Source organism: Lathamus discolor, chromosome 10 (genome assembly GCF_037157495.1).
Source record: "Lathamus discolor isolate bLatDis1 chromosome 10, bLatDis1.hap1, whole genome shotgun sequence".
In the NCBI taxonomy this organism is placed as follows: Eukaryota; Metazoa; Chordata; class Aves; order Psittaciformes; family Psittacidae; genus Lathamus; species Lathamus discolor.
In genome coordinates, this window is record NC_088893.1 from 11,800,322 (window position 1) to 12,337,167 (window position 536,846).

At 53.6% G+C, this 536,846-nt stretch overlaps 47 protein-coding genes, 1 long non-coding RNA gene and 1 pseudogene across 118 annotated transcripts in view; 25 read left to right on the forward strand and 24 right to left on the reverse strand.

Annotated features, from left to right (window-relative positions):
• The first annotated feature begins 45,314 nt into the window (after positions 1-45,314).
• Positions 45,315-50,447, forward strand: LOC136019949 (uncharacterized). The gene is made up of 3 exons (XR_010615131.1): positions 45,315-45,374; positions 49,376-49,792; positions 50,268-50,447. It is a non-coding gene; the product is annotated as an uncharacterized LOC136019949 (long non-coding RNA).
• A 22,245-nt stretch (positions 50,448-72,692) lies between these two features.
• On the forward strand, positions 72,693-116,049 carry SFXN1 (sideroflexin 1). 6 transcript variants are annotated; one of them, XM_065690763.1, is made up of 13 exons: positions 92,138-92,217; positions 93,880-93,961; positions 94,317-94,390; positions 102,479-102,653; positions 103,294-103,464; positions 104,736-104,834; positions 105,901-105,976; positions 107,066-107,151; positions 108,176-108,303; positions 108,845-108,894; positions 113,784-113,833; positions 114,469-114,516; positions 115,927-116,049. In XM_065690763.1, exons 4-13 carry the CDS (start codon positions 102,490-102,492, stop codon positions 116,021-116,023), a joined length of 969 nt encoding a protein of 322 aa, XP_065546835.1. In that variant the 5' UTR covers positions 92,138-92,217; positions 93,880-93,961; positions 94,317-94,390; positions 102,479-102,489; the 3' UTR covers positions 116,024-116,049. The 6 variants fall into 6 exon arrangements, 5 of the variants coding, with proteins under 5 accessions (XP_065546837.1, XP_065546838.1, XP_065546833.1 ...); XM_065690761.1 differs by lacking the exon at positions 93,880-93,961 and having other exon boundaries at positions 92,134-92,217; XM_065690764.1 differs by lacking the exon at positions 94,317-94,390.
• On the reverse strand, positions 74,246-78,103 carry DRD1 (dopamine receptor D1). The gene has a single exon (XM_065690760.1). The coding sequence runs from the start codon at positions 77,415-77,417 to the stop codon at positions 76,062-76,064; it is 1,356 nt and encodes a 451-aa protein (XP_065546832.1). The 5' UTR covers positions 77,418-78,103; the 3' UTR covers positions 74,246-76,061.
• KIF20A (kinesin family member 20A) lies at positions 114,530-124,951 on the reverse strand. Of its 3 annotated transcripts, none has more exons than XM_065690757.1 (19): positions 124,874-124,951; positions 124,119-124,295; positions 123,565-123,654; positions 123,315-123,434; positions 122,725-122,863; positions 122,448-122,635; positions 122,216-122,360; positions 121,301-121,501; positions 120,957-121,068; positions 120,771-120,842; positions 120,061-120,204; positions 119,817-119,982; positions 119,402-119,566; positions 119,079-119,218; positions 118,880-118,982; positions 118,027-118,237; positions 117,591-117,682; positions 117,169-117,306; positions 114,530-116,645 (listed from the first exon to the last, which is right to left on the reverse strand). In XM_065690757.1, exons 2-19 carry the CDS (start codon positions 124,278-124,280, stop codon positions 116,373-116,375), a joined length of 2,661 nt encoding a protein of 886 aa, XP_065546829.1. In that variant the 5' UTR covers positions 124,281-124,295; positions 124,874-124,951; the 3' UTR covers positions 114,530-116,372. The 3 variants fall into 3 exon arrangements, with proteins under 3 accessions (XP_065546829.1, XP_065546830.1, XP_065546831.1); XM_065690758.1 differs by lacking the exon at positions 124,874-124,951 and adding an exon at positions 124,842-124,860; XM_065690759.1 differs by lacking the exon at positions 124,874-124,951 and adding an exon at positions 124,522-124,543.
• Positions 124,952-125,038: 87 nt separating this feature from the next.
• On the forward strand, positions 125,039-140,997 carry BRD8 (bromodomain containing 8). 3 transcript variants are annotated; one of them, XM_065690754.1, is made up of 22 exons: positions 125,039-125,093; positions 125,323-125,419; positions 126,305-126,374; positions 127,429-127,478; positions 128,537-128,659; positions 128,792-128,872; positions 129,335-129,399; positions 129,903-130,039; positions 130,468-130,683; positions 131,897-132,041; positions 133,223-133,432; positions 133,825-134,105; positions 134,609-135,064; positions 135,426-135,519; positions 135,728-135,774; positions 136,124-136,338; positions 136,616-136,708; positions 136,893-136,961; positions 137,665-137,842; positions 138,466-138,570; positions 139,408-139,452; positions 140,584-140,997. In XM_065690754.1, the coding sequence occupies exons 1-22, from the start codon at positions 125,075-125,077 to the stop codon at positions 140,641-140,643; spliced, it is 2,856 nt and encodes a 951-aa protein (XP_065546826.1). In that variant the 5' UTR covers positions 125,039-125,074; the 3' UTR covers positions 140,644-140,997. The 3 variants fall into 3 exon arrangements, with proteins under 3 accessions (XP_065546826.1, XP_065546827.1, XP_065546828.1); XM_065690755.1 differs by lacking the exon at positions 133,223-133,432; XM_065690756.1 differs by lacking the exon at positions 130,468-130,683.
• A 4,136-nt stretch (positions 140,998-145,133) lies between these two features.
• Positions 145,134-150,666, forward strand: LOC136020100 (bromodomain-containing protein 8-like). The gene is made up of 6 exons (XM_065690828.1): positions 145,134-145,496; positions 145,886-146,086; positions 147,251-147,396; positions 148,167-148,253; positions 149,211-149,279; positions 150,218-150,666. Exons 1-6 carry the CDS (start codon positions 145,134-145,136, stop codon positions 150,450-150,452), a joined length of 1,101 nt encoding a protein of 366 aa, XP_065546900.1. The 3' UTR covers positions 150,453-150,666.
• A 387-nt stretch (positions 150,667-151,053) lies between these two features.
• Positions 151,054-152,405, forward strand: NHP2 (NHP2 ribonucleoprotein). Its single transcript, XM_065690427.1, has 4 exons — positions 151,054-151,246; positions 151,327-151,396; positions 151,468-151,573; positions 152,153-152,405. The coding sequence occupies exons 1-4, from the start codon at positions 151,096-151,098 to the stop codon at positions 152,276-152,278; spliced, it is 453 nt and encodes a 150-aa protein (XP_065546499.1). The 5' UTR covers positions 151,054-151,095; the 3' UTR covers positions 152,279-152,405.
• Positions 152,406-152,796: 391 nt separating this feature from the next.
• N4BP3 (NEDD4 binding protein 3) lies at positions 152,797-157,791 on the reverse strand. 3 transcript variants are annotated; one of them, XM_065690744.1, is made up of 5 exons: positions 157,635-157,791; positions 155,627-156,070; positions 154,866-155,420; positions 154,402-154,659; positions 152,797-154,207 (listed from the first exon to the last, which is right to left on the reverse strand). In XM_065690744.1, the coding sequence occupies exons 2-5, from the start codon at positions 156,038-156,040 to the stop codon at positions 153,635-153,637; spliced, it is 1,800 nt and encodes a 599-aa protein (XP_065546816.1). In that variant the 5' UTR covers positions 156,041-156,070; positions 157,635-157,791; the 3' UTR covers positions 152,797-153,634. The 3 variants fall into 3 exon arrangements, with proteins under 3 accessions (XP_065546816.1, XP_065546819.1, XP_065546818.1); XM_065690747.1 differs by lacking the exon at positions 157,635-157,791 and adding an exon at positions 156,965-157,422; XM_065690746.1 differs by lacking the exon at positions 157,635-157,791 and adding an exon at positions 156,580-157,422.
• On the forward strand, positions 156,097-159,251 carry LOC136020102 (collagen alpha-1(I) chain-like). Its single transcript, XM_065690829.1, has 4 exons — positions 156,097-156,127; positions 156,175-157,199; positions 157,336-158,005; positions 159,172-159,251. The coding sequence occupies exons 1-4, from the start codon at positions 156,097-156,099 to the stop codon at positions 159,249-159,251; spliced, it is 1,806 nt and encodes a 601-aa protein (XP_065546901.1).
• Positions 159,252-162,264: 3,013 nt separating this feature from the next.
• On the reverse strand, positions 162,265-164,919 carry B4GALT7 (beta-1,4-galactosyltransferase 7). Its single transcript, XM_065690411.1, has 6 exons — positions 164,858-164,919; positions 164,421-164,744; positions 163,551-163,776; positions 163,182-163,265; positions 162,899-163,003; positions 162,265-162,714 (listed from the first exon to the last, which is right to left on the reverse strand). The coding sequence occupies exons 1-6, from the start codon at positions 164,902-164,904 to the stop codon at positions 162,559-162,561; spliced, it is 942 nt and encodes a 313-aa protein (XP_065546483.1). The 5' UTR covers positions 164,905-164,919; the 3' UTR covers positions 162,265-162,558.
• A 325-nt stretch (positions 164,920-165,244) lies between these two features.
• LMAN2 (lectin, mannose binding 2) lies at positions 165,245-168,851 on the reverse strand. Its single transcript, XM_065690768.1, has 8 exons — positions 168,681-168,851; positions 168,483-168,601; positions 168,252-168,369; positions 167,911-167,990; positions 166,645-166,806; positions 166,323-166,437; positions 165,886-166,005; positions 165,245-165,747 (listed from the first exon to the last, which is right to left on the reverse strand). Exons 1-8 carry the CDS (start codon positions 168,820-168,822, stop codon positions 165,587-165,589), a joined length of 1,017 nt encoding a protein of 338 aa, XP_065546840.1. The 5' UTR covers positions 168,823-168,851; the 3' UTR covers positions 165,245-165,586.
• Positions 168,852-170,088: 1,237 nt separating this feature from the next.
• LOC136019934 (ADP-ribosylation factor-like protein 3) lies at positions 170,089-172,049 on the reverse strand. Of its 2 annotated transcripts, none has more exons than XM_065690580.1 (6): positions 172,032-172,049; positions 171,533-171,676; positions 171,331-171,447; positions 171,172-171,222; positions 170,234-170,419; positions 170,089-170,136 (listed from the first exon to the last, which is right to left on the reverse strand). In XM_065690580.1, the coding sequence occupies exons 1-6, from the start codon at positions 172,047-172,049 to the stop codon at positions 170,089-170,091; spliced, it is 564 nt and encodes a 187-aa protein (XP_065546652.1). The 2 variants fall into 2 exon arrangements, with proteins under 2 accessions (XP_065546652.1, XP_065546651.1); XM_065690579.1 differs by having other exon boundaries at positions 171,533-171,703.
• A 2,137-nt stretch (positions 172,050-174,186) lies between these two features.
• On the forward strand, positions 174,187-182,198 carry RGS14 (regulator of G protein signaling 14). Its single transcript, XM_065690331.1, has 15 exons — positions 174,187-174,322; positions 175,685-175,706; positions 176,880-177,034; positions 177,141-177,233; positions 177,764-177,907; positions 178,058-178,207; positions 178,395-178,515; positions 178,604-178,728; positions 178,805-179,008; positions 179,095-179,171; positions 179,341-179,467; positions 179,773-179,854; positions 180,018-180,070; positions 180,286-180,400; positions 180,693-182,198. The coding sequence occupies exons 1-15, from the start codon at positions 174,278-174,280 to the stop codon at positions 180,911-180,913; spliced, it is 1,734 nt and encodes a 577-aa protein (XP_065546403.1). The 5' UTR covers positions 174,187-174,277; the 3' UTR covers positions 180,914-182,198.
• A 1,350-nt stretch (positions 182,199-183,548) lies between these two features.
• SLC34A1 (solute carrier family 34 member 1) lies at positions 183,549-187,719 on the forward strand. 3 transcript variants are annotated; one of them, XM_065690662.1, is made up of 14 exons: positions 183,549-183,608; positions 183,692-183,767; positions 183,982-184,098; positions 184,243-184,425; positions 184,662-184,790; positions 184,862-185,005; positions 185,115-185,226; positions 185,314-185,509; positions 185,687-185,782; positions 185,891-185,990; positions 186,229-186,396; positions 186,570-186,686; positions 186,848-186,972; positions 187,079-187,719. In XM_065690662.1, exons 1-14 carry the CDS (start codon positions 183,564-183,566, stop codon positions 187,631-187,633), a joined length of 2,163 nt encoding a protein of 720 aa, XP_065546734.1. In that variant the 5' UTR covers positions 183,549-183,563; the 3' UTR covers positions 187,634-187,719. The 3 variants fall into 3 exon arrangements, with proteins under 3 accessions (XP_065546734.1, XP_065546735.1, XP_065546736.1); XM_065690663.1 differs by having other exon boundaries at positions 183,695-183,767; XM_065690664.1 differs by lacking the exons at positions 183,549-183,608; positions 183,692-183,767 and having other exon boundaries at positions 184,009-184,098; positions 184,712-184,790.
• A 91-nt stretch (positions 187,720-187,810) lies between these two features.
• On the forward strand, positions 187,811-190,936 carry LOC136019982 (alpha-2C adrenergic receptor-like). 3 transcript variants are annotated; one of them, XM_065690666.1, is made up of 3 exons: positions 187,811-189,735; positions 189,867-190,051; positions 190,245-190,936. In XM_065690666.1, exon 1 carries the CDS (start codon positions 188,549-188,551, stop codon positions 189,629-189,631), a length of 1,083 nt encoding a protein of 360 aa, XP_065546738.1. In that variant the 5' UTR covers positions 187,811-188,548; the 3' UTR covers positions 189,632-189,735; positions 189,867-190,051; positions 190,245-190,936. The 3 variants fall into 3 exon arrangements, with proteins under 3 accessions (XP_065546738.1, XP_065546737.1, XP_065546739.1); XM_065690665.1 differs by having other exon boundaries at positions 189,867-190,936; XM_065690667.1 differs by lacking the exon at positions 189,867-190,051.
• Positions 190,937-193,304: 2,368 nt separating this feature from the next.
• GRK6 (G protein-coupled receptor kinase 6) lies at positions 193,305-208,646 on the forward strand. Of its 4 annotated transcripts, none has more exons than XM_065690984.1 (16): positions 193,305-193,442; positions 196,821-196,916; positions 199,291-199,403; positions 199,704-199,781; positions 200,029-200,129; positions 201,371-201,463; positions 201,782-201,845; positions 202,270-202,410; positions 203,068-203,258; positions 204,032-204,069; positions 204,205-204,294; positions 204,375-204,583; positions 204,856-204,993; positions 205,234-205,371; positions 205,511-205,645; positions 206,415-208,646. In XM_065690984.1, the coding sequence occupies exons 1-16, from the start codon at positions 193,391-193,393 to the stop codon at positions 206,418-206,420; spliced, it is 1,683 nt and encodes a 560-aa protein (XP_065547056.1). In that variant the 5' UTR covers positions 193,305-193,390; the 3' UTR covers positions 206,421-208,646. The 4 variants fall into 4 exon arrangements, with proteins under 4 accessions (XP_065547056.1, XP_065547055.1, XP_065547057.1 ...); XM_065690983.1 differs by having other exon boundaries at positions 207,158-208,646; XM_065690985.1 differs by having other exon boundaries at positions 202,270-202,399; positions 203,114-203,258; positions 207,158-208,646.
• A 1,299-nt stretch (positions 208,647-209,945) lies between these two features.
• Positions 209,946-214,789, forward strand: PRR7 (proline rich 7, synaptic). Of its 6 annotated transcripts, none has more exons than XM_065690992.1 (3): positions 211,474-211,561; positions 213,273-213,912; positions 214,039-214,765. In XM_065690992.1, the coding sequence occupies exons 2-3, from the start codon at positions 213,615-213,617 to the stop codon at positions 214,425-214,427; spliced, it is 687 nt and encodes a 228-aa protein (XP_065547064.1). In that variant the 5' UTR covers positions 211,474-211,561; positions 213,273-213,614; the 3' UTR covers positions 214,428-214,765. The 6 variants fall into 6 exon arrangements, with proteins under 6 accessions (XP_065547061.1, XP_065547059.1, XP_065547064.1 ...); XM_065690991.1 differs by having other exon boundaries at positions 214,012-214,763; XM_065690989.1 differs by lacking the exon at positions 211,474-211,561 and adding an exon at positions 209,946-210,229 and having other exon boundaries at positions 213,273-214,789.
• On the reverse strand, positions 214,772-225,647 carry DBN1 (drebrin 1). 3 transcript variants are annotated; one of them, XM_065690981.1, is made up of 16 exons: positions 225,449-225,647; positions 221,426-221,481; positions 221,218-221,330; positions 220,989-221,063; positions 220,745-220,891; positions 220,492-220,569; positions 220,246-220,397; positions 219,827-219,890; positions 219,643-219,702; positions 219,412-219,526; positions 219,355-219,357; positions 218,173-218,310; positions 217,239-217,370; positions 215,756-216,321; positions 215,575-215,677; positions 214,772-215,488 (listed from the first exon to the last, which is right to left on the reverse strand). In XM_065690981.1, exons 1-16 carry the CDS (start codon positions 225,532-225,534, stop codon positions 215,418-215,420), a joined length of 1,959 nt encoding a protein of 652 aa, XP_065547053.1. In that variant the 5' UTR covers positions 225,535-225,647; the 3' UTR covers positions 214,772-215,417. The 3 variants fall into 3 exon arrangements, with proteins under 3 accessions (XP_065547053.1, XP_065547051.1, XP_065547052.1); XM_065690979.1 differs by lacking the exons at positions 218,173-218,310; positions 219,355-219,357 and having other exon boundaries at positions 225,449-225,645; XM_065690980.1 differs by lacking the exons at positions 217,239-217,370; positions 218,173-218,310; positions 219,355-219,357 and having other exon boundaries at positions 225,449-225,646.
• Positions 225,648-228,268: 2,621 nt separating this feature from the next.
• Positions 228,269-244,189, reverse strand: PDLIM7 (PDZ and LIM domain 7). 11 transcript variants are annotated; one of them, XM_065690890.1, is made up of 21 exons: positions 244,010-244,189; positions 242,670-242,776; positions 239,158-239,309; positions 238,844-238,874; positions 237,991-238,163; positions 236,490-236,635; positions 236,105-236,141; positions 235,084-235,238; positions 234,709-234,745; positions 234,091-234,129; positions 233,815-233,969; positions 233,452-233,488; positions 232,777-232,818; positions 232,495-232,649; positions 232,107-232,143; positions 230,928-230,986; positions 230,557-230,791; positions 230,299-230,479; positions 230,002-230,122; positions 229,414-229,529; positions 228,269-229,157 (listed from the first exon to the last, which is right to left on the reverse strand). In XM_065690890.1, exons 2-21 carry the CDS (start codon positions 242,772-242,774, stop codon positions 229,071-229,073), a joined length of 2,100 nt encoding a protein of 699 aa, XP_065546962.1. In that variant the 5' UTR covers positions 242,775-242,776; positions 244,010-244,189; the 3' UTR covers positions 228,269-229,070. The 11 variants fall into 11 exon arrangements, with proteins under 11 accessions (XP_065546962.1, XP_065546963.1, XP_065546960.1 ...); XM_065690891.1 differs by lacking the exon at positions 244,010-244,189 and adding an exon at positions 243,099-243,798; XM_065690888.1 differs by lacking the exons at positions 237,991-238,163; positions 244,010-244,189 and adding an exon at positions 237,225-237,241 and having other exon boundaries at positions 242,670-243,092.
• Positions 244,190-244,275: 86 nt separating this feature from the next.
• Positions 244,276-247,393, reverse strand: DOK3 (docking protein 3). Its single transcript, XM_065690899.1, has 5 exons — positions 247,164-247,393; positions 245,620-245,913; positions 245,383-245,476; positions 245,125-245,297; positions 244,276-245,043 (listed from the first exon to the last, which is right to left on the reverse strand). The coding sequence occupies exons 1-5, from the start codon at positions 247,218-247,220 to the stop codon at positions 244,333-244,335; spliced, it is 1,329 nt and encodes a 442-aa protein (XP_065546971.1). The 5' UTR covers positions 247,221-247,393; the 3' UTR covers positions 244,276-244,332.
• Positions 247,394-247,481: 88 nt separating this feature from the next.
• Positions 247,482-253,574, reverse strand: DDX41 (DEAD-box helicase 41). Its single transcript, XM_065690898.1, has 17 exons — positions 253,502-253,574; positions 253,311-253,412; positions 253,057-253,216; positions 252,894-252,968; positions 252,521-252,581; positions 251,814-251,950; positions 251,189-251,261; positions 250,888-251,041; positions 250,638-250,774; positions 250,276-250,438; positions 250,044-250,175; positions 249,510-249,581; positions 249,142-249,238; positions 248,806-248,955; positions 248,617-248,688; positions 248,322-248,432; positions 247,482-248,114 (listed from the first exon to the last, which is right to left on the reverse strand). Exons 1-17 carry the CDS (start codon positions 253,520-253,522, stop codon positions 247,978-247,980), a joined length of 1,854 nt encoding a protein of 617 aa, XP_065546970.1. The 5' UTR covers positions 253,523-253,574; the 3' UTR covers positions 247,482-247,977.
• A 139-nt stretch (positions 253,575-253,713) lies between these two features.
• Positions 253,714-261,978, reverse strand: FAM193B (family with sequence similarity 193 member B). Its single transcript, XM_065690276.1, is given in 12 exon segments — positions 253,714-254,032; positions 254,125-254,200; positions 254,292-255,294; positions 255,802-256,038; positions 256,430-256,625; positions 257,598-258,012; positions 258,322-258,531; positions 258,707-258,929; positions 259,545-259,784; positions 261,655-261,870; positions 261,872-261,934; positions 261,937-261,978. Coding segments are annotated over 12 exon segments (3,018 nt in total). The 3' UTR covers positions 253,714-253,935.
• A 1,761-nt stretch (positions 261,979-263,739) lies between these two features.
• On the forward strand, positions 263,740-267,822 carry LOC136019751 (lateral signaling target protein 2 homolog). Of its 3 annotated transcripts, XM_065690277.1 has the most exons (14): positions 263,761-263,840; positions 264,226-264,307; positions 264,523-264,663; positions 264,739-264,876; positions 265,021-265,223; positions 265,306-265,395; positions 265,498-265,587; positions 265,713-265,814; positions 265,888-266,127; positions 266,241-266,356; positions 266,430-266,543; positions 266,704-266,802; positions 267,052-267,164; positions 267,245-267,822. In XM_065690277.1, the coding sequence occupies exons 2-14, from the start codon at positions 264,257-264,259 to the stop codon at positions 267,365-267,367; spliced, it is 1,620 nt and encodes a 539-aa protein (XP_065546349.1). In that variant the 5' UTR covers positions 263,761-263,840; positions 264,226-264,256; the 3' UTR covers positions 267,368-267,822. The 3 variants fall into 3 exon arrangements, with proteins under 3 accessions (XP_065546350.1, XP_065546351.1, XP_065546349.1); XM_065690278.1 differs by lacking the exon at positions 264,226-264,307 and having other exon boundaries at positions 263,740-263,840; positions 265,018-265,223; XM_065690279.1 differs by lacking the exons at positions 264,226-264,307; positions 264,523-264,663 and having other exon boundaries at positions 263,740-263,840; positions 265,018-265,223.
• A 206-nt stretch (positions 267,823-268,028) lies between these two features.
• On the forward strand, positions 268,029-269,823 carry MXD3 (MAX dimerization protein 3). Its single transcript, XM_065690287.1, has 5 exons — positions 268,029-268,432; positions 268,515-268,544; positions 268,646-268,760; positions 268,868-269,033; positions 269,108-269,823. The coding sequence occupies exons 1-5, from the start codon at positions 268,263-268,265 to the stop codon at positions 269,215-269,217; spliced, it is 591 nt and encodes a 196-aa protein (XP_065546359.1). The 5' UTR covers positions 268,029-268,262; the 3' UTR covers positions 269,218-269,823.
• PRELID1 (PRELI domain containing 1) lies at positions 269,773-271,714 on the reverse strand. Its single transcript, XM_065690286.1, has 5 exons — positions 271,521-271,714; positions 271,019-271,244; positions 270,830-270,943; positions 270,476-270,554; positions 269,773-270,050 (listed from the first exon to the last, which is right to left on the reverse strand). Exons 1-5 carry the CDS (start codon positions 271,610-271,612, stop codon positions 269,911-269,913), a joined length of 651 nt encoding a protein of 216 aa, XP_065546358.1. The 5' UTR covers positions 271,613-271,714; the 3' UTR covers positions 269,773-269,910.
• A 54-nt stretch (positions 271,715-271,768) lies between these two features.
• RAB24 (RAB24, member RAS oncogene family) lies at positions 271,769-274,147 on the forward strand. Of its 5 annotated transcripts, none has more exons than XM_065690285.1 (8): positions 271,769-271,967; positions 272,070-272,096; positions 272,245-272,323; positions 272,430-272,497; positions 272,583-272,682; positions 273,051-273,101; positions 273,187-273,249; positions 273,737-274,147. In XM_065690285.1, exons 1-8 carry the CDS (start codon positions 271,851-271,853, stop codon positions 273,799-273,801), a joined length of 570 nt encoding a protein of 189 aa, XP_065546357.1. In that variant the 5' UTR covers positions 271,769-271,850; the 3' UTR covers positions 273,802-274,147. The 5 variants fall into 5 exon arrangements, 4 of the variants coding, with proteins under 4 accessions (XP_065546357.1, XP_065546352.1, XP_065546353.1 ...); XM_065690282.1 differs by having other exon boundaries at positions 271,771-271,967; positions 272,070-272,138; XR_010615030.1 differs by having other exon boundaries at positions 271,769-272,138; positions 273,023-273,101; positions 273,737-273,763.
• A 78-nt stretch (positions 274,148-274,225) lies between these two features.
• On the reverse strand, positions 274,226-337,810 carry NSD1 (nuclear receptor binding SET domain protein 1). Of its 4 annotated transcripts, none has more exons than XM_065690275.1 (23): positions 337,717-337,810; positions 336,849-337,504; positions 320,229-320,364; positions 317,198-317,370; positions 313,507-315,448; positions 309,352-309,473; positions 308,913-309,204; positions 307,002-307,111; positions 305,842-305,911; positions 305,360-305,478; positions 300,576-300,719; positions 300,028-300,151; positions 299,268-299,468; positions 297,709-297,888; positions 297,223-297,379; positions 296,722-296,927; positions 296,076-296,188; positions 293,211-293,480; positions 291,764-291,880; positions 290,445-290,586; positions 289,889-289,995; positions 286,631-286,835; positions 274,226-282,781 (listed from the first exon to the last, which is right to left on the reverse strand). In XM_065690275.1, the coding sequence occupies exons 2-23, from the start codon at positions 337,482-337,484 to the stop codon at positions 280,455-280,457; spliced, it is 7,893 nt and encodes a 2,630-aa protein (XP_065546347.1). In that variant the 5' UTR covers positions 337,485-337,504; positions 337,717-337,810; the 3' UTR covers positions 274,226-280,454. The 4 variants fall into 4 exon arrangements, with proteins under 4 accessions (XP_065546347.1, XP_065546346.1, XP_065546344.1 ...); XM_065690274.1 differs by having other exon boundaries at positions 313,228-315,448; XM_065690272.1 differs by having other exon boundaries at positions 312,859-315,448.
• Positions 337,521-339,611, forward strand: LOC136020103 (basic proline-rich protein-like). The gene has a single exon (XM_065690830.1). The coding sequence runs from the start codon at positions 337,521-337,523 to the stop codon at positions 339,609-339,611; it is 2,091 nt and encodes a 696-aa protein (XP_065546902.1).
• A 5,831-nt stretch (positions 339,612-345,442) lies between these two features.
• Positions 345,443-366,872, reverse strand: FGFR4 (fibroblast growth factor receptor 4). 2 transcript variants are annotated; one of them, XM_065690853.1, is made up of 21 exons: positions 366,388-366,872; positions 366,182-366,285; positions 365,999-366,094; positions 364,719-364,869; positions 363,023-363,262; positions 350,148-350,417; positions 349,955-350,044; positions 349,651-349,817; positions 349,434-349,557; positions 348,966-349,156; positions 348,713-348,851; positions 348,435-348,628; positions 348,099-348,244; positions 347,752-347,873; positions 347,543-347,653; positions 347,230-347,420; positions 346,821-346,943; positions 346,672-346,742; positions 346,264-346,401; positions 346,089-346,194; positions 345,443-346,002 (listed from the first exon to the last, which is right to left on the reverse strand). In XM_065690853.1, exons 1-21 carry the CDS (start codon positions 366,854-366,856, stop codon positions 345,856-345,858), a joined length of 3,390 nt encoding a protein of 1,129 aa, XP_065546925.1. In that variant the 5' UTR covers positions 366,857-366,872; the 3' UTR covers positions 345,443-345,855. The 2 variants fall into 2 exon arrangements, with proteins under 2 accessions (XP_065546925.1, XP_065546924.1); XM_065690852.1 differs by lacking the exons at positions 363,023-363,262; positions 364,719-364,869; positions 365,999-366,094; positions 366,182-366,285; positions 366,388-366,872 and adding exons at positions 351,413-351,518; positions 351,847-352,031.
• On the forward strand, positions 366,591-405,273 carry UIMC1 (ubiquitin interaction motif containing 1). Of its 6 annotated transcripts, none has more exons than XM_065690848.1 (13): positions 366,595-367,043; positions 371,090-371,247; positions 378,325-378,412; positions 383,428-383,552; positions 383,856-384,992; positions 388,493-388,557; positions 391,084-391,160; positions 392,081-392,160; positions 395,423-395,591; positions 400,828-400,906; positions 402,456-402,576; positions 404,302-404,365; positions 404,818-405,273. In XM_065690848.1, exons 2-13 carry the CDS (start codon positions 371,098-371,100, stop codon positions 405,069-405,071), a joined length of 2,409 nt encoding a protein of 802 aa, XP_065546920.1. In that variant the 5' UTR covers positions 366,595-367,043; positions 371,090-371,097; the 3' UTR covers positions 405,072-405,273. The 6 variants fall into 6 exon arrangements, with proteins under 6 accessions (XP_065546921.1, XP_065546923.1, XP_065546922.1 ...); XM_065690847.1 differs by having other exon boundaries at positions 366,595-366,922; positions 378,322-378,412; XM_065690846.1 differs by having other exon boundaries at positions 366,596-367,043; positions 378,322-378,412.
• A 669-nt stretch (positions 405,274-405,942) lies between these two features.
• On the forward strand, positions 405,943-407,286 carry LOC136020104 (hexokinase-2-like). Its single transcript, XM_065690831.1, has 4 exons — positions 405,943-406,070; positions 406,470-406,521; positions 406,607-406,769; positions 407,083-407,286. Exons 1-4 carry the CDS (start codon positions 405,943-405,945, stop codon positions 407,235-407,237), a joined length of 498 nt encoding a protein of 165 aa, XP_065546903.1. The 3' UTR covers positions 407,238-407,286.
• A 74-nt stretch (positions 407,287-407,360) lies between these two features.
• LOC136020105 (hexokinase-2-like) lies at positions 407,361-408,772 on the forward strand. The gene is made up of 6 exons (XM_065690833.1): positions 407,361-407,492; positions 407,589-407,684; positions 407,769-407,865; positions 407,948-408,131; positions 408,302-408,457; positions 408,535-408,772. Exons 1-6 carry the CDS (start codon positions 407,361-407,363, stop codon positions 408,770-408,772), a joined length of 903 nt encoding a protein of 300 aa, XP_065546905.1.
• Positions 408,773-408,802: 30 nt separating this feature from the next.
• On the forward strand, positions 408,803-411,283 carry LOC136019708 (hexokinase-3-like). Of its 4 annotated transcripts, XM_065690181.1 has the most exons (9): positions 408,803-409,151; positions 409,228-409,367; positions 409,515-409,634; positions 409,722-409,817; positions 409,917-410,016; positions 410,150-410,333; positions 410,400-410,555; positions 410,732-410,965; positions 411,091-411,283. In XM_065690181.1, exons 1-9 carry the CDS (start codon positions 408,803-408,805, stop codon positions 411,224-411,226), a joined length of 1,515 nt encoding a protein of 504 aa, XP_065546253.1. In that variant the 3' UTR covers positions 411,227-411,283. The 4 variants fall into 4 exon arrangements, with proteins under 4 accessions (XP_065546253.1, XP_065546251.1, XP_065546250.1 ...); XM_065690179.1 differs by having other exon boundaries at positions 409,228-409,634; XM_065690178.1 differs by lacking the exon at positions 409,917-410,016 and having other exon boundaries at positions 409,228-409,634; positions 410,017-410,333.
• Positions 411,284-411,342: 59 nt separating this feature from the next.
• On the reverse strand, positions 411,343-423,768 carry UNC5A (unc-5 netrin receptor A). Of its 3 annotated transcripts, XM_065690176.1 has the most exons (16): positions 423,660-423,768; positions 415,686-415,907; positions 415,416-415,559; positions 415,235-415,338; positions 414,954-415,134; positions 414,672-414,839; positions 414,319-414,483; positions 414,046-414,234; positions 413,624-413,923; positions 413,448-413,535; positions 413,205-413,373; positions 412,883-413,116; positions 412,631-412,780; positions 412,388-412,552; positions 412,133-412,311; positions 411,343-411,922 (listed from the first exon to the last, which is right to left on the reverse strand). In XM_065690176.1, exons 1-16 carry the CDS (start codon positions 423,766-423,768, stop codon positions 411,757-411,759), a joined length of 2,733 nt encoding a protein of 910 aa, XP_065546248.1. In that variant the 3' UTR covers positions 411,343-411,756. The 3 variants fall into 3 exon arrangements, 2 of the variants coding, with proteins under 2 accessions (XP_065546248.1, XP_065546249.1); XM_065690177.1 differs by lacking the exons at positions 414,672-414,839; positions 423,660-423,768 and having other exon boundaries at positions 415,686-416,287; XR_010615015.1 differs by lacking the exons at positions 411,343-411,922; positions 423,660-423,768 and having other exon boundaries at positions 412,222-412,311; positions 413,453-413,535; positions 415,686-416,295.
• Positions 423,769-431,945: 8,177 nt separating this feature from the next.
• On the reverse strand, positions 431,946-433,428 carry EIF4E1B (eukaryotic translation initiation factor 4E family member 1B). The gene is made up of 7 exons (XM_065690423.1): positions 433,396-433,428; positions 433,175-433,263; positions 432,974-433,069; positions 432,773-432,836; positions 432,490-432,603; positions 432,240-432,379; positions 431,946-432,128 (listed from the first exon to the last, which is right to left on the reverse strand). The coding sequence occupies exons 1-7, from the start codon at positions 433,411-433,413 to the stop codon at positions 432,014-432,016; spliced, it is 636 nt and encodes a 211-aa protein (XP_065546495.1). The 5' UTR covers positions 433,414-433,428; the 3' UTR covers positions 431,946-432,013.
• A 957-nt stretch (positions 433,429-434,385) lies between these two features.
• SNCB (synuclein beta) lies at positions 434,386-438,177 on the forward strand. Its single transcript, XM_065690533.1, has 5 exons — positions 434,386-434,506; positions 435,915-435,953; positions 436,303-436,421; positions 437,139-437,228; positions 437,432-438,177. The coding sequence occupies exons 1-5, from the start codon at positions 434,386-434,388 to the stop codon at positions 437,462-437,464; spliced, it is 402 nt and encodes a 133-aa protein (XP_065546605.1). The 3' UTR covers positions 437,465-438,177.
• Positions 438,178-439,484: 1,307 nt separating this feature from the next.
• LOC136019809 (glutamate dehydrogenase 2, mitochondrial-like) lies at positions 439,485-447,037 on the reverse strand (annotated as a pseudogene).
• An 8,086-nt stretch (positions 447,038-455,123) lies between these two features.
• On the reverse strand, positions 455,124-464,863 carry CDHR2 (cadherin related family member 2). 2 transcript variants are annotated; one of them, XM_065690342.1, is made up of 32 exons: positions 464,816-464,863; positions 464,279-464,337; positions 463,789-463,854; positions 463,560-463,699; positions 463,259-463,312; positions 462,965-463,054; positions 462,342-462,431; positions 461,932-462,054; positions 461,713-461,856; positions 461,528-461,603; positions 461,219-461,325; positions 460,909-461,139; positions 460,676-460,831; positions 460,291-460,458; positions 460,032-460,093; positions 459,706-459,946; positions 459,374-459,610; positions 459,058-459,127; positions 458,359-458,970; positions 458,052-458,123; positions 457,727-457,776; positions 457,478-457,629; positions 457,179-457,281; positions 457,009-457,097; positions 456,759-456,833; positions 456,589-456,666; positions 456,443-456,503; positions 456,211-456,335; positions 455,939-456,052; positions 455,704-455,781; positions 455,538-455,598; positions 455,124-455,335 (listed from the first exon to the last, which is right to left on the reverse strand). In XM_065690342.1, the coding sequence occupies exons 2-32, from the start codon at positions 464,322-464,324 to the stop codon at positions 455,219-455,221; spliced, it is 3,888 nt and encodes a 1,295-aa protein (XP_065546414.1). In that variant the 5' UTR covers positions 464,325-464,337; positions 464,816-464,863; the 3' UTR covers positions 455,124-455,218. The 2 variants fall into 2 exon arrangements, with proteins under 2 accessions (XP_065546414.1, XP_065546413.1); XM_065690341.1 differs by having other exon boundaries at positions 455,124-455,338.
• On the reverse strand, positions 464,556-475,741 carry LOC136020108 (collagen alpha-1(I) chain-like). The gene is made up of 6 exons (XM_065690836.1): positions 475,195-475,741; positions 474,211-474,581; positions 467,261-467,409; positions 465,542-466,930; positions 465,329-465,473; positions 464,556-464,894 (listed from the first exon to the last, which is right to left on the reverse strand). The coding sequence occupies exons 1-6, from the start codon at positions 475,739-475,741 to the stop codon at positions 464,556-464,558; spliced, it is 2,940 nt and encodes a 979-aa protein (XP_065546908.1).
• Positions 466,132-482,326, forward strand: RNF44 (ring finger protein 44). 3 transcript variants are annotated; one of them, XM_065690362.1, is made up of 11 exons: positions 466,132-466,221; positions 477,625-477,805; positions 478,187-478,403; positions 478,882-479,049; positions 479,224-479,400; positions 479,600-479,761; positions 479,838-479,962; positions 480,109-480,196; positions 480,388-480,509; positions 480,624-480,723; positions 480,970-482,326. In XM_065690362.1, the coding sequence occupies exons 2-11, from the start codon at positions 477,699-477,701 to the stop codon at positions 481,030-481,032; spliced, it is 1,329 nt and encodes a 442-aa protein (XP_065546434.1). In that variant the 5' UTR covers positions 466,132-466,221; positions 477,625-477,698; the 3' UTR covers positions 481,033-482,326. The 3 variants fall into 3 exon arrangements, with proteins under 3 accessions (XP_065546434.1, XP_065546436.1, XP_065546435.1); XM_065690364.1 differs by lacking the exon at positions 466,132-466,221 and adding an exon at positions 470,176-471,496; XM_065690363.1 differs by lacking the exon at positions 466,132-466,221 and adding an exon at positions 474,935-475,030.
• A 2,887-nt stretch (positions 482,327-485,213) lies between these two features.
• On the reverse strand, positions 485,214-501,797 carry FAF2 (Fas associated factor family member 2). Its single transcript, XM_065690138.1, has 11 exons — positions 501,074-501,797; positions 493,628-493,696; positions 493,076-493,210; positions 492,308-492,384; positions 491,016-491,154; positions 489,625-489,710; positions 489,449-489,540; positions 487,861-488,038; positions 486,820-486,991; positions 486,465-486,608; positions 485,214-486,004 (listed from the first exon to the last, which is right to left on the reverse strand). The coding sequence occupies exons 1-11, from the start codon at positions 501,134-501,136 to the stop codon at positions 485,822-485,824; spliced, it is 1,338 nt and encodes a 445-aa protein (XP_065546210.1). The 5' UTR covers positions 501,137-501,797; the 3' UTR covers positions 485,214-485,821.
• Positions 501,798-501,849: 52 nt separating this feature from the next.
• CLTB (clathrin light chain B) lies at positions 501,850-508,266 on the forward strand. Of its 4 annotated transcripts, none has more exons than XM_065690141.1 (6): positions 501,854-502,154; positions 503,728-503,774; positions 504,873-504,990; positions 505,276-505,387; positions 505,785-505,838; positions 505,989-506,248. In XM_065690141.1, the coding sequence occupies exons 1-6, from the start codon at positions 501,971-501,973 to the stop codon at positions 506,143-506,145; spliced, it is 672 nt and encodes a 223-aa protein (XP_065546213.1). In that variant the 5' UTR covers positions 501,854-501,970; the 3' UTR covers positions 506,146-506,248. The 4 variants fall into 4 exon arrangements, with proteins under 4 accessions (XP_065546212.1, XP_065546213.1, XP_065546215.1 ...); XM_065690143.1 differs by lacking the exon at positions 505,989-506,248 and adding an exon at positions 506,327-508,266 and having other exon boundaries at positions 501,862-502,154; XM_065690140.1 differs by having other exon boundaries at positions 501,850-502,154; positions 505,785-506,256.
• Positions 508,267-509,676: 1,410 nt separating this feature from the next.
• Positions 509,677-510,372, reverse strand: HIGD2A (HIG1 hypoxia inducible domain family member 2A). Its single transcript, XM_065690749.1, has 2 exons — positions 510,194-510,372; positions 509,677-510,018 (listed from the first exon to the last, which is right to left on the reverse strand). Exons 1-2 carry the CDS (start codon positions 510,315-510,317, stop codon positions 509,852-509,854), a joined length of 291 nt encoding a protein of 96 aa, XP_065546821.1. The 5' UTR covers positions 510,318-510,372; the 3' UTR covers positions 509,677-509,851.
• A 100-nt stretch (positions 510,373-510,472) lies between these two features.
• Positions 510,473-513,090, forward strand: NOP16 (NOP16 nucleolar protein). Its single transcript, XM_065690748.1, has 5 exons — positions 510,473-510,635; positions 510,787-510,898; positions 511,569-511,638; positions 512,295-512,401; positions 512,659-513,090. Exons 1-5 carry the CDS (start codon positions 510,529-510,531, stop codon positions 512,800-512,802), a joined length of 540 nt encoding a protein of 179 aa, XP_065546820.1. The 5' UTR covers positions 510,473-510,528; the 3' UTR covers positions 512,803-513,090.
• Positions 513,091-513,350: 260 nt separating this feature from the next.
• ARL10 (ADP ribosylation factor like GTPase 10) lies at positions 513,351-517,170 on the reverse strand. 3 transcript variants are annotated; one of them, XM_065691022.1, is made up of 5 exons: positions 515,599-517,170; positions 514,899-515,061; positions 514,550-514,746; positions 514,000-514,137; positions 513,351-513,556 (listed from the first exon to the last, which is right to left on the reverse strand). In XM_065691022.1, exons 1-5 carry the CDS (start codon positions 515,767-515,769, stop codon positions 513,458-513,460), a joined length of 768 nt encoding a protein of 255 aa, XP_065547094.1. In that variant the 5' UTR covers positions 515,770-517,170; the 3' UTR covers positions 513,351-513,457. The 3 variants fall into 3 exon arrangements, with proteins under 3 accessions (XP_065547094.1, XP_065547093.1, XP_065547092.1); XM_065691021.1 differs by having other exon boundaries at positions 513,873-514,137; XM_065691020.1 differs by having other exon boundaries at positions 513,466-514,137.
• KIAA1191 (KIAA1191 ortholog) lies at positions 516,545-524,193 on the forward strand. 3 transcript variants are annotated; one of them, XM_065691016.1, is made up of 7 exons: positions 516,545-516,749; positions 516,827-517,017; positions 518,308-518,434; positions 519,979-520,103; positions 521,362-521,468; positions 521,768-521,904; positions 522,358-524,193. In XM_065691016.1, the coding sequence occupies exons 1-7, from the start codon at positions 516,722-516,724 to the stop codon at positions 522,564-522,566; spliced, it is 924 nt and encodes a 307-aa protein (XP_065547088.1). In that variant the 5' UTR covers positions 516,545-516,721; the 3' UTR covers positions 522,567-524,193. The 3 variants fall into 3 exon arrangements, with proteins under 3 accessions (XP_065547088.1, XP_065547091.1, XP_065547090.1); XM_065691019.1 differs by lacking the exons at positions 516,545-516,749; positions 516,827-517,017 and adding an exon at positions 517,029-517,177; XM_065691018.1 differs by lacking the exons at positions 516,545-516,749; positions 516,827-517,017 and adding an exon at positions 517,227-517,357.
• A 514-nt stretch (positions 524,194-524,707) lies between these two features.
• On the reverse strand, positions 524,708-530,716 carry SIMC1 (SUMO interacting motifs containing 1). 3 transcript variants are annotated; one of them, XM_065691013.1, is made up of 10 exons: positions 530,584-530,716; positions 529,274-530,014; positions 528,818-529,035; positions 528,164-528,290; positions 527,663-527,808; positions 527,058-527,234; positions 526,628-526,756; positions 525,546-525,702; positions 525,383-525,467; positions 524,708-525,171 (listed from the first exon to the last, which is right to left on the reverse strand). In XM_065691013.1, exons 1-10 carry the CDS (start codon positions 530,692-530,694, stop codon positions 524,951-524,953), a joined length of 2,112 nt encoding a protein of 703 aa, XP_065547085.1. In that variant the 5' UTR covers positions 530,695-530,716; the 3' UTR covers positions 524,708-524,950. The 3 variants fall into 3 exon arrangements, with proteins under 3 accessions (XP_065547085.1, XP_065547086.1, XP_065547084.1); XM_065691014.1 differs by having other exon boundaries at positions 528,221-528,290; positions 528,818-529,038; XM_065691012.1 differs by having other exon boundaries at positions 528,818-529,038.
• Positions 530,714-534,216, forward strand: THOC3 (THO complex subunit 3). Its single transcript, XM_065691015.1, has 6 exons — positions 530,714-530,991; positions 531,436-531,592; positions 532,241-532,445; positions 532,775-532,936; positions 533,033-533,133; positions 533,447-534,216. The coding sequence occupies exons 1-6, from the start codon at positions 530,809-530,811 to the stop codon at positions 533,608-533,610; spliced, it is 972 nt and encodes a 323-aa protein (XP_065547087.1). The 5' UTR covers positions 530,714-530,808; the 3' UTR covers positions 533,611-534,216.
• A 1,142-nt stretch (positions 534,217-535,358) lies between these two features.
• CPLX2 (complexin 2) overlaps positions 535,359-536,846 on the reverse strand; it is a 15,380-nt gene continuing 13,892 nt past the window's right edge. For all 3 annotated transcript variants that reach the window (XM_065690433.1, XM_065690431.1, XM_065690432.1), the window contains one exon: positions 535,359-536,823. In XM_065690433.1, coding sequence (XP_065546505.1) covers positions 536,626-536,823 — 198 coding nt within the window. In that variant the 3' untranslated portion in view covers positions 535,359-536,625. The remainder of the gene's footprint in view (positions 536,824-536,846) is intronic.

The window sequence follows — 536,846 nt, forward strand, 5'->3', positions numbered from 1 at the left end:
TTATGAAATTACCATAGCAACTTTCTTAGTACTATAGAGTCACCCTGGTGATTCTTAAATATACCTCTGTATAAGGAGAAATGCTTACCCTCACACCAGAAGGAAGACTGGTTTTGTGGTTAACATGTTCAATTATTGCTTTGGAGAGCAAGCTTTGATTCAACCACTGTGTGGGACTTTGGCTTAGAGATCAGTTTGTGCACTCTTTGAGGAACAATCAGAAGATGCAAATCTAACGAACTTTTAGCCTGCTGTGGTCAGGAAGAAGCTAGATAGCTTGATACTGTCTGATTATGGATTTCCTGTAGCAGGCTGTGGTGTAACACCCTCTAGGTTGAGTGGATTATTGGTTCAGGTGCTGTATCCAGAAACTGCCCTGTAATTCTGGGACAGATCAAGGATTATGCAATCCCTCTTTTTTTTCTGCCCTAGCAGCATGACCACTACTGTCATGGTTCACAGTTTAGACTTTAATGTCTCAAGCTGAGGATTGCACCAGCTTTGTGGGGAGCTCTAACTCCTATGGAAGTACTCCACTGTACAGCAATGGCTCTGGAGTGCGCACATTCTCAAAAGAAACAGGGTCATAAAACAGTGGGCTATTTTTTTTCTGAGAGATTAAGGGATTTATAAGTACAGATCACACCATTGTCTTCTTGAGATGATGCATATAAACTTCATCCTGCCATAATCTCTATTTCCCAAAGAGATGACCGAAAAGACTTGTTGTTACAGCCTTTCAACCTTCTTTCCCACTCCTTGACTACTTTTTGAAGAGCCTGATCCTGTCAGTCTGTACAAGATGTGTTCATTGCATTAGGCTGCGGGCCCCACCTTGTCCAGCTTCATGATCTTGGACCCCTTTAATAAGGGCTATATTTTTGCTACTCAGTTCTAGAGACATGCACAAGGGGAAATACATGTATTTAGCTCAAAATACACTTGTAAGTCAAAAACTGGGCATCAAGTGACTTTGCATACCTTGGGATTTATTATTCTCAAACAGATATTCTGATCAAATATGTTTAGCTTCCAAAGGCTCTGAGTTTAATTTTCCATGATGACCTTATTTCTGATATTTTAGTTTGATAGCTAATTAAAGACAGCAAGAGAATGTGTCATACTATTTTTTTTGGCTGCTGTTCAAATTCAAATTCAAATTCAGAACCTGCAAAATTCCATCTTCACTGATTTAATATTCGGCCAAACCTTGAATAATTATATTACCTGAAGGCTTCCACTTTGGTTCACAGCACTTATTTTAGACTCTCATTATATTTCTCTGCATCCAAACAAGAACCATATGTTTCATTAACAAGTGACTGTTCTTTCATCTTATCAGAAGAACTAGCACGAGAAGAGCAGATCTCCATGGGAGACAGACTAATATATCAGCTCCTTAACACTGCATCAGCTCTAGCTAATAAGATAACACCAAAAACCACCTTCCCAGGACTGCAGACATGTGAAGGCAAGGGCAAATCTGATTCCTAGTGAACATATGGGTCCTGCTCAAGTGTTGAATCTAGGCAACATGCTTAATTTTGCTCCCAGTTATCCATTTGTGAAACAGGGGCAACTCTCTTGCCTTTTCGCTGAATTGCCTGTTGCTGTACATTATGAGGGGTATAGCTGTCTTAACACTAATGCAGATAATACTTTGTTCGCTGGTGTTTTGGTCACATTCAGATTTACTGATGAGGTTACCCTGCTGCTCTGGCCAAAGCAGCAGCAGCTGGTATGACACACAGCTTTTCTCAGTTTTGCAAACCTCATTCCTTGCTTCCTCTAGTCAGGCCTGCATCCACTAATTCCAAGCACTATGTATAATGATATTATTCTCATTGTAAAGTAACTATTACCTGATAATCCTCATAAACTTGGCCAAACCCTTCTTGTAAAATGAACCCTTTCTTTCAAAATGAACCACTTCCAACTGACAAGTCAAATACTGGGTTTGATTGTGCAGGTTACCTTTGTTTTTCTTTCCCCCCTCTCCTCATGGAAATGTGTAACAAGTGGTTGATAAAGCACAGCTTTATTTGGGCTCACAAGCCTAAGTGTGTCTGTATTCCAGGGCTGTCCTATTCACAGCAGCAATGTGGTCCAAGAGGTGCCATGCAAAGGCAGACTTGCTACCCTGAACTTGCAGAGCTCAGTCCTAAAATAGACTTGTCTGCCTGGATCTGTCTGTGTGGTCACTGGCTGCACACTCCTCACTTGCGTAATCAGAGGATGCCTCTTGTCTATTGTCTAGTGTGTGGGTGTTGTGGTATATTCTTCTATATTCATTTTGGGTTTTTCATTTCAATCTTCTTCGATTACTCTCCCCTCAATCTTTCAGATGAAATAAGATGCTAACTAATGATGAGCTATCAGTGACAAATCACTGCCTTTTGTTTCTAACAGTGCCTTTGTTTGTTAGGTTCCCTTTCCAAAAGCAACTAAATGGAAAATAAAAATATATATTAAGCAATATAAAGCCTTTTTTTTTGGGGGGGGGGGGGAAGGGGTGCAGGGGGGAGAGTGGAGATTTTGAAAAGGAAATAATTTGTTGCTTGTAAAAGGAAACTTCATTCATGCAACTACATATCTACATTTCTCCCAGCCTGGCAAATTTCTGCCATCCTAAAAAGATCTGAAGCCTCCAGGAGCTCACCTTGAGTGCGTATGAACACTGTATTGTAAGGATGAGCTCCCTTGATCAAAGTAAAAGACTCAAATTAACAACAGTGCAAGCAGAGTGATACCTATATTGGAATGAAAAATTTACTGAAATTGTAACAAAAGCCCAAGTGTTACCACCAAAGACTGTTGAAATGAAGGCCATTATAATTTTCCTTTGATGGGCCCCTGAGGACATCTATTATCCATACCACTCTTTCTCATAGCTTTCTAAGAAATACAGCATGTGTCAGGATCAAAATAAGGCCCAGAACAAAAACTAATCCCCTAAATTAAGTGAAAAGCTAGAAGCTAGGGAGAAAAAAATCACTGCCATTAAAGTTTTATCAAGATGAACAAAATAAACCCTCAAGGTGCTACTTATAATGTTCAACCTGCTTCACTGTATTCTCCACCATTAATAAATACAGTAGCATTGTAATAATAAAATGGGAGTCCCAGATCAAGATCACTTTTTTCTTAGTTCTTAGAACAGTGCAATATTAAGCCTTCAGAGAAAATGATTTCTGAAAGAGAAACAGTTAATTAAAAACTTTAGGGATTGAAAGAGTAGGGGAAAATGTAAAAAGAAAGGAACAATAAACTGTGTGTCCGTATATATTGCTGGGAAATAAAATGCCACAGCTTTACAGTATTCTGGAGTGAGATTGCTGACAATTCATCTTTTGGCACCTAACCAATAGTCATGAACGATTGTCCAGTGACACCGGGCTTGCACCAAGGGGAGCAATTCTTGGCTCCTGGGTCAGCTAGTGTGGACCAGTGGGTCTTTTTGATGCTGCCCAGACTTGGCAGCCCTGGAGTAATGTGTCTGTAGTATCCACACTGCACATCACTGGGAGCACATTATGGCTCACCATCCATGTGTCCTTTGTGTCTCTCCATGACCACTACCATGACTTTGTCTGCAGCATCTATATGCTCTGCACAAGGCTGATTGTGTCTAATAGACTTTTTCCTGCATTGTTGGAGACCCATCACTCATCCCACCTTCCTCTCACATGTTCAGACCATACAAGCTGCCCCTGGTTGCATGCTCCCAGGGAGGGTTAACCTTTGGCTTTGATTTAGGAGAGGAGAGGAGGCATTTGTGAGTTCCACTAGGAATATGAAATGGTATTGATGTCTTAAAAACAGATCTGAGAAAATGAAAAGAGATTTATTCCTGTAGTAAGTGCATCATTTATGTGTTCTTTAAACCTAATGTATTGAAATTGAGACTACCCATCAAAGGCGGCTATTCAGTAAGATATTTAACAGTAAATATTCCCAAGAAAATGTTGCTTTGATTTCAGCTGGAAGTTTGCAAAATGAAGTATGCTCTTACCCGCAGAAAATCTGCAAGAAGAAAGTGGCCTACAGGAGGTGAAATATTCCTCTACGGACACTGGTAGAGTGATTGATGCTCTTCTTTTGTCACAGGAGGACGCAATCTATGAGAGCACTGCAGAATGAATTAAATTACTGTTTACCTATGGTAACAACACTTACTGTAGTACATATCCTAGTCAAAATTACTTAAACTTTGGCAAATACATGGAGAAACAGTATGCATGACTTCATTGTATAGCATCCAGAAGTGTCTAAGATAAGTGCACTGGTTTTGATACAGAGCAAGATAGGCTATTACGAGTATCGACATAGAAAAATAACCTTTTAAATCCTTTGGATCCCAAAGTACTTTATGTATTTTTACCTAGAGCAGAAATATATTGTGTCAATATCTCCTACAGATAATACTGATGAGTTAAACTTAATTTGCAAACATTGGGAAGAAACATCTCCACTGATGTGTTTATTTGCATATGAATTTTTAAATTGGTGTTAACAAGCAGAACAAGTCTCAGTGAGCAGCAAAAAAAACCTCATCAACTTCCCATAGCTCAACAGTTTGTATATTGACTGAGCAGTGTTATTCTTCATAGCAAATATCTCAAGAATGCACCATAAACTGAAATGTGTTTGCATAGGGTCAGAGTAGTTGCAGTTAACAAGCATATGTATTGGTTTGTCGTTATTTTTTGGTAAATTCACCCTAGGAGGAAAAAAGACCAAATTTATTAAAGAATTATTCCCTGCAAGAGTTTCAGCCAGATCTTAAACGATGTTCTGCACCAAAGTTATTTTTTGTGTGCTAAATTAGAGAGTTAATAAGATACTTTGAAATCTCTCATTCACCTCTTACTCACCTCTCCTGAGATGTGTATTGAATAACAATGGAATAAAACTCATTGTGCTTAGTACTTTTTTAGCCACTGACTTGAGCTTGCAAGATCTCTATAATAACAGCAGAAATATTCACAGCTGACTAACTGACAAGGGGCTATTTATGGATCAACCTCAGAAGATATTCATATTTTGGAAGTTCAGAAAGTAAAAGTTCCAAGCTTCCTTGCATGTCTCTGTCTTTGAGAGTCTCTAACAAAGAAGTAAACCCTGCATTTGCAAAATGTTCTTAATTTTCCCATTCCTACAACAGTCTTACTAAAGGAAGAGCTGGGGAAGTAAATGAAGCTTGCTTTATTAAGGGGCCTGCCAAACAAATCTCTGGGTGAGCTGTCTGGAGCTGCAGCTCCAGAGGGCTGGAGCTGCGCAGACATGTCCACAGATGCGGAAGAAAATAGATTAGGATACAGCTCTTCAGAAAGAGTATCATCACAGTATGTTTTCCATGTTATGGGAAAGCTTAAGACAAGCTATGTTCTTTGTGATTTGCACAGCCAGCGAGCCAGAGCAGTGATGTTTTGGCACCTTTTCAGTGTTCTTCTAAGAATAATAATTCAAATGAGCTGGTGCTGGTTGGTCCGGTCCCATGGAAGGTACTACTGGGTAAAGAAATGGCCTATTTTTCACGGTGCCCTGTGTCTCTGCTCCAGATGATGCCCCCAGTCAGCAGTGCTTGAGGAAACTTTGTTCTTCAGAAAAAAACTCACTCTGCTTTTTTCTTCTCAAAGTGCTGTAGCTGAACTGAATCCACAGCTTCTCTTCCTCTTTGCTGCTGCAAGGTGTGAGCAGCTGAAAACTGTATGCAGGTACTATATATAGAACAAGGCATCTTCCAAGGGACTGGCTGTCAAAGAGCTGCAAGCATCTGCCTCTTCCTTTCCTCTCTGTTTCTATCTATGTCTGTAGAAGGAAGAGGGCATCGGGCATGTTTACTGCTCCAGATTGCTCAGTGTGACGTAGCCTTTCCACATGAATGGTAACAACACATTTCTCAGATTACAAAAATTTTAAACTTCAAGCCCAGGGGATGTTCAGGATGGGGATAAGGTATCACTTGCACTGATGCAGCCCAGGCAATATAAAGCTATAGAGCTTCACAGCTTTCATTCTTCACAGCTTTCCTTCTATGTGATAACAACAAATGACTGAGCACCAATTAGAAACCCTGTTCTCAGCAGGAATGCATTCTCCTGCCATTACTGAGCTCTCTCTCTTGGCTGCAGAGAAGCATCATGCCATTGGGGGTAATACTGCAGGATAACCCCAGATGTAAATATAATGTAGCTTGTATTCCACTCCTTGAAATGTTACTGTTAAAGCACAGTTCTCTATAGAATTGTGTGAAACTACAGCACCGCTGTTAGTTCTTTGTTGAACCCCTTGCAAGGTAAATACTCTTACAGTTTTTTTCCTCTTATGTGTTCTGTGAGAGACAGTTTTTCTTTCCTTTTTGTTCCAACTATCATTCAGGCCCTCGGTGTTTGATGTTTGAACTCAGATGGGTTCAAAATGAGTAAATCATTTCCTTTCAAAGAATCTATTCAGGAGGTTATTTCAGTATTTTAGGTGCAATGTGAAATAACCACTGCAATCTTCCTGGGTTTCCTTTCCTTTGGATAGAACAGAACTCTTTGAGCTATGGAAGTCTAAGAAGCTATTTGACCTCTAAAGGGAATCTCTCCTCCAGTCGAGCTGGTTTGTTCCATGTATGAGTGTTTTTCTTTGAATTAAATGAGCTTTCTTGTTATTAAAGACACAAGTTTCATGGACAAATATGCTTTTTATCTTCCCTCCCTTTTAACATAATTTCTGCAAATCTACTTTTAAGATGCTGATTTCTACTGAAATGCAAGCTTACAGTAAAATCACATGAGAATAACAACTTTTTGAGGGATTTAAAATGTTCTTAGTAAAACGTATAAGAAAAAGTCTTTTGCCAGTTGTACTCTTCTGTATAATCAACATTTAAAACCATCCCTGACCACACTTGGCTAAACATCTTACCTGTCACTATTCTTGGATAGGGCTTGGCCTTTTTATTTCTTCACATTTCTATTAGAGACTGCTGCACTTTTCCAAGTCTGCAGTCTTTCATGAGAAGGCCGTAGGAAGCCTCTCAAAGAAATGGATCATTGGTCTTAACCCATAGCAAACATTCCTTTTGAGACCTCACCTGGAGTATTGTGTGCAGTTCTGGTGTCCTCAACATAAAAAGGACATGGAACTGCTGGAACAAGTCCAGAGGAGGGCCACAAGGATGATCAGGGACTGGAGCACCTCCCGTATGAAGACAGGCTGAGGAAGTTGGGGCTGTTCAGCCTGGAGAAGAGAAGGCTGCGTGGGGACCTCATAGCAGCCTTCCAGTATCTGAAGGGGGCCTATAGGGATGCTGGGGAGGGACTCTTCGTCAGGGACTGTAGTGACAGGACAAGGGGTAACGGGTTAAAACTTAAACAGGGGAAGTTTAAATTGGATATAAGGAGGAAATTCTTTCCTGTTATGGTGGTGAGGCACTGGAATCGGTTGCCCAGGGAGGTTGTGAGTGCTCCATCCCTGGCGGTGTTCAAGGCCAGGTTGGTTGAAGCCTTGTGTGGGATGGTTTAGTGTGAGGTGTCCCTGCCCATGGCAGGGGGGTTGGAACTAGATGATCTTGAGGTCCTTTCCAACCCTAACTATTCTATGATTCTATGATTCTATGATAAATTTACTCTATATTTTAGCCAGATAATTACTCAGCCCTGTCAGACCAATTTTCATCAGCCTTTCAGCCATTGATAACACTTTGCATTTTCAGTTTTGATACTCTTGACTCTTTGAATCCAAAACTTTCACTGGCTCAATTATAATTTTAGAAATATGAATTTCCAGGTCAAGGAACCAGACAGAAATCATTTCTGAAAAGACTCGGTTCTGTCACTCTTTTAATCCTGAGTTATGAGGTTTTGAAATCTTATAGAGCAAAAAAATTTGGAGAATAATTAGGTACTCAAGAACAGGGTAAAATATAGCCTTGGGAAACCACTGACAACTGCCATCAGTGATAGTGGAGTTCCTCCACCTTCTGTAAAAGCACTTGAAGGTAAGGATTATTCAGAGACCTCAGACATGGAGATTGTCTGAATTTCAGTGTAATTTAAAAATCTTACAACTCAGCAAATGTCCTTCATGCAGACAAATGAATGCCATAATCTATACTAATCCTACCTCTCTTCACCATCCTTTGACTTTTTCTTAAGATGTCTCCTGTCATCACATTCCCTCAGTATAACAGCTGATGGATGCATCTACATGATTTTAATAGGCTTTAAAAGAGAATGTGGCAAAAAATAATTTTTATTGTAACCTTAAAACTTCAGACATCATCCTAAGCATATACTTGAAAAAATAATTCTAATACTATTAATAATTATTCAACTATATTTTAGTCTATTATTCTAGACAACGAGTTCTTTCCATCTTTTCTCCTTTTCTACCCTCTCTTAGATTGTGCATCCAAAATTCTCAGGATGGTGTCATCTGGGTCTTTTTTGTTTATTTAATCTCTAGGGACAAGTTTTCTGGTATCACTTACTCAGAAGATGCTGAAAAGCCCAAGCATCAACAGCTCTGAAAATTTAAAAGACTTACTTTAACTTTACATAGCAGTGTTTAAGTTAACAAAAACATTGTCATTTTTCATTGCTGCCTTTAATACAACAATTTGCCTTTAACTTGTGCAGCCAAAGTGATGGAAGGCAAGAATATTGAAAAATGCAGTAAGAGAGTTTTCAGACTGTCTGCAGGTTCAGCTGAAGCTGAAGAATTTGGTTTCATACTTAATGACAGTAGGTGATCAGTTTGCAGTATAATGCCATCGACACACTTATCCGAGTTGGTTTTGTTAGCTTTTAACAAAATTATGATGAATATTTGAACACAGTCATTAATCTAACAACACTGACATGATTTGGGGTAAAGTTGTATTAAGAAATATTGTTTTCACAAGGTCTCAGATGCATGGAAAACAAAACTAGCTTTTGGACATGCCTCTCTTCAGCTTTAATTTTCAAGGTCCTGATGTCCTGAGGCTCTGCATGTGTTACAACACTAGCCTACAGCATCATAAACTAAAAATGTTCCAACCAGCTCCTTTACAAATTAAAAGAATGAAAGAAATACAAAATTACTATGACTCAGAATCCTTGCAGCTTCCTATTCAGAATCAGCTATACACACAAAAAAATGGCAAATGATCCTTTTGGATCATTTCCTGTCCATTTGAAGGGGTTACTCTGGAGTTTTCCAAAACAGTTTCATAAGCCAGTGAAGCTGAATATTCCAAGGTAAATCATGAAAAAATGCAAAATCAGGTTCCATTAAACCATAATTAATTTTTTTGTTGTTGTTAGTAGGGTTTTTCAATTTTTTAATCTCATCATAGGATGAAATCTACTCTTGTGAAATCTACTCTTGCAGGATTAAAATACCCTGGAATAATCTGTATATTTTGGTGAGTGCCAGATTACTCTTAGTACATTCGTGACCCGAGTAAAGTGTATTTATGGCCTATGTCGCTCATAAAAGGTTGAGAGGTGTTTTATTGCTATTTTGTGTTCTAAAGCTGCCTGTAGGCCTAGGCCTTCTAACAGTGTGGTGTTAGAGATACTTTGCAATCACTAGACTGCTTACAGCATGTTCATTGGTTGTAAACGCTGGCTGGGTCATTACTGGTTGGACTTTTTCATCTGATTGCTCACTATAAAAGTCCTGGTGATTCAGAGAGGTGTTACTTGGACTTTCATTAAATGGTTTCTGGGTAGTTTGGTATATATTATACTCCATAATATAGATATTTATATTAAAAAATATTTGGCAAAATTAACATGTATTTTTCCAGCTCTGTTCTGAAATACAATAACTGTGACAGCCTGCAGGCATCCTATTTGCTAGTGTTATTGCTATCATCATCATCACTTGGTGTTATTGTTTCATGGATTATCTTTTATCATATATTGCTGCTTTTAACATAGCTTACTTTCTGTGTAATGCTCAATATTCACACCACTAACAAGCGCAATTATGCATCCTAGCCCAAAGCCCCAGAAAATATTGAGATTAATTTAATAAAAAACATTAAAAACCATCCCCTTGTCCAATGTGAAAATGAGCAAAATATAAACCCGAAGGTGGAAAACAACAAAAAAATTAATTAAACTTTTACAAGACTTTGGAAGCCATTTTCAGCTCTTTCAAGTGGCTTTTAATAGTGAAGATGTCAGCTGCTGTTCCAACTAGAAGGTAATATTTGGGGGTTTTTTTGTTTGTTTTTTATGCATGTAAAGCAAGAACTGAAATTGTTACATCATGCAGCTATTTTCTTACAGTCTTTCAGACAGCTGAGCAAAACAGCTTCAAGTATATGTGTCTAATATAAACTGTGGCTCTCTAGCAGTCACTTCAGATTTTCTTTTCAAGACAAAGTAGCTGCAGCTACAAGTATGTTTAGCTAAAGGAGGCACAGAGGAGAGGCAAATTTCTGCTTAGAATAAGCAGAAATCTCATCAATCCTTGTAACAAAGAGGTTTTACCTGGTTCTTACAGTTAATGAATGTCTTCTGCTCTTTCTTGCTGTAGCTTCTCACATCCTCACCTCAGCCCTACATCCCAAAAATGCCACTGGTCTTTTCTCTTCCACAATCTAGCCCTGTCACAGTGCTTCTCATTCAACAGCAATTTTGAAGATCACAATATTATTCAGAAACCAAACAGGAAGAAAAAATACTCCAAGAGAAGGGGAACCCCATTTTTTTCCCCTTTTGTTGCTGAAATACATGAGAACTGGAATGTGTGTTTTATTCTGCTCCAGCACAAAAGCATCTTTGTCTCTGCTTCCCTGATACCGTTCTGTCACTCGGCAAAAACAATGCTGTAAATTACTCCGTGCTGATTTAATAAGGTGACCTGGCTTATAGCCCAACAAAGCAGATGGCATTATAGATTATAGACTAATGCCTTGAGGGAAGACCAATAAAGAAAGATCTTCAGAAAAGAACTCAAAAGAAGAAAAAAGGCTGCACTTCATGTCTGTAATTTCTTTCTTAGCTGGCAGGATTTGTAGAGTCATGACAGAAAACGATTACATGTCTCAAATAGCAAAATATTAAACACCCTTGTAAAATGCCTTGCACACCAGGAGAATTTCTTCCCCCAGGCATAAAGTCTGAAATCCCTGAGACGTTTTAGAGAGCAAGTGGTGTCCCCACGAAGGAACCAGCATTCTCACTATGAGGTGCTAGTCACAGAAGGACAGCAGAGGCACATTCCTGACCTCGCCATGGGAGACTGATCTAAGCTGCACAAGGAAAACCACCATGAGCATTTTACCTTGTAGAATCTTTGGATTTGTAGGTTCTTTCCCCATCTGCACCAGGACCAAGGTATTTCCACCATTTCATGTTTAGTTCTCTTGAGTTAGTAGACTGGAGTTATGACCATGTTGATATTGCAACTAACAACTCGTCTGCTACTCTCATGCACTCCTTCTTAATCTGATGGCAGTATTTACCTCTTGCACTAATATAAAGAGTCGGTACATGGATGAAGAGTGCCAGGTTGCTCACTGACACCACAAGAAAGTTGTATTTTACTATCATAACAAACAACAAGGGTCTGGAGAGTCTGTAGCTACACAAACTGGGTCAGCTTCGGTCCTACGTCTCATACAGAAATCAGGAAACACAAGCATTGAGCTGCTGTGACCTCTTAAGTGATTACAATCATAATCCATTGTGTACTTGTTTGTAACAGATCCATTTCTGTAAGCAGTTGAGTTTAATTGGGCCACAGCTGGTGTTGGCTAAGTATGTGGAAAGCAGGGGGGTGAGGGGAATGGGTTTATTGACTCAACAGCTCACTTTAAAGTGAGGTTTCACTGTCTGATGATATCTATCTGTCTTATTTCTCTTAGTTCATGAACATTTACATAGGGCTGCTGGCTTTCAGAACAGGAATTACAGTGTGAGACTCACCATATCCATCTTCCTGGCAGCCTGGGAAAAGTGACCTCTTCTCATTACATGGATTGGTGCTTCCAGATCAGCTCTGTGGCACTTTGGCACAGTCTTGCACAGAGCCCTCTCCAACTTTGAACCACAGGTTCAGCTGCCTACAGGTCCTTCCCTAGCAACTCACCCCCTTTCAGCCTGTGCCTGTGCAACTGGTTAAGAAACACAGACCACGTGTTTTTTGGTGGTGGCTGAAGAAGGGATGGCATGTCTAGATTTTGTGTTTAGCACCAACCATCCTCCTGTCTTCAGCATCTTCTGTCTCCGCATCTGGACAGGGAAGACTCCACACAACCACACAATGTCCTCTGCAACCTCCATCCATGATCTTGAAAGAAAATACAGAGGGAGACAGCTTGAAGTTTTAGTGTAGTTTACTCAAGGACTGCGGTAAACTGCTGATGACTTAAAATGTGTTCCAATCCTGGTTTTATTTCACGTTCCCTGCCTGATGCAGTTTGGTGTGGGACATTAACTGAAACTGTTGCAAAAGCAGTGCACCACAAAGAGATAAGTCAGGCTGCAAGTTTTCACTGTCTCTCTTCTTTTCCTTTTCCCCTTGTCATGTGATTATTTTCTCCAATCAACAGAAGCTAATCGTTATCCTTACCTCTTTCCTTCCCTACAGCTCATATACCTGTTGCTCTTCAGATTCATGACGGCAACCACTAATACGCAAGAGGACTTGAGGCGTGCACACAGTTGCACAGAAAACATCTACAAGGATGTGTTCCCTGCTCTCCGTCCATATCCTTTGGTAAGCAAATTCTCAGCTAAACTCAAAGAAATGATTCAGTACTGCAGCAAACAAGCTGCTATATATGAGTGCTGTCTCACAGGGTATGCATGAGGACACGAGGAGTGAAGAAAAATGGTACGTGAGAAAAAGTAAAAGCCAGCATGAAGTAGGGCCCCATCCCACAATACACTGTGATGATGAATTCCAGTCTTCATGATACCGCTCTGTGAGTCTGGTGTCATTTCATATCTGTGATATATTTTGGCTATGCTTAGCTTGCAGATCAATCAGTCTAAGCATCTTCCTCACTTTGCAGCATACTGAGCCTAGATTAGGACATACATATCATGGTGAGTATCTCAGTTACAGCTACTTATATGTCTCCCCTCTGCAGCAATGCACTTGGTGGTGATTCCTTGCGTTTTGTGGCTGATATTCTGACAAGGACTCTGCCGGTGGTAATTTCAGTAATTTTCTGTAGTGGCAAACCCTTTACCACGCTGATTTTTACCTGCAGAACTGGTGGGCAGTGTCTGCAGTGATGGTGGCAGTGAAAGTGGCATAGAGAAATGACCCTGCATTGAATGTCACCAAGACAAAGGTGTGGAAAATAACTGCCTGCTAAGGTAGGCAATTGCCACAGCTTTATCTGATGATTCATTTGTCAGATACTAAAAATTAATCTGCTGAGATGATAAAACCCCACAGCAAAGCTTTTACATTGGTGATTGCTCACTTACATAGTGCTTGCCATTAGGACTGCACAACCTTTGCTGTACCTCTTAACAGCAGCTTCTATCGTATCAGGTTAAAATCCAGATATTTCTTCTCACTCCCTAGTAAAGCTGCATGGTGAATATAAAACTGGCCAATGCACAATCACTCTGAAGGGCTTCTTCCCTTTCCTCTGCTCACAGCTCTCCCATGAGATTTCTGTGAAAATCTGACTAAATTAGATTAATTACTCTCCTGCAAAAGCATTCTGTTCAAAACTGCTAGTGAGTGATCCTCACCTCACTTCAGAGTGCCTTGTTCATCAAACCAAGGTAATGCTTCACTGAGTAGCTATAGACCCACTTCCCCACAGGAGTCAGCTCTGGAATCCCCACCAAACCTCCCAAGTGCCTATGAGCTAGAAAACATCTCTCATTAGCTGCATGTTGCAGGATCTTTGTCTTGTACCTTCTCCACAGCAGTGTGTCATCTCATAAATGAAAGGGTGCACAGAATCCCAGATCTGGCCTCATGAGATGAAGAGCAGCAGGACAATGTCTCACACCACGCCTGTGACCACACTGCTGTGCTCTTTTTCAAATGCAGTCATTTTAATCCTCTAATTTCTCTGACTTCTGCAGCTCAAAAGCACTTTAGGAAGAGTCCTGGAAATGGAAAGAGGAAAAAGCAAGGGCACCTGTAACAGTCTTTGTCTGGAGGATGTTTGTAAGGACCAAGACTGGTTCACGAAACCCAGCACTCTGTAAGTATCAGCAGCATGTGGGTATCTGATGCCTTTGTGTATCCTTCAAAATCTCAGATGACTCCTCTGTTGAGATACAAAATGTTAGCCATACATTTTCAAGATAGATAAGCTGGGTCACAAGGAGCTTGTCCATTCTTTAATGTCCTGATAGAGCAGCACAAGCAGGAAGAGCACTGGGAGACAAGGACTCCCCACATTCTATGCTGACCGCTTGCAGTTTGGGGCTGATGAACTTTGTGAAACATATATTGTCAAAGGGATAATCCACCTCAGGGTCATGTTAGGAACTATCTGAAGAGGCACACAGGCAGAAAGAGTGTCTGAGTCTGACCCAGGAGAGGCAGGGGAGCTGCTGGCCAAATCGAGGGCTCAAGTGAATCCCCAGATTCAGGGCAGCAAATTGGAGCTTGTCTTGGTGAAGACCCAGCCCAGAAATAAGCTGTGTGAGAGCTTCAGAATGAACTGTCATCATCTTGTTAGCTCTATTTTAAGTAAGAGAGCAAGGAAAATAATCTGAACTATTAATAGTTTCATCAAGCATCTCATGCAGCTACCATTTAAAATAAAAACTTTTTTTTTCCCAGTGAAAGTCTGTTGTAGTACTAAGATGCTGAGGAAAATGGAGACAATTTTGAATATACAACAGGTACAAATGCTCAGATTTCCAGCATTAGGAATGTCATTGCAAGCATTTCATCTGCTGTTAAGAATGTGTGATACATCACTGCATAAACACTGAGGAAATAAACAAGGGCTTATGTTGGGAGTAGTTAAATTATTAAAATATGGTAGTGCTATTATGCCACAAACAGCCATTGATGTGTCTAAAGGAGACATCTTACTGGCATCATCCGTGCTCAAGACATCTGAGATAAATCTTATTTGGAGCATGTCATGATCGCAGTGGTTTGTAATACAATATAGCTCTGTGTGTGTGTATTCTCATTTCCTTAAGTGTCACTGGTGTAATAAAGTTTATTTGTTAACATTTATGAATATTTATAAGCAAATTTTCAATGAATATTTCACAAAGGAAGAGTTGCTCATATTCTTATTAATTAAGAAAAGGAATGATGTTGCCTTCTGAATGTTTTTTGACATGCCAATACAGGGAAAGTCAATGCAGTAGGTTTAATTCTGCCTTTGCGTACAAAGCCAGTGGGTGGAAAAAGTGAGTCCCATTGGGCTAAACAATTACTTAAATGATGTCATATCACATCCAATACAAGTGAGTCAGATAATAGGCCAAACTCAGATCTCACTGAAGGCAGTGGGAGCAAGGAGAAAGTAGAGAGACTCATATTAGTATTGCATTCAGTGGGTGTAACTAGGGAGGTGCGAAAAGAGAATTGACTCCCACTGTGTCTTTCACCTTAATTTGTACCTTCCTGGTGCTTTCTTTTTATGTGCTTCAGGAGGTCACTTTGTTAAATATCTAAAAAAATCTTAGTTCTCCTGTAATTAAATTGCACGGTGGCTGCAGATGATGGCCTCTCTTCTACCAATGAAATTAATTTGTTTTTACAAAATTTAACGATTTTGCACGCCTTAAGAATGTACAAGAGATGAAAATGAATCTTGCTATTTTGAAGAAAATTCAAGCAATTATACTCAACATGAAATCAAAGCGTAGGAATTATGTTGTTTCTCATTTGGGTTTAGCTTAGGCCAGGTTCACCGTTCATCACACAGACTCACACTTGCAGCATGCAACGTGTTGGAGGGCACATCAGGCTAGGTGCTGGAGAAAAGTGGACCCTTTCTTCAGTGGCAGTGCTGGGTTTAGCCAGTTAAGCTTCATCAAGAAGCTCTCTGGGAAAATTATTTCCAATAACTCATGAATAATAGAAAAGGAAGCAGTAATAAGAGCTCTCTACTCCTCTTACTCTTTTCTTATAGATTTGAAAGTATAGTAAAAAAGTTTATTTCCAGTTTTTCTATAGCTTCAATGTATGCTGGAGTCCTCAGAGTCCTCTTGAATATTTTAGACAGTTCAATAACAATGGGTAACACACCATTTTAATTAAGCTTGATGTGCATTGACCTTGAAATTAGATCAGAATGTCTATTTACTGACAACGTTTCAGCTAAATTCAGCAATTGATTTTCACTAGTTAGACTGGAAATGCCAGTGAGCAACTCCATGTAATTTCAGTCGGTCACTGGAAATAGTGGGACCCCTCAGGGAGCAATAAATGCACTTACCTTAAGTGGGAAAAGATCTTTAAATATTTCTATTTAACTAGCACAGGGAGGGAGAGCTTCGGTATCTTGATGTTGCTCACAGAAAATGTCATTTAAAAAAATCTATTTTTAGTGCCTGGAATTTGGACACTGAAATAATTTCACTATTATTGAGTTTCTCGGTGGCACTGTGACACTCACAGAAGTCTTCAGTTAACTATTGGGAAAATTGAGGCACCAAATAATTGTGTAACTTGTCAAGTTCAAATGCAAAGGCTACCATTGTGAAATACTGAAGGGCTTCTAGGTTAGGGTAGGTAACACATCAGACCTCATATTTTATGACCAAATATTCCTCTCTGCCATTGTACATAGGTTAGGGCCACTGATATCTGCAAGACTCACCAATTTGAATCTTGGGTAAAAGAGATCATACTCAGCTTTAATCTCTCAGTTCTTTTACATAATACAGGGTATATTTCTGCACTCTGTTATCTCTGTCTTAGCTGGGATATTATAAAACACAGCAAATGCTATTTCCTTTTAACAGGTATCAGTTGTTCTGACTGAGTGATTTTATCTTACTCCTGGTATATATTGTGCTCCACTGTTTTCAGGAAGAACAGAAGGTAAAAAGCAAGGATTCTTCCTTATTTCAATCACATTTCAGAATAGAAATTCATAAAAACTTTACTTTTCTCCCAGTTAAGCTCTTCTTGCTGTAGTTGTTGCACTGTTGTCAGCGGAGCTGCTCTTCATACACAGCAGTCTGAGCAGCAAGGAGGCCAGTGTGTAAATAAAAAAGCTATTTATTCAGAATTTGCTCATGGAATCTTTCTCATATTCCCTTTCAGTATGCATCTAGGTCTTCATCTTTGTTGTAAGCATACCTCAGTAGCATTATATCTGTATGATATACATGTACGTGTTTCAGTTCAGGAAATGGAGGAATCTGGGGTTGCTATAAATCAGATGATAGAAAGTTAACGGGATCTCTATGGGACAAGATATTATATAGAGCATGACAAATTAGGACAGAGCTGCCCTGCTATCACATGACTACGTATGAAGGTTGAAATGTATTGTACAAAAAGCTGTGTTCACAACCAAACCTGGTTCTGATATTTGCAACAAATTGCTCTTGTGCTGTCAACTTCTTTTAAGAATTTCTTTTGTTTCTTTGTGCCGATTGTTCTTCTTTGTTGACAACACTTAAAGCCAATCCACAAGATGCTTAACTGGCTGCTCATCTCCCAAAAAGTGGTTTTGCCACACTGGGGGGTCGCATTTTTTAGTGGATCTGTATGACGAATACTACATCCACATATGAAGAAGACAGGGACTCCAAGTGAGTAAATGAGCCATCTCATGAGCCTAGAGAGTGTCTAGACAGAAGCAAGATTGTTCTTATCTCCCAATGGCTTTGCTCACTTTCTCCATAAAGTTTCCATTCCAGTTCAGAGTTTAAACTGCCAAATCTCTATAGTTTTTGAAGTACTGGTATAAGAATACGGCAAATTCTATGAAGAATGGGCAATGAGACAGATAATTGTGTTCTAGAGGAAAGAAATATTTTCATTAATAAAGACAAAGCTAAGCAATAAGTTTTATATAAAATAAAGCTCCCCTGAGAGGTTTTCTGAGCAAAATTTTAAGATTTGTTTCAAAGTGGCATTTTTTTCATTTAGAAAATTAGTTCCACTGTGGTCTTTTTCATGGCCTGCAGGGAAAATAGCTGCTTTACTGTGATTTCTCCCATGGACTGCAGAGAAATAGCTGCACCAATCCCAGAACACCCTGCCTCCCTCCTTGTCTGGCTTTGGTGTCTGCAGGGCTGTTTCTCCCAGTTTTTTCACCACTTCTCACTGTTCTGCAGCATTTTTCCTTTCTTAAATACGTTTCCACAGAGGTGCCTCCAGTTGGACCAGCTTTAGATGGTTGGCTTTTTCCCTGGGTCTTGCCCATTACACGTGCTCTTGATTCTCCAGCCCTAGAGTATCATATCTGTTATGTAGAGGCACGTCAGGAGGAAAGGGAAGATTCCTCCTCCTGCCCAGAGCAGACATGAGAACCAAGTCTCCTTAGTCGTGTGTTAGTTGAGTCTGTCAGCTAAGGTTTGGAAGCAAGCTTGCCTTCCCTTTGCCAAGTCTGAAGGCAGGGCTGTCACTCAGCGTGTGACAGCGCACACCACCACGCACCGATCTCTTGCTCATATTCCCAGGCACTGCACTGCTAGTGAAGCTCCTCTTGTAACGTGGCTACTTGCTTGAATTGTTCCTAAAGCTTTCCTTTCAGGAGAAGGGAAGGGAAGGGAAGGGAAGAGGGAGAGAAGAGAGGAGAGGAGAGGAGAGGAGAGGAGAGGAGAGGAGAGGAGAGGAGAGGAGAGGAGAGGAGAGGAGAGGAGAGGAGAGGAGAGGAGAGGAGAGGAGAGGAGAGGAGAGGAGAGGAGAGGAGAGGAGAGGAGAGGAGAGAAAGAAGAGAAGAGAAGAGAAGAGAAGAGAAGAGAAGAGAAGAGAAGAGAAGAGAAGAGAAGAGAAGAGAAGAGAAGAGAAGAGAAGAGAAGAGAAGAGAAGAGAAGAGAAAGAAAAAGAAAAAAAAAGAAAAGAAAAAAGAGAAAAGAGAAGAGAAGAGAAGAGAAAAGAAAAGAAAAGAAAAGAAAAGAAAAGAAAAGAAAAGAAAAGAAAAGAAAAGAAAAGAAAAGAAAAGAAAAGAAAAGAAAAGAAAAGAAAAGAAAAGAAAAGAAAAGAAAAGAAAAGAAAAAAGAAAAAAAGGAAAGGAGGAAGAGTTGTCCTTTGGGGATGATGTCCATGTTTCCTAAGGTCCTCAGCAGGTAGCCAAGCTTCATAGCAGCCTGTAGCTCCCTTACACAGCAGGGAGGAATGTCAGAGACATGTTGGAAAAGCAGAACTCACCTGCAGCCACTTGCTCCCTGACATAACTGCTGACCCTTTTTTATGGTAATAATGCTAAGGATCTAAATAAAGAAAACAAATTAATAGAGGGCTGAAACCTTATTAATTAGTGCATCCATTTATAGCTGCGAATCCTGCATTTTGCTATGTGGTTACTAACACATACTCAGCTCCATTACACCTATAAAGCTTTCCCTCTATGCATCTGTTCAGCATCTCAGTGAAAGATTCTAGCTTTGAGGATCATTGATAAATGCCAGCAATGAAGAAACAGGAAGAGAAGCTGTAAAACCAAGCCAGCAATGCCTTATAACCAAATACACTCCGATTTCATGAGATTTGAACCAGTTTTAATATTTCCCCTTGAAGAAGTGAATTTTCTTCCTTTACCTCCCCAACTCGTGTTTCCTGCAGCTGTATGTTTACAGTTGCTGAGACAGTGCTGCAGTTGTGTCAAAACCAGGACAATTGCATAATCTATCAAATTGAACGTAAACTATCTCTCAGTGACAGCTGCCCAGTAATAATAAGATTTCCCTCAGAAGCCAGAAGAATAATCCAACCCTTATTACCAACGGCAATAAGGAAAAGCGTGGCTCAGCTCTGCAAGTCTGGGTCACCAAATCAGGAGGAAAGATTTCAAGCATTTCCAAATAATAAAAATTCCCTGCTAATAAATGCAAGTGCAGAGACTGCACTCCTGGTGGTCCATTCACATTTTATCACTTTTAACTTTAACTCTCAATAGAGATTGACCTGTGTGAACTATGTTCGAAACTTTCTGAAGTGCAGTGGAAGACAGGAATCAGACTGAGAAACAATTATTCTTTCGAGAAGGACCCTCAGTGCACTTTACTGACTTTTAAGCACCACAACCTTATGACTTCCAGGATTGAACTTCCTCTGGCATGTATTTGTGTTAGAGTGACATATTTGAAAAGTAAGTCTATGTTAAAACTAGTGCTATCTCTGCGCACCTTAGTTTTAGGAAAATATGGAGTTATACAATCCCATAGATTTAATACAGAATATTGCCCTTATTTGAAAAACACTGGACACTTGGCTGCTTCCACTGCAGCTTCACCTACTCATTTGAAGGTAAGACTGGGGGTCACTGCTAGAGCTTTAATATTCCTTAGGAAATGGGTAGGTTATTTAACTGCTGCAAATACAGAGTTCTGGCACCTGGTTTCATAAATCTTGACCCAAATTCGCACATATAAGCAGTATTTGGCATACAGGCACACTCAGGTTTCAGTGGCTCAGCTAATCACTGCATGTGGGCTCAGTCACGGGAGTCATTTATGCGCAAGCTATTAACCCACAGCTACAGCAATCTGATCTAAGTTTATCCATCTTTTAATGCTGAACTAAGTCAAACTGCCTCCCATTCGCCACAGGCTCTGAGCATGCAGATAACTCTGGGGTCAGCAGGCAGCTGGTAATTCATTAGACAGCTCTACCCTGACCGGGTGTGCAAGCCTGTAGATGTCTTACTGTGTCTCCACTGCAGCTGTGGTGAGGAACACAGTTCACACCCTGGTATCCTGGAGTGGTTTCTCAGTGCAGACTGCTCTCGGTGCACTGATCCCCTTTGGCGGTGCAGGCAATTGCTCTCATGTTGAGGTGCGTTTGTGCGATGAAATCTGTAATTGTTAGAGACCACAAGCCTTTTTTTTTTTTTTTGCAGTATTTTAATCAAGACATTGGTGCTGAAATCAATTGTTTGAGGACTTTGTGTTGCTTTGTGTTCCCTTGCCACTGGCAAGGATGAAATTCCCTGCCTGACAACCACACACTTGCCCGCATCGCCCCCGTCCCTGCGATGGAGACTTGAGTCAGGAATGCTGAGCCCCCTGGGCAGTGCCTTTCCAAGTGAGCTCTGTCCTGAGTCCAGCACTGACCTCAAACTGTCCTCATAGTAACTCAGAGTTAAAGAGTGAGGCACCTTTTTTAGCACAGTAGCCATGACCAGGGTGTAAGAGTACTCAACATCAGCCATTCATATCAGGAAAAACTGTTCAGAGGAATACTGAGCATAGCCAGATGAAGCAGAAGGCTAGGGAAAAAACCCAATACCCAACAGTGGCAGAGGAAGGTGAAATGACGAGCCCAAGATCAAGCAGCAAATCAATAGCAGAGCTCAAAACAGAGCTCACATATCCTCTTAACTCACAGTACAAGTGCTCAGTCTCTTGATTTCCTCATGTACCTGTATTCATGAGACAGACTGTAATCTTTAGCAAAATAAGCATACAGGTAGTCAATTAAAAAGCGTCTGCTTTTCACCTTAGATTTCAGCAATTCTGTACTCTATCATCTTAATGTTCATGAGGTTTATTTAAAAGATTAAGTAAAGATTCTGCAGAAAAAGCACAATATTTGAACGAGATCAGAAGACGTTTTTAAGAGTGTCTGTTTCCTCAACTTTTCATCTGACCTTCAATGTTTCTTAAGATCTTTAGAAACACAGACTTCTTTTAATATGTCTGTATTAGAGCCAGAGAAGATGTTCCACATGCAGGTATTTAATAGCAGACTGCAGATAAACCTGCTCTCCAGACCTGCCTTGCTATTTACTAAAATGTCAGCTCAGTTATAATATCACTAAAAATTTGAAATTAAATGAGTACAACTGTATGATCACCCTCATTAGGAATGCTGTCTTCTGTGCTGTTACATGAAGACTACCAGTATTCAAAAAGAAACCTTTACCTAAAGCAGACCATTAAATTTCAAGGTATGAAGCTCTTAGTAGAGCTAAGAACACATACCTACATGCATTGCATGCACCAAGATGTGATGGTTTCTTGGAAGAATCTTGATTGGTCGATCAGCTTCCCTGAACACATTGCAGTTGGTACATCTCTGCAATCTTAGTTCAGCTCTTGTCAGATTTACAAACACTGGTCACTAATCTGTTTGAAGCCTCATTGCAGTATGGACTTCTGTGTTGTCCTTTATGCCAGACATGATCATGCCACCTCCTGCTTCCCCTCTGGGCTGTCATGAAAGCCCATCTCTCTCCTCTGTTTCTTTCATTGCAAAGTCTGGGGTTCTCCAGGGCTCTGACACCTCCAAGCTTCTCTGGGTGCACTTTGTTCTGCAGTGAAGAACAAATCAAAACATTTCTATCAGAAAGATGTACACTGGTCATCCCTCCAGTGCTTGTTTTGGGGCACTTAGGTATAGTGCCATGTGTGAATATTGGCATCGGTCTTTGCCAGTGGCATGTGCTGCCGTCCATTGGCATGTCTATTTGGCCAGACTCAGGCAGACCCAGCTCCTCCATGATCGTTTGTATTGGTCCAGGTTCAAATCATCTCTAGTGCTGCAGCTGTACACCACTACCGGGGAAGTTTTATCCCTAGACAGGCTGGCAGGGAGCGTGACATGCAGACACCTCAGCTTCCCAGGTCACCAGATTCCTAGTGCCTTCAAAAGCTTGATCCACTGCCACTAATTATTATAAGCTTTTTAGGCCTATCTAAGTCAGAATATATTTGCTTAATATATAATAACTGGGTTAATGAGTGTGTGTGACATTTCAACCAGAAGTCTTTTGCACCTAACAACTTGGAGCATGAATAAAAGACCGCAAGTCCCCCTGTACCTACCTGATAGGCTTGCTGTATGTTAAGGTCAACATTTCGGTTTGCAATCTCTTCTTTACCCTCAAAGCTTTTAGCACTAACACACTCTAGAAGAGTAATTCTGTTAAAATAGAGTTTGTCAGGATGGGTCTATTTTCAGTATTTTCATCGTGGCATTTATGTAATGCCAGTTTTAGTTAATTGAAATACCACAGATCCATGTTGCCCTACTGCAGAGCACCTGAGTGGTTAGCTGTTAGTGTCACAGTATATGCCATGATTGACTGGAGTGATCAGCCAGGGGAAAAAATACCCCAGAGCCTAATGCAAACAGGCTAAGTGCTTGTATTACTTGTAAGGAGTAAGGAATCACGTGCCACTGAGTCTGTAATCTCAGCACACAGAGGGGATGACACTTCCACCCCCATATCTGCAGTTTCTCACATCTGAAGAGCAGCTGTAGTTTTCTTGATTGAAATTGCAATGTTGTTATTTATATACTCACATGCACACAGAAATAAGCAACATCTTGTGAAATTAAGGTTTGTCACTGCTACTGGGATCATCTCCTGAGATGAATTTGCCTGTCCTCACTCTGCTGGGATCAGCTTTCCCACCCACCATGTTCTGGAGCTGCATTTCTCTTCCTCCCCCAACTCTTCAGCACAGTACATGCTCTCGCTTAGCATCTTCTCAGCATGCTTCTTCCCTAGAGCCTTCATGCGCTGTGAATAGCATACATCATTATTTTTATCCCCCTGTGCTTCTCCCTCAAGCTACTCGCTTGGTTTCTATGCAGCAGTAGGCCTGGGTTTAATACATATTTGTTTTGCATATCTTCTCTGGACCTGTTTTCACCAGCTTCCAATATGAGAATTAGCCTCATAGCCCACTGTATGCAGTCCCCAGAGCAAAGTTTAGCTGGCTTCATTGAAGCCCAGAAGATTGCCAATAGCACAGGCTCAGTGTGTGGTATAACAAACAGATGGTTCCTTTCCAGCCTGGAGTCAGAAGACATCATAAGGATGCATTACTCCTGTGACTGAAAACCTGCTGACTTCTCCATGGCAAAGGCTAGGAAGACCAACAAAAAGACTAGGAGGACCAACACTGCCCTTGCCCATTCTCACCTGTACAGACAAAGCAAGGCCTTTGCAGGGGGAGAGGATGGAGGACAGTAAGGAAAAGCAGGTGTTTTCCTAGGTTCACAGCACCCCTGCAAGTTTTTACATACTTTTATCTGTTTATTAACTGCAATCTGTGTGCAGTAAATTTTTGTCCTGTTTGCTCTGCTGCTGTGCAGTGTGATCTTGCCAGATCCAGTAAATAAATGTAGGTGTTTTGCTGCCTAAATCTTAGGCAGCCTATGGGTAATAGACACACAATGTCCGTACATATTGCATAGGGAATGTACGGTTCCAAAACAAGCCAGCATCAGCCTAGGGTTGCCAGCATGGAAATTTAGAGAACAGGGATTGATCTGAGATAACTTTCTTCCTTTCACAGAGCTGGCAGGGATGACTGAGTAAAATGTAGTTGCTGAAGGATGAGAAGGTGACAATAATCCTGCCTTACACAATACCCAGTGGCTAGAAGTATCACCAAAGGAGGGGTGTGATACACTCAGTCCTTACCCACGTTCCTCCTGCCTGCAGGATTAATACAGAATTTAGAACTTCAGTCAGGGAAGCACCCTGACCATGGGGCAGGGCACTGCTATTTCTACCTCACACAGGTAGAAACAAATTTTCCTCTTCCTCTGCTTGCTCTCACACCCATCCTGTCCAGAGTAACCAGAGCCTGGAAACCTGGGGCTGAATTCAATCCCTCTGGGTAAGGGGAGGGCTAACCCTGCATCATTCAGTAGTCTCAGAATGATCAAGTGCTATGGTTGTTCCAACCATATTTCAAAAGAAGCTGACAAGGCAGATGTTGAGCATCGCTGGGAAGCCCAGACCTCCTCCCTTTGGAGCCCAGGACAGAGAAATGCCCTGTTGCTCAATCTCAAGTGGAGATACGTACCAGCTACTCAGTCCTGTCAAGCCTGTGCCACTCTAGGGTGGTACACAGGAATGTTTATCAGCATCTAGGAAACTTTATGGTAACAAATAATCAAAATATGGCACCTACAATATTCTGTAGCCTCAGAGTAAGAATCAGCCAAGGTTTTGGTTGGTTAAGATTAATCTACTTCAAATGTCTCTGTCCTCTGCTTTTCTGTGCCATGTGTCTTGCCTGTCTAGATGGAAAGCATTATTCCTTACCCTGTGCTTGGCTAATGGCTAATGGCTTTCAAGTAAGGGGTCTGTTCCAGAAAGTCTGGAAAAAAAGACACTAGAAACATAGTTTCTGTCCCATCTTAAATTTGATCAATCAGCATCTATATATTTGAAAACTGAAAGCTATCAAGTCAACTTTTGCACCATTAGACACTCTCAAAACAAAGCAATGACTTTTTCAACAGAAAAGTGTTTTGGAGATGCCCACATTTTAGATGATTTCACTTGCCTTGGCCCAACGATAAGCTGGATGAAACTGGTGGAATTTTGGGGGGAAAAAAACTAACAAAAGAGCCTTGAAACATATTTCACACAGTTTCACATAGTGTATTAGCAATTTCTCACACAATGGAGAACTCATCAGGAACTTCATTTCACAAGTGGGAGACATAGCTCTCCATATTTAATTCTTTTCAGTTGAAACAGATCTGTTCAAACTAGGATTTCTTTCTATGTCACATGGAAATCTCCAGATCTGTAAATTACAAGCTCCCTGGGAGACAAAAAGTAATTTAGAACAAATGTATCCACAAGTAGGAAAGTCAGAATTGCTAAGGAATAATCTTGTTTTCCCTAATAGGCATACATTAGACCACAAAAGGGAGAGTTCAAAGAAATTGCATTCAATTGGGTCTTGCACTGAAATAACCCACTTTATCTTGAAGAAAGTGACCTGTTTACGGTTTGCACTTCATCTTCAATATTCCTCCCATGCTCAGCTGCATCTAATGAATGTGTCATTTGTTTGAACAGCACAGCACAGATTTTGTGCATAACTTCTTGACATACTGTCTGGGTAAAACAGGGCAAATCACCATCCGCATTTCATTCTTGCATGTTGCTCTTAAGAGAAAAGTAACATAAGGATGAAGGGAAAAGGCAAAAGCAGAGAACATGCAGAGATTAACACTAAGAACCAACAATTCATTTGAAAATAGAGAAGACTGTGAGTCCAAATGAAAATTAGTAGTGTGGAGAATTTCCGAGGCAAAACAATTTCTAGTTGAAATATGCACAAATGTAATCATCATTTATGAAAACTGGGCCACAGAACAGGACAGAGAATTGCATTTTCACAGTCCCCCTCCTACTGATTTATCAAATGTCTTTATTCTCAGCAGATTTCTAAGACCATCACTGTCTCTGTGTAATGGCTATGAGCTAACTGTCCAAAAATGAGCAGGACCAAATGCCTAGCAACAATTGTTGTGGAGGCTTCAGATGTTTAAATCGAAGTCCGGTCAAACCTCATTAAGACAAATCTTATCCCAAAAGAGTGAATTGAAATGAGCCAAGCTGCAGCGAGAAAAGCAATTTTCCAGCACTTGGAACTGTCTGATATTGCTTTTTATAGTTGCATTTGAAAAGGTTTTATTCTCAGTGATATTTTGTTTACTTCCCTTCTGCATAAATCACCCAGTCATTTTGTTGACTGTTTGGATGCATTTCTTCAGCAAGTTGTCAGACAAGTGTGGGTGCAAAATGATGGCCCAGGAGAGAGGCTATGCTCGGAAATGTCAAAGCCAGCCACACGAGGAGATGGGATTACTTGGCATTTCATTCACTGGAATTGCTATTCATGGAGAAATCCAAATCCCAAATGTTATTTAAGGGCCACTGGTAGTCCATCTTAAACAGCTGATTTTTTTCTTCTGTGATATATTTGTTATCACTATGGTGATTCCAATGATTTTTGTGACTCAGGTACCCAATTAGCTTAGGAACAGGCTGTGCTGTCTTTAAAGAAGGGTTCAAGTGCAGAAAAGATACTGTACAAAGCTGCAGTTTGGGAAGGAGGTAGGCAGCTCCCTTTCCACCTCCTTCTCTTACGCTCCATTTGGGGAAACAACATTTCACTGATACCTTCAATGACTGCCAACTCCTTTGTTTTACAGACTCTGTAGCGCCTAAAATGTGGGCAATGTGCTGCCTTAGCAGTGATGAAAACAACATGGGAACTAGAGTAAAAATTTCACTCTCTTCTCATTCTCACTCTTTTTTATACAGAGCCATATCATCTGCATTAGTTTCATGCAATCTTCAGTCAGAGTTTAGAACACAAGTGAGCAAAAGTGAATTTAAGTCACATTTATTCCTCCTTGATCCCAGCCTGGCTCTAGGCCAGTTCAATCATCTTCAAGTAGCTATTTTTAGGCTCTGCACCAGCTCACATCTTGAAGCAGTTGACATGATATGACAAACAGTTTTAAGATCTATCAATAGAAAGTTATGCATATTCTTTGCTAAGAGAGAGCATAAAAAGCCAATAGTCCAATAAAAGACTCTCAGAAAAGAATTTTCACAGTGTCACTAGAGGGATTTGTGATTGGGATCTGGTAAAATTATAAGGACTGATGATGGAATATGGGTTCTTCTACTCTGAACTGCTTGCTATGAACAAGCAAACTGTGACAGAATAGATGCATGTAGTTTGGCAGTAGATAATAGAAGATAATGTTAGTCTATTAATGAAAAAATAGACAAAAACACATGGAAGAATTTTTTAATGAACTGTCAATAAACTGTTCTTGATCACAAGGTGAGGGACAACCGCGGTTATCCAGCAGCCAGCAGGCATATTTGCAAATAGTTTTATCTTTATGCTTTGTTTTGCATCTCATCCCCACAGAAAATAATTAATTCAAGGTTGTTTTGGGAAAGTGAATAATATCAACATTCAGGTACTTTTTCTCTCTGTACTACAAAAAGGCATTATGAATATGAAGGAGCTGTGGAAGCACAGCTGGGGGGTCTCAAAATGCTGGTTTAAGTAGATGTTCACAAACATATAAGTTGAAGCTGTGTATAAACTCCCAGTCAGATCATTTCTGATGCCTCTCAAAACATAGACTGGGCTAAATACCACCTGCTGCCTTATGAGCTAAATAAAGGGATCTATTTTTGGCACTAAAAATCAACTTCCCAGTAACCAAGAATTCATTTGCGTTACAGAAAAAAGCAAGGTGGAAATTTGGTACAGATGCTTCATAGCACACATAGAGAGCTCACTGTACATTTCTAATCAGCATCTACTTTTCCCACCGAACTGAACATCTTCATTGCCTGCTGTCAATGCCAGGTACCTCCTTCCCAGCACATCACTATCTCATATTACATGCTGGTTTTAATTTACAACACTTGCAAAAGAGCTCTTCTGTCCGCCTTGGGGCAGCAGTGCTAATGTGTTAGGCTCTTATTAGAAAGTTGTCAGCTTGTCGCCGTCTCTGAACATGACAATTTATACAGTGTGTTTGCTGAGATGACCCCTTGCAGCTCTTGGAGAAGTCTTCCTCCAACTCCATAAAGCCTGTGTGTATGAGAGAGAATCAAGGGTTTGAGTAACCTAGTCAGGGTGTTAAATAATGCTTTTGGTTTAGGAAGGTGTTGAGATACTAACTTTAGGTGTATGCAGCCTTTCCTTAAGATTTCTGATACGTGTAAAAGTATGTGCAATGCTTACATCTGCTTAGGAACTGGAGCTGAAACATGCCTGACTGCTTTTCCAGAAGGTAGAGGGAGTCAGGTGTTTCTAGGACAGAATTTTGCCACTGGCTCCCTGCTGTGTTACAGCCAAGTTCATGGAATTCTGTGCATCAGGAGCCTCCTCCAAATGAGCCCTGCTTTCTGAGAGCTAGCAAATGCACCAAAATATGCAGATTCAGAAGACTTCACAACACCAAGTGGTGGGCATAAAAGTGGCAAATGGACTTCAAGGTAGATAAATTTTAGGTGACACATCTAGAAGAAAAGAATATGAACCATGCCTGCGTCAGACTGAACTCAGAACAGGCACTGACACCTATGGAAAGAGACCTTGGACTTGTCAGTGACAGTTCTCAGAAATCACCTGGACATTGTGCGGCGGAAGCCAAGACAATGTCATTTTGCAGCTATATAAAAGTTGATCATGCTCATGCCTTTTTCTTGCTGTTGGATGTCCCGTTCTCCACACCTCAAGAAAGAAGTAGTGAAGGCAGAGAAGAGATAAATAAGCAGTTAAAATGATGCAGAGGAAGAAACTGTTTTACAAGAGACTAAAAAAATATCTTCAGTATGGAGAGAAGGCGGCTGGGGCAGACAAAATTCATGAAGAGGATGAATAAAGTGAATACAGAGCTGCAGTACTAAATCAGAGTAATTACATAGCAAGGAACAACTGGAAATGGCTGCCGCAGGCACTGGTGGAGGCTAATAGCATTAGCAGGATGATAAAGGACTAAAACAAAATCCTGCACGGTGGAGGACTTGGTAGGACATGCCCTCTGACATCCTAAATACGGCAACTGGGAGTGCCAGAGGTACAGGGTGGATACACTGGAGGATGTCACCGTTTGTTTCTGCTCTTCCTAAATAGTAACTCCTGCTCTCCAGCAGACAGTGAGTACTGGGCTGTCTGTCCCATCCAGTAGTACATTCGCTACACTTTCTTACACTATTGCTCATACTTGGAAATGGGACATTCAGAACTATAGAGACTAAATAACTGGCTGCACGTTTTCAATTCTTCAGAGAAGTAATGGTACCAGAAGGGAACTGTTTTACTTAATGATTTGGTTATTCTTTGATCTCTCTTGTATATCTGGCCAGTATTGTGGCAGCTTTCAGTTCTATATTGCAGTTTCTATCGTATTCCTGATTGATTTATTCATCTTTGCCAGTACACAATGAATAGATTTGCAAAGCTGCTCATTTTTTCCAGTTTGTCAGGTGTCAGTCCAGCACTGTCTGATTCATAGCATAGTGCAGTCAAATGACATTAAAACCTAATTAATGCTGCTCAGCGGAGAAGCTGAAAATTTGGATTGTTGCTCTCAGCTTCTCTGTTCCAGCCTAGAAAGACAGTTAAGAGCAACACTTTGAAAAAGGCTTTGCTTTCAAACTGCTTGCTCTAATCTTTTCCAGTACGATTTTTTTGATGTTAATCTGAACCAAACATCACATTCTTTCCAGCAAAGTGGTGCTTCCAACTACACCTGGAGTCCCATGTCAGAATGCAAAGTCAGGGGCTATAAAGTGTTTTTAGGTAAGCAGCTGCCTTCTCATCACCTGTAAAACTGCAGCAGGAGACATTGCCTTCCATGGGGTGAAAAGCTGTTGATGAGGAGCTGCCAAATCACTGTTCCCACTGCATCTGAGGCCATGTGGGTGTTGGGGATGTGTCTGGCTGGTGAACCAGAGCCACATGTGTAGGGCCAGCCAGCTGATCTCCTGGCCACGTGGCCATCTGCTCTTAGCCCTCTGTGCACCCCTTTCAGGAGCTCAGCAGGACCCCTTTGGCACCATTTCAACCCAGAAGGAATAGTCCAGCTTTCCTGCAGAAAGACAGCGAGATGCAGGAATTGCTTTCTACCTTCAGAGCAGTGTGAGCAGGGAACCAAGCTGGTCAGAGCTTTGAGCTCCCAGCTTTCCCAGGGTTCAGAGCCTTACCACCAATTACCTGCCTGCTTTAAGTACTAGCTGATTGGGATATATTCTCATTTCAACTCTTCTTCTTACTAGTGCATGTATTCTCTGTAGTGGCTTACCTAGAAGCAGTGCAAACATTCAATCAGCAGGTTTCTAGGGCTATACATTAAAAACATGGGCAGCTATTTTGGTTGGCATGAATAAACAACAGCATTTTAGATCGCTTCCTGACATTAAGATTCATCAAAGCTTGAGTCAATAATCCCTTCCCCTAGCACTCTTATCCTGATTTTCAGAGTCCTTCTTCTCACAACAGAGTTATTCTCAGCCCATCGATGCTTCAGGGTGGCTTTTTCTAAGCAAGAAAAATGTGTGTGTTTTCCAGGGATTTGTGGAGATGTTAATGGATTTTCTAAACCGTTATCCCTCCAGGAGTGTGAATCTCACTTAATTTCTGTTTAGATTCCTCCAGCTGGATATTTACTACTGGTTATGACCTGTTATAATGGAGTTATATCCTTCAGCCCAGTAAATTCAGCTGCAGCAAAATTGCCTGAAGCGCAGCGTTTGCAGTTAAATTTTCTGGGATAAGAATGGACGAACCATTGGATTTTCTATACCAGAGGAGATAAGAGCCTGAAGCTCCCGAGGCTTCATGACTGAGAGCCCAGAGAGCGGGTGACAAGTGCTGTCAGCTCTACACGGTCACAGTTCTCTTTAAAAAAATGAAGGCAAGACCAAAGCCCCAGTACCCCCATCAGAAATACAGGTACTCATTATGCACACAGAATGCCAGTTCTCCTCTAACACAAAATCCAGTTTGAGAGCTTTCTCATAATCGCTCTAGCCATCCTTACCTACTTCTGATGGCCTATTGGCAGCAGAATGGTATGAAAGAGCTTTGATTTTTCTTTGTGGACTGTTGGAGTTTGATAGTTACTGAATTTGTGTTATAAGACACACTTGTCACACATCTGCCGCTGTATGGTCACAGGAACTGTTCAGCAACCCCTTCATATCTGTTGGCTTCCAGACAGCAGAGGTCTGTCACCTGAAAGAAAAAGGGTTCTAAAAATAAGTCCTCATTAGAGGTGAGGACAGTATGGACTCTGACACATGACCAAGCAGTTGCGGCTCCATCCATGCATGGTCTCAAATACTTTAGGGTATTTGAAGAGTAGCTGAAATGAATCATTATTATTTCTGCTTCTCACAGACTGCTGTCATGTTTGTTCCCATGACAAAAAGTTTTTAAAAATTGATGTGGCAGATGTAGCCTGTCTGAGATTTGATGGCTCTTGAACATAAATGTATTCACAAATCTACAGACAGGATTGCACTGAAGAGCTGCCTCAGAAAACTGTCCTCAGTCTGGATGTAATGAATTCACATCCAGTAATCCTGAGATTGTTATGAATTAATACTGTATAAATGATGCTCTTTCAAGATAAATCACAAGCCATCTGCCTGGCAAGGCAAACTAGAGGGCTGTGATGTGCAGATGAGTTCCTATCACACTTCAGAGAGGAACAGTCAGGCAACCAGTGGTAATTCAACAGCCTCCAAGCTTGGCACACATTACTGCCAGAGGCTGAGCTGACAGGTCTGCTACAAAGAGCCGCTGGCATGAGCTTTGCTTGACCCTAAGTTCAGTTGTAAATACCCATATAAGAAATAGTGTGGAAGATAACTTTGATACACAGAGATCTGGCTTTTAAGAATCCCATGTTCACCAGTCAAACCAAGCTTTCACTTTCTCCTCTTTGTCCATTCTTTGTTTCTGGCTCCATAAGATCCTTGTGAAGAAACTTGTCCAATGTCAAGCTGAAAAGTTCTTTCTAAGAAACACATTTTTCAACTCCATAATGCAGCTCCCCCTATTCACTGCACAAAGACTGCTGTCTGTCAGTTCAGTTCACTGGCAAAATACAGTGGAGTGTGTGGAGCTGTACAATGCAAGACCCCAAAATTGTCACCATTTGCAACAGCCCTTAAAAATATGACATTCAGATGAGTGCAAAATCTGGATAAACCCCATGATACAAAATAAACAGTAACTCAAAAAAACCTCACCCAAGTAAGTCCAGAAAGATGGAAATTGATTCTTACTATGGGCTTTATTACCAGGCTACATGCTGCTGTTCACAATTCACTCTGGAAAGACTGGAGTGAGCCGCAAGATAGTCAATGAAATATCCCATTCACCATATATGGTTTTTTATAATTCTATATTTCTATCATTTTTGTAATGTGCATCTGCACAGCAAGGCCCCTCTCTTTCCAGATGGCATCTTGCCTGCTTCACTCTGGCTTCCATCTGGAAGAATTACTTTGCATCTGTGTCTAAAACTACAGCCAGATCTGCTCTCACTATCAGATAGTTAACATGAAGCAGTGACATAGTTCATGCTCTCTTAGATGAGGATCACTGCTATGATCCCCAAGCTTTCAAAAAGATCAGCCTTCGAGCTAAAAGCTCTGCTACCTCCTTGTCTCAACAGAACTGTTTGGAGCAAACCACTGGCCTGGCTTTGCTGATACTGATGGACCAGAGCTAAGTGAAACCAATGCAAACAAAGTATTTTGATTGGATCTGTAACATTAAGGACTGGACTGCTGGGTTTTAATTCCAGACAGTGGAAGCTAAATCCTGACAGAGTTAGAGGGGAAGCAATGGAGAATATTGCAAAGTGCCTCTACACCAAAGGATTCTTCTCCCCCAGGCTTGAAAGGAGAAAGTTTAATCAAAACTAGTCACCTAGTCAGAGACAGACAATTCATCTGTCTCATGTTATCTTAGGATGGGATGAATCACACAGAATCACAGAATGCTTGGAGGTTGGAAGTTTGCACTGGAGATCATCTAGTCCACGATCTAGTCCTAGAATTACTGACAATCATGCTAAACTAGCTGTCAAGCCTGGCTAAGATCAAATTATATGAATCCCAGCACAAGATGGACCTTGATCACCTATCAAAGTAGGCTGAAGAAGTTAAAATCTGTTTTTCTACACCTTAGAACCCTTCTGTGACAGTGCAGGAGATGACAGATGTCATCAAGATTTGTTCACGCCAAGTATCCATTTTAGTTAAGTATTACAATAGTTTCAAATGCAGGCGTTCAACTAGCTGTCAATAAGTTATAGAAAAAACATCTTCCATGGGCCATATGAAAATGATTGCGCTAACCTTGTCCTTGGAATATCACAGGAAAAATTCCCTCTTTTCAGTCATTTGTAGCCATCTCCTTAAAGCTCCCCTCCCACTCTTCTGACATGGATGATGGCATTTCTAGAGGAAAGCTTCTTGCTGACATGTGTGGGCCTACTGTCTGCTAAACACACTGATTGTGCTCAGTGTAAGGATAAACTTTTACTAATTAAGGCTTACAAACAATCGGCCACAGATGGTATCAGTTTTAATGTCTCCTCGCATGAGTCTACATATGGCTGGGGGAACAGGAGCCAAACACCGCAGTAAACTTTCATTAACAATTATCCAGCACCTAAAGCAGGTCTTTTGAAAAGGTTGGGGTTTATTCTAAGACCCCATGAATTTAAAAGCATTCATCTCCTGTAACTTTTTTGGCATTTCCTTTCCTATGTGTTTATCACTTCTGAATACTCCCATAGCAAAACTTCTGCCTTAACACACAGGTTGGAAGTTAAATTTATCCAGGTTATATATCCAGGTTATATTCCACTTCGATTTTGACTTATTGTATGTATGGATAGCAGGTGACTCCCATTGATGTTCAGTTGTGAGCATGTGTTTATCTTCTTCTTATACTTTGAAAAGTCTCTCCGTGATCTTTATTTTTGCTGTCACAAATATAAAAATATTATTTAGTGTAGTCCTCAAGGCTTATCTCAGTGAGAGTTTCTACTGTTCACCTCCATCCTAGCATCTCCCCTTGCTAGTACATATAGCTTTGAGTTGACACACATGCATTATGTTAATAAGTGAAAGCAGTCTGGCAAGGACCGTAACCATGGCACGAAAAATAAATGGCACACTGTGCCCAGCAGAAGCATTTACTCTTTCTTCACAGCCTTTTCCCTGGGAGTAAAATGGGAGGGTCATACCTTCCACCGGCAGGAAACAGAGGTTCAAAATGCACTGTGGTTTTTAAGTGAACTAAGCTGTTCCTACTTCAGCATCCTTATTCCTCCCTGCAGCCCCAAATAACCACAGTGTGGGACCAAAAATGAGGTCACAAATAATAGCTTTAGCAAATGGAAACCTTCCAGGTCAGAAGTAACACTTTTTTTTCCTCTGGAGTGGACTATTATCACTGTCCTGCAGTCTCTGTTATTTGATAACATGCGAAGTATTTAACAATCAAAAGGCTGACAAACAAAATAGTGAAATGGATAAGAATGACAAAGTAAGGAATGTTCTCTGCCCTTTCCTCAAAGGTTTATCCCACTTAAATATGATGGCAGACATTTTTGCTTATGCATTCGATACATTTGCAACTGATAACATTCATATTAAGCTGAGCTTTTTCTATGTGGATATTGGTGTCACCAGCAGAACCTTTCCAACAGATTAACAGACATTATGCCTTTGCTTTCAATTTATTTGTGAAGCTATTTTTGGTATCAGCAACTTGCCTGATGACTCACTTTACTCTTTCTGCAAGTTATAAGTTGCATTTAGTAGTTAGAAAAAATGTTTGCATCGGATTAACCCTCAGGAACCAATAAATGAGAAACTGGGGACAAATTCCCCTAGGCTGCAAATGCAGATATGTAGCCAAAGCACTGGTTGTTTAAAAATTATCATGGCAGGAATCCCGTAAACTCACCTTAACAAAATCTGTAAAGGGGAATTACAAAATACACATCTGTCCACAGTCCCATGTTTATATCCGTCCACTCTTTTAACACAGCGATGTCTCAGTGATATCAGTGTACTGGATTCCTGCCTCTGGTAGATACAAAGCATGGAACTGAGATATAGATAGGCCTTATCTCCTCCAGGCAGCTGGAAAGGAATAAAATGGCTTTTTCAATTCTGTGCATGTCTGTGCAGAAAACAGCCGCATAGGAAATGACAGCATGATTGTATTATAATAGGACAAATTCAGGATTGACCAGCACTAAACAGGTGTCAACCTAAAAGTGCATCACAGTTGTCACAGCCTCCGAGCATTAATGCAAACTGAGCATTTGTTCTATTGCTGCAAGAATCTGGTCCACCAAAGCAAAGTTGTGAGCAAACTCTACCTAGTAAAACTGATGCTGTTACTCAGTGGCTGAGTTATCCACACTTCTGGGCAAGGATGCATTTATGAACACACCAAAATGACTCTGTCCCCACATTAGCACATGCCAAAATATCCTATGCTACAGCTCATAGAAGGAGATGTCTGCACTACTCTGCAGATGTTCTCCTCCACCACCCAATACCAGCACAGTGCCCAGAGCCTTACCCTAAATGCAGGGCAAAAGGCATGCCCCAAAACTAAGCACTGTGTTTTTTAGACAGCAACTTGGCAGCACACAGAAAAGCACAGTCATGTAGCTTTGTTTCCATAGTGCACAGCCACCTGCTTTAGCTCAGTGCCATGGCAGAGGTGCAGGACTTTACTCAAGCCCCTTGAGCAGTAAACGTGGTATGGAAATGCTTCCAAGAGTACCCCCTGGAGAAGAGAGGACCTAAAAGGTAGCTGTTGCTGTTGGCTGGGTGGTTTAAGGAGACCACTTAAAGACGTGTAGAAAAACATCCATAAGTGGTGAGGTTCATAAGGTCACTCCACTCAAACTCTTCTTTTCAATGATTCAAAGTCAAAGAAGACATGTGCCCCTTCAACTTCGGGGGATATCATATCATACCCTATGTTTTTTCTTTATCTGAAATGAATAAAATATAACATCTTTATTAATAACTGAGCAACTTCAGCTTGTCATCAAAACTTTTAGAGCATCAGTAATAGAGTAATAGAGGAGGCTGGTAATAAGCCAGCTCCACCCACTCCTAAATAATGGAGTAATGTTTTCAGTACAGTGTTTTAAAGATTAATTTGGCAACAGAGATCATTTCTCATCATGTGGTATGGTTAGGGTAGTGCAGCTTTCTATTTTCCTCTGCAGTTCCAGTCCTGAAGCCCAGTGGTAGGGAAGCTGCTGTATTAGCTATTCTAACCGTGCTGGGGAAATGGTTGTGACAGTGGTCACTGCGAGTAGTACAGTAATCAGATGTAACTGGACATGAAGGAACGCTTGAAGCGTGTCACAGCTTATTTTTAACTCACTACCCTGCCCTACTTACTCATTATTTTTGGTGCACTTTTAATTCCATGTGAATAAATGAACAAAACAAAGCATGAGGCACAGCATGTCCTTGAGTACAGTGCTGATCTTGAGACCAATAGGTTTAGCCTCTGCATAAGGGGATCCTCTACGCACATGGAAAGGGTGCTTCAAGAGCCCCCCAAGAAAAGTTGCCTCAGTCGATGGAGCCCATTCACTGAAGGGAAAAAATGGGTCTGGACACAAAGAACCCACTTAGTATTTTTGAAGGGATGTAAAGAAGCTGAAGAGTTCACAGGCAGTGATAAATGATGGGTCAGATTTCTGTTGATCCAGGAATCAGTACAATGATGGTTGTGTCAAACAACACAATCAACACAAGAATAGATCTGAGCCCCGAATGTCAGGGAAATAGATGTGTGGGAATAAGAAGTGATAGAACCAAGGGAATAACATGGATTACCTGAATAACAAGGGGAATTCTGTAATTGCTACCACCAAGCACAGTCTTCCTTAAGCAGAGATGACCAAAAGAACTATTCAAATTATGCCGATACCCAGATTACACTCCAGAAAGGAGTCTTCCAGTCTCAGTACGCTCCGCATCATAATGTTATTTGCCTAACGAGAGATTCCCTGCAGGCAGAATTTCCCATTGCTTTATCTCTTAGTGAAACACATGGATGTTTGCAAACAGATGCCCAGTTGTCCCTAGGCTCAAATCCTCACTGCAGTGAGGCTTGAGGGCAGCTATGCTCTTCCACTTCTGGACTAGAGTTTTTCCATCCACATTACAGCTTTTCTATTAGGATCAGATCTATATTACCTTGAAGCACTGCATGGCATTTGATGTGTCTAACCGGTGAGCTGGAGGAACCTTATGTTTCCATTACAGAGCCAAAACTTATGGAAGTTTATTACAATTTGATACCTAAAAGTGTATCAAATTGTAAATTAGACATGCTTTCATTTAACTTTACTAAAATTGCCTAGTCTTTCTTATACTGGATTGCTTTTTTCAACAGCAAATTGTCCACTATATAGTGTCATTCCATCACAGAGACTCCCCCAGACCCTGTGATGTGATGCATCCCTCACTAGTGAAATCCTATACAGGCTTGGTGGTTCCAAAATCACCAAATCCAAAACCATTAGTTTATAAACATGACTTTGCATTACCAGAGGGCAGAACTAGCATATATTTCCTAAACTATGTGTCTTCCTCCTCTTCCTTTTATTCATTGTATTTAATATATATATAAAAAATATTCTAAAAATATTTAAACATTTATTCAAAGAGAAACAGAGGGTAAAATTCCATTTGTCAAGTAAACAGTGATTGCGGAGGTAGTTTTAACAGCGAGAAGTCTGACCGTACATGTGCTTTTGAAACTGAGCTTTGGTCTGTTCCCACTTTGATTATTTAAGGCAGAGAAGCCTTCCTGGATGTTCCTTTACATGTTTTAAATTTTCATTGCACGAACTAAACTTACTGTGCTTTCACCAGTTCATTGATTTGTGCATATTCGTACGTATACTGATAAATGAATTGAGTTCGTTCAACCCATATATCTTCTTTGACCTCTCAGGTTTTAATTAAAGGATTTCCTTGCAGCCTGCATGTACACTGCAAATAAATGTTTTTATCCTTGAGTCTAGTGAGCCATTCCTTTCTCATTAAAATGGCAAAACTATTGGCTCAACCAGGCAGTGAACAAGTTTAGGGAACTGGAAAAGACTTACTATAAAGTAGCAAAGGCAGGCATATTAGCAGAACATCAAAGCTGCCCAGTCATTAAATAGCTGTTAGCAGCTCACAAGTGAAAGGTCCAAGAGGTCAGGAATGGTGCTACATGTCCCACAGTTTGGCCCTCTGACCCACTGAAATTCACACTGTCATTGGAAAAATAGCGATTAAACCTTTCCAATATTAGCTGAGCATAGAGAGGGTATGCACACATCCAGTGTGGGACTGTTCGACACCAGCCAGTGCTCAAGCTCCCCAGATCAACCAGGATGAATATGAGCACCACTTTTCCTTGCCAGGTCCCATGTGGTGACCCAGGCCCTCCACCATCAGGGTGCTGGGTGCTCCCTCTGAGCTATGCTAAGCCTGTAGTCCAGTTCAGAGTCATCTGGCAGCAAGGCAGAGATGTTTTCATCTCTGACATGGCTATGATATTGCTCTCAGTCTCAGCTGCTTTAGAGCTTAGTTTATAGTGGTATATGTTCTCTGTCACAGCAACATGAAGAAGAACAGAAATATATAGGATGAGGATTAATATCCCGAAATCCAGTAGGATGTCTCAGTGACAGCCCTGGTCAGGGAAGTTATCAATCACAGAAATTAACTGCTGCTCATCAGGCTGAGGTGACTAATTTACTTCATGTCATTACAACCACAAAAGGCCACCAAAGCTGTGAAGAAAGAAGAGCAAAAGGAAAGAAAACTATGACTGGCATGTTTTCAGCTTGAATGAGATACTTTAGTGCCCTCACATCTCCACATGATCAATGCACAGAACAATTCAAGGGCACAGTGTTATCACCTTTGGAAAGCCTTATGCTCCTCAGTATAAACTCAATATGAACTGCAATATTTATAGAAAAAGAATGACCCATAAGGCAGGTTACTGGTGCGTGAAAATTTGCGACCTAATGCAAGTCTGCTTCAAATTCAATATGGATGGAAATTGAGGGAGAGATTGACTTAAAGAAAAGGAAAAAAATAAATCCTGCTGCTTCCTAAATCCAAGCTTTTTAATGCATTCTACAACTACCCAAATTGAAAAGTTTGAAATTGAGCTGACTTTATAGAAGGTTTAGGAAAAAAAAAAAAAAGAAGAGCTAAAATGCTATTTTTCAAATGGAACAAATAATGTTTGAGTGAATTTCTCTTCTTTAGAAAATGTATCTTTTATATAAAAAATACTCTGTAAGTGAATATTAAACTTAGAAAGAAAGAAAAAATGAAAGGTGAAAATTATGACAAACCAAAAAAGTCAGATTATGAGCTCCTAGTATGGTTATCCAGATTATCCACATGGAAAGTCAAAATGTCTCATTTGATTCTCCCACTAATCATCCAGAAGGGAGAGATGTCCCCTGCGTTTAACCTAGTACACTGTAATCCGTTCCTTCCTAGATGTCTTAGTCCCGATTTATACCTCACTGCAACAAAGACAACACAGAAGATCTGCAGAGTAAAACAACCAAGATCAGGCCATTGTTAAAAATACTCCACTAACCTCAAGCCACTGAAGAAGCAGAAACCTTAAAATGAATTATCTTGGCCTCATAACTGCCATGTTTCGTTGAGGGTCTTGGTGAAGACACACATGAGAAGACAGACGGAGAAGCCACTAGCTGAGAAGACCATCAGTTCCACAGACGTTGTTTTAATCTTGTATTCAAACTCATTTGCTTCATTCACAGCCTCTGTCCAAGAAAAAGAAAATTCCAAGCTGCCCAACTTCTTTATTCCCACTGCTTTCAGGAATGTCAATACAATTATCACAGCATAGAAAGCCAGACCACCAGGATACAAATATTGCTGATAATGCCTCAAGTCCAAAATCCCTCCACGGCTAAACTCATTACAAGTCCTCCAAACCTGAAGTTTACCCAGTCACCTACAATAGCCATCAGCGCATTGAAGTATGCTAGCACCTACTGTTAGGCTTAAACCCAAATGTTTGCCTTGTGTCCTTGTTACCAACATTGCTTTTTCTCAGGCCCCATTCCCACAGTACTGACATCTAATGACTTCCTGCAAGGCTTTCAGAATATCAACATTTTGGACTGTTCTTTCTCCACATGAGCCCCAGCTCAACTAAGCACCTAAAATGGAAGAGGTGTCAGGATCTGAACACATTGTACTGTGAAATTCTTTCTCTTCTTCATCCAGCAAACCAGCTGAAGCTTGTTCAGCCCTTCTGGTTGTTACCTTTAAACCACAAAACAAATCATTTCTTTGTAGTGAGTCTATCACTGATTTGGAAATCTCCCACTAAAGCCATATGTCTGCTAAAAAATCAGTCCTAAATATTGTAAATTGATACAATCTCAAAATATCTGGGCACAACCACTTCTGGTGATTCTCTAAGTAACAATGAAGACATCTATACAACACGAAAATGATTCTACCTACTCTATTAAAACAACCCAGATTTCTGGGGACACTCAGCATGTGCAAACTCTGCAGCTGGTTGGAGATGATTTAAAACAGTTCTAATAAAAGTTGATTATAAAAGGCTGTTTTCATATAAATTCTCCAGTGGGAACATGTGCTTTCTAGGAAAAAGCCCATTTAATAAAAGCAGGAAAAAAAAAAAACCCAAAACTCAAGAAGTTTCTCAATTAGAGAAAGAAAAAGAATTGTGTTGAGCAACTCATAAATGTACACTTCTCAGTCATGAAAATCAGACATGTGCATGGTTTCTAGGAGGGGAGTGAGCTTTTCCTGAAGATCAGAAGTGCTGTATTCACAATTACTGATAAACTGACTGATTAATTAAATAGAGAGACATATTAATTCATCTAGTGCCTGTTCCAGTTCTCATTTAGAACTCCCATTAGTAACATTAATGTGAATTGCAATAGGTATCTCATCCATTTCAGTATTTCCACCTATTATGCTTTAGGGAGAGCTGATTGAATGCTGCAAAGAGAGTGAGTGCATCTTGGCAAATATTAATTTGCACTTTGAAATGAATTTACTGTGACTGTTCTAGTTTGCCAGCTGGAATACCCATCAGAACAGGGAATTTTAAGCAGAGATTGGACATCATTCAAGTAGGCAAAATTAAGATGGTATGATATTCCCCAGGAAAGCTTTTCTGAGTAATTATAAAACCATTCAACTAAGAAAAATATACTATATGACTATAATGTGCAATAAAATAAGTAGTATTTTGCCACCTGATATTATGCATCAGTTAAAGATTATAAACTACTTACAGTGTATCACAAAAATAAATGATATAAGCAAAGAGCAAAACCCCTCAGATCTGGGGTGATCTGTCAGTTTGCAGCCAGAAAAAGATAAAATTCACTGAAACACCTTTTCATTTCAAAACCTACTTAGATAACATGAAAACCCAGGAGGAGACCCCCACTATTCAGCCTGAGATAGAACACAAGCTGCACGTCAGCTGTCATGTTGGAGGAAGGTGGAGCAGTCTCTCCGAATCAGTGCACTGGCCTCAATTTCACACTGTAATAGCCCCAGAGCTGACTTATCACATGAAAATTCCCATATCCTCTCTCTGAACCCAGGATCACTGAAAAAAACAGGATTAGATTTCTAAGACGAAATTTCTTCTGTATTCCATGGTTGAAGAGCAGGAGGAAAAATTCCAAAATACGACAACATATCAGTTGACACCTGTCAACCGCAATATCCATGGGACTTTCCCTGTGACAAAGTAATTCATACCAAATGCCAGCCTGCCCACACTGTTTGCTTAGCTCCCTATTCCCTAGTTTATCCCATAATAAAACACAAGGGCTGGGCTGCTCCACCTCTTTGTTTCATTCTTCTGAGCACATGTAAATAATTTCACCTCCTCAGCATTATTAAACAATTGCATTGTATGAACCAGATCTTCAGTTGACTGGAGGCAACATTAATCCTATTTCAATATTTCTCTAAGCCAGGACCAAAAATTAAGTACGGTTAGGGGCACTGTATTCATAACTCATTTTCCCAGGGGATGTAAGCGAAGTGTGCATTTGTGCACAGCACATCCCTCACGATAAAAGCAAAATCTTTCAGAGATGATAAAAGGATGGATTTTCATCTCCATTTTTGGAAACCTGCAAAACAGCCTTCTGAGAGGGACCTCTACGTCTGGCAAGTTATTTGCTGCTCTGCCCGCAGGCGCACACAGTTCCACTGCCTGTCTCTGCCTTGTTCTCCAGTGCAATTAATTTTTTTTAACCAAAAATATGTGAATCAAGTACTAAACACTGCTGAGGTCACTTGCATCCCCTCTAAGTCATCCCTGCGGGAATAGCAGTTTTGCTGCAGTAATGCCACAGCTGGCAGCAATGGGGGGCAGACAGGGACAGGACTTCACAAGATCTGAACTGCTACACTGAAAAAAGGACATCAATCAATTTTAACCTTCATGTCATACAGTGCCCAGTTCCTGTTCTCTTAAAACACCGTGAAATAAACGTTTTAAACCAGTATTTCAGCAAATCTTCCAGCTCAGACCTCAGCTGGGTGGCATAACCCAGTGTGCTGGGGGCCAGGAGCAGTAATTAACTGATCAGTTGGCAAACACAGGGAAATGATAGAGCCGCCTGTTGCAAAGAAGACATTCACTCCGAAGACCAGAAAGCAAAAGTACTCAGAGAGCAAACAATGCTCAAATTATTGACATACGTATCATGTGCAAACCTTAAAAAAATGAGACTATAAAACTGAATTCATGTTATTTTAAGACTCAGAACACTGCACGTTTAAATGCAGCTAGAAAATCATTTAATATTTCTTTTAAAGTCTTCTATTTTTTGCTTCTCAAATTTTGGACACCTCCAGACTCAGGAGAGCAAAGATGGAATTTACATTAAAATTAAAAAGCATTTTACATGTTTGATCCATGTCACTTTTTAAAAGTTATTTTCACAAGGGTGGAGGATGTTAGACTGACAGCTCTGGAGACTGGCATCTCTATCTATAGACAAGGAGCAAGGAAAACAAGGGCAGGAGCAGGGCAGGCACCTGCCAAGATGCCCTCTCATTTCCTCCATGCACTGCCACCTCTTTGTCTTGCCCATAGTCCCTCAGGAGCAGCAGATGATAGCTCTCCTTCTCTCCCTGCAGAGATGCCCACAGAAGAAGTGGTGACCATTGCCAGCCACTGACCAAGCTGGGGCAGATGCCATCACCATGTGTGCTTGGGTGCTCACGGCACAAGGGTAATCAACCAATGTGCAGTCAACAATATGAAGAGACTGAGAAATGTAATAGAGAAGCTCAGGATTAATGATCAAGCAATTAGTGTGGGGCAGGAGTGGGATTTCAGCACAGGGCAACAAGCATGAACCAGAACGGCCTCCACAGACCAGTGATTTCATCTCTACAGCCACATTTTTGGGAAGAAAACTTTACATGCTTTCAAGACTGTGAACAGTTGATTCAATTGTGAGTTCTATTTGAATATCTTAACATCTCATTTTGGAGAGGCTCTTGCTTTATTTTTAAACTCTTTTTACATTTCAATAGCAGGCAATATCGTCTCAAATCAAGACAAGGTTGTCATTTTATTTACAAATTGAAGCAAGGTAAAGGCCTGGGGCAGTGGCTAACATGAATGTGTTAAAGAGCAGACAATGGTCATTAGATCAGAGATTATTCATGCAAAAGGGTCTTGAAAAGTGGTTAATGACAATGACAAAATAAATTCTGAAACTGGAAACTCTGCTCAAGATCTGGAGCCTCCTTTGGAAGGGTAGGACCTTGATTACAGGAATTTTTAACAAATGAGTTTGACTCAGTTTATAAGGAAATTGATTTAAAAGATTGAAAGATATAAAATAATAGAACTCCTAGAAGGACACAATGGGCTATGAACAAAATAGAATAGCTACAGGAGAACGCTGCTTGTTCAATCCAGTAATGCTACTTGGTTAATGAATAAAACCAAAAAATAGGTGATACAGTCCACCTAGGGTTTCCTTAAAGAAGGTCCACCAAAAAAACTATTAATAAAACAAAGTATAAAAACTATTAATAAAACAAAGTATCTCTAGATGCAAGTTGATAGTAATGCCATGGTTGAAAACTGTTGAAGAGCCCATTTCAGAAAACACTAAAGTGAAAAGAAGTTACTTCAGGAAACCTGGAATCAGACTTGAAGGAAGGCAGAAAACTGAGATCAGTAATTGGTATTTCCTGCATAGCTGTGATTTTAGCTGAAGCACCTCGAAAACCTGCAGGCTTAAGGTGGGAAAACAGAAGTGAACGGACATTGGTCTTTCAAAACTCCAAATATTGCTAGAGATCAGCCACAAAATCCTGAGAAATCCGTGCACCCCTCTACCCAAAGAGCAGGTCATACTCCCCCATGCTTCAATGGGCTCATCCTTTAGTCACAAGTGGGGTCACTGTGAGTGAGTACCTTTAAAAACACATTTTTCACAGTGCTCTATCCTGATCCAGCACGAGAGTGGGAAAGCTCTCATGTCTTCTTTGGGATTTGCTTTTGGCTGCTTTTAGAGCAACCTTTTTAAAAAGGAAAAAAAGACAAACTTTCTACCTGGAAACTTTTCCATTTGGCTGTTCCAGCAGTGCTTACACAAGGGTAGGAGGGGCAGAGGGAAGTGGAATGCACCCAAGAAGCCTGGTGGCAACCAGACCTCATGTTAAGATAGCGGGGGGGGCTCCTCCCCAGGCTTGCAGCACAGGTGCTGCATCAATACAAGCCTTGCTCCCTAGGCAGATGGCTTCCTAAGCAGACAGGATAAATTAAAGGTGATCTGTCAGACTGTGCTTGTTCTCCAAAGATTTGAAAGGAAGGCTTTTAAAGCTCTGCTGAAGGCAGCGGTGACTCTACCACTTGGTGAGTAAGAAGTGTAACGTTAGCATGAAAACCAAAGCCAAAGAGGGGAACAGGAAAGAGAAAGTGAATGAGTCAGAATAGCGATTGCGAGGGCGTATCAATATTTATAGCAAAAATCCCCAGGCTTCAGCTGACTCTTGTGGCACGAAATAGACTTCTTTTTTTTTCACACTAATCAGGAAATCTGTTTGACAACAATGAGGGCCTGTTGTTTCAAACCTTGTGCTCAGCAGAGCTGCACCAAGCTCTGAAGATTGTTTTCTTGTAACTCTATTATTATTATTATTGCCTGTATATTCCAAAACAGAAATGTTTGATAACAGCTTCCTTAAAGGCCAAATCATTTTGCTTTTCCAGCCTACAATGACTGTTTGTACTGGATTTTGCCTAATCTGTTTTCCTGCAATTAAGGCAAAAGAAGTCATGAAATCAGTCAGATTAATATGTAATTTGTTTTCAAGATCCCTATAGTTCTTTCAGTTTCATAATTGAAACAATCTGAGTTTGCTGAATGTGTTGCTAAGCAATTGAAGCCATCGGAGTTTGAATCTTGAATTATTATACTTTATTGTCAGAAAATACGATGCAAGTGAATGGCTCAAAATGTGAGCTGATATGTTCTAGTTCCACTCCCTAGGGCTTCTCCCAGTCAAATTTCACTATGATCCATGTGGCACAGGAGTAAACTCATCTTTAAAAGAGCCAGATTTTCTTCTTTACAAGCACTCTTTCAAAATAGCATTTGCCAAAGAGACTTTCGAGAGCATGGAAGCAACTTCAAATTATGAAACGTATAAATGTATCATTGAGCATGTTAAATGCTTATAACACGGCACTTAGCTTACGGGGAGGCATTTTAAAGAGTGGAGAAAACAGCACTTACTGGAAGAGACAGTTTATCACGTCCAACCATTATCTTGTCCCACAAATGAATGTCTCTTGGTTACAACAGCTAATGATATACTATGCTCTGGTTGTGTGTGGAGTTGAGCTTTGTTTCCTAAATACTTATAATTCGGTTTATTACCCACAGACATTTAATCACCCCTGGCTTAACTTTCAAAGCACATTATCATCACTCCTTCACTTAAACACTTGTTTCAGACCCGGTTTCCAACAGGAAATTGTCCTCAGGCGGTCTGATAAGTTTAGATAGCTGCTGATGGAAGCCAGTTTGGGAATTATTGATTGCTGATACTTTCATACTGTGGGTACTTTTATTTCAGGTTAGTAGGGATGTGTGATTCTGTGCTCTCTCTCTTGTGGTCTGAAGAGATTTATACCAATAAGAATGAGTATTATTGGAAAAAGCAAAGTAGCATTCACAGCACTCCATATCATGTTTCTGCTCTGATTTAGCTACTTTGTGACTTTTTAAATGTAGTTCTTGATTGTAAAAATACTTTTGGAAAATAAAATCAGAATGGATTTTGGCTTCCTTTTAATGCTTTTGATGATTTCAGATAGATATGTAATAACCTTTAATGTCATATATAAAAATACACAGCATGAGATGCACAGTTCTCGATTCTTGTGCAGTCTTGCAATGTTCTAGAATAGTGGAAGATACAGCTACAGTATAAGGTATAGAATATATCCTGGAGAAGATTCATAGGAACCTTGGGGTTTTCAAAATGGAATAAACCTATGTGTGCAGATACCACAGGACAGATGTAGGAAGCTTATGTTTGTACTTTTAAAGTGAAACCATCCTGGGAAAGACTGATAATTTTGCCTTGCATGAATTCATATATCCCAGGCTTTTGTAGCTATATCAGAGCAAAACAACATTAAAAACTGTCCCATTAATCAATTATGAATGTGTGGACTCTAATGGTAGTTCTTAAGGGCTTTTAACGAAGCAATCTGATGCAAATGAAACGTCTCTACTAGTTACTTTTTCCGTCTGTTCATCAACAGCTAGGGACATAGAACTCCTCTTCCTATAGAAATTTTGTCTTTTAGAGTTAGGACAAATATTGAAGTGATGTGACAGCCTTTTCTTCCTCCAAGGGCCCCAAACACCTTGGAATGGCAAAAGGTGAGATTAAACACAAGTTCAGTCTCTTGTCACCCATAGATCGAGGGAATTTATGATTAGAGCTGATGTGCAAAACATAAGGAATTGAGTAACTCACAGAATACCTTGTAAGCAAAAGCTGGAAGTCATGGACTGTTAAAGCAATTGGTATTTGAATACTGAACTATGGGAAGCTCTGGAGAATAAAACAAATACACAAAAGACAGCATCTTTTCAGCTGAGCTGTTTCTCTCCTATCCAAAGCTGCTTAAATCTGCATTCATGGCTAGAAGAGATAGGTTTCCTTCCAGCACATTACATATGAAGGCTAATAGAAACATCTTTAGGACATTTCAGGAAGCTATTCTTTCTCTTCCCTTATGAAAAGGCTTCTCTCTGGCTCCCTGACAGGTTTTAGCCCTTCCACCCTCAGATGCACAGTGGTATTTGCATGGAACTACATATGCTGCTGGCCATCCCTCCCCCTGTTCACAACCATTGCAGGGAGTGGGAAATGTACTCTGATACAGCTTGTGGGTATCAAAGCTGGCTCTGGTCCTTGTTGAACTGACCCAAAGTACGGTGAGAGTCACCCAAATGCACATACAATTAAGTATTTTTAAGGAAATTGCCTGTTCACTGTGAAACTAGTGGGCTGAATCCAGCTGATCAGATGGATCGATGGTAGCAATGCTGCCTGTCAGAATAACAAGGCACCTCTCTAATTACCAGTACTGCGTAGGTATAGGCTGCCTACCTACTCATTGCAATAACGTTTCTCAACAGGACCCTTGTTAAAAAAAAAATAATAATCAATTGAGGTTTTTCTGTGGAGGCTTTCTCATCCATTCCTATAATAATAGTGTACATAATACATGTGCTCTGTTGCTTCGTTTTCTTTCCTTTTACTTTTGATAAGGTAGATTTACTAAAATCTGAAATTTAAATATTTATACTGTAGGTTTTTTGATTAGCATATTTTGAAGCTAATCATAATAGGGCTTAGCTCACTTAGTAGATGTGTCAGTAAAAGGAATAATGAATTCAGTGACAGAGATGAGGAGAAAAGGATGAAAAAGAAATAAACTGAAATAGTGAGCAGGATAATGCCTGTTACATGGAGACAAAAAGGTACCTACAAAAAGATAAAAAGGAGGCTGGTCCTGCTCCCTTTCTAATTCAAGCAACAATTTTTTAGAGAAAGCACTTTTCGAATATTAAATATTTTCATGTAAAGATAAAAACTTCCACTAAATCAATTTTCAAAGCTTCCCTTCATTTTATCAGGACTCTTTGAATATATGGTACAAATTATGCAGACTCTTTGAATATATGGTATAAAGCTGATGACCAAAAGCATTTAAATCCTTGTTTGACAGTTTACAAATGGTCATAGTTGCTAGGATTTCAAATACCAGCCTTCTGCAAGTCCAAAATAGAAGATGAATAGAATTACTGTTATCATCTATACGTATATATTTTATATATATATATACGATCCTGATCTTTTGGAGGTCTTGTTTGTTTATTCATTGCAGCCACAAAGGTCAGAGGATTATTAGGAAGACAAACCTCACATATTCACATGACACAAAGTACTGAGCTTTGAAAGAGATGTCTGCCATCCCGCAATTTGTCACAAAATGATGAGAACAAGCAAAACAGAAGTCAGCTAAACAGTGGAGAGGGATTTATTTTGTCTCATGTTAGACGTCTATGACACGTAACATTTTGTCTCAGCTAGTCAGCCCAGACAGAGCATCTTCAGAGCACCATCTACCCAGTCTCCTGGGAGGTCGGTTTTCAGTGAGGGGACTGGTAATTGGTATTGCCTGTTGTTTGCCATCAGCCATTTCCTTGTTTGTTTTTTCCTAGCCTAGCCACACAGAGACAGTTCAAATGTTCAAATAATTGTGTTACACAGCAGCTGTGACCTAAGACCCTGTGATGTTGAATCAGTTCTGCTCTGCTTTTCCTGCAGTGCTGTGTGGCAGAAGTCTGGAGCATGCCTGTCCTCAGAAGAGACTGACCTTTTGGAGCACAGGGGTCCTCGTGTTGCACCTCTCAGCACTACAAACCCCTGCAAGCAGCGTTGCCTCAACCACAATTCCAGGGCAGCCATAGGTTCATAAGAACATCTTCACTTCAAAGCAGCAAATTGTACATTTGTGCACAAAACCAACTGAAAAAAAGATCTAAAATCATGTGGAGCTTTTGTGGTTTAGAAGAAGATAATATTCAGGAAAGTGCAGTAGGTGTTGTGGACCTTGGTTTTATTCTGCAAGTAGGGTAATGAAGTTGGACCTTGAGCTTGCTAGAGCACAGAGTAAAGTTTCAGACGTGTTCTGTGGCATGACAGGCATCCACACCAGTCTGCTTGGACTTCAGCCCACTGCAGGTACCAAGAAAAGGCAAAGCCATGAGGAATATAGTTCATATATCAACAGTTAACAAGAAAAGGTCGAGCTCTAGGACAGTATGCAAATGTTTCACTGCTGTAGAAGATCCTTGGCTTTCCACTTTGGCAGCATTTACTTGGCTTCTGTCAAGTAATTCTGGCACCTTTAGAGTTTGGTTTCTTAGTAAAGTATCTTTCTCATAAAAAATATTGAAGTAGGTTTTGCTTTTCCTCTCATTTTCCCTTGATTTATTCCTTCACTTATTTGCTGTCCAAATGAAGTTTGAAATTCTGCTAGCACAAATCCAAAGTCCTTTATGTTTCTTAGGTGGGGTTACAACCAAACTTGACTTGCAAAGGGTTTCCAAATTACCTCAAAATTTACCGATGTCCTTTAGAGGAACATATGGGAACTTGGAAGGTGAAACTAATGAACTAATGATTAATTGCCAAACCCATCTGTCCATCTTTTCAGGCACCTTCAGATGAAGACCATGTTTTACAAGGCTTGCCATTCAGCATTACAGGAAGTCAAAGAAAGAACCCAACATTGACATGAACTGAAACCATTCCAAGCATGAGAGGCAAATTCATTGACTTGGTTTGGTTAAGAAAGCTGGAAACAGAAATTTCAAAGCTGGGGGAAAAAAAGAAAAAAAAAGTGGTTCTGGCATTTTTTTTCTGTGAAAAATGTTGTGTTTAGATATTAACTTAAATATATTTTTAAAGGAAGTAATCATCCCTAAATGAAACAAATTCTTGAATGCATTGTTAAAGGGTCAAATGGGATGCAATTTTTCAATCCAAACCCAATTTTCCTGTTTTTTCTTCCACCCAAACCATATTTGTAATTAATGAATGAATTGAGCCAAGCTGAAATGCTGGCACAGTGACAAGCTCCATTCAGAAAGCCAGATAAATTTCTTTTGGTGAGTTCAGGTCAGGAGCAAACTGTAGGCCTGATCCTGACAATTTTTTGCCTATGCAAGAATAGAATTTTTGTTGGGGTGATATTGCAGTCCTTTCAGGCTGTGTGTTATCCCAAAATTGTTACAGCAGTGAGACCTGTGGTTGGCTTTCACCATATCCATTGCTTGCTATCACCCTTCTTGCAGAACTTGCTTTTTTGCCAGCTGGTTGGCCACATCATTCCCTCACGTATTTCACAAGCCAAGCAGCTTGGATCTGTGATGCACCCTGGACACACTGCAGCACCTCCGTGTTCCTTCTCAGTATTTCAGATGGGCTTCATGTCCATTGAGAAATCCTGGACAAACACAAAAATCCTTAAAGCCTTCACAAACAGAATCTGCAGGCAGAAACGGAGGCAGTGATGTCCTGCCGTGTTTCATGAAGCTCTTCAGTGCAAACAAAACCTACAGTTGATCTTCTCAATGAGGAGGAAATTAAATGATCCTGTATTTTTAAAAGGGACACAAATCACTAATTTCTAAACTCTTCTTTCTGTAACAATATTCAGAACATAGCTTGGATCTACTTAGGAGACCAAGGGAACGAGCTGATTACATTCCAATGAGCTTTAATGAAATTTGAGCACCTAATTCCCTGAGGCTTCTTTGACAACTCCATTCAAAGTCTTTTTAAAGCAGTTTCTGTAGTCTATACTTGATATCTTTCTTCTTAGCTTTTGTTGTGGTGGATGTTATAAATATTCAGTGATTTTTATGAGCCTCAGCAGACCAAAAATTATCTTCAAAGAACTGGCTTACATGTATTCGCATATTTAAAAAACCCTAAGAGTTACTTTAAAAGAAACGCTATCTGAAATTCTGCATGTCTATAGCTAGTGAAAAGAAACGTTTTACAGCAAATAGTACTTTCACTGAGGAACAAAGGAACAGAAGAAAGGATGAGGAGATTGCAGAAGTGATACATGTTCAAAGAAATCCTATTATGGAGCTCCTGAGAAATATTTGATTATCCCAACACAAAATGTCATTAAACTAAATTTGTTCAAGGATTGATTGTTCAAGATAATGAGAGAACTAAGACTCCACTGAGATAAATCAGAAGCAGGTTGTTCTCTGTCCTCTCTATTATATGTTGTCAATGAAGGGAAAGGTCAAACAGAACTGTTAAAATAACCCTAAAGTGCTGTGGTTTGTACTCACACCTCTTGAATTATCTGATGGGCATTTCAGTTAATGCATTTCTAGTCTGCTGAAGGCAGTAGAAACAAAAGCTCTTCCAAAAATGTCAGGTGTTAAATGGAACAATTCCAGGACAAAGTCAGAGGAGCAGGGAATTAGATCAAAGTATGGCTTTAGCTATAATCATAAAAAAAAATTAAAATTATAAGATTATCCTCTTTGTATCTTTGTGCAAGCTTATCAGAATTGTCGCTAAACAAAGCCTGAGTTATCCTGATGCACACTTTGCCCATCATCAGCAAATCCAACATGAAGGTCCAAACACAAAGACACTCCCCATTACAGGGTTACCAGCAGCAACAGCCTTTAGAAACCCTTCAAGCAGCAGCTTCAATATCTTTTGGTATCTTTTTTTAACCCTTCTTTATCTTGCAGGCTGCTTTGTGCAAAGATGAATATTTCTTCCCTGAATCCTAGCATATATATTTCCATCTAAAAGGTATAATTTCACTCTGGATTTTCAACCTATCATTGGGACGACTGTGGTGAAATATGTGCAAGAAGTAACCTCCAACACTATATGGTGTGTACATTTCAAATTTGAAACACAGGAGTTAATAGCTCTACTGCAAAGCTGCCAGGAGTCCTCAAAATCTTTAAGCTGAAAAATCACTTATTTAGCTCTGCCAGAGCTCAGCTAGATTCAGAAGGCACTGTGTGCAGCTCAATGGACTGTAGAAGGAAGAAGTCCAGTAGATGTTGAACTCTGTGTTAAGTCTATATAATAGCTATCGGTTTACTCAATTTTACCTTATGTTAGCCCAAAAGTGGAACGCACCTCTTCAGCAATACCCCCAGGGCAATCAATCACTGTGGGAGAAAACTGAAAACAATCTGGCCTCCCACAGTAGGTTCAAAGCCATAAGCACTGTTTATGGCACATGGTTTATGCATCTGTTATTCCACAGTGGGAAGTCATCCAACAGATGGTTTCATTTTCACTCACATTAGGTATATGAAGTTGTGATCTTGTTTGTAACAAGTTTGAGCTATATAAAAAAGTATATATATTTACGCCACCCAAATTTTCATTACAGGTTTGCTACTACTTTAATAAGATGTAAGGTTTCAAACGCACAAGGTCTCATGCTGGTAGGGACACAGAAGGATCCACCCTCCAAGCCAAGGTCAGGGCACTGCTGCTTCTCCAACTCCTTCTGCTTTAGCTCTGATGACAGTAAAATCAGAGTGGGATGCCCAGGGGTTTCCCTGGTCCAAAATTTCAAGTTTTTCCAGAACCTTACAATTTTCACAGCTCAGTTATTCACCAGGGTCAGCTAGAACACTTCAGAAGTATAGTGACTGGAAGTACCACCATTACCTCTACTACCTCTGAGTTTAAGTGGATAAAGTGTTCAGCATACCTTAATTGTGGGTACTTGTCTGAAAAATCTTTTCAAATCATTTGAAAACTGGGAAAGAAAAAGAAAAGGAAAAGAAAAGGAAATGAAAAAAGAAAAAGGAAAGGAAAGGGAAAAGAAAAGAGAAAACGAAAGAAAAGAAAGGAGAAGAAAAGGAAAGGAAAGGAAAGGAAAGGAAAGGAAAGGAAAGGAAAGGAAAGGAAAGGAAAGGAAAGGAAAGGAAAGGAAAGGAAAGGAAAGGAAAGGAAAGGAAAGGAAAGGAAAAGAAAGGAAAGGAAAGGAAAGGAAAGGAAAGGAAAGGAAAAGCTGAATTCTTAAGGTCACATTAACACTTTTTCATGTCATACTTGGTCATTTAACAGTGAAAAAAAAATTTGTGAGACCAATATTATAACTGAGAACTGCAAATAACTCTAACCATACCTGAAGCAAACTTCTTGGACAAAAAATGCTTGCAAAACACACTTTTCATATTTTCTTTTTATTTTTCCCTGGGAAAAGAAAAAATGGTTTTCATTCCAAATTGGAACAAAAACACACCACAAAATTTTAGCACTTCTTGGTTTCAAGACATTTCGAGTTTTAACCAGCCCTTCCTCCATGGCACAATTTGCTCTTGTTCCTTCTCTGTCCCTTTATTATTTGAGGTGTGTTCCACTGTTACCTGAGTCTTTCAGTTCTTAATTCTTCTTCAGTGAGAGATGTAAGTAGATTGACAGCAGAAAAGAATTGAGTGTGAGAATTTAAACAGGTGAATGAGCTTTGGGAATAATGTTCATGTTTTTTTCCCTGTTCCTATTGAGACAGAAGATCCTTGTTCTTAAAGATCACAGCACCACAGATGCAGCAAGGCAAGTTCTCACACGCCTCCTCAGCAACTGCACCTCCCTCTTTCTACTTAAGGGGTTAAATAACTCAGCCTCTATGACCTGCCCAGTGCGTCCCCTTCTCACTGGGTCTACCAGCTAGGTGAGTAACTGTTTAATGAGCTTCCTTCCATATCCAGATGTGATCACTGAGGACAGAAATGAAACCACTGATCACAGAATGGTTGCAGTTAGAGGGGACTACCAGAGGCCGACTGTTCTACTGAAATGGCCATTAATCAGTGGTTGAAAGAGAATAGGCGTTCAGACAACATCTACCTGGGTTTAATGTCAGTTTATGACTAAGGCAGTGGCTTAGTATTTGAAAACTACTAGCTAGGTGATGAGCAATGAAATGCACAAAGTTAAACAACTTTTACAAAACTTTAATTATAATCAATAATGAAAACTGAATATCCTTGGTATTTCTATAAGCCCCAAATTCCTTTGAAATTCTAGTCAAAATGCTTATTCACAATGACTGCTCTTTAGTGAATGCTTCATGAAATTATTCCCCACTGCCAGCAGCTTCCCACCTTCCAGAGTCCCTTTGTTCATGCAGCATGACACACAGAGAAGCTTCTGATCTGCTGCTCACTGATCAGGTGCTGCCTTGGGCCTTTCCATCACAGAATCATGGAATTATAGAATCATACAACAGTTTGGGATGGAAGGGTCCTTAAAGCTCATCTAGTTCCAACCTCCTGGCATGGGCAGGGACACCTTCTAGTAGAGGAGGTTGCTCAAAGCCCCATCCAGCCTAGTCTTGAAATCTTCAAAGCAGTGACAGAACCCCAAGCTATGCTGCACATGATCAGAAAGAAATTCTAATTCTGCTCCTAATGCAAAGAAAAAAAATAGGAAAAAAATTAAAATAAGTACCTGCTCTTGATTGTGAACATTAGCAGGCAAAGATTAGCACCTTTCCATTCTGTTTCTATAAAAGCTCTTATGCAGCTACCCAGTGCAGAAGGACTGGAAATGATCCCTGCCAAAGACCATGCAGTTTAGTGACAGTCTTGGCTGATGAGACACTTCAAGACCTGATCTAGTGCATTGGAGAAACATGTAAAAGGATGCAGAAGCAGCAGGTAGTTACCTAACACTATCAAGTCTCATGTTCGCTTCTTCCCAAAATAAAAAAATCCATATATAAATTCCAGGAAAAAGAGTTCTAACTGTGGTGAAACAATGTTATTTTCTGTTAACATTTTAAGCAAAAAAATGATTAGCACATAATAGACAAGATGACAGAGCTGAGCTGCAGCACAGATTCTGAATGCAGATGTTTCAGAAGTGAGTGTAAAAGAGGCTCAGAGTGGATTTGGGGAAACAAGTGAAACATTTCTGACAGTGATGGTGCCAGTGTTTTTCTTCCATTGTTTTCTCTCTTTCTTTTTTTTTTTTTTTCTGGTCATTAACAGCTTTCATGCAAGGCAAAAATCCTTTCCATTGCTGGAGGAAAAAGGCAGATAGGCAGCAGGGAGAAAACGTGGAAGATGAGAAGGCGGAGGCACATCTCACTAAAAGGGACCTTCTGAATCATTGAGCCCAGCTGCTTCTTCAGGCACAAGCATCTTGCAACTATTTCCACGACCTAATGGAGCTGCTGAGATGCACTCAGAGCCCTCATGTGTGCCCCTCCTACCCACGTGACACCTCAGGAGGGAATAAGTTGCCCCAGAGCCACAGCATCCCAGCAGTGAGACCTTGTCATTTCCTGCTGAAGTTCATCAGGACTTCCGTGTACCAGCTTCTTTCTGAGCTGCCCTTTTCAAATAAACTGCTTTCCCCACACCCTTTCTAGTGCTTTTATTCCCTAATGCTTTTGCAGACGCCTATTCCATCTCACCATCATGGTGGAGAAGTATACCTGGCTTTCAGCAGACTCATTCCTCTCCTGACCATCCCGGGGGACCTTCTCTGCATGCCCCCAGTTGGCCTCCCATCCCCTCACACCATGTCACCTGGCAGTCTTCACTGGGTAAATAATTTTCTCTTTTGAGCAAACTGTTCTGGTAAGCCCCCTGGTTTGTTTGGTTTGGGGTCTGGGTTGGTCTGGGGTTTTTTTTGCAACATTGCCTGAAATGTTCAGTTCTGCTGGAAGAACTGTTCGTGTTCGGTGATGTTTCCTGGGTTTTTTCCCTGAAAGGCTTTTCTCAATCTCACACTCTGCCCACAGGGAAGGAACGGAGATGACAAGCCGCAGAGAGGTTGAGGAGCTGGCAGCAGGAGAGGGGCAGGTGGAAGAAAGCTGCAGCAGGGTACAAGGGAGGAGGATGAGAGTCTGCCATCAGCCCCAGCAGACAGCCTGGCAGATGCCTGCCAGCCTTAGCAGGAGCACAAGCGTCCATGGAAATCATCTCTAAGCCCTCAGCTGGTGTGTCAAAGGAAAAGAAATAGAAGAAACATATTTTGGTTTCTTCAGAACAGACTCACTCAGGACTGGTGCAGAAGACAACAGCATTTCAATGAGTTTCCCATTAGAAGTTCTTTCTCCATCTCCAACCAAAACTCACTGCATCAGTGTCCTCTTTGCTTTCCTCAGTTTTCACAGCTTCCAATTCCTCATTTGCCCCTTATATTCTGATCTCGTATTAAAGCATCTTTCTTCTCTCTTGCCTGCTGGCAAAGCACAGGTTATTTTTATTTCTCCCAAAGGTGCAAAGCACAAAAAATCACAGTCCAAAGAGTCATTTCTCCTGCCTTATTAGCTTCTCTGACTACAGTTTAAGTAGTTCTAAGGTAACAGCCTCCAGACCCCACAGTCTGGCCGGTGCTGTTACTTGACTGTATCCTCCTGATTTATTGCTCACAGACACACTGTGAGCACCTTCTGCTACCTCAGGCAATGCTTCCATATCACTGACAGCACATTTCTGTGCTGCCGCATCACCCAGCCACGTAACACACTTTGGATGAGATAGGGACATCCAAGTGCTTTGAACAAGGTGCTAAATTTCCCAAAGCCCAGAAAATCGCATTTCCCCAGTTTTGTAGCTGCGTGGTCTCTCTGCATCTCTCTTTCCTTTCTCCTGCATGGAACCAGATTTTAAAGCCAGCGTTTCTGATTTGCATTTTTTTCTTGCCAAGAACATTGTCACCAAGACAAGGGCTGGAGGTTTCCTTCTTCCTGGCTATAAAATTACTAACATGTTCCAGGAGCAACATATTTCTAACCTGTGCTTTCCATAGGTTTCTGTAGCCGTCTCTTCCAGCCATACGTGCACTCAAGAGGAGCTCTGCACTTGGAAAACTACTTTTATTATTCCCCCTTCTTGCCACAACATTTGAAGACTTAGTGCATCGGGCTGCAGCCTGGGTGTGAATGGCAGAGTGAAGGAAGGGACAGAGCATCCTGCTTTGCAAGGGTCTGGCAAGCAGGACCAAGGGTGACAGCAAGGCAGCAGCCCCCAGCGAGTGATACAGTCCCCCAGTACTTGAGCAAGAGCTGACCATGTCCAGTGGCCACAGCCAGCATCAGCCACAGTCCAGAGCCCCAGGCAAGTGCATAGTGAGGGGGCAACTGCAAATCAAGCTGAAAGGTCAAGACACAGGTTTGTCCATAACATCCCAGCAGCACAGCTCAGGCAAGGAAGAGGATGCAGCCGGCATCCAGCAGGCACAGGATGTGTGGATGGGGACCCAGAGTGGGCTGCCCAGGGAACCAGAGCCTGTTGGCATCCTCATTAACCTGGCTGGAAGGGGCTGCAGAGCAGCATGGTGATTCCCCTGTCCTTCAACCCACAGCACCCTGACTGCACTCTCAAGCCTCACCACCAGCACTGGGCTCGCACCAGGGTGGCTCCCAGGAGCTGCCCTGCCCCAGCCCGCTGGTCCTTTTGCAGAAAAATACATTTCATTCTTGAAACATTTTTGGCTGCACTTTGCCTTAAGAATAAAATGTAAAAAAATCAGTCTGTCTTGCAATATTAATCTGACAGCAGCACTCCACACAGGGCAGCCTGGTTAATACAACCACTTTCAGCAATTACACTAACTTTCTCTAGAAGCCATGCCATAGCCATCGGTACAAGGTGAGATAAAGCAACATGAACAAGTTGGCTCCTTAATTCATGTGGGTCACATGGTGAGCAAGTTTCTGCAAAGAAATGGGTGCACTCAGTGTCTTTGCAAATCCACTTTCTGGGGAGCTGCAGGCAGTGAGCTTGAGATCCCCTCTGTCAGCTAATGTCAGGCAGGGGATGAAGAGCAAGGGAGTGCTGTCTACTGACAAGGACATTGTTAGCAGACTGTCTGTGACAGTGGTGTAAATCAGAGGTGAATCAACCTTACAGTATAAATTCATAGAATGACCAGGTATGGCGGGTTAATAACAGGAAGGTGGCAATTCACAAACCTCTGGGCAGTTCTGTGTAGCCAAAATGCCATGGGTGTGTGGACAAGTGCCCTGGACGAGTGCCGGGGGGATTAGGCACAACAAAGTCACTGATAATAATGGTAATCCCACAGCTCCGCCACAAGTGTGCTGTTTGAGAGCACATTTAAATGCCCATCAGACAGGAAATGGTCATGGGATGGTATCTTTCTACATGATGACTCCTCTCTCAGTGAGCTGTGATTTCGCTGTGAACTGCCCATTCCAACAAGTCTACTGACTTGAATTCATGCTTCCGTGTGCTGACTTACCTGGGAGATCTGTCTGAGAAATGACATCCTGAAAGACTTGATGGGAAGAGCTGGGGAACTGCAGGCAAAAGAGTATTGTGTCATTTTATTTAGTGGAAAAATAAAACATGCATCAAAGCAACTTCGTGGAAGTTGTTAGGTTGCAGCTTAGCTTTAATTTGTATGTGTAAGATCACAGGACTCATTTCTACACTGTCACTTCATCATTGCTATCACTGGCATCACTCATTATTGACAGCTTTGAATATTTGATTTACAACCTCACACATAACGTGCATGCCTACCAACAGGCTCCAATTTCTTTGTATCATCACAGCTTAAGCAAGATCCTGCTGGATCTGTCATGGATCCTGGACTGCTAAAGAAAATTCACGTAGTTGCAGTTTAAGGGTAAAATGTCTACCGGTAGCTCACTGCTTAAGTCAGTGGCAACCATGTACCTTATCTTAGTGGCAGGCTGTGTTTGGCTTCTTTGTATGAGCAAAGACCTGGCTCTCATTGCTTAGTAAGATCCAGCAATTAGTACAGAGGATTTCTCCCATTCTGATGAATTTCTGTATGGGCATTAACTGCCTTTTACCTCAAATTCTTCTTCAAAGGTAACAGATACAAGATATTGTTCCCTTCTTGCCCCAAGCTGGTTTGCACTGAGTGATGTTATGTTGTAAAAAGACTGTTATTTCAGCCCAGAAGGGACTGTGGGGAGCTGAGGGATGAAAGGATGAATTTTTAGACAGCTCCTTAGAAAACTGCACTGAAAAGGACAATAAAAAGATATGTTACAATGAAATTTGTCCTCAAGATGTTCTGAGAAAAAAAACATATTTTACATATACGGTTGTTCAGTTAAAGTGGACAAAAACACACTAGATAAATTCAGGAATCACTGCAAGCCTTGTTCTTTGAGTTCTCTTCAGCAAATACTTTAATCAGCACTGGAATATAACCAAAGAAGTGATGGGGATGCAGCTGGATGCTGTTCTGTGTCCTCATTGAACCAAGCAGTCAAACACACTGCTCCAGTCACTCTGTGGGTTTGCTAACATGATTAAAGCAAAGCCTGGGCATTAATTTAATGGAGGATAGGATGCCTCTGCATGAGAGAGGTCAGAGATGTGTGCACCCTGAGCAGAGCTGCCACAGAATACCCAGGGTTCATCAGGAGCTATTTAAGCCATGGAGAGGGAGCAATTTGGTGTGATATCTCCATCTGACAATGGGAATTTCCAGGGAAAATACCATGGCAAACTGCCCCGTTAGTACACTGAGCACAACAGCGGAGCTCCCTTGTGGTGAAGGAAAATACAGACCTTTTAAGTCCCCGTTGCAGAGAAAGGAGTGTGGGGTGAAGCTGTGTGCGTGCACAGAGGAGGAAGAGCAGCTGATGAAGAACTGAGCTTTGGGGATAGAAAAGCAAAGGTGATCTTTGGGAGCTCTGCAAACCCTCCTTCGTGTGGCTGATAAACTTTAATACATTTGGGCAACATAAGCAAAGCAGCTGAGCTGGGAAAATGCTGTTATTCAGGAAGGGCTTGAAAGAAAACAACAGCAACAGGCCTTCAGCCCACTTTTCTGTATTTGATGTATTAATAACCTAGATATTATCTAAAACTATAAAACCCACTTTAATCTTATGCTATTCTGAAACTGCAAAAAAAAAAAATCTTTCCTTTCAGTTTTGGATCTTTCCCTTTATTTATATATATATATATATTAAACTGATGGAGGTTTTACTTTTGCTTGATATAGCTTTCAATTTGCAGTCTGGGCAAATAACCACACTGACACATAAATAGGTTAGAAAATGTCATACGAAAAAATAGCCTGGCAAATATCACCTTCCAATTGAAAATCCCACAAAATCAGCCCACTCTTTGTTTTCAGGTACATTCCAAAATGCTCAGATTTCAGGTATTTCACATTTTGCTGCACACATTCCACATACTTTCCACAACATCCTTAAAAACAGTCCTGAGCCGTTTGAATAAATTAATGCTCTTTCTTCTTTCTATGAAAGAACTTCATTTTGTAAGACAAAAAGTTTTATAATTCCCTCTTCTATTTCAGGAGAATATTCGCGCTAAATAAGAATTCATGCACTTATAAGCAAATAATTTATCTTTACATTTTCTGTGGGAGGACAACTTCTTCATCCAGACTCAGAGCCTGGAATCTCATAAAAATTTCCAAAGAGGTAAGGGCAGCATTCATAGGAAATGATACTTTTTATGATTGTTTGCATGTATAAGAGGAAAAACATTAATTACTGAGACCATGCTTATCCCATCCACCTGTGTTTAAGGCATCCTTAATAGGGGGGACCTTGGCAGAAGGAAGGAAAAGAAGTGGAAGGAGGAGAAAATGCCTCAACTCCTATGGCACGAGTGGTTTGAGGATCAGAGCACAAGAGAGAGCATCTATCACTACCAGTAGCCTTGATTTGGGTGCCCCATCTGCCTGCCATCCCAGGCATCACCTCATTCAGAGCCATGTCTATCCAGTCCCAACTCATGAGTATAGCTTTGCCTGATGTCTTTTAATATTTGAAAAGATAGCATGAGTTCTGTAATGAGGCATCTTCTCTTTGAAGCACTTGGAATTCAGAGAGAAAAAAAAGAAAAGGAAATTTTTACTTTAAAAGGCCTTCGGAAGTTTAAAAAGGGGCAGAGCTTGAAGCATTGGCTTCACATTAACAAGTCTTCTCCGTGGTTCAGCATTAATATGGCTATGATTCTGCTTGGACCTAATGCTTCTGGAGAAGGGAAAGAGCAAGTTGCTGCCTTCAAAGGTGAGTCTGGACCTCCCCATGCTGTGGACTGGCAAGGGCTTCCTTGGACCACCAGCAATGAGCCCTGGGAGGAAACGGTTGACTGGGACAGAGGCTTTTGTTCCATTTGAAGTCCTTGCAGAGCTCTCTCCACCCAGCTTCATAGTATGGGAGGTCTAATACTGCCGGGGGAGAGGCACATTCCCTGCTGCACAGAGACTCACTGCAGCTGCTCCAGGATGCTGCTCCAAACATTCCCCCCATCATGTCACAGAGCAGCCAGTCCCACCTGCCAGAAGTGCAGGCTCGTGACTTAAACCTCCCCAGGTCCTGCAGCAAAGCAAGCGCAGGGGCACACCAAGCACCTCTCTGCTCTTGTGTGGGTCCACAACCTTTTGTCTGTAGACTCCTCTATTACAGTCTTTCCTAAACAATGTACATAATAGCTCCCGCACTTGAACCACCAATCCACCCCCAGCCTCCTTTGTGTAACACCAGGCAGGGTACGAGGTCCTGGATTGCCAAGCAGCTGCGCAGCGGTGGCACAGCTGGAGGTGCAGTGCCAGGGCCACGTGTTTCCATGCTCCTCACTGATCTACCCTGTAAATTTCCAATATCAAATCTGGAAGAGCCACAGTGTAAATCATCTCTAAAGTGAATGCCAAAAGATCTGGAACAAAGCAAGCATGGATCACGTAATAAGACAACATAAGAATGGTCTTTTTTTCATTTTCAGGATAGATTAAATGACACTGTAGTAAGGCCAGAGCTACAAGAATTACATCTCAATGAGGGTTTTGTCTCAACCCTTCTAATGAGAGCACAGTAAGGGCTGGAGCAGTTAGAGATCTGCCCCCACACACCTCTCTGTGGCTTCCATTGGCAAGCAGCCCTGGGCTGAGACCTCCCGGTGCTCCACACAGCCACCCAGCTCACACACTGGCTGCTCTTCTCCTGCTGCGCATTTTCCAGTTCGCCTCTGGAACGAGCATCCTCAAATGTCTGTTTGCCTGACTCATTCCTGCCTGGAGAGGATGACTGAAAGTCTGAGCTCACTTTCTACCTCTCGGGCCTGTGATCGAGTTCCTGTGACTCACACATTACAGTCTCGGTCTCCTTTGGGCTTGGGCCATTTTCTAATTTCTCTCCACGATACCATAAAGATACACTGCCTGTGACCCTTCTCCGAAAATTTAGTTGGGATTTTTTGTCTTAATCCACTTGTCTCGTCCTGCTGAATGCCTTCACTGTACGTTGTTACATCCTGCTTTTTAAGCACGTAGTCTGAGCCCCATCATATGTCTACATACATGAAAGGATACCTCTCATGTGTTATTCACCCTTTCCTTTCTTTTACTCTGCTTTCCAGGACAAAGTGGGCTTCACTGCAAACACCAAATTGTTCCAGAGACAAATTGATGCTTTTGTTGAGTATATTTTCCAGCAGACATCCTATTCAGCTTTTCAACCTCTTGGTCCTGTCTGAAAAACAGTCATCAATCAGACATACTCACCTCAATGGCTTCAGAAGAGAGTATCTTGGAAACAAATCGAGCCTATGGCCCCATCTGAGTAACTTGTCTCCTGGTAGTCTGTGTTAAATGCATCTCAGAACAGAGATCCTGGACTATCCTGTGCTGAAGTACTCCCTTCTGTGGTTATCTGAGCATTCAGCCAATGCCTTACTGAATCCCCAGGATGGATTACAGTATGCATGAAGGGCAGAGGCACGTTACAGAAAATAGGATGCTAAATTTGAAATTTGTTTTATCGCTTGTGCTCAACCACAAGCTGCTCACCTTTTTCTTTAAATGTTTACCATAGTCTGCATATGCTACAATAAGATTTATATTTCAAATATGAATACAGCCATTTCGTGAAGAAATAAACAAAAAACAAGCAATTTATTCCAATCGGAGAATTTGGTTTTCTTCATTTTTTTAAAGCCACTGAAGAGCTATTTATTGCTATCTGAATAATAGATAATAAAGGAAGGTGAAAGGTAATGCAAACCAAATTCAGAGGTGCACACAACATCCCGTTAGGCAAGTTTAGGGAACTTGGGCATGCAAAAGTAAAATCATTACCTTCTCCCTGAAAGCTAGTGCAGAGAGAGGTACTGCTCCTCACTGGAAGAAAGGTAGGGAACGTGGTCAGGCACTAAACAACTACTCATGCACCTTGCAGGATGAAACCCTGCCTGTGACATTCACTGTTCTCTTCCTGATGGTCTGATACTCCTCCTGAGCATCCCCTGGGCTGGGGTAGAAGCAGGAGAGTAGCAAAGCAGAAACAGAGCTGCAGCAGCTCCTGCACAGAAGTAGCAGAGCCAGTCTCTGAGGTCCAAGCTGGCACCTTCTCCTCATTCACACCCACATGCTGCAGCAATGCTGTTAAAAGGATAAAAGACAATAAACTCAGGTGATGGATAATACAATGTGGAAGAGAAGATAACACTGCCTGTGTGGGTGGCTGGGCAATGGAGCAAGCTCTCAGCAGATCTTCTCTTTTTTAGGAAAATAGGTGCAGAGTGATGAGAGATGTGTAGCAAGCTAATATTCATGGGCCTAAACAAAAAGGTTCAATTCTTCAATTTCTCAGTATTCACACCCCTATTTAAATATTGTTCATTCCAAAGGGTTTCAACATGAAGTGCTAGTTGGAAGAGCAGTGCTATTAAAGCTGATGGAGCTGTGACAGTTTATATGTGACTGTACAAAACACTGGTGAAAAATGGGCATGCAGCATGCCTTAATAAATTTTCCTTTTGGAACTATGATTTCAAGGGGGTACTTGCTTTTCATGTTCATTTCGTCCTTCACTGGAGCCTAACATTAAACTGAAATTATTTCCTCTCATTTAGAGAGCAATATATCTGAACACAGTAAAATGCACATCAGCTTTATTATTATCTAACAGAGAAAACAGTGGTTAACTGACAGCAGAATGAAGAGGGATAAAACAATGACATTATTAGTGTCTGCTTTACAGACAGGATGGTACTATGCAAGCATGAGTCCATTACAGGGGATTTCTCAGATGATAAGAAGGTTAAATGGCTGAATGACTTATCCAAAAGTGATTGCTTTTCTGATCCCAGGTTCCTCATGTTACAGAAACATTCTCTTATTACTTTCAAAATCACCCATGTGGCTTTTTGTAATTATGACTTGACTCTTCTATAAGGTACCACGCCAACCATCTGGAGCATCTCAGCCCTTCCCAAGGTATATAAAGCTCCATGCACCAACACAGGAAGGACAGCAAAGTGTAAACAGCCCCAAGGCTGTGCCCACTGGTGTAGAATCCAGGGAGAGGTCGCAGGTTTCGTACTTCATCCGTATCACCCAGAAGCAGGATCTTATATGTCTGTCGCTGCCTTGTCAGCTGCCCACAGGTCATGGTGGGACTTGGCTGTTCATCCCAATTGATAGAAAATGCTTTTCTTGATGAAGCATGAGGCCACCCATGAGTAAATTGAAGCACCCCATTGCTCCCTGCAGGAAATAACCAGGGCTCTGCTTGCTCTGGCTGATAGGGAGTATTCCTGGCTGTGCCGGCTTTAGCTGCGATAGAGTTAACTTTCTTCATAGTAGCTAGTGTGGGGCTATGGTTTGGATTTGAGCTGGAAACAGTGCTGGTAATTTAGGGATGTTTTAGCTACTGCTGAACAATGCTTGCACAGAGCCAAGGTCTTTTCAGTGAGGAGGTTGGGGGTGCACAAGGAATTGGGAGGGGATACAGCCAGGACAGCTGACCCAACTGACCCAAGGGATATACCACAGGACATCATGTTCAGCATACAGAGCTGGGGGAAAAGAAGGGGCAGATGTTTGAAGTGATGGCATTCGTCTTCCCAAGTCACCATTATCTGTGATGAAGCCCCGCTCTCCTTGAAATGGCTGAACACCTACCTACAGTGGGAACTGATACATGAATTCCTTGTTTTGCCTTGCTTGTGTATGTGGCTTTTGCTTTACCTCTTAAACTGCCCACAGTGTGGGTGGAGGTGAGCAAGTGGGCGGCTCACAGCAGGAAGAAATATGTAGGTGCTGAAAATTAGTGAGAGGGTGAGACCTGGAGGAATATAAAGGCTGATTTTCTCCTTTTCCTCCTTTTCCTTCTCTCCCTCTGAGACTTCATATTTTCCATGATCCTAGATGGTTTCTTTCTCTCTGTCCAAGTTTTCCGTGAGTTTTAGGGGAAACAAGCAAACCAGTACCAGCCATTAGTCCAGGCACATGATGGGTTGGTTGCTGTAGTTGTTAGTGGTGGGCCAGGAGAGCAGGCTTAGAGCCCAGCAGGAAGGGATGACTTTTGAGTGTCTGAAGAAGAAATCATGTGGTTGTCGAGCCATTACATGAGGTCTCCGTGTGACACGTGACAGTGGAGTAGATGTTCCAGTCTTTCTCTTCTTCTTCTAGAAAGCTTCAAACACTGAGGAAATTGGTCAGGAACAAAGTGAAGACATCAGTAAAATTAAATAAACCATTTTAGGAGCTGCAGACAAAAGCACTTTTGTCACAGAGGTGTCTGTTCCTTCTGACACACTCCAGAAAATGAAAAGTGCAGCTTGATCCATTTCTGGATTCTTTTAGACAAACTCATATCCTCAATTTAATCAATTTCTGTCCTTTTCCCTTGCTATCAGATCCATCATGGAAATGAATCGTGTAAAGGAACTCTGGGTTTGTCTTTCAGTTCTAGGAATAAAACTCTTCCTTTGATTCTGTGAGTATCCTGCAAGATGTCAAGCTCATTGCCTGCGCATGTCAGTAAAACCAAATTATGGAGCTGTATGTTTTTGCTGTCTCTCCATTTCTGTGAGCCAAGAATTGTAAGTGATTGTGCTTCTTTAGGCTCAGATAAATATCAGCAATTTAGTTCCTTTCATCAAGCTTGGGTTTGAGAAGTTGATGGGAACATTAGGAAAAAAGGGTCACTTCAGTGACACTTGTTTTCAGCCAGCTAAGAAAAAAAGTAATTATGATGCCTATAGGCATAAAAATTAATTTAAACAATTCTTCCCCTGCTCCACATTTCCTATAATACTTCCAAAAGGCCACATCCAATTGGAACACAGAGGTGGAATGCAGCTTGACAAGCATGCTTGGAATGCATGCTTGACATGGTTTAGTGTGAGGTGTCCCTGCCCATGGCAGGGGAACTGGAACTAGATGATCTTAAGGTCCTTTCCAACCAGAACTATTCTATGATTCTATGATTCTGTGATTCTGTGATTCAATGTTTCTCTGATTCTATTTCAGACCACTTCATACAGTCTTTATCATCAAAACTCTTGTTCAGAAAGACGAGTAACATACAGAAGAGATTATTTTTCTTTCTGACATCACAGATTATTTTAAATGCACAACATTTTGACATTTTGCAAGACAATGCAATCCTGCAAAGCTGCTGCAGGCAATTCCTGCTTCAAAGCAGGCATATGTGATGCCTGAAGCCAGACCACAGAAACCCTCCATGTGGTGGGTTGGGAACAAGTTGGATATGTTGCTAGTATGAAACAAAATAGGTGTGAATTCCAGCAATGCAGGCTGACAGCCTTGTGGGGAATGTTTCCTCACACGCTTTTTTCCCAGGGAAACCTTCTGGAGTTGGATTTGGTTATCATGGGTGGGAGCAGACACTCACCAGTGTCAGCCTTTGCTGCCAGCATGCGTTTTGCAGGATGTTATGAGTGGGACACTCCTCCTTTTCCTCAGATTCACCCAGGCCCTCATGAATCTTCCCCATCTTTTGCCTTAATGTGAATAGAAGCTCCAGCTGTTCATTTTCCTTTTTAGTTTTGTTTAAGTCCTCCCAGGCTGTGTCAGCTTTAACAGGGAAGACTTTTGCTGGTTTCATTTCCTGGATGGCAATGCTGGAATCACCCTGGGCACACAACTGCCAACTAAACACACACATGGAAGCAAGCGATTAGCACTATCTTCCCTTTCTGACATGCTGGCATATCCTCTTATTAACACCAAAAAATGGCAAATTAAACCTCTCCCTCTTTGTTGCTGTTTAATAATAAATCCTTCACATTGGAGGGAAAACCCCAGTTTCACAACCAACATAGTGGGGCTGGGAGTGGAGGGTTCTGGGTACCCAGCTCCCCTCACTGCTGTTCCACACTTACCTTTGGCTTTTCTGTACCATTAACTAAGAAATCCCTTCCCTAGCTGGACAGCCTTCTCTGGGCAGGAAAGCAGATGGAACTTTTTCACCCTTGTTCTTCCACCTTTTCTAGTAACAACTGAAAATTACCTAAAGTTCGTTAATCTATTCCTGCAACGGCGATGCTGCTGCAAGAACAGCTTTATTTATCTCTTGTGTTTAAACTGCAATGTCTCAGGTAGGTGCAGGCCTGCCTGGGAGCATCAAAATGTGTTTTTGAAGGCACAGGATGTACCCTGCTTCTCCTCTCACCTGTGGTACCACCATAGCCAAGGCAGGGAAAACCCTCCTCTGCCTCTGCAGACCGCAAAAGCTCAGTGGAGGTGAGCTCAGTTCCAGGTAGAACAAGCATACTTGGTGGGGATGCCTTCATCAGAGGAGCTTAACATGCTCCTGAACCCACACAAAATGAGGTGGTTCCAGGAACACTTAAATTGCTAAAGTTCAGGCATAATTTTCCCCGACGGAATAGCAAAATCCAACAGAAGGCACAGGCAGCTCTAGCCACCTGCAGAACTGTCTGCCCTTGCTCCAAAGAACAACAATCTTCAGCTTCTCCTTGCAACAGCCGTAAATTTTCTTGTGGGAAATACAACTTTCCTTTTCTCCTGTTCTTTTACGCTGCATTGACTTCACTGTTGTGACTGACACTCTGAAAGTTTGTAGATTTGCCTGAGGCTCACATCCAACACAGAAGAATCTCCATCCAAATGGCTGAGGCTCACCAAAGAGATAAGCAACTGAAAAAAAAGATCTTCTGAGAGAAACATCACAGGGCCTTAAGGTGGTCTGGAATTTCATCCGAATCGCGTTGTGATAATCAGCAGGGGAACCATGCACGCAGAACTTTGCGATCATATATGCCAGGATAAATTTAATGCAAATCCCAGGGAATAAATTACATTACTGTGGATTTATTCAGCTGTAATAGATCAACATTTGTCCCTGAGTGACTCCAGCATTTCTTCCCTGTGTGTGCAGTCTCTGCCCTGCTAATGCATCCCCACAGGAGGGAACGTGTCTTCTGCTAAGCAGGAAACAGGGGAAAGAACCAATTGCATTTTACTTGACAGGAGAATTTAAAATGTACAACTGCTCTAAGACAGGGCCTTCTGGCTCAAATGAATGCAGATATGTAACCATGCCCCCACATGGAAGACAGCGATAAATTGCGATTGTGAAGGTCTGAAACAGAAATTCCTCTCCCAAAACCACCTTTCACATCAATCCAGAAAGACACCAGATGCCCAGTTTCTCGTAAGCATGTCCCCTGCTCCCAGGCAGAGCAGGCATTGCCTGAGCTTGTTTCTAATCTTGTTCCAAATGACACGAATTGTCAAGTTAACCAGATGCACCCCACACAGATCCCACACAGCAGAGCTGCTCCCAACATTTACCATGAGACAGGAGCAAGGGAACAGGTCAGTGTGTTGCACTGCCACAATGGCACAGCCAGATCCAGCTCCCTCCTGCTGAACCTGGCTGAGGAGAACATCAGGCACAAAGAAGTGAACGCTTTATTGCTTGGACTGTACTTAACTTGTTGTTTTCCAGTAAACATCATAAAGTTATGTGACTATATTTCAGGTGACTCATTAATTCCTTGCAATGACTCGTCTTTCTAGGTGTTAACCAGGTAGCTTTGTTAATCAGCAAACCTCTGGGACAGGAAACCTTTCTCACCATGGTCACTTGATGAGAAACTGCAACCCAAAGTGAGAAGCAGCAGCCTGCTAGGACTTAAAATCAACACCAAGCTTTTGCTCTCCTTTCTCATGCAAGTACCCCAATATCTTTGATCTCAGCTCCCAGTTCACATGAAGAAAGCAAAGTGGAATGCTCCACATGCTTCCCAGTGACTCTGCATAAGAGTTGGCAACTGTCCATGACCCAGAAAGGTTTATTTTGTCAGGTAATCCAAGGCAAGAATTTCTCTCCCATCTAGAGCACAGGGGATATTCATTCAGGAAAAATAATCCTCAATCCTCTTCCACAATTATCTTTGCAATTATTATCTTTGCAATTATCATCTTCACAGGGATAACTGAAAGGAATCACAGATGTCTAAGAATCAAATATGTTCGTTTCTACCTCACAGTGGAAGGGAGGATGTTTAGCATTTGTGGGAAGTGGTTTTCAGTTCAGGTGTTTTCTGTTCTGCCCAGATGAGAAGTCAGATTCATGAATTCTGCACAAAACTTTACTGCAACCGGGGAGCAGTTTGGAGTATGACCAGGACAAAGTAATAAAAAATAGATGTTCGAAATGTTTATCAACTTTAGCTGAAGGTTGCTGCCCATTCCAAGGCACAGATTTCCCACCGTACTAAACACTAGTTTTGATAAGAAAATTGTTCTTGCTCCAGTTCTAGCCTCACAAGACAGAATTACTGCTTGGCAGCTGAGATCAAAGAAAGGCCAAAGCCTGGCCTGTTAAAAGTAATATTTTTCAGTTTTAATGAAAAAAAATTATTTATTGTATTTTTCTCCATCCTCCTTGGAAGCAAATGTTGTTTTACTGCAAAGCTCTGGCTGCAGTTATGCATCACATGGGAGCCGAATGGTAGAGAACAGCACTTATAGCATTAAAAATGCATTCTCTGTGTATCAAACCAAAAAAGCATGCCTCTTGGCAGCATTGGTGGCCTAATTTTGGCTGCAAAATTAATATAATCAGGGCTTCCACTGAAATTCTAGCAGCGGCTCCTGCTGTAGATCCTGAGCTGCAGACAGGGAGATAACATAGAGAAGCAATCCGGGCAGCCCCTGGGGAGCCAGGGCTGTGAGTGTCTCCTCCATCACCCATTCAGAAGGCACCGTGCTCAGGTTGCACTTGCTGAGAACACCAAGGGCTCCACATCCAGATGCAGTGAGTCTGTGGGATTGGATTAGTAACGCTTGCCTCTTGAAATCTCCATGTTTTAATAAAGCAAAACCACCCCAGCCAGACCCAGGCTGTCTCTGCTCAGCAAAGAAGTGCTTGCTTGCCCAGGAAGTCCCGTTAATGGCAGCAGCAGTGGTCACAGCAGTGATTTCCTGCCAGTGATGCCCCTTGAGCTCCTCTGATGGGAGGCACCATGGGACCACAGAGCAGTTGTTTTGGTAGCGCTCACACCAACAGTCATCACACGCTGACTGTGCAGGTGGAAATGTCTCCATCTACTCGAGATGGAACATTCTGGATTAGCTAACCCTGCCCCCAGAAACTGCTCACTGAGGGATTGTTACAGGTGATTCTCTGTTTTTTGGCAGGAGAGGCTGAACAAATGAAGCAGAGGCCATTTAGGATGCCAGCATGGGGCACAACATGATGGCTGTAATGAAGACAAATCAGGGAGCATTACAACGATGCTCCTGTAGCAAACCTAACAGCAGTGTCCCGCAAACCCACACACCCAGGGCTGTTGTGATAACAGGAGCGATAGGTCCTCCAAGACTGACAAAGGATAACGACATGAAAGCAGCCCTAAAACCTCCTTGTATATGTTCCTCCCATCTCAGCTTCCCACGAGACAGACGTGATAGACTGGAACCAGATGGAATTCAAGTATGAAACAGCATTACACCCTGCACTAGCAGTAATAAACGTTAACCATGCCCTCCCTGACACCCCAAGTAAAAGATAGCACATTCATCACAGGGTTCTGGCTTGAATAACAAACATAGAAATCATAACATTTAAGCATGTCTTAGTAGGTGAGTAGGATTGTACACCACAAGGCCCATTAATTTGTGTTTTTTTCTTGTACCACTTTTCCACACACTGTACACACAAACGACAACCCATGCTCAGGCTGTGCATCGTTGCAGACCGTAGCTCACATCTGCCTGAGACATAACTTCAAGACTGAGAAATTACTCCGCAGCATTAAATATCATTCTTTTATATTCCTTAATATGAAAATAAAATGGGCATTTTGATTAACTTAACTGTTGAAATAATTACAGTCTGTTTAGCACACTTGAGTTACGGGTACAACTGAACATCTATTTGCTGCTATCAAAGTAAGCAATGTTACAAGTTGATGCTGAATTTCCCAGTTCCGTCAGTTGAGTGAGGAGGGAGAAAAACCACAATACACTCAAAATAAGGCAGTCCTTCACAATAAATGAGACATGCAGCTCAAGGAAGGGAAATCCTCACTTCAGAGGCCAGAAACAGCTTCTCAGACAGGAAGGACCTCCTTCCCAACATTATCCTCCTCAGCTCAGTGTCTCCAGGCTTGTTCACAGCATTCCTGGAGCACCTGGGACACACATTAACAAGCAAGTAGGTGATTTATTAACTTCTTCCATCCAGAAACAGAAAAATACCTTTAATCATGAGGAAGCAATGCAGGAATAAAGGTTATATGGGTTGTTTGCAGGCACACTGGAAAGGCACACAGCAAGGCTTGCCCTGCAGTGGGAAATGCTGCTTGGAGGGGCAAGGTGGGAAGAAAAGTGCTTGACGCCCATGGGGTAGACAAGGAGGCCGTCCTAGTGGGAGCAGTGACATCCTGATGTCCGGGCACCTCTCTGCTTCTCAGTGGCTCTGGCTCTGCCCCTCCATGAATTGCAACACACGGCGAGAAACACGTTCCCTGGGAAGTGTTTCACTAGAGGGGCTGTTATCTCAAAGACATTGCAGCAAATGAACTTCTGCTGCTCTCCCCCTCTGGAAAAGCAGACAGGCTGCTGCTGCCTGCTAGCACAGAACAGTAAGCACTCCTCACAGGGTTACTACAGCCAAACCTCATCAGTTAACTCCCTGCTATCAGCTCTGCCAGAGCCTGGTGTGGGTCTGGCATGTCTCCAGCCCCTGAGGTGCACCCTGACATTTTTGTGACCAGTAGTTTCAGCAGAACACTGGGTTTGAGCAGCTGGAGAGCAGGAGCAGAACAGGTAATACAGCTTCCGAGTGATTAATTCAGCACGTAAATAGAGCAGCAGTTAGCAGGTACATGCTGCTGTCCCTTCTAGTCTGCCCCGACACTGGTCTCCAGGCTCTGCAACAGGTAAGAGAGGCATTTCTGGGTGCAAGCTGTGGGGAGGGGACTCTTGGCTGTGCGGGGGGTAGGATATTAATTTGGAGTTTTTCTCATTATTATTGGGTCAATAGAGCCACCAGGGTGACAGAACAGCTCTGGCAGCAGTGGGAGGAAAGGTAAAGAGGAGAGGTAGAGAAACCCATGTTGCGGAGGCTGGAAAATTAAAAGGTAAATGGGGTATGTCAGTAAATGAGGATCAAGGCAAATTTGTGGCATTCTGAAGTGTATGTAAGGGAACAGAGTCAGAAGCAAAAATTAGTTTAAATAGAATGAGAGATAAAGCAATAAAATCAACAATCAAAGTGTCTCCCCTGCCCTGCCTTTAGCAGGACACCTATCACACCAAAGGAAGTACCCAGCAGCAATAGCAGGGCCCCTCTGAGGCTCAGGTTCGTTTCAAGGAGGGAGGTCCTGGGATGGCTCCTAAGATGGTCACACTTAGAGAAACTGCTTGTTTCAGAATACACACCATCCCCGTATAAATGAGTACAAAACCAGCATCTTGCTTTACACGATCTCCTTAAATCATATTTTGTATTTTTCCTATTATATCATGCTGCTGGGAGGTTTGAGAATAAAAACTCTTGAAGGCATTATCTATTTGACTAAGCAGCCACAGAACTGCTTTGGCCTGTACTTTTTAAGAAGTAAAATAGTTCCTCAAAGGTATAAAAATAATATAATCAGGCATCAGCACCATGCAAGGAAATTTTACCCAAGGAGCTAAAAAAGCCTGGAGGCAGACACAACTCCCTGCCTGCCGCTGGACCTGCTGAATTCACTGGCCAAGGGAAGTTAGCACTGGCGGAGCAGAGCTGGGCATCACCACAGCTCATGTACCACCTCAGATCCCAGCTGCTGAATGGGTCACGCTGGAAATGCTTGGGGGGGGAAGTGACCACATTTGCTTCTTCATTTCAAAATGAATCTGCTGACAGAGACAAAAAAAGGAGAGGGCTGCCATGAAGAGAGGAATGCTGCTGTCCCTCAGCTGCACCCACTATCTCCTCACTTCTGAAATGATGCATTTTGTTCCAAAAACCAGACACCAGCAGTGGGAATGTATCAGGCTTTGAAAAGCACTGCACAGATTTGGGGGTGGGAGGGGAAGCAACAATAAAAACTTGTTATAAACCAAGGCAAAAACATCACTGAACTAAGAGTCGCCAGCAGGTCGAGCTTTAACTAGTTTTAACGAAGCACATTGAAGCAGTGGGGTTGTTTCCAAACTGTTTTCAAATCCTAGTTTAGAGCAAGGGCTCAGAGGTTTCACAGTAGAGAGGGCTTTCTCTTGTTTCTAATAAAAATTCCCGTCTGCCTCATGGGTGTGATCCCAAATAAGGGCAAACAGAAAAAGGGGAACCATCATTGCCTTTAACACGATCAATACAACTGCCAAAACCCAGCATGTATTTAATAAATGCAATGTAGAGAGGTTTATTTGACCTTCTGTTCACAAAATAATTTTATTATATGTATGAAAGCAGCATACAGGCAATAAAATTATGAAAACATTCACAATACATAAATACACAGACCTGATGCAGGATGTATATCGTTCATTAGACTTTATGGGGTTTTTTCCTCTCAGTTCTCTTTTCCTGACAACACTTTTTTTTATATATATATGTTATGAAAAAGTTGCTCCAAAGGGTATTTTCTCCCATTCAGAAAACAAATAGCTTTCTTTGAATGCTGCTGAATATTAATACCCAATGTTCCTGTTGCTAATGTTCACTGATTGCTTTTGGCATTGCAAAGGGAAAGCAGCAGGGAAGGACAACGGAAAAGTAGCAGGTTTTCTGAATTAAACATTGGCAACTTTTTTGGAGCTCACAGGATGTGTTTGAGGTGGGGGCTGCAGTTCCATCCGTATTTAGAAATGTCTTAATCCAAAATGGTAATGAGGCACTAATCCTTATTGAATGGACTATTGACATGGCAATTACTAAAATGTAATGTCCTCCTAGTATCCAAAGTAAAGCACTAGGTACCTCACTTTTTAATTCTGATACAGTAGCAGACAGACAGCATGATCCCGGTGGTACTGCAGAAATACAGATGATAATGAGGTTTGGGCATCTTTACTACCATTATAACCAATTGTGTTTGTTCAGAAAAGATATCCAAGACTTGAAATAAGAAAAGTCTGAGAAAGCTGTTTATCTTACATAAATACAAAACATTATATACTAAGAATTGTTATCTAAGAAGCTTTTCTTCTCAAATGGAATTCTTCTTAAGGTTGTAGTCATATTTAAGGTATTTACAGCTCCACAAACTCGACATTCTAGCAAAGTCTTTGTAACATGAAACTTTTGAAAAATAAATAGCAGCAATTTTTTTTTCTTTTTATTTCTGTAAGGGAAGAGAATTCACAACTCAGCCAACGCCGGTCCTATCTTTTGAAAGAAATCCCACTTAAAATTAAAAAGAAAAGCCCACAGGCAAATGAACTCAACACAGCATCAGTTTTGTTCATTCCTTCATTTCTCGGTGAGCTTCTTAACATTCCTTCATTAACCCTCATTGGCCCTCCAGACTACCAAAGCTTGTAATAAAGTGCTGACTGGTTGACTGGTCAAAATGCAGTTATGACACTCCAAAAATATCCCATTATTTAGACATTTTAAATAACATAAATAAAGTTAGATCTGTTGTAACATATGAAAAATATCAATTTAAAACAATAAATAAATAAAACCAGTATCAACATATGACCTCCCAAAGCTTTAAAAATAACCATTCTTGTTATAAGGCTCAATTATATTTTAGAAATAATTTTAAGAAGGCATCTACCTACTTTTACAATCCCTCAGTCTTTAATTATGACCTGTTCACACCCACTATCACAAGACACAGCAATCTTTTAACTTCTAGTAAACATTAATCTTTAAATACTTAACAGTTATCTTTTGCCTCATTTTAAGCTAAAATTGGTTTCTCTGTGTAGAGAAGAAGAAATATTTTCTCTGTCACTGCACTGTATCTAAATTTGTATATTTTCTTTAGTACAAACAGTACAATTATGTAATTTTTTTTACCAATTTTCAGTTATTTTTCCTGTTTGTTGTTTAAAACGTTAAATTTGCTTTGAATGACATGAAAATTAATTCTGGGCTTGGTGTAAATGTGTATTTCTCCCTAGAGCTTAGTTTCTTGCCAAAAAATCTTGGCTTTTGGGGGGGATTTTTTAAGATTATTACAATACACGCTATTGGGTCTTGCTGAGTAAAGCTTACTGTTCAGGTTTTATGCTGCCCATTTTGTGTAATGGGATTGATCTTTTCCAAAGAAACATCAGCTTCATAATCCAAGATACCCGACAGTGCTGGAGACATTTTCTCCAAGGTCTTAGATAGTTCACCCTCTTCTTCCTTTTTGAGAGGTTCTTCTTCCGGACAGATAATTGCATGTGGAATCAGATAAACTAGATTAGACTCTTTGGGGCTGGACCCTTTGGGCTCATGTTGGCTCGAAAAAACAACTGCTCCATTATTGTTAATACTAACAGTCTCTATAGCATTGCCGGACAGAGGGCAGAGCCTGTAGCATCCCAGCAGGGTCGAAAATGCCTTGCGGAAATCAGCATTGAAGGCATAAATGATAGGGTTGAGGGAAGAATTAGCCCATCCAAACCAAACAAAAACATCAAAAGTGGTGGAATTGATGCAGAAGGCTTCAGCTCCCTTGGATGGTTCGGTAGGCTCACAAAAGGGAATCATGCAGTTCAATACAAAAAATGGCAACCAGCAACACACAAACACCCCCATGATCACTGACAAAGTCTTTAAAACCTTTGTTTCCCTCTTGAAGGACATTTTGAAGTTGCTTTCTGGTTGATGGCAGTCCATACTGCTTCTGTTGCCACTCGTGGTATGGCAGTTCTTGGCATGCACTGCTGCTCTCTCCAAAGCTGAGATGCGTCGTATTTGCTTCTGAGCAATCCGGTATATCCTTGTGTAAGTTACTATCATGATGGCCACAGGTATATAGAAGCTAATTAGAGAAGAGGAGATGGCATACATCCTGTTTAGGCTAGAATCACAGTTGTCCATGCCTTCATCTTCTAAGCTGGAATTTAGGTCCAAAACACTTGTGGTTGTAGCCTTGTGCCAGTTCAGCTGCACAGGGATGAAGGAAATCAACACGGACAAAGTCCACGCCACGCTGATCAGGATGAAGGCTGCCTTGGGGGTCATTTTCCTCTCGTACCTAAATGGGCTGGAGATGGCCCAATATCTGTCCACACTAATGACGCAGAGATTTAAGATGGAGGCTGTTGAGCACATAATATCAAAGGCCACCCAGATGTTGCAAAATGAACCAAAAGGCCAGAAACCAGCAATCTCAGCCACAGCTTTCCAAGGCATGACCAAAACTGCCACTAAGAGATCTGACACGGCCAAGGAGATGACAAAGAAGTTGGTCACCTTGGACCTGAGGTGGCGAAACCTAATGACAGCTGCACACACCAGTGTGTTTCCCAGCAATGTGGAGAGGATCAGTAGCGAGAGGAAGCAGCCTGTGAGGATTCGAAAGGAAGAGTCCCTTTCCACCAGCAACCCTTCCCCGTCCATAGTGGTGTTGTTCCAAGTCATAGTTTCTCCTGAGTGAAAATTATACCATGATTTTCATGATGACATCAGCTCCTCTCCTTGCAGAGATCAGAGATATCAGACGTCCATTAAATTACTCATCAACAAACAGACCAAAGGTCCTTTTTGTGGTCCCTTCACCCTCAGATGGACTGCACTCACTTTGAGTCACCCTGAACAACACTGAAATTTCTGTGAGCAGGAGTTCAAAATGCACAAATACAGTCCACCCTACAGACAGATTTGTTTAAGCAATCCCTTCAGAAACACAGTGCACCACCCCAGCATGAAGCAGCCTACTTCAGACAGCTCACCTGCAAATGTTCTGCTGCTGTCCTCTGCAAATACACCCCACACACACAGAAGCAATCACTTTTCCACGCTTGCATATATTCCCACGAACATAGGCTATCGATCGAGTGTTTCCAGTGTCCACTGCACTAGCCCTTCATATTTACTGGAGCATATTATATGAGATGCTTTTTCTATATCTTCCTAAATGTCTCACTGATGAAACACTCCATCCTTCCTCCCAGTACACTCCTGTGACAAAATGCATCAGTTCACTGTTTCTGGGCAGCTCAGAAAGCAAATCTTCACTTTGTTTCAAACTGTTTTACACTTCCAAGGCAAAGAAAGTAAACATACAGGAGGTGTGTTTTAAAGGTTTTCAGTAAGCAGTAGCTCAGGTTATTTAGTTTTATTTAAATGAGAAATGCTGGCTCCTACCTTTCACCTCTGACTCTGTTTGTTCTGGGGTGCAGGGCTGTCTCTCCTCTTTTAGTTTTGGAATTGCATAGCAAATCTTATACACAAAACTAACACAGAAGCACTGCATTGCATCAGGTGCATGTGGGGGGTGAGGGGGTGGTGTCCCTGAAAGTGCAGATTGGCAGTGGAGAAGTAAAACCGGGAGCCAGCAGAGCTGGACCATGAGGAGTTAGTTTTCAGGACAGCAGCAGGTCTGTGCTGTTGGACCCTGCGTGACGGACCCCATCGGCGTGTGTCCAGTCACCTCCATCCCTCGGCCCCTGCCCATCACTCTGCAAACTCTGTTGTCCGGATCAGTCCTAGTCGCACTTTGTACATCCCGTCGAAGCGGCAAGTCGGGGAAAATCATTCCAGGCAAAAGGCACGGTATTCCCAACACTGGCCAGGGCCGAGTACCAGTTCTTTCCTCTGTCGTTCAGTGGAAGGAGAAACAAGAGCGAAAGGAGAAGCGGACTGAGCTCCCCTCTGCCACGGCGCGGGCTGCGGGCTCCTCTTCCAGCGGGAACAATTCGCTTTAACACTCCGGTGCCCGGTTATAGCTCTCCACAACTGTCCCGGAATAATCCCATCTCCTGCTCTGCGGGGCTGCGCTCCGGGAATCGGGTCCGGTTTTTACCATGCTTTTTCCGTCTCAGCAAGGCGCAGGCGGGGGCAGCTCCTCACGCTCTCCCGCAGCCCGCCCCGGGCCGCGCATCCCCGGTGCCGGGGGGGCCCGACGGCGAAGGCTTCCTCCTGCCCGGGGCAGGGCTCGGCAGCATCGCCCCTCCAGGAAAGGTCTATCCGCCCGGCGTGTCCTTCCTAAGGGATTAAGAAAGGGAAAGACAGACATGGAAGCGTGCAGCGGGCAAAAAGCAACGCCCCTTCACCTCCTCTAACATCTTCATTCGGGCACAGCTTCTTCTAGGCAGCCTCTCCCAGGTTTTCTGCCTTTCCGGTGAAAAACGTCCCTGCCGGCCAGGCAGCCGGGGCGAGAGCCGCAGCCGGGCTCCCGGCAAGGCTCTCCCGGAGTTTAAGGCAAACGGGATTACTTTTTCCCGTCCCAACGTCCGGGACTCCGCGGCGCTGCCGATGCCTGGGCGCTGCGAGCCTGATGAGCTCAGTCAGTTGATGCGGAAAGTAAGTACCGGCACCTAACTTCTGGCTGGGCGATGCTCAGGAGGCGGGACGCGGCTTCCCTGACACCCCGGGGAGCAGCGCTACCCCGGGGCACCCTCGGGAAGGAGGGGGGGTAGGGGGGTGGGGGGCTAGGACCCCTCCCGCAGCGGCAGGGAAGAGGCGGCGAGCGCGGCGGTACTCACGGGCGCGGCGGGGCGGGCAGGGCCGGGCTGGCGGCGGGATCCGAGGCTCCGCGCTGCTCCGCGCCGCCCCTCCACCGCCTTGGCGCAGCCCCGCACAGCCCCCGCGCCCCCGCCGCTCCCAGCGCAGCCGCGGCCACCGGGCTCCCTCTCCTGGGCGGCCGCGGCCCCGCGCCCCGCCGCGCCAACCGGCGGAGCAGCCCCAGAGCCGGGGTTGGTGACAGCGGCGAAGGGCATCGCTGTCCGGGCGTGCAGGCAGGGAAGGAACGGGGAAACAGTCACATGCGGCTGCCTGGCTTGTTCCAGATCGGGCGAGCGGACAGCGGCTACCCCCTGATGGCAACGCGGGGTTTGGGGCAGCTGGCTCTGTGTCTGCAGAGAAAACGGTTCAATAAACCGCCGTCCTTGCGCGCAAAAACCTGCCACGCTTGTTCCACCCGTGTTTTCTGCTTTGGAAAAAGCCTGCTGGCTCGGTATTAAGCGCCGAAACCAGAGAGGTTATCCTCAAATCCCTTCTCTCCCCAAAAGGGTTTTCTCTTTCTTACTTCAGCCACAACAGGCAAGGACAGGTGAACATGCCAATTTGTAAGTTGCTACACTTGCATTGGCATTTTGCTAAAAAAAAAGGGGGGGGGGGGGGAATGAAGATAAAAGACATCATAGGGAGGTTAAAAACCTCCTAGAAGAGCAACTGACCTGTCAAGATTAATTTCATGGTGTTTGGCATTACTGAAGTTGCTTTTGTGCCTTCTGTATTTTTTCATAGTACCACTTAAAGCAGACACAGCACTAAGCTAACCCTGACTAGCTAACACTTATTCTCCTTTCCCCCTCTCATTCTCTTTTTTCTTCTTTTTAACTGCTTCTCAGCAAGTTCTCATTCCCCCCTTCTTATCATCCTGTTCTTTAACCATCTTTGAACCCCAGACGAGGGGGAAAATAGACAAGGAAATGATTCCTGAACTGTTTTGTAATAGAGATACCTAATGAAACTCCCTGTGAGTTTTCTTTTTCTGTTTTCAAGATTTCTTTCTTTCTCTCTGTTCTCCTTCAAGCACAACGCAGGGGAGGTTTAGTGCGTGATACTTATTTTATGAAAATGTAGCATGCTCCTGGTTTTCGGTAAAAACCTGAGGCTGAGGGGAAAGACCAGGGTAAGAAGTCACTGAGCATATTTTATTTGTAACAACTTCCAGAGGCTCCCACAGCCATCCTGGATTATTCCAGGAGAAATCACAGCTCCAGAGTACACAAATGAAACAGCCTTTGAGGCATACTGGAGAGAAACACCAAGGTACACATTGCAGAGAAGAGAGCAGTCTGCTCTCAAGCTTATTGTCTCATCAAGCAAACTCTTCTTTTCAGCTCATTTTTGCTGAGGAGTAGCCTTTCGCGGGGAAGAGGCTGAATTCAGCATTGGAAGACCTTAATGCTGTTCATGTAAATGAGGGTTTAAAACTCTGATTTGAACCTGACATAAGAAAAAAGCCTTTTAGCCTCCTACTCACAGCAGCCTATGAGAGTCTCACGGTCCTTATCAGTTTGGCAATTCCAGCACCTGGTTCAGAAGTCAGCACCTCTGTCCTGTCTCATCTCTAAGTCTTCATGGCCTGCTCAGGGCTACCCATGAGGTCCAGCTCCACCAAGGCCATATGAGTGCAGCAAAGCCCCTCAAGAGATGCACAGGTTTCAGACAGCAGTGTTTCATGCAGGGCACCCCGCTGTGCTCATTTGCCACTTCAGCTCATTTGTACGCTTTTAAAACTTTCATGACTTAATAGTCATACCCAGGTGAGGAATAAAAGTGAAAGCCATTAAGCTGCTGTGATGATTTAGCTAAATTTAGTGGTGGGATGAGGCAGCCGATTGCCATGGCTCTGGGAGCCAGGTATACAAAGCACAGGGTGAATTTTCCTTTAGCTGCTCTCAGGCTAACCTGCTTCCAGGCAGCACAAGGGTCAGCTCCCGTCCAGGTTGGGACTTGCCTAAAACTGCCTGCAACAGGACAACGGTGCAGGTGTTTCTTGGAGATTCAGAAACATGAGCAGAGTTTGTTTAGTTCTCTCTGGGTACCCACATAAAACAGCTGCTTAACTTTATTTAATGCTTTTCAGTCATTACTGACTGATGCTGGAATCAAAGCAATGCCCAGAAAATGAAAGCTTTTGTGCCTTCATGCCCTGCAAGGCATCTGCTGCTCCCAGGAGACTCTGATTGGAAAAAGTCCTGTTTGGTCTCTGAAGATTTAAAAATATAAATACTCAGTAGCACCTTGATCCAAGTGATCCTCATCCAAACACTAATTAGCTACTGGAAGACAAAGTCAGAGTTGAACAAAGGCCAAATCTTGCATTCAGAGATAAACATGCATTAATCTACAAAACAGCACACATACTAGAGCTGGAGAAAGGCAGCTTAATTTACACAATAATATTATAGTATGTGGATACAAACTGTACTCACATCACTCTCAGGATGACTTTTTGAGGCTGCATGCATAGGATTTATTAAACATGAAATCAGCTGAGGCATGTTAGCAGAAATAATGTCTAAAAGAGCTGTCAGGTGTCTAAATAACTGGTTATAATAATAAGCCAAGATAACTTTAGCCTCAGTTTCACCCTCTCAGAATAATCAACGGTTCCTGGAAATGGAACAACAGCGATGAACTCTCTTAAAGATCAGTAAAGCACACTGGTTAAATTGATATTATCATGCTGGGCATTCCATAGGGAAAACCACAGCAGTGAGTACAAAAGCACAGATCAAAGAGTAGCAGCAGATAAAACTATTACTTTACTGCTAAAATAAAACCATCTCCAAGGATCTCAATCTCATTCTTGAATGATAAAGATATACCAGTGAGGAGAAAGGATCAGTGAGGTAAATGGTTTCTAGTCCCCAAATACTGACAGAAGGCATTCAATATATTCAAGTATTGAATGTGAGTGGGTTTTCTGACTGTACATTATGGGCAAGTCCATCCACAGCTGGACTTTACAGTCTGGGGAATTCAGTAGGGCTGATCTCAAAAAGCACATCAGCGCCCTTGTTAATGTCAACTTCTGAACTATTTCCAGTGGCAACCAGTGCACAAACCATCCCTGTATATCAGGTCACTGGTGAAGTGTGTGCAGAAGTCTGGACACTGACAGGGAAAAGGAAAAAGCCAAACCAGAAACACCATGTATGAAAGTCTGTAAACAACTCATTTGAGGCAGCGAGTTCAGGCAGAGGCAGAGCTGGACACAGAGAGTAATGAAAGTAGGATATAAATAGGAAGGATTTGTTGGGCAGTGCTACTGGTTCCCAGCTGATGCACTGGATGCTCATGAGGCACTGCTGCTCCTCCAGCATCCCCCCCCACCCCCACCCTGGTACATTGGTGCTTGACTATCCGAACACAGCCCCAGCCCCAGCCAGGAGAGCCAGTCTCCATCCCTGGGCTACAGTAGAAGCCTGCAGAAAGGATTTCTGCTCTGCAGGAGATCAGGCAGCACACCCTCAAAGCAGCCTCTTGTCTGCAGGGCTCTGCACATACAAGCTTTAGGAGTGGTGGAAACCCGTAACGTAGTTGTTCATAAAGGGAAAGGAGCAGTGTTCCGCTCCCATCCCCATTCCTGCTCAAAGCCCATTCATGCCCTGCACCCCTTTTCCTCCCTCATCTGTAATCCCTCTATACACTCGCAGTGCAAACCCAGAGCAAAACTGGTTGGTTTCAGCTGTAACCCCCCAGATTTTAAAACAAAATGGGCTATTTTTAGAGAGAAGTGGAAGACAAGACAGAAATACCCAACCTGTGGCTAGGGAGTCAAGCAGAAGCTGTCATCTGAACACACGTCTAATCCCCAGCATCCTGCCACGTAGGAGCCATGGGTAATTTGAGCTCGGTGTGATGCTGCCAGTAACTGTGTTTTTTAACAGACAGAGTTTATGCAGTGATTTTTTAATGGGGTTTTTCCAGTTCCACCCACTAACTCCCATAGGATCGGAGACAGAAAGGTTTTCCACAATGAACACTTGGAGTGACCCTTCCTCTCGCATCTCAAACTGCTCCATCAAGCCAAAGGACATTACTGGATCTTAAATAACCCTGGAAATCGCTCAAACAGGGAAACATAACATCTTCCCCCTCTCCCCCCCTTCTCTTTATGGGATTCCCATCTGCCACAGATATGGGGTAGAAGAGGGATTACTGCCCTGCCAACACTTCCTTCCAGAGTGGGTAGGGAGCCAAACTGCAGAGGATGATGAGAATAAATTATAGCTGAGAGGAGAGGAGTGCTCTAAGGAATGAAAAATGCTTACTGCGACTGCCTCATCCCTGCGGCATGGCAGAACAGTGCCAGAAGATCCACAGCAAACCAACAAGACCCCGCCTTTAAAACTTAATTTAAACCAACAAATACAAAATATCTAAAAATTCCCGATGATTTCACTGATAAATGTAGACATTCATTGCACTGTGGAATTCTATATACTAATCCATGTACATAAAAACCCTACACAGCTGATTGCTGAGGACCTACTACATGAAAGAGCAAATAAACTAGTAAATCAACACAAAACTAACACAGACTGGGCCACTGCCTCCCAATTTATGCTCTATTTCCATATGAACATAATTTTTTAATACTGCATATCTTGCATTATTTCTTTCACTCCACATTGGATGGACATTTTAGGCCCTCAGAAAAAATGAATATATGAATCAAAAGGAAAGTCACAGAAAAAATGACAGCACTTTGAATGTTAAAGACGGCTTTGACATATTAATTAGCATCTCAGAAATGAAATGAAGCCAGTGATACAGAATGATTCATTAGAACAAAATTAATCTGAGAAATCATTAATTCTGAGTGGATGGATAAAAAGATTACAAAGAGATATATCAGTACCAAAACTCTTCACAGATGAGTGCGACAGTGATTTCTAGCAACCATGGATGAGACTGCAGATAATACAGCTTTCTTAGCAGATGGCTTGGTAGGTGGCACTCTTCCCTCCTAAACTGTTATTACAGATTTATTCCTGAGCTGCGTGCCAGCATAAAATGGATCCTTCCCCATATTGCAGCCCAGCCCCTGGTTGATGGATGGAGAGCTTTTTATCTTCTACCAGCAGATTTTTGTGGTGTTCTGGGGCAGGATGTGTGATAATGAAGCTTGTGCTTGATACCTATAGGAGCCCATTTCCCCTAAAGGTTAGAGGAGCAAGTGAGTAGGAATTTGCACTACGGCTGGTTATTAAGTCCACATTACTGCACATCCAACATGGTCAGGCTCCAGAGCCCTTCCATCTGCAGGCTAAAAATCCTGGAATTAAAGATAATTAAACTAATACTTACCAAAAACATGGAAGCTGATACTGCACAGAGCACCACTTCTTGCTCGCAGTGAAGACCAACAGAAGCATTCTGCACCTGCTCCACAGGGAGCCACAGGAGCCAGCTGCTCTGCCACGGATGCTCAGCCAGGGCTCTCTGTAAGGGACACACGCACAGTGCCCACACAGGAATGCAGTGTGTCCCGCTATGGTAGACAGGGTCAACCACCAGTCCAGCAATGACCAGACCACTCCAAATGTCCCAGTTCTGGAGCTCTCCTGTCTCAGGCAGCATTTTCTCCTCTGCAGCTTCCCAGACATCCCTGCTGCTTTTGAGATGTTGCAGCTGCATCAACCAAGGTCTCATCTCCAGGTTCTGGGTTTAACTTGTTCTCCGAGGCAAGATGCTGGTTGTCAAAGTCCTTACCAAATCACACAGTCTGGGCTTGATGGCAGTCAGAAACGTTCCACAAAATTCAATAAAACACTAGAACAATATTCCAAACAAGAATCCACACTAAGGTCTAAACTTTAGGTTGCTTCACTTCTCCTGCCAGAACCTTCAATCAGACTTTTGAAAAACCCAGTGATCTGACTGAATTAATCCAGTCCATGATATGATCCCAAATACACTTTTACCTTCGCTCATCTATTTTCCTGTTCCAGCCTCTATGCCTGTTCCACCACATCAGACAGGACTGTTTCATCCCAGCAACATCGGCAATGTCTCCCTCTTTGCTGCCTGCCTCAATGCCCTTGGCTTCTCCCTGCCCTGTGTTGCAAAGAGTTGTTGCTCTGACAGTCTCTTACAGACAGTACTTTTCCAGGCCGGAAGCATTCCTCGAGTTTCATCATCCATTTCTCAAAATCTGTCTCAAGGTCAGAGGCTTTCCAAGTCAACAAGTGCCTCCTGCTCCCTCCTCACAAAGCTCATGTGCTCAGGGCTGGGCTTAAGTGTGAGTTGAGGCCCACCAACACAGGCATGCAGTGTCTCTTCCTCAGTCCATCAAACCAGTCCCTTCCACTTAGGAGCGGTTAAAATCAGGGATGTCTTGTTCAAGTTATGTTTCAGGAAAGGCTATGGGATCCAATCCTATCTACTTTCTGGTTTCCCTTTTTACCCTGTTCTTTACAGTGGCTGATTTTCTCCTGTGCTTTTCTTAGCACTACTTTCTACACACTTCCCCCAGGTCTTTTAGGTGCTACAGGATGTACAGCTGGAGCAGGATTTTTCCATTGCTTTCTTGCATTTTTCTACATCCAGTGATGACACAATTGGCAGCAGAGCACTGTAGCGTGGTGCATAAGGGGATTTCCCTGAGCTGGGGGAGGAGGTGAGTAGGTTGAGTAGGGACTGAGAGACAGACTACTGGAATTGCATCCTGCCTTCCCTGAGACAGCCCAACAGGCAACAGGACCCATGACACAGAGGATTCCCTAACCCCTCCACCTGAATGAACACAGTGATTTAAGTGATGGGGACAATGCTGACAAGTTCCTGCCTGGCACAGCTGTTGTGTCTCCTCCATGACCACCCCACCATCCCAGGTGCCCTTCCACAATAGGTATGAGGCTCTGCATGTGGAACAAAACAATAACAAGGACAATGGTTCATCCAGCTTGGAGATGTTACTGAGGTTAAGTCAGCCTACACCCTACAAAACTGTTTCCATAAAGAAAGACATGTCACTGACATAGGAGACTCCCTTCTGATGGGAACAGAGACCCAATATGCTCACCAGACTCACTTCTTAGGGGAGTCTTCTGCCTCCCTTAGGCTTGGGTTAAAGACATGAAGAGAAGGATTTCTACCCTGGTATAGCCCTCCAATTATTATCCATTATTGATCTCTCAATGAAGTTGTGAAAGAAGTCTGAGAGCAACCGAGAGACTTGTGATCGGTGGGAATGCCCCCACAAGCTTTCCAGGAATTTCCACCCAGCTTTTAGGAAATTGCATATTGCTTTCTGGGAAATTTTCCCATTGCTTTCTAAGCATTTCTTTCACCTTACTAGAAGTTTACCTTCGCTTTCTAGGAATAGCCAGCTGCTTTCAAGAAATCCCTAACGCTCTTTAGAAATTTCCTTGATGCTTTCTAGCAATTGTGTACTACTTAGAGGAATTCCTTTCTGCATTCCAGGGGCTCCCTTCTGCTCTTTAGAGATTTCCCACAGCTTTCTAGGGACTGTATATTTCTGTCTAGGATTCCTCCATTGCTTCATAGCAATTCCTCCTTATTTCATAAGGAATTCTTTCCAGCTTTCTAGGATTTTGCAGCCAACTTTCTTGGAATTCACATTTTGCTTTCGTGAAGTTCCTCACGCATGCAGATTTCTAGGAATTCAGTTCTGCTTTCTAAGAATATCCTGTAATTTTCTAGGAGTTCCCTGTAGCTTTCTTGGCATTTTGCATGGTTTTCTAGACATTTTCCATACCTTTCTAGGAATTTTCTGCTACTATGAATTTCTCCTTGCTCTCTAGGCATTTCTATCAGCTTTCCAGGTATATCTATCATGTTGTGGCACAGTGTTAAGTGTTGTTCCACACTGTATGTGCCATTGCATGCTATGTCATGTTGTGGCATGCTCTATGCTACACTGAGTTGCCCTGTGGTATCTTGTTTTGCCATATGTTGTGCTGTGATGTCTTGTTCTCATCTGTTTGCTCATGTTGCTCCATGCCTTCCCGTGTTGTTGTGGCATGCACCCGTATGTCACCCTCTGCCTCTACTGTCAGAGGTTATCAAGTGCCATCTTATGTTGCTGCAGGAATAAATATTTGAGAGTGAATGTTTTTTAATCGATCTTTTCAAAAGCCGCTGGAAAGATTCAGGAGGTGAAAGTATCAGAAGTCTGCAACATCTGGTCCCTAGAGGGTGATGAAAAAAATCTGTTAAGCCCGGTTGAAGCAGTTGTGAGATCCGGTGGCTGTTCCCTGTGCCAGGATGGTGCCACACCTCCTATTGCCCCCATACTACAACCATAGCTGCATATTGATGTCTCAGATCAGTTTGCCTCATCAAATGTCTTGTCGCTGACAGCAGTTAGCACAGATGCTTCAGGGCATGAACAATCCCACAAGAGACATTTATAAAATAGCCACATCATAGAGGCAATGGCTTCTTAATTCCCTTTAAAAGCAGGTTTATCCCTTTAAATGTAGCTTTATGTCCCTTCTAAATGCAGATTGTCTCTTCATGTTCATTCCCTTCCAGTCTTATCTGATATAACTATGTATCTAGATAAATAGGAAAATTGGATCTGCATTATTTTAGTTTGACACAGTATATATAGCATGAGTAACCTAAAATTAGGTTCAAATATTGCAGATGGAGTCAAAACCTTTAACAGATTTTGTAAGTAATCCTCTGTTAGCTTATATAAGGGTTTCATTACAATTTCTATTGCCAGAAAGTGTAGTGGTACTTGTCTGTTTGACCAAATTTCCCTAGATAATAGTTTATTCATTATCAGCTAAGACTGAGAAAACAGGGTGGTGGGTTTTGTAATACTGACACAGACTCTCAGAAATCCCTCGCTCATGTACAGAAACAGTCTTTGAACTTAATGGCACTCCCAAATGTACTGACATCCCTTCCAGTCTGGGGTTAGGATTTTCCTCATAAAATTAATTGTACAGTAAGTCAGTAGACCATAGGAAATGCTGTACATAAATGGTTCACCTTGTCCAATATTCTGCTCCTGATAGCAAAACCCAGCACAAAGCCTTCTCAAGCACCTCCCATCAAGTGTGAATGAATAGTTCCCAGAAACGTTGCTGGTTTCTTCTGGCAAACCCCTGATAACAGCCAGCCTGGTGCCAAAGCCAGTTCCTAACATCATCTTCCAGAGCCAGCAAATGAATACACCCCAGTTCCTTGCACTGCACCTTCAGGGCTGTCACCACACATTATTTCCCACCTGCTCTACAACTACTTTTATCATTGGACAGAAAAGCCTTGACATATCCCACGCTTGCCTTTGCTCTCCTTGACTGCAGCTTGTGATACAGGGTAGTGGAAAAACTGGTCCTGCAGTGCCACTTACTGGACTTTTATGTTAATAAAAGGAATGTGCAGCAGCTCTTTGCTTTTCTCAGTTGATTCCCAGTGCCAATTTGAAATGGTAAAAAACATAAAAAGCATTAATGTCCAATGTAAATATTATGAATACAGGAAGTTTTAAGAAAGCAAATACAGTAAAGCTCATTTCTTATATGAGGCAGTAATTGTAGAGGAACAGAAATCCCCCCTTTCTGGTCAGTGTAGGGAAGAATTTGCCTTGTAATAGCCTGAGAATTCTTCCAGCCGGGAACACACAGACAGTTAAATTCATCGTTCAACATATGCAAAGGACTGAATATACATCTGGAGTTTTGCAGGAGTCTTATTAATGTATTCCTCAGGAAAAAAGGCAACTGAAAAGAATGCTTCTATAGGAGCTGGGGTAGGGCTTACATCATTAATCCAGTCACAGCCTTTGCACACATGCTTCCTGTATTAGTATTTTTATATTACCATTAGTACTTGCACTGTAATTTGACCAGCAAGATACCACACTCTGCATGAACCTTAAGAAAACACACCCCTGAGCTTACAAATGGGGCCCTGACCAAGCTGCATGTAATTTCTTGCGTAAAACTATCTGTGTAAGAGTATCTGGGGAGACCAGGACTTACTGAAGCACAAATCTGCAGTATTCAGCTGTAGATCAATATGCTCAAAGCCACCTTCTGGGGTCTGTCCCTCCTGATCTTCCAAGGCAGAGAGCTGGCTGGAGACCACGGCAGCCCCTCCAGCTCATTCACCTGACCTTCCTGCTCATGGAGGGCACTGATGGAATCAGTAACCAGGTTTCATTTCAGAATGGAAGCAGGATTGGGCCAAAACATACACCTGGATCTGGGAGCTGGCACATCCTCTTGGATTCTGCACTTTTTAATACATCTAAAAACATCTTGGCATGAAAATTAGTGCAGAGAAACACACGTAGCCAGAGGTTAGATATTCTTTGCGATAACCCACATTCACCCAGTTGCTTCCAGATTTGTTGTCTGTGAGCAATTGTTGGTTGGCCAGAGCCATATCAAGACTTTTCAGTATTCATGGGAAAAAATCAGATTTGTTTCTCAGCGATGGGAGAAATGACTAGTCTAGTGAAAGAGAAGTTACGTAGCTGTTCAAAACCATCTGCACTGAGTACAGAGCAAGCTATTAACTCAAGGAACGAATGAGTATCTTTCCTTGTAGCTACACAGAGAAAGAATGTAGGTATTAATATATTTACATTAAAGACTCTGCAAGCAGAGTTTCTATTGTGGCGTGCAGAAAAGACCATGTGTGGTTTTAAAGCAGATTAACAAATTAGTCTCTTTGGCATACAAGAATTATTAGAGGCAGAAGACATCAGTCCTCAGAATGTGAACCATATACCACAGCACCAGTTGCACCCACTGACAAATAATTTATTTCCACGCACAACATCCAGCTGTCTCCATTCTCTGAATGTCTTTCACACTCAGCCATTGCAGTGTTTTTAGCAACAAGTGTTAGGGCTGGATACCATCAAAGATGTACCCAGTACTGGATCTGTGAGTAGTCACAGAGACTGGGATCTGCCTGATAAGATTAAAAAGAACTAAATAAACTAGCAGTAAAGAACATAAACTGTGAACAAATTTCGGTGCACAAGAGAAATGCAGTGCAAGGGTATTAGTGCCAGCTTTCACTCTTTCATGATGGAATCTCACCTGGTATATTTGCACCTGCAACTGTCACCTAGGTATCTTTAAGACCTAAGTTGTGGAGCCATGGGGGAATCAGATAGGTGGGCATCTGAGATTTGATGTGTCTGTGTCAGAATGAACGTTGAATCTTAATTTTTCACTGAAAATTATAAACTGAGTAGGGCAGCTAAAAGCTGACAACCAAACCCCAGTGTACACAGTTATATTTTTATGGAATAATAAAAAAAAAAAAACCCAACCAATTTTTCACAGAAGTTGAGTTTTAACAGCAAAGATTTCACCAGTGAGTGTATCTTCATGAACATTTAATACCTGGGGAAGAGTTCTTGATTTTTAATGTAAAATTCCCAGTTAACATCCTGCAACGAGCAGTATCAGGGAGGTCAGAGGTTGCCAGCCCCATATTCAAAGTGTCGAAGAACAGGATTCCTCTGCACGCTGCCACCCCTTCAGGGATGAGACCTGTGGATAGAACAGTGCTGTTACAAATGGAATTTTAACAGAAGACCTTAGAGGAGCTGGGCTGAATTATAGACGGTAGTTGCAGTCAGCCTTTGTCGGTATGTTATTCTGGTCCACAAAAGCGCTAAACTAGCACTGCTTGCAAGCTGCAATTGGGATGCAGTACAGCTGTATTTGAACACATTTCCCTCTATTCCTGAAAGACTCAGCATCAGTTACAGGATAAGACCAGCTCCTGTGTTGCTGATTTATAATGCTATCAGATTTAATGTGCTGATTCTTGGCATGTGTGTTAGGAATGTAATTAATGCCTATGTACACTGGGAAGCTGTGCTTGAGACAGAATAGAAACAGTGCAATTGAGTATCCCTACAGTTTTTATTAAATATCAAATGATTGCACATCACATCTCAAACGGAGAACCTATTGCATACCATGAAGATAAAATATGGATTGACTGTAATTCCTAAAAGGAAAGAAATGCCCTGAAATCCATTCTCAGCTTCCAACAAAATCAAAGACACGTGTTTATCTGACATTTTTAAGGCACTTTACACAAAGTCTGTATAAACCAGAAGGGATTTGACAGGAATGCGTTGCTTTATCTTTTTTTTTTTTTTTTTTTTATCTTTTTTTTTGGGGGGGGGGGGGGGGGAGGGAGTAGAACCTAAGGGGAAATTATTTTTCTCAAGGTTCCTTCACTGGTTTCCTACGAACATTTCCCCCCCCCCGGCTGTTTCCTGCAGTACGTATTAAAGCGGGAATGATGAGAAAGCTCTCCCTGCTGTCCAGCTGCCGTTCTCTGAACCTGCTCTCGCTGTTGCTCGCGGCCCACCTCTCTCTCCCCAGAATCACTTTCCTGTTACCACTCCCGGTAACGGCTCCGGCAGCTTTGCTGTCATAAACTATAACGGCAATTTCAGGCCCTGAGCTGCCTCCCCAGTGCCCAGGGTCGCCGCGGGCGTCTCCGGCAGTAGGTGGAGCGGCCGGAGGCAGCAGGAGGTGATCGGCGACCCCGGCCCGGCTGCATCGGCACCGCCGCTCCCCACTGACCGCCCGGCCGGGCCCTGCCCCGCCGGGGCGGAGCGGAGAGGAGCGGGGCGGCCCAACCACCTCCCTCGGCCTCTCGCCCGCGGTGCCGAGAAAGCCTCTTCCGGGCGGCGGGGCGAGGGGCAGCGCGGAGCCGGCAGCGTGTAGCGGTCGCGGTGAGTACGGGCACCGGGACCGGGCAGGGGCGTCCCCGCTGCTCGGGCTCCCCGAGGGGCTGGGCCGCGGGCCGGGAAGCGGGTGGAGGATCCAGCGCCGGTGCCACCCCCAGTGCCACCCCGGTGCCCTCGGCAGGGGCCCAGCCCCGCACGTCACCCCGGTGCTTTCCCGCAGGCCCAGCCCCGTGTTCCCCGGTCCCTTCTTAGTGCCCGGCTCCGTGTGTCTCCCCATCCCCTCAGTGGGAGCAGAGCGGGTGTCCCAAAGGGTCCCCTCTCTGCCTCCACATTTAGCAGCTTCCCGCTTCCAAAACCTCTCCCGGCCACGAGTGTCCCCTGAGCACGGGCCGTGTGCCGCAGGGTGCTGTGTGGCACCGGCACACATCCCTTGCCTGCAGGAAGCAAACCTCCCTTGCTGGAGGATCGTCCTTTGCAGGGGAGGAACGGCTGCTAATTTGGAGGTCAGACACCTGATAGCCAAAGGCAGGGATTTGAATGAGAAGTTTTTATTTATTGAGTTATAAATAATTAATTGTAATTATAATGGATATCGGGAGAACAGGGGGAGGGGGCAAAGACTGGCTTTGTACCCATGTGCAGTTAAAAAATCACCTGCATGGTTCCTATCAGAGAAATCTACATGAAACTGAAAAGCTGCAGAAGAGGCCATGAGCGTGCCTGAGCAGAGCCAGACAATCCTACTCCAGTTTGCCAGGGGGTATTCAAAAATTAAGGAGCAGAGGCAGGCTTGCAGCAGTCAGGACTGAAATAAAACAAGAGCTTGCACTGACCCATTGTAGCAAAGAAGCTTTATTTCTCATAACGAAGAGGTGAAGCAAACAGGTGACGCGTCTCTGCGATCCACGTCGTGCGATGGGAGAAGAGGTGGGAAATGGAAAGCCAGCGCTGCTGAGCTGGCTGCAGCAGCCTCTAACATCTGGAGGGAGCTTTAATGTGGAAATGATGAAACCTCTCGTCAAGTTACAGGCCAAAGATGGCTGCTTTGAGGAGAGAGCCCCAGCAGAAGGCTCCATTCATTTAACACAGGCTCTGCTTTTGTTGCTAGGCTACAAGTGGGACGTACATTTATAAGCAAAAAAAAAAAAAAGAGAAATATCTTGTAGTGTGGCCATCATTTGCTTTCTCCAGCTTTCAGTTTGGTTTTATGATTGCAGGAGGAGAAATCAGAGTGCAAAGATAATAATCTTTGCAGGTATAAATAAATAGGTATTTACTTACAGAAGCTGCTTTGGGGAGGGAGAACTTGGTGAGTTGCTTTGTTAACATTTGGTGTAAGTACATTGCATCATACTTCTCCCAGTCATCAGCTATGCTCCTTCTTTCAAATGCAGTAACAAACATAGTGCAAATAGAGCAATACCGTTGCTTAATGACCCCAGTAAGTCTGATACGTGCTCTTTTGCTATCATGCAAAAATGCTTTCTCCCCCTAAAAATCTATTAGTGCTTCTCATTTGAACTAATTATACTGCCATGATTGACATCCCTGCAGAATGCATTGGGTTCTTTGCCAGAGCAATTAAAATACGGGTGATAGCTGGGTTTGTCTTTCTGCTGTTGCTTTGCCAATGTGTTGTAGTTTTAAGATAGAATAGACCACCTTTTACTAATCAGAGGGTAGTTAATTTTGTGTCTCTTCTCTAAGCCAACACAGCAGCTGATAGAGTGACTACTGCTTGTGGAAAAGAAGAACCAGAGTTTGATCAGGCAAAGGACACCCAAAAAGGGTCAGTGTGTTATCTGAGGAATAAATAGGCCTAATGGGATACCTAAGTATTTCTGTGTCAAAGCAGGGTGGGAAATGCTTCTAAAGAACTCTACTCTGCTCTGCAAAAACAATCAAGCAACCCTGGGTTTTGGTTTATAAACATGCCAGAGGAAGAAGAGAAGCTGTTCTTCCCCCATTTTTATTGCAGCAGGTATTTTTCTCAGCCTCAAGATTTTCCAGCTTGCATCTCTTGTTTCCCAGAACAGGGCCCTGTTCTGGGACCCCAGGGTGCCAGGCTGTTAGGGGACTGCTTTGAAGAGTGGAGATTAAGGGACCTAAGTGTGTCAAGTGTTGTTTTTTTTTCTCTCTCCCAGTGAATCTGCGCATGAAACATTTTCAGCAGCAACTGGCTCTAACTTTTGAGCTATTCCTGTTCTTAAGGATTCTGGTAAAAAAGAGGCACTGCTGTTACCTTCTATTTTTACTGGGTTTTCAGTGAAAAGCCTCATCTCATCTTTCAAAAAAGGAGCTCTTAGTTGCCTCTGGGAGATTTTGTGAATCATGATCTGACCTGAGCGCCTTTGCATACGTAAAGTTAAGGGTCTAAGTCCTGGTAAAGGACACTGCCCAGGTTACCCCTTCCTTTCGGTTTTTGTGTTGGCTGGGTTGCTCACTCGCCCTCCTGTGTGCAGACTGATGTGAATTCTCTTTGAAGCTGGAGCACACAGCATGTCCCACACTTAGAGGGTTGCAAGTTGTAGTTTGGGAGTTGGGCACCAAGAAGTGAAATGTTACGATGTTCGTTATCACAATATTTCTACACTGCTTTTCAACATAGGCTTCTCTGTTGACTCCCCCAGCTCAGTTTTTGCTGACTTTCTGAAATTGCACGCAAGAGGGGCAAAAGGCTGTTCTCATTAATGGAGTCCACTTCTGTAGTGCAGGAGGCTGCAATCTGGGCTCCAGCCCCTATATAAGCAAAAAGCAACAAACTATTTTATATAAAGACGGAGGCAGTACCCTGTCTGGTACCCAATCTAAGGATGTTTGCTGAGGGATCCTCACTCAGGAGAATTCAGGCCTTTGTACCTCTTGAGGAAAGCCTGCTGCTGGAGTAGTTCTCAGACAAGTTTTTAGCTTCGGTACTGGAAAGAAACTGACAATGTTTCTTAACTGTGAAGTGGATTGTTTCAAGACTTGGGTTAAAATACAAGGTGTCAGTAACAGAAGAAAATATAAATGATTCCAAGGAAGGTAGCAAAGTTGCTTTTCATCATTTGTGCACTGCTGCATGAGTTTATGTTGTCCAGAATTTCCCAGATTATCTGCCCATCTGGGTTATTGAGGCATGCAACAGGGTTTAAAATAAATGATCAAATTTCTTGAGTTGTTCAAAATTGAGTGGTATGTTGCTGTCTGAAATAAATTAAATATTCATTGCTACTCTTTTGGCTACTGCTTTGGTTTGAAAAGTGGTTCTGTGACCTTCAATGTGATGTTTAATACGTGAACTTTGAAACAGAACAGCAGAGTTGAACTCCTGACAACTCCTGAATCTGCGTTTTGTAGAATTGTTGCAACTGTTGTTAACTTTTAAACAAGGTTTAAAGTCTCCTGGTATTGCTGGTTCTGTGGCAAATCTAAATGTGGCCTTTCTGCTAAAGCAGTTAGTCAGATTTTGTGCTGGGTTTTATGTAGTTATTTTTTAAGAAAAGCCACTCTTACTCTTACAGCCTCTTTTTCTCTCCTGTTAGTGTTAGGATTAAACATTCGACCAGGAGCTGGCAGGCGATTCCATCTGATCAGAGAGGGCAAAAAATTCGGGTGTGCTTAGTACTAGGGCTTCCAGTTCAGTTCAATGTTGCTTTCTGATTGAAAGTACAGGATGAAAAAGAAAGTCAAAGAATTAGTAATTTAAAGTAAAGATTTATTTTTTTTAAGTTATTAAAAGAATGGCATTGAGAGGTTTTCTTAAGATGAAGACAAAGGTTTTAGCTCTTTTTTTTTAGTGCTTTTTAGTTTGTTTTTATTTTCTGCTTACTAGGGCTGGGAGAGAGATGAGAAGGCAGGAGCAGAGAGCTTTAGAGAGCATGGTAGAGGAGAAGCTGGCAGGGAAATTTGCTTTAAAGCCCTTGGGAAGTGCATTTTCACACTGTCTGTGATAGGCCATCTGTATCACCACATCTAATTGCATCTGGTCTGCAGAACCATGTCTTCAGCTCCACTTTTGGTGTCAAATACATGGCAAGATGTGGCTGCTTCTTTAGCTTGCCAGTTGTATGCTTACAAAAAACTTTATAAACACATGATTGCAGCTATGACTCTGAAAATATGCCACAGTGTGAAACACATGGGTAATGAAACCTCTGTGTCAGTGCTGGGGAGCTGAACAGTGCCAAAAAGTGTTTGTTTCTGGTCACGGGAATGCAGTCCCCTCTATTGTGAACTTGCTGGAGCGCAGCATGGAGCAGTTTTGCCCAGGACAGCTGATGCTCACCCAGACAATCCAGCAGCACAAGGGAGGATTTAGCTGCCATTCTCCATGGACAGTTTGGGTACAGCTGCCCTACTTAGGAAACTGAAAGGGTTTAATAATATGAATGTGCCAGAGCATAGTCCATTATTACTGGTTTAGTTTACTAGTGTGGACTGTTACCAACTTCAGGATTTACGGGTGCAAGTGGTTCTAGTAAATACCTTTCTAACTGATCTGTTGTTAAAAAAATCGAGAATGTTTATTATTTCCTTCCTTATTGCATATTTTCCATGATAGTTGTTAACTGACTGCGTTATGATGCTGTCGTTTTTCCTTTCTAGTAGTGCTGATCCTCCCATGAGGAACATGACCACAAAGTGCCATTTCAGTATGAATTACTAGAGTAACTTGTGTTTGTACAATTAATGTTGTGTCCTGACTCCTCTGTTAGTAGAGTCGTTTAAGGAAGAGTGTTGTTTCAAGATCAGATTGGGTAATTTTGCTCCTAACATTTCCACATTAAAATTTAAGGTGCTGCAGATCCAAAGTTTTGTCCTGTTTCACAGGGGATCTCCACTCTGTTGGTACTTACTGAATGGCAACAGATGTGGGAACAATAAATTTAGATGCTTATAAGCAGTTGAGTGTCAGGTTGTTGTTGAAGTTTGCATTCATTAGTGGACTGTAACAAAGCAAACATTTTTATCTTTGTTCTAGAGGATTTGTGCATTTACTTTCCAGTCCCTTTGCAAACTTTCTACTTATGTCAAGGTTCGGAGGGATTTACTTTCATTTGATTTAACCCAAATGTCCTTTATTTTTTCTTTACACAATTCTGTTACGGATATGTGGATAACGAGAACTTAAATCTTGGGCACATTTAATGTATATGGAGAATTATATCACTGAAGGTAGGAGAGTTACACCCTTGACAAAGCATTGCAGTTAAAATAGTAATTAAATCTTAAATAGTTTCACTGCAGTGCTTTTGCTATTGAATATTTGAAACGATTATGCAAACAGCAGCACCCCTCTAAAATTGTATCTGAAAATTAAGGTGACAGCTAGGTAAAATACTGTTGCAGCAACTTAAATTGAGGGTGTGGTACTTGTTTCTTGCAGTTTTACAGTCTGACTGTTTAAAGAAAAAAACAGAAGCCATACAGTTTATGATGATGACTGTATGGCTGCTGGATAATATATTGATGGAACCATTTTTATGCAGTCGCCATTTTTACTTTATAGTTGGACATTCTATTTTATAAGAGGATCCTTTTGAAGTACAGAAGCATTTTATTGGCTTATGGTTTTGCTTTGTGGGATTTATTTCCCTTTTCATCGTTTAATAATAGGGATTGATAAATAACGAGCATCATGCAGTCTCTTTAATATGAGAGCTGGGGTTTTTATTCTAAAAATATTTTGCTGGAAAACTTGTAGGTTTTCAAGACTAAAATTTACCAGTTGTCTTAGGCACTGTCGTAACAGAGCCGTGACTCAGAGTCCCAAGACTGGCAAACTCAGCCACCCTTTTTACTTCACTGCAAGGTTTATGTGTCTTCAAGTTATATTATTCCAGTGTCTGAACTTTTTACACTTCCTTTTGTGCATGACGTCTGTTCCTTCTCTGTGGGCATTAGTGCTTTGTCCCTGTCCACAGTTTTCATGACTTCTAGTTTAAACTTACTTAGAAAAGTATTGCTCCTATGTATATTCTTAAAATGCCAGTCAATTATGTCAGTTGCATCATTTAGAAGAAAATAGTTTTGTGTATTTAAATAGCTGTTACTTAAAGTTTGAATCCCTTTTTGTATGTGATCTAACCCTCCCTTGTAGGCCCCCACCTCAGCCTATGCAGGATTAGAGGCTTTAAACTACCCTTTATCTTTTTTAAGATTAGTATTATTAAAGTTAGTGTTTTCTGTAGCTATCTTTCTAAACAGACACAGTGACTGCAAGCATGGTACCTTGTTGTAGCATAGCCAAAAGTCTTCCGTTAATGTACATTTCCCATTTTCCTGCTAGGATTCTTTTTACTGCTGCAGCACTAACCCTTTTTTGGTAGGTTTAAATCTTCAAGATGTGCATTACACCTGATTCCTCCTGCATCCACAGATCCTGAACTTGAGCAAAATGGTAACCCAAGGTGGTCACTGATCAGTCTGTAGAAGGAGCGTGGGAGCACAGACCTTTTGTGCTCCCAGATCTTCTACTGTGCCAGTTCAACATTCTAATCCAGGAGACAGCTGGCCTCTCTTCTTTATGCAGCATTTCTTTTCTTCTAAGGTAGTCAGTTATATCAGCACACAGGGTTCAAGGAGCATCAGAGCAGTCACAGTGTAGATCAAGTGGTGAGGGGATTAAAGGTAGGACATGAAATGTGTAAGTCTTACTTTCTGCAAGTCCACCCTTGTCAGGGCAGGCAAAATAAAACAGAGTGAAACCATCCTGAATTAAACCATGAAACACCTGCAGTGAAGGCGGATCCTTATTGTTTAGACTTCTTATTATCAAAGGGCTTGGTTTTATGGACAGAAGTTTCAGAAGTATATAAAAATAATCCACAGATAACACAGGAGTATATATGCTAATCAGAGTGAAAAGCACTTCTATTTACAGACTACTTTATTAAGCATTCGTTAGACAACTTTAAACAGATTAACGTAAGGTGTCCTAAGCAGTTTTAAATCTTTCTTGATGAAACTGGTAATTTAATTATATAAATATTTAAACTTGGACTTTTCTACAAATAATATACCGATAGGGAAGCATTCACAGAGCAACTTACCAGCCCCAATGTACAGATATTTTTTGATCTATGTGTGCTCAGTTCTCAGTAAGGTCAGTGCTGGTCATAGGAAGGTCTTAATTTTCATTAGTACAAACTGGCTTTTTTTCGTCATTTGTCCTGGTTTCACATACTAATACAGAAAGAGCACTGCCTTGGACAGAGAGAGGTGTAGAAAACCTTGAGCTTGTGATTTCAGATTATCATGTGTTTTTAACGGTACCATTTTCTGGAGACACTTCAGTATAGTTTCCTTTATCCAAGCATTTAGAATGATTTATGCTTTTATTGAGTAGCTGGGGAGGTGTTAGTTATTGTGATAAAAGCTGTGTGAGCTTGTGCTGATTTGGGAGTCTCTTAACTTGCACGTGATGACTTGGAATAGAAACTGGGAATTTTAAACATGTCTGGAAAAGATTAATAGAGCATTTAAGCTCTTAATACAGTTTACCAGGAAAAAGCAAAAGCAGTTCCACTGGTGTCCTACCTGCAGCCTGTGCTGTCACTTCATTAATAACCAGAAGTCAGCAATACCTGTAGGAATGCCGCTTGGTTTTACACAATTGTTCTCTACACTGCAAAGGCAAACAGCTCTGCTTTGGCAGTACAACTCTGAGTTTCTTCTAATGACAGGAAGATTTAGAGAGCAAGACACAGAAATATCTGTGTACTTGAAATTTCTGTGTGATTTTTAACCAAATTCATTTAGTTTGTGTAAAATTCAATAATAAGGTCTGTACAGAACTGGAGAATAGTTGTCCAAGGAAGAGCTTAACTCTGATGGAAAACAGAGATCTTTCTTATTTAATGCCTTGGATTTTCACTCTTCCGTCATAAGTAATACAAGCTAAGCATAAAACATAAACATCCTAAATGCTTTGTTTTGTCTTTTTCATTTGATGAAAACAAACTCTTTGGGTTTATAATAGAAACTGATTATTTAACTGAAATAAACTTTAATTCTCTGTAGCTGTACGAAAGGAAGGATATCTTTATTGAGTGGCACCAAATTAGGGTTTTGTAATAAATTCTTAAACTTATTTAGTAATAGCTGAGATATGACATTTTCATCATTCAGCTGTTAATCATGCTGTGTACCGAAACCCACACATGCTCTTCATAATTAGGTACTTAATCCTTTTGGGGTTCTCAGAGTTTGGTGTACTAAGAGTACATTGCTTTCTTCATTACCACATGTGGGACTTTGCCTTGAATATTCAGCAGTGCTTGCCAAATCCTCTTTAAATATTGGTTATCTTCATGTGTAACACAGTTATTCTGCACTTTTGCAGCCTTATCTTTACAGCTTTACAATTGTGTCAGGTGTTCAGTGCTTATGCACACACCATTTTTATTAACTTCATGGGCAGGTGTAGCGCTGGGAAGAAGTCAAGCAATCTGAATGTCACCAGTGGTTCTTCCTGGCAGATGATGTATCAGGAAAACAAATATTTCCTATAATGTTTGTACGGTACGCCACAAAGTAGTATCTGGCCACTAGGTTTTCATAGTCATTAAATTAATAACAACCACTGAAGTCCTAAATAAGTCATGGCTGTGCAATTACATAGGTACAAAAATGCTGAGTCTGGGTAAATGCAGGGCAGACAGTCTTTTCCCTGAATAATTCCCACTCCAAGAGCAGTTCTGACTGATAAGTGGTTCAAGGCAGAATATTTACAAAACAGTCCTCAACCGCTTGAAAACTTGATTTCATGGTTCCTGTGAGAGAGATTACAAAGTCGCATCATGTCCTTGAATGACTGTGAGCTGATTTAGCTCGCTTTCAAGAACAGACTTTTTTGGGTGTAGAGTGTTTGTTGGGTTTGGGGGTTTCTTGCTAGAAATGCTGCTCTATAATGTCTTTGAAGTATTTATTAGTTTCCTCCTCCTTCCTGTTGCTTAAAGCTGCTGCATATGATAAATGGGGAGACTTGAGCCTTTATTTCTGTAAAAGTTTACTTTTCCAGACTTCCAAGTTTTTCTGCTTGAGGCAGAGGAGAAGAATCGTAATTACCTTTGAGAGATGGACAACAGCTTCTTCATGATTGGTCTCCCCTTTTGTCCTCACAAGGCTCACATTTCTTTATGATGGAGACACTTTACATGATTAGTCACTTCCTTTTTGTGGGTTCGGGTTTGAGTTTTTTTCTCTTCTGCATCACTTAAGTTTCATCAAATTGATCAAAATGTCTCAGTCAGTTTTATGGGTTCTTGACTTAAGATGAAAATACTCTGTAGTGGCAGCTTACAACATATGTATTTGTTTTCCTCATAATAATTATATTTTTCCTATTAAAACAGCTAAAATTCTGTGTGATATAATCTGAATTTTTATAGATCCAATTTACTTCAGCCATTTGAGTTCCAAGCATTATTTGGAGGATGGCTTTTTGTTGGTTTTGTTCGGTTAGAATTGAGTATAGAATATGTTGCAGAAATTTCTCTAAAGAAAGTTAAAGTTCATATAGCTTGTCCTATGCAGGGACTGTCCTTTCATTAGATGTTGAAGTAAACTTAGTCATCCTGAAGTAATTTTTAATTTTCTGGGCTTTAGGGCCCATAAATGCACAACTATGTTAGTTCAGTGCCCTTCAGTGTAGTTCTTTAACCGTCTTTGAAGTTATCATTAGAAGATCAAGTCATGTGTTCATAATGTTGCAAGTTGTTGCATTATATAATCTTTGTTTTGCTAAAGCAGGATTTAGAGAAACAACATTTATTAAAAGGAATTGCTTGGGGTTTGTCCCTAATTTTTGTTTTGTTTCTCTATGCCAGAGAAGTTAAATGGATTTTATTTAATACTTTTGCTGTCATTGCACTTTGTAGCAGGTCTTTAGGCATCTCCTGAAATATTCAGTTTCTTCTTCCCTGCAAGCCAGTATTTCCAGGAAACAGTAATTCATCACTGAAATAAAGCACACTTTGATTGATGCTGTTATTTAGTACAACTATTTATTTAGAACTTTCTGCACTTCTTTTGCATCTGCCTCATCCCCAGATATTTGTACATGTCTCTGTGTACCTCTACCTCTTAATTAGATACTCATACTCTTAGAAAGGTGCAGTTGCATAAATGTCTTGGGGCCGGGGGGGGGAAGGGACATCATCTGCTTTCAGGATGTACACTTGCCTGTTTAAATCTCAGTTCTGCAAGCTGTTTGGTGTTTGGTTTTTTACTCCAAGCATAACCACTTTTCATCTTGCAGGCTATAGATGCATAATAAAATAAATGGAATTCTGAATTGCAAATTTTCATGTTTTCTTTACAGAGTTCTTGAAGATGTCAGGAAATATACCATTAAATATTAATATCAAGGAGCCCCGATGGGATCAAAGCACTTTTGCTGGACGAGCCAATCACTTCTTTACTGTAACAGACCCCAGGAATATTTTGTTATCTAATGCCCAGCTGGAAAATGCAAGAAAAATTGTGCATGATTACAGGTATGGCATTGATCACTTTTACTGCAGGCCAAAAAAAGTCCATGTCAATAATAAGTACATGGTTATGTATTTAAAAGGAAATTCACTGTATTCACTTCACCGCTCTCATTTTATTTCAGAGCTTGAGACACTTTTTTTTTCATTTTAAAATAAACTTGCTAATGAATGGAGAAATTGTGTCATCTGAGAACCCCTATGAAGCATTCTGAAATACAGAATGCTTAATAGCATTTTCAAATTCTGAAATTAGTTCATATGACAGCAAAGTTTAAAACCTCTTATACAGTATACTGTTTGAAAATTTACTTTGCAAGTATTTAGAACTCTACTTGCTCCAGAGTTCCACACTGATGACTCCAGAGATCTGAGCTCTAAAATCCAGTACAGGTTTGAGTAAATAGAAATCTGGTGCTGCATGTATCGACTCAGCCAACATAACCATTACTGGCAGTTTTGATTCTTCTCCTTTCACCAGTCTATTTAAAAGCTGAAGAACTACAAGCTAACTATGAGGCTAGATTAACTTAGTGTGAACATCCCAAAATCGTCTGATGCTGCATTTGTCACTGCAGTTTGCAGCGTTTTATAACAGTTGTGCTTTCTGCTGTTGTCTTACTTTGTTTTTCTAACTTGTCCCAAGACAAGGTATTGTGTCACCTGGCTTGACAGAAGATGACTTGTGGAGAGCGAAATATATCTATGATTCAGCCTTTCACCCAGACACTGGTGAAAAGATGATCTTGATTGGCCGAATGTCAGCTCAGGTACCCATGAACATGACTATCACAGGATGTATGATGACCTTTTATAGGTAAGTGATGGCAATATCTCACAGAAAACATTTGCCTACAAATTAGATAAGTTGAAATCAATGTTATTGTCAAAAATAGCATTTTTGAAGATTTATAATATTTACAAAGGTAAAATTTTGCTTCCTTTTCTTTTCTCTCTCTGCATTCCCTCACACTTAATGGTTTAATTAATGGATTCCTCTAGAAGTAGTTGTGAGTTAAGCCCTTAGCCCCTCTGCTTCACCATCCCACTTTTTCTCAAACTGGGAAAGTTGAATGTTCCAGAATTCATCTGTGTAGGAGAGTTGTGTAGAGGACAAATAGGAGGAGATACTTAGAAATTTCTAACCTTAGAGACATAGCACATCTACTGTAGCATCTCCACTCTGTTTTCTTGCTTGTTACAGAATACTTGGCACACCTACTGCTTCTTCTTTAGCACTCTAAATTTCTAGATCAGCCCTCCAATGAGAACCACATTCCTGAAACTGTGTTATTAAGTAATTTAATGAAGTGTAAGCTTGAAAGTCCTGTTAAAAGTTATTTTAATGATCAGAAAGAGTTTTCAATAGCAACTGTTACTTCTGGTGGCCTGGTTCTCCTTGCTGAAATTCTGATGGAGAAGAATCTTCAGTGGTGTCTCCACTGGGGGCAGAGTTTGTGGTCTGAGGAGAGAAAGAAACACTTTTCCCAGGTATATGCTCCTAGCATCCAGCTGTCTGCGGATCAGGAACATTTTGGAGTTGTGTCTTTTAATCTTTAATTCAGTTCTACATGCAAGTGAATGTTTTAATGTCACAGGGATTTATTAAAACAATGGCATCATATTTACTTTTTGAAGACTGAGAGGATAAAGCCTGTGTCCTAAAATCCACCTCTAGGTCATTTATGGAGCTTCCAAAGAGAACTAGCAGACTGTAAAGGAATAACCACCCTCAAAAAATATTCTAGAAATTATTGCATTTCATATTTGTCTGTGGTTTTTATAGAGAGGTTTTCTATAATGCTTTTGTTATTACAACAATCCTTTGTCCCAAGTGGACCTTGGTATTTAATTACAAAGCTTCTAAATTCTATTCTTAGAAGTAAAAGTACTTTTATTATTGAGACAGTACCTCAAGAACTGTATTGTTTCATTAAGATAAGTGAGGACCTCTGCATGATTACTGCTTGCACTGGCTTTTCTTGATTTGCCGTAATTTTCCTGTGCTGTTGATTCAACTTAATTTTTGTTATGACAATTATCATTATTATTGTTGGCTTTGTTGTTATTAATATTTCTCTTTTCAAGAACAACACCAGCAGTGCTTTTTTGGCAGTGGATTAACCAGTCCTTCAATGCCGTAGTAAATTACACAAACAGGAGCGGTGATGCCCCGATCACTGTCAGGTCAGACACAAAACCACATACTTTCCATGAGTTGTAAATAGTTCTCTGATGTCCTGGAACATGGTTGGGCTTTAAAGTTTGAGGTGGTAGAGGGATAAGTTTTTTCATCTATGTTTATTATTAATTTGATATGCTTAGATGAGAAGTCTGAGAACGATGGAGGTGAGAACTCCATTTCTGCCATTAAAGATAAGCCTGTGCACTTTGATCGTAAGCACTTAACAGCGTAGGATTTAATAGGAGTCTGTGTTGCATTGCTCAATCATTTTAAAGTTGGTTTGGTGTTACATCAGGATATTTGTAAGTTGGTATTTTGTGCAGACCTTCAGGTGTCTCTCTCTGCCATCTCTTCAGTGCCCTGAAGTATAGCACACACCACGAATAGTGCTTATTTCCAAAAAGAGGATCCTCCAAGGAACTGGTCTGCACAGTACTTGTTTCTACTTGAAGACAAAGAGGGAGTCTAAATAGATGCAGAAAGCTAGAAATCATAAATAGAAGACTGGAATTGCAGTGCTTGACTTTCTGGTTTAGTGGCTGACTTGCCTATAGATGTCCAGGAGAAAGCAGTAGATTCAAGGATATACAGACACCTCATAGCTGGGAAGTATGTAAAGTGTGTTTTAGAGCAGACTGGGTTGGATTTGGGTGTTTGCATCATACCTGGTCTGCATGTATGGGTTTCGGTACAGTTGATTTTAATTACTATCATAGACATGGCATTAGAAATCCAAGCTGGTTTTATTAGTTTAAGTAATTAGGAAATTAAATACAGAACTAAATCCTTCAAGGCGTTCATTCAGGCACATGAGAAAATGCTGAACAGATAACAATGGAGAACCAGCAGAACCAGATTCAGTGTTAAAATGTTGCTTGCATGTGACTTTTACTGCTAGTGAAAGAGAAGTGTTTTAGTGTCCATTTGAATCTTCCATCCGTATCTCATTGCAGTATCACAGAAAGGTCTGCTTTTTAACTTTCTGGGTGGGTATGATTACATATATAGAATGTAATTAAAAGTGAGGTAAATGCTGATCAGATGCAAACATGTTTATTTTTCTTTTAGCCAGCTGGGAACAGCCTATGTTTCTGCTACCACGGGTGCTGTCGCAACAGCTTTAGGACTTAATGCACTAACAAAGGTATTGCTGATATTTTTTTTCCCCCATTTGTAACTAAACTTTGGTGTTTAATGGGATGCTAATAGCTCATTTCTCCTGTGTATCTGTGGCATGTTGTGTGCAGCACCCAGTATGGAGTTGTAACGGCCTTTGTCAGCTCCCTTCTTGAGATCCCAACCTTATTTTTGCCCCATGTAGATGCTTTTATATGTATTTCAAACAGCCTGCCCTCCTTATATGTGCGTCTAACAGCCTTGTGTTTTGTTAATACAAATTGTATCTAATAAGGTGCCTTTTTTTGCAGTTTCTTTTTTACATGTCAAAGTATATAATAGCATTTGAAAGTTAATTGCAGTGGATGTGTAGTTACAACAATGTGAGCTCATTATCCCATAAACTGTCTAGGTGTGGTTTTAAGGTACAGTATCGCTTCTGCAAACGTGGACACCTCCTCTGGACTGGCTGAAGAGCTTGTAAGGAGATGCCGCTCCTAAATGCAGAAAACTCAAATTTTTTAAATAAGTGCAAGACACAAGGCAAAAAAATAGATGCTCTCCCCCCCAAAAAATACAAATTAAAACGAAACAGCAAAACCGTATTTTGTACCCTCTGTTTATGCTTAAATGTACTGGGAATGGTATATCTTTAACAACTTATTTGAGAGGCTATTCCAAGCAGAGTAATTCGTATTATACAAGACACTGGCTAGATGAATAGCATCCATAGTCAGTGCCTCTAGATGAAAAGCAGCTGGTATGGATGCTGTGACCTTGCCAGCAGAGATGGTAAAGTTTAAGGTCTGTGTCAACTGTTGCTGACAGGCATGCTCAGAAGCTGACACTTCTCTGCAGTGATGCTACTGAATTAAGACTGGGTTTTCTATTTTCATGCCACTAGTACCTCTGAGAGAAGTATTTATGACTTGTTTGTTTGTTGCTTTACCTCTGCCCCACTAGTGAGTTTTCACAGCATTTTAATTTAAAGGAAACAGGTCTGGTCTGTCATTAGCACATGAAGCATTTTAATATGACCTTGGGAAACAAAATTATTATCTAAATTTATTTTCTTCTTTTTAATTTCCTTTTCCCTCCCTCTCTGTGTGTTTTGCAGCATGTCTCACCTCTTATAGGACGGTTTGTTCCATTTGCTGCTGTTGCTGCTGCTAACTGCATTAATATTCCACTAATGAGGCAAAGGTATGAAAAAGAACAAAGATCACTCATTCTGTATGTTACTGAGTTTTTAGAGCAGCTAGTTACTAAGTAAAAGCACATTATATATCTTTAGCTTGTTTCAGAACCTAGCTAAAACCACATGGATGAGCTTGTTTTGATTGATTCATTATGACGGGCATAAAATAGAACATCCTTATTCTCTTCTGATAAATATCCATAGAGTTCTTCAGTTTTCCGTCTCAGAAACCAATTACCAGGCCTTTAAAGGGGAAAAACAAGTAAAAAGCACCCTCTTATAAACACAAGGTTATGGGCAGAAAAGGGAAAACATAAAGTATGTATTTACGATGAAATTCAATCCATGGTAGTATTTTATCTTTTACAAAAGATGAGGAGTAGAGTAAAGGGAGTATATCTCAGTATATCTGCCCTTCTGTCTGCTTCTCACTCCCCTGAATGAGTTTAGCAGCTAACCTTGCACTTGTGGATAAGATGTAGCAGAGAATAATACAGATACAGAAATGTAGTTTGGTTTGTGCATCCATTTACGCTTTCAATTATGTTTTTAGTGGCTGAAATGAAAACTCAGCCTAGAATGTCAGAGGGGAGCCTTCACAAAGATTTCTGGTTTAGTTCTAATCTTCCTGTATTCCCTGTTTTGTCTGCTGGAAAGGACAGAGTAATTCCAGAGCAGTCCAGAAGATCCCACGTTTCTGAATTGCTTTTTGAAGGAACCTCTCCGTTCTGTGAAATGCAGAAATAACACATCTATCTCTTTTCTTCCCTTCAGAATGCATGTGACCAGACTCAAGCAGAAGCTTGCTGTTACAAATATTCAGTTGTTTGCTTTTGAGCATATTATCCCCCAGATCTTTCTCTGCCTTTTGAAATTTTTGTGCCAAAGGGTGTCGCAAACCGGTTAACATGGAAAATAAAATACAAACTAACTCTTAGAAACAACAATTTTAAGGGGACAGAGATAAGGTGACGAAAAGGAGAGTAAATGCATGTCTGTAATTGCTTTATTTTGTTCCTTATTCAACAGAGAAATCAAGTTTGGAATCCCTGTCATGGATGACAATGGAAACAGACTGGGTGACTCATCAAAGGCAGCTCAGCAGGCAATTGCCCAGGTGGTTATATCAAGGATTCTTATGGCTGCTCCTGGCATGGGTAAGAATAACTGCAGTAATGTGCAGCTCCTGATTGTCAGTTCCTAATGTGAGAGAGATTAAAGTCTATGCAAGTGATTTTTTCTTAGAGGCCGAATTATCTTACAGTAATGCAGCCAGTGTTTACATTTCCATTAAGAAGTTCCACAGAGAAGTGGACATTTCTTGCTGTGAAAATATCCACTGTGTGTTGCACTGAAGGGCAGCAGAAAAGCTCCTGCAATGCTTTTGCAGAAAAGACACAGATAGCAAAGGAATGGCAACACATTCCACTGGAGTGGAATTGGTTTAGTGAAGAGTAGGTGCTTTGCCCAGTGCCAAGTTGCTGAGCTCAGGTTTAGTTGTGTGTGAAATTAGGAGGTTTGCTTATTGGGAGAATTTACCTCTGTAAATACCAATCCAGTATCTTGAATTGGCAATGTGAAATGAAAGCTCAGTTAATGACAGAAGGCTGTGAATACTGTATTAATCTTAATAGAAAATTAAAACAAAGTGCCTTTTTCTCCAAGGCTGATGTTTTTTTTTTTTTTCTTTATTTGCAGCAATTCCTCCTTTCATAATGAATACACTGGAAAAGAAAGCCTTTTTAAAGGTTAGTCTTAGACAATCTATGTATATGTATTTCCTATCCTAATATTGTCATGAATTTAAAATACTTTCTGAGTCTTCATATTTGCCACCCAAACACTCTGGAAGGACACCATTTGTAGAGTGTGAGTAGAGCTTGTGCTTTACAGCTGTTGCTTTGTTTATGCCTTTCTTAGACAGGGATAGCCTGGTTCTTTTTATCACAGTGTAAATGACATTAAAGAAAATATGAAGTTGTTATTTTGATAATTGTTCTTAAAATGCAGAGTTCCTCCTAGTAAATGAATCTTCCTTCTTCTGGGACTTGGAATAGAGTTTAGTAGGAAAACATTGAAAATTTTAATGTTTTTTCCTCAACATAGCAATAAGGAGATTTTGCTTAGCTGCTCTAGTAGCAATTTGACTTTGGAAACAACAATGATGGTAAAAATCTCTTTTGAAAATGATCCTTTAAAATTTACAGGATGAGAAAGTGCAAGGTAGACATAGAATGGGCATGCTTCATTGAAGATTACTTATTTCTTATATTCTGTTTATGTTAATGTAGTATGAAGTCAAAGATCTGGTCTTAGTAAATATATAAACTAAATCAACATCGTGCACTGTGTATGCAGGAGAGGCTAAAGAAGAATAATGCCATTAATTATAGGGTTGTCTAACACAAGAGAAATAATGTTCAGATGAGGAACTCTGTAATCCTTTACCAGTAAAGGGAGTTTCATCTTCACCAGCAGATATCACTGATTTACTTACTGCATAGCTCCAGGTAAAGTCTCTGCCTGTGAAACCCACAAGCAAGCTGGGAATGGTAGCCCAAAATAATCTGTCTCCTTCCTGTTTTAAATTAGGAAAAGAAAGTGTGGTCTGAGCCTCCAGACCCTCCCTTGGAAAAGTGGTTTGGGTGGGGACTGGCAGGACAAGCAGGGGCAGTTGTCTGGTTTTGTTTGCCTAAGATAAAAATTTCTAAAATATTTAAATTATAGTTCTTATTATTTCTGCCTTTCCTTTTTCTTGTGCAGTTAGATTACCCAGTTGCATGCACCATTTGAAATTGGGAAGAAGTCCCAAGTGTCTTCCAAATGTGAAACCATATTTTTCCCTGAAGTTCTTTTCTTCCCACTCCCCTTGCTAACACAGAACACTATTGCTCAGAATGTAAAAGCAGATGTGGCATTTGGGTTCAGAGTGAATGACTGTGTGTGTGCTGCTTGTATCTCCTGAAGGAAGTAATGCTGCTGTGCATCCAAATATGCCGTTTCTCTGCAGCATGAAGAGCCTTTTACAGATTTGGCTAATACTTAATCGCTGATTTCTTTTGACCCCTACCATGTTTGCAGAATAGCTTTAAGCTGCTTGAGATAGTGTTACGTTCCTGAGTACGTATTACCCAGAACATTAACCCTTGTTTAAATAAATAAATAAATTTAGAGCTAAGATTATTTTATACGTATTTGACGTGGGTGAAATATCACAAATGCCATCAACTCAACTGGCAAATACATGGCATTTGTGAAGAAGTTACAGTGATCCTCAGGGTTTGGAGGCAACTGTCTGTTGTTTGTGTGTGGTATAATCAATGTAAGGGTGTTGTGAATTTTTCAGATCAGCAAAAATGAGCGATTTCTTCAGTGACTTCTCAGTGGTCTTTGGTACCATCATGACCGTTTATGCTCACCTGTTCCACACCCTCAGCCTCAAAGACTGTGAGTTCAGGTGAAAAACTGTTCTGCAGGTAGTCAGTGTAACACTTGGTAGAGATTAGTATTAAAACCATTAAGGAATGAGCTGCATTTTTAACAAGCAGCTTCTGCATGTCCTCTTGAGGTTTTGGAAGCACCATCCCATTTGCAGTCCTTCAACACTATCCACACAATGCTTTACTAACTCATTATTCTTAGCCTTTGCTTTTGCACACCATCACTCTTGAAAATAATTCTTGTATGCTTGCCAAAGCCTATTAAGCAATGCACAAGGCCAGAAAACAGGCAAATGGTTTGTGAAATAATGGAGAAAATGGAATGACATTCTGCAGTAAATCAGAAAAGCTTCTGGAATGCTGATGTCTGAGATAGCAGGCTATCATTCTCTGATATTTGAAATAAGGTGAAGATTATGTAGCACTATTCATCCCCCATATTCCGACATTGTTTCTCATGAGAGCGTTTTGATGGTGACATTAGAATAAATTAACAATATTCCCAAAAGTTACTGCTAGAAAATGATTCAAAAATGTTTTTAGAACACAAGCACATACTCACTGCTTCAAAAAGAATCTAATTATTGCTTTACTTGAAAAAATATTTTTTAATATGTGTGCTTTTGCTATAGGTTTCAGCAGTGGCTTTGGCTGCCTTCTAGGTCGTTATTCAGAGTAGTAGTTCTTGAGTGGGCTGAATAATGTCTGTGTTCATTACCCCATTACACTTGACTAGCTCTGCACAGAACCAAGTCATTTTATCTGCTACAGCAGGAAGATCCACAAACAACCTTGCTCTGAGGCACAGCGTTTGTAGATTTAGTTTAATTACAGGTAACCTTTCTCCTAAGAAAACAAACTCATTTTTTTCATAGAAACTTCTGGAAATTCCAACTGACACTGAAGTTTCAGTTTATATTACTGCTCCTACAGCTTCAGCTACTGTTTCTCATGGCAGCTGTACTGTATTAATATTAAAGTTCGTTACACAAATTTCCTCATATATCCCTAAAATAAGCTCCTTGGGGTCTCTTAGTTTGAAACTAAAATACATATTCAAAACTGTTACAAAACTAGAACAGAGAGCTTTTTGGTTGAGTTTGGGTTTGTTTTTTTTTTTTAAGGATCATTCTTGAATGTCTTATGCCTTAAGGTCCTCCATACATTCTTAATTTAACTGCCATTTCAGTTATTCTTTTTCTTTTGAAAACGGCTAGCCTTGGAAAGCTGACAGATTTTGAAATCCAACAATGAAAGGAAGCAGTGAGAAAAAAGCTGATTCTCATTATGGCTTTTGTTTGCTTAATTATCATTTCTCCATTTTCTCTGTTCACACTAACCCCTGAAGATGCCATAAAGACATCTGGAAATTAAATTCTAATTCATCAGGAACTGCCTTCTTCTGGAGTTAAGTTATAGTTCTCTAACACAGTAAATTCTTCTGCTGTCTTGTACTTCTCCATTTTATCTCTTTGTAGGGATGTACATCTTGCATTTGAGTTTTGCTTTATTGTATTACATTGTTCCCTGGGCAACTCAATTCTTAAGATTGACCTCCCAGTGCTGGAGTTTTATCTCACCATCTTTCTTCATGAGCACAGCCTGGTAGCATTCTTGAAAAATAAAGGCTGTAACTCAGATGAAGTACCTTGGTAAAAATGTTCCAGCATATGAAATAGGTGTCGTTCATATTGCCTGTGCTAGCAGAGATCTCTCTCAGATCAGGGACCAACTCTGACAGAGGTATTAAACCATCTATTACTCTCATGACACCCTCCAACAACCTTTTCAGTTGTGAAATTATATTTGGGATCTTCTGTTACGTATCTCAGCTCCCACGCTCACACTGCAATGCATAGCATCCCTTTCCCTTTATTCTCCTCAGAGGCTGGAGTCATTCATAGTTTGACTTGTGTTCCCAAATATGTGCAATATTTACCAATGCCACAGTCCAGCATTCCTTACACTGTCAGTCACACCATTTCTTGTCATGCGCTCTTCCAGTGTATAAAATGTAGAGCATTTTGAGTGAATTTATCTCAGCTGACAGCCAAATGAAGGTTTTTTTAATGGAGTGGCAGAACAGCAGAGCACGGCTGCCTTCACTTTATCTTTCTTGCTATTACTGTCTTTTTTCCATTTCTTGTCTATTGTTACAGGTTATTGCTGAATTGCATGGCTCCTTCTGCACTCATTTCTGGATTACATCTTGACTCCGGGTGGGGGGTAGGAAAAAGAAGCAATCTTCTACATCATTTCTTCTCCCTCAGGCTCTGGAGAAAGTTTACACTTCACAGGCTTGTTTTCCATGCCTCTTATTCTGCTGTGATCTTCTTTAACACCAGGCTTTGTTCTACCGAGCTGCCTAAATTTCTTTGTTCTATTTTTGCTCTCAGTTAGTGCCTGTTTCTTGTTCACCAGTTTCCCCTCTAACTTCTACATCTTGAGAAATGCTTCTTGCAGAAAAACAAAACATTTTTTGAAGACATCATCCACTGTAATGCGATTTTAACTCATTCACTGTTTTGTTTTAAAATCAGCTTCCTTGATGTGCAGTTGTGTGTGCACTACTAACCAGAGACACTGATTTTATTGCAGCAACAGGCCATTGCAGCAGTATCATTTGAATGGGTCTAGTTTTGTATCATTAGTAATTAACTTCCACTAAAATTCTAACATGGGGGGGAATGGATTCCTAAATAGTTTAGACCTACATGAAAAATGTCCTATTTCTTGGTAGCTGTTCCAGGTTCTGCAAAAGTTGCAGTAACGAGTAATATGCTAAAAATGCATCCGTATGTTGTGTGTTGCTTTCTCAGCTTTATTTTCCCAATCCTTCTACTCTTTTTTCTGTAATAAAAGGTGAACTCTTGCATAACTGGGTACCAGACTTGCTACAGGGGCAAGTTCCTACGCAAAGTCAGAAAAAATGGCTAAGAGAAGAAGACAAAACAGTCAATCAGCTGTCTTGGTTCCGAAGGGACACTTGCTCAGAGTATCAGTGTACATTGGTATCACTGGGAATTTTCTTGTTACTTTTGAAAGGGATTGGACTCTCGAAGTGGAGCTCAGCTTTAATGTATACTGATAATTGTTTTGCCTTCGTCATGTCTCTTAGAATATAAGAATTCCAGGAAGGTGGGAAGGGAGGGGGAGAAAAGATACCATCCTCACTTTGTGCACTTTCTTTTCAACAGAGGTATCCTTGGATGAGTGCTCCTATTCAAGTTGGATTAGTTGGATTCTGGTAAGTGAGTTCGCTTTGGATTGTGTCTGCTATTTTAAGAGATAGTTGAAGTGGTTATTTTAGAAGAAGTTGCAGTATTTGCTCTTTCTTTAAATAAATAAAAAAAAAAGGCTACAACAGTTAATGTAACTGATAACACCATATTAAAAAAAAAAGCCATTAATAATGAAGAATCTGACAAGAAAAGCAGAGGGAGAGAGAAAGAAAGGGAGTGGCAAAAGGCATCGAACAGCTTGATTAGAAAAGGTGCTTTGGCTGCTACCTCCATAAACAATAACCGGAATCTAATCCTGTAGGTTGGTGAATTCTTGAAACATTTGATTAATGTACAGGTGCAGCTGCTGTTGTCTAATGTTTTATGTTGTCATGGACACCAATGTGAAACACTCAAAGGACATCAAATAATAATTATATACATAGTTGTAAGCATGGTATTAATGCATTTAGTACTACATAGTAGATAAAAGATTTCATAAGGTATAATGCAGCAAGAAACAAAGGTCACAAAGCACTTACTTCATGGAACTTTAGCTCACTGTATACAAAAATAGAGCTTTCTGCCTTAAGACCATGCCTAAAGGTTCTGAATTTTCATTTAGTACCCTAACTTGCAAACCCATTTTTGTCTCCTTTAGTCTTGTGTTTGCCACACCCCTGTGTTGTGCACTATTTCCTCAAAAAAGGTATGTATTCCTGTTACATCATTCTTATTTTAATGTTACACTCCCAGCTGCATGCAAGGTATTGCAAAAACACAAACACATCATTGCTTCCTAGAGCATACAGTTAATTCCCATAAAACAAGTGTAATAAACATGAGAATATATAGAACAGTAACTGTGTTACACATCAGTAATATATAACAGTAGAATTGGGCTTACTTGTTTACAGACTCAGCAGCTCAAGATACAGGTACATAGGGACAGCAAACAAGCGGTTTGGGTGCATAGTTTAACCACATGCTCTCATGACGGGATGTTTGAGAGCTTGATAATACAGAGTTAAGAATCACTGGAATGATTCATAAAAAAGGCTAATGTGGTCTAAATAATATATATTGGCATCCAGTAAGGCTATAGTTTCATTAACCAGTCCCATTTTAGTTTCAGCTGGAAATGCTGGCCTATACAGAGAACAGCACTTAGCTATATGTGCTTATTTGAAATTTATTTATATTTTCCCAAAAAGAATTTTTCATTAATACAAATAGCTCAGTACTGAAAACTGTCTTAGAAACAATATAGCTGACAGAATGAAACCTGGATGGGTTACTTGCAAATAAAGTTAGCGCAATATGCAGTATGTAATATGAAGAGGGTCTTAAATTCAATTAAGCTGTCCCTCATAGTTTAGTGGTTGTCTAAATTGGACAAGCTGCCAAATGTAGCTTAAACAGTGCAAGCTGGAGCTGAATCCATTAAAATACTGAGCAAGTAAAGTAGCTTTTAAACTTCCAGAAAACAATATCCAATTCTCATCTGATGCCATTACTGGAGTACAGTAAAGCAGTCTGACATCTTCTGCTTCTGTACCTGGCAGAGTTGAGAATGGTGGTGAGCAGCGCTAAGCTACCTGGAGATGACTTAACAAACTAGCACAGCAAGTGTGGTACAGTTCTTGATTTTCACCAGGGCTCTGCATTTCACAAGAAAATTGTACCTGAAACAGTATTTAAGAAACTGCAGCTATTTTAATGACCTGGCAGCTTAAATTCACTTTTATGACTCATATAAACCTTATATTAAAGTGACTAAAATCAGGCAGCAAGTTAAATAGGCAAATACATTACATTTAATAAAAACACCTTTAAAAAGTTGAGTTTCTATTGCCAGAAACAACTGCAAGCAACTAAGTTATTTCCTAGCCATCATGGTAGTAGCAATAGTCATTTCTTGACTCTATTGACTGTCCTGCTGCCTTTTAAGCAGGGATTTGTTTGCCCCTGCACTGTGAGCACAATTCCTTCATGAGAAGTTAAAAAAGAACTGAAAACTCTTTTCACACTCCAGGAAGCTTAACCAGATATGTCTTCCGTCTTACTTTACATTCAAGTGCTTGTTATATGTAACTATTTTTCTGTTTCTTTTGCTTAGTTCTATGTCTGTAACACGCTTGGAGCCAGAATTGCAAGCCAAGATCCAAAAGAACAGCCCTGAAGTAGAACGTGTATACTTTAATAAAGGGTTATAATTCAAGGAAGGGAAAGTAACTTTCAAGGAGGATCTTGTGACCTTATTTTTGAACTCTGTGCCAACGTAGTTGAAGATAAGAGCTCAGTTTAACTTGTCCTTTCGTTAAACAACTTTGATCATCTCCATTATTTTATATTTAAAGACTTTCTTCGTTGTAGTGTTTAAAATACGAAAGGTCATTTTGTCCACTTTGGTATCAATTAAAAGTTTAACCATACATATCCAAAAATGTTTACATAAGCTCTCAAGCAGCTACAACAACAAACAAGCACACAAAAATACATGCTATTATATTGGATTTGCCACCTATTCCAGTAATAGCAGGGCAGGGATTTCTCGATAAAAAGTCATAGAGCAACTGAACGAAGTTGCCACCCTCTGCCAGCAGCAGGACGGGGAGCGGAACGTGACAGGAGGTTGTGCAGGAAGGGCTTTTTACCAGGAGGTTGATTAGGTTGTAGGTTTTCCCGGTTGGCACAGAACCGTTTCTTTAAGGCAGATGTTGGAGGAGCCTGGAGCTTCTGTACAGTGTGGTACTGTTCTGCAATACAAGCTGCTTTCTTCCGCAGGTCTAGTTTTACCAGCATCATGTTGTTCTGCAGTTCTGCCAGTGTTTGGTCCTGAGAAAGTGAAGGCAACAGATATGTGCATTGACATGACAAGTTGTCCAGCTTCTTGGTTACTATGAACTGAAGATAATAATCTGCCTTTGCCAAAATTCATTAACTGGTGAGCTAAATAAGGCCATGTATAAAAGCTTCTACTGTCAACAGTGTAGCAGTTCAATAACAAAATAGAAACAGTAAGGCTAGGAAAAAGCTGAATCCATCCTTCTGCAAATATGCTGCCATAGCAACTGTGATAGAGTGAAGTGCATAAGGAAGTGAGAACTCTGAATTCTCCTGCTTTAGGTGTAGGCTGTCGGCTGAACATTAACAGTTTGGGTCTCCTCTGGGAAGTTAAATGTGCAGGCTGACTCAGCCATTGGAAAAAATCAGCAGTATACATCCCTTGGCGTAATAGCATATATCTAGAGAATGTAATTTTTATTTGCAGCGTCAAGAACCGAGGTTATTCTGCTGATTATGGCAAAGCACATAGAGTAAATCCCCCTGTACAACCACAACAAAACAGAAACATTACCTGTCTAGCCAGAATGTCATCACATGTACAGAGGACTTCTCGAAGTTTCCCTGCACTTGTGCTGTGGCAGCATGCTCTTTCTGCGGACTGAAGAGATTCCCCAAGTTTCTGTAATTCTGAACGCAGCAATCTGACATTCTACAGGAAGAAAGGTTCAACATGAGAGCTAGCTTTGACATTGCTGTGCAAGCAAAGCCACCCAAGGGTAACTCAGACATGCAGGACTGAGGGAGGATTCCATTTAAGGGAGGTACACTGGGATCCCAGGTAACAGAGCCTTCCACATCTCTAGTAAAAGTTTTCAGACCCATTTCAATTTCAACCATTTGCTTAAAAATCTGGAAACAGCAGCTCCAAACACTGTTAAACTGGCAACTGCCTTGCCCTGCAAGTGTTCCTTTCTGTAACAGAGATGGAGTTACCTTCTGTCCATCCTCCAGCTTCCTGTCTACATCCACAGTAATGGGTCTGGCGGAGGGAGGTGGCTCCAGCAATTTCTGGTACTTGCGCAACTCTAGGAACCGACAAAAAGCAATGAGCAACAGTACTATCATAAGCTTTCAGTTTTTCTGAAGACTCCCCTTGAGATAAGCTGCCACAGGCAAGCCGAGAAAAGCTTTGTGCAGACGTGCACAAGTGTTCCAGGCTTCTCTCTTTCAATTATGCGGAGGAACTTCAGAATTTGAACTGGGATATGATCCTGCCCTCAAGTCCACTTTCACATGAAAATGCAGTGAAACCCAGAATAGTGGTTTCAGGATGTCTGAATCCAGTGTGCTTACTGATAAAATGTATCTCTAACCCTTTATAAGGGCTGCTCTGGTGTAGTTAAGGACCAGTGTAGCATCACTGCCTTACCTGCTGTTGCAGTATTTAACTCCATTTGACATTGCTCTAGCTTTGCTTTAGTATCTTCCAGCTCCTGTTGCAGAGCACATGAGGTAGCTGCCACTCGCTTTGATCGGCGCAAGCTTTGTCCCAAGTCCTTTTGCTTAGTATCCAAGCTCTCCATTTTTTGTTTTGCCTCCTGAAGAGCAGCTTGGAGTTCCTCAATCTTCTCATCGCGTTCCTTGGAAAGCAAGTTTGTTCAAATAGTCAAGAAGATGATCTTAACACAGCTTTACTGAAACTTTCAATGTCTTTTCTTCCAAGAGGCTTTCACAAACAGAAATTTTACACACTGGACCCAGCCTTAGTGCCCTTTCAGTGCAAAGTGTGAACCCATTTTCTAGGAGCCTAATCCACTTTTTTTACAGCCTCTAGAGATAAGAGGGTTTTTTTAAGAGTTGGCATCTTCAGAGAGGTCTGCAGCAAATCACAGAAACCACTCAAATGCCATAGCATGAGAAATACAGATAGGCCCATGCCCATCATTATAACTAAGAGAAAAAAAAAAGAAATTCACAGATCTTGTGTTAATCTGAAGGAGTGCAAAACAAGCAACTAGCAAAAAAATGAAGGGTTGAAAGAATCATGTTGAACAAATAGATGAGTCAGAATGGCTGAACAGTAACTTTCAGATTAAGGGATGAAAACCTAGTCACCTAAATAAAGCAGTGGACAAGAAGCAAGAATTGTGGCTCAGGCTATCCAATAATCCCACAAAAAGCAAAATCTTTCAGTTTGCTTAAGTCCCCTTCCTGGATTCAAGTACCCCAAGGCCCTCTCAACCCAGTGCCACTTTCCTAATGTTTCATTGCCCTGAACACACCTGGATCATCTCCTGGTAATAGTCAGTGAGTGATTCCTTCAGGTTATTCAGTTTATCCTCATACAGTTCCTCCAGCAGCTCCTTCTGAGTATCCAAATGTTGGCTACAAAGAGAGCAAACAACAATGTGTCAGGGACTGGCAGTTCTTGGTAGCATAGCTCACCTTTAACAAAGGGAGGGAGATCAACATAAGCTGTACCTGCACCACTGCTCCTTCTGCCGCATGTGCTCTAGCATCTCATTGCAGATCTCCTCACGGAGACGCATTTCTAGTTGCAGCTTCTCCTGCCGCTCTTGCACCAGCAGTTCTCGTGCAGCTTCCACTACACGCAGCAAGTCCTGCAAAAAAGGCACAGACCCCATTGCCCGCACTGCACAACAGAATTGAAACTTAAATTAGGTAATCCTGTATCTGTAGGCTAAGGTGACCTAGGTTTAAGATTCTTTAAAAGCTGTTCTTGATCCTCTGTGCATGACAGCTGTAAAAAAAAAAAAAAAAAACAAACAAAAAACACAGCCAACCTCCTTCTCATACATGGAGACATCCGCTTCATCCTCACTGTCATCTCCTGATTCCACTTCATCCTTTGCCATTGCCTCTGCACCTTGGCTGGTTCGCCTGTTGTGCTCTTTGATGATTGATTGGATGGATGGAAGTTCCAGCTTTGTGGGTGGTACCTGAACAAGCTGAAGGGGAAGAGGCCATTATTACTAATCCACAAAAGAAGCTGCACAGCCTTTAAGCATAGCACTTCTCTGCAGCCTGTTAACTCTTTCAGTTTAGCAGAATCTGGAAGTACTGTAAAGGTAATAATCCACTGGAGAAGCATAGGAAAGATTTGCAAGCATTCCCCCTGTCTTGTGATGGAAAAGGGCTCACTCTCAAGAAGCAAGATGTATCCTGACCATGAGATGTATCCTGGTCTGTGCTGCTTACCTGGCTAGCAATGGCTGAGAACTTGGCTACATACAGAGTTTCATCATATGTAGATGCACACTGGTTAATGTTGACAATCATACAAGAGCGCCCACGTCCAGTGAAGAAACCCTGGAACACGCGGGTTAGCTTGCTGTCCCGGAAGGGAACCATGGTCTGCTTCAATCTGTGGGGAGAAATAAGAGTGAGCCCATAGAAGAGAACAGCTTCCCTACATCCTCCCTCTGGAATTTTGGATACTCACTTGGACTGCTGGTTCTGGCGGAGGGCAGCAATGCAGCGACCCAGTGTGTGGAGAGAGGTATTGATGTTGTTTGCTTCTTTCATTCGGTCCCCATTTTTCTGGTCTTTGCAGCGCTCTGACCCCGCAAGGTCACAGAGGGATAACCTGAAGAGGACACAGGGGATATTCACATGAGCTACTGGGTTTGTCCTGTTCTATCAAGGTGTAGAATTCAGACACCCTGCAATCCCCTACACCCTGCTCACCTGCCCGCCCCACAAGGGCACAGAAAGCACTTTTAGGGTGTATGTGCTATTGCTGGACGAAAAGGCCTACTCTTAAGTGTAGGGAGGTTAAAAAAGGTAAAACCAACATGAGCTTTGTAGTGTCAACTTCAAAGGCCCTTTGCCAGTCCTCAGGACAGCCACTTCCCAGGTACTGAGACAACTACACGTCAGGAGCAGGCATTGGTAACACTCAAATCAGCCCTGATGCAGGTGCAGTGTTACTCACGTTTACCTTCATTCAAAGAGCTTAAGAACTACCTCAAGTTGTACTCCGCAGTACTCCTCACAAAATTCTCAGTCAGTTCCAAGAAGAGTGGGAACATTTACTCCACATGCTTTCAACAAGTCCTTCCTCAAGATATTTCCCATACCCAGCATTCATGGCAAAAGGCAGGAAGTTGAGTTCACAGAGAACACCTTCAAATCCTAGAGCATAAAACTTACTCGCTGATTTTTGGAACAGTTTCACTGCCACCTTTTCGCAAGTGCAGGATCCGAATGGAGAAGACACTGTGACTGTGAAGAAACAGGCAGATGTTTTAAAAAGAAAGCACAACCTTTCTCAAACAAACTCCGAGATGCCCTTCAGAATTGTAATTCCATCTAAACAACCTCCCTCCCCCTTCAGACCTTCGACTGGAGTTCTGGTTCATGTGGGTGCTGGCAAAACTCTGATTTTTCCGACCCAGTTTCAGGAGCCTCCAGGCCTCATCAGCATCTCGGACATTGATCCAGTTCAGATCTGGAAAAGCAGGCACACATTGGGCAAGGCAGTCAGGAGACTATTAGCCCCAACTTCATCACTGCATTTCCTTGCCACTAGCAAACTTAACATTCCTATAAATACAGACATCAGAGACCTCTGAGGGGCAGCCATAGAGGGCATCCCCAGCACATCGCACTGCTAAGCCACACACCTACCCAGTCCCTCAAGTCTCCCTAGGAAGCCAGTAATATCCTTTGGGTAAATCTACCTTTCACGTAGGGGTTGCCAGTCTGGTCTTCACAGAGCCGCAGTGTCTGCCTCTTGCGGCTCTGGCCGGATAAAGCTGGTTCTAACAGGTCATAGATTAACTCATTGTAAATCTCAAAGAAGGAGACCCAGATGGAGAACTGCACATCTCCAGTGTTAGTGAGTGAAATGCGGTCCAAGTCAGCCCAGCGAGGGCCCATCTCTAGAGGAAAAACAAAGGAGAAAAAAAATCATGACTGCAGCTTTTCACAAGTACAGCCTGAAAAATTTAGCCAGAGTGAGATGTCTTTCTCCAGCAGGAACACTACCGCTGACCCAAGTTATTCTGTGTACCTCTTCTCATTTGGACCTACTCTAATGCATGTTCGCACTGAGGCAGCCTAAAATCTGTTTAAAGAGCATCCTTCTTCCTGTGTAGGTACCTTTTATGTCCATATTCTTGAATTCAGAAGTATAGGATATTTCAACCATGAACTCTTCTTAGTATAAGCGACATTTAATCCTCAATAATCACTCCATGCTGCCAATACCTTCCAGATGAGCTGGTCATTCCTAAGTTTGAGAGTCTGGGCACAAGAGCTCAGTGCAACATGTCACTTCAGCACCTTGCTTTCCAGCTATACCCATCTCATGGCATTCAGCTGCTCAGTAACCACACCCCTTGAATGAAGTGGTATGAAATAACTCTCCATTTCACAAGGGCTGGTTATTATGCAGCAGTGAATTCTTTGTATGTATGTCTTGCCAACATACAAAGTTCTTCAGCCGTAACATCCTTATCTTTCAAAGGGAAAATTGGCAAAACAACAGCACCTTTCCTCCTTTACCCACAACACAGCATCCAAATAGCCATCACTCTTTCTTCCCCCACCCTCCAATAAGAAGCAGGTAGTACCCAACAGGCTTCCAGACATACCTTCTGTCTGGCTGACATCTGAATGGTTGGTGAGCTGGCTAGATGAAGAGAGGCCAGCCACTCCACTGTCAAAACTGCCACTGGCAGTGGCCTGGAGCTGAGATTCAGCACTGTGACTCCTCTTCATTGGTGTTAACAGCTCCTCCTGGAAGAAAACAAAGAACATGAGCATGTATGTTGTATGACACCATCCTTCCCCTAGTATTATTAAACCTAAAGGCCAAGTGCTTACCTCCCACAGACCTCCCCGCAGCATGGTCTGTTTCTTGGTCTCTTCCAATCGCACCTGCTTGCTGTCCAGCCAGATCACCTCATTGGAGAGGAAGGGCTTCAGATCCATGCCTTTGTACAGTTGGTCCCCCACACTGTTGAAGATGACCGCTAAGGAGCGAGGCAGAATCCCCCCATCTTTGTTGCTTCCTGAAGCAAGAACAGCAGCAAGCTAAGGATTCACATGTAGAAGCAGACAACTCCTTCAACAGGCTCCTAACACCTAGTGTTTTCCTTACCCTGAATAGTGTGAGTCTTCCCTGAATTGGTGATGCCATAGGTGTAAACCAGCCAGTTCTGCCCATTCAGTACATCCTTGACCACCTGCTTCATTGTCTCATCAAAAAAGAATTTCTGCCCTACATCTGGTCCAAAGATCTGCGAACAAGATACATGAAAAATGGCTTCATGTAGATCTTTCCTATCTTTTGACTGCTAATAGCTGTTCAAGTAATACTATGTAGATCTTTGTTCCTTTTACTAGCCCCACATCATGAGAAACAGGCCCACCAGTAATTCCAGTCCAGATCATTAAAACAAGCTGTTCACTTCCTTAATGCAGTAATATCTGATATCACTATAGCCTCCAGTGTGTTTAGAGCCTCAGGATCAAAACAAGAAGTTGGTATTTGCTGCCAAAAAAAGTTGTCAGGATCAGCTTAAAAAGAGAAAAACTAAGGAAACAATAACAGAAGCAAACAGAGGGTTGTTCAAGACCACATAGTTAATGCAATGCGTTAGAATCAGTGCACATTAGCGAGCCAGCTTTCAAGCTGTAAGGATGGTTTAAGCTCTGAAGACTTCCAGGTGGATTGTCCCAGTTACCTACCTGGGTGAAAGAGAACCTGTGTGCTGCTTGTCCCACTCCACGTTCTGTGCTTCGCATGGTGAAGGAGTCCTTAGGGGCTTTTAGAAGAAGGGTCTCCGAATTCTCAATGCAGACACAGCCCTAAAGAACACATAAACCCCTTCATCGCATTAGTTTAAAAGAGGCCTTAACATAAATAGCAAAGGATAGTAGCACCTCCCAACAAGCACACAGGCAGCCAGCTCAGAGACTGCTTCATTCAGTGTCTTACCTGGTCTTCTCCTTTTTCCAGTTCTGTAGATTTCAGAGGACGAACTCTCAAATAGACCTTTAATTTTCCATCACTGTCTTCAGCTGCAGGCTGCAAAAATCAGCACAGGTTAAGCACAGCAGCCAGAGATGCAGTTCACAGCCTCCACCAAAACACTACAGGAACCACAGCACGAAAGACACGCAGCTACCCCAACTAGTGCTCAGGAGCTAACGGACACTTCTCTGTCCCAAAATCCCCAGCAATACCAGAAGTTTTCTTAGGCATTTCCAGTCACACTAGTGTTTCTTTTAGCTAGTGAATTAGACCAAGAACTTGGAAGACCTAACAGCAAAACCAGTGGCCAGACGAAGCACCACACTAAGAGGAATCATGTGAAGAGGCACTTCATAGTGCAGTGCTCATAACAGGAACTGCTCCCCCAGAGCAACATTTCATTCTAGCCTCTCCTGAAGAGTGTCTGTTGGCCCTGCACCACACCACCATTGTACAGAGACACAGCAGCCGCAAGTCAAAACACAGCCCTGCTTGTGACTTTAAAGGTCCAGCCTCACCTGCTGGGAGCCCTCAGGATTTGGAGAGATAGCAGAGAACTCCGACAGCAGGTCCTTGCGCACATCAGCCCCAAACCCTGTTGTTGTGGATTCAAGAACAGGGGAAGCTGCAGCATCATCATCAGAGAATAGCCCCGGGGAGGCAACTGCTTGCGCCATCATGCCTCAACACAGCTCCTGGAGAAAAAGAGGCACAGTGAGGACAGGGTGATGTTATAGTCTGAGTCCAGACTCTGGTCCCCACACATACACCCCACTACAGTCTGCCCCCCACAAACTTGGGCTGTAAAAAGAAACTATCCTTGCGCACACACCAACACAGGATACCGCTGCGAATGCACACACGCACGGGACCCCTGCATGCACAGACCGCCACATGGCGTCCAGTAGACATAACACGCACAGGCCGCATATGGCTCCCACGCAGGCCGCCCTCCACAATACCCCCAGAGACCACAGCTTCTTCCGAGTTACACGGGGCTTCTCGACCCAGACCCAGACCCAGACCCAGACCCAGACCCAGACCCAGACCCAGACCCAGACCCAGACCCAGACCCAGACCCAGACCCAGACCCAGACCCAGACCCAGACCCAGACCCAGACCCAGACCCAGACCCAGACCCAGACCCAGACCCAGACCCAGACCCAGACCCAGACCCAGACCCAGACCCAGACCCAGACCCAGACCCAGACCCAGACCCAGACCCAGACCCAGACCCAGACCCGCTACTCCTGCGCTACCTCCTCGAACTCACCTCCGCGCGGTGCCTGCTGTTGGGGTTTCAAACCTCGCCGCCAGCCTGCGCCGCCAATGGGAGCCCGCGCCTGCCCGGCCGCCAATCAGAACCCGCCGTGGGGCAAGAAGGGGCGGGGCTTAGGCGCTCCGCCTTCTGCGCGGCTCCCGTCGGTCTTTGCGTATGGCTCCGCCCTGCCTCACCTCAGGCCGGGCGGGCAAGATGGCGGCGGGGACGGGCAGTGAGTGTGGGGTCTGTCGGGAGATGCGGCGGGGGAGCGATGGCGGCGCGGCTGGGGCGGGAACGGGGCTAAGGGAACGGCCCGAGGGGAACCGAGGGGGAGCGGCGGTGCTAACGGTGGTGCGAAAGGACCCAGCCAACGGACCCGGGAGGGGCGGGGCTGTGGCCCGGGAGGGGCGGGCCGGACGCCTGGGGCTGGCGGGGCCGCTAAGTCCGTCCCTTCCCGGCAGAGCACAAGCTGCTGAGCGCCGGCCCCACCGAGCCCTGGTCCATCCGCGAGAAGCTCTGCCTGGCCTCATCCGTCATGAGGAGCGGAGACCAGAACTGGTAAGCGGGTGGCGAGGACGGTGTCCCGCTGTGCCGCCGTGTATGCGTGGATATGGCATTCCTGGGGCTGTGTGGGGTACCCTAGCGCGGCTTTACACTGTGCTGGTTCCTTGCCTAACAGCTTAGTTTTTAGCACTTGTGCTTTCTGTTCAAAACAAAGATGGAGGTATTAAAGGTGGAAGTATTAGGAGCATACCTGGACAGTGTTTTTGCTTCTTTTATAACCACTGCGTAAAAACAGCAGCGTATTAAACAGAGCAAAGAATGAATACTGGCACAGGCTGCCCAGAGAGGCTGTGGCTGCCCCATCTCCGGCAGTGTTCAAGGCTGGGTTGGATGGGGCTTGGAGCAGCCTGCTCTAGTGGAAGGTGTCCCTGCCCATGGCAGGGGGTTGGAACTGGATGAGCTTTGAGGTCCTTTCCAACCCAAACCATTCTGTGATTCAGTGTTCATAAATTGGAAGAAATGAGTTGTGGTCAAGAAGGATATTTTATAACAAATTTTTGTACATGGCATTTGAACATGGAGCTCTGGTTTGCTGCCTTTTTCCCTTACCAGAGTAAGGTTTTTGTGGAAACATGGTGGTGTCGTCAGAAGGTAAAAACTTGCTTTTCAAAGCAAGGGAGTGAAACTGTTGTTTATGTGGTGCAAGCAAATATTCTTGAGTCCAAGGGCTGTACTTGAATAATTTCTAAATGTAACAACTACTTGGAAAGTTTGTTGTATTCATAAGTACTAGGGCTATTCAGTGATGAATAAATAAATAAATCTAAAGGCTATTCAGTCATTGAATGCCAATGAATGTCAAGACAGGTCAGTGTTTTCTCTGCGTGTTGGTTGGGGAAGAAAGTAAGTTGACAGCGACTTGCCATTTCTCTCCTGCAGGGTCTCAGTCAGCAGAGCTATCAAACCTTTTGCAGAGCCAGGACGCCCACCTGACTGGTTTTCACAAAAGGTAAGGTACTGATATTTGGATCTTGGAAAAGGTGAATTCTGCATGGGATAGTTAATACAGCTGCCTAAAAGAATGCATTCCTTGTTCAAAAAAAAAGAAAGTAAAATTATTTAAAATAAAAAAAAAAAAAAACACAAAAACCAAAACCACAAAACCCAAAAAATTTTGCTTGCATCATGTTAAATACTTTTTCCTATTTCTGAAATGAAATCTGAGCTTACAGTACAGTTAGATAAAGTTAAGAAAAAGACAAGAATGGTCAAAGACATGAAACAGTTTCCTTGTAAGGGATGGCAAAGTAAGGTAGAATCCTTACCATAAGAAGAGGTAACAGGAATATGACAGATGCCTGCACAGTCAGAAGTGGTATGTTGAGGATCAGTAAGAATTAATAAAGTTTAACTCTTCAGTTCTTTGTCTAGTACAAGGTTTAGAGGCTATCAGGAGACTAATAGGAGGCAAGTTGGAAGCAAACCTAAAGAGATTGTTCTTCACCAGGCATGTAATTAAGCTGTGGAATTCCTTGCCCCAGGAATTTGTGGGTGCCCATGTATTTTGGTGTGTCCTGTTGTTTGGGCAAGCACCTGAGATTTTTGTTGCATAAAGGACAGGAAAATACCAAAAGAACTAAGGGAGGAGAAGTTCAGTGGTTTAGGTTGCTAACTGTTCCTGTTAAGCTGTGAAGATGGCCTTGATAGAATTATCCGGCTTCTCCATTAAAACATTTTTGGTTCACATTCACAGACAGAAACATTATAACAGCTGCAGCTTCCCTAGTCATGCTTGCTTTGATTTCTAAACTGTTAGATGAGAGCATCTGTTCTTTAGCTTTGTTTTGAAGATCAGCCTGGGCAGTGCTGGAGTAAGAGAGTGAATACGCTCCCTCACTTTGAGCTACACTAAATTATAGCTGGGGGGAAACTCTGGAGAACACTGTCACATGTGTTCATAAAGTGTTAGACCACTGAAGGAGTATGTGCCCTTAGGGTTTGTTGTTAGGTGTTTGCTGCAGCTGACTCTTTAGTGTACTCTGACTTTCTTTGTTTTCTCTTAGCACTGTGCATCTCAGTATTCAGAGCTCTTGGAGACTACAGAGACTCCCAAGTGAGTATAAAGTCTGGCACGAGTGCAGCAGTTTGGGGTAGACTTGTCAGTTCTTATAGCAAAGCATGTGGTACTGCTCCTCCTAAAGAAGTGTAAAGCAACGAGGAGATGCAGTTGTGGTAGCTGGCATGGGTAGGATTCCAGGTATGGCAGATGGGAAGGATTAACAAGCCCAAGATCTTCTTCAGAAGACGCTTCCTGTATCTTTGTCTTGTCTCCTCTTCATAAGTATTTCAGTATTATGTGGTTCAAAAACTATGTACTTGTTAGCGTCTTCCATATGCCCCTGCTGTTGTTCCAATACGTGCCTAGATAACAGGGGCCTCTCTGCCACAGCTCAGTCAGTTACAGTGTGCATTTTTGGACTTATGCAGAGAAAGGAAACATTTATTTGGCTGGAATAAAACACTACATGTTAGTCTTACTGATCAGAAGTTTTGCACATAAAATTATCACTCAGAATAGAGATAGAAAAGACAGCAGGAGTGGGAAGAGGAAATGGTTTTTGTATGTCTCTGTTTTGCAGTAGTTTCTTACAGTTTTCTTACCAGTGCTTTCACTACAGCTTTATGGTCTCAGATGTTTCGCACTCCTAACTCCACGAGTTTTGTTTTGGGACTTCACATCAAATTAAATCAAGGGCAGGATGTTTAAAAGTAGTATTTGTTTGTGGTAGTGCTGAATGATCTTCAGCACTAGAATTGCAAAGACAAAGGGACTGAATTATGGAGGGTCAAAAAATAGGTGTTTCTTCATGGGCAGAAAGAAACTTCTCTGAAGTGGAATGATTGATTTTTTTGCACATTGAGAATGTGCAGTGGGTTTGCATCTTTGATCTATTCCTGAAATCTTTAACTCTGGACACATTTAAAAATTAGGGTGGGGTTTTTTTCAGAACAGATTGTTTGAACTTGCTGTTCAACATCATTTAAGGCAAATTGGAAGAGGTGGATTTTTTTGTGTGCATGTGTCAGGAAGGACAGGCAGCAGCCACTTACGAAAGGGGAAAGTTTTCTGTATTTCATGTCTGAACTGGTTTTGGTTTTCTCTTACTCTAGGAGAAAACGTGGTGAGAAGGGAGAAGTTGTAGAAACTGTGGAAGACGTTATTGTGCGGAAACTGACTGCAGAACGAGTTGAGGAGTTGAAGAAAATCATTAAAGAAACACAGGAAAAGTACAGGTATGTAGCAGAGGAGCTGCGGTGCACTCGAGAGCCCTGTTTTGGAAACGTTGCCTAAGTGGGATGATGCTTGGGATGAAAATGCCGCTTAGAGTGTATTGTTCAGTGATAAGTAAGATTTCCTGATTACAGGCAACTCAAGAGGGATGCAGAGCTGATCCAGGCTGGACACATGGATAACAGACTGGAGGAGCTATGCAATGAAATTATGATGTGAGTTATTTAATTATTTCCATGTTATGCTTTCTTCTGAGTTTGTAGTTCTCTGACACTCTGTTAGCTGTCTCTTGCTCCATATACTTTGGGTTAAGAGAAACGGGGCAGCTGAGCTGATGCTTTGGCCTCTGAGGGTGGACTTCAATTAGCCTGGAGGGCACCAGGTTGCGTGGAGCGTGGTTCGAAATGTATCAGTACAGAGCTTGCTGGTGGCTTGCAATGTCATGCTTGCCTCCTCCATTTTGATAATCAGCTGGCAGTGAAATTTTCTGCCGACTGTGTTGTTCTCTGACTGGCCTCTGACTCTGCTTTGCTCCTCAGAGGAATTGAGCCTGAGACCACAGAGGCAGTCCATTGTTGTCTGGAGATAATGGGGTGGGGTTCAGAAAGCTCGTTGCGGAAGAGGAACTAAGGGGAAGTGAGACGCTCTGTGACAGTAGGCTTTGGTTCTGTATGCAGAAAGAAAAAACTGGAGGAGGAGGAGGCAGAAGTCAAGAGGAAGGCTACAGATGCTGCTTATCAGGGTAAGCACTTTTCCCCAGAGAGAGATGCATATATTCATAAGAGCATTTGGGAAAAACTTAAATCTTGTTAAGACCTGTTGGGAGGAATTCCTTGACCCTGGAGTTGGAGAGAAAGGCTGTATTCTCTTTCCAGCATCACACTTGTAGCAAGGCAAAATGCAGAGACATCTGAGAAAGGAACAAGTTCTGTAGAAAAGGTATATCTAAGAGAAAGCGGGATTAGGAAGGAGCTTTCCGAGTGTCAGGCTTTTTACCCCTTTAGTTTTCCCTATAGTTTTACTATTGTCTGAAGAGAAAAGGAAGATAGATTTGTTCTGAATATTTAATTAATTTATAGCTCATGGGGCAATTCAGTGAACTAACCTGTTGGTGGTGTGGTACAAGAAATTCCCACAATACAGATTGTCTTCCTGGGGTTCTTTAAGATAAAGTCAGAGGTAACTGTTAGGGACTGTCCAAGTTGGCTTCATGGGATCTCACTGTTCTTTTCTGGTCTCTTCCAGCTCGTCAGGCCATTAAGAATCCACAACGACGGTTGACAAGTGTGATGGTTCGCTCCCCTGCAGGCTCAACCTCCCCAGGGGGAGACTATGCTCTGGGAGATCTGTCTCAGCCCGCTGTGGATGAGGCCAGTCCAGGGGTAAGGATCCTTATCATAGTAAGAGAGAAAGACCAGTTTGGAACATGGGGCTCTGCATCCATTATGGAGAAGGAGCCTGTAGAGACTCCCTTGCCTTGTTTTGCAGACTTTTTGCTGTGGTAATGCTGTAGTGTGGTTGATGTACACTGCTGCTACGTGCCCTCTTCAGTGTCTGTGATGATCAGGTGCCTGGATCAAAGGCTGTGTAGGGGCATCAGTGGGTTGGCCATGCAGTCTTCAGTGTGTGCCTGGGAAGTGGCACTACAGGGCAGGGAAAGGGTGAAAGCATATGCCTGGAGTAGGTGCAGTGAGTGAATGGAGTAGGTGTCTGTGGTGTGCTGGATCAATGCTCTAGGGGGAAGGAGCAAGTGGGGCTAGTCCGTGTGGTGGAGTGTGGCTTTGAACAGTGTGGTTTTTCTCTTTCTCAGGTCACTCCAGGGACATTGCCCAGCACCCCAGTTGCCTCCTTCATTGGAATCCCTGACACCCCTCCAGGCTCTGCTCCCCTGGATGCCCCTATGACCCCAGTCACTGATGATTCACCCCAGAAAAAGATGCTAGGACAAAAAGCAACTCCGCCTCCTTCCCCTCTGCTCTCAGAGCTGCTGAAGAAGGGCAGTCTCCTGCCCACAAGCCCCAGGCTGGTATGGAGCTCTCTGCTCATATATGCAAAGGCTTTTTTTAAAGCATACAGGTTTTTGGTGAGAGTCCCAACAGAAGTGATAGGTGAGCAATAGAATTATTCCTGTGAGCCACAGAGGCGGGACCCTTTCCCAGCAATACTATAGTGCAGGACTGCAGGGAGCATTCAGCATATGGGACTGGCTATCTCCCTCGGTTGTAAGGAGTTGGAGTTGCAGGCTTTGCTAGAGGAAATCGTTCTCTCCAGGGGAGGGAGGATGTTAGTCAGCATCATCCCAGTCAGCCTCCATGGAGGTTTTCTTGATTTCTGCTTTGGGCTCGCAGTTCTTTTACATCTTGGCCTAAAGTTGAGTTTCAGTATTTGTAATGAATCTTAGCATAGGAGTAGGGAGTCCTTTAATGGAGTTTATGACCAACATTGAAGTGCTTTGGTTTTCTCCTAATTGTAGACAGTTACTAAAATCACTTCTCGTGTTAGTGACTCTGGAAATCTTAGGAAGGTGACCATTGCTGACACTGTTCAGAGCCCAGTCTGAAAAGAACAGCCATCAGCCTGCCCATGGCATGGATTCCTTGTCTTAGTGTTTGTGTGATGGAAAAGGTGCATTGCTGTTGACTTCCTTTTCTAAATAGTCAGATTTGGGGTATTTTCTATTCGTTAGTTCGAGTAAATGTTCATGCGTTCTATGTTTGCATGGTGCAATGTAACACGGTACAGCAAGGAAGGGCTGTGGAAGACTCTGTTTTCTTTGTAAACCATCTGTTTTCTTTTAAGCAGGTGGCTTACATCTGCTTCAAGGTTAATCATAGGTTTACTGTGTCACATTGATAGAGTTACTTTCCACTTTGGTGCTTCAGTTTCCCTCAACTCAAAATAAGGGATAATTCCATACCATCTAAGAGGGATAGAGAGACTGGTATCTGTAGAGGATTGTGAGGTCCTTGAACAGAGGAACTAAGGTAGAGCAGATGATGTATTTGGCCTAACTTCAAAGGAGGGTGGCACTGCAGCTGTATTGTAGCTGAAGAAGAACAACTAATTTCAGGCTTTCATGTTGATCACTTCTGTGGGGGCCTCAGGCAGGGACTAGCTGGACAAAAAGTGCAGGAGAAATGCTGCAAATGATGGACATACTTATGGAGGTGCATATATGGCAGAGAATCACTGAGGTGATGGTGATCTTCAGGATTTTCAGTTCTGTCCTCCTTTGGCAGGTTGGTGAAAATGAAATGGCAGTGGCTTCTGGTCACATGAACAGCTCAGGAGTCCTGCTGGAGGTAGGAAGTGTCCTGCCAGTGCTGCACAGTGGGGAAATGCAGTCGGCACCTGGTGCTGTCCCTGCATCTCCTGCTGCTTCAGGTAACTTGGGACTCTCCCTGTACACTTCTCCCTTCAGATGTACCTTCAGACTATTCTATGTCTATGTCAGTTCTCTTTGGAGAGAGATGAAGGACATCTGTCCTGGCTGGTTTGGGGGCTGTATGAGTTGTATTGCTATTTCTGTACTCCCATCCCTCTCACCCCTCTCACTGTTTTTTTTTAAGAACATCCTTATGCTTACAGAAGAAGGAGTGCCTTGATCTAAAATCAGTGAACAATTGGATTTGATTTGATCCTAGTCCATGAAGTCTAGTTTTTCTGGGTTTGACACTAGCTAATATTGGGCATTTCAATGTAGAAACAAAGGGCTAAATGACAGGGAGTTGTGTGAGGGGGAAAAATGTGTCAAACTGCAGCTCCCTGTGAACCTGGTTCTTGTGTCCTACCTCTGCTTTAGCTTAGAGGCCTGTTGAGGATTAGGCTACAGTGGACTGTGAACTCCAGAGTAAGTTCCACAGAGAGCAGGGTGAGAGGGACAGTGCAAGAGTCCTTGCATTGAGCCTTTTCGGAATAACCTGCCTAAGGTTGAAGGTTCTTCTCAGCTCATGCTAACGAGTGGTTTAATCATATTGTCTGCAACTGAGCATTTATGCCAGTCAGTCCTATATAATTCCATATGAATAATCTCACTTTCCTCATCCATTTCTATTCTTCAAGACCCATTAATTTGGTCCAGACAGTTTGGTAAATTCAGACTGGAGGTTACTGCTAAGATGAGTGGCAACCTTTATACAAGAGGAATTCTCCAGGAAAGACCTGCAGAGAGATTCCCTCTGCTCCCTTCCAGCTCCTGTGATGACTGTTTGTCTTGGCTCACCTTATGTGTTTCTCTCAGCACTGTTTTTCAGATTTCCTGTAATTGTATTGGGATGAGCCTTTGGAAGGGCATCTCTCTGCATGTGTGGCTTAGCCTCTGCAGCCGTTACATTGAACGCAGTGTCCCGTAGTCTTTATGGTTGTCTCAGACTGCACACACAAAACAGTTGTGCATTTTGAGGTGCAGGTTCTCCATATAGTTTTTTGGGACCATTTATAGGTACCTGTCAGTGTCTTTTTCCCAAAAGAAGCCAACAGACAGTGAAAAGCCCAGTGGTGTCTTTGTGGACTTGAGTGGCGGCTGCTTCTTGCTCATGTGCTTTTTCCCTTCTACTTTCTGTTAGGTGCTCCTACGCTTTCCCGGCTTTTAGAAGCTGGTCCTGCACAGTTCACCTCACCTCTTGCTTCCTTCTCCGCTGTTGCCAGTGAACCTCCAGCTAAGCTCCTGCCACCCCCAGTAGAGCCTGTGTCCCAGGCTACAATTGTCATGATGCCCACACTGTCAGCACCATCCGTTGTGCCACCAGCTGCAGCTCCAGAAGGCGTAGCCACAGGTGCGTTCCTGAACTACGCATTCATAGATCCTGCACTGCTGGGAAGCAGAACTTCCTTGGGATCAGCACTCAGCAAGATCTCAGCTGGCTTTTTACCACCCTGGACTCACCAACCTTTCAGCTGGAGTAAACAGATGGTTTTAAACAGGATTTGCTGGGTGGGGAAGGAGGGGAAGGGTTTTAATGGTGTGTTGCTGAATTGTGGTTCAAGGGCTGGAATCTCACTTTGTCTCTACAGTGGGAAAGCAAACCCTTGTTTGTCTTTTATTTTTCTAAGCCATGCTGTTGTGGGTGAACCTGGGATACTTGTGGTTGGTCTTATCCACTGCAGTATTTGTGTGGGCTTGACTTCTCCAGGTATGTCTCTGATTGACACTTTCATTCTTGTGCAGTGAGCCAACCAGAAGCCTGTGTTTCTATGGAGGCAGTGGCTGATTCCCACACTGTGACAGTGTCCATGGACAGCAGTGAAATATCCATGATCATTGATTCCATCAAGAAAGAGTGCCTGGGTTCTGGGGCTGGTGGTACTGCAGGGTCTTCCAAAGATCACTGCATGGATGGGAAAGAAGACCTGGATTTAGCTGAGAAAATGGATATTGCAGTGTCCTATACAGGGGAAGAGCTGGACTTCGATACTGTTGGAAATATTATAGCCATCATTGAGGACAAGGTAAACAGGCAAAGCAGAATGACAGTGCCTTTTGCTCCACATCCAGTTAGGTTAATGTCAAGCAATTACTGTTCACCAATCTGATTAGTTTAGACCAGCAAGAAAGTAACTATTGCAAAATGCACATTCTCACCATCATTGTCCAGATCAGTAGGAAATGGCTCTGTGACACTACTGCTGCTAGTCTACTACATTTAGCCTGGTGCTCCTCTTCAAAGTGCAGAAAGAGATCTCTTTCTTCCTCATGTTGGGTAGGGTTTGGGTCATGACTCTGGCAGACAAATGAGCACTTCTTGCAGCACTCTCCAGGACTGCTGTATTTCTGGAACTGGAGCTCCACAGGGAACTCCACAAGGAGTGATAAAAGTCTGGCTGTGGAAGGCAGCTTTGTAAACACCGTACACCAGGTTTTCGGCAATTGTCTCATTACCAAATAACATAAACCTTTTTTTAATCTCTTTTTCTGACCTTGGCCTGTATTGCTCTTTGTTTTGGCATTAAAGGTAGACGACCACCCTGAAGTCCTGGATGCAGCAGTTGTAGAAGCTGCTCTGTCTTCTTTCTGTGAAGATACGGATGACCCTCAGACCCTGCCTGGCCCATGGGAGCACTCAATTCGTCAGGAGCATGAGAAACAGGCCCAGATACCCCAAGTGTCTGTGACTGTGAAGCAGGAGAGACTGGAGTGTGAGGAGCCAGAGGCAAAGGGAATTCGAGACCTAATGGGCATTGGTGATCTGGGATCAGAAATAAAGACAGAACCTGCAGAGCAGGAGCAGAATCAGCTGGGCCCTGAGGAAACTATAGCAGCAACTGCAAGAGTGACAGAAACACCAGAACTTCGAAGTCAAGAGATAGAAGAAGATCAAAGAGCAGCTGTAACAGTAGGAGAGACTTCTGAAATCGAGATAGAATCGACCAAGGGAGAAGACATGGTGCACAATACAGTGAAGGCAGAGGTATGTGGGCAGAGAGGCTGTCTGGAACTGGTGTGGGGAAAGAAAGGAGAAGTTGTGGCAGGTAGGAGAGAAGTTTAGAGGAAGGATGACTGTTGGGTTGAAGGTATCCCTTCAATGAATGTGACTGACTGTTTTCTTTGGAGTCATGCTGCTGATCTGTTCGATCTGCAGAGAAGCTCTCTGCTTTAGGCAGTACCTTTGTGTATCTCCCCCCCCGCCCATGTGCAGAATTGCTGTTGGGAAGGTGCTCAGTGAGCTTCATATTGCCTTGAGTTAGGTTAGAGTGAGTGAGATGTGCCCACACCTTCACTGAAGTAAGCTGACACAAACATCTAGATTTGTGCATTTCTCTTCCCTCCAGACCCCACCTGATGATGATTCATCCCCTCCACAAGTCCCAAATGTGAGTGAAGACTCCTCACAGGCTGATGTTCAGCACAAATTTGAGCTGTCAGGTAACTTAATTCAGCTAGGAAATCTTTTACATGCAACATTATTAGCTGGATAGTTGTCAGTGATCTGGTTCAGGTTTTTTGGGGAGGAGGGAGAAAAGATATGTGTAGGAACAGTATTAATTACTGCAGGACAGTAGGTATTGGTGCAGGAGCTTTTGTAGGAAAGACTGCTTTGGAGAATCAACCTTTGGTTTTCTTTCATTCACAGAGTCAATGAAGGAGGAGGCCCAAGCCCTATTTAGGAGTCAGATGAAGGTAATTCTCAATTGGTTGTATTCATCTTGAGTGTATTAGTAACATCTTACTACTACTGCTTCCTGGCTCCCATCTGCTGAAAAGCAAAGCTTATGTTCCGCTTTCTGCACTGAGAAGTGGGCAGTTTGCAGCTGGAGCTAAAGGGGAGCTTGCTTCAGGCACTGTGAAGCTCTGTGTGTGTTTCTGTGTCTGTGGGGGGAGGCAGGGCAGGGTAGAGTGGGATTTTGGGAAAGTGCCTGTACAGCTGTCAGCAGCATAGCAAGAAAATCACTGCTGAACTATAGTTGCTTTGGAGGCTCTAGGTTGCTGCCATAGCTGGCTGTGCAGACTAATGAACTTTGTGTTTCAGGATGGGCAGGGTGAAGAGGATGATGAGGATGGTGCCAGTGAGGCTGCCAGTTTGGAGGAACCCAAAGAAGAAGATCAGGGTGAGGGATATCTGTCGGAGATGGATAATGAACCCCCCGTGAGCGAGAGCGATGATGGCTTCAGTGTCCATAATGCACCTTTACAGTCTCACACGCTAGCCGACTCCATCCCCAGCAGCCCAGCCTCCTCACAGTTGTGAGTATCAGTGAAGTTCTCAGGCACACAAGTGAAATCCCACACTATTTTGTGGGAGGAACATAGATTTCCCGATTCTGTTTTGCTGGCTGCACAGGTCCAGAGGGGGAATTTGTTGATGATTTGTCTGGGTCTCTGCTTGCAAGTGCGCAGGCAGCACTATAGCACCAGGTCCCATGGATTAGTGTAGGCATGTCAAAGGCAAAACAAACCATAAGGTGTCTGCCATGAGGTAGTGTGCAGACTCCTGAAGGAAGTTCTATTCTTTTCTTCCCAGCTCAGTGTGTAGTGAAGACCAGGAAGCAATACAGGCCCAGAAGATTTGGAAGAAAGCCATCATGCTAGTTTGGAGAGCAGCAGCTAATCACAGGTGGGTTTGATATCTGGAGAACCAGCAGAAAGAAGTGACTAATCCTGTACAAGTTTACACTCTTCCTTCTTGGAGGCTCACTGGGTTACAATGAATCATCCTGTTAGCACACAAATAAACACGAGAGCATAAACCAAACATTTACCAGCGAGGAGGACACTAAGTGAACTCCTTCTTTCCACAGGTACGCCAATGTCTTCCTGCAGCCTGTAACTGATGATATAGCACCAGGCTACCACAGTATTGTGCAGAGGTGAGTCTCAGCAGTGTTCCCATCATTTGAACTCTGTATATTTGCACATTTGTGTAAGGATTTCTGGCAGGAACAGTGTAGTTTTTAGCTGCCATGCAACTGCAAAACTTGGAAGATTATTCATTTCTGGCATGATTCAGTCAGAAGCAGGCTTCCCCAAGAAAAGGGTTGTCTTCAGTAACAGACAGGTATCTTTACACAGCACTATCTTTGAACAAAGCACACTGGCTTACGCATTATTTTTTTTTTTATCTGTAAGGCGGTATGTGACTGATCTGCTTTTTCCAGTTTCTGTCCAAGGGTAGGAATTCCAGAGACTTATCTTCTTTCATGAGCATTTTTACTGCCCCAGATAGCAGACTCTTCTGGAAGAATTACTAGAATCTCCTCCTGTCCCCCAAAATCTCTCCTAAACAATTCAGTGGCTGCAACTCTAGCTCTTTAATGTCTCCTTCATTGATGCCTGGAGAAGGCAAATGCCTCTCTGAGGCATCTGTTGGGGTGTGTTTACTGTTCATAGTAACTGCTGGACAGCTTGGGTCCTCTGACCAGGGCCTTGGAATTCAGGAACACAGCCTGTGCACGGGGAAACCTGTTTGGCTAAATTAAGTAGGTGATCTAAGTAGACATGGTACTGTCTGCAAGAGAGTGGGTAAAGAGTTAGATATTTGTGTTGCTATTTTTGACTGCATTTCTTTCATAGGCCAATGGATTTATCTACCATCAAAAAGAACATTGAGAATGGGCTGATACGAACCACAGCTGAGTTCCAGCGGGACATTATGCTGATGTTTCAAAATGCAGTTATGTACAACAGCTCTGACCATGATGTGTACCACATGGCTGTGGAGATGCAGCGAGATGTCCTGGAGCAGATCCAGGTAAAGTGCATCTGCCTTAGCCCATAAGTATGGGAAAGACTTATGTAACACCACAACTATGCTCACAGTGTCTCTGAATGAAGCAGTTTCATCTTTCTCTGCACCTCTTGTGCTAGCTCAGATGTCTGGTGAACTAGATTGTAGGTAAGTTAGATGTAACACAGCAAAATTTCTCTTAAGGTTCAGCCCAGACCAATTTCAAATCTTAATTTCCATCAGGGACATGCTTAAGCCAGCAAGAACCAGGGTGTGGTTGAGGAACAGAAACAAGCAACGAGAACAGTGAATGACAGGGGATGTGATTGCTTCTGGTGGCTGTGCTGGTTTACGCTGGTACAAAGCGTACATGAAACTGTGTCTTGTGAATATATGCCATTTAAAATGGCTTGTGAAGTAGAGTGTCCCAGCTTGTAGTGCTAACACAGTTTGAACTGGGGTTTTAGAGTTCCTCAGGGCTTGGGGCTTCTGAGGTAATTGCAGGAACTTATTCTGAGTAGCAGACAAGGAACTGAAACTGCCTCTAACCCAGTCATTCCCAGCCTGTGGTTTGTGATAGTTAACTGACACGCACTAACTGAGCTTGTTTTGCCTGAGTATCTTAACAAAGTATGGTTTTCTTGCAGCAATTTCTGGCCACACAATTGATCATGCAAACATCAGAGTCAGGGATAAGTGCAAAGAGCCTACGTGGGCGTGACTCCACTCGTAAGCAGGATGCTTCAGAGAAGGTGAGGATGCTGCACTCTGTGAAGGGCACTTGAGATCTTTTGAAGAACCCCAAAATACTGCATGAAGTTTCCATACCAAAGGGAGAGAATGTTTTTGAGATTGCAGTGGCTCCAGCATCTTCACACAAACAAGTTTTTCTTTAAATGTGTCCATTGATGAGATTTCAGCTCTGGAGCTGTACATCATCCCAGAGGCACATCTCATGAGTTTTTTCTGTAATCCAGATAGTTCCATTCCCTGTTTTTAAAAACAGGTGATGAAAACTATAGGGAAATAAACAGAGTATTGGAAGAGGCATAATATGGCAGGATGGTGAAGGTGTAGAGAATTGGAAGAGTAGCCTCTCCCCTGTCCTTCACAGTCAGATTTTTAGAACCAGGGAATCGCTCTGGTCTGGTTTGCTGTGTAAAATGCACCAGAGAACCTTTGACTTCCGCACTGATCTAAACAACAGCAGCCTAAGTTTGCTTGGTTTTTTCTTCTGTAAAGACACATCAAAAGTTGATTAAGTGATCTCAAGTGCTGTCAGCTACTGCACATAGCATTGCGACAGCAAGGACTGCCTGCTTAGTTCTAGTGGCAACTGCACAATGCAGAAATTGTTTGGTAGACCAGGCCTTGCCATGAACGAGGGAATATCCCTTTCCTAGCATTCTGACTCTCTCAGTATCCCTCTTTTGTGCATTTTTATGTTCCTGCTGCATAAAACTGATGCCATGCGGGAAGGGGAGTGGGGCACGTGTTTCTCTATGCTGTTGTGTGGGCTCAGTGCTTCTATGGCATGTGCATTTCCATATCTGGTATCTGATACGTCCTTCTGTTTGGCCTTTTAACAGGACAGTGTCCCAATGGGCTCTCCTGCCTTCCTTCTCTCTCTCTTTGTAAGTATTGAAAGGCTGCAGCAGGTACTGCAGTACTGCTGGCAGTGTGCTCTGCTCTTTGGGTGATTGCTGCACTGTCACAGCATCCTTAGCATTGCAGCGGTGTGTTTAACTTAGGGGCTGTACAACTGGGATCATTAGAGAGGAAATATCTTGGTCCCTTTCTCAGCATGGGTGAGTGGGAGGGGCTTCAGTCTTCTGGTTCCAGGTGTTCTCGTTTTGTCATCTGCCTTTGCTTTCTTCCACAACTTCTCTCCTGCTTTCTTTCCATGTAAGTGGGAAGACAGACCAAGTGGTGCACTACTGTAGTTCCTACATCTCTTATGATTATACCACTGCCCCTTCTGCACGTTCGAGACAGTACAAAAAGTCTTGGGGAAAGCGAGGGGTCATCTGTGTACTCCTTTATCAATCATGGTCCAGAAAGCAAATAAGATACTCTGCAGAAATATCTTGCTCTGTGCCTGTGGTGATCTGAAAGTGTTTGGAAAAATATTCCCTCCAGGAAACTCCAAGTCTCTGAGTTGTGGGGAGGAGAGAGGGGAGGAAGATGGAGAGTTGGTTTTTCTCTCGCGTATGTCTAAAGACAGAGGAGTACTCCAGGAGAGTCAGCATGTCAGCCAGAGAGAGAGGGCAGCGGATCAAAGGAAGCTCTCAGCTCGCCTCCTGCTCATGGAAAGGAGCTGTGCGGAGAAACTAGGGAGAAACTAGGGAGCCAGGGTCACTCAACTGGAGGAGCACTTCCCGTAGGGATCAGCAGCTGATAAGGTAGGTTAGTCAGCAGTTTCCTCTTCCCATCTTAAGAGCCAAGCTAGCATCTACTGCTTAGGAGAAAGCCTGCACTGTACAGGCTCAAAAAGCGTCTGTCTGGGTGAGAGCCTTATTGCCTCTCTCTGCCCTGGCTGCCCACAGTGCACAGAGATGCTGCACATCCCAGCACCTGTGCTGTGTCCAGGGTGAGCTTTAGGCAGGTCTGCAGGCAGGCTGTCTTAGGACAGCTTCCCTTAGGAAGCTTTCCTGTTTGGAAGGTATGAAAACTTGTTATCAGATGCACAGTTCTTTACCTCCCCAAGTGCTGGAGGAAGTGTTTTGTGTTTTGGGTTGCGTAACTCTTGTTTGCCTTGTCACTAGGATGGAGGCACCAGAGGGCGTCGCTGTGCCATTGAGGCAGACATGAAGATGAAGAAATGATGCTGCAGGGGAACAGAAAACCCCAGCACCTGGCATCCAGAGCTGGAGTGCAAGCAAGACGCTGTTAACAGCTGTTGGAGGAGGAAGAAAAGCTGCAGGTCCATTCCTGGGACCTGGCCCACCTTCTTCGCTTGCCCCTCTGGAAAGCAGTGTCTCGTCGGAATGTGTAACCCAAAGAAACTTCCCTGGAGGGGAAGACTAGCCCCCCTGCCTGTTTTAGGGCAGTTGTCTTGGGCTTCATCAGTGTTCTGGTGTTAGCTAGCAACTGGTGGCTTGTATGTACTGTAATGTGAAGTGTACAGATTTTTACTAGTGATGTGTAAATGTGTATGTATATTAAAGTCTGGGAACAAATCCAGCGTACAGTGTGCAGTGTACTGAACATCACAGCTCTCTGCAGTGAGGAGCCCTGGTTTTGTACAAGTGTGCATACCTGTCTCGAATATCTACAAATATAACTCTCTTCCAGTTATCTATGTAGCGCACAAGCATGGCAGAGCTTTGACATTAGAAACAATCCATCAATCATGGGTATGTTACATCATGCTTGGATGGAGGGGAAGATTCCGTGCTTGAATGTTGTGAGAACATGACGCTGTGGTGAAATGGGGGATATATTTGTGTGAAGTTAAGTCCTACAGTCTTGTCAGAGCTTTCTTTAAGAGACCAATGTATTGAAATGTACCTTACGTTTTTTCCCAGAGATTTGTGAAGAGTGAAAATCTGTGATTCTAGCAGCTATAGGCAGGCCAGTACCTGGTTTCACAATTGAGCTCACAATTGAACTGCTCTCTACTGGAAGTTAAGGTTCTTTTCCTCAGCAACATGGATGCTTAACTGAGGTTCAAGTTCTCTGTGACAATTCTCAAGTCCTTTTGTGCTCATACAACCTCTGAGATGAAACTTGCATATTTTCTGCCCATGTGAACTTCCAGGGGGAGGAATAACCCCAACATTATCCTTCCTGATGCTTGCAGTAGCTGGGAGTGGTCTACACTGTGCAGGATGTACAGGGTGCAGCCTTTTGACACAGGTTGCAGGAACCTGAGTCACTGGGATTGAGACCAGAGGGATTGTTGCCTTACCTTGTAAGAGCTCCTGATTTTCACGAGTTTTGTGTTGGAGTTGGTTGTGTCTGCAGTGTTGAGCCCATTGTATTGGTATTTCCACCGAGAGTCGCTCTACTGATGCTAGAAATGTGTGGACTCCTTTGGTTTGTTTACTGGTTAATTTTCCTTCACTACTAAAACTGGGACAGATTTCTGATAAGAATTTTCATGTCCTCAATTTCCAGAGATCACATATTCATAGCAGATCACAATTTCATAGCAGAAAATGTTACAGGGTTCTTTGGGCTTTCATGTATTTTATGGACAAACTTTTTAGTAGTCCTGTTGCAGTAGGGCAAAGGGTAGTGGTTTTAAACTGAAAGAGAGCAGATTCAGATTAGATATAGGAAGAAAATGTTTATGGTGAGGGTGGTGAGACATGGGCACAAGTTGCCCAGAGGTGGTAGGTGCCCCATCCCTGGAAAGGTTCAAGGCCAGGCTGGATGGGACTCTGAAAAACCAGACCTAATTAAAGACATTCTTGCTTGTTGCTGGGGGGTTGGACTAAATGACCTTTAAAGGTTCTCATTTCTCATACTGTGATTCTAAGTAAGGTACAATTCTCTGATAGTATGATTTCTATGACCTCTGCACATTTATCTAGTGCACCTTGCTGCTCGAAGCTGGGCCACCTTCAAATTTAGATTGGGTTTCTCAGAGCCTTGTCTAGTCAAGTTCTGAACATCTCCAAGAATGGAGATTCCCTAACCCCTCCAGGCAACTGGTTTCAGTGCTTACCCATCCTCACAGAGTAAACATTCATCCAGTCTGAATTCCCTTTGGTGCAGCTTGTCATCATTGCCCCCTCTCCTTTCACTGTTGGCCACAGAGAAGAGTCTGGCTCCCTCTCTATAACAACTCTGACCCATCTTTGACTGTGTTGAAAAACTGAGGTTGCAGCACATGGGAGGACCTTTAGCATGCCCACTAGTAACTCGATTTCATTATGGAAAGCATTGCTGTTCATTCCTAGCATCGGTTTCTTCTCTTAACCAGATGTTTTTCTCTCAAAGAACCTTTTTGCTTGTCATAACATTTTAATAGTCTCTAATGCCATTTAAGATCTTCAAAATCTAGGAGGTTATTTTCTCTACAGAGCCTCATTGCTTCTTTCCCAGTTCATCATCTCATACCCTGACTACTAATTCTATTTTTCCTAATGCTTCATTCTAATCTGTCTAGTGCAGAGCTGAGGCTTACTGTGCTGCATCTCCCAACAGCCACTCTGTTACAGACAGATAAAAGCAACCTTTCTGGTTCTCCTGTGTTGGGGCTCACTTAAGTGACAAGTTACACAGTATAGGCATAGTCACGTTATATTTAAGCTTCTTTAGGATCCATGAGTGAATCTTAATGAGTTCGAAGGTTTATTCCCTCCCTCAAGTTGTTCTAAAATCTCCCCCGTTGACATTTTAATTAGAAACAGTCTCCCAGACCCCTTCCAAATGAAAGTCTCCTGTGATCTCCTCTGTGGCAACTGCTGATAACGATGATTAATATGGTTTTTCCAACTGGCCCTATTTTCCAGTGAGATGTTTGGCACTGATCATGCGTCATCCCCACTGATCATCTGGCAGCTCTCTGCTTCTGATGTTTTTGATGGGGTTTGTTGTTATTTGCTTTTATGTCTTTAGCAAATTGTTCTTTTTTTCTTTCTTTTTTTTTCTTTCTTTTTTTTCCCCTACTTTGTTGTGAATTCTGCATTTCATGTACCAGGGTTCGGGCTTTTATCATTTTTCTTGTTTTGATGTGTACGTTCCTTTTAAAGGCCATCGTCTTTATTTCAAACAGCTTCTTGTATCAGCAAGGGTTGTGCAGTGCCTGATCTCTCTAAAGCGAACTAAAACTTTCCAATTTGGTAATGATTCCTTGCTGGTGACTTATGTAGCCAACATAATTAAGAGCTGTCAGCCAGTTCTTAATTAAGAGCTGAAGTCTGTATCATTTTGTCCCTTTTTTTTTTTGGTACAGAATTGGTGTGGAACTAAGCCGTCTGTAATCATTTTGCTCATCCTACTTGTCTTGCACTGATGCTGCTGCTCTGCTCTCTGGCATCTTGAGTCTTCCAGGATTTAGTAAAACTGAACATAAGGCCAAAGAGCTTTTTAATCGATGCTTATGCCCAAGTTCCCTGGGCTTCCTGATTTGAAAATCCTTATCCCTCTCAACTGGAATACAAAAAGATGATGACAAGTGATTGGATTACCCAGGGCTAAGGCTTTTCCATTCTTAACTGAGCTGTGGTGGCTGGTTCTGCGTGTGCAGCCAGCTCTGCTGCTGGTGCAGGAAAGCGCTTTAGGCATGGGGTTACTCGTCAGATGAAATCACAGTTTGCCCAACTCCTTCAGCTGGAAGGTGAGAGCAGGTAATGTTATCTCTTACCTCATCATATTTCATCTGCTTCCGCTGAAGTTAACTTTGAAAGAGGTTTCAGAACAGCCTTTTAGATCCTAGCTCATAAAGTAAGCAAACAAGCTTTCTCATCCCAAACCCAATGGATTCCTTGTTTCTCCCGGTTATGCACCACAAGCTGCATCTGTAGCTGTGCTAGCAGCCCTGAGAATGCAAAAGGAAATTGGTGAGAAATGCGCTTGTTCAAACGTCTGGGAAAATTAGGTTGTACGTAATTAAAATTGTAGAGACACTGCTAATTAATGCATAGAATTCTCCTTAGGTACAGCACCCAGCACTGAGTTCAGTGGCAAGATACACATTTTTCTTGCAGCCTTTACTGTTGTTACTGTGACTCTGCAAGCAGTTCCCTTACTTACAGAACTCATAATGGACTTATGCAGCAGGAGACACTTAGGCAAGGACTAGTGAACAGAGATGAAATGAATGGTTTCTTCCTTCTTAAAAGAAAGCTACCTTTATTTTCTGAGCTGTGTAGAACTGTCCTGTCAGCATGTGATTATAATTCTTCTCACTGGGTACACAAGATACCACCATCCAGCTAAATCACATTTGTTACTTTCAAAACAAAGTGTCTGTGGGGTTTGTAATAAGTTATTTCCACTATAAAATGTTTTTATGTAAAAAGTATAATTGTAAATGGGCAGCAAAGGGAACTTCAGTGAGTTGTCCTTGGAGTCTCCAGGTGTTCACAACTGTTCCAGTTGGCTCTCAGGAGCCCCGGCATGACGTGGTTTGAGCTTTCTACTGAATGCCTTTGGCACCTTAAACATGCATCACCCAAGCACAGTAACTCACAGACCCCTGGGCAGGGGGAGAGCAAACACAGGCACAAGAAATCCTGAAGTTTAGTTGCTCTGAAGTGGTGGTTTGTGGTGCAGAGCTAGAGCCCCACCACATGCTCTGATGTGGGCTCAGGTGCAGGCTGCTGACCTCACAGAGTCTTTCCCATGCTTTGGCTCTCCGAGTATGTCAGGACATGAGCTGGGTTTTGCAGTTCTGGATCAGGGTACAAAGCCGTTGCTGTCTCTTTATGTTTGTTTGCAGGTGGGACATACCTGGGTGTGGTGCGAGTCAGAGACAGAGTCTCACAGCGAGTCAGAGAAGAACAGTGACTTCCAGTCTCTTCATAGCTGGGATTCAAGCTTGGATCTGGACATGGGGAGCTGGAGGAATACTGAAGAGGTGGCCATGGGGAAGCTAGAGGAGAGCAGCCAAGAGGCAGACCATGAGTCGGAGTTCAATGATCCTCTCTGGGAGGATGATTGTGAAGACTACCAAAAGGCAGAGAGGCCATGTGAAGATGACAGTCTTCTCCAGTTTTTCTCAGAGGTAAGATTGTTTGGATGACAAGAAAGTAGGTAGCATCTTCCTGAAAGATGAGGGTTATCAGGGGCTCCACCATCCCTCACATAGGAACAGTCTGGGGGAGGAGCAGATGCCCCAAGTTCACTTCCTCCCTACCCCAAGCCTTAGCCCTTCCTCCCATTTAGAGCTGGCACCACAATCAAGCAGTTGTTTTGCTGAAACAGCTCACCTAAAGCACAGAGATGTCACTGAACTGAAGCTGCAATAACAACACAGGGCTTCATCAGGAGATTTTGCAAGGATTCCTAAAAATGGAAAGGCGTGAGTGAGTGAAAGCAAAAATAGCATCTGTGCTGTTTATTTCTTCTTCCTTTTGCCTTCAGAATTTGAAGCAGTAAATCTCCGTGTTGCAGGTAACCCAGATGATGGAACCTCTCTGCATTAGCAGTGCAGAGTCATCACGGACTCAGTGGGATCACTGTGGCTCTGGGAAGCAGTGTGATGGGGAAGATGTGAGGTGCCAGGAAAAATCCACAGGAACAGCAGTCTCAGGAGCAGAGCAAAGTCAGCTACACATCCTGGCAGAAGATGAGAAACACTTCCCAGGAAAAGAGGTAGGGGTGAGGCGATCCTAAGAGTGCCTCTGGGCCTGGATGAGAGTCAAGAGATAGTAAAGGAAATCGGTTGTAGAAGAAATGGGGAAGTCCCAGGTTCCAAGTGGGGAGACAAGGACACACAGGAGGAGTCAGGAGGGAGGGGAATGCAAAAGAAATATATGAGGGGAAGGATGTGGTTTTTAGGTATGGATATGTATCTTCATGAACAGGAAGCATGTTGCAAATCAAACCCTCAGATGCGAGTTGGAGGAACTGCTCCTTGGCAGTGTAAAGGTGACTCATGAGAGCTGGCAGTCTGCTCTCAGGTTTGAGGCAAGACTGGAATACTTGCCTTGTTCTAATTGCTGTGTTATGCAGCACACAGCTTGGCTGGTTTCAGGCCCACGTGGCTGTGACAGCAATAACCATCTGCCCCTGGAGTCCACCGTGTCTTGGAAGCAGGCACTGTCTAGCCTGGATTTGCATCAGTCCTGTGTCTAGGGGGCTGTGGACTGCCACCAGCCTGTGAGGTGTTGCTGTTATTCCCAGCAGTTCCCTTACAGGTTTCCCAATGTTGAAAGCCAACCACAAACCACAGCACAGTGTCCACTTGGTTCCTCAGGAGTCTGCTCTCTGCTTCAGGTCTGTTGAGGATTCTCAGGTGTCCCTGCACATAATCCCACTTCAGGACTCCAAAAAGCCTCTCTCCCTGCACTCTCTACATTTTATTGGCAAATCACTACAACAACACTACTTTCCTTCCTGGCCGAGTCTGTTCTGTCATATGCATGTGGGAGTTTGTAAGAAAACAATCCTGTTGCACTGTAAGATTTCCTGTTACCTGTGTCTTGAGCCAGAGGCAGTCTTACCTCAGCTCCTTATTGCCCTTGCTGCATCCATGACTCTTCCCAGAAAAGCAGACAGACACAACACTGGGCACCAGTCAGCCCCATGGTGCTTGTGTTTGCCAGAGCTGGTTATGATCCAAGAGGTGAGCTGTTACTGGAATGCTGGACAGCACAGTGAATAAGGTCAAACATCATCCTCCAGTAAAAGAGAGCAAGCTAGCTCCCAGCTGAGACTGGATGCAGTAAAGGGATAAGCAGCAGGCTGGCTTCTAGATAAAGGATTCAGGTGATGGGCTGCGATTTTAGATGTATCTTTTTCCTCTATGCTCTTCAGGACAAGACTCAAGAGACCTCTGGAGAACAAGTTTTGGGTGAGCCACATCCACAGGAGATGAGTGATCAGGCCCAGGATCAAGATGATAGTGATAACACCTCTGCAGCCCCTGTGCTGGACTCCACTAGCCCTGCTGACATACCACCGTAAGTAGTTTGTTCTGCTCTCTTGCAGGTGCAGCAGAACAGAGTTGTTCCCTTTGTCTCACATGAGAACAAGTGTATGACACAGGTCACATCCAGGAAGGTGAGAGAGCCAAGGAGAACAGGAGGGAAGGAGGTGACTTGTGCTGTCACTGTGGATCTGCCAGCATTCTGGGGCATTGATCCTAAGATGAAGTGAGAAGATTAAGTAAAAGATTAAATGGAAAATACAAGGAAAATTCATCAAGGGAGCTGAGCCTTGTGTGATCTGAACATCGTGCTTTGTCAAGCAATGTCAAGTCCAGCTTCTAAGACAGCATGACCTTTAGGCAGGTGCAGGTGTGTCAGTCACATGCAGGCTCTGACATGTGTGTGATCATCTGAGCTGCCTTTTGAAGGAAAACTATGTTTTTGGGGGGATGAGAAACTAAATAAAAAACTCCTCAGTAAAGTTGTGAACTTCAGAATAGTGTGAGCTTTTCTATCGAACTTGATCCTGCCCTTTAAAGCTGCTCAGCTCAGCTCTGGTGTCTACCTATTGCTCTGCATTTTCCTGAATTCGGGATGTTTAGTTGTGCATTCAGATGCAGAATGAACAACTAAATGGTTATCCACCATCTCAAATGGCTTACACCATTTCACCCGGAGAGGTTTTGCACAGCTACAGCAAAGGATCTCTGCACTTCATCCACCTGAATGTGGTGGGTGCTAACGAACTGCTGCCTCCTACTTTGTCTCCAGTGCGATGATCTGGCAATGCATTCCCTCCCCAGGGTGCAGCTGAGCTGGGAGAACCCCCTGCAGCATCTGCTCTTCAAAAGAACACTCCTGTCCATCTGGAAGATGATAGCCAGTCACAGGTATGTGGGGGCAAAGGGTTGGATTGACATGGCTCCTGAACACGTTGCCCTGAGTTCTGGCTCCTGTGTCACCAAGCCTTGTCCTCCCCTCCACAGCAGCCACCGCAGGCTGCCTTGTCTTTCCATGGCTTTGCTTCTGGCTGTCCTCGCAGCAAGAACAGCTGTGTGCAGCAAAGCTGGAGAAAACACTGCATATTTATTTCCTCTGCTTCACATGGCAGAGCCCAAATGTTGCTTCCTACACAGCTGGCACAACCAGCTTTCAGCAAGGGGCTCAGCCTCCTGCCTCATAGTGTCCTGCCAGCCACCAGATGCTTGCTGTAGCCCTCAGTAAAAAACTTCCTCCTTATACTTAACCTAAACTTCCTCTGTTTAAGTTTTAACCCGTTACCCCTTGTCCTGTCACTACAGTCCCTGACAAAGAGTCCCTCCCCAGCATCCTTATAGGCCCCCTTCAGATACTGGAAGGCTGCTATGAGGTCTCCACGCAGCCTTCTCTTCTCCAGGCTGAACAGCCCCAACTTCCTCAGCCTGTCTTCATACGGGAGGTGCTCCAGTCCCCTGATCATCCTCGTGGCCCTCCTCTGGACTTGTTCCAACAGTTCCATGTCCTTTTTATGTTAAGGACACCAGAACTGCACACAATACTCCAGATGAAGTCTCACGAGAACGGAGTTGAGGGTGGTGAGGCACTGGAATGGGTTGCCCAAGGAAGCTGTGAATGCTACATCCCTGGCAGTGTTTGAGGTTGGACAAAGCCTTGGGTGAGATGGTTTAGTGTGAGGTGTCCCTGCCCATGGCAGGGGTGGTGGAACTGGATGAACTTAAGGTCCTTTCCAACCCTAACTATTCTGTGATTCTCATGGCAAGCAGGGAGAAGCAAGCACTGGCCCATGTGGCAATACTGTCTTTGGTGGAGAAGCAGACAGAGATCATTCTTTGTGCTTGTTGCTGTAGGTACAGCAGCCCATTCCTGAAGGCGGTGTCAGAGAAACAAGCCCCTGGGTACAGGGATGTGGTAAAGAGGTGAGTTTGTGGAGAAGTGCTCACTAGTTGATTTCTCTCTGGGTCTTTTGGTCTTCTCTGGTTTCCAAAGGGGCTGTGGCTTCCTTCCTCCTTTTCCAGACTTCAGCTGTCACCAGTATCTCCCACTGATTTCTTTTATTAAAACTCCCTTCTGGGTGATTAGAACCTGGAAGCTTGCACTGACTCTGGCGCTGATAGGAGCTCTGCCTGCCCTTTGCTGGCTTACTCCAGGCACAACCCATGCAGCTGTGGGCCCTGCCTGAGCAGGAGATCCAGCTTCTGCAGCTCAGCAACCTCTCCTCCCCATGTTGGAAACATGTGCCTCAGTAGATACTCTCTCCTCATCCACAGCTTCCTCCCCAGGTGTTTTACTGTGAGTGGAGAATTGGGTCACAAGAATATTTCCCAGAGAGATTAAGGACATTTTTCAGAGCTCAGTTACATTCTATTTTGGGCACAGTTGTCCTCTCTGCAGCCATTCATTTTCTCATTCTGTCAAAATAAGGGAAGTAATATTTATTTTCCACCATGTTCCCCTTATCAGCATTGCTATTTTTGCTAGCGGCACCATTCAGTTTTAAGGGGTTTTAATAGATACCTATTTTAGTAACTTTTCTTTCTCCTGGACTAAAACCTGGGCCTCACGAACACTAATTAGAATTGCTCTGCTTGCTTTCTCTGGAGCTCAGCATCAGGGGGTTTTTTAAAGGTGACTGCTAATGACCTGCCGAGTTGACTGGACAGCAAGTGTCACGTTGGCTAAACTTACTTTTGTCTGAAAAGCATTTCTGACCTCCCCCTCTTTGTCCTGAGCAATAAAATTGATAGCAAGTAGCTGTGCTTTCGTGGCCACCCTGAAACGAGGACAAGCACTTTCATGCAGAGCCTTAAGAATGCCTGGCCCTGGGCTGCAATTTAATTCTCCTTCTGTCTTGTAGACCCATGGATTTAACCAGCATAAAGAGAAGACTGTCAAAAGGACAAATACAGTCCATGGTCCAGTTCCAGCGCGACCTCATGCTCATGTTCCAGAATGCAGTGATGTACAACAGCTTCAATCACCACGTGCACCACATGGCCATAGAGATGCAGCGAGAGGTGTTGGAGCAGCTGCAGATGTTGGGTGAAGCCCTCCTGTGCTCAAAGGACAGGCTGGGGTGGGGGAAAAGGTAACAAGCCATGTCCGAGCCCTGTTTGTTTTGGAGCAGCGTTGTCCCCATTGCTCAGGGGGTCTGCTGGTGCTTAGGGGCCGTGCTGACACTGCAGCAAGACTAGTTATCCCCCAGGGGTGGCTTATCCCCCTTTGTTCTCAGGTTGATGGGTAGAGGAACAAAATGGTTTCTAGAACGGGCATGGAAGGGGCCTCCTTTCTCCCGTGGTAAAAGCAGCAGCACAGCCCTGCAGTGGGAAATAGATTCCCCGGGATGGCAAAAGGGGGGGGGGGGGGGGGGGGGGGCAGTCCTCTTCAGTGAGGAGCGGGGGTGCGGCAGGCGCTGCGCTCTGCAGAGCGCACCCGGGGCGCTGCGGACGGCTCCGTTCCGCGGCCTTCCCTGAGCGTCTGGGGCGGGGCTGCCCCGGGCACCGGAGCGCAGCAAAGGCCCCTGTTGAGAACGCGTCTCCGACAGCGGGGCCGGGGCGGCGGGGGAAGCCCGGCCAGGCGGGCGCGGGGCTGGGAAGGGGCTGCTCGCCATTGGCTGGCACGGTGGGCGGGGAGTGCCTGAGGGGCTGCCGATTGGCTGGCGGAGAGGCGTGGAGCTGTCACTCCAGCCTCCGTGCCGTTCGTGCTCCGGAAGCGGAAGCGCTCGGCGGCGCGGCAATGGCGCGGGAGAAGGAGGCGGAGGGGGCGACGGAGGCCGACGGGACGCCCGAGCTCTCGTACCGGGAGCAGCTCGACTTCCTGAACCCCATCGCGCGGCCGCTCGCCTCCCGCAAGCTGACGCGCAAGCTCTACAAGTGTATCAGGAAAGGTCTGGCCGGCACCGGGGCATGGCGGGGGCGGGCCTGGGCCGAGGCGGCGCAGCCCCCTCACGGTGTGGTTCTCTTGCAGCGGCCAAGCACAAGCAAATCCGTCGCGGTGTGAAGGAGGTGCAGAAGTTCATCAACAAGGGGGAGAAGGGGTAAGCGCTGTCCCGACACCGCTGCCCCAGCCTCTGCCCGGCGCGGTGGCTGACACGGGCTTTCCCCGCAGGATCACGGTGCTGGCCGGCGACACGCAGCCTATCGATGTGTACTGCCACATTCCCATCATGTGCGAGGACAGGAGCCTCCCTTATGCATACGTCCCCTCCAAGTCGGTAAGGGTCTGGGGCTGTGCAGCCTGGAGGAGCCTTCCTGGAGAGGCACAGATCGGTGCCTGCAGAATGCAGCTGCTCCTTGTCCATGGCCAGGGGATGGGAGTGTTCCAACGTGGGACCACAGAGCTGTTTGCCGTGATTGTGCCCCTGCAGCTGCGAGGGATGGGAGCTCTGGGACCCGTTTTCCCCTTTAGTTATGAGCTGGTACCTGCCTGCTCTCAGAAACAGGCACTGGCCCGGTGGCGTGATGGACATTCGTGGGAAGGGGTAGTGGAACATGCTTCCCTCATAGGCTGGAGCCTTTAGGATGTTGTCCCCAGTGCAGGCAGCTCCACAGTCCCTGGCTCCCATGCTAGAAAAGGAGCGTGGAGTGTGCAGCAGGTCCAGCGTCGTGCCACATTCCAGGATGCAGGAGATGAGCTGGGAAAATGGTTCTTGAGCTCAGCAGGAGTCCAGAGGGGCTGGCAGACTTCTTCCTTGCATTGGACCAGGGTGTGAAGTGTGTCTGCCAAAGGCTGGGCCTCACCTTGGGGGGATTCAGTGCCCCTCAACCCCCCACAACCTCTCTCTGTCCCGCAGGACCTGGGGGCTGCAGCCGGCTCAAAGCGCCCGACCTGCGTGATCATGATCAAGCCACATGAGGAGTACCAGGAGACCTATGATGAGTGCCTGGAGGAGGTGGAGGCTCTTCCCCTCCCACTGTGAAGAGCCGGGGTGGGTTATGCAGCTCCGACCCCCCCCTTTTTTGGGGGGAGGCGGCTGCGGGCATTGACGGCGGGGGGGAAGAGGTGAGCGTTTTGGGGTTGAATAAAGATTATTTGTGGGGTTTGTAGGATGCGGTCCCGGTATTCTGTTACGGGGGGGGGGGGGGGGGGGGAGCATACGGCTGGGGGCCGCCGAGCCGCCAGGGGGCGTTCGGTTGAGGCATGAGGTGCAAACCATTACGCGACGGCAGAGGGGGGAGGTCTGGCTGGGTTAAACCATCCCGGTGGAGGGGGACGAAGCCTGTCAGCCGGGCCTAGCCGGTCCCGCAGGCCCCGGCCCGGCTGTGACTCAGCCCCGGTTGACGCCCCGACTGGTACCGCCGGCCCCGGGCCGCCGCCTCCCCCCCGTGGCGGCTCCCTGGCAGCCCCAGAGGGAGGCGGCCCTGCTGACCCTCCCCGAGCACTGCAGGCCCCGGATCGGTTCCCGGCGCCGCACCGGAGGAAAGCAAGGGCAGGACAGAATGGAATCGGGTTTATTGCAGGAAAGGCCGAGGAGAACTAGGCCCGGCCGGCCCACGGCTCCACGGTTACAGGCTCAGAGCAGGGCTCCTTCCAGCTCCCCATCAGCTGCTCTGGGAGGGGGGTGTGCGGGTTCCCCAGCTCGGGGAGCATCCCTGCCCGCATGCCCCCCGACTGGCTCCCGTCTCCCGGTGTGGCAGGGTTCCCATCGCTCCTCACACAAGGCACTCGCCCCTCTCAGCTCGAGGGACTCCTGCAGGGAAGTGCATTAACCACCCTCCACTGCAGAGAACCCCGGTACCGGTGACATGGAAAGCACCAGCAGAGCACCAGCACTTTCAGGCTTCTCTCCTCTGCTTTCCCAATGGCACGAACACAGCCCAGTGCAGGAACAGGGCACTGCCAGCACCAGGACCCTGCTGACAGGGCAGCCACTGAGCAGCAGCTGGAACCCTCACAGTGAGGCAATGGGGCTGGGGACACAGCTTGAGCCTCTCGTTAGCAAGATATTAAGTTATGCGTTGTAGGGAACAGGGGGCACAGAGCAGGAGGGACAGGGAATGTCTCACAGGGCGCTTGGTTTCTGCCCCTATGGCAGAAGGAAGCACAGGGCAAACGCTCCTGGAGACAGAGCACGGGGCACATGCAAGACCCCCCCCATCTCCAGAGACACCCCCAGAAGGGCCTGAAGCACTGCAAGAAGGAAAAGCTCCCTTGTCACAAACAGTCCTTCACCCCAGGGCAGCGCTGGGCGCCTGGTCCTTGTGCAGACCCTGAGATTGTCCTGTTGCAGCAGCACAAGACCTTCCCCCATCACAGTCCCACCAGCATCCCACCGCTAGATCTTTGAGGACTCCACACGCTCGATCCACGGCGAGTCGGCCCCGAGATCCCTGGGCTCCGACCGCAGCTGCCGCAGCTCCCGCTCCAGCGCCTGGCTCCGGTGGTACATCTCCATGTAGCTGGCCTGGAGTTCGCGCTGGTACCGCAGCACCTTCTCCTTCTCCTCCTGCCAGGTTTTCCTCTCCAGCTCAAAGTTCACAGCCTGCAGCTGGCCCTGGCGCCGCTCCCGCAGCAGCTCTGCCCACAGCCATTCCACCTGACGCTCCAGGGGCTCCGTCGTGTCGCTGTGAAGGCCCCGGCACTTGGAGTCATCAGTTTCACAGCCAGGGAAGTCCTGGCACGACGGCATGGGATCATCACCCAGCGGCAGCGCGGCGCTGGGCTCTGGGGCACTCTGGAAGGAGTCTGCCAGTTGTGCCAGCTGCGAGTCCCTGGCCTGGACCTCCGCCTTGGCCTCCCGCAGCTGCGTCTTCAGGCTGAAGATCTCACCCAGCTTCTGGGCCATCTCCTCCTGGGTGTCCCGGAGCTGCTGCTTCAGCAGGGAGATCTCTGCTGCCTTCTGGCACACCTGCAGGGCACAGGTGAGCAGTGAGGAAGGGCTGCGGGAGCAGGACCCTGGGTTGTCACCACAGCATCCCTGGGAGACCGCAAGCACCACACCTGGCTTGTCCCTGTTCCATGGCCATGAGTGACACCAGAACATGGAACTGCTGTGCCCATCCAACCCCACAACCAGGAAGGTGCAACAGGAAGGGGACTCACCTCCCACTTGGTCTCCTCCAGCTTGGGGCTGACGCGCTCGCCCTGTGGCTGCCGGAGCTTGGACTCCTCACACTGGCACTGCTGCATGCTCAGCTCCTCCTGCAGCCGCTTCTTCTCCTGCTGCGCCTTGTAGAGCTGCAGCTGCAGCGCCCGCTGCCCGCGCTGCGCCTGCTGCGTCACCTGCTGCAGCCGCGCCATGTACATCTGCTTCAGATCCTCCAGCTCGTCCAGCCACAGCCGCTGCTTGTCCTCAAACGCCTGCCAACACAGGTTGATGCTTGTGGGGATCCACAGTCTGCCCTGTGTAGGGCAGCCCCAGAAGGTCCCATGATGCTGGATCCTCCCATGCTCGGATATTCCATCACCCACCATAGCAGAACACCAGCTCCTCCACCTCACCTTCCACCCGGACACCGCTGCCCAAAACCCCCACCCAGGGTACCCAGCACAGCCCCACAGCTCACCTGCGTGAAGGGGTCTTCGGTCTCGCTAAGGCTCCTCTTGAGCTGCCGCAGCTCTCCTCCTGTCTCCTGCAGCCGGTCCTCCAGTTGCTTCACCGCATCCTCCAGTGAGTAGGTGAACTCGTAGGGGGGCGGGGGCTCGCCAGGGCTCTGCAGCCGGCTCAGGGTGGCCATGCTTTTGCAGGACAGGGGCACCTTCTCAGAGACCAAGGGGTCCCTGGGGCTCCGGGAAACCCTGTCCAAGGAGCCCCCGATGTGGTTTATGTGGCCCATGGAGGCACTGAACTGGCTCTGGGCAGGCTTGAGGCGGGAGCCGTAGGAAGGGAAGCTCTGGATGGAGTTGTGGCTGGAGTCGGAGGCCTCATCCAGGCTGATGGCGTGGAGCAGGTGGGTGCGGAGCGGGCCGTGCTGTGAGGCTGCTGTGCTGCTCTGCGACAGCAGCGTGTGCAGGCTCCCATTGCTCTTGGACAGCTTCTGCCCCTTGGATGAGGACAGGCCCTGCATCGAGACGAGCCCTTTGCCAGCCACCGCTTTGAAGGCCGAGGGCCTGATACGGCACTGAAAAACAAGAGCAAGGTCAGGATGAGCCCACCAGCACACACAGGCACCCAGAGCCACAGAGAATCTGCTTGCTCCCAGCCCCATATCCCCGGACATCCTCAAATCCCCACGTCCCATCCAGGGCACAGACCATTCTGCTGCAGCCCCATCCTTCCACAGAACAAGACTTATTTCGGGGCCCAGCATGGCACCCACAGCCTCACCTTGTCGAACCGGCCCCTCTCAGGCAGGGAGCTCTTGGAGAAGTCAGCCCCACGGTGGTGCTCCCGGGAGCAGCGCTCGGGGGACCGGTTCTCACGGTCACTCTCATAGTCCCGCTTGTAGCAGGCACTCGACGTCTGGTGCTTCCGCTCCGACCGCGTCTCCTTCTTGGCCCCATGCAGGTAGCCAAAGAGCTCCCGCTGGCTCGGCCCCTTCCGCAGCAAGCCATCAGGCTGCCGAAGCCCCCGTGAGCCCCCCATTGGGGCCCGCAGCTCCAGGGGGGACAGATCCTGCTTCTCCACCAGGCTGCCCACGCTTCCCATGCTGCCAACAACACCGACGGGCTCCGAGGAGAGGTAGGTGCAGAGGATGCGGGTGTCGGGCTCACAGGTCACAGGACCCTGTGCTGCTGCCATGGAGAATTAGAGAAAAGCCCAGTACCAGCACTGCCGAAGGAGAGACAAAGTCAGCAATGCCGGGAGCCCGGGACTTCAAACCGCCTGGTACCGCCTTTCCCAGCTGGCACCCAGCGCCAGCCCCGTGCTGGCAGGGTCCTGGCAGGCCCTGTGGGAGCCAGGCGAGCAGGGTGCCGGTGTGCACCCACCGGGGCAGGGGCTCTCCCCTGGTGCCCCCCACGTGGAGCGCTTCCCTCCCACACCCAGCCCCACCTCCCGCCTGCGGACGGGGCCGCCACCAGAACAGGCACCTGCCGCCCAGGCGAGTCTGGGAGCCGGCAGCACCCGCCCGGGCCCGGCGCCAGCCCCGGCCCCGCAGCACCGGGACCTCAGCGCCCGGTCACCCCCCGGAGCCCTCCCCACAATGACCCTGGGGGCAGACCCGGCCTGGCCTCGCCAGCGCGTGCAGGGACACTGCCCGCACCGCACAGGCTCCCACACCACACCGGCCGAGCTCTCAAGCCCTCCCCGTGGCCCCCTCCATCCGCAGGCGCTCCCACCGCAACACCGGGCGGGGACGAGACGGCCTCAGCCCAGCTGCTGTGTGCGTGCTGGGGACCCCATGGCCGGACACAGTGGGAGGGCGGCAGGAAGCGGACGGGACAATGCAGCTTCCTGCGCAGGTGGCCGGGGGAGGAAGGATGCATGGATGACTTCGGGCTCGCCTCCCCCTCTCCGAGCGGGACAATGGCCCTCGCAGCCCTTTATGGGCAGCCCCGGTGGAGGGGACACCGTGAGTGTGGCAGGGGCAGAGCCCCTCCACCCCGTGGCTCCCAGGCTCGCCGAGGGCTCGCAGGCCGGGTTACACCCAGGAAGCTGCCCTGGTTCTCAGCACCACACGCGGGTAAACAAACACCCCGCTTTTAATTGCTGCCACGCACAAACCTGTCTGACAGCTCCCGGCCTGCGCTGTCACCTCCCTCTGCCAGCCCAGCACCTGCTCCCGGCATCGGCACCCCATGAAGGGCAGCAGGGATGGACCTTCGGGGAGGATCGGGGCTCCCTGCGGAGCACGGGGATGGGGGACATGGATGTCCCCATGGGGGGAAGCTCACAGCATCCAGCCCTTGGCACCGGCCGAGCCCCGCAGCAGCTCCTCCCGGCACAGGCGGCCGAGGAAGTAGGTCAGGTTGTGGGAGGTTTGGGAAGCGCCGGGGGAGCCCGAAGGTGTCCTGCCTGCGGCGGGAAGGGCATCACCCCCCGGGCGGCAGAACACCGGTCCGGCCAGCCTGGCTCCTTCCGGGCTGCCGGGCCAGATCCGGTCCCAACCCCAGCCGTGCCCCCGCCGAGCCCTGCCCGTGCCGGAGCCGGCCACAAACCTTCCCCCACGGCCTCCAGGTGGGAACCGGAGCCCCTTCCCGCCGCAGCCCCCCCCCGCAGCCTCCACCGAGCACGGCCGGAATTTCCGGCACGGAGCAGGCGGAGGGGGAGGTCGGTCCCCGGGGCCGGGCCCGGCCGAGCGCGCTGCAGCCCGGGACAAAGCCCCGCACGGCGGAGGGCACCGGGGTTCCGCGGGTGCGGGGCGCGCAGCGGGGCTCACCGGGCCCGCACTCACCATGCCGGCGGCGCTGCGGTCCCGCTCCGCTCCTCTCGCCGCTCCTTCCCTCGCCGTGTTTGAACGCGCCCCTCGGCCGCGGCCGCGCGGGCAGCGGGCGGAGCCGGCACCGGCAAATCGCGGCACGGAGGCGGGCGGCGGCGGCGGCGGTGGTGCGGGAAGGGGCGGGAGGAGGAAGAGGAGGAAAGGGGACGGCCCGGCCGTGCCCACCGGCGGGGCGGGTCAGGGCGGTGTCCGGGGCGGGCTGGGTGCGTGCGGCGCCGAGCGCCCATTGAGGCGAGCCCCCTGCAAACTCCCTCGGTTACAGCCCCGGGACCGGCAGCAGCGGCTCCAGCCGACCGCCGGTGGCCATCACCGTGGCGGGGGGGCTGGTGGGAGCAGGCCGTTTCTCCCTCCCCTGGGCCACCAGGGTAGGGGAGAAGAATTTCGCTCAGCCTCGATGGCTTCACCACGTCCTTGCGGGGGGCGATGGGTCCTGTGGGACACTCTTTGCATCCTCCCCTTGCAGGACAGCTCCCTGTGCTCCCAACACAGCACCCAGGGGTGGGCAGGATCCACCGGAGGTGCCTGTGCTGCACAGCTCCATCCATGGGCCGTGGCATGCCATGGAGACACGGAATAACCTCTGTGGGACTGCCACCTGCCCCAGCGCCTGGCCTGGTGCCGGAGAGACACGACACGCTTCATCCCTCTAAATCAGCCCTGCTGCATCCTGGCCGGGAGCCGGTTTTGTCACTCGGCACCCCTGCAGCGTGCCAGGCACAGGGAGCAGGGAATCCCGGCACGGGGCAGAGCTGGTCACTGGGCATTCAGCCTCCTGGAGGAGCGGGACACCTACAGCAGCCCCGCACGGTGCCCATCTCTCCTGGGCAGGGATTGCACCCGCTCTACCCCCAGTTTGGATATAGGACTCATGCATCCGGCATGCACCAGAGCCCCAGCACTGCCAGCTCCCCCACCACACACCAGAGTCCTTTTTGTGCTGCCAGTGCTCACCCACACACACACTGTGCCCGGGCCCTGCTCACACGCTCACATTATCCCTGGTGCAGTGCCAAGGCATGCACCCGCTCCCTGCATCCCGGCCTCCCTGTTCCCCACAGCCCATTTTCACTGCCCAGCCGCACACTGGAGCGGCAGCTTGTGGGTTCTGAATTGGGGACCCATTGCAATGGTGGCATTTCCCATCCTCCAGGGCTCAGCTATGAATGGGGCACCCCTAGCAGCCTGTGGGAACAGGGATACGCTGCAGAGGCATGTAACAGCATCCCACCGGGGCCTTGGACCGGGCAGGCTGCAGTGATGCCGGGCTGACTTCAGCGGGTGCTGGTCACAGCCGCACCCCTCCCTCCCTCCTGTCTGCCCCGTTTCCTGTCTCCACTGCGGGCTACATTCCACCTGCATGTCTCCTGGTGTTGGCAGCTCCCACAGCGCCCCAAGGCTCATCCCTGCCTAGGACATTCTGGCAGCCAGGGATGCTTAGATGCTCCTGCTTCCCATTGGCTTTTCCCTAGCCCCCTGTCCCTGCTCCCTTCAGCCCCCAGTCCCTTTACATCCCAATACTACAGCAAGTTCATGTGGCAGCCAGCAAACAGCTCTGGGAACCACTCAGTTTGAGCAACCTGGCAATAAAAGCCAAACGAACACAGTAGCCCCCCTGCAGCCTCACTGATGGCAATTCGGGCCACAGAAGGGGGGCTGCAAAGGGGCAGCCCTGGGACTCTGCAGGATCTCTCTGCCCCTGAGTACCCTGACCCCCAGCTCGGGGTTGCTGAGAGCATAGGAGCACCAGGAGGCCTCCAGCTCAGCGCCATGGGGCTCCAGGGACAGCAGGCAGGGTGCTATTCACTTGCAGAAAGGCAATGGGGAAAAACCTCATCCCCTCCCGCTGGGCCATTGCTAATACCGAAGTGCGTGGGGGGGGTGAAACAGAGCCGAGCGACCTCGGAGTCACATTCAGAGCTATAAAAGGAAGCCGGGTCTCCAGCACGGTGCCTCTTCCACAAAAGCAAGCAGAGGATGAGGGGGCTGCGAGCAGAACTGAGAAATAGCTGCCAGGCAGCAGGAGAGAAGCCTTTAGCGCTGAGCGAAGTGCGAGGGGCACATATGCTCTCTGTTTCTGCACATCGACATCTTCATGAAACCTGCCTGAAACTGTGTCATCTATTTTGAATGGTGCAGATAAATACTTTGATCTGCCTCCGCCAGCCCTGGCTGTGGTTCAGGCACCCGTAAGTGCCTGCAATACAGGTGGTCAATTCCAAAACCTGCGCGTTGGAGACACTGGACCAGCATCTCCTTCCAACCACACTGAGGGACATGATGGGTCCTGGGAACACCTCTGGAGCCACGCACTGTGTCCAAGCCCATCTGCAATTTTCGTGCCGGATAGCACTGCTCCTCTGGGGCTGCCAGGCTGCAGAGGCTGTTGTTGGGAGCTCTTTGGTAGCGTGTCCCCAGCATGTCCTCACCCTGGGGCAAGGACATCCCCTGAGGCTGGGTCTGCCTGCACCTTGGATGATGCAAAGCAGCATGGCCTGATCCTTATCACCGTACACCAGGACCTCGATCCTTTCATCAGGAGGCATTTCCTCTCACACCCCAGTCCACAGGGCTCTGGACTCCTCTCCCAGCTCCAGAGCAGCATGGAGAGCAGACAGTACCAGATCTCTCCAGACGCTCCTCTCTAATCCTGCTGCCCCTACACTGTACACAAACCCCACGCTTGGCTCTGATGCTTTTGCCTCCCTTATCCCAGTGCTCCTCACCGGAGGTGCCACGTCCCTGGGGCCACTCATCTTCCTGGGATGGCAACAACTTCTGTCTGGGGACATCTGCCGGCACCCGGCAAAGCAACTGCTCCAGGAAGTGCCAGGCAGGGGACCAGGATGGAAGGGGAAGGAAATGCGGGGGGCCTGGTGCCAGCACTGGAGACGGGGCTGAACGGAGGGGTACCGGCTGCTCGCCTGGGTCTGCCCAGCTTGAGGAGGCAGCAGAACCCCACACGCATGCCAAGACCTCAAAGCCAGCACATGGCACCATCTGTGAGCCAGCCCAGCACCCTCCACTGCTGAGCAGCTCAGCACCATCTCACCCAGCAGGCGGCCAGGCCAGTCTGGTGACAGAGGAGTCCAGCGCTGGCAGGGGCCTCCTTTGAGAGCTGCTGGGCATTTCTGCCACCCTCAGCAGGTCAGGGTGAGCAGAAGCATCCTAGAGGTCACAGCGCCTGTTTGGTCCCAGCATAAGTGGATAAGGACCACATGCTGCTCCACCGCTGCTACTCCTGCCTAGGACTCAAGAGCTGGCTCCTGAGCAGGGCATGTGGGCCCCCACATCCATCCCTCCCAACTCTTCACATCCCACTTCCCAGCAAAAGGTGCTGGTGTGGCTGATTTCTACCAAACTCAAGTAACTGCCAGCACCCAGTGCCCTTCCTCACCCATTGGCACCTTCCCAGCTTTCCCACTGCCTGGGTCCAGCACTGCAGCTTGTTCCCAGCAGCCACAAGAGGACACTCGCCTCCTCCTCTTCTTCACTTCCTCCTCACGTCTCCTGCCCTAGGGCACTCTCCCAGCACACAGCACCAGTGCTTCTGCCACCTCCCACGGCTGCTCTTGCTCTGGCAGCAGCAGGTCAGAGACCCAGGGTTTGCAGGGTGCCTCTGCCCAGCCACCCCCTGCCCACCAGCACCCCAAGGCTGACACAGCCTTTTCCCCAGGCACCTTCCCCAACCCACTCACTGGCCCAGACAAGTCACATCCACAGTGAGGTGACTGAGCCCACAGCAGAACCCTTGCAGGCCCTGCCAGCAGTGGGGGACCAGCATTTGATACCCTCAGCAAGTGAATACCCCCCAACCCTGCTGGAAGAGGCAGCCCAGGCCCTTGTCCTGCCACAACATGGGAGAAACCAGCCTGCCAGCAAGAGAAAGTGGTGAGATCTGCAGCATGGGCCTCACACAACCTTGCCTCTCTCTCAACCCAAACCCCTGTTTTCCCACCTCTGAGGGAGCATTCCAGCTCCTGCCTCATCCAGGGAAGCTCTTGTTCCCCTTGACTCAGGCAGGTTAGGGGCAACTGTCCCAATTCCTGCCCTTCACCCACACCATCAACCCCAGCTCCACCAGCACTGCAGTGAGCCTGGCAGCCACCCCTTCCCAGGGTACCTCATACAGGGCCAGAGCAGATCCAGTTTCCCACAGCACTTCTGGGGGGACAGCAGGTTCCCCAATGCCCCCCAGAAGGCTGAGGCAGCACATGCCACAGAAGGCAGGCAAGGAAGGGAACAGCTCAGCCAGAGCTCTCCTCCTCACTCCTCTGAAGTCCTGCGCTACCTCAACTGCTGACATCCAGCAGAGCTGTGGATGCTGGGGCTCAGGGCATGGCACAACCACTTCCTGCAATGAAGTGACCACAGCACAGCCCCAGGGGTACCTGGCAGCTGAAACACAGGCACCACCTCACTTGAAGACCGTTTTGGACTGGGTTGGCCTCCAAACCAGAGCAGCTCACCTGTCCAGCTGGAGTATAGCTGGGGCCAAGCCAGAAATGGGTGCCCTGAAGCCAGTAAGGTGAAGGGAGCAGGAAAAAGGAGCAGCACGGCACAGCCCAGGGCACTCAAAACACACAAGTGCCCTAATAGTTCTTTATTGTCCTCTGAGCTGGGTGGCAGCTCAGCCATGTCCAGAGCAGGAAAACAGCCCTCTGCACCTGCCCTGCGAGGCAGCACCAGTGTCCACAGCAATGGCACTGAGTCCCGCTCTCAGCCTCTTCTGTCAGACCCAGCAAAGCCCGGTTCTTGGCCTTTTCTGTTCCTCTGCATCTCGCCAGCACCGCCACGATCAGCTGCTGCAAAGATCCTGCTTTGTCCAAGCAGCCGGGCAGCAGCCCCGACATCTCAGCTCAAGCACAGTGACACAACTGGCTCAGCCAAATGTGCACCAAGGGGTCTCGTTTGTGTCACAGTCCAACAAGACATTAAGGACGGTGCAAGGGGCTCCTGCCACACTCAGAGCTGTCCGTGACTCGATCCGGTACCTCACATTGTTCAGTCCTCCCTTCCGATCCACCTTAAACTGTTCCTGAGGAAGACACAGACCATTCAGCCCATGCTGGCTTCCATCAGAGGGGGAAGCACCCAGAGCCTGGGCAGGGAGCACAGAGCTGGCAGGGGAGGACATGAGCAAGGATTGCTCAGAGCACACGGTGATCACAACCTGCACCTCTTGTGGTTACCCTCGAGCAGACAAAGGTCTCAGGTCTCACCTGCTTCTGTGCAGCAATACGCTTCTGGTCTCTCTTCCTCCAGGCTGGGTCATGCAGGTGCTGGAAAGTCTCATATCCAGTTGTGATTCCAGAGGGACGGCGAACCTGGAAGAGAGCAGAGCTTCTGTAAAGCTGCTAGAAACTTGCTGTGCCTGCTACTGGAGTGGGAAGCGCTGAAGGGCTGCTTCACCCGGTTCCTACCTGGGCAGCTACAGCTGGGGACCAGAAGGGGAGACAAGGAGAAGGGCAATTTCAACCTAGGAGGGCACAGAGCACCACTCACCTGGAGACCGGCTCCTTTGATACGTCGATAAAACTCATCGTCCTCCCGTCCCCAGCCCCAGAAGCGGTTGGACATGCCATTGCACTAGAATGAGAGGGGTACCATACTAGCTGAGGTCCTGTCCAGCACAACTCCACACACCACAGTGGAGCAGACACCAGCATCCCAAGCTCTGAGAACCAGTGCAGCCTCCCAACCCTTGTCCGTAAGCAGCTCACAGTGCAGGCTCTGTTCCCAGACATGTTGACTCGTTTCCCCCATACCAATTGTAGAGCACACAATGTATGACCATATCCACCAACGTATCCACCACAACAGTGTCATAGCCTTTGCCCCAGACTGGCCGTGATGTCCCACCCATGCACTCACCATCTCGTAGTGCTGCTTGGTGAGCAGCAGGATGCCACCCACATAGGTCTTGTAGTGATAGAGCGGGTGCAGCTCCGGGGATGCCACGTGGAAGGGTCCTGCCTCTGGGAAACTGTAGTCCAGCTGCTCGTTGAGAGGCAGGAGATCTACATCGTGCATTGCAATGTAGTCGGTGTCGTTGCCACTCTCCAGGAAGCCCACATTGATCAGGGATGCTCTGTTAAACCTGTCGCAGACAGAGACTTTCAGCGCCATGCACAGCTGCCACTGTCCCTTCACATCCCTCTCCTGTACTCCTCAATGCTAAATGTCCAACTGGTCCCCAAACGGGACACACACACAGTGTTCCCTGCCTCCGCAGCACTGGGTGCCTCAGCTGCCTGTCCTGAAGCTTACGCTGAGCCTCACGGTGACACGCAGAGGTTTGACCACTGCAGAGCCCAAAGGGCTATAGCAAGCTCCATTCTGCCCAAGGCCAGCCTGGGGAGCTCCACAGCATCCCCTGGGGCTGCAGGCAGGTACCAAATGGTGAGCAGGGGCTAAGTGACGGCGCTCCCAAGCACCCCATGGCGTTTCTGTTGATTTCAGCATCCCCGGATATTTACAGCTATAGACCGGTGACACTAGGGAACAAGCTGGTATGTCTGGGGTACATAATTCTCTTCTTGCTCAGCAAGAGAGAAGCAAAACACCAGCCCATTCTTCTGTAAGCTCTAGAGTGAGTACGTCTGGGGAGAGCATCTCTCCCCAGGCCCTACACTTCACACTGCCAGAGGCAAGTGGGAGACACCTCAGCGCTCATGGTGGGGCTGAGTTTGGAAGGGGGCTCCCCTCACTCCCTTTGCCCGCTGTGGCGAGGGGACACGTTACCTGAAATGGTCCACCTGGTTGAGGATGAAGATGTGATGGCGGATCCTCTTGGTGCTCAGGAAGCGGTGCATGTAGGGCACAAAGGTCAGCAGCTCCTCGAAGCGCTCCCGGAAGGGGACGAGCAGCGCCAGGCGATGGGGACCCCACGACGGCTCATCCTGCACCGGCGGGAGCGGGGCGTGGGCCGGGCAGGGCTGCAGGGGAGCCCGCCGGCTCTGCCCGCCGCCGGGGGCCGGCCCCTCGCCCGAGCAGCTCAGCTGGAGCCAGAGCAGGGAGGCGAAGCCCAGGAGCAGCGCCAGGCAGAACAAGGGAAACACGGAGAACCTGCGGGGCGGCAGCGGGGCCCTGGGTCACAACGCGAGCGGCCGCCGGGACCCCCGCACCGCCGCGGCCCCCCCCACCCCCGGGCCGCCCCCCCCCGTGCCCGCCCCGCTCACCCGCCGCCGCGCAGGCGGAGCGCGGCCCTGCGGCGGGCCGGGCCCATGGCGCTCGCCCGGCCCCGGCGCCGCCGCGGGACACGCTGGCTGCGCCCGCCGCTCCCACCCGGAAACGCGGCCCGGCCCCGACGTTCCGCCCCGCTCCCTTCCGCCCGGCGCCTGCGGGGACACGCACCCGCGCCCTCCGGCGGGCAGCGCACCGCAGCCCTCCGGGATCCCCCCCCCCCCCCCCGCTTCCTCCGTGTGCCCCCCCGAGCCGCCGGGGATCACCCCCCCGGGTCAACCCCACACCAAGCTGGAACGCGCCCAAGGGACGCCCCCCGGGCTTTCATCCCCACTGCAGCAGAGCCCCCGCTTTCCCACCCCATACAAAGCCAGAGCCGCAGCTGGTGTCAGTTCTTTAATGCCCCTCTCGCAGCCCCCTCCCACAGCCCTCACATTCACACCCCGCACGGCCGGTCCCATCCGGCAGCTCTCATCGGGCAGGAGGAGCGCTGGAAAAACAGGTGAGCGACACCCAGGCTCCGGCAGAACAGCCCCAGGGTCCCCGCGGGCATCGTCCCCCTCGGTCCAACCCGGCGGGTGCCAAGCGCCAGGCAGGGCTTACAGCCAAACAGACAGATAAAAAATACTTCTGATGTATCTCAGAAACAGCTTCTAGAAACCACAGATTTACAGCTCCCCGTAGAAAAGATGGGTCTGGGTGCAGGTCACAGCCCAGCTCTGCTGCTAGTAGAAACGCTTATTCCGCTCCTGGCGTTTCTGGAAGACCACAGCTCCCACCACAGCGCAGATGATGATGCCCAGCAGCGCGCAGAGCAGGAGCAGGAACACCTTCCAGCCTGTCAGAGGCCCGCTTCGGAAGTTCCCTGTTGGGTCATCCACGTTGTCTGCAAGGGTAAGAACAGCTGCTGAGACCAGCCCGACCTTGGCTCCCGTGGAGTCTTGCACAGCGTCAGAGCTCTGATGCCTTCAAGAGTCCAGCCCCAACGTGCTCCAGTGAAGGTTTCCAAATCCCAGACACTTACCTTTGGGTGATTTAAGGAGGCTGACACTGGGCTCTATCTTGGTCCAGTCAACGGTCTCATCTTCTACGGGGTGCTCCACCATGAGCTGGAATAGCTTCATCGAGATAATGTCATGATTGTCTAGAAAACAACCATCAGCACCAAACGCTGTCAGGATCTCTGAAGGGACATCCACACACTCAGAACACCCCTAGCACCATGCTGCACCAGGTCCAGGCCCCCTTCCTTCTCAAGCCCCCCTCACACTCCCAGTGTCAAACAGCAGTTTGAGACGGTCCTTGGCTCAAAACACCTCCCTTCCCAGGCCACGGGTCCCTACCCAGAAGGTCTTCAAAAGAGCCTGGTGAACAATTTGAGGAAAGGAAGACCATACAATGCATCCACAGCGTTACCATCCAGGCTCCAAACATGTTCCTGCGAGCAAAGCCCCTTCTCACCAGACAAATCTCCAGTGCCAGCAGAAGCACCAAAGAAGTAGCCAGTTGGCAGCTGCACCCCTGCAATGTCAATGCAGTTCTTCCATTCGTTCTTGTCTTCCACATCAGTCATCACCTGCAAGACCAGAGGAGCATCACACCAGGAGTGGGTACCACCATCCGGCACGCTTGCAGCTCTTTTGGAGCTGGACATGCAGGAGAGGCAGACAGTTGAGCCTGGAAAACCATCTCCAGGTCACCTACCGACACAGCAACACCCACCCCTCAGCACTGCCCCAGCTACCACGCCTGAGACACCGTGAAGGCATCCACCACATCTCACCGTCAGGCGACCGCGGGAGTACCGGATGGCCAGAAAGGTGTCGTGGTTCTGGTTCCGCAGGTCAGCAGTGCACCCCGCCAGCTCCGTCCAGCGCCCGTCCTTGCTGTGGTCGTACGTCAGGGAGCCGTTGTTCACCATGGCAGATATGTAGGGGAACACACGCTGTGGGGAGGAGAGCGCTGCTGCCCTCAGCCTGCAGGAACCCTGGGGCTGCAGACCAAGAGCCACCTTCCCCTGCCTGGTCAGAAACCTCAGTGAGAGCGGGATCTCAGCAAGGCACAGCAGCAGAGCCCCAGCTTCGCTGCACAGTCAGGTGCAGAGGGCAGGACAATGAAATCAAGGCTCCTTTTCTATATAAAGCTGCTTCTAAACTGAGTGGGAGCATGTTCTGGCTGGAGCAGAGCCGCCACTTCTGACCTTCTGTATGAAGACCCTGCAGAAGCCCACACCATGCCACATGTCCAGGGAATTGAGACCACCCCAAACCTGCAGAGTAAGCACCAGCCTGGGTAAGAAGTACAAGAACAGAGCACAGGACCCAGAATGGGCAGAAATCTCACAAAAGCAGCATAACCACGCTCAGGGTTTGTAGCCATCAGATGACACACACCAAGAAAGGTCAGCTGGAGGCAAGAATTTACCTGCCAGCGAGCATCAAGACAACAGGGACATGGGTCATGTCCAGGTGCTTCATGACTTAAATATCATGGTCTTGGTGCAACAGAGCTCACTAGCAGAATTATCTTTTCTGACTACTGTAATGAGATCCACAAACACAGAGCAGGGCAGAAGAAAAGAACCACCTATGGGACTGATCTGTGTTTGGGCCATGGAGGATTTGGAGCAAAAAGCCTGGCCAGGAGTTTGTCTTTTAGACACCCAGGTTGCCAACAGAGAATAAAGCAAGAACAACATGGAACAAGTAACCAAAGCACAGAGAAGTTCAGGAAATTACAGTCAGGATTCATATACTCTTGGGCTGATTCCTCTAACTTTACTTAGTAGCTGGTGCATAGTTTACACCAGTCGGGTGCCGTGCTCTCATGAGGAGGAGGAATGGCTTTGGAAACATCTGTGTAGTCAAAACCAGCAGAAGATGGAGCAAGGACCTTCTTATCTCCATGTATAAACTCTTCCTTTTTCCAGCTCCCATGATAAGAAGAGCAGCCCACTCATGTAAGGAGAGGCTCTTCCTTGCTCTGGCCAGGAAGCACTTGGAGCACGAAGCCGCTGAGGAAACAGCCTCCTTGGCACTGATTGACTCACCTCTGTTGCTTCATCATTGGGATAGGTATCAAGGAAAATAGCCAGTCCGTGAAAGTTGTCCTTGCTGCCAAAGACAGGACCTAGAACAGGGCAGAACATTGGAAACAAAAGGCTCCCAGAGAGTTTCTACTCAGCCACTTCTACTGAAAAGAGCTGTATTAGCTGTTTATTGCCAGGCTGATGACCAAGGGTCTGAAGATGCAGAACACACCATCCAGTCTCATGAGACCAGACAGAGGGGAGCCCAAACACCCTCCCTGGTGGGAAGCCCTCTGGAACAGGGTACATGTGAGACCTGACCTGGCTTCATCCCGGTGGGCAGCCCCGACTGTGCACCGTACCTGGCATCAGGCGCTCCTGCGTGTACCACAGCGCCAGGCCATCCCCGTGCAGGTTCTTCTTGCCGGCTCCATGGATCTTGAAGTGGACGTGGAGCTCCCAGTCCTTGAGGAAGCAGGGCTGTGCGGAGAGACCACCCAGCAGCCTCAGAGCCGGAGCAGGAGAGGCGCTGGGGCCGCTCCGGGCCCCCGCGGCCTCCCCCCGCCCCCCGCGGTCTCCCCCGGGGCTCTCACCACGCGGTTCCAGATGGAGCCCTCCCGGCTGCGCTCGTCGGGCGTCAGACGGACGTACTGGCTGGTGACCATGGTGCTGCCCTGGAAGTCCCACAGCGGCATCGCGGCGGAGCCCGCTCCTGCAAAGGGGCGGAGAGAGCGTGGCTCAGCCCGGGCCGCCGCGGGGCGCCCGTCCCGTCCGCGCGGCCCCGCGCTCACCCTGATACGGCTTCATCAGCGAGTGCTCCCGCTTCAGGTGCTCGCTGTTGCCGTCCGTGAGCTCGGCGGGCGCCGGGCGCGGCCCCACCACCGCCAGCAGCAGCGCCGCGGCCGCCAGCAGCCCGCCCGCACCCGCCGCCATGCTCCGCTTCCGCCTTCGGGCGCACCGCCTCCGGCCGCGCCCCCGGCCCCGCCCAGGAGCGGCAGTCCCCTCCGCCAATCAGAAGCCCCTACACCACCGCGTTCCCGCCTCCGCGGGTAAACGTCACTGCTGCCCACCTATGGCGGGGAAGGGGGCGTGGCCGGGAGCGCTCCGCTCCCGCCTCCCCTCAGGCCGGGCGGGGCGCAGAGCGCGCGGTGTGCTGGGAGTTGTAGTCCGCGCTCCCGCCTCGTGCCCTTCACGTGTAGCCAGCGGGGCACGTGACCCGCTCCAGCAGCCTGTCGCCATGGCAATGGCACGCAAGATGGCGTTGGCGGCTGGGAGCGGGCTTTGGCCATGGGGCCCGCAGTCCTCGGCGGCCGCAGAGCAGTGGGGCCGGGGCAGCGCTGTCCCGGCACCGCGGAAAGGAGCGGCCGAGGCGGTGTGGAGGTCACAGACAGCTTTATTGAGGGCCGCGGGGCCGCCTGCCTGCAGCAGCAGGTCCCACTCGGCTGTGGTTTGTCTCCCGCCCATGCAGAGGTGTGGGGCTCTGGCGGCCGGAGCTGCACCTTCCAGCCCTCGGGAGGAGCACGTTCAGCCGGGTGGCAGGAGGCCCATCTCGGGTGCGTTGAGGACAATGCACTTCGCAGGGCTCCTTGCAGAGCAGCCCCCTCAGCTGCAGCTGAGCTGTGAGCAGGCAATGCGACCCCTCCACTGGGGACTGCCCAGCCAAGTCCCATCTGTGTCCTTGTGCCAGCTCCTGTGCACATGTGGGAGCTCCTCTGGCCAGTGAAAGGAGCTGAACTCGGCCTTCCCGAGCCAGCTGCCATGGCTGGGGCAGCACCAGTCACATCCTATGGGAACAGAGTGGAACACACACTATTCGGTTGGCTGTAGGTGCCACATCAGAGGAGGCAGCTGGTGCCATCGTGGGGTGCCCAGTGTGCTCTGCGCAGTGTGTGTGCTGCAGCAGCCTCTGCAGAGGGTGCCAGCAGTGTGGATGGTCATGTCCTGAGCAGGTTCTTGTTCTGGAGGTGGGCAAGCCCTTGATGCGGTGGGACGTGTGCTTCCCTGCAACAACACAAGGGCTGCAGGAGGGTCAGGAGTTATGAGCTGGTGGAAGCAGAGAGAGGGGAAGCCGAATGATCAGTGAAAGTCTGGGTGGCATGGCAGTCGGAGGCTCAGGGCCCTGCCGAGCCTCTGGGGGATGAGGGGGGTTGGCCGTGGCTTAGGAACCTGCAGCTCAGCCCCTTCTGGCACTTGCAGCTCTCACTTCTTCCTATTCATGATCTGGCTGGAAATCCAGTTCATCCCATCCTGGAGGGAAGAGAGATATGTGAGCAAAGCCCCGAGAGCAGGGCAGGTCCTGGGGTTCTCTCCCAGCTCTGCAGAGCCTGCAGGTGCCCATCTCTACCTGCACTCCTTCCCCAGACAAGGCTGAGCAGGCCTGGATCTGCCATTCCCGGTCCCGGTAGGTGTGGAGGCTCAGCCCTTCTGCGATTTCAGCTGCGGGTGCAGCAGTCACTAGGTCCTGCTTGTTGGCGAACACCAGCAGCGGGACTCCTGTGAGGGCCTCCTCCTCAGTGAGCTCTGCCAGCTCCTGCCAAGAGAGAACCATCTCGCAGGGCTGCTGCTCTCCTCCATAGAGCTGCTGGGCTGCTTGCCTGAGCTGCCCAGGGCGGGCTGCCCCCAAAGTGCCTCACTCCCCTCTCTCTGGTGCTCTTATTGCAGCCAAAGAAGCGGCGAGGTCCGGACATCCCAAGGGAGAGGAAGCTCCATCTGCCCTGCAGAGAGCCCGGCGCCGCATGCAGTACTGCCTGAGGTCTGAAGCTCTACCAGTGCCCAGAGCTTTGGGCAAAGGGCAGCTACAGGAGCTGTTCTCAGCCCTGTGCTGTCTGGCACACCCACGCTGCCGTCTGGTGCTGGTACAGCCAAGACTGGCACTTGGAGTCTCACCTTCCCCTCTTCAGCTTCATTCCTAGGGTTTGTAACTCCGAATCTGCTACTTCTAAACCTTCACTTGGCCAAATGGCTCACCTGGTGCTGGGGAGGTGGGAGCAGGGCTGGGGACCGAGGGGCAGAGTCACCCCCATGCCGGGAACCCCTCGGGCATCATGCCTGGATCAGGGGGAGCTGCTGGTCATGGATGTGCCATAGAGTGGGCTGGCTCTGCGTGCTGAGACTGATCACAAGCCCTTCCCACACGGCTCTCAGGACAGCTTGGCCCCCGCAGCAGTGCCGAGACATGGCACAGAGCAGCCCCACTCCTACTCCAGTCCTCAAAGAGCTGGTGCCAGAAGGGCCTGAGCCCCAGCACCCCTCCAGTTGCCCCCCCAGCAGACCCCCTCATACCTGTCCTGTCTCTTCAAAACGCTTCTGGTCTGCGCTGTCAATGACATAAATCTGCCATGGGGACAAACACGACAGTCAGTGGCTGTAAGGGCCCCATGCAGAGAGCATGGCTCTCCAGGTGCAGGGCTGCGGGGGGCTGCAGGCGGCCACCCCACTCACCAGCAGGTCTGTGCTGCCCAGATACTTCCTCCAGTACGGGCGGATGGAGCGCTGCCCCCCGATATCCCACACATTTAGCTTGAGGCCGTGCGAGTGGACGCTCTTTATGTTGAAGCCCTGCACAGGAGCAGGAACAAACTCTGGCATCTGGCAGGGGAGGGCAGGACCTGCCACCCTCCCGCTGGCCCCCAGCAGCACCTACCTGGGTGGGTGTGATGGTGCTGACCTCTTCAGACGCCAGGCGTTTCAGCAGCGTGGTCTTCCCCGCGTTGTCCAGCCCCAGCAGCACGATGCGGAGCTCCTGCTCCGGGGATCCTTTCAGCCTCTGGATGACGGAGAGCAGCCCCTGGGGGTGTGGGGTGCTGGGTGAGTCCTGCAGGGTGCCGGGTCACTGCATAGCACCCTCATTTCAGAGGGGGAAGCTGGGCATGCTGTTCACCGTGGTACTCTGTGTCTATGGCCTGAGTGAGCACCAGGGCTTTGCTCCCGTGTTGTCCCAGGTTGGGGTGACCCCGTGGCAGATCCACCCAACCCTGGTGTCCCCATGGCGGCTGTCCCTGCCCTGAGAGCCCTGTCGGCTCGTGGGCGAGCTGGGGACACTGCCCATCGTAAAGCCCCAGTCCTGCTCTGTCAGCCTGGCCAGCACTGACACTGGGAGCTGATGCCCTGGCGCAGGCGGGATGTCAGCGGGCCCCGCTTACCTTCTGCACATCACCCATGGTCCAGGAGTCACTGCAGCACGCAGCACGCCTGGGGACCTGCCGGGGGCTCATCCCCAGGGCCCGCCGGAGGCTGTGAGACTGGCACGCTGCCCATCCCAGGGGAGGAAGAGGATTATGGGCTCCAGAATTAGCTGCTGTCTCTCCATTTACCCGCAGTATTAAATAATGCCCTCGGCAAATCCCCCAGCCAGCTGTCGCCCCGCCATCCCCTACCCCCAGAATAAAGCAGGTCCTGCAGGCTGGGGCACTGGGGCACAGGGCATCCCTCTCCCCATGGTACCAGCTGGTGGCTGAGGTATGGCAGCATGGCAGGAGGATGCGGTACCAGACACCATGGGCAGAGCATGGTGGTGGGATCCTGATGCATGGGGCTGACACAGCCTCTTGTGTGAGGGGTGATGCCTCAGCACACTGTCCCATCCCACCTCACACCAGCACCCACGAGCTGCCCCCGTGGAGGGCAGCAAGAGGTAACACTGAGGCTGGAGCTGCTCAAGGCCGCGTCAGCCACTGCCACAGGTCCCCGCTGCCATTCAAGGGAAACCACCAGGCCCTGGAGCAGGGCGAGGGCTGGGCTGTTGGGAGCCGGAGGTCAGGGACGGCACAGGAATGGGCTCCAAAGGGGCACAGGCACCTTCCCCAGCAGCCCACCTTTGCCCAAGTGGGGTTAAAGGCTCTCCTGTTCACCATCTGGATTAAATGCATTAATGAGGCAATGTCATTGATTCTTTCATGCCACAGTTTGGCCCTCAGATCAGGTTTCCTTGCAGAGGTTATCCTTGTGGTGAGGACCGTGAGTCACGCACTCTTGGTGAGACATTCTTATTTATAACTCCTGTTACAAAGCCAAGCCAAACGCCACAGCTCTGCTCCAACAAAGGGACAGGGAGCAGCACCATCACCCCCTGCCCCACTGCTGCTCTGAGCTGCAGCAGGGGCCAATGGGGCAGCAGCAGGGGCCACCCTCCACTACCCCTGCCCGGAGACCCCCCTGCCAGGGCTGCGGCTGATAATGCCACACTGCTTTTGTGCATGTTCACAGTGGGAACACTTCATTTTTCTCTGCATAGATCTGCACCCGACTTAATGTTAGGGTTCTGCTTTTGATAGGTTAATCACCCACCTTACGTCCCAGTTATTAGCATTTCCATGAGGAGGTTGCCATGGCGCTCTGCGGTTTATCCTTGAACTGTTAGTTACTTGTATTTTCCTAACAAATATCCTAAAATATCCTTGACTGGTTTGTGGTTGCTGATCAGCATGGAACCCCGACCTTAGGAGATGGGCAAAACTGCTTAGGCATCAGTTTGGTGGCTCCAAGCGGCACGTCCACTGCTCCTCTCTGCCAGGCCCTGCCAGTACCCGTGGTGCAGGCAGCTCTCCCTGGCAGCAGCACCAGCACGGCCCTCAGGGCCACCCCCAGGCCCATTGCATGGCACGGGGCTGGGAGCGGCCACATGCCCTGATCCTCCCAGCCCTGTGCCGTGCCATGGGCCTGGGGGTGGCCCTGAGGGCTGTGCTGGTGCTGCTGCCAGGGAGATGGGAGATGGGAATGGGATCATGGATATGGATGGAGGCAGGGATAGGGGTGGAGTTGGGGATGGCTATTGGGATGGTGACAGGAACAGGGATAGGGATGGGGACTGGAACGGGAATGCAGTTAGGAACAGGGACGCACATATGAATGCAGATGGAGGAAGGAGTAAGGATGGGGACGGGAACAGAAATGGGGATGTAGATGTGGATGGGAACAGGGATGCAGACAGGGATGGGGTCATGGATGTAGCTGCAGATGGAGACGGGGAAAGGGATGAAGATGTGCATGTGGATGGGAACAGGGATGCAGACAGGGATGGGGTCATGGATGTGGATGCAGATGGAGATGGGGAAAGGGATGAAGATGTGCATGTGGATGGGAACAGGGATGCAGACAGGGATGGGGCCATGGATGCGGATGCAGATGGCAGCAGGGACGGGGATGCGGCGGGGCCGCGGCGCCGCCTGTCCCGGCGCTGGAGCCGGTGCCTGCCGGGGCGGTGCAGGGGCCGGTAGCGGCGGCGCGGGGCGGGAGGGCGGCTCCGCTCCCCCCGCTGCGGTCTTGGTTCCCAAGGCGACACTTCCTGTGGCAGCCGAAAGCGGTAGTGCCGGGGAGCGCCGGGCCGCGCCGGGGATGCTGCGGGGCCGCGGGCCGCGCCGGTAGCGCGCTCGGCCGGGCGGTGCCAGGCATGCAGGGCAAGGCCAAGCTGCTGCTGGTCCACAACGGCCGCATGGTGAGTCCCTGCCTGGCCGCGGGCGCCGCGCTCCATCCCCCGGGGATGCCCCACCCGGCGGCGCGGACTGGGGCCGGGAACTGGGCAGGCGGGGGAGCGTGGAGTGGATAACGGGCGGGCAGCGGGATGTACAGGGCTGGGCAGGAGGCAGGCAGGGCGTTGTGCAGCTGGGTGCCGGGCAGGCAGAGGAGGGTACGGGGCTGGGCAGGAGGCAGGCACTGTGCAGCTGGGTGCCGGGCAGGCAGAGGGGTGTGGGGCGGATAAAGGCAGGTGAAAATTCTGGGGCTGGGCACCGCGCTTGGGTATTCAAAGCAAGCAGAGATGTAGAGGGGTATTAGGGCAGACAGCAGTATAGAAGCAGGCAGGCAGGCACATATGGGGATGGAGTAATAAGCAGGCAGGGGTTTATGAGGCTGAGACAGCAATGTAAGTGGGGATGTATGGCGCTGGGGTAATGGACAAACAGTGACATATAAGGATGGGGCTACAAGAATTAACAGTACTGGGGTGGGGAAGCGCAAGGAGCCGGCAAGATAGAGATATGTGGGGCTGGGGTAAGGGGCGTGGCAGTGGCATATGGGGTGGGGAAGAAAGGAGAGGGAGGAGTGGGTTAGTGAGGCTGGGGTGTGTGGGTCTGGGATTGGGACAGGCAGGCGGTGTACAGGGTAGGCTGGGGTGTGTGGGGCTGGCAGGGCGGGGAGCACTTCAGTATGGCCCCAGGCAGGCGATGAGAGGCAGCACCTCTTGACTGGGCTTTGGCTGTGGAGGCTCTGCCCATGTCCCTGCTTGCTGTGGGTCCTGGGGTACCACATCCCCATGGCTGGTATCTGGGGTGGCCCAAGGGGTGCTGTAGGGCATCCTGTCCTGCTGAGCCCTGGGCTGGCAGCTTCCATTCTCCGGTTTGGGGCATCTGCGCTCCAGTAGCCCCAGGCCCCAAGGAAGGAGGGAGCAGGCAGTTTGCCTGCCTGGGGCTGTGGTTGTCCTTCCTTCCCTCCCCTCCTCCCCTCCTCTTCCTGTGCTGAGGAGGCTGCTTCTCTCCTCTCTGGGCAGCGGTGGCAGGGTTACATCTGATAGCATCTGCCCTTTCCCAGCTGCTGGCCTGGCCCCAGGGAAGTAGATGTGCAGGAGGTGGAAGAAAAGCTGTGCATCCCTTGTAACCCCCCACCCCCGCTCGCTGCTGTCCTGCCTCTGCCATGGGGCAGCCGTTCCAGTTCCAGCTGTCACAAGAGCAGTGTTTGCAGGCAGCCTGCGTCCTGGGTTTGTGCTGGGCTTGCGCTGGTGATGCTGCTCACCCGGGTACTGCTCCACCACACTGGCAGGTGCCATGTGGCCCCTCTCACCTCTCTTCTCTCCACCCCACAGGGTCCGGCTGTGTCGGATGGAGGTAAGACTGCTCTTTGCTCTGCCGGAGCCCGGCGTCATCAGCAGGGGAGGGGGAAGCCAGAGGCAGCCTGATGCCAGGGGCAAGGAGCCAGCAGAGAGCCAGGTCCTGTGTCAGCACAGGCTGTGCCATGGGCGAGTGCATGGCTGGGCCCCCGTGCTGCTGGGATGAGCCCTCTGAAAGGGACTCACCGTACCCCCATTCACCCCATTGTGCCTGTCCCTCCTGCTCAACTGGCACCCTTGGGTGCTGAGGGCTGAGAGGCTTCCTGGGGCAAGCAAAACCTGGGTACCAGCCAGCTCCAGGCTCCCTGAGGGAGTCTGTTTGTCCATCTGTCTCACTGTGCATCGGGTATCTCAGATAGTCCATTCACCCATCTCAGTCCCGCTGCAGGATCCTTCCAATGCGGGGTGCTGGTGGCTGATGTTCCCACAGGCAGAGTGTGTGCAGTTACCCCCTGTTCTGGACAGGAGAGGAAGGGTGGGGAGCCCCGCAAAGCAGGAGCCTGACTCCTCTGCTCCTGCCAGCTTTGCTGGGAGAGACCTTTACCTTCTCTTGCAAATGACTCTTTAGCCAATTGCTCAGCAGCCAAACCTGTGCATAAGCTGGGGTTGCCCCTAGGAACTTCCATCTTTTTGATGGAGGGATTCCATTGGAATGCATGGTCACCTTGGGTTTCCCCAGGGGAGGGTTTCCTCTGGGTTGGGAGCTAGAGATGACACTTTCTGTGCCCTCTTCTTGCTGGGCTTGTTCCTCATCACGGCTGGAGGAATGGTGAAGGAAATCAGGACCCCTACCCATCCTCTGAGCTTCCCTCCATGCTGTGTGCATCCCATGTCCTCTTCCTCCTCACTTTCCCCCCCTGGCTGGGTGCCTTCCCCACACATCCGCTTTGTTCCCCTGGAAGTGAGTCACTGGTGGAGTCACGGTGACACGGGGAGGAGAGACCAGTGCCGGCAGGGAGGCTGTCATGCCAGAATGTGCCAGCTCTGCCATCACCAGCTCAATCCACCAAGGATGCTGCTGTGATGCTCCTTGTGTTCCCTGTCTGAAGGCTGCTGGCTGTGCTTGGGATGGGGTGGATGAACCTGAAGCAGATACAGAGGGCTGCTGGTGACACAGGAGTGACACTGGGGAGCACCCAGGCTGCCAGAACAGACCCTTTTTCTCTCTCAGAGTTAAATGCCTCCAGGGCCCGCGGCAGCAACCACAGTGTGAACAGCCTGCCGGCACCCTCCGCCTCCTGCAGCTCTGCTCCGGGCTCTGTGGTCAGCTGGGCCGAATCCTTCGAGACGCTGCTGCAGGACCGTGTGGCCGTCACCTACTTCACTGTGAGTGCCACAGCCCAGTCCTTGGTCCCTGCTCCTTCTCACTGCTGACACCGGCTGTCCCACAGTCCCGGTGCCAGCCAGGCCAGCAGCTCCCTCTGCCCCGCAGGAGTTCCTCAAGAAGGAGTTCAGCGCTGAAAATGTCTACTTCTGGCAGGCGTGTGAGCGCTTCCAGCAGATCCCGGCCAGCAACACGCAGCAGGTACCGGCCTCCGTGCAGCCACGGTCACAGAGCTGCTGGGAGGGAGGTGGGCAGGGATGAGGGTAGCTGTCATGCCTGCATGTCCCAGCAGACCTCTGCTGTGGGAGGCTGAGCAGGCTGGGTGATCCTGTGGGAGGAATAAGGAGGTGGATGTGATGTGTATCTGAAGGGTGCGCTTCTCCGTCGTGGAGTGGCCAGAGGGTGGAGAGTGTTGCTGGGAGGAAAAGAGGGTCCAAGGGCAGAGAGCTGGATTGGGATCATGGGGACAGAGTCAGGCAGCTGGAGGGACAGTTCCTGCCTTCAGCTGTGTGTCTGTGGAGAGGCTGTTGTGTTGTGCCCAGAGCTTGGCACTTGGGTGGGGATGCTTGGCTCCAGTGCCCATCCTGAAGCCCAGGTACTGAGCTGGTCCCAAGGGGACAACTGGCCCCTCAGGGCTTAGGTTCCTCCATGGGGTGAACCAGGAGCTCCCCGCAGGGTAGCAGTGAGGAAGGTGCTCCTGGCCTCGGCCTGACCCCTCTGCTCCCCTCCAGCTGGCCCAGGAGGCACGGCGGATCTACGATGAGTTCCTCTCCAGCCACTCCATCAGTCCTGTGAACATCGACAAGCAGGCCTGGATTGGGGAGGAGATGCTGGCCACCCCCTCCCCAGACATGTTTCGCACCCAGCAGCTCCAGGTACAGCAGCACCCGCAGGATGGGGGCTGTGGAACCACCCCGCACATCACCCAGTATCACTGCTGTCACCATGGGGCTGTGCCACGGGGCAGTGTCTGGGGCGAGCTGTGGGTGGGCAGGGGTCTTGAGCACACCGTCCTCCCTTTGCAGATCTTTAACCTGATGAAGTTTGACAGCTACACACGCTTTGTGAAATCCCCGCTCTACCAGGCCTGCCTGCGGGCAGAGAGCCAGGGGCAGCCCCTGCCCGACCTGCGGCCCCACTCCCGCAGCAGCAGCCCCCCGCCCGACCTCAGCAAGGTGAGCGGGGTGGGAAAGAGGGGACAAGGGCCTGTCCCTTCACCTTGGAAAATGATGCTGGGTCCCTTCCCCGCTGCTCGGAGCAAACCCATTCCCAGGCTGAGGACAGACAAGCAGTCAGGGGACGAGGGAAAGGGAAGGGGCAGCCTCGGATGTCCCCATGCTGAGATGCTTCTGTTCACCCCAGAAATCGAAGCTGAAGCTGGGCAAGTCCCTGCCTCTGGGCGTGGAGACAGCAGGCAGTGGTGCCAACCGCAGCCCCCGCCGCTCCTTCAGGAAGGGAGAGCGGCGGGAGCCCTCCTGGGCAGGTAGGTGCTGTGCTGAGCAGGGCAGAGGGGCCACACCACCCCCAAAGGGTGTCTGTGTTCCCTGTCACTGTCCTTCTGCCTGTCCTAGATGGGGGAGAAGGTGGTGGGAGTGCCATGCTGTGGCGGGAGTCCCAGGGCTCACTCAACTCCTCTGCCAGCCTGGACCTGGGCTTCCTGTCTTCAGGAAGCACGGCCCCAAGTCCCTGGACAGAGGTGAGTTGTCACCGTGCCGGCCCCACGGCATCACGCTGCCACCGGCTGGGCTCATCGCAGCGCATCGCTCCTGCAGGGCCATCGGAAGAGTCTGGGGGGCAGTGAGGCAGAGCTGCCAGGCAAGCCCATGAAGTACTGCTGTGTGTACCTGCCTGATGGCACGGCCTCGCTGGCCTCCATCCGGCCTGGCCACTCCATCCGCGACATGCTGGCGGGGATATGCGAGAAACGTGGCTTCAGCCTCCCCGACATCAAGGTCTACCTGGTGGGGAATGAGCAGGTAGGAGGAGCAGAGAGGTGGGTTGTCTCCAGGCTGGGACCACGTGCTGTTTTGCTTGCTCTCTCCTTATGGTTTGGCTCTTGCAGAAAGCGCTGGTGCTGGACCAGGAGTGCTCTGTGTTGGCAGACCAGGAAGTGAAGCTGGAGAACAGGATAAGCTTTGAGTGAGTGGGAGCTTTGGGTCTGATGCTGTTGCTCACACTTCTGGTCCACATCATGTGCAGCCATGCACTGTGACCCACACCCAACTGCCACCAAGCAGTCCCAAACCCCTTGCTCTGCCCCTGCCTGTTTGTGTTTGCCTCCAGACAACCTCTTCTCCCCCATCCACAGCCTGGAAATCTCCTCCCTCAAGAAGACCATCCGCATCACAGCAAAGTCAACCAAGCGCATCCGGGAAGCTCTGCAGCCTGTGCTGGGGAAGTACGGTGTGAGCGTGGAGCTGGTGCTGCTGCGGAGGGTGAGCACTGATCCAGCCTCCTGCGGATGGGATCCTGGGGGGAAAACAGGTCTGGGGCTTGGGCCAGGGGCTGCTGACAGTGTTGGGGAGCAGTGGTCTGTGCTGCAGGCACATGGAGGGATGCCAGTGTTTGAGATGGGCCTGGCACCACACCCACTGTGAGCTGATAGGGACCCATGGGCGTGCTTTGCACTGTCCAGCCCATGACCCAGCAGGCTCTGGCTGGGGAGCTCACAGATTCTTCAGCGTGGCTGCCTTTGCCATGCCACAGCGAGTGTGACACTCGCCGGTCCTTCCCGTTGCAGCAAGGTGAGCCGGCTGCCCTGGACCTGGAGATGCTGGTCAGCACGGTGGCTGCTCAGAAACTTGTCCTGGAAACGCCAGCAGGTAAAGCGTTCCCCTCCAAGCCATGTCCCACTGCAGAGCACTCGCAGGGCCAGGCTGCTTTCTGCTGGCCATAGGTCCTGCTCTGTGGGATGGGCTTTATCCTGTCAGTCTGGGCCAGGACTGGGGTACTGGCATGGGACACTGAGCATCACTTATCTTGCAGACGTGCAAGTGACAGAGAGTGCTGCGGCAGCCCCGTCCCCACTCAGGAGCAAGGTGAGCTCAAATCCCACCGCCCTGGTCAGGGATGCGCCCATGGCTGCTTCCATGGTCCGTGGGGAAGATGTGTCCTGCTGCAACACTGGCACATAGCACGGGGCTGGACACAGGGCACCAAGGCGGGAGCCAGGCTGCGGGAGGGTGATGGGGACGTGGGCTGGAGCAGCACTGCCTCCTTGCCCCGTGGGTGAAGCCTGGGCTGCTCATCACAGGAGGGAAGCCCAACAGGAGAAGAGCCTGACACGCTGTGGGAGATGTCCTCCTCCTTCTCTCGGCCCCGTTCTTCTGCTGCCACAAACCTGAACCGCCGCACGTACGACCTGGAAGGTGAGACCCGGTGTGTCTGAAACCTGAGGGGCTGGGGCAACACATGGGATGAGAGACTCAGGGCCCCCAGTCTGCTGGGAGTGGGTGCAGGGTCCTGTGAAGCTGGGGATGAGCTGTGAGGGACCCAAGATCCCCCGGTATGCTGGGGATACGCATGAGTGCTGGCATGGAGCAGGGACAAGGAGCGGGTGCTGTACCTGCGACACGTTCAGAGTCACATCAGTTGGTGAGGGCAGCTGTTAGCACAAGAGCCCAAGTGCCAGGCTCAGGAGCACAACCTGCATTCCCCCAGGGCTCGTGGAGCTGCTGAACCGTGCCCAGAGCTGCCGGGCCAACGACCAGCGTGGGCTGCTCTCCAAGGAGGACCTGGTCCTGCCTGACTTCCTCCAGCTCCCTGAGCAGGACGGCAGCGCCTGCGAGGGGCCGGATCACCCAGGCTCTGAGGGGAGCAGCCATCCCCAGCCCGCAGAGCCCACCCCGGCTCAGCCTCCGGTTGACCACGAGCTCCGATGAGTCCTGCTGCACGTTCGCACCGGCACGTGGTGCCCTCGGGCCATGCCAGGGTTCAACATGGGCTCAACCGGCCCCTGCCCTGCACTGCCAACACTGCCCAGACCACAGATCCATCCACGTCCTGCCCCAAACTGTCGTGTCGTGTCACTGTGAGTGGTTGAGCAGCTGCCATTGCCCCTCAGTGGGTCACATCCTGGTGCACGTCAAGGGAGTCCTGTACATAGTCTGAACCCTTGTTGCAAAGCACTTTGCAACATCCCACATGCCTGGCACTGTCCTATCCAGTGCCTGTGGCAGAGTTGCCAGCCCAGCAAACCCTGCCTGTGCTGGGCTGGCACAGCCCCACTGACTGTTTGGGTAGGGAAAGCACCCTTCGAATCAAAAGGTGTTCAGGATAGAGAGGGTGGGGTGGCAGCCCCAACCCCAGTGCTGTGGGCAGGCAGGGTCAGGAGGAGTGTCCAGAGCTGAGGGTTGGATCCGGTCCCTGACCCTGCAGGAATAGGGATTCCCCGTAGTTGAAGTGCATGGTCCTGCAGCCCGGCAGAGCAGGTTGTTACCGTCCACACTGTGTGAGTATGGCTGGGCCTGATAATGCCACGACAGCACTGCTGTGGAGCAGGGTGCCTGGTTCCTGCCCCACGCAGACCACAGGTCATGCCAAAGGAGCCTTTCTCCCCCCTGCAGGGAGACCCTGTGGATCCTGGGTGTCTGCTGAAGCGACCCACAGGAGCAGATTCCTGTAGGTCCCCTGCCCCAGCCTGGCCAGGGCTGGAGGTGTTCAGCTCTCTAATGCCAGAGGAATGCAGCATCCCTGGGTGCTGAGCATCTCAGCCTGGTGTGTGGGTACCCAGCGTGCGCCCAGCCTGTCACCTCTGCCAGCGGCTGTGCTGGGCTGTAACCTTGAGCCCAGCTCTGCCAGACCTGGCTGTGCTCTACAGATCCCCATCCCCAGCAGCCCCATGTCCCCAGAGGTCCCAGATCCAGTCTGTGATGGAAGCATTCCCCCCAACAACAGCCAAGTGATCCCTCCATTGTCCTCACATGCTGGGGCCCTGCTTGGCTGTGCCCTGGGGTCACCGCTCTGCCACCACTGTCTGACAAGAGACAGAGGGTGACCCAAGGCAGCCCTGGAGCTCGCCCAAGGAACACGGGCCATGGCCACCCAGCCCCGCGCTGCCATGGCCAGCTGCAGCCCTGCAGCCCTGGTCGCAGCCCCCTGTGTCTGTGGTGCTGCTCAGTCCCGTCTGTGCTGTGAAACCAGGGGAAATAAAAAGCATTGCCTTGACATGCGTTCCTCTCCTTCCTCCACCACTGAAGCCAGACGGTGCTTTTCCGGGCAGTGATGTCCCTCCAGCCTTCCCATACCCCACAGAGCCACCCCAGGGCCAGGGCAGGGCTGGAGCCAGCCCTCGGCTCTGATGCCACCCTGCCCTGCAGCAAGGAGCGGTGCCAGGAGCTTGTTTTCCCAGCACCACTGATGGGGTAGGGGAAGCTGTGGGGCCGTCATGGCCAAGGACTTCAGCCCTGACCCTGTCAATGAGTGACAGCCAGAGCTGCCAGGGCCTCACTGGGTTAATGATTGTGTGGCCGCTGGCCAAGAGCCCCCGGGCACGGGGCAAGTGCGGACACTGTCCTCCAGCCCACTGCAGCCTGGCACAGGGCTCTGCGGGTGCCACTGGCTGCACCCCATGAACAAAAAGGTCCCCAAGCTCTCTGCCTCTGCTCTGTGGCACCTCCCCAGCATTTGGCTCCGTTGGTTTGTGACCTGGTGGAGGCTCAGTGATGGACCAGCAGTGGCAGGAGCACCCTGGGGTACCCAAGGGATCTCCACTTGCTCTCCCCATACAATTGCAGCTGGCTTGTCTGTGGTGATGGGTCCTGGGAGTGCTCAGTGATGGAGGCATGAGGATGTGGTGACTGTGTGGACCCTCTATGCCCACTCCTCACAGTCACTGGGCTGGAGGAGCCTTTGGCCCTTGGCTCTCCCCAGGCAGACGTGGACAGGAGCTGACTGAGCACCTTGTGGGTGGATGGAAACTTGGCTGGAGGTGCATAAACAGCAGGTAATGATAAACATCATCGAGGAGGTGGTGACAGCAGCGCTGGCGTCCCTCCCCTCCTGCCCACCCTATCACACATGCTGGGAAGATGCAGGCTCTGCCTCATGCAGCCCTCGCAGTGCTGCCGGTTGTTCTACACCAAGCTGCTGGCATGGGTTGAGCCAAATCATGTGGCACCATCATCATCAGCGACAGGGCACAAGGATCACACTGGTGCTGATGTAATCCACCACCAATGCCGAGGCAGCAAGGACCGCACATCCTGTGCAGAGCTGATACTCAGATGGTTCCAAGGATGGTGAATGGATGTGTGGCCTCACATCCAGTTTGGGACGCTTTGACAGCACCAGCACTGAGCCCTCCTCCTCTGGTGCAGGGGATGAAGCACCCAGCACCAAGTGATGGAGAGCTGAGGCTGCTCTAGCATTGCCTCTCAGGCACTGGGCCCCAGCACTGCCCTGTCTGACTCCCCACCACTGGCTGCCACTTGCCCAAGGCCACCGCTGAGCCTCAGGCAGGGAGAGGTGCGCCAGTGGTGCGGTAGCCAGCGCCATGTGCCCTATCCAAACCCGGTGCCGCAGCTGACGGGGATGCTGTGGGGTTACCCATTAACTGCAGGAATTTCTGGGGAGGAGGTGAGCGATGAGCAGAGGCGAGGGGCAATGCAGGCTCCTTAGACTTTGCTCTTGGCATGAGTATAAAGGGCCGTGGTGTTTAGCAGGCTACTTCGCTGGAGAGACGTGTGGATGTGGCATGTGGACACCGCGCTGCCCTGAGTGCCAGGCCAGCCTCAGGTGAGCAGGGCTCGGGGCAGGAGTGGTTCCCTCCCCATGTCTCCTGCCTGCCCTTGCAGGAGCTCACTGGGCTGGCACGGTGGTGACTGGTGGGCCAGAGGACCGCTGGGTGATGGGATGGTGCTCCTCTGTGGTGCCGGCACTGCAGGGATTGGGGAGGCTTGCGGTGGTCGTTGCAGCACAGCTGTGCTGACACGTGGCTGCCTCTGCTCAGCCTCAGCAGGAGCGATGCTGCCGTACCACAGGGAGAGCCCGGTGATGCCCCGCTGCCCGGTGCGGGCGGGAAGGGTGGTGCACGGGCCCCAGTTCACCTACTGCCCCAGCCCCCAAGGTAGGTGCCCCCAGTCTCCTCCTCCTCCTCCTCTTCCTCACCCGGCTATGCTCAGCTCTGCTTCTGGCCAGATCCTGGCCCAGGGGCTCCCGGCTCTCCTCTGTGGGAGGATGGGGCTGTAACACAGTTGTCCCCTCTCCCCAGCCCTGCACCGGCTGCCGGGTGCCCATTCCTGCCCCTTCACTGTGGGAGCAGTGCCTTGCGCTGACCATGGCTTCCTCTGCCCCGGCTCCCCGGGGCGCCTGCGCGAGGGCCGGGAGCGGTACGAGCTGGACACGCTGCCCTGGCAGGGGCCCCGGCTCGGTCTGGATGAGCTGCAGAAGCCAGGTGAGACCCCTGGCACACAGCACCCAGGTTGAGGAACACCACAGAGACCTGCCAGGGGGAGGCAGGGGGCACAAGATACTCAAGGGTGGGAGGAGATGGATGGGACCCAGGGAGTGGTGGCATGGCTGGGACACGAGCCCCATCCTACCATGAGAGGATGGTGTAGGGCTGCGAGAGCCCAGGGAGCCAGGGCTGTGCCACAACCAGTGTTTAACACTCTCTCTTGTCTTGTGCAGAGCTGGGGTGCTGGGCCAGGGTCCAGTCCATCTGTGTCTCCCTTCTCAAGGTGCCCCTGATGTTCGGGTTCCTGTACCTCTTCGTGTGCTCCCTGGACGTTCTCAGCTCTGCCTTCCAGCTGGCTGGAGGTAGGGTGGTGGGGGTGCCTGGGCACCCGGCACCCACCGTGCCAGCATGCTGCTGCTCGTGCTCCTTGCAGGCAAGGTGGCCGGAGACATCTTCAAGGACAACGCCATCCTCTCCAACCCCGTGGCTGGGCTGGTGGTGGGCATCCTGGTGACCGTGCTGGTGCAGAGCTCCTCCACCTCCACCTCCATCATCGTCAGCATGGTCTCCTCAGGGTGTGAGTGCACCCACAGGACTCCCGGGTCACCTGAGGCTGGGAATAGGGTGGCTGGATGGGATCACCCTGAACCAAGCCATGTGGGGCTAACGGGTCTCTGTGTCCCCAGTGCTGGAGGTGCGCTCTGCCATCCCCATCATCATGGGCTCCAACATCGGCACCTCCGTCACCAACACCATTGTGGCCCTCATGCAGGCTGGTGACCGCAGCGAATTCAAACGGTGAGAGCTGGTCAGGGCAGAGGGACCTGGGGGGGCTGGGAGCTGCTCCCCAGGGGCCACCCTATGGTGATGGGTTCCTCTGCACAGGGCCTTCGCCGGTGCCACGGTGCACGACTGCTTCAACTGGCTGTCAGTGCTGGTGCTGCTGCCGCTGGAGGTGGTGACCGGGTACCTGCACCACGTCACTCACCTGGTGGTGGCCACCTTCAACATCCGTAGTGGGAAGGATGCCCCCGATCTGCTGAAGATCATCACAGAGCCCTTCACCAAGCTCATCATCCAGGTCTCCTCAGCTGTGGTGTCCCCAGGGGTGGTGTTCCCAGGCTGGTGGTTGTCCCTTTGACCGTGGTTGTATCCAAGTGTCCCCAGGCCAGCAGTGGTGTCCCCATCCCAGTGACGTCCCTAGGCTGTGGGTGCTGTCAGCCGCCAAGTGCCCCCCCCAACCCGTGTGTTGTTGCAGCTGGACAAGTCAGTGATCACGGGCATTGCAACGGGGGATGAGAGCCTGCGCAACCGGAGCCTCATCCGCATCTGGTGCGGTCCTGCACCTGCACAGGTGAGCGGCCCATGGCTCTGCTGGGGCCACCAAACCATCCCATGGAGGGCGGGCGCAGGGCAGCGGCTGCGGATTCTGGGGAGGCGCTGCAGACACCTCTCCCTGCAGACAGCCGCTGTGGAGCTTGCTCCCCCCCTGAACTGCACAGGCCCCGGCCACTGCAGCACCAAGGGCCTCGAGAGCCTCCAAAACATCACCAGGCAGAAGTGTGAGTGGGGCTTGGGCAGCGCTGGGGAGCAGAGGTCATGAGGCTGGGGAGGTGCAGATGGGACTGGGGGGGCTGTATGTGGGGTGGAGAGATGCTGGGCATGGGGCTGGAGTGGTGATGTGGGGTAGAGCGAAGACATGTTGGGGCTGGGGTCCAGGTGTGGGGCTGTCTTGGAGGGCAGGTTTGTGAGCGGGGCCAGGCTGGCCCCAGCCCCTCTCCCAGCTGTGCTGTGGGGCAGGCGAGCATCTCTTCACTGACACGCCACTGCCTGACCTGGCCGTGGGGCTGGTGCTGCTGGCCGGGTCCCTCATCGTGCTCTGCACATGCCTCATCCTCCTGGTCAAACTCCTCAACTCCCTGCTCAAGGGGCAAGTGGCTAAAGCCATCCAGAAGGTCATCAACACCGGTGAGTGTCATGGGACCCTGCCTGCCCCACAGCCTCCATCCCCATCCCCACCTGCCATCCCCACAGACCCCTCCCCATCACCATCTAGGAGCTTCAGGCTGCTCCCAGCTGATGTGTCCATGTCCATGCTTATGTCCATGCTTGTGTCCATGCCCATGCCCATGTCATGGCAGATCTCCCGCACCCGCTCAGCTGGCTCACCGGCTACTTCGCCATGGTGGTGGGTGCTGGGATGACCTTCGTGGTGCAGAGCAGCTCTGTCTTCACCTCAGCCATCACACCCCTGATAGGTGAGTCCCAGCCATGCCTTGTCCCTGCCATGTGCTGCTCCCAGCCACAGTGGCCCATTGGTGCTAATTGGAGGGGTTGGGAGGAGCTGTGCCTCCTTGTGAGACTGTGGGGATGGCACCGGTGAGAAGCGATGGGACGGGATGGGGTGCCTGTCCCACAGGCCTCGGGGTGATCAGCATCGAGCGTGCCTACCCGCTGACCCTGGGCTCCAACATTGGCACCACCACCACCGCCATCCTGGCTGCCCTGGCCAGCCCGGGGGACAAGCTGGCAAGCTCCTTCCAGGTACTGGCAACCCCGGAGGCATAGCTGGGCTGGCGGGGGGCACTGGGCAAAGCAGGGGCTGGGGGAAGCCCATGTGCCCAACCCCCTTGTGACGCCATCCCTGCAGATCGCCCTCTGCCACTTCTTCTTCAACATCTCTGGCATCCTGCTCTGGTACCCGCTGCCCTTCACCCGCCTGCCCATCCGCATGGCCAAGGCGCTGGGCGAGCGCACGGCCAAGTACCGCTGGTTTGCCGTGCTGTACCTCATCATCTGCTTCCTCCTGCTGCCCTCCCTCATCTTTGGCATCTCTATGGCGGGCTGGCGGGCACTGGTGGGGGTGGGTGCACCCTTCCTCAGCCTCCTCTTCTTCGTGGGGCTGGTGAACGCGCTGCAGGCGCACAGCCCTGGCCGCCTGCCCAAATGCCTGCAGACCTGGGACTTCCTCCCCACGTGGATGCACTCGCTGCAGCCCCTGGACCGGCTCATCACCAGGGCCACCCTCTGCTGCACCGACCGCTGCCGCAGCCCCGAGGGCTGGGAGGAGCGCGAGGGCCCTCCCCGGGACAAGGCCAGGCTGGGGCTGGACAACCCCATGCTCTCCTACCCCGAGGAGGTGCCCGGCTCCGCCGTACGGATAGGCTCCCCTCGCCCACTCCCACACGGAGCCACCCGGCTCTAGCCGGCACCGCTGCTTCCACGGCTGCCCGGTTTCCTCCATCCCCGCTCAGCTGGTGTCTAATAAATGCTGAGCACCTGCGCCCTGCATGTGTGTCTCTGGCTCCTGCCTCTGCAAACCCTGCCAGAGCCACAGTCAGAGCCACCGGTACCAGACACCCACCATGCACCCTCCTGTCCATACACCACCCCTGCACAGCCCAGCCCTGCGTGGTGCTCCGTGCATCACACACAGCACCCATCACACCGCTGCTGCAATGGGGGCACACACTGATAAAGCCACAGCCAAACCCTGCACCTGCGGTTTGCAGCCAGATTGTACCAAAGTGTCATGGGCAGTGTCTTCTCTCACCCGCCTCGTCCCCAGAGGGCTGAGATGGCCAGGTCCATGTCACACAGTTACGTGCCACAGCAGCGTGTCAGTGGGGCACGGCTCCACGCATGATGAGGCACGTGGGGCAGCTGGCGAGGGGCTGCCGGGCTGGGGATCAGCAGAATGTTGGCTCAGGACAGCCAGGCAGTACCCTTGGCTCACGATGCACCCTGCTGCCCGTGGCAGGAGCCCACCCACCACAGTGACCCCAGCAGAAGCCTTTTAAGTGTTGGCAATAATGGCGTCTGCCACTGCCCGCAGATGCTTGGGCTCCTGCCAGCGTTATCAGCCTGTCCCTTCCTCCTTCCCGGCCGCCCTCCTCCTGGGCTGGGACCAGCCCAGCCAGCAGGGCTGCAGTGGGAGCTGCTGCGGGGCTCCCGGCGCCATCGCCCCGGGTGCATGGCCGGGTGACTACTGGACCAGGACGACCTCTCCTTGCCACCAGAGCAGGTCAGTACTGGAGCGGTGTGACCGGGACAGCCGCAGAAGGACTCAGCGATGCCGGGGCTGTGGCACAAGATGCATCGGGGCTGGTGAGCAGGGCACATGTGGTGGGGAGCAGCCCCGTGGGGCTTCATCCGCCTGAGGGACTGTGCCAGCATGGAGCCAGCCGATGCCCTCTCCAACGCCTCCGGTAATGGCAGCAGTGGCAGCAGTGCCCCACACTCACCCGCAGCCACAGGGCTCATCCTGCTGGCCGCCCTGGCCGTCCTGCTGGCCACTGTGTTGGGCAACACGCTGGTGGTGGTGGCCATCTCCACCAGCCATGCCCTGCGGGCCCCGCAGAACCTGTTCCTGCTGTCCCTGGCCTCGGCGGACATCCTGGTGGCCGTCCTCGTCCTGCCCTTCTCGCTGGCCAACGAGCTGATGGGCTACTGGTACTTCGGGGGCCTGTGGTGCAGCCTGTACCTGGCGCTGGACGTGCTGCTCTGCACCTCCTCCATTGGGCACCTCTGTGCCATCAGCCTTGACCGCTACTGGGCCATCACCCGCGCGGCCCGGTTGAACCTGCCCCGCAGCCCTGGGCGCGTGAAGGGGATGATCGGGGTGGTTTGGGCTGCGGCGGCCCTGGTGGCACTGCCGCCGCTGCTGTGGGCCCGGCCGGGTGGCCGCGAGTGCCAGCTGAGCCAGGAGACATGGTACGTGCTGGCCTCCTGCACCGCATCCTTCTTCGGCCCCTGCCTCGTCATGGTCACCGTGTACTGCCGCATCTATCGCCTGACCACCCGCCGGGCTGCAGCCCTCCTCGCCGCCCGCTCCCTGCGCCTCGCTGCTGCCAGCAAGAAGGGGCCAGGGATGAGGATGCTGGGCTGGCGGCACCGGAGCCAGCACCAGAGCGTGTTGCTGTGCCGCCGGCGGCTGATGCGGGTGCAGGAGCGGCGCTTCACCATGGTGCTGGCGGTGGTGATGGGCACCTTTGTGCTGTGCTGGTTCCCCTTCTTCTTCACCTACAGCCTGGGGGCTGTCTGTGGGGATGGCTGCCACATCTCCAAGCCCCTCTTCAGCTTCTTCTTCTGGATCGGGTACTGCAACAGCAGCCTCAACCCCCTCATCTACACCCTCTTCAACCGGGACTTCCGAGCTGCCTTCCGACGGCTTCTCGCCATCCCCCGCCGGCACCGCACCTAGGGACACATCAGCACACTGGGGATGCAGCTCCCAGCCCTGCTTGCTGCTGGCAGTGCCTGGCCCCACCATGGACCCTGGACTGCAGCGCTGGGGAGCACCTCAAGGTATGTCTGGAAATGAGGGTTTCAATAAAACGAGGCCAAAGCCTGTGCCCAGGGCTGGCGTCTGCCTCCTGGGAGCCCAGTGAGCAGGGGCCATCCCCAGACCTGTTGTGACCCGTCTGTCCCCCTTGCAGCATGGGTGACCTGCTGGTGATGACAGCTCACCATGGCAGCACTGGGAAGCGCCAGCCCTCCCATTGCCAGGCAAACCCCAGTTCCTCTGCACGCTCGTGACACCCAACCTCCTCATGCAGGGGACAGATCCCAGGCTGCTGCAGGGATATGAAACCCCCCACATAGCAGTGTCACCAGTGCCAGGGTGAGCTGGCCGTGCCGCCGCAGCAGCCCAGTCCAAGCCCTGTGCCAAGGGCATCCCCTCTGGCATCCCATCAGCATGGAGCTGTGCCATGCCATGGGGGTTCTGAGGGAACAGTGAGGTGGTATGAGGGGTGTGGGGCTGGGGTGGGACACCCCACATCCTGCTCAGGGGCTTCACTGGGATCTTGCTGCAGGAGGGAGAGGAAGAATGACATCGCAGTGCTGGAAATGCTGTGTCCCTTGGGAGAGTGTGGAAGATGCGACAGCATGGGAACAAGCTCCGGCACAGCCTGAGGTGCAAGAGGCCACCAGGGGAACCATGGGGTGAAGACCTGGGGGCAACCACATCCCCCCAGGGGCGGCAGGGGCCCTGCACCCGCCCTGCCTGGCTCGCTGCCCTGTGCTGCACCGACACCCGGGGGTCAGGAGCTGCTCCACTTCTCCAGCTTTATGCTCAAAATAGAAAACCTCCAAACATCGGACTTTCACTCATCTAAAAACAGCCACTGGCGCTTGGGAGATGGAGCCCAAGGAATGCCATTCCCCACCGTCCTCCATGTTCCCTGCTGGGGTGGGTGCAGATGGTCCGAGGCTCTGGAAGAGATGGGGGTACTCACAGAGGCAAGGATCCCATGGCCATCTCCTGCACCTGCTGGCCTTACACATGGAGGCTTGTGACATGAATTTTGGGGCCAGTGGAAGCTCCCAGTGGAACGGCGCTGGGATGGGGGCCTAGCACTGACCCCCAGGATACGGCTGGCCCTGGTGGTTGGAGCCCCAATGGCACTGGCTGCGGAAGGAGCTGCCCTATCGCTGCTGCCTGGCTTCCCCTCTGCAGCCTCCTTTCTCTTTCTCATAATTAAACAGCAGTTTGCTTCTAAAAATACCCAGGGAGATGAGGGTGTCTGATGGGGACTTGGGCAGGGAGAGGAGCACTTGCCAAATGGGCACCAGCCCCATGGGCAGCACCCTGGGGCACCACAGTGTCTGGCTCCTGCACCCTGACCTCATCCTTGCACAGCACGACTGGGGCTGACGAAGGGAGCAGGCACTGTCCATCCTTCTGGGCATGGGTACACAGCTCCAGGATGCTGGAGGGCAAGGAGGAGACAGGGACCAGGTGGACTGAGGGCACTCAGGGACCCCTCTACTTGGGGAAGGAGTCACTGACACATTCAGCTTGTTCTGGCAACAGGGTGACATAAAAGCCACCAAAGGGAGCTTCAGGCCGATATCTAACACATCAAATCCCATGGGCTGGACACAATCTGGGAGCACCTGGACCCCCACTTTGCCCCAGGGACTACCTCTGCCTGGAATTGCATCCCACAATTTCAGCTGTTTCTTCAGTTTCTCAAGATTATTTTTACTCACTCCCCTGATTGAAGCCCTCTCCAGCGAGGTCCCCTCTGCAGAGATAAAAAGCAGAGTGCCAGTTCCACCATCTGGGTTGCCACCAGCTCTTCTGCAGACACCAGGACCCCTCTGGACACTCATGCTGCTTCAGCAGCATCCCATGGCCAACAACTCTTGCCACGGTGCTGCAAAACACCAGCTGGGAGGAAGCAGAAAGTAGCAACCTAAGGGTTAAGCGTGCAAATGCATGGGAACAAATTCATCACATTGGAAGCTCAAAATAAGTGTGTGCCACCTTTAAAAGGAAAACAGCTCTAAAAGAAGAAAGCTCACAGTGTGAGCTCATCTCTCATGGCAGAGTGACACAGGAGATCACCTCCAAGGTATGCCAGGGCAAAGCATCCTCCTCCTTAACGCTGCATTTTCATAACCAGAAGATGCAACACCTGATCTCCATTGGATGCTGAAGGGCATGGTGGACCACAGGCAGCACTGATTGCAGGGCCAATGAGTGCTTGGAGTAATTTGTGTTATTATCAGCCTCGCTACAGCCTGAGGACATGATCTTCTTCCCTCCCGCTCACCAGCACAGCCCGGCTGAGCGGTGCTCAGGGGCCCACCAGCAGGTTGCCATTGACAGAGGCTGGTGGAGGGACTTGCCTGTCAACATGTGCTCCTCTGTGCCCTGGGTACTACAAACCTCACACCCGGGGCAGTCTCACTGCCACCAGCCACACACAAGGTAGGAAGGAGGCGTCACCCATGGACTGGAGCCAGTGATGGGGGCCATCGGAAGGCAGAGGTGGCATCTGCTCCGGAGAGCCAGAAGGAGCAGAAAGCAGGACAGGCACAACTTGCTAACGGGTAAGCGGATTAATGAGTGGCTTTGCAGAGAGGAGGAGCAGGGAGCGTGGCAGGTCACCTGCAGGGCTGACAGGTCATCAAGTGGAGTACATCGAGCGAGACGGAGCTCTGCAAAGAAATCCATGACCTACTTGCCGGGGAGCAGCTGGGGAAGAGGCTCTCGCGCTACAGCTCATTTTCACATAGGATAAAGCTGCTGGCAATGGAAGTACAAGTGAAAAAAGGGCTCTTAGAGGAAATCATTGGACGGAGGAAGCCTGCCGGACCAGCTGCACTCAGCCAGAAGCTCAAGATGAGCTCAGATACCAGGAGAGCACATAAACAGCCACTGGCATCAGCCGGTGGCACCCGGGGATGGGGAAACCCCAAACCTCCACAGCAGCGGTGCAAACGGGGAGACCACAGCTCGCGTCGCCATGGCACAGGGACCGACCAACACCAGAGACACGGGTGCTCGAAGACTTTATTATTACGGCCATGGCAAGCAGAGGGCCAGGCTACAGAGAAGGGAAGGCAGGTCACACAACCGCCGTGGGCAGCACCGCGGGACACCCCACACCGCACCCCCACCAACACCACCGCCGACTGCGCAGCGCCGGGGCCACGGCTCCCGTACACACCGCCGCTGAGCCCCACCCCCTTACGGAACCCTCCTATCACGGCCCACGCGGCAGCAGAGTGGCAGCTCCACACCCAATCAGATGCAGCAGGAGGAGGGTCTCTTCCTCTGTTGCGCCTCGTCCAATCCGTTCCCAGAGCGGCAGCTGAGTGACATCTCGCCCACCAATCAGCACCCGCTCCCTCTTCCCAGCGGAGCCTCGCCAATGGTTTCCTAATGACGCGCGCTCCTCTCTCCCCGCCCCGCCCTCTCAGACCTTCGCCCGGCCCGAGGCCAACAGGGGGGCAGCGGCGCGGCGGAGGGGGCCGGGCTTCCTGGGCAGGGGGCTGGGCCAATGGGAGCGTGGCGCGGGAGGAGCGTGGTCAGGCATTGGCTGGCCGGGCGGTGGTGGGCGGGGCGTGTCGCGGCGGCCGCGGTGTCGGAGGGAGCGGAGGTGGGGCGCGGGCCGAGCGGACGGGAGCGGCGCGGACCCGGGCGGGAGGCGGCGGCGCCGCCGGGCCCATGGAGCTGGAGAACATCGTCGCCAACACCGTCCTCCTGAAGGCCCGCGAAGGTGAGAGGCTGTGCCGGGCTGGCGCCGGCGCCCGCACTTGGCAGCGGGGCCGCGGGGCGGGCAGCAGGCCCGGGGCAGTCCGTCCGCGGAGCGAGCGCGGCGCCCGGAAGATGCCGGCCGCTGGCCTGAGCCGTGAGCCCGCCGGTCCGGCTGTGAGAGCGGCGGCTGCTGCCCGCGGCTGCGGCGGGCGGCCCGCAGGCTCCGGCCGCGTCTGTCCCGGGACTTAGCCCCTGGCGGGCACTGCCGGGGGTCGCGGCCTTGGCTGCCCGCGGCGCTCCTGGAAGCGGGGAGGTAACGGCGCGGGTCGGGCACGGGCCGCCTTAAAGCTCTCGGTCGTGAACGGGCCCCGGCGCTGGGCGCTGCTCCGGACGGCCGGCAGTGCCCGCGCCCCAAGCCGCGTTTCCCGCAGGGGTGCCGGCCTCCCCCTGGGGCGGCCGCGCTGCAGCCCCGCCGGGCCTCGCCGTGCTGGCGGCTTCCAGCAGTCCCCCTTCCCGAGGCTGCTCTTGCTCCTTGCCGGGGGGAAACGCAGTTTTGGTGCCTTAGGAGAAAAAAGCTGATTTCAGGCTGGCGAGTGCCGCTTCCCACACAAGGGCCGATCCCGAAACTGCGGTGGGGAGCCCCACCCCACCGCCACCCTCACGCCAGCCCCGGCCCCTGGTCTGCTCAGCACCACGAGCTTGCTGCAGGCTCACAGCCCTCCTGCTGATTCAGGGGTCCCGGCTGAATTCCAGGGCACGGGTGTGGGGTGCCCCCTGCCAGCAGCGGGGCTGCTGTGAGCGCCTGGGGAGCTGTGCAGAGAACCCTCAGGATGGCTTGAAGAGAGCACTGGGTCACACAAGAGTCTGGTCCTTTGCAGAGAAGATCTGATGCAGCCGGGTGTTGGGGAGTTCATTAGATCACATAAAGTGGCCAGGAAATACAGTCCCTCCTGGCCCTTGGTGTGCAGCTGGCCAGACCAAGTCATTCTGGAGCCTGAGGGGCCTGCTAAAATCCGGTTAGAGAGCTCTGGAGATTAGATTTGTGGGAGCAAAGAACAGTGAAATTAAATTTACACGGGCAGAAACATTTCTGGGCTGCTTGAAAATCAGGCTTAGTTGTAGGTACTCCAGGCTCGGTGACCATGACGTTATGGCTCATAATGGCAAGGTTTGGTTCAAAACCAAAGAGCAGCATTTGTGAATTCTAGACAGAAGACCTTGCTTCGCATGGAGTGAGTGACCAGGAGAGTGGCTCCTGTTGTTCCATCAGCAGAGCAAAGTTTGGTCACTGATGCAGAGTGAGGCATAGGATGTCTGCTGTGGCTCTTTCCGGTGCCTCTCCTGTGGCAGGAGTTGGACATCTTGGTTGCAGGCAGATATGATCCATTGGCACACTCACACTGGCTGGTTCCTGGCCTGCGAGAGCTGCGAGTGGTTGTGGTGCCTCTCCGTGGCTCTCCCACCTCACGGCTCACTGGGGTGAGCTCTGGCAGCCTGTGGGACTGGACAGAGCTGCTTTGCTGGCCAGGTCCAGCACCACCAGGTGCTTTGCTTCAGCTTTCTTGGGAGCCTTCTGGTCTGGTGTGGGAGTGTGGGGCTGAGATCCCTCTGGACATGCTGAGGGAGCTAATGCAAGCTGTCTTCAGTTGCTGCCATAGGATGACCATGCTCTGTGTGTCCTTCAATCACTTCTAGGAAGGTCTTGCCTAGGGAAGGTGAAGGATCCTTTCCCCATTGTCCCCCTTGCCTGCTTGCCTCCTGCAGAGGGATAACAGGCCAACTGTGAGCTGTCACTAAGCCCTGAAGCGCCCTTGTGGTGAAGCTCTGCTCTTGGTGGAGGCAGCCCACCCCTTGCCCCATCCCTAGATTGCAGGTGCTGGGAGGTTGGTGTGCAGGAGCCAAGTTCCCTTCTGGGCTGTTTGCTGTGGTGCTGGGAGGGACCATGCCAGAAGGGTGCTGGAGCCTCCTTCCAAAGCAAACAACTCAAGGAAATGCAAGCTGCCACTTCGCGTCCCACAGGAGCTGTAGGTCATTGCTCTGCCTTTCCTTGAGGACTCAGGGTGAGGATGGCTTCTCCTCTTGCGCCCTCCCTTAGTTGTCCCCCCTGTTTCATTGCTGCAAGCTGTGGCTGACAAGAAGGTGTCTGTGCTGCTGGTTTCTTCCACCCCTGCTTACCCTTGAGTCACTTCCTTCCTGAGTTTGTACAATCATGCAGCCCAGCTGCTGCTGTGGGGCAGATGTAGCACAGTGACCCACGGCGTGTCAGGGGCTCGGACCTGGGGCTTGCCCTGCACAAGACACCTGTGATGGCCCCATCCCACCTGCCTGTCCAGCCAAGGCCTCCTGCAGCACAGGGAGCTGGGGTGCCCATGGCTTTGTCTAGGATCTGGGGCTGAATTGCATCTGCAGTGGAGGAAAATGTTATGAAAGTGTTTCCTAAGAGCTGATAAATGATGTTCAGCCCCCCCCCGATTTCAGAAAGCCTTTGGCCTAACTCTTTCAAGCAGGGTGGTTTAACGTATTTCCAAAGGGAGGTGGGAGATTGTGTGTGCGTTGGCACCGGGCAGGGGGAAAGCAGTCCCTGGAGATTGGCTGATCCCAGCAACCCTATTTCAGTACCTAGTGCTTGCTGTGATGTAAATTTTTTGGTCTATCTAGAAGCTTTCCCACCCTGTCCTACAGCACTGGGCATTTACCCCAGCAGCTGAAGTTAGAATAATATCAGGTTCTTGATCTCCCTTTTCTGAGGCTGGCTTATCTCTGTAGAAAGGTGGGAGTGTCCCCACTTCACAGGTGGGAAACTGAAGTGATGAGCCCCAGGCGATGCAGTAAGTTGTGGAGCCAGGATTAGAGCAGGAATTCCTGTCTCCCAGCTTCGTGTCCTCCCTCTTAGAGCCTCTCCCTGGAGTAAGCAATCAGCCTGGAATGAGTAGGTGGCATGAGCATCTTTACTACGCCAGGAAGAGCTTCACACCAAGCAAGGCTTGGCCTCAAGAGATGATCAGTTATGCAGAGGTCCTGAGGACAGGCCTGCAAGCCAAGAACTCTTATGCCGGCATGGAGTGACCCGTGGCTTTCGGAGCTCCTAGCCCTGCTGTGATTCTCCCATCACAAATACAAGCCACTGAGAGGTCCAGGTGAAAAGTTTTCATGTTCTTGGTTGGGACTTTGTTCAGCAGCCAGAGTGGTTGGTCCATCTGCTTCCTTTGGCAGTCAGAGGCTCTAACACTTTATTCTACCAGCCAGGAGGCTGCTATGACCACTTCAGTCTTGTTTTCCTTGCCTGGGCTTGTTTGTGTAAACAGACAGGGTGTCTCCTCACTCAGCTCCTGGCAAGGCTAGGCTGCAGCTGGTCATCCTTGCTTCATAACTCATGGTACCAATTCTGTGTGTCCTGCAGGTGGTGGCGGAAACAGGAAAGGGAAGAGTAAGAAATGGCGCCAGATGCTGCAGTTCCCCCACATCAGCCTCTGCGAGGACCTTCGACAAGCCCTTGGTGAGACACAGGGGCTGGCTGGAGTGGTGCCAGTGGGTGACCATATGTGGGGTGTCGTGCACCCAAAGTCGAGTCCTGTGAGGGTCAGAGATGTGTTGGCCAAATCCCAGCCACAATCACTTGGAGCTGAGGGTGTAGGGAAGAAATGGTGGGTGGGTACATCACAGCTGCACAGTGGCCGCTGGGTAGTGCCTGTTGATGTACAAACACACCTTGTAGTCTGTGATGAGCTTCACTAGAGGTACACCACCTTCTCTGTGCAAACAGACCTGCTAGGTGTTGCAGTTCTGGCGTGGCACTCTGGGGTGCCTTTACATAACACAGGTCCTGCTGATGTCCTCTGGACTCCCAGGCTGGGATTCAGCCCTGCTCCACAGTCCTTGACTTCTAACACTAATGCAGCAGCTTTTCTCAGGCAAAAATGGGTTCTTGCTGTGCAGTATGGATGAGAATTGTAGAAGTGGGCAGGGCTTGGCCTGTCATTTTAATACTGCACTTTGTACTCTTCATGGTTTTAATGTTGTTTGTGCAGCAGGCTTGGTCCTGAGATCATGTGCAATCATTTTGGGGCACAGAGGGTGGGAATGTTCTGCTTCCTGGGGAGAGCTTGTTCAAGTTGTCACTCCACATTCAGCTGCCAGCTGGAGAGTGGGACATTCACACTGTAACCCACAAGCTCACAACAGCCCAGTACGTGCTGCGCATCGCCTCTTGGGGCTGGCTTTACAGCAAGGTGTAGTCAGATGGAGACTCTCACCTTGGTTTTGCTGCAGACTGCCTCTGGAGCAAGTTGTGAGCACTGAATGAACACAGCTCTGACTTGGGCTCTCTTTGCTGCTCCTACCTTGGCCATCCAAATACCTGCCTGCTCCTTTGATTTGTGTGCCCTCAGCAGAGCTTTCCTCAGCTGATGTCCATCTTCTGCCTGCACCCACCCTTCCTGTGGGTGTCATGACATTTTACAGCACTGAACTTCATTGTGCTGCCCACTTGCCAGTGGTGCTTGCCAGCTGTCTGTCTGTCCCTGCTGTCCCACTGTCCAAGACCTTGGGAGGCTTTGGGAGGCAGGTCTCTCCCAGCTGCTGGCTGTCCTGACCCATGTCCCCACTTCCCCTTGGGAAGGGACATGAGAAATGCTTCTGGCCTAGGTTGCAGCCACCTCAATTAATTTCCCTGTGGGAGAGATGACCCCGTTCCTCGTGCTTGGGTCACTCTTTTGATGGAGTGGCTTTATTTCCATTTCTAGCAGGCTGTGAGGGAAATTTCTTTCCTATTGCAGAGGCTTGGCAGGACTGTGGGCACGGTGGGCTGGTTGCCCACTGCAGAATTAAGCTTTGTGTGCCCTGACCACAGGGAACAACCTTGTTTGAGCCAGGGCACCCAAAAGCTTCTGATCTCCCTGGCAGCAAAGTCTTGTCCTCCCCAGATGAAGGGAACTCCTTCCCCTGCGGACACAAGGAAACCGGCCCGTGCTGCGGAGCTGGCGAGGCGGCCTCCTCCCCCACCACAGCTCTGTGCTCTCCAGCACCCTCAGGAAGCTGCAGCTTCCTCGGGATAAACTGCTGCACCGGCTCGGGAAGGCCGGCGGTGCCCAGCACCAGAGAGTGCTGACAGATCCCTGCCCTGATGGATGGCTGCACATCTGCACCCCAGGCAGCCCTTGGTGGCAGAGGCTGTTACAGAAATCTGTTCTGGCACACGATCAGACGTCTTGAGAGTGGAAGGGGAGGGGAAAAACGTGGAGAAGTGGAAGTGCTTTTGATAGTCAAAAGGGTTTGTGCCTGGGCTGCCAGACTTCAAAGAGGGGTAGGAGGAATTAGCAGGGAAGCTGAGCTCAAGAGGGCACTAGAATTTGATGTACAACCACGTGGCTGTCCCATGGAGTGGGGTGGTCTGATTGCTGTGTGCTGCATTAACAGGACATCTGTGGAAATGATGCCTCCAATTTTCATGCTGCTGCTTCCAGCAGGGCCTTTGGGAATACGAGTGGATTGTAAGAGTCATCAGAGGAACTCTTGGCCTGGAAGATCTGCCTCAAAATAAGTTTGGTGTGTTCCAAGGAAAGTTGTGTCTCTGGAGTAGTCAGTTGATTTATGTGTCGAAAGGATTGAGAAAAGAGTCTCCAGGCAAGCAGGAAACACAAAAGGTCTCTTGCTAGGTCTCAGGCTAGGCCAGGCTGTACAGAACAGCAAGTCAAATGTCTTCTGGGGAAGAAGATATTCATATAGGAACGCAAAAGCTCTTGTCCCCATCACTCTCCTGGGAGCCTTGGGCTTATGGGTCACAAGCTCCTCCACTGCTGCCTGGGGCTGGGCAGTGTGCTGTGGCTGCTCCTCTGGGGGCTGGCAGTGAGTGGTCTTCTCCATGTTTGCAGAGCGGGACTACCACAGCCTGTGTGAGAAGCAGCCCATCGGGCACATGCTCTTTCGGCAGTTCTGTGAGACACGGCCTGAGCTGTCGCGCTGCGTCAAGTTCCTGGATGCCGTGGTAAGAGCAGAGCTTGTCAGGCTTTGCTAAGGGAGGCAGGGATGTTCTTGGTGCCTTGGGCATGGACTGGTTGGCTTTGAGTACTCTGACAGTTGCCAGGTACTTCTGGGCATGTAGGGTTTTCCTGGAGGAAAAACCTGTGAGTTGTTAGTCCTTTGCTTAGGGAGCTGCTTGCTGGAGATGTGGTTTTCCAGGAGAGCATGGGAAATGTTGGGCAGAGGGTGTTGCTGCTCTTCATCTGTTGCCTGGTTGCTGTGGCTCGTGGCTGGACCTGCTTCTCACACTGTTTGCTCTGTGCAGGCAGGGTACGAAGTGGCTCCAGATGAGAAGCGGAAGGAATGCGGGCAGCGCCTGATTGAAAAGTACTTGAAGCCAAATGTGAGTAAGAGGTTGTGTTTGCTGCCTGCAGTGGTGGAGCAGCTGACAGCTGTCATTACCCATGTCCTGCCACAGCGAACGTGCTGGGCAGGACAGTGAGGACAGAGTACAAAACTACCCTGTCACCAAACAAGCAGCCATGCTGCTTTTGGCAGTGGCCCTAAAGCCACCCTCCTGTGGGCTTCTCCTTCCTGGCAGGACCCTTGGGCTCTGCTCTCTATGTCTGACTCCATCCCTTTGTCCCCAGAGTGAGGACCATGTGCCTGAAGTTCCATCACAGCTGGTGGATGCCTGTTCTGAGAGGCTGGAGCAGGAACCTTCCAAGGAGCTCTTCAAGGAATCCACTAAGTAAGTTGGAGAGCTGGGGCTTACCTGCAGGTTGCACCATTGCACGGGGTGGGCGCTGCAGCTAACTCACCTCATCCCTCATGGTCCTTTCCTCCAGGAGAGTGAGGGCTGGTGCTAAGGCTGGAGCCTGGGAAGTCTTGGGTTAGCACAGCTACAGAAAAGCAAGTGCAGGGAGCTCCTGTGAGCTCTGGGAGCCACAGGCTGCTGCAGAAACCTGTCACTCTTCTCAGTCTGCCATGGGTCCGAGTTGCCACTTGAGAAGGTGCTGTTTCAGTGAGCCTCAGCATCTGGCCACGCTGTCTTGTGCCAGGATCTCGCAGGCACCCGCAGAGCAGAGCTGACAGCCCCGGTGCCAGCTGTCCTCTTCTGCTGGCTGCAGATGTGGCTGCTGTGGTTAGGTGATGCTGGCTGTTGCCGCAGGGATCTAAGGTCACTTCTGTTCCCATCGCAGAGGCAGTGGCTGAGACCCTGGCTCCGGATGTGAAGCGGAAGCTGTTGGGCGAACCGGGCTTACGGCTTCCACCCCTCCCTGAACAGTAGCTGCAGCACATTGCCCAATTGAGCGCAGGGCTGTGGCAACGGATTTGCTGCAGTCTTCTGGGGAGCGTTAGCTCTGTGTGTGGTAACTAGTGTCACTGTCTGAATGCAGAGCCTCCGGGCTGGGCCCTGCCTGCTCTTGGCAAGCTCTGAAAGGGGAAGAGCCCATCCGCTTCTACTTGATGCATGTCTCCAGTCTAGACACTGTGTCTAAGGCTCTTTACTCCACTGGGCAGCCCTGGCACTGGTCTCCAAGGCAGTTAGCTCTCGCAGGACAGATCCCCTGTGGCCTTTTGTGCTGGATATTAATCTGAAAGTGAACTCAGCACCTAGTGCTGAACGTTACCAGTGGCTTTCGGCAGCTGATTACAGCCTTGTGTGCGTTTGCCCTGTGAGCAAAGGGGCAACTGCAGAGTCCCGTCATCCTGCTTTGTCCCACAGCCCCGGCTGGTGCTGATAGGCCACAATTAGCAGTGCCAGCCCTGTCCCAGGGTGTTTATCACAGCAGTACCTCCAACACACCTTCCTTTTGCATCAGGATTAGCATGGAGGGGGGCTTTCTGGGCGAGGGCTACGTGGGTGATTCAGCATGAGGCTGGATGAGGGGATGGCAAAGTAAATGTGCCTTCAGGGCTGCTCACCTCCTCTTTTCTTGGACCGCTGTGATCAGCCCTTAGGAACTTGCTGGCTCTGCTCTCTCCTAGGCTTATCCATGACTACCTGAGTGTGGCTCCCTTTGCTGACTACCTCGACAGCTTGTACTTCAATCGCTTCCTGCAGTGGAAATGGCTGGAACGGTAATGCTTCCCGGCATTGCTTCGCTGGGAGACGTGCACTCTCGTCGCATAGTTTGCCTGAGGGGTCCCTTGGGGTCCTTCCTGTGCTGGGTTCTGGCAGGAGCCAAGGGCCTGGCCTTTGTCTGCTCTTGCTGTTCTTGAGGGCCCTGGCACCATCAGCAGCCCCATCTTTGATTGCCTTGCAGGGAAGCAAGGTCTGCTTGAGCAGGGGTTTTGGGGTGAGCCACAGTCTCTCAGGCCAGGGCATGGAGGTGGTTTAGGCTTCAGCTCCTGCTCCCTTCCTGCTCCCATTTCACTCCAGTTTCCTTTATTTCACAGGCAGCCAGTGACCAAAAACACTTTCCGCCAATACCGTGTGCTGGGCAAGGGCGGTTTTGGGGAGGTGAGTGACCACCATTTCCTCTACTTTTGGGGTACCAGGCAGCCACAAGCTTCTCTAGCACCTGGAGGCAGGTTCTGCTGGCTGGCTGGGTGGTGGGTTAGGGTGCTGGGCATTGCTGTGTGCTGGACATCGAAAACTGCCATTGTCAGGCTTCTGTTTCTGGAATGGCTGCCTGTCCTCCCAGGCACCAGCCATGGTGTTCTGCCAGTGGCAGGGGCGTCACAGCCCTCTGCTGCTTATCTGTGATGTCCGGAGACATCACTGCTCCCCGTGTCCTTGCTTTGACAACAGGCTTCTTGCTAACCTCAGACTGAGGTGGGGACAGGGACATTTTTGCCTTCCTGTGCTTCCTCCTAAGAGCAGAACTTAGACCCCCACCCTGGAAACAGCCGTGGAAGGGTGCTGAACCTTGTCCTCCCTCCAGGTTTGTGCCTGCCAAGTGCGTGCCACAGGGAAGATGTATGCCTGCAAGAAGCTGGAGAAGAAACGGATCAAAAAGCGGAAGGGAGAGGCCATGGCCCTGAATGAGAAACAGATCCTGGAAAAAGTGAACAGTAGGTTTGTAGTAAGTACATAGGCATTGCTCTCACTTCGCTGCAGTAGTTGATTCTTCCTCCAACCAGCTGGGCTGGCACCTCTGTGCTCCTCACCTGGTGTGGAGAGGCAAGAGCAGACCCTGCCCATGGGTTAGGGTCCTGATGGCTGCAGATCTCTCATAAGGCTGGGGTCTGGCAGGACCTCCTACTGGCTCTGTAAATGCCACCAAAGTCAGGCCCAAACACCCGTCTGGTCTCACAGGCACCTTTTTAGCTTCTGGGGCACAAGAAAACAGTGAGATCTGTCTCTCCAGACAGCCAAGTGGGCAGAAGCCTATTCCTGAACTGTAGGGAGCTCTCCCTGTCTGCACTGAGGTTTAGACAACCTGAAACCTCCCACTGTAGAGGATTCACCAGATGCTGCCCCAGGGTTGCTGTTGGGTGCTGCTTGCCATGGAGGGGAGTAGTTCTGGATCAAGGAAACAGCATCCTCCTTGTCTGAGGAAAGCTGGGGCTGTGCTGGGACTGATGAGTTTGCACAGTTTCCCCCCTGCTTCCTCTGCTGGCAAAGGCAGAGTCCTGCTGCCCAGGAGTGGCTGCTTGGGTGTGACAAAGTGCCCATCAGAGTGTGGGCACCTCCCTCTTCCAGCTGTGTCTTCTAACAGCCTTTCTGCCCTGAATTGCAGGTGAGCTTAGCCTATGCATATGAAACTAAAGATGCTCTCTGCCTAGTGCTGACCCTCATGAATGGAGGGGACCTCAAGTTCCATATCTACCACATGGGAGAGGCTGGCTTCGAGGAGCCCCGGGCAGCTTTCTATGCTGCTGAAATCTGCTGCGGCCTCGAGGACTTGCACCAGGAGAGGATAGTGTACAGGTGAGCACTGCCTGGTCCCTGCTGGGAGACCTTGTACGGGCTGCAGAAGCAAAAAGCTGCTCTTAGTAGCCCAGCTGGGTAGGTCTGCCCGAGAAAATAAGCTCATGCTTGAAAGCAGCACAGAACTGAGTGAGAAAGGTTCAGGAACAGAAAGCTGATCTCATGGGAGGAGAGGGGGAGCTTAGCTTGGCTTCCTCATGCTGGTAAATGATCGCCAAGAACAGGATGTGATCATTCTGTGAATGCCTCAGGGCAGGCACTTGGGTACTTAACTGCTGGGCAGTATTGACTCTAGAACAAAGGAGGGTAGGCTGCCCCGATATGGGCAGAATGGAGAGCAAGCTGTAATGACTGTACTGACCAGGTTGTGTGATCCCCTTAGGGGTAGCATGGCTAAACACAGGCTGGAAAGTCCCTTCTAGTCCTACCCTGTGCCTTGCCCTGGGGCAGAACAAGCAGAAGCTGCTGCTCCTTCTCTCTTGTGTAGGCTGCCCCATAGTGAGTTCTACACCTGCAAAAAGGGACTCGCCCAAATGCTCACTGCTTCCTTGTGGAGGACTGAATGTTGTCCTGGCCTGCCTCTCTGTGCCCAGGAGGGGAGAGCTTGCTGGGCTAACTATGGGGCAGAGGGTGAGACGAATGTTATCTGTGTGCCTGAGGGAGGGGCACTGCATCCCTCTGTTGCTTACCTGTGATTTCTTGAGATGATGCTGTTCCTTGTGTCTTTTGCTTTGACAGCAGGCTTCTTGCTAATCAAGCCCCTTCCTTCCTAGGGACCTGAAGCCAGAGAACATACTGCTGGATGACCACGGTGAGTGCAGGTTCAAGAAAAGCTCTGGACCTGAGTCCTTTTCATCTCCTTGTACCAGGGTTTCTCTGTGTTCTTGGCAGCTTCAAACATTGCCCCTTGACTTTGTCCTGTTAACTTGGCCCCTCCTCTGTGCAGGTCACATCCGTATCTCAGACCTGGGGCTAGCTGTGCATGTGCCAGAGGGCCAAACAATCAAGGGCCGGGTGGGGACAGTTGGCTACATGGGTAAGTGGCCCTAGTGTTATCAAAAAGTGGTCTCTGCACACGTGCTTTCCCTGCCCTCACGCGTCCCTCACCCCTTGTAGCTCCAGAGGTGGTGAAGAATGAGCGCTACACGTTCAGCCCAGACTGGTGGGCTCTGGGCTGCCTGGTGTATGAGATGATCGAGGGACAGTCCCCCTTCCAGCAGCGCAAGAAGAAGATCAAGCGGGAGGAGGTGGAGCGGTTGGTGAAGGAAGTGCAGGAGGAGTACTCAGAGAAGTTCTCGCCCTGTGCCCGCTCCCTCTGCACCATGGTACGAGTGGGTATCCCTGACCCTTTGCTCCTTTGCATGTAGCCGGAGAACACGGAGGCTGCTCCCTGTAGAGGTGTGGTGGAGCCGGGTTCCCTTGTCTCTGATAGGGCAGCACAGAAGGGTCCAGAGTGCTTCAGTTCCTCACTCTCCCAGTTACCTGGTGGGCCCACGTTGTCCCTAGAGACACACTGCAGTAGCCCAGCTGAACTCAGGACTGTTCCTGTCCCAGGTATCTTCTACCCAGGGCACTGATAATACCCTTTGTGTTGCAGCTCCTGTGCAAAGATCCTCTGGAGCGCCTGGGGTGCCGAGGAGCTGGGGCCAAGGAAGTGAAGGAGCACCCTCTCTTCAAACACCTCAACTTCAGGAGGCTGGAAGCAGGCATGCTGGACCCCCCCTTCAAGCCAGATGTAAGTGCCTGTGTATCCTGGCCTCTTCAGTCAGTGGGAAGCAAGAGCCCTGGTGTGGTTTAATTGAGGAGATGGGGCACATCCCCTTTCCTTTTGTTTCTTGGAGCCTGGAAGAACAGGGGTCAAGCAAGCTTTGGGCTGCAGGGGGAGGGGGCCTGCACTTTGCCATGAGCTATGGTTGTTTCTGGTGGTGGCATCATCGCTGGAGCCCAGCATTAGAGCAATCTTTGTGCTGTTTAGCCTCAGGCCATCTACTGCAAGGATGTTCTGGACATTGAGCAGTTCTCCACAGTGAAAGGGGTGGAGCTGGAGCCCACAGACAATGACTTCTACCAGAAGTTTGCCACAGGAAGTGTGCCCATTCCATGGCAGAATGAGGTAGGTTTGCAGGGCAGGTCTTTGCTCCTGCTTGTGCCCACCATGGCAGAGTACAATGTCCTGCAGGGTTTGTGTCTGCTTTGCTGCTCACTGAGCTCTCAGTGACAGATTGCTCCAGTTATCTTTTGCCCTGTTCCAGATGATCGAGACGGAGTGTTTTAAGGAGCTAAATGTCTTCAGCACAGATGGGACAGTGCCTCCAGACCTGGACTGGAAAGGGCAGCCTTCTCCACAGCCCAAAAAAGGGTTACTCCAGCGCTTATTCAGCAGACAGGTAAGAGTCCCAGTGCTTCCTTTCCAGCAAGTCCTCTAGCAGCAATGAGCCTGCTCCTGCCTTTGCCAGGTAGATGTGCCAGGGAGGTGGGCACAAGAGGGCAGCAGGCAGAGTCAGTGGGTGACCAGACCCCAGGGCTCTCAGGCACTTGTGCAGAGCTGCAGGGAATGCACTCTTCATGCTGGGGCAGTCGAGGGAACTGGGGTGGCACGTCCTGGTTAAACGTGCTGGAGTCACACAGGCAGAGGGTTGTTGAAGGCACTAGAATAGGAAGTCTTCTTCCTTCCTGTGTGCATAAAACATCCCTGAAGAAGACCTTGCTTTTGGAATGGGCTGTCTGGGCTCTCCAGAGCAGTTCTGCCAGACCTTGAGCCAGGCAGAAAGAGCAGTTCTTTCGAGGGATGAGGAGAATGGAAATGTCTTGCAGCTGCTGTAGGCTTGCTTGCCTGCCTGTCTCCTCTGCCCAGAACAGCCTTTGCCTTCTTTCTAGGACTGGCAAAGTCTGGGCTGCTGCCTCTCAACAGCTGCTTGCAGCTGTGGGACTCAAGCGTGGTTGGCTCTGGACACACTCTCAGCCATCTGGTGCTGACTGCTGCATCCCTGCCAAGCTCTTGAGTTGCGCTTCACTATTCAGTGGGCTGCCCTAGCCAGAGCCAGCTCTGGGCTGGGATACCCAGCCCTTTCCGAGGCAGGCAGGACCTGCTGGAAGATGAGCAGCTGCCTGTAGCAGGGGTTGAGCTGTGATTTGCCGCGTGTTTTCTCTTTCCAGAGGTGAGCAGTCTCTCCTGGCTGCTCTGCTCAGGGAAATACCTGGTGGCCCGTGGACATGGCAAGATCTGGGAAAGAGGCGTGTTGTCCTTCAGTGCCTATCCCCTTCCCCCAGCAGAGCACAAGCTGCTTGTTGTTCTAACTGCCCCCTGAGCCACTAATCCCGCTTCCCTGCTTTCCTTCACGGGGGAGGCCTTGCCCTCAGCTTGAGCCAAAGCTGCCCTTGCATAGCCACTGCTGGGAGCTCTGCTCCCAGGGGGCAGTGGGAAGTTTCCTTCACTCCTCTCTTTGGATGTCTGGGACACACAGAAGGGTTAAGAAACTGTGAAGGGTTTGGCACTGCCCTGCTCTCAGACTCCTGTTCCAGCAAAAAGGACTTGAGCTGCTTCTGCAGCCGGCTGAGCCCTGAGCAGGGCCAATTGTCTGTGCTGGCACTAAGCTGTATTGCTGGGTGCTGTAGTCCACGGAGCCCATCTTCCTCTCAGCTTCTGAGCTAGTCAGCTGCGTGCTCACCGGTCTGCCTGCCAGGAGCTGAACCCCCACATGCAGCTTGACTGTTCCTCTGCAAATGGGGGCTCCCCTCCAGCTCCTTGCCTCCATGTAGCTTTCCCGTGAGCAGATCCAGGGGGACCTGCCCCTTCCTCACCAGAGGGCAGCTGTAGGCTAGGTTGTGTGACCATGCTCACCCTCTGCTTGCTGTGCTCCTCTCTTCCCTCTTCCCTCTCCTTGCCCTTCTGACTTCAGGACTGTTGTGGGAACTGTAGCGACAGCGAGGAAGAGCCCACCCGGCTGTAGAGCACAGCTTGTTCTTCAGCCCCTGGGACCCCTCTGCCTCTGCCCAGCAGAACAGCCCAACCTGAAGGACAAGATAGCAGCGGCCCCGCAACGTGGATTTGTTTACAGCTCTGTACATCTGCATTTGAAGACTGGATGCTCCAAGGCTGGCAGCAGCGCACAGCTCGGGCTGAGGTGCCTCTGCCCGTGGGCAAACCCTCATCCCAGAGGCAGAGCTGGATGCTTCTGAATCTGCCGCGTAGGATTGTGCTGCTGCCAATGCCCTCCTGGACCCAGGGTGGGAGGGAGGGATTGGGCTGAGGCCAGGCTGGAGCAGCTCTGCTCACACATTCCATGGTGCCGGAGTGGCACTGCAGGTTTGGTGTATATTTATGTATGTTGGTCTGTACATATCACAGTTTTTAATCTACATATGCCAGTTTTTAATCTATAGTTGGGGGTCTGCAGTGCCCCCACGCTGTCACAGGCACAAATGTCCTCCTATGCAGGGAGCGATGGTGCCAGCTTTGTTACCAGGCAGTCCTGGGCAGAGGCCTTCTGTGCCTTGAGATGTCTAAAGCATCTTTCCTTGACCTTTCTGGCCGTGCTGAGATGTCCCTGGCTCCAGCGGAGTCCATTGCTCAGCCCCAAGGCACAGGAAACTGCTGTGCCAAAGCATCTACTATTGCATCCTGGCAGCAGAGCGTCACTGCCTCGTCCTTGCTTCCCTGTCTCCCGGAGCCCGCTTCCTCCTGCCTCGTCTCGCACATGCTGCCAGCTCCGGAGAGCTGATCCTGGTCTCCTCTCCAGACTGCAACAGTGCGACGCAGCCACTGCCACAGCAGGTATCTGCTGGAAGCTACCCGCTGCTGGGGCCAAAGGGTTGATCTCTGAGCCCCAGTGTGCTTCCACCAGCCTTGGACCACCCATCTATGCATGCTGGGACTCTCCAGGCCCACTGTGGTGTTAGAGGAGCAGACACATAAGGGACCCTGCTCTCAGGGAGTGAAGCAAGCTGTGGTAAAGGGAATGGCCCTTCCTGGGGTCATGCTCTGAGCTGTGACCTAAGAGTGAGCAGGGCCAGGACCAGCATGCCTGCTGTACTGGCTTGGTGTGAGTCCCCAGGGATCCTGGAGAGCCAGCACAGCTCCTGTGCCCAAGGGCAGGCAGGAGTGCAGGGGCTGGAGCCCAATGCGGCCCTGGGGAGCAGTGTGGGGCTCAGCCCACCTCTGTTCTGCTTGTCCTGTCTCCCCTTGTACACTTGTCCCAGCTCTGCCCCAAGCAATAACTAGTCTCTTGTGTATGTACACATGCGTGCGTGCACGTGTGTGTGCTGCTGCCTCGTGCTCATTCTGAGCCAGGCCCCCCGGGGGGGCTGAGCACCGACTTGGACCTGTGGTATCATTTGCTTGCCTTGCACTAAAGTTGGAGAGTATTTAAATTTTTAACCTTTTCTTAAGCCTAAGTTTGACTGTGCCTTGTGTTGCTGTCGGGTCAAGGGAGGCCTGTGTGGGCCATCCAGGGTTGGTGGCTGGAAGGAGAGAAGCAGGGCCCCCTGTTCCTGTTGCCATGGGCTCTGCTGGGTCTCCTGTCTTCAGGAAAGGGCTGGGGCTGCCCTCCAGGACAAGGGCTGATGCTGAGCCCTGGTGAGCATGGGTGGCCCTCCGTGGCTTCTGGCGGGTGGTTTGGGCCTTGTACTGGTGGGGTGCTTGTGTCTGCCATGGTCCCCTGTTTGCCTTTGGCACAGCCCCTCCTGGGCTGTCCTGGTGTGCTGTGGGGCTGGGGCCAGAGTCCTGCTCCCCTCTGGGTGCTGTGCATCCCTGCTTTGGGGGAACTGTGCATGGGAGACCCTGTCAGCACAGAGCAGTCTCAGGCCAAGGGCCAGCCCCTCAAAGCACAGGGAACATGGTGTGAGTAGGGTTGGGGTCACGACAGTCACCAGAGAGGGAGCATGCACAGGCGGTTGGGGTGGCTGCAGGGTGGGTTTGGGGACCAGGACCGGTGGTGGCAGCAGCCCCATGCGCAGCGCGGGGGGGCCGCACGCAGCTGCACAGGGATGAGAATAGCAAGTGCGGCTGGGTAGCTAGGGAACAGTTGCTATGGGAGCGGGCCGAGGAGGAGTTCTCACACTCGGAGGGGGCATCTTGGGGTAAAATCCAGGAATTTTCTGCAGCCATGGAAGGAAAGCAGGCAGGGCGGGGGGATGGGGCTGCCTGGGGGTTGCTGCTCCCACCGCACCAGCCGGGGATGTGGTGCCGCCCTGCCGGCACTGCCGGGGCTGTGGCACCCGGGTCCTGGGGTCCCCACTGTGTCAGTGGTGTCTGTCACCCCGCCAGCGTGGCTGTGTGGGCAGGGCCGGGCTCTGGGCAGCCCCTGCCTTGAGCAGGGCATGGACGGGGCTCTGCCTGTCTCCAGCTCCCCCCTGCCCAGCGCTGTCCCAGTCCTAACATTTGGGGTGTGCCTCATCCACATCCCTGTCTTGAGGGGAGGGGGGAGAGCAGGATGTGGGTCAGGGGGTGCTGCTGTACGTCTGGAGCTGTACCCCACGGACACGGCAGCCCCTGGCCGAGCTCTGAGTGGGCGCTAGGGCGCTGTGGGTCCGGGGTGCTGAGTCTCTAGCGGTGGGGCTGTGGCGGCAGCGCCGGCACACGATTTTCAGGGGTGAAGGATGCTCTCAGCTGTTGCCTGGGCAACGGCTCCTCCTCCAGCCCACCATGTGGCTCGGGGAGCGCTCCCCCGCCTGCCTCCCCCCGCCGCCGTGGGGAAGGGGAAGGCAGCTCCCGGCCCCCGGCGCTGGCGGGGCCGGAGGCCTGGCCCCCCCCGCCCGCCATCGCCCTGGCCTGACGATGCCCCAGGGCCCCGCCGTGCCCCCCGCCTCTGCGTTACCCCCGCCCCGAGGGAGTACCCGAGCCCCCCTGCATGGCCGCAGCCCCCTGCCCGCTGAGGGTGCTGCTCGGGCACCCCCACAACCGTCGAGCCGGCTCTGCCGGGCGGCCGCGGCCACGCTTTGAGGTCCGATCGCAGGAGGCGAGTTTTGACGAGGTGAGTTGGGGCCGGGGCCATGGGGGCCGGGGGAGACATGGCCACCACGGCCCTGCGCCGAGCGAGGCGGCGGGGCTTGGCCGGCTGCCGCAGCCTCTCTGCCTACCCGAGCGGGCGCCCGGCGGCCCCGGGTCGTCCCCTGGCTGGGATGGAGGAAGTCCTTCCGGCCGGGCCCCGGCAGAACAATGCGCCGTGTGTGCGGCCGTCACCCTGCCCACGGGGAGGAAGCGGCGGCGGGGTCACAGCCTGCGTGGGGACCCACACCCGGTCACCCCCGCCCCGGCTTCTGGCACGGCTCTGCCCTGTCACCAGGGTGCCCCAGGGTGCAGCGGATGGGGAGCGGGGCTCTTTTGCCCTGTTCCAAGGAGCTTGGGGAGGTTTCCCGTGGGGACCGTGACCACCAGCCTTGGGCGCAGCAGAGAAGAGCTGCTGACGGCCCCGATGGCAAATGGGCGGGGGGGAGCCCCAGCGCACGAGGACACGAAGCCAGTGAGGGGTCTCCGCCGGGAGCAGGGGCAGCTCGGGGTGCCCCCAGGGCACGCTCTTGTGTCACCCAGTGCCACCGCTGTCCCTCGCTGGCCTCCTGCCCCGCACAGTCGTGCCCCCGGCTGCAGCGGGGGCTGTCAAGGTCTCGTGAGCGGCTGAACTGCCCCTGTCACTGTCCGTGCGCTGGCCGCCACCTCGGGGGAGCCCGTGACTGTCACCCAAGGAGGCTGCGGCTGGCACGGGGGCAGTGGGTGGCTGGCATCCCCCGGCATCCCCCAACCACCCCTCGGGTGAGTGCGGGGCCACCGGATGCGGGAGCCCGTGGCATCCCGCCGTGGACCATCACCCCCGGGGCATCGCAGGACCATCACCCCACGCGGACCGTGGGGCCGTCACCCGGGGGGCATCCCCGACCCCCGCCCTGCGGGCCTCCCGCGGCCACCCCCGGGGATGCCACGGCCCTCACGCCACCGGGACCCCGCGGCCGTTCCCCGCGGGAGAGGAAGGGGATTCCCAAGGTAGTGCCCGTTCCCCCGTTCCCCCCCCCCCCGCCGGTAGCCCCCGCTCGGCGGCGGGTCCCGGGGTGGGGGTGCGAGGGGTCCGCCGGCTGCCGGGTCCCTCCCCGAGCCGAGGGCGGGGCGGAGCGGCGGGGCGGGAGCCCGGGCGGGGCGGCGCGCGGCGGCGGCGCGGGAGCGCTCACCGGAGACAAAGGCAGCGCCGGGAGGCGGCGGCGGCGCCGCGCACCGGGCGCGCACCGGGGCCCCTTCCTCTCCCCCCGCTCCCCCTCCCGCCGCCGCCACCCGATGGAGCCGCCGCCCGCCGCTTGAGCCACGTGCGCCGCCGCCGGTAACGGGAGCCGCGGAGGGAGCGGGCGCGACGCCTCCGCCTGTTGCGCGGCGCGGAGGCAGCGGGGCCGGGGCGGGGGCGCGCGGGGCCGCCGGCACCGGCAAGCGGCGGCCGGGGCCGAGGCGCGCGGCGCGTAGCGGGGCGCGCGGCTCCGGTCCGTGCCCGGCGGGAGCGCGCTCCGGCGGAGGAAGAGGAGGAGGAGGATGAGGAGGGGGCTGCCGCGCCCGGCGCTGGCAGCGAGGAGGTCCCCGCCGGGGTGTTCCCCTCCCGCCGGAGGCGCAGGGCGGGCATCGGGGCCCAGGCCGCGGCCGGGGGCAGTGGGGCGGCCCGGTGGCTGCTCCCAGCCGGCAGCCGGTCCTTTCCCCCGCCGGTGTGGGTGTCTCCCAGCCCGGCCCCGCTGCTCCCGCAGCTTGCACGGCCCGGGCAGCCCCGCTCCCCCCAGCTGCAAACGCCCCCGGTCTCCAGGCGCCGTCAGTACTCCCCGCCCCGCCATCATTCCCGGTGTTCCTCTGGCCGTCTCCCGGTGCTCGACCCGCGGCCCTTCCCACACGGTGCCCCCGGGGACACCGAGGCTGCCGGTGGGAGCCCTGTTGTTGCCGGCACCGGCGAGCTCCGCCCGCACCGGGCTGGCCTTGGCCAGGCAGCGATGGCAACTTGGGGAGCCCCAGAAAAGGGGCACCCCCTCCGCAGACACTGACATCCCGACACTGCCTCTGTCCCCGCTTCCATCTGTGTGATGAAGCAGCCTCTGCTGCCCACCACTGCCCGCAGAGTATGGCCGGGTCTCCCGGACCCTTCCTTCCTCCATTCCTCCTTCCTCCCGGCTGGGCTCAGCTCTCTGGCCGCACTGCCCTTCCCTCTGCCCCCCCAGCCGCCTGGCACCCGGTGGCCCTGCCATGGTCACCTCGATCTTGCCCCGTGAGCTGACAGGGACCCTTTTGCCAAGCAGAGGCACGTGGAAGCGATGATGCCATCGTGGTCCTTCTGCCTTCAGCCACCAGCACTTCAGCATTCACCCACCTCCCCATGGGCAGGCCAGTTTTCTCCCATACCATAATAATTCTCACGTATGCTTACATGCCTATCTGTGAGCACCCACGGGTGGTGCTCCCCACTCATTGATGGGCATGTTCCCCCCAGTCCCTGGCACGCGCTGTTTGGTGCCTGGCTGGACATAACCAAACTGTCACCCTGCCTAAAGGCAGTGACCCAACAGGGGTGACAGTTCCCATTGCCCTGCATCACCGAGTCGAGGTGCCACCGTCCGCTGACCCTCTTTGGTGGCCGTGAGGCCAGTGATGGCCGCAGTGCACGTGCTCCTGCGAGCGCCACGTGCCGCAGGCAGCCGGCAGCTCTGCACGTCCCTCCTCCTCCTCCTCCTCCTCCTCAGGCACCCCGGGGCTCCCTGCTGGTGGCACAGGGCCTGAGCTGCCCGGGCTCTGCAGCCGATGTGGGGTGCACTGGGTGGGCAGGAGTGGGGGACACCGGCGGACACCCCCTGACGTTGAAGGTGTCGATGCTGTGGTGACCGCAGCATCCGTGTCGCTCCCTGGGGTGCCCGGCAGTGCCGTGGCAGGGAGCTGGGGTTGGGTGCGGGTTTGCCGCCGTGGGGGGCAATGGCGGGGGTGCACGTAGGGCTCCCCGCCGGTCGCGATGGGAATGGGGCAGCCGCGTGCCAGCCACGCTCACACTCGCGTCTGTCTCGTTGCAGGGCCCCCTCCCCAGCGGCCCCCTCCCAGCGATGGGCAGCGGGACCCCGCCGGCCCCATCCCCCCGCCGCCCGCCCCGCCGGCCCCCAGCCCCGCCGCCCGCCCAGCGTACCCAGGCCTGACCCACCTGCTCCAGCCCCCCCCGGCTCCATGGCGAGGACGGACCCCTGACGGCGGGCGCCCGCGGGCCGGAGGAGACGCCGCCGGGCACGGCCCGGGGAGATGCCCTCGGTAGCCCTGGCAGCATCGGGTCCTGCCCTGGCCCTGCCGCTGCCCTGAGCATCCCGTCCCCCACCCCGAGGGCAGGGAGAGGCCGTGGCCTCCCCCCGGGACCGGCAGCCAAGATGGTGATGTCCCAGGGCACCTACACCTTCCTCACCTGCTTCGCGGGCTTCTGGCTCATCTGGGGCCTCATCGTGCTGCTGTGCTGCTTCTGCAGCTACCTGCGGCGGCGGGTGAAACGGCAGCAGGAGGAGCGGCTGCGGGAGCAGAGCCTACGTGCGCTGGAGCTGGAGCCGCTGCACTACGAGGGTTATGGGGGCAGCCCCCCCGGCATCGCCATTCCCCACCGCCTGCGCCTCGAGCCCCACCATCATCACCCCCACCACATCCCTCCCCCCCGGCCCTGGAGCTGCCGGCACGGTAAGGAGCAGGGAGGAGATGTCGGCGCAGCGTGCGCTTCTCCCTGGTGTCGGGGGGGGATACGGCAGGAGGACCGGGGCGCAGCACTGATGGCAGTAGGGGTCCGGGGGGGGCTTTGCCTTGCAGAGTCAGACCTGTCAAAGCCGCCGTGTTACGAGGAAGCGCTGCTGATGGCGGAGCCCCCCCCACCATACAGCGAGGTGCTGATGGACACACGGGGGCTCTACCGCAAAATCAACGCCCCGTTCCTGAGCCACGAGCGGCTGGAGAAGCAGGAGCAGCCCCCCAGCTACAAACCCCTTTTCCTGGACGCCGGCTACGGCTCCGCACTGCACCTGCCCCGCTCGGCCAGCCCCGGCCCTGCCTGCCCGGACCTCTACCTGCAGGCAGAGTGCTCCCCTCGCATGTTTCCCAGCTGGACGGACTCGGAGCTCAGCAGCAGGGACACCTACGAGCCGGGACCCTGGCACCTCCCGGTCTCCATGCCCCTCTTCGGCAGGACTACCGCTGTCTAACGGCGGCACCGGGGGACCCCCGGACCTTACTGCGGGTGCCCCTCCGGCACTGGAGGAGGAGGGGGGATGGGAATTTGGGTTCGGTTGCCCCCATCACCCCGGGGACACCCGCCCTGGCGCGGGCCATCGCCGCCGGCGCGGAAGGGGCTGGTTCCCCGCCTGGCCCCTGCTGCCCCCCCCCCCGGCCGGGGGCTCCGGGGACCCGGACTCTGCTCTTGTTTCTTAACTTTTTCGTTTGTTACAGTTTGAGAATAAAAGTTTGTGGCTCGGGTTTGGCTCCTGGCGTCGAGGGGACCCCCCCAGCCCTCCCTGCCCCCCCCCCCCCCAGCAGGCTGCAGCCCCCATGGGAGTCTCTTTATTTATTAACAGACATGAGCACACCGCCGGTACAGAACTTGTGCTTTCCAAAAACAGTCACCGGGAATGGGGAAAGGGATAGGGAATGGGGGGGGGGGGAATTCCCAGCTAGGAAAGAAGCAGGGGGTGTAAAATCCCCACACCAGCTTCCTGCTGGGGTTTGGGTCGGGGGGGGGCACTGCTGGCCACAGCCTCGCCTCGGTCAGGTCACTTTATTGCCATATTCATCCATTATTAGTATTATTCCTTTTTGCTTTTAACTCGTGCAAAGTACTGGGGACTCCCGGGGGGGGGCACGAAGAGAACGAGGACCCTGTCCCATAGCTGGGCAGGGGATGCGAGCGTGTGTCGTGTCCCCCCCCTCCAAAGGGGCGCTGGGGCAGCGGGGGGGGGAGCTGCTAATGGGGGGCTGGGGGCTGACACGGCTCCTACCGACAACTTAAAAAAGAGAGGGGAGGGGGGGGCTGCAAAAGGTGCCCCGGGGTGGGGGTGCAGCGGGGGGGCCCCCACCCGGAGGCCTCAGCCTGTGGGGCCCCAGCGGGGTAATGGGGGGGTCCAGGCCCCCAGCTGTGTCCCCCACTATGCCCCGCGCCGGCCGGGGCAAGCTGCGGGTGCCGGCAGCGGGGCCCGGGCTTACAGACCCCCCCCGAAGCTCTCCTCCTCCTCGGGCAGGGGGTCCGCGTCCCAGCATGTGATGTCAATCTCTGGGGGACAAGGTGGGGGGGTCAGCATGGTGGGGATGTCCAATAGAGGGATGGACAATCCCCCCATGTTCCCCGTCCCCACTCACCTGGGGGCTTGTTGTAGAAGACAGGCTGGGGGGCTTTGGCCGATGGCTCCTCTGGGGGGGGCACCTCCTCCTCTTGGGACTGGCTAAAGTAGCCCTCGCTGGCCTGGGGTGGGGGCAATGGTCAGGACCCCCCCATCAACCCCATCACCCCACCACCACCTCCCTCCCCGGCGATGCTCACCTGCTCCCCACGACCCGGCGTCCCATCCTTGGGGGCCATCTCCCCGTTGGTGATGGGGGGGGTCTCTCGGCCCGGGGCATCCTCCTGGGGGGCACTCTGGCAGCCGAGCCCCCCGGGCTGGGGGCCCCCCCCGCCGGCTGCCTCCTCCTCCTCTTCCTCCTCCTCCTGCTCCGCATCGCAGAAGGTGGCGGGGGGCTCGGGCAGCTCATCCAGGCTGAGCAGGGGCCCCTCGTCGGGCAGCGCGGCCGGGGGTCCCTCGGGGACAGGGGCAGCAGGCAGGGGCCAGGCAGCCGGGGGGGCCGCCCCGTCGCTCTGCCACAGGTCGATGAGGCTCTCGGGGTTGGGGGTCCCCCCGGGCTGGGGCTCGGTGGCCGTGGGTGGCGGGGAGGGCTCAGCGGGCTCCAGGGTCACCAGGTCCCCCAGGATGTCACCCCCCGCTGTCCACACCGGCCTGGGGCTGGGCTCGTCCCCGAGGGGCTCGGCGACCTTGTCCTCGGGCCCCGGGAAGGGCCAGTGCTGCTCGGGGGTGGCTGCCTCGGCCTCCTGGGTGCTGGGGCTGGGGGTGTCTGCAAGGGGGGCAGAGCAGTCAGTGTGGGCAGCCCCCTTATCCAGGGCTCAGGGACAGCCAGGGAAAGGGCTGCACTTGGGAGGGGGGTTTCTTTGGGCGGGCGCAGTGGGGAGATGCTGCGGGGATGGGTGGGAGTGAGTGGGCAAGGAGGGGAGACCCATGGCACGCACCAGGAGACCAGGGGTGGAGGGAACATGATGGGGGGCAAGGTGATCTCCTGGGAGGTGACTCGGCCCTACTTGGGTGGGGGGAGTAGCAGGGAAGCTCAGGGGATGTGGAGAGGACAGGGAGAGGTGCATTGGAAAGATACGGAAGAGAAAGCTGGGATACACCAGGGGGTGCAAAGGGGACAGTGGGGACAGAGCAGGGACACATGGAGACTGCGGCACAATTGGCTGGGACGCATTAGGGATGCAGTGGCATAGTGGGGATGCATGGAAGGAAGCAGTAACACTGGCGGGGATGGCAGATAGGGCAGAGTCGCATTGGGGGATGCAGCAGAGACAGTGGGAGCTGCACTGGGGTGATGCAGAGATGGTGGGGATGTTTGGCACAGGGAATGCACTGGCAATAGCAGGGATGCACTGGAGATGGGAAATGCAGGGGTGGGGTACAGCAGAGACAGCAGGGATGCCCTGGTGTTAGCAAATGCACTGGGGACAGCAGGGATGCAACAATGACGGCGGAGCACGGGGTGGGGGCGGAATCAGCAGAGACGGCGGGGATGCACCGGTGCGGTGCAGCGGATACGGCGGGGATGTGCTGGGGACACAGCAGAGCCGGCGGGGCAGGGCTCTATCGAGGGATGCAAACAGGACAGCACGGATGCACGATGCCATGCAAGGGAGGGTGGCAGGGCTGCAGCAGGGGCCGCGCTGCGGGGATGAGCCCGGGCAGCGCCAGCCCTGGGCCCACCTTTGGGCGCTGCTGGTGTGTCGTCACCCGGCATGCGGGTGCCCGGCGTGCCCAGCGGCGTGGCGGCGGGGCTGCGCTCGCAGGGGCTGCAGCCCGCTGCCGAGGCCTTGCGGTACGCGTCCGACTGGCTGCCTGCGGACAAGGGAGACGGGGGGTGGATGTGGGGGTGCCCACACAGGCAGGGGACCAGCCCCCCCAGCACCGCCCCTGCTCCTGCCCCACGCCAACCACGAGCTGTCAAACACGTCATCATGTACCTGCCACTGCATCCTGCACCCATGGGTGCAACAACCACCATGTGCCCTGCCAGGCATGCCCACTGGCCCCACGCAGCCACGGACCCCACATCTGCCAGGTATGGGCACAGGCAGCCCCATACATGCCATGGTGCACACTGGCCTTGCCCACACATCACCCTGCTGGGCCCTGGCACTGCCCAGCCCCTGCAGGCACAACTCTGTGCCCTGCCATCCCTGGCTAGTGGGGGGGGCAGTCTCACATGGCCCCAAGCACCATCCGGCCCCTTCTGCCCCATGGGCACAGCCTTCTCCATCCTGCACTGCCTTATGGACACAGTCCTATGTGTTCCAGGGCACAGCCTGCTCCGTCCCCACCTGCCCCATGGGCACGGCGTGCCCCATGGGTACAGCACTGCCCTGTCCCCATCTATCCCACAGACACAGCCTGCCCAGTGCCCCCTTCCCATACCACGGGCACAACCTGCCCCACAGGCACAGCCTGCCGCATCCTCCCACCCCAGGGGCACAGCACCCGCCATGGGGCCAGCCCCAGCTGAGGTGTGCAGGGTGCCCATGGGAGTGGTGCTGCCTCCGCTGTCGGTTCCATGTGCTGTGGGGCTGGGGTGGGCTGTGGGGCAGCCGCCCGCAGTGCAGCCCCCCCAAAGCTGCATGCCCAGGGGCTCCCAGCTACCTACATGGAAAGAAAGAGGAGAGATTTGGGGTGCGGTGGCAGGTGATATAGGGGAAGGGGGTCCGCGGGGGGGAGGAGGATGAGGAGGAGGAGGAAGGCGGCCCACTGTCAGCTGTCTTTATGAAAGGACAGTGCAGACGACCTGTGAGAGAAAGACAGACAGACAGACGGACGGACGGAGAGAGAGAGAGAGCAAAGAGATGGGTCAGTCCCTGCTCGGCGCAGCCATGGTGGGGCCGGGACACGGAGGCACCGGGGTGGGAGGACGGCAGGACAGGAGGCAGCACTGACAGCGGGGTGGGAGAATGGTGGGACAAGAGGATGGAAAGACAGCAGGACAGAAGAATGGAAGGTGGTGCTGCACGGCCATGTGGGAAGAGAGCCCAGGACACAGCCCTGGGACCAGCTATCTGCTCAGGCACAGCACGAACTCACGGCACAACTGACGGCACAGCCCCACGGCACGGCCACAACACACAGCCCATGGCACGACCCACGGCACAGACCCACGGCATTGCCCTGAGGCACAACTCCACAGCACAGCCCCACGGCACAGCCCATGGCGCAGCCCATGGCATGACCCATGGCATGACCCCACAGCAAGAACACACATCACAGGCTCCCTCCAGCACAGCCCCATGGCACAGCACCCCAGCACAATCCCCAGCTCTGCGCCACGACATGGCCCCATGGCCAAGGTGCCCACCAGGACAGCCAGCCCCTACCCCAGAGCCGCAAAGAGAGTCCCGGGGCTGGACCCCGCACTGTGGGGCAGCCCAGCCTCTCTACGGGCACTCCCTGCCAGCCAGGAGCACACCGGGTGCCCCCCTCACTCTCATAGCTGCCCCCATGGGATGAGCTCCCAAGCCACCCCGAACCCCAGCTGCCCCGACCACGCTGCCAACCTGGCTGCCAGCACGGTGAATGAAGGGTGAATGGACGACACCCAGCAAGGAGCAGGATGACCCCCCCTTGCTGAAAACACTCTGACATCCAGCCCCTGCCAAGCTGCCCCGGCTGCAGGGGCCACGTGAGGTGCGGTGGCAGTGGCGGTGACGCTGGCACAGCAGAGCACAACGACGCCCTGCCATCCTCGTGCCCATGGCACCCACAACCATGGCGCCGGGGACAGCAGAGGGGACACCCCCTCCCCACATCACAGATCCCCCCCAGATCCCGCACTCACCTGCTCCCCCGGGGCTCTCTGTGCCCCCCCGGTGCCCGCAGCCCCCCAGCCCCTCACCTGTCCTGTGGCTGCCCGGTGAGATGGCGTCGCTGCTGCCCGATGCCACCCGCTCCTGCTGCTTGAAGAAGTCCCGGGGGTTGTCGGGCCGCTGAGCGATGATGGCAGCAGCCTCCTGCGGGGACGGGGGGAGGCTGAGACCCGACACCCCCCAGGTACCCCCCAGATGCTCTGGGCGCCACTGGCTGGGGAGCGAGGCCCAGCACCGGGCACAGCTGACACCACACTCACCTCCACCTCCGACTCTGATTTCCTGAGCTGCTGCCTGTCGTCCTCCTCTTGCTGCTCCCCCTGCGGAGACGCGGCGTCAGCCCCGGCCCCGGCATGCCCTGCGGACCCAGCTGGGAAAGCCCTCCCTGGGGGTGATGCCAGACGAAGGCTCCCAGCCCGGCTCCATGCCCGCCGCAGCACTTACGAAGATGGACTGCTCCTTCAGGCGCTGCCGGGCCTCCTCCGCCTCCATGCTCTGCTGCTTCCGCCTGTGACGAGGGCACAGGAGAGGGGCTGGGCACCGGCTCCTGCCAGCCCCTGCCCCAACCCCACCATGGTTTGGGTTGGAAAGGACCCTAGGATCATCCAGTTCCAACCCGCTGCCACGGGCAGGGACACCTCACACCAGACCGTGTCACCCAAGGCTCTGTCCAGCCTGGCCTTGAACACTGCCAGGGATGGGGAATTCACCACTCCTGCGGGCACCCTGTGCCGGTGCCCCGGCACCCTCAACGGGAACAACTTCTCCCCCTGAACAAACACCCAAGGGCCCGCCCTGACGCTCGCAGCCCCCCCGGACACGCACATCCCCGCGCACAAGCCCCACCGCAGCCCCCGCCGTGCCTGTGCTCCTCAATCTGCTCCTCGCGCTCCCGGTAGCGCCGCTCCCGCTCCTCCTGCTCCAGCCGCTCCTGCTCCATCCGCTCCTGCTCGAACCGCAGCCGGGCGTCCAGAGCCTTTTTCCGCTCTTCCTCCTTGCGTAATTCCTCCTCTTTCTGGTGGGGGGGATGAAGGACGGTGCTGCCCATCAGCCTGCCAGCAGCTCACCCTGCTCCCCAGGGGCTACCATCTGCCTTCCCCATACCCCACCTTGGCCTGTTCCCAGAACTGCTCCCGGTTGAGCCGCTTCATCTCCACGGTGGCATCAGTTTTCTGGTACGTAGTGCCCTGGGACGGAGGAGAGGCGGGGGGGGCGGAGGGGCTGGGATCAGCGAGGGGGGATATAACAGTAAGCGGCACACGGGGTGACGGGCTGCGGCAGACAGGAGCCCCGGGCGGGAGGGATGCCCCGCGCCCGCTGCCATCGCCGCCACCATCGCCATTGCCTCCATGGGGACATTACCACGGGCTCGGTGTTCTCGTCCTCCCGCAGCCGCAGGCGGTGCAGCACCGGGCTGGAGACACGGGCCAGACCATTGGAGAGCCGCTGCCCGATGGCCCCGGGGTCGATGTCCTCCACGCTGCTGGCGTTGACAATGACATCCACGCCCTGGGGAGGGGGCAAATCAGCCATCAGGGACCAGGGCCTGCGCCCCGGCAGCATCATCCCCATTCCCAGCATCATCCCCATTCCCAGCATCACCTACCTGGAAGAACTCAGCAATCTTGGCCACGTGGCTGGCGCAGGCGCATTTGCGGGCATCCGGCACGTCTTCACCTACCTATGGCAGGGATGGATGGCAGGGCGACCACCAGGGGCAGTGGGACAGGGGGGCACCTGCACCCTCCCTGGCCTTGCACCCAGCAACGCCCCTGCCAACACTGTGGCTCTGGTGGGCACAGCATGGCCTCACCAGCACGGCCACCCCCACTCACCCAGTTGACGAGGACGTATTTGGGGAGCACGGCCTGGGGGTCCTTGACGCTGCAGAAGCCGTACATCACCTTCTGGATCTCAAAGTGGCCAGAGAGCTCCAGCAAACCTCCGCCTGGCACAGTACCATCAGCCTATGTCCATCCAGCACCAGGATGGGTGCTGGGGAAAAGGCTGGCAGAGCCGAGCTGTGGGGACAGAGGAGCTTACCTCCTGATGCTGCCAGCTTCAGGTCATCGGAGCCATCCTCGTATGTGTAGAGGGCCCTGGGGAGGCAGTGTGGGTCAGCCACAGCGGGGGGGAGCATCAGCCAGCCTCCCACCTCCCCATCTTGGTAACACTGAGGTCAGTGGAGTCCTGCCCATGTGCCCCCAAGCCGCCACACAGCCACCCCAAACCCTTGTCCATCACCACTGTGGAGGGCCAGGCTGCCAGGGCTTCGGGCAGGGCCTATTTCCCCTCCCTGCAGGCAGGGTCCTCAGGCTGGGGACAGAAGGGTCCCTTGGACACAGGGAACAGCTGGCAGCCGTGCCATGACGCAAGGCACCGTGGCCTTGTGGCTCCTCGCACGCCTGCCCCTGTCCTCCCCCCGCCCCTGCCAGCTACCGACCAGCTTTGGGCCAGCCCCATGGCCTGGCAGGGAGCTCGGGGCCGCTCACGTGCTGGGCTGCGTGAGCCGCCAGCCCAGCAGGCACCAGGCCGGGGGAGGACGCCGGTGCACCAGCAGCAGCAAATCAATGTGCCGCCGGGGTGTGATGGGGCCGTCATGGAGACTGTTTCTTGGAAACCATTCCCAGTGGATGGGAAACCCCCTCTCGCTCCCACTGCACCTTGGCCAGCCCCCCCGGGGCTCCATGGGGACCCCCAACAGCCTGCACCTCCCTAGAGGCATGCAGCCAGTTATAGGAGGGGGGGAGAACACATGCCGAATTGGTCCAGGGCAGGTGGGCGAGGGGATGGATGTTGCTAGGCAACCAGCATCCTCCGTCACCATGGCAACCCCCCCCATCCCAGCTGGGATGCAGCTCGCCCTGATGACGAGGTGATTAGCGGAGGGGAGCGGGGGAGGCAGGCAGGCAGTGGGGATCTGCCGGGGCCTGGCAGGCACCCAAACCTCCTGCCACTGTCACACGCTGCACCCGGAAAGCTGGGGCAGCCCGTGCTGGACCCCCCCATCCCTGCGCCAGGGCGGCTCTGCCCATCGGCATTCGGCTGGTAGCGCCTGTGCGGTGCTTGTCAGAGCACCAAAATCCCCCAGTGCCAAGCACAGCCATCCTCACCCGGCTTCCAGCCACAGCCTGGGGGATGGGAACCTGGGGGTCCCTACGGATAGAACCACCCCCAAACCAGGGCCACGGCTGGACCCTGGGTGCTGGAGAACAAGGGGAAGGCAGGCGGGTGTGTAACACGGGGAGGGGGGCTCCCTCCACCCTCTGGCACCTACAGCCCTGAGCCCCTGGCAGCGAGCCGCAGATAATTGCACCAACAAGATTGACTTTAATCCGCACATCCCGATCCCGCTAATCGGCCGCCCCAGCCGGCGCCAGCTCCCGGCCTGGAGCCGGCAAAGCAGCTGCAAGGCGCCGTCTGTGATGCTGTGCTGGGAAAGGGCAAATGCCTGCAACTGCAGCCCCGGCGCAGGACCTGCTGTGCTGTGGGCACCCACTGCTTCGTCTCTTCCCCCTGGGCCCATGCAGGGTGGTAGCTGAGTGCAATGCTGCTGCCTGCACCCAGGGATGCTCCCAGCACAGCCGGGGCTTGCAGCAGAAACAGAGCCATGCCCGGAACACAGGCCAGCAGCACGGCCTGGCAGCACATCCAAGGATGGAGGATCCAAAGGTTTCCAGTCTGGGGGTGAGCAGGGCCAGCAGCATCCCCAGGGGTGTCCCAGGAACCCACAGCCCAACAGCATCACCCCAGCAGCAGGAACCAGCCATGTCACAGCGGGTGCAGGCAGCATCCTACATCACTCATCCCCTTCCCTGGGCTTTAATCCCTCCACCCAACCCACACAAGCCCGTTCCCACCTCTGGGCTCCAGGCATGCAGATCAGCAGAGGTGCCCGGTGCAGCCCAGGCAGGGTGGGCTCCCTACGGCCAGGGGATTCCAGTGAAGACCCTCCATCACCCCACCAAGGGGACAGTGGACCCACTGTCCTCGCATGGCCCCATGGCTCACCGGAGCAGCACCCATGGGGCACCCGCAGCTGCCTGACCCCACGCTGTGGCTGGGGAGGGGTAGCATCGCCCCAGCCCGCCCACCCCAGCCCAGGCACATGTGTTTCCAATGTGGCTGGGAGCTCCAGGGAGTCGGCGTGCTCAGAAGGCAGCACCAAATTCCTTTCTGATCGAGTAATGGGCCCCAGCAGCCTCCGCGGGGCCGGGCAGGGGGAGGGGATGCTTGGACCCTCCAGGACCGGACTGGAGCAGGGGGAATCCCGGACTAAACACAAGGATCTCAGGATAAACACAGGGATCCCAACCGGGCAAGAACACGGCATCCCTCGGCACCAACCCAGGGCTGGGCTCCCGAGCAGTGTCCTAACAGCCCCTGGCTCAGCCAAGCTGGGCCACCACCAGGGAGGATGGTCCCCATCACCTTGCCCAATACAGCTCCCCCAGCATCACCCCTCATCCCACACCCGGGCACTGGGCCCTGCAGTGGGGATGCTGCTCCCACCTGGCATCAAGTGCCGGATACTCCCAGTGACCACGGGATGGATGGGCTGCGGATGATGGGCAAGCTCAACACTGAGGATGGGGATGGCAGAGGCTCGCTGCCGGGATGGGGCTCAGTGCTGGAGGTGGGGGGGCCCAACCGGGGTGGGGGGGGGGGCCTAGCCCTGGCGCTTGCCTTCCCGGGAACCATTTCTGCTGCTCTCAGCAGCTTTGGCAGGGAGGGCTCATTGCAGCAGATGCCGGGAAGCGATGTACCCAGGGCTGACAGCTGCCTCCTGGCCAGCACACACCGCGCTCCCCACAGTGCCCTTGGGCTGGCAGCAGGACTGTGGGGCTCCCCAGAGACCCGAGGCGGGGGGGGGGGGGGGGGGGGAACGGCACCTGCCCAGGCGCACAAAGCCCGGGGGTGCTCCCAGACCCCATCTGTGTCCCAAGAGCAGGGACTTGGCTAGACAGCAGCATGCACCTCAAGGTGCTGGATACCCCAAGCTGGGCAGTGGGTGCACCCAGAGTGGGTGGTGGGTGCACGGTTGGCATCCCCATCAGACATCAGCACTAATAGCATGCATCCAGCACCCAGCTCTGCTCAGTGAGCTGCACCCCAGGACACCAGCAGCATCCCCCCCCCCACAGCACAGGCACCCTGGGGGGCAAGGAGAGGATCCCTGGTCAGACACCCCCAGCCAGCCCCACGGCACCCGGGTGCGGCTGGGAGATGCGGATGGGTGCTGGAGGACCAGGAGGGTGATGGGGAGATGCTCCCTGCGGGCTGCTGCACCGGCTGCAGCGGGGCCTGGATCCTGCCGGGTCCCGGCGCCCGCGGCACAGGGTGCCCCGCAAGGGGGGTGCAGGCAGGGCAGAGCAGGGCAGGGCAGCGCCGGGGTCCCGCCGGGGAAGTGCCCCTCGTCCCGATCCCGCAGCACATCACCACGGCGCGGCAGTCCGGGCCGATGCACCGCGGCCCCGCTGGGATGGAGCACCGCGGGAGCTCGGGGGGCCGCGGAGAGCGGGACCGGGAGGGGGGGGATTCCCGGTGCCCTGGCGGCCGGAGGCCTCGCTCCGCCGGGCAGAGGGAACCGCGATCTCCCCCTTCCCCGGGCGCCCCTGCCCGCGGCTCCGGCTCCAGACAATGGCGAGGGACCCGGGGCCGGGCCCAGCACCGGGGGCACCGCCGGGCCCTCCCCGCCGTGCGCGGATGCCCCGCTCCCCGCGCTCGCTGCCCGGCGGGAGGTCGGGCCGTGCCGGGGGCCGCCGGCGGCGGCAGGACCCGGGGCTCGCACGTGCCGGCCCGGCGCAGACAAAGCGGGGACCGCGCCCCGGGCCGGTGCGGCGGCAGCGGCGGGCAGGTGCGGGCACCGGGGGCCGCGGGCCGGGCACACCGCCCCCCCCCCCCCCGCCGCCCCGCCCGCCTTTGTGTGCCGGGGCTGCCGGCACCGCGGGCCCGGGGCGGCGGGAGGCGCAGCGCGGGGCGCGGCCGGGGATACCGGGCGGCTCCGTGCACAAAGGGCGGCGGCGGCGGGGACAAAGGGGCGGCGGCGGCGGCGGGCGCGCTCACCAGTCGGTGGGGCTGTCCTCGCCGATCACGTCCTGGTAGGAGGCGAGCAGCTCCAGGCGGTGCGCCGCGAAGCCGACGCCAGCCATGGCGGGGCCGGGATGCTGCCGGGGGGACCGGAGGGACCGGCCGCCTGCCCGCCTCCGAGACACTGCCGCAGCGGCCGGGCGGAGGGGCGAGCGGCGGGGAGGCTCCGCCCGCCGCCGCGCCCGGTCCTAGCGCCGCGAACGGCGGCCCCCCCCTCTCCGCCCCCCCACCCCCCCAGCCCGGCCCCCGCCCCGGCCCCGCCGCGCCCCCGGGGCACCTCCGGGGCACAGCGCGGGCCGCGCCGCCGGGCACCGCACCTCGCCCCCGGGGGTGCGGGCAGCGCCCACCCGCCCCGGGGTGCCCCCGCACACGGCTCGGCCCCGGGATCCTGCAGCCCAGGGACCCGCAGCCTGCGCTCTGCTCCGACCCCGCCACCAGCGCCTCTGAACCCGGAGAGCTGCGGCGCGGCTCAGCTCCCGCCGGGACCTGCGGCCCTCAGGGTCTGTTTCTGCACCCTGGGCTCTCCTCCACCCTGGGGACTGGTGCCCTGTGCTACCCCTCCTGCGGACCTCCTGCTCCTCTGCACCCCAGGCCCTCCTCTGCCCCATGTCCCCCCACCCTAGGGTCGCCGGGAATCCCGTGCCCTCGGCTACCCCCTGCCCTGTGCCCTGAGGTTTCCTCTCCCACTGTGGGCTCTGCCCTACGGACCCAGCCATGCCCTCGCTCTGCACAAGGTATCAGTGGACACAGCCATTGCGGGGACCCCTTTGCCACCCACCTGCCCCCCCATCCCTGAGGACGATGGTGCCTTTTCCAGGAGGTTTTGCCTCCACATGAACCCACAAAGCTGCTCTTGCATGGACCTTGCAGGGCTCTGTGAAAGCTCCCGGCAGGGTCTACATGCTCCTGCCAGGGCAGGCAGCACTGTCCTTACCCCCCCGACCCTTAGCACTGCCCACATCCCAGCCCAGAGCCGTGCTGAAGGGGTCTGTGTGCTGGAGTGGCAGAGTGTACAGGAACTGATCCCCACAAGCTGGGGCCAGTGCTGGTGTGGCCCTTCCCGAACCAAGCCCTTCAGAGCTGCCTGCGGATGAGCCCCCCAGGCTCGGTGGAACACGGGATGGGGTGCGACAGGCCCTGCCTGCTCCCCCCACACCCTGCTCGCACCAGCATTTCGGAGCCAGGCCGGAGCCGGAGCACGCCCTCAGAGGCTGCGGGAGTGTGTGAGCAGCTGTGGAGCAGCTGCCGGGGCCAATGCAGGGGCCGGGGCTGCAGCAGGCACCCTGCAAGCAGCTCCGCTGCCATTGGGGTGAATGTGGTGGGACCCCAAGTTACGACGTGGAGGGAGCCCTGAGCCTGCTGCTGCCAGGCTTTGTTCTCGGAGCAGTGGCCGCAGCCCCTCCTCAGGCTCCACCTCCGAATCCCACCCGAGACCCTCCTTCCGCTGCCTGAGCACAAGCCTCTCGCATGGCGCACGGAGTTGGGGGGCAAGAGCTGCTCTCGGCAAAGCACAGAAGCACACTGGGTGCTAGAGGTGTCATCAGTAGGGGCCAGAGGCAACAGGGCACCAAGTAGAAGGGGCTGAGCCCCCAGTGGATGCGTGCCTTGCAGTAGCACAAAGGAGAGGCAGGCTGTGGCTGTGCCTCCCCTCCAAGGTCGGGTACCCGGGGGCTGAGCTGACACAACCAGTTCCAGGGCCGTGCCACCCCACAGGGCTCCGTCCCGCACGGCTGCTTCCCCTGCCCCTGCCCTGCCCTCCGCTGTCCCGGCTGAGCCAGCCTTGGCTCGGTGGCTGCTCACGTGAGGCCACCATCGCTTCACCTTCCCCTGTGCTTCCCCCGACCTTGGCTGCAGCCGGGACTCACGCTGGGGCACTTACCACAGCCCTGCTTGTTCTGGCCCTGCCAGGCAGGCACTGGCTGTTTCTGTTCCCTTTGTCACTCACGTCCTGTTGCTCCTCGGTGTGACCGTTCCACTGCCCCACATACCTCAGTGCAAGCACCCAGTTCAACCACCGCCTACCTCCATCCCTCCTGCTTCCCCCTCCCCACCTTAGACGGGGTTTTGCACTCCTGCAGCTGGCACCACAGCCACAAGCCAGCTCCGGGTGATGCTGGGAGGGAGGCATTTGGCTTCCCACCGCCAGCTCCTGCCCTCAGCAGAACCTTCCAGTAGATTAGCAATTTTCCTTACAATTGCTCATCACGGTAAGAGCTGCAATTATTAATGACCGTTCCAGCTGCCAAAGCGGAGCAGGAGGAGCAGCTCTTCCCCACACCCGCTGCCCTGAGCCCGTTCCAGCCGGAGGTGCCGGCTTGGCCTCGCACCCACCCTTTGGGACAGCAGCTGCATCCATGAGCAAGCGCTTGGCTGATCTATGCTGGAGCGCGCCAAGAGCTGATGCACGTGGCCCATGCGTGCCCCCGCTTCTTGGTCCCTGTGCAGGACCCAGGGCCAGAGCACAGCAGGGACCAGGGGAAGTAACTGGGTAAAGCAGGGACCACCCTGCAGGGTTCAAACCCTGCCCCATCCTCCCTTGCTGCAGCTTTGCCCCCCAGTAATTACTGCCTCCATCAGCAGTCCTGCTTGCTATGAAGACAGAGGGACAACCCCAGCGACGAGGGGTTCAGCCCACGCTGACACAGGCAGAGGAGGTGGAATGCAAGGCCAGGATTTTCCCTGGAAAGCTGGAAGGAGCTGAGTCAGGCCCCGGGGGGGGAGCAGGGCAAGGGCTGACCGTGACCTTCCCAGCCGGCTGCACCTCGCTCGGCGAAACTGCAGGCCTTGAGACAGGCGGCACTTGCAGAGAAGTGTTTATTAAAGGCACTAAAAGCACCGTGGCTACATCAGCAGCAACCCGACCGGAGAGCGTGGGGTTGGGAGAGGCATTCACAGGCCCAGGATGGCAGTGGCAGAGCGCTCTTTGGTAGGAAGCCATGCCCTGCGCCCCGGCACAGCCACAGGGGGGGTGCTGCCACATGCCAGCCGCAGGGGAGGGGTGGGCCTAGGTTGGGGGGGGACATAAGGCAGAGACCCCTGGCACAGAGCTGGAGTAGGCAGAAGCCACCGCAGCAGTGTGTGGGGTCATCAGGAGGTTGCTGCAGGCAGGAGCCCATAGGGGAGTGGGGCCAGGGCTCCAGCCCCACACACTGAGCACACAGCAGGGAAGATGGAAGAGAGTGTGGCAGGGGGCTGGTCCTCACCCAGTCAAGGATGTGCTTGGAGCATCCCTGCCCTAGCGCTGAGCTGCCAGGCAGCAGGGCCCCAGCCGAGCAAGGGAACAGCTCTGCTGTGCCAGACCCTCCCCCAGCTCCAGCCTCAGCAGGACCACAACCACCACACTGCATGGCTGGGGGGCAGGAGATCCATGCAGCATCCCTGTCCCAGGGCTCCTAGGGCCAGTCAGGAGACACAGCTATAAGGGGCTCTGGACCCAGCACTGCCTTGGGCCGGAGCCGGGCCAGGAGCTGCCAGGAAAGAGGCAGGAGCAAGGGGAAAGGGTGAGGGCCCAGCCTGGCTCCCTGGGGGCAGCAGGAGTGGGGTGGAGAGGAGCATGCAGGGCCAGGGACACGCGTGGGCACAGCTGAACTCCTGCCCCTCACACATGGGAGAAAGCGTGGCTCTTGCAGAGCGGCTTGTCCTTCTTGGAGTAGAATGTCTTCCCTTCCAGGTTGGTCTGGCAGATCTGGGGGGGAGAGAGAGCACAGGAGGTCAGGTCAGGTGGGCTGAAACAGCCACTGGCTTCCCCCCGTAGCCCAGAGCTCAGCATTGGTGTGGTGCAGATGGCAGGAGGCAGGGTTCTGAGCCACCAGCATAGGGCCAAGTGGGGAAAGCCTTGTTGCAGCAAGGACCCCATGCTGCTTGCGTATCCCCTGCATGGCACGACTGCCAGGGAGAGCCACAGCCCTGCCAGCAGCCCGGGAGGGAGGCACACGGCTCACCGCACAGACGAAGCAAGTGTCATGCCAGCTGAACCCCAGCGCCTCCAGGAACCGGTCCCCAGCATCAATCTTGAAGTCGCAGCCGCGGCACTTTGTGCCAAACATCTTCTCATAGTCTGTGAGCAGAGGCAGAGCCCACGTCAGTGTTCCCCAGCACTGCAGCCCCTCAGCCAGGGGAGCAGGGCTGCTGCACAGCCAGGATCCTACAGTCACAGTCTGGGGACAACTTGCTGCCAGCCCCAGGGGCATGATGACTGAGACACCCGGGAGAGATGCCTGTGCTGTGCAGGGTGGCCCCTGGGCGCATGGAGGAGGCAAACCTCATCTCCCAGGATGCAGCACTCGCCTTTGATGTACATCCTGCGTCATCACCATGGCAACACGGGAGCAATGGCACTACCCCCAGCAGCATCCCGGGAGGACCGGGATGGAGGGCTCAGGGCCATGTGAGTGGGGTCCCCTTGTTCCCTGTGGCCCAGGGGAGCCCCACAGTGCAGGACAGCTCACCCTCACCAGTGTGGGCAGGCGCTGAGCTCTGATGATGCCCCAGTGCCATGTAGGGTGACATATAGGGTCCCCAGGTCCTACCTCTCTCGCAGTAGGGCTGTCCCTCCTCCATGTAGAAGGCACGGTTGCGGATGGGAGTTTTGCAGGCGGCGCACGTGAAGCACTGCACATGCCAGGTCATCTTCAGTGCATGCATGACCTCCTGGAGAGGAGCCACCATCAGCCAGGGGCAGGACCACCCCATGCCATGGGGAGACCCATCCAAGGCAGAAAGGGACAAGGGATCCCATGGGATGGGATCAGGATGGGAAGGGAAGGAGCCCATAGGTGAGCAGGACGTAAAGATGGGAGGTGAGGGGCAGACTGAGGGATACTCACCCCTGTGATCTTCTTCTTGCACTTGGCACAGCTGGGTGCGTAGCGTGTGTCATAGCACTTGGGGCAGAAGATGGAGCCTTTCTCCTCAAAGAAGCCACCCTCATCCAGCACCTTCCTGCACTGGCAGCAGATGAACTCCTCGGGATGGTAATAATGTCCCAGCGCCACCAGGTAGCGTCCCCTGCAGCAGGACAGAGCCACGTCAGCCATGCCGGGACCCAGGATGCCGCTGTGGTAGTGGTGGTGACCAGGGCTCACCTGATGACCTTGTTGCACTTGTAGCAGAGCGGTGTGCGGCCAGGCCCCTCGGGGGCTTGCTGGGCTGCCTGCACGATGGAGCTGCGGTTCTGCATGGGGGTCGGTGTGGCTGGCTGGCTGTGCTTGCTCACCACCGTGCTGGTCTTGTCCGGGGCGTAGCGCTCCGCAAACGAGGGGTCCACAGCCCAGGGAGGGCGGCTGGCAGGGCCAGGGGTGGCGGTGGGGGTCCTGGGGGCTGCACACACACAGGCCTCCAGGACAGTGCTCCTGATCCCTCAGCAGCCCACTCCCAGCATCCATAGATGGGCAAGCAGCATCCCCCAGCACCCACATCCCGCTCATCCCAAGACCACAGGAAAAGTTTTGCTCACCCAGTCCTGCCTCAGTCTTCATCCCTGCTCCTGGGGATGGGTCCGGCACGGAGACCTGGCTACAGAGCAAGCAGTTAATCCAGCCTGCCCCTCTCAACCCCACTGCCCAACGGGCCTGCGTGTGTGCAAGCAGGACACCCCCACCCCAACAAGCAGGCAGGAGCCGGCCAAGCCCATGTGCCCAGCCAGCAGCTGGTTTGGTGATGATGGGTACCAAGCCAAGCACCTTCAGCCCTGCGAAGACACGGCGCGCCCGGGGTCTCTGGCACCCATTGTGGTGCTCTGGGGAGCAATGGGAAGGAGCACAGGCCTGCTGGGGTCTCACACCAGCTCTGGGCTGCTCCAGACCGACCAGGAACCCCAGGGACCACAAAGACCCTGGGTTCCCACTCACAGGACCGTCACCCCCAGCCCCACCGTGGTGCAGAGGGACTTGGACCTGACACGGAGTGGGGAGCACCAGGGCCCAGGTCAGGCATAGCTGGGGACAGGCAGGGCTCTGCCATCCCTGCCAGCTATGCAGGGCCAGGCTGGTCCTAGGAGGAACAAGGCCTGTGTCCCCCCAGGCTGCCAGCACTGGGCTGGGGAGCAGGCAGGGCAAGGCAGGGCCAGGCAGGCACGACCCAGCTGAGAGAGGGGATGGGGACAGAGGCAGAGCCAGGGGCTCTGTGCCTCTCCAGGGCAAAGACAAGGAGACGGCTCCAAAACCAGGAGCATTCATTTGCAGCAAAGCAAACCGGACACAGCTGGGACCCAGTGGTCACAGTGCCAGGGCAGCAGGCACCACAGAGAGAGGAAGGGAGAGCAGGGGCACTGTGCATCACCCCTGCCCGGCTGCATGGGGCAAAGAACAGCATCCAGCACCCCTTAACACAGCCCCAGCTCTGTTCTCTGTCCACACACAGGGGGAAGCAGGTGAAACTCATCCAGCTCTGCCCAACCACCCCACAGCCCCACGCCAGGCTCACAGGATGTCACACCCCATGTAAAGGTGCTGCCCAAACATCACAACCACCCCAGTGAGGTTTTAACAGTGCCACAAGCCGCATTAGACCCGCTGTGTCTGGGGCATCATGGCACAGTTTGGCATCCCCAGCTTGGTGCCAGCAGCACCCAGCAGGTCCTGTCTGGGACACGCAGCCCTGCAGCTCCTGCAGCCGCCCTGCACACTCCCCTTACCTGGGTTTTTTAACAAACACATCCTCATGATCCTCCACTGGGCGCAGCAGGAAAGAGAGCAGGAGATAGAGTCAGTCTGCGGCCAGCAAGGACCAGGCACAGCAGGAAGGAAAAGGAAAGGCAGGAAAACCGCCCTCTCCTCCTGCTGCCCTCCTGCCCCAACACACAGCCCTGCCCGGGCATGGGGCACAGCACGGCCCCAGCCCACCGGCACCACCACGAGCACACACAGAGCCCTGGGCAGCTCCCACTGGCTCAGAGAGGCCACACGGGGGCACAACCAGAGCCCCGGTGCCACATCACCCCACAGCCGCTGCCAGGCGCTCTCTGCCCCGCAAAGCCCAGCACCCCCAGGCAGCCAGCACCGCTGGGCCCTGAGGGAACTTACATCCATCAGTGCCCGTGAGCCGGGCCAGTTTGCGGAAGGAGCGGGACTGGGAGGTCCCGGTGCGGGGCTGCCAGTCCTCAGCATCCTCCATCAGCCGCAGCTTCCCAGGGTCACACACGGGGCTCCTGGGGGGGTCCAGCGGCTCTGGGGGCTGCCTGCGAGTGACAGAGGCAGGCGCTCAGCCGGCACCGTGCACAGCCCCTGCCCGGCACTGCAGCATGGGGCAGGGATCCCAAAAGCGCCTTCAGAGACACCAGGCCCTTTGCAGACCTTGGCACTTACCACCACATCTCCCCCGTGCCCCAGCCAGCCCCATGGGTTTCCCTGCGGCATTAAAAACAACGGCGGTACAAGTGTCAGGGGTTGACACACGGCTCAGTGCATCCCTCCCATATGCACCCCCAGCCCCACAGAGGCACAAGCCCCAGATGCCATCAGCATCATGACCAGCCCTGTAGCCTCCTGCAGCTCCGCACAGGAAGCTGTGCCCCAGGCATGTGTCTAGCACCTCCCAACACCCCCAGCAAGGTGTTGCCAGTGCCACCAGCTGCCCCTACCCATTATGTCCAGGAACACCGTGGTGCAGCTCAGCCTCCCCAGCTCGGTGCCAGCAGTGCCCAAGGGTCCTGCCCAGCGCAGGGAGCACACACTCTAAGGACATCCCCATTGGAGAAGCCAGACCGGCAGGCGGGTGCCCGGGCAGGACCCTCCCGCAGGGAAGGTCGGATCAGTGGCTGAGTGCCCCATCGTGCCATCGTGTGGTGAGTGCAGGGCAGGCTCTGCAGCTCCATCAAGAGCTCAGCTTTGGGAGAGTGAGAGGACAGAGACAGAACGTGAGGATGGAGCAGGAGAGGAGAAGAAACAACAGGGCAAAGAGCTTCCGCAGTCACTGCAAGCAGTGAGTGGCTTACAGGAGTGAATGGCTCCTGCTGCTACCCTGGTGCACACCCCCCTTACCTGGGCTCTTTAACAAGCTCATCCTCATGATCCTCCACTAAGCACAGCAGGAAACAAAGTCAGTCTGTGGCCACTGAGGACCAAGCACAGCAGGAAGGAAAAGGAAAGGCAGGAAAACCGCCCTCTCCTCCCGCCGCCCTCCTGCCCCAACACCCAGCCCTGCCCGGGCACGGGGCACAGCACGGCCCCAGCCCAACCACTGTGAGCCAGCCCTGGGCAATTCCCACCCAGCCCAGAGGGGCAACGCGTGGCCTAAACCAACACACCGGTGCCAGACCTCACAACAGCTTGTACCAGGCTCCAGCTGCCCCAGCAAAGCCCAGCACCCCCGGACAGCCAGCGCCAGGTCCTGCGTGAACTCACTGCTGTCAGCGCCCGTCAGCTGGGCCAGTTTGCGGAAGGAGCGGGACTGGGAGGTCCCAGCGCGGGGCTGCCAGCTCTCAGCGTTCTCTACCTGCCGTAGCTTCCCAGGGTCACACACGGGGCTCTTGGGGGGCTCCAGCAGCTGCGGGGGCTGCCTGCGAGTGACAGAGGCAGGCGCTCAGCCGGCACCATGCACGGACCCTGCTTGGGCACAGGGCAGGGATGCTGAAATAGGCCTTGCAGATGCCAACCCCCCTGCCGCACCCTGGCACTTACCGCTGGTGCCCTGTGCCCCAACCAGACCCATGGGCATCCCTGTGGCATCAGAAAAACGGCGGCACTATAGTCAGGAGTTGACCGACAGCTCAGTGCATCCCCCCCTATGCACCTGCAGCCCCACAAAGATGCCATCAGCACTCACTCATGACCAGCCTTGCAGCCACCTGCAGCCCTACAGGACACTGTGCCCCAGGCATGTGTCTAGCACCTCCCAACACCGCCAGCAAGGTGCTGCCAGTGCCACCAGCTGCCCCTACCCATTACATCCTCCTTGGTGCAGCTCAGCCTCCCCAGCTCAGTGCCAGCAGTAACCAAGGGCCCTGCCCAGAACACCCAGCACAGGGGAAGTCTGGCTGGGGACAGCCTGGCAGGACCCTCCCAAGGTGATGGTCAGAGCAATGAGTGAATGCTGGCAATGCCTGTCACGTGGCTCTGCCAACAGTGCAGCTCAGGGAGAGGTAAAGAACAGAGAAGGATGAAAGACAAAACCAGCAACAGGACAAAGAGCGTCCCCAGAGTCACTGCAAGCAGTGAGTGCAAACCAGCCGGGTGGGCTCAGCCCCAAGTGGGCACCATCGTGGCTCCTGCTGCTGCGCTGACACACGCTCCCCTTACCTGGGCTCTTTAACAAGCTCATCCTCACGATCCTCCACTGGGCACAGCAGGAGAGAAAGGAGACAGAGTCAGTCTGTGGCCACCAAGGACCAGGTACAGCAAGAAGGAAAATGAAAGGCAGGAAAACTGACACCTCCTCCCACCACCATCCTGCCCCAACACCCAGCCTTGCCCCGGCACAGGGCAGAGCACGGCCCCAGCCCAGCGGCACCATCAGGAGCCCTCACACAGCCCAGGCAATTCCCATTGACGCAGGGGCCGCATGGGGACACAGCCAACACACCGGTGCCTTGATGCAGCCTCTGCCGGGCTCCAGCTGCCCCAGCAAAGCCCAGCGTCCCCAGGCAGCCAGCGCCGGGTCCTGTGTGAACTCACTGCTGTCAGTGCCCGTCAGCTGGGCCAGTTTGCGGAAGGAGCGGGACTGGGAGGTCCCGGTGCGGGGCTGCCAGCTCTCAGAGTCCTCTACGAGCCGCAGCTTCCCAGGGTCACACACGGGGCTCTTGGGGGGCTCCAGCGGCTGCGGGGGCTGCCTGCGAGTGACAGAGGCAGGTGCTCAGCCGGCACCATGCATGGACCCTGCTCGGGCACACGGCAGTAATCCCAAAACTGCCCTCACACACGCTACCACCCACTCCAGACCCTCACCACCAGCACACGCCACAGCCCCCTTTTGCCCCAGCCAGACTCACAGGCATCCCTGTGGCATCAGAAAAACGGCGGCACAGCACTCAGTGACTGACCCATGGCTCAGTGCATCCCTCCCATACACACTCCTAGCCCAACAGAGAAGCCAGCAGCATTCATTCCTGACCAGCCTCCTGGCCACCCCCAGCTCCACAGGAACGCTGGTGACGCTCAGCCCCGTCTGCCCGTCTTTCTCACAGCCCCACAGGATATTGTGCCCTAGGTCCAGATACTTCCCAGCACCTCCCAACGCCCCCCAGCGAGGTGTTGCCAGTGCCACCAGCCTCCTCCAGGTCTCATTTGCTCAGGAAGCAAAGTGCAGCTCAGCCTCCCCAGCTCAGTGCCGGCAGTGCCCAAGGGTCCCGCCTGGCACACTGTGCTTGAGGACAGCCAGCCCTGCAGGTGGGTGCCCAGGCAGGACCCTGCCAAGGTGACGGTCAGATTGGTGGCTGAGCACTGGTGGTGCCCATCGTGCCATCGTGTGGCGAGTGCAGGGCAGGCTCTGCAGCTCCATCAAGAGCTCGGCTTAGGAAGAGCTAAAGAAAGGAGATGGAAAGTGAGGATGGAGCCTGAGGACAGGAGAGAAGAACCAACAGGGCAAAGAGCTTCCCCAGAGTCACTGCAAGCAGTGAGTGCAAACCAGCCGGGTGGGCTCAGCCCGGAGTGGCACCATCAAGGCTCCTGCTGCTACCCTGATGCACACTCCCCTTACCTGGGCTCTTTAACAAGCTCATCCTCATGGTCCTCCACTGAGCACAGCAGGAGAGAAAGGAGGAGAGAGTCTCAGTCTATGGCCACTGAGGACCAGGCACAGCAGGAAGGAAAAGCAAAGGCAGGAAAACCGCCCTCTCCTCCTGCTGCCCTCCTGCCCCAACACACAGCCCTGCCCGGGCACGGGGCACAGCATGGCCCCAGCCCAGCAGCACCACCACGAGCACACACAGAGCCCTGGGCAGCTCCCACAGGCTCAGAGAGGCCACGCAAGGCCTAAGCCAACACTCGGTGCCACAATACACCAGGTCATCAATCTGGCTGCAGCGGCCCTGGCAAAGCCGAGCACCCCCAGGCTGCCAGTGCCAGCCCCTGAGGGAACTTACATCCATCAGTGCCCGTCAGCCGGGCCAGTTTGAGGAAGGAGCGGGACTGGGAGGTCCCAGAGCGGGGCTGCCAGCTCTCAGCATCCTCTATCAGCCGCAGCTTCATGGGGTCACATACAGGGGTGCTGGGGGGCTCCGGGGGCTGCCTGCGAGTGAGAGTGGTCTGTCAAATCTGACAGATCCCCACGGCATCACCTCCCTGGAGCTGGCCCACACCTTCCCCAGGCCAGAACTGCAGCACATTAGTACCTGAGATACCACACACTGCCTGCTCCCCACACCCCCTACTCCTCTTCCATGTCAGGAGGGACCATTAAGAACTGACCACCATTCCTGGCATTGTAAGACTGGTCCCACGGGCCAGCAGTGGAAAGGACAGGGCAAGAATAAGCCAAGATAAATGAATCACTGGCAGGGCAGCTGCATGAGAGCTCAATGAACACGTATGGTGTCCAAGGCAGTGATGCCTGCTTGGCCCTGGGCATGGTACCCAGCACAGCTGACAGCCCTTGCCCAACTAAGACATGTCTTAGGGAGGATGAAAGGGACCATGCATGAGAACACTCTGGGGCCCCAGCACACAGGCAGCGCTCGCCCTTCAGGCTAGGGGCAGCATGCTGCCAGGAGTGACACACACCATGGGCAGAGCAGCACACACTGCCTGTCCCTGGACTGGCAACAGCAGGGAAGAGGCATGCAGGGAGGATAGAAAGAGCAGGCAAAAGGCTTACTGACTTGTCAAGGCTCAGCACCTGTAGGGAAGAGGGAAAGAGAAAGGGAGGAGAGAAAGAAAGAAAAAGGAAAAAGAAATTAGACCCGCAGCACCCAAGAAGTTCCCAGAGCTCACCTATGGCCTGCACCAGTTCCCCTACCCCAAGACTCATGCCCAGCTTGCCCAGGGCTGGGAGCACACTGGGGCACAGGGGCAGACACCAGCAGACCAGACCACACCTCCCTCAGCCCCCCAAAACACGTTTGGGTGCCCAGGGCAGCCAGGGCTGCATCCTCCCATTGCCCAGTGCACCACAGCAGCTTCTGGCAGGAGGGGCCGGGACCGGCGGCTGCCGGACACACAGGTAGGCAGCCTGGAAAGCCAGGAGCTTCTTCCCTGCAAGCAGGGCGAGGACAGTGCTGCGTGGACTTCACTGTGCCCAGCCTGTCCTGGCAGCCATGGGACCAGCAGGATAGCCCGGGGCAGGCACTGGTTGGTGGCCACAGCGCAGCTGCCGCCGCAGATGCCAGTGAATGTCCTGCTGCAACCAGCATGCCATGCCATGCCCTGCAGGACTTCCCACAGGCTTGACATGGCCCTGAGCGAGGGACCAGCATGTGCATGGCGGTGCGTGACAGTCCTGTTGTGCCACCTCAGCACCAGCCACCGGGGGCCCCCAGCACTGGCGCTGTTACCCGCTAGCACCCTGGGGCCTGGCATGCAAGGCGCAGCAGGGCCGGACAATGAGGTCCCCCCGATCCGTGGGGAGCAGGACAGACAGCAACGTACCCGTTGTGCTGGGGGGTGCAGGCGGGCGCCAGGGGCGCGTACGTCACGGGTTTCGTCACCAGCCCGGGCCGTGGGTTCGGAGGCGAGCCTGCCCCGAAGGGCCGGGCTGTTTTGTTGAGGGCGGTGCTGGGAGCGAAGTTATATTTCAGGGGTTCAGAGCAGGGGAGTGAGTCCTGAGCGAGACAAAACACACAGACACGGGCTCACACGTCAAGCAGCATGCAAGGGGCCAGGCAGTGCAGCAGGCAGGGAAGCCGGACGGACAGCATGTGCACCGCAGGGTCCCGGGCTCTGCCAGGCTGGCACCTCGCTCTGCAGGTCACAAGCCTGAGGGTTGTTGGAGAATTAGTAAGTGCCAGACACTCGCTGCTGCACGCAGCGGGGCAGAGCATGCACACACCGGTCCAAACTGCCCCGCAGCACGAAGCTGAATGCATGCAGGTGGCTTCCATCCAGGAGTCACCGGTCACCGGCCCCAGCCCTGCTCCCTCTGCCAGGGCACTGCCCAGTGCTGGCAAACACGGGGCCCTAAGGCCATGAGCAACTGCCTGGCCTCCTCCCCTGTGTTGGCCTTTGTCCCCCTGCCCACACCCAGCACTGGCAGGGGCACAGGCAGGCAGCAGCCATGGCCTAGGTGCCCGCTGGACAGGCCCTGCTCCCTCCGATCCCCTGCAGTACAGCAGTCAGGGCTGCTCCTCCAGCGGGGAGTTTTTCAGCCCTTCAAACACACCCCGGTCCCCTCAAAAGCCTGCAGGCCCCAGGATCAGTCCATTTGTCCATCTACACTCCGAGACGATTCCCCTCCCCTGAAACCAGGCTGCGGTACCTCTGCAGCACTAGGAGCGACACGTACCTTCTGCGGCTTCCCCATGTGGTTCTGAGCCCTGCAAGAGAGAAGACAGAGAGGCAGGTACTGGAACCGGCCCAGCCAGCACCAGGACACCGGTACCCAAGGATGCAGCCCCCACCCAAGGGGAGCCATGGACTGCTGGCATTGCCCCATGGCTCACAGGAGAGGGCTGGCAGCCAGGCCAAGCCTCACCCAGCCAAGTAGAGCCCCTGGACTCATCCAGGGGCTGCCAGGCTCCGAGCAAGGAGCAGTGATGCCAGGAGATGGCAGTGGGCAGAGCGGTTTGCTCCATCCACAGCAGGACCCACAAATCCCACCTGCTCAGTGTGAGGCTGAGCCTGTCCCCACAGGCGCGGATCCTGTTCTGGGCCTCGATGTGTGTCATGGAGCTGGTGCTCTCCCCGTCGATGTACAGCACCCAGTCGCCCACTCCCACACCGGCCTGCGCCGCCTTCCCGCCCGGTGTCAGCTGAAAGACAGAATCAGGGAGAGCCGGCGTGGCTGATGTGGGAGCACAGGGACACCCCTGCCCTCCTGACAGCAGGGATCTGCTGGGTCCCGGCTGAGGACACCCATGCAAGCCTGATGAGGGGCCCACACATCACCCCCGTTTCCCAAGCTCACCGGCCCGGAGCACTGCCCCTCCACTCAGCACTGCCCACCCTGCGCTCTGGCACGGCTGGGGCCACGCCAGCACCCCGGGGCCCAGTCCCCAGGACACCGAACGGCAGAGGCGGCGCTGGCTCAGCCTCGGCGCTGGCTCGGCCCCGGCAGGAGGCCCGGCCACCCCTCGGAGCCGTGCCGGCGGTGGGACGCGAGCGCGGTGAGTCAGGCCCCGCCGGACAGCCCACGCCTGGCTGCAAACCACAGGCACGTCCAGCTCATCGCCCGGGGCGAGCGGTGGGACAGGGGAGGCAGCCCCCGGCACCCGGCCCGTTCCCTCCTGGCGCAGACGTTACCTCACCCCCACAGCGGGAGCACTCCCCAGGGCAGGGAGACACCAACCCCGACCCACACAGCCCCCTAAGGCCTCGCCCCGCCGGGGCAGCCGCGAGCACGGCCATGGGTTCCCCTGCACCGGGGATGTGCCCTGTCCCCGGCGCGGCTCTGTGGCACGGCGCTGCGTCAGCCCCGTGCTGGGAGCCAGAGGCTGCCCTCCCCTCCCGGTGCACATCGGAAGGTGAGCAGGGCCCCAGGCACCGCACACAGCCCGCAGGCACTGACAGACAGACAGACAGACGTGGGTAGGCTGCAGCCATTCCTGCTCCTCCAGCACAGAAGAACTTGAGGCGCTTGGACCCAGACCAAGTATTTCCTCAAGTCCTGTTCAACATGAACATAAAAGGAGCGAGCCAGATTCCCAGCGCTGTCAGAGGGCTGAGAAAACCCTGCGAAGAGCCCCAGCCCCTCCTTGCCCACGCATGGGGCCCGGCTCATCCCAGACCTGTGCTCCCCTTCCCCACGTCCGCACCGGTCCTCCACGAGAGCCCAAACCCCACGACCAGGCTGGACGCAGCCCGGCACTACCTGCATCCCACTGCCACCCCAGCGGGACACGGGTGCCTCCTCCTGCATCCCTGTACCACCCAGCACCCACTCCTCCTGCCCAGCACCACAGGGTGCCCTGGGCATGAAGTGGCGCCGGCCGGCTCCGGGCCGCACCGCTGCAAGCCCCGGCTTGCTGCCCTGCAGGGCTGGGGAAGGCACGAGGTGACGGCGCAGGTTTGGAAGCAGGAGCGGGATCTGGGAGAGGTTTTCCCAGGGCCGCACGGAAGGGGAGAGCTCGCAGGCCGCCTCACGCACCGCGCCCAGCCTGCCCGGCACCGCCGCGCTGCCCTTCCCGCCCCACGTGCCAGGAAACCCCTTCGGCAGGTGCCAGCTCGGGCAGGAGCCGTGGCGGTGCCAGCCCTCCTGCTTCCAGGGCTTCCTTCCTCCCCCTCCACCCAGCCAGCCCTTTGTTCCCCAGTGCCTCCATCGCTGCACCCAGAAAGGTGCCCTTGGCTTGGGCACCCTGACAGAACCTCACACAGCACTGAGGGGAGTGAGGCACCTGCACTGGGGCCAAGGAAGCATCCCCCAGCACTGTCCTGCTAGCAGCACCAAGGACCTCTCCTCCACACAGCATCCGGGCCCCCAGACACCAGCCCTTACCCTGGCTCCACTAAAAGCAGCTCAGAACCTTGCAGGCTCTTGCAACCTGCCTAACCAAGGTGTCAGGACCCCAGCAGAGCCCCTTACCATGTGAGAAATATGCAGAGGACCAGGGTGGCACCTCCTTTATGTGGCCACCGAGCTGAAGAAGCCTCGGAGCTCACCCAGCAGTGTCATGGCGATGGACACAGTCAAGAGCCAAAGCACACACCAGCGCTGCTTTCCCTGTGTGCTCCCCTGCCCCACAGAGCAGGGCCTCACTGCAGCCCTCAAAGCCAGGGCAGGATGCTTCCTTCCAGCCTGCTCCAGCAGCCCTAGGCCTGGCAGTGCAGCCGGTCCCCTGCTTAAGGGAAGCAGTGGCCAAGGACAGCAGCGTGCTCTGGGCAGGAGCTTCAGGGCTGGGGATGCCTCTGGGGTGCAGGGTCACCCCTTCCCATAAGACAGGGCCCACGACCCTCCACACAGCACAGCCAAAGCCGGCTACATCCCCTGGGAACCCCCTCACTGCCCCTGCCTGCCCTGCCCAGGACAGCAGCACTGCCGAAGCCCCGAGGGCAGTGCTGGACTGCTTGAACAGCGGGGATGTTGCTTCACGAGGCCCCTGCCCTGGGAGGCTCCTCCATCCGAGGCTCCTCCATCCAACCAGACCCTTTGTTAAGCCCTGGCTCGCAGCCAAGGGAAACATTTTTTAGCGCATAAACCCGCTGAAGCCGTCTCTGTGCTCAGCATTGATTCGCAGGCCCCGGGGCAGCAGCGCTGGCAGCTCCAGCCTCGCACAGAGCGCTCGGGGTCTGTGTGGGGTGCTGCAGAGACCCACGCTCTTTGGGACGGACACACGGTGCCAGGCTCATGCCAGGGGCAGGCCCCACGCGGTGCTCGGTGCCACGAGCGACGCGGTCCTTGCAAAAGCAGCGTTGTGCCAGCAGCCCCAGCGTCAGCGGCACGGCCGATGCAGTCACATTCCAATGCTTATAAGGCAATTGTGTGGCCAGAGCCCCGGTCAGCACCCACCCTGGGGACCGGGCTGCTCAGGGACAAGGACACACACACAGTCAGGAGCCAGACATGGCTTGGGTGAGCATCACAGCGGGAGCAGCTCACGCCAGGTACCTCAGCCACAACCAGCGGCACAGCGGCTCTCGCTCACGCTGCAGAAATTGGCTGGTTCTGTGAAGGGAGCCGTATCTCAGTGCAGGCACCAGCAGAGGCTTCCTCCCCTCCCTGCCCATTTCAGGGGCCAGCTCAGGTGCGGGGCTGGGAAGCACACAACAGGGGGGCAGAAGGGCACAGGCTGGGTCCTGGGACGCTGAGCCCAGCACTGGAGCACAGACCGGAATGTTGGCCCCACAGCTCAGAGACGTGAGAGCAGCTCCCCTCCCCCTGCGGTGGGCAAGCTCAGGAAGGGGCCTCCCTGGCCCCCCAAGCAGCGGAATGACTCTGCAGAGGCCGTGCAGCATTTCACATCTCTGCCCGGAACACCCCCGAGCCGGACTGCAGCTGATAAGGCACCAAGGAGGCTACATGGAGCCAAGCAGGGCAGGATGCAGCATTCCCAGGGCCCCAACTCAGCTACATCCCCCACATATCTCTGCCTCAGCCGCCTCGATGCAGTCACCATGGCTTCCCCCTCCCTGAGGCAGGAGGAAGGGTGGGTATCACTGGTCTTGGCTTCTCTTACCCTGGAGATGGAGAGCGGCATGCTGAAATCCTTCCCTCCCTGCAGCCTGAAGCCCCAGGGCGCCGGCCCGTTCAGCATCACCTTGTAGGACTCCATGTCACCCATCTCTGCAAGGGAAGAGAGTATGATCCTGGCATTAGGATACACAGGAAAAACACAAGGAGAGCAGGCAAGGACGGGTCCCGCTGCCTGATGCAACAGGACAGGAGACAGGTCACATTTCCACCCTGACCATCCTACACTGTGGTTAGAGACGCACCCCAAATCTATCAGCATCTGCTCCAGCAGTGTCAGAGCCAAGACTAATGCTGACTAGTGCAAAGAGTGAGGCACAGCCCCACTGCCACTCACAGTGGAGCACCCGCTGGCTTAGCCCTCCCTCGCCCAAACCTGGCATGTGTTATCCCTTGCAGCATCCCAGAAACTCACGCTGCTGAAAGCCAAGACCGTTTCAGACCACGGAGAAGCGGGAGCGGGTAGGGAAGGCTGGGAACCAGAAGCGGTTTTGCCGGGTGGAAGAGCAGCAGCAGCACAGGAGCTGCGGGACACCAGCCGAGGTGCCTGGCAGAGCAGCGCTCCGGCAGCTGGCCCAGCACACGGTACCTGGGAGCGAGCCCATCTCTGCGCTCAGAGCCGGGGCTCGGGGGAGGGAATCCCGGCGCTGCGCTGCCTGCCAGGGCCACACTGACAGCTGTCAGCCGGCCAGGGCCCGGGCAGCCGCGGCCTCCGGACACCCCTCAACTGAACGGGCCCCCCCGGCACACTCCTGCCGCCGCTGCCAGCCGGGGTCACAGGAGCCCACGCTCTCCCCGCCCCTCGCACCGGACGGCCGGGCGGCGGCGGAGACCGCAGGGCTGGGGGCCAGCGTGCCCCGCTCTGCCGGCCCGGTGCGGGCTATATAAGGCGTGTAAGACGACACCAGCCCGCTCCCCGCTCGGGAGGGCCGGGGGAAGCTGCGTGTCAGGCATTCCCGGCGCCCGGCACCGCGAAAGCCCCGCCGAGAGGCTGGAACCGGGCAGGCAGCCCCTATCTCCCCTCGGGGCTGGGCCGGGGTCCCCAGCAGCCCCGGGCCGGGCATCCCTCCAGCTCCGGAGGAACCGCCGGGCCGGGCCGCCAGCCCTGCCCCCCGAGCCCCGCTTCGCAGCCCGCCCCACGGGGAACCCCTCCCCATCCCGGCCCACAGAGCCCCCTTCCCGAGGTCGGGGCCCCCCGACCCTGCCCCACATGGGCCCGACCCCAACCAAGCGCCTGCCCCCAGACCCAGGCCTCAGCCCCGCACCCCTCATGACCCCGCTCCCCCGGCAGAGCAGGCGGACCCCAGCCCTGCCGCACTCACTCACCCGCGGCCGGGCGGGCCCCCGGCGGGGCGGGGGGCGCCGCAGCGGGGAGCGGAGGAAACCGGCGGCAGCGGGACTCGAACTCGGGCACCGCCCCCGCTCCGCCCGGGCCTGCACTTTATAGCGGCGAGGGGGAGGCGGAGCCGGCGGACAGCTTGGCCAATCACCACGCGCGCCTGCCTGCCGGGGAGGGCACCGCGGCGCCCCCTGGAGGAGAGCTGCGGGCTGCCCCCACCCCGGTCCCGCAGCACCGACCCCGCAGCACCGAGTCCGGCCGTGGCTGTTTATTCACCGCCCCGCGCCGCCGAACCTCACCCAGGCCGGGATCAGGCCCAGTCCCGCGGGCCGGGGGTCTCCCGGCTCAGCAGCCGCACCAGCCTGGCCCGGAGCGTGCCCTGGGGCTTGTGTCCGGCCCGCCCCGACAGCGCCTCCTGCCCCCCCCGGCCCCAGCGCTGCTCAGGTTGCTGGGGGCTGCCCCGCGGGAGCTGGGTCAGGGCGGCCCGGTTGTCATAGAGGGGGGGCCCCTCGCTGCTGTGGCCCTCGGGGGCCTGCCGGCACTCCCGCTCCCACCGCCCTCCCTCCTCTTCCTCGGCCCTGGCTGGACCCGGCTCCGCAGTGAAGATGTTCTCGTAGAGATGCTCAGGGGGCGGCTTCCCCGCAGCCCAGGCCTCACTGCAGCCCGGCCCCCCTGCTGCAAACAGGGGCTGCTGCTGGCCCCGTGCTATGGAGGCATAGACGATGGGGCCCGTGCCCTCTGGCTCAGCAGGGGAGAAGTGGAGAAGGTTGGCAGGGGCCTGGAATGGGGGCTGTGCCCCCCCAGGGGGGGGGCTGGGCTGGGGCTCCTCAGCCCCAGGGCTCCAAGACTGCAGCTCGAGGCCCTGTGCAGAGAGCTGGGGGTCTGCGGTGTCCTTGCCCTGCTGCTGGCAGGCGATGGCAGTGGCAACAGCGCGGCAGAGCTCCGTGGCCCGCGGGGTGCTGAAGGTGAAGGTGCCTTCACCAGAGTCACTGCGGCGGCCAGCCTCGAAGGAGAAGACAGTCTGTGGGATCAGAGGGCAGGGTGAGGAGCTAGCATCCACCCTGAGAAGCCAGCAGCCCCAGGGAGGGAGGGGGACACGCACCTGATCCTGGCCAAACTTGCGGAGGAAGGGGTAGGGCCAGGTGAGCAAGGGCTGGCGGGACTGCAGGTCTTTCAGCGTCAGGCTCTGGGGAAGGACTGAGAGCAGGTAGTGCCCATGCAGGCCACAGCGGGCAGCCGCATCCGTCCAGACCACCAGCACCAGGAATTCAGTCACTACAGGAGGAGAGCAAGGCAGAGGTCAGCACCACAGCACTGAGCTGGAGCCCACCCCAGCCTGATCCACCACTCCTGTACACACAGTCCTGCCAGGAGGAGTAGAGGACGTTCTCTTCCATGGGGACAGCAGGGCTGGGCTGGCTCCTGGTGTTCTTCTGCGTCATCTCCTTTGTCCCCTGAAACAGAAGGATGTGAGCATGGCCCCTTGATTGCAGGAGCACAAGCACCCCTTACTTGCCCATACAACACAGAACCCCCATGTCACTCGAGCCAGGAGCAGCACAAGAGGTCCCAGCTGTACTGGACCCCATGGTGGTACCTGGAATGCCAGCTGGCAGAGCTGGGAGATCCACTCATCCCGCTGCTCGGCCGCCAGCACGTAGCTCTTCTCCGTGGTGGTAAGGTAGAAGGCGGCGGTGGCTTTGGGGCAGCTCTCTGTGCCCACTGGGCCCACGGAGACACAGTCAGAGAGGCGGATCACACGGCGGGCACACTGCCGCAGCGAGGGCTTCTCCAGCATCGTGCCATCATCCCGCACGTCGAACTTCTCCATGCGGGCCACGCCAGAGGGGCTGGCAGCAAAGAGCTGGGCTCGCATCTTCCTCCAGGACCTCTGGGGCACGGGAAGGGCACGGGCAGGGAAAAACAAGTCAGCAACGAGCTGCCTGCTGTGGTCTCACAGTGCTCCATTCCATGCGGGGCCAGCAGTGTTCGGGAAGGGTGGAAAGGGACAGGAGGGGGCACATGGGGGTCCCCAGTGAGCCAGGGCCAGTGCAGACCCCCAGCGCTGTGGGGCAGGGCAGGCCCCAGGCTGGGGTGAGGGGGAGCCTGGCTCCCTGTGTGAGTCACGCTCGCTCCCGAGCACCAGGTCCCGCTCTTTGTTCCCCGCTGCAAGTGCCAGCCTGCCGCTGCTGCAGCTGAGCTCGGAGCTGTGCTCAGGACAGACCCTGATGCAAATTAAAGCCATTTTGAGCCGCTGAAGCTCCTGCTGGCAGCTTCACATCTGTGGAGCAGGGACGGGCCCTGCAGCCCACTTCCTCCCAGGGGAGGCTCTGCAGCACCAGCACCTTCCCAGCCTGTCATGGGATGGAGGGGGCGAGTGCCCCCATGCACCTGAACAGCACCATCAGAGCCTCCACCCTGCACAGACCAGTGGCCAAGCATCCAAAATACCCACCACTGCCAGCCCCCTGCCCCCTACACAGCAGGGCACCAGCCACGCGCACACAGGGCCTGCCTGCTTCACTTCCAGGGTGAGCTATTGCTCAGCAGGAGGGCTGCAGCCCAGCACACCCACTGACACCCCAAGGGGTATGGCTGCCCTGCCATGGAAGAGGATGCTACTGATGGGCCTGCTTCGCTAACACCCATCTCACGCCTCTCTAGAGTTGCCTTGACCCTGCAGGGTCTCCCACCACATCACCCATCCCAAACCAAGAGGGCTGCAGCACTCGGTGCCCAGCCCAAAGGCGCAGAGCAGCAGGCCAAGCCACAAAGGGTGCCCCATGAATGGCAGTGTCCCACCAGGACCAGGCTGATGGAGGGCTAGGCAGAGAGCCACATCCCACGTGCCCTGGTGCCCTGCTCCCACACACACGCTGGCTGCGCCTCGGTGACACACGTTTATTGTTTCATTGCCAATCAAGCAGTGACCAAGTGAGAAGAGGGACCCTGCGTGCAGCATGAGTCCCCTTGGCCACAGGACAAGCCCTGCTCTTGGGACTGCACAGCCCTGGGACCCGTCCAGGCAGCTCTGAGGAGTCTGGCTCCAGTCTCCCTTCCCAGGCCGAGGGCCCAGCTCCAGGCCTGGCATCAAGACAGAGCAGGGCAAACCCTGTACCCAGCCCCCAGTCCACCCTTTACCTTTCCAAATTTGTAGTGCTGCACATAGAGGATCCCATCCTTCACCGGTCTCTCCATGGGCCCAGCACCGCCCTGGCACCCTGTGCAAGGACTGGCACCTTGGGCTGCCAGCAGTGGAGAAAATGTGACTGCTGCAGCTGAAACTACTGCATAGGGCAGACTTCCTCCTCTCACCAACTTCCCCTTTTTGGTGTGTGGGATGAGGGGCAGAGGCTGGGCTACAGGAGGTGTCTGTCTGTCCGCCCTCCCCTTTGCAGAAGGGCAGTCGTGCAGAACGCGTGCAGGCAGAGCACAGGAAACACCACAGGGACCACCCAGCAGGATCAGGGCAAGCCCTGCCTCACCCCGGCTGCATCAGAGCATGTTTGAGGGGCACAGAAAAGCCACAAGCTGAAAATGCCCCCAAAAATGGGGATGTTCCTGGGGAAATCAAGGGGCTCTCGGGAAGAGCGAGGTAAGATCCTGGCCATGGCACTGCAGCGGCTTGCAGAGGCCGCAGGCAGCCAGGCACAGACCAGTTACCCCTCCTGGGACTTCTTCCTCCCCTCAGGCACCGCTACCTGCTTGCCCAACATTGCTGAGGTAAGGCTGACTTAACCCAACCATGATGTCATGGGCTGTTGCAGCACAGCTCCACGGCTCCTCCAGGGGCAGGAGCTTTGTCAGGCTGAGCTGGCTAACTACGTGGAAAAGGGGCCACGGCAGAGCAGGACAGGCCCCTGGGCTCGCGAAAGGCAAGGGGGCAGCTGGGGCACCAAGGCTGAGTGGAAGCCAAGGCCCACACAGTGGGGCACTGGGCAGAGGGCTCCCCAGACTAGAAGTCCATAGAGCTGTGAGCCAGGTAGTCCTTGCGGCCGATGTTGCTGACTTGCTTGGTCTGCATCGCTTCCAGCTTGGGGCAGCCGGTGATGCGATGGCCCAGGCCACCGCAGAAGGCGCAGCCCCGCTCGCCTGCAACAGGAGTGACAAGGTCATGGGAAGGTGTGCCATGCCAGCAGAGTGGCCCTCCCGCCCAGAACAGAGCGGAGGGGCTACAGCAGCAGCTCCCCTCCATGCCACCGCAGGGCAGGCAATGACAGCCCCAAGGCAGTAGGAATGGCCTGGGAGCTGGGGTCCTGCCTGCAGCACAGGTCCCTCAGCCAGCCTGGGGTCTCTCACCTCTGATGTCCAGCATGGTCTCATCCCCACAGTGCAACACCTGGAGCACAGGCGGCACCTTCTGCTTTGCCTCCAGCAGCAGGGCCTTCAGGTCCATCAGCACCGACTCATCTGGGGCAGAGGTACAGATCAGACATAGCACAGGCAGGGGGAGGGCATTGCCTCACATCACCATCTCCCCTCCACAGGCCATCATGCCTTGTCCCTGCCTGCTCAGAACACCCCCTGCCAAGGCACAGGCAGCTCCAGCACCCAGTTGCCCCTCACAACCGCAGCCCCCCCCGCCATTTCTCACCACAGGCCTTGTTGATGAAGGTGGTGGCAATGCCTGTGTTGCCTGAACGGCCTGTGCGCCCGATGCGGTGAACTGTGGAGAAAGAGACAGGATTGGGCCTGGGTGAATGTAATGTGACAGACTACCCCTGCCGCCAGCTGCTGCAGAGACAAGCACAGAGCCTTGTTGGCCTCTGGTCCCAGTCCCCACCATAGTTCTCTATCTCCTCCGGCATGTCATAGTTGATGACGTGCTGGATGGCTGGGAAATCCAAGCCCTTGGAAGCGACGTCAGTGGCAACCAGGACATCCTTCTTCCCATCCCGGAAGGCTTCAATGGCTTTTGTCCGTTCTTCTTGATCTGCAAAGGCCCAGCAGAGAACATCAGCAAGGGCAGAGCTCCCAGAACTACCTACCACAGCAACCACTAACCTCAAAGCCCTTCCTCAGAACATCACAAACTGCTTCACACTGGTACCTCCCACGGCCATACACAACCCCAGGCAGGGTGCACCACAACCTGGGCTTGCCCAACACCCTCACCAACCTTTTCCTCCATGGATGGCCACAGCTTCCACACCCTTGAGCAGCAGGTACTCGTGGATTGCATCAACATCCGCCTTCTTCTCTGCAAAGATCAGCACCTGCAGCAGCACAGACACCATGGAAAAGCCACTTGGCACCAGCACAACCCCCCAGAAACCCATTCCCTTTCGCTGAGGGGAATACACAACAGCTCTGGGCCAAGGACCTGCTCACATGTGGAGCACAGCTCACTCACATGCCAGCGTCCACATGGCAGAGTCCTGCAGCATCATGCTCATAGCATGCCCCTACATCCCCACTGCCAGTTCCACCCGTGCCGCTGCGGCAGCTGTGCCCATGCTGCCAGAGCAGTCAGAGTGCACTACTCACTGGTGGTGGGGTCTTCTGCAGGCACTCGAGGAGGTACACCATCTTGGCCTCCTCTTTCACATATTCCACCTCCTAAGAACAAGCACAGGGGTGAGTCAGGCAGCAAAGGAACTGCTATTGTTTAGTATCCCTTAACCTGTTGGGAAGGAAGGCTCTTTTTATAAGAGCAAGTGGTCATAGGACAAGCGGGGGTGGCTTTAAACTGAAATAAGGTGGATTTAGATTAGGTATTAGGAAGAAGTTCTTTACTATGAGGGTGGTGAGGCACTGGACAGGTTGCACAGAGAAGCTGTGGCTGCCCCATCCCTGGCAGTGTTCAAGGCCAGGCTGGATGAGGCTTGGAGCAACCTGCTCTAGTGGAAGGTGTCCCTGCCCATGGCAGAGGGTTGGAACTGGATGATCTTAAGGCCCCTTCCAACCCAAAGCAGTCTGTGATTCTATGAACCCCGACTCCCTGGCAGGGAGAGGCATCAAGTGCCCTCACACATATTGCTGGCCTCCCACACAGTCTGGGGGAGCACCCAACTACCTCACCTGCACAACATCCAGGCTGGCAGCACCCGCTCGGCCCACATTAATGGTGATGGGCTTCACCAGGGCACTCTTGGCAAAGTTCTGGATCTTCTTGGGCATTGTGGCACTGAAGAGGAGGGTTTGCCGCTGGCCCTGCATAGGGAACACAGTGCGGGCAAGGATTTAGCACTCACCCAACCAAATGAGTTTGGGGATTGAGCTTCAGGGTGCTGGTATTACGCAAGCTCAGTACCTTGAAGTAGGAGAAGATGGTACGGATGTCCCCTTCAAAGCCCATATCAATCATCCTGTCAGCCTCATCCAAGGCCAAGTAACGACAGATGTCCAGGCTCACCATCTTCTTCTGCAGCAGGTCCATCAGGCGGCCAGGGGTTGCCACCATCATGTGTACACCACTGTGAGACAAGAGAAGGCCATGGTCAGGCACTTAGGGGCTCCTGCCCCATGCAGGACACATAGGGAATGTGGCACCTGCTGGGCACATCACCTTTGCCCCCACACTTCCCTGAAGCCATCTAGCTAGAGTGCCACCCCACAGCCCCCTACCAGGAAACAGAGCACAGCTCCAACCCCACAAACCCCTCTAGGTCTTACTGTTTGATCGTCTCCATCTGCTCCTTGACAGACATGCCCCCGATGCAGAGGGCGCAGCGCAGTGGGGGCAGCCCGTCCTCCTGCAGCAGGCGACAGTAGTACTCGATGATGCCGTGGGTCTGCCGGGCCAGCTCCCGCTGCAGAGACACAACTCACTCATTCTTGCACCTCCGTGCAGGGAGGATCAGAGACTGCCACTGAATGTCAGTCAAAGCTTCCTCCTGCTTGTCACCACACCGCTGACACTCACTGAGGGACAGATGATGAGTCCATAGGGCCCCTCTCGCTTGGAGAAGGGCAGCCTCTTCTCCTGCTCCAGGCAGAACATGATTACCGGGAGGGTGAACACCAAGGTCTTCCCAGAGCCAGTGAAGGCAATGCCAATCATATCCCTTCCTGAGAGGCTGGCAGAGAAATAGGGCCAATGGTGAGAAGCAGCATCACAGAAGATCTCAAACCTCTGGGGCTCAAGCAAGGTGACAGGGTGCATCTGCCAGGGAAGAGCTCCCTGTTCACGCTGCTCCCAACTCTGGGACAGGCAGAGCACTCACATGGTGGGGATGCCTTGGATCTGTATGGGTGTTGGCTGCTGAATTCCCTTTTTCTTCAGGCCCCTCAGTATAGCTGTGACAGAACAGGGACATGCATGTTTGTTACATGAAGTCTTCCCCTTCTTTCCCTCTTCATGTCCCAGCAGCAGCTCTTGCACCAGCAACCAAAACCCCTTGGGGAAAAGCCAAGCAACACAGCCACTGCTGGGAATTCAAGCTGTGACCCCACTAACACCAAGCATTAATCATAGAATAACAGACTGGTTTGGGTTGGAAGGGACCTTAAGATCATCCAGATCCAACCCATTGCCATGGGCAGAGACACCTCACACTAGACCATGTTGCCCAAGGCTCTGTCCAACCTGGCCTTGAACACCACCAGGGACAGAGCATTTTACCACTTCTTTGGGTAAGCTGTTCCAGCGCCTCACAACCCTCACAGTAAAGAACTTCTTCCTTCTATCTAACCTGAACTTCCTCTGTTTAAGTTCAAACCCATTATCCTTTGTCCTATGGCAACAGTCCCTGACGAAGAGGCCCTCTCCATTCAACAGCTCCTCTCACTGATGTGCATTTCCCAGCACAAAGCTTCCCCCTGCCCTGTCTGGAGCTCCTCCTGGCCCACCTGCTGGGAACTTCATCTCCTTGAAGCTCTTGAGGGGGGGCGGGATCCCTTCCCCCTCCACCAGGATGTGGTACTTCTTGCGCACACGGTCGTGTCGGGCCTCCGACATGGCCAGGATGTAACGAGGTGCTCTCCAGCTGTGAGGGCAACAGAGGAAAGTCATGGTGTAGAATGAGGCTGAGGCTCCTGAGCCTGTGGCCCAGGGGTTGGGTTCCAACATTCCACCAAGGAAAACAAGTAACCCCAAGGAGCACAGGAGCAGATCCAAGGCAGTTCCACACATGAAACGTTTCCCCAAAGTCTCAGTAGAAAGTGCCAAGCTAACAGCTGAGAACAGCCTATGGATGGAGTACGCCAAAATCTTTTGGATACATCTCAGTGACACTGCCTCAAGCAGCACTGGCTTTGTAGCCTCCCCCAGTCTCTTCCTGTAGCTTAGTCACCTCCAAGATCTGAATATCCACCTCAAGTCTTCAAGTTTAACATAACTGTGCTTTAGGAAACCTTACTGTCTACAAAACAACATCCAAAGTGACTCAACAGCCTTTGATCTTGCACTCAGCAGTAAGAAGCCAGACAGCAGAGCAAGAGAAAAGCCAGTGGCTGCAAACCAGTGCTCTGCCTGTGAGGCTGTATGGCTCCTGGTTCTCTTCACCTGCCAGGAGGCAGTGCTTTCAGAAAGACAACCTCTGTACTCTGAAACACACCTGGTTTTAATTGGGTCGTCATAGGTGATGCCCTTGGCCATCTCCTTCACTGACATCAAAGCTGCAAGAACAAAGCGGACGGGGTCAGTGTAAACTCTCCATCTCCAGATGCACTTAACCTCAGCATTGAGCTACTCAAGCAAAGACCACATCTGGAGACAGAGAAAGGAAAGCAGCATCCCTGAAAGCCCCTTGGGCAGTGGACCAACAAGTGCTGCAGCCTGCCCTGTCCAGGGGCCTGCCAGGGCAAGGATGCTGACCGAGGGGTTCTGTTGTGATTTCCTGTCCCACCCCTGGGTATAAACCTGAGTGTTGCAAGGCCGGTAATGGCCTCACTGCTGCCCTGACAGCTCTTAGAGCTCCCACCACTCACCTCGGCCCTCTGCCACGCTCTCTAGGATCTTCTCTTCCTCCTTCAGCTGCTTTTCCTTGGCTGACTCCTTCCGAGCTGGGGATGGGAGAGAGTCAGGGCAATGGTGAGGAGGTTTTGCTCCCCTCTGGAAGCCACCCAGCCCAGCTACCAGCCGCTCCCCTACCTTCTGCCTTCTCCTTGAGGTGCTGGTGCTGGTCCAGGAGGCTGATGTTGGACTGCGGCCCCAGGGGGATGTCATCCTCGTCACCCCGCTGCTCGCTCCCGCTGTCCCGCTGCTCTTCCTCCGACACCACCTTCCGCCGCATCTGCAGCAACTTCTGCAGCTGGGAGGAAGCGGGTCGAGGCCGAGTGAGAACCCCGCGCTGGGGTGACGGGGTACACCCAGAGCCCTTCCCCGCCAGCCACGGGCCCCGTTACCATCTGCTGCTTCCGCTGCTTGACGGGCACGTAGGGCACGTAGTCGTCATCCTCCTCCTCCCCGGACAGGTCGGACGTGTCCTCCGCCTCCTCCCGCTGCCTCTGTGGGGTAGACACGGGGTGAGGACGGCCCGGGAGGGTTCCGGTGCCCCCGGGGCCTCCCACGCGGCGGCTCCCGGTCCCGGTCCTACCTTCCTGTCCGCTGCCTCCATGGCGCCGTCTCTACGCAACAGCGGCGCTGCCCGGATGTAAACGCCAGCACCACCCCCCCCGCGCCGGAAGTAACGACACGGGCGCCGTTGCCTAGCAACTCCGGGGCAGACGGGTCGCCGCCGCGGCCAAGCCTCCAAGGAAGGCGCTGCCCGTCCCCGCCCCCCCCCGCAGAAATCAGCAGACCGCGGGGTTTAAATAAAATAAAAAATTAAAAAGTTCTTTATTGGGGCCAGCTCGGGTCCTTCCCCGCAGCACAGGGACGGGGGGGACCCCGCGGGGAACAGGGGGTTGCAGGAGGAGGATAGGGTTAGCCCCGGGGATCCCCGCGGGGCAGGAGAGCACCGGGAGCCCCCCGCAGAGGAGGGGGCCCCGCCGCAGCGAGGCGGAGGGCACAGTGAGGAGAGGCAGCACCTCACTGGGCTGCGCTGGAAGTGGTTTTCTTCAGGGTGAAGTTGGTCCAGTTCACCGCCACCTTCTGCCGTGTCTGCTTGGCCGAGTCCAGGCAGAACCTGGCGGGGACAGGAAGGACAGCGCTGGTCAGCCCCCAGCCCCTCTGCCCCACACCCCGAGCCGGGTTTGACCCCTCGGGGCTGCCCCTCACCTCTTGAAATACTCCACTTCTCTGTCGGTCTCGTCCATCTCGGCCCCATCAAGGTCCTTGGGCAGGAACACATCATCTGGCAAGGCAGAGGGGCAGAGGGTCAGTGCAGGGGGCAGGGAAGGTGCCAGCGGAAGATGGCAGCACAGAGCGGCATTCCCGGCACTCACCGATCGAGGTATTGGATTTTTCCACCTTGTTGCGGCTCTTCCTGCTCTTGCCCTTGGGCTGGGGGGAACCCCCTAAAATGGGAGGCACTGGCAGCTGCCGGTCCCCAGTTCCCAGTGCAGGCAGCTGCTGCTGCGCTGGCTCTGGCAGCTCCGCTTTGCCCTCTCCCCTCCGGCCTTTCCACTCGCTGTTTCTCTCCTTCTCCATCCTGCTGCCGCCCCAGGGCTGCCCCTTGCCACTCTCGCCCTGCTCAGCACAGCTGCCCACCCGCTGCGGCTCTGAGGCACTGGCCTTGGAAGGGTGCTTGGTTCCCAGCACCTGCCCCTTCACACCAGAGCTCTCCAGCCGGGGCGCTGCAGCCATGCCCTCCCCCTTCTTTGCTGTCCCATTCTGCCGCTTGTTCTTGCGCTGCCGGCTCGGTACTGGTTCCGGCGGCTCCAGCCCCTTGGGCTGTGGTCCCTCCTTGGGTTCCGGGCTCAGCCCGCTACCATCCACAGCAGAGTCTGCAGCCTTGGACTGCACCCAGATCATGCGGGAGAGGCTGGGCACGGCGCTGAGGCGCTTCACCACGCCGTTCTCAGCTGCCGGGGCCGGTGGCAGCTCCCCAGACCCCTCGCCCCATCGGGGGCCCAGCTCATTCTGCAGCAGTGTGTGGCTCTTGGCAGGCCCCAGGCTGAGCGGGGCCAGGGCCAGGTCTATGTCCTGCAGGTCAGAGGAGCCGTTGAGGTTGGAGAGCAGGTTCTTCTGCTCCAGAACAGCTGCCTTCTTGGGGAAGTCGTTGACATCCAGGTTGAGGTCATAGACACTGAAGCTGGCTCGGATGGAGTCCTTGATAGTGTTCTTGATCTCCTGCAGCCGGCTGCTGAGGAAGCTGTTCACCCGCTCCAGCTCTAGCTCTGGCCACTCTAGCAGCTTCTCCTCAGCTGGCTCCCTGGCCTGGCTGGCTGCAGGGGTGCGCTCTGCCCGCTTCTGGGCCTCCGCCTCCAGCTGGGCTTTCTCCTTCTCCTGCAACATGGGTGCCATGAGGACTGGGTGGCCCGGACCCCAGGGCTAGCCATTGTTAGACAGCACACCTAAGGGCCAATGCTCAGCATGGCCACCCCCCATCTTCCAAAACCCTCAAATCGACATGTGTTCTCTGCAGTGCAACACCTGCCACACTGCACACAACACTGCTCTGGGTATGAGCGTTCACGGCACAGATGTGCCTCTCCCCACCACAGATGCACAGTGTTTGTCAGAGATGTGGCATACAGCAAGGTAGACCAGCACAATCCAAAGCACCCAGAAGGGCTGAGCCACCCTCTGCAGGATCAGAGGCAGGGGAAGGGGAAACCCTGCACAGAACCAAACACCACTGTCACCTCAGGGGAGACAGCAGCAAAGGAGATGGAGATCAACAGAACAACGAATGCAAGGGAGAGAAGACAAAGCCCTGCCAGGGGCAGAGTCTTGCTCTGACCTTCTTCCTGCAGCCTGCCCCAGGCAACGCTTCCCTCTGCCCATCCTCACCTTCTTCTTCTGCTTGTGCCGTGCTCGCTTGGCTGCCTTGGCACTGTTCAAGGGCTTAGGCTCTGTGCTATTGATGTAGTCCAGTAGCTCGTCCACGTTGCGGTGGTCCACGGCAGGCTCTCCCGAGCTGCTGTTGTGCCCCAGTTTCTGTGGCAGCTCCTCTTTCCTCTTGGTGAGGCGTGAGCGCAGCTTCTCCCGGATCTCAGCATAGTTGCGGCTGGTGGGAGCAGCTGGGGGCTGCAGTAGGTGAGGGCCATCAGCTGGGCAGGCACGCAAAGCCAATCCCAGCTTCCCACCAGCCCCACACTGACCTCCCCAACCATCCCTGCCTCACAGGTCCCAGCACGAAAAGTCAGCACAGCCCCCACAGAACTCTCTTCCACCGTGAAGCCACAGGGTTTGGCTGGCAGAACCGAGCCCCAGGGCTGAGCAGATGTCTGCAGGCTGGGAGTGAGGGGACCACCACACTGATGATGATGATGACAGAAGCGAAGGGGGCATGCACACACTGGCAGGAAGCAGCTGTGGCTAGACCTGCCCATCCCCGTGCTCTTGGCACACGGGCTGTGTAACACCTCACCGCAGAGCACAAGGACTGGGGGTGGCTCCAGACCAGCCCCTCACTCACCGCGTTGTGGCCGAAGAACTCACAGTAGCAGCAGTCGCAGAACTTCCCATCTTTCTGGTTGGTGGAGGAGGAGGTGCAGGAACTGCGCTCGGAGCTGCTGTCCTCGTCCTCCCCGAGCCCCTCATCTGCCTCGCAGGGCTGCGGCGGGTGGCAGCCGGTACCATTTGCGAATTTGTGCCCTTTGCAAGAGGGGTCCCTGCGGAGGAGGGGAGAAGGGCAAGAGGTGAGCAGGAGCCAGGGGGTCTCAAAAACTGGCCCACACACTGCTTGTGTAGGAACACCCCTCCCAGGGCAGCCTGTGCCCGAGCAGAAGGATTTGCAGGGCAAACCCCCTCCCCTGCATCCTCCTCCAGGGGAGATGCCAGAGGAGCTCACACAAAAGACATCTGTAGCTCCTCGCCCCCCAGGGCCTCTGGCAGGCAGGAGGCTGGTGCACCAGAGCTCCAGAAATCAGTGTCCCTCTGCCAGGCCACAAGCTGTTTCCAGGGCAGGGAGCGGTACTCACTGGGGGCAGCAGGTAGCACAGGTGAGAAACGCTGGAACTGCATGCAGCTGCCAGACATCCCCACGGGCAGGCAGGCCCGACTCCCACAGCCACAGACCACCCAGCTCAGACAGGGAGGCCAGGGCAAGGCCCACAGCACAACTCCTCCAGCTCCAGCTCAGGACCTGGCTGGCCCTCCACAGGGAACACTTAATCAGCGGAGAAAAACCAGCATCCGCTCTCTTCCAGGGCACAGGCAGCCCAAAGAGGGCCAGGGGAGCAGGTGAGCAGAACAAGACCACAGGCTTCATCTTCTTGAGGACTTTTGTTCAGTGCCACAGCTGCCCGACGGGTCCCACTGACAAAGGTCCTGTTGGCCAACAGCAGGTTGACCGGGCGGTTCCTTTTGGTCTTTTAGCTGGAGGAGGAGCAAGCACAGTCTCTTCTGCACCACAGTACTAAAGGACAACCGCAGGGAGAAGACACGTGGGGAGAGAAAGAGCTGAACCCTCATTAGACCAGGGGTCTGCAGCAGCGGAACTGCCCTGCAAAGACAGTGGCTCTCCGCACCAACACACCAGAGCGGCCAGCCCCTCCGCAGGGAAAAGCACATCCGCGGGCAGGGAGAAGGGGCACAAAGCCCAGAAAGGAGAGGCTGGAAGCAGAGAGGGCTCCTCTACTCACCTGTTTGTGCTGGGCAGCTGGTGGGAGGCAGGAGGAGGGATGAGCGAAGTGCTACAGTGCCCATTGCAGGGATGAGTGCAGCCCGACAGCGGAGGCGGCATCTTCAGCAGCGGCACGTTGGCAGGGGGCAGGTGAGGGCTCTTGCACGACCCCGGGCTGTGCAAGACCGTGCCGGTGGGAGGGGACTCAGACACCAGCTTTGGGGCTGCTGCCTGCACGCTGGGTGCAGGGAAGAGCGCAGCCTGTGGGGAGGTGCCCAGCGGGACGTGGGGCGGGGAGCCAAAGGGTCCCGCATGGGCAGGCGTCTGCTTGGAGGGGATCAGCGCTGGTGGCTGGGAGGGGAGGCCCGTGGGACTGTTGGGAGGAGCAGTGAGGTCGGAGTGCTGATGATGCTCTGAGGAGTGGAAGGCCTCACCTGCAGAGGGGCAGGAGCAGAGGCAGTCAGACACCAGCTATCCTGCATAGGCCAGGGCCACATTCAGAGTCATCCACACTCTCCACAGGCTGCTTCTCCATGGGACAAACCCCTCCTCCCCCCAGGCAGAAGGATGCTTGGGCCAGAAGCCATCCCTGCTCACAAAGGGCCTCAGCAGCACCTTCTTTCTCCCACATGATTCAGCCCTGCCCCATGGACAGCAGATCATGAGGAAAGGTGCTGGTGCAGCGAGGGCTGTGTGGAGCAGTGGCACAGGAGGCCAAGGCGGGCTCTGCCCTGGGCATGTACCTGGCGGGGTGGCCCTCCGGCACATGCTTTTGAACTGCTTCGGCAGCGTCTTGCAGAAGTCAAGTGAGGTAGGCAGAGGCGAGCCTGGGGCAGCGCTGCTGGACGTGGGGGAGGCTGCGTGGCTGTAGGGACAGGCCTTGAGCCCTGGTGCCACGGCTGGCGCCTGGCTGGTGCACTCCGGAGACACAGCAAGGCCAGGGTGCTTCTCGCCTGGAAGGAAAGCAGAGTTAGGGCTGGCTCCCAGCATCCTCTGCAAAGGCACCCAGGCATCCTGCTGGCACTGGCATCCAGAGGCCCAGCCTGCCTGCCTCTGCCCACAAGGAACCACCTAAGTTAAGGACTAGGCAGAAAGCTCTGCTCGACCCCATGGCTAGCTTCAACTCACCTAGTGCAGCAGGGGGGACCCCGAGGGGGCTGCCCTGCACGGCCCCGTTGGTGTGCTGTGAGTTCCAGAGGCCCGAGAGCTTGTGAGCAGACAAGAAAGAGCTGGGGTCCCAGTCCCCTGAATTCCCGTGGCACGAGGAGGAAGAAGAGGAGGAGGAGGAGGAAGAGGAGTGGGAGCCACCCCCACAAGACTGTGACTTGCAGGATGTGTGGGATAACGAGACCTGGCAAGGAAAACAAAGAGTGAAGCAGCAGTGGACTGGGAGGGGAAGCCCTTGGCCCAGGCCATCGGCACCAAGACCTCCCCTACTGCCTGAAGGCAGGGGCTCAGCACGCAAGAACTGCTTCTGTCACTGTCGTGGGGGTGGCAAACTGCCCATCTGCCCAACAGCAACACAGCCTGGCTCTCAGGGCCCCCACCAGCACAGCCATGATGTGCCAAGGGTCACACGCCTGCTCTGTCCCCCCTCAGACCATGCCAGGGTTAAATAAAATTGAGCAGGAAAGAGGTTCTCTTCCCCTGAGCTCCATGCATGCACAGGCAGGCATTTGCTCTGGCACATGCTGCCACTCCAGGGAGGCAGCTTTGGGAGCAGGGGCACACGGCACAACACACATTGGAGCAGGGCTGGCAGAGAAGCACCTCTCCAGGCAGACAGCTCCAGCCCAACACATGCTGCCAGATAAGCCTCCATGGCAGACTCTCACCAAGGAGCCGCCAGCAGCAACCCCAGGGAGTGCAGCGTGGTGCAGGGATGTCTGAGGCGCTCAGTTCTGAGTGAGGCGGGGACCTGCACACCCAGCCAGCACCACAGCCCCCCCTTTCCAACCCTGCTCACCGCCAGGGCCTGCTCCTGCACTGCCCGCCGCTCTTCCTCCTCCACACTCTTCCGGCAGCTCTGGCAGATCCACAGTGGCATTTCTCCCAGGAGGTTCTGCACAAGCGTTGGCACGAAGTCCGGTGGCAGCCTCTCGCCCGGGGAAACCAGCCCATTATGGGATGGCCCCCCCCAGTCCTTGCGCTCCCGGTGACAGAGCAAGCAGCACGTCTGCACTGACTGGTTAGTGGTGGGCAGCACCTGCAGAAGGATACACAGACCATGAGTCACCCCACGTATGATCCACCGCATGGCAGGGCAGCAGGTTGGCGCAGGTGCAGGGCAGATGAGGCAGCAAATGAGACCTCAGGATGCTGACACCAAACCAGAGAATTTCTTGTAAGCTACATGTGGAACTGCACCTTCTCCCACTGGAGGAGAGCAGCCTCGGGCTGCCCAGCTGCTGTCAGCCTGCCATGTGCCAGCCTGGAGCATTCTGGACCCTTGGGAAGATCACACTATCCAAGAAGACCCTTGGGAAGGCTAAAGTACCAGCCTCACCACCAAGCAAGGCTGGGAAGCCCCTAGCAACTCCTACCGTCACATCTGGTACAGTGGGACCAAGGCGACTCTCAGAGCAAAGCAAGACACACAGAAATCGCCACACAGGGATACAAGAGGCTTCTGCCAGCCACAAGCCTCCCTCCTTACCCATCACAGACCCCCCACTGTGTTACCCAAGAGCCACAGGCCCTCCCTCCTGCCTCTTTGTTCTGTGCAGCCGGCGGCAGATGCACTGAGGTGGGTGCAGCCCCCGGTGCTCTCCCCGCGCTGGGCAGCAGCAGGAGCCGGGACACAGCCCGCGGGCCCGCCGGAGGCCTGACAGCCGTGACGAGCCCGGCGTGGCACGGGCGAGGGGGCCCCCATTGTCTGCCGCCGCGGCGGGGCCCCACGACAATGAGCGGCACATTGAACCGCTGCTGCGAAACAGATGGCGTCTCCCAGGCTCAAGGTGAAGCAAAGGTCAGAGGCCAAGCAGAGCAGAGCGGGGGCACAGCTCCCTTTGCCCACCCGCAGGGACGGGGGTGCTCCAGGGCCTCCCCGTGTCTCAGCGGCAGCGGACACAGCGCACGGCGGTCCCTAACCCGCCCAGCGCATCCGGGCCCGGGGCCCGCCCCCCGGCTCCCAGCCACGGCCCGGAGCAGGCAGGCTGCAGCCGGGCAGCGAGAGGTGCGGAGAGCCCGCAGGCTGCTCGGCAGATGCTCGGCCACCTGCCGCGGGCAGGGCTGGACCCTCCCGCAGGGAGGAGCGGTGGAACACCCCCCGAAGCACGGCCCCGCCGCCCCAGCACAGCGCTCTGCCCCCGCCCAGCGCACATGGGTCTCCTGAGCAGACCTGCTCCCAGGGACGGAGGAAGGGGCACTCAGAAGAGCCCTTGGCTCTCATGCTGCAGCATGCTCTCACGGCTGTCATGTCCGCAAGGAGCAGCACGCAATGGTGGGGCACAGCTTTCCTGGCTGATCCACCCTCCCCAGGAAAGTCTGAGCTCAGCTGTCCCTAACTGCTGGGAGAGATGAGCATCAGTGGGAGCCCTCAGCACCCCGGCCGTCTGCCAGCGGCACCCCAAGCTCCCACTGCAGCTCAACGCATCCGTAACCCATGGCCACGACTCAGCTCCACCGCCCAGCCCAGCCCAGCCCAGCCAAGGTCAGGCCCTGCCCGCACACCCAGCCCAGCCCCACGCGTGCCCCCGGATGCTGCACGAAGCGGCTCCCGCATCCCAGGGCGGCCAATCCCCCCGGAGAAGGGCTTGGGCTTCACCTCCCACCTTCCGCACCCACCTCAGCCTGCCCCCCCCCCGCCAAAGGTGCACCCCGGCAGCGCGGCTCCGCCGGGGCACCCCCCACCCCCCGAGGGTGCAGAGCACCCTCCGAAACGGGGAGGGGGAGGCACCAGTGCCTCACGGGCGGCGGTGCCTCAGGGATGCTCCGAGGACGCGGCCGTGCAGGGATGGGGCAGGGCTCGGGGAGGGGGAGTGGAGGGGGCTCGGCTCTGGCCCAACCCCCGGATCCTGCCCCATTCCCCCGCTGAACCCCCTTCCAAGACAGCCCCGCAGGACCTATCCCGGTACCTGAGCGGTGGCTCTGCCCGGCTCCCCGCTGCTGCCCGCCGCCACCACCACCTCCGGCAGGGCGGGCGGTTCCGGTGGAGGCGGCGGTGGCGGAGGAGGGGGAGGAGGACCGGCGTCGGAACCCCCCAGCCTCTCACGGCGAGGCCCGGAGCCGACACCCGCCGCCGCTGCCGCCGCCTTGTTCCGCCTGCGAGTCATGGCGAGCGCGGCCCGCCGCCCGCCGCAGCCAGGACAACAGCCAATATGGCGGCGCGGCCCGTCCGGCCCCTGCCCGGGGGGAAGGAGGGAGGGGGAGGCCCGGCGAGGTGAAGCCGAGGCCGCCATCTTGCGAGAGGGCAGCGATGGCGGCAGCGCGCCCCCTAGCGGGGGTGCTGCGGTGGCGGCGGCTCAGCTCCCCCGGGCCCTAAAGCGCCGCGGTGCCCCGGGGCGCCCCAGGCACACGCAGCGCTGCGCTGCACCCGTCCGGGCACAGCGGTGCCCCTCCGAGGGTGGGCTGCGCTCTACCCCCTGTCCGGCCTCCCCCGTGCTGCAGTACCCCACAGTGCACGTGTGGGCTCCAGCCTCTCTGCCCCGCGCCTCCGCGTAACAGAGCTCTCGGTGCCCACCTCAGCATTGCAGCATCCTCAGCCCCACATAATGATGTGCGTTTGCAGCTCTCCCGCACCCCAGTCCTGTCACCCCGGTCCCCCCGGTGCAGTGTGAATGAGTAGCACACTGCACACTGCCCCAGCCTTCCCACCGGAGGAAAACCCCATGACTTACATCTCCTCTGCACCCCACCCCGTGTAAAGATGCTCTCCAGGTACCCTGCGTGCTCCTGGCTGTGCTCAGTGCCACGGCATCCGTGGAATTGTGTGACCCCATCCAGGCAGGACAAGCCCTGCACGGTGCACCACATGTCCTGGTCTCTGCACAGGGTTCCCCCTATGCAGTGCCATGCAACCATGTAGTGCCATGCGGCACCATGCCCGCTGTCCCCATTTCCATCTGAGCCTCATCACAGGCTGCCTGGGGGTCTGGCCCCCCAGCGTGGACCCCAAAAAGAGTTGGGAACAGCTCAACCCCTCACCTCCCTGCCAGTTTTGGGGCCACACATCACCCCAAAACCCCCCATCGTGGCAAGGGTCTGTGTGAGCCTGGGCCTTCCTCCATACTGAACCTCCTGGGACCGGAGCTGCCCTCCGATGGTGCGGCAGAGCACAGTGCTGGGGACACGGGGACATGTGGAGCACTTGGCCGCTGAGGAAACCCCACTGTGCCCCCCAAAACCGCCGTGGCAGCACTGCCCACAGCAGAGGCACAGGCAGGGCTCCAGGTGCACTGTGCACCCACAGCCGGCTCAGCCCGGGTGCCGCAGGGCCGCCGTGACTCAGGGACTTCCTGAAGCCAAGGTGATGCCGCCGTGTTTATTCAGTCGTCCTCGGCGGATATTTTACGCGTGAATCCACCCCATTAGGCTTTCAGCCATCTGAATTATCAGCACCCACATCCTGTGGGCAGCGGTGTCAGAACTGTTGCGGCACAGGAGCAGCCTCCTTTGGCACAGCCGGCACATTTTGCTTTGCACAGCATCCTGGGCATCTCTTGGGACCCTTCCGTGGCCACTCGGCCCTTTCTGCTCCCACCAAGGGGCTGCTTTGCCCCTCTCCTACTGAAGCACCCTGCTCGCCACCCCTCTCCCTACATAGACGCAGCAGAGAGGAGGCGGATGCCTGCGGGTGACCCCAGCAGCCCGGGGATGCTCGGGGCTGAGGGGCTGCAGGGCTGCATCTCCGGGGTGTCCCGGTCTCTGGAAGGTTGGGCTCGGGGGTCCAGGGAACAGGAGGCAGGGGAACCGGGAGGGAAGAGCCAGGGAACTGAGGAGACCCGGGAGCACTCGGGAATCGGAGCCAGCAACCGAGACCGGAGCAGCCGGCGAGAGAGCCCTGCCCGCCGTACGGGGGCACCGGCCCGTCGAGCGGCAGGAAAGCCCCGGGTCCCGCAGCGGGCAGGACTGGGCGCGGTGGGGCCGGTCCGCCGGCTCGTCCCGGTGCCGGGCGGACACCTCCCCGGTCCGCCCCCGGGCGGTGCCCGGTGCCGGCCCGCCCCGTCGGCGAGCGGCGGGCGCGGGGAGCCGGGCGGCGGCAAGAGCTGCGGGGCGCGCCATGCTGCCCGCCGCCCTCCGCCGCTGGCTCCGCCGGCCCAAGGTGAGCACGGGGGGGTCGTGCAGGGGCCGACCCCCGCCCAGTCGGGGCTGCCCGGGGGCTCCGCCGGCACCGGGCGCTGGGAAGGGGGGCGGGAGGGGAGCGGCGGCGGCTGGGACCCCTCTGAAGCGCAGCGGGAGGACGAAGCGGTGCCCGGCGCCGGGGCTGGAGGCGCGGCGGGGGGTGCGGGCGGCAGCGGGCAGGACCGGGAAGCTCAACGCCCGTCCCGGCACCGCCCGCTCCCAGGGCAAGGAGGTTTCCCCCTGTCCTGTCCGTCCCGGCGGCCCCTCGGGGGTCTGCGGGAGCGATGGGGCGAGGAGCGCCCGTCCGGGCTGCCCGCTCTCCAGCGGGCTCCCCACGGACCTTTCACCCGAGCCGGTGTTTACAGCCGCGCTCGGATCCGTGCCCACGCTGCCGGGATGCGGCCGAGCTTGTTCATCCTGCTCTGCCCTGGGGAAACTGAGGTACAGGTGGGTGGGGACCGCGGCGCTCCCCGGGAGGGCTGGGCCAGGGCCCCGGTCCAGATCGGCGCAGACGGAGCCGCTGTCGGGGCCCCGTGTACCTGCCCGAGTGCTCCTGAGGCTGCCCCAAGGGCGCAACCCCCCCCATTCCGGGAACATGGGTGCTGGCTCAGCGCCCGGAGCTGCGGGGTGCTCCCACTATCGCCCTTCTGCTCTCCCCTTAGCGCTCCGACCCCCGCCTGCTCTCCCAGTTCTTCTTTGCCGATGAGAGGGTAACGCGGGTGGTGGCTGAGATCAACGGGCTGGATGCGGAGCTGGACCCGCAGCAGTACCTGGTGCTCCTCAACCAGCTCCACCTCAGCCAGGTATGGGGCAGCCCGGGCCCCGCTGTGACCCTGGGCCCTACGGGTGGCTGCGGGTGACATCCCTGCTCACCCCAGGCTCACCTGCTGTCCGTGCTGGAGCGGATCATGGAGGAGTGCATCCCCACGCAGCGGCACAGCCGTGACTACCTGGTCAAGTTCCCTGAGGAGCTCTTGGTGGACAACCTGGGGAACCACATGCTCTTTGCTGCTGAGGTGAGCACGCAGATGCTGTCCTGGGGCAGGTGATGGGGTTCAGCTCCCCACAGGCTGAAAGGGGCACCCCAGCAGAGGCAGACCCTTGGTGCAGGGGCTGTGCCGCCCCAGGCGCCGGCTTCTCACAGCCCCTGGTCCCAGCAGTGTCTCCTGGCTGGGACCTTCCTGGAGGTGGAAGAGGCAGACGGGGCTCACCTGCGGCCCCAGGCCAGGAACCTGCTGTGCAGTCTGGAGCTGGTGCGGACCGTGCTGCGGGAGCAGAGCCTGAGCCAGCCCGGCTCCTACCCAGAGCCCGTCCGCGCTGTGCTCATGCAGTTCGACCGGCTCTTCGCAGAGTTCGAGCTGAGGTGGGGGCCAGGGTTGGGATGCTGGGGGGGGGGGGGACTGTGCTGGGGCTGCAGGAACCTCATGGTCCCCTCATCTCTCCAGTTACGTGTCCTCACTGGTGGTGGTGAAGTCTCCTGAGGAGATCTACAGGCAGCAAGAGATCATTGTGCTCTTCTGTGAGACAGTGGAGAGGTGAGGGGCATCCGGAGCCAGGCAGGTGTGGTAGGGACCCCAGCGCTGGGGAGGGGCTGTGTCCTTGGGCTCAGCCCCACTGTAAGTGTGTGACCCCCCCAGAGCCTTACACCTGGGTTATCTGACCCAGGAGATGATTGATGGCTACGAACCGCTGCTGATGTTCACCATCCCTCGCCTGGCCATTATCAGGTGGGTGCAGCCCCCTGGAGAAGGAGGTGTTGAGTGCTCCCTGCCCTATACCAGTCCCCTCTTTCCCATGGAAGCTGGGATCCTGGGCAACCCCCTGATGTGAGCTGGGCTCTGTCCCCTTGCAGTGGTCTCCTCATCTACCCTGATGGTCCCCTCAGCCTGGAGCGGAGCCCTGAGCAGATGTCTCGGGTCTTCAGCCCCTTCTACAACCTCCTGAAGAAGATCAGGTACATGGTGGGGTGTGACGAGGGGGCAGCAGTGGGGCAGTGACATGGGGCTAATGCCATCCCCTCACCACAGGGACCTGCTGCGGGTGCTGTCGGTGGAGGAGCTCTGCCTGCTGGAGAGGAGCCTGTGCACAGCCGAGCAGGAAGACGCCTGCAGTCCGGCCACCCCCCCAGCCTGGGGGGCAGCCGTGCCCCGAGCAGACCCTCCTGCTCCCTGGGGTCTCCTGGATGTCCCGAGTGCCACCCCATCTCCCCCTACCTGCACGACGTGGCTGGAACCCCCTGGTGCAGTGGACAACCCGGGCACTGACTGGTGGGAGGGGTGCTTGAGGGGAGGGAGCAGGGCCAAGGTGGCCGATCCCCACCCTCTGAGACGGGGACTTTTCACGCCACCCCTGGGGTAATCGTCACCTCCGTCCTGTGCAGCCCCCAGCCCCCAGGGACGGGACTCAGTGCCACCCCCGGTGCCCACTGCTCAGAGCTGCGCTCCCGCTACAGCAGCACCAAGGACATGCTGCACACCCTCTTCGTCTGTATCTCGGGTGAGTGACCTCCAAGCCACCCCCCGCACCCAGAGCCCTCTCCCAGCACCCTGACCCCCCTCTCCCGGTGCAGGGGTGGCAGATCAGCTCCAGACCAACTTTGCCAGTGACCTGCGGAGCATCTTGAAAACAGTCTTCAAGATCGTGGCCTCGCAGGCAGAGCCCTCGGAGGAGCCAAGTGCCAGCCGTGAGTAACCCCAGGGACAGGAGGGACAGTGATGGCTCCTCTCTGCCCTGCCCATAGCCCGTCCCTGGTGAGCCCAGGCTGCAGCCCTGGGCATGGGGATGCTGCAGCCACAGTGCCCAGCCCAGCTTTGGCTGGACCACCGTAACCCTTGTCCCCGCAGAGAAAGAGGACAGTGACCTGTGTGCAGCAGATGCGCCTCACGTGGCCGACTGTCCCCTGTGCTCCAGCCCCACGGAAGCTGCTGGGCTCCAGAGGGCAGGTGAGGGCTGCACGGGATTCACGGCTGTGGGGCAGGGTCTGAGGCTGGGGCCGTTCCTGCGCCGTCCGGCCTGGCGGGGGGTGCAGCTGTCCTGGGCAGCCCCGGGCACACAGGGACAGTTGCTGTGCCCAGCCTGGGGCCAGCTCCAGGACACTCGGGAGCGTGGATCCAACAAAGGGAGCTGGGGATGATCCTGGGGCAGTGACGGGGGCCGGGATTGGGGGTTTCATGGATGTGTTTTCCCCGCAGGCACCCACCACCGGCCTGAGTGGGTACCGGACAGCATGTGCAGCCAGTGCTCTGCCTGCCGCTCGCCCTTCACCCTGCTGCGCCGCCGCCACCACTGCCGCAGCTGCGGGAGGGTAGGAGGGAGCGGGGCTGGGGCACGGGGTCCCACGGGTGCCCAGCTCCGCTCAGCCCCACTCTGGCTCTCTCCCTGCAGATCTTCTGTGCCCGCTGCTCACCGCACACCGCTGCGCTGCCACACTACGGCCAGCCCAAACCCGTGCGTGTGTGCATGCACTGCTACACCGCACACCTCGCGCCTGCGCCCCGGAGCCGGTGAGACCCCCCCCGACCAGATCTGCATCCGCAGGACAATGCAGACGGGGAGAAAGACCTGCTCTGGGGCTGCTGGGCAGCTGCGTGACCCCACAACTGCCTGGTGGGCACGGCGGCAGGACCCCCAGTGCACGGCAGTGGGACCCCAGGCAGGGGTGGGTGCAGGCCCGCCTCACCCCATGCACCGCGGCCGCCGCCGAGCGCCTGCCCCCGGCTGGAGACGCGCTTCGCGGTGGTGTGGTTTTGTTGCAGGTGAACTTTGGCTGCTGCTGGGCCCGGGGCAGAGCCTCCCCCGCCCCGGGGCCAGGCCTGAGACGGTGCAAACAGCCCTCACATGACAGCGGGTGCCCCGGGGCCGGGCCGCGCTGTGCCGGAGGCTGCCCTCGCCCACGGGTTCGGGCGCTCCCCTTCCCCTCCCCGCCGCCTCTGCCTGCTGGGCTGAATAAAGACAGAAACCGCCGGATGGGTGCCGGGACGCCACCGTTCCCGGTGCGGTGCGGGGGGGTGGGGTGGGTGCCGCCGGTCCCGGGACACCGGTAGGGGCGGGGGGCGGGTGTGCCCCGAGCGGGCTGGGGGAGGGTCGTGGGGGGGTGCACACGGAGGTGCGCGCTCCCCGCCTGGCCCATGCGGACTATAACGCCTGAGCGCGCACCGGCAACCCGCACCCTCGGGGGCGTGGCCTGGCCGTAAAGGGGCGTGGTCAGACGGAAGGGGGCGCGGTCAGACGACAAGGGGCGTGGTCCCGCGGCGCCCCTCCCTCCGATTCAAATTTGAAGGACCCGCTTTCCCGCCCGAATTTGTTTCCCCGCCGGGCTGACGTCAGCTCCGCGGGGCGCCCAGCAGCCAATGAGCACTCGGCTCGTCGCGCCGCGCCCGCTCCCCCCCCCCCGCCTCCCGCCATGGAGCCGGCGGCCGCCCGCATCCAGGTCCTGCTGCAGGCGGCCGAGTTCCTGGAGCGCCGGGAGCGCGGCGCGGCCGGAGCGCGCTCCCCGCCGGGGCCGGCCGAGGCCGAGCACGGGTACGCCGCGCTCTGCCCCGCGCGGTCCCGCCGCGCCGGGGGCAGTGTCAGGTGAGCGCCGCGGATGGGGGGGACAAGGGGGGGGGGTGGCGGCCGGTGGAGCCGGGACTGACCCCCGGGGGCTCTCCTGCAGGTCGGTGCACAACGCGCTGGAGAAGCACAGGTACCGGGGCGTGGGGGCGCGGTGGCGGAGCACTGGGTGGCCGTCTCCATGCTTCCCCCCGCTGGGGTTGACCAGCGCATCATCGTCCACCCCGGCCGCAGGAGAGCACAGCTCCGGTGCTGCCTGGAGCGGCTGAAGCAGCAGGTGCCAGCGGGAGCAGGGCCGGCCCGTCCCACTACACTGAGCCTCCTCCACCGAGCCCGGCTTCACATTCAGGTGAGCAGGATGGCCACGGTGCTGGTCAGGGCCCTGGCTGGAGGGCCCCGAGTGGTGACAGGGCTGCCCTGCTCGGAACTGTGCTCACAGCTCACTGAATCCTGCAGAGGCTGGAGGAGCAGGAGCTGAGGGCACGGAAGGCCAAAGACCGGCTGCGTAACCGGCAGCGGAACCTGCAGCAGCGGCTGGAATGGTTGCTCTCACCCACTGGCGGGGAACGGGCACGGGCTGACAGCCTGGATTCATCACAGCTCTCGGAGGCATCCGAGGAAGGTGAGTGAAGAAGTGAGGCTGGGTAAGGAAGGGAAGGCCGCTGGGAGCCTGACCTGGCCTCCCCCGGTACCCAGAGGATGTTGAGACAGAGGTGGATGGCACGGCGTTCAGTGGGGACCTGCTGCCCAGCTTTGGCTCTGGGAGGGACCACAGCTACTCCAGCCCCTGCATCCCCGCGTCCTGACGGCACCTGCTGCCTTCCCTGCGCTGCCTGCCTGCCTCCCTTCTGCCTGCTGCTGCCAGACATGCAGGCTCCTCATGGCTGCCTGGCTAAGGGGCACCCAGCCTGGCCCCCACAGCCGGCTGCTAAGTGGCACTGGCCATGGTGCTGGGCACAAGGGGCTGGTGCAGCACTGTGGCACCCACTGCGCACCGCAGTGCGCTCCCAAGAGCGGCTGGAAGAGGTCGTGGCTGTGCCAGGGACACCCTCCCACTCCGCCACCATGAGGGCTGGGGGCTTCCTGGCAGGGGTGTGAAGCAGCCCTGCTCCCAGCAGACACTGCTGCGGGAGGACTCTGCCATCCCTGGAAAGCCAGGACGGGGAAACAAATGCATTAACCAACCTGCCTGCACGCCCCGCAACCACCCTCCTCTCTTGTACATATCCCACACTATTCTAGTAAAGGCACTCGGTGAAACCGCTGCCTGTGTCTTGCCTGTAAGCCCAGCAGCTGGACCCCCAGAGTGGAGGCAGCACTGGGCTCTGCTCTACCTAGGCCAGCCCCAGCCAAATCAGAGATGGTAGATGATTCTTTAATGATAATTACATCTCAGAAAGGTTCTAACAGCAGCTGATTGTCAGACTGGTACAGTTTGTTTAGAAGTACAAAACCCAAGGAGGCTCCTATCTGCTCTGGTGCAGCCTGCGCCTGGCCCCTCACACGTACTGTTTCTTCTTGGTGGCTGCCTTGCTCGCCAGGTCCTTGGCTTTCTCCGTAGCAGCCAGAGCCGTCTCCTTGGCTTTCTCGGTCGCTTCCTTGGCTGTCTCCACCAGCGTTTTATTGGCTGGAGCTTCTCCTGTAAGAGGGGAGGTTGTTAACAGGGGAGGTTGTTAACCCAGCCCCAGCAGCTCCCGCCCTGCCCCAGCTGATGCAAGCTAGACCGGCCCCGGCACCTCGGCGACTTCCCCATGTGGGAGGGAAGATGAGCCCAGCGCTCCTGACCTGCGTGCGTCAGGGCACGTCGCGAAGGGGAACTGCAGCCACGTGACTGCTGCCACGTTATGTCCCCTCCTGCCTGCGCTCCACCCCTGCCTGGCCCTGCAAGCGCTGCTCTGCTCAGCGCAGCCTGTGCCAAGACATGGGGGCAAAGACAAGGGACAGGGATTTCACCATCAGGTTAGTTCAAGTCATAACCTGCCCTTGGACTGGAGTGTTCCCAGTGTGATCTGTAACACCAAGGGACCCATCCCGGTCAGCACCAACCTGCCTGGGAGCGCTCACCTTGCATTCTTGCTAGCACGTATTCAAATCCCTTAGTGCTCTTGGTCACGTTGCTTTTGAACCTGGCCAGACCAAACTCCTGCAAGGGAAATGTCAATGAACTGCAGGCCCAGCAATCTGGTCACACACAGCCCTGGGGCTTTTTTCCAGCTTGATCAGTCCTAAACATCCGGTGGGCTCATGCCCACCTGCAGTAATGGCTCTGGGTGCCCCAAGAGTTTATAAGGATGGGGGAAAAGAGGGGAAAGAGTGGAGAAAACACCATAAGGAAGGGGTAGAGAGGGGGAACAGGAGCTTGAAGGCCTCTCCAAAGAGGGGGTACCCAGCGCTGCTGGAGCAGTTGGCAGCGCTCACCTGGATGGCCCGCGAGACACCAAAAAGGCTGGAGGAGACCCAGGCTTCTCGCTTGACCTCGGTCCAGTTGCTGTTCTCGGGGTTCACCTGGTACACACAGCGCTCCTCCACCACCTGCATGAGACATGACCGGCTGCGGGCACTGCCCAGTGCCTGGCACCGGGCTGCACCCCGCCGGCGGTCACCTACCATGAGACGCGCGTGGTTGATGTTCCAGGTGAACGTGGTCATGGTTCGGTTCTTGGGGTCCACGATAGAGTCCTCCAGGATGTAGACGGAGTGGGCGACGTTGGCTGGGAAGAAGTGCTCTGCCCAGCGCGGCATCCGGTTGGTCTTGGTGAGGAGCCGCCGGGAGAGCAGCTTGTGGTCCGGCGTCACCTCCCGGTGCACGATGTCTTCGGTCAGGACATGTTTGCTAATATGAGGAAGCAACCATCAGCCCGTGCTCCCAGCCAGGAATGCCGCTGCCTGGGAGCCGGCAGGCGCAGCAGGGTCGGGAGAAGAGCTGCGGTGTTAAGGGGGGGACCAACTGCCCCCGGTGTGGGGCATGCACCCCGCAGGAAAATGGGGGGGGGGGTGCAGGCAGCGGCCCTGCGCCGTAGGGCGAAAAAGAGCTTTGGGAAGAGGGGAGGAAGCACGCAGGCCCCCGCGAAGGGGTGCGGGGCAGCGCTGCGGGCCCGTCCCTGCGCACCTGTAGGGGTTGGGGTACCGCTGCCAGAAGGCGGCGAAGACCTGGTCCCAGGGCCCCTTGAGGACGCTCAGGCTGGCGCAGTACTTCCCCATGGGCCGCCGCCGCTCAGGGCCGCGCCGCCGCGCCCGCTCCGCACCGCGCCTGCTGGGCGGCCGCCATGCGGCCCTGCGCCCGCCCCACCACCACCGCCGCCGCCGCCGTCGTCGCGCACTTCCGGCCCCGCCGCCTCCGCGCACATCCGCCCCCCCCCCCCCCCGACTTCCAGCTCGGCCCCGCCGCTTCCGCCGTGCCCCGGTGCCGGCCCCGCCCCGCGGCGGCGGCGGCGCGAGGATGAGCGGGCGGCGGGTGGACGCGAAGGTGGTGCTGCTGGGGCAGGAGGGCGTGGGCAAGAGCAGCCTCGTGGAGCGCTGCGCGCACCGCCGCTTCCGGCCCGGGCCCTACCAGAACGTGAGCACCGGCGCAGGGGCCCCACCGCGGGGCCCCGCTCCCCGGGCCGGGTTCCCCGAGTGCCCGGGCCGCTCCCCACCGCTCCTCCCGCTTCTCTTCCAGACGATCGGGGCCGCCTTCGTGGCCAAGGTGATGTCTGTGGGGGAGCAGACAGTGACCCTGGGGATCTGGGTAAGCGCGGGCAGTGCCGGCACCCCGGAGGAGCTCCCGGGGCCGCCCCCAGTGCCGCTCCGCTGGCGCGGGGCCCCGCAGCTGATCGCTCCCCTGTCGCCCCCAGGACACGGCCGGCTCGGAGCGGTACGAGGCCATGAGCCGCATCTACTACCGCGGGGCGCGGGCTGCCATCGTCTGCTACGGTAAGGGCACGGTGCTGGGGGCTGAGAGGAGCTGGGGGCTGCGGAGGTCCCGGGCTGGGGACCTCGGCACCGGCAGGGAAGGGCAGCCCCTGGTGCTCTCCCGCAGATCTCACCGACAGCGGCAGTTTCCAGCGCGCCAAGTTCTGGGTGAACGAGCTGCAGAACTGCGAGGAGGTAACGGCCGGGGGGGGAGCACCGAGGGGCCGGGAGCCGGCGGCGGTGCCACGGCCGTGTCCCTGCCGTCCTCTGCCTGCCGCAGGGCTGCCGGATCTACCTGTGCGGTACCAAGAGCGACCTGCTGGAGGAGGACAGGAGGAAGCGGGGCGTCGACTTCCACGATGTGCAGGACTACGCTGACGGTACGGCCGGGCGCTGCGCGGGGCTGGAGTGCTGGTGGCTGGGCAGCGGGTGAGACATGGAGCCGCTGCCTCCGGCTCGGAGGTGCGAGGGGCCCTGCCCTTGCCCTGGATCCGCAGCAGATCCGGGGGCTCCCGGCGCCAGGGCTCCCTGCATGGTGAGGTGCAGGGAGCTCCCTGGGCACGGCACGTCCTGCCACCGGCAGGCATGCGGCCAGCTGGGACGAGGGGACAAGGGGACAGGAGCATGGAGCCCTGCCCTGGGTTCCTGCCAGCAGCCATCGTGCCCAAGGGGTGACTCTGGGGGGGACTGAGCCTGCTGGGCCGTGTCCTGCTCCTACAGCAGGGGCTAACCTGGGCCCTCGCTGCAGAGATCAAGGCCGAGCTTTTCGAGACCTCCAGCAAGACGGGACAGAGCGTGGGTGAGTTGCCTCTTGCTGCCGGCTGTACCCCAGGCTCTGCCTGGCCAGGGGCTGCCTGCACCCACCCTGCCCACTCTATCCACAGATGAGCTGTTCCAGAAGGTGGCTGAGGACTACGTCCACTTCACCGCCTTCCAGGTGATGACAGGTGAGCAGGCAGGACCCAGCCCTCCCCGGGCACCCTCTCCCATGTCAGGGGTGCATGTGCCCCTGGGGAAGGGGGAAAGGACTAGTGCTGTGGGTCCGGCAGGGGCTTTCCTTGCCCTCATCCTCCCCAGCACCACCGTGGCTCCATGCTGGGGGTTGTCCCATGGAGCTTGGGTGCCATTGCCCCCAGATCCCTGCTCAGGCCCGGTTCGGCCTGTCCACCTAACAGCCATGAGTGGCCTTTGATGAACAGGCAGGCAGGAGCGTTGCTGGGCTGTGGGAGCGGCTCTCGGCTCTGCACCAGGCCTGTCCAGGCGTGCTCAGCACCGTGACGCCTCCATCCCTGGGTTGTGCCGTGGCCATGAGCCCTGCCAGGGCACCAAACCCTTCCCTTTGAGACCTGCCAGGGCCCCGATTCAGGACTGGGAGCTTTCAGGCTGCCGCATGGTGTGGACGTGCTGGCAGCCTGTGCCCCTGCTCTCTTCCAGAGGACAAGGGTGTCGACCTGGGCCAGAGGAGCGGTTCCTACTTCTACAGCTGCTGCCACCACTGACACTTCCTGCCAGAAGGGAACCACTGCTGCCGCCCGGTGTGCGCCGGGCTCCGGTTTTTAACCTGCTGTGTTTTAGCTGTATGGGCCCGTCTGCAATGTGGCAGCAGCCACATGGACTGCTCTGAGCAGCGGAGGCTGTGCTGTGCTGCTGGGACCTGCAGCTGGCATCCCCCGGGACCCTCTCTCTGCCACCTGGAACTGCAGGAGCCGCTTCCTCGAGCTGCTGCTGGGGCCCGGCCGTGGCCGTTAACTTAATTCTCTTGGAGATGCTGCCCGATTCTTTGCAGATTTATTTAAGCGTCTTCTCTTGAGATGTACGATGTAAATAAAACGCATTGTGGTCTGAGCCGGTGCCAGGGCTCTCCCGTCCCTGCTGGGGTCCCCCCACCTCCCCCCATTCACCAAGACAAACCACAAGAAGACATCGAGAGTAAAGTTAAACTTTACTTTACAGTAATTTTTCTTCTATATACAAAGAATTACAGTACATGTTCTGGGAGCACCTGGGCAGGGCAACCCTCTTTTCATTGTAAGTTTCACATACACAGCCACCAGTCTAAGGGGAGCAAAATGAAAGTAATCAATGGTCCAAGACTCTCCCCTCTTCCCAAAATAACATACATGCTGGAAATATGTAGGTCTCACCCACTCGGGCATCCTTGCTTAGAACCGACCAAGAAGTCCCAGCCAGGGCCGGTTCCTGCCTCAAGCTGGGCACCTCAGCACCCACTGCCCTTCCCTCCGGATGGAACCCTGCAGGTGAAATCCCTCCTGCCGCCGCCTCACGGGCAGCACGCCTCCGAGGGGAGGAACGCAGTGTGGGGCTGTTCACACCATGGCTCCCCACTCCTCTGAGCAAACCTGCTCATGGCCTCAGCACAACTTACGCTGCTGCTACAGGTGACCCCCACCATGTCCCTCTTCCCTGCAAGCCCCCAGCGTAGCCGGCCGCCAGGAGCCCAGCGAGCGCACGGGGCACCGGAGCTCGGATGGGGACACGAAGCCAGGCGCGGTATCGGACACGGTTGGTGTCTGGAGGCCAGCAGGCTGGGGGGGCGGTGAACCTGGCACCGCGGTTAAACAGGCCCAGGAGAGCTGCTGCTGAAAGGCTTCTGCCCATCACAGGGAGAGCTGCTCCCTGCCAACACGTCTGACCTCCTCCCAGCCTCAGCACCAGCCGTGCTCCACCTTGAGCCTCCCGGCGCGGCTGCTTTGCTTTATAACAAGTTCCCAGTGTCTAAAAAAAATCCACAAACCCCAGTTCCTTGAAGTCAACAACTTGGAAACATCAGAAAGGAAAAAACCAAAACCCAATAAAAACCTGAAACCAGCTCAGTACCAAACGGACACAAAGAACATGCAGTTAGCGGATGCCTGGCTTGCTTCACGTGGCTCCACTCGCTCCCTCCGCCCGTGGGGCCCACTGGCACACTGGTTTGTCTCTCAAAACCATCCTGAACTGAAGGAACTGAGTCACACCTCGTCCTGTTTCTACCACATACACTGAAGCCCAGCCCCAGCTATTGAGATGGGATTCGACTGGTAAAGAAACCTCCACACTGTGGGCCTGGAGCCGAGTTCAGCCCTACGGCGCTGAGCTGCCGATGGTTTACAATAGCACCACAATAGCCCAAGTGCTTCGCCAAGGGCAAACTGATGAAAACTTTACCTTGAAATAGGACATAGCAACACCCATTTCTCAGATTTCCCTAGGAGGTAGATTCAGTGCCATCGGGGCTTCCACCCTGGAATTTCCACCTGGAAAATCCCACCCAGGGATTTCCACCTGGAGTGGAAATCTTGCCTTTTCCCAGCTCCTGCTAAGCGAGGGCACTGCCACCCCCAGGCAAGACTCCCGCTGAAGCCAGGCAAGCGGAGGCGCGGTCCCCAAGCTCCAGCATCCCGTATCCTGAGCCCCGAGCACCCGTCAGCCCGGCCGTGCTGCTGCCAGAGGCACAGCCTTGGCTGCAAATGCTGCCACCAGCGTTACCGCGATCACAGGGGAGGGGTTAGCACAAAGCCCAGGCCCCCTCTGTACTCTCAGAGTAGCTGCAGGGTTTGCCACTTTGCTTCAACACTCACTGGCTGGCAAAGGCTGAAAAGCCTGATCAGTAACTTAGGGCAAAGCACATTACAAGCAGGTTACAATTATGGTTATTCCAAACACCAAGCAAAATCAGAAGTTAAGGCTGAAATTAAAAATAAACGGAAAGCATTGAAGGTCTGAGGTTTCTCAAACAAACTCCCCCTGCCTTGTCCCAGCGCTGGCTATGGTGTCAGGGAGGAGCAGTGCACATCCACAGCAGGTTCAGGTTAAACCTCTGCCGAGAAGCATCAGGGTTAGGGCTGCTTTTTCTTCCTTTTAGTCTGTGAAACTGAGCTGAAGCTCTTCTAGCACCCTCAGTCCACATCATTTCACCTTAGTAAGTTACTGTCCTTCAGATCCAACCATCTCAGCTCTGGAATTTCAACCACAGCCACTTTCAAAGCGAAGCCTCTGCCTGCAGGGGGTTTGACCCTGAATTACAAAGCCTGCTCCCGCAGTACCACCCAGATACCTTGTGCATTGAAGTGAATCTGGTTCTTGTGAGGTTTATTTTGTCGAACACGAAGAGTTTTACCTTGAGAACAGCAATAAAGCAAGCTACCACGAGCTAGGTGGTATCTGAAGATGTGCACGAGGGGATTATCCCTTACAGTGGTCTCTTTTCTGCCAGATTCACTCTGCCTCTGGCTGGCAGAGGCCCTCCTCCATCTCCAGTGTTAGCCGGGACTCTCCTGCTCAGCGTGGAAATCCATCACTACTGTGGGTCCTGCTGTTATGGAGGCCACAGCCAGGGACCCCAGCCCTCTGCTCAGAGCAGGGGCAGCCGGGCTACATCCTGACAGTAGGGATGTTGACCAGCAGAGCAAACCCTTCATCCCCTTCAGAACTGGTAAAGCGGAGCCAGTCCTAAAGCAGGGATGAGCTCAAGAGCCTGAGAAGTTCCCTTGAGCCTTCCTGGGGCAGCAGGGAAAGTGACAGAGCTCTGAGCAGAACGACACCCTTCATTCTGCTTCCGTAACTCTCCACAACTGTGAATCAACACAAGAGTCACCTCACACACCTTGAGTGCAATGACCGCTCATTGTTAGTGGCCAAGTGATCAATCAGATCCCTCCCACACAGCAGAAAACCATCATGGCCTTGGTCATGAAGCTGTAGCAAAGCTGGCCCAGGCCAGGGCAAGAGCTCAGGGAGGCTGGAGCAGAGCTGCAGCAGTTCCTCTCCTGCAGGAGCAGTCTGCAGAGTATGTGTTAATCTGTTGTGTTCTTCTACCTTAAAACCCCCATGATTCAAACTGGCTCAACTCTGAAGGCAGCAAAGTGCAGAAATGAACCCAACTACTTCAGTACAGACATCGCCCTCTCCTCCTCCAAGGAGCCACCAACAGCATGAATCACCTCAAGTGCTGCAGAAGCCCACACTTCCTTTGTGGGAGTTCTCTTGCAGAGATCTGTACCTTGGCTCATGCTCCCTGCTGCTGAAGGCAGGCAGGGCAGGGCTGCTGGGACCTATCTCCATGTCTGGTCAGGCCCTGCTGGTCCTATTGAGGTGGCCCAGCACAGCCAGCCATTCCTGACAGCACTGCTACTCCTCTTGCAAGCCCTGGGTGCACCGGAAAAGCCCTCCTGATCTGACAGAGCATTGCCCAGGGGCCCAATGAGGGCGAGCAGGGAAAAGCAGCTTGCTGGCTTCCCCCTGCAATGTTTCCAAATGCCAATTTTACTGAGCAGCCTCCCAGCTACACTGAAATCAACTTCCCAACAGCAGCTGAAAAGCAGGAAAAGCCAAAAACCTGGGTGCTCATGGAAAAGGCAAGAAGGGAGACGAGAAGAGAGGTGGGGTACGGTGAGACGTGAGGAATAAGGCTGTGGGTTTGAAATGCCATGCAACGGTTCAATCCACATTCACTGTTCAGAACAAGCTTTCGGGGAAGAGCCTGCTGCGTGAAAGGCTGCTGCTGCCACGAACCTCACCCTACAGCGAGCGCACCATTGACAGGAAGGAGTTTTTCAAACCTGCACTGAAGAGAACGTCTCCATTTTACAGATTTAAAAAAGCCTGCACCAAAAATATTCACAGTTTATTTTTTTTTCATGGAACAAGTAACTAGTGAACACGTGACAATGCGAAGCGGAGGTGGACAGAGCAGCGCAGACACCTTTCTGGTTACAGCTGTAGCTGGCTGGGCGGCTGGCACGGAGGTAACCCTACTGACACAATCTACATGACTAAGTCCAGCTCACGGGAAGGCCTATAAAGGAAAAGTCAAGGTTTATTTTCCTTCTCACACATGATAAATACTGAAGAGACCGAACATCAGCGCCTTTTTTTTCTTCTTTTTAAATTTTGTTTAAAAAAAGTTAATGAATGCCCTTAGATTTCTCTTCTCTCTCTGAGGAGTTGTCCTGATTCCCTTTGTGCAGGAGTCACGCAGAAATGCAAGCTGCTTGCATTTCCCCAGCTTCAGCAGCAAGCAGGAACTGACCTGCCAGTCTTCCCGGAAAAAAAACCCAACATCAAACAGGAAGTTTCCATAAGCCATAAAGCTGTTTGAAGTCGCTAGCTATTCTACAAAGGATCTGAAATGATTTGGACTAGAGAAGAGATGCACCATAGCACTGGTCATGTCCCTTCATGCCCAGCGCACCCGGGCTTTAACAGCAGGACATTTGTCTTGGGATGCGTACATCAGGAAAGGAGAATGGATCGGGATTTGTCTCGGTACAAGTGTCTGCCTCCCTTCATAGTAAACCACAAAGCTCGTGACCATCTGCTCTGGGAGCAGCAGGCACTTGCAAGCCAGGTGAGAACAAAGACCTGCTCCCACGTCAGAGGGAGAGGGTCAGCCTGGAGCTAGTGCTCCTTTTTCCACAGAGGGACCCGCAGATCAGCCTGGAAGGACAAGGATACACTGGAGCTGCACAAGGGTCTGGTGGTGGGCACGGAGATCTGAAGCTGCGGCGCCTGGATCAGCAGAGCTCAGGCAAGCCACAGAGGTAATGCGTTGTGAGACTGGGAGAGTGTGCTGGTCAGCAGCGCTTCCTTGGCACGACACCAGCCCCATCCAGCCCGAGCAGTGCCACCAGGGAGGCCAAGTCCGTCCTCCTCCTGCCTGTGTGGGTGCTGGAAGTTGCAAGGTGCCACTCTGCAGGTCCCTGGGACTCTACTGCTTGTCCCACAAGCACCACGGCCAAGTGAACTTCTGCTTCAATGCTTGAATGAACAGCTTTCAGCAGGCCTAGTCTGGACACCAGCCTGATGACCACCAGGTACTAAGCATCTCCTTAACTGGAAAAGGGAGAAGAGGAAAGAAGAAAGCCAGCCAGCTGCTGGAGCCCACCGTGTTCCAGTGTGAGAACTATTCAGTTGGAAGGACACACACACACGCACACACACACGCACACAAACACAGTCCAGTTAATTCAAGTCTCCTTTGGTTGTTGAAGAGTTAAACCAGAAGCTACCCAAGGGGACGGTGTCGAGATGGGTCTTGATACAGCTACAGCACCCTTGCCTCCACACTGCGTAGCGAACGGTACAGGCTTCGTTTGCAGCTCGGCAGCATGTCCCGCTGCTGTGAAGACCAGGTATGATGTGAACATGTCTTGAAAGTGTCTGGGGCAAGGGGAGAAAAGACTGCTCAGTCTGCTGGCTCACGGTGACGACACAAGTCAAGAAGAGACTGGATGGGAATCTGAAAGGGAGCACCACCACCCTGCCGGTGGTGCTTAGCACCTTGGGGAAACCCACTCTGCCCTACTCTGCTATTGCTGCTTTATAGGTCACAATGTTTTCAAGTGCAGGAAACACTCCGTGTGTCCTCTGTTTAAGGATTAAGACACAAGGATGAAGAAACTGCCAGATGACTTCTTCCAAGATCTCTCTTTTCCCTCATCTTCAAATTCTCTGTTTCTCAGGCCTGGCCACTTGCAGCCGTGTACAAAGGAGCCTGAATGGATACTGTCTATTGCTGGAGTAAACTGCACTGAGTGCAGCACGCTCCTGTCCTGGCTCCACTGGAGATGACAACTGTCTGTCAGTGAACCATGCACACAACACGTCCCAGTGAACATACGGACAAACCTCACAAAGCAACACCCTGCAGGGACAGAGACCTGGGCAGACGATGGATAAACCCCTTCTCTGCTGCTACAGAATCTAGCAAGAGCATACACCTGACTGCTCACCGCCTGATCCTGAAACTGCTCCGCTCCCAGGACAGCCTGACTCCAAATACAGGAAGAAGAGCAAGGCCCCCGGCTGTACCTGGGAACCCGCCTGTGAATCAGACTTGGAGCTCGAACACGCTGCATCAGTAATGTGACCATTTCAATGGAACTGGAGATTTTTACCCAGAGTGGACTCTTTATTTCAGCTTTGCCATTTGTAAAAGGAAGAGGAAAAGGTCACAGATGCTCTCTTCCTTTGCTGGGCCACACTCAGACTTAAGAGAACGTCCTTGCTCGTGTCACGGGAGAATATGGATGGGATGTGCATGGGTTAGGGGCTGGGCTCAGGGAAGTGAATAAAAAACAAAAGACCAAAATAAAGATTCCCCCTCCCTAAACATTGAAAGACTGAAACCTGCCTCCCATATTCACCAACCTCACTTTGGCTCTGAGTTGGCCAACTCATGACAGACAGAATCCTGGTTACGGGCTAGCGCTGTGTTTTGTTCAGGCAAAGGGTCCTGCCCCCGAGGAGTCTGTGATTTTCCACTCAGCCAAGAAATCTGGTCAATAGTCTGAACGTTCGTGACAAGCCACTGCATCTGCTCCGGGGGCACTGGCGCTTCCCTGGCTGGCCGAGGGGTCTGCTCAAACACACACAATCTCTCTGATGTCCAAGGGGTTTGCTCTGCTGGGGCTGAGGCCACTTCCCAGCTGGGTTGAAGGGTTGGCTCAGGTAGCTTCTCTGCTGTCCTGGGGAGCTGCTCTGCAGGCGTCAGGGCTTTTGCAGTGGGCCAGTGGGTTTGCTCATGCATCTGGAGTTTCTCTGTAGGCCAAGGTACCTGTCCGACATGCAGCACTGCCTTCCCCGCAGACCAAGAGATCTGCTCGCCTGCTAACATAGTCCTCTCCTTCTGCTGGGGACTCAGCTCCACCGCTGGGGCTCCTCTCTCCTTCAGCTGAGCGTTCTGGTCAACAGGCCGCAGCGCCTTCTCCGACAGCAACAGCCTCGGAGCCGACACAGCCAGAGGCTTGTCCAAGACTTGAGGTCGAGGAGCCACGGCAGCAGCCAGCTTGTCCGACGCCTGGGGCCACGGGGCTGTAAGAGTGAGGGGCCTCTCTATGAGCTGAGGCCGAGCCACCCCAGAGCCGAGAGCCTTCTCTGGAGGCAGGACCCGCAGGGCCCCGCTCTCGGCAGCCTTGTCCAGAGGCAGCGGCCGCAGCACCCCGGGGGTGAGTGTCTTCTGTGTGAGCGGGATGCGCAGGGCCCCTAAGCCAAGAGCCTTCTCCATGGGCAGGACGTGCGGTGACCGGGAGCCAGTGGCCTTCTCAGGAGGAAGGGGCCATGGTGCCGCTAAGGTGGGAGCCTTCTCTGTGGGTAGGGTCCGTGACATACCCAAGGCAGGAGCCTTCTCTGGAGGTAGGGGACGGGATGCCTCAGAGCTCGGAGCCTTCTCCGTGACTGGGACCCGCACTACCCCGGAGAAGGAAGCCTCTGCAGGCAGGGGCCGTGGAACAACCAATCCAGAAGCCTTCTCCATGGGCAGGATCCGTGAGACCACAGAGCCAGGGACTTTTTCAATGGGCAGAGGCCACAGCACCCCAGGAGCTGGAGCCATCTCCAATGCTGGCACCTGTGACACCACAGAGCTGGGAGCCTTTTCCACAGACTGAGGCTGCAGACTCTGGGCAGAAGCTTTGTCCAGCAGCTGAATCTGCTCAGCCACAGGAGGCTCATCCACCGGCTGGCACTGCAGGGTCCCTGCCGTGGCAAGATGTCTGTCCAACAGTTGAGGATGCAGGCATTCGGCAGGGAACTCATCCAGCAGCTCTGGCTGCTGGCTCCTGGTGTCAAGGAGAGACTTGTCTGGTAACGCCAAAACTCCAGGGGTGGCAGGAGGCTCATCTGACAGCTGGAGCTGCAGGGCACCAGCAGTAACCAGTGACTCGTCTGATGACTGAGGAGATCCTGGGGATGTGCTGGGCAGATGAGGCTGTGAGGCATCACTGGAGGACTCGTCCAGTGGCCAGAGCACCGCGTTGGTGGGAGGTTTGTCAGACTGCTGAGGCTTCAGTGCTAAGATGATGGGCTGCTTCTCTGACTGCAACCTTAGGGAGAGGGCAGCCTGGGGCTTGTCAGCTGGCTGCAGGCGGAGTGACAGGGTGGTGGGAGGTTTGTCTGAAGGCTGCAGCCGGAGTGACAGGGTGGTGGGGGGTTTGTTGGATGGCTTCAGCCTCAGTGACAAGGTGGTGGGGGGTTTGTTTGACGGTGGCAGTCTCAGTGCCAGCGCAGCGGGCGGTTTGTCTGGTGGAGGCAGCTTGAGGGCCAGCGTGGTAGGGGGCTTGTTTGACGGCTGCAGCCTCAGGGCTAGGGTGGTGGGGGGTTTGTCTGATGATGGCAGCCTTAGCGCTAAGGTAGTGGGGGGCTTTTCTGGTGACTGCAGTCTGAGGGCCACAGACTGAGGTAGGCTGTCCAGAGGCTGAATGCTCAGGTCTGTGTCTGCAGGTGGCTGCTCTGGTGGCTGGGTTTCCTCATCATTAGTCAGGTCTTCTATGGGAGGCACAAACTCACGAATTTCTCCTGGCTCTAAAGGGTTAGGACCACAGGGATCATGCTCTGTGCAGCTTAAACGTCCATCCAGCTTGGAGATGAAGAGCATGCCTTCCCGGTGCTGCTTGCAGAAGGACCTGGGGCACATCTCGCAAAAGGAAGCTGCTTCCTTACTACACACATCACACTGATGCCACGGGCACTCCCATTTTCCTGCAGCACAGGAGAAAGAAGAAGATACCTTAGGACTGGTACAATGGAAAGAGACAAGACCTTAGGCAAAGGCAGTTAAGGGAGAGTGGAAACACCCCTGTAATACTCCCATACATCTCTACATGTCCTCCTCAGTTTCTGCCATAGCTCCCAGGTTTGATGGGCAGTTAATAGGAACCTGCATCTTCAGCAGCAACAAGGGCAATGACACTCCTCACAAACACAAGCCATGCCATAGCAGACCAAAAGCCCATCTGGCTCCAGCATGACAGTAACCAATCCAGGTGCCTAAAGAAGAGCAGACACCATTCAGCTTGCATATCTCTGTGTCTCTGATTTCCACAGCCAGCAACAGTGGTATCTGTACAGTACAGTCAGGTTCATCTAAGTCTTTGTTATTCTGGGTCAACAACCTCCCTTCCTGTTTATCAGAAAGAAGTAGTGAGGGCAGTGATCTCAAGGGAGTAAGCTTCTGTGGTACCCAAGGCATCTTCCTTAATCTCTGCGTATAGCCAGAATAAACTTGCGTCTTAATACAAAGCCAAGCTTCTCTCTAAGGAGCTCCATGTTCATTCACACTGAATCTCTTCACTACCATTATCAACACCATCACAGAGGGAAAAAACAACATTACACTTCAGAGATTGCTGCTTTTTAAACTTGTAGATGACCTCACTTCTTCAGCCCCCTGACCTCCCAGCCAAGGCCCCCTGACCTCCCAGCCAAGGCTGCTGCTGTCTCTGCCAAATGCTTCTCACCAGTTCAGACACAAAGAACAGTGAGACCATTTGCATCCAGTGTACAGGATGCCGAGTTCCTGACCTCTCCCCATAGGACCAGTGTAGCTGCCCCTCCAAATATGCCTCCTGCCTGCATGCTCCTCCATGCCCACGCGGCTCCCTGCCTTGCAGCGAAGCACAGCTCCTAGGGAGCAGCCCTCACACAGGCAAACGCTGAGAGCACAAGTGATGGAGGGCTGCTGTAGCACCAGTCTGGCCAGAGCACTTCCCAGCCTCCCTGAACCAGGCCCATGCATCTGTGGCTTTGGCTACCAGCATTTTCCAGGGAGGCTGGAAGAGAGCATGACTGCAGCATGGCACTGAGCAGCTGTGCACATCTCTCAGTGCACTTGTGCAACATCGGCTTTCCACTCCCCTTCTCTCATGCTGATTTTCCCCCAGGGCTGAAGACAACATGCAGCATGTTCTTCCTCTCCTTTGAAGGCTGTCCAAAGCTTCTGTTCCAGTCCCAAAATAGGTACATCGCTTTTCTATGTCTCTTCCAATTTTTCAGCACTTTTCAGAGCAGGGATGTTTAACACTACATATGATTTACCCCTTCCAGGCTCATGGTGCTGCAGCACAGGCTGTTGCTGCTCCCTCCACACCATCAACATCCCACAGAGCCATGCTCAACACTCACTTTGGCCACTGGAAAGACTCTGGGACTATTATTATAGAGGTCATTAGTAACGATGGAAAAATAAAGTCAAAAGCTGCCAGTATACTGCAGGAAAGATAAATCCTATCAAACCACTCTAATGGTCTTTGACAGGATAAAAGGCCTAATGAATAATTGGCCTCTCCAGAGACAGCCGGGAGCTCTTGGAAGTAAGATAACACAATTAGTAACATGCAAACAAGCAGGAAATTCCAATTACTCCACAGCAATGCCCCTGGCAGAGGAAACATTTGCAGGAAAAAGTGCTGAACCTTTCATGTCCTGCACGATACTCCAAGGAGCAGGCTATGAAAATAACAGCCCAGGAGTAAAATGCTTACAACTGACTGAAAAGTGATTCTCAAAAACCCAGGTATTAATGATCTCCTGGCAAACTGAGGAGGCATTTCCAGGGACATCCTGCAGGAGTCTATTTTAGTCTATTTGAATTTACATTTCTGGAAGCAGAACAGCAAAGACTCTTGCAGAAATGGGTAGATAACAACAGGACTGTGAAGGACTGCAGATATGTGGCTAGATAGGCTCCGGATTTAAACCGGACAGATGCTCTTGCACCAGGAAATTACAATTAAATAAAGACTAATGCAAAGCAGGACTGCAGGAGGAAGAAATGAAGTATGTGAAAAGCAATCAGCATAAGGACTCAAGGATGAAAGGGCAAATCACAGACACGACAAACGTTAAAAGTTATTTTTGCAAAACAAGTCAGATCTCATTTCCTGAGAAATTTTCTGTAAAACACAAACTGTGTTACTCTCTTCTGCTGGGGTTAGCAAGGCCTTGGCTGCAATGCTGCTAAAAACCGAGCTACCAGCTCTAAAAATGTGTAGGCAAGTGGGACACAGTCCAGAGCAGACCAAGAACAGTAAAACAGGAGCTGCAAGGAGAGGCTGTGTTTGTGGAAAAGGACTAAGGAGATCACAGCCTTCCAGTATGTAAAAAAATGGACACTGGAGAGCTGGCAAGCCTTTGTTTGTTCAAATGAGGCTGTTAGGAGAAACTTTTCAAATGGAAAGCAAGGGAAAGGCTGGATTCTCCTTTACTGGGGACTTTGCAGCATGGGAAAACCTGCCAGGATGTTACAGAGCCCTGTTTTAGCACATGAAAATAAACAGGGAGGTGATATTCAGGGCTCCCTCACCTGGAATGTTGACGTTCCATAGGAATATCTTGCACTTCCATTGGCTTTCACAGCATTTGCTCAATGAGCAACCCAAGCTCTTCCATAAAAATGCCTTATTCTCCCCCAGACTTAACACACAACATAATTTCTGTCAGCTACAAAATACTGTACTAGCCCTCCTACACCTCTGGCCAAGTTACAGCTAAAGATGCTGAACACCCAGTTCTCGCTCCCTGTCGTGCAGTGAGACTCTCCTGGCAGTTACTTCCAGAGCTCGCTCAGCTCCATGTTCCTCAGCCCGCCTCCAATGGGTTCAGAAACACTGCACAGAGCTGCACATGGAGCTTCCAATTACAACAATGCCTTCAGTATTGAATTAGAAGATTTACAGCCCCCTAAACAAATTATTTTAACACAGCTGCTTGTATTAACCGAATTTATTATTCTTAGCAAAAGCTCCTAAATTAGGGTTGATGAGTTATTGTACCTAAAAACTTGTCATCTAGTATTGTTTATATTCTTACCATTTAATTCTTTAGGAACTTGATGCTGTATCAGCTTTCCCATCCTCCTGGCCTGGCAGACATCAGGCTAACTGGCCTACCAAGACTCAGGTCACACTTTTTCACTTCTTGAGCATTGCTAAACCTGCACACTCATTAAAGGTCACAGAAACTCCTTTAGTAACCTATTAGTGAAGTGAAAGCTGGATTACCCTCATACACAGAGCCTATTTCTTCGTCTGTACCCGACCAGAAGTACTTCTGGAATATTTTCTCTTTTTATTTAAAATTTCTTCCCCATTTCACCACAAACTAGGATATGCTTTGATACTGTTCTCTTCCTTTACTATGAACTCATGGCTGTTCAGACATTTAACACATTCTTCTGTGACTCCTATTTTCCACCAGTGCTTTTCCTTACGCCATTCAACTCACTCAATTGCCTTCAACTTTGTGAAAATAACCAATCTGAGGAACCAGTATCACAACTATCGTTGGGACTGTCCTTTCCCAGGCCCCAAGGATGGGGTCTGCTCACAAGTACCATTTTTCAGGCAAGAACCAGCTGCCCCTTGTGCAACTAATCCACTTTTTTTAGCAGTCACACTGGGGTGAAAACCAGGGCTGTATCATATGGGCCATGTAAGAAAGGTTTCTCTAAACTTTGAGATGCTGCAAAGTGAGTGCAAAGTGATGAGCAGCGCCTGCAACACTGAATCAACATCATGACCCAAGCAGAGCCTAGGCATGTGGAGCACTGACCTGCAGGTCTCTTGGTCAGGTTGAGGCAGTCTGCATGGTACACCTTGGGGCAGCCTGGCTTCTTACAAGAAACCAGTTGTCCTCCGTCCCCACAGCTGAAACACTCATCCTCTCGCTCCTTCATCACCTCCGCCTGCGACCTGCGCTTCATCTGCGGCCGTCTCTTTAGCTTCTTGGACTTTTCCTCATTGAGGTTGGGCTGGCTCTGTGGGTGAGACAATGTCAGTTAATGCAGGTTTCTGCCCCTTACATCTGCTCCCTTCCTGCTACAGTGGAGGTAACTGCAAACCCTGCAAATAAAAATCCCACTGCCCGCTGTACCTAAAATGTATGCAGCATCTCTACATGATTCTTAATATTTGGCAACCAATCTGCTACAGCAAATAGCTCTCTTTAAGAGCCTGGAAACGCTGCACCAAAGCCTGGTTAAACGTGGGATATATACAATTAGCAACAGCAGAATGAGGAGCCAGGGGCTGCCTGATGTCACTGAGCTTGTGTCACCTTTCACATGCTTCATGCCCTCAAAGCAGTCACATCTCCTTGCATCCATGACTTAAGAAGAGTCTCTCCGAAGCCTTCCTGCACTTCTTGACATTCCTCACTCCTCTTCCTGTTTTCAGCCTGCATTTATCTTTGATCAGTTTGGACCTATATTTTTCTCATGTCAGTGCTGCTCTTTTCCAGGCAGTTTTTTCTTTCTCCCTGAAGTAACCACAGGGACATACTCTCCTTCTCATAAACCAAAGTTACAGTCTGCACCCCCAGTCTTCCTAATGGCTCTTCTCTACCCCTAGTGAATTTATTTTTCCCAGACACACTGCTTCAGATGATGCCTCACGTAGTGTACAATGACATCAACACTTCTCCAAAACAATAGGAATTCTCTCCTAAAGCACTGCCACCATTTGCCTTTTTCACAACTACATCACAACAGCAGCTCAGTCCTGTGGCAGCTGAACTGCTTCAACAGCTTCTCCACCACTGCTCATGACCATGGCAGATTTGCTTCTATTACCCTCCAGGTGTGCACTCTGTACTCTGGTGTACTGAATCTCTGAACTCCAGCCCATTCCCAGTTATACTCGGTTACTCCTTTGTAACTGCCCCATCCTCTCCAACACTCTTATATTACAGTTACATTATCATTCTTCCAAAAACCGTGTTACAGGTAGTAATGAAATAACCACAACTGGTCCCCAGATCGGCATAGAAATGGCTTAAGTGCTCTCTTCTCTGGCCTAAGGCTTCCTCAAAGGCTGCCTTTCCCTTCAGACTAGCTCCTCAGACCACCCCTAACCTCCTTAGCAGAGATCCTCTCCAGGCTAAGCCTCTCACTGTACCAAGCACTCTACAAAGATGATGCTAATTGTCCCCAATCAGTGACCTTATCAAAGCACTATCCATTCAGTTTACCTAAACAGACATGAGCTAAATTTTATGTCATTTTCCACATATCTATGTCTAAATAATGGGTTCTTGGCATAAAACATCTCTGTGCTGAGATGACACCCACAAGGCAATTTTTGCATCCTTTGTTCTGCATAAATACTGGGCACTATTTTTGTTGCTCTCATATGAAGACTAAACCCAAAACCAACAAAACATTTAAAAATCTTTGTCTGCAGACCTACAATTTCATAACTGGGCAACAGCGGTTATCCAGCTGTCCTGCCACTAGGGAGTTACAGCTCTGGATTGTTCCCTTCCCCTCTACCTGTGGATACTTCTCCTTCCATACCACCATTCCCACTGACAATGGGGACCAGTAAAGCCTTTCTTATCACTGAAAATGCAGCCAGTGAAATCACTCCACCTATTATCAGCGTCTAGTACCTCTGCTATTTAACTACAAAGACAACAAGAAAAACCTTTCACAGCTAATTTGAATGTCTAAGGCAAGGTCTAACAGCTGGACCAAGCGATTCACACTTCAATACAATAGACTTCCAAGCATTCTTCCCCAATCCCAGTTAGCAAGGTCACTTTGAAGACTCAGCTACACCATAATCTTGTCTTGCTGTATCTTCAGGAAGCTTAAAAATGCATCTATTGTGGGAGGAATTTGAAAAAAGAAAAGACACCCCCCTCCCCCACCCCGGTACTGTTTTCTTGGGCATTGTTTCTCAGCCCATCTCATCAAGACGGACTGAGTTGCCTCAGGCATCACAATGCCAACTAAAGGGCACCTTTCTCTGATTTCCATCATGCAACCTGCAATTTCAGGGTAAAAAAGACAATCAAACCATTTATAACACAGGAGCAGCACAAAATCAATTGAACTTTAAATCTCAACCCCCCAAAAGAGGAACTAAGTACATCAGATGTGCAATTCAGCTCATCCGGCAACTCCTTAAGACATCAATTATTTATATTTTTTTATCATAAGTTAATTCTTCTGCAGAACGAAGTTCTCTGGAGAATTCAAAAAACCTTCTGTATAACAGAGCTTTTAACCCTTAACTATGGGTAAGCCACCAGTATCCACATACCAGAGCAGAGGGATTACAGACTGATTTGGTGAAGCTCTTGAAACAATCCAACAACTGAGACATGGATTTTGCTGGTGACAGCTGAGAACTTGGCCAACTGCTCCTGTAATTTCCTTTTCCCAGTGAGAACCAGCTCACACAAGGAGGTAACTGAAATCAATTCCTGTTACTGCAACACTGCAGTTACAAAATGAAGCTCTCAAAAGCCAGTGAGTTCTAAAAGCCAGTGATTTTTCTACTATGTGTATGGCAAATTTCTTACGCCTGTCTGATGTGTAAATTTCAGTTGTTTAATTAATAGAAGGAAAAAACCAAAGTTTCTTATTGCAGCAAAGATGGTGATGTAGAATAAAGCACCTCTAGTCTGAAGGAATGCAAGTTTGCTGGCCTTTCATGCATGCTCACAATTTACTCAGGCCTTTACTTTGGGAAATGGGCTCAGTTGTGGTTTCCTGGTTATCCGAAGGAAGTCCTTCCCATGCCTGTCCTTTGCTCCTCTAGTGCCACGGAAATTGCCATGATAATAAGCAGAAAATTCTGAAAAAAAATCTTTCATTTACTCTTTTGGTGTAAAATACAATTTCCTTTCATTATTTCTAGCAATTCTAATAACTGAGGTCTAAGATCTGTTCTTTCAGAATGGAAACTTGAATATTCAGCTCATTTCAAGCACTGTTCTCATGGCCACATTGCCACCCTTCCTAATGATGCACATCTATGAAAAAAGGTGACGTGGAAGAAAAAAAGCATAAAGGAGACACCATACCTTTGGCCGTACTCCTAGGAAGCCACTGCAATTTGGGGCACCACATTTACAAACGGTCTTTCCATTTCCCAAACACTCCAGGTTGTAGTTGAAAGTCAGCTCAGTCCCTGGCACAAAAGCAGATCAAAACCAAGCAAGTTGTAATGAGCTACAGGGCAGAATGGCTCACTGCTGAAATAAAAGCCCTTTTGAAATACAATGCCACAAATGACTGTCACAAATACACAAGGATACCAACTATTCATCTCCCATAGATCTGTGTGGATTGAAAGTTCAGTGCAACCCCATGCTCCTACCACATGCTACAGCTAAAAAGGGCATTCCACCCCACCCTGTAGCATGCTTAGTTCCATTTCTCAGCCCTGTAAATCGTAACTAGGAACCTCCATTTATACCATGGATGTGTTTCATTATGCCAGCGCTGGTGTTAAGGCTCATGAATGCTGATATGAAAACAAAAATTAACCATCTTCCCAGGGAGCTACAAACCCTCCCCTTTCTTACAGAAACACTCCCACGCTTTAACTGCAGGTACTGCCAGAGCAAGGTTTCTTACCAGCTTTGATATTTACAATTGCGAAGAGCCCGACCCGCGTGTCACCGTTCACACACCACTTCTGAGTCTCACAGTTTGGCTGGCAGCAATGGTTCATGAACCGAGCGTAATTGCCCTTTGGCCCAGCATCAATGATTCGATCCTGGAATGGGAAGAAAGAAAAATCAGAAACACACAGCTAATAAACTTATTTGTTGCTCAAACCGCTGCAGCCCAGTTTATACACCAAGAAAGCATTAACCAGTACTGAAACGTGGGACATTAGAGGCATCTGATGATGCTCGTGAAGCATCCAAGTTCATCCATGTGTTTTAACCGAGTGTAAGTGACAGGTGTCGCTGTGCTGCCTGGAAAAACAACAGACACCCAGCCAGTTTCCACACACACTGGCAGATCACACAGCAAAACAGTCTCCTGCACGGCTTCATCTTCCTTTTCCAAGATACGAGAGCTCCTGAACAGCCAGAGAAGTCCTACTGCTGCTTGGGACGTTAACTCTCCCTGCGGTGTCAGTGCTGGATAATCACTAAGCTTCTAAGGCAGCACTTGGTGGTTCCAGACCCCAGCTTCTGCTTGAAAGTGAAATAGCAGTTCCTATTTCTTGTAGGTCAACGTATAAAACAGGAACAGTATGTAATGTGTGAGGTACACTTCTCTACAGCATACTACCACTTTGTTAGATTGTGCTGGAGAGGAGAGGGCAGCTGCAACTGAGATTTGCTTTTGAAATAATGGGACAGATATTAACACTTGGTTTTGCCCCTGCTCCCACCCATCAGACAAACAACGAGAAAAAGATATGGTCTGTGAATTTCCAGCAAGAAGAGGGGAGAGCCAGAAAGCAGTCACATTGTTATCCTGTCCCACACCTGACAGTTTCTTCCTGTGCCTGCTTTCACAGTCTCCCTCTAATCTTCACAAGGTTGAGTGACAAAACCATGGAAAGCATCTGACAAGTACTTGCCCCTGTAAGCCAGGAGCTCACACCAACAACCTGGCTTCCAGGACCCACTGAAGAGTCTGTGGGTGTAACAGACTCCACTGCTTTACTTAAGTTAGCAAGACCTGGGAGCTGAACTTAAAATGAAGGTCTCACTGTGCCTGGTACTTTGTGTAGCTGAAGGCTGATGCCTTCTCTGGCACACACCAGCCCAGGTCTGGACCCTACAGAGTTCAGCTGCTGGGAAGCATCCTGAAGATACCGAATTCTTAGCACCAATTTTACTTGCAGGAGAAGACCGCTCTTGTGCCTTCTTTGCTATCATTTAACTTCTATAAATTATCCTGGCAAAAACAAACATAAAAATCCCTTTACATACCTTATCCAGTGTCAACATGTAGAAATTGGTGATGTCATGCTCCTGAGCATAGCGGATTCGGGCTCGGCACTCCTCCTCATCAATTAGCTCCCCAACATACTCATTAACAAATTCACCCTGCCAGAGAGGAAACAACAAGCTGGTAAGATGAGACAAATTCCCTCCAGGATGAAGGGACATCTACCTTTGTTCTAAAACTTAGTTCCTGTTTCCTTTGCGGAAACCTTCTCATAAAAATATCTCCATGTGCTTTGCAGCCAGTTTGACCTATAATCTTCGCTAAGAGCCCTGAATCATACATCCCTTTCATATACTCAAGAAGTAACTTGAAATAAATTGAACAACAGCCATCTTTGTGCTATGGAAAGAATTACTGTTCAGGGACAGCGCAGAAGTAAACCACAAAACCAGCTCTCTGCTGCAAAGCTCAAAGCACTGCAAAACCACATTCCAGCATGAAACAATACCCCTTTGGGGACCAACCACACCAAGCAGCACGATGCACCGAGGACAACTGCTCCTGCAGTGGATCCATGGAGCTCCCTGCACTGAAGTACCACAGAGACCATGCTCCAGCCATCAAAGGGAACGCCAGCTCTGCTGCAGTGGGGATAATAGGTGTCTCTATTAAGTAACTGAGTTTTGCTGTTTCCGCACTGTCTGCTGAAAGTGAAACATAACTTCCAGGCACATGGAACAGCAGAGAGACCCTTTAACCTATATCACAGCAGGCAGCAAAGCCTTAACAGGACAGATTCACATTTCTCCTTCTGCAATCAAGCCCTCCCCCATAGCATGCTGTCCCTACTCCTTTTTCAGACATTCTTCTCCTACTATGCTATCTGTCCTCTTTCATTTCACCTTTCCTTAGCTTTGGGGTTCTCTTTGCTTTAACATTTTTCCTTTTCATTCAGCACAGATGTGTGTCCACAGAACTACTATTCTTTGGATTTTAAAATCAAATGCAAGTGCTGTAGCTGGAAATATTAGTTTCAGCAATAACAACAGCCATCTCCAAGACAGTACCCTTTTCTAAGGGCCAAGCCCTGATCTCAGTTTCTGATACAAGATTCTCATGCTGGAAAAGCCTGGCTATTCAAGAATGGGTAAGATATAATCACTGTTCCCCATATGGAAATCCTAACCACAGTCTTCAGGCCAGTGTTTTGGTGTACTCAAAGCCCGTTGTCCATACAAGCAGACAGATCAAGCAATAATCTTTCTTACCATGTGGGATAACAACATGCAAACCATTTTCTTAGTTATCTGAGCCAAAACATTCTTGTCAGGACTGGAAAAGTTAAACTCATCCATTACCTAAATAGCATTCTATGGCAAGAAGTCATCTTCGAATTATGAAGTCAGAAATTTTTCCGATCTATTGAAACCAACGCTGAATAAGAGAGAAGCAGCAAGAAAAAACTACATGCAGAAACAGAGAAGGTACCTTTCTGATGTCTGTTTTGGCTTGTAAGCCCCAGCCTCGTGCCAGTGTGCGGAAAATCTGTACCTCAGGATACTGTCGCTTGGAGAAGCACTGGTTCTGGCAGCGCTCCCCAGCGGGGCACACCAGGGGGTGGCATTCATAGAGCAACATGCGGTTGATGCACTCGGAGTCCAGGCCACATGGGTTTTCATCTGTTGGTTTGCAGTTGCAACGTGGTATCTCAGACAGGTCTGCGGTGAAGATCTGCACCTTACCCACCGGCCGGTTCACCTTGAACGCACATGCAGGATGTCAGCTCTCAAGAAGAACAGTTACCCTGCTAGTCACTTCTACACCCAACCCTTGTCCACAAGCTGACAGGCTGCAGTGTGAGCTAGTTACAGCGAGGGGCAATAGGACACAAGTACAGATGTGCTTCTGGGCACACTATTTCAAGAGGGGTATGGGGTTAGAAGGAAGAGCTAAGGAGGCTGCAGGTCGCCCATTAGCACCACTGATGCAGTGTGTGTTCTGTGACTCCGGAGAGAAGGGAGGCTGCCAAGTGTCCCCCTCCCATCACCTCTGTGTCTACATCCAACTCAAGTGGCTCAGCGCTCTTGCTGCGTGCACACCATACCTGTGATCAACACCAAACCATTTTCTATGTGGAACAGCACCTTTCCTGGCCTCCTGCATTGAGCCCTTTTCCTCAGCTTTCCCTTACAGTCCTGTTTTGTTTAGCCTGTTACCTTCGAGCTGGTTTGTGCTCTCAGCTGTCACTACCAAAACCAGGCTGTTATGCCCACAACAGAGTGCAGAGGGCCTACCTATGCACCAGGCCACAAGCACTCAGCTTCCTGCCCCACTGTCCTGCAGATAGAAATAAAGAAAAACTATCCAAGGCTGGGGTTGGAAGGCCCGGAGAGGAGCTCAGAGTTAAGGCAAGGAGCTCTCTAAAAACTGCTCCAGAAGGAAGCAGAGTGCAGCACCAGCTGGAGAAGTGACTGGCATGTCTGTGGAGGAACAGGGTCCTTTGGTTTTGGTTAAAGGCAGCAAACACTGGAAAGTGGGCAACAGAGTCAGTACTTTGGAGAGAGACACTGAAGAAAAGCTCCTCGCTGTTCTTTGACTGGGTAAGCAGTACCATTGGCTTCCTCTCCTCCCTCAGAACACAAAAGGAGGGGATCACTTAGCACAACTATTCCAGCCCCCACATTATTTACCTAATTGTACCCATAGAGCAAGGTTTCTATGCTGGCAGCCTGCCTGAGGCTGGCCTGCCCTGGATCCTCCTTCTCCAAAAGCAAACCCTGCAGAAACCCCTGGTTAGCCTCTTCAGCACAGTCTCCACTTCCTCCTAGTACTGCCTCCCACCTTCCTTGTCACTCTTGTGCTCTCCTCTGGTGCTTTCCATCTCTTACTCAGTGACAACACTCACAGGTGCTTTCCATCTCTTACTCAGTGATGACACTTACAGGACTAGGTCAGTCCAGGCAGCAGTGTCCTTGCTGGCTCTGGCACTGCCACTCCAAGTGACCACAGTGTCAGCACGCACAAGTGCCCCGCAGGCCTGCCTTACTCTGAGGCACTGCTAGTTCCAAACCAGCTCCATAACAGGGCAATGCTTGGACTAGCCACAACCCTGATGTCAGGAAGGATCCTAAGTGTATTTTGCAGCAGACTCTCGCGTCTCCCTGGAATGAACTCCCAGGTGCTGATCTCCTTAGAAGGCCAGGACAGGAGCAGACACAGCCAGCTCTGGCTATTCCACCCTGAAACCCTCTCCAGTCCACTGTATGCTCCTGCAAACTGCTTTGCTTTCACAAAGAGCTTGCACTCAACAGGAGCTGCCACGGCTAATAACCATGACAGTTATTATTTATATTAAAAGGATATTTCAAAGGCTCAAAACTGCTTCCAAAGTTCCTTTGTGTTGTGGCCACAGACAACCTTAAAAATACCTTTAATGAGAAACTGTATTTCCTCCTCTGAAGCTGCCTGGCCAATACTGCTGGCGTAGCATTCAGCTATCCTCTTTACACTGTACAGTAACTTATGCAGGATATACCCACCTGCCTAGAAGTCCCAGCTAGACATAAAAAGCACCAGCAGTCAGTAAAACTTTCATAGCTTGCCACATAAAAAAAGGGAAGGAGCTGACAGAGGCAATGAAAAAAGAACACAGTCCTGAGCCACCAGGTTTCTGATCAGTCTGGACCCACATCTCAAGCACATATACCTGCCTGGCCCTAGCCTTCCCCTCAAATCACCTCCATCCTACAGAACTTCAATTCCTGCTCTAGATCTACCACAAAATACAGCCCAAACATGAAGAGTTTCCCCAAAACTCAACAAAATGGCTGATATGATATTCCAGAAGGTACATCAAGCTTTAGTATTTCTCTCCAGTCACCAACTCATACAAGAAGGGATACAGAACAACAGCAGGGATGAAGCAAGATACTGTGAGCTACCATCCTCCACAAAGCTCTGCTCCACTGCATCCTGACCATTGCCTGTCCTGGGATGCCCACCTTGCCATCCGTAGCACACAGCACTTGAGCATACTGTGTATTACTAGCACTCTCCCCTAAGTTCTCAAGGTAGAGACATTTCTTCAGACCACACAACTGATACGGGACAGCACAGAGATGTCCAGATCTGTTCCAGTAAATCAGAGTACCTCTCTTACTAGTCTCCAGCTTCCATACAGCACTGTGCATACATGAATCCTTTCTGTGGAGGATGACTGAAGATGCCAAGAGGACCAAACTGACTTTAAAATGCAGCCAAATGCCCTAACAGTAGCAATGTTTCTGTATACCTGTAAATCACCTGCACCAACAGCTCAAGACTTCTCTTCCACACCTGCCCCACCCCCCTCACCTTGATGTGTTTGTAGGGAGGAGGTTTCTTGTCGTTCTTTTTGTCTTCCTGAAGCTGTCTCAGTTCTTTCTGTGCTTTCAACTCTTCAAATCTTACTGCAGCTTCCTGAAGAGCTATGTGAGAGAATAGGCTGTGTTATGAAAAAGCTCCCTCTGTTCACAGGGAGCTGAGCCAGTGTTCACCCAGTGCTTCCAGTTCCACAAGCAAACCTCCCTGGCTGTGTACTTCAGAGGCAGAGGTTCACCAGGCAGTGCAGTCACAAGAGTTACAGTAAGGAACCTGCCCATGTATGATGAAGCATCCGAACTGTCAGGCAGCTGCATTCACAGCTCCCAAGTGCATTTTTATATAGAGGTAATGATTGTATTTGACACAGGGATGCTGACAAAGCAGCAGCTCACTCAGATTTAGAGTGGCTACATCAGAGCTGGAGAAGTATTCAAGATCTGCACACCCTTCTCCCTCTCTGGGGGTCAGACCAATGAACATTCTGAGTGCACTAGATGACAGATAAGCAGCAGCTCATTCTACAAATTTAACTTCACTTTTCACTCTTAAGAAAATCTCTCTGTTCCAAGAAAGTCACTTCTGCAAATGGGAATGAAGAGATAAAGAACATGCACCTCCGGGGACGAAGACAAGTTACCTTTTTTGTATATGCCATCCACGCCCTTTCCCATCTTGTCTTTGCTGCTCACATCACCTTCCATGTAAGGGAACACACGGGCCTGGTGAGTCCACAGGTAATCCTTGGAGCCGAAGAACAGCACAGGGAACTCACCGATGTCATGTTTCATTTTCTGAATGTTGACAGGAATTGTCCTAGGATGGCAAATCTCCGCTGGCCACCACCTGCAACACAGGGAAGGGCTGATGAAATAGCTGGACTCCCAGCTTCCAACCAACTCTGAAGTACACTACTTCATGGACACATGGGGAAAAAGTGTGTGAACGCTATCAGTGCGGGTGGGGGAGACAAGAGGCTACTGGAGGAGAAAAGTACACATTTTACCAGCCACTACTTGAACAGAAAAAAGCCAGAGGCTGCTGGCACTGTACCCTGCGGAGAGGAGCAGCTTCTCACCTCGATCACCATGAGCACTGCATGAAGAAGGGATGAGGACAACTCTGTTCTACCTTCACCTACCTGTAGCGCCCAACTTTCACCCAGACTACTTCCTTGTAGTGTGGCTTTTTGCCTGCCTTGCAATCATTACAATACCAGCTTCCCTCTGGCATCTCAATGTTTAGACACTCACGGTGAAATGCAGCTGGGCACGACTCACAGCATAAGAGGCTGCCCCCTGCAAAGAAAAGGAGGAGGATTTCATCAGTCACTGTGCAGAAGCCCTGGACTCCACACTTCCAGAGAGACACAGCTGAGAAAATGGCACGATGCTCTTCTGCACACCCTTTTCAAAAGTTGTGCCCTACCCATTCTGCAGAAAGAATCCTTGTAAGGATCCAGAAAAGTCCTAGCCTTAAGCTGGACTGAAACTGGAATGTGTAAGAAAGCAATCTGTTCTCTGCAGATCTCACTGGCACGCTCCGAGTGGTCAAAGCTTCTGCCTCTCTAACAGCTTCTTGTGCGGGCATTCCCTGGTGAGAGGGGGCCCAGCACAGACCATCTCACCTTCCGAGCAGACAAAGCACCAGCTGACGTTGACATGCTCGTGGTTGCGGCAGCCCCGTCGTGCAGTGAAGTGGTTGGGGCAGATGATGCTGTTGGAGGCGAGCACCACAGAGCCAGCAGCAAGGCAGAAGTCGTTGGAGTGGTACGCAACGGGACACCGCACACAGCGCATCAGGCGGCCTAGGACCAGAACATGTTGGGAGCACACTGAGCCTCTAAAGGACAATAATTTCTTGTTTCTGGCTAAAACCAGCCTCTATTGATACCTACACTCAAAACATCAACTGTAGGGTTAAAAGGAAACTGACCTTTTCTACTGCCTGACCATGACATCCTCACTAGATTCTTAAGTTATTTAACAAAATATAAATAGAACTAGGAATATCCTTTATATTTGTATATAACATATATAAAATTGTTATTATTTAGAAGTGAAAAACTTCCTGCATGAAGAGTTCACAGACTGGGACTGCTTCCTATCATACGCAAATAACTAGTAAATCAGCTCAGACAGTAATTACAGGGGGGATGTTCCAAGCACTTGGCTGCACATAATGAAACCAAACTGCGCAGCTTCTGAAAACATCAGCACTTGCCTCTCCACTTTATCAGATTTTACCCTGAAATTCCAAACTGGAGAATTCAGAATTGCGCCCACGGGCCTAATTTAACCCAAGGTTTTTGAGCGCCTGTTTTCAGTTCCTCACAGGAAACCATAAACAAGAAGAGGTGGGAGGAAACAGGTACATCTGACCACTGAGAAGCAGCAGCCAGAAGAACACAATGTAATGTTCAGTGGGGAAGCTGTCAGCTGTGGGCTTTAGGCCTGTGTTGTCTTCTACATCAGATACTGGTATGTGGTGAAAAAATCCCCCCCAAACACCTTTAACACAGACCCTGAGGATAAAAATTGAGCTGGTCTTATTGTCACTCATCTTAAGATACCACGGATTTAAAGTAAGGCAGCTTGAGAAGCAGATATACAAGACAAACACATAAACGTTCTAAGTTTAATCATGTGAGATAAAGGTCAAGGTTCTGCTGCCAACAGCTCAAACAAATATTTGCCCGAGTCTCATCCCAAGGGTGTCACTACAAGACAAGAGTTTGCACTATAAAAAAGGAGAACTACAACAAGATCGTAGTTTTTACTACATTGCTCTCTGTGTTATTGTCTCCATAGCCAGTGCTGCTAAGCAGGCACCATTTGCAGCATTAGCACACTGAAAAGTAGGTAGGAGAAACATGAGTGCCAGTACAGCTCCAGAGACTTATTCAAAAAGCCAGAGGCAATGTGGCACCGTTGGATGTGCAGGCATCCAGGTGTCTGGATAGAGGAGAATATTTTAGTGCCGTGTCTGACCATCAGGAGTGCTGATGAGCAGTAACCTCGCACATTGACACCTCCCTTTCCGCTCCCCTGGGAGAAGCTATTCCTCCCTACAGCAAAGCACTGTGTCAAGGACAGAAAATCCACTTAAAGAGCTAGTGGACCAGACATGAAACAAAGAAAAGGCTTCTGACCACATCTCCTAGAACATCCTCCAAGATTTTGGTACCTTTAGATGCAGAGATGTTTGTTGGGTTAGCAGCGTGACAAGTCATGCAGATGTGCAGGGAGCATCGGAAGCCCTTGTTCTGCAAGACTGTGGGTGGGTACTTCTGTATGCAGGCTTCATGGTAGTACTTCCCACAGAGGGGCAGCAAGCACCGTTTTACATCTTCCCCACAGCTCTTGCACACAAAGCAGGTATGGACCCCTGGAGAAAGAGCAGCAGATGCAACATCAGTCACACGAAAGGACTAAATGAAGATCTGTCACTTCCACCAGGCTACATACGAGCACAGCACAACTTTCCAACCGGCTCTACCTATCCCAAAGCACAGGTCTCTGCAGCAGGTTCACTTTGCCTGCAGCTGCAACAGAACTCCAGATCAAATAAAAGTATTATTCTAGCTGTGATATCAGCCAAGGGAACAGTATGAAGAAAACCAAAACCTGACAACCCTACTTAAGACATTCCCACATTTCCAGCCTGCTCCAGACTCATCCTCCCCACCAGCCCTCTCTCCTTAGTCCCAGCTAAAAATTTCCCCTTCTCTTTCCCAGGATTTCATGAATCCTGGACATTCATTCACTTCTTCACACCCCACATGTCTGAATCAACAGCAAGACCAATTAACTAGAAAGTCATTATCAAACATCAAGCCAATAATCAGAGGACTGAAAGCTAGCTAGTGGCTCTACTGCAGGCACAATACTATGGCAAAGGAAGCACCAGCAAGCACCCTGTCCTGCACTCACAAAAGCTGCCCTACCTGTGGAACACTCATTGCAGATGAATTTGCCCTTTGGCATCTCGGAGAGCCCAAGGCACTGCAGGTGGAAAGCACCACAGCACTGTGCCTCACACAGCAACAGCTCCCCCGGCTTCTCGCAGATCTGCAGAGAAAGAAGCACAATGTCAGCTCTGAGCATCCCCCTTCCCAACTCATCCCACACAGCAGCAACCCATCTGCTTGCCAGCAGGGATCAGAAAAAAAGCTAAGCTTTCCTCGTATCAGTTAGGTCAGGTGGTTTGTGCACCACCACTGCCATTTGCCATCCAGTCCTTGCTACCATGCGTCGGCTAAAATGAATCCTATGTTGGTTGCATCTCTCTAAAAACCTGTGAACTTCAGCAGGAGGGGAGCAAATTGCAGAGAAAAGGCTCAATTCAGAGAATTAAAGAGCTGGTTAATTCTACAAAAGCACCTTGAGGCTACCTGGGCTTATCTGGACCAGATAATCCCAGGTATGTTCCAGAACTTGCACAAAACCACTTTAGAATGGTTAAGTTTCAAAGAGATTTCTTCCAGGACACTACCTGACACACATTCTCCTTGAGAGCTGCTCCTCCTCCACGCTCCCCCTGCATCTTTTTAGATGAAGGCACGCCATGGTCGTTCTCTGACCCTTCTTCATTTCCCTCTTTGGGACTGGCAGCAGTCCCATGAACTGATGTCTCCCCCTTTAAAAAGAAATCCAGAATCAGGGATGTCAGTGGGTCCTGTCCACTTCGAAATGACAAATTCAGCCATTAAGCACATAACAGAGGTTTGGCAGCTGGTCTGTATGTTACCCACCCTGGAGACGACATCCCCCATACAGTTCCACCAAAAGACAAGAAAGGAAAGAGCTCTTAAATTACTACATCATTAAAAAAAACACACACTCAACACAATTACTTTTCTGTGCGTAACCCCCCTCTGAGGAAAAAGTCATGGCTGAGGGAAAAAAGGTATTGCCCTGCATAGGAACAAATGAGGCAGGCTGGGATAGTCTGAAGCATCCTGCAGGCACTGGAAATGCAAATGAAAAATTTTATTACAGCTGGCATCCAGCAAATGAGCCAGACATGCCCCCACTTCGTCTCTGTACATTTTACCTCCATGTATAGGCACAAATAATAGGCACAGAAGTACTCAAGTGCCTGTGTTAGCAAGAACTAGCTGGTCAACACCAAAGTGAACAGTGCAGCAGAGCACTTACACCACCACCCTGCCTGTGAGTCTTTCATAAGCATCTGTCCTGTATGAGTATCAGAGTGCTGACTTATATCTACTGGTGAAAGAGCATCCTGCTAGGAACATGAGTTTCCAAAGATAAAGGCCAACCTCACCCTCATGGGCCAAGTCAATAGGCACCCCAAGGTCAAAGGACACCTTACAGTGTGCTCATAGGACCTGCCCAGACACTGTTAGCTGAAGGAGAGCAACAGGTATCCTTAAGACCTACTACAAAACACTGCAACCCTGCCTTCCATTTTCTCAGGACAGGCAATCAAGAGCTAAGAAGCACGATCCCACCAACTTCCAGACCCCTCTAGTACAGTCTAGGCAACACAACAGTATGTGTTGCCTAGTATGCCTTAAGGGCCATTGATGCTGCACCAATGGGATGCCTTTAGCCAAGTGTTTTGAGCAAGAACATTTTAAGGACTCTGCCATTTTTTCAATACCCCAGCTCACTGCAGTTAGCTGAGTGATCTCAGTGTGCATGTGGCAGTCCCTCCCTGGGTCACCAAACCATACCGACTGTCTGTTGTACAACTGAAAGACCTTGTGAGGAATACAAAGTGCTGCAGCAGCAGCAGCCACCACTCTCATACTTTCAAGCCTGCTTGGTGGCAGATGTTCAGCTAACCATTATGAGGGAGTTTTGCACCATTTTCCATATGAGAAAGCATCAGTCTGAGCTATGGTGCTACTAAAGCTTGTAAGGTTAACTGAATGCCCTCTAAATGCATTATTATCCTGCGAAAAATAAGGACATAAGGATCTCCCAAAGTTTAAAGCTGGAAGAACCTGGAGCTGAGATTCTAGTCAGATAATGATGCCTCTTTTGCCTGGTGCTTTATTTTGTTGGTTGCTTTTGCTTGTTTTCCCTGAATAAAGCAGTATGTTTTATTTTGGGATATTTTAAAGCCATGTGAGTTCTGTGGAGCAGTGATGTACAGGTGCACTGGCAGTATATTAAAGCACACAATACAAAGATAAATGTTATAAATTGCCTTTATTGAGAACAAAAAGAGCAAAGTCCCAGCTGCGAACTACTGCCAGTCCAACATCCCATACAGTGTAGAGCCTATGATCACAGTCTCACTGGAAGGCTAGCAGTGATGCAGCCTGTGGGATACTGATAATGAGCACATAAGCTGCTGCCACCCTACCACACAGCCCTGGCAAAGGGAAGGGAAATGTCTCTATGGCATTGGTAAAAAGATCATCTAAAACCACAACAGCCAGCTTTGCCTTTATACGCAATAGCATCTTCTCAAGCTAACTGCTATGATACTTCTGCTCTTGCAGCTCTATTTCTCCTAGGAATTATGAGGTTTGCAGCAAGGCAACCCTCTGGCCCAAACACTTGCTTTGGTTCCTGGATGCTCCAGGAGCTGCACCAGCCACTGGTGCTCCAAGGACTGGTTACAGCTCAGGTACTCCTATTCCTACACAGGTGCTCCCTCTTCTGCTCAGCTCAGCAGTGACCTCAGGGTTGCAGGGGTCACTGTAACGAAGAACAAGAGCAGGGTTAATCAGCTACTGGAATGGGCAAACAATGTCAGCTACAGCTTCTGCTTATGCTGGGGCCCCGGTGTTACAGACACAAAGTGGTATCACCCCTCTCACAGTCCCCAAGGTCCCTGTCAGGAGAGGCAGGGTGCTGGTAAACAAGCACCACCCGTCCTGTGGTCAGTGGCACTGGCTTCCTGCTGTAGCTAAGGTTTCAAAACAGTGTTTTGGAAGCAGGACATACACACAGAAATTTGCTACAGACAAGAGGTATGAGGGATTTAGAACTGGCTCATCTTTCCATCTTTCTGGCCACTTTCTAACACAGCTGTTAGGACACCTTGGTTTGAACCCTGATAGCCACGTTTCACACGTTAATGGAATGCGAAACTAAAACGCATCTACGAGTCACACAACAGCAACTCCCTCTTCAGATGTGAAAGGATGTGCCAGCAGCAATGCTGCCTTAACAACTGGGCCCGCACTGCTCAGTGTGGCACAGCATGCTCTAGCCCTGCTCTTTCAGCCTAAACCCATCCTCTCTGGTTCTGCGAACAGCTGTCCAGTCTGCACATTTCACATGCCAGGATCTTAGCCTCAGATCCAGCCTCTGCTCCCAGAACCGCACAGGGAAGGGAACGTCAGAGCTAGGCAGGACGGGTAAGGCCAGATACTTGTGCTTTGTGAACAGGGAGAAGCGGATTGCCATTCAAGGCCATCACTCAAAAGACCTGTCACACTGCTTCCCCTTCCTTCCTCTACCCAGCACAAGTACTGCAAAACTACATACCTCCTACAGAGGGCAGGTCTCTTTATCCTGGGTCTTCTTCCAGAGCTACCTCTTGCTGCTGTGTCTGGCACATCCTCAAAATGCCTGTTCTTTGACACAGCCTGACCTTGGCTCACAACCTTGACAATCATTTCAACAGCGTTTTCCATTCCCTTCTCTCAGTCTCTTGCTGCCCTGATGTTGTAAAACTTGCACTCCTGGCTCCACAGACAAACAAGGACAGAGAAAGCTGCTTAGTTCAGCCCAGGCGGACGTGCTTTCCTATGCCCTCTTTTCCTCAGAGGGCAGGTGGATCCAAGGCTTCACTGCGTTGCATCATCAGACTGCATATATTTCTTCTAGCACCACTGTTCAGCACAAAGTGGAGCTCCTTATCTGGTGTGTGGAAAGCCACTTAACGGATCAGCTTGGTCCAAACTCCTCATGAAAGCACAACTGCATCTCCACAGCACCCCAATACTTACCAGTACCCATGCACTCACCTAAGCCAAGGGGTGAACACTCACCACAGTGGCTCAAGAGACAACCACAGAGAAATGGATGCTGGCAAAAGGTGCCAAGCATTGCCTTTTATTTCTGGCATGGTTTACCATACCTAACTTCAGGTATTCAACACAGATATCTAAGGCTGGAGGCAGTTAAGACTCCCTGGGCTTCCCCTGCAGTGAATGGTGAGTGCAGGATTCAGAGCCATGGCCTAGCTACTTTGCAGCTCTGCATCTTCCCTATAAAAGATTCACAGAGAATGTGCTGTCTCTTAGTGGGTACCTAACAACAGACAGTGTTAACTGCCCCCTCCCAGCACTGGCGGAGATATCTGTACAAGCTTCTTTGACATGATTCCAGATGAGCATACTTCAGCAAGAGCACTAACACCATCACAGGAAGGCTTGCAGAGCCCAGGAGTATTACCCCACTTTATCAACCCCAACAGAAACAACCACTTCAGAAAGCAGTAGCAGCAGGGTGGTTGCCATGTCTTTAAGGGGTGTGAGGTTTGTGCTCTCCTGGAAGCTGTATTACAACAACAAATAGAACAATATATGTCTATAATTGGCTCCTGAAATACATACTGACTATCCTGACAGAACAGCCTGCTCCTGAACCTGGGCCACTGGAAGTGAGAGGCGATGGCGAGAGGCCCAGCCGTGTCCTGCCTCTCCCAGGAAAAGTCTTGCTTCCCCTACACCTGGCTCATTCCTAAAAGGCAAAACGTGCTTGTCAGAGATATTTGTATGCCAACTCTACTGGGATGCAGTAAAAGGGAGCCACCCCAGTTATCCCCTTCTGCTGGATGGCAGAATGTAATCAAGAGGCTTCTGTGAGCAGTCACAGACAGGTCCATCCACTCCCTCCAATGTGCTCCTTAGCTCACACTGCCATGCGGGTGCAAGCAGAAGGAGGAGTGGAAGTCCACAGCCTAGGGCTTGTGCATCATACTGGTGTGGGAAAGATTCCCACCACCACCACCAGAGAAGACCTTTTACAGTAGTTAGACCTTCTGAGGTGCAAAGCAAGATGCCAGGCTAACCCTGGTTCCACCAGAACAGAACAGACTCTCTCCAGGAGAATCAGCTGAGCAGCAGCTTAAAAACTGAGCCCGAGTTAAGCAGTCATCACAAAACAGCTACTGAATCAAGTTGGTATCTTCAGCTTCAATCCCAACTCATGAAAGTACATCAGTGGGATAACTCCCAACAGACACACCACCCAGACAAAGATGCACTGGCCTAGGCTCTGCAAAGTGCCCTGGGAAGTAGCAGACAGGTTACAGAGCTGATAGTGTGTAGGAAGACACAACAGTACCTCAGAGTGTGGGGTCTCCCCCTGCCCCTCCTCATTTCTCTCCTTCTTGGAATGCGCTGCAGTAGAGGTATGGCGCTGTCTCTTTCGCTTCCGCTGCTTCTCCAAGAGTTTTTCAGAAGCTGGGATGTAATGGAAAAAACAGTCAAGGAAAATGCAGAGAAATTACTCCCTTGATGCAGGCGCCACCGGCAAGTTTTACACCCTTTATGAGAGCTTCAGGCTGGATCCTGCTGTCTTTGAAGGCATAAGGGCTGGGGTAATACCAGCCTGCAGGCAGCCTGCCCTCTCTCCTGTGACCATCAGAGGACCACCAATTCACACTGGTTTCAGCTTCTTTTTCTAAGCTGCTGAACAGTATCACTGACTTTCCTGAGGCAGCCCCCAGCATGAAAGAAGAAACACTACCAACACAAAGCTTACACATAGCTAATAAAACACTGGTAACTACCTCCTCCCACATGTCACCAACAGTCTTCACTTACCTTCTCCCAGGTCTGACAAGTGGGCTGGTGAGTAGAGCTCAGAGCTGTCACTCTCTGAAAGGCCAGTACCCTGCAAGTACACAACAGAGTCAAGTCATCAGATGCAAATCAGAGATGGAGGTTCCTCAGCCATTCAAAGCCCTTATGAACAACTGCAACATGTAACTTACGGCTCGGGTCACAAATTCATCAGTGATTAGAGACTTTACAAGAAAACATTCGCTTAGTGTGTGCAATAGATCCCACATGGAAAAGTCAGCCCCTGGGCAGGGAGAGGAATGCTGAGTCTGCTCCGTATTGTGCTCCCGAGCATCATCCACTGTTTCCTGGACTCTCCCAGGAAGGCTGCTAACACCCTGTAAGCTGCTGGGAAGAGAGAATTGCTTCTGGTTTTACACTTTCATGGAGCTCAAGTCTGAAATACACCAGCCTCTGCATTACTGCAACCATGATAACTGTATTAAGGCTGTGCCACACAAAGAGAAAAAGGAGGAAAACGGTTATTAATCAACCTTAGAAACAATAGCCACAAGTCTTGTGCAGATACTCCACCTTTTTGTAAGTCACTTTTTTTCCAAGCCATGTCACTGAATATCAAGTGTTTAGTGGAGAAAAGCAGCATTTTGAGAAAAGCAGCATTTTCTTTTAAAATCTGCACCAATCACAGTATGCTACATGTAATACAACTCAAGCCTCTATCCTGCTACAGGCTCTGCACTTACGTACCACTCACCAGCTCACTTGGGAAGGTAACAAAGGAAACACTGCTCAGAGGAAATCTGATGGAAAAGGACAAAGCCTTAAATTCAAGCTCAAGCTGAACCACAACAGTGACAGAAAGCCTCTGCGCACAACATTTCTGCTCACACCTTCCCAGCCAGCATCCAGATGACTCTTTTTCCATATAAACTGATGAAAAGATTTTACAGCCAAGACTACCCCATCGCCAGTACAAGTCGGGAGGGGTGGGGAACACATCTATGTTCAGGAGATTTCTTCATTATAACACAGCAACCAGCACCCTTGGGAAGGGTGGACCTTTGCTCCTGGGCCACAGCCAACAAGAAAACCACAGCCCATTGCACTGTGTCTCATTCAGCAGGGTCTGCTGTCTAGGCTCGTTTTCTATCTGGTTTTCAAAAGAGCTGGAAGGAAAGTACCTTCTTTGGGGGAGTCCACTCCTCCTTCTTTGGCATAAAGGCAGTGTCCAAATCATTGGATTCCAAGAGCTTTTTAGTAGGCTTCCTCTGACGTTTGCTTTCGAAGTTTCCTGAAATGAAACTCTTCACATCAGATAACCACGTTTTTTTTTCTTACCTTCAGACTGAACCATTAACCAAGTATCAGCCAACAGTTCAAAACAACCAGCTTCACCCTGTCTCTGTGATCATAAGCTCCTTGGGCAGAGGTGCCAATCACCTGTTTCTGTACAACTTCCAGAGAAATGGACCTCAGTCTGCCATGCCCTTCGGGTAAACCTCAATATGAAAATCCACCCACAGAAGAGTCAATGCCAGCAGGTAACCATCCTGGCAGCACAATTCAGACCACGATTTCCCAATCACTTTGATCTGGCATAAACCAGTCCTACCACTGACAAATCAGCCCTGCCTCCACTCCCACGCTACTCACACCAGGATTCATGCTGCACATAGTAAACAGACTAAAGGACATGCTCCTGGTTAGAAGTACCTGGGAAAAGACACCCCAAACAAACTAGCTGTAACCTGCACCATTTCCTACTCAAGGTTTTTGCTGGCACTCATAAGGTAACAAATTGCTAGACCTAGGCTCATCCACACTGATTTTGGCAACGGTATAGACTTAGAACGACCAACAAAAACAAAGCTATGAGTGCAAGACACTCCACAGAAACAGCCTGCTTCCCATCCCACCCTGTTCATCTGCTTGCTTTATCAGCCTTGGCTGTGTCCTTTCCATGACAACACTTATGCATCGGACACCTGATGGAGTGAACACCATGGCATCATCCTCAAAGCAGGACTGCCAACACAGAGCTTGGGCTCCATGTGCCTCAGGCAAGAGGCAGGTTTTCTCAGAGCCAAGCAACTTCTGCACATTGGATGTCTATTTCCACTACTGCACTCTGTACTTTTCTCCTGCACCTCCAACCTGAGGTTCACATCCCCAGTTTGGCTTCCTTTAATCCTCTGCAACTTTCCCTTTCCATCTGACACCCACAAGCCCTCAAAGGCAATCCCTCTCCCCTGAAACATAACAGGCTGACCTCCCAGTGACTGTATCTTTCTGCTTGGTTTAATGTTTCTGACTGACCATAGGCTCTTCAGAACATGCATAGTGTTGCCTCCAAGTTAGCACAGCCAGAACACCAGGGCTTTAACCCTGTACATGCCTTTAGATGCTACCAGAGAATGAATGCACTGCAAAGTAGACCCCAGTACCAACTCTTCTGGAATAGGGAAAAGCCCATCAGATCACACTCACTTTTTGTATACTGTGCCTTACTGAAAGCCAAGACCCTGGCTTGCTGCTACCACAAGTCTCCAACAATTTCTACAGCAATTTTTCTTAGAAAGAAAGGAAAAAACGTCTTCCAGAAAAAAATAGTCTTTCCAGACGGATTTCTGTGCCACAATTACTGGAGTTCATTAGGAGAACAAAATATCCCCCCATGAGCTCTGCAGATTAGACTGCATATAAACCTCAGCACAGCAACGTTCATCCAAAAGGTTTTAACGGCAGCAAGAGACCTTCAAGCTAAAGAAGTGCCACTGTTTGCATGGAAAGGACTCGGAGAAGGAGCTGTGACTTTCTTCTTTTGGACAAAGCAGTATTCCCTGCCAGGACCTAAGGAAGACACGCTACAGAAAGCTATTAGCATAAGTGTAATCATCCAGCTCCCTGGGCTACCCACTGCACCTGACCTCTCACCCATTCCAGCACCAGCAGTGGTCATGAATGCAGCAAAGCGAAACCAAACTAACTGATCAACACCTACGAACCTTTTCACACTGACTGAAGCAACAATTTCTGCTGAACTTGTGATATTACTCATTTGTGGGAGCAGAATCACACCGCCTCCCACTTACCTGATTTCACGAATCTCTCTTCTGCATCTGGAGAAGCAGAAACTTCAGAAGCATCTGAGGAACACAGCACCAGCTCCAGAGATTCTGAAGGTCCTTCTAGAAGTTGATCAGTGGGATTAGTGGAGTGGGATCCTAGTTCTGATAAGGAGCACTCTGCTTCAAGGATGGGAGGGGACTCTTTGGTTGAAGATGGAGTTGAAACCAAAGGACTGGGCCCCCGCTGGGTAGCTCTGTCAGGACTGCACTGTGCAGGAAGACCTCCTTCAAACTCAGACCTCACCACAGAGTTCACCTAGCATAGTGAAACACGTTGGTGAAAACATTCCTCCTGCACAGCACCACACAGAGCAAGAACACTCAGCCAGCAAGAACGCATCAAAAGCACACAGACCGGAGCGCAAGAGCAATAACCATGAAGAGCACGTTGGCCTTCACCCACCTTTTGCGCTTGCTCCTGGCCCTTTTTTGATTTTTTCTTGGGTGCAAATAAGTGATCATATTCTTCTGCATATTCCAGAAGCCGTTTACTTGGCTTTCTAAGGCGTTTCCTCTCTGAATGTACTAAGAAAAAGGAAAGCAGCTTCAAGACTTTGTTTCTGAGATGATCATAAGACAAAATGATCCTCGTGATCTCTAAATATTAGTTGTTTCTGCCCTCCCTTCCAGGGGCTCCATGTGGGAAGAGCCCTGGTACTTGTTTTGCTGATACAGCCTTATAATTTTTGAGCTATCTTCCACAACCCTGAGATGGCAGGTGGGATTTCTAAGGACCTAAGGGACTTCATGCAGTTCAGATAAGAAAGCAAAAAACAGGTATCTGAGAGGCTCCTGGCATTTCACCCACCATCTCCCTAAACAAACTACATCCAACCTTCTTGCAGTACTTTTACCGAAACCTGAGACCATTAGCAACCCAAGACTCATGATGTTACTTTGCTGTTAACCCAAACTCCTTCGGGTTTAGAGCAGGGACACAGGAAAGCGCTGTTTTCCCACCCCACAGCTCAGTCACTAGTCTCACTCGTAACACATGAGCCTAACTCCTTCCCTTCCCCTTCTCCCTGGCATGTTTCTGTATATACTACAAGAGCCTTGTATTCCCCATCTGCTGCTGCCAGCCCAGTTATTGCCTTTGCTTCTCAACAATAGATTCCACAATGAGATCAGGGAGCAAACAGTCCTTGCCAGCAAGGCAAGGGCTCCCGCATCTCTGAGTTTGCACAATGATGCACCACTGCCAAGGAAACCCAGTAGCAGGTATTTATTTCCTCAACACAAACCTAACCACCCGTGCTGCACCATCTCAACAACCCGCAATACAGCAAGATCCAAAAGAGAGCCCTGATGCTCTACGCCACCGCTACTCAGCAAGCTGCAAAAGAAAGATGATGCAAATTTATGTCTTTTCCTCACATCCTGAAATACCTCTGACTTCTGTTTTGTATTGTCAGAAGATTTCTTCTAGTCACAAAAACATTTGTGGTCTCTCCTGGAAGTTTAGGAACAAACAATAAATATTCTCTTCGCTTCTTTTCACATGTAGGAGGTGTGGCTTTTTAATCTTTAAAACAGAAGGATTCTATACCAAAGCATTCCAGTGCAACACTTCAGAACAGGGATGTTGGATGAGATTGCTACACTTTATTGTGGCTTTGTGGTTAAACAAGTATGTAAAAGTCAAACTTGGCCAAAAGAGAAGGAAAAACCTTCTCAAACACAGCTACTTTCAACCTCTAGCAACGCTCTGCACAGGTGTCTGGGTGAAATACACATTTCACATAACACAGCTATAGGATGAGGATCCTCACTGGGAAACTATTCAGAGCCCTGAAGCCATGCAGCAGAGCACACTGCACTGCGCCAGGAGGGCTGGCTTAGCTGCCTTTTTCTCCCAAAGCAAGTCATGTACAAGAATCCCAAGTGCAGTCTGGCACTGCCAAATCACACACCTGACAGAACCATTAGTTATAAAAATGGTTTACATCAGCGAACTTGACCAAATTTTCACTTCTGCCTGATTTGCACTAAATCACACTGCAAAGTTTGTACCAAAAATATGCCAAATGTCACTATTCAGCTACGATGATGAAGTCATAGTTTGAGCTTAGTGGAAATTAGACAGTTGTAACTGCAATCTGTTGTGATTTCTTACACTGACACTCTGCCTGCTGCAGACAAGGATTAGCCACGTCTTCTCAAAACACTGGCAGAGGAAGTGTATTCTGTAAGCTGCAGCTGGTCTGACTTCCAGCATTGTTCTCTCTACTATGTAACTGGCCTTGTCTGATAGAAAAGGAAGGCTGGTTTTCACAAACGGACTTTTCACAGCATTAGAGATTTACTTACTCCCACCAGCACACTGGGGATATTACTGCAGTCCAGACAGCTCCTCACACATCTCCAATGCCTCCCTATGGCACATCTGCATTGATAAGCTTCAGATGTGCTTCAAGGCTCATGTACTATTTGGAGCACGAAATCAGGTTACACTTCAGTTGATTTGCCACTTTTGCAAGCAAACCCAGGCCCTCATTGTCACTACATCCCTCCATGCAGCACCAGGACAGCCCTGTGCTGCTCTCCACCAATGCCACCTTACCCAAGAGCCTACTCCTTCCTCTCCTAACGTTACTACTTCTTAGCAGTTCTTCTCTGGCTCTCTCTGTAGACTTGCATCTTCACCTCATACAGCAACATTATAGGGAACCTTCAATGGCGAAACCACCAGGAAGCTGAGAACCTGGCTGCATCTTGGTGCAAATGAGGAACTCACTCCCTCCAGTGGGCTGTGACACTCCTGCGGCAGAGCCCTGACAGCCGCAGAACAATGTGCATCCTATCACCTGCTCTGTGAAGATTTAAGTCCTCAAAACCACACAGCCACAGCAGTCAGGAATGATTAAGCTGGTCATGACTTCAAACCAGAATTTCTACCTATGTGTTACACCTTATGGGCTCATTTTCTGTGCTTGCTGTGACTTACCTTGGGCAGGTCCTACAACTACTATGCCAGGAGCTGCCTTTTCCACACCGGAACAGAGGTGCAGGCAATCTCCTACAACCACTAATAGCAAAATGCTCACACCAAAATGTGCACTGAGGGAACACCTAAGTGACAGAAAGCACATAGGTTCAAAATCCCACCAAGTTATATTAATTCGTGTTATTACAACCAAATTAGAGCAATTTAGGTTGGTAAAATCTATATAAAAAAATCATCTTATTGTGGCTCTGCTGGACCTGTTCCTTACACACACATACATCCTTTGGCGTTTTGTTTGTTTTGCTGGTACTCCTCAGAAGCCTCCTCCTTCCTAGGTCATTTTCCTTACAATAATGCTGCCTTCTGCCTACCTCCAGCCCAGCCTCCTTGGAACTTCCCCTTCTCCCATTCTCCCCTTCACCAGTCAGGCAGCCACACCAGAGCTGTGAATAAGGCAATTTGTGGGGCTCCCCCAGTTCATTATTAGCAGCTAAAATTCCACACTAAAACACCAAAAATCCTACAAAACAAACCAAAAGAGACTATGTCAAACAGCACTGTAAGTCAGAGCAGCCACTGAGGCTCAGTTTCCCAACACTTCCTAGCACTGACCTATCAGCTAACACCAAGCACATGACTCTAAGGTACATGTTACGATGGTATAAGTTTAAAAAGGATTCCCAAGTCTGGAAGGATGTTTATTTCACCTTGCACTGTGGAGGAACTAATAATTTGCAATGTACTTTAAGCTTTCTGATCGAAAAAAGCTAAGCAAAATCCCGTAATTGCTCTGCCTTCTTTGTTCTCTGTGCTTACAGAAAACCCCAAACCAACATACCACACTTTCTTCAGCTCGGAAAGTGTGTATCTCCGAACAGTCCCAAGTTCCATAACTTATGCTTTAAATGAGAAAGTATTAAATGTATACAAATACACACTCTGGTGCAAGCCCAGCTCCCTTACCTTGTGCAGAGAATTCAGACTGGGGAGCAAAGTTGCCAAGCTCTGTTTCTGAGTCCATCACACTGTTGTTTGGCTTACCACATACATTCAAATGTTTCTCAGCTAAGTCTAAATGATTCTTACAGTCCTGATCTGCAAGGTCTCCCTCAAGCACCTTTGTATGAGGGGAATGCCTACGTCCCAAGCACTCATTTCCCTTCCGTGAAAAGCCACGAGAATTCAGGCCAAAGGCACTCTCCAAGTTTCCTTGTTCCCTAGATCTACTGGTGTGCTTATTAGATCTAGCACTGCTTTGGTTAAAACGCTGCCATCGTTTTTTGGGTGCTACGTGATTTACATCATTAGACTCATCACCAAGAGAGCTCTCACTATTTGCCTCTGAATCCAAGTCTGGACTCTCCCCATTTGCAGCAGAAATGCAGCTCTCAGTATTTCTACCAGCTTCAGGTCTCCTTCCAATACGATCTAAATTGTCATCAGATAAACAGGCAGAGTCTTCATCAGTTGAATGTTCTGTTAAACCAATAGACTCTGTTGACTGTTTCCTCTCAGTATCTTCTGCTCCATTACCTAGAGGACTGGTAACCGAACCGTGAACGTGGAATGCACGTTCTCCTGAACCTCTGGATAACCAACTTAGTAACTTACTTGGCCCTCCTGGTTTTAAGTCCTTTCTGTTTGAAACTGTTTTATCTCCAAGCTTTGATGACTGCTTAGATTTTGAACAGTTGCGTTTGGACACACAATTGGTGCCTTTTGTCCCCGAAACAGCAGTACTCGTGGGCTCCCTTTTACCAGCACCAATCCCCGTCAACTTGGTTGGAGGATTGCGTGAAAATGAGGAGTTGCTTAGAGCGGAGTTTGGATTTACTGTTTCCTGGACACAATCTCCATTTTTTTCGATTTTGTATGAGGGACCTACAATAGACAAGGACTTCAGACCACTTGCAGAATTGCTTCCAGAACCATCAGCTGTGCTGGTATTTCGAAATGGAACTATATTTTGACCAGTCATCAGTTGCTGCTCTTTTGTCTTACTGTCATGCATATCCTTCAACATCATTAACAAGGTGCTGAATTTGTAATCTGGCTCAATAGGCAAACGACCATGACCAGAGGCAGAAGAGAAAAGTAAAGGTACTGAGGCCTTTGGAGTGCCAGAGTCACTGGCATCATCGTTCATGGACCGGTAAGAGAGCTCCTTCAGCTCTGACAAGACGTGTTTCACCACGGCTGTTTCTATTTCAGCAGAATCCCTGGGTTTCTCATGCATGTTGTTTAACAGTTTCTGACCATCAACTTTTCCGCCGCTCTGAAGAGAATCTCTCTGAAGGCCAGAGAAACCTTTGGTATCAGAAGAGCAGCAATTCACACCACCCTCCTCTTCTGCAAGAGGAGGCTCCAACCCAGCAACTTTTTCTTTATGTTTGCATTTTATACTCCTGATTCGGGACAGTTTCGTGCTTTTCGGTTTTAAGATTGCTTGATTTTCAACAGCAGGCCAGGAGCTGTCCTTGGAAACACTTTGGGGAGTAGTGTGCTTGTTTGCTGGCGAAAGATTGTCATTTCTCACATCTGAAGAGCACTCAAGAGCTGTCAATGACATCTCAGCATCAGAGAAGCCTACTTCAAGCTCCCCATCTGCAAATTCAGCATCAAGTCTGCTGATTACTGAACCTCCCAGAGATTTGCGGTCTCTGTACGACTTCTTCCTGGCCCTTCTGTTGCTCTTCTGAGCAAGATACATGGAAAGCTTGATGTTTCCACTTGACGTCATAGGAAATTCCTTCTCCACCTTATCTGAAGAATCACTAACTTCAAGAGCACTAGAAGCTCTCTCTGAACTTTGGTCCATGGTATCTACGTCACTGTTCCCACCATCTGAGAGGGAAGAGGATGAATCAGATTCAGTTTGTTTTTTCTCAATACCAGCATCAGATGCAGAATAGTGTATCTGTAACTTGGAACTGCACAAAATGCCCAGGGAGCCATTTTCCCTCTCCAAAGATGCACTTGAAAACAAATCCCCTTGGAGATTGTTCTTCAGAGCATCACTTTTACGATTCTCATAGTCTGGTTTCAAAGCTGTCTTTTCAAAACGTCTTTCTCCAAAGGAGGAAAGCAAATGGTTCTCCCTGGTGCTACTGGAGCCTGTTAAACTGTTGGCAATCCGGCGAAGCTCATGAGACGCATGTTTGTCTGGTAGGTCCCCAATCATCATGTTTCTAACTAAGCTCTCAGTTGTTTTCTCTTTGAGTTCTCCAGCAGATCCTTCCCCTCTTGCACCACTCTTTTTTACTCTAGTCCTTTTTCTGCTGTCAGAGCTTTTTTTCTTGTGTGGCTTAATGTGTAATTTTCCTTTTTCCCTGGCTGGGTGTCTGGAGTCTAAAGTCAAGGACTTAAAACAGCCATTGAGCTGCCTGTCCCCTTCGGCTCCAGGGCCATTGGTATAATATTCCAACTGCGCTTCCTTCTCGCTGTCCAGCTCACTGGAGTTCTGGCTGGATTTCTGATCTTCTGGCCCTCCAAGAAGAATGTCTTCTGCCTGCCCAACACTGCTCTCCCATTTAGCCACAAATCTTTGAGGAACCTTCAAGTTAGAGGAGACAAAAAGAGAAAGAAAAACAATTTTGGGTGTGTAAGCAACAAGATAAAAGTGAGATCAAGGTACACAAGGCACAGAACAGAGTGACAGCCCTGCATTTTGCATCTTTAAGACAATCATGTGGATTCCCAGCCTATGCCTTGCAGACACAGAAAATACTGCTCCTGGGCAAGCATCCTGCACTCCTGCTGAGCCTAATAAAAAGCCCTGTGCACCCCCAAACCAGCAAAAAGGTCCCTGCAAGCACAGGTCTCCCAGAAGCCAGATGTCCTGCCATCCCAGCACACCCTGAACACAACAGCCTGTAACAGGGAACACATATGGTATGGATCGCTGGCACAGAAACACAAAGCAACAGCCAACAAGCTTCTCAAGGCAAATGCACCATAGTTTTCCCCAAAACATTTGAGCAGACATCTTTGCTTTGCTCATTCTTCATTGTGCCTGCACCCCTTGAACTCAGAGCACTCCATGTTCCCTCTCCATCAACTCACCTTGGTACAAACACAAGATCTACACACAGAGTCAAAAGGTACTCTTATCAAATTCAAGATGTCCATTACTGAGAAGTCTCCCAGCTTTAACTCTTTACCTTTTAGTATATAACAAAAAGCACTCTGCATACTCTCTATAAGAATTTCTGCTAATATCATGAAACCAGCAAGAAACTTGTTTCTTGTTTGTATGTGTAGGTTTTGGCTGCACAACAGCAAATCAAAGGCTTCACAACTGCTCCCCAAATCAAAACCAATTCCAAGGCATGAGGAACAGCTCAAATTTCTGACACTTTTCCTTAAAAGAAACCCACACCAACAAAACTGCATCTTGGCAAATTAGAAAAGTTTTATGGGGCCTGATAGCAAACCAAGCCAAAACCTCTCGGCTTGGTATCAGATCCTGGCTTCCAGGAATGCAAACTTGCACATTATGCAAACATTTTATTACTGCAGCCACAGACCCTACCATATACTTCTAGGGTGAGATTCGAGCCATGTAGCACTTCTAGGACTAGAAAAGTTACTTGGGAGCATGTAACTAGTTGAGAGAGCTGGGAATGAAACGAGAAAAGTCCTTAGAGAAGATACTGAACATGCCCTTGGAAAAGGAAAAACAAATGAGAGCATTACACCCAGGGAGTCACGTCTGCAAGAGCACATTTAACCTGATGGGTTTGCACTGACACAGGTCATACATCTCTTGGAAAAAGATAAAAACAGACAACACTACCTAATTTGCCTATTTGCTCTCTTTCAGTAATGCTGGAACCTCACTGGCAAAGCGTTTTCCAAGTCAAACTGTAAGTCCTAACAGGTTTCTATAAAGAGAATTATTGAAGCAGGGCTAAAAACCCCTCTGCTTTATCTCAGTGATCTAGTGAACCGTGCAACTCTACCTCTGCTTCACATCAGCCAAAAGAGGCTGCCAGACAGCACAAGAAGTTATTTAGAAGCGTGCTGTAATAAGACATCAGGAGAGGGCTGCGCTGCTGAACACATCTCACCAGCAGAGACCTGACTCCTCCTGTCTGGGGCAGTAAAAGCAGTAAGTCACACCCCGATATAAAAGAGTGCCTAGAAACTCCTGGCAGCTTATGAACTTTGCTCATTGTAATGATGCAAAGAACCACTTCCCTGGCTGTGATGCTGCAGTCACTGCCACAGAAGAAAGCTGCCGAAGTGCTGTTCCTGGCATCAAGGAATACTCTGTACTGTGTAGAGAAAACAGATCTTTCACCTTATGCTTGTAGCCTTTTTCCTTCTGCTTTCCCCTTCTCCGAAGAACAGGCAGCTCTTCAAACTGATGTCTTCCTTCAAAGAGGACAATAGCTTTCCCAGCAACCCAGGTTTTCTCTGAAGGCTCTCCTAAGGCATCCACGTAGTACTCTCGGTATGGTCTCCGATTGGAAACTATTGAGAAATTTAACAGAAATAACCCCTTGCAAATGACAGAATAAAGACACAAAGAACCATAAAAAACAGTAATTTGCCAGTTAATTTTCATCCACTTTCTGCTTCATAAAATTCCCACATGAATGTGAATTCTGGGGATTTCTACTCTGAGCTAAGGGACAACCCTTTGGTCTATGCTCTGTGTTGCCAGTCTCCAAGTTGTGCTTATGTTTCTTATAATCAATTGATTCAACAGTTTTAAGATGGGTCATCTCCGCAGAGCAAAGGCTTGGCTGCAAAGTATTACAAAACTACCCAAATATTCTTTTGCCCTAGACACACAATGTATCAGGCACGGCATTGCTTTGTTGCTACTCCCTGATAAATGATTAAACAGGCCAGTCCACTTGACCACTGGGAAAACAACAGTATGCCAGCCAACACCCAGAAATGACATCCTTCTGGACAGGATTTACTCATACAGGTTGAGCCTCCCCCACCACAATATATCCCATTTTGTTCAACGCTTTGTTACCAAACACACTCTTATTTAGGACATAAAATATTAACAGCTGTATTTCAGTACACACATACGTACACACACTCTACAAGGACTAGGTGCAACGTGACAAAATGTTAAGTTTCAATGAGTACCTCCACACAAAACTCAATCATAAGGGCAAAACTAAAGATTTGACAAAGGTGCTTTCTGTCTCAAAATGCTGAACTGACATGGTACAGGTAAGAGCTGAACCAGTACTAGGTGTGCTGATGAGAAAGGACAGGTTACAAGCACTAGAACAGAGCAAACAAGGCTTGAACAAGGGATATATAAACTTCTGCCTGCATTTCACTGCACTGTGTGCTTCACATTCTCCTGGGAACACCTTCACCCTCTGAACATGTAGTCTAGATTTCACAGACCATTGGTTTATGCTGCCTCTTCCAGGATTTCCAGCACAACACAGCAGCCTGGCCTTTAGTGATGCTGACACCAAGCTCCTGGACAAGACCACTGAGAGGATGACAAATAATGACCAGGGCAACATCAAACCAAGGGCAAAGATGACAGACTTCATCTGTCCCATTCCCAGTACTGGAACTCAAGCTATTAAGCCTGCATCTTACAGCTCAAAAAAATCTTCAGTCAAGAGCTTGGTGAGAAAAGGCAAATTGCTTTAAATGAAACCCCATGCCTCAAACCCAAGGGAAGAGGTTTTTGCACAAATGATGAGTTTCAAGTGACCTGTCTTGTTTTCAAAGGCGTGTTCCCTTGGCAACAGGAGAGCCAAAGCAGTGGGACTGTGCCTCCCACCCAGCAGCTCCCCCTGCCCAAAATCAGAGTTCAGCTCTGCCATCTCGACATCAGGGAGGGGAGACAAGCACATTCCATACAGCCACCACTGGAAAATGCAATTTTTCCCAGAGCTCCATTGGTTTGAACAAGAACAAAACACGATGGGAGAGTCCATCGTGTAGCTGGAGATAAGAACTTGCAGGAATGTGCAATGGCATGCTTCCTCCCTGCAAAATTCCTTTACTAGAAATCCTCACACACATGCTGAGAGGGGATTAATGAACAGCTATATACATTAAATCCTGCCCAAAACTTCATGGGGAGAGATGAAGGGAGCAAATATGCATCTGGTTTATCTTCCAGCAACATTTTTGACAGGAATTTGAGAGCTTGAAAGGGACTACTTAGAATAGCAAATTGAGTATTATCCAAAATCAGGATGAATGGGAAGATGAAGAGAAAAAACAGAAAACTGCAGCAACCAGTCCTGGGCATGACATGAGCACAACATTGGAAAATCTGCATCATGTCTCTACAGAAATAGCAGAGGGCTCTGAGATGATGGCTACTTGGAAAAAAAGTCTGCTTGGCCTCAGCATTTGGTTCTTAGTGCTGACAAGGACCACAAGAACTGGAGAGAAACATCAGTGAGTGGCAACCTCACCAGTCCAGAGCTGCCAGCAGCAGACAGCACTGGTCAAGGGGTTTCAGTTGCCCACAGAACAAAAAGAATCCGAAGGGGAATCCAGGAACACATAAACAAGCCTTTCCATGTATGGCAGTCTCCCCATGGCAGGCTGTATGATCCTAAAAGCAATACAATCACTTCCCCTCTGATCTTTCCATCACTAACCTACACTTCTCTGCCTTGAACTTGTTAAGACACCCTTCCTCCCTGGCATCCATGCACACACAGCTCTGCCTCATTTCCCCCATCCCTTCCACTCAGCCAGCTCTCAGGCTGACACACTATGCCCTAAACTTGTGGCTCCACCTCACACATGTGGCTCCATCTCCAGGTTTTCCTGGTATTTCCAGCCCCTTGCTTCCTTGTGCCAAACAAGACCAAAAATATTTCACTTCCTCACACATGTTCCCCATCACACCTTCAGGCATTCAGCAGCTACACTGTGCTACCCCACACCCTGCTTCTCAGCCTCTCCAGCCTCCCATTCTCCAGCCTAGCCGACTGTGTCCTCACACACTCCAGGCACTTCAGCTCTCCCTCTCCACCCATTGGGCACCTCTGTTCTCACCTCTCTGATCCACCTCCTTTTCTCTGTATCCTTTTCTTGAGAGGCTGGTCTTTCTTCTGCACTGCCTTAAGCTCTGCCCAGCTACCCTGGGAAGAAAAGTCTACATGTCCAACAGCTATCCATGCCACTTCCACCAGCCTTAGCCCCACCTTCCTCCTGTCTCCTCCCAGATTTAGGTCCACTTTTTAGATTCATGTCTTCCACAGAAAAGTCTATTTCTTCATACCTTAAAAAAACATTTCTGGCCCTTGAAATTTAATTTAAAACTGCAGCACCCTGCCATAAACAACACCTCCACTTTGTGGTCTGAGAAGATACAGTACCTTTCATTTTTGAGTGACAGTCCAGCACTGGGTCATGACAAATTGTGCATGGCCACCATGGGCGCCTGTTGAACTTGGCCCAAACAAGATCCCCAACTTCATACTTCACTGGAGTAGGTTTCTTCTTGGCTTGGATCTTTGGGGAAAAACCAGAACACAAGAAATCACTAAAGCTCCAGATGCTTTCAGAGAGATTTGCCTCCCCCACCCCCGGGTGCCAATTACATTGGGCCACCAGACACATTTACATTAAAAAGCGAGTCCTGATTTTCCTTAGTGGTTTCTACACCTTCCAAAACACAACGGTTCTCCCCATCCTCCTTAAAGGACAAAACAAACCTGTTTTTTTTTTTAAGCTTCAGTAAGGAATATGACCTCTGGTAAAAGACTGAGCTCAAACTTCACACATTGGAGCAGGTAAATATTTGGAGCAAGACTTTAAAGCCCCCCCTTACTTTACTAACACCAATTTCATTCAAAGCAAAGCAAAGTTCATTTCAAAGGTTGCAATGTACAGTAAAAGTAGAGTAAGAGACAATAAATACTCCTGACTGGAAGAAGGTGATGAGAACAGCAAAGTAAGTATTAATCAATTTAAAGGAGAGAGAAAGTTGGTATATACAAGCTAGTAACTGCCCTGTTTCTCCGATGTACTCCAGAAAAAGCTTCACCACAAACTGTTTGAAACCCAAGGAAGGCACAATGAGAAAAAAACCCTTATGCTGTAATTCTGGGTTTATGTTAGCAGAATTGCCATTGCTCTGCCCCAAAGCTGCAGAGCAGGAGAAAGGCAGCACAACAGCAGTCATCCCACCTCTAGGAAACAGATGGACACACAGACTGTGCCTGTCTCTCAAACCCACTCATAAGTACCAGCTCTGCAGAAACAGTCACTCAGGTGAGAGCTTCCCAGGGCTGTGCAGCCATCACAAGAATGTCAAAATCTTTCAACACACAAATCCTAACACAGCTTAATGCCATTTCTGTCTCGCTGCAGAAGAGTGGAGAGCAGATCCCATGCTGTTTGCTGAGCACACACCTCCTTGGCTGGACGCTGCACTACCAGCAGGACCTCTGCCAAGAGGAGGATTGAGGAGCTTACTGATGTTGTGACTAATTGAGCCAAGATGGGGTACAATAGGTTTCCACAGGATACAGGATTCCCCATGCCCAGCTGTGAAGTATCTGCCTGTTTACCAGCACCAGACAACATGTCCCAGCTGGGTTCAGCATTTTAAGAGCTCTAAGAAGTGCTGCAGGTATTACTCTTGCCAATAAGCATCAGCAATATGCTCCTCATTAAAGCTGTCATAGCACAAATGTGCACCTTCTCACTTTGCTTCTCCATCCTGCTCACCACCCTTCCTGAGGCACATCTCTTGCAATTCACAGTTCAACATCCTAGCAACTGAAACACAACAGACCTCTCCAATAAAATGTATATTCAGCTTCAGGTTGAGTTTTATGGGTTTTCTTCATGTGGTTGAAGTAAATACAAAAGGATAAACTCCTCTGCTACATGAAAAAGCAGGTAATGATGTTACAGACTACATTGCTGGAATTCTTTTCACTCGGTCATCAAAAGCCACACAATAACTTATTGCTGAGCAGGAGCTCAGAAACAGCGAAAGTGAAGAGAGGGCTCCAGGGAGACCTTAGAACAGCTTCCAAACCTAATGGGGCTACAAGAAACCTGGAGAGGGGCTTGTGACAAGGGCCTGTAGGACAGGACAAGAGGAATGGCTTTAACCTGAGAGAGGAGAGATTGAGGTAAGATATTAGGGCAAAATTCTTCCCTGTGAGGGTGCTGAGGCACTGGCACAGGGTGCCCAGAGAAGCTGTGGCTGCCCCATCCCTGGCAGTGCTCAAGGCCAGGTTGGACGGGGCTTGGGGTAACCTGCTCTGGTGGAAGGTGTCCCTGCCCATGGAAGGGGTTGGAGCTGGATGAGCTTTAAGGTCCCTTCCAACCCAAACCATTCTATGAAGGAACACTGGGAAGGGGACTGCAGCCCCCCACTTTGCCACCACCCTGCTGCAGCCTCTGTGCCTCCACTGCACCACAGACACAAGTTTTCTGGAACAAAACCACACATCCCTGAGCATGGGAACCAGAGGTGCTGCCTTTGCTGCTGCTTTTAAGATGCAGATGCACTTTCAGATGCAACACTCCTCCCCTCCCACACACCTTTTTTAAGGCCCTTTTACAGCTTCTGTTCTTCCTGCAAAAATGCCTTTTTTTTTTAAACACATTTTCCAACTCCAGGCTTTAAGGGCTCATGTCTGTTATATCTGATTCTCTCAATCGAAGTGCACAGTAGCTTTGCCAAAGCCATTCACACTGACCCAGCAGAGTGACACCACCAGTCCTGCCCAGAGGCAAGTCTGCATTTAAATCAACTCTTTGTCACCCTCCAATACCCCACACAGGGGCTTGATGAAAACCTGGCTTTCAGGGAAACTATTCAGACAATGCTCAGTCACCTCTTCCTCAGCAGTCACTGCTGTTCTCATTCCTCACCAGTTTGCAATCCCTTCTCTGGCACCAGCAGTCAGACTCATCATCACCCACCACAAAGGCCCCACCAGTGGGTCACAGAGGCAGACAAGGAAGCACCAGGTTCCCATGGCCAAGGAGAGCCTTGTGATAGGATGCACTGCAGCAGGTCACTGTCTTGCACTATTCTCTCCCCAGATCCCACCACCTGCCCAGAGATGCCTTTTACATTTTCAGAGGCGGGGAAGGTGGTGGTGGGGGGGGAAACGAACCTTAAGAGGTTCAGAATTTGTAACATTAACATAAAAAAACCAACTAGCAGAGCAGCAGCAGCAGTTATCAGCATATCCAGGGACAGTAAGTCTCTTCCTTCAAACTGTGCTCCATGATGCCAGAATTACAACCCCCAAAGCATGCATTTCTTGTGTCATATTACAAGATATTTAATTCCTATTACAATTAACATTTATTGTGCCAAGATCAAACTGCTAATACAGCCCAATGGCCAAAACCTCAGCCCTGCAGTAATGGCAGCTTTCTTGTGAGCTAGGGAAAGGCCAAGGGTTTCTGAACAATGACCTTCAGACATAGTCCCTATGTATGGTCTGAGTACTGTTTAGCTACAGAGCATGGAAACCTTCAACTGTTTAAATAACAAGAAAACTTGTGAACCATTGCATACCAGGTAGGTACCATGTCCTAACTGCAGTGGAGAGGGGCTGAATTCAAAGCAGGTTACAGGTCTGGACTAGTGAGGAAGGGAAGGACAGTGCTCCCTGGCTGAGCAAGGCAACGCCACAGGTTTTGTACTGTGAAACGTTCCCCTAAAGGGAGTCAGTATTGTCTACTCTGTTATCAATTGTTTGGCAATGATTTGCTCAGATAGGACAAGCTACAGACTAAATGCTAGACAATACACAGTATTTCAGATGACTTTCTGCTACTTTTGGAGAGAACAAGAACGTACCTTGAGGACATTTTTAATCAGTCTCCACCACTGCAACCAAATCACAACTGACCACAGAGGAAGAGGTCACAAGCCGAGGTTCTGCATCAGGACAACACAAACACTTCCACCTTGAAAGTCACCTCCTGAACTTGTACTATTCCAAACCACCATTCTGCAGTTCACTGGGTGAAAATATCAGCAGGTGCTCAGCTTCATGAGGAAGGAGGCTGACAGAAACCAAGTATCTGTGCCCTTCTGCAATTCTCATCATGAGGCAAATACAAAGCGTATCACGCAAGGAAAGCTTATATTTCTAAGTGATTTTACTGTTATATTATAAATACTGTCAGTCCTTGACTGTCTGTCACCAATCTTCCCTTTAAAATAATCACATAATTAGACAGTGACAAAAATAATGCTTATCCAGTAACCACTCTTGGCTACGTCACTTGAAGCTGCTGCTCAACCCATTAATCTTCCTGGAAGATGTGGCACAAAGCACAAGTCCACACAAACACACATATACGCCGATAGCCGTAGGGTGCACTCTTCCTGCAGCACTGATCATCTCTGTGCAACCAGAGCAGCACCACCATCTCCAGCACAGCATGGCACAGCGCCAGACACTCTACTTGTCCCAGCACAACTGGGATGCTACCACCTTGGCAGAGCCGCATTAAGACCGAACTACAAGCAAAGAGGCACAGACATACATATATATATATATATATATACATTATGTTACAGACCAACATTTTCAGTATCACATACCCAAAGAGCCTTGCTGTCCAGAATCCAAGCAGCAAGCTGCAGCCATCGCAGCCCTGCACACCTGAAATTCAGACCTGCTTTGGAAAGCCAGCATGTAAATGTGTGGTCAAAATATCCCTGTTATATTTTATTCCTGACAATTATAAACATGACATTATTCAATGAAGAAAGGGACAGAACATACTTTAGGAGAGAGTCTGCAAAAGAGCTTGTGTGAGAAGAAGGAAGAAAAGCAAGAACAAAGCTGCTGCCCCCCAAGAATAATGAAGGCAGATCCTGCCAAGCCTGGTTTTAGCAAGTGGACAGAATCAAAGCCAAGGAAGAAAACAAGAGGAGGAAGCCACGTCCAAGCGATAATTAAACAATATGGCATAATCAACAACACTTATAGCCTGTTCTGCTGAGCATGGCAGGCACCTGCCCAGGGCCCTGCAGCAGCAGCATAGGGTATCTCTTGCACAGATCTCACCACACTGGTAGCTGCAGGTAAATCACACCCTGCACACATGCACATCAGCTGCCAGAAGGCAGCAGCTCTGCCCCATGAGCTTCCCATGCTCTTCTCAAACCTCCCCACTCCTGGGGAAGCAACTCCTGTGCTTCTCCCTGCAGCCCACCAGCAAACAAGCTTGTAACTTGATTACAAACAAGCTGTAATATCTCCTTCCTATCAGTTAGAACTGGGAGCCTGACGAGGGTCAGGTCAGCACCTTGTCTACTATCACCTTTTTTTTTTTCTCCCTCAGGGTTCAATGATCACTTTTTTTCCTGAAGGGGATGAGTTGAAAAGGAGTTCACCCCATTCCCATGAGCCACTAACCCATCCCCAGATATGACTGAACTAGCTGAAGATCAACAGCTCTTTGTACCTGGGGTGGTGGTATAAAAAAGCACCTAACAAAGCAAACTTGAGGGAGAAGTGACACTTGAAGGCACTTTGATTAACCTGGGCCTAAAAGTCCATTTTAAGTAATACCTGCTAATACAACCAACCACAGGGCTGTGGTGTCGCATGCTGGGATGTGCCACTCCAGCTCCTGTCTTTTCACCATCACACAACAGGTGATTCACCCTCTGCTCTTGCAAAAGAGAGGCAGCAAGTGGGGCAAATCCTGTTACAAACCCTCCCAGAACTACCCTGGAAAGGCATTGCTGAAGCTACCCCTAAAGTTTTCATGAGAGGATGATTCCCTCCAGCTGAAGTTCAACCTCACTGAATTAACTTACAGTTTAAGACAGAGGAGCTTCAAGTTCAGCCCTCTGAGCTCAGGCTTATCATTCTTTCCCAAGTCCATACAGCTCCTATCACATGGGGGTTCAGATCCCTTAGCTGATCACATTAACATCACTTAACCTGTCACAGAAACGAAGCAGCGGTGGCTGCAATTCCCATACAGTGACTGCTGATGACAGAGACAGTTAAAAGTACAACTCCTACCACAGTCCTGCTCTTAAGGATGGGAGGTTGGAAAGAAGACTCAGTGATCTACTGTTCATTACTTGACTTAGCTCCAAAACTTGTGGCACTGAGAAATGAATGAATACTGACAGAAGAAAAGATGACAGGGACTAGGAAATAATCTTGTTTGTGAATGTTGCATGTAAAGATAAAAAGGAGCCGAGATTAAGAACTGAAGTAAAGTCAAGAACTGAAATCAGTAACTGCTTGTGATGAAAGCCAAGAAATAAATTCTTATATGGTGGTGAGGCACTAGAATGGGTTGCCCAGGGAAGCTGTGAATGCTCCATCCCTGGAGATGTTCAAGGCCAGGTTGGACAGAGCCCTGGGTGCAATGGTTTAGTGTGAGGTGTCCCAGCCCATGGCAGGGGGGGTGGAACTAGATGATCTTAAGGTCCTTTCCAACTCTAACTATTCTATGATTAGCAAAGACTTGCTAAGACTTGCATTTTAAAGAAGCTTTTCTGAAATAAGAAACAAATCGGCTGGAAGAACATAAAATGGAAAGAAAATGAAATTTTATCTCCTTCATAGCTTAAGAAGTATTTGAAGACAAGCAAAGAGAGGTCATCAATCAAAGTCTCCTCTGTACAAAGGGGCATTACCAAGCATCCAAGCTTTAAGCCTTTACAGAGAGAGGCTGTGATGCTGAGCCTGCAGTCTGCAGTCAGAGCAGCACCCTCTGTAGCTCCACTGTGAGAGAACTTAAAGGAATAAATCCCTGCACAGGGAAAGGGGTAAACCCAACTGGAGTATGTAGGCAAAAAAACAGAACACCCAAACCACGACACCTGCACAGTGTATCTGCTGAAACCATCACTGCCCCTCACCAGCATAATAATCATACCACACATCACAGGAAGCTTCAAGTTAAACACAGCAGTCAAGAGAAGTCTGCCAGAGTGGCAGCCAGCACTGCTGGGGACAGAGGACATGCTCTTTGTCTTCTGCACTGCTCTGGTCTTCCTTTGGCTTTAGCACTGCAGCAAAAAGTAAACAGGTGTCTGACCTACATTAGTGACTAAAGAAGAACAGTACCTCTTATCTGGGACCATTATCACACCAAAGTGTTAAATACTCACTAATTAAATATTCACCAGCAAAAAACACAGCAGAGATTATGATACAAGCCAAGTGTCTGTTATCTACATGCTTGCGGATATTTGTTGTCTTTGGCTAGTTTTTAGTACCCTCTTCCAGGCTGTGGCAGCTACACATGCAATGAGCGCTAGGTATGAACCACTGTGAAAGATAAAGAGAGTTGATGGCACTGCATCAGGTAATTCCCACATTCTGAAGCATTACTGTAAAGTTCAGGGGTTATAAATGAATGTATTTTAAATAAGAAACATACTGATGGGAGAACACCAAGCCTGAGACACCAAGATAACTGGTTAACAACATCCCTGGTTCACTTTCTTAATGGAGATCATACTCCTTATGGAATGAACAGCAGTGCAACAGACAGCTTTACTTTAGCATCCTAATAACCTAATGTACTTTAGCATCCTAATAACTAGAAATGCACCTGACAGAAGGCTTGAAGAAGGCAGAAGGAGGAGGTGGGGGAGAAGGGGTATGATCTTACCCAGATCCCCAGCAGAGAGAAATCCAGACACACAAACATAGATTTCAAACCACTGTCAGGAGCCTGAACCAGAGGGAAGAGACTCACACTTGCTTATATGCATACACTTTAAATGAGAAACAAAGTTCTCTTTACATCTGGCTCTCCCAGTCAGCAGTAGTTGTTTCAGAACTGCAGGTATTACCAGGCCTTTGCCACGCATCACAAAGAACAAATATCAAAAGTAACTTCTTGTGTCTGAGTACTAACCAAAAAAACCTAAACTGAAACAAGGTCAACAGATCTGTCCCTTTTCAGCCTTACTTTTGTGCTTTTCTATGCTATCAGATTGTACACAACCAACGCATCTGAACACAACGTTTGTTTTCAGAAATTGAGTTTGTAAATCCGTAAAATGAAACCCAGATTCAAACTGCGTAAAATAAAACTTGGCTATTCTGATTTATGGATGTAAAGTGCAGCCATTACAGCTTAAGCTGTAAGCAGAATGAAGCAGTACCACTGAACAGCACGTACATGCAGCACAGAGCATATCCTGTATTAGAACCTCAACAGCTAAAAATTGGCAGTTTGGGTTGTATTAAATGTGTGCCTGCTAATACTTGCTTGTTGCTTGGTTGGTTGTTGTTAGGGCTTTTTGCTTGGTTTCTTTGCTTGTTTACTTTAATTCTGTGGGTTTCTCTGAAAGCAACAAACATTTAACTTGGGCTTGCAAATTTAACCTTCTGTGGAAATTGTGATCTCTCCACAGGAGAAGGCGGTACAACCCCACTTCGTTAGTCCAAACGCAAAGATGCCACTTACACAGGACAGTAACTGCCTCAAAACCAGGCAGTATGAGCATGTCAATCCCCCACCCAGTTGAACCATTTTTCCAAAACAAACATTTACAAATGTTCTGCTCACATAAAAATAAATTTTAGTTGCATTTAAAATCATTTGCATTTAGAATTTCAATTGCTTTTGCTGAACCCCTACTAGCACTGAAATCAGAATTTATGGTCAGTAGCAGTGTAATGAACTTATCCTGGTTTTATTTATTTACTTCTTAGAGCCATACCCTGAGGAAGGTTTGTGTTTCAATCATCAGGTCCTGCAAACTTCTGCTCCAGAGAGGCTTTACAGCCTTTATGTTGTGAATCGAGCTTCACGCACACACTGGGAGAGGACAGGCAGCTAAAATTAAAGAGGAATCTGACTTGGTTCACTGCTGCTATTTAGAAATCTGTGGGCAGCAGTAAGCCTAAACAGGTGCTTGGGGAAACCAACAACAAAGAAACATCAGGGCAAACAGGAACTATTAAAAGGGCAATAACCACCCTGGCTCCCGCCCTCCTTGCATTAGGCAACAGACAGGTTTCTGTCTTCCACCAACAGTGGGAGGGAAAATCAGGAGCATACTCCTCTAAAAGTAGAGGAACATGGAAGCTTCAAGCAGGGCTCAGGGCAAGAGCATCGCTGCATGCTCAGCACCAGAGGCCCTACTGGAGCTGAAAAAATAAAGCTGGAGGTTTCCAGTGTGCCGAGATGCTACTGGGCAAGAAATCTTCTGTTCTTAAAAAATACCAACCAAAGGGCACCCCATCCTTTGGGTAGCAGGCAACGCTGTGTTGGACTGCTCTACCCAACTCAACACTTCTGGTTTCTCACACACAAAAATCAAATTATGCATGTCTGAAAATGAAAAGTGAGTCCCCAAAGCATCAGTTCTGATGAGTGTCTGAGTGAATACCAAGCTACACTGCTGGTTTAGTACCTATCAAACCAGATGGGGTTTTCTCTGAAGACCACAGTAGTGTGAATGTGCTCTCTCCAGCTGAGCTGTCTGATACTGTACATAACCTACAGAACAAGTTCCCTATCAAAAACTCACACAAAGCTTTGCTTGGCAGCCCTACCTGCTGCTCCCTACCCAGCACTTACCCACCTGCAGTCCATGAGGAAGAGGATGGAGAGGCACATGGGGAGGCCTCCACAACTGGAGGCATGTTGCCCTTTCTCTGTGGTTCAGGCACTGACAACACCCCCAAACAACACCCTTCCCGATGCCATGTACATCACAAGTGCTGCCCCTTCCACCTACAGACTTGCTGCCTCACACAGAGCTACCACAGCAACTCAGCCCCAGAGGGGGAGCAGGCAGATTTTGCTGGCTGCAGGACAAGCCATTCATTTCTGGATGTGGGTGGCATGCATTTGCCACAGCTACAACCAAACCAGGCATCGACCCAAGTGGGTCAACTTAGTACAAACCTGGTGCTCAGGCTGTGCTGGAGACAGAAGTGAAGGTGACCAGTCAGGGACAACTTGCCCTCAAGTACTACAAAAGAGTCAGCATGTCAACTGTTAACAAGTGCTTTTCCATCATTCAATAGAACCAAGCACACTGCTGAAATGCCTCCTGGCTTCATCAGCGCTGTTGGACACACAGGAGAATGGATGCACACCAAGCCCATCTTTATCTCTGCTACACATTTAATCACTGCTGCAAAGCTACTGCCAGCAGCCACCCTGTAACCAGGTTTCTAATTTAACAAGGACAGAGAACTTCAGCTGGCACCTGCTGGGGTGTATGCTGAGCACATACAGGAGCTCACATCAGCCAAAGCAAGGCCTGTGCTTGCACCCAGCACTGCACCAGCAGAACATGCAGCTCCCCATCTTCCACTGCCTCTGCACAGCACAGCTCTGCAGCACTGCCAAACTCCCTGGTGCTACCACTCAGCTCCCTGGCTGCACCTGCCTCCTGGGAGCAGCACGCATGTTCCCGAGGGATTCCAACCACACACCTATGCCCTGCACGTGTCTTTGGAAACACTCCCACCAACATCCTATTCATGCACCACCACAAATACTGCAGCTTTGCAGAGGCCCCTACAATCCCCAGCCACAACTGCAGGGATTATGCTCCAGCAACTCCAAACCTAAACCCCACAGCACACACTACCTGCACATGACTGATCTCTGGGCAGGCCAAGCCATGGATTGCTCTTTGCAGCCCACAGGGCAGCACTGGTGACTGCTCAGTCCTGTCCACCAGAACAGAAACCAAACAAGCCAAAAACACAAAAGCACGCCCCAAAAGCCCTAAACTGCCTGTATTAGCACCTTGCTGTTTCTTTGATATCACCACACCTTGCAGCTCCTCCCATCACCAGCTTGACCTTAACCAGTAACATAATGCTCACACCAACACACGCAAAAGCAAGAGTTAAACTTCCAGTAACTATTTCAGCAAAGCAAACTACAGCTTTTATCAAGCATTCCTGCAAGTGGCAATAGCAGCAAGCCAGGCAGGGGAGGCAGCCCTGCCTGCTCCAGCAGCACAAATGTCAACAGTACATTTGACTCAACACAAAACTCACACAGGTCAGACACTACAACATTTGCAACATGTTCTGTAACAACCAGTCTGCAAACTCATGGCCACAGAACAATACTTCTGATGCCATGAAATTATATGAAAGGAAGCAAGGCTATTGTTGATAGGTCTAAAATCACAAGAGTCTGCACCTGGGAAGCGTTTAGGGGTCCACAAATCAACAGAGGTTGAAAACTGCTGCTCTAATTCAAAGCAGACTCTCATACAGACCTCTTCCACCCATTAACTTGGAAATCCTGGCAATGCCTTAACCACCATAAAGGATTTAACTCCCATTTTACTGAGTAAAGACTGCCTTGCACAGCACATATGGCTCTGTGCAGACAGAACAAAACATAGGTCATATTCATCTGGTATTAAAAATGGCATTAAACTCCCAGGCAAACTTGCTAGGATTTAGTTTTTCTTTAGGTGTTTCTATTACCTGTGCCTTTCTAAATGCCAGAGCAAGTAACTGGGGGCGGGAGGAGGAATACTATATACAAGCAGCTGTCAGTCACAGGCAAGAAAAACCAAAGTATATTCTAAGCAACTAGACTGGAAGTTGATCATCACCCAGAACACTGATTTTTGAGTTAAGAATGTCTTCTTAGTAAGTCCTGTCTTAATTATAACTCAGAAAATGTCACTTTTCTTTCCTTGGGGCTCGAGTACTCTGTTAACACAGTCAGAGTTGACCCCTCTGCAGCAACCTCCAGATTTGTTAACATGAATTAAGGAAAACAAACAGAAAACCTAACGTAATAATGGTTACACGTCAAAGTTCAACCCCACTTGTGGAAACAAGGTGCAGCAAGGTGCAAGGAGAAGCTGCTATACCGCAAGAGGCCATCAACAAATCCATGATGTCATGCAAAGCACCAGGATGTTGCCCTGAAGTTAATCATCACTGCTCCAGCATCAAACTGAGCCACAACCACTTAGAAGAAGCTGTAAGGGCAGAACCAGAATCACTGTACACTCAACAAGGTAAGATTTGTTAAGGGAAAAAATTATCCAAGTTCTGGGAGATGAACTTTTAAAAACAAATCCCCAGCAAGTTGATACAGAGACAGCAGAGGCAGCAGGCCCTGAGAGGCAGCATGCATCCTAAAAAAGCACCTATAAAAGCTGATTTTCTCACTCCTGACGGCTGTTTTCTTCCTGCAAGAGTAGCAGGCAATGTACTAAGCACACCACACTACAGAGCACAACTTCACTGCTGAACAGCTGAGCGAAGTCTACACTCCTCTGGCAAAAATCTTCACTGGAGACTTGAAATATTTATGACTGCGGACAGTATGTGAACCAAGACGTAGCCTTTCTTACTCCAGCTTTAAAACTAAGTTTTAAATATAGAAAGCAGAAAAACATGGAGGTTTCTGCCATTATATTCAGCAAAACCTCACCTTCAGGGCTGTCCAATCGTCAAGGAAACACCTCTGGTTTTGCTATTTGCACACACACAATGTTCAGCTTTGTAAAGCTGCACAGCCCCACATGAACTGTCATCGATCATTCACATTTCACAGCACATGACACATAGCCAGAACATCCGTATTTTCTAGAGAAACCAGGTTCTTTTCTGTAACATCACCTACAGGAACAGGCATTTTGCACCTAATCAGCAACACAAGATTAGAGAACATACAGAAATGAAAGAAGGGAAGAAGAACAATTGCAGCCAAATGTTAGAATAAATACTTCCAGGATCCAATCTGCTGTGCAGAGCTCCAGATCCTACTCTGTGCTAAAAATCCCTGTTGTCACTCAAAGGGAGCTGCTCCTCCTTGCACCTAGGGAACACTGTCCTGCTGTGACAGCATCTTAACACTCACTGCTCACACCACCACCACTGCAAGGAAGAGGCAGTGCAGTGCCATCAAAGCATGAAAGCACCACAAACTCATTAAGGACCTCAAAAATTTATGGTCGAGCAGTAACAGCCGAGACAGTGCCATAACCATGGAAATATCCATTCTTCTGGATGTCCACCACAGCTGAAGTCCTTTTTGAGTAAGTTTAGAGCTGTAAGAGACATGAATGCACTTCAGTAGAGGGGCCCAGTGGATGCCAGCAGCCACAGCCAGGGGAGATCCAGCTCTGTGCTCACAGCATGTATCTTAGTGGCAAAGAGGAGTGTGTGCCAGATGGGAAGCACAGGGACAGCAGTGCGCCTAGAGCCTGCTCTCACCAGGTGCACAGAAGGGGAGACCATGCCCACAGGAAGTGCAGACAGCCAAATGGAATTGATCTCTCCACCAGGAAGATGTCAACTGACCAGGGAAATATATGTTCCATGCTCAAACAAACCACTGCCATGCCTATTGTGTCTCAGGGATATAATATTACCAGTCGTTAGTCACACCTCGAATCAGTCTGTAGTAGGAGACTCTTTCAGAACCGCTTGCAGGAGTAACGCACATCACGTGGCAATGGTTCCTTCATTTTATTTTTAGCAAAGAGAGAAATGGCATTACACATCTCAGTTGATAAACAAAGAACCTGAGTAACTCTCACACAGGGACACATACTCTTTATAAAGAGAGTACTCTCCCCACAGCTGCAGACTGCAACAGAACTCAAGTTCGTCATGGCTTAATTGTACGCTTAAAGAGGGGACTTTGCTGGCTTTCAATGCTTTTAACACATACGGTGTGGTTCTGGTAAAGTAAAAACCTTCCAGTAGCCCTACACACATGCCTTACTCATTCCTTACATCCAGCCACTGGAAGCAGCCATCCTTCGTGATGAAAGATGTGGTTCTGGATTTCCCTGTACCTCATTTCATCACTGCCATTACTTGAATATCACACGCCTACAGCACAGAGCTGGACAAGGAAATAGTATGAGAAGAATGAAAAGCAACATTGAGTGAGTGCCACAGGCAAGCTCTGCAGATCCTGCAGCCTGAATCCATCAGCATCCCATGGAAAAAACAGCTTATGAACGTTTAACCGGGATCATACACTGCAAAACATGCATGCACCAAGAGTGGCACAGACGTACTTGAATCCAACAACTCTCTGATTCCGAGTGCTCAACTTTGCAAACCAATGACTCTAACATGCTTTGTGGGTAGCAATTAAAACTTAAAAGCAAAAGTCAAATAATAAAGCACCAAAAATTACATTAAAAAAGCAAAATTTCATCATGCAGGTTCCGCCAAGAGACACATCCACCTCCCGCTCCACAGCAACTGAGTTCAAGAAAGACCCACGTCACTCAGACCCTATGTGGCTGCACCCACCCTCCCCAGTGCTGGAGACTGGGCCTGGGCCGAATTCTCCCTCTTAACTCTGCATAATGCTGCCCAGGACTTCTTCAACTCATAAAGGCCTGGAAAGCACTAAAGAGAAGCTCATGTCAAGATGGTAAAGAACAGAGAGATTAAAAAACAGCCTCCTGTTTCAATTTAAGTGGCAATAACCCAAAACACATGCACAAGGAAGTAAGCCAGCAGCTGCCAGCAGTCACTGCACCATCACTTCTGGAGCAGAAACAAGACCCAAGAACCACTGCTGTAAGTTTCTTCTCTCCAACACAAAATCTGTCAGTGGCTGCTGGGATCATGGGGAGCTTCAGTCAACTTTAAGATTAACTTGACACTTAATATAACTTCACTTCACAATATGCACATCCCTCTTTACAACTGAATGCTGTCTGAGCAACCTCTTCCCTGTTTGGGGCAACATTTGAGTACAGGATGCCAGGGCTATTGACAAATCCCCATGCAAAACAATACCTGCCACCCAGAGGCACTACTTAAATGCTGAACTTTGCATCCCACTAATGACTAAACCCAAAAGATGGCTCTTCAGCTGGAAGCACTCCTGACTTTTGGAAATCAGCATTTTCAAAGCAAGTTCACAATGACCTAGTGAAAAATTCAAAGCCTGCAAGGGGCAGACACAGAAGTCTCAGATACATGCAGGAAGTTTGAGCAGCAGCTAAGCTTCAAGAATGAAGGCTCTGAGAAAGTCTCTCTGTAAGGTGGAGGAGCCCCATCATCAGGCTGGGTAAAGGTTACTACCTGAAACAGTAGCCCAGCTGTGACAAAGCACCCTAAATACATCAGTGCATAACTCCCAGGGGTTTGTGGCTCTCCAGGATGTTTTTTTCGTCTAAGTTTTAGCAGGCTCTCAAGGCTGGTTCCAGTTACCCAAACACTAATGAAGCTGGAATTAAATGCCGACATCCATAAGTGATCTCAGGAGCAAACCTGATTATTTCCAGTTACTATGTCATGTTTAACAATTAAAAGATTTAACTGTCACATTGGTAACTTGGCAGAGAGAAAAATCCCCCTCTTCCCATGCCACAAGCAGACGGCTAAAACGAAGGACCACTCAGACAACCAGCACTTACTAAAGGAAGAATTCAACACGTGAGAAGGACCCCAGGCTGCCTAAAAAACGCTATTCTTTGTATTTTCTTTGAATACAGCTATGCTTTTAAGTCACCAGCCCAATTCAGCACCACTAATGTACTCTGGCAAACATTAAGGCGGCTTTATGGAAAAGTCATCCCCTCGATGCATATTCAAATAATAGGCTCAATCACTAAGTTTTGTCACCGTACAAGCTGCAGTTCTGTGAAGCACGTTGTAAAGCCACTGATAGCAGAGGCAAGTGTTGTGAAAGTACCTCTGCTCGCTTCTGTTTACAAAGTGAGACCCTCCCACAACCGCATCACTGAGCACATGTCTGCTGAAAGATCCCCGCTTTGCTCTGCAAAACAAAGCTAAGTGTGTGCACAAACCTCAGCCCAACAGCAGCCTCTTACCCCCAAACACTCAAAACTGAGTATCCACAAGGAGAATGACTCTTCCCAAGGAACATTCAAGAGGATCCACAAGCCAGAGCCGAGCCTGACAAATTAAGCTGCTGTCAGCACCTTCCTGAAATCACCCCTTTCCTGGGACAAGTGTTCCCCCTCCTCCAGAGCACAGAGCAGGAACACTGCATTTTCCCAAATGCACCCAGGTGAAAGCAAATATTTCTCCACAAGTGCTGCAGGCACCAGTAGCATCTGTCCGGCATCAGCAGCTCTACTGAAATTAAAGAGAGCAAGATGGTTTTGGTGTCAGTGCTGTCACATGTGTTGATTTTCACACCCTGCATCAAGTAATGCTTAACACCCAGAGCATCCTCCAGTAAGGAACCTTAAATTTGCCAAAAACATATCTAACAAATACATAAAAAACTAATAACACCCCCCAAAAAAATACGCTTAAGAGCTGCAAGAAATATACATACGTATCTGCAAATAATAACCCTGAGAACGACCCAGAAATAGTACTTCCGTTCAAAAACGCATTTTACAACGAAGTTGGATGCGGCTAACTCAGAACTCTAAAAGTTCAACCAGTTTTGCTTCTTATTAAGCATATCAGAAAACAAACTAAAGGAATTTGTAAGCCCAGAGAGGAAAAGAAAACAAAAGCCAAACTAGCAGGCCAGGTTTCGTGGCCGTGGTCTGTCAGGCCGTGACACGGCCCCTCCCTGGCCACCGCTGAAGTCCCACAGCTTGGATACCTCCAGCCAGGCCAGACAAAGAGCCGTCTGACAGCGGCACAGCGGAGCGGGCAGGAGAGGGGAAGCGCACCTCCTGCCCTCCTCATCTGCAGTGCGCGCAAAGGAAAGGAAAAAACCCCTTGTAATGGGGGAAAAACTCCACCGAACTTCGCGGCGATCCGCTGCGGTGATGATGGCTCTTACTCCCGAGGGGGAAAGAGGCCGCGGAAGGTGCGCGGCAGGGCCTGCTGACAGCCCGCGCTGGCAGCTGGCCCCGCTGGCCCCGAAGGGCTGCGGCCGCAGGCTCCGGCCACGGCGCCTCGGCAGGGTCCCCTCGGCAAGATGGCTGCCAGCGCTCGAGGGTGCCGGCTGCGAGGGCGCCCGGCCCGGCCCTGCCGCACCGCGCCTCGCCGGCCTCCGCCGCAAAATGGCAGCGGCCACGGCCCCCCGCCCGGCGCCTCCCTCCCCCCGCCGGTACTTACGAGCTGCAGGGCCGCGGCGGAGGGCTCCGGCTTCTCCGCAGGGCCGCCGTCCGGCACCGTAATCGGCACCGGCTCAACCGGCTGCAAGAGTGGCGGCGGAGGGCTTCCGGGACCCTGCTGCGGCCCGGAGCGGCCTCGGCTCCGGGAGACGGGCTCGGCCGCCTCCTCCTCCTCCGCGTCCACCTCCTCTTCTTCGTCGTAGTCCTCGTCGTCTTCGTCGTCCTCCTCCTCCGGCGTCTCAGTGTCCTCCTCCTCCACCTCCTCTCCGCCGTCGTCCCGCAGGAGCAGGGGGAAGGCCAAGGCCCCGCGGGGCGCCTCGGCCGCCGGTCCGGGTCCGTCGACGCCGGCCGCCGGGTCCTGCGCAGCGGGGAGGCGGGGTGGAGGTGAGCCGGGGTCGGGCAGGGCCTCAGCACCGTCGGCAGCGCCGCCGAGGTACTCGGCGTTAATCATGGAGGCCAGGTCCTGCAGCCGGCGCAGAGGGATGTAGCAGGACGAGGGATCCTGGCCGTACACGGGCTTGGCGGCCGCCAGCTGCATGGCGGGCGGCTCGGGGCCGCCCTTGGCCTCGGCTGCCGCCAGCGAGGTGCCGAAGGGGACGAGGCAGCTGCGGCGGCTCACTTCGCAGGCCTGCTCCATGCCGGGCCGCGGGCATCCACCTGCGGGCACAGCACAATGGGGTCAGCACTGCCGCCACTGCCGCAAAATGGCAGCCGCGCCCGGGGGCCCTCTGCGCTCCGCCGGCCCCGCGCGGGCCGACGCCGTCGCCTCAGCGCTAGGCCACAGGCCTCGGCCCGCCGCCCGGCACAGGCACGACACGACTCCGGCTGGCTTCGGGCCCGGCAGCCTCGCCCGGGCAGCTGCCGCTCACCTGCGGCCGCCGCGGCCGGCTCGCCGCCTGCCCGCGGTGCGGGCCGAGAAGGAGACGCGCCGACCCGGCCGGGGCAGGCCCCGCCAGCGCCGCTCCGCCGCCTCCCTCCTCCTCCCTCCCCCGCATGCGCGCGCCCGGCGCCGCCATCCCGCCGGCGCGCGCGACCCGCGCTTGCGCGCGCCCCCCCCGCGCCCGCTCTTGGGGTTCGGCGGCGGCCAATCAGCGCGCGCCCGCGCGAGCTCCCCCCATCCCCTCACCCCCCCCCCCCCCGCCATCCACGGGCGGCCCCCCTTACCCCCCCCGTGCGCGCCGCCACCCCGGGGTACCCACACTCAGTGCTGCCCCCCCCCGGTGTGCCCCGCCGGGCCCGCTCCCCCCTGCGCACCGGACACATCGGCTCGGCCTCGCGCACATGGCGGCACACCCGGCCCCGCTACCCCCATCTCAAGCGGTGCTGGGGGCACCGGGCCTCGCGACGGGACGGGGCGGGCCGGGGCGGCCAGGCAGTGCCTCACCTGCGGGCCCCGGTGCCCCCGCCGGCCGCTGCCCTCCCCCCCTTCCGTTTCCCCTCCCGGTCGGCCGCGGGGCCGGTAGGCAGGCCGCGGGCCTGCGAGCGCCCACAAAATGGAGTCGCCAGGCCCTGCGCCCCGGCGGGGCATCCGGCGGCTGCTGCCCAGCGGCACGGACAGCCGGCTCCGCCTCGGTCCCGGTCCCGGTCGCAGCGGGCAGCCATCGGGGCGGGGGTCGCGGGCCGCCGCCCTCCCCCGCCGGGCTCGGGTTACCCCCTGCCATTGTCCGCCGGGCCCGGCGCCCCGGCCGCGCTCCCCCCGCCGCCCACCCGCGGGCCGGGCCGTCGCCCACCGCGGGGCCCGCTGTGCCGGGCCGTGCTGTTGCCGAGCCTCGCCGAGCCTCGCCCGCCGGGAAGCGGCGCCCGGGCGCCCGCGGCCTGGCGTGTCCTCGCCGGGGCTCCGCCGCTCCCGGACAGCCAGCGCCGCGCTCCCGCCCTCTCTCCCTCCGCCGAGCGGCGCGCCGCCGGCCCCGCGCCCGCCCGCTCCGCCAGGCCTGGCCGCCATCGGCGCCCACCGCCTCCTCCCCGGCCGGCCGGCGGCCCCGCGGCGGCGGCGGCTCCGTCGCTACCTCCAGATGGGGGCCGGGGTCTCCGCCGCCAGCCGCGCGGGTCCGGGCGCCGCGCCACGCCGCCGCCGCACCGGCACGGCTGGGCAGGCACGGGGCGGGGGCGGCCGGGCGGGGGGCAGCGGTCGGGGCAGCGCAGGGATGTGGCACCGGGGCGGTGCTGCCCGGGCTGCGCAGGGGGCAGGGCAGGGCCCGGCTGCCCCCCGGGGTGCCGGGCGGGGAGCTGGGTGCCGCCGCGGGGCTCGGCTGCGCGCTGCGCTGCCCGGGCGGACCCGCTCCCCCCGCCCGCCGCTGCTCTTTGTTCCCCCCCACCACCACGATCGAGCCGTGCGGGAGCCCCTGACCGTGCCGCCACCGCCTTCCCCACGCCGGGCAGGGGCCCCGATCAGCCTCTCTGCACGCTGCGGGCGGCAGCACCTGCTGCCCGGCACTCGCTGCCCGGACGGGTGCTGCCTTCCGCGCCGAAAACACCGTTCTGCAGCGGTCGCAGGTTGGCACCTCAGCGGGCCTGCGGGATCCGACCCGTGGGCATCCCTGTGCCCTGCCTGCGCCTTGACCGCACACGTTGGCAGCTCCTCCAAAGGCTCCCGGCTTCCCCCTCTGGCCCTGCCCTACCTGCAGCTGGCCATGGGGCAGCTATTCTCCACCAGCACGTGCCCCAGAGGGGCTATACCAAGGTCCGCAACCCCATTGTCTCCCCACTGTGTGCAGCCACCAGGCAGACACTGCCATGCTCAGTCCCAGAACATGGCGTGATGTGACCTGAAGCTCCGCGGTCAGAGGTTTTGCTCATTACACTTTTCTACCCCCAGGGTCCCAGCCCAGGCCTCAGCCAGTGGTACCCAACCCACCATGGGCCATCTTGCCCCAGTGCCCATGCGCTGCAGAGACATGGAGTTGCAACGGCTCAGTGCCCAGTGCTGCACACGCTCCACACCAAGGCCTAGCATCCATGAGGCCTTATTCCCAGCGCCTGGTATGGCCGGGGTCCCGCTGTTTATGCCTAAGCAGGGAAAAACCTTGGGCACAGCCTGTCTCACCGGGATGTGCTCCAGCTCCAGCAGCCGCACCCCGGCACACCCAGGCCAGGGCCCGGCAGCCAACTTTCCCCCCTTCTCTCCGGAGCAACCTGCCCCACACGTTTCCGCCACGTTCCCAAAATAAAGCTAATAGTTTATTTATAAGTCCCCCGGGGGTGGGGAGGGCTCTGCACAGGGCGGGAGCACCCCATGGTGCGGTGCCTCCCCGCAGCCTAGCGCCCCAGACCCGGTGAGTCAGGGCTGCCCTGGTGAGAGGCTCAGGACTGTCCCAGAGCAGTGGAGCTGCATCCCGGGTCTGACCATCACTGCTGCCCTCCCCCTGTTCATGTGTCCCCCTCTGGTGCTGGCTGAGTGAGGAGAGCCAGGGCCAGCAGCAGGGCCTGGTGCTCCCTAGGTGTCCTCCCCCGAGGCTGAGCCCCCCACTCCTGGCACAGCACAGCCCAGCCCCACAGGCACCGGTGGGCAGGGTTGTACCCCTCGGGCTGCGGTGACTGGGTGGCTCAGGCAACCCCAGACGTGTCCATATCCCTGCAGCAGTGCCTCAGCGGTGCCCAGTGCTGATGCCGCCGCCGCTCCCCAGCACCCACAGTTACTGGTGCAGGGAGGAGCAGGGCGAGGGTGGCTGGGTGCCCTCAGACGGTGCCCTCAGATGCACCCCCCTTCTGCCGCGTCCCCTCTCCCCGCGCCGTGGCCAGCACCAGCAGGCAGGGCCCTTCCGGCCAGGAGCAAGCAAATGGCATCCCGGTTGCGCTCCCGCCCGGATGTGCGGCACTGCGGCAGCACGGGCCGGCCCCGCCGCCATAGCGCAGCGCTTTGTCTGCGGCTCCGGGGGTGCCCTCACCGTGGGGACCCCGCTGCCGGGCGCTGCCTGCGAGCCACGCCCCGGCGGCGTCAGCCGAGCCCCCGGCCCGGTCCGGCCTCGCGGAGCGCGGCGGGGCCTGCGGAGCCCGACGGGGTGAGCGCGGAGCCGCGCGGCGCTGCGGGCTCCCTCTGCAGGCCCCGGTCGCTGCGCGCAGCCCGGCCCCGGGCCCCTCGTCCCCCCGGAGCCCAGCGCGGGGGGAGCTGTGGCGCACGGGGCCATGGGCAGCCCGGGCTCGCTGCGGGCGGCCCTCGGCAGGTGCTCGGGCGCTGCGGGAGGATGGCGGCGGAGGGGAGCCGAGGGCAGCGCGACGCCGGGGACCCCGCACAAAGCACAGGGGAGCGGGCGGGAGCCGCGGCCGTGGGGCTGGCGCACGGCCGGAGTGTGGGTGAAGGGGTTAAAAAGCCGCGGCGGGCAGGGGGGGCTGCCCCGGCCGGGGAGAGGAAGGAAGCAGAGGAGGAGAGGAGAGCATCCCCCCGAGGGCTCGCCGAGGCCCCTTTCCCCCAGGAAGCGGCTTGCGGGGCTTGAAACCACTGGGGATGGAGCAGCGGGGAACCGCGGGGCTTAGCCCGGCTCTGTGCCGGCAGCGCCGTGTCTGAGCAGGCAGGAAGAGCTGCCCGCATCTGCCGGCAGAGGCAGCCCTGAGTTTTTCCAGCTGGACTGATGTGCCTGGCGTCCCAGGTCCTCCACCTTGCAATCCCCGTGCCCTGCTGCTCCCATAGCCCCCCAAAACCTTGGAGGGGCAGCCCCAAGGACCAGGCAGGGCAAGAGCAGCCCCACAACACACACGGGCAGTGGGTGAGAGGCAGGACCTCCACCACAAGCTGCTGGGGGCAGGAACCATGACTGCTGAGCTCCTCTGCCCTGCATGGAAGAGCCATTGCTGGGCTGTGCTCAGCTGGAGAGCTGTCCCTGCCGCGGGCATGTGCGGCATAGGGATAGTCCCCGAGGGATCGAGGTCCAGGGTGCCCAGCTGCGTGCTGGAGCTGCTCTCAGGCACTTCCCTGCTCCCAGCCTTCAAGCAGACATGCCAACCCCCATCTCCAGCTGAGGGGGTTACAGGGTCCCAGCCCTGGGCCGTGAGGCTGAGCCCTCGCTGGGCCTTGCTCCATTCACTCAAGGTAAATCCAGGCTCCCGTGCTCATTGGGTGCCCTTCCTGTGCTGGTCCCTGTCACCCGAAGCAAGCAGGATCCACACCAGGACATGGTGCAGCCCTGCAGCCTGGATCCTCTGCACACCCTGCTCCACTCCTAGCCCCGTCGTTGCGGTTGATGAGTGGAGAGCGGGGCCAGGATACATCCCCGTGCCGCAGGCCATTACCAAGCTGCTCCCGCTGGCCAGGAGATGGGGCTCGCAGCCCTGCTTCCCCCGCCGCCGCCGCCCTGAGAGAGCTGGGCTGGTTCAGTCTGGGGAAGAGAAGGCTCCGGGGGGGACGAGAGCAGCTCCACGTGCCTGAAGGGGCCAACAACAAACCTGGAAAGGGACTTTTTACAAGGACAAGTAGTGATAGGACAAGGAGGAATGGCTTTAAACTGAAAGAGAGAAGATTTAGGTTATCATTAAGAAGAAATTCTTCCCTGTTGAAGGTGCTGAGGCGCTGGCACAGGGTGCCCAGAGAAGCTGTGGCTGCCCCATCCCTGGCAGTGTCCAAGGCCAGGTTGGACAGGGCTTGGAGCAAGCTGCTCCAGTGGAAGGTGTCCCTGCCCGTGGCAGGGGGTGCTAGAACTGGGTGAGCTTTGAAGTCACTTTCAACCCAACCCAGTCTGTGATACGCTGGTGTGTGCATGTATGTGCATGGGAGAGTGTGTGTGGGGGCTTGTACATGGATGGGGGTCTTTGTGCAGACACGGAGGTGTGTTGGGTGCCTGTGTGCGCGGTGCCCAGGGATGCAGGAACTGCTGGCGCTGGGATTTGGTGGGAGAGGACGGCCCCTGCCCCAGCCACTGCCTGGGAAGCAGCACGGGTTGCCCCCAGGTGTGGGCACCCACGGGCCCCCTTTCCGTGCCTGCTCACCCCTGGGGTCTCTTCTCTCCCCTCTGCTGCCTGGACACCAGTGGTGCACTTTGGGCACAGGCATGGCACAGGGTCACAGAGCAGTGGGTATGGCGGGCAGGAGCAGGCAGAGGGGCAGTGCCAGGTCGCGAAGGCAGGAATCTGTTGCCTTTCAAACTCCCCAGCCTCATCCCTGCCTGCCCGGGGGCAGAGGCTTTCTGCATCTCACAAAAGCCAGATTCTCCCCGGAGATAAAATCCTGTCGCCTTTGTTTTGGGGAGGAAAGACAACAGCGGCTTCCCGCCCCACAACAGAGTCGTTAAGCAAAGGCACCTCTAGGCCAGGGCCTTGGAGCCACATCCAGGGGCTGGAATGAGGAACCAGTTTCCTGCCGCCCCTCAGGTGCTGTCTCCCTTTGGGCTCAGCATCCCACTCAGGCTCAGCGCCATACCCATCAGGACTCAGCATCCCCCCAAGGGCTATAGCATCTCCCCCAGGACTCAGCATCTCCCTCAGGACCACAGCATCCCTCAGGACCACAGCATCCCACAGGAACCACAGCATTCTGCCCTGGACCAGCAGCACAGGGGTGTAGCTGGGAAACTCCTGAGCCCCACTAACACCCCACATCCCATAGGGAAGACACACAGCCCCCCAGGGCTGGGGCAGGCAGGGTGCAGGGGCAGCAGGGTGCTGTGGGCATGGCCAGGCCAGGAGCGATGCCAGGGCCCAGGGGCTGGGGGCAGGCGGGGGGGGGTGTAGTGGCAGTGGTGTGTGGGAACGCTGCCTCAGGAAACCAGCGGGATTTACTGGGCTACACGCTAAATCCCCCTCACAAAAGGGGCCTGTTCGTGCGGACAGGATGCTGGTGGCTCAGCCACACTTGTTTGGCCAGCAGAGCCTGGCGGATTAAGGACAATTGGTTCAGCCCTGACAGAAAATACCAGGAATGTTAAACAATAAAAACCGCCTCCAGTTGTTGTGGGGCTGTGGGATGCCCTGGGCTGCCTCCTTGCCCCGGCCCTGGCTGCCCTGTGCCCACAGCCCCCCGGCACCCACTGCTGCAGCAATGCGGGATGCACTGGTGCCTGGGGAGGGGGTGACGAGCAGCTCCCAGGGCCCGGGTGGGCACAGTGCTGGGCACCATCAGGACCACAAAAGCATCTCTGGGCTGAGCTGGGTTGGGCTGGGGGAACAAGGCACTGCCTGCACCCACGCCATGCTCAACAAGTGAGCAGAAGAGCAGCAAGGCCATAGCAGGGGGTGGCACATCCCCATTTACCATGTCCCCTTGTATACCCGCACCTGGCACAAAGGATTGATGAACCCACCTCGGCCTTACCCTTTGAAATCAGCTGTGGCCCCATTTTCCAGGGAAAGGGCAACACCCAGCAAGCAAGAGCAGTGCAAACCTTGCCAGGCATGGGGCACTGCCTGCCCCCCATGCTGCCCCAAGCATGGAGACCCCAGCTTGGAATGAGGTGGAGGTGAACTGAGCCCCCTCCCCATGCACCCATTTGTGTCCACCCCTGGTCCTGGCCTGTGGGCAGGCTGGGCAGTTTGCCCTCCAGCGTGTGAATGCCCCATTCAGGGGCTGTGTGAAATGCATTGGTTCTGGCACATTAGCGGACAGCTGGGATCCTTCCCGGGCAAGGCAGGTTTCACTCTTGCCTCTGCCTGCAGTGCTGGAGCTGGGGCTCATCCCAGGAGAGGGGAGCAGGGCTGGGGATGCAGGCTTCAAGCACACCATAGGGGTTGGGGTCCCCACAGCAGCCCTGTAAGGGGCTCTGACAAGGAGGGGACCCCAGGACAGCAATAAGAGCTGCCAGGCTCCCCAGCACCTGCAAGGTGCTGCACCCATTGCTGAACCAAGCCCTGCATAAGGGCAGCCACAAGCAGCATCCTGAAAGCCCAGACCCCAGCGCCATGACAGCAGTGGGCAGGACCGAGGAACCCCCTTTCCAGCTGCCCTTGGCCTAAGTCCTGCCCCACTGCTCCTGCCACCCTCCTCCTCTCGGGCCAGCTTGGGGCAAGTCGTGCTGCAGAGCCAGCTTTAGGCTGGGGGAGCTGCGAGTGCAGCTGGGAGCTGGAGGAGGAAACAAGATCCTGGAGCTAACGGCCGGCAAAGCCTGGCCCTAGCTGAAACCCTAGACCTGGAGCAGGCTGGCAGGAGGGGGCGAGACAGCTGCAGCCCTCCCTGCCAGCGCTCCGGGCACCGCGGCCGAGGGGGATGCACAAAGCAGGCACCGGAGAGCAGGGCCTGGGGCTGGAGCCCCCCAGTTGTGCTCCCGGGGCGCGGGGCTCCAGGGAGGCCACGCACCGTAACTCACTCTTATCTGGAGTCCCGGGGTGGGTGCAGGCAGGGGGGCGCAGGGGGGTCCCCAGGCACGGGGCCGGGCCCCAGAGCGCTTTCCCAGCCTGGGAGCCTGCGGCAGTTGTGGGATCGGTTTCAGGGCGATGCTGGTAGCGCAGTTCACGGTGGCTTAGCGCAGCAGCAGCTAATGGGGAACAGATGCAAGGGTGCTTTGTGCCGGAGCGAGTGGGAGCAGGGACATTGCTTCCTGCACCTGTGGCACTGCCTCTTCGTCCCCCAGCAGCACCCACAGGGCCCTGAGCTGGTGAGGAGGCAGCCCCTGTCCCACCTTTCCAAGCTCAGCTGAGCCCTTCAGCCCCAGGAGCAGCCCAGAAACTGCACCGGGGTCTATTCCAAAAAAATAATTTATCAGGTCGGTATTTCACGTACATAAATATTCATCTCTGTGGCTATGTACAGGCGCAGCAGGAGCCCGGCAGGCAGTGGGGCTCCTGCCCACAGACACTTCCACTGAAGCCAAAGCCCAACTCCCTGGGTGATGCCATGGGCATCCCAGGCAGTGCCCACCCTGCAGAGGCTCTGGCTCCCGCTGCCCTGCAATGCCAGGCAGGTCTCAGCCAGGACTGAGGGCTTGGTGCTGAAATGGAGCCCAGAGAGAAGGACACCCTGCCTCCGTGCTGCATCTCGGGGGCCTACCTGCCCATTGCTCACACCCGACAAACCAGGGAGCCTGTGGGAACCTGGACCCACTCCCTGCGAGGGCAGAGGCAGCCTCGGCATCACCCTTCCCTGCCCACCCTTAAGTCCTCACGCTGGGGTAGGAGAAGAGGCGTGGAGCCAATGGCAGTGGGTCGTGGGTGAAGACAGAGTCATCGGAGGAGCAGGAGCTGGCGGTGTCCTCGCAGGAGGGTGAGTACTGCTCGAAGGGCATGGAGAGATCCAGGTACTGCAGGGAGAGACGGTACCATCAGCAGCGGTGCTGTCAGTGCCCATGCTGCCCACCTGCCGCCCATCACACCCCCAGCCACTCACCTCCTCTGAAACGGCTGCCAGGATCTTGTCCAGCCCCTCCACGAGCTGCTTGAAGGTGGGGCGCTGCGAGGGCACGGCGTGCCAGCACTCCCGCATCAGCATGTACCTGCGGGGGGACGGCCCGTTAGCGGGGGCTCACTGTGCCCCCTGCCCACCCTGTCTGCCCGGCACTCACAGCTCGTGGGTGCAGTTGGATGGCCGGTCCATGCGGTGCCCCTCCTTCAGCAGCTTGAAGAGCTCCTCAACAGGGATGCCGGGGTAGGGGGAGCCCCCCAGCGTGAAGATCTCCCACATCAAGATCCCAAAGGACCACCTGGAATCACACATAGCAAAGTGGGGTCAATCACATCCTAGGACCTCTCTGACACCAGCTCACCCTCCTGCATCCTGCATGGGAGCAAGGAAGAGAGAGGGTGGCATCAGCCCTAGTGAGCATGTGCCCCGTTGCTGCTGTGCCCATGGAATACCCCTGAACTACTCATGGGGACCCTCCAGTACACGCATAACCCCACAGTGCTGCCCTGACCCCCACAGGCAGCATCTCCATCCCACACCCAACAGCACCCTCAGCCCCAGGACTCACACATCGCTCTGGTGGGTGTAGACACGGTCAAACAGGGCCTCAGGTGCCATCCACTTCACTGGCAGGCGACCCTATGAGAGCAAACCCCCTGCTCAGCCCTGACTGGAGGTCCCTGTATCTCTCACCCCTCTCTCAGAGCCCCCACTCACATTACTGGTTTTCTTGTAGTAGTCAATGTCGTGGACATCCCTGGCCAAGCCAAAGTCAGCGATTTTCATCACACTCTCTGCTGTGACCAGCACGTTGCGGGCAGCCAGGTCACGGTGGATGCACTGCCAGGGAGAACATCACCCATGGAGGGGATGAGATGGTGGCTCCAGCTCCGTGCCACCCAGAAGGTGGGTCAGGCTTTAAGCCCCACATTTCTGGGGAGTTAGCTGCCCACAGCTTTGCTGGATGTAGCTGGGAGGTTCTGGACAACCCAGGGGAAGGGGCTGGGCTCCTTCTCCATTGGGACAGTGGGTTCACCAGGGATACACAGCTCCTCCATCACTGCCATGGCCCCCCCAAGGCTGTGCTGAGCACAAGCAGTCCCTGCGCAGGCTGTGCCAGTCCTACCCGTTTGGACTCCAGGTACTCCATGCCACGGGCCACCTGGTAGACGCACGAGACCAGGTCCTTGAAGGAGAGCTGCTCCTCGGGCATCACAGCCATGTCAAAAGCATAGTCAGGCATTGGGGGGCGGCGGGCACGGAGGTACTCGCGCAGGTTGCCCTTGGCAGCAAACTCCACGATCACATACAGAGGACCTGCAAGGGTGTCCACTCCACTCAGCCCCTGCCCTGCCCACCACAGCATCCCGCCTGCTACTGATCCCAACAGCCCCCATTCCCCACCCCATGCCCATGCCCTGCCTGCAGAGCCCCCTCACCGTCCTGCGTGCACACTCCCAGGAGGTTGATGATGTTCTTGTGCTTGTCCATGAGCTTCATCATCTCCATCTCGGATATGAGATCAGCCAGGTCCTTGTCGGTGGCGTTGTCTGGTGAAGGAGGGCTGTGTCACCATGCCAGCAGGGTGGCACCACAGCCTGGCACTGCTGCACCTCCCTGCCTGGGACACTGGTGGAGGAGCCGTTACCTTTCAGCATTTTGACAGCCACAGTGACAGCTCTGTCTGGCCGCTCTCTGTCGATGCCGTAAGCCTCTGCCCGCACGACCTGGCCAAAGCAGCCTTCACCCAGGGGCTTGCCCAGCACCAGCCTGGCAGGGACAGGCAGAACCATGAGGGACCACAGAGATGGCTCTGCTCCCCCACAGGGCTGCCCCTCTCCATCCAAGCTGAATCCCAGCACACCAGGGTAACGTGGTGCTGAGGTGCCCAGAGATGGCCAGAAACTTCTCCATCCATCACCCATGTGCTGCCATCCCCAGGGCAGCCAGGGAGAGCAGCCCCAGCCCCAAACCTTTCCCCACACAGCGCCGTACTTGTCTCGGGGGAACTCCCACTTGGTGTCGAGGGGCAGGTCCAGCTCCATGACCCCAGCCAGCATCGGGGCGCAGCTGGAGGAGAGACGGGTGACGCGCATCAGGGATGTGCTGGACTTCCCGGAGGAGCTGGAGTCCAAGGAGAACTGCGGAGAGAGCCCAAGGGACCTCAGCTCCAGAGCCAGAGACCCTCACTTGGAGCCATGGGGCAAGGGAGCTGCAGGAAGCAATAAGGAGGGCAGCCCTGGGGCTGGCAGCAAGGTGAGGTGCCACACTGTGAAACCAGTCGGTCGCCAAGGTCCCCCCACACCTTCAGGGCTCCAGCTCAGCACCAACCTGTCGGATGAGTGGGAATTTGGAGAGCTTGTGGACTGCCATGGGCTCCAGCGGCTGCTTGCTTGACTGAGTCTGCATCCGGCACAGCACCACGATGATGATGGCCATGGCCACGGCCAGCGAGCCCGAGGTGTAGATGATGATGTCTGTGTATTTGGTCTCAGGGGCTTCAGCTTCCCGCACCAGCTCCTCTTCTGGAGGGTGTGAATCAGTCGAACTGAGCCACAGTTCCTGTGTACCAGGGGTCCCAGCTCCCACCCCAGGACCCCCACCCCTACCTGGCAGCACGGTGAGCCAGGCAGACTGGTAGGAGAGGCCAATGGAGTTCCCTGCCAGGCAGGTGTACTCGCCAGCATCCTCCACAGAGACATTGCGCAGGTACAGCACCTCCACCTCAGAGCTGTTTATGTCTGCAGTCTGACAGGGAGAGGGGTGGATGGTCAGCATCCCTCCTCCACCGGGCGCTCTGTGCAGCCCCATCACCACTTTAGAGTGGGTATCTGGGACCTGGGTGCTTCCAGCCCTTGTTACCTTGAGCACTTGCACATAGGGGACCCCATCGGGACCGTAGCTGCTGCCATTCACCTCGATGTGCTTCAGCCACTGGATGTGAGGCTGGGCATCACTATAGACCTTGCAGAAGAACTCCACATCGCTGCCCACCAGGGCTGTGGTGTTGGCGGGCAGCCCAGCCTGCAAGATGGGCCTGTGCGGGGACCTCTCTGTGCACAAAGCAGAGCAGCATCACCAATGCAGTGGCCCAGAGAAGGGCTCCTTTCTCCCTCCCTCTAAACCCACAATGAAGCCGCAGAGAGCCCTTCTGCAGCCCCAAAGCGGACCCATGCAGACCAAAGCCTGGCCTCCATCCCCATGTCTGTTGGGTATAAGGGATGCCAGCAGAGAGGCTCCTCTGCCCCCTTCCCCCCATGATCCCAACGCCTCTGACAGGCATGGGGGAAGCAGGGAGCCAGAACAAGCACCGCAGCGAGGAGCACTCACCCAGCACGTCCAGGAGGTAGCTGTAGTGGATGCTGCCAAACCTGTTCTCCACCAGGCAAGTGTAGTTGCCGCGGTCAGAGGGCACCACGCTCTCCATCACCAGGCTCCAGTGCTGGTGCCGGAGCTGCAGAGGGGGGAGGTAAGGTGGAAGGTGTGATGGGAGAGTCGGATCCAGGAGGGGAGGCTGCGGAGGTGGGACCTGTCCCTTATCCCTTACCCGGATGCCCCCAATGCGGTGCTCTCCCCGGAACTCGCGCCCGTTCTTGAACCAGCGGATGCTGGGGCTGGGGCTGCCCGAGGCTGGGCACCGAAACTTCACCGTGTTCCCTGCGGGCACCGCATACAGCTTCTTGTCCATCCGGTGCGGGTGAGTCCAGTAAGGAGCTGGGGGCACATGGGATGTACATCAGGAGGGGGTCAAGGGGCAGTATGGAGGCTGCCAGAGCTGCTCCCAGCCGCTCTTGCTGTGAGCAGGAGGCAGCAGTGCCCCAGCTGCTGATCCTGCCTGGGGTGGCACTGACCTCTGTGCACATAGACAGGCTCCTCCTTTCCATCTCTGTGAGGACTGTCCCCATCACTATCTTCATCATCATCACCTGACGCCAGGGAGTCTGCAAAGGAAAATGGGTTGGGAGGGACATCCCTGCCTGCAGGGCTGGGTGGGCAGTGGCTGCTGCTGCCCTGAGGGGAGCTGGGTGCTGCCGGGGCTCCTACCCACTACGGAGATGGTGAAGTTGCGCAGGATCTCCCCTGTCCCCCGTGCCCGGCACACATAGAGCCCCGAGTCCTCGTAGGCAACCTCCAAGATCTCCAGCAGGCTCTGCTGGACACGGATGCGGCCTCCCGAGGTGAGCGGCCGGGACTCCTTGTACCAGACCACGCTGGCACCGCTCTGGTTGGCGTCACAGTACAGCTTCAACACATTGCCCGGGTCCAGCAGGAGATGTTCCTCTTCTGACTCCAGCAACGGGCTCTCGAACAGCTCTGCAGAGACGCCGTGAGTGCCCACCCCGGTGACCACCCCTTCCCAGCAGGACCCCACCATGTGCCCACCCCGGTGTGGAGAATACACGGTACAACAGAGCCCCTGCCCAGCTCTGCTGCCCCGGAGGCAGGCGAGGGCCGGACTCTGCCCTGGGGCGCAGGGACACGGCTTCCCCAGCGTGTCCCCGTCCAAGGCCACACATACCACCGTCCTTCTGCAGGGGCCACTCCCAGCAGTGCAGGGTGCTCGAGCCCATCCTGCCTCACCCGAGGGCACCAAACCCTCCCGGCCACCCACCATTGGACCTTCACAAGCCCCAGGCACGGCTGGGATACCCCTCCCCTCCACCTGGCTGGGCCCGGCAATGCCGAGGCTCGGATGTGGTGTCCTGCCTGGTGATGGCCAGCAGCAGCACGTGGAGATCAGAAACAACCCAACCACCAAAACAGCAATACCCATCACAGTTCAACTGCTGCATGCAGGGGTCTGGGGCATACACGTGCATTCCCAGCCTTCTGCATGGCCATTACAGGGGGGATGTGGGACAGCCGCCCCTTTGGTGCCCTGGGACATGTCCTTCTGTACCCACCACCGAGAGGCACGGACCATCCAGGACATTTGCACTCCCCACCAAGCCACGCACAACCCCCACAGCCCACAGCGTTCACACCATCCCGCCCTGCTGCGGCTCCACAGAGCAAGCCGAGCCCCCGTAGCGCAGGGACAGCCTGGTCGGAGCCACCCTGCCCCTTCCAGCCTCCACACCTCCTCGCCCGGTGATGGAGATGCGGACCCTCCGGGCCGGACCCCAGCCGGATGGGTGCCTCCAGCTCCCGCCACACCAGCCCCGCAGTCGCAGCCATGGCGCTTGCACCCAGCACCCCCAAGGGCTCGCTGCCCCGCCGGGGACAGCATCCAGAAAGCAGGACCCCACTGCAGGACCCCACTGCAGCGTCCCGAGCCCCGCTTCCCACCCCCCGTTTCGCAGCCGTACCTGGCTCCATCGCCCTGCCCCGGGCAGCAGCCGCCAGCAGCAGCCCCACCAGGACCTGCGAGAGGGGCCGCATCTTCCAGGCCCCTCCGGCGCGGCGGCTCCCCCCCTGCGGGACAGGCAGGACCCGGGTGAGCGGAGCCGGAGAGGCAGGGACCCGCCGGCGGGGAGCAGGGGGCTGGTCCCGGGGCACTGTGGGGCGGGGTCCCCGGGGCACGGCGACGGCGGGCGCGCACGAAGGGGGGCAGAGCACGGGGAGACAGATCCCCACCAGCACCAACCCCCCGCGAAAGCTCCGGGGCGGAGGGGTCCCGGCTGGGTGTAGGGAACCGACTCCTGGCCAGAGGTTACCCGGGCACGGCGTGGGGGCCGGGGAGGGGGGTCCCCAGTGCGGGATGCGGGGAGAAGTGTCCCGAGGGCGAGGGTCGCGGCATTACCGGCAGTGACGGGATCCCTCGGCGGAGCCGCCGCGCAGCGCGGGGAGGGCCCGGGCAAAGTCCGGGTGCCGGCGGGCTCAGCGTCACCGCGCCCCACACCGCGGCCCCATGGCGGGCAGGGCTCGGGGCGGCTGCGGAGGGCTCCGGGCTCGCTGCGGCTCCGTTGTGCCGCCGCCGCGCCGGGCGCGGGCACTTTGTAGGGGCGGGCTCGGGTTACAGCGGCCCCGCCCGGAGCGCCGGAGGGGTGGGGGCAGAGAGAGCGGGGCGGGGGGGCACCGGTCCCGAGCCGCCGCTGCTGCCGCCGGCCCCGCTCCGCCGGCTCCTTCGCGAACCGACCCAACGCCGGGGTGGGGGGGGCGGCACCGGGCACTCCCCGCTCCCTGCCAGCACCGGGAGGCGGCCTCTGCTCACCCCCGGCACGGCCCCTCCTCGGCAGCACCGCCCGCGGTGGGGAGCTGCGGGGGGCTGCGAACCCCCGGGGCTGCCCCCCCCGTGCAGACCCCACATGTCGGGTCCCCAGGGCGGGAGGAGCGCATCAGGACAAAGCCGCTTTCTTCCACTTTTCCCCCCGTGGCACCCGGCGAGCACCCCGGGGATGCCACGGGCTCCAGGGCAGCGGTGCCCACCCGCCGGGCAGCCCTGGCCTGGGCTGGGTGGTGGCGTTGCTGGGTGTCCATCAGCTCGCTCGCTAATTGTGCTGCAATTAGTTGTAGCGTTATCGCTGCTGGTGCCATAAAGTGGCTGTGACCCTCATTAGGAGCCCATAACCGAGCATCGTAAAAACACGGCCAGGCTGCGAGCCAGGGTTGGAGTGGCCCTAATCCGACCCATAAACACTTTGCCTTCACTTTCCCCATGCTGCTGCCTGCACCGGGGCGGGCAGACCCCACTATGCCCAGGCCTCGCTGCCCACTGGCCCACACCTGGGCACTGGAGGAGTGTGGCCTCAGGCCCTCAGGACCAGCACGGTCCCCAGGCACACCTTCCCATGAGCATCCTGCTGCCAGCAAGAGAGGACTGAGGGTGCCCACCGTGCATGGGCCAGATCTAGCTCCAGAGCCACTCTCCCTTGCTGCCATCACCCTCTGCTTCGCCATCTTCCTGCTTTCCAGCAAAACCTGCTGGGGCCATGGTAGGTCTCACACACAGCCTTGCCCATGCTCAGCATGGATCCTCAGGTTGTGTGAGCGGTGTGTGCGTACCACGGTCACCCCTCACCCCAGACAGCCCTGCCAAGAGGGCCGGGGCCCAGCCTTGTCCATGTGAAGCCAGCAGCTTCCACCACGGCACGGTTTCCCTGCAGGGGCTGATTGGTACCGTGGTGTATCCCATAGCACCATGCACCCCATGCTGCCGCCCCCGGGCTGCTGGTCCCCACCCCGTGGTGCCGTCCACCCCGCGGGGCGCGGGGGCACCCGGAGCAGCCCGGGGCCAGCAGCCCCCAGCAGCTGTTCGCTCCTGCCGGCGCGTGAAGCGACGAGAACATCAATTTCACGGCGCGGCGGCCGCCCCTGCAGAGCTGCAGCGTGCCGGAAGCACACAAAAATGTTGGGTTCAGCTCAGCTCGAACCGAAACCAAATTAAAACCAGAGAGAAGGGGGTTGTTCCCAGCACTGGGAATGGCGGGGGGGAGCTGGGACTCAGGGGAGCCTGTGAGAGCCACCGTGTGGGATGGGCATGGAGAGAACGCTCCTGCCCCAGCAGTGGGTACGGTGCTGGGTGCAGCAGGGCATGGGGAGCGCTGCTGGCGCCTCACCCCGTGTCACACCAAGGGCCAGGGTGATGCTGGTGCAGGCTGGGCCACGGCAGGGCTGTGCCGTGGGCTGCTGGGAACCGGTCGCTTCCCCGCCGTGGGGCAGCGCAGGGCCGGGCTTTGCCGGCCCGGCTTGATTTATAACAGCAACTGACGGCAAACAAAAAGCCCTTCATGGCAGCGCAGCCCCGCCGCCTGCCACCCGCTGCCGGCAGCACCGCCACGGCCTCCGCCACGCCAGCAGCTCAACAAGCAGGGATTGTGCCAGCGCAGCACCCCCGCTGTGGTGCACCCCTGCCATGGCACCCTCCTTTGCTGCCCCTGCTCCCCCCGCCCCGCAGGCTGCTCCCCTCAGCCTTGGTACCGCAAGGGACACGTGTCCCCACAGCCACTGAGCCACAGAAGGCAGGAGCATGTCCCCAGGGCCCCGCAGATGGGCAGTGAGCGGGGCGGTACTGTGCGGATGGGGCCGGGGACTTGCTCTGCCCCATATCCAACCGAGGAGAGCTGACCCCTTGGCCAGACCCTTGCCTCGCTTACATGCCTAGGGCCGCGCAGCAGCGAGCACGCACGAGGGGCTGGGCGCCGGCACGCTGGGGCTCCGTCCTCCCGCCCCTGCCCCTTCCCCCAGGCAGTAAATCATCCCCGCTCCCCTCATGAAAGGCCCGTGTATGCGCTGCCGGCTCAGGGAGCCTGCCTGGTGCCAACAATATTGCTCTTGGAAGGCAGCCGGGGCTGCGGGAACACAGCCGCCCCTTGTGCCTGGCCCCAGCGCTCGCTGCCACTCCTGCTGCGGTGGCACCTGTGGCACGGTGGCTCCTGGGGGGGCCGGAGCCCGGGGGGCTCTTTCCTCCTGGAAGTTTCTCTTGGCCTCCCCTGAACGGCTGTTGTTTGGGGCTCCCTGTACCCCGCGCAGAGCCCGGGGGCTGAGGCCGAGCGCGCTCATGCCATGTGCTGGGGAGATGCGAACCCCTCAGCATGGAGGGGTCAGGCCAGCGCCGGAGCGCACGGCTCCATCCAACCCTGCTGGCCTTGACACATGGTGGCTTCTGGTCCTGGCCACAACCCAATGTCCTCGTATCAGCAGGGTACCTGCAGGGGCAGGCAGTGGCCAAGCCAGAGGGGCAGGCAGGATGCTCTGCAGGCTCCAGGTCCTGCTCTGGAGGTGAGCACCGGGGCCTGGGGCAGTGCTCACTCCCTGGTCTCTCTTGCCTGCCCATCCTTATCTCCGGCAGGGAGGGACCAATGGAGCAGCCCGGCCCGGTTAAGGTTTAACCAGGCAGAACTTGGCAAACACCAATCTGCTGCTTCCTCTTGGGAGCCAAGAACATGGGGCCCGGCGCAGGGGCTGCCGGACAGGGCCACCAGGGACCCTGGAGCTGGCCAAGCCCCCCCAGCACAGCACAAGAGCACTCACAGATTTGGGTGCTGTAGGCTGTGCTGAGAGCACATGGGCTGGCGCTGGCCTGGCAGTGCCATGCCTCATCTCTGCTACAGCCCTGCTGCCCCTGCCCATCCTGGTTGTGCTGGGAAGCACTGGGGCTGCAGCTGGCACAGGGAATGGGGTGCATGAAGCCAGGATGGGCACTGTTCCCCCTGGGGATGTGGCACATTCCATGCGCTGGGCTGAGCACCATGGTGCCCATCCAGGGGCCGAGCAAGCAGGAGGTTTTGCCAGGCAGCCCTATCCCTCTTGTGGCACTGGGGCTCTTCCCCGGAGTGATGTGCCCGTAGCAGAGGGCTGCGAGGCAGGAACGGGGCCACCCCGCTGCTCCCAGCCTCTAATCGCAAGCAGGCGCCGGGCCCTGCCTCCACATCTGCACCTGATTTACTCGCTGGAGCCAGCGGGGCCACGAGGGATGGCAGCAGCCGGGGCTGCGGCCGGGGCTGCGGCGGAACCCGGGGGAGCAGCAGCTCCTGGGCCAGGCAGGCTCCATGGAGCTGGCTGCGGCACGGGCAGGGGAAGGCAGCGCTTCCATGGGGACGTGGCTGGCGGGTGGCTCCGTGCCCTGCGCCGTGCCTGCCAGCCTGGAGGCGCTGGGACTGGGGCTGGGCCCGGCACAGGAGCCAGAGCCCCAGCCCGGCGAGGTGCTGCTTGCAGAGGCCCCTGCAGGGAGGAGCGGCACTGGGCAGCCCTGGCCGCAGCCAGGCAGGGCATGGGGCTGACAGCCCTGGGGCACAGCCTGGGGACAAGGGCCGCGCTCCATCCTCAGCCTCTCCCAGCATGTGGGATGGCTCTGGTCCCACAGCAAGGCTCCCATTCCTGTCCCATCCATTCCTGGGGATATCCATGGGTGCTGGGGTCCCTCCAAAAGCCATCCAGCAGCAGGATGGTGGGAGGTGTCCCTGCCCATGGCAGGGGGGTTGGAACTAGATGATCTTGAGGTCCTTTCCAACCCTGACTATTCTATGATTCTAGGATGGGCAGCCATCAGAGTGGGGACACCAGTGACTTTGGCACACACCTGGTCTGTGTGCTTGGAGCGCAGGGATGGGGCTGGCATGGACCCACCATGGGCATTGCAGCCACCAGCACGGATGGCAGGGGCTCCTGGTTGTGGCTGCCCTAGCACAGAGGCCTGCCAGCCACCTGGCTGCTGGCAAAGGGGACATGCCAGGGGTATAGGCAGCACCACAGCCACCAACTGCACCCGTCCCAGTGAGCGCCTGCACACATGGAAGGGCCGGGAGGTGCCAGGCACGCCACAGCCCTGCAGCGAGGAGGGAAAGGGGTCAGCGAGGGACAGGCTGGCAGCAGCTGGCACGCTGCCCCGGCAGAGCCGTGTGCCACTGGAGGCAGACACAGCCTGTCCCTCCCAGCACTACTCACACCACCGATGGCAGTGCCGCCCGCGGTGCCAGCACAAGAAGGCCTTGCACTGCTCCTGGGGACACCGGTCCCATGCACTCTTGCCTCCCAAGCCTGCCCCACCGAGCAAGCTGCCCTGGAACAGGACAGCAGCAGAGCATTGTGTGTTTGCCATCACACTGCTCTGGCAGCGCAGAACAGCCCAGCATCAGTCACGGATGTTTTCGGCACAAGCTGCACAACAGCTTGCACAAGTGCCAGCAGCCTCCCAGCCCAGACTGTCCCGTCTTCCCCTTGGTGACTGTGGTGTGCCCAAGGCCTCATGACTTGCCAGAGCAGCACAGAGGAAGGCTCTTACTGCCTTGGTCTGGACCTCAGGGTGCCACAGGATGACAGCAGGGCCTGGAGGGCAGATGGGAACACAAGCTTCCCGCCCCTCCCAAATATTTTAAAGGTGTCTGCATCCTGTTCTTTGCTTTGAAGTATGGCAAAATCCCAGGAAGGGCTCTAGCAGAGAGACAGCACCCAAAAGTAGTAATAAACACTCTATTTGGAGAGCTTCACCTTAGGGAAACAGCAGATACATAAACACTGTGTACAGGGGAAGGCAAAGCTGTCAGTACACAGACAGGAGTGACACACTGGACTGGGCAGTGCTGGAAACGGGTCCCTCTTGGTGTCAATGCACAGCACTTCTAGCGGGCACCTGCCCTGGTACACCAGGATGAGAGCAAAACAGCAGAGTTCGGAGCTGGAGGCCATCCAGGGCTATCAGGCACACAGTTTCCTTCAGGTCATCACAATTTTCTACTCACTGATCAGCTTGCAAGGTTTAAAAGGACTCCCCTCTGTAGCAGGAGATTAAGGTCACGCCTCAGCAGCAGAGCAAGCCCGGAAAACATTAGGAAGGCGAACCCAGACCAGCAGGAGCCTGTCCTAAGGGAAGATGGCAGATTCTGTGCAGGGTAAAGGAAAACAAAGCTCATGCACAGCCTAGAGTGGGGAAGGGAAGGCAGGCACTCCAAACACTGAGATTAGCAAACAGCTCGCTCTCTCCTTACTTAACCTGACCAGCGCATTTGGGAAGTGCCTCTCCAGCGCGGCTCAGCTGCTCCCCTGGCACACAACCTGCGAGCTGAGGGCCCAGAGGGTCCTCCAGCAGCTGCTGGGGCCAGGCAGGAGGCAGCAGCCTGGCTCAGCCGGCCCTGGCATGCTGGGACATGGGATGCTTGACTCAGAGCACTGGCACTGAACATGAGGGCACTCCAATGCCTGGACTCTTGTGGTGGGCTAGCAGAGAACAGGCAATACCCTAAAATACCCTTAAAGCAAAGCATCTAACGAACTCGTCCAAAACACACAGTGGGTCTCAGGTGCTGCCCTTCCTTCTGGGACCTTTTCTAACAGATCTGGTACATTAGCACCATGAAGAGACCATCAGTCTTAATTTCTGGGTTTGAAATACAGAGCACCCCTTTTCTGGGATGGTAGAAATGTGTAAGAACTTTTGAAGAGAGCTGAGCAAGTAGTGTCTAATGAAGGACTAACCAAGGCAGGTTTACCAAAGATTGTGGATTTTTAGCCAGCTCATGAATGGACTACCTTATACTATAGTCTTCTGCTGCATCTAGATTTATTCTCTCTTCTCCCTTAAAACCCTCCTTCCCCAGAGTATTTCAGTAGCAGCAGGGAAAATGCTGCACTTCCATGCAGACCCTGACAGAATTAAGAGATGAACCCACCCTGCTCTACCCTCCTCTGCTGACTGCATTCAGACCTTGGAGATCTCCACCGCTGCCAAGTTTGGCTGAGTTTAAGTCACAGGGGATAAAGACACACACCGTGAATGATCACATACACCTGTTTCCATAGGAAACCAGGCTGAACAGTTACTTCCTTCCACGTGGAAACCCTCAGAGCAGAGGGCTGGGGTAAGCCAGAAGCTCTAACCCTTCTTGCAGCCCTGCACTCCCACCAGCAGCAGTTTACACATTAGAAGTTGTTACTACATGTGAGATAGACCCAAATAACCCAGCTCCAGAACCAGCAGCTGCAAAAGGCTCTGATGGCAATCAGTGACTCATGGAACCCTGCACAGAAACCTGACTGGAGGAGGCATGGAAGGAGATGCCACACTGGTTATTTCCTACTTTAACCTATACAAAGCCAAGCAGCCTGCACCGTGTCCCATCCATGCTGCTCGCTACAGTCTAGAGGAGCTCTCCTTCAGCAAAAGCCACCTCTGAGCATGGGATGCTGCCCTCCAGGTGCAGGAATCCATTATTTGCTCTGGTGAGGGAGGAGGTGGCCACTACCAGCCTCTTGCCAAACCCTCCTTTAACCAGGTACACACTTCCTCTCACACCGCACCCACCTTCACAGGAAGCAATTACACAATGAAAACTACTCTAAGGGAGTGAAGTATTTGCTGTCTAGCAAGTCTCTTCCAGCTGGATCCTTTTCCTGACAGATTCAGTCCCCGTTCTGCTCAACGGGTGCATACAGGAGGGTAGGGCTTTGCTTATCCAGAGGGATAATGAAACCATTGTGGGCTGGCAAAGGATGTGCGTTCTTGGGCCACCAACAACTCCAAGAACAGTGCTGCAACTTGCTCTAGAAGTCTTGGCTGAAATAACTGTAGCCTCCTGGGGCAGTTGACTCTTCCCGGACATACTGCTGGGGCTGGAATGGTCCAACAACCGACACTGCTCCTGGCATCCTGGACATCGAAGGGAGCGAAAGGAAGACAAGGGAAAAAAAGGAGACAATGTCAGAAGTGCTCTGAAACCTGCCAGCTGCAATCACTGCTCAGCAGGCATGGCTGTCAGTGGAGCAACAGCCTACTGCAGCCAAGTAAACAACTTGCCAGAAACAGCTTCCAAGTGCATGCTTGCCCTCTGTGCCTGTGTGTAAACAGATACCTTTAGCATGGCAGAATTAGCTAGTGCACAGCTCGAGGACTGTTATAGAGCTTCCATTACAGAGCGAGTGTCCTGCCTCTCTTCAGGCTGCAGGAGCTGGCCTGGAGCAGGGCTGAAAGTTGGATCCAGAAACAGTGTTCCAAAAGGCAGTTGTGTGGCTGCAGAAACTCAGACAACGTCCATATCCTTAAAGGGAACATTTATGTGCGTGTGTGTGTGTTGGGAACATCCTCAGTGTTATCTGTCTAGAATGGGATACTTGCTATTCACTGATCCAGTTGTGCCATTCAAGAGCCAAAACTTGCCTGGGCTGACAGATGGAGCACGTGTCTTCCAATCAAGTACTCCAGAGAGCCAAGGGAGCATGGGGCTCTTATTCCACAGACAGGCAACAACAGATCCCAGCCTTCCTCTTGTCCTCTGGGAAATTTGTCTAGGAGTCTGTCCTTGCTTCTGATAGGATTTTCCCAATACCACTTTCTTTTACGCTCCTCTCTAAGCAGTCCAAGCTCATTACTGAGCCTCTTTTAGGAAATGCTTTGAAATTAGAGATCTGAACTTTGACAGGGTCCAGAACAAGTATTTTTTCGTATTAATCATCTGGCAGCCTAATTTTTCTTTTTTTATTAATCATGTATGCAGGGATGCCATTATTTAACTCACCAACTGTGACAGCAAGCTCAGGAATATAGGCTTGGTTCTGACTACATGCCAAATTTTAAGATGAGCAACCCCAAGAGAGATTAGAATGGCAAAAAGATCCCCCCCCGAGCCAGGCTTTAATTAAATTAAAGCCTCAGTTGTAACAGAAACCGTGTTTAATGGGTGTCAGGCTGGACACGCTCCCTGCAAAGGTCCACACTGTGCTGAGCTATCAAGAACCAAAATCAACTGCAGGGCACTTCTACTTCAGCAGCATCCCGGAGCTGTCTGCAGAGGGAGCTGCCGAAGTGAACCGGCTTCAGGACAAACGGCACAAGCTTGCACAAACCCTGCCGTTCTGCTTACAAGTCAGCCGGAAATATGCAATGAAAACTGCATTTTAAGTTATATTTAAGCCACTGATTTGAACAGTGAGGCTGCAAACACTCTTAGACAAGAAGGTTACTTACTGATTCTTGTGTTTGAAGCCACTGATGTGAGCTTGGTACTGCTCTATGGAGTTCAGTACTATGTTACATGTGCTGCAGGGGTACCCCTTCCCAGCTGAAACAGACAGCAGTATTAGCACACACAGGTAGCCAACAACTTGGTGCCTGAGTTAGAAACAAGTGAGATAATCAATTACCTGATGTGTTAAACAACTGCTAAACAAAGACAAAGAGCAAATCAAGAGCCTGACTAGATGGGGAGGTCGCTGAATCCCACTACCCCACCTCACCGCCAGTCACTGTGAGAGAATCCCTAGGCCAGAAATGCTTTCCTGGTCAGAATATGGATTTGTTTATCTATAAAAGCAAAGACACATTTCCTATAAACACTTCAGAGTATCAGACATAGTGAAAGTCTCAGCATTAGGACACTAACCCTGACGATACACTGCAACAACATTTATCTTCCAAATTCCCACTCGTCCTGATCTGTACGTCTCATAAACAGAAAAGGAGGAAGATCATTTGTAAGCTTGTAGTGTTTCAATAAAAAAAAGCAGCCAGAGGAGATTACACACAATGTCCAGCTCCACAGTGCAGCATTCTGCTAAGCCTTGCTCAGGTGCCAACTGAGAATATTAAGCTCTCTCCTCAAGCAGTTTGGTTACACTCAGAGTATCAGTTAACTGCCAAAAAAAAAAGGTTTCCAACAATAGTAGTACCAGACAGATCAATGGTTTTGTGTAACATGACAACTCCAGCTGGAATTAAAGTTCAGGAGGTCACAGATACCAACCAGGCAAGCATGGCAGCACAGCTCAGAACAGGAGTCTGTAACAGGGGAAAATCCTGGCAGTTGTCCTCAAGACATTAAGTGCTCCTGCATTTGGGCTCACTGGAGAAGGGCTCTTGCCTGTCTTGCAAGGAAAACAGCTCCTTAAGGTGAAAGAGCAGACTCACCCCAGGGGTGCAGAGCAGCATAATCACTGAGTGAGAAGCACAGCACATGATGTAGCAGACATTTCCCCACTCATCTGCTACACCTCAGGAAGGTTTGAGACTCTAGTGAGATATTCAGCTCTCAAAACAGAGATGGACTTGGGCAGGAAAGGCCAGAGGAGCTGTTACAGCCCTCAGGTCTGCTGCCCTGCACGACTGAGTCAGGATCTCTCTGTTGTAAATCTGGCAAACAGCAGCGTGCACAGAGTTGTCTAAACTGCCCCCCTGCACCCCAAACAGGCAGTTCCTAGAGGAGCTTTAAGCAGACAAATACCTTTGTGTTGCACTGCAAAGAACACATCTTTATGTGCTGCCAGACAGGTCCCAGCAGAGAGGGGTTTAGGGACAGGCATGGCTGTCAGGACACAAAAGTGGGCAGAGAGAGCAGAAGAAAACACCTCTGACTGCAGCCCATCACATCCAAGCAGCCCCTGACTCCAAAACCTCTCCTGAATGGCCAAAGGTCCATGAAGCTGTATCCTCAAGTACTGGGGTTCTGCTGGTGCTTGATGGGACACATCCATCAGGCAGGTGAGGACACTGCCCACCTGCCCCAGCTGCGGCTCTGCCACTGTCAGTGCCTGACTCACGCTGATTGGAACCATTCATCAGAGCTCTCTAATTAGGTAAAGAGCAGATGGGTACTGCTGGAGAGCAAGCACCTTCCATCTCCCACACGACTGTATGAGGTGGGAAGGAATATTACTTGGATAATTGAGTCTCATTTCTCATAAGTGCTACTGGTATCTAAAGGTGGCCTGAAAAGAATTAGAATAATTAATCTTCTGCTTGTGTGGGTTTTTACAACAGAGTACAAAGCCCTCAAAGAAGATTTAAAGATGATTTGTCTGCTTATTATTTACTTCAAGCCTCCAGCAGGTACTAGACTTCTTGGCCCAACAGAAGGCTGCTGCGAGGAACAAGGGAGTTTACTGTGAGCTCCTAATGCTTTTACTGGACTCTAAGGGCCTTCATTGTGTAGAAGTGCTCATAAGCAGCAGATCATAAACCAAATGAGTTTTAACTCTCTGCCTAAAGTTCCTCCTTAATAGCTCTTTTTTATTTTTTCCCCCACATTCCTGCTTGCTGCAGAGAGAGTTGCATTAGTTCATCAGATGAAGTGCCCACACAGAGGCAGAAAAGCATCCAGGGAGAAATCTCTCTGGCTTTCACGTGCTTTGAAGCAGCAGGTGCAGTTAAACCTATTTCTTCCACCTTTGGTAAGTCCCCTCCAAAGATGTTTCTTGAAGCATCAAATGCCACTTTTATCTTTCCATTTTGGATGCAATCACCTAGCTGGAAAGAGCACTGGCCAAAATCCCTGGATTATCCAGACAAAAAATGAAAAGGACACATCCCTGATTACACAACATTGCAAAATACAGTGCGAAGCTTGTCATGAGTAGCTACAATCTAAAACCTCTCCTGCTGCCAGGGGGTTAGAACATCAACCAAATCAATCTTAGGGCATATAATCAAGATCCTCATCATAAGTAATTCTCCCCTGCTCCCTCCACACAGACTCTCATCCAAAGACCTGTCAGACACATACCGCTGCTCTCCAGCTATTCAGCTATTTATTCCCTGCCTGCTGAGAACTCACCCATGAAGGACGATGCCGGTGCATCAGGGGTTCGGCCATAGTGTGCCATCAGCTTGTGTTTGGTCTCTTGCTTTCTGTGCTTCTTGCCTACATAATGCTGTTTTGCCATAAGGGGGTTGTTGAAAGTGGCGTGGCAGAGGCTACAGAACTTGTCTGGATCAGTAATGTCCTTGTTCTCTTCGTTAGAAGACGCAGTAGAGGTGGGGAGTGCCGCAGGATGTTTCAGTGGGGGCACTGCTTCTGTAGAGTGAAGCCAGACTCCTGGTCAGTCACAGAACTCAGAGGTAAAGAACAGTCACATTATTTCCCTAAAACCCACATTAAAAAAATCAGCCCACTGCACCTAAAACCCAAACCCAGACAGAGAACGTAAGACATCTAGATAAAATTCACACTGCTCCTACCTCTTCCCTTAACACTGCAAAACTGAATGGTGTGTGGTAAGACAAGAGTAGGCCAGGAAAACTTCTAGGGTTAAAAAAGCCCCAGCAGATTTGCGTATTTCTCCTTAACACAAGCATGGCTATATTCGAGAAACTCTTGATTTGAAGGAGCTTCCACCTTCTCTTACCCCCACCCAGTTAGAATACAGGTACCAGTCCCTGTGCGGCAAAGAGAAGAATGTTTTGGGAAACATGGTGCAGCTGCAGGACTGGATCCTGAACCATGAGGAGTCTTGCCTGAGAAATAGCATGAATGGGCCAGGTCTGACATGGAGAACGGCCCTTCTGTCTGATGGAGAAACCTGCACCCTCTCATTACGAGGTGACAAAGACCTGTGCAAGGAACCTTCTACGGATCAGAGAGCTCCGCTCATGCCGAAATGGAAGGTACGCACCAGACTGCTCACGTACCTCCTCCCCTTCCTGAACACTCTGCTCATTCCCATGGGCCACCCTGACCCCAGAGGTGGCTTCGCTGCGTAACACAAAGCAAAGGCATGAAGACACCCTGGGACAGCATCTGCCTGGAAGATCCCAGCTCAGAGCTAGCACAAGCTGCTACCCTCAGGTGCACTCAAAGGCTGTGCTCTTCCTCCATCCTGACCAGCTACAGCACCCCAGCTCTTGGCTGACTTCCTGCCCTGGACAGCTGGTCTCCCCCCCATCCTCTGGGCTCTTCTGTCTGAGACACAAAGGCAGCTGCACTGGGTCAGACCCGAGGTCTGCCTGGACTGTCTCCCGTCACGAGAGCAGCCAGCGGTAGGTGCCGTGGGAAAAACACAAGGTCAGGACAAACACATACTGATGTTTCCCAGTTACACTCGCCCAGTCCCCAGCTATCTGCAGCTCACAAGTCTTGAACTCCAGAGGCTCCCATCTTTGTAGCTCATCAGCCCTGATGAATTTGCTGTATCCAAGTTTCACCCATCATTTCAGTCCCTGTAAGCTCTTAGTGAGCATTGTAACCCGTGACAAACATTTCTACACACAGGGATGGGTACAACACTGCCACAAGCTGCATTTCTCCTCAACAAAGCAACGCAAAACACACAAGGTTCTGCCAACACCAGCCCACCAAGCAGGCTTCTGAGAGGCCAAGTTTCTGGAAGTGTACTGCTGGCTTACTCTGCTTCACAGTAAAGAGTGCACACATCCTCACAAGAGCTTACACGTGGGGACCAACAAGCCTCTTGACTTTTATATGGCTTGAACAGCGTCTCAGTACAATCTGCAGGTGCTGCAGACAGTCATACCTTCCAGTCTGGGAGACTGCTGCTTCATGTTCTTGGCATGAGTCTTGCCCAAGTAATGAGACGTTGCCACTGCTGGTGAGGAGAAGGTCATGTTGCAGATGGGACAACACTTGTTTCTGTCTTCCCCGTTGCTGCCTTCTTGCTTGCTATCCTGCATGCAAAGAACCAGGGAGGGGCTGAGGCCGGGAGGGATCTCTGCAGGCCACCTCATCCAACCTTCTTGTGCTAAGAAGAAACACTAAGGTTTGGGGGTCTAAATAAACAAGGTAATTGGAGACACCCGTGTTAAGTTAAAGAAGTGCGACTGAGCAGGATGGATTAAGGATAAGGTTAAGTTTGTGGCTGCTAGAATTGGAACAGGCAGCCTTTTACTCTGCGAGGTGTGAACTGAGCAACACAAACACCGCTATCAGCTGGGTCATCTGCAACACGACGCCGGCGGAGCAGGCGGCAGCAGTCATTTCTAAGCCTAACACTATGCGAGAAGGCATCTGCTTTTATTCCACCCCCCCGGCCTGCAAATGTTGGGGAGTTAGGGATTAAAGCTGAAGCAATCATAGAAGTAGAATCTGTTTCCCAAGTGAGTCACGGGGCAGACAGATGGCCGGGTGGAACGCGGTGCCTTTACTGACCAACAGGCTCCAGCTACTGGCCAAGGAAACCTACATAAGTATAAACCAGATCGCTCAGGAATGAGAGTCCCAGTAGACAGTGAACCCAACATGCTCTCATCACAGTAAAGGTTATGCAATGACACTCCTGACAAGCTGTTGCTCCCATTCAGCTCTTCCCTGCCCTTTTGAGCAGGACTATCAATAAAAGGCAACATGTATTTGTTTAACTGGGGAAGGCATACTCACAGAGGCTATTGAAATGGGAAGGGCAGTAGGAACTCTGCTCGCTAGGACAAGGCCCAGCAACACACCTACCATCAAGCTCTCCACTTATCATAGGTTCCTTTCCAAGAGTGTTTTCATACTCATAAGATGGTTTGGGTTGGAAAGGACCATAAAGCTCATCCAGTTCCAACCCCTGCCACGGGCAGGGACACCTGCCACTGGAGCAGCTTGCTCCAAGCCCCTGTGTCCAACCTGGCCTTGAGCACTGCCAGGGATGGGGCAGCCACAGCTTCTCTGGGCACCCTGTGCCAGCGCCTCAGCACCCTCACAGGGAAGAGCTTCTGCCTAAAATCTTATCCAAATCTACCCTATAAAAGTGCCGGGGCCGTCCAAGAGCCTCTAACGCAGCAGGTCCCACGTATTTCAGCTCTGCCCCCTCACCTGCTTCGCATCCAGCTTCATCTTCTTCCCGGGGCCGCGCTCCTCCCCGCCGTGGATGGACAGGTACCGCCTCACCTTGTTGGCGTGCTTCTTGCTCTGCGGAAAGCAGTCAGAGACCGGCCCGCCCGCTGCTCAGCGCCCCGCGGTGCCCGGCGGCGGCGGGCGGCGGCCCCCGCTCCCTACCTGGTAGTGAGCCAGCCTCTGGGACTCGGAGATGAGCAGCGCGCTGCACACCTTGCACTGCGCCTCCGTGAAGATGTGCCCGTTCTCCCGGATCAGGCGCTCCACTGCGGGACACACACAGCCACCACACACACACAGCCATGGCGTCAGCAGCCCGGGCAGGCCGCGCACCTCCAACCCCACCGCCTCGTCCCCCGGCTCCTCACCCGCCTCCTTGCCCACCGGCAGCCCCGCGGCGTCCCCGTTGCTACCCGCCCCGTCCGCCATCGTCGCCGCCACCGCCTCCCGCAGCTCTCGCGAGAGCCGCCCGCTCCCTGCGCTCAGCCACGGCAAGGGGTCCTCCCGCGAGACCGTGGAGGGAGGCGGCGGCGGCCATGTTGGTTGCGGGCAGGGTGGCGGGGACCGGCAGCTCCCCGCCCGTGCGGGCGGGCCAGCGGAGCAGCCGGTCGCTGCGGTGACGGTGGCTCGTGAGGCACCCAGGTTTCGCAGGTGCAGGGTTGAAGGTGCTCCTCCCCACCGCGCTGGCCGCCGGCTCCCAGCGCCCTGCCTGCGGCACCCGGTACCGGGGTGAGAAAGCAGCGGCAGCGCCTGCACCTCCCGGCGCACCCCGGGCCAAGGGGCCGGGGCCCGCAGTGCCCCTCGGCGCCGGGCCCACCGACTGCCCGCCAGCGGCATGGCGGCTGCCGCTTCACCGCCGCGACGGCCGCGTGACGTAGCGCGAAGCTGCCGCTGCCATATTGGGTGAGGGCAATGAGGCCTCCGCCGCCAACTTGAGCTCGGGTGAGGGGCCCGCCGACCGGGGCCGGCGCGGTGGGGTGGCCCGGCGAGGGCTGGGCGCCGGCCCGCGGGAGGCCCGGTCCCGGTGAGTATCTGTGCCCCGCGGGGCCTGCCGCTGCGCGCCGGGCCCGCTGCCCCGGGGCTCGCCTGGGGCTCATCCGCCGCGGGGCTGCCGCGGCCGGGCGCCGATCCCCTTTCCCCGCTCGGGGCCGTCTCTTCCCCCGGGGCCGTTCCCTGGCGCTGCCCCGGGTCTGACCCCCGAGGCATGCCCTTGGCCTCCGCCCCGGTGATGGGGCACCGGCCACCAGCGCCAGCCTTTCCCTGGGGGGGACACCCGGTATCATCCCCCTCGGGGGCTGCTCCCACTCCTTGGCCCTGGAGGGGTCCCCGGTGCTGTGTCCCTTCCTCTGGGGACACTCTGGGACCCCTCATGGGGCACTACCGTCGGGAGGGCTCCCCAGACCCGACCCCCCGCTCTGCCCTGGCCCCATCCCCTGCGGCATCTCCCAGGCTCAGCCCTGTGGCCAGCCCCCTGCCTCTCCTGTCCCCCGGCCCCTCCTGGGGTGACCCCAGCACACTCCTCGTGGCTGATCCCCTCCTCCCGAACTCCCCCTCATCCCGTCTGGGGTCCGCCGTGCTTCCTCCCCGGGGTGATGCTTGTTGAGTAGCCCCAACCCTGTCCTTGTCAGCCTGCGTGCAGAGCCCTCCGTGCCCCAAAGCGGCAGGTTGGGGACTTGAGGACCTCAGGTGGGTGCTAGGGAGAGGGTTGCTCTCCCCGTGCCATGCAGGGCCTGTCCTTGGAGGAGGAAGAGGTGCTGTGTGCGGGACTTGCTTTGGGCAGTGGAACAGTTTGGATCTCCTGAGAGCGCAGTGGCATTTGCAGATGGACCCGTGTGGCCTTTGTAGCCCCTTCTTGTGAAGACCCAGCTCTGTAAAGGGATAAATCTTGTGAACAATTCCTCTCCCCCAGGCGCATTGAGCCCTTATATCTTGCTGCTTGCAGAGCATCAGCTGGGTGCTGCGTGATGGGTCAAGCTGGGGGTTCAGGGATGATATTTGAATTGAGGCATGTGGTGCTGACCTGCCTGAGCATGGAGCCTCCTCTTCCTGAGGTGGGGGGAGTTGTTTACAAAGCGACAGCCTGTGTCTCCAACGGCTCAGAAACTCATCCGGGGATGAGAGTCATTCATTTTTGGCTTCATTTTCAAGCATTTTTCAAGCTGTCACAGCTTGGCAGGTCTGTAGCTGCAGTGTCAAGATTTAGAATTATTCTGTTGGTAATTGCTTTCTGATTCATCAAAATGATAGATGAGAGGGGAAAATGACAAATAATCACAAGTTGGGGATCTTCAAGGATATCCCTAAAATGTGACTGGAGAAGCGTGGCATGTGCGAGTCCCTTGTCAGGAGGTCACCTTTGCTGTCAGCATTTACAAAGACATTCTGTTAAATTCGGAGTTGGAAAAAACCTGGATGACTGGAGGATGATTTTGTGAGCAAAGCTGCAAGGGTAGTTTCAGATAATTCAGTCTGGTTTTGCTGAGCCTGAAAGCAGGTGTCATCACCTTGGGTACAAGCAACTGTCCTTTCCCAGAGTGCTAAAAGCAAAATGCAGCTTAACTTCCCTACCTGAAGAGGGGGGGGTGTGCTCTGATGCGTGTTTTCTTCCCTCAGCTGTACCACCTTGTCTAATAAAAGCTATTATCTCGCTCTCCTACTCATAGCCTCAGACTAGCGCAGCTACAAGTGATCTCTTATTTGTCTTGTTCCCTTAGTTACATTTACAGAGACTCTTTGCCACAAGTCCCTTCGTTTTCAGCAGCGTTGTGGGAGTTGTGTGGTTACATCTCTTACATCTCCTTTTTTTTCCTCCCTTCCCTTTAAATGTTGAAGGTAGGTGACTCATCAAAACTCCAGCTGATATTTCTCAGTGATCTCTTATTTAGCACAGTGCATCAAGCAGAAGATGCATTGTGGAGTCAGAGGGGAGCTGGTGATACCAGCATGGATCTTAAAAACAAGGCAGCATGGCACATGCTTTTGTTTTGGTGGTTGAAGAGGTTTCCAGGCTGGCTCTTCAAAACCAGGGGGAGGCTGTGTGGGCTCATGCACCGGAGGCCCAGGCTTCGCTCCCCATCGCTGTGCTAAACCGTCTGTGTAAGTGGTTTCCTTCTGATAAAGGAGTGCTCCCCACCGCCACAGACACCCTCTGTGGGGCAGGTCTCAGCAGCTGGGGGTGAGCCTTGGCTCATCTCTCTGGGCTGAGGGCAAAGAGGCCATTTGGAGCAAAAGATAAGAAATGGATGAAGTGTAATGATGATATTCCAGCAGGACCAGAGTTGGGCTCGGCTGGAGCAAAACAGCTTTGTTTAGCAAAAGCCATTGTTCTTTCGAAAGGAGCACTTATTTGCCTTTCCTAAACAGAGAAACACTTGTGGACTGCAGTGGTCCTTGCAGTCATTTCTAGTGCTGTGCATGCCATTTGTACAGCCTTCCGTCTTCAAAGGGCTCAGCAAACCTTCAGTACAGATCGTGACTCACCAGGATAATCATCTTTTGTCTCTAGGCATGTGTGTGCATGGGTTTGCAGAAGAAGGGAGGCTGAGAGGCTACAAGAGCTTCTGGAGGCTGCAGATAGTAGGGAGGGAACGCGTGTATTGCTCTCTCAGCCTCACCTTGCTGCCTCGGACTGTAGGTGGAGCAGTGCGCTGCTGTTCCTGGCGCTGACAGGCATTCTGAGCTTCTCCATTAGCATTTCTACACAAAGCTGCTGTTTGCAATTTTGTGGTGTTACAGAGAAGGGTTTGGCTCTATATTGGGTAACCTAGGGTCCTTTTTGTATCGTCTCCTACTCTTATTTTAGATCTAAGCAGCACATTTGAGCTATTTCAGTGATCTTGAAGGAAGGCAGAATGATCCTGTGGAAGGACACTGGTCTGGGAACCAGCCAAGTTGACTTACATTTCCAGCTCTGCTGTTTTCTGGTGTGTAACACAAGGGGCTTGTTGCTTAACCACTCCGCACACGTTGAATTCTAACTTCAACAGAGCTGATCGTGCTCCGCCTGCTTTGCGAGCCTCTTCTACATCACAGTTCAGGAAGCACCAAATGTTGTTGTCGGGTTGTTTGGCGAACAGCAAACACAGAAGGGAAAGGGTGGTTTAACTGTGTGTGCCGTCCCGCTGCTCTCCTTCACCGAGATCTCTTCCTGATCCTCTCGTCTGAGTCCTTTTGATCACAGCAGCTAACACTTGCTGTGCATCAATCTCCAACAGTCTGGGCTGGCAAGGAAAGGAGACACTGAAGTGCTAGCTTGCATTGTGTGGGCACCTGCCCTCAATTGTGCTGCTCGTAGAGCACTCAGGTTTGCACTAATAATGCTCAGCAGGTTCCTCGCTGCTTGTCAAGTGCTTTCTCTAATACAAATGGTTTGGGCATGTCTGCGCAGAGGACTTCCGGAGCCTGATGCTCATTGAGAAATCCAGGCTGCAACATAAACCTTTTGTTTTGTTTCCAACCTGCCTACTGCCATCGCCTGCATTTTCCCTTTTTGTAGTGCTGATGCAGCCTTCCTTTGAGCTGCTGTGCTGACAGCAAAACAGCTTCCTTTGAAGAACGTGCCTTTCCCCCTTGTTTTGTTGAATATAAAAGCTGACAAATGGCTCTGCTGTGGTGGCTTCTTGTTCTGGCACACAAATTCCAGCTTGATCCGCAGCCACAGCCTGGTTTGTTCTGCACCAGGATAATGAAGGTGTGGGGCTGAGGAGGGGATGTTTGGGGTTGTGTTGAAGGGCAGCAGACCTGCTGTGAAGCAATGCTTTGGTGGAGTTTGCTGATGAGCTTTAGGAGGAAAGCCTCATTACTTTGGAGCGAGGGCATTCAGTGGCTTCTGTGTTGCTGTTCCCCTGAAACCCCTTTTTAGCAATCAGCCGTAATAAAGAATTCTTAACTAGATGAGTGGTGACTTGTACATGTGGCTCCCAGTAACACTAAATCCACCACGCTTTGTAATAAAGGTTCTGATGCCTGCAGCATTTTGACTAAAAATAGCAAAAAAAAAAAAGGATGGCTGTTAGGGGAAATCTAAATCAGAAGAAAACAAATGGCTTTTAATCCTTCCCTCTCTTTCAGAGTGAAGGATGCCGAGGAAGAAGAAGCCCACAGAGGGCCTGGACTCTCGAGGCCAGGATGGGGAGGAAGAGGAGGAAGATAAGAGGAACTCAGCCAACACCAAGAAGAAGCGCAGCTTTGTGGATGCATTCATTGTTATATCTGACAGTGATGGAGAGGTCAGTGATCACCTTCTGCTGGCCAGAGCCTGTGCCGGGGCCTGCTGTGGCAGGAGAGAGCCCTAGCACCCCACACTGCCTGTGCTGGGGTCAGGCTTTGTGCAGGGGTTATTGTGCCATTCCTTTTCTTACGTATGAGATGAATCAAATCCTGTTTGACTAGGAAATGAATGGTGTGCTTCGTGAGGGTGAGTTATGAGTCTGGGATTTGATAACCAGATCCTCTCAGAACTGAATTTGAAACGTAATTTCAAAGTAACCTTTCCTCAATCCCTTTACAAATCTTTTTTTCATAATTTTTATTTGATTGATTTCCAGCTAAACCTTAGAAACATGATTCTGTATTATGTGCAAATAGATAAGAAAATGATTCAGAACATGGGCTTGTGTGTAGCTCAGGCACAGCTGGTGTCAGGTAAACTGATCCTGAATTACAGAAGCCTGAGTTTTTAACCCACGTCCATAGGGTGTAGAGGTGAATTGTGGCGTGGGAGTGCCTCACTGAGACATAAAGGCTCAGGTCCTTGATCCCTCATTGCAAACATCAGCCTTACCCTAGAAGATTGAAATGTCTGTGTCTGTCACATTGACGTTGGGTTGAGTGCAGGAACTCCTGCTTGGGGGAAACCCAGAGCTTGAGAAACTGTCCCCAGCTGGCCGAGGTACACGAGAGGAAACTATTAGAATCGTTTTTTTTGTGTATGACTATTGAGGCTCTGCTCTGTCTTGCTGGTGTTTGGGATCCACCATTTTCAGAAGCATTTCATTTTACTCTCAAGCTGCAGATCTTAAATCAAGTCCCTTTCGCTCCCACATCTGCAGCATGCTCCTCTACAATAAGGCGATTATCATGTGAGGAGGGGAAAAGCACCAGAAATAAACAGTAAGAAGCTGTAGGGCAAATGATATTGGATGTTTTTTCTTCACATTGTCTGAGTTCTTTCCCATTGGGAAATTCCCTGAAAGAAATGGAACATATGGCAGTAATAGTTCAGTGGGGTTAAACCCTTAGCTCTGCAATATGCTAAGTTAACTTCAGATGTCTGCTGCATCACTGGCCTTTATTGTGAAACCTATAAGGAAAAAGAAATCAGCAGCTATAAGAGCTGCTGCAGTACATAAAAGATCAGGACCTGTTATTGTCTGCAATTATTCATCTCAATGTGCACGTATCTGAGAAAGGGGAAGCAAACGTCTCTTAAAAGACATCTATAAAAAGGTTAGGCTCCTGACTGTTGTGTAAGTTTGTCTATAAACAATAAATTCTGATGGCATAATCGGTCATATTACAGAAAAGGATATGCTCAGAGAGGCCGTTAAAGAGCCAATTAGGTTCTGTATAAGTGACAACAGTTCAGTCAGTTGAATGAGTGGATTTATTCAGTTCAGTCTCTTTCTGTGAGTCATCAGCTTCCAGATCCGGTGCCACAGTCTCTTGTCGTGTTGTTTTCTGCAAAATCAAACCCAAAAATGTGATTTACTTGGGATCTCAAAAAAATAACTGTCTGGCTTCTGTAACTGTCTCAGCTCTTCAGTGTACATCAAGTTGAATTTCAATTTCAAACCTTGCAACTGTTGTTCTTGCTCTAGTAAGACCTTGTTATGTGTTCAAGAAGAGGTGTGGGAAGCTCAGATCAATAGCAATTTTAGAGAACAATACATTCTCAATTAATCTTGCATCTGTTAGGACATGGTTCCTTATGAATCAAAAGCTACAAGGACAATTTGGGCATCATTGATTCGATGGCTTTCTTCCTTGGCAGTCTCTTGGCAGGTATCTATAGAACAAGTCCCTAGTTCTGCTTCCAGACCAGCAGATCTTGTAGCAGCTGCACCTGGAAAGCCTCCAGCTTCTCACTTTTGATGATCTTTGGCAGACTGCCTCTCCCAGGAATTTTTCAGTCATGCTGGATTATCAAGCTCATCCATGGTTGGTTTTTTTTGCCAAGTTTTCTTTCTTTGCTCATGTCTATGCTGTGGCATTCGCAGAGCTGCATCAGAAGGAAGTTTTCTGGATGTGGGGCTTTCTGATCTCTGCTATATATAATCCTGGATTTGGGGAATGCTTCTCTGGTTTTTTGGGAAGGGTCAGACAAAATAAGAACAGTCTCTCTGGCTCTGTGGAAACAAGAGATTACCTTCTCTGTGCAGGCTGTGCCTGCGAAAATGCAGACGTGACGAATGAGCAAAGTGGCTCCTGTCTCCCCTGACAGGGGGATCCTGATCAGTCCTGCAGGGAATCAGTTGCCCGTGCCAGAATACAGGCGGTCAGTCACAAATAGACAATATTTCAGATAGTGCCCAGCAATGCTCTCTCCAAGCATAGCAATTCCTGGGCTGGCTCACAAGCCTCCTGCGTGAATTGGGCTGTTTTGTAGAGACTCTTTGACCTCCAAGTTGTTCCGAAGCCATGTATGAAAGATGATTGTCAGCCAGCAGAGGCCCAGTAGCTGTGCTAACCTCTTTGACCCTAACCCAAAATGCTGCTGGTCAGCTGTGGGACTCTTTTTCCTTGGGTAGATCCTTTGTGAGCTTTGAGAGTACCTGCCTTTGCTCATGGAGTCTGCATGAAGTTTCACAGGCTCTTTCTGCCAGATTCATCAGCTCTGCCAGCCCTTGGGGAACATATGACAAGACTCCATGGTGACGGTGCCATCTATTTCTGTATGGTATCCATGGCCCCTCTTCCCTTTGGTGTGGAACATTCCTTTGCTTGATTATCCCTGTGTTTGGAGATATTCGCACTCTGGATAAATAGCAGCATGTACTGATGTTCTAGATCAGATGTTGGTTTTGGTAGAAAGAGGGAGGTGTGTTTGGACACTGGCTGGAACCCAGCCACTGCCCTATCCTGTTCTCCGTTAACTATGGCAGAGAACACTTGTCTCAGGACCAGGCGTGGCCTGAGGAATGCTTTGCTATGGAGAAGATCATCGAATCACAGAATTGTTTGGGTTTGAAGGGACCTCAAAGCTCATCCAATTCCAACCTCCTGCCGCAGGCAGGGGCACCTTCCACTGGAGCAGGGTGCTCCAAGCCCTGTCCAACCTGGCCTTGAACACAGCCAGGGATAAGGCAGCCACAGCTTCTCTGGGCACCCTGTGCCAGCACCTCAGCACCCTCATAGTGAAGATGGTGCTGGCAGTGTCACGTGAGGGTGGCAGTACCCTCTCACACCACTCGCAATCCGAGTGAAGCAGAGCCATGTAGGAGTATCACTGCAGCACCCTCCTGTCCCCAGGGGCTCTGCTGTGGTACCGAGGGACTCCAATTCCCAGAGGAGAACACAGTGTGAATGTGCTGTGCTGTACCTTCTCCTCAGAAATCAGGTTTGTCTGAATCCAGTCTCCGCACAGCCTGGTGAAAGCTGTTTTTCCTGCGGAGGCCTCCCTCCTGTGTGTCAGGAACTACACGTCTGGCACAAGCTCCGTTGTGTCTGTTGTTCAAGTCTCCACTTCCAGCAGGTTTGTTCTAATGAGCTGAAAGACAGAGCAGAGCTGAAACAGATTCTGAGCTGAAGTCAGAGACTAATAAAGTAGGGTGTGATATTAATTTCAGCAGCAGCAGCCTTGGCTAGAGCCAAACGTGGCACTTCCAACATCTAATTGGCTTTAAAAAATAAATTAGTCCGTTTTTCATCTGTGTATTTCCCATGCAGGACGTGTGGTGTTTGGCTGTGCCCTATTGTTAGATGGTCCCAACTGCTACTGAGCAGTAAAACTACCCAGACCTTTTGACTTTGCAGCCTGCGCTGTTAGCTATGGAGGCATTCTTCTGTAGCCTTTCCTTCCCTGAGTCAGTGGAAGCTGATTTCTGTGGTTTATGATGTGGATTGGAGGGAGCAGGATGTGGGAGGCTGGCTACTGGCTTCCACTTATGGGCTTTTAGAAGTGAGTGGAGCTCTATCTGTTTCTGCTGGCAGCGTCAGGTTCTCTTAAGTATGTGCAAAAGCTTTTTTAAAATGGGAATTTGATTTCCTGCTGTCTGGTGAAACCAAGCAGGGTAAAAAAACCCAAGGAAGAATAGTGGCTGCCTTCCACTAAACGTGCAGGGGACTTTGGAAGCCTGTCTTTTTCTTCATCTGTGTACAATGCTGACAGTGGAATTGCTCATCGGAGAGCGTCATAAATTAAACTGCAGAGCCTGATACACAGGAAGAGAATTTGGATTCCTTCTGGCCATTATGCTTTAAACTGATGGCAGAGGAGGGGAGACGCTCTCCAGGCTGGCACTGAGCAGAGGTGCACAGCCCCTACCTCGCCTCCGCTTAGAATAATTAGTTTCCCCTGGAAGTTGTGTGTTGGAGATGACCTTGTAACTAAGTATTGGCTGCAGTTTGGGAATATTTTAATTGATTAAGATTATTTTTGGACTAGTGATCTTATTAGAAAGGCAGTTGGTTGAGTGGCCCCCTGAGTTCCTATTATCCTTGTAGAGAGATGAGCATTAAAAAGGTTGGGTCAGAAGGAGCAAGCCCTGTTGTCTTCTCTGAGTTTTCTAGGCTCCTTCTGTTTCTTCCATCCATGCCTGCATTTATGCAGAGCACTCTGGGGCCTGCGGGGCTCTCTCCCAGCAGAGGTGCAAACAGCCATAAATCCTAATTAAAAGGTATGTTTTATTTTCTGGGTTTAAAAATAAAGAAGATTTAAGAATTCTTGGAATTGAGATGTGTGTGTATATTTTGGTCCATCAGGATTAATTGGATTTGCTTCAGCGCTTCACTGTGCTGGAGCTGTTTGGTAGAATGCTGCTGAGCAATTTAAACATCTTTCTCAAATGTATGAGGTTCATACAGCACGTGTCCTGCAATAATTTTGCTCCTGCCGCTGTTGGAAATGTGGAGGTTCTTCAGGACCCAGCACTGAGGCACGGCCTTGGCTGTGTGGTGAAGCCGGGCAGCCTGCCTGCCACCAGGCACAACGTTCTCCTCCAAAGCCCTGGAGGTGTTTGAGCCCCGTCTTGTCCTGTGGTGCATATTGTAATGGTGTGTCTCTGTGCACAGAGCAGACGCTGGCAGCCATGGAAAGTTTGGTGTGCTCGTAAATCACATCCTGTGCCCTGGAAGAGAGCTGCAGATGAGAGTGTCAGGGTTGACCTTCTGGCAAGTGCAAGAGTGATGAGGGGAAGATTGATGCCCAGAGAGAAGAGCTGGGGATTTACAGAGCCTAGGATTAAGTTGCCCCTGTCTTAAGCTGCAGTAAGTTTAGCACTGTTAGTCAGGGCTTTGGGGGACAGCAGGAGAGCTGTTGCTGAACTCTCTCCGGCATATAATCCTAGCATGATCCTGGTGCAGCCCCACAGACCATTCTGCACTCCCTTAGGTGTGAGCTGCCCACAAGCCCCACCATGGGGCTGCCACTGCAGGGTGATTTGGAACAGGAAAACCTTTGCCTTATGGAAAACATGCAGGGCCCCGGGAGAGAGAGGATTTCACCTGCTGTGTGTGAGCATCCATCTTCTAGCAAGAGAGAATCTGGCTGTGAGGCAGCCTTTTGGAGTCACAGCAGATTTTAGACACAGGGTACCAAAACCAGGCTGGGTGAGGAAGAGGATTAAGTCAAAGGAAAAGCCGTTAGGTGCAAGCATGATTATGTGTGTGTGGACTTGACAAGCACGATCCCTGCCTTGTTGTGAGCTGATTCTTAAAATTGGTGGAAGTGAGGAATGGTGTAGGTATTGGGGCATGTAGAAGCTGTAATGTATTAGGCTTTCAGGAAACTGCTTGATAGTATGTCTTGCAAAATCTTAGTTGGATAAATAATTCAATTTGGTCTAGGTAGTAACATTGTTGGATTGAAATCCTGCTAAAAGACTGTGAGCAAAGGCTGGTGATGAACAGAAGAGAGGCTTGTTTCAGGGAGATGTAAAGCTGAGGCCAAGAGGATCAATATTAGGTCTGTGTGTCTTTTAACATCCTCATTAATGATCTGTAAGAGGGAGCAAGTGGTGTACATACATTAATAAAATCTACAGATAACATTAAACTGGAGATGGCTGGAACAAAACTCAGCGTAGAGGTACAGTCTAAAGGACTTCACAGGTTCAGAAACACAGACAATGGGCAGCAGGAATTGATGACACTTGATAATAAGCAGTGTATCTGCTTGCATTAAAGTAGCCCCAGCCACATGCCCCATCTGTAAGCCCTGTCCTAGCACAGGAGGTGGCATGAGGCACAAGCATGTGGCCAGTTTGCAGGAGTCTCACGGAGAACAAAACCAGCACAGATGGAGATGCATGAAGCCCCGTCCTGGCCATGCTTGGGTCTCTGCCTAAAACACTGGGTTTGATTCTAATTCTACATGATACAGAGAGTCAAATTGGAAGAGGTCCAGTGCCAGCCCTTGGTAATGTGTATGGCCTCACTTAAGCTGTTAGGACAGCAACTTGCATAAATGTCTGTCATTTCAGCTTGTGACCATTCTTGTGGCAGTCCGTGTGCTTAAAGCAGCAGGCACTGAGGTTGTTCATGGGGGTATTTTTCCAGGAGGCCTTGAGACTTCAGGTTTCCGGAGTACTCAAGCTTCAAAAATTAAACACTTGTGGCAAATACAATGAGAGAATAGCAGGAGGAATAAATACAGCTGGCTCTCCTGCCCTCAGGGTCCCCCAAAATAGCTAGGATTCTAGTTTGGGTCACCTGAAATTGTTTGGGCAAAGTACTAGAAGCTACATGGAAGGAAACAGTCGCAGCTTTGAGGTGTGTGATGTTCGGGTATAAAAACGTTTTGCTTTTCTGTTTTGAGTGCTGACAAATACTAATGTTTTAGCAAGGCCAAATGAATTCTCTCTAAAATCATGGGCAGCAGGTGCAGTGCATGGTGGTGACTGGCATGAAGTCTATTGTCTCTCCTACTTCTCTGTTTATGTCAGTCTGTAACTCTTTTTGCTCGTTATGCTTATCACACAGCTTTTAATAGTTACAGAATGTGCTTGAATTATGTTTGAAATTCAAATTTCACACAAATAGAGGCTTGTTCTTGAACCAGTGTTTGTGTCTGAGTCGTGGGGGGGAGGGAGCTGGTAGTATTTCTTACATGCTGTATGCACTCACCATGGTTTTTTCCATTACAGCAGGAGTCAAAGGAGGAGAGTGGATTGCAAAAGAAGAGAACAAAACAGCAGCTGGAGAGAACGAAGTTTGCTGCTAAAAGAAAAATTGCACGTAGGTCTCGAGCGTGGGGCTGGGGAAGTAGACTGGTGCTGAGCAGCTTCTGCTGTTCGTGCTAGAAATTATTTCCTTTGCAGAAGGGCTGTGATGTGGTGGGGGAAGCACAGATCCTGGAGAAGACCCTTCTCAAGGGTGAAATTTGCCTTTCTGAATAGACACTGTCACTTGTTTTCTCTCCAGGCACAAACTGGTGCACTTCCAAAATAAGTGTGCGAGGGTGTTGGTTGCTCACCGGGTTTCAGACTCGGTTGAAGATGATCTGAAAGCACTGTCAATCACAGACTGCCTTCCTGTTCAGGCCCCTCTGCTGCTGTCTTTCCCTGAAACATCACGATGCTCTGACCCGGCAGTCGCAGCTCAGGGAAGATCTGAGTCGCAGTTGACAGTTCTCTGAAATCATGGGCTCGTAGGCAGCCGGAGGAGCCAGCAGCATTGGGCAACACAAGGAAGGGTGTTAAGAACAAGAGATTTGCTTTATGTCATGTTGCTGTTATATAAAGTGTTGGTGCACCCACATCAACAGTGCTGTGTGCAGTTCTGGTCTCTCCATCTCAAGGACGCGGTGGTGCTCCAGAGAACGGCAGCCCATGCCATAAAGGGGATGGAGCAGCTGCTTTATGAGGAGAGACTGGAAAGCCTGGGGCTGCTGTGTTAAGGGAGGAAGGTGGGATCAAAGTTCACATCAGGAAGGCGATGCCTCAGCTGAACACAGAGCTGTTGTTTAGCAGCTCCTACAGCCAGGCTGCAGTCGGTGGAAATAGCAGAAGATAGGTAGGTTTGAAATGGGTGAAGGAAAGTAATGCTTCACACAGCATGTAGTGAACTCCTGGAAGTTTTGTCATAAGAGGTTGTGAAGGGGTCAGCATCAGCAACCTTAATAAGGGATTAAATGCATTCATGGACAATAGGTCAATAAATAGATGCCAGAGGGATCAGGCTGGGCTGTTCTGCTTGTATTCTGCAAGCAGCATTTCTGAATGCTGGGGTTGTACAAGCAGAAGGGACCACTGAGCCAGGCCTGTACAGCACCACTTGTTACAGCAGTCGGGCAGCTGGACATCACTCTGTCCCAATGGATCCATGCTCATGTTCTTGCACTCCACAAGGCAGCCATCCACCTAGCGTGTTAAATTCAGAACGTTTTAAAATGGGAGAGATGTTGTCTCCTGCAAAACCCAAAGCAATCACTGAACAAAATGGAGCACGCCAGCCAGTGCTCCACAAGCAGCAGCAGTTGGGCTTGTCAGTCCTCACAGGGCCTGTGTGAATTAAATTGTTTTTAATAGAGGCCTAAGGCCATAGCAGGAAACAGCCTGGCTCTTTGTGGGAGTTGAAACCCACTGTGCATGTCCTGGGTTGAACAAGTAAGATAGCAAAGGCAGAGATGGGGAGAGATTGAGTCCTTTAGTTTGTTTTGCTCTTTTTCTCCCAAAAGAAACAGAATACCAAATAAACACTGAACCCCCCCTTAGAGATCCTGTTAAGATGTGACCAAACATATGGTGCTAAGAACAGGGAGTTGCTGAAGTTGGATGTCCTCATCGCATCATTGAGTGTGCTGATGCTGTGTTGAAGGTGTTTGGTGTGCTCCAGAAAACCCACAGGAAACAGGGACAGCTCTCCAGCCATTGTGTAATGAGGAGTTTTGCTGCATTTCTAGAAGTTGAAATTATTGGTAATAGTTTTTCTCTTCCTGGGGCAAAAACTGCCTTTTTTCTTTGGTGTGTGTGTCTCCTCGAAGCGGAGGAGTTTGGGGGCGTCTGGTGCCACTTGGTCGAGGGAGGTCTTTTGTTTAAGTGCGTGTGATGGTGGGTCTATTCTCTCGTTTATTGGAAGCTATAATTAGACTTCTGGTGTTTGCTTGTAGGCAAATTAAGATTTGAAGTAGTAATTATTTTTCCCAATGTCTTTAAATAAATTCTTTGAATTGCGAGGCAAATTGGTCTTTTGTAAAGATCTGGAGCTTCTGGGTAGAGCACGATCTTTCTCCTCAAAACTGGAACATTTCAGCTACTTGTAGGCTCTAGTTATAAAGCGTATCCTCCCTTTTTTGCTTTGTTGTGGTTTTATTCATTTTAACCTAAAGCCATAACTTAAATGTATCTGTGACGTTTCATCCTGACAGGATAAATGGAAATACAAAACCTAAAGAAGTCTCTCTTTCTTTTCCTGGAGGAAGCCAGAGTGTTAAAGCACATTTGAATGTTTTTATTGTAATTGCACTTTGGATATGTGGAAATACTGAGATCCTGCATCTCTGTTATCTTTGAGTAAATCTGTTACTAGTAAGTGCTAAAACTCCAACTAGTAGGGTTTTGCATCTAATTCACTTTGCAAACGTTGAGCTGGAACATAAATCGCTTAGCAAATTGCCATATTAGCATTTAAAAAGGTTCTGAAATGGTTTAATTTGTTTAGGGCTGCAGTAGCTTTGAAACAGTTCTCCCTGACCCTCCTTCCCATCTGTGGGTCTCTTGGATGCCCTGGTCCCGGGAGAGGCGCTGGGATTTCCTGCTGCTTTGGCATAGACGTGTGGGGAGTGGATTTTGGAGTGTGAGACACAGAATTCCCAGCCGGAGGTGCTGGCGTTTCCCTTTCCAGCAGCGGGAGCAATGTGTTGAGCATAATGGAGCGTGTCTGTCCAGATGGAGAGGGGTCCTTCCTCCCAAGGGCTGCGGAGCCCCGGCCCCGCGGCGTGCCCCCGGAGCGCTCCAGTGCTCTGTTTGCACACCCTGGTCGGTCGGGGGTAATGCAGCACTCTGGGTTCCTAATCATGGTAAATTATGGCCAGCGCAATCAACATCAGGTTTAATAAAATACACGGTACTGAGAAAGGATCAGATGTGGAGCACAAAATCCCATCGGCTCCACAGCACTCAGCTTAAAGCAGGTCAAGTCTCCTGGAAGGCATGAGCAGCGCTGTTCTTTGCTCTCCCTACCGTAATGCCAGGTGGATTTAAACTTGAGATTTCCCCATCTCGGGAGCACCTACTCAACTGGAACATGCACTAAGTGCATCTTGTTTGTCACTGGTTTCTTTGCCAGAGGCAGCATTTGTCTGGCACATTCCCTGTCTCCAGAGGGGAAATTGCTGTGCCAGGGAGGGAGAAGAAAACAAAATGTACAGTAGTAACTCGCCAAAAAAATGTTTCTTTTTATTAAGCTTCATGGATGTTGATAGTCTGAACTGATGAACACTCAGCCCTCTGTTTTCATTTAAGCACGTGGAAAGTCTTGTGTTGTGGGGCACTGATCACGTGAATCTGTTTTCTTGCACATGGCAGAGTTTGAAGGGTCTGGCATGATTGCTGTGATGGTTTGGGCAGGGAAACAAATCAGCTGAATGCTGGGGAGGTGTTTGGTATAGTGGAAACACTGTGTATTACTGCTGTTCTTGGGGACAGGAGCCTTCTTCATACACTGAACTGTCGTGTGCTTTCCATTAAAGGATGCTGCTTTTTTTCTGCCCTGGTCCCTCCTGGCTGTAACATCACAGAATGACTTTGTCCAAGGACAAAAGAGCCCCACGAGCCCTGAGTGCACTGCATTCTGCCTTCACTTCAATCTCTTTCTTTAAAACTGAAGAAATTACCCCCCCCACACCAAAGCCCCAACCTACAGCTAAGTGCTGATTTAGCAGGACATATAAAGGAATCGGAACAGTCCAAAAATGCTTCAAATCCTGCTTGACAGGGGGAGAACCAGCCTGCCATTAGCAAAGAGCTGGGGGAAGGGCAAAGCAGAGCCTGCTGCTGTGTTGATGCACCTCAATGCAGTAGTGCCGTGGTGCACAGGCTGTGCTCAGACCAGTGCAATCCCAGGCTGCTTCAAGGGAGGCTGCGCTGCTGGGTTTCGGGAGCAGCTGGTAGGAAAAGGATGGGTTAGAAAATGGGAGCCTGCAACTTCAGAATGCATCTTTATCCAGGGAAACGTCTGTGCCTGAAATGGGCTGCAGCGGAGGCATGTTTTGTGTTTGGGCGGCCTTCCTGTTCAAATCGTGTGTCTTAAAGATCTTGTGGCCCATCAGAAGCAAGCCTCTTGCTTCATGCATGAGATGGTGCGTGCAGGATTCTGCCTGAAGGAGGGAGCGGGTTCTGAAGGAAATCTGTCAATTTGTCTCAAGTGAGAAGATGTATTTTGCAGCTCCTCAGAGTGCTGTTGAGTTGTTTTCCAAGCTGCACTCCATTCTGCAGGCATTATATATTTTAAGCATAGTGGAAGTGTTGGGTTGAATCTGAGTAAATAAGTGTTTTCCAAAGTAACTAACTGCTTTGTTTCTAAATAGCCAGTCTCAGCTTCTGGTTTGCTCTTGACTGTTTCAGGAAGATTTTTCTGCTGAAATAGCAGTTACAAATGTAGGAAACCTGTTCCCCATGCATGACTGACTTAGTGATGCAGTGGAGTGGTGATGTGAGCAGAAGGGGGATGTATGCATGTGAAAGATCCTCCATAATACCACCGAACAAGGAACATTATCCTCCACTGAGCTTTCCACCTGCGGCTCGGGGTGAACAACGTGCAGCTCTTTCTCTCTCGGGTAGGTCTCCTGTGGTATTGCAGGTATCTGTGTGTCAGAAGGCAGCGAGATGTGCTTTTTGGCTGCTAGAAAAGTGTATTAAAGAAGATATGTTCTTCAGCCTGCCCTGCTGCTGAGCCTACCCGATGGAAAAAAGAGCACACTTTGGAAATCCGTCCTTCTCCTCTCCTTGAACGCATGTTCTGCAGCTGTAGAATGCATTGTTTGATGAGGGCAAATAAAATATTCCACTGCAATTAATATAACCAGGGAGTCAGAGCTTATACTGATGTAGATATCCTAGCTGAAGTTCCTGACTTGGGTTATCTTTTTCATTTCGTGTTGCCCGCTCTGGTTTTGATGACACCTTTTCAGGAGAGCTGAGGTTTAGATGTGGGACCCTTGGGCATTTCTCCCAGCACGCTGGGTGTATGTTGGCTGTTTGCATACACCTGCAGCTGTGAATTGACATTTTCCTATTCTTCTGCTGTAGAGATGACTGAAGAGGAACAGTTTGCACTGGCCCTGAAAATGAGTGAGCAAGAAGCCAGACAAGTGAACTGTCAGGAAGAGGAAGAGGAGGAGCTCTTGAGGAAGGCCATTGCTGAGAGCCTTAGTGTAAGTGCGCTTGTGTGAAGAGGCTTACTAGGGTTCTTCAGCTCCTGCTTTGTGTGCTTGTTTTGCCACACTGCACAAAACAAGGTTTTGGTGGGGGCCTAGCTATTTCTAGCATGAGCTGGAACTGCAGTAGTTGCAGAGTAGATGTTTTGTAGCATTCCTAGTGAGTGTGGCATATAAAGTCGAGCCTCAGCTGTACCCTATTTTGGGTTTTGATCAGGATGCGGGGTCTGCAGCCCAGCCCTTGGTGTGCTTTGCTGATAGAGTACATGCCTTTTGGAGAATCAACCTTTTGTTTTTCAGAGCTGTCAGTCCTCGGACTACTCTGATGCAACCCCTCAGTTGTGTGCAGAAGGCCAAAGCCAGTCCGCCAAGAAGGAAGGCTCTGAGATCCTGGGAGGTCTGGCGCTTTGCCCTGACACCCCTCGCTCCGAGTGCAGCTCCCACTCACAGAGCACCAGAGCTGATGGGAATGGACAGATGGATGTCGCCCGGAGCCCCCTGGTAGTGTTGAAGAGGTTAAGCCAGGAAATTGTTGAAAGCTCACTAGTATCCAGCATAATCGTGTCTCCGGGGAAGGGCCAGCCTGTGACAAGGTCAAGTGAAAAGCTTTCCTCACCAGCGAAAAGTGATTCTAGTAACATGTTACCCAGCACTCTTGGAGAGGACCTCATCTCTCTGAGTCCCACCTTTGGGAGGGTGACTTCAGGCTCCTGGCAACTGACACCTCGGAGACTGTTCATGAGCTCCTCCAGCTCTTCTGGAACAACAGGCCACAAACCAAAAGAGCAGCCCCTGCCCTGCACTGGCCATTCTGTGGGAGAAGCTAGTGCTGGGAGCTCAGCCATGCTCTCCAAGAGTGGGACTGCAGAACAGTGTGGCAGCCCCAGGGAGAGCAGTGGGGGAACAGGTACCAAACACGGCTCGCAGCCCAGGCATGCCACCAAAGTCTGTGCTTCCGCAGAGCAAGCAGAGGAGAACGAGGTGCCTGACAGTACCCCTGAGCTTTGTGTACTGAATGCAGCAGAGGAGAAGCACAAGCAGGAGGAGGCGAGAGACACAGTGCACTACTACTGGGGCATCCCCTTCTGCCCCAAAGGGGTGGACCCCAACCAGTACACCAAAGTCATCTTGTGTCAGCTGGAGGTTTACCAGAAGAGCCTGAAGCAGGCTCAGAGGCAGCTACTGCACAAGAAGGAGTTTGGTAACCCAGTTGTGCCCAGTCCTTCCTTGAGCAGAAATGAGCTTGGGAAAGAAGAGCACATAAGCAGAGAGAATGGGGTTGCTGATGGTACAGAAGATGGAAATCCAGATGGGCAGGAGTCTGAGAGCATGACCTGGCTCCTGCCTTCAAAGAGGAGGGAGGCAGAGAGTCCAGGGCACAGCATGGAAGAAGAGACCTCCACTTCTGATGATGAACCAACCACCAGCTACTGCCAGGTAAGAGCTTCACCACTGAGCAGATGTTGAACATTCCTGCACTTCTGTCCATTTTAGGCTTCAGTCCCTTCTGCAAAGTAGGCACTGCTGTTTAATGCTCCCCTTAAACGTTGGGACTTCCTCCCCTAGCCACACAGCTTACTGTGAAAGAGAGAGGGGAAGTGTAGAGGCTGATGCCCAGCTCACAAATGGCAGAGGCCATCATGCAGCCTGGCAGTTGTCCATTAATGCACCACTGAGACAAAGACTTGCAGCTGAGTTGTCCCTCTCCAAAGGGTGTAGCCTGGCAGTGTGTCAGGGAGGGTAGGGAGCACAGAGATGATGCTGACCACCACTTCTGGCAAAACAGCTTATAAACCCATGGCCATGTGTTTTCCTTCACAGACAGAAACGTGCCTTTTGTCCTTGCAGTGTAGCTTTTCCTTTTTGCACCTGCATGCTTATCTGCATCCGTCCGTGCTTCACCCTTGTGAGAGCTCTTTTTCCCTCGTGGCCCTGCAGTTGTGGCCGGCAAGGCTCTGCCTGCTCACAGGCATCTTCTGCCTGCCCCGAGTGATCTGTCACTGCAGCCGTGCTCATCGTCCTTGTTGTGGGGTTGGGCACCTTCTCCTCGGCTTGCTTGTTGGGGCTGCTAGACGCTAGGTGTCAGCCTCTGTCTCCATCAGGGCTCTTGTTGGAGCGGAAGGCAGCTTTCTGTCACTGCTAAGTTTAAACAGATTGCTAGTCAGATGAAGTATTTATTACTGCTGTATTTTAGGTTTGTGTCAGCCTTTTCCAACCCTCATTTTTCATAATGACTTCACTCCCGGATCATTGTATAACTTTATTTTCTCTGTGACTGAAGCCTCAGCTCTGTTGTTCCTGTTTTCAAGTGTATTTGATCATTTACCCTGGTGTTAGAAAGATACTTAACTTGTTTTGTGATATTTATATTCTGTCTTGTAATATTGAGCACTTAGGAAAAACGTCATGTCTGCATTTTCTGGTTGCAGAAAAAGAGCAGAGCAGCCTGTGCTGAAATGTGACTTTTCGTGACAGTGCTTTGGCTTGGGTTTAGCAGATACGGATTTAAGCAAGCCTTAGAGGTGACCTGCAGAGGAAAGAAACTGACTTGTGCCTTTTTTCATTTATTTAAGATAGGTACAAAAGACCTGGAAGGTTCTTCAGGCAAACTGCTTTCTCTAATTCTTTGTCTTTTCCTGTGGAAATGGGAGGTGTTATTAATCTGGAAGATTGGGGTGACTGCAGGTCTGTGGAGGTGTATGCTAAAGCCCTCGGAGAGCTGCAGCAGCTGGGAAGGGCATGCACTCTTAATCAGTATTGAAAATTGTGGGGTATTTTATTTTTATATTATCCGTTTAATGCTAATATCTAATTAATACTTGGGGAGAAAAGAGGGTTTAGTGGCACTGAGTGGGAACTTGTAATGCACTCATCCTGACCACAAGAGCTCAAAGAGCTGTAATGTGTATGTAGGTGCAGCCTTTCTGGTATTTTTAAGGTGAAAAAATCAGGAAGGGGGAAGGGAAGCAGACTTCAGCATTCCAACCCCTGCCCAAACCCCTTGCCAGTCTTCTATTTACTTGAGAGGAAATCATTTTCAAATGCCCTTTCATCTACCTTATCACACCCAGCTTGAGCGGTTGCTCCTTTCTCTCGCCCCTCTGTGCCGTCGCACACCGAGGCCAGTGCAGGTGATTTACTTGCAGGATCAATATGTTTGATGTTTGCTTGTGCCTTGTCTCCATTTTTTTTCCTTCTATCAAATACGATTCCACTGGCAGTGACAAAGGAGGGGCTAAGAGCAGTCGTGATCCCGCTGTGCTGCATCGCTTGCAGACCCTGCCGCCTGTGCTGCCCTGGGGCTCCCCAGTGCCCCTGGGGCTGCTTTGCTGATGGGGCTGGTGATTTTAGGCTGGGGATTCAAAGCAGTCCTTGAAAAAGCCTCGTGCTGTGTCTTGTACCAGTGAAGTGGAGGTGCAAGGGATGTGCTTGAAGGGGGCTGCCTGTACCTCTGCTTTGAAACCCTCCCCTGGAGTGGGCAGAGACCTTCCACCCTGGCAGTGCCCAACTGCTGTGACAGGGATGTCTGCACAGAGCCAATGCTCTTGTCAGGAGATCTGGGAACCTGCACTAACAAACCTCAGTGCTAATAGAATGAATTATTTCATCATATTTCAAATTAGGTATGGGGACACTTGGTCTTTAAGAGATTCGGAGGGAAAAGACTCCCTTCTGGAGAGTTAGTCTGATGACCTGAATTAGTGAATTCATGTCATGTCTTATATGTAGTAGGAAACCCAGAAGCTTGGCCCAGTATTCATGACCAGAGCAGAGGTATTAAAATATGCACAGTTCAGGAAAAAAGAGAAATAAAAATAAAAGAGGAGGTGTGGTATTTTATGTTAATGATGAGGTAGGTTGTGAAGAAGTGCAGAACAGTGTAGATAAAACAGAATATTTGGGGGCTTAGAGTCACTTTAGGGAAATCTGACAGGAGGCTTTGTTTTGGGGCTTGCTGGGGAAGTGCATCAGCCATCCAGGAGTGGAGCTGATTGAAGTTGAAACCTGTGGTAGAAATCAAACTCAGAGAGTTTAATAGACTCGAGGAAGGGGGAGGAAAACCCCTTGAGTTGCTTTGAGAACTAGCATGAGAAATTGCAGGCCTGACAGCAAGGACTGCTAATAAACCGTTGTAATTCCATCTGATTAGAGAATGGCAAGTGTAACATGTACACTGGAGAAGAAGAAAGGGAGCTGGGTAATGACTGGCATGTTAGCCTGACCTCGGCACTGCATACGGCTTTTGAACAAATTTTAAAGGAAAGAGTAAGTCATAGAGCTCAATGAAAAATGGGATAAATGCACAGGGATTTACCAGCTGTAGATTGTGCAGGTTAATCTGTTCCCTCTCCTTGATGGGACAGCTGATTCCCAGTCAAGAAAAATGCCCCAGATGTTATCTACACAAAATTTCAGAGAAGCACTTCTCATGCTCAGACATGGGCTGTACCAGTTGATCAGGTCACCCTGGCTCAGCCAAATACATTTTAAACTGGAGGAGGTGAGGGCTGCTGGGGAGCTGAGGGAGTTGAGGGGACACTAAAGTCCATGGGCTGCCTAGCTCAGTACAAATGGAGAAGGAGAAGAGCTGTGGGTGCTGCTTGCAGATGCATCAGGATAGGTGCTAGGAACAGGCAGATGGTGTGGAAGGTGCTGGGCAACATTGACCTGAATGGATGGGCATGGAATGTCCAGGAACATGTCTAGACAGGGCAACAAAAAGTAGTGCCAGGCATTATCTCAGGGAGCTGCGGGAACACCTTATCAAAAGGAGTGATGGAGGAGAAGAGCTGCCTGGTTCAGGACGGATACTTGGCCATTTACAGAAAAAAGTACATGACAGACCAGGCGTGATGTCAGGGACAGAACCTGAAGACCCAGCAGGTCCTCATTAGCCCTGTATGTTGTTTGCATAACACCAGAATGTTCCTTTCCAGGCCTCCCAGGTGCTCCCTGCAGACGATGCACGTGAGGAAGGGGAACCCATGCAAGTTGCACAGAGGTGAGGACAGCAATTTCAGAACGTGGGGCTCACGGGCTCACTCTGGTGATGGGGGCCCTGCCACTCTCCCTGCAATGTTTTGGGGTGCAGTCGCACTGGGGCTCACTGCAGGGCTTGCCGGAAAAGCTGTCTGCTGTCAGGTATTCCTGGAAATCCATGGATCTGGAGCAGTGTGGGAGAGAGGTGGGACACAACTGGGGAGAAGAGATCAGTTACCTTTATTACTTTATAAAACATGCAAGGTGCATCCTCGTACAAGTAGGACTTGATCCTTGCCCTCTGAAGCTAATGTGACATGGTGCCCTAGAGCTGTGGAGATGGGGAGGTGAGCTGAAGGTGAGTTATAGCGATGCCATCACGTGGTCTGCCTGGGAAGGCACATAGGCAGCACGGTGGAGGGTTTACTGGATTTCTGTGTGTATTTTTATGTTCTTGCCTTACTGCTGAAGAGGAAAGAAGGGAGGAGGAAGCCAGACGGCACTGCCTATCAGCCAAAGATAGAGTGCAGTGCTCCAGAAAAGCCACTTCAGCAGATGACAGGTGTGGGACAAGTCAACATGATTTTCTTCAGATTTAAGCCTACTCCTCTTTTCCGTTTTTTCCTTCTCCTTCCTGTGGGATGCAATTCTGCAGCGAAGGCTGTGGGAGAAGAAGGGCAAATGGGAGAAGATTCAAGGAGCAAGTTACAAGAGAGGCCAGATAATGTCATGTTTTTAATTTGCTGGGTTTTATAATTTAAACCTGCTTTGGAACAGAACTGCCAACTGTCCTCTGATCTAACAGCATTTGGCCTGAGCAGTCAATATGCAGAGTATGAAAATCCCTCCTGCTTGCACCTTTCTAACAAGCTTAAAGCTCTCCTTGGGGAGCAGGAGGGACCTGCTGCTGCCATTGCTGCTGAGGATGATGAGTCTGTGACAGCCGGGGTCTGAGCTCGTGTGCTTGCATGGAAGGCACTGAGGTGTGCACTCTGCAGCGCTGCCCTCTCCTTAAGGCAGAAGAACCCAGGGCTGTATATGGGAAGAGAGAGAGAGCTCTTTGGGGTGGCTGCTGGGGTTAGTTCGGGACATTCCCCAACCTGCCCAGGAGCTCCTGGCTGCCCCTCTTGGGGCTTGAGCACAGCTGGGTGCTGCGGCCCCTCTGTCAGCAGCTGGCACATCTGCAGCAAGGCAAGAAATGGCTGCAGCCTTTGCAGTTTTGTGCACATTAAGTGTTGCCATCTGGCTCCTGGTAATTTGCCAGCACAGCCCTCTCTCGGGTGAGGCTCAGGCACCCCAACCAGCTGCCCTCAGCAGCACTTCACAGCAACACACGGCTCGGAGCTGTCTGGAGGTAGTGAAGCAGTTTAGGAAGTGGAGCAGTGGGAAGAAGCTGCTTTGCTTTCTGTGGGCTGCTCTGCCTGATTGTTTTACACTTTGTGTGGAGCAGGGTACATTGGGGTTTTAATAAATGATTATAGGCTTTGTTACCAGGAGATAGTTGGTGTAGCAAGAAATGTGGTTTGACTTCAAATTGATTAGCCCATTTTATAAATGTCATAGCAAGTTGTTTTGTGTGACTTCTTTTGAAGTGAGCCCTGATGTTAGACACGGAGTAAAACACACTCAGCCTGGATTCATAACAAATGCTCTGAGATGCTTTATTTAGAGAGAAAAGCCACTTGAGATTTCCTATCGGAATTTTGTTATTTATCATAAATCAGCAGTGGCTGTTCTCTCCTCTCCAAGGCCTGTGGTTGAGCTTAATAAATTTTCTATTTGTCAGTATGGGGATTCATGTTTTTAAAGTGTGTTCTTGCATACTTGATCAGACTCATCAGAGAGCCACGCGAGGCGCGGTGCGTGTCAGCATGGGTGCCAGACTTACTCAGCAGTGCCTGCTTGTTCCAGAAAGACATTGAGCAGTGTTGGGAGGGAGAGAAGAAAAGGAGGAATCGGAAGGTCAAAACGAGAGGAGCAGTACCTGGTGCTGCCCGGAGGAACCGCCACACTAACGCTGTTAGGGCTTTGCTGCAGGGAAGCCCTGTCTTTTGTTGTCTCTGCTGCTTCTGGTTGCTGTGCACAGTGATAAGGGAGAAAATTAGCAGTGTGAGGAGGGAGAGGGTAGGGTGGGATAAAGCAACTCTGTGTCTTTTCTCTCTGGGGATTTCCTTCCCTAGATAGAAAGAAGCACATTGCTGATACCTACCTGCACAGCTCTCAAATCTTCCAAGAGTAGAAAGAATCGAGTGTCCCACAGTTGTGAGCAGATATTTTTGCTCCCTTGACATGCGATAGTGGCCCTTTGTGCCTTTTTGTCAAGGGCTTCTAGAAGATAAAAATGTTCCCTTAGGGTTTTTTGCTTAGGACAGCTTTTTATACCCATATTTTGCTGTTAGCCTGGTCTGACTATCCTATTTCTGGCTATCAGATATTGACTGCTTGGAAATTATGGCATCATCTGCTGTCCTGAGCTGCGTGAGGCAGGCTGGTGTGGCTGTCACACCTACTGGATTGGAGACTGATACTGTATTTATATTTTGAACAGCATCTCTGTATTGACTCCACTTGGCAGTAAAAGGAGCCCAGAAAACTCTGCTGAAGAAGAGATCTCTGTCTGCCCAGGTAAGAGGCACTTGAAAATGCTCTGAACTTTGCACTGAAAGTTCCACACTTTTAAAATTCAGAGAAAAGAAGAAAAACTTCAGGTTATTCCAACGGAGATTTATTTCCCAGTCTCATTTGTCAGGACTGAAATTATTCAGGTACTTTAATTTGATTCCCTGGTTTTGGACCCATTTCCTCAAAGATGGTTCTGTGACCAGAGATTGCTGGGGACTTGCTGCTGAAGAGACACCAGGATGTCAATGGGTGTGGAGGGATCACTCAAATCAAGGTGTCAGGAATGGTCTCTTTAGTGCAGTCAAGATTTTCAGTATCAAAACGTGTAAAGTGTGAGAGCTGAAATGATTTTTTTGTCTTAAATTACTACATTAATGGAAAGTGTTTGGGACCAACAAGCTTTTCTTCCTTGCTCTGTCCTACCATGTTTGAGGTTTTCCAGTTCAGGGTTTTCAGTGAGAACATACATGAAAAGCCCATTCCTGTTCCTGAGCAGCTGGAGAGAGAGGGGTAGTGGTGGTGCTTGGAGGCAGATTTTGTTGCTAAGGAAGACGTGGAGGTCTAAAGGAGGTGTGACTGCGAGGCAGGCTGCAGAAGGGAAGCTCTGTTGTCTCGATGCGAGAGCTCTATTCTTGCTTTGTCTCTGTCCCAGCAAGTATCCCACGCAATTTCCCTGTGTCTAGTCTCACTCCCCATGAAGCCGCGAAGTTGAGGTGGCTTTGTCCTCACACCATCGTGCTGTGACTTTAACCCCTCATCCAGCTGTGTCGTTGCACGTTGTCTGATAACATAGGTGGCAAGTCTAAAAAAGATGTTTTGAAGCTGTGAAAGTGCTGTAAAGAAATGGGCTGAGTTGCATCCACAAGTGAGGATGTGGTTTGGGGGCTGCAAACTGGCTCTGACGTGGAGGTGTTTTTCTGCAGAGACCCAGACAAGTCCACAGGAAGCTCTTGAGGTGGAGGGAGAAGAGCTCTGCTCAGGCCCTGGAGATGCACCTATGCAGGTAAAAGGCATAGAAGCTGGGGAAGGGTCCTGTTTCCAGTCCTGCCTTCTAGACCTTGACTCAGCAGAGCTGTGGTGGTGTTTCCCCTTGGGCAGCTGGGAGCTTGGATTTTTGCTGTTGGGATCCTGACAAACAGTTGCCTCTTCACTTTTTCTCCACTGCTTTGTAATTGCAGTCCCTTTTGGCTGGGGGCTGTTTGCAGCTGCTTCTGGAGCCTTTCAGTCTTGTAGCTGGAGAGAGTTGTTATAAATCCCAGATTGTTCTTTTATACCACACAGACTGCTGTGCTGGAGGATGCCATCAGTGGGGGTGGCAGTGCTGGTGCTTGCCCATGCTCAGAAATAATAGTGCTGTGATGGACAGCAATGCAAAGGGACCCCAGGAGCTGTGAGGGGAGTCCTACAACACCTCAGTCACTTGTGTTGTGATGTGCTTTTCCCTTTTACAGTCACCTGAACTTTGATGTTCTCCACGCGCCATTTCAAAGAGGCTGGTAAAGGAGAGGTTCACCCAGAGACTGGGATGTGATAAAGGTGACATTGAAGTGCTGAGGGATGGTGGTGGTTTGCAGTCCAGGCAGAATGACCTGAGTCCAGGACTGTTATTTTCTGTGCAGGAACAGTTCACAGGGAGTCCTGGCAGGGCCATCCTTGTACCTCAGATGCAGATGTGCACTGTGTGGCTCCTTTCCCCGTTGTCACACCTGCACAGCAATTGCTTCGCAGCTGCCGCTGTGCCGACGTCTGACTTTAGTTCCTGCTTCTGATAAAACTCCCTTTGTCTATTAATTTAGAGAGCGATATCAAAGGGGTTGCCAAGTACTCCTCTGGCAGGGTACATGAATACAGAGTCGTACAGCTCTCAACAAGAGGACTCATTTGTGGAAAGCTCATTCTGGGAGTCTGCAGCTTGTACAGTGCGTCTGCGGTGCTGATGTCTCATAGTCGTGGGCCTCTTAATAAACCAGCTTCTGCTCTTGTGTGCCTTTCATTCTGCAGGTATCTCTAAGCACTGTTTAGTCAATTAGAGACTGCAGCAGTGGGAGGCAGCAGGTCTGTGCAGAACTGGGCAGCCACAGAAGCATGTTCATGACCATTTGGCTGTGGCCAGAATGCTTCCCTGTGCCTTGTGCTTTGCAGAGGGTGCCTGGGTCTCACACCCCTGTCTTGACAGTAGAAGGTGATCAGCACAGTGTTGGAAGTGGTGAAGTGGGGCTTCCTAGGTATTGTTTGACAGCATTATCATTGGCAGGAGGTATCATTCCAGAGCCTGCAGCCCTCCAGGAAGACAGCAGAAACAGCTTCAGTGCATCAGCAGTTAGCATGGAGTGAGCACAGACCTCAGGGACTGACTTCTTCCTAGCAGATGCTGAGCCAGGACGCAGGAGTCTTCTTGTTGAGCTCAGCCTCTAGCACTGCTCTTGGCTCACTGTTGGCTGGAAGTGCTATGTCTTGTAAGCAATTTCTTCTGCTAAAGAGGAGAGGCAACAGTCTCAGCCTCTGACAGGGGTGGTTGGTTCTGCAGTTGAGGTTTTCCAGACTGTTACAGCACTGTTTTGTACAAGCAGTTTTGGGACCGTGGTGTCTTTTGTTACAGAATGTTGCATTTCCATTTAAAATTAGTAATTTACCACCAAATGTAGGCGGGCAGGGTGTGCAGAATCAGAGATCTCCTAAGATTGCTTTAGAAATGGCAGCTAGAAGGAGCAGTGCCTGCTGCTTTTCCCATCATGTTTTTTCTGTGTGTTGTCTGATGAGGATAATGCAGGTTTGATCTGATCATTCATATCTGACACATCTTGTTTTTTATGACTCCTCTGTGTGACGCCCCACGGTGAGGACTTTGCAAGATGTAGGGACGCTGAGATGTTAGAGGAAGGTACGAGTGCTAATGCTGTAAGAGAGGTACTTCAGCATCCTGTGTTCAGCTGGAGGAACTCATGTGGCAGCTCCTCTGCAGAAATCCAGGGCAAAGAGCCTCCCTGGAAATGAGAGAGGTGTTCCTGGAGCTCAGTCCCGTGGCCTTTCAGCCAGTGTCTGGGAGAAAGGCATTTTGTGGGTTCAGTTCTTATTCTGAGGCCCAGTCCTGCAATTCTTTGCATAGCTGTTCTGAGACAACAAACCACCTTCGTTCCCTTTAAGACATAAAAATCAGGATCAGACCCTCATTTGGAAAGGCAAGTAATAAACTGAGTAATGTGACAAAGCACTCTGGTGGCACCGAGCATCTTGTCTGACCCCAATTACTGCTTCCCTGAAATTATACCATTGGAGGGAAGCAGACAGCAGTTTTGCTGCACACTGTCTACATGTCACTGCTTAGCCCTAACAGAAAACTCTCCTGTATTATTCTCCTATAGATTTCTTCTATGTGGTTAATATTTAAATAACTTTAAAATCACTGCAGGGAGGTAAAGGTTCTTTCTTAAATGTGGAGAAGTCTTGTAGAATGCCTGACTAGGCAGAGATCTAGTTACGAATGAGATGGCAGCAGTCTGCTGCGCCTTGGGAACATCAGCATAGGGAGCAGGCTGTACCTCTGCGGGTGGGTAGTGAAGCACCTCTGCAGCTGTGTAACCAGTGCAGGAGAGAGTATTGGTGACTGGTAACAGCACCCAGAGAACAAACATGGGCTGTCACTTTGCCCTGATGAAAAGCTACTGCTAGTAATTCTTTGTGACATGGGTTTTTAATAGTGTTGCCTCTCTCCTTGATGTGTGCCCCCTCTGGTGACTGCTCCAGCCACCTCCTCTAGAGAGGAGGAGTTTCCCAGTGATCACTCCAGACTCCCTAAGAGCACATCCTTTCATCCTGGGGAAAGCTGTGTTCCCAGACAGTGCTGCCTGTGTAGCGTGGATCATGTCCAGAAACTGAAGAGCACAACTCAGGTGTTGAACTCTTGCCTTGCCCCATGAATTTTCCATCAGTTTCGCTTCTGAGCTTTCCTGATTAATGGAAGCTTTGCCATTTTTCCGTGGTAGTACAGGTGATGTTTGCCTTAAATGGTGTGCATGGCTGTGCAGGGAGGCTTCACGATGATTCAGAAGGACATACTGCCTTTGGAAGAAGAATTAGTTATTAGTGCTGCACGGTTTACTCAGCCAGTGGTGTTATTTCTGACCAGTGTATGATGAGGGAAGAATAAAACTTTCCAAGAAAAACTGAGTCTGTAGGAGGGTGACTCCCAGACAGCATGGAGCTCTGCACCTGTAGAAAAGAAAGAGAAATGGCACAATTAACTGTCTGCTTAATTATTTCTTTAGGCTGGTGGAGATGAAGACACTGACAAGACCGTGGCTGAGCGCAGTCCTACCACTGCTGACCGTGTGTTGTGCCCCATGTGTGATCAAGGCTTTCCCTCTGCAGAGATCGAGCCGCATGCCATGTACTGCAACGGTGTCGTGGGACAGGAGGCTGGCAAGGACAGCCCAGGTCTGCCAAGAGAGTTGCTCTTTGTGTTTGTCCACTTCCCTGTTACTTGCAGCCAGATGCTGCAGTCTTGTCCCTCTCGGGATGTTTGGGGCATGCCCTGGCATGGAGGGAGGTTCACTCTGGCTTGTTCCATCTCCAGGCTGGCCAGGAGAGTGTTATCAGAGGTTCTTGTGTTTCCAGTGTCTCCTGCACAGAGACATCTTCTCTCTGATTGACTTCATAATTCATTACATTATTAGTCCCTTGGAAAGTGTACAAATAGAATATAACCACAGGTTCTAGCCCTGGATGCATCAGGCAGTAGGCTAGATGTCATAGGACATATCTATTGTCTGTTCTATCGAGGACCTGCAGAGAACCTGCCAGTGGTAGAAAATGGCAGCTCCTGAGCCACATGGATGAGCATCCTCCAGGGTTCTTGAGAGAGTGTTTTGTGCCACTCCAAGCATGGCCTGTGCTCTGCAGCAAGTCTGACATTTGTGTGTGCAAAAATGGCTTGTTCAGCTGCAAGAGATTGCAGAAAAGTTTCCCTCTTGTTCCTCTAAAATTGCAGAATGATAGCTATCGATCTGGGAGCTTGGATTTTTCTCCTTCATGTGAAGTGAGGCATAGAAGCACAGTCAGAATGCCTATATTAATCCTCTTCAGTCTTCTCTGTATCAGTTTTCCATAGCCAACCTTTGTAGAGCTTAAGTGAACAAACAACACCGGTTGGTTATCAACATAGTAAGTTATGTTTTAACTGCTACTTGAAATGTAAAGTCTATACTAGCACAATGTCACGTAATATCAAAGTAATAGCTTGTAATACGATTAACTTTTTAGGTTGTGAATATATAATTTTCAGTTACACACTGGGTTATTAAATGCAACCTGAATCTGTGATGTTTAAGCAATTTGAGCAAATCAGAGCTAGTACAAGAACTGTGGCTTCTGCTTTCCTCTAGCAGGAAGAAGTTTCATCGTGTAATCTTAATGCAGAGTTGATGTAGTTTTAAAATATGAGGTTCCTGTTACACAAAATCTGTTGGGATATGACATAGGTCCTGTCAAGATCACAGGAGCCAGAGTAGTGGCTGATACTGCTTGGTGCTTAGTTTTGGTGGGGAGTTCTCTCTGCAGGCACAAACCAGCTGCTAATGCAAGTATTCAGCTCCAGCAGATCACAAATTACCACAGTTCCTCTCCCATCCTCAACAGTGATAAAGGTTTTATCTGTGCTAGAAAATGGAGCTGAATTTTTAGTATGCCTTTTAGCAGGAATGTCTTTGGCCCTGTGGTAATCGGGTCCCTGGTGTGGCTGGACTGTGAGTATATCCATTGATCCTGGGGAATCCTCACTGTGATCAGGAAAAGGCTTTGAATTCTGTGGCAGTGTGAGGGAATTTGTTCTTTCCTTTGGTGCTGGTGTTCCACAGGACAGAGTTCAAGGCTGGCCTTTCCACTCTGCTTCCAGACTGGTCTCCTTGGGGATGTTTGTAAGGGTAGTTAATTTGGAATTGCTACTCTGCTGTTCTGGCTTGTACAGAACAGTCTACCCATAAGAAAACCAGCCTGAAATAAAAGAGATTTTGGTCTGCAACAATGGTTCTAAGCAGAGTGATGGTTTGGGGACAAAATCACAGTAATTTGGGTTTTCTATTGCCAGTTATTCTAGTATTTTCTCTGTAGACACCAGGCTTTATTAGCCATAACAGTCTGTGATGCCAGGGCTGTTTGCGCCAAGGCTGTCTGCAGGACAATTGGCTTCCTGGACCTGGAGCAGGATGTAATGTGGGTCACAATCCTGCCTGGCTTGTGGGGCACCTCGCTCCAGTTCCAAGTGCCTGTACAAAGGCAACAGTCACGCAAAGAGGTCTCAGCTGACGGGCTGGTCAGTGGGGTTTGAGTTCAATAGGCAGGGTTGATGTTCAGCTCTGAGCAGAGGCCAGAGAGTAGCTTGGCACAGCTGTGCAGGTACAAAAGGACTCTGCTTCCAGCGCTGTTACCTTGGCATCCATCACTAGCACAAAATCCATAGGAAAAGCTAATGCATGGGGAGAAAAAAGAGGTGGGAGAGCTGTCTCCTGAAGCAAATGCCAGCTCCTGTGTGGGTCCAGAAGCTGTTCTCTACTGCTGCAGTGCTGTGTGGTCTTGGCTGGCTGCTGGTGTCTTGAGAGCACAGCAACAGCCTTGTGTGAGAGAAGAGTCAAAGTTCTGCCCTCTAAGCCATGTCCTGATCTGTTAAGAAAAGATGGCTTCAGTGTGCACAGGGTCAGGGGTGCCTGGTCTGTCTTTGGACTTACTAATTGGATTTAGTCCTGGTGTCTCTAGAACGGCAGATTGTGCAGTCCTGCAGACTACAGCTGTCAGTGGGCTTTGTTTTATGGTTACAAAAGGATGGGTCCTTGCTGGTTTTACTTCTGTTCATCCCTCTTGTAACCATGCACCAGAATCTTTCAGTGTTACCTATCAGGAGGCCAGCTCAGCCTGGCTGATATTTAAGGACAGGTTTTCAAATGAGGTAGCTGGGCAAGATGAGTCGGAGTTGTTTCCCTCACATATGTACATGGTTGTGCTGGCCAGATGCCCAGAGCACCACATACCTGGGCAGGATGAAAATCTGCTCATGAATTTCCATTTTCCTGTGGTCTGAGTAAACAACAAAGAGGAGCCTGCTGTTGCTGTTGCAGCAGGCTAGGGGAGGTTCGGGTCACAGGTTTCCAGCTCAGTGACTGGTGCTAATTCCAAGTGAAGGAGTGGAGCCATGGAAGCACTGTGCCAGCTCACTCTTCCTGCATGCACTTGCTGAGGGGCTCGCCTGTGTGACATGGGAGTGCTGGAGTCACTGCATCTGCTGCTGTTGCCAAGCAGGAATCTGCTGGTCTCAGTCTGGAAGTGAGTCTTGGCTGATACTGAGTACAGCAAATGGTCTTGAGCTTTGTGACATGCTCTGTTCCTCTTGCCCTTCATCTACATGCTCCAACCTCTTAGTTCCCAAGTGATCCCAGGAAAATGAGCATTTGGTATATCCCTTCCTCCCAAAGCCTCAAGTGCAACCTGATGTCAGTCTTCATCAGCAGCACTGGTGCTGTTGAAAAGCTCCTGACATCAATAGAAGTGGCACTGACACAACAGAAAGAGTAACAGAAGGGATGCAGAAGAAAGCTTCATCACTTCTGAGAAGGGACAAGATGCTGGTGGGCCTGTCTGTGATAGCATCCTGCACAGAAAGTGGAACGGCTGGTGGTGAGAGTGAGGAGGAACCTGGTGGGTCAACCAGAAGTGCCAAGCCATGGAGAAGGTTGTTCTTGAGCTACAGAGTGTGTTTGACCCAGCAAAGAGCATTGCACCGGAAGAGTTATAAGGCTTCTGTCACACAGTGGGTCAGCACCGCTCTGTGGTGGGGATTTTCCCCATGGCATGTCTTCTCCAGTGTTCTGAAGACTTCCTGCAGGTGAGCACCGTGTTTTGTGAGGGGTTGTGTCTCACCAGCCAGCCCTGTTCTCTCTCCTGTGCCTCTGCTTCCAGCAGCACAGCTGGGGGGCTTCCCATGGGTAGCTGCAGAGCTGGGCCCAGACATCTCTGATGGGGCCATTATGCCAGATGCGTTCACTGCTTTTGGAAGGAGCTAGAACTGATTAGCACCTGAGCTGGTGTATGAGGCTCCCGAGGCGGTGTTAAACGAACATTAACGAGTGCACGCTGATTTGGAGAGCAGCTCTCACCACCCTGTCAAACGCACATGTGAGTTGGGCTGTTGGGAGGCTGAAGGGGCCTGGGGGGTGGCTGCTGTTATCAGTCCTCCGTGTCAGGCTGCCACTTCAAATCTGGGCCAGGCCAAGTCAAAGAGAAATGTCCGCTTTGGTGCCTGTGAGAAATGAGCTGTTGGTATCGGTCATCGCCTACAAGACAAAACCCACGTCCAAGGAAACCCTCGAGCTTCGTTCTTCAGCATGAATGTCTCCCGTCAGCCCCAACAGCTCCTGAGCATCTCGCAGTGCATTTGCTTGTCGTGGCTGCAGATCAGTGATTGCTCCTAAGGGATAGGCCATGTTGTATCAGCATCATGGATAGATATTAGTGTTGTCTAACACTAGAAATGAGGTTTTCCTAAAACTCTGAAGGATTCCCTTTGTTCTCTGCAAAATCTTGTGTGTTCCTTTATGACAGATAATATGCCAACAATAAGAGGTTTGTCATGCTTATACCTTTCATTCAGACCTTTCTCCTAATGAGAGTATGGGAAGCAATGTTACTGGGCTGTAAAATAGCTCCCTGCATTGCCCCCTTAGCCAGTTTGCCCAAGAGTACTTACTGTGACAGCTGTTTTGGAACTGGAGTTCTGAACATCCCTGGTGAGGCAGGCTAAGCTATCTGATATGTTCCCTGAGGATCTTTGCTGGTGGCATGTCAACAGGAATACGCTGAGAGGAATTCAACTGAAAGAGACAACACTCTGGCATGCTCCCTGCAGATGCCTGGAGAGCAGGTTTGGGAAGACTGCTGGGGCTTGCTGAAGGAACAGAAATTGTTGGTCCCATCATCATGCTGGTCAGCCAGGATCTTGCTAGCTACCCACATGTGCTGGAGCTGGCCTTTCCCTTCTCAGCACTGCTGATGCTCAGCCCTGGTAGAGATCTTCACCCAGAGGCCCCACAGAGTTCTACACAGACAATAGATCACCCCCAGTTCACATGGGTGAGTGCAGGCTGATTGTTGTAACCTTCCCTTTCCAGCATGAGCTCTTCCTGCCACACCTGCAGAAGGGTCTTGAGCCTCTGCACAGCCCCTCTCAGCTCTCCTTGCCTAGCTGCCAGTTACCACGCTCCCTCCTGCAGCAGGCAGGGTGCTCAGTTTGCCAGGGCCAGGGCTGTGCTGCTGGAGCAGCTGTGTAGCTCTCCTCCCAGGCTGTTGCCCTGCTGCAGTCAGCTTTAAAATGACTGTAAACTACATATTGTTGATCCAGCTGCTTCTGGCAGAAGACAAGTTACAGTGTGAAATGGCTCCTGGCTCCCAGGAAGAAGTATGAGGGGGGTACTTCTGCAGTATCCCCCCTGGAGAAAGGAGAATTGGCCAGCTACCTCTTCTGCAGGAAAAGGACCCTGCCTGTCCCAGCGCAGTATTTCTTTGCCTCTACCCTCACCTCTGCTGCAGCTTGGAGTGGAAGTAGTTGAAACTTGCTGCATTCAGGTGTGGTGTAGGGGTGTTTTTGGGGTGGATGGCAGCTAACCAACCCTTCCTGTTTCTCTTCTAGTGCTCACCCGGCGCCAGAGAGAGGCAAGAAGTAAAGCAGCCAGCAGTGACAGCAGCCAGTCATCCTTAGACATTGACAAGTAAGTAGGTATGCTTGCCTCTCCAAGATTGTTTCTGTGCTTCCATTCTAGCTTGCCTGTGGATGTCTTTATTTCTGTAGAATTGCTGGCCGTTGGCTTTACAGCAGTGTTTCCCTAAGAAATTGCCTTCCCTCATTGCCTCTGTTGTAGTGTGGCTATATTTAAACCGAAGCAAGAGGAATTTGCTGTTCTCAGATTGTTTATTTTTGCACTGATTTCCCTTCAGCCCAATCCGTGGCAGGTCAGGGGTACATGGTCTCTGGCCATGGTTGGGGGAGCTGTGTAGCTAAAATGGTGCTAACTCAGCCAGTTTCTAATGGGAGATTTGAGCTTGGTAACCCTGGGATAAGAAGGGGCTAGGACAGGGAGGCTGTCAATATGGCACCTGTAGTGATATTCTTAATTAAATTAGACTTTCAGAATAGCAGTGGCTTTGTTTAATGTCTTTCCATGCAGCCCCTCCTCCTGCCACCCACACAAAGCATCATAAGAGAGGATCTGACAGTAAAATCCCTGCTATGGAAGCAATTTTGCTGTTACAAACAGTGGATGGCAACATCACTAATGGAATTAGGCTAATTATAGAGAGGACAGCTTCTGTTTAGACACATTATCTGGGTAATCAGCACTGACTGGAAAGAAAATACAGGAAAAGTACTGCAGAGTTTTGCTTGATGGGGGCTCTCCAGAAGCATTTCAGAGCCTGGGGTGAGTTTTACTATGAGAGCACTGCTCATCAAACTGAACACAATGCTGCTGGGGCTGGTCCCTGGGGATTTGTCTGTTCTTGGAGATGGTCCATTCCTGAATAGCTCCGTGGCTGGATACTCCCTTCCTGAAGAACCAGTGCCCTCCTGCACGGTTCAGTCCCTGCCGAGAGCCAGTGTGGAAGCGAGTGTAGCTACGTAAACCCGTGCCTGACCCTCATCTCCTTTCAGCAAGGATAATTTTGTTCCCAGGCACACTTGGGAAGGGGGGACAGGGATGTCCTGCATGAGCTTGGGCATCTTCTACACAAATTAATGGGTTTGAGGAGCACACTGTGCCAGCCCCCCAGCAGGAGCGAGTGCTCTGCATTCCTCTCCCAGTGTGGCATGATGTAAAATGGAGACAGTGCAGAGAAAGACTTGATTTACTAGTCAGACAAGTTCATCCAGCCCTGGTAAAATGTCTCTCTGATTTAACACACTTGGTTTGCTTTTCAGGCAGAATTTTACTCCCCTTTGCAAAGCCCTTGCACTTCATTTCTGTGGATTTTGACAGGGTGCTTTATGTCTGGGGAGAAATCAGTGGTGTTTGAGATAGTTAGATGAGCAGATTTGATTACTGTCCCGCTGCTGCAGCAGCAGGATACAGGGGAACAGGCAGGGAAAACTGATAATCACTCAGTCTTTGTGATTGGTGCCGGCCTGACCCCACTGAGCGAGGCCTGATCTGGTGACATGTCTTCTCTGTGGTGTGGCCTGGAGGAGGAAAGTCACTGCTGGTGGCTGGGAGCCCAGTGCAGGGTGAATCCTAATGTGGTGCTCTGTCCTTTGCTGCCTGGCAGGTGTGAGAAGTGCTACCTCTGTAAGTCACTGGTGCCACTGCTGCAGTATCAGAGGCATGTGGACAGCTGCCTTCAGGCTGCTAGGCAAGCTCAGGGAACCAGGAGGCTGCGAAGAGCCAAGGTGAGGGGGGACCCTGCAGACCATCTCCTTTGCTTTGCGCTGGGTTTGGGGCTGGGTTGGCAGCTGGAGCTGTTTCCCTGGTTGATGGGATGAGCTGACCTGGTGTAGGATTGCCTGCCTCTGCGGGCTGCTGTGGCCAGACAGCTCGTTGCCCTCCTTCCCACGACACTGTGAGAGCATGGACCTGTCCCAGGGGTGAGCTAATCCGGCAGAGCTGCCAGTAACCTCTCCAGCAGGCAGACAGCCAGCACTGTCCCGCTGCCAGACAGCACGCCTCAGTCCTGCAGGCTTCCTCGGCTGAATATAGATGGAGGGCAGTGTCAGGGTGACAGGCATATCTGACTTGATCCACAAGCCCTTTCCCGTGGGGAAGGCTTCAGAGCCAGAGCAGGGGGAACCGCTCGGTGCGGAGAGCAAACTGTAGTATCCCAGGGGAAACATGGAGGTGTGTGGGATGTGCCTCTCTAGAGGAGGTGGGAGGTAGGAGTATGGGTAGCAGCTTGTTCACAGGCACTCATCAGGTGCTGGTCCCCACCGTGTTGTTCCGCTTTGGTGATCCCAATGGAGTACAGAGAGGGTCCTTCCAAGCCTTCCTGCTGGTTCCTGCGGGCAAAGCCCCAGTGCCACAGCTTTGCCTGCGCTCAGAAATGTGATTCTCAGCATGAAGATGCAACATGATGTCTTAGTTTCATATAATCCCTTAAATCCATCACAGGCCTCAGCCCTCTGGGGATTCAGATGCAAATGATGAGATTTCTGGTGGGTGATTTTGGCTGGGATACAGCCAAGTGCTGTTGTTCAGAGTACTGCAGGGCACGGCTGCTCCTGCATGTGACCAGCTCTGTGGGGGGTGTTTGGCTCTGTCCCTGTGCCCCACAGCCAGCTGGTGTGTGGGGTCCTGTACACAGGCACAGGCACGGGCACAGGGCATGGGGGAAGGTGCTGGAGCTGGGTGGCCGTTTGGGAGAGCTCAGCAAGGCTCTGTGTTTCCTCTGGCCCTGCCTGTCTCATAGTGGCAGCTCACCAGGGGAGCAGGTCGTGCTGGGCATGGGCTGGGCTGTCAGAAAGCTTCCTAGTGGCATTGTTGGCCTTGCAGGTTCCTGCCACAGCACATTTTGGGGTGCTTTGCAGCCCCTACCCTCCAGCCAGGATGCCTGTACCTTCTAGAGCATTGCTGGACTCGGGGAGCAGCCAGGCCAAGTGGTCTTCTCTTAGCCTGCGTGACCAGAGCAGCTGCGTCTCGCCAGGGGCTGAGGGGGAGCACAGGATGTGTGTTCCTCTTCTGGCTGTTCCCTATAGGAAGGCCCTTTCCTCCAGCACCAAGCCCCTACACACTCAGACGGAGCAGGATGGAGCCTCGGAGTGCAGCGCTGGGGATGTGCCAGAGCCATGGCAGAGCTGCTGGTGCTCACATTCCTGTGACAGCCCTGTGCTCACTGGCTGGGCTTGGGGATGGCTTCCTGCACCCTGGCCTCCCTCCTTACCATGCTCTGCTTTATTATCTGCCTTTGGTTGCCTTTGATCAGGCACCGGGCAGGCTGAGAATGGGGCAGTGCCCTTCCCGTTGGTGACTAGCTGTGCTCATCTGGAAGCCCTGGAAATGCAGCATTCCCTCTTGTACCCAGCTGGACCCCGTGGGCTGGGGGAGTGTGTGGCCACAGGGCCACCCTGTCTTTGGGGTTCCCTCGTGGCAGCACTGTGACTGTGTTTCTCTCTCCTTGGCAGGGCGTTGGGGGACAGGAGAGGGGACTCCTCAGGATGCTGGAGCTCTCGGAGAGCAAGTCTGCAGGTGGGAAGCTGCTCTCTGTGCCTGGCTGGCTCAGGGCTGCCCTTTCCCAGCTCTCCCTGTTAGGTCCCGCTCAGCCTGGACTGTGCTGTGACAGCAAATTCCTTTTGAAGGGGTCTATAATTCCTGAACAGAGCATGAGGCTGGGGCTTAACTGGTTGTCAGCAGCACGCAGCTGGCTGCACACATCCCTGCCTCTGCCCGCTGGACTGGTGCCAGCACCCAGAGCCTTCGCAGGGCTAGGGGTGTGCTCTGAGCCATTGCACCAAGAGATGTCCAGCTTCCTGGGGGGGGGGTGGGAGGGGGCGGCAGGGTGCTGCTGTCCGTGCCTGCACACTCATGCTTCCTTACATGGATCCAAGCAGGGGGAAATGCTCTCAGCAGCACCCTCCTCCGTTGCCCATGGCTCACGACAGAGGGCAGCCAGGCAGGGCTGACATGTGCTCTTGTTGCAGGTGCTGATGCGGGGACCCCCCTCTCTGGACTAGGAGACCAACAGTCCCCTCCTGGTCGCCCAGCCAGAGCCAGGGGGCTGGTGGAGAACAGCCCCAGCTCCCTTCGGCACCTTCCCTTCACCATCTCCCCTGTGAAACCCAGCATCTCCTCGGAAGCCACAGACTGTGTGGTTGACCTGGAGCCGCATGCGGCTCTTCGCCTGGGCAGCCAGCAGCAGACCAAAGGCTGCCGCCGGAGGAAGCACAAGTTCTGAGGCCACCGGGGTCAACAGGTCCCCTCCATGGCACCGTGTCCCTGTTCTAGCGCAGCCCCGTTCTCCCACCCCCCCTTTTCTATGTTTTGTACGACCTGTGCAGGGAGCGCTGGGTGGAGCCGTGGCTGTGTTTCATAGGTGCCTGTGCAGCTTTGCTCTCTGTTAAAGAAATGGAAATATATTTATGTATGTTTTTATGAAACTGCAGCAGCACCGAGGAGCTGTGCTGTCTTTCTCTGGGGAAATGGGAGGCACTGGAGGGAGGAGAGGAGGAACGGCACACTGTGCATCCAAAATCATGCTTCCACAGCCTGTCCCTGGGCTCTGGGGGGGTGCTGTGAGCTCAGGGCCCTCCTGAGCAGGGGGCTGCAGTGCCCAGCTCTGTGGGGACGGGCACTGTGGGGAAAGGACACCTCCGTGCCTGCTGCCCGCTGCAGCCAGCGGATGTGGAGACAAGTGTGACAGCGGTGTCCCTGTGTCCTTGGTGGCTTCCCTGGCTGCCGTGTGCCCGGAGCCCGCTGCCTGCGGGGAGGATGGAGCCTGGGCTGGGCTGTATTGTCCCCCGTTCCCCAGGAGCACTCTCGCCCGGCGGTAGAGCCCCTTGCTAGGAACCGGGTGGATGTCTCGTTACTGCGCTGCTTAATTAACGCGGGGCGAATCAAAGCTGGGCTCTGAGCTCGGCGCTGACGGCAGCCGAGGCTCGCCCGCGGAGAGCGGGGCCGGCCCGTGCCGCGAGGGGGGCTGCCCGTTAACCGCGGCGGCGCGAGCGGCTCGGCGGGCCGGGGCTCCCGAGGGTGCCGTTTCTGTCGCCAGGGCAACGGCGGCGGCGTTGCCAACGGTACCGCCGGTCCTCTGCCGCCGGCCGGCCGCCATGGGCAGCCCGGAGCGGCGCGGAGCTGCGGGCAGGGCGCCCGGGAGCGCCCAGGAGCAGAGCGCTGCGCGCAGCCTGCAGCGCCGGGCCTTGGGCTCGGCGGAGCGGGGCAGGCTGCCCGTGCGCCGGTGAGGGGCGCCGGGAGGCGGGGAGCCGCGTTTGGGGCCGGGGATGGGGCTCAGCAGGCTCCCCTCCGGGCGGGGCACAGACCAGCCTCCGGCCTCCCGCAGGTTGAGGAGACAGGCGGGCAGGGTGAGGCAGGGGCAGCCCCTTTGATGCTCCGGCCCCCATCGGCGTCGTGGGGCACCGCTGCCTCCTCCACCGCCGGCTGCCGGGTCACAGTTGCGATAGACACTGCAAAGAGACGATGCTGTTGAGACTGTGACCCTGAGGAGCTGGGACACGGAGGGGAAGTGGGAGGCAGAGTCGGGGATGGGCCCCAAAACCCTGCTCGGGACTGGGCAGGCCGGAGCCCTGTCCCCCTGCGGGCTGGGGCTCCACGTGTGACACCAGCTCCCTCCACACAGGCCCTCAGTGAGCCAACAGCCGGGCCAGCGCAGCAATTCCGCCGGCTCCCCGGTAAGGCCCATCCCTGCCTCACGCCCAGCAAGAGGCATCCCCTGCCCTTCAGACCTGCCCTAAGGTCCAGGCTCACTGTCCCCAGGTACAGAAAGCCCTGCAGGCACTCACCGTCCCGCTGGAGATGCTGCAGGTGCTGAAGGGCCGCATGATGCAGGACATGCGCAAGGGGCTGAGCCGCCAGATGCATGCGCAGGCCACCATGCAGATGCTGCCCACCTTCATCTGCTCCATGCCCGATGGCACCGGTAAGGCAGCCCATCCTGGCAACGGGCTGCTTTGCTACCTACAGCCCCACATGCCTCCTGGGACTTGGCTCTGGGGTGCTAGGGAGGGGTGCGCTGGTCTCTGGTCCATGCGCTGCCCTTGCACTGCCTCTGCCAGTCCCTGGTGCAGGACCAGAGGCCAGGAGCTGGTTCTCTTGTCTCCTGTGGTGGTCTCAGGCTCTCAGGAGCCTCCCCCATGGGTGGGTGACTGTCCCTGGGACAGGTTAAGGGGCAGATTATAGGGGATCTGTCCCAGCAAAGGTCTCTGCCTGACACCACCTCTGCTCCCCCGTAGAGAAGGGTGACTTGCTGGTGGTGGAGCTGTGCCAGAACTATGTCCGGACCCTCTTTGTGACCCTCTTTGGTGACGGGAACCAGAGACCTCAAGTGATGTACAAGATCTTTGACTTACCGATGACCATCACGCAGGGCAAGGGGGAAGCGGTATGAGGAGGCCATGGCACCGGGTGGCTGGTGCTGGGCTGCCCAGCACCATGGTGGCTTGGCAGGGCTCCAGGGCTGCCTCCCGCAGCCTGGGTGCTGGGTAAGGGGTGCAGCCTGTCACCCCTGGCCATGCCTTTGCAGCTCTTTAGCTTCATTGCAAAATGCTTGCGCCAGTTCCTGGCCGGCTTCACCAGCCTCCAGCGTCGCTACCCCTTGGGCTTTGTCTTCCCCTTCAGCTGCAAGCAGACGCGGCTGGACAAGGTGGGTGGCATAACCCTGACCCGGGCCTGCGGCCACCTCCTGCCCAGCACATCAGTGGTGCTGGAGGCCAACAGCTCAGCCATGTGCTCTCCACAGGCAGAGCTCATCTCCTGGTCCAAGGGCTTCAAGTGCACTGATGTGGAGGGGAAGGACGTTGTGCAGTTGCTGCAGTCAGCCATCAACAAGGAAGAGGTGGGGGGCCACAAGGTGAGGGGGCCTGGCTGGGGGCTGCCCCCATGGAGGGGCTAATGATGCTCTCTCTTTGCTGCTGGCCAGCTCTACGTGGATGTTGTTGCTCTGATGAACGATACTGTGGGCACCATGATGACCTCCAGCAGGAATGATAAGGCCTGTGAGGTTGCCGTCATTGTAGGTGAGCAGTGGGCATCCCCCATGCCAGGGGGTGGTCCTGGGGGAGGGAGCACATCAGTGCTCATCCCCATCACTCCCCACAGACGTGGGCACCAACAGCTGCTTCATGGCCGAGGCACAACTGGTCGAGATGGTGGAGGAGACCAGCGGGAGGATGTGTGTCAACACCGAGTGGGGCTGCTTCGGGGACGATACCACCCTAAGTGGCATCGTGACCACCTATGACCAGCGCGTGGACAAGGAATCCTCCGACCCCGGGAAGAAGAGGTGCTCCCACCCCCAGTGAGGGCAGGGTCCCCAGGGCTCCTTGTCCATCCCTGGGCATGTCAGGCCCCACTAACAGGAGCACATGGCCCTCTGCGCTGCTCCTGGATGCTTTCAAGGGGCCGAGAGGTGCCAGGTGGGGCCCAACTGACCCCCATGCTGGCTGCACACAGATTTGAGAAGCTGGTGGGCAGCCTCTATCTGGGAGAGATCGTCCGGCACGTGCTGATCACCCTGGCTGCTGAGAAAGCCATCTTCACTGGGAGCAATGCTGGCATCCTGAGGAACAAGGATGTGCTCAAGACCCATCAGGTCCTGGAGATCATCAAGTGAGTGTCTGGGGACCAGGAGCTGCTCTGGCTGGGTGATGGGGAGGGCATAACCAGCACTGTGTCCTCCCTCGCAGCCATGAGGATGGCATGGCCAAGACGAGGAGCATGCTGGAGACTCTGGGACTGCGGCCGAGCAGGCGGGATTGCTGCCGGGTGCAGCAGGTCTGCCAGGCGGTGGTGAGCCGTTCTGCCGCGCTCTGCGCCGCGGGGCTGGCTGCCATCCTCACACACATGTGCCAGAGCCGGGAGCTGGAGCAGCTCTCTGTCAACATCGGGGTGGATGGCGAGCTGTACCGAGACCATGCCAGGTGAGGAGGGACACGGGGCTCCCATCCCAGTGGGATGCTTCACACCCGGCCTTTGCCATCCTCTTCTTCCTCTGGCAGGTTTGGGGAGATCCTGCAGAGCGTGACGGGGCTGCTGGCCCCAGAGTGCACGATCACCTTCCTGCCCTCGGTGGATGGGAGCGGGCGCGGGGCAGCCATCGTGACGGCAGTGGCTCTGCGCCTGGCGGAGCAGCGCCGGGAGGTGGATCGGGTGCTGTCCCCACTGCGGCTCAGCCACTCCGACCTGCAGCGCGTCCAGGCGCTCATGAGGCAGGAGATGGACCTGGGGCTGGGCAAAGACACCAATGCCAGATCCTCTGTCCGCATGCTGCCCACCTATGTCCGTGCCACGCCTGATGGCACTGGTGAGGGCTGGGGGCCTGGGGAAGGGGGTGCAAGGTGGCCGTGGCCCTGCTGATGCCCTGTGCTGGTGCCCTGCAGAGCGAGGTGAATTCCTGGCGCTGGACCTGGGAGGCACAAACTTCCGGGTGCTGGTGGTGCATGCGGCGGAGGGCAGCGTACGCGTGGCCTCTGAGATCTATCTCATCCCAACCCGCATCTTACAGGGCACTGGTGTGGCGGTGAGGCTGAGAATCTGTGCCCAAGGAGAGGGCGAGGGGGTGGGAATTGCGTCCCCCCTCACTGCCCATGGACCTGGGATGGGGCTGGGAGAGCCCCTGCGGCATCACCCCAGCCTGGGCCCTGCTGACCACGGCTCCTCTCCACAGCTCTTCAACTACATCATTGAGTGCATCATGGACTGCCAGCTGAAGCACAACCTGATGGAACAGATCCTGCCACTTGGCTTCACCTTCTCCTTCCCCTGCCAGCAGCTGGGCTTGGATAAGGTGAGGGGATGGCTCCAGACCTTGAGGATGGGGAGGGCCCCAGGGTGCAAGGCAGCTGCCCAGCGCCTGCTCCTACCTCCCTTGCAGGCAGTGCTGCTGAACTGGACCAAAGGCTTCAACGCCTCAGGCTGTGTGGGGCAGGACGTGGTCCAGCTGCTGAGGGATGCTGCCCAGCGCAAAGAGGTAGGGAAGGGCTTGGGTACAGTCGTCTGTCCCCAGGGTGTCACCCTGCACCCAGGCAGTGCCACTAAGCCACATATGTCCCTATCTCTGGTTTGGCAGAACTTTGCGCTGAACGTGGTAGCCGTAGTCAATGACACAGTGGGAACCATGATGTCCTGTGGCTATGATGACCCTAAATGTGAAATTGGCCTTATCGTAGGTGAGGAGCACTGCTGCACTCAGGGGTCTCCCATCCCCTTATCACCACCTCAGCCCGTGTGGCATGGCCGCAAGGTGCCAAGCAGCTCTGCAGGGCCATAGTGGTGGGGGTGACACCAGCACGGGGTCCCCAGGGACAGGGACCAATGCCTGCTACATGGAGGAAATGCGGAACGTGGGCACTGTGGAGGGGGATGACGGCCGCATGTGCATCAACATGGAGTGGGGTGCCTTTGGGGACAACGGCTGCCTGGACCACATCATCACCACATTTGACCGGATGGTGGATGAGAAAACCATCAACCCGGGCAAGCAGAGGTGGGTGAAGGCCCTGGGGCACACTCAGGGGGTTGCTGTGCTCAGCTAAGCCTGTGCCTCGGGTAGGTTTGAGAAGCTCATCAGCGGCATGTACCTGGGCGAGATCGTGCGCTACATCCTGCTGGCAATGGTGGAGAAACAGGTCCTGTTCCGTGGGAAGCCCTGCCCCAAGCTGCAGACCAAGGACATCTTCCAGACCAAGTTCCTCTCCACCATCGAGATGTGAGTGCTGGGTTCCAGGAGGTTTCCTGAGCCCGGGGTGGGAGTGTGTGAAGCCAGAGCCCAGGGAGGGGGGCCACACTGCACTGATGTGACATGCAGGTGATGCCATCTCCTGCCTGTGGGATGGGGACAGTGATGGGGACAGTGGTGCTAAAGGTGCCACTGGTCCGGGGCAGCGATGGGCTGGCCCTGCGAAAGGTACTGGCCATCCTGCGGGACCTGGATCTGCACGCCAGCTTTGAGGACAGCGTGCTGGTGCGGGAGGTGTGCCAGACCGTGTCCCTGCGGGCGGCCCAGCTCTGCGCCGCCGGCATGGCCGCTGTGGTGGAGAAGATGCGGGAGAACCGTGGCCTGGAGCAGCTGGTTGTCACCGTCGGCGTGGACGGAACCTTGTACAAGATGCACCCGCAGTGAGTGGGGCTGCGGGTGGCAGGCACCCACCAGGGACCCTTGCCTTATAGCAGGGGTGTGGGGGAACATGGCGTGCATGGGGTGGGAGACACCGGCCTTCACCATTCCCTCCTGTGCCCTCCAGCTTCTCCCAGAACCTCCAGCAGACGCTGCAGGTCCTGGCACCCAAGTGCACCGTCACCTTCCTGCATTCGGACGATGGCTCCGGGAAAGGGGCTGCGCTCGTGGCGGCCGTGGCCTGCCGCAAAGCTGGGCCTTAGGGACAGATGCCATTGTCACTGCCATCACCCCAATAAAGGGCTTCTCTCCACACCTTTGCCTCCTGGGGCTCCCGGGGAGGGCCTGGGGGCAGCGCACGGCCGGGCACAGCCCCACGTAGCAATATATATCGAATTTATTTACATTCAGGTCCGGCAGCCCCCCCGCCCGCGGCACCGCTATGTACATAAGGCCAAGTGTAAATACTTGAATGCACTTAATACAGAATTAAAAAAACGGTCTTTACACAACACGGCACGGGGCCCCACACGCAGACAGCACGACGGCACCGCACGCTCGACTCACACCCAGTGCCCCCCGGCCCCCCACCACTGGGCTGTGGGATGCCCAGGGCCGCAGCACTGGGCGGGCCTGACTGCCGTGGGACGCGGGCATCCCTGTCTCACAAGGGGACCGGGCAGCCCTCGCGGTGGGCTGTGGGGCAGCGGGAGCCTGGGGGCCGGCCGAGGCCCCCGCTGCCCCATGGCGGTGGTCCCCCAGGAGCGGGGTTGCGCCTCCATCCCCGCCACGCTCAGCACTCGGCCTCGGAGACGGCGAAGAGGGCACTGTCCTGCTTGCCCACCTCGGCCACGGCGGCAGCCAGCTGAGAGAGGTTGCCGTTGGGGAAGTGCCGCGCTTCCCACAGGTTGAGGATCATGGCTGTGGGGCTGGGCTTTGAGGCGAAGAAGCTGAGATGGCTGGGGGGGTTGAAGAGAGGGATCACGTCAGGGCAGAGGGGCAGCTCCGCATCCCAGGACCAGCCCCATGCTGGCTTAACCCTGGGCACCGTTCCACTCCCAGGGTCCTGCAGCATTCCAGCATCCATAGCTGCAGGGTGAGCCCAGAAATCCCCCGTCCCTGTCCACCAGGACACCTCATCCCCAGCCCTGTCCCCGTCCCAAACCAACCTGTCGAGGTTGAGCTTCTGGGCCAGCATCCTCCAATCGGCTCCCCGGGTGCCCGGCGGGTCCAGGCTGCTGATGATCTTCTGGCGGATGAGGAAGGGGATCTTGAAGGCACTGGGGCCCACGAGGGCCGGGGCGCCCACCTCGCTGTCAGGGACCAGCCAGTCCGAAAACCTCGTGTCCTAGGGCAGAGCAGCAGGGGGGTGATGTGAGCCCATCCTGGGGTCACCACCAGGAGCCCCCCAGCCCTGCCCTCACCTTGGCGATGTTGAAGTTGACGGTGAAGCTCTGCCCATCACCCTCCACCTGCCAGACCCAGATCTTGCAGGCCAGCTCACAGGTGCTGGGGCTCAGGCGCTCCAGGGTGAAGGTGCAGTGCAGGAAGGGCTGCAGCCCGCTCCAGATGTGGTAGAAAGGGATCTCCTGTGGTGGGATGATGGTGGGAAGGAGTCAGAGTGGCAGACACTGTCCCCATCCCCAGTCACCAGCCGGGCTCCCCACCTGGTAACTGGCGAGCAGCTTGCTCTTCCAGAGGGAGCTGGGCATGTCGTGGATGGAGAGGCGCAGGTTGTGGTAGCTGTCCTTGAAGTGCAGCACCCGGGGGGCTCCGATCAGCTGCCCCCCCAGCTGCTTCTCCAGCTGGATCACCTCCTGCGGGCACAGCAGCGGTCAGGCAGCGGCTGCTGCACCCTGAGAGCACATCCCTCGCTCTGAGCCGGGGTATGCGAGGGTTACACGGGGACCCCCCGGTACCTTGAGGGTGTCCTGGGTGTCGCTGAGGCAGTAGACGCGGATGTTGTACTCGAGCGAGGGGCAGGCGGCCGGCGCGAACAGGACCAGCTTGAGGCGCTTGGAGGCCGCCATGCTGAGGGACTCCCCGACCAGGGCAAAGCGCCCCAGCTGCTCCGTGAAGATGTAGCAGGCCTGCGCTTCCAGCTGGCAGTAGTACAGCTCCGTGCACGGCTCGGCGCCCAGCTGCAGCACGTCCTGCGGCACCCAGAGACACGCACCGCGGCCGTGGGCATCCCCCCTCCAGCGCCCGCCCTGGAACCCCCCGTGCCCGGCAGGCGCTCACCTCCCACGTGCCCTCGCACGACTGCTTCTTCAGCCGGATGCTCCAGTTCTCGGCGCTGGCCTCCACGCAGTGCCCCATGGCCAGGATGGCGGGGCGCGTGAGGAGCACCCCAGGCGGGCCGCAGCTGACGATGGGGCTCAGCAGCGTCTGGCAGCCGGCGAGGGGCAGCCTGCACCATCGGGGCAGATGAAGCAGGGATGTCCCAGCCCAGCGGCCCCGCGCCCTGGCAGCCCCAGCACCTACCTCACCTCCTCCTGCTTGTGCAGGGTCAGGTAGACCTCGTAGATCTTCCCCCGTGGGATGGCATCGGGTGGGATGAGCAGGCTGATCCCTGGTGGCGGGGTGCAGGCAGGGGTGAGCCCGTGGGGACCCGCCTGTGCCGGGTGATGCTCTGGCACCCTGCTCCAGCCCCCCCATACCTGTGTTGGGGATCATGAGCCGCCCCCCCAGGAAGTTGAAGGTGCCGTAGGCCATGTTGTTGGTGCCGCGGGGCAGGGAGCGGAAGTAGCTCTGCGTGGAGAGCCGGGCCACGAAGTCGGCGCCTTCGGCAGCGGGCGAGCTGTGGTGCAGCGTGTGCCGCCCGGCGCCCAGCGGGCTCAGCAGGTGCCCATTGGGCAGCTGGAGCTTGGCCGGGCCGTCCTGGCGGGGGCACAGAGAGCCCTGGTAGGTCATGGTGGTGGTGCTGAGGTCGGGCTGGATGGTGAGCAGGCCGGGGTTGTCTGCGGCACAAAGCAAGGGGCCGTGGCACAGGGTATGGGGGGGACAGGTTGAGGACCCAGGTCCTGAGGGACTCCGTGTCCTGGCGTGGGTGCACAGCCCCGTCCCTGGAGCCCTCACTCACCGGCCTTGCTGGGCTTGATGCTGACGGGCTGGAAGCCAGCGGTGAGGATGGAGGAGTCGGCCACATCGGCGTCCAGGCCCCCCTTCTTGCGGCAGTACACCAGCACCCCCACCAGCAGCAGCAGCACCAGGCACACGGCCACGGCCACCAGCCCCACGTACAGCGCCACGTCCTCGGCACCAGAGGCAGCTGTGGTGCGGCAGGGCGTCAGCAGGCACCGGCACCCCCATCCCCTATCCCAGGGGACAGCCCCGCCGCCCCCGCCGCACTCACCGTGGCTGCAGAGCTCGGAGGTGCAGTTGCGGGTTTCCAGCTCGGGGCCGTGGCAATCCCGGCCCCCGTTGCGCGGCGCTGGCTCCGAGCACTCCCGGCTGCGCCAGTGGGTGCACTCGGCCCCGCACACCGACCACTTGCTCCACTCTGACCAGGCGCCATCCACTGCGGGCACAGCCGGGGGTCAGCGCCCCACCGCCATCCCCTCCCCTGCCCGGGGGCCGCAGACACGGACACACAGGGGGTGTGAGGACGAGACAGCTGGGGCGGGAGGGCAGGGACCGCGCTGGGTGCAGCGGGGAGTGCAGCATCGGCATGGGGGGGGCAGTGGCGATGCCCCGGGCAGCGGGTACCTGGACAGAGCGTGGTGCAGGCGGTTTTCTGCACGTTTTGGCCCTCACAGAAAGCCCCCCCGTTGAGGGGCGTGGGATTGGTGCACGTCCGGCTCCGCTTCTGCCAGCCCCGTCCACAGCTGGTGCTGCAGCCCGACCACTGCGTCCACGTTGACCAGCCGCCGTTCACTGGGTGGAGAGGGACCCGTCAGCGCCCCGCCGGCATGGGGGACACGGGGAGGGACAGGACGGGGAGGGTGACACTGGGGCAGCACGGTGAGGACAGGCGCGGTGGGGCCGTACCATAGACAGTGATGGCAGCGGATGCACTGCGGCGACGGGCCACGATGTTTTTGGCCACGCAGGTGTAGTTGGCGGTGTCGGCCAGGCGGGCCTGCCGCAGCACCAGGCTGTGCTCTGGCGTCACATAGACGTTGGCGTCCAGCGCCGGGTCCACCAGCTCCTCGTTGCGCAGCCACTCCACCTGTGGGGCATGGGGACATCACTGGGTCACCCCCTCGGTGTCCCCGTGGGGAAGGGGCACCCTCAGCCACATCCTGCCTTGCCAGAGTGCAGGGGCTCACCTCGGCCGGGGGGATGCCCTCGGGAGGGCGGCATGGCAGCACAATGCCCTGCTCGATGGAGACCTCCCTGGCAGTCGGCTCCTGCTCGAAGTTCTTGCGCAGATCTGGGGAGGCACAGGGGTGAAGTGGGGGAACTGGGGCCAGCGCCCCACACCCTATCCAGGCACCCACAGACACTCACAGGCAATGCGCACGAAGGCCTTCTGGCTCTTGGTGGTGCCGGAGGAGCTCCAGGCCACGCACTGGCACCAGTACTCCTCCAGCCCAAAGATCTTCTCCACTTGCTGCCGGGTGACCTCGATGCGCACCTCCATCACCGGCAGCCCTGCCACCAGTGGGCAGCGTGTCAGCACCAACACACCGGGGGGGATCCCCATGAACTCAGCTCCATGCAACCCCCCCACATGTCCCCATGACCGGGGCTGCTTTCATCACTTGGGCTGGTGCTCACCGGTGCCGCGGTCGGTGCTGTGCTGCATGACGTGGTCACCCTGGTGCACCCACTCGCCGTTGCACTTGAAGTAGATCTGGGTGGCGGGGGTGGCGCGGCAGGCCAGGCTCACTGCCTTGTTCTTCACGATGTAGACGTCCTCCGGCTCCAGCTGGAAGTGCGGCAGCAGGTCCGGGGACGCGCCGGACACCGGGTTGGCCACGGTCGCGCTTTGCTGAGCACCTGCAGGGAGATGGGGGCTCGGGCACCTCCAGTGTGCCCAGGCTGGGTGATCACCCATACCGGTGTGTCCCTGTGCCCGTGTCCCTGTGCCTCACCACCGTCCCCCCCTTGCTGCCATGCGGCAGCCCCCTCCTGTCCCTGCCATCCGTCAGGGAGAGCAGCAGCACAGTGGTTGCGCCCGCTGAACCCGCACCGATCCCTCATGTCCACACTTAGTGCTAATGAAAAGGAAATGTAGTGTGACCAACAAGGGCCATCGCTCACGCCTCCCAGGGCACCCACTGCCACCGCTCCCCGGCACACTGCAAGCGCAGGCCAGGGGCCGCATCCTGCCCCAGGTGCCCTGGAGCGGCACAAGGATGCAGAGTGAGCGCAGGGCTGCACGGCCCATGCCCTGGGAACACTGGCACCCACCTGGGAGCGGGCACAGGCATGGCACACGGGGGCTGGCTGTCCCCTGTGTTTCTGGGCTGCACACACATCCTTTGGGGCGTCGGGCATCGCCCAGCTTTGCCTGGGGGCTGTGGGTGCCATGCAGCAGGGGCCAGAAGCACTGGGGACAAGGCGTGCGGCACAGACCCACAGTGCCCACGTCTCCAGCCCAGTCATGGCCGGGTGCCCCCGCTCCCTCACCCTGCTGGCGCCTGCTGCAGAAAGAGTTAATAAACCAGGGCCCTAAATAAGCATTTGATTAACAAACGATAAAATAGCGATTGTGTCACTGAATGAAGCTGTAATTGCTGCTGCTAATTGGCTGGTTAGGATTTAATAAGCAATTAAATGGGATGGAATGCGCAGTAATTAAGTGCCTTCGTTTGGCAACCACTAACCCACGGGACCCCCACTGCCCATGGTGCCCACCGAGGCTGGCTCCCACCTGCACAACAGACTTGGGGACACAGGGGCCATGGGGGACACAGAGGTCCCTGGGCCTTGGCTGAGCACCCCGGTGGAGGATCTTGCTCGCAGCAGCCAGCTCAGGCCCCTTTGAGCCAGGGAGCGGGTGCCGAGCGAGCCACCGCGGTGCCCGCCGGGACGGGCAAGGTGCGGCAGCTAATTTACACGGGGAAGATAAACGGCAACCATAATGCGCCGGTTATTACCCCATCAGCACTTTTACAATGTCGCTGGCAATTAATTTAATTAAAACCCCTGTCGGGGATACAGAGGCATTTCATATTTCACTGGTTTAACGACCCCCCCAGACGCAGCCCGGGGCCGGCCTGGGGGTCACGGCAGGGACAGGCGCTGCGGTCCCCAGCGTGGTGCAGGGCCCGGTGCCGGCTGCGGCACGGCTCAGCGCATCACCCGTGGCTCTCACTGCTGTGCCTCCCACTCAGGCATCCCTGGGTGTCCACGCTAGTGTGTGGGGCTCCACACTGTGCCAGCCAGGGGCTGAGATGGAAAAAGACAATCCAATTTATCCATTAAGTACCAGGTTCACCACTGCACAGCGCTGCTGCTGCCTCCCACTCGGGCATGCTGGGTGAACGTGAACGGGGGAGCAGTGCTGGGGACTGGCCTTGTAATCACACATGAAATGAGTACAGCAGTCGCTGAGCTGTGAGTCTATCACCGTGGAATAGTGGGGGCCAGCAGCGAGGGGTGGAGGAGGCAGGATGTTCATCGAGTGCCCCAGCACCCACTCAACCAGGTACTGGGGGTGTTTTGGGTAAAGTGGGACCACAGGCAGCAAATGAAGCTGGGGACATGTGAGCATCAGAGTAGGGGGGCTGCCAGGTACCCCCACAGATGCCATCCTGCTGCTGGGCACTGTATGGGACACTGGGGCTCCACACTGTGGTGTGGTCATGGCATGGCTGGGAGGCAGGAGCTGGTCTGGAGCCAGGGTGAGGGAGTGGAAGGGCTGTGGTCTGAGTGCTCCATGCACTACAGGCACCCCATCCATGACAGGTACCCCATCCATGACAGTCTCCATCTGTGATGGGCAGCCCATGCACCGTGGGCACTGCATGCACAATGGGCACCCCATGACCCTGTAGCTATCCCATGCAGCACAGCTATGCCAACCACCACATGCTGCGGGCACCCCAAACCCCATACATGCCCCTATCTCTGCAGGCCATGCTATGCACCATGGACACCCCATGGCTTACGGTCCTCCCACACGCCATGGCCACCACATGCAGTGTGGGCACCCCCCACGCCGCAGACGCCTCACGCAGCGTGGGCACCCGGAAACGTGGGCAGCGGCCCCCCACGTGTGCCGGCTCCCGCATCGGCCTCATGCTCACCTGCTGCTGCGTTGCCATGGAAACAGGCAAGATGCTTATGTCACCTTGGCAAAGGAAACCGGGAACTTCGGCGGGGACAGGGGACGGGGACTGGGGGGGTGGCAGGGCGCTGGGCTCCACTCAGCCCCAGGAACCCGCGCCGTGACATGGTCACAGCCTGGCCGGGGGCTCTTGCAGCAGCTGGAGGGCTAATTGGGAGTGCGGTTTGCTCCAGTGCTGATAAATCACGGCCGGTAAAGCCAGTGCATTAAGCAGGGCTTTATCATCAATTATTGCTTGCCCACGTGGGCTAATGAGGGCAACAGCAGCCCTGCCGAAGGGGCAGGGTGCTCGGGCTGGGAGCAGGGCTGCAGCACCCACCTCGGGATGCAGAGGGGATGGGGACACCCTGTGATGGGCTCCAAGTACTCCCCTTCACCCCAGCACTGCCGGACCCCGCGCAGCTCCCGGCCTCCCTCCGCATGCACAGAACACCCCTGCTCTCTGTACTCCGCAGCTGCTGGCATCCCAGATGGCCAACAGCCCCTTACTGCAGCACCTGGGTCCCCCAGCGTCAGAAACACCAGGTGTACTGGTGTTACTGGGCAGGGAGAGACTGCAGGACACTGCACTGCCCAGCATGGGGCACTGCCAGGACTCACTGGGCAGCAGCCTGGTCCCTCTCAAGCGGCTGATCCTGCCCCTGGTGCAGGTGCCACACTCCCAGCAGTGCTGAGAGCAGCATGCTGGCACCTCGGTGCCTGCCGCGGGGAGACACCGGGAAGGTCAGTGTGTTCTTGGCGAGTAGAGGCTGCCCGCGGGCGGCTGCAGCAGTGCCAGCTCCAGCACCGGCACACCAGTGTGTGCCCGCTCAGGAGGGAGCGGGCAGCTGCTCTGCCATGGCTCGGCTCTGCCCGAATGCTGCTGCCCAGCCGAGCCCAGCACATCGTCCATCCCCAGCCTCCACCTGCCTGATGCCGGCCACCTCAGGGGTCCTGACAGCGGGGTTGGGACCTTGATGCCAGCACCTGCCTCCGCGGCTGTGCCCCCTCCTGCGGATCCCCCTGAATCCCTGTGGGATTTGCAGCCGGTAGGTTCAATCCCAGCTGGCGGCTCATCCATTGCACCGCGCCAGACCTGGCACACCATTAACGTGAAAGATTTCCTTGCGCTTCCCAGTGCCCGGCCTGTGCTCCGGCAGCAGGTGATTAAAGCAGTAATTGCTGCTGATTGCCATGGCCTAAATGAGGGCAGGCTGGGTGTCAGGGGGAGGGCAGAGGATGCCCGGCTGTGCTCAGGGAAGCTGTGGGTGCCAGCCCTGCCTGCCGAGGAGTCCCTGCTGCCGCAGAGCATAGAGAAAAGGAGCTGGCACAACTCACTGCAATCATAAAGCTTGTCTGAGGCTTTGAGCCGGCCACCATCCTGCCAGGAGAGGCTGGCTCCGAGCCACAACGAACTGGTGCTGCCCCCGGGAGACCCCCAAACAGGGGACACAGCATTGCCTCGCACTGCTCAGCTGCCTGTGACTGCTCCAGCACTTACCTGGAGCATCTGAGCATAGGTGAACGCTCCCACTGCACCCACCTTCCCACCCCATGCAGCCCCACGGTGACGCCAGGCGGGTGCCAGTGCCAGCCCCAGCTGGGCAGTGAGCCAGCAGGGTCGGATGCCAGCGCCGGGCAGCAGGGCCTGGCTCCCGGCCAGTCTGGCGCGTGGCGAGCTCTGGGGACAATGTGACGATGGGCACAGCGTGCCAACACGTCCCCCATGTCCAACAGCCACAGTGCCCCCGCCTGTCCCAGGGCCATGCCCACAGTATCCCAGTGTGTCCCCTCAAGCCAGATGCTGTCCTGGTCCCTATGTGTGTGCCCCACGTGTGCCAGCCCCATGGCCATGGCAGAGGCTGGGTAGGGGCGGTGGGGCTGGTGGGTGCGGGTCTCCCAGTGAGCGCATGGCAGTGTCTGGGCGCTGATTAAGTGAGTGCTCATTATGAATGAATTAGTCGGGCGGGCTTGCATGACAATGGAGCTGCCTAATTACGGATCTGAGCTGATACCGCTCTCCCTATTGCGTGCAATTAGCATGTGCTGGGGCAGGCAGGGCTCCCTGCGCCCTCACCCTGCCTCAGTGCCCCAGCCATGCCCACGCTACCCTGTGATCAGGGTCTGGGGACAATGGTGCCAGCAAAGGCAGCCGGGGGTAGCAGCCCCTCCACAGGGAGCAGTTCTGCCTGCCTGAGGGGTACTGGCCCTGGCACCCAGTGCTGGGCACCCTTTCCCAGGCACCCATGGAACAGGACCCCTCTTGGTACTATAGAACACACAGAGCCCTGTTCTGCACCAGTCCTGGGTGCCTGCTGAGCCCCACAGTCCCCCATACCCAGCATGCCCACAGGACCTGTGCCAGCCATGCCAGCCCATCAGCAGCACTGCACGGGGAGAGGGTCCTGTCCTGGCTCCAGATCAGTGGGGTATGGGGGGCGCCCCAAGCCCAGCCTGGCAGTGGGATGGGGTGGGGGGAATAGGACTGGCCCAGACCTGCATGCTGGGGTCCTGAGCCCGGGGAGCCGAGTGGTTTCCTGTCTCTCCTTTAACTGACAGTGAAGAGCAAATGCTCCCGCTGAGCCCTGGCCCCGCTGGGAGGAGTGTCAAGGTGACCCTCAGCCCTGTGTCCTTGCTGGAGCAGGGATGGGAGATGGTAGGGGTGCTGGGAAGGCCCCTCCAGCCACACAACAGCCCTGGGTGCTGAGGTCCAGCCCTGCAGCCTCTTCCCCTCCTACCCATGGGTGCACGCAGTGGTGACAGCAGCCTCAGCAACGGCTGGCTGGAGGGGGACCTGAGACTCCCACTCTGTGAGCAGGAGCCCCAGGCTGGGCAGGGTTTGTGGGGGCCAGGGTAAGCTGTGATCTGCCTGACACCCATCTGGGAGCAGCACTCATAGAGCAGGCAGGCTGCAGGGCCAAGGGGTACTTGACAACTGGTTGAGGATGGGGTCCCTGTGTGGCCAGCCTGCAGCCAGCCCACCTCAGCCTGCCCACAGACAGTCACACAGTACACGGAGCAGTGCTGGTGCTGACACCGAGGGTGCAGGAAATGCACAGTGCACCGTCCCCATGCCATCGTCCCTCAGACGCTGGCACCATTCCCAGTGTACTCCCGGCCACCGCTGTCCACTCAGGTGGGACAAGCATCAGCTTTACCCATGGCTGTGATGTTCCGTGGTGGCTCTGGGGGTGCCCAGCCCCTGCCAGCACCACCCGCGCCCCGACTGCCTGCTGCCAGCACCTGCCAGGCCCCCCACGGTTTGGTGTAGTGCCAGCCCCGCGTGGCACTGGGCCAGAACAAACAGCCCTGGGCAGGCTGCGTCTGCCGCGTGCTCGCGCTGCCAGCCGGCACAGCGGCTTCCCAGCCACGCAGCAAGTGCCAGCGCTGCCCATCACCCTCTGCCCTCCTGCTCGCCTGCACAGGCTCCACTGTCCAGCCAGGCACAGGGTGTGGGGTGCTGATGGGATGCAGTGACCAGGGTGCCAGGCTGTGGGGCACCAGGTTGTGGGTACAGTGGTTGGGGGCTGCCTGCTGGAGCCTGAGGGTCCCCAGCAACGTGGTGAAGCTGGTGGCAGAGCAGTGAGAGCAGAGCACATGGACCCGGCCAGAAGAGCTGCAGCAGGAGCTAGTGGGGGGGCAAGGGGCAAGCCTGGAGGCAGGAGATGCTCTAGGGCCTTCCCCTTGGCATCTGGCAGCACTGGGCCAGGGGTAGCTCTGGGGCAGAACCCTGCCCCTCTACCCGTGCCCACCCTCCAGCGCAGCAATCGAGAGGGGCAGCCACTGAATCTCGGGTGCTCAACCTGCTCTGCTGCCCATGGGTGAGCCTCAGCTCTCACTGCCGTTCCCCTGCGGGCACCGGCAGCAGAGCAGGCAGCCCACACAGGGGATGCTGCTCCACAGCTGCAGGCAGGGGCCCTGCGCCTGGCCAGCCAGGTTCCCCTGTGCCCAACCTGTGCATCAGTGCCCCCAGAAGCAGGGGTCCCTGCCGTGCTGTGCCGTGCCATGCAGTGCCGTGCCGTGCCGTGCCGTGCCGTGCCGTGCCATACCAGGCTGAAGCAGCACCTGGTGCACAGAGGCCCAAGCCTTGGCACGTCCGTGCCGAGCAGCGGCCGCGCCGGTGGCTGGGCTCAGTCTCGCCGCGGCCGGCTGTGAGCTGCCTGCCAAGCGACGGGAACCAGCTCCCGCACAGCACTGCCCCGAACCGCTCTGGCACCGCCAGGACCCCCACACCTCTCGCCGCAGAGCCGGTGTGGGATAGTGTGGTGCACCCCACGTCCCGCTGCCCCCCAGCTCCATCCATCCCCGCGGCCCAGCGAGCGCCATGGAGACAGCAGCGCTCCATGCTGGGGGTCGGTACCAGCAGCACCCTCCATGTGGGGGGGTGCCCACCACCGCGCCGGCTCTGCAGTGTCCCCCTGCAGACGGGGCCATGCTGGGAGCGCTGGGCGACGGGTCCCCAGGGGTGCCGGGACGGGAAAAACGGGTGCGGGGAACACGGGGGATGCGGCCCCGCTGGGTGCCCGCCCGGCGCACCGAGGCCAGGCACCGAAGACGTCTCCGGTGGTGAAAGACGGGGTGTCCCCACCAGGACCCCCGCAGAGCGCGCGTCCAGCCCCGCGCAACTCCCCGCCCCCAGCCTGGTCCTTTGTCTGCAGCCGCCACTTCCAGGCTGCCGTGACACCTGCCCGCAACCGACAGCCCCGAGCACCCCCCGCGCCCCCGGCCCCCGGCCCGGCAGCCGGTGCAGCTCAGCCCCGGGGGTCCGGCCAAACAGCTCCCCCACCCGCCGGGTCCTGCCCGATGAGGGGGAACGGGGGGCAGCCGGGCTCCGGACCGTCCGCGTCTGCAGCAGCACCGATGCAGCCCCGCAAACCCCCCCACGCAACGGCCACCCCCGCGACGTAACAGCAGCTCTCCAGAGTATCCCGTTACCACGGTCCCCCGTGTCCCGGCCAGGTGATGGGGACGGAAGGGACCCCGTGCCGGGGGCAGGGATGCTGTGCGTGGGGCAGAGTCCCCGTGCGTGGGGCTGGAACCCCATCCGCGGAGCAGCTCCGCTGTGGACATCCGTGCCCGGGGCTGGCAGGGCCCCGGGGGAGCGGAGCCTTCCCGGCAAGGCGGCGAGCGCCAGCCCCGCCAGTGCGGGCAGCGTCCGCGATCCAGCGTCGGCTGGGCACGGGTGTGCGGCCGTCCGTGGGCACGGGGGGGGCGGCGGTGCCTGCCGCGGGACAGGGGCACGCCCCCCGCCCGGGAGGGCACCCCGCGGACCCCCCGGTACCCCGCAGCCGGCCGGGCCCCCCGCACAGAGAACGACCCTCGGGAGGGCACGGGCTGCCCGCAGGACGCCCGCCGCCGCCGCCGCCGCTCCGCGGGTGACCTTGTCCAGCGCCCGGTGCCCGTTCCCCGCCGCACTCCCCCCCCCCCCCCCATCCCGCCCAGATCCCGGTGCCCGCGGGGGGCGCGCCGTGACTCACCGGCGGCGGCGAGGAGGGCAGCGGCGAGCAGGGCACCGAGCGGCCCCGGCGCGGCGGTGGTGGCGGCGGCGGCGGCGGGGGCCCGGCGGCGGCGCGGCCGCGCACCCATGGCGCGCCCCGCGGAGCGCTGCGGGGCGAGGGAGCAGGGCGGGCCGCGCTCCGCGGTGCCCTCAGCGGGCCATGGCGCCACCGGCCCCCGCCACCGCCACCGGCCCGGCCCCGCCGCTGCTGCCGCCCGCCGCCGCGCCGCTCCGCTCCGCCCGGGCGCCGCCAATGCGGGGCGGCGAGCGCGGACCCGCCCGCGGAAGGGACGGCGCAACAGCTGGGCGCGCCCCCGCCGCCGCCCCCCGCCCCGCACCGCCGGCACCGCACCCCCCCGGCTGCATCTCCCATCCGCATCCCGCCCCGGACAGGCGCGGGGGGTCCGCAGCCCTGGTTCGCTTCCCCCGGGCAAGGTGCCACCCCCACGGCACGGCATCATCCCCCGGGACATCCCCCCCGGGACGGCACTCCCCACGCACCCCGCTGTGCCCCTCATCCCTGCTGCAGACCTGCGCAAGTGATGCGCAGGGGTCTCCCAGCCGAACCTGGAGCCCCACGGATGGGTGCGGGGGGGCACCCCAGGAGAAGGGAGTCCTGCCTGCACCCTGCCCGGCCGCCACAGCTCACGCTGGGCAATGTCACGGGAGCGACACCACCATCTTGGTGAGACCATGTGCCACCCGCAGTGACCCACCTCACTGCCCCACGCGTGGCCCTGTCCTCAAAGTAGCCCCCACGCAGCCAGGCTGGTCTCTCCCAGGGGATTTGGCTCTGCACCTGCTGCAGCATGCGGCCCCTTCCCTCCCAGCACCACCCCTGCACCCAGCCAAGGTACCATCACCAGCAGCCAGACCGCAGTATGGGCATAGGGTGAAAGGGGTGAGGCTGCACTGGGGTACCCGAGGGACTCCCTGTGGGAGCCAGAGCCCATGCCAGTAGTGCCGGGCAGCTCTCTGCCCCCAGCAGCAGGGACCAGGCAGGGCAGGGCTGGGCAGAAGCTCCCAGCGCCACGCAGAGATAATTTCATTAGCAGCTGCAGGAACAATTAACAACTGCTCTGATGCCTTCCAGAGCTGAAGTGGGTGCGAAGCCAGCACGGCTCTCCCGGGTGGCACCGGCTGTGCTGCGGCCTCCATCCCCCCCAGCGCAGCACCGGCAGTGCCAGGCAGAGCCAAGGCCACAGCAGAACAGCCCCGGGGTGAGCCAGAGCCATCTCCCACCATCACACCCCTGCCGGGGGCCTCCCGTACCAATATGCCTGTGCACCGGCCATGTGTGCAGGCAGGGCAGTGCATGTGCAGGGCACCCATGGGTACCCACTCCCATCCCACCATGTTTCCCCAGGCACATCCTGCACGGATACTGGTGGGAGCCCAGCCGGCAGAGGGGACCCCCGGCCCGTCGTGGGCAGAGCTGTGGTGCAGTGCTCATCACCCTCCTTCAGGCTGGCTCCCTATTACTGATGGCATTTGCATGGAAACAGGATGTTTCTACTTCTCGCGGCTCCATCTGCTCCCGCTGAAGTCACTGCGCTGCACACAAGCTCCCGGGGGGCTGCCATGGGAACCAGGGTGAGCTCCCCTGCAGCGCCAGGACCCCCAGCCCGGCACCCCCTGCCAGGCCTGAGTACCCTGTGCGGATGGCACCTGTGCGGGGGACCCAGCACGGTGCCTCCCTCGGGCAGCATGCTGGGGAGGGGGCTTGGGACCCCATTGCGGTGCCAGCCCCATCTGCTCCTCGCGCTGCTCTCCCGGGATGGTTTCCAGATCCCGCTGCGCCGGTGGTGCCAGCAACAACACTCCCACCGCCCAGGTACCAGGGTCCCGGTGCTGCCTGGTCCTGCCTTGGCTTCGTCCAGCTCCCCTGCCATGTGCTCGTCATGCATGCTGCCACACAGGTGCCATGCCAAGGCCGCGCTGCTTCACCTAGCATGTACCTCCTGCACCATGGGCTGGCATGGCCAGGCTGTCTGTGGGGAAGCAACAGCGTGCACTGACGAATTAATAGAATTTAATTAATACAGATTGGGGAGATCACTTTCAATTCTGTTTGCTCTGCCTCTTGCTGAGGAGGAGATGAGGGGATGGATGAGCTGGATCCTGCTCCGCAGCTGCCAGAGCCCTGAGCCCTGCCAAGGGGCTGTGCCAGCCTGGCTTGTGCCCATGGGGGCACCCAGCACCCCTGACCACCACTCAGGGGAGCATGAGGGGCAACAGCATGTGGGGAGTCACAGGATCTGTGAACTTCAACGAGGGGAGCGCAGTGCCAGCCCAGTGCCCCCAGTGCAGGGTGCTTGGTGCCTGGGTTTCCCATTACTGCCAGAGCCCCGGGGGGATGCCAGAAGTGCTGGCCCCACTGGGTGCTGTAAATGGATTATTGCTCAGACTAATTAAGATGGAATTAAAAATTAATTCTCCTCTCCAGCACGCCGTGGTCACGGCTCAGCCGCATGCTACAGCCATTGTGCCAGGGCTTCCTCCTGGAAGAAACTGGATTGGGGTGGAGATGGAGGGAGGACATTGCTGAGCAAGTGGTGGTATCGGCTCTGTGGGCTGCAGCTCCCATCTCCCTGTGGACATCACCACCTTGGCACCGTCCCCTGCTCACCATGAGCTCTGGGTGCTGTATCCAGCCAGGGCAGCTCCCATCCACCATCCCATTCCATTCCTGACCTCCTGCCCAGCCCCTGCAGCCATGGTCAAGGCCAGCCCGGAGATTTTCTAAACTCCCATCAAATATTTAAATAGATATTTGAGCTCATGTATAATGGATCACCCGTGTTCTGCCTCCCCATCCATTTGTGGTGTTTAAGGAAGTCGAATATTAAACACCATTGTATTAGCAAAACCGCCGTCTGCTTAATTGAGTTACAAACGGGGAAGGTGCTGACGAATAAACAATGCATAATGCATGGCCCCACAAGCAGGATGCGGCCCGGCCCCTGGCGCCAGGCACGGACTGGGCTGTGTGTGGTGCTGGGCACAGGAGGGTACCGGTGGGGAGCAGGAACTGGCACTGCTGGTGTCCACGGCAGAGCCAAGGGTGTGGGGAACATGTGTGACATGTGAGGGACATGTGCACAGCACAGCATGGCATGGGGCATCCCACACCTCATCCTGCACAGGGATGCTTGGAAACAGAGGCAGTGAGAACAACCCCAGCCACATGAGGAGCAGGAAGCCTGTGACAATAAAAAGTAAATAAATATGGATGTTGAGGACCTAATTCTGATAAGAGGATTTTCAAAATTAGCCATTTGCAAGAGCAGATTAACGTGTGCGGTGCCAGGGGCAGGACAGGCTCCATTAAGACGTATGGCAAAGCCCATCCCAGCACAGCCGACTCCTCACAGCCCTCAGCACCCACAGAGCTGCTCCCTGCTTTGTAAGGATTTGCTGCTGCCAGGGGGTGGCTGGAGGGGCTGGGGCTCAGTGCGGTGCCACCCTGCACACGTGGGTCCTGCACGTGCAGTGCCACGGTGCCAGAACCTCACCGAACAGTGCCAGGGAGTGGCAGTGCCGGGCGGGAGGGTGGGCACAGAGGTGGCACATGGCATGGGGTCTTCAAGGGTGGGCCTGGCTCTCCCAGCCCAGGCATGGGGTGGCTGCACCAGTGGCAGTGTGGGGCTGGGGAGTGGGGTGGACAGGCAGCGAAGCCACTGGCCTGCACATCCCAGCCAGTGCTCTCAGCCAGTGTGCATCCTACCCAGCCAGGGTGCTCCGGGCTGAAGCTGGTGCTGATGCCCTCAGCAGCACTGTGGGTGCTGGGGCACCTCCGTATACCCCGAGCTGAGCAGGGGCAGGAGGCTGATGGGGCTCCCAGGGGCTTTTCACATCCTCTGACTGGGATTTTCTACCCAGGCAACCAAGCAGAAATCTCATTACAGCCCTGCACAAAGGCAGCGTCCCTGTCCCCATCCCTGTCCCCACATGTGGCTGGGGCGGACACGGCTGCGAACAGCGGAGGATGCCCTATACATGGGCAGGTTTTGGGGCTGAAAGTGGCTATGCTTAGGGCAAGGGTGGTGAGGTCGCAGGCGGGGCAGGGCGCAGGCAGCCCCGGCACCCTGGTGCCCAGCGCTCCTGCAGCAGCAGCAGCAGACAATTAATTAGCAGGGCGGTGGGAGAGCAGCCGGCGGAGCTGCGCGGGATCGATGGGCGCATCGACCGCCCGGGAAACACCAGCCCTCCCAGGCAGGGCCGTGGGGCTGGGCAGGGATAGGGATGGGGGTCTGGCAGGGAGCCGGGCAGCCCCGCGGCTGGGCGCTGGCACGGGGGTGGCTGTGGGCTTCAGCATCACCAGCCCTTCGTGAGAGGACACGAGGGTGCACAGGGTCAGGAGGGAAAGGACGGGCACTGGGGGCACTGCCCATTGTCTGCTCTGGGCCCCAGAAGTCCTGGGGCTGGCAGCAGCTCCTTCCGAGCCTGAAGAGCGACTGGTCCCTGTGCCATGCTGGGAGGATGTGGGGGTGCTAATGGAGCCCCCCCCCTTTTCCTGCCTGCCTCTGCCAAGTGGGAAGCACAAGCCCGTCCCTGCGGAGAAGGAGAGTGCTCAGCCGTGTTGCAGAGCCTGGTTGCCATCCAGATGAGAAGTGACAGCAAGGGACCCTTTTCAGGTACACGTTCCCACTATACAGGGCAAGAGATGCTGTCCTCAGCTCCCCCTTCCCTGCTACTGGCACTGGGGATGGCCCTGCAGGCGCTTAACCCCTTCCCTCCTTGCAAACCCCACTATGCAAAGCTCCTCTGCAACCACCCCCCTGTTCAACCCAGCTGTAGGAGAACAGCCCAGAACAGGGAGACAGCACCAGCACTGCCATGCTTGCCTGCCCCATGCTGCAGGGTCAGGATAGGGCAGGCAGAGCCTGAGGCCATGTGCAAGACCCACGGGTGCAGCCCCCTTTGCCCTGCCAGGTGCAGAAGCCCAAGCACAGAGGGGTCCACGGCCCCTCACCTCCCACATCTCCCGCACCGGAGGCTGTCTCCAGGGAGGTTGTCATGGGAACGGTGCACTGTAGGTACCCCTCACTCTGGGTACCCCTCCCTGCCTGCCATGGTGATTCCAGATGGAAGGCGAGCTCAGGGCCTTGCAGGGTGGGTATGGAGGTCGTGGGGTACCTCCGAGGGTCCTATCCACCCAGAAATGCTGGCGGAGCTCAAGGGTAGAGGACTCCTGCTTGCCCAGGTGCCCCCTTCTAGGTCCCAGAGCATCCCTTTGGCCACAGTGCGGGTGATGGGGCAGGGAGGTGGGCACAGGCACTGGAGGAACAGCCGTGGCACAGTCCCAGCGCCCGCAGCCGCGCTGCCTGCCCACTCCCACGGTGAGCCAGCGCTGCCTGTTCTTCCCGGCCCACACACTCTGCCATGGAGCCAGCTCCTTCCCCAGTTACTCTGGAGGATTTTAACCCTGCAGCACTCACTGGTTGCAATGAGATGGGTGCCCGCACCCGTCCTGGCACTGGGTGCATGTCAGGGGCAGGATCTGTCCTTGCTGCCGGAGCCGTCAGAACTGGTGGTGCCGGAAGAGGCCGTGCTGGCAGCCTGCAGAGCTGAGGCACGGGCTGCCCGCCAGCTGCCGGCAAGGTGACCCTGCACCGCACACAGGAGAGGGGGACACGCATCCCCTCCTGTGCCGTCCTGCTGTTCCCATCCCTGCTGTGCCCCACAGCAACCCTGGCCCCACACCCCCCCATCCCTGCTGTGCCCCACACCACCCTGACCTCTATTTCCTGCCGCACCGCACCCTGGTCCTTCCCATCCCCATGCTTGCTGGCCTCCCTGTCTCCAGTGCCCCTCGCCCCCCCCCCCCCCCCCCCGCAGCCCTGCCGCATGTCTGCTGCCATCTGCCTCTCCCTTTTGATTAGTATTAATTTTTAATTATTATTATTGACAGGCCTGCCAGCTCGGCTGCCAGCTGGGACATCTGCCCGGCGTGAGACAGGCTGGGGCAGCCCTGCCACTGCTGTGCTCACTGGGTGCTCCTGGCAACCGCTGCACCCACCCAGGAGTCCCTGAGCTGCCATCACCCTTCATCCTGCAGACAGGGACCCTGAGGTGCAGGAGCTGAGGATAGAAGCCACTGTGTCCCCAAAGGATAGGCTGCAGGCGGGCACTGCCAGCCCCCCAGCCTGTCTGGGCTGCAGGGCTGCCGGGAGCCCATAAAGCCATAGAGATAAATGGCTCCTATTACTTTTCCAATCAAATGAAATCCCACCGCAGCTGCATGCGAATGGCAATGAACTGCAGCAGCACGCAGCAGCCTCTGCCACCACCCCCCAAGTAACCTTAGCCTCCCCACATGGTGGGGCACAGAGCACGCTATGAGCACAGCCCCCTTGCACCCGGTGTGGGGGTGAGGGGACAGGGACAGAGCGGCTGGGGTGGGACTCAGCATCAGAGCCAGGTGGGAGGCTATGGGGGGAACACAGTAGGCAGGGGAGTGGGTTGAAGGGGCAGAGGGACAGGCAGCCCCTGGCCCTCACTCACTTCATGCTGCCACTGATGGCGGTGGTGGTCACAAACAGAGGCCATTAACCGTATATTGGATCCCATGCATCCCTCGCTCCTCCATCAACCCCTCCAGCTTCAGCCCTGCCAGCCCCACAGCCTGTGCCCCACACGTGGTTCCTGTTTGCCTCTCACCGTGGGGAGTGAGGGGCAGCTCTGTCACCCCACCGCAGGCAGGACAGAGTGGAGGGTACCCCACTGAAGGCAGGGCGGGCAGGAGGTGCCCCACTGCAGGCAGGGCAGGCTGCCAGCCCTGCTGTGCCGGAGATGGCCAAGGCCGGGCGAGCGGCACCATCGCGTGGCGAGGGGCCGGCAGTGCAGGCAGAGCCCGGGCTGCGGGTGCGGGCATGGTGCGGGAGGAGTGCGCCGCGCACACCGCAGTCTTCAGCCGGATCCGCGGCTCCTCTCCCCACTGCAGCCCGGGGGTGCTGGACACCCCACAGTGCTTATCCCCCCCTCCTTGCCTGCCCTGGGGGCAGTGCTGCCGGCAGCACCCCAGCCTGGTTGCCCTACAGAGGAGGGCAGCAGGGTCCTGTCCCCGTTGTACCAGCGCAGAGAAGCGGCCCAGGGGCAGCACGTGATGCAAGGACATGGGGACACAGCCTGGCACGGCACGGACACGCCTCGCCCATTGCACTTGCAGAGACATTGTCAAGACTCTGCCCTTCTGTGGGACCAGCTCTCTGCAGCCCCAAGTGCAGGCAGCAGCCCCGGCAGCAGGCAGGGCAGCACTGAGCCAGCACAGGCACCTCGCAGCATTAGGGCCGAGTGGCTCCTGCCCTGGGCTCACCGGGAGGCAGGGATGGGCTGGATGTGCTGCCCGGGACAGGGTGCAGTCAGGGCTGAGCTGGAGCTGCCGGGGTGCTGCTGGAGGAGGCTCCTCCTGAAGGAGATCTGCAGTGAGGGCAGAAGCACAACCACCACTGGCCGGAGGGGAGCAGGCAGCTCCACCTCAAGAATCTGTGTAATCATGGGGGAAGGACAGGCCCCAAATCAAAACCAAAATGAAACATTAAAGGACAGAGCATGGATTGGGCTGGGGTAAGGGGGTGACCTACAGCCAGAAGGACAGCAGAGGACATGGGCCAGGGAAAGGAGGAGCCAGACTTACAGGGCTCAATGGCTTGGTGCTGTGAACCTGCAGGTCTGACACCAGTAAACCCTTGGGAAATAAATAAGCTTCATATCACCTGTGCTGCTAGTGCCTACAAGAGGGGATGTGGGCAAACACAGCCCAAGGTGGGCAGCTTGAGGACCACGCTGTGCTGCAGCCCTGACATTGACCCTGCAGGGAACTGCTGTGCTCAAACAGGCAGAGCTGTGTCCTACCTATGTGAAGCTCTTGGGAGAGATGGAGGCCAGCAAGCAAGCTGAGATGAGGCAGAGGAGCTGGGATCTGGTACCCCCCTCCCACATCCAGGTGCACAGGGCAATGAGCTGTGCCCGTGCCTTTAACCAGGGGAGGACAGCATCCACCATCCTCCCAGGAACTATCCAGGGCTCCCAAGAGCAGAGGGATACCCTTGCAGCCTCAGGGAGAGGGGCACTGGGGCAGCAGGGATCACAGAGTGCCCAAACCCACAGCGGTGCCTGGGTGATGGCAGCTCTGTGCTCCTGGCCCTGCTCACTCAGCAGGCAGATACAGGATATGGCAACACAGTCCCCCTCCCAGCAGACACCCCACCCCCAAAGCAAGAGCCACCCCAGCATGCCAGAACCCTGGACACAGAGACCATGCTTATCTGCAGCCATTCATTGTGGGATTGGACAGGGGACCCCATGGGCAATGCCCCACTCCCCCTGCGGTCACACCACAAACTTGGTCTTGGTGAGGGAGCCGCTCTTGGTGGCTGTATCTGCATGGGCCTGGTACCCAATGGCCACCTTCTGTGACAGGCCCAGGTGCTCCTTATAGATGCGCCTGGAGGAGGGAAGGAGATGCATGAATGGGCAGCATCACTTCTCCCAGCAGCTCCCTGCCCAGGGACCCCCCTCTCCCCAGACCCACCCCCACCCCACGAAGCTGCATTACCCGATGTGGATGACCCCTTCCCGGTTTTCTGCTTCCCTGGTCCAGATAGCAATCTTGTCCCCCTTGGCACGGATGTTGATGACGGCCCCGCACACCTCATCACTGTAATCATCAAACATCTCCCCGACGAGGCACATCAGCTGCCAGGAGGAGAATGAAGCCCAGGACAGTCTCTATGAGGGCTTGGTGCTGGGAGAACGGGAACACCACTGGTAGGACCCCGCAGGCAGCCAAGCAGGGCCACACTCACCGTCTCTAGCCAGAAACGGTCCAGCTCAGTGTGCCGCTGCTGCTTGGCCAGGGTGATGAGCCAGCGCCCGCCACACTTGTTCTGGCTGTCCTCCCACATGGGCTCGATGCCATCCTAGGGATGGGCAAGGGGATGACTGGGTGCACCAAGCACCCAGTCAGGGTTCCCCTCCCACTCTATGGCCGCGGTGGCCTGCCAGCCCCACTGGCACTCAGTGGGCCCCATAACACTGGGTGCTGCAGAGGGGCTTTCAGAGGGGGCTGCAGCAGGGGGGATGTTGTACCTTAAAGAGGGAGTAGTCACAGCCAGATGAGAGCTTGCTAGCAGGCTGGATGTGGCTGTACAGCCTGCACAGGATGGAGACAAGACACAGAAGCAGGCGACAAGAGGTGCCTCAGTTGCCCCCAGCGTAGTCCTCCGGCCCAGCCACCCCTACCCAGGGCCTCTCCAGAGGAGACACATTGCCCACCCGTGGGACACTCACGCCCAGAAGTCCTCCACAGTGCTGAACTTGGTGATGAGGCGCAGGTTTTCCTGCCACATCTTGCTCTTGTCGTTCTTGAAGAACCACAGCGCCCACCTGGGCAGGGACAGGACATGGGGAGGGCGCGTCAGCCTTGCTGGAGCCCCCTCCAGCCCCAGCATCACGCTGGGAGGAGCTGCCTGTAGCCAGGCCCCTCCATACCTGTTCTGCAGGGGGTGCTTGCCCAGGCTCTCTGCCAGGAGCAGCTCCTGCTGCTGAACCCTCCTCCGACGCCGCTCCTCTTGCCTGCGCTGGGGAAGGAGGGACAGCACCAGGAGCCCCATGGCCAGCCGCGCACCGTGACACGGACCCACAGGAGCCCCAGGGGGGCAGCAGGGCTGCCTGGGCTCGGCCGCCTGGCCCAGCCCGCAGGGAACACTCACCTGCTCTCCTGCAGCCATCGTGCACAGCACAGGCTCCCCCCAGCAGCCCCCGGCTCTTAAGTGACCACAGGCGGGCGCGATGAGGCAGCCCCAGCTGTAACTGGTGGGGCGGGAGGGAGGTGTGGTGGGGAGGGGGGGGCAGGCCAGCCCCTCCTGTGAGACAGGGAGTTGGGGGGATCCACCATAGGGCAGGGTGCTGGGGGACAGAGGTCAGGGTGGGATGGAATCAAGATGGGGGGAAGGATAAAGTACAGTGCGGACAGTGTGGGGTGGGCTTGAGATGGTGTGTCTTGAGGTAGAGCAGGGTGGTCCACAGATAGGGTGGGGTAGTGTCAGGATGAGGGGTGGGGATGGGACGGGGAGGATGGGAAGAGGACATGATGAGGAGGGGATGGGGTCAGGGCGGAATGGGGGACAGGAATGGTGTAGAGAGAGGGTAGAACGTGGAGGTGGTGGGATGAGGACAGGATGGGACAGGGACAGCCTGTAGAGTGGATGGGACCAGGACCGGGAGGAGATGGGAGAGGGAGGGATGGGGATGGGACACGGTGGGGACCAGGACAGGATAGCGTGGGGGCAGCGCGGGACGGGATCAGGGCGGGTGGGAACGGGGAGCAAGTGCGACGTGATGCGACGGTCCCCCAGCTCCGAGCCGTGCGGGGCGGGGGCAGCCGGGACCGGCCCTGCGGGGCTCGGCTCAGCCCGGCGCCGCGCGGTCCCCCCCGCGCATCACGGCGCAGCGCGGCGCGGCCCCGGCACAGCCGCACTGAGCCCGCCCCGCCGCAGCCCGGCCCGGCTCGGCTCGGCTCGGCCCGGCCCGTCCGTCCCCGCCGACAGCGAGCCAGGTCGGGCGGGCGGCGGGACCGGGGCCAGGGGCGGGAGGGCGACGGGGACGGGGGCTCCGGGATGCGCGGGGATGCGCAGGGCGGGCGGGAGAGGGGCCGGGCCGGGGCGGGGTGAAGCCGTGCGGCCTCTCCCCGCAGAGCCGCCATGGAGGTGTTCATGAAGGGCTTGTCCAAGGCCAAAGAGGGGGTGGTCGCCGCCGCCGAGAAGACCAAGCAGGGGGTGGCCGAGGCTGCCGAGAAGACCAAGGAAGGGGTCCTCTATGTCGGTAAGGGCCGGCTCGGCCTTCCTGCCCCCTGCCTGCCCCCTGCCTGCCCCCTGCCCAGCCCCCTGCCAGCCCCCCGGCTAATCCCTGCCCATCCCGGCTTGCGTGCTCCTGCCCTGCACGCTCCTGCCGGTCCCCTCTGCCTGCCCTTGCCGGATCCTGCGTTTGCCCTTGCGCTCTCCTGCTCATTCCCCGCAGCCCCACTGTCACCGGCCCCGCTCCCCCCGTCACGGCCTGCCTGCGGCGGGGTGTCCCGGGGCAGGAGCCGGTGCCCGCAGTGCCCTGCCCACAGGGCGGGTGCAAGCAGGAGGTTGGGCCCCGCGGGCACGGGCAGTGTCAGGGCTGGTCCCCAGGCTGAGGGGATGGGACCCGCGGGAACCCATCCTGGTTCCCGGTGGTCTGAGCCCCAGGGCCCCGTGGCTCTTCACGGAGGATGCTCTGGGGCCGGAGCGCAGAGGGACCGTGGTGGAGGTGGTGATCCCTGTGCTGGGATGTCCCCACCTTGGAGCAGGGGGCTGGGAACACGTTTGTCCCCCTTGGAGAGGCCGTGTCCTGGAGCGCATCCCGCACCACGGCTCTGCCAGCATCTCCTCTGCATCCCGCCGGCGGCTGGGGGAGGTCCCTCCGCGCTGCCCCTCGGGGCCGGGGTCTGTTCGGGGCTGAATCCTCGAAGCCATGGCCGGCGGGGAGGAGGCAGCTCCGGGCAGGCAGTGTGCCCGCGGTGGCGGTGGGCTTCTCGGGAGGGAGCTGAGGCCGCGCTGCCTGCAGCGGGAGGAGAGCGCAGCTCTCTGGCTCCGTCCCGCTCCAGAGGGCACCAGCTCTGCGGGAGGGCTGAGGCCCCGGAGCTGTTCCGCGGGGCAGTGGTGGGTGCTTGCCCTGGGGTGCGTGCTGCGGAAGGGTCCAGCAGCTCCAGGAGCGCCCTGAGGATTCATCGTGCAGCAGCTGTCCAGCCCCTGCCTTCCCCATCACAGACAGCTGCTCCCAGCCCGCGGGGTGTCCTAGCATCCGCGGGCTGTGTCACTCCACCTGAACGGAGCATGGCAGGGTGGCATGGCCAGAAGCAGCGCCGAGCCCTGGGCTGCTCCGGCTGTGAGCTTCCCGTGCCATGTTGGCCCCAGCTCTGAGTACGCATCCCAGCTCCAGTGGGAGGCTTTGCTCAGCAGCACAGCCGGTGTGCACCCTGCCTGGCTGCCCTGGCACAGCGTTGGGCCCCATGCTGCCCCAGGCCAGGCTCCTGCAGGGATCAGGGAAGCCTTGCAGGGAGCTGTGCAGGTGCTCAGCTCCCGGCTGCCCCAGTGCAGGGCAGGATGCAGCCCCAGCTCAAAGAGCCCTACCAGCATCCCAGGCACGGCACATGGCGGAGTCCAGCTGCAGCACCTCTAACCTTGTCTCTGTCTCTTTCTGCCCCCAGGGAGTAAAACCCAAGGCGTGGTGCAAGGTGTCACCTCAGGTATGGTCCCCTCTGGATCCCCACCATGGTACCCCTCTGGCCCCAAGAGTGTGGCTGTACTAACAGGATCAGAGGCTATTTGAGGGGCTGATGTCACCCAGCTAAAGCCTCTTGTATAACAGGGCCTGCAAGGAAGGATTTGCAGTGGCTCCTCACACTCCCTGCCCAGCTGCAGAGCAGCGCCCTTGCCCCCTCCCCTCCCCAGCACCAGGGTAGGGATGTGGGGAGGGTCTGATCCTGCCAGCAGTTCTCCAACCAGCCCTCCAGGGTGCTGCGGGGCATGGAGCTGCATCTGGAGCCCTCTCCCTGGCCTGGGGGGGACACTGATGGGCACCCCCGGCTCTTGCAGTGGCTGAGAAAGCAAAGGAGCAGGCGTCCCAGCTGGGTGAAGCAGCATTCTCGGGCGCGGGCAACATCGCAGCAGCCACCGGGCTGGTAAAGAAGGAGGAATTCCCTGCGGACCTGAAGGTGAGTGAGACCTCCAGGCTACTGCCGTGCCCACGGGGATGCTGCCATGTCCACAGGCTCAGTGGGGAGCCCTTTGGCTGCTCCCAGCCCTGCGGGAGGGTCCCAGAGGTCCGGGGCACACGGGCGTCACTGCCCCGAGCATGCCGCTGCGGACGTGTGCGTGTGCGGGCTCCTGCATGGCGCTGGCGGTGCGGGGCCCGCGGAGCATTGCTCCAGCGGCTGCGAGGTGACCTGACAGCTGCGGGAGCGGAGGGGCGGGCAGGGACATTTCGCCACCCCCACGAGCTGCCGGCTTCCAGCTTAGCCCAAAATAGCATCAGCTGAAGAAATGAGGCCAGCGCCGCTGCACTGGGGGGGATCAGCTGCTGCCTTTCCCTCCTGCCAGCCCCGGGGAGGGGTTACCCAGCACCGCCCTCACTGCTAGGGATGCAGGATGCTCCCAGCGCCTAGGAACCACATGGTGCCAGCTCCCATCGCCTGCTGGGGAATGAGGCTGGGGGCCGTTCAGGGACACGCACACCTAAGCCCTGCTCCCATGGCCCCCTGCCTGTCTCCTCCCAGCTAGGTGGGCTGGTGGGTGCCCACTGGGCCCCACTGGTGCCCCCCATGTGGAGCCCTCAGTATCCCGGGCGTGTTGCTGGTCTGTGCCAGGGGCAGGGAGGGTGGGTGTGGTGTGTGGAGCTCTGTGTGTGTGTCTGACTCCCGGTTCACCCCCAGGCAGAGGAGGTGGCCCAGGAGGCTGTTGAGGAGCCGCTGGTCGAGCCGCTGCTGGAGCCAGAGGGGGAGAACTACGAGGATCCCCCGCAGGTGAGGGGATGGGGCACATGGCACCGCAGAGGGCACACGGTGCCAAGTGCTCAGCGTGCCAGTGACCGTCCCTGTCTGGAGCAAAGCCAGGAACCCGCCTGCTCCGAGGTAGCTGCAGCTCTGCAGCCCGTGGGCAGGCTGGTGTGGGTCTGGATGGAGCAGGGCTCCAAGAGCTCTCTCAAGGGCTCTTTCTTTCCCCACAGGAGGAATACCAGGAATACGAGCCAGAGGCATAATGGATCCCCATCCTCGCCTCTTCCACCAGCAGCACAACGAACTGGCGGTAGCCCCTTGCTCCTCCCCAGCCGGCCCTGGCCGGTGCCTCCGCGCAGAGGAGCAGCGGTGCCTCTGCCCTGTTCGCTCACGAGTTCTTCCTCCAGTTCCGTTCCAAGGGACAGTGTCCGTGTCTCTGTATTGTGTCTAGCAGTGACAAACCCCCGCTGTGTCCAAGCCCCGAAGCCCTGGCACATCCCTGAGCCGTGGGCACTGCCCGCAGGGGCTGGTGTGTGTGCGTGTGTGAGTGCGTGCGTGTAGCCCGGGTTTATCGCTCTGTATCCCTCCCAGCGCCATAAACCCTGGCTGCATCCCGGCGTGTCTGTGTCTGTACAACGCATGTTTACCTGCTCGCGGGCTGCTGTACATTTGGCTTGCACGCATGTCCCTGTGGTTCTGCTCTGGTCATCGTGGAACTATTTTTTTTTACATATATATATCTCTATCTCTATGGGTAGACGGGTCTTTTGCCTTTGTGAACCCCTGGTGCCCAAGCCTGCTCCCCAGCCTGCTGGGTGGTGACGGTGCCCGCGCCCTCCCTGAGGTCCCGTAGTGCCGACGCTGTGTTGTGCCGTGGCATGGATATCCCCCCGCTCCTGTCGCTGGATGTGCAGTACGAGGGCAGCTGCCAGTGACACAGCTGCCCTCGTGTCCGTGAATAAAGCCAACTCTTGTCTGTAAGCTTGGTTGTGGGTTCCGAGGAGAGAGGAGTGATTTGGGGAATCAAAATTCCTCTTTTGGGAAGAGGAATGAAGGGCTGGGGCAGACTAACTGACCCCTTCCTGCTGGGGGAGTGGGCAGGACTGGGTTCTTGTGAGGACAAGCTGTCTCCCTGTCTGCTTGCTGTTGTGTGAGCAGCAGGTCACTGTGCCCTGAGTCACCAGCCACGCTTCTGGTGCAGGCAGTGTCCCCATGTCACCTGCCTGTGTGTTCTCTACAGGGCTTTGTGTCTGCAGGTGAATACAGGGGTCCTTATGGGCTGAGGACCTCAAGCTGGGATAAGGCTAGACACATCCTGATTCCCTCCCAGGATGCTGGCTGTGCTGGCAGAGGGGATCAGGTGCTGGGTGCAAGCTTCCCCCATCTCCCCCTTCAGCAGGATGTGCTGCTGTTTGTAAGGAACCCCCTGGAAGGCATCCCGATCCTGTGCCAGAAGTGCAGAGCAAAGGGGAGCCTCTCCTCTGCTGCCCCACCTTCCTATGTGACCCTGCTCCCCTCAGGGGGCTGGCACCTGTGGCTGCAGTGTGACCACCTCAAGGGCAGGTGAGTGCCACACACCAAGTGATGTCCACCGCAGGGGCTCCTGTGCCCACTCCAGAGCGTGGTCCTTGCTCCTTCAGCTCCCCAGGGCAAGGCCACCAGCCCAGCCCGTGTCCTCTGCCAGCCTCCGCTCCACAACTGCAGCGCCGGGGTGAGGCTGTTCTGAGTCTCTCCACCACGAACATCCCCAGATTAAATCCCCACCTCGTGCTGCTCGCCAGCTTTGCCAGCGAAGAGGGAAGCTGCAGCAGTCAGCACAGCCACACAACGGGTTTGCTGACGCCTGCAAATCCCCGCGCTGGCTGCGCTCCGCATGGCTGCGCCAGTTGCAGCGGTGCTTGCAGCACCCACCCTGTGTTATTAAATGGACCAAGCAGCTGTGCCCAGGGCTGGCTGTGCCATGGGCTCTCCCCTCCCCTAGGCCTCATTGCATTTCTAACTTCCCTTCTCCAATTCTGCCAGGCGGGGGCAAGCAGACACAAACCAGCACCAGCATGGCTTCCTCCAGCACCCAGGAGGCTGTAAAGCGGCTGGGGCAGAGGGAGAAGCCCCCGAGAGCTGAAAGCCAGGCAGCAGAGAGAAAATATGCTTGAAGCAACCATTTATAGAGACCAGGGTGTCCCCTCTGTGCAGCACAGTGTCCTGGGCACCCCTGTGTAGCAGGACTGTGACCCTCACTGTGCACTGGCAGGGATGCGTGTGCCAGCTCTGATGGACGTTGTGTCAGTAGGTGAAGCCAGGCCCATCAATACATGGTGAGCAGCTTCTCCAGAGCACACAGGTAGGCAGCAGTTCTCTGGTGCAGGCCCAGGTTATACCTTGCAGCCATGGCCATGATTTGCTAGACAGAGAGGAGAGCTGTGAGGCTGATGTGTGCTGAGAGGGTCTGGGGACAAGTGGGGGCAGAGGACCCAGTGAACACCCAAGAGGGAGAGGGTCACCCCTGCACCAAGTGACCAAGGGGCTGTTCTGTAAGACCTGGAGTCACCTACAAGTGGGTCTGGAGATGCTCTCCCACTGCTGCCCCACAGCACTCCCCTGGGGACAAACCCTGTACCCATGGGTGGGCTCCACACACACTGCTCACACTGCTGAGCACAGAGCAGGCACCTCTCTGAGGGGTGGCACAAGACACCCCCCACCCAGCACTGCATCCCCCCCAGCTCACCTAAGCAACCCTGAAGATGGGGCACATGGGTCTGGAGGAACCCAGATTTAGTGTGAGATGTCCCTGTTTTAGTGTAGATGTCCCTGTCCTTTAGTGTGAGATGTCCCTGTCCATGACAGGGGGGTTGGAACTGGATGATCTTGAGGTCCTTTCCAACCCTAACTATTCTATGATTCTATGATTCTAACAGAGAGAGGGACAAGAACCCAGCAGCAACAAGGGTCACTGCCAAGCACGAGGCTTTACCCACAGGGTGGGTACAGCCACCACTGGGAAGATGAACCCAGGCCTTGTGCTGACCTGGCAGCAGTGGTGATGGGGTGCTGTGGGTGAGCACTCCTCAAATACAGCCCAGAACCTCTGCAGCAAAGCAAAGGCAGGGATGAGTGAGGCAAAGAGCCCTTGGTGGTACCTTGGCTGAGTACTCGATGGTGTAGGCAAGTCCCGAATACACAATGTGCTTCTCTGAGGCAGACTGAGGGGGAGAAGAAGTTTTGTCTCCTTTGTGGGAGAGGCTGGAGATTGGCTCCCCTAAACCCAGTTATCAAACACAGCCCCTCTGCTTGGCACAGCATCGTCACAGGTTGTTCAAGCTTGGCTTGCCAGCTCTGCAGCTGGTTCCACCACATTGCTTGGCTCCCAAGTAGCTCCCTGCAGCACCCAGCAGCACTCTTAGCTGTACCTCCATGCACAGTATCTCCACCCCATCCCCTTCATCAATGGGTTGATAGCAAGGGAGACAGGAGTGTCCGGGAATGAGAAACAAGTGATCCAAGGGAACCCTCCATGGCTGTAGACTTACAGTTACACAGGCCTGGAACTCCAGGGATGGGAAGATGGGAATCTCCCCTCTGACCTTGCCAAACCACTGCTCCAGGCTATGCTGAACTGACTGCAAGACATGGTAGTTGGATTCCTGCTCGTACTTGAAACTGAGGAGGCCATAGCTAATGTGGTTCAGGTTCTTCAGACACTCAAAGAAGGATATGGTCACACTACCTGCATTTGTATATATGCCCTCTCAAAGGCAGTTCATGCTTCAGATTTGCTGCTTAGAGTGACCCCAAGGCCCATGACAGATCCGGGGGTCTCTCCTCCTCTGCCTTAGGTCCCTCCCCATACCTTTGGGCTCTGCCATCAGGAACAGTCCTGAGGTTACTTGGATGGCCAGATCCTAGAGCTATGATGGCTTTCAGAAGGGAAACCAGCATCTGAGATGTGCTCAGGAGCTAGGGCAAGGCAGGGAGCAGGCTGACTGAGACAGCACCATTAACACCACCCAGAGCCTGGCAGAGCCCAGCTGGGTCCACGTTGGTGCAGTTGATAACACTAAGTGGCCCTCATAGCTGTGAGCACGTCACTTCCTTGTGCATGTGGGGATGGACATACTGGGATCACCAGGATGTTTCTTTGCAGGAATATATCACGTGCTGCTGGTGCAGTGGGGCCATTGGCAGCTTGTGCAATGATCTGAGAGCACAAGCAGAGCAGAGGGGAGATAGGTGGAAGGAGCGAAAGAAGAAACCAGTGCCAGGCTGCTCTCCCTGCTGCTGGGACCCACCCCCACCTCTCAGGCCACTTCTGGTGGCAGGGGTCTGGGTGCTCTCCCCCCCAGAGCTGCTCGGGATGAGCAGAAGCTCACAGCTGATGTTTCACACAGAATGATTAAAGGCTCCGGCTGCAAAAGGCCTTGGCTGTGGCAGAGTCCCAGGAGCCAGCGTGCCATGTCCTTTTAGTCCCCGGAGCTCACAGTGAAGGGAGGAAACTGGCACTTGTAGCATTCCCCTGCCTTGTTCCCTCTCATCTGCTGACTGGGGCTTTCAGTGTCAATGCTGTGACACCCTTCGAGGGTATCACCTCCTCTGCCCTGCAGGGGGGACCTGATACAGCAATGAAGACTGAAGCTGCCAGAAGAATCAGCCAGGTCAATCCTAGCTCCCTGCCAGCCAAGGAAGGGGCTTGGGCTATCCTGCTCCCCTAAGTGATGCGACCTGCCACCTCTGCCTCACACGCTCTCCCTCTGGCAGAGCAGACGAATTGTCAGTGCAGTGATGCAACACCTCCCTGGGGTGCTGAGTGCCAAAAGCCAAAGTCTGCCTGGGCTGCTGTCACTCACACACTGAGGCAGGGCCTCCTGGGACCAGTCTGTACCTTTGCTTGCACCTGGGGTGCATTCTCCCTTGTGAGCTGCTTCTCAGTAGCGGCAGGGCTGAGGATGTCACAAGGCACCTCCAGGATGCTGCCATCATAGGGCTCTGCTTTTGAGAAGCCAACTATGGTGGCCCTGCAATGAGAAAAGGGAGTCCTGCTGGGTGAGCCCGGGCAGTGCTGGGCACTGACCTCAGAGCTGAGCTCTGCAGGAGATGAAAGGCAGCCCCCTTCTCCATGCACATGGCAGAGGGAGGCACTGACCACCACTCCTAAGAACAGGGGCTGGGCTGACTGGGCTCAACTCACCCGCTTACGGTCTTCCAGCTCCTTTGGGTCGATCCCTCTGGGACTGTAAATGGCTCCATCTCTCTCCTCAACACAAATGCAGCAGGCTCCATACTCATGCAGGTACTTCATGATGTATAGCCCCACATTGCCAAAGCCCTGCAGCAACGCAGAGAAGAGACATGCTGGGGAAAGCGAAGCCGTGGGGACACTGACCTGCTGTGCTGGTAACAGTCCCCTCTCAGGAGCCTGAGCTGAGCACAGATAAGACCCCCTGACCTAGTAGTTCTTGGTGAGTGTTTTGGCTGGCTGGAGACCAGGACCCGGCAGGACAGAGATCTCCTTGGTTAGTTAGAGGGTTGTGTAAAGCAGAACGCTTGAGATAAGGGCTTTCAGCTCAACCTGTTTTTATCCCCCCAGAGCTGTGATGCTCCAAGCACAGCATGCCTTCAGCTTCTAAGAACCAACCTCGGTAGAAAACAGATCCAGCGAGAAACACACCCCCCCCGGTGGGCACCACGCAGCATACAGGCACAGCCTGAGCAATGCTGCTGCCCCTCACGCTGAGGGGTGCGACCTGCTGCCCCGGCACCGGCACAGGGCAGGGCGGGGGGGAGCTCAGCTCTTCTAACGGGAACAGATGGGTTTGTACTGTCTGCAGCAAGGCGCCTGCCAGCTTAGTACAGCTCTGAAAAGCACCACTGGTTCCTGAGGCTGCAAAATACACCAAAACACCGCACGCACAGGGAGCAGCGCTCTCATTCGCTGCTGCATCGGTGGAGCAGAAGGATGCGTGGAAAGGAAAGGGCTCAGCAAGCCAGGGCACGCCCCATACACCTCCGGGCGCTGCCTCGGTTCAACGCCTCTTCCCCGCGGCAGGGACCTGTGTCGGGGAGAGAGGCTCGGAGGAAGCAGAGCGCTGGCAGCAGGCAAGGCTTCGCTGTGCCACCGCCGGTTATTTCTCCCTTGCAGAGAGCGCTGGGCTCGGCAGAAACCGCGCAGAGCGGGCAGCTGATGGGGCAGCGGCTCCGGGCCCGGCGCTGGAGCTCCTGAGCCTACAGCAGGGGGAAGCACCTCACCGCGGTTGTGCGCAGGCCCTGGGCTGCAGGGGACGGAACGTCCTTCCTGGGAGGCGAGGGGAAAACGCGGGGCTGGCACCCTCAGCGCCCCGCCGAGCTCCCCGGCTGCTGGGCAAGGCAAGGTCCAGACCCGCAGAGCACCCACAAGCAGGACCTTTGCCGTAGGTAGCATCACAGCTCGTTGTGGCTATTTTGGAGGTGACAGAAATCACGGGAGTTGGTTGGCTGTTGCCATCCAGCCTGGCAGAGCTCACTGTGTCCTGCCATCTCTCCACTCCGCCTGATGCAACAGGAGCAGCTTCCATTTTATGAGCATGTTCAGGCGGGATGTCTGCAGGGAAACCTTGGGAATGACGGTGCGGAGCGAACAGTGCAGCACCCCTGGCCTGCTGGTTCAAGTCCCCAGGAGATCAATCGGCTCTTGAAACTGATCCACCCACAGCAGGTCTGAAATGCTCAGATGAGTGTTGCTCAAATGAGTACCAGCTCCCATAGGGTGATGAAAGAGTCTGAAAATGATGTCCAGAGAGCGCTGCAGGTGCTGAGACTGAAAGGAAAGGCAGAATGGTCCTGAGAAAATGTCCTCTTCAAAGCTGTAGCTGGGCTGAGCACTCACCTGCAGCACGAAAGTCGCGCCAGGGAAGGTGGTGCTCAGGCCAATGCAGTCCGTGTAGTCAGTATCGGTGAGGTAGTTCTCAATGCCATTCAGGACCCATGCCCAGGCCAAGCATCACCTATGAATGCCTCCCTGGCTGATGGGCTTTCCTGTCACACACACCTGGGCACTGATGTCCTGCGAGGACAGGATGGGCAGGGGGAAGGTTAAGGTCTCACCTGGTGCAAGACCTCTAGAGGGGACTTTCCCTGAGCCTCAGCTTCCCTCACACTGCCCTAAAATTCAGCTACACCTGAAGCAACTCACTGGCACAGACCTTTGGGCACAAACCCTTACAGTTCCCATAGCATCCTGGGCTCCACACCAGCACTGTGGGAGCTTACCCGTGCCCCAGTGTGTACGTGTAGGTGTCAGCTATCCAGGACCTCTCCCACTGCCCAGTGTGGACATCAGGGGCCAGCACACCAATCCCAGGCCCTGCAGAGGTAGAAAAATCTGTCAAATCCTGCCTTTGCGATTCGGCTGCTCCACTCCAGCCAATGGCATGTGTACAGCCAGGTGATTTCCACGGCTGGTCATGGCCCTGGGCACACCAAGGGGTCCCCTGACCATACCCTGGCACTGTCCATACCCCAGGGTCTCCCCAGCTTCCCTCGGGCATGAGCAACCCTGGCTTTTGCAGAGCCTTTCTCTTGTTCCTTCCCAGTACTTCAAGTAAAGAGAGAAGGTAAAGGTGTGCGTTGTGACCAGCACCCACTGAGCTACCAATCGCACACTAAGGCAGAAGAAACCTCCCCTCCTCCCTGTGCCTGCACAGGCCGGTGGGAATGGAGGATAGTACCTGGTGAGCCCCTGCACGGCAGTAGCTGGGAGGCAGCCTGGGCCAGCTCTGTTGTGCTTGGTGCTGCAGGAGGCTCCCTCTGCTCCAGATGCACAGCGCAGGCAGAGGAAAGCAGTGCACAGACAGCCGAGCACCAGGGCAGCGAGTGCTGCTGACAGCCCCTGTGCCTGCCCAGCCAGGCAGCCGCTGCCCGCTCCCCTGCCTGCACACCACCCTCTGCTTGCAGAACCGGGACAAACCACTCACCTATAAATCCCTTCTAGGCCATTTCTACAGTGAAATGTGTTGTTACTATCTCCAGCTCATGTTCCTGCATGAGAATAGCAAAACAAGAAAAATAGCAAAACACCGTTGTTACTACAGGCCCCAAGAAAAATCACGGAGCTGCATTCCGCTCTGCCCTGCCTGTACAGTGCTCACCCTGATGTCCCCAGGGAGGTAATTCACAGCATCAGGGGAGCCTGGGTTCAAAAAGAGCTGTGTGAACTCCTGGTCCCTTTGCTCGCTGCCCTTCCAACCCCTCTTGTTTGCATCTTCCTCCAATGGAAAGTGGGCAGCAGCAGGAGTGCCCCTACTCCTTCAGCGCGTCTCTGCCCAGATGCACTGACCCATAAACCAGAGTTCACAGCCCCCCTCCCAGCCCCAAGCTGCTTTTCACAGTCACTGGGTGAGTGTTACTACAAACATCTCCCCCGGCTTGTGAGAGAGCATCGCTGTGATAGGCACGGAGAGGGAGGGCTGTGGAATTGGACTGTGAGTAACAGGCTGTCGGCGGGGGAAGGAGTGAGCTCACTGAGTAGTTCCTTGGATCGATCCTCGCACCCATCACGGCACCGCCAAAAGGGACATCTGGAAAAGCCCGGATGAGGCAGACAGATGTCCTCTGCCAGCTCCCCAGGAGAGGAGGTGACTGCGGCAATCAGGACCCTGCTGGTGAACCCAGGCAGGGGGACGTTGCTTCCCCATGCCACACACAGCTCCCCCCTCAACACCACACACACACGGCCTTTGTGGAGCAGAGCCGAAGGCAGGATGGGATACAGACCCTGAGCCTGCCACAACCACCAGCCAGAGCTGAATCCATGACAACCCAGGCACGGAGACTTCTTCTGAGAAGCACAGTGCTTGATGCTCCCTGATTAACACGAACATCCTGGACTGCCAGTGGCATATTCTGCAGCCGCAGCAAGCCGTGCCCTCGCACATCCGTGCCCAGAGGAACATCCTGCACTTCTAGAGCACTTCTGATTTTCAAAGCATCTAACGAGCTCTTCTGACTCAGTGTACCACGGCCCGTCCCATGCCCAGGTCCTCATGTGCTTCATGTTCCCTTTGTATTTACCCACTACGGCACATTTGTATGTCATTAATGCAGCCAGGGCTTTTACTTCATCCGCACTGATTGAGCTGCTGAAATGAACCCCTGGGAGAGGAGCAAAGTGAAGAGTCACTGCCTTTTCACCACAAATGGCACAGTGGCACTGTAGGAAAGGCTTTGGCTCTTCTGAAACAGCAATAGGTGATCAGCAATCATTCAGCTAGACCCATTTCTCCAGAGCACCATGGAATGGAAAGCTGGTTCCTACCAGCCATTCATCCCATAGACACAGACCCTTGCTGTGGTGAGCATCTCAAACAGCATGGCAAATGCTTCAGGCTGAGGGCAAGGGGATGTGGGGCTGAGAACCCTCAGGCTCAGAACAGGCCCTGAGGTGTGTTTGGGGCAGCAAGTTTATGGTGCTTAGGATGAGGCGTCAAACGCACAGCGGTGGGCACCATGCTGCTGTTGTGCTCCGGTGTCAGCACTGGGCTGACAAAAACACCTTCCCCATGCACCCCTCATCCTCCTGCGGGGTGCACCCGAGGATGGCATCCTCCCATGCACCACTGCACACATCCCAGCCACCACCGTGTTAGCACAGGGACCCCGCTCCAGCAGAGCCCGTGCACAGGGCTGGGTGGGGATGGAAGGGCTCGGTCCATGCTCCCCGCCTCACCCCCTTTGCAGGGCAGGCGGTGCTGGCTGTGCTGCGCCCGCCGTCCCTGCACCATCTCCCAGGTGCCGCAGCCCCTGTGCAGGGCGAAGGACACCTCCAGCAGGAAGCTGCAGCGCCGGATGGTCTCCAGCACCCCGCGCGCCCGGGGCAGCCTGCCAGGGAGACCTGAAGAAGGTCTCCGCTGTGCTCAGCAGCCCCGGGGTGCGAAGGCAGCCGCCTGCCCGCGCCGCCATGCCCCAGCACCGCGCCCGGCCCGCCATGGTGCCCGCCGGCACCAGCCGCCGCACCGCACGCGCACACACGGCATGGTGCTGAGGGCATGCTCTGCAGCAAACAGCTCTCCGATTGGCTGATCCCTGCCCGGATGGCCGTGAGGGGGCGCTGTGGAGAATGGAATGGGCAGGGATGGGGCCATGGGGATGTGGGGCTATGGGATGTGGGGCTATGGGATGTGGGGCTAGGGGATGTGGGGCCATGGGGATGTGGGGCTAGGGGATGTGGGGCTAGGGGATGTGAGGCCATGGGGATGTGGGGCCATGGGGATGTGGGGCTAGGGGATGTGGGGCTATGGGATGTGGGGCTAGGGGATGTGGGGCCATGGGGATGTGGGGCTAGGGGATGTGGGGCTAGGGGATGTGGGGCCATGGGGATGTGGGGCTAGGGGATGTGGGGCTATGGGATGTGGGGCCATGGGGATGTGGGGCTATGGGATGTGGGGCCATGGGGATGTGGGGCTAGGGGATGTGGGGCTATGGGATGTGGGGCCATGGGGATGTGGGGCTATGGGATGTGGGGCTATGGGATGTGGGGTTTCAGGGTATGTCCACCCACCTCCTGAGGCTGGTGCAGCCCCACGCCGCCATGCCAGCAGTGGGGGCTTTGCCTCCCTGTGCCCCCATCCCTTCTTGTGCCACTCAGCATGGACCCCTGAGGCCATGTCCCTGCCTGCGCCTGCAGCTCTACCTGCGCCCAGGAGCATGCAGGGCGCTGTGCTCAGACACCCGGCTGCGGTGTCCCAGCCGCAGTGCCCTCCCACCCCACAGGGCTGGCTTACGTTGACCCCAGCCACAGGCTGTGCTTTGGGGCACCCGGGGCAGCAGGTGCTGGTGCAGATCAGTTTTCCCCCCAGCGCCTCTGTGACAAGGTGCTGCGAAGGCAGCGCTGTTTTCAGGTTGCTCCTGATCTCTCAAACACCCCTGTCATCCCGGAGCACTCTCAGCTCTGGGCACAGCAAGGGTCCTCCTGCAGCACGACCCATCCCGGGGAGGGGAGCCAGGGGGGCAGCATGGCTGCGGTCAGTCGGTGACGGGAGCCCAGCGCCCGCAGGCATCCCCTCAGCTCCCAGTTGCCAGCACCCGGAGGCCGGCTCCCTGCCTGCAGATGGCACGGACAGCCGCAGGAAGCCCCCCAGCTCCGCACCAGAGGAGCCCATTCCCCGGCCAGACCCCGGTCACAGCCAGGCACGGGTGCGGCGGGCGGCGCTGAGCCGAGCGCGGCCCGAGCTGGGTGCTGGGTGCCTGTCGCTGCCTGCTCCGGCGTGTGCGGGTGCCGGCGGCGGTGGGGGAGCCGGGCGCGTTCACGTGGCGCTGCCCGTGCGGCGTGGGAGGTGGGCCGCGGCGGCGAGGGAGGGGGCTGCCGTGCTACCTGCGCCCGCTGCGCCGAGGCAGAACGCGCTCGTCAGGCAGCGCCTGGCTCCTCGCGAGTGCGTTGCCAAGGCAATGGGGACCATCTTACTCATCCTCCTCGCTATTGTTCTCCTGCCAGCCTCGAGGTGCCCGGGTGGGAAGAGGAGGAGGAGGAGGCATCCGGCCTGGGATGAAGGCTGCCGGGGGGGGGACGCGAGGGTGCCCCCCATGACCCGCGCTGACCACTGGGACATGATGTGCTCCGGAATGCCGATGGGGATGGGGAGAGCGGCTGCCAGCAGGGCTGAGAGTGGCAGCGGAAGGGAATGTCAGCAGGATGTGGTCCCAAAGCCCCCTGCCCTGAGGCAGGGTCCTAGCCCAGGGATGGGGACATTCTAGTCCCCTCCTCTGCCAGGACTTTATTCTGCCCGCAGTGTCCCTTGTCCCCCCACAGTGTGTGCCCAGGGCTGGGTCTGAGCCCACACCGGACAGCACGGGATGTGAAACCATACCTGTCCCCCACCCCGTGCTCCCCCAACCCTGCAGGTGGGAACTGGGACCAGTCATTGCTGCAGGACTGGGACCATGGGTCCACAAAAACCATGAGGGGGGAACGCGCTGATGTGTGCAGGGAAACACCCTCAAACCAGACACCCATGGGGTGCGTGCTGGTGACATGGGGGTGCCCCACTCTGCCCCAGGGTTGAGGGGAGAGGCAAAGCTTTTTATTTCCATATCCTGCTTCCCTATTTTTAGCCTTCGGCTTTTGTTCCAGCCTGGCTGTTTACTGGAAGGAGCATTTCCAACCTCCCTTGTCTCCAAGCAACCAGGTGTGCCAGCTCCCATCACCCAGCCTCACCCTATAGATTTATATCGATAGGTAGATATAGGGTAGGGGGATGTTAACAGTAACACCAAGATGAGAGAACCCTGCCTTGGGGTTAACATTAGCACACACACCCCCTGACCCTATAAATCTGTAGCTCTTGCTCCATTGTTGACATCCCCAGGTCAGGGAGGGAATCCTATAAGGTGATGTGGGCATATATAGAGGGGTTGGATGACCGGGGGGCAGCTGGGGAGTTTTGAGGGGATACTGGGAGGCTTTTGGAGGGATGCAAGGGAGGTTGGGGAGATTCTGGGGGGACTTGGGGGGATGCAGAGATGAGGGGAGGCGAGCAGGCCGCCTTCCCCCCGCAGCGGGAGTGCGTGGGAAGGAGTTAGACAAAGCCTGAGCCTCGGAGCAGAGGCAGGCGCTGCCGGGAGGGAGACGGGGACGATCTCCCCTCCCCGTCCTCTCCCACTCCTGAGCGAGGGGTGCGCGGGAGCCCACCTCCGTCACCCCACGGTGACACGTTGTCCCGGTCCCTCGGGCTGCCTGGGGTACAGCACCCCCTCCCTACCCCCCCTCCCCGGTGATGCCTGGGAGGGAAGCATCCGTCTCCATCACCAGGTAGGAGGGGGACTGGACTCGGTGTCACTGTCACTGTCATCCCCCCCCGCTGGACCCCCTAAGAGCTGAGGACCCCCTGACCGCGCCTGTGCCCGACATGTACTCTGCTGTGCCCGGGTGCACCGGGGTGACAGGGTCGGTGATGCTGGGGAATACCAGGGGGTGATGGGGTCTCCCGGGGGGGCAGGGGGGGTGACACCCATGACAACGAGTGGAGGGGGGTGTGTACTGCCCCCCCCTCCCGCTGCAGCCGACTCTCCCTCGCCTCTCCACCGTTGCCCGGGGGCTCCGGGGCGGGCGGCAGCCGGGGGGGAGCGGCCCGGGGCTCGGTACCGCCCCCGCCGCCGCCGCCCCACGCATGCTCGCCGCTGCCGCCACCGCGCCGGAGCCGAGCCGAGCGGAGCGAGACGGGACGGGACGGGACGGGACGGGACGGGACGGGACGGGACGGGACGAGCCGAGCCGCCGCCGCAGGTAACGACGGCCTCGGGGCGCACGTGGCGGGGCCGGTCTCGCTCCCGATCCCGGTGCTACCGCCGCCGCCCGGCCGGCACCGGCTTCCCCAGGGACGGGCGGCGGGGCCGGGGGAGTGGGGGGGTGTCGGATTCCCCCTGTCCGGGGCTGCCGCTGGAGCCGGTTTGTCCAGGGTTCGCTCGGGGAACCGGGGCGTGCACACGCGTGTCCGTGCGTGCGGGTGTGCCCGTGGCCATGTGCTGGCGTGTGCGTGCCTGTGCGTGTGCACACGCGTGTTTGTGCGTGTTTGTGCGTGTGCACACGCGTGTGCGGGGCCTCGCAGCCTCTCCGTGGAGCAGCGGCACCGGGTCGGGCACCCGCAGCCCGCCGGGGGGGAGGCTGCTGTCAGAGCAGGTCGGGGTGCGCGGTGGCATGAACCCCGGGTATGGAGGGTGCTGCGTGGGGAGACAGAGGCGGGGGGTCCGTGCCTCCAGGCCCCGGTGCTCCTGGGGAGGGTCGGTGCCAGCCTGGTTCCTGCTCCTGCCATGTCCCTTGGGGGGATTTGCTCTGCTCTGCCCTCTCGGGACCCAAAGTGACCGTGGCCAGGACTCGTGTGCTCCCAGCTCCGGAGGGAGCCACTGGCATCGGCAGAGCTGGGGGCTTCTCTGGGGCTTCCCACCGTGCTCCTGCTACACGGCTGTCCTGGGGGGCTGAGGGGGCATGGCCGGCAGATTGGTGCACCCACAGCTTGTGGTGTCGGTGCTGAGCTGGGGGTTCCCGTGCCTGGGGGATACACATCACTCCCAGCTCTGGGAATGCTGGTCCCGGTGAGTGGATGGAAAGGCTTGGGCTGCCCCGTGCCCTGGCTGTGCTCTGCAGCCCCTCTCATTCCCTGTGCCCAGCTTGCTGTCACCCCATGCTGCGCCCAGCTCCCCACTGGCAAGTGGGGCGTGCCGAGTCCCCCCGGGCTCTCAGCCTGGTGCCCGGGGCCACGCTCCAGCTGCCGTTCTCTCTGCCTGTGCCACGTCCCCCTGTTCTGGCAAGCGCAGCAGCGCCTGGATCCTAATCCCGGTCCCAACCCGGCTGTGCCGGGAGAAGGTTGGCTTTTATGGTAGGCAGCCAACACAGTTCCTCCATTCCAGTGGGGCTGGGCACTGGGTGCCACCACACAGGCTGTGCCGGTGGAAGCTGCAGGCAGCTGCCCAACCTGTTCTCATGGATGGCATGGAGAAAAACAGTTGGCAGCCGAGGGGAGCTGGGGGTCCATGCGCTGCTCCCTCCTCACTGCCCCATCCTCTCTCTTGCAGACCCACAGCGGGACTAGCATGGGAGAAGCCTTTTCCGGGCATGGGCAGCGCTAAGGAGCCCGAGGGGCTGCGGCTGCTGAGCTGCCAGGCCGGGGCCGAGGACACCTGCGAGCCCGGTGCCAGCTCTCCTGGCTGCCCTCCGGTGGGTGAGTGCCTGCCCGGCTCCGGCTGTGCTGCAGGGGGCCGTGCTGTGAGGACCGGCTGTGTGGCTGCACCAGAGGCCCAGGGCGCCATGGCCAGCACAGTGGTGGAGAAGGTGCCATCGCCGACAGGACCAGCTCCCAGCACGCTTCTCCGGGACCCCGGCACAGAGCCAAGCGTGGCAGCAATGACAGGGAGCTGCGGGGGACCAAGTGGCACTGCCCCAGCCTGTGGCCCTGCAGGGATGGGGGTTCTCAGCACCCAGAAGAACACGGCCTCCGTGCCTGCCCTGCCCGAGCCCTGCCTCAAGGCACCCAGCAAGGATGTGGGGAGTGCGCCGGCTCCTGCCAAACACGTGGCATTCGTGGAGCCTACCATGGCTGCTGGAGCAGCAGCGGAGCTTCCAAGCCAGGGGCAGCCCCAGGGTGTCACAGGGACATCCCTGGGCACTGCACCCCAGCCAAGGGGTGGTGAAGCTCCCAAGACCCCCCAGGGGGGCACAGCAGCCCCCCCTGGCACCAGCACTGCGGGGAGCAAGGGCAAAAGTGAGTCAAGGTCAAACCCCACTACCCCAGGCCAGGGCAGAGCCGAGGAGGGCCCAGCCCGGCGTGCGGACGCCGGGAGCAGCCAGCAGCCCCAGCAAAGCAAGCTGCTCTGCGAGTCCTACTCCTTCGAGGTGACCCCCCCGCAGGACGCCGGGACGCAGGACATGGGGACACAAGTGGACAACCGAGCATCCCTGGTGTCAGTGGCCTTGAGTCCCATGAGCCCCCCAGGCGGGGCTGCTGCCTTCACCTTCCCCAAGAGGGAGCTGGGCTCTGCTGCCGCCCCACGCCTGGAGCCCTCCAAGAAGGATGCGGAGATGCAGGTGTCCATGCCTGTGGAGACCCGCTCCGTGGCCACTGGCCCCATGACACCAGTGGCCAAGTCCCCGCAGGCCTCGTACCCCGAGGTGCATGTGAAGGGGACGGTGGTGGAGGAGACTCCAGAGCCCATCCGGGAGGTGAGCTGGGACGAGAAGGGGATGACGTGGGAGGTGTACGGGGCCTCCATGGAGGTGGAGGTGCTGGGCATGGCCATCCAGAAGCACCTGGAGAAGCAGATCGAGGAGAGGCAGGTGGTGGTACCCCCGCAGAGCACCCGCACCGGCTCCGTCAAGGGAGACCCCCGCAAAGGCGAGGAGTCCAAGAGGCAGCCCAGTGTCTTTCGGGCTCTGCTGCAGAACGTCCGGCGGCCCCGGTGCTGCTCCCGCAGCGGCCCCGCCATGGAGTGAGTTGCTGCTGCTGGGGCGGGGGTGCCATGGGGCTTCTTGTGGGAGGTGAGGGGGTTCCCTGCCCTGGCATCCTGAGACACCCACTGCCAGTGTGCAGGGCTCCTGGGGCAGGTGGTGGTGGAGCACTACATGCTGGGGCAAGGCATCTCCTTTGCTGGGGGTCCCCCTGCCAGCCGGGGGTCCCCCCGCCGACCTAGCCCCATGGAGGTACCCTGGGATATGACGCTGGTGCCCTGTCTCCGTGCTTGGTGGCGTCTGTCAGCATGAAGAAGCACATGGCTTCTTCCAGCCAGAGGCAGCTGCCCATGGCACAGGGCTGGAGAGGGCTCAGGATGGGCATGGGCAGGGTGCTGCTGGCTCCCCTGAGCTCTGGCCTCACTCACATCCCAGGCAGCAGCATCGCTCCCCATGCTGGAGAGATGCTGGTGCATTCCCGTGCCGCTGCTTTGCCTGCCCAGGGCTCAGCCACACTCTGACCAGCCCATGGCCATGCACATGCAGCTCCCTGTGGCTGCCCATCCAGCCCTGTTCATCCCAGCCACAGCCCCATCCTCTGCCCCACTGTGTGCTGTGGGTGCTCTGGAGCTGGAAGGACATAGGCACATGGGGCGCTGGGACTGAAATGGGAGAGACTGGGGCCAACCGTGACTAATGGAGAGCTGCTCATCCCCATCACTGTGGCTGGAGGCACGTGAGGAGTCTGTCCCCATGGCCCCCCGCTCCCCCTGCCTGGGGCCTGCCCAGATCACATCCTCACCAGGGCTGGCGGTGGGGATGGGGCCTGCCCTGCTGCCGGGCCCATCCAGCTGCTCCAGTGCTGGAGAGGCCCCATGTGCCTGGGATGTGGGTGCACGTCCCTGTGGGGTCCCTCCAGCTCTCCTCCAACAGCAGCCAGGGATGCGATGGTCTCAACGCGCTGCCACTTTTTACAGCTGGGGTTTTAGAGGGTGGGTGGGAGGGGGCTTTTCTTGACCCGTGTTTGCATTTTTGGAGCTTTTTAAGAGACTCTTTGAGCCGTGTGTGTCCCGCCTGGAGCTGCCTGCTCCCCGGGGTCCTGCGGGGCTGTCACCCTCTTTTCAAACACTTTTCCTACATTGCTGGATTGCGTCGGGAGCAAAGGGTGGGATTGCAGGGGGTGAGCATCTCCTCGGCTGGCTGCACCGCAGCATCCAGCCATGACGTGGGTCCTGACCCTGTGGAGAGGACCAGCCCCACAGTGCCACAGCGAGGGCGGCCAGCACCTGATGGGCAGGAAGCTGCTAACAGGGGGTGCTTGGGGAGCTGCACCATCCCCTTTGGGCAGAGCTGTACGAGGGCTTGAGGTGCCGGGGTCACCAGTGCAGCCGCTTCTCCTCTCTAAGGGGCAAGTCTTGCCCCGCACCCCAAATCTCTTCTGGGGATCCTGGGCTTGTTTTGGGCCTGAGGGGCTGTTTCTGCTCGGGGTGGGGGGAGTGCTGTGAAGGACTCGCAGAAGCACCAGTGAGCAGCTGGTGCCTGCTCTGTGCCACGGCACTCACTGGACCTGGTTCTGCTCAGTGCCTTGGGCTGCGGGAGCAGTGCTATGGCCACGCAGGGACGACCAGGAGCCCTGCGGCATCCCCCTGCCACCCTGCCCCAGGCTGTTCCCCACCTCCAGCCCCTCACTGCCGAGCTGCGGCTTCATCACCCATGTTGTTCTTTTTTCCTCTTCATTTCTTTTTGGGGGGTTGGGGGGAGGAAGGGGTGGGGGGACCAATGTGTCAATGTGGATGTTGGGTAATAAAACCTTGCACAAACCTCTGCGCGGGGCTGCCTCCACCTCCCTCCCCAGGGGCTGAGCTGGGACAGTGGGGCAGCCCAGGGAAGGGTGCTGGGGACAAGAAGCCAGGCCAAGCCCCATGGTGGCACTCGCCTTCCCTCCTTATGCCAGGAGAGATGACCCCCGAGCTGGCTGAGCACCCCAGCAGATGTTCTGATGGGCACAGGACACTGTGACCGCTGTGGGATGGGTTTATTGCCAGCCTCTGAACACATCACCAGCGCAGCTGCCTGAGTCCTGCTCTGGCCCAGCTGCACCCCAGATGCCTGCTCACAAGTCCGTGGTGGTGAAGGTGGTGTTGATGTACGCTGTTTTGCTGGGCTGGTTCAGGTTCAGGGCAGCCACCAGCGCCTCCCTGTCAGAGGGGTCTGTCAGCTCCTCTTTGCCCTGCTGTGGGAGGAGAGTGTGCTCAGAGGGGCTGGGGACAGAGTCCCGGGGAAGGGACACTCTCCCATCTTCCCAGGAACTGAGGGCTGTCAAGGGGATGAAGAGGAAGGGACAGGAGCCTGGGGAGCCAGCAGAGAGGAGGGGACTCGGGGTGCTGTGGCAGGACTCCCTGCTGGGCACCAGTAGCGATTTTCACGCTCACCTTGGCCTCGAGTTTCTCGTCCCCAGGTGCATTTACTGTGTTTTCATCCAGGGAATTCATGCTGTGGAGAGTGGAGGGTGGGCATTAGCAGAGGGCACAGGCACTGGTGGGGTGGGGACACAGGGTGATGGCCCTGTGGCCTTTGGGACCTGCCTGCAGAGCTCACCTGGCCACAGAGCTGGAGTCCTCGTGGAAGCCCAAGTCGTGTGAGGGATCGAGCGAGAGGTTCAGCATGGGGTTGGCCCTGGCCGGGGATAGGTGGCAGGTGAGTGACCGTCCCACGGGGCAGGCCGGGACAGCCGTGTCCCCAGGGCAGGAGGGGTGCGCAGCGAGCCTTGCAGCCCCTGGCTGGGGGGACATGTCTGGGCTCTCCCCTCCTGCCGGAGGAGCTCCATACTCACCCCTCTGCATTGTACTGGTTGGTCCCGGGGATGCCAGGACCCTGCTGCACCATGGCAGGGCTGAACGTTGTGGCTGCCTTCAGAGCCTTCATTGCATGCAGCTTCCTTTTGTAGCTGCAAATCCAAGGACAGGGCGGGTGAGAGGGGCAGGGGTAATTGAGCCCTGCGATGGGGTGGGCAGGAGCGGGATGGAGGGCAGGGATGAGTCTGGGGGTGCTGGTGAGGATGAGGGTGGTGAGGGGAGGCAGGAAGGGGTGCGGGTGGTGCGGTACCTCCTAGAGGTGAGAACCAAGACCAAGGTCATGATGAGGATGAAGATGAGCAGGAATGCTGCCAGCCCTGCGATGATGCCGATCAGCTCTGTCTCCCTGGTGGGCTTCACCACCTCCCCGGGGCCCTGGTGCAGAGCAGGGGTTAGGGCATAGCCCTGGCCAGCAGAACCAACTCCCATCCTCACAAGGGGTTGGTGCCCTCTCCCTGTGCCCCTCGCCCAGCCCCACTCACGATGATGGCCAGGCCCAGGCTGACCAGCTCAGCCAGGATCAGTGGGTCAGACTGTATGAGCCTGCCAAGGAAAGAGGAGATAGGAGTAGATGGGCCAGTCAGGGTGTGCAGCAGTGCCCATGCGTGGCCCTTGCCCCGGCACACACATGCTTAGCTGGTTGACATCCAGGGCAGTGCCATTGCTGTAGACGAAGTACGCCTCCATCACTGACTTGGCTACCACCCTGCAGGAGCAAAGAGATGGGGTGAGCGGGATGCAGGGTGACACCTCCGACCCCAGTGTCCTCTTCCCCGTTGCCTGCAGGGCCCCACTCACTGGGAGGCGCGGGTGTCCTCCATGCTCTTGATTGCTGCCACGTACACTCCTGCCTTGGTCACGGCGGTCAGGGCCCTAGGGACAGGAGGGATGGAGGGAGGCTGGGCTGAGCATCCTGCTCCACTCCTGGGCATGGGAAGCAGCTCAGCCCCCTGCAGCCCCTGGCTCCAGTGGGGACAGCCTGCGTGTTCGTGTCCCCCACTGCACAACCACCACCCCAACCTCCCCAGCCTGGCCTGGCTCCCCTTACGCTCTGATGCTTTGGATGTTACTCTGGACTTCTTCCACCGTTGTCACGAACTGGAGGCGAATGCGGTAGCTCTGATCCACTGTGAAGATCTGCACATGGAGCACAGGGGTGAGTGTGGCTGGGCAGGGTGCAGGGTGTCCCCAGACAGGGAGATCAGGGGTGACACTCACAGTCAGCACAGTCTGTACTCTGTGCACTGGTGCCTCATTGTCCTGAGCCTCCACTGTCACCTGGTACTGCCCCTTCAGTGAGCCATCAAGGTTGCTGGCCACCCTGTGGGGACAGGGACATCGACAATCACACTGGGCTGCACAGGATGCCCCCAGGATGTCCCTGTCATCCCCCAGACTCCACCCTGCCCAGGGCAGGACCCCAGGATGGCCTTGTCCCCTCTCCAGCCTGCACTGGCCCTGCCTGCACCTCTGCTTTGCTGCATTCTCTCCAGCCCAGCCCAGCCCCATGGCCTCACTGGATGCTCCCGATGTAGATGTCCTTCTCAGTCGTTGTCACCAGCTTGAAGAGGTTCTCAAAGGGCCGGCTGACCCCATTGTCCTCCACAAGCACCACACTGATGATGGAGAAGCTGATGGTTCCCCCCTGCCCCGAGTCAGCGTCTGTGGCCTGCAGGGACAAAGCGTGGCAGAAGCCCAGATAGGAATGGCCAGCACGTGCCCGCAGTGTGGATGGGTGAGCCCAACAGACGCACACAGATCCTCACCTTCACGACAGCCACTTGCAGGTCCACAGGGGAGATTTCAGGGACAGCCACTGCCAAGGAAAGACAGACAGATGGTGTGTTCACCCTGGTGTGCAGCCAGGCTTGCTGCAGACCCCATGCCCCACAGCCCCAGGGCTCAGCAGAGCTTTGAGCATACCCCTGCTGCCCTAAGCCCCACAGCCTTCATGGAAAGCATTGAATAACCCCTGCACCTCTCTCAGCCCTGCCTCCCTGCTGGGAGAAGGTCCCTGCTGCTGGGCAGTGTGTCAGAGCATGTGTGAGTGCAGGGAGGAGAGCACAGGATGCACCAACCCCAGCTGCTCACCAAAGGTCTCTGTGGCAGGTAGGAAGACTGGTGCGTTGTCATTCACGTCAGTGATGAGGATTCTCAGGGTTTCTGCAAATATCCCAAAAGCAGAACTCTGGTCACCAACAGAGCAGCCCTACAGCACCATCACCTGCTCCTGTGACAGCCCCATCCTCCCAGCAGGCTCCAGTCCAAAAGAGCTGGGGACACCCTCTCTCCATCACCAAACCATGTAGCTCCCACCCTGCTCCCCACAGGGAGAGGTAGGTCCCAGCAGCCACCATGCTCAGTGGTGGTGGGAGGAGTGGGCAGTGGGTTCTGTTACCATTCTGGCTGTAGCGGTTGCCCTTCTCAGTGTACAGGTCTTCAGCCCGCAGCATGAGCACCACCGTGTCACACAGCTCGTAGTCGATGTCAGAGCTGTTCACCAGCACGGAGCCGTTGGGTGCCAGCAGGAACCAGTCCCAGCACACATCCCCGGCGCTGCTCCCATCCTTGAAGCAGGTGACTGCCAGCTCCTCGAAGACCAGCGAGTGATTGCTGTCTGGGTCAGAGGCGACCAGTGTGACCACCAGCCCCTCCTGCGTGCCGTTCTCGCTCACGCGAATGTCCTGCGAGACCGGCTGGATGGTGGGAGGCTCGTCATTGACGTCTAGGATGTGGACCACCACTGGGACGCTGGCATTGTCCCCCACGTCGTACGCGGCCGTGTTCTCTGCCACCACCACCAAGGAGAAGAACTTCTCCTGCAAGGTGTCATAGTCCAGGGACACGTCGGGGTCTATGGTCAGCTGCCCGACATAGTGCCCTGCTTTCAGGCGGGATGAGCGGATCAAGAAGTTGCTAGAGCCACTGCTCCTCTCAAGCAGGAAGGAGATGCGGGAATTGATTTCTGTCCGGTCAGCATCTGTGGCTTCCACCTCACCCACTAGGGCCCCTGCAGGTGGAGACAGACACTCAGTGACCAGCAGGCACACACTCTGGGCCACCACTGGTCCCACAATCCTGGCCACACAACTTCTACCTGGAGAGTCTTCAAACACTGAGAACTCGTAGGACTGGTTGAGGAACACGGGAGCATTGTCGTTCACATCCTGCAGGAGACAAAGCCATGGTTGTAGCTGCTCCAGGAAACAGGGTCCCCCATAGCAGGCTGGGGACAGGAGCCTGGACACTTGCCCTCTCCTGCCTCCCTGCATCAACTATTCCCTCCTCCTCCACAGAGAGGGGACACAGTGCCTCTGCCATGGCCAGGGATCCCACATCCCCTCCCTGCCCATCCATCCCAGCTCCAAGCCCTGGCCTGCCCCAGTGTGTCCCCACTTGTGCCCAGGACTCACCCCCACAGTTATGGTGACGTTCACCAAGGTGCTGAGCTGCGGCATGCCATGGTCATACACCTCCACCGTCACCACCATCTGCCCCCGCTCATCTTCCAAGGCCTCACAGTCCAGCGGCTCCTTGCTGTGCATCTCACCTGTGACTGCATCTATGGTGAAGTTGTCGCTGAATGGTCCTGGTAAGATCTTGAAGCCCAATTCGCTGTTGGGGTTGCCAGGCTCATCATTGTCAATGGCCTGAAAAGGTCAGCGGTTGGAACATGGCTGTTGGCCCCTCGGGGACAGTCCCTGCTCCTCTCCAGCAGCCACCCGTCACCCCTGTCTGTGCATACCTGGATCTGCGTGCTGACGTTCAGCCCCTCTTCCACGGAGATGAAGTAGGAGCCAATGACTATGGGTGGATTGTCGTTGGCATCCAGCACAGTGATCTCCAGCACCGTGGTGCCCACCAGGTTGCCCCCATCCTTGGCCTGGAGGTTTGCATAGTAGATGGAGCGGGTCTCCCGATCCAGCAAGCTCCCGTTCCGCACCAGCACTGCCCCGGTCGTGGCATTAACCATGAAGGTGTTACGGCTACGGCATACACAGAGACATTACCGGGGCTCAGGCCCCTTGCCAGGACAGTGCCCCTGTTGTGGCTGGCTGTGCCCGTACGTACATGCTCTCTGGGAGCAGCTCATAGGTGATCTGGCCCAGGACACCACTGTCTGGATCATAGGCCTGAAAGAGAGAAGGAAGCATCTGCCTCAGCCGCCAGAGCAGTGGTGTATCTGGGGTGCCAACCATAGGCAGTGAGCACCCTAAAAACACATGGAGAGGCCAGTGCCCTCAATGCAAGCTGCACTAGTGGGGCCAGGCACGCTCAGCACCCTGCTCGGGGGATGTAAGCCCTGCCCACTCCTTGCCCAGTGCCTGACCGTGATGTTTGGGGAGATGATGGTGCCGTCAGGGCTGTTCTCCATCACGCTCAGGTTGTAGATGCTCTGGGGGAACTCAGGGATGTGATCATTGCTGTCAATGAGGTCAATGGTCACGGTGGCTGTGGAACAGCAGTCCGTGGGGTTCCCTGTGTCATTAGCAACAATCTGCAGGACAAAGAAAGGACAGTGTCTCACATGGGTCCCTGAAGAGACATGTCATACTCCAGCCCAACTCCCCTTGCACTAAAGAAGCTGTCAGGGCACAGCCATGTTCTGCTTTGAGTTTTGAACCCTGTGGGAGAAGAGCTGTGTCCCTGCTGCACCCTGGCATGTGCAAGGAGCAAGAACTGTCCCCAGGGTGAGCCAGCCCTGTGGGTCTCACCTGCACCACCATGACATGGCTTATCTCGTAGTCCACAGCGACCGGGTCTTGCACCAGGATCTGGACCTCCCCTGTGCCCATGATATTTGTGGGGGAGACAGTGAAGGCGTCGGCATTTGGACCTTGCAGGTACAGCTTGTAATTGCTGTTGATGCCCTGCAGGGGAGAGACACACAGGAGTGAGGGTGCACAAACTCCTGCAGCCCAGCCCAGCCTCCTGGATGGACTCCCACCTTGTCTGGGTCATGTGCGACGATGTTGAGGTTAGACACGGGCAGTCTGGAGGATGAGTGCTCTATGATGGTGCCCATGAAGTTGCTCTGGGCATCAGTGGAGTAGTTGCAGCTCAGGAGGGAGCAGTTGTAGAACTGGGGCTTGTTGTCATTGACATCAATCACTGTGACTGTCACCAGGGTGCTGGCCTGGGCCACCTTGCCATAGATGTCCAGGTTCTTCTCACGTGCCTGGGAAGGAGGACAGAAAGGGTTGGAGGGGCCCAGGCAGAGGAAGAGGATGGGGTTCCCCTTGCTGCCACCTACTCACCCTGACTTCCAGCAGCACTTCCTCACTTGGTAGCTGCTCACGGTCCAGGGGCGCACTCACAGTGATGGTGCCCGTTGTGGCATTGATAGCAAAAGGGATGCTGGTATCTATGGCAAGGTGACAGCAGGAACCCGCTACAGCCACTGGAAATACAGGCCTGACCTCTCTCTGCCAGCAAGGGCAGGCTGGCAGTGCCTGGGAGTCCAGAACCGTTCACTGTGGTGACCCTTGTTTCTTGATCCCCCACCTTGCCCATCCCACCCTGCCACTGGTTACCCCCTGCCCATGCTGCCCTGCCCCATCACTCACTGGTGATGCTGTAGGAGATTTCATCATTCACCCCTGTGTCTCTGTCCATGGCAGTGACAGTCAGCACACTGGTGCCCTGCAGGGACATGGCCATCAGGGCAGGACCCATGATGTCTCCAGCCACCCCTGTGCTTGGTGGCCCAGACACCCTGGGGACATGCCACTGCGGCCAGCAGGCTCCTTACCAGGTCACAGTTCTCAGGCACGGAGCCAGAATAGGGCTCATTTAGGAACCGTGGGTCCAGGTTGGGCACGTCAGTGATGGTCAGGGACAGGTAGGCTGAGCTGTTCTGGAAGACCATCACGTTGTGCAGCAACCCCCCGCCATCCTGGGGACCAGAGCACCATTAGTCCTATGCCCCCTTACCTGGCAGCTCCGCACCCTCAGCTTGGTTGTTGCCCACCTTGGCGAGGATCTTGATCTGGTAGAAGGTGTTCTTGGCATAGTCCAGTGAACCATTGAGCACCACATTCCCATTGGGCCGGATGTAGAAGAGCCAGTAATTGTTTGCATTGTCTGGGATCACCTGAGCAGGGGACATCCCTCTGTGTCACCAAGGCAGGGAGCAGAGGTGCCCCAGCAGAGATGGAGGCTCAGCCCCATCCTTCTGCCAGGCTTGGCCCCTACATCTCCAGATTGCAACTGATCAGCACCTTGCACCCGCTGCCCAGAGGGTGCAGAACCAGCCCTCCTGACCCAACACACCTCTCCCACAGAGCCACGGGCTGCCCCTGGCCAGGTCACCCAGCACCTCTGCTCCATGGGGGTGGCATGGGATACAGCATGCCCCACCCTGCAGTGTGTTGTGCTCACCTCCTCAATGCTGTAGCTGACTTTGGAGGCATTTCCAGTGTCACTGTCATTGGCAAACACGGTGTAGATGACGCTGTCCAATGTTGTGTTCTGGGTACATGGTGGGGTGGTGGTGGCATTGCGCAGGAGAGCAGAGGGGGTGAGATCTGGGGTGGTGGTACTGAGCCTGGCCCGGCCAGCCCTGCTCTGTGGTGCTCTGGCTCTGCAGGGCTCCAGGGCCTCCCCAGTGCAATGGGACTCTCAGGGGTGAGCTGCTGCCTTTGCTCATACTGGGCAGAGGCTGGATCCCCCCCTGCCACCCTCCCTGGCTGTTGGAGGGTCATCCAACAGCCAGTCCCTGAGCCCATCTGCACCCTGATCTGCCTCACCCTGGCCTGGCCTGAGCCAGGCACTCCCTGATCAGAAACTCATCACAAGGGCAGAGTCCCAGCCGTGCATCGGCACCTCAGGCTGGGATGGAGCGTTGTGTGTTGTGCCCCACGCCCAGGCACAACATCATACCTGGGCGTGGGTTCGCCTGTTCCCTGCACACTGGTGTCCTGCTGCCAGCACACCTATGGCACAGGAGTCACCCAGCACCCCTGCCCTGCTGCCTGGGGAGACTGGGGGTCCCAAGTTGGTACCTCAGGGATGGAGGCTTCATATGGCAGGTACTGGAACACTGGAGCGTTGTCGTTACGGTCGTCAACGATGATGGTGAGTTTTCTGGAGACCTACCAGGTGTCAGGGAGGGCATAAGATGGGTGCAGGAGATGGCACCCAGCACCCACTCTGGCTCCAAAGCCAGCAGCATCACCCACCCCTGCCCAAAGCCCACCTCAGCCCTTTCCCCACCAAGTCTTGTCAACAGCCCCACTGAGACCCTGCCCCCATCCCCATCACCCGCTGCAGCCCCCAGCCCGTGCCCCAGCACTCACTGCGTTGTTTATCCCATCAGACACTTCCACGGTGATGGTGAGCTTGGCCTTGACCTGGGGGACACAAGGCAGGACGTGGTCAGGGCCAGGAGGTGCTCAGTCCTTGGACAAGGGAGCCCTAACACCCTGTCACCCACCACCCCTAGGTGACGCTGCTCCCAGGCAGCTCTTCCCCCTGGAGCCGATCTTTGAGGCCACGGAGTGACCCACAGGAGCTGCCATGAGCAGCTCTCCCACAGGACTCTAGGCTCTGCCTCCATCCCTGTCACCCCAGACCCCCCAGCTCAGTCTCTGCCCTTACCTCACGGTCCAGGGAGTTCTTCAGTGTCGCAATGCCTGTCTGGGCATTGACAGAGAAGTAGAAGGCGTCCTCCCCACTGATGCTGTAGGTGAGTGGGTCCCCATCTATGTCAGTAGCTGTCAGCTGGAAAGCTTCCTGGCCTGGGGGCACAGGCAGGGTCAGCCTCTGCCCAAGGACCTTCGGCCACTCCTCTTGCACCCCAGGACCTTCCCAAGACTGCCCCACTCACCTAGCTCCAGGTCCTCGGGCACATGGACGATAGTCATGTTGAAGAAGGGGACTGTGTTGCCTGAAACTACAAGCAGGAGGTGTGCTGAGCACTCACGTCTGTGCCTTGCTCTTCCTGCACCCCGCACCCCACACCCCCATGTCCACCTATCTCCAGCCTCAGCTCCCAGCTGCAGTTTGGGTCTCCAGAGAAGGCAGGGGACACCCACAACCTCTCACCTTCCTCATGCTCATCCCACACCTCCCACCTCCAGACCATGCTTGTCCCCCAGCTGCAGCACCTGTGCTGGATGCTATCCCCACTGCTCCCTGCCCATTCTGCCTTGTCCTGGGGTAGCAAGGTAACAAATTACTCTCCAAGGTGCCAGTGGGGTGGGCAGCTGTTCTGGGGGCCCCAGATGCCCTCAGAGAATTCATAGCAAGTGCTGGGGGCTGAAAGCACTTCTAACACCTCCCATCCACCCATGCCTGCCACTGAGCAAAGTCCTCACCTGCTGCCAGGAGAAAGGGAAGCACCACCAGCGATCGCCATCCCATCCTGCTAGCAAGCCTGCGGGCACACACCAGAGAATGAGCGCTCGGGGCTGAGTGTCCCTGCTCCCACCAGCCCCCCCAAACCCCTCCTGGGGTGAGGCCACTGGGGCAGGAGGGACCCTGCTGGGGCTGTCACCTCTGCTGAGCCAGGCTGGTGAGCAAGCACCAGGCTCCGTGCTGTACCCGTGGGCACAGGCTTCTTGAGGACATGGCATGGGGGGACAGGGTGGGCCTTCAGGTGCTGGAGACCATGGCGGTGCTTGGGGATCCCAGGAGCCTCTTCTGGGCATGGCTGGAAGCTCCATTGCTCCAGCTCATGGGGGCCAAAGCAGTGCTTAGAGCCCAAGAGCAATCTGTGACACCACCGTGGTGTCCCCCTCCTTGTGCCACGGGTATCACTGCCGACAGGTACCCCCGCTGACAGGTACCCCCATCTCCCACCACGATGGACCACAGCACCCGTGGGGGACCAGGCCCAGGCTGACATCTCTTACCTGTGGCCCCGTCACTGGGGATGCTGCTGGCCGGGCTGCTCTGCACTCGCACCTTGACACTGACAGAGACCTTTGCCTCCTGCAGTAAACGAGTTCATCAATTATTAACTGCAATTAAGGGGTGAGAAATCCCTCTCTCACCTTTCTTATTGGTTGTGCTCACTTCCAGTTCCCATCCAGCCCAGCCCCATGCTCTCCCCCAGCCCCAGGCTCCCAAGGAGCGTGCTGTCCCCCGGGATTCAGCCATCCCAGGCTTCACTGGTGGGACTCTGCTTCCCAGGAGGGATAAAGAGCCTGTGGGGATGTGGAGGGATCCTGAACCACCCCAGGGGACTGGAGAGGGGCTGAGGAAGTGCCCTGCATCCCCTGGGCTGGGGACACTGGGGTCTCACCAGGACAAGGGGTGGGCACCAGCCCCGTGGTGCAGCTCCTGGGGTGAGTTCCTGGAGCCCTCTGCACCCCCCTACCACCCGCTCCCCTCCCTGGGGGCTCGGCCCAGCCTCCCTGACCTACTTTGGACCCGCTGGGGACAAGGGCGGATTGTGCAGCTCCGCTCAGGCAGAAGAGGGCTGGGATGTGGCGGGGCGGGGGGGGCACAGACATCCCTGGGCCTGTGGGACCCCCACCTCCATTACCCTGGCTCCCAAACTCCTGTTCCCTGGGGACGCCCAGGAAGCTCTGTGATCCCCCCCAGACACCCTGCATGCTCCGAGGTCCCCATCTCACCTCACTACTGGGTCAGGGACCCCCCAGAGAAGGGGTACAGGGGGCCAGCCTGGCACCCTGCGCCAGCAACACCCCCCCCCCCCCCGGAACTGGTCCAGGATCTCCCAGGGCGTGCGAAGGCTGCCCTGGGGCACCCCACAGACACCCCATGGGCTGCTGGGGATAGCCCTGGAGCCCCCCCGGGCTGTCCCACGATGACAAGGGAGGCCCCTGAGCCTCCCGGTGGTGGCGCAGGACAACCCCTGCACACTGCCCCCATCTGTCCCGGGGTACCCCCGCGGGCTGTCCTGGCACACCTTCCCCAGCACGGCCCGGCCCGGCCCGGCTCGGCACAGTTCGGGTCGGCTCGGCTCGGCCCGGCTCGGCTCGGCTCGGCCCGGCCCGTTGCTGTGCGCTGCCGCACGGAGCATTACGGCCGCGCGGTTCGGGTGGCGCCGCTCTTGGCCGCAGTACGGCGGAGCGGGGCGGGCGCCCATCGGCGCGGCCGGTTCCATCGGAGCGGCGGGCGCGGGGGCGCCATGAGGCGGGGCTGAAGCCAGGCTGAGGCCGGAGCGCGAGCGGCACCGGGACGGACACCGAGCCCGGCGGGCCCGGCCGCCGCGCCATGCGAGCGGGCTGAGCGGCGGGCAGGGCCGCGGCAGGCACCGAGCGGCCCGCGAACGCCGAGGGAAGCGCCTCCGGTAGGTTCGGGGTGAGGCGGCGGCCGCAGGCCCGGGCTGCGCGGGGCAGGGCCGGTGCACCGGGAAATAGGCGGCGGGCAGGGCCTGGGGCTTGCGGGACGAGCAGGGTAGAGCTGGTGCGGAAGGGCGGGGAGCCCGACCCCGGTGCACCGGGGGAGGGCAGCGGGCAGGGGCCGGTGCGAGGGGGGCGGATGCTCGAGCCTGCGAAGCCCGCTGCGGCGGGCGGAGGAGCGAGTGGGGCCCGGTGCGCGGCAGGCTCCGGTGCGGAGGCTCGGAGGGGGCGGATGGCCGGGGCAGGCGTGGCTCGGTGCGCCGGGGCCGGGGCCTAGCGCAGCGCTCGGTGTGGGGGGGTGATGGCTGTGTGGGGCAGCCGGGCCCGGTGCATCGGCAGCCGCACGGCGGTGGGAGGAGTCCCCGGTTCTCGGGGAGCCCCTTTTGGGAGGCGGCTGCCTGGGACATGGGCAGGGCGGCGGACCCAGAGCCCTGCCGCCCCTCGGGGCCTCGCCAGCAGAGCGGGGCTTGCCCCGGCCGCAGCCCCGTCTCGGAGGGCTCCCGCGTTCCCCTGCCGGGCCTGAGGCCGGTTCTGCGGCCCCGGGTGCCCCGTCCGCCGCTGCCGGAGCCCCAGGCCCCCCTGCCTGCCCCGGGCTCGGTGAACAGGGCCGGGCTCGGGGCGAGACCCCGGGCGTGCGGGAGGGGAAGTGGCCAAACTCTGCAGGAAGTTGTACGCGGGGAAGAGGTAGGAAAGGGATGAGCCCCGAGCAACACGGGGTGGGGATGGCACAGGGGCTGTGGGACAGGGGGGACCCCTGTGTGGGGCCGCAGCAACCGGGTCCTGCAGAGGATGCATGGGGCCGGGCTGTGTGCAGCTGGGGTGTGCTCCGGGGTTTGCTTTCCTGGGCAGAAGCAGAGCCCGGCGGGCAGCCTGTGGCCAGGCTGGTGCTGTCCCTGCAGATGGGGACAGCCCCTCTTCCCACGAGTGTGGCTTGGTTTTGTGCTGGCATCTCGGCCACAAGCTCTGCATGGCCCGGTGCTCCAGCACAGCTGGTTGTGCGTGTCTGCAGCTCGGGAGCGTGTCCCTGCGCTCCCCTCCTCACTGTCCTGTGTCACCGCCTTGCTCAATCCCTTTGCCACCTTCACCCGCTTCTGCTCTGCTGCCGGCTCGGGCTCCTCAGGACCCTGACTCCCGCCCTGGGGAGATGCGCAGGGCAAAGCCCGGGGGAACAGGTCAGTCCCCAGGGCCCGGAGCCCCGGAGGAGCAGCGGGCGCCGGCCGTGGCAGCGGTCGGAGGGGAGCTGCGTCTGATGTCACTGCGGTGCATGGTGGGTAATTATGCACATTGCAATGAAAATAATAAGGCCGGCTCCATAGTGGTGTCTAAAAATACTGCTAATGCAGAGCGCCTGCTGGGTGCCTTTGTTTGTCACCTATGGGTGTTTGCTTCGAGGCTGGCCCGGCAGTGGGAGCCACGCTCTGCAGCGTCACATTCCTGAGGCAGTGGGTTTGGTTTAGAAGGTGAACTGCAGTCCCTCAGCACCCCTCTGTGCCCGTCCACATTGAGCAGTAGAGCTGGGGCAGGTATTGCCACCGGAGGTGAGGTGGGAGCCACGTGGATGTGATTGAGAGCCTCTGCTGTCACCCCCCTGCATGCTGCCATGCACAGAGTTGCAGAGGGTGGTGTGGCTTTGTCCCCACCGGCCTTGCTTGGAGCTGGGTGCTGTGGCTGGTGGCTAATTCCTGCATCATAGCGATGATCCTGGAATGGTACCAGCGTGCTGGCCTGCCTACAGGTGGGTTGGTCTAGATGAGGGTTCAGGCCCAGGTCGTGTCGTCTGTCTGTCACTGGCATTGTGGGACTGCCCCCACGAAGTGTCCTGGCAGCAGCAGGCAGGGATCTTGCCCTTTCTGTCTGAGCAAAGGTGGGAGGGAGGGATGTGTGTCTGTAGCAGAGGGAATTGGTGTGATGGGTGCTGACCCAGTGTGCTGGGCTCCACTCTGCAGGCAGGCAGGCACTCTGCCCGGCCGCTGCCTGTGCAGCTCTCGCTGCTGCTGTGGTCCCTCCATCTGCTGCCAGGAGCTGGAAGCTCCCTGCTGCAGCAGAGGGAGAGCCTTGCAGGGGTGGTGAAAGCCATCTGGAGCCCCGGCTGCTACAGCCACCGGCCTGGCACGCTGGCAGGGACAAGGTGGTGTGTGGCAGGGCAGCAGTGGAGAGCTGGGAAGGGTAGGAAATGGTGAGTGTGTGCTTGGGAGTGGGGAGGTTGGAATGGTGGTGAATGCTCTGGGTTCCCAGTGATGCTTGTGGAGGGGCTGCAAGAGCTGAGCCTTGTCCCTCCTCACCTTGTAGTGAGTGGAGAGGCATCTCCCAGCCCACGTGCTGCCTCACCTTTAGGGTCATGGCTGTGTTTTGGGGGCTTCATGCTGGGCCCTCCTTTCACTTGAGGGGAAGCATCGCCACTGCTTCAGTTCTTGCCGGGTGCTAAATCTGACCTCTGAAGCCACCACACATGGCAGCAGTGTTCCCTGGAACAGTGAAACACGCTGTCCCTACCTGCTGTGCTGTGTGGGTCCCCTTTGGTGTGTGAGGAACAAAGGACGAGGAGAGGAGACTTTGTGAGTCCCCATTGATTCGCGTGGTAGAAGCTGCCTGCTGTGTGTTTGCGTCTGCCTGCCTGGGACCGGGGCTCTGTGAGGGGCATTGATCAAGCTGTAAAACCCAGAGCCAGCTAATGAAATAGGGACTATAGATTTTTATTTTAAATGGAAGAGAGTTTAGGGGAGATTTAATTATCCCTGGTTTATGGACCCGTTAGAGGAATGAAATAGCAGCTGGCAGGTAGGGCCCGTGCTTCAGCTCCCAGCGCTTCTTCCAGGTGTCTGCAGGGCTGGTGAAGTCCTGTCACCCCATGGCCGTGGTGGGGAGTGAAGTCACTGGGAGCAGAGCAGGATGGGTGAAGTCCTGCTTGTCCTGCCAGGTGTCCCTGTGTCCCCAGTGCTCATATAGCAGAGGGGCTGGTGCTGGGGAGGTGGGCTCCCAGCTAAGCAGGGGCTGCTGTAGGAAGAGCTCTGCTCATCCCTAGAGCTTGGTGTGGGCCTTGTGCTGGTGGACGTCGGCGTGTCCAGGAGCCCTGTGCTCGCTGGGCTGTCTCCATCCAGGTATGCTTTCCCTGGGGCTGTGGGCACTGAGCTCTCAGTACCTGTGCAGAGCGTGTGGGGTTTGTGAATGAGAGCTGGGATTTGCTGGGATTCGCTGGGCTTCGCTGTGTGTCGGACACAAGCTCTAACACTGTCACTCCAGTCACTCCTACTGTATGCATCCACTTCACTGTCACGTGAGGCCGCAGGGCACGGCTGGGGAGGTGGTGCTGGGATTGGCAGGAGAGTGTGGAGCTTTTGGATGCTTTTGGGTTTTAATCTCTGAGTTGAGGAGCTGGTCCATGGTGTTTTCTCACAATCCCTCGGCTCCCTGCTTGGGGTGAGCTGGAGAAACATGGTTTGACACCAGGGGAATGCTTGGCCAAGGTGTCTGCACATAGTCCATGGGGTGTCAGTCTGATGCGTCCAGAGGCTGCTAAAACATTGAGGAAGCTGCTGGTGCTCTCCCAGAGCCCTCTGACATCGGCGTGGCAGGAATTTGGGAGAGCCAGCCCCTGAGCCCTGTGGTCACAGAGCTGCATGAGAATGTTGGGTGGCTCCAGGTCAGATCTGGATGAGAGCAGTGCGGGTCCATGCTGTCAGCTCACGGGGGTGCTGGGGGTAACCATCCTGCCCACTCTCTTAGCAGCAAATTCACCCCAGGGCACTTATCCTTTCCAGCTGTGTGCATGGCAAAGGGTAAGGTGAGCAGTGTCCCCAGCAAGCAGCACTCGTGACAGGCCTTGGGAATACTATTTTCCAGCTGCAGCCTGGTCCCTGGAGACCTGGCCTTGCTGGCTGTGGAGATACGGCCGTGGGCTTTCCTTGGCTACCCCGGGAAGCAGGACAAGGGATTTCAGCTCAACCGTGGCCTGCAGTGGTGTGTGTTAGCAGCTGCTTCCTCTCGGGTGAGCCTGTGTGGTGGTGACAAGGGCTCCAGCACCTCTTGCTGTCACCTCTGGGAAGGGAGGGCTTGTGCTCTGGTCCTTCTTCCCCTCAGCCTGGCAGTGCTGAGCCACGGTCCCCTCGGGCAGGTTGTCTTTTCCCTGCTGTGCTGCTGGGGCTCTCTGGCTGCGTTTGCATTTTGAGCCGAGTGTCTTAGTTGCTTTTCTGTCCATGCCTGTGCTTTGGGGAAGTGGTGAACAATAAAGATCTGCCGTGGAGAGCTGTAGCAGAGGTCAGCCAGCTCCTGTGCCCCAGGCTGCTCTGCTGTCACTGCACAGTTGCACTTTGTGCACAGGGGCTGTCAGCTTGGAAGTCATGTTTTTGCTCTTAAAACCATCCCCAGGCGCTGGTGTGGGGTTCTCTGTGAGTGATGTACTGGGGAGGTATGGCAGCGAGCCTCCTTCATGCTTAAGGCTGTGGTCACTGCCTGTTTCGGTGCATCTGGTAAGCAGCCTGTTGGTAAATTTCATATTAAGGACAAAAGAGGGTAAATGGTTGCTGAAAATCAGGAATTTCTGTGAGCTCCTTTCTGAGAATGCTCGTTGCAGGTTGTTGGTGTCTCTGCAGGCTTCATAAAATGCAAACCAAAACACCCAGCCCAACTTCCTGATGGTCACTGGGGCTTCCGAGAGAAGCTTTGTGTTAGTGAGCAGTAATGAAATTGCTCCTCACTGTCCACCAACTTCTGGCTCTGCTGTATCCTTTCCCTGGAGCCACCACTCCAGCCACTGCTGCTCTGCCTGAGCCCAGCCTGCGAAGCAGTGGGGAAGCTGTCTGCAGCCCAGCCCCTCCTGCCCTCACTGCTCGCTCGGCAGATGCTAACACGGTCCACAGCATGTGGAGAGTGGGCTGGACTCAGAGGGATGCTTGTGGAGAGGTGGCAGGTGAGCTGGGGACATCCAGGGATGCTGTGTGGGGAGAGGGAAGGGGCTAAATCCCTGCTGCCTGGGCTGGCTGTGCTCAAGGAGAGATTTAGGTCTGTTTCAGGAAAGAAGTGTATGAAAGGGGAACTAAAACATGAAGGGCAAAGGAGGATGGAGTCCTGAACTGCGGTGTCTTGTGGTAGGAAGGAAGGGGAGGACCAGGAAGGCTGCCCAGGCAACAGGTTGGGGACGGACGTGGCAGCATTTGCTTTTTTCCCCTCACCGACGTGCAGCTGAGCTGTGGAACTGACTGCTGCAGGATGCTGGGACAGACAGAGGTGAGCATGGTTCATGTGCTGTTACAAGGGGAGAAGAGTCCATCCAGGAGAGCAGAGGACATGACCCATTGCTTGGTGCCACTGAGCTACAGAGGGACCTGAGGTGGGCCCGGCTGCTGCACCAGCAGCCTTCTGGTCATGCTATTCAGGTAGTGCTAGTGTTTCTAGGGCAAACAAAGGAAGGTGGAGATACCTCTGTAGATTATTTATCCTGTCTTGAGGAAACGAAGGCTTGTGCAAGCTTAGTGTTTGTTTGTACGTCTTCTCCTTTCTGCTTTGAACTTGCTGGATGGTGTCAGGTGTGGCATGTGTCTCAAAGGTCTTGGCTTGCTATACGTTTTGGTTCTTGTGAAGGAAGATCTGCTAGTTCTCCCTCTGCAGTGCAGCTCAGCCATGCTATTAGACATCAGAGAATCCACGTGGGAGAGATCGACAGGAAACTGGGCGTTATCAGTTCCGCTGCCTGTGCAGCTACTCGCTCCTCATGTCAGCATCCTCCACGTGTGTGTGGCTGGAGGCGTTTGATGGGAGTGCTGTCAGCCCGGGGGTGGCAGTGGGAGGCGTGTGATCGCGGCAGAGGCGTCCTGCCTCGGCTGCTCGGGGCTGTGTGGCACAGGGAGGGAGCGCCTCACCCCCCCTGCTTCACCCTGTGCTACCTGCTCATGTTGCGGTGTCCCATGGACCCTGGTGCTTGTGTTGGGCCTTGGGCAGAGCAGGGACGTTTCTTCTGCTCTGCAGCCTTCTGGGTTCTTGGTGCTGCTTGCTTCCCACTTGTTTTCAAGGCGTTGGGGAGAGGAGGATCTAGGGCCTCTTGCTCTCCCTAGACTTGGGAAGAGGCTGGGGAGAACATGGAGGTGAGCTGTGGCATGCTGGGTGTTGGGGAGAGGATGAGGCAGAGCATACCTCCAGTGAGAGCCATACTCACACCACTCGAATCACCCCAGCTAATCCTGTGACAGACCTGACCTATATATGGGGCAGGGGAGGCGACATGTCTGTGGCAGCAGATGGTGTTTTAAAGAGCCTGGGCTCGGGGAGGCTTCGATCCTGCTGGCCCCTGGCTCTCATGAGGGAAAGGATGGGCTGCCCGTTGGCTAGAGAGCAGCCAGATTCAGCTTGAGCAGCCCTTGCAAGTCGACAGCTTTCTAAGGCTGTCTGGCATGGGGGGTTCTGCTTACTTGGGGTGTCACAGGTTTCGGTAGCTGGACTGGGGACCCCTTGTGCTGGCCTAGAAGCACTGACCAGTGCTGCTGTATTGGTGAAGCATCAGAGGGGCATCGCGTGGGCTCCTCACACGGCTCTTCCAGCCAGAGATCCCAGACCTGGGGCAGTGTGATGCTGGTGACTGTTCCCAAGAGCATGTGAGCTGACCCTTCGCACATGCTGTAGCCCTGTGGCTGGATGTGCGGTGCCCCATCCTCAGTGGAGCTGGCAAGGCTGGCTCTGCATTGCCGCACGTGATGTGGCTGGACCTGGCTTTGCAGCCTGGCTGGACTGGGACTGTGCAGCCTGGCTGGGCAGAGAGCACAGGGAGGTGAGCCGTGCTCCACTGATGGCTTCTCCTGCCACCATCCTGAAGCCATCAATAGCTGCTGGCCGTGGGGGAGCTGGTGATGCTGGAGTGGGTCTGGAAGGAGCGTCTGCTCAGGCATCCACCATCTATGGCCTCTGCCTGCTGACGGTGCTCTGTCCAGGATCAGACCATGTCCTGGTAGCCTTGCAAAGGTGCAGTGCTTGCCTCTGCCCGCAAATAGTGACAAGTTCAAAGTGCAGAGTGCTGTTTTCCTCCTTTTCCCTCTAATCCCAAGCTCTTGAAGCAAAGAGGCTGTAGTGGTGCAGGCATTCAGGGTGATTGTTCAGATCTGCACTGATGATTGAGTCTGGACCCCATCATAGATGCTCCAGATGGCTCTGGACCCCATCATAGGTCTGCGTGATACCCTGGCATGCTGCTTTCCTGTCCTGTGTGACCCTACCCGGGGGGACAGAAGCAGTTGGCTGTGGTGCTGTTGCCAATCGTGGCAGATAGAGCTGGGCACAGGGTTGGGATGGGGCAAACCAGACTCCAACTGCTCATGGCAGTGATGAGCCTGCTGAATCATTAAATTGTTGCCAGGGATCTGAGGTTTTCTTTGAAAGGGGTGATGTTACAAATTAATTAGCTCCCTTTCGGTTGTTAGCACTTTAAAGCCCAGCTGTCAGGGGAGGGCTGGTTTATAGGCATTACATCAGGGCTGCCGGCTGGCTCGCTCGCCTACCTGGGAATTTCTAAGTGTGCGTTTTAACACGGGGAAGTTTGCCTTGGATGCAGCATCTGGCTCTCGGCAGAGCTGCTGCGATGTGCTCTCCTCAGCGCAGGGGTTGGACTGGGGATGAGCGGTGCTGCCGGGGGCACAGCCTCGGTCTGCAGCTCCCGGCGTTGCTCTGCTCGCTTGCAGGGGATGCTCTGAGGGGTCCCTGCTCTTTGTTTAGTCCAGGGGAGAAAGCGGGAGGCTTTTCTGAAGCAAAGGGGGCTTCTCTGGTGCCTGGAAGCTTGAACCGTGTGGAGATACCGTGGGAGAGCTGCGTGTGCCCGGCAGGCGGTGGGTGCAGGCGAGGTCTCAGTGCTGGGTGGGATGGGGACAGCTCCTCCATGCTCCCGTGCCGGTGAGCAGGGTGATGGGGAGCCGAGCTCCTGCCTTCGCCTTCCCCCTTGCCCCGGCTTTCCCTCCCACCTGGCAGCGGGAGCATGGCATGTGCTGCCCGGGCACACGGTGCTGCTGTCCCCATGGCCCACCGGGCTCACGGAGCTGCTGGGACCTAGTGGGCCGGGAGCGGCGGCAGCGGCGGGACAGAGCGCAGGTAAGGTGCCCCCGCGGTGCCCGTCCCAGCGGGGTGAGGCGGCGCGCCCGGTCCCGGTCCCGGTGCGCGGTGCTCCCGCTCGCGGCGGGGGGGGGGGGGGGGGTCGGTCCTGCGGGGCCGGCCCCGTTGCTACGGGCCCCCTCTCCATGGAGACCGTTGCTAAGACACCGCCCCCCGGGGGGGCAGGGGGGGGGGAGCCCGTCGCTGCCCCGCGTGGCGGCCCGGCCCCGCGCTTCCAAGATGGCTGCGGAGCGTGACACGCCTGGTCACGTGGGGAGCGCGCGCACCGCCTTCCCCCCACCTCCCCCCCCCCCACCCCCCGCATCCTCAGCGCACCCCCCCCCCCCCCCCCCCCCGCCAGCCGCGCGCGCGCCCCCGGGGCCTCCGAGTGTTGTGGCTCGGTCCGTTGCGTTCCGCTACCGCCGCCGGTTCTTAAAGGGACAGGCACCCCTGCGGGCCCCGGCCCCGCCGCGGAAAACAAAGAGGCACCGGAAACAGCGGCGGCGGGGAGGGGGCCGGCCCGGCGGGAGGCGGGCGGGAGGGAGGGTGGGAGGGGAGGGAGGGCCGGCGGCGGGGCGGGGGGGGGGGGGGGGGGGGGGCAGGCCCGGGCCCGGCGTCGGTGAACAAAGAGCGGCAAGAGGGGGCGGGGGCGCCGCAGCGGCACCGGAGCTGCGGCCCAGGCCAGCGGTGCAGGTAGGTGCGGGCGGCGGCGGGGACCGACCCTCGGAACCCCGGCGGCACCTGCCCCGGGCGGCGGCAGCGGGGCCCGGCGCCCGCCTTTGTTATTGCTTTTGTTTAGCGCCGAGCACATGGCCCCGGAGCGGCCGCTCTTAAAGCCACAGCTCCCGGCCCGGCACCGGCGGCGCTCCGCGGCTGCGGCGGGGGGCGCGGGCTGCCGGCCGGGCGCCGGGGTGCTGCTGGCTGCGGCGCCCCGGGGCGGGGGGGGGGGGTGCTGCGCCCGTCGGGGGGCTCCGGGAGGTGCCGCCGTCCCGGAGACCGCCGCGGCTGGGCTCGGGGCAGCGGGGCGTCCCGGCCCTCAGGCGGGGCTGCCGGTGCGGCGGGGCCAGCGGAGACCCCTCTCCCGGGGGTGTTGGCGGGGAAGGGAGGTGCGGGGGAGCCCGGGGTGCGAGGACGGAGCCGGCGACGGGGGGTACCGGGCGGCAGGACCCTCGGGGAGGCGGCGGCGGGCGGGCGGCTCCTCCGGAGCCCGGTGCTGCACGAGCAGATGGCACCGGGCGTGAGCGCTGGCGCGCTGCTAACTTTGTTCTCGGCAGGGCCCGGGAGCCGCCTCGCCTCGCCTCGCCTCGCCCCGCGCCGCGCCGAGCGGGCCCCTCCGCTCCGGGGCCGCGGTGCCGCTGCCCGGGGGTGGCTGCGGGTGCAGGGCGGGAGCCGGGTGTGCGCCATGCGGGTGCGGGTTGGGGCAGGATGGGGCCCGCGAGTCGGGGCTGTCCCAGCGGCGGGGAACGTGTGCTCGGGGTGCCGTGCTGGGGCCCCCTGCGTGGCTTTAGTGTCCCCTGTGTGGAGAGAGGCACTTCCCGTCCCCGAGCCCGCCGTTGTGATGTCTGGCCTGGAAGGTGCCCTGGTACCGTGTGTGCTCCGAGAGTGAGGATGTGGAACTGAAGCAGCAGCACCTCGGAGGCTCCTGGGGAGCGGGGTTATCCCTGGAGCACCGCTGCAACACCTAGGCCCCAGCTGCTGGCACAGGGCACGTGGGCAGGAGTTTGGGGGCAGAATAAAGCACCTGTGGGGCAAACCCCATCCCTGAGTGTGGCCCCTTCCCCAGCAGCATCCCAGGCAGGCTCCTGGGGGTCTCAGCATGTGGATTTTAGGGTCCCCCTCCAAAATAACAGAGAGAAGAATCTGCTTTCAGCTTTCAGCGTGGTTTGGTAGGTGGGTGTGAGGCTGAGACCCCTCCATGTGGCACAGGGCTCACTCCGGTGACTTTCTGCCATGCTTGGTGTGATGCCTGTCACCCAGATGTGACATTGAGGCTTCTCCTTGCTGGGCTGAGACCCCCCCAGCCTCCTCCTGGGGCTGAGCAGTGCTCCCCGGGCTCAGGGTGCCCTTTCTGGCCTTGGTGTGCCTCTGCCATGTGCACTGAGGAAGAGGATGTGGAACTGAAGGAGCTGCTTTGGGAGGGCACCAGCAGCCTGCAGGCGAGCAGGATTTAGGGGTGTGTGGATTGCAGTGCTAAGGCCATGGCTGTGGAGGTCAAGGGATGCTGGCAGGGGAGCAGCAGGACGATGCCTGGGGCGGGTGGTTGGACACATGGGGCAGCACAGCCCCCCCCATGCAGATGTGTCCCGTGTGCAGTGCCAGGCTTCCCTGGGGCTGGGGGGTGACCTGTGTGGCATGGGGACACAGGCCAGGCTGGGGGCAGGAGGGGCCGTGGGGCAGGGCCTGGGGCTGTGTGCCCACAGACTGCTGCCGGTGGGGCTGGCAGGGGAGCAGGGCTGCCTGCCTGGCTCTAGCTGCAGCCTGTCCCTGTGCCCCCTCCATGGGGATGTGTGGTTCTGCCCTGGATGCAGCAGAGTTGACATGGACAGACTGAGCCAGAGCAGAACCATGAGTCCCGCTGTCCCCCTGTGCCTGTCACTGGGGTAGCAGCATCAGTCTGGAGCGGCAAGGTCTGGAGCCCAGCAAGGGAGAGCAGCCCCTAGAGCAGCGCTGGAGCCTGGCATGGCCAAGCATATGCTGGACCCCAACTCCTGCCATGGTTCAGGTTCCCTGTGGGCCGGTGAGCAACCTGGGATGCTGCTGCAGCCGCAGGGCCCTTCGTTGCTCACAAAAAACAGCGCTTCTCTCTCATTCAGTGTCTGTGTCTTGCATGGGGGGTGGCTTTGGCCTTGCAGTGGGGGGGATAGTAAATGGGTGGCAGACAGGCTCTTCCTAATGCCCTTAAGGGCGGCATCCAGCCCCAGCAGACAGCATGGTCGCAGGTCTAGGTGCCTAAGCAGCAGAAGCTTTCACTGGCATTGCTGTCCCCACTGGAGGAAACAGGCTGAGCCATGCAGGGACAGTGACACTGGAGTGCCCCAGAGTCACTTGTGCAGGTGGCAGTGCTGGGCACGGGAAGGGTTCCTGGCTCCCAGTGTGGAGGTGGCACAGGCAGGAGCCAGGAACGCTGCAGCTCCAGCACATCCATGACACCATCCCACTGCCCCAGCCTCTCCGCCCTTCCCTTTCCCAAAGCAAGCAGCGGGGAGTGGGCTGCAGTGCCCAGGCGTGGGGAGGATATGGGGCTCCGGCAGCCCTAGGGTTGGGGTGACCCCGTGTCCTTCTCGCAGGATCCAAGGTGCTGCTGTCTCGCCCTGCCTGGAGCCTGAGGTCCCGCGTGCCCATCCGCTTCCCGACGTCACCAATGCGACCATGGGAACTGGCAGTGAATAGGCGGCCGCCCTCTGCCCCTTTTAACCAGCGCCGTTTCTCGGGGGGACCCTGCAGCAGCCCCGACCACCTCCGGCGAAGGTACGGGGCGCGGGGCCCTGTCACCCATGTGTGTGGGGACCCGGGGATGGTTCCGTGTATCTGCTGGGGCAAGGCACCGGTTCCTGGGGGTCTTGGGGGGGAGACTGACAGGGAAGCGCATCCTCCTGGCCCAGCCCGGCCCATGGGTCCCTGGGGAGCAGCAATCCCTTTTGTGCTGCGGACACGTGCAGGGTGAGCACATGAGCCGGTTCTGGAGCTCCCCAGCCAGGCGAGGAGCCTGGCGTGGCACGATGCCCTCAGCACCTCAGCCCGGGAGCCGAGCTGTCACTGCCCTGCCCGCGGCCGCCCTGCCCGGGGCTGTGGTGCCCCTGGCCCGGGGGGTCACTCCTGCTCTGTTTCTCTCCCGCGGTGGCCCCGCAGCCCCCCTGCCAGGCGTCAGTGGGGACGACGCGAACGACCTCTGGCAGCCCTGCTGGGCCAGGATGAGCCCCAGCTGCACCCTGCCTTCCCCCAGCAGCCGCACGGCCCTGTAGATGAGCCCCGCGCATACGCTCTCCCCAGCACGCCGCCACGAATGCTTCACCCGGCCGCTCACCCGCCCCACCAGAACCCATTCATGGTGGATCTGCATGACCAGGTACGTGCTGCAGCCCCCAGTCCCAAAGGTGATCTTCTGGTGGCCCCGGGGCAGTGGTCTCAAGATCAGGTCCCATCAGGATGGTTGGTTGCTGCTGGGAGCACCCAGCTCTGAAGCTGCCAAGTGTCCTGCAAGCAGTTAAACCCCGGGGTCCCTCTGCCAATTTGGGTGTACCTGGGGTGGTCCCTGCTCCCAGGGCCTGGGGACTGTCCTCTCATAGTGTTCATGTCACAACTGTCACCATCGTCTGGTGGCAGTGCTGGGTTGGAAGCCATGGGGAGCAAAGAGGGGTACAAAACCCACCTGGAACACAACCTGCATTGAGTTCCCCTCCTCTGGGCACACCGTTGGGACAGTGGTGCTGGGTGGTTGTGTCCTAGTGCCAGGTGCTCAGCGTCCTGCTGCCATCCTGCTGCCAGGATGAGGACAGCTCATCTGTGGCTGTACCCTGACCGTGCCCTCGGCGCTTTGTCCTCAGGTGCACCAGGGACCTGTCCCTCTCTCCTACACGGTTACCACCGTCACGACGCAAGGCTTCCCCATCCACACCGGCCAGCACATCCCTGGGTGCAGCACCCAGCAGCTCCCAGCATGCTCAGTGATGTTCAGTGGACAGCACTACCCACTCTGCTGCCTCCCCCCCCCGGTGAGTGACAGTGGGGACACCCTCAGGGGACAGCCTGGGCTGTGGGTGCCCAGAGGTCGCATGGGGACCCAACCCCACCGGAGTGCAAGGCTCTGGGGGCATGGGAGGCTCTGGGGAGGGGGCAGCCATGCTCACAATGGTGTCTGACCTCTGCTTTTCTCTTCCCTCCCTCAGCTGATCCAGGCATGTGCCATGCAACAGCTTCCCGTCTCCTACCAGACGTTCCCCCCCATCATCTCCAGCGACCATTACATCCTGCACCCCCCACCACCGCCAGTGCCCCCCCACCAGCCACCCCACATGGCCCCCCTGGGGCAGTTTGTACCTCTCCAAGCCCAGCATCCACGTATGGTGAGTTGGGGTGCGGGTATGGGCTGGGGACACGATGCATCCTGTGGCCCAAGAAAGATCACCTTGCGGGGCTTGTCCTTCTGCAACCCCCATGGGTCTGAGTTGGGGTGATGGGTGGGATGCCCGTGGTGCTTCTGTCCTGCAATGATGGGGCAGTGTATTTGGGACACTTCCCCCATCCTAACTGTTTTCCCCACAGCCTCTGCAGAGGATAGACAATGACGTGGACCTGCGAGGGGAGCAGCACCCCATCGCGGGCTTCACGTACCCCCCGTCCCACCATGCTCCCACGCTCTCCCCCTCCGTGCCGCTGCATTACCTCCCCCACGACCCGCTGCACCAAGAACTGCCATTCGGCGTGGTGAGTGCCTGTCCTGTGGAGGGGTGGGGGGATGCCGTGGGGCTGGCACGGCTCTGAGCGCCCCATCTCTCTGCAGCCATACCCCCACATGATGCCCCGGCGGCTGAACACCCAGCGGTACCGGCTGCAGCAGGCGCTGCCCCCCCCACCGCCTCCTCCGCCACCCCCCCCGTACTACCCGAGCTTCCTGCCCTATTTTCTGTGAGTACTGGGGGGGATACAAGGGGGCATGGGGGCCAGGATGAGGGACACAGTGGCATGGCATTGGCACAAGTGGCTCTGGGCATGCCAGAGTGGAGGTTGGGGTTTGTGGCTCCACACTGATCACACTGTCCTGCCCACCCCAGCTCTATGCTTCCTGTGTCGCCGACAGCCGTGGGACCTACGATCAGCCTGGACCTGGACGTGGATGATGTGGAGATGGAGAATTACGAGGTGCGTGGGCAGGCGTCTCCCTGTCTCTGACCAGACGTTCTCACCATCGTCTCCAGCTTTCCGTGGGGCAGTGGGATGGGGGAGCTGGGGGGAGGGTGTTTGGGGATCGCTCTGCCAGGGTGGGGAGAGCCTGGACAGGTGCTGTGCCGGGGCATGAGCCGAGCTGAGCCAGTCTCTGCGTGTCCCTCCAGGCGCTGCTGAACCTGGCTGAGCGGCTGGGGGAGGCCAAGCCGCGGGGACTCACCAAAGCAGACATCGAGCACCTCCCGTCCTACCGCTTCAACCCCGAGAGCCATCAGTCCGAGCAGACCCTGTGAGTGAGCCTGCGGCACAGGCGGGGTGCCTGGTGTGGGGGAACGGGGGTGCCTGGTGGTGGCTGGGGGCTGTGTTACCGCGGTGGGGTCACACTGACGGCTGCCTCCCCCAGGTGCGTCGTGTGCTTCAGTGACTTCGAGGCCCGGCAGCTTCTCCGCGTCCTGCCCTGCAACCACGAGTTCCACGCCAAGTGTGTCGACAAATGGTTAAAGGTACTGCCCGTGCCTTTTCGGGGCGGCTTTTTGGGGTGCTGGGGGTGCAGGGCGCTGTCTTTCGGATGGCCTCTGCTGTTTCCCACAGGATGCACGGGGAGCAGTGCCAGGGTGGATCAGGCAGTCCCGGGAGGTGACGCCCTGTGGGGTGCTCCCAGCCTGTGGTGGTGGTGCAAGGGGTGCTCTGGGTGCTGCTGGTGCTCTGGGGCGTCCGTTCGCTCACCCCTGTTCTCTCCGTGCCCGCAGGCAAACCGCACGTGCCCGATCTGCCGGGCGGACGCGTCGGAGGTGCAGCGGGATGCGGACTGAGGCAGGCGGGTGCTGAGCCGCACAATTCGCTAGAGGACGAGGACGCCGGGCCAGGGGTGGGGGCCGCTGCCCGCTGCTAGGGCCTGACCCTGTGCTTACCCCCCCTCCCCAAAGCCTCTCCTCGGATGTGGTGAGCATTGAGCAGTCCGGGCTCCCGGCCAGCCCTCCTCCTCCCCACCGGGCACGGACTCGGCTGCGCTCCCGGGGCCCCGAATCGTGTTGTGCTGGAGGCAGGAGGCGCGTGGCCGTGCCCTCCGCGCTCCAAAGACGCTATTGTTGCTCCATCACTTTCCAGGTCTTTGTACTCCGTTAGGGAATTAGCGTTTTTTCCCTTTGTCACCTTTTTTTTTAATGGTAGTTTGCTTCCCCCCTCCCCCGTTTCCGCGTTTTTGGTTCCATGGCCGTTTGCCCCGGCGGCTCCTCCCCTCGGCGTTGCTCATGGAGGACGCGGGGAGGAGAGAGAAGGGAGCGCCGCGGGTTGATGCATCCCGAGCCGCAGCGCCGGGCCGGGGGCAGCCGGAGGAGGTGGCCGAGGTCGGACACCAGCAGCCTCGCGGCGTGGCCGGGGCAGGATCGCCTCCATCCCCGCTCCGCACGCAGCCCCTCTCCCACCTCGACTGCCCAGCGGAGCCCCGGAGCGTTGTGGCTGTTTGGGGTCTTAGCCAGTGGGAGGATGGTGCTGGCACAGCCCCGGCCCCTCTCCCCGTTCATTCTCCCATTCGCAGCACAGCTCCTGGGGCTGGGCCCTGGCGTCCTATGATGCCTGAAGTGGGGAGACCCAGCCCCATCCTTGCAGCCATGGGCATGAGGTGTCCGCCTGGCCCGCGGCTCCTGCTGCCGTTTCTCTATCCCGCTGCCATAGATTGGAATAGCCCCGTGCCCCGTCCTGCTGGCTGGGCGACCGGTGCGGGGGAGCCCGGCCGGGGGCCACGGGGCGGGGTTTGTCCGGAACCTCGTGGTGTAATCTCAGTGCTACCCCCGGCTCTGCCCCAGCCGGTGCGGGGGGGGGGGAGCTGTGAGCATCCCCCCGCTGCCATATCTTCCCCCATAACCGTGTGGGGCCGGGCGGTGTGGGGCCAGGAGAGATGCCGCCGCCCGGCTCCAGCCATCCCGCGTGGCCGTGGTTTTGCATGATTCCTTAGTGAGGAGGGTGACAGGCGCCCTCGCGGCGCACGTTGCTGACGCCTGGGAGCCTCCGAGCGGACGCCAGCCCTATGTAAATGTTCACAAATATGCATGCATGTCTGACCAGCTTGGAACGTGGTCTTGGCTACGTGTAGCCGGCTGTGGGGTGAGGGGGGTGGGGAGAGGGGTTTTTGTGCTCAGCTGATACTGCCATGCACTGTACTGCACATGTCCGCAACGCCACAGCAGGACCGTGAGACTTTTCAGGGCCGTCCCCGCGGGGCCTGCGCCCCTCCGAGCGGGAGGCGGCGGCGTGTGCAAGGGTGGCGGGGGGCCGCTCCCCGCGGGGCGGGGGGCCGGCGGCGGGGCTGGCCCCAGGCAGCGGCCCGGTGCGAGGCCGGGGGCACGTGTGGAGGGGAGCGGGACCGCGCTGCCTGCGCTGCCACGCCATTGGTCCGGAGGGGCCTCTCGCCAATCAGGAGGTCTCCGCTCAGCCAATCGGGTGCGGGGGGGACGGCAGGCGGCGTGTCGCTATTGGCCAGTTCCCCCTTGCCTCCCTTCCCCAGCCTTGGCGGTCCCACGTGCGGAGCGTCGAGGCCGATGGCCCCGTCCTGACGCCACCAGCTCCGCCGCGGGCACTGGCACCGCTGGGCTCGGTGCCCCTTGGGCAGGACCCCGGCCCCCTCCCCGTCCCTCACTCAGTGACTGATAACCAAAGGAGTCCCCGTGCCCCCCGGAGACGCCCCGTGTCCCCCGTCCCCCCCCCGTTCCTCCCCTCCCGCCCTCGCGGTGCCCAGGGAGCCAGGAAAGCCTTACGGTCCTTTGACGGCGACTCGAAAGCTCACAGCTCGTGTGCTGCAGAATTTATTCCAATGAGCAGCTAAAAGTATCATTTAAGAAAAAAAAAAAATAACAAAAAGAAAAAATGACAAAAAAAAAAATACTAAAAAACAATTATTTAGGGTGTTTGTGATTGCTGACTGCGCTGTAGATACCACTGTTTACCAATGATTTCCTGTGGTGGGATAGTGGACTGTTTACTGTTCTATTATACCAGTCCCCGGGCCCTCCGGTGGGACCCCCGCGGCCCCCGCGGCTCCCCGGAAGGTGCTAGGACGTGTGTTCTGTGTTAGAAAGTTTTTATATATATATATATATATATAAATATATATATATAATTTTTTTTGCTCTGTTACTTGCACATTTTACAGTTACCTCATTTTTCCCATGTATGTATTTGAAAAAAGGCTAATATATAGAAAAAAAAAGGTTCTTAAAAGCTCTAAAAGTGTTTGTTTTTTTTCCATTCCATTGGAATCATATTGGTTTTGTAGCATTTAACATAACTAGTATGTTGTATTATATATATGTGTATTATACTGATTGAAATTTTTAACAGATTTGTACTTTTTTTAAAATGAAAGTTGCTAGTTCTGCTTGACCAAGTAGTGCAATCATTATTTTTTTTAATGTTGTGGCTGATTTTGAGAGGGATATTCACTAATAAATGTATGATGTATACCAACACGCTGGGCCCCGGCTCTTGTCTCTGTGTGGGGCTGGAGGGCTGAGGCCTGAGCTCATGGTCTGCTCAGGGATGGGTGTCCCCAGGCCATCACTTAGCAGGGGAAGAGCCCCAGAGAGTGGGTTTGGAGGGGAGACCTGGAGAGCCCAGGGTGGAAGCGTGAGTTGGCTGGGTCGTAGAATCATGGAAAGGTTTGTGTTGGAAGGGACCTTAAAGCTCTTCCAGCTCCAACCCCTGCCACGGGCAGGGACCCCTGCCACTGGAGCAGCTTGCTCCAAGCCCCTGTGTCCAACCTGGCCTTGAGCACTGCCAGGGATGGGGCAGCCACAGCTTCTCTGGGCACCCTGTGCCAGCGCCTCAGCACCCTCACAGGGAAGAGCTTCTGCCTAAGAGCTCATCTCGCTCTCCCCTCGGGCAGGTTCAAGCCATTCCCCTTGGCCTGTCCCTACAGGCCCTTGTCCAAAGCCCCTCTCCTGGTTTCCTGTCGCCCGTTTATGCACTGGGAGCTGCCGTAAGGTCTCCCCAAAGCCTTCTCTTCTCCAGGCTGAACAATCCCAGCTCTCTCAGCCTGGCTCCAGAGCAGAGGTGCTCCAGCCCTTGGATTATCTTCATTGCCCTCCTCTGGACTCACTCCAACAGCTCCACATCCTTTTTGTGCTGTGGCCCCTCTGCTGCTTGATCAAAAGAGGGGTCTTGATCCAGCAGCACAAAGGACACCCTCATTCTCACATGGAGATCCTTCACAGCTGCCACCCTGGGACAGCGCATCCTCCTGGGTGGCTCCAGCAGCACCCAGGTGATCCCTGCACACCCTGGCTGGGTACCCAACCAGCACAGCCAGGCTGGCCCCAGCAACCGCAGCAGCCCCGGGCTGGCACTTCAAGCAACAGGAGGGCGGGAGCTCCAGCTCCTCAAGGATGAGAGCAAGGCTGCTACCCCCCAGACCAAACTGCTCCAGAAGGCCAGAAATGGTGAAGAGCTCTTCAGGAGGAAAATGAAAAGTTCCTTCTCAATGTTAAAAATGCCAGGGTAGCAGTGTTGATTTACTACAGCTCGCAGAAACAGTGGGATGGAGAGAGCTCCCTGCTCCCTTCTGTGCTTCATGCAGAACAAGCACATGGCTGCCTGTTCAGAAAGGGCACCAGCAGGTAGGAAAGGGACATGCTGACACCCCTTTCCCTTTAGGCAGGGGCTGACAGCACCACAGTTCAACCATGACCAAGTCCCAGGGGCACCAGGCTTACACCCACTTTGCATGTAATCTTTTACACCTCAGACTTGAGCGAGAAGGGCTGACCCAGCCCTACAAGCAGAGGAAGGGCCATTTCCCTCCTCCCCAGCCTCAGCCCAGAGCTCATTGCCACAGGCCAGCAGCAACCCCAGCACTGGCTCCCCTGTGCTATGCACACTCCTGTCTCACGCAGAACAAAAGGACCAGTTCAAGGCCAACAGCTGAGGTGCAGCAGCTGGAACCCCCTCCCTGGCGCCCAGCTGGGGCAGGGGGCATAGGCAGACAGCATTGGCACAGACATGCTAGAGGCAGAGTTTATTACACTACGCAGGCTAAGAACCCTGGGCAAGACCCCACACGGGTAAGAATCGAACCAGCTCTTTATCAAAAAAGTTAATACTACAGTCAACCCCCTTCTCCTTTGGTCATTACAAAGCAAGAGAAATATTAAAAGGAAAGATATTTATACATGGAGGGAAGCTGAAGAGACTCTGTCCAGCCCTTCCCACCCCACTCCCAGCACATTCAGGAGCCCGGGGTTCTGGCTGGCAGGAGCAGCAGTATCAAAATCTTCACGAGATGTTCAGGTTGTCGGGGGTTTTATTATTATTGTCGTCAATAAAAGCAAGAATTCCCAAGAGCTGCCATTCCTGGTCCTCCCCAGGGAGGTCGGAGGGGCAACACCAGCTCCCCTCCCTCTCTGCCCTCCAAGTGTAGGGGATGGCTGTGCACGGGGGTGTGTGAGGCCACGCACACACACACACACTTCCTCTCGCCAGTGCACACACACTCAGCACAGGCCACGTGGTCTCTGATCCCTCTTTTGTACGCAGTCATTTAAAAAAAATATTGTATTATAATAATAATATGAATTCCTCTTCCCATGGTGTGGCTGCTGGAAAGAAGCATCAATCGTCCGTGAGGTCCTGCACAAAGAGGACTTCCGTGTGGCTGAGTCCGGCCTCCTGCAATGTGGGTGGGTTGGGCCACTCCTCTGTGGGGAGGCAGGGCAGGACCCGGCGAGGGAAGTTGGCCTCAATCTGGAACTTTTCAGGGCTTTCTTTCAAGGAGAACAGGAAGTCGTGGATCACCTGGGAAAGGAGCACAGGAATAACTGCCAGCGGGGGGAGCAATGACACAGCCAGGCTGCAGCCACGGCATCTCATGGGGGGAGCAGCACCAAATTTGCACCATCACTGCGCTGCAGACATGAGAGCCATTTTCTTAGCATGTGTGAAACGGGACTTCTCAGAGCACCTGGGGAGTCCAGACATTGTTTCTGGCTCTCCCTACTCCATTATTTAATAAAGAACCACCAGAGTCCAAGGAGAAGAAAAAGTTTCTTCCATTTCCCCTCTAATCTCTTTCAAGCTGGTGGGTCCAGGCCCCACAATACCCTCCCTACCCAGGAACAACTCTGCCTGCTGAGGCTCTTGGCAAAAGTCACCATTTGGCAAAGTCCAATGGAACCAAAGCTTTGCTGAGTCACTTGGAGAATCTCTTGACCCTCTTATACCCTGGGAAGCCCCATCAGCTCTGCCCCAAGCTCACCGTCAAGGACTGTGTGAAGTGGAATCGCCGCTCCACTCTGGAATCATTAGGCAGCTTGAAAATGATCTTGACGCTGTCTGGGTCATCGGGATGTGGCTCGGGGGGAAGGCATTCCGACTTGCGCTCCTTCTCCTCCTGCAGCGTCTGCAAAGGAGACGGACAGGGGCAGTGGGCAGCACTGAACTGGCCTCTGTGCTTGTCCCTTGCAGCACAGCCACTCTAGGAGGTTTGAGGACACTCAAGCCCTGAGCAAGACAAGCAGCTCCAAGAGAAGCCCTACTGCAGGCACTGCTCCGACACAGCGTGAGCATCCCACAGGGCACAGCAGCCTCTCCAGCATTCCTTCTGCTCTCACCTGCCGCCGCCTCTCCTCTGCTAGTTTTTGCTGCTGCACTTCCTCCTCCTTCCTCTTCTTCATCTCCCGTTCCTCCTTCTTCTTGCGCTCCTTTTCCTGGTCTGCACGTAAGGATGCGAGATATGCCTCATCCTGCTGCTGCCTCAGGACTTGGGTTTGGTTCCTCTCTTCCCTGCAAAGAAGAGCAGGGAGCAGTCAGGGCTAGCAGGCTCATGGCAGACCCGAGGGTGCAAGTACAGCCTCAAGCTCATAGGAGCACACACATCAGGTAATGCCTCAGGAGCACCACAAGCTCTGGAAAGGCAAGCAGGGTTTCCACATTCCCAGCACACAAACTATGTCCCCTCCACTGAGTTGGCATGAACTGAACACAGACAATTCCTCACCCACTGCAGCATGGCAGAGTGGACAGCACATAACAGTGCCCAGGATTTCTGCCTCCTGCTTGAGACTCTTCACGGTTTTACCTCCTCAGCCTAATTCTTCACACAATTCAGAAACCAGAGGCATCAAAACGTTACTGGGTCGCCACAGAAAGCATGGGGCAGAGGGGCAGACAGAAGACCATAGGGCAGCACCCTACTTTGGACAAAGTCTGCACATCCCTACAGAGCTATCAGGGGCTGGAGCTCCTGCTTGTGAGGCACTACCAGAAACAGTGCAAATTCAGGACAGCCATCCCAGCCAGCAGCTCTTGCTCACCAACTGGCTGCAGTGCCTTCGCTCCTGCTTGGCTTCTACCATCTGAGCTTTACCTGTAAAGCTCCAGCAGGCTAAGGGTCTGCTCCAGCTGCAGAGAGCAGCAGAGCACTCACGCTCACCTTTCAGTTGTGGGCAACACACCCAGCTCCCTGGCTATAGGGCGATCTAAATTTATGGACCAGTGATCCCACCGGGAAGAGGGGAGCCCATGGGATATGTTACAGGACAGGAGGTAACAATCTGTTTGCCTACAAATGGTGCCTGGAGGGAGGGCGGGCAGACCAGAGCAGAGCCTGCCTTCTCAAGGCATGCATAACTGGAGCTCAGGTCCCATCATACCTTTCCAGGCGTTCGGACACCAGGTATGTCTGGTTGGCATCCATGATGAACATCAGTTGATTAATTAGGTCATCAGCCTGGATAAGGCCTTCCAGCCGCCCAACTACTGTCATCCTGCGATCCTTCAGCATGATCACAGCCAGGAATGGGTATGTGTTCTCTCGCAGAGCCTGGGAGACTGGGAAACAGGCACGACCATCACTGCCCCATCCAGAAGGGCCAGCGAGGCGTACAGCACAAGCATTTTACATCACCAAGGGCCTTCCCATCACCAAAGCAGCTTCTACAGCCACTATATCAAGGCACAGGAGGCCTCAGCCTCTATTTTGTCAAACTAAACCCTATAAACCAGCAAAGGGAGGAAGTGGCTTGGAGCATAGAGACTGAAGGGAAAAAAAAATAAGCTTTCAAGTGACCAAAAAGGTTCTTGAATTCAAGCAGGAAGGAAGTAAACTGCTCTGAATCTCCATTCAGAACAGAACAAAAAGCCCCAGGCTTAAACTGCAGGAAAAGAAACACTGGTCAAGCACAGGGAAATGCTTGCTGAGATGATTAAGGGTGGCCAGACTCCGGAAAACACCATCATGGGCAGATGACGGTGCCCATCCTGGACATTTCTGAACAAATCCAAGTTGGTTTTGCCAGAAGTGGGCTCTCTCTTGGGACAGGGAATGAAGCAGTTCAGGAGCTTTTAAGGTACTGTTCACCTATGGCTGCTGATCACCCCCTCCTCAAAACACACATGGCACAATATGCAGCTTGGAGCAGTGATTACCAGTGGAGCCCTTCAAGTGAAACCAGAGCACCCCATGGATTAAATGAAAGGCCACAATCCCTTCCAGCTCTGCTTTCTAGGCTATGACTCCGAAGCATTGCAGCAATGAAACAGCAGTAAGTAAAAGAATGTTTCCTTAGAAAGCCACTCTTTCAAGGAGTCCTTAGCTGGTAGCTCAACTATGAAGCCGAGAATGACCCAGATTTAGTACTCCAGAACTCCAGGCCTGACCCTTCCTGTTTCACAGCAGGAGAGAAGCAACACAGGAGACATGAACAGAACTTGGGAAGGGCTCCATCTGCAGCAAAACCCTACCAGAACACTGGCAGGCCAGGCATCAACAGCTCTGAAAGACAGTACTTAAAAGGACCTCACTGAGGACTTTCGAGGAGACAGACTGGGTGTGGAGTAAACATGTCTGCCTCAGAAAGGGAAGAATGTACCTAACAAGTCACTCCTGGCTTCAGGCATAACACCAGCCAGTGTTAAGGGCACAGCTAGCCAGATACTTGTTTCTGCATCAGTTTAATCCTCAGCACACACCCACTAACTCCCATTAACAAGGCACTGAAAGCAACCTGAAGGCCCACAACAGAGAGCACAGCACCAGGACTGCCCGGAAACACACAGACAGTGGAGGCAAAGAGCAGAGGGTATTTCCCTGGCATCCAAGCATGTACTTCCCCATGCAACCCTGAAATCTCTTGTCTGCTTGCACAAAAACCAACAGCGCATTTCACACACATTTTGGTGGTCAAAGAGCATCTGACTTGTCAGGAGGGGACAGGTAAAGCCCAAGAGGGACACACTCACCTCTGTATCCCTCTGGTTTGTTGGTTGAACAAGCCCAGAAGAGCATTCTGGTGTTTATGAGGGTGACCACCTCAGGTACGCACAGTGTATTGCTAAGGGATGAGAAGAAACTGTGTGAGTGAAGCTGCATTTAAAGTGCCAAGATAACCTTTTGGTTCTAACATTCTCCTACTTACCGGCAGAATTCATCCGTATCTTGGTGGTCATCTCCATGAAGATAAACCAAAAGGAAGCGCAGCTCCCGCTTGGCATCATTCAGTGCCTTGGCAGAAGAGCAGAGAAGGTAACATTACAGGGGCTCTAGGCAAGGGGAAAGCAGCATCCACAATGTGGGACACAGCTCCACAACATTTACCTGGGCCATTACTCTGCCATTAACATGGCTTTAATGAAGCAACAGTGGAGGATGAACCTGTCAGCCCTTCTGACTAAACCCTCATTTAAGAGGGCTACAGCTGTGTTCCCTCACTTGTTTCAGGAGGTGCCTTTGGAGAACACAACTCAGAGCAAAACCACCCCCCACTGCCCTGCCAGACCAGCTGCAGTGAAGAACCCTCCTTCATCTCTCAGTCTCCCAGCAGCCAAGGATAAGCTTTCCACTTGAGCCCTTACAGAACACAATCTTCAGACAACATCAAATGAATATGCTACTAAAAAAAGATAACTTAATAATGCTGCAGTCCCCAACAGAGCAAAAGGCAAACAAAAGAAAACCCTTTTTTGCATCTACAGTCTCTGGATTCCACAAACCCATTTCTTAACTAGACCATTTCTTAATGAGACCACAGGATAAGTGCACAATAAGCTCCCTGTTTTACTGGCACTGAGTTTTGGTAGCCTAACCATTCCATGACTGTTGAAGTTTGGATTCCAAGCAAGACAGAGGAGCCAGAAGAGCTGCGGAGGCATCGTGCTCCATCACTGTGCAGTGAGGAGCAGATACGGACTGCACATTCCTCCCTAGCATGCAGGAAGCAGTGCTGATCCAACTGTCTGCTGGGATGCACTGTGGCAGGAGGCCCTTCCCTCAGCCAGGCTGAGAGAAGCTACAGAAGAGGCAGCACCCATTGAGCATCCCTCTTTTACAGAGGGCACCATAAGTCCAGGTCTAACGTGCAGAACTCTCACCACCCATAATTTCTTCCAGGTCTCCCTCTCACGATTTTGAGGTTCTACCCCAGATTCTGGAGTTGCTTTGTAATACAAGCCCAGGCAGTCAATCCCAATTGGGTGAACAGAAGGACAGGCTTTGGCATACCACATCAGTTTATGAAAACAAAGGCGGCATTACAAAGAATAGCTGTCAGCTACAGGGCTGTACAGACGGTTGAGGAACACTCAGAGCAGCTTTGCTTTCCAGCTTTGCAGACTCAGCATACCATCAAGCCTGGCAGACACTGGTTTTCCAATACACTTGTTCCCTAGCTCTCCATTACCCTGTTAGAATCTGGGGACAAACACTAAGCTTTTAGATAAAAGTGATTCTGCCAGGTAGGCCCTGATACTGTCTGGCAAAATCCCCACTCTCCATCTCCCCAGGATCTACGCACCAACATGTGACACTGACCTGGCTGTAAGTTCCCTGGTAGAAGACAGGGTGTATCCTCCCATATTTTTCCTCAAACATATGAATAAACGAAATAATGTCCCCCACTGGGTCAGTGACCCGACTACGAGGATCAGGGCGTATAAAACGCAGAGCAAACCTAGGAAGGAAGCAAAGGACACTGAATTCAGCTTACTGACTTTCTGAAGAACAGGTTTTCTTTTCCACAGAGCCACTGGTATTCATAAAAGAGGAAAAATGTCACAGCTGAGACCCTTGAACATTTATAATCACAACCTAAACTGCCACCTGCTACAAACTGATACCACTGCTACAAAAACCATCCCACAGGCAAATAGCATCTCATGCCATCAGTGTATATCTGAATTCTCTGTGATTGACAATTTTGACTTCCTCTGAAGCATCAGGCATAAGCCACACCAACACTATAAGGTCTGAAGAATTTAGCCAAAGCTGGGCTGTTAAAAGCCACACAGTTTTGTCCAGGTAACTTTGAAAACTGCATTTCTTCTGTCCCAAGACTAACAATTCCAGAATGCAAAGAGCTGCAGACAGAGAACATTACACGAGGAGTCCAATGCACACAGAAGCAACAACCATTCCTCCAAGGCTGGAAAAAGTTTCATTGCAAGGAAGGTATGAATGTTATCTGGTTCTACTGATGTGGAGAAATTACACTGAACTTCAGAAAAGTCTTTAAGGCAAAAAAAAAAAAAAAAGTAATACAGCACAGGAAACGGCCAAACCAATGCAGATGGCAGGACTGGGACTGCTGGATATTTACCACATGTCAGCATTCCCCTTTCTCTCCATGAATGCTGTGAGGATGAACTTGCCCTTCAGGGCAGTAAATGGGGAAGAAGCAACAGACACTGAAGGGGAACCCAGAGGTGTTTACAGTCTGGGTTTTACCAAATACAGGGATTAGGGCAGGCTAACCTGCAGCCCAGCCCAACAGGACATCATTCTCATCAAGTTGCTTGTCCAAGAACACTGGATGGTTTGATCCTGTTTTGCATTTCATTTGTATGGCACTCCAACTGTAAAGCCATATGGAGTTACAACTCCAATTCAATATTTAATGTACAGAGCTGCAAGATGCTCTATTTTTCTGCAATAAAGATTATTTCTTACAAAACAGTGTAGGAACCTTACAAGGCTACAGATAAGTCCAGCTGAGCAAATAAATGGAAAAATCTGCCATTAAACATCCAAGTCACAGAGGTACAGCCAAATCCAAGCCTGTGTGTCTTGATGCAGTCAGTACATGAGTCAGCACAAAAATTACTTACCTAAATATATCGAGTAATGTGTAATAGGTGAATCGGAATGGAAGCATTATGAAGTAGTAACCCCATCCTAACAGGCCCTGCAATTACAAACAAAGGATCAGAACAGTCTCCACCCCAGGAACAGACCTGTTAAAGCTGTCCCCCAGCATCAAGCACACATGGGAACATCAGTGCTCCAACCACTGCAAAGAAGCTCAGCAATATTTATGGCTTCAGACACACCAAATCATATAAGTGACAGACACGGTTCATGCAGAATTTAACGTGACATGTCTAAAAACCAGCAGCACTATTCAAGCAGCAATGCTTTTGCTCTGTGCTAATTTTCTTAACTGTACAAAGGGATTAACAGCACTGAGTCTAAGAGGACTCATGCTAATCTGTTCGTGAAACACTAATGCAAGTCACTGATACTGTATTGAAGTTAATATACATTTTAGGGGGCTCTAAAAGATAAAACCCCCATTATCACTCTACCATATGAAGCAGACAGTCCTTTGTTCCAACTGAACTGATCAAAAAGCTTGACTACAGCACAGCAAGTCATTCTATGACACAAAGAATGTTGTTTCATAGTGTGAATCACACCACAGAGAAAGTGCCCGCAGCAGTAATAGAGGCTGAAGCTCTACATTTTGTTTTCAGAAGGTAACATATTTAGAAAGGAGCTAACAGCATACAACAAAAACAACTCCCTTCCCTGCTTGCAAGTTGTTGTTCACAGAGTCACTCAAGAATCTGGACAAAATCCACTCTAAGATAACTTGCCCTTGGTTGTGGCCTTGAGACAACATAGCTGTAGATCCTGTGGTCAGCTGTATTGACCTGCAACGGCCGGGATGGAGGAGGATTAAAGACACTTGGGACACCCTCTTGTTCATTTAGTCGGTCCTGTACAGCTGCCTTTGACACAAGAAAGAGCAAAGGGAGGTTTTAGACATTTAAGGATGGCAGAAAATATGTTTTTTTATACTTTGGACACTAACTGCAAGTATGATTTGTCCATAGCCCCAGAGCACTGGATAAACACAACTCATTACAAACTATAACCACCAATACTCTTCCCTGGATGGAAAGCCCTCTCCATGGCAGCCTGTACAGTGCTACAGGACATATGCCAGTCAAGTGACTGTTCACAGCCATAACTCCGCTGTGTGTGTGGTTCCTGAAACCAGCATCAAGATACTGTTATAAAGAGCTACTAGTGTAAATTCAGGGGTTGACAGATTAAAGCTTACCACTAGGGCTCCCCCTCCCCACAGAATTCCCTACTTAACCCAAGGACTTGGAAACTGCTACAAATCCTCTCTGGAGAGGTACCTCTATGTTCCAGTTGTGCTGCTCCAATGTGTGACGACACTGGTCCATGGACTCTATGCCAGTTAGGTCCTAAAGGAGGAGAATAAAAGCAGGTTTAGTGGCGGCCATGGTAGTGTTTACAGCTGGACTCAATGATCTTAAAGGTCTATTCCAACCTAAACAATTCCCTGTTTCTAAGGCGAGTGCCAGGGAAGTGCTGCATTTTTACTGTTCTTTCCAACACATGAGCACAGACAGGAGTTACTGCAACACACTGCCATAATACTCTAAAGTGCTCCGCTCTCAGTTTATGAGCAGAGCAACCTGAGCCAACCCAAATCCATAAGCACACAAGAGACCTCAAGCAGGCCTTTGCACTCTTCCAGCATTAGTCAATTGTTAGCAATGCCCAAGGCCTGTTACTACAAATGCACTCAGCCCAGCCTAACGTAACATTACCCACAAGTCTCGCTCTGGAAGGATATGCCCTCAAACACCACCACAAAGCATCAACATAAAAGACAGGCAGAGCATTTCTAAAAACCCAAGATGACCATTACTTCACTCACTACAACCACAAACAGAGACTAAACCCAAAATGAAGCACCAATGAAAGAGTTTTCCCACATCTCAGGGCATGCTGTAGTAAAAGCATTTAAATCCAGTCCAGCACAGACAGGACCCAAAGCAGAATACACAGTCCAGAAACACTGACAGACCTCAGAGACACTGGGCTCTCACACCAGTGTTTGGGAAGGTGCATTTTAACCCCATGCCAATCAGAACTTCTGTGCAAGAGATCAAACAACAGTGTTTGTTATTACAGGAAACCTCGTCAGCACCCCTTGAATGGAGACAAATCTCTGCTGCAGTGAGCATCTCTGTCACTGTGCCACAGCAACACATCTCCCCCCGCACCACTCGCTGTGAGGTGTGTTTGAACAGACATTTCAGATCCGTAAACCCCATCTCTTGCCACAGAGCCAAAGCACTTCCATGGGAAAGCCACAAATGTGATGCCACCCTTTCAATAATTCTCTGAACCCATCAGTGAAAGCTCATTGCAGGTGACACCATCAAGAGTGCTGCAATTTTGAAGGAAACTGCTTTTATTTTAAATTAAACTAAGTTTGGGTTTCTTTTTTAAACTGGACTACAGAAAGCCAAGGAAACAGCACTCCCTTCAGAAGCACCTATTCAGATGGTGCAACCAATGACAATAATTGTCACAAGCAGCGTAACATTCAACACAAAAACGTGCTGGTGATGGAAGGAGAGTGCTGAAATGTGACTATTTCTCCAGCAAGGTCATTTTTGACAGGAGAACTCCACAGATTTTTAACACTCTGTGTTCTCACCTGGCAGATTTCTCTCCAGACACCATCTCAGGCAGCTGGTGTAACCCTACAGAAGCTGCAGCTCTCTGGATGGCTCAAGAAAAGTTAGCAATAGCAAACCTATTAAATTCCGCTCTTTATCTGCCTCATTCCTTGCTCCGTTCAAAAGCCCGCGGCGCAGTCTGGACAAACTGACCATTTCAGAATGCACTGAATTGTTTTTTTCTGCTGGAGAAGGATGGTGCATCTATTCCCTTCCCTACCCCCATTCATACATTCCACATGCTATTTCCACCCAAGTAATGCAGTGGACAAATGGGCTATTCAATCTCTCGGCTCAGTTCAAACTTTTAAGCATTTCTTGGCTTCTTTTTCATGAAGTCTCCACAGATTTCTACCTTCTGCCCAGCCTACTGGGCAAACACCATTGTTTCATTCTGCTGTACAGAACTGGACTGTTCAAAGCTTTGCTGACATTCACTACGGTATTGGAGCTGCCCAGAAAAAGGCACTTCAAGTCACTGCCTGGTGGTGTATAACAATGTATTAAAACATAAGTCCTTGCAAGGGAGCACCTTGCAAGTAAATTCCACAGAAGAAATAAAGCTCAGGAACTCGGCTGTTGCTGTCAGAACACCTTTGCTTATTGCTCAGCTTCATGATTTAGGGCTTTAGTTTAACTGCCTTTCTTTAAGGATGTGCTTCACTGAGTAAAATTTAGACTTTGCATTCTGACTTCCTTTTTTACCCCAAACTCTTACAGAAGCACTTCATTGTTCTGGTAGAAGGACAATAGATTGTAGAAGGACATCTTAAAAGGCACCTACAATTTACTCAATTTGATTTTACAACAGTCACAATCTTATGTTTTTCAAAGCCTTGAAAGTCTCTGATCAACATTCCTGAACAGCCTGGAAATTCTGCTGGTGTTTGCAGGATTTCCAAGCGTCCTGGTTTCAGCTGGAGTAGAGTTAATTTTCCTCTTAGTAGCTGGTGCAGTGCTGTGGCTTTAGTGGGAGAATAACACCAGTAACACACGGATGTTTTAGATGTTGTTATGCAGTGCTTACCCTGGATCAAGGACTTTTCAGGTTCCCATGCTCTGCCAGTGAGCAGAGGCACAAGAAGCCAGGAGGCACAGCCAGGACAGCTGACCCAAGCTATCCCTAGGGATATTCCATACCATAGACCACCATGCCCAGTATAGAAACTTGGGGGGAGTTGGCTGGGAGCCACCAGTCGCTGCTTGGAGACAGGCTGGGCATCAGTCAGCACGGGGTGGGCAACTGTGTTGTGTATCACTTGTCTTTCTTGGGTTTCATTCCCCACTTTCTGTTGTCTCCCTTTTCATTACAATTATTATTACATTTTAGTTTATTCCAATTATTAAACTGTTCTTATCTCAACCCCTAGGTTTTACCTTTTTCTGACTCTCCTCCCCATCCCGCCAGGGGAAGAACAAAGGAGTGAGCAGCTCATGGTACCTAGTTGCCAGCTGGGTCTAAATCACAACAAGAAGCTCCAGAACCTCATTCACACCTTTGTTTCTAAACTAACAACAGAGCTTCATGGCTGAACATTCTCTCCTTTTTAGATTATGCAAATGTTTTAGCAGTTTTAGGTCAGAAAGCAGCACCAAAGCAACAGCCAGGCAGAACTATCAACATGCACCTACTGAGGACTGAAGCACTGCAGCATTTACTCAGTAGGTCTGAAACAGAGCACAAGGCAGCAAACTTCACCCCTTCCCCATCATCATTACAGCAACAGGAACACTGTTGGTGAGAGTTTGACAATGGCAGTTCTCTGTGGAGGGGAATCTACTCTTTTTTTCCCCCCTCAGCATCTCAATACAGTTGCTTTCAACAAGGAACAGAAGAGACAGAACCAGCCCAGCAGCACCATGCCCCATGCTCCTGCCTCTTCTGATCAGTGAAGCCGCACAATCAAACACTGCAGGGAAAAACCTGCCTGTGTAAAGGTACCTTAAACTGAACACCTTTTTGAATGTTACTTTGACATGCATCATAAGACACACTACAGTTCCAGCCTGCTCTGGAAGACACATGGGTTCAGAATGACTTGCATCCAATGTAAGGAACTGCATGAAGACAGTTCAACTGTCAGTTCAACAACACTTGCTGGGAAGCACTGATACTGCTCCTTATCATCCCTAAGGACCTTTTATACTGTTATCTCAGCACCTTCTACAGCCACTGCTTCACCTTAGCCACAGACACAGATCAGAGACTTAAAACACCGCATCACTTCCACTGCACCAGTTACAGCATTTCTGGCGGTAGCTGCAAGCTGCATTATTCACATTAGACAAAGGAGCATTTCCTTAGTATCACTAAGGCTAGGAGAATAAACAGTATCTTCAAATCAGTAGCTACTGGTTTCCTACTGACTGTAATCTCTCATTAAAGGGTGTATCTTAAAGACTGTATCTCTTAGTCATAGTAAGAAAAAGATAAGCCCCCCTTGGGTGAATTAATCCCATTAAGCTAGCAGCCTCATGCCTTCAAATAAATGAAGATGCAAGCTCAAGAAAGTGGATAATATTCTGAAAACAAGATATTAAGCACTACAAATGCCAGGAAAGTTCAACACTGCCATCTCAAACACCTCTGAAAGCAGAGTGCTACCTTAAAACATACTGAAGCTGCTGCTGAATATAATAAATGCATCTCTCACCTTTGAGACTGCTGAGAATGCTGCAATCTTCTCAACAACGTAGTGGAAAATGAAACTCCATGTGCTTCAAAAGCACACAAAGCAGACAAAGGTTGTGAACTGGACTTGGGAAACTTCCCTCTGCAGATACGCTCCTATGTTGAAACACCGAGATACAAATCCACAGGACAGTAACGGGCACCGCTCCTAACTCCCAACCCACTGCCAAATACCAGAGAATTGTGTTTCCAGGGGTAAAGAACATCTGACTTCAAGCAGGAGAAAGCCTTTACTGAGGGGTTTCTCCTTGTGTATTACAGCCAATGCCTTTGTGAGGGTTTTGATCGATACACAATACACTGAACAGGAAAGATGCCTGGAGTTCGTTCCCTCCTTCCTCTTCAATTTAGAAATGTTTTCAGTCCTGAGCTTTTTGTTTTCCCCAGCTGAAGTCAGAGATGGTATCATGAGTGCTAACTCTGCCTTTGTGAATAACACTCCACTACTTTACATTAGCATATTAGAACATCAGACATCAGCCCAAGCCTAATGGGCACAGATCAATAATGAGATCCTACTGCTGCTGCTCTGCCTTTTCCTCCACCTCCCAAATGGAGCTGGATTCTCCACAGCTTTCTTGAGCTGTTCACATCAAGTTTCTCTCTACAGATATCAACACAGCCAAATCTTGGCAGATAAAAAATTTAGATGCTTTTATTCCTTTACATTAGTCAAAGCTTTGGCAGCAAATGGGAGCCTGAAAGGGGGCAAGAGTGAGTGCTCTGCTGCTTTTATTTCACATTTAGCCCAATTATCTCTCCATAGTGGTACCTTTTCCCCCTCCATTAACCTGCCGTCACAGGGTGCCAGACAATTGCCTTAATCCAGCCCCATGCATAGGAAGAGAGCTGCTGCTTTCACCCTTCTGCCAGCAGAGCTGCTTATATGAGCACTACCAAAGCACACTGAGCAAACATCAGTGGGATTCATGAAAAGCAGGTATTCAAACTGTAACCCCAACAGCTCTGGCAACAGATAAGCCAGCAGGCATCTACCTCTCTGCCTTGGGAGGAGTAATTCCAGCAGAACTAGAATAAACAGTATAAGGCAACAGGATTTTCACCCAGAACAGCTGTTTGCTGGGTGGATGGCAGTCTACAGCTCTTGCTCAAGGCTTCCCATTTAAGTGTAGCACTGGTGAGGGCCGTCTGCTATGGCTCACCTCATCTTTGTTATCCCCACTCCATTCTCTCTTAGTCCTCTCCTGCTTTATTCACTTAACAGTGGCATGCCACCTTCTGCAGAAGTACCAGGCTCTGCCACCACAGGCTATTGTACATATCACTTACAATGGTGCAGCACAACATACGTGTAAAGCTGTCTTTGAAAATACTTTGAGTGCTCACTGTAAAGGCAACAGGAACCCCTGAAAGGTTTACAAGCCACCTGAAGCAGTGTTTTGCAGCAATGGCAATGTACAAAGGATTTTAGTGAGAGTTAGCCACCCCCTCCAAACAGCAAACATTATTTAGCAGAGTCCACCTAAAGGAAATAAGAAATCTTTTGCAGGTGGGCTGATTTATTCTATCTCATCTCAAAGAAACAAGTACGGCTGAGCCCACACCTGGCTGAAAGGAAGTGCCAAAGGAGAAGGAATCACCAGTGCAGCCTATCATTAGCACAGCCCCAGTGAAAAGCTAATCCCATATACACCACAACACAGAGGAATGAGGATCCAAGGATAAAAAACCTTCTGGACTTGATCTTTCACATCAGGCTGTGGATGACACCTGTCTTCTAACTAAAGATTTTCTTCCCTTTGTGGTCTAAGGAGCATTTCCCTCCACTTCAAACCAGGGTTCAACAGGAGCTGGACTAAAACATGAATTTCTCCTCCTGAGTCCTGCTTCCCCTCCAGCCTGCTGCCCATGGCAACACCAGGTAACACCCGGAAACAGGATTCTTCAGTTTCACAGCTGCCCACAGGGTTTTGAAAATAGCAACAGGGACCTTGATGAGTGCAGCTGGTCCCATCTGTCCACATTCAGGAGATTAATGAGCACTGATACAGCGAGATAATGGGAGCTGGAGGACAGCTTTTGCACAGAGATGTGCAGCATAAGGCAGGGGCTCAAACCTCCTGTACCTACCACGGAAAAGGTAGCACTCTGAAAGCAATGTTAACATTGCTCTGTCTCCTTAGTCTGCAAGTTAAGATTGCCCAAACAGCTTAATTTGCAGTAAAGATTTAGAGGGGGTATCCATAAGAAAAAGTTTCCTCATAGCTACAGTCACAAAAGAACACTGCAGCACACTGATTGCTTCTGAAGATTAATGAATTCCCCTGGCTTGGAGGTAAAGGCTTGGTAAGATCTGTCTGGAATGATGAGAAACCTGCACCTACCTCAGCTGAGGGCAGCAGGACTAGATAACTCTCAAATCCCTTTAAGCCCTGTAGTTCTATAGTCACATCCCACCAAAACACTGCAAACTAGAGTCTTAAAAAAAATTAATATGAAGCTACAAAATGAGACAAAACACTCCTGAAAGTCAGCACTGTGCTTGTAAAAGAACTCTACAATCCAAGGAACACCACACAATGCCCTACAATTCAGAACCAACCCCAGACACCTGAAGACCATTCTCATTACTCACATGTTCAATCACTTCTCACTGAGCAGCCTGAAGTTTTCCAGCTCCACAGCACTGTCTTCTCCACAATAAACCACATCTACAGATTGGTTGTTTTAATTATTCAGCTGCTGAACAACCCGGAATCCTTGGCAAGCCAAAGGTTAAGCAACCCAGCCCATGTTAATTCAGCAGGCAGCATGATTAGATCATTACAATCCCCAGGGGCCTCCCCCCAGCAGGGACGTTACCAAACCATGAGGGTTGAAAACAATTTTCTGGGCAACCACAGTGCACAGAAACCCTGTGGCTGACCCTCTCAAGGCTCCACAAAAAGCTCCTCCATTCACCACTGACGACAGGAAAGAGAATTTTTCAGACTACCTAAATAAAATGCCCGGTATTTACCAAGGCATTTTTGCCGTGCGCAGTTAATGAGGTTTATTATTCAGCAGTCACTTCCTGCCTCCCCAGTTACCGGTGACAGAACCATTCCTAACGAAGCACCCAGGGCACGCATAGCACCGGCCGCCCCTCAGCGAAACCCCAGCCCGGCAGAGCCCGAGCCCGACACAGGAGCTCCGCTCGCCCTCGCGGGGAGTTTCCGCCAGGACAGGGACCGCCGGACGCTCTCCTCTCGCCCCTCACCCGGTCCCGGCGCGACAACCCCGCGCTCAGCTCCATGCTGGGCCTGCCCCAGCTCTCACTGAACGCCGTTCCCCCAGCCCGGCGGAGGCCGGCAGACCCCCAGCGCCAGTGGGACTGGTCCGGCACCGCCTCCTCCGCTCCCGCCAGCCGGCACGGGCCCCCCGCGCCGCGGCACCTGGAACTGCAACAGCTTCTCGGTCTGCTCCGCCGTCAGCTCCCGCTCCTCAGGCGCCGCCATTTTGCTGCCGCCTCTGACCCGCCGCTCCGTCACTCTCCGGAACTGACGTCTAACCACCACCCGCACTTCCGCCCCGGCTCTAGGGAGCGCGCGGGCACCCGGCGCCGTTACTAAGCCGGTGGCCTTTTGTCTGTAGGAACCGGAAACGCTCGCGCGCGGCCCGGAGAAGCCGAGGCGCTCTCAGACCTATCCGGAAATGCCCGAATCTCAGCAACGGGGCTTGGCCTCGCTCGGGTGTTCCCGACGGGCGCACGAAGAGCTCCGAAACGTGCCGAAAGCCCCTCAGGCGTTTCCGGGGCCGGGCAGGACGGCGGTGGCTGCCTTTAGCTGTGGGAGCGGGTCCCGCTAGTGGAGCTTAAGAGCCCGACAGGGTTGGGGGGGGTGCGGGCTGGAGCCCCCCGAGCGCTGCCTGTCACCGCGGCGGCTTGCCGGCCACCCGGCGGGCCCTGCCCGGGCACCTCCCGCCCCGCCGACGGTTACAACGGCGGCGACTCCACCCAAGATGGCGGCCGCCAGTCAAGATGGTGGTTGTGAGGGGCCGCCCGCTCCCGCCCCGCGGAGCTACGGGTACGCGCCTGGGGGGTGAAGGCGCCCCGGGACCACGGTCCTGCGAGCGTGGGGAGAGCGGACCGAGCTGCTCCGCCCACCCATGCCCACAGTGGGACCGCTTCGGCTCCAGCCCGCTGCGGGGAAGGAAGCTGTTCGCCGGGAGGCAGGCCCGGCCCCCCGTGATGTCACAGGGCCGGCCCGCCCGCCGCCGCAGTGACAGCTCCGCCCGGTGCCCGTCAGGCCCTGCCCAGCCGAGCCGCGCAGCGGGAGCGGGGCGGACCGGCCATGGCCGACGACTTCGGCTTCTTTTCCTCGTCTGAGGCGGCCGGCGCCGAGGAGGACCCGGCCGCCGCTTTCCTGGCCCAACAGGAGAGCGAGATCGCGGGCATCGAGAACGACGAGGGCTTCGGGCCGACCGACGGCGAGTCGGCCACCGCCCCGAGCGGGCAGGCGGCCCAGCCGGAACCGGGTGAGCGCCGCGGACCAGGGGCCGCCTGGGTGTGGGCACGGAGGGGGTAAAGGAGCACTGTGGAGGGCAGGGGGATAGGGGGATCGCTCCTTCTGCACCCCCACCCGTGGGACTGTGTTCCCCGCAGGATGCACAGCGTCCCCGGCGGGTGAATGGGCTCCCCAGTGGCCAGGCCTGCATCCCAGCAAGGGCTGCCTGGGGCCTGTGCTTGATGCTGTGGTTCCCTCTCAAAATTGAGGATGTGGGGTGAGTCCTGAGCTGGGACTTGAAGGCTATGGGGTGATTTCTCCCCCAGTATGCTCAGGCTGGGCTGCTTGCGTTGGATGGACTATCTCCTTGGCTGGACCTATCTCCTTGCCTCAGTGGCCCCAGTTAGGGCAATGTGAGAGGCATCTAGGTGAAGCTGAGGAGCAATGATAGCCCTGTCACTGTCCCCACAGAGAGGAGAGCCCTCTGAGGTGCAGAATGGAAGGCATGTTCACTGGGAACATCGTGGTCCCAGGCCCTGCAGGTAGAAGGTGCTAATCCTGATCTCGTACCTCTAGTCTGCAGGGGCTCGGTGGTCTGCTGTCTGCATGGACACTGCTGCCACAGTACTCTGGCTTCTTCCCCTTACCAAGGCCCACAGCGCCTCTTTGTGCTGTGTTTCACCTCTCCGCAGACAGGGCTGTGGGGGCAGATCTGGGCCTGGAAAGCTGTTGTCAGCCCTGGTGATAAATGCAGTCAGACAGGCTGGAGTTGGGTGTAGCCAGAGCTGCACCATGGGGGCGAACGCTTTTGGGATGGTGCTTGTCTGAGCTGCATGTGGGTGCCTGTGACTGCTGGTAGAAGCCTGTGGTTGTCACTGGGGAGAACTCAGGGTCTGGAGCCTACTTAAAGCCTTTTCTCTCCCAGCAGCGAGACTGCTGCATGGGGCTGGCGTTGTGACCCTAGTGTGCAGCTCTCGGTGTTCTCTGGGGCTGGGAGGCATATAGGGGTGTACCCCAACTGTGGGTGTCAGAGGTGCCTCAATCCCAGCTCTAACCTTGCAGCTCATCCCAAGGGCATCACCCAAAGTGGGCTCTCAAGGGTCTCAGCATGCATGCATGCCCTCCTCTGCTGGGGGACCATGCTGCAGTGTCTTTGTGGGCTCTGTCCCTGGCAGAGCTACTGTCCCTTCACAGTCCTTCACTGCTGGGCATTCAGCTAATAGCTTCTGGAGCCATCCGTTGGCAGCCTCTGCCTAGCTGCTTGCAGCTGGGGGTTGGTGAGGTTGTCTTCCTACAGTCAAAGCACCTGCCTGTGTCCAGCCTTGTGCCTGGAACAGCTTCTCTAATCTTCAGATAAGATAAAACACTAGTGAAAACACTGTAAAGACATAAATACCCAGAACGGTTTGTCTGGAAGATAGAGAGGTGCTTGCTGGCTGAATTCCACCAAGGACAGAAAACCATGGGGCTGTTGCAGATGGGTATGCTGGGCTGGGAATGGTACAAACAAACTCCCAGGGACAGATTTGTTTCAGCTCGGGTCACCTGGGATCACCTACAGTTGCCGTAGTTGTAATTGTCTTTCTCTCTTCCCTTTTCCCTAGCTGGTTTCCAGAATGGAGCAACCACTGTCAATGGAGATGTCTTCCAGGTGAGAGCTCAGCCTCTTGCCCAGTGGTGCTAAGGGGGATTGGGTGGGTATGGGGCAAACACTCTGCTGCTCTGCTCCCGGTTTGCTATTCAGATGCAGAATCACTTTGGAAAGGTGTGTGTCTCATGGGCTGTCCCGGCTGCTCCATTTTCATCTGTTTTTGAAGAGAAGATTGGTTCCATCTGCCATGACCTGCCTCAAATCTGTTTGCAGGTGTCCTGTGCTGTTAAGGAGTGCCCCATCTTTCTAGCCTTGATAGCTCCTGGAGGCAGACAGAAGCCTCTCTTGGAGAGGCCAGAGCCAAGGCAGGGCTGCCATAGGACACTTGCTTTGTTGACTCAGCAGCATCTCCTGTTAAACTCACTTGCCCTATGGCCAAGGATTTTTAGTGGAGGCTACCCACTGGGGTCTCAGCTCTCTTGGGGAGCCCCAAGGCCAGCTCTGGTGGCTGCAGGAGGAGCTGTGCCAGCACTTGACAAGCCCTTCACCCCACTCAGTGCCCAGCCGTGTGGCATGTGCATTGCCCGTGCCTAGATTAGGGGGTGATAATCACATCAGACACTGGGCAGGCTTAATTAGATTGGGGATCTTGGAGTAAAGCTGTAATCCCATGGCTGAGCTTGGTGTCAGGCTGGGAATCCTGGCCAGCACAAGGTGTTAGGAGAGGTACTGAGCCAGCATGGTGCTGAGCCAGGTGAGAGCTAGGCTCAGAGGAGCTAGAGAGGCTCTTCCCTGTGGGATGGTGTCCAGGCATCGGCCTCTCCCTGTCTGCTGTGGCCAAGCTGTAACAATGCTCAGTCCTGGGGCTGCCTCAGCCCAAGTCAGGGTCACGGGAGCCTGGTGCTGATAGGAGCATGTCACAAAGCTGGTGGCTGCCCAGGGGTTGTGAGAGGAGCAAGTCAGGGAGGGAAAAGCTGGGAAGTATTTCTGTGTGACAGGGCCTGGGAGCTGGGACAGCAGCTTGAGTGCTCTGGGGACTCTGTCCCACATGTCTGAGGCTGTCACCCTCCTTCCCTCCTATCTTGTTTTGTCTGAGTGGGCCTTTGAGGTGGCTGTGGAAAGAGCTAGTGCTGATGGTGAGGTGCTCATGTCCTGCAGGAGTCCAATGGTCCCACCGATGCCTATGCAGCCATAGCCAAGGCTGACCGGCTGACCCAGGAACCTGAGAGCATCCGCAAGTGGAGGGAGGAGCAGAAGAAGCGCCTGGAGGAGCTGGGTGAGACCTGAGGCCATGTTTGGCTATGCTCATGGCAGTCGAGTCCCATGGTATCCCTCACCTGGAGGTGACTCAACTGCATCCCAGAAAGGTGTCTTATGGCCCACACTGTGTGGGTGCCCCTGCCAAAGGTCTGCTATCCCTGGGGCAGTGATGCCTTTCAGACAATACTAGGGACTGGGGACAAGGCTGGGGAGCTGCAGCTGTCTTGCCTGCTGGGGAGCTGCCCAGCAGAATAAGTGCATGATAGTCTGGTTAATGGGGTCTGTCTTGCTCTGGCCTTAGATGCAGCATCGAAGGTGACTGAGCAGGAATGGCGTGAGAAGGCCAAGAAAGACCTGGAGGAGTGGAACCTGCGTCAGAATGAGCAGATGGAGAAGAACCGAGCAAACAACAGGTATGTTGAGGTCAGCATGGCCACGAGGGCTGCAATGGGAGCTGCTGTGCAGCCGGATCTGGGATGTCTGGGGGCCTCCTTCCCCACAGTAGAGCCCAGCCCTGCAGGGATGGAGCTTTGCCAGGCGAGGGGCTGTGAGTGGCTCCAGTGGCTGTGCAGAGCTGCTCTGGCTGGGACCACATTGGGATCTTGGTGCCTCCTGCCCCCCCACATGGGCCTCACCCTGGGACAGGGTTGGGGCACTGTGTGTGCAGGTTGTCCTGGTGCTGTGTGAGCTGTGGTGAGTGGGTCACGCTCTCTGGGAGGACATTAACCCCCTGTGTGTTTCTCTCTCTCTAACCCTCTGCCTGCCTGTCCGCTCTGCGCTCTCTCTCTGTTTCTGCCTCGGGGGCTATAGGATCGCTGACAAAGCCTTTTACCAGCAGCCGGACGCCGATGTGATCGGTTATGTGTATGTGCCTCTTACGGACCATATCCTGCCCCGCGGGGTCTGGGGGTCCTGGAGCTGCCCAGCCAAGGGAAGGGGGGATGCTGGGAGGTACTGGGCCATGGTGAGGTCCCAGAGGGAGGACAGTGCAGCTGAGTGTCTCCTTGTCTTCAGATGGTGGAGTCTTAGGAGGCAAGTGGAGCTCCTGGAAATGCCTCTGTGGGGGCTGTTGAAGAGGCAAAGCTTGGGGTCTTGTGCCTTTTGGGGGATGGCTCTGGGAGTGGAGAAGTCTTGGGAGCAGGCAGACACTCCAGTGCCCCTGGATGAATGATGTCTTGGGTGAGTTCAGCCAACAGCAGCCTTGAGCATCATGTGTCTCTGGATCCCAGAGGATGCTGAGCTCATCAGCTGGAGCATGGGGACAGGAAGCAGGGACATGAGGGGTTCCCAGACAGAGGGGAGGGTCTCCTTTGAAAGGGTTCTGCCAGTAACAACCCTCCCTGTCTCTGCAGGGCCTCGGAGGAAGCATTCCTGAAGGAGTCCAAGGAGGAAACCCCTGGCTCCGAATGGGAGAAGGTGGCCCAGCTCTGTGATTTCAATCCCAAGAGCAGCAAGCAGAGCAAGGATGTCTCACGGATGCGCTCGGTGCTCATCTCCCTCAAACAGACACCCCTGTCCCGTTAGCTGCTGCCTGGCACAGCTGGAGCACAGCCAGGCAGGGCTGGGCTCACCAAGCCCAAAGAGAGGCCTCATCCTGCCTGCTCCTGGCTGTGCTCGAGTCACTGGTTGTAACTCTCCCCATGGTTTTCCTTTGCTTAAAAGGTGCATCGGTCTCTTTTTACACCTATTTATTACACTGTGGCATTTCCCCGGGAAGCGACACTGGGTGGCAGAGCTGAGTTACAGCGGGGGAGCCAACCGCCTGGGCTGAGGTTGTGCCCAGAGGCCTGGCTGAGTGAGAGGGGGAACATCCCCCTAGTGTTCCCCTCCTCACCCCTGCACTGGGAATAAACCCACGTGCGGCTCTCCTGGAGCAGCTCCAGGCATGGCAGCCCTATGTCTGACCCTGGGACCCAGGCAGTGATCCCAGTGGGACCCTAGGGTTGTCACCTGCCTTTCCCAGGGGTTTAGAGCAGAGCTGGTGTGGGAAGGTGGAGGAACAGCCCTTACTCAGCTCCGCACTGCTAAGTTCTGCAGGAGCATGGCTGAAGCGTGATGCTGCTGGGCCGAGGAATGTGAGTGCAGGCACCCAGGCTGGGCTGGGAAGGCCCCAAGCCCAGCAGAACCCTCCCCAGCCTGGCTCTGTGTCCCAAAAATCTGGTGGGGCTCCAAGCAGCAGTTGCAGTGTCTGTGTCCCATCCATCCTGTGGGGTTGCTGGTGACAGTTTGAGGTGGTGCAGGGCACTGGGATGGTATCATGGGGTGAGTATATGGGATGTTTTCTGTCTCTCCAGCAAAGCAACCAGCAGTTGGGAATGTGGGTGCCAGGCTTTGGGACCCTTGGCTCTGCTCCTTCCCTTGATACTGGGATGGGAGATGGAGGCTGTGTGGTTGCAGGGAAGGAGGTAGGAAGGTTGAACCCCCACTTCCCTAATCCAGGGACCCAGAGCAGGACTGGGCAGAGTTCTGGTGCTGGTGCTTGTACTGTCCCTGGAGAAAAACCTGCACATCTGTCTGCAGCTACTTCGTGGCTTTTCTTTGGCCCCTGCTGGATTTATACACCTAAGGCAGCATGGGGAGATGCCTCACTCCCACACCCCACCCCACAAGACACTTTCCAGCCCGAACACCCAGTTTCTCTCCTCTGCTTGGCAGGGCCAGCACCAGCCCCTCCAGCTTGGAGGCCCAGTTCTGGAAACCTGCACAACTCCCGGCTAGCAGGAGAGGGACAGACCCGTGACACGGAGCAGAGCCCACAAAACATTTGTTTGAGCATCACTGCAGAGCCCTGTCAGCCAAACAGCAAGTACACAAAGCTCTCCTGCCCTGCAGCTATGGAGTCAGGAAGGTCACCTCTTCAGGGGTGGCCAGGCACCCCTGGCTCAGGGGCACAGGTTCAGCAGTGAGCTGGGAAGGGGAATGGGTGTGTGGGGAGTCACTTGGGTGTCACTATGTGCTGGGACTGTGCACCTTGTCTATAGGGCTGCTGCTCCTACTCTGTCCCACTGTGCTCCAGCATGTATAGGCAGCTCTGCTGTGGTGCAGGATGGACACTGGTACAGGGTATCTTGGGGGTTGGCTGTCTGCCTCTGCCTCTCACTGCAGAGCAGAGGGAAGTGAAGCAGTATCCCTGCTGTGCTCTGTCCCACCAGCCCCCCCGACAGCTGTGCCCCCATGTCAGGCAGGGCAGCCAGCTCCCGGGGAGCCATGCCCACAGCTCTTCTACATCCCCCTGGCTTTGGTATCTGTGACTGTTTGAATTACCTGTTACAATAAACCCACATCTCCAGTCCTACAGGGCACTGTCATCTTTCTGCTTCAGCAACACGTGTGTGCTTAGGAGAACACACAGCCCCACAGAAGCCTCCTGGGGAAAGGACAGGGTGGGAGGAAAACCACATCCTACAGGAAGAAACAGGAGCAAGGGGAAGGACCAGATGGTTTGTGCTGGGCTGGGGCAGAAGCAGTGGCAGCCAACCCTATCCAGGTTGCCAAGAGATTGTGCTCACCGATCTGACTACCCACTGCCTCTCACAGCCCTGCCCCAAGCTGGCTGGGTTGGTGAGTGCCAGTGAGCCAGCCAGACACAGCTTCTGAGGAAGACATGCTAAGCAGGCAAAGTGCAGGGCTCCCTGGTGGGGCTCACCCTGCTCAGTGCTGGTAATAGCTCATTTGCCCACCCTCATACCTCATAAGTTGGCTCTGGTGGGCAAGAGCCTTCCCCTCTATCCCTGCTTGTTTGCAAGCAGAAGTGGGTTCCTTGTCACCCAGAGGTGGGGCTCTCCTCCAGAGAAGCTCATGAAGGCACAGTGGGCTCCACAAGCTGCAAAGGCACCACAGGACAGGGAGGGCCAGGGCACAGGCTCCAACATGCAGACACTCAGTGCCTGGAAATGCCCCAGGCAGCTCAGTGTGGGAGACACCACAGCACATTAGTGGTGTTTGTGCCCCTTTCCCCTGCAGATATGAGCTGCAGCAGCCATGGAGCAAACAGAGCCAACAGCTCCATGTCCTCCCAGCCCTGCAGCCCTGACATGGGAGAGCAGTCTTGTTGCTCATCAAACCCCCCTGGTGTGATCCAAACGATGTCTGTCACCACGCAGGGAGTACAGTTCCCTCTAGCTCAGCTTCCAGCTCATGTGAAGAACTGAGCCATGCAGGAACTGACTCCCTAGCAAAAGCAGCAGCAGGACCCAGGGAATGCAGCAAGTCCCCATTTTGGAAATTTGAGTTCCCAACTAGTTTTCACAGGGAGTTGCATCTTGTGTCCTGCTTGCATCACTGCAGCTGTGAGGCAGCTCTGCCTGCTCCCTTTCCTTCCTACACTGTTTACTCTCTGGCCTCTCAATGTTCTGCCACCCAGTATCAGTCAGAATCTCGCTGCAATTCACTTTATTACTCACTGGTTGCAACCAAACAGATTACATATTCTCCGCAGACAACTCACCTGCTGCTTATGAACTCTGTCCTGCAGGACCAGGCCACAAACAGAGCTTCCCTCTTGGGCAGCTCATTTCTCAAATGCTGGTGCACCGCCTGAATAAAGACACAACTTGACCCCAGGACACAATTTTAACAGAGTGTGACAGCACCAAGCAGGGATGATTGTTCTGACAGGGCTGGAGAGCCGCAGTGAGACACAGCCTCCAGTGCAGCAGGAGGACGAGCCCTCAGAGGATCAAAAAACACCACGGTCCAAACATCAGGTTATTCACAGAGTTGTATTAGCCAGTTTCCAAAGCTCTGGAACACAGAGCCTCTCCGGCACCGGCTCCACCAGGACATCACAACTGTCTCTCAGAAACTCCATCCGCAGCCCGAATCCAGCCGGGCACAGGCTGGCGGGGGCACAACCGCAGCTCCCCTTTCCCCTGACTTCACTTTCTAGACTTCATGGCTGTGACTGCCATGCCCCCGAGGAGAGCCGCGAAGGTTAAGCCCTGGGCCAGGATACGTGCCCGCATCATCAGCTGAGACTTGCGGGTGTCGCCCCTCTTGAAGTTGATCAGCCCGTAGGTCAGGACGCCGACGGTGCAGAGGCAGCCTGCGGAGGGGAGGGATGGAGGGATGCCTGGCGGGCAGGGGCTCTGAGGAGCAGCTCACGCCTCCCCCCGCACCTGAGCGCTGCCGGCTTGTGAATTACCCCCAGAGCAGCCCCACTGCCGCCGACCCTTCCCCTTCCCGCAGCCCCACACCGCCACCCCCCTCCCTCCCCTCACCGAGGGGCACCAGGGGGTTCTCGCGGGTCTTGCGCAGGAACTTGTCGCCGAAGCCCTCTTCCCTGAACACCGGCAGCACGATGGGCTCCAGCGGCGGCGGCGGAGGAGGAGGCTCCGCCGCCATGGCTGCGGCCGCAGGAAGGTGACCACCGCGACCCTCCCCGGCCGCCGTAGCGAGGAAGGGTTGGAGAGAGCACTCCGACCGCGGGGTATGATGGGGGTTGTAGTTCGCAACTAGCAGAACCCAGCAGGTGGAGCTGCAGCCTCGGGACTACACTTCCCGTGGTGCCCCGCGGCCCATCCCGGTGCGGCGCTGGTAGCAACGTGGAGCAGCCATGCCGAAGGCAAAGGGGAAGAGCCGGCGGCACAAGTACTCCTACAACCTCAACCGCAAGCGGCTGTACCGCAGCGCCCGCCGCCGCGCCGCCCCGCGCATCGCATGGTGAGGGCCGCGGCATGGGCGCGGGCTGTGGGCAGGGCGGCCGGGTGCGGGTGTCCCGGGGGGGCCGCCGCAGGCCTCGGTGGGTGCCTGGGGGACGCTTGTGTGTGGGGAGCGCAGCGCAGCCGTGATGCCGGTGCCTCTCTCCGCGCAGCTCGCACATCCGCCAAGCATGGGACCCCACCAAGTCAGTGGCGCAGAACCTGGCCGAGATGGGCCTGGCCGGCGATCCCAACAAGGCCGTCCCCATCCCCAAGAAGTTGCTGGTGAGTGTATGGGCGGGGGGATCGGCTGCGGCTGCTCCTTTGTGGGGGATGGAAGGAGATGCCTCCCCCAGGACACGCAGCCGGGGGGGAAGGAGCAGCCTGCCCTGGGCGCGGGTCGGGTGGCTCTGGGTCGGTCTCTGTAGGTGGATGGGTTTCTTATCCATGGATGTTGTTCTGCTGCCAAGATCCTGGCATGGGAACAAGCTCCAGTGCCACAGAGAAATAATGGACTTAAGAATAAATAATGGGCTTCGCTAGAAATGATGTCAGTCGGTCTCCTTGAGACTTGCCAGGGAGAAGTGGGGTTGGGAGCACAGCAGCCGACTTGCTCCTGGTAGCAAAGGAAGCTTTTGTATGTACAGTAGCACCAGGCTGGCCCGCCTGCACCGGTGGGCAACGCTTCCAGGCAGAAGGTGGCCCCACAAAACGTCACACTCGTGAAAAATAAACAGGGGTGACCTTGTTTGCTGCTTGTCTGTGTCCACACTGTGACAAGGTTGCCCTTGAGCTAGCTTATGGCACAAGTAACAGCTTTTCTTAAGCCAGCTGAGGTTTCTCTGTCCTTGCAGCCATTGGGTAAGTGGTTTGGAGTTTTGGGAGCAATGTATCAGGACACGGCTCTCTCCCAAATGGGCTTTTCTTGAGTTGCTTTTTCTCTCATTCAACACAGGGGATGGAAATGGAAAGCAATGGACAAGACCAAGGAAAGCAACAAGTGCGGAAGCCCTATGTGCTGAACGGTCAGTGCTGCTGCTGCCCACCGCAGGAGCACCTCCAGCCCTGGCGGTTTCCTGCTGACCCCCAAAAGCAGCTGCTGCTGTTGCCTTTGGGGTTCTGCCAAGGCCCTCTGGGTTATTTTATCTCTCATCTCTGTGCTATGCCCTAAGGGTGTTACTTCTCCTCCAGGCTTGCAGAGGAGCAACCCCCCTGGCAACAGTTGGCTGGAGATTCCCAGCCGGGCTGGAGCTGAGTGGGAGCCAGGACAGCAGCTCTGCTGTTGCTGTGTGTTCTCTGGCTCAGGAATTTCCTTTCCCCTCCTCTGCTGCCTTCTTTGCAGTATTTCTGCCTGCAGCCCCAAGAGGGCTCTTGTGACTCTGAAACGGGCTGGTTTGTGGCACCAGGGTGACAAACTGAGGCTGCAGTATCCTGCATGTTTCCGTGGTGGACTGGGCAGCTCTGAACAGTCACACTGCAGCCTGGGCAGAAAAGTTCCACTTGTGCTGCGAGCAGGATGCCTGCACATTGTGCTGAGGACTGTTGATTGTTTTTCTCCATGGTGGTGCTGGGAAGCCACCTCCTTTGTGCAGCAGGGCTTGATCTTGGGAAGAGGCTGGGGACTTCTGAGATGGTGCTTGCTTCCCTCCCCTGCTTCATGGTGTCTCTGTTCTCTGCCTAGAGATGGAATATGAGGCCAGTCTGCCTGAGAAGAAGTCAAACACACTCTCACGAGATCTCATTGACTACGTGCGGTACATGATACAGAACCACGGGGAGAACTACAAGGTCAGTACTGGCTGTCCCAGAGCGAGTAGCACCCAGAGCAGCTCTCTCCTGGATCTTCTACAGAATGGGAACCAGTAATCCTCTCTGTCCTGGCTCCTGTGTTGCAGTGAGCTGGGTTAAGAGGAACCTTGGCCAGATCCCTGTCTGAGTCAGACAGTGGTCACAGCCGGCCTGGGTGGGTCTTTTGAGTGTGGCTGGGCTGGTTTGGTGTTTGCTCCTGGGGACATCCCTCTGATTTATGCTTTCCTTTGTCTCAGGAAATGGCTCGAGATGAGAAGAACTACTACCAGGATACTCCCAAGCAGATAAAGAGAAAGATCAACGTGTACAAGAATTTCTATCCCGAGCAGTACAAGGAATTTGTTGCATCACTCAAGCAGGAGAAGATGGAGGTGCAGTGACTGCCCTTTTCCCTCAGGTTTGCCTGCAAGTGCAGGCTTGACACAACCATTTTCTACGCTGAGCACGGACTGACAGACAGGTGACAGTCACATCGCCTGTGCCTGCAAGCTGAGCTATGCAAAGCCTCTGGTGATAGAGGAAGGACCTTCATTAGGCAGAGATAGTTATAACCAGGCGTGAAAGTTTCTTGTCTGTGGCTTGTGGCATTGGGACTGAGTGTGCTGTGCCACTCCTGTGCGTGGCAGCCAGTGCTCCTGTTGCCTTGTTAAAATAAATTGCTTTTCCAAGGTGGTGTGAGTGTCTTACTCACGGGCTTCTGCCTGGCACAGTCCTGCTTTGAGAGCTCCCAATGCCATGGTGGGACATGGGCATTGAGCACATGGCACCCTCTGCAGCAGTGGGTGCAGGCAGCACTGGAACCTCTGCTGATTTCCCTGTAGGCAGCAGAAGTTGAAGCAGAGTCATGTGCTGCTTTCTTCCCCTGTGAGTGACCTTCCTGCCTGCAGGCTGGGAGAGCCCTTCCCTGCCAAGGAGCTGGAGGGCAGTGCAGAGTGGTCAACCTCCTTTATTGACAAAAGGAAGGAGTGACAATACAAAAGGTTTAACAGCAGAGATCAGCTGAGCGTATTCCCTTCTCCCAAGGTGCTCCCCAGCTTACATGATTGGGTTTCCAGGACCCAGCACCCTGTGGCCTGACCCAGCAGCCTCCTTCCTGCAGGCAGGGCTTCCTTCATCCCCTGTTACCTGGTGAAGCTGAAAGGGAGGGAGATCAGGCAGGGGGGCAAATGCCCGCTGGGTGCAGCACCTACCAAACAGCCCATCTTTGCCCCTGTTCAGGGTGAAGGGCTGCCCAATACCTGCCTTCATCTCTCCTCAACAGGGCTTTTAAGTACAGAGTTGGGGGAATTGAGAACTGCGCTCAGCACTGGCGAGGGACAGCCCAAGCTGGTGATTCCTGCTGGTGTGCACTGCACTAGTAGGACTCCTTCTCCAGCCCCATTCATTTAATATCCTGCAGGGCTACTGTGAAGGTGTGGGGCGCTGCCCTGTGCTGCATGTTCCTGCTCACCAGGAGCTCGTGACTCCATCCCAAGGGTGATTTCATCCTTTAACTGGGGGGGGGGGGGTTGGCTGCCTTCCTCCTGCGGCAGAGTGCTCAGGGTCTGGGAGAGCAGTGTCACCAGCAGGCTCCTCACGTGGAGGATGCTGTTGGCAGTGTTCAGGTTGTCCCACGTGGCGCTGGTGCGCAGCACGAAGACCTCCTGCTGCTTGCTGAGTGTGAGTAGGGCCAGCTCCAACCACAGCTCTCCCGTGCTCAGAGCGTCGCTCTTGTCCTGTGAGGAAAGAAGAGGCTGCTCAGGAGGGGAGCAGCACCTGGAGCTGGCAGCAGCCTGGTCCTGGCAGGAATCGCATGCAGGCAGGGCTGTTTCTTGCACTGGAGTCGCTTTGGCACAAGCTAATGGGGAGCAGCACGAGGCATGCGCTTGGTCAACTGCCTGGAAATGTGTTTCCCATCCAGGATTTGGCATGTGCTGCCTGGGTGTTCTCCTGAAACTCACTAGCCAGGCGCTGGCAACCGCAGCCACGCCTCCCAATGAAAACTGGAGGAGACTGTCCCAGGATCGGATTTTGCAAGACTTGGTGGATTTGGGGCATCAGGATTTCTCTTCAGGGCCCCGGGGAGGGTTTTCACTGGAAACATGCCCAGAGGCATCTGTGGGGATAGACAGACAGACGGATACCAACCTGCTTATTGGCCAGCACCACCAGAGGCAGCTGGGGCTCTGTGGCCAGCAGCTGGGGCTCTGTGGCCAGCGGTGTGTGCAGCTCCTGGCGCGCCGTCACCAGGCGTGACCTGTTCACCGAGTCCACAACGAACACCAACACGTGGGCATGGCTCATGTAGTGGGGCCAGTACGCTCGCAGGTTCTGGCTGCCACCCACTGTGGGAGACAGAGAGGATCAGGCACCAGTGTGGGGATCAACCAGACCTCCCATCACCCTGGATGCTCTTTACCCTCAGCCTGGTGTCAGCAGGGGGGATGCTCCAGGTGGGGGGAATGCTCCAGGCCATGCAGGGCCAGGCCAGTCTTACCCTCCAGCAGCTCCATCTCCAGCCCCTCAATAGAAAGCTGGGTGCAGTTGAAGCCCTGGGTGGGTGTGAAGCACTTCCTGGCTGGCTGGTTGCAGATGTAGTGCAGGATGCTGCTCTTCCCCGCTCCATCCAGCCCCAGCCCCAGCACTTGCTGCCAGTCCAGCTGAGGGGGTACAGGAGGGTGTTGGGCGGGTGGGAGCAGGTCCCAGTACCTGCAGCTGCATGGTTATGGGATGGTTGAGCTATGAGGCCAGAGCAAGGGGTCCTGCTGGCCTCTCACCCTCCCCTCCATGCTGGTGGGCTCCACTGGCTGTTCAAGCTGGGGACCCCTCCCCTGGCAGGACGGGCTTCAGGAGTGTACCCCATGGCCTGTACCCCAAGAGTACCCTGGGGAATCCAGTCTGACCTGCTCCAGGGGATGCCAGTGCGAGATCCCAGTGAGGATCCTGGCCCTGCGCCCCCTTCCCAAGCCCTGTGTGGGTTCTGCTGGCAACCCAGAACCTTCCCCAGCCTGGGGAGCACAGGGGCAGCCCCGACCCTGCCCCTTCTCCAGCGTCATGGTCCCGGGGGAGAAGTGAGGAACCAGGAGGGATCCCAGTGAGGGGATCCCGGTGTAGGGGATGCCCGGGAGATCCCGACCCTGAGCCCTTCCCACCCGCGATGGGCCGGGGGTGCCGGCGGGGGTCCGTCCCCTCCTTACGGCGTCCTTGGAGGGAGCTGGCTCCCACAGGTCCTGCTCCCACCATCCGCCCCAGTCGGTGCCGCTGTCGGTGTCGCAGATCTTCCAGGCGATGCAGAGGAGGGAACAGAGGGCGAACACAGCAGCCCCGACGGTCAGCGCCAGGGCCTGGAGGGCGCCGGACACAGACATGAGGCACCAGCAGATCGCGGCCTCGACGGTGTGAGCCCCGCCAGATGTGCCCGCGGGCTGCGCGCCAGATGTGCCCACCTCTGACGTCACCGCCGCGCTTAAAGGGGTCGCTCTGACGGCAGGGGGATGGATGGATAGGTGGAAGGGAGGGAAGGAGAGAGAAAGGAAGGGATGGATGGATGGATGGATGGATGGATGGATGGATGGAGGGATGGATGGATGGAGGGATGGATGGATGGAGGGAGGGAGGGAGGGATGGATGGAGGGATGGGTGGAAGTGTGGTGGGGATTGAGGGAGGGACGTCGGGGAGAAGGGACAAGGGGCAGGGGGCGGGCAGGCCTCTGACATGAGCTGCCCCCAGGCCTCACACCCGCCCGGTGTCATGCACCCGCTGCCCACGGGACTCGCATGTCCTCAATCCACCCCGGTGGCGCAATGCACCCCCGCTCCGGGCCAGGTCCCGCGGCTGCTGGCCCTTCCCTGGAGCCTCCGTGAGCGGCTCCCGTGGCCCTGAGCCCAGCTGCCGGGGCCGGGGTGGGCTGAGCCCCGCGTGGGCGGGGCGAGCTGCTTCACCGGCAGAGCCGGAGCGCGGTCGGGGAGGGGCCGGGCAGGGACCCGGGGCTGCGGTGAGGGGCAGGAACCGGCAAGGGTGGGGCAGGGTCAGGCCGCGGGGAATCCTCGGCCCCGCCCCGTCAGCACGGCCCCGCCCTGCCCCGCCCATCCCGAACTACATCTCCCAGCGTGCTCCGCGCTCAGCAGCCAGAGCTTGCGAGATTTGCGCTCCTTTAAGTTCTCTCCCGCGGGGGCGGTCCCTCCGCTCCCGTGCCGCTGTGGTACCGGTGCAGCGCCGGGCTCCTGCCGGTGGTTTCCCCGCCGGCTCCGCCATGGCGCCGCCGGTTCCTGCCCCACCGTACCCCGCCGAGCCTCGCTAGCCTAAGCCGAGCCGCCGTCATGAGTGCGCGGCAGCCGGACGCTCCCGGTAAGCCTCCCCCTCAGCGCTCCCCGCCGGCCCGGGCCCGCCGCGGCGGCGCTGAGCGCTGCCCTCTCTGTCCGCAGCGCTGGAGCAGGGCGGCGGCCCCCGGCCGGGCAAGATGTCGCTGCCTGTCGGCGTGCCGCGGCGGGCCTTCAGCTACGACGAGGGCCTGGAGGACACGGCGCCCATGACGCCGCCGCCCGCCGATCTGTGCGCCAGCGTCCTCTGGAAGCAGCCGGTCATCCCCGAGCGCAAGTACCAGGAGCTCTCGAAGGTACAGGACGGGCGGTTGCTGCGGTGGCCTTGGCAGCCCTCCCGGTGCCGGTGGCGCGGCACCGCCCCGGGGGAGCTGCCCCCGCCCTCCGCAGCAGAGCCCCGGAGGCGCTGGGGACAGGAGCCCGGCTTTGCGGCCTGTGTGTTGTGGGAGCGCTGCGGTACGGTTGGGATGGGCCTGTCTGGGGAGTCCCCTCGCTGTGGGAGGTGTTTATGGGCTTAAAGCTGTGAGCTGAAACCAGGGCGAAGGGGTAGGTCTGGGCCGGCCTGTAAATTCCTCATGCAGAGGGTGGTGAGGCACGGGACAGGTTGTCCGGAGGAGCTGTGGATGCCGCATCCCTGTAAGTGTTAAAAGGGAGGTGGGGCGTTGCTTTGAGCAACCTGCTCTAGTGGAAGATGTCGCACCCTGCAGTGTGGGCTAAACCAGACCGTCGTTGAAGGTGCTTTCCAGCCCAAACTGTTGTATGAAGTGACTGTGGGAGGGCTTTGAGTACAGGACCAGCTCTTTTAAGTTTAGAGGCTGTTTTCCCAGCTTGAAGTGGCACTGACTGTGGTTGAATGGAAGCAAATAACTTTGTATCCCTTAGAGTTTAACCTCGGATTTTCACCTCATTTGAAAAAAAACAAAAAAAAAAAAATCTCATGGAAGGAAACCTGAAGTTGTGGTTTGGCGCAAAAAGCAAATTGCCCAGTTCGGGAATGGTGACTCCTCTGCTAAGAGGAGGATTTCTTTATTTCACAGAACTTCTTGTAGCATTCGTTGTCTGGTCTTTGTTGCCTGGGTCTTGTGGTCAGTGGTAGAGCTATGACTGCTGGGTACACTGAACAGGGAACTGATACAAGGAATGAGGTGGAAAGCAAGGTCTAAACACCAGCCTCTAATCTGTGTGCCTGCTGTTCTGTAAATAGCTTGTTTCTGAGGTGTCTCTGGAAGGGTGCTCTTGCCCAATTGACCTTAAAGTCCAATTTGCAGTTATGGGAATGGAAGTAGATATGTTCTGGTTTCTTTCCTGTTGATCTTTTGTGCTTAGACTAACACCTTTTTGGCTCCAAGCCCTGCATGTTTCCAAATACTGGATGCAAGTTCTTGTTCATTGCTAAGAATTGTAAGGTTCAAGCTCTAAACATTTCCCAGCTGTAGTGAGAACAGTGTATGGGTTTATTCCAAGGGGTGAAGGCTAGTTACTAGAGCAGCTTGGCCTTGTGTTTCGTTTCAGTAGTTAGAGATGTGTCCTGGCAAGGTGCTGAGATACTTTCTCATTTTAAACTGTACCCTGCTGCTTCCCCACAGATCGAGGAGGGGGATGCTAACATGAATGCATCTGTCATAACTCCATCATCGTCTACTGAAAGTGTGAATAAGGTGCCTGTGGTGAAGGCCAAGGCCACTCACATCATCATGAACTCTCTCATTACAAGTAAGAACTCTCACCTCTAATGTGGTGGGTAATGGGCTGTGAGCACTTGAGCATGCTCTGGCTTGGTAATGCCTCAAGGTAACTACCAGAGTTCCTGGACAGCTGGGGGGTTCAAACTGGCTCCGTGCTTGACCTATGTACGAGAGTTTTTGGAGGGTGCTTCTAGAAGGAGCTAGGGAATAAGCCACACTTTTACTGCCTCTGTTTCCAGGTGGTGGAGGTGGGTGATAAGGGAGGGGTGCAGGGTATGTTATCTGCTGATAGGACACTGCAGTCCATGCCGTCTTGTTGCTGAGGTGGCTGCTTCTGCTACTTGCTGTTTGCTTATTAACTTGCTATTTCTGGATGACAGGTAGAGCTTTAAAATTAACCAAAGTGGTGTGGAGAGCTGACATGCTGTGCTAATGAGGCACTTGCTGGCATTTCTGGTAGTTAATAGCAGCAGCTGCTGTCTTTAAAAAGCCCCCAAACTCATAAATAAAGATGCTTTAAAATGAAATTGGGTCAGTTTGCAACAAGAGGAATTATTCAAGAGTTAATCTGTCACTAATGCCTCTTCTTCTAGCAGCTGGGATCTCGGCTTCATCTTTTCTTCCAAGCAGTGCTTCCAAAGACTTCTAGGCTTTTCAGACCAGCATTTTGGAATAGCTGTACATCTGCACTTCTTTAAGTCTTGGCTCAAAAATAACCCACACATCAGAAAATAACACCCAGGAATATGGACTTCCTCCTGGAAAGTAGCTTCTGTTCTAGTCTACTGCTAAAATGCTAATCTGGCTAAAACAATAATGGCCTAAAAATGTTCTTTTGTAGTGAGAAGTCAGAAGCCCCAGCCTACACCTTCCAGATGCTAACTTCAATCACAAATTGGAAATGAAGTCCTCTGGATTCCTCATATGCAGTGCACTGTCCCTGTAAATAACCAAGATTAACATGGGAAGTGTTGCCTGTTTTAAAGGAGACACTGGGCTTCTCCAGTAATCTTTGTGCTTGAATTCCTTTTGACTTTTTTCTTAGTTGATATCACAGTATTGGATGCTGGCTCTGTATTTGGCTGAAATAGCTTATTTTGCCTAATCTAGAACCCCTGAGAATCCTTCCCAGCTGTTCTGCAAGGCTGTGATTGTCAGTTAGCTCATGTGGGCAGACTTTCAGAACACTTCATCTTTTTTGTCCAAAAAAATCCTGTGAATCTAAAGGGCCACTTCAAATGACCAGCTTATTGGGGTCTCCTAGGTTTAGGAAGTTGTGATTGGGAGTGATGCAGCTTCTTGGGCAAGATAGATATAACTACAGGTGTTGCATTTGTAATACAGCTGGTGATCTGGGACAAATCACTGTTCATCTGACTTAGCCTTATGACTCAGGATAGTTTCCAAGTCAGAATCTCACGAGTTTCATCTTGCTGCCTCTATCAACTCATCACAATGTGTAGGTACAAATGATGAAAAAAAGTCTTGTGTTTGGTTGCTGAAGGTGCCTTTGTTTGTTAGAACTGTTTGTTGTGGCATTTGTGTTTGAATATGTGCTTTTGTCTGTTCCAGAGCAGACTCAGGAGAGCATCCAGCGCTTTGAGCAGCAGGCAGGGCTGAGGGAAGCTGGCTACACCCCCCACAAAGGCCTCACTACTGAGGAGACCAAGTATCATCGAGTGGCTGAGGCAGTCCATGTAAGGCTTGTTTTGCATTGGCTTTTTCTGTGTGGGTTGTGTACTGCCTTAACACATGCTTGATGGTGGATCTGTTGGAGTATGTTGCTCTCCTTAAACTGCTTCCTCTGAAGGCTTTTAGCTGATTGTGTAGAAAAGGTTACCCACTTTTATTTTAAAGTTAGCCTTAGCCTTTATAGCTTTGAAACATTGAGATAGTTGTATTCCACAAATATGTCAGACTATCACAGTCATCTTTCAAGTGAGGACATCCTTACACAGGATCTAGTTTCTTGCTGTGCCTTTGGTGCCCTGCAGTTGACTGCTGAACTGTTTGTCCCAAGAGAACTTGTAAACCCTGTGTTTCACCAAATGAAATGGGGCTTGTCTCTGACAGCAAATAAAGACAAAGGGCTTGAATGAGCATGTTTCTGATGAGCTCAGTTACCCACAATAATCTTGCGGTTCGAGTTTAATAGTGAACTGTTCTAGTGTACTCCCACAAGGTCAAAGTTTCAGTAACAGTTTTGAACTGCATTAGTGTGGCTTGGGTAGGCATGGGAAACATCCTGAGAAGTGCCCGTGTGGTTGGTGAACTATAACTGCCCTTCAAGTGACTTCTTCAAAGTTCAGTTTGTACTGTAGGACTTGCAATAACCTGGTTTGCGTACACCTAGTTCCTGTTTATTTTGGCTGTGCTCTTCAAATGCTGTTAATTGCAATGTTCTAGAGCAGTGTTTCCATGCTCTTGTATGGGGTTTACTTCTTAGGGTTTAGTGCTTCTATGTTCTAGGTTGTACAGAACCTTCTATGTTCTGTACAAGGTCTGGTCTCACCTTCATTAGAGAACTTGTGGGACTGAAAGCTTTGTTGTTCTGAAAAATCCAGGAGACAGATGATTGCTCTGGTCTTTTGACTTACTACCAGGGAGCTGAGCTGATGGGATGAAGCCAGGTCTGCTACGCCTGCAGCTTCCCTGTTAGTGCTGGTATTGAAGCAGGCCGTTGCTGTTGTTGCCTCTGAACTGGAGTGAGCTGTAGGTGTTGTTTTACTTCCTCTAGCCTGGAGGATGTGTTTTGAGCATAGTGGACTTCCAAAATGCTTAGATCTTGTGTGGAAAGAAGCTTAAGGGGTGTTTGGAAGTACTGGGTGTGGCTTTGGGTGAAGTGACAAATCCTTAATCACATGTGATGCAAACAGCTGCTCAGTTTGACAATAAAATTGGCTGTTCCTTATGTGTTGTATTTAAGCTCTGTTCCTTCTGCATTTCTCTGAACAGAAGCTAAAAATGCAGAATGGAGAGATGACAAAAGATGACAAGCAGAGTTCTTCTGCTCAGTCTACTCCAAGCAGCACTCCCCAGTCTTCTCCCAGGCATAAAAACAGGTACTCTCTTCCTGGCAGACCACTGCCTCCTTTGGTTTCCTGCAGGCTGCTGAGGTGGGAGTTGCTACAAATAACCTTGTCCAGTGAGGGACTAAAGGGTGAAATTCAGACCCTGCTGTGGACTTGCGTTGGATAGATCTGAAAGCTTGCTGAACTTGCAGATACAAGATACAGGGGTGGTAACAATGCTATTAAGATTGTTTAAATTGCAACTTGATTAACTGCCTATAAAGTTCCTGGTACAGTGGGGCCACTTGAAGTATTCTTGTGTTTTATACATATCAATGATTTTTCCCTAGGAGTTGGTTTAGTCAGGGATCCTCTACTTCTCTAACTGGTCTAGACTTTACTATGGAAACTGGTGGGGACAAATTGCCATCTGAAAGATGGAGCTTTTTTGGACCCAAAACCATCCAGAAATCCACCAATGATCCAGGTATGTCCTCTAAAATCTCCTGTGTTGCAAGAGCTGGGGGAGGACTGTCACACAACAAACTTGCTGTCTGTTTCTGGAGCCTTATCCTGCTTGTCTTGCTACTTTCTAGGACCACTTTGTGAATGTGCTACTCATGTCATTTCTGTGTTTACATATAAGGCAGTTAGATCCTTGGTATAGGTTTTACCTGGAAGCAGAAATAACTTGCACTGAGCTGCAGTGGAAGGGCAGGGTGTGAAGGTGGCAGCTTTTCACTCTATCTGGTGGAACCAGAACTGGAAGCATCAGCCACTGATGTGGGAAAAGCTTTAGATGACCTGAAGCTGCTGGGTCTTGCATAGGCTTTCTGCAGTGTTGAGCATCAGTGACACTGTTCACTCCTGGCAGCAGTGGAAAAGAGGACTTGGATGGTTTTCCTAGCTCTTATTTGCTGTGGTTTATTTTCTTTATCAGGAGGATTTACCATCCAGTCCTATAAGGGTGCCCAGAAACCATCCCCAATGGAGCTGATGCGTGCTCAGGCTACTAGGATGTCAGAGGATCCAGTCACCTTCAAGCCACCCAAAATGGACACTTCAGTCACAGAAGGGAGGAAACAATCTCCACGGTCCCATAATATCAAACCTCGGGATTTGAATGTGCTGGCACCCACTGGGTTCTAGGAAGAATGCTTCTGGTGTCTTTAGCATCCTACAGGGTGTCTTAGGCTCTGCTTCCTTGTCCCATTGTGCTGCAGTAAAATAGGAAAATGTCCCTTCCAGTTCATCTCAGAAGAGGGCACAGTTGTGAATGTCCTCCTAAAGCCAGTCTTGGAAAAAAACCCTGCACTAGTATAAAACCAATGTAAACCATCCTGTCTGCTGTGCTGCACCAGTTTGGTCTGCTAGGCTGCACTAGCTGTGCTTCCTGGTACACTACACTGCATTAGAACCTGGAATCATGCTGTGGGACAGTGCTGTATGTGGTGTGCAAGCAGGCTGGCTTGGCTACATGTAGTCTAATTGTCTTGTCCTGCTCAGTGCTGAAGTACCCTTGGGAGGACTGTGGTTCTGTGTGGCATGTGCAGAACACCAGCAGAAAATGATGGAAACAAAGACTAAAAACTGGACCATTAACTGCCAGGAGGAAGTTGCTCTGGGAATGTGGAGGGTCAGTTTTAGATGTGGTGCTCCCTTTACTATCCAATGTGACCTTACATTTTGACACCTTGTAATTCCTTGTCCTTGGATTGTATATTTTTAAAGAAAAGAGGAACAGTGACCATTCTAAGATGCAATTACTAGAAAGACAGGGAGCAGAATCTAATGGGCTTGGCAATAATGAGGAAGAATTGCTTCTCTTCCAACTCTTCATGTTCTTCCAGAAAGGTGGAAATGACCAGAGCTGGTTTGGGTTGAAATGAGTAATCTTCCTCTCTTTCTGTGAACCAACACTGTCCTGCCGTAGACAACAGACCTGCAGATGTTCTGGCAGTCTGGCTGCTGCTTGATTTGTTTGCTGTGGTTCCCCCCCACCCCCCATCTTATCTGAATTGTGTAGGTCTGGGACACTTCTCAGTTAGGTTTTTTGCTTCATCAGCATTAAATGCATTTTGCAGGGCTGGAGAAACAGATCAAGGCTAAACATTCCTCCCTGCTGTGGTACTGCTGTATGTAAATTTTGGTCTAGTCAGCACCAGTTACTGGGAACAGCCAGTGCTTGCTTTCCTGAGAAGTGGCAGAAACTCCTGGCTACCATCTAATTCCTTAAGCATTAGAGGTAGTGTTGGACTAATCTTCACTTGTCCTGTGGCAAATGGGTCTCCTCTTTATCTCACAATTATGTTGCAAGCTGCCTCAGCCAGCAGCAGGCTTTCCATAGTGGTGAGGTGGCAGCAGCAGCCTTGCATCTGGTACTGGAAGATTCTGGACATTTTACAGAGGTTACTTAACAGCTGGTAATTGTTGAGTTCTGTGGATTCTGCCTCTGTAAACCACACATGCCTCCTGGAGGGTGAGGCAGGGATGGCTCACTTGGCTGCTGTCTGCTCTGAAGAAGCACGTTTTGTGGCTCTGGTTCCTCTCAAGCTTCAGCAGCCCTACTGATGATGTGTTGTGTTCCAAGTCTCCCACCCAACCAAGCAGTTGTCACTGTCACCACTCATTTGCACCTTGGCAATCAGTCTCATTTGACATTAATTTATTTGTTGTCTGTATTCATGTCTCTAATGTGTATGATTTATTTTTTTTATTGTTACAAGAAAAATAAAATCCTTGTCAATGGAGGGCCAGCAGCTCTACCAGAGTTCCACTCCCAGCTTCTGTTGCCTCTGAATGGCCTTTGAATGCCTACACAAATGCCTAATTGCTCTCTGACTTAAGTTGTGATTTGAGTTGATGGCAGTGGATTTGAATTCAATATTCATCTTCATCGCACGCATGCTTGCCTGCACTGCAGACACTTTGGTGTTCTGGAAAGGTCCAAGTCTTTTTCAGTTGATGCTGCTATCCAGTCCTCCCTGTTGACATGCTGATCCCCTTGGGCAAAGTCACATAGATTGATCTGGAGCAGAAATGTTCCTCTGCTAATGTCTGACCAGCGTGGCTTGGGGATCCCTGCCCTGGGAATGCCCTCACTGCATCCCATGCTTGGTATTTTCTAAAATACCATATTTTCCTAAATATTGAATGGTATTTTGATATTTTGCTTGCTGTGCAAACTGTTGTCAGTTGTGCCTGCATTAGTCTAATGCTATCCGAAGGTACAGCTGCCAGAAGTCTGTGCTTCTGTTGAGCAGGGCTGGCCCCAAGAGAAAAGTCTCAGCACATAACAAAAATAATTTATTTTTTAAAGTGTACAGAGTGCTTGGTAAAACCGTGGAGTGAGGCAAATTTGCAAGGAAACTGAGACCGTGTAAACCAGACATTAGTTTTTTCCCCAAAGAAATGTATAACCAAACTCATGATGTACAACACTTAACACTGCAGCACGAGATGGGGGTTTTGATGGGGTTTTATAGAGGAAACGTGAAGTTCTTTGTGCCCCCCTGCTGCAGTGAATGTCTCCATCAAGTAGCAGTGATAAAGAGGAACAACTCCCGAAGCATGTTCAGTTTCTCCATGATCTGCAGAGGAAAAGGCTCCCCCAGGACCTGCTGCATTCGGCTGATGAAGTCCTCTATCTTCAGATGGATGTCCAGGTGGCTGATGTCATCGCTGTCCTGGAACTTGGGCTTGGCCTTCTGAATGATCAAATCCATCCGCTCAGTGAGTGAGCTCCGCAAGTGCTCTGCAAGAGGAAATGCTGGTGAGGAGAGGTAACACAATGGGTTGCCTGACCTGTTTAGGGTCCTGGGGAATGGAAGCACATTATCTTTCTAATACTCAGTAACCATGAGTTCAAGAATGGTAAGAAATGAGGAGAAAAAGGGTACTTTGGTTGTTCTACTGCAGCCTCTTTGATAAGATCATGTTTGTTAATGCCAAAACAGGCTGCTTACCCAGTATTACATTTTGGTAACTCAGCAGCAGCAAACTCAAGTACTCCAGCATCTCATCCCATTTTTGCCATATCGCTGTTTCATCCTATGACAGATGACAGTATTTGGTTATTAGAAGAGGATTTCTTAGGACAAAAGGGAAAGGAGAGGTCAGACTAAATACCTGGTATTGCAGCAGCACAGAGAAGTGGCTCAGGAAATAAAGGATTTTGGCCAGAGACAAAGGCAAGGTTGTAGGCACATCACAGCTATGTTGGAACAACAGCTCTAGCAGTTTACAACGCAAGAGTTGGCTCCCCATGGTATTTAGGAAAGCTTCCCTGGAAGGCAAAAGGGATTCACTTTAGGGGAGACAGCGCAGCCTGACCAGGGACAACTGCTCCAGCGTGGTATCACACCAGTGCTGATCCAGTGCAGATGTGGGATGACTGCAGGGGCTGCGCAGCAGTGCAGTGGAAGGAAAACTGCCAGATGTGATAGAGACCTTTGCTATGCCTTATGTTTACATTCTCAGGTCTGACCTGTGGCCACTGCAGGTTGGCATGGTCTGTCAAGCAGCTTAGCTGCTTCACTTCACCTTGCCCAGCAGCCCGTGCAGCAGTTGCCCATTCCTGCTGACTTGCAGGGAGCACAGCCAAGCAAGTGAGGTGTGGCCAGCCAGATCTAGGACATCTGACTTGGGTGGAATGATAGCTTGGTTAGTCAGTTTGGCTTGATTAGACCTGTTGTGCACTCTGAGAGAGTTCTGCTTGCTGGGGTTGCAGGCATGGGTTTTAAATGTCTGCGAGTTTAGTGGTCTCATGTCTACACAGAGCCTGTCAGGCCCTTGTGCTTTGGCTTCAGATACTGCATTTCTTAGAGAAGCAATCAAAAGGATGCAAAGGCAAAGCTGTAGGAACTCTTATTTCTGATGAGCTACCCAGCTGCCTCTGGGAATCAGCAATGTGTCTGCCAGTACTTTGCTGTCCTGGTGCAAAGTGCTGCTTTTCAGACCCTCTTTACAGTTTTAAGGTCCTGCAACTTCAGCAAGTGAGAATCAACTGTCCTCAGCAACACACCAGCTGGGTAGATGTGTACAGCTGGTGGTGGTGGTGTATCTCCATGGGAGATAACATGCTTTAGATGGCTAGGTCATAAATGAGCCTGTCTTTACACTGGGGTACTTTATGCATCCAGACTTGGATGTAAATTAGGAATAAGCCTGTTGTGCAAGGCAGCATCTGCCTTTGTGAACATTTGTCTCACCTTTGGCTCCTCAGGGGAATATTCAGTATAAATGGGAATATCACATCTGCGATCTTACAGGAGCTGCAGTTGGGAGATTTGTCCACTTCCACTGCGATGGACAACATCCGCTGGAGCAGGAGGGTCACCCTGGGTCAAAGAAGCAGTTAACACTAGGAGATGCTACCCCTTGGCTTGCAAAATAAAGCAGTGGGGATGGCATCTAGCTCCAGCCTTATGCTACATGCAGGAGGAGGATGCTTATTGAGACAGTTACTAACCACATGAGGAAGTTATTGATTGCCCAGTCTATGTCTACCCAAAGAAGAACCACCAAAACTGGTCCCAGGTACAGCTTGGTTTCCCTGCCCTGACAGAGAGAGAGACTCTGGTTTCTCCCTGGCTTGGGCCCCATGATAATGCAAGCAGGGAGTCAGGACTTGGGACTTACTTCTGCGTGAAGAAAGCTGGTGGAGCCACCTCTGCCTGGTCAGTGCTGGCCAGCCATGGTGTAGATGAGCCGTGTTCGGCCCTTGTTTCTGCTGAAGATGTAGTTTCTTGTGGTTGTTCCTGGGGCCGTGACAAATAGACTCCTGTGACTGTTGCGACCAACCATTCAACCACTTCCCTGGAACAGAAACAGGAGCTTTAGTGGGGATAGGCCCAGTCTGGTTGTGTTCTGACCTCTAGATCCATTTGGAACTTGAGGAAAGACCCCAAGGATGAAGAATATGCTTGGACAGGTTAGGGAATAGCTCTGTTGAGCAGTGGATTTATGTGCTTGTCAACAGGACTGCCTCCATCTCAGTTCTGTCCTGGGCAATGCAAATCTGAGCCCATTCCAGGGAAAAGCCTGTGAGATTGCAGCTGGAAATGCCTCGCAGCATCTCTGGTGGTTTGCTTCTGTGAACTTGCTCCTGTTCTTTATGTTTGGGCCCTGCACTCCCTGTCTCCCTCTGCTTCCTGGAAAGTCTGATCTGGAGTCTCAACAGGCTTTCTCTGAGCTCTGCCTCTTAGCATCTGATTAGAGCACGGGGAGGAGGAGGTGCCCCTTACTTGACATTGTTGAAGCACAAGTCACATGAAAGCACTTTCTTGGCAATCGACTTCTGCAGCAGGCGCAACCTCAGGTTCTGCTGGAAGTCGTCCTCCAGGGTCTGCACCACGTACTGCAGGAAGAGGAGCTGGCCATGGGGCTTCTCCTGAGGGCAGATGGAGAAAGTATGAGCCTGGTGGAGCTGTGGGGTGAGAAGCACCAGGGAATTTGTCTGTCTTGGGAATGGACTGATGTATGTGGATGAGGAGTAGCTCCAGGAGGGGCTGCCAGCCTCAAGAAATGCCCTAGGGCCTTCCTGGACCTGTTCTACAATTGCGCTAGGGCTGTGACCCAGGGGCTTTATCTGTTGCTGTGCCTTCTGCAGATGAGAGCTGTGCATCAGGTTGGGGAGCACTAAATGAGATAAATGTGGGATACCCAACTGGCAGTCACTGCCCTTAGCAGCTGCAAACCATTCTGGAGCAGAGCATTGCCATGTGAAGCCCTGGGGCAATACTTACCCTCAGGCACTCTACACTGGATGATCCCTGCTCAATGTAACACATGGTGCCAAGTACCTTGTCCTCCATGATGTACTTCAGCAGCGTCCAGTCCCATCCCACTGTGGTGGCATTGGCTGGATGGAGCCTGCAAGGACAGCAATGTCCATTTGGGCTGAACTGCCCAACCTCCTGCCAGGAGGCACAGCAGCCCCTGGCCCTTCCCAGCCCTGCTTCCTCAGGGGCCTGCCCTGCTTTCTCTCCAGCTTTGTCCTCTCCCTTCCTCTTCCCCGGACCACATTCACTTTCTGGAAGCACCTAACTGGGGCTGCACTCCATGGACTCCTGGCCCTGTGGCCTCACAAAACATTGTGCTTCTATGTGGGATCCCTGAGGACAGCGGAGGGAACCGCTCCAGCCACGGCCTCAGGGAAGGCATTTCTGCCATGTCACAGCAGTGAAGAATGAGATCTGCACTTCAGGAACAAGGCAAACACACTCGTGTCCTCTGGTGTCATAGGCTGTCCCTCACCCACCCTCAGACAGCCTGGGATGTGCCTGTGCTTGTAACAGGATCATCCTGGGTTACAGAAAAATCACTCCCTGTTCTGTGCGTGAGGACCACAGAGAATAACCGAGCTAGCCCGAGGGCACTGTGGCAAAGGGAACACGTACATTTGGCTCTTCATCAGCAGCATGTAGGTGTCCTTCAGGATCTCTCCTCTGTGGTTGTTCAACAGGATCTGCCTGATCAAGTAGGAGATGATTTCTTTTGGGGGACAGTGCTGGTAGGAGATGAACTCATTCAGGAAATGCAAGGTGGCCTCCACAAAGTTCTCCTCCATGGTGTTGTGGACCATGCTCAGCTTCCCACTGGGCATGAGCTCAGGTTTCTGCTGTGTATAAGGCAAGGCAATGGGTGAAAGCCAGCTCCCCCGACACAAGGGAACCCAGCTGTGACCTGGGGCCAACCACGAAGGGAACTGCAACAACCAGAGATAGCAGGTACCTGGCAAAGCTTCTCCCAAGAGAACCAGAGCTGGGGCTACCCCTGCTCCATTCTCTATCACCAGGGCTGCTATAAGCAGGCTCCAACTTGGCTTGGTAGCAGCTACTCTGAACATCATTTACCTGCTGTGTTTCCCTGTTGGGTGTTATGCCTTGGAGGAAGAGGTGCTGGACTCCGCTCCTCCTGAAATAATGCAGTTTGTTCAGCCAGACCTTGTTTTCAGCCTTGGTCCTGGCTAGGGCTGGGGTAATTTGTGGGATTGCTTTGTGTGGCTGTAAATCACTTGCTTCCAGCAAAGGCCCTTGGGCCTTCCCTGGGGTTGTGGGGATGGCTGGGACCGGGCTCAGCCTTGGAGGGAGCTCCCTTTGCTGGCAGAGATGGGCAGTCTCTTCCTCTGGGCCACTGGCTCTCCAGCTACTGCTGCTGTCCAGGCTCGAGGGGGACAAGGACAGCAGGTCTGAGTCCAGCTGCATGCTGGCCAGGGAGCCCAAGTCACTGTTGAAAGTGGTAGTGCTGCAGTTCTGCTCCAGGCTGCTGGAGGAGCTGCAGCAGCTGGGGGTGGGAGAGATGCAGCTACAGTTTGTGCTTTCTGCTGTGTCTGTGGTGGCACTGGGCTCCATGGGAGTGCTATGACAGGGCGCTGCAGGGCTCGACCCTGCCTCTGTTTCTTGCTTCAGGGTGGAGAAGAGCCAGGGGTGGAACGTGTGTGCTGCTGGGGAAGCAGGCGCCTGCCCAGGGTCCTGGTCAGCCTGGCTGGTGCTGTGGGGAGGGCTGCATGTGTCCTCTGTCAGGTCAATGATGGTGAGGCTCGTCCACGGCACCGGGTCTGTGCTCATGTCCTCGCAGGTCAGATCGATGATCTCCTGTGGGGATAGAGGAGGCAGCACTGTCATTGTGCCTTAGTCCTCCCCTGCCAACGACCTCTGCACTGTGGCACTGTCACCCTAGCTCAAGGGGCGAGAGGGTCTCAGTGGCAGCAGCCCAGGAAGAGAAACCAGAGCCTGAGGGGATGGGGCAGTCTGTGGGGTAGGTGCCCCAGGTGAGGGGGGTGGTGGCTGCCATGGCTGGGGGCTGGACCCCTCCTGGAGGTGCAGCTGAAGGGACCAAGGCTGGGGACCGGGGTCCTCCAGGGGCCACATGGCCAAGGGGCCTGGCACCCCGCGGGGACACACTTGGGGACCAGGCCCGGGCCGGCGGGAGGCGGCCGAGGGGACCCGATCTCTCCTGGGGAGGCTGAGGACGCCTGAGGGATGCGGCCGGGCTGCCCCGTGGCGGACGGCGCTGGCGGCACCCGGCCGGGCTTGCGGCCCGCGGGGCTTCCTGTCCCCACGCAGCTCCCGTACCCGGCCTGCCCCTCCGGCCGCGGCGGAAGCGCCGCCATCTTTGTGAGGGAAAGCCGCGGGAGGCGCCGCCCCGGCAGCCGCGGACTCACCGCAGGGGACTGCAGCGCGGGCCGCGATGGGCGGCGAGCGCGGCGGCGGAGCGGCGGCGAGCGGCTGCCCTCCGAGTCCTGGTCGCTTATGAGGACGACGCTGTCGGTCATCTTCGCGGCGGCAGCGGCGGCAGCGGCGGCGGCAGCGCTCCGGCCCGGCATAAGGGGGCGGCGGAAGCTGCGTCAGTCGCGGCGGCCGCGGGGCGGGGCGGCGGCGGTCGCGCCATGGCGCTGTCGCCTTACGTACAGGCCATGCAGGAGCTGTTCCGCGCCAACACGCGGAGCCGCGAGTTCCCGGCGCACGGTGCCAAGGTGCACTCGGTGGCCTGGAGCTGCTGCGGCCGCCGCCTCGCGTCCGGCTCCTTCGACAAGACCGCCAGCGTCTTCCTGCTCGAGAAGGACCGGCTGGTGAGCTCCCCGGCACCGGGGGGGGGGCACCTGGAGCAGACCCTTGGGTCGGTGCCGAGGCATCCCGGGAGCCGCTGGGCTGGGAATGGCGATTCGGGCCGGTAGCACCGACCCCCCTCTCCGGTCCCGGCCGCTCGCGCAGCCGCCGCTTTGACGTGGTGGGCTGGCCCTGGTGGTCGGTACCAGGCGTCCAAGCAGGTGCTTGGGTCTGTACCGGGAGGGGAGCGTCGCCAAGGACGCCGCAGGCTGGTGCCAGGCCTGGAGCTGGTATCGGGCTAGGGAGGGCTGCTCCGTGCCGGCCGGCCTTGGACGCAGGGCGTGACGGGCAGGGTGGTGGGGCCCTGGGCTAGGCTCCTGCCCCGTCCGGTAACAGGGTGCAGCATCCTGGGACAGGAGAGGGGCAGAACCAGGCTCATTCTGTCTTTGGCTGTCCTCTCTCTTCAGGTTAAGGAAAACAACTACCGGGGCCATGGGGACAGCGTGGACCAGCTCTGCTGGCACCCCAGCAATCCTGACCTCTTTGTCACAGCATCCGGGGACAAAACCATCCGCATCTGGGACGTCCGCACCACCAAGTGCATCGCCACTGTCAATACCAAAGGTGAGGCTCTACCTTCCCAGCAGGACCTCCTCTGTGGCGGACCCCTCGGCAGTGATGCAGCGCTATGGACCCTTCTTGTGGGTATTGGTGGTTGGGGTGTCTTTGCTGAGGGCTGATGTACTCTGATGTCTGGACTGGAGAAACTGCTGAATTTCGTTGCTGGCTATTAAAATGTCATGTGTACTTGTCTCCTGCCAGGCTGGAGACTGAGGAAAGGCAAAGTTGCAGAGAGCCATCGTGGAAGTAAAAGTTTTTGTGGATTCCGAAAACCCCAGTTATTTCAGTTCATGTGCTGGTTAACCCAGATACCATCTTTGTCCTTGGAAAGCTTCAGTTTTGAGGTTTTGGGGCTGGAAATGGCATTGTAAGATGGCATAACTGCAACCTGCCTTGTTCTTACCCTTGTTAACAACAAATACCTAGGTATTTATTGTTGGCTTATGTGTTTTCTGGATCTCAAAGATCACTGGATTCAGAGAATCTTTGAGTTGACCTTGTTTGGAGGTTGCTGTGGTACAGTTTTGTATGAAGTGGAAAAGGTCGTGATGTAGTCACGTCAGCTTGAAGTTGCAGTCCTGTTAAGTTTAGTTTTCAATAACTATTTGCTGGACAGCGGCTGTGGGACCTGCTGCCTTTCTGTCCCTCCAGGGGAGAACATCAACATCTGTTGGAGCCCTGATGGACAGACCATTGCAGTAGGGAACAAGGATGACGTGGTCACCTTCATTGATGCCAAGACACATCGCTCTAAAGCTGAGGAGCAGTTCAAGTTTGAGGTCAATGAGATCTCTTGGAACAACGATAACAACATGTTCTTCCTCACAAATGGGAACGGTTGCATCAACATTCTCAGGTAGGTGCTATGGCTAGCTAGGATGGCTGTGGCAGATACCAGTCTGCAAGCCCGTTTGCTGCTTTTTGGGGAGCCTAAGCCCCACACTCCAGTGATTCCCAGCCCTCTGGGGTGGGAATGAACTTGTCTGAAGCTGAGGTTGCTCCAGTTCTCGGCTGGGCTCTCTGAGAGTAACCCTGATGCTTTGCCTCATTCTCTCAATGTTTCCAAGAGCCTGGCCCTGCACTGGTGGCTTGCTCACAGTCTGTCCCAGTGTCCCTCCTGCCTGCCCTGCTTGTATTCGAGCCCTCCACTTCTCTCACTGCTTCCTGCCCTCTCTATCTCCACAGCTACCCAGAGCTGAAACCCATTCAGTCCATCAACGCCCATCCTTCGAACTGCATCTGTATCAAGTTCGATCCCATGGGGAAGTACTTTGCCACGGGCAGTGCTGATGCGTTGGTCAGCCTCTGGGACGTGGATGAACTGGTGTGCGTGAGGTGCTTCTCACGGTAGGTAGTGCTGTCCCAGAGCTGTTTGCCTCCCCTCCCTGGTGCCTGTGTAGATGATGCCACAGGCTTGCTGTCTGCTTCGCTCTGTGGCTGCAGGCTCGACTGGCCCGTGCGAACGCTGAGCTTTAGCCATGATGGGAAGATGCTGGCGTCGGCATCAGAAGATCACTTCATCGACATTGCAGAGGTGGAGACAGGTAATGGTTTCTTTTTGGGAAGCAGCAAGGAGGGAGAAGTGCTGGTGGAGCTGGGAGGGCACCGGGAGAATCAGTCTGAGAGCGTCGCTGTGCAGAGCAGAGCGCCGTGAGGGGGAGCCTCTACCTTGTTAGTCGGTGGCAGACATGCGTGTCGTGTCTGTGCCTTGTTACCAGGTGATTAAAAGGCACCGAAGCAGCGTTTGTTCCTCCTCAGCCCCGCGCAGGGAAGCAGTGGGCGCCTGGCTCTGGTGTGTGTTGCAGGGCAGCGGAGGGCTCGGGCTCTCCAGGCTAACATGGGCCTTTTTCCATGCAGGAGAGAAGCTCTGGGAGGTGCAGTGCGAGTCCCCCACCTTCACAGTGGCCTGGCACCCGAAGAGGCCGCTGTTGGCCTTCGCCTGTGACGACAAAGATGGCAAATACGACAGCAGCAGGGAGGCAGGAACTGTCAAGCTCTTTGGGCTCCCCAATGATTCCTAATGAATCTGCACTGGGGGAGGCAGGGCTTGCCTGCCCTCTTGATGGGAGGGTGCTTAGTTAGCGTAGGTCAGGGTAAGAAAATGGCTCCCCTCTTCTGCCTGCTTGGCAGTGCTGCAGCCTCAGGCTCTGCTCTGCGCATTCTGTTCTCAGGAGCATCGGTGAAAAAGCAGCTCGTGCTAGGGAGGATGGGGGGTACAGACAGGGCCCCCCTTGCCCTCTGAGGGCTGCTGCCTCCTCTCTGGGACATGGGTGGGGGTTTGCTTCGAAGACAGGTGGCCAAAGAAATTGTGTCACTGAAGGTGACTGCTGAGGAGCCTCCCATGAGAGGAGACCTGCACAGGCCAGGCTCCCCAGCAGTGCCCAGCTATGTGATGTCCCCTTGGCCCCAAAGGCCGGGTGGCAAGGGCAGTCTGGGGAGCACAGCTTGTCCCTTCACCTCCCAGATGTCCCATGTTGCTTGCCTGCACTGGGGCAGCAAGGGGAGGGTGGGGAGATGTAAACTGGGGGATGTTTCCCCATGTGGGTCATTTTTGTTTGTTTCTTTTGTGGGGTTTTTTAAAATGTATGTGGTTGTTTTTTCTAATTTTGATAAATCCTCTTCCATAACGAAGGTGCCTGTGGCTGCTCTGGGGGCAGAAGCGGGTGCTGAGCTGCTCTCCCTTTCCTTGCCTCCTTCCCCTTGGCCGTGGCAGGGCGCTCCTGAGGGGTCTGTGTGGGGAGGCTGTCCCCTTTGTCCTTGTCCCCTCTTGCTGTCTCCCGTCCTGCGCTGTCACCCCACCAGAGGGCGCTGCGCCCCCACGCTGGGTGCAGGTGTCACCAGCGGCACGGACAGGATGGGAGCCGCCGCAGGGACTTGCCCTGTTCCGTATCCCCGCGCCTGTCCAGCAGCGTGGGATGGAGCGGGGCTGTGGACCCTGCAGAAGGTGCTGCCTGTCCCATGCCATGGCCGCCAGCTGTGGGCAGAGCCCTTCCCTGCACCGCTGCCGGGGGTGTCAAGTGGTGTGTCCTCTGTCCCCGCTCTCCAGGACAGGGAGCGGCTGTCCTGTGGGGCTTTTCTTCCCTCTGTGCTGACGCGCTGGTCACAGGCAGTCACCGCAGAGGAGTGGGTGCAGCCTGCCTGTGATGGAGACCTTGCCGGCAAGATCTCTATCATTTCCTACCCTCGTATTTTTTTCTGACAGAAGCTTTTCCAGGTGAATACTCTGGTGATGCCGCCTGCGTAACAGCTGAGCTCTTTGCTGGTAAATGATGGCAAATCAGTCAAAGCTGAGGCTGGCTCTGGATGGAGGTCTCCTGGTACTGCCAGGGGTCTGGGGGGGGGGGGTGTGGGGTGCAGCATACCCCATTGCCAAGGGTCTGCCTGTAGCCTTGTGCCCTGCTCATGGGGCAGAAGGCTGTGACCCACCAAAACCAGCCTATGTGCCCCAGGTGTATCCCCTATCATTCTGTGAGGGGAGTCACAGAATCAGGGAGAAGGGGCACAAGCCCCTTGCCATGCCCACCAGCACCCATCCGTTTTGCCTTGTCCCCAACCCCGGAGAGGTGCCTGCAAGGTGGATGGGGTGTGTAGAGGCAGCTGGACTGCACAGGGCTCTGGGGGCTGTATGTGGTTTCTCCCTTCATCTATGGCCTTGCTGGGGCCCTGTGGTCTCTTGTAACGTGATGAGCTGACAGGTCTCATCCCGCAGGGGGATGAAGGGGCGAGGGAGCTGCCGCAGGACCTCAGGGGAGCAATGACTGAAAAGAAGCAATGTACAAATCCTTTTATTATATTATTTTGTCAAAGACTAGTTCGAGCAGGATGGTCACAGCACGTCTGTGGAGCCCCAAGCTGCCCGCCTCCTCCCGGGGAGGGCCCTGGTGAGCAGCTGGGGGCTGTGGCAGAGGAAGCATGGGGAGAGCAGAGCACGGTGCGGCAAGGGCTGGGCTGGGCTAGGCTGTTCCCCCCCATCCCTCTGTTGGGGTGCAAGCAACAGATCCTGGGACGTACCCAGGATGCTTGCCCAGGGATCCCTTCCCAGACCCAGGGGACCTGTGTGTCCAGCACTGGGCTGGGAGCAGCCAGGCTCTCCTGGTCAGGCAGCCCTCAGCCCTGTGCTGGCTTTATTGCAGGGGGCAGAGCGGGGGCCCCCGGCAGCACAGTGTGGGGCTCTCGGCTCAGCGCTGCGGGTGGCCCCGGGGACAGGGGGGACTCGGGGTGGGAGTGTGAGCAGCGGACACGAGGACGCATGGAGTGACGGGGCGCACCCTGGCACAGAGACACCAACGCGAGAACAGGGGTCAGCAGGGACAAGACATGGACGAGCGAGCGGTGGGGACAACAGGGACAGGGCTGGGGGGGACGAGGCAGGGGGGGTCCCTGCCCCACACGTGCCTTTGTACACGGTTGGCGAAGCGTGATGCCCGCTCCTGCCGGTGCTGAAGTATTGCAGTCTAACTGATATGGCTTTAACTATGGGGCCAGAGATGCAGGGAGGGGTGGGGGGGTCCCCTCCAACCCCCCCGATGCTGGGACACACCGGGCAGCCCCAGGGGACCCCCGTGCCTGGGGACCAGGGATGGGGGGAGCTGCGGGCAGGGCGCCTGGCTTTGTGCTTTGGGCATGGCCCAAGGCGGGATGGGGCAGGGGGATGGCAGTGCTGGGGACAAGGGCAGGCAAGCAGAGGCCTGCCGGGGTCCTCTGGAAGGGCAGGAAGGGCAGGGCTAGGGGCATGGGGAGCCACCCCGGGGGCCGGTAGGGCCTGGAGTGCCCCCAGCCTGCCGCGAGGTTACATCAGTGCATTTGGTCCCGGTTCGCCTCGTCCAGCCAGGGCCGATCCCCTTTGGCGTGGGGGGGGCCCTGCCTGGACGGGACAGGGCGGGTGTTTGGTCTGGTCCAGGGAAAAGGGCAGGAGGGGATGAGGAGGGAGTGTGGGACACCCCCCCCCCCCCCCCAGGGTCAAGGGAGCTGATGGAAGGGTGGGAGGGGATTGTGCGCCCGTGCCCCAGCACCCCATGGCAGGGTTGGTGGTGCTGTTACTTCTTGAACATATCCTGCAGCGGGCCGGGCAGGTACTTGAGGACGGTGTCCAGGATGCTCTCCTCCTCCTCCTCTTCCTCGTCCCCACAGCCCGCTGGGATCGCCTTCTTGGGGCGCGTCAGGCTGCCCTCGCACGGCTGCTCCAGCGCAGCTTTCTCCTCCGCCTCCTTCTCCTCCTTCTTCTTCAGCCCATACTGTGAGGACGCAGGCCCTCAGC

What these genes read in the sequence shown, in the direction of transcription:
- DOK3 (XM_065690899.1), bottom strand. Translation starts at nt 247,220, where the DNA reads ATGGAGAGACCGGTGAAGGATGGGATCCTCTATGTGCAGCACTACAAA. An exon ending in AGCACTACAAATTTGGAAAG is followed by an intron (nt 245,914 to 247,163) that starts GTAAAGGGTGGA and finishes CCCGTGCCCCAG; the next exon opens with AGGTCCTGGAGGAAGATGCG. An exon ending in GCAAGTTTGGCCAGGATCAG is followed by an intron (nt 245,044 to 245,124) that starts GTGCGTGTCCCC and finishes CTGATCCCACAG; the next exon opens with ACTGTCTTCTCCTTCGAGGC.
- EIF4E1B (XM_065690423.1), bottom strand. An exon ending in AAGCACCCCCTGCAGAACAG is followed by an intron (nt 433,070 to 433,174) that starts GTATGGAGGGGC and finishes GTCCCTGCCCAG; the next exon opens with GTGGGCGCTGTGGTTCTTCA. An exon ending in GAAGGGGTCATCCACATCGG is followed by an intron (nt 432,129 to 432,239) that starts GTAATGCAGCTT and finishes TCCCTCCTCCAG; the next exon opens with GCGCATCTATAAGGAGCACC.
- RNF44 (XM_065690362.1), top strand. Translation starts at nt 477,699, where the DNA reads ATGCGACCATGGGAACTGGCAGTGAATAGGCGGCCGCCCTCTGCCCCT. An exon ending in AGCTTCCTGCCCTATTTTCT is followed by an intron (nt 479,963 to 480,108) that starts GTGAGTACTGGG and finishes TGCCCACCCCAG; the next exon opens with CTCTATGCTTCCTGTGTCGC. An exon ending in GTGTCGACAAATGGTTAAAG is followed by an intron (nt 480,724 to 480,969) that starts GTACTGCCCGTG and finishes CCGTGCCCGCAG; the next exon opens with GCAAACCGCACGTGCCCGAT.
- LOC136019982 (XM_065690665.1), top strand. Translation starts at nt 188,549, where the DNA reads ATGTGGTGGGGAGCAGCCCCGTGGGGCTTCATCCGCCTGAGGGACTGT.
- SFXN1 (XM_065690765.1), top strand. Translation starts at nt 102,490, where the DNA reads ATGTCAGGAAATATACCATTAAATATTAATATCAAGGAGCCCCGATGG. An exon ending in GATGCCCCGATCACTGTCAG is followed by an intron (nt 104,835 to 105,900) that starts GTCAGACACAAA and finishes TTTTTCTTTTAG; the next exon opens with CCAGCTGGGAACAGCCTATG. An exon ending in AAAAGAAAGCCTTTTTAAAG is followed by an intron (nt 108,895 to 113,783) that starts GTTAGTCTTAGA and finishes TCTTTTCAACAG; the next exon opens with AGGTATCCTTGGATGAGTGC.
- LOC136019751 (XM_065690277.1), top strand. Translation starts at nt 264,257, where the DNA reads ATGCGGCCGAGCTTGTTCATCCTGCTCTGCCCTGGGGAAACTGAGGTA. An exon ending in TTCGCAGAGTTCGAGCTGAG is followed by an intron (nt 265,224 to 265,305) that starts GTGGGGGCCAGG and finishes TCATCTCTCCAG; the next exon opens with TTACGTGTCCTCACTGGTGG. An exon ending in AACCTCCTGAAGAAGATCAG is followed by an intron (nt 265,815 to 265,887) that starts GTACATGGTGGG and finishes CCCTCACCACAG; the next exon opens with GGACCTGCTGCGGGTGCTGT.
- PDLIM7 (XM_065690886.1), bottom strand. Translation starts at nt 242,945, where the DNA reads ATGCTGATAGATTTGGGGTGCGTCTCTAACCACAGTGTAGGATGGTCA. An exon ending in GAGCTTGTTAAAGAGCCCAG is followed by an intron (nt 232,819 to 233,451) that starts GTAAGGGGGGTG and finishes TTAATGCCGCAG; the next exon opens with GGAAACCCATGGGGCTGGCT. An exon ending in GCAAGAAGAAGATCACAGGG is followed by an intron (nt 230,123 to 230,298) that starts GTGAGTATCCCT and finishes GCTCCTCTCCAG; the next exon opens with GAGGTCATGCATGCACTGAA.
- NOP16 (XM_065690748.1), top strand. Translation starts at nt 510,529, where the DNA reads ATGCCGAAGGCAAAGGGGAAGAGCCGGCGGCACAAGTACTCCTACAAC. An exon ending in CCATCCCCAAGAAGTTGCTG is followed by an intron (nt 510,899 to 511,568) that starts GTGAGTGTATGG and finishes CATTCAACACAG; the next exon opens with GGGATGGAAATGGAAAGCAA. An exon ending in GAAGCCCTATGTGCTGAACG is followed by an intron (nt 511,639 to 512,294) that starts GTCAGTGCTGCT and finishes TTCTCTGCCTAG; the next exon opens with AGATGGAATATGAGGCCAGT.
- RGS14 (XM_065690331.1), top strand. Translation starts at nt 174,278, where the DNA reads ATGCAGGGCAAGGCCAAGCTGCTGCTGGTCCACAACGGCCGCATG. An exon ending in TGGTCCACAACGGCCGCATG is followed by an intron (nt 174,323 to 175,684) that starts GTGAGTCCCTGC and finishes TCCACCCCACAG; the next exon opens with GGTCCGGCTGTGTCGGATGG. An exon ending in CGTCCCCACTCAGGAGCAAG is followed by an intron (nt 180,071 to 180,285) that starts GTGAGCTCAAAT and finishes TGCTCATCACAG; the next exon opens with GAGGGAAGCCCAACAGGAGA.
- ARL10 (XM_065691020.1), bottom strand. Translation starts at nt 515,769, where the DNA reads ATGTCTGTGTCCGGCGCCCTCCAGGCCCTGGCGCTGACCGTCGGGGCT. An exon ending in GGAGATGGAGCTGCTGGAGG is followed by an intron (nt 514,747 to 514,898) that starts GTAAGACTGGCC and finishes TGTCTCCCACAG; the next exon opens with TGGGTGGCAGCCAGAACCTG. An exon ending in TGGTGCTGGCCAATAAGCAG is followed by an intron (nt 514,138 to 514,549) that starts GTTGGTATCCGT and finishes CTTTCCTCACAG; the next exon opens with GACAAGAGCGACGCTCTGAG.
- BRD8 (XM_065690754.1), top strand. An exon ending in TAGCCATCATTGAGGACAAG is followed by an intron (nt 134,106 to 134,608) that starts GTAAACAGGCAA and finishes TTGGCATTAAAG; the next exon opens with GTAGACGACCACCCTGAAGT. An exon ending in GCACAAATTTGAGCTGTCAG is followed by an intron (nt 135,520 to 135,727) that starts GTAACTTAATTC and finishes TTTCATTCACAG; the next exon opens with AGTCAATGAAGGAGGAGGCC.
- THOC3 (XM_065691015.1), top strand. Translation starts at nt 530,809, where the DNA reads ATGGCGCTGTCGCCTTACGTACAGGCCATGCAGGAGCTGTTCCGCGCC. An exon ending in GGTTGCATCAACATTCTCAG is followed by an intron (nt 532,446 to 532,774) that starts GTAGGTGCTATG and finishes CTATCTCCACAG; the next exon opens with CTACCCAGAGCTGAAACCCA. An exon ending in TGCGTGAGGTGCTTCTCACG is followed by an intron (nt 532,937 to 533,032) that starts GTAGGTAGTGCT and finishes CTGTGGCTGCAG; the next exon opens with GCTCGACTGGCCCGTGCGAA.
- CDHR2 (XM_065690341.1), bottom strand. Translation starts at nt 464,324, where the DNA reads ATGGGATGGCGATCGCTGGTGGTGCTTCCCTTTCTCCTGGCAGCAG. An exon ending in CTGATGGGATAAACAACGCA is followed by an intron (nt 463,055 to 463,258) that starts GTGAGTGCTGGG and finishes GACACCTGGTAG; the next exon opens with GTCTCCAGAAAACTCACCAT. An exon ending in AACATCCAAAGCATCAGAGC is followed by an intron (nt 456,834 to 457,008) that starts GTAAGGGGAGCC and finishes TCCTGTCCCTAG; the next exon opens with GGCCCTGACCGCCGTGACCA.
- B4GALT7 (XM_065690411.1), bottom strand. Translation starts at nt 164,904, where the DNA reads ATGGGCCCGGCCCGCCGCAGGGCCGCGCTCCGCCTGCGCGGCGGCGG. An exon ending in CTCCGCCTGCGCGGCGGCGG is followed by an intron (nt 164,745 to 164,857) that starts GTGAGCGGGGCG and finishes GCCGCCCCGCAG; the next exon opens with GTTCTCCGTGTTTCCCTTGT. An exon ending in AACCAGGTGGACCATTTCAG is followed by an intron (nt 163,777 to 164,420) that starts GTAACGTGTCCC and finishes TGTCTGCGACAG; the next exon opens with GTTTAACAGAGCATCCCTGA.
- DRD1 (XM_065690760.1), bottom strand. Translation starts at nt 77,417, where the DNA reads ATGACTTGGAACAACACCACTATGGACGGGGAAGGGTTGCTGGTGGAA.
- NHP2 (XM_065690427.1), top strand. Translation starts at nt 151,096, where the DNA reads ATGGCGCGGGAGAAGGAGGCGGAGGGGGCGACGGAGGCCGACGGGACG. An exon ending in CTACAAGTGTATCAGGAAAG is followed by an intron (nt 151,247 to 151,326) that starts GTCTGGCCGGCA and finishes GTTCTCTTGCAG; the next exon opens with CGGCCAAGCACAAGCAAATC. An exon ending in CATACGTCCCCTCCAAGTCG is followed by an intron (nt 151,574 to 152,152) that starts GTAAGGGTCTGG and finishes TCTGTCCCGCAG; the next exon opens with GACCTGGGGGCTGCAGCCGG.
- UNC5A (XM_065690176.1), bottom strand. Translation starts at nt 423,768, where the DNA reads ATGGGTGCGCGGCCGCGCCGCCGCCGGGCCCCCGCCGCCGCCGCCGCC. An exon ending in TCAACTTCAACATCGCCAAG is followed by an intron (nt 412,312 to 412,387) that starts GTGAGGGCAGGG and finishes GCTCTGCCCTAG; the next exon opens with GACACGAGGTTTTCGGACTG. An exon ending in CAGAAGCTCAACCTCGACAG is followed by an intron (nt 411,923 to 412,132) that starts GTTGGTTTGGGA and finishes CAACCCCCCCAG; the next exon opens with CCATCTCAGCTTCTTCGCCT.
- CLTB (XM_065690140.1), top strand. Translation starts at nt 501,971, where the DNA reads ATGGCCGACGACTTCGGCTTCTTTTCCTCGTCTGAGGCGGCCGGCGCC. An exon ending in GGCGGCCCAGCCGGAACCGG is followed by an intron (nt 502,155 to 503,727) that starts GTGAGCGCCGCG and finishes CCTTTTCCCTAG; the next exon opens with CTGGTTTCCAGAATGGAGCA. An exon ending in GAAGCGCCTGGAGGAGCTGG is followed by an intron (nt 504,991 to 505,275) that starts GTGAGACCTGAG and finishes CTCTGGCCTTAG; the next exon opens with ATGCAGCATCGAAGGTGACT.
- SLC34A1 (XM_065690662.1), top strand. Translation starts at nt 183,564, where the DNA reads ATGCTGTGGGGTTACCCATTAACTGCAGGAATTTCTGGGGAGGAG. An exon ending in AAACATCACCAGGCAGAAGT is followed by an intron (nt 185,991 to 186,228) that starts GTGAGTGGGGCT and finishes GCTGTGGGGCAG; the next exon opens with GCGAGCATCTCTTCACTGAC. An exon ending in AGCCATCACACCCCTGATAG is followed by an intron (nt 186,687 to 186,847) that starts GTGAGTCCCAGC and finishes CCTGTCCCACAG; the next exon opens with GCCTCGGGGTGATCAGCATC.
- KIF20A (XM_065690757.1), bottom strand. Translation starts at nt 124,280, where the DNA reads ATGATGGCGCAAGCAGTTGCCTCCCCGGGGCTATTCTCTGATGATGAT. An exon ending in ATCCTGAGGGCTCCCAGCAG is followed by an intron (nt 123,655 to 124,118) that starts GTGAGGCTGGAC and finishes TGATTTTTGCAG; the next exon opens with CCTGCAGCTGAAGACAGTGA. An exon ending in TGGAAAAAGGAGAAGACCAG is followed by an intron (nt 123,435 to 123,564) that starts GTAAGACACTGA and finishes TGTGTTCTTTAG; the next exon opens with GGCTGTGTCTGCATTGAGAA.
- LOC136020104 (XM_065690831.1), top strand. Translation starts at nt 405,943, where the DNA reads ATGGGCAGCCCGGAGCGGCGCGGAGCTGCGGGCAGGGCGCCCGGGAGC. An exon ending in GGCAGGCTGCCCGTGCGCCG is followed by an intron (nt 406,071 to 406,469) that starts GTGAGGGGCGCC and finishes CCCTCCACACAG; the next exon opens with GCCCTCAGTGAGCCAACAGC. An exon ending in GCAATTCCGCCGGCTCCCCG is followed by an intron (nt 406,522 to 406,606) that starts GTAAGGCCCATC and finishes CACTGTCCCCAG; the next exon opens with GTACAGAAAGCCCTGCAGGC.
- LOC136019934 (XM_065690579.1), bottom strand. An exon ending in GTTTTGAAGAGACAGGACAG is followed by an intron (nt 170,420 to 171,171) that starts GTATGAGGGGGT and finishes CTCTCTTGGCAG; the next exon opens with GAGCTGGCAGAGCTCACTGA. An exon ending in TGTCTGGGGAAGGAGTGCAG is followed by an intron (nt 170,137 to 170,233) that starts GTAGAGATGGGC and finishes TCTTCCCTCCAG; the next exon opens with GATGGGATGAACTGGATTTC.
- LOC136020100 (XM_065690828.1), top strand. Translation starts at nt 145,134, where the DNA reads ATGTCAGGACATGAGCTGGGTTTTGCAGTTCTGGATCAGGGTACAAAG. An exon ending in AACACTTCCCAGGAAAAGAG is followed by an intron (nt 146,087 to 147,250) that starts GTAGGGGTGAGG and finishes TATGCTCTTCAG; the next exon opens with GACAAGACTCAAGAGACCTC. An exon ending in TACAGGGATGTGGTAAAGAG is followed by an intron (nt 149,280 to 150,217) that starts GTGAGTTTGTGG and finishes TCTGTCTTGTAG; the next exon opens with ACCCATGGATTTAACCAGCA.
- HIGD2A (XM_065690749.1), bottom strand. Translation starts at nt 510,317, where the DNA reads ATGGCGGCGGAGCCTCCTCCTCCGCCGCCGCCGCTGGAGCCCATCGTG. An exon ending in GAACCCCCTGGTGCCCCTCG is followed by an intron (nt 510,019 to 510,193) that starts GTGAGGGGAGGG and finishes TCCCCTCCGCAG; the next exon opens with GCTGCCTCTGCACCGTCGGC.
- RAB24 (XM_065690280.1), top strand. Translation starts at nt 271,851, where the DNA reads ATGAGCGGGCGGCGGGTGGACGCGAAGGTGGTGCTGCTGGGGCAGGAG. An exon ending in CAGTGACCCTGGGGATCTGG is followed by an intron (nt 272,139 to 272,244) that starts GTAAGCGCGGGC and finishes TGTCGCCCCCAG; the next exon opens with GACACGGCCGGCTCGGAGCG. An exon ending in TGTGCAGGACTACGCTGACG is followed by an intron (nt 272,683 to 273,050) that starts GTACGGCCGGGC and finishes CCCTCGCTGCAG; the next exon opens with AGATCAAGGCCGAGCTTTTC.
- PRELID1 (XM_065690286.1), bottom strand. Translation starts at nt 271,612, where the DNA reads ATGGGGAAGTACTGCGCCAGCCTGAGCGTCCTCAAGGGGCCCTGGGAC. An exon ending in CGGTACCCCAACCCCTACAG is followed by an intron (nt 271,245 to 271,520) that starts GTGCGCAGGGAC and finishes TCCTCATATTAG; the next exon opens with CAAACATGTCCTGACCGAAG. An exon ending in TCAACCACGCGCGTCTCATG is followed by an intron (nt 270,944 to 271,018) that starts GTAGGTGACCGC and finishes TGTCTCATGCAG; the next exon opens with GTGGTGGAGGAGCGCTGTGT.
- KIAA1191 (XM_065691016.1), top strand. Translation starts at nt 516,722, where the DNA reads ATGAGTGCGCGGCAGCCGGACGCTCCCG. An exon ending in AGTACCAGGAGCTCTCGAAG is followed by an intron (nt 517,018 to 518,307) that starts GTACAGGACGGG and finishes GCTTCCCCACAG; the next exon opens with ATCGAGGAGGGGGATGCTAA. An exon ending in GAAATCCACCAATGATCCAG is followed by an intron (nt 521,905 to 522,357) that starts GTATGTCCTCTA and finishes TTTCTTTATCAG; the next exon opens with GAGGATTTACCATCCAGTCC.
- DDX41 (XM_065690898.1), bottom strand. Translation starts at nt 253,522, where the DNA reads ATGGAGGCAGCGGACAGGAAG. An exon ending in GACGACCCAATTAAAACCAG is followed by an intron (nt 251,951 to 252,520) that starts GTGTGTTTCAGA and finishes TTGCCCTCACAG; the next exon opens with CTGGAGAGCACCTCGTTACA. An exon ending in CCAGCCTGGATGTTGTGCAG is followed by an intron (nt 249,582 to 250,043) that starts GTGAGGTAGTTG and finishes GCTTGTTCTTAG; the next exon opens with GAGGTGGAATATGTGAAAGA.
- LOC136019708 (XM_065690178.1), top strand. Translation starts at nt 408,803, where the DNA reads ATGCTTCACACCCGGCCTTTGCCATCCTCTTCTTCCTCTGGCAGGTTT. An exon ending in TGCCACGCCTGATGGCACTG is followed by an intron (nt 409,152 to 409,227) that starts GTGAGGGCTGGG and finishes GGTGCCCTGCAG; the next exon opens with AGCGAGGTGAATTCCTGGCG. An exon ending in ATGCTGCCCAGCGCAAAGAG is followed by an intron (nt 409,818 to 410,016) that starts GTAGGGAAGGGC and finishes GCCTTATCGTAG; the next exon opens with GTGAGGAGCACTGCTGCACT.
- GRK6 (XM_065690983.1), top strand. Translation starts at nt 193,391, where the DNA reads ATGGAGCTGGAGAACATCGTCGCCAACACCGTCCTCCTGAAGGCCCGC. An exon ending in AAGTGAACAGTAGGTTTGTA is followed by an intron (nt 202,411 to 203,067) that starts GTAAGTACATAG and finishes CCTGAATTGCAG; the next exon opens with GTGAGCTTAGCCTATGCATA. An exon ending in AGCGCTTATTCAGCAGACAG is followed by an intron (nt 205,646 to 207,157) that starts GTAAGAGTCCCA and finishes TTCTGACTTCAG; the next exon opens with GACTGTTGTGGGAACTGTAG.
- LMAN2 (XM_065690768.1), bottom strand. Translation starts at nt 168,822, where the DNA reads ATGGCGGCGGGTGCGGGCGGGCTGCTGGCGGCCGCGGCGCTGCTGCTG. An exon ending in CCAATGATGAAGCAACAGAG is followed by an intron (nt 166,807 to 167,910) that starts GTGAGTCAATCA and finishes TCCTCCCCACAG; the next exon opens with CGTGTGTTCCCCTACATATC. An exon ending in CCTCCTTAAATCACCCAAAG is followed by an intron (nt 165,748 to 165,885) that starts GTAAGTGTCTGG and finishes TTACCCTTGCAG; the next exon opens with ACAACGTGGATGACCCAACA.
- FAF2 (XM_065690138.1), bottom strand. Translation starts at nt 501,136, where the DNA reads ATGGCGGCGCCTGAGGAGCGGGAGCTGACGGCGGAGCAGACCGAGAAG. An exon ending in AGCACAACTGGAACATAGAG is followed by an intron (nt 493,211 to 493,627) that starts GTACCTCTCCAG and finishes CTTGTGTCAAAG; the next exon opens with GCAGCTGTACAGGACCGACT. An exon ending in ACATTACTCGATATATTTAG is followed by an intron (nt 491,155 to 492,307) that starts GTAAGTAATTTT and finishes CTTCCTTCCTAG; the next exon opens with GTTTGCTCTGCGTTTTATAC.
- PRR7 (XM_065690987.1), top strand. Translation starts at nt 210,415, where the DNA reads ATGCGCCGTGTGTGCGGCCGTCACCCTGCCCACGGGGAGGAAGCGGCG. An exon ending in AGAGGAAGGGGATTCCCAAG is followed by an intron (nt 211,234 to 213,272) that starts GTAGTGCCCGTT and finishes GTCTCGTTGCAG; the next exon opens with GGCCCCCTCCCCAGCGGCCC.
- UIMC1 (XM_065690847.1), top strand. Translation starts at nt 371,098, where the DNA reads ATGCCGAGGAAGAAGAAGCCCACAGAGGGCCTGGACTCTCGAGGCCAG. An exon ending in TATCTGACAGTGATGGAGAG is followed by an intron (nt 371,248 to 378,321) that starts GTCAGTGATCAC and finishes TTTCCATTACAG; the next exon opens with CAGGAGTCAAAGGAGGAGAG. An exon ending in CAACCACCAGCTACTGCCAG is followed by an intron (nt 384,993 to 388,492) that starts GTAAGAGCTTCA and finishes GTTCCTTTCCAG; the next exon opens with GCCTCCCAGGTGCTCCCTGC.
- N4BP3 (XM_065690744.1), bottom strand. Translation starts at nt 156,040, where the DNA reads ATGGCAGCAGCACAGGGTCCTGTGACCTGTGAGCCCGACACCCGCATC. An exon ending in AGAGGGGCCGGTTCGACAAG is followed by an intron (nt 155,421 to 155,626) that starts GTGAGGCTGTGG and finishes CTTGTTTTTCAG; the next exon opens with TGCCGTATCAGGCCCTCGGC. An exon ending in CCGAAGACCCCTTCACGCAG is followed by an intron (nt 154,660 to 154,865) that starts GTGAGCTGTGGG and finishes CTGTGTTGGCAG; the next exon opens with GCGTTTGAGGACAAGCAGCG.
- LOC136020108 (XM_065690836.1), bottom strand. Translation starts at nt 475,741, where the DNA reads ATGGCGCACACCCGGCTCCCGCCCTGCACCCGCAGCCACCCCCGGGCA. An exon ending in GCAGCCGCGGAGCGCCGCCG is followed by an intron (nt 474,582 to 475,194) that starts GTGCCGGGCCGG and finishes CACGCTCCGCAG; the next exon opens with CCATCTTGGAAGCGCGGGGC. An exon ending in TTGTCCCCAGCGGGTCCAAA is followed by an intron (nt 464,895 to 465,328) that starts GTAGGTCAGGGA and finishes CGTTTACTGCAG; the next exon opens with GAGGCAAAGGTCTCTGTCAG.
- LOC136020103 (XM_065690830.1), top strand. Translation starts at nt 337,521, where the DNA reads ATGGGGTCAGCACTGCCGCCACTGCCGCAAAATGGCAGCCGCGCCCGG.
- LOC136020102 (XM_065690829.1), top strand. Translation starts at nt 156,097, where the DNA reads ATGCCGGGAGCCCGGGACTTCAAACCGCCTG. An exon ending in CGGCACAGGCGGCCGAGGAA is followed by an intron (nt 157,200 to 157,335) that starts GTAGGTCAGGTT and finishes CTGCCGGGCCAG; the next exon opens with ATCCGGTCCCAACCCCAGCC. An exon ending in TCACCGTGGCGGGGGGGCTG is followed by an intron (nt 158,006 to 159,171) that starts GTGGGAGCAGGC and finishes TGCTCCCTTCAG; the next exon opens with CCCCCAGTCCCTTTACATCC.
- SIMC1 (XM_065691012.1), bottom strand. Translation starts at nt 530,694, where the DNA reads ATGACCGACAGCGTCGTCCTCATAAGCGACCAGGACTCGGAGGGCAGC. An exon ending in CTGCTGATGAAGAGCCAAAT is followed by an intron (nt 528,291 to 528,817) that starts GTACGTGTTCCC and finishes CTGTCCTTGCAG; the next exon opens with GCTCCATCCAGCCAATGCCA. An exon ending in CTGTGCTGCTGCAATACCAG is followed by an intron (nt 525,468 to 525,545) that starts GTATTTAGTCTG and finishes CATCTGTCATAG; the next exon opens with GATGAAACAGCGATATGGCA.
- SNCB (XM_065690533.1), top strand. Translation starts at nt 434,386, where the DNA reads ATGGAGGTGTTCATGAAGGGCTTGTCCAAGGCCAAAGAGGGGGTGGTC. An exon ending in GGTGCAAGGTGTCACCTCAG is followed by an intron (nt 435,954 to 436,302) that starts GTATGGTCCCCT and finishes CGGCTCTTGCAG; the next exon opens with TGGCTGAGAAAGCAAAGGAG. An exon ending in ACTACGAGGATCCCCCGCAG is followed by an intron (nt 437,229 to 437,431) that starts GTGAGGGGATGG and finishes CTTTCCCCACAG; the next exon opens with GAGGAATACCAGGAATACGA.
- NSD1 (XM_065690272.1), bottom strand. Translation starts at nt 337,484, where the DNA reads ATGGAGCAGGCCTGCGAAGTGAGCCGCCGCAGCTGCCTCGTCCCCTTC. An exon ending in GTCTGAATTCTCTGCACAAG is followed by an intron (nt 309,474 to 312,858) that starts GTAAGGGAGCTG and finishes CCTTTTTCTTAG; the next exon opens with TACATTCAGAGAGGAAACGC. An exon ending in AATTGTAAATATCAAAGCTG is followed by an intron (nt 289,996 to 290,444) that starts GTAAGAAACCTT and finishes CTTTTGTGCCAG; the next exon opens with GGACTGAGCTGACTTTCAAC.
- FGFR4 (XM_065690853.1), bottom strand. Translation starts at nt 366,856, where the DNA reads ATGCCGCTGGCGGGCAGTCGGTGGGCCCGGCGCCGAGGGGCACTGCGG. An exon ending in AGAGGCTGGCTCACTACCAG is followed by an intron (nt 366,095 to 366,181) that starts GTAGGGAGCGGG and finishes TGCTTTCCGCAG; the next exon opens with AGCAAGAAGCACGCCAACAA. An exon ending in ACCGCATTGGGGGCATCCGG is followed by an intron (nt 349,558 to 349,650) that starts GTAAGGGATAAG and finishes CCCCCTCTGCAG; the next exon opens with CTCCGGCACCAGCACTGGAG.
- MXD3 (XM_065690287.1), top strand. Translation starts at nt 268,263, where the DNA reads ATGGAGCCGGCGGCCGCCCGCATCCAGGTCCTGCTGCAGGCGGCCGAG. An exon ending in GAGCCCGGCTTCACATTCAG is followed by an intron (nt 268,761 to 268,867) that starts GTGAGCAGGATG and finishes TGAATCCTGCAG; the next exon opens with AGGCTGGAGGAGCAGGAGCT. An exon ending in CTCGGAGGCATCCGAGGAAG is followed by an intron (nt 269,034 to 269,107) that starts GTGAGTGAAGAA and finishes CCCGGTACCCAG; the next exon opens with AGGATGTTGAGACAGAGGTG.
- DBN1 (XM_065690981.1), bottom strand. Translation starts at nt 225,534, where the DNA reads ATGGCTGGCGTCGGCTTCGCGGCGCACCGCCTGGAGCTGCTCGCCTCC. An exon ending in GAAGCTGGCAGCATCAGGAG is followed by an intron (nt 221,331 to 221,425) that starts GTAAGCTCCTCT and finishes GTACTGTGCCAG; the next exon opens with GCGGAGGTTTGCTGGAGCTC. An exon ending in CACACCAGCAGCGCCCAAAG is followed by an intron (nt 216,322 to 217,238) that starts GTGGGCCCAGGG and finishes CCCCCCTTGCAG; the next exon opens with ACACCCCCAGCCCCAGCACC.
- LOC136020105 (XM_065690833.1), top strand. Translation starts at nt 407,361, where the DNA reads ATGCCTTTGCAGCTCTTTAGCTTCATTGCAAAATGCTTGCGCCAGTTC. An exon ending in AGCAGACGCGGCTGGACAAG is followed by an intron (nt 407,493 to 407,588) that starts GTGGGTGGCATA and finishes TGCTCTCCACAG; the next exon opens with GCAGAGCTCATCTCCTGGTC. An exon ending in TGAGGTTGCCGTCATTGTAG is followed by an intron (nt 407,866 to 407,947) that starts GTGAGCAGTGGG and finishes CACTCCCCACAG; the next exon opens with ACGTGGGCACCAACAGCTGC.